The sequence below is a fragment of the Martes martes genome (assembly GCF_963455335.1).
Source record: "Martes martes genome assembly, chromosome: 7".
In the NCBI taxonomy this organism is placed as follows: domain Eukaryota; kingdom Metazoa; phylum Chordata; class Mammalia; order Carnivora; family Mustelidae; genus Martes; species Martes martes.
Genome location: NC_137894.1, coordinates 107,717,510 through 108,241,666, shown reverse-complemented (window position 1 = coordinate 108,241,666; position 524,157 = coordinate 107,717,510). Strand labels below are relative to the sequence as shown.

General features: G+C 38.1%; 1 protein-coding gene across 1 annotated transcript; it reads left to right on the top strand.

The window, feature by feature from the left end:
• Window positions 1-95,235: 95,235 nt before the first annotated feature.
• On the top strand, window positions 95,236-405,710 carry KCNH5 (potassium voltage-gated channel subfamily H member 5; the record flags this gene model as incomplete). The annotated part of the gene is made up of 11 exons (XM_080809433.1): window positions 95,236-95,308; window positions 124,598-124,721; window positions 138,289-138,395; window positions 143,117-143,245; window positions 153,585-153,700; window positions 159,340-159,732; window positions 185,368-185,794; window positions 295,912-296,111; window positions 331,980-332,232; window positions 346,386-346,582; window positions 404,763-405,710. 11 exons carry the CDS (start codon window positions 95,236-95,238, stop codon window positions 405,708-405,710), a joined length of 2,967 nt encoding a protein of 988 aa, XP_080665559.1.
• Window positions 405,711-524,157: the final 118,447 nt, after the last annotated feature.

Here is a 524,157-nt window from a genome sequence, read left to right as displayed (position 1 = left end):
CAGCCAGGTGCTCCCAGTAGCATACATTTTTAACTCATTTAATCTTCCCCCAAAACCTATGAGGTGAATATTATTATTTCCTCTATTTTCAAGACAAAAAACTGAGGCTAAGTGAGGTCAGGTGATTTGGTTAATGTCAAACAGCTAGGAAGTGGTGAATCGGGATTCTCAATCTGGCAGCCTGCTTCTAGAGCTCATGCTTTTCCCATTATACTAAAGAAAAACATGGCTGTTAAGAAAGAAAGATGTATTCTTGATCACATAATTTGAGCTTTGGGATCAAACTATTCCTGAAAGAGCCCTGGGTTTCCCTTTTGAGTGAACCGTTACATTATCTTCTTGGCCTAACTTAATCTGGGATGGATTTCCATTACTTACACTTGGAAGAGCCCAGAGGAGTGCCTGAAAGAGCAGTGAGGAGATCTTGGATAAACTGCCACATGATATTTGAGACAAGGCATGTAGAGATGACTTCTTTAACAAAGCTGTGAAATGCTGGAGTATCATTTCCTGCATTTGTGATTATAATTTGAGTTTAGTTGCTCTTCAAATTCAGGTTTTGGGTTTACATGTTTGCATTCAGTATGAACTGAATGTTCTCAAATTCACATGTAGAAACTCATTGTGATGGGATTAGGAAGTGGGACCTTTAGGAAGTGATTAGGTCATGAAGGTGGGGCCCTCATGAATGGGATTAGTGCCCTTATACATGAGACCTCCGCTCCCTAGCCCTTTCTACCACGTGAGGACACAGAGAGAAGACAGTGGCTCATGAACCAGGAAGTAGGTTTCCAGATACCAAATCTGCCAGCACCTTGATCTTGGGCTTCCCAGCCTCCAGGAGTGTGAACAATACATTTCTACTGTTTATAACTTTTGTGGTATTCTGTGATAGCAGCCCCAAATGACTAAGATACATGGTTAAGAACAGGTTACAAGACACTTAAGCCCCCATTTGTATAGACTGAGAGAAACATGAAATAATAATTCTCTGTCTTCTAAATGAAAATATATTAATAGTAGCTCTATAAATGTAGTCATGAATATATAAAAGAGCCAAGAAACAAAATTTGATCCAAACTAGCCTGAGCTAAAAGAGATTTATAATCATGTTAACTGAACGTTTGGGGGAAGCTGACTTTGGGTTTGGCTGACTTAGGACTTATTGTTGCCACTGGGATTCATTCTTGGCTTCCTACTTCTGGGCGGGATCCATCTGCAGCATCTCCAGGATACCCCACAGCCACAAATGAGGTGAGTTTCACTTCTTTAGCTACCTAGCCCGGTGGAGAGGACAGTGTGTGTCTCAGGATTTCCTGCACAAGGGCCAGGTTTCTCTCTGATTTGGGTTCAGTGAGATATGCTGATGGGTTTACACCAATCAGGTCCACACCAGGAGCCCACCAGGTTGAAAATGGAAGATGATGTTCAGAGAGGAAACTCCAGATATTGATGTGAGGAAGGGGAATAATAATAGTAGTAATAATAATAGTAAGATATAGTAATAATAATAGTACTATTTATAGTTACAATGATAATAATAGTCATGGCTAATAATATAGTACATAACATGTTGGTATTTATTAGTGTATTTAATCCTTACCATAACTGTATAAGTACCACTAAATTCTCAACTTGCAGAAAAAACAAGGAAAAGCTTTAAAAATACATATTCCTTGGGATGCCTGGGTGGCTCAGTTGGTTAAGTGGCTGCCTTCGACTCAGGTCATGATCCCAGTGTCCTGGGATCAAGTCCCACATTGGGCTCCTTGCTCGGCAGGGAGCCTTATTCTCCCTCTGCCTCTGCCTGCCACTCTGTCTGCCTGTGCTCACTCTCTCTCTCTCTCTGACAAATGAATAAATAAAATCTTTAAAAAAATTAAAAAATACATGTTCCTTAATTTTAACCATGTGTCTGATTGATTATCTTTTATTAAATATATCCTATTGATAGGATATTTGTATGACTTCTTGAATGGGGGATGGGGAATAGATGTTACTATATTACCCAGGAGCCAAACTTAAGGATCCTCTAGAGTTAAATGAAGATGTGTATTTATATTCCAAGATGTCTAAATATTACAAATGTATCTTTTCCTTTGTTTAAACCATAAAATATATTTTATTTGGAACATACCAGTACTCTTGTAATAATATATTTATAATACACCGTGATAGTGAAAGAAAAATTCTCATCTTATAGAAGAGGTAACCAAGACCCAGAGAGAGGAAGTTTGCACAGCTAGGAGGTGGCAGAGCGGGGATTCCCACCGGCAGTCTGGCTAGGGAACCCACACTGTTTACCTGGCTATGTTAAGAACGGATGGTGGTGAGTCACAAACAAGAAGAGTCCTACACTCAACATCCACCCTCCAGTTAGAATTCTTGGCCTTTTAGGTGAGAGCTTGTAAAGCTGTAGCTATGTTCAGTGCTGTGCTCTATAAGCTAAACCTCCTTCAGGCTGTTTGTGGTGAGCCTGTAAGCCATGCGGGGCAGCGGATCTGTTTCTGAACTCTTGTACTTTAGGTCATTGTCAATACTCCTTTGTTCTCACTGAAGGTGTTGATAAAGCACCACTTGTCCTCGTGACTCGTCTCTGCAACTGATTTCAGTTATTCCCGAATCAAAGGTGACTGTTAAATACCCTTCTCCCCTGTTTGTCTTCATGGCTACCGTTTACATAATCACAACAGGGTCACGACTGTGAGTAAGGGCGAAACTGCTTGGATGTTCTGACGCTATCTTTAGCTCCATGTTTCTTGATCTTATATAGAATGAGAGCCATCCAACCATTTGTTTGATTTAATGTTTGTTTTCTTTTTTTTTCCAGTAGATAAATTTGGCACATAATAGGAAACATTTATTTCCTTCTCTTAGGTACAGAAGCTTATTTTCAGATAAGTTGCTGCCTTTGATACCAACTAGAAAAAAAAAAAAAGAACTAAATATCATTTTGCCCATCCTCTTCTTTCCTCCAGAATATATCTTGGCCATAACACATATTTTTAAAAATTTAGCTATCACATTCTCTATGCCATGAAAATCCAAGTTACTGTTACTAGGCCACACCAGCTTGATGAATAACATAACATCTTAGGAGAATAATTGTATTCATGTCTAATGTTCTTTTCTTCAGTTAGCATCTGTCTCCTGCACTTTTCTTAATATTTCTTACACCACTGGAATCAATAAAATGCTTAATCTTGAGTTAGTCTGGATTGAAGATCTTTATAAAAAAAGTCAAAATTTTCTCTGTCATTGGGAAAAGCTCCCTTAGAGTAAATATGGGCCTTCAAAATCTAGTTGAGGAGATGGGATTTGTGAAGCCTGATTAGCTGACCTTCTGTGCTTTTAGACCCTGAGTATACTGAAATATACTGAAAAAAGGCAGGCTCCATAAAACGGAGTGACAGCTCAGATATCTTGATAAGCCTTCTGTAGAAATATGGATTTTCTGCTGTCTTTCCTTAAGCCTTTCCATAACCTCCGAAATAATTCTACACTTGGTGCTGGATATAACATAGCTCCTCTCACAGTTATGCTAGAAAAATCACACAAGCATTTTGAGAAATAGAGGGTTCTTCTGTGAGGCACTAGGGTAGACCATTAAAACCAGGATGATAGATTCCACTTAGATACCACCATTTCCCTCCCTCTCCCCCAGGTCCTAGCTAGTTACCATCATGGTGCAAGTTCTAGCTGAATCTGAACTTTGGCCATCAAATCCTTCTCAACCCAGTGTTCTAGACATATACTGCAAACTAAGTAGTATGTAAAGTAAAATCCTTTTCCAGCTCTGCTCAACCTCTACCAGAACGAGCAAGTTAACTCTTCCTGTGATCAAGGAGGAAGGAGAAAAGGGAGATGGACCTTCTAACATTTGGTGAACAACTATTACATGTTAGGCACTGTGTTGAGAAATTTTGCACATATCACATTTAATCCTTTCAAAGATCAGAGGCAGGTGATGTGATTTCCATTGTTATTAAATGGAAATGAAATCTTGGGCTCAAAGTCACAGAGCTGATAGGTTAAGTGATGTATCAGGGATTCAAGTTCAAGTCCAAATCTGAAGGCCATATCATACTTGCTCTTCAAAACTTTTAATTTTTAAAAACTTTTTTATGTTCAATTATAGTTGAACATATAATGCAGCATATAATACATCATTAGTTTTTGATGTAGTGTTCAGCAATTCATTAGTTGTGTGTAGCTCCCAGTACTCATCACCGCATGTGCCCTCCTTAATCCCATCCTGGTTACCCCATGCCCTGCCCCCCTTCTTTCTGTAACCCTCTGTTGGTTTCCCAGAATCCAGAGCCTCTCATTGTTTGTCTCCCTCTCTGATTTTTTCCCCAGTTTTTCTTCCCTTCCCCTGTGTTCCTCTGTGCTACTCCTTATGTCCTGCGTATTAGTGAAACCATATGATAATATTCAAACATTTTTAGAATCATTGTTAATAATCAATTGTTTATATAATCTTAAATGTATAGTATTAGTCTGGCAAATCCAGTTTACCATGGATTTATTAATTATGGCAACAGATATTCATGGAGCATCTACCAGGTGCTGGGAATATTGTGGTGAACTAATCAGATAAACACCATCATTGCCCTTGTGGAATTTACATTCTAGTGGAAGGAGGTAAATAATAAACAACAAACATAGCAAATATGTAAATTACCTTAATGGGTGATAAGTGCTATTGGAAAATAAGACTATGGTAAATAAGAATAATTGGTCAGAAGATGGGTGGAGCAGAAAGTAGTTCTCAAAGGTGAATGTTTAAGAGGGGACAAAATACGTGAGGGAAGAATATTCTAGACAGAGAGACTAGCCAGTGCAAAGCCCCTAATATGTGAGAGTATCCTTGGAATGTTTGAGCTCCAGTGTACCTGGAACAGAATGAGTGAGGAAATGGAGCAAAATGCCAGCTGTGGGACCTTTTAGGTCCTGGTATGGACTTTGGCCAAGTGTGATGAGGAGCCACTGAAAGGTTGGAACAGAGCAGGGCTAAGATTGGGTATATTTTAAAAGGATCACTGTGGCTTCTGTGAAAAATGTGGACTGGGATTGAGTGGGGAGTGAGGACGAAAGCAAGGAGATCCATTGTAATAATTCAAATGAAATATGGGTGGCTTGGACCAGAGTGGAAGTGGAGAGAAGAGGTCATATTCTGGGTGTACCAGTGATCGGAAGGATTGGATGTACCTTATCAGAGAATAAGAGGAATCAAGGATGAACTCTAAAGGTCTTGTTCTGAGCAACTGGGAAGATGGAACTTCTATTACCTGAGATTGAGATTTTAATTTGGGGGATGTTGTGTCTGTTAGACCAAGAGGACATAACACGGTCCTGGGTTTCAGGAGAGAGCTAGGGCTAGAGATGTGGATTTGCTTCTCTGGAAAAAGGAGAAACCTCTGGAGGTTCAAGGAGCAAAGGGATTGAGGAAAAGCAAATAGAGTGCCTCAAGAAGGAAGCTGCAAGTGTGCGGTGTCCAGGAGGCCAGGTAAGAAGGTATTTCCTAGAGGAGGCAGTGATCAACAGTGCCAAATGCTGCTGAAGTTCAGTGAGAGGAGAGCTGATAACTGACCATGAGATTTTGGAATGTGAAGGTCACTGGTGATCTTGACAAGAATGATTTTGGTAGAGTTGATGAGAACAAAAACCTGACTGGAGAGGTTTAAGAGAGGGATTGGAGAAATCAGGGATTTTTTTTTTTTAAAGAAGGAATAACAGCATAGTTTTTATGCTAATGGGAGTGAACTAATAAAAAGGACAAAATTGGTGTAGGAGATAGAGAATTGTTGGTGAGAGGAAAGGTATTCACAAGCATCTGTAATGAGGGAAGAGATAAAAATATTTCATCACGGTGATCTGATAACGACAGCTTTATGTCATTGACATATGTTTTCTTTTTCTTAAAAATTTTTAATTAGATTTATTTATTTATTTATTTGACAGAGCACGAGAGAGATCACAAGTAGGCAGAGAGGCAGGCAGAGAGACAGGTGGAAGCAGGCTCCCCGCTGAGCAGAGAGCCCGATGTGGGGCTCGATCCCAGGACCCTGGGATCATGACCTGAACCGAGGCAGAGGCTTTAACTCATTAAGACACCCAGGCGCCCCGACATATGTTTTCAAGTGATTTGCTCAAGTGGTGTATATTACTGATACCAGATTCTCAAACAGCCTAATCCATTATTTTGGCATACTGAGATTTTTAATGTTGAGAGTGCAAAATGACAGTTTGTTTCTAAGATTGACCTATAGTGAAAGAGCTCCATTGCTGAGAATTTTATTTTTCCCAGCACATGATGATGTCCTTCACTGATTCCAGGAAAAACTGGTTATGTATTATAGGGGTATATTTGAAAACCATATCTATATGCTACAGTAGAACCTGAAGAAATGCTGCTAGAATTGGATTTTGTCAGAGTGGATTGGATCCAATTGCTAGCCTTTCTGCTTTTGGATTGGATCCAATTGGATCCAATTGCTAGCCTTTCTGCTTTTGTATGTGTTGGGTTCCTTGACTCAGCTGCATCTGACAAAGCTTTGAATAATCTTCAGTGAAAAATCATCCTATAACTTTTGGATCATCTGCTTGATTCCATTATGAGCTGTCTGAAGATCCATTCTAGATTGTCATTCCTGATGTCTACAACTGTAATTTAGGACTTTAAAGTTTACTAGAAACAAAATATAAGAAAATAAGCTGCCTATATGTGTATGGAAACTGATCTAAGTTGACATAGAACTGGATGCCTTGGTGAAAAATTGCAAATAATATGCTACCTCTCTCTTTCATGAGACCACTTTTATTTTTATTTTTAAATTATATTTTTATTATTTTAAATCGGATTGAGTCTTTGGTTCTTTTTTTAATCTAAAACTTATAGCACTGTGTCAACTGAATGTCTGTCAAGTGGTCTTCAGCTGTCAAAGGTTGGAGAAACATTAGGCTAGATCATGCAGAAACACGTACATTTTGAAAAATGTTTGAATTGTATTCAAGGGCAATAGGAAACCACTGAGACACATTAAACAGGGAAGTGAGATGCTTACAAGTGTTTTTAATAAAGATCATCTAGTTCTTGTATTGGCTAGGGAGGTGCAAATATGGAATTACGGAGATCAGCAAAAGGCTGGTCTACTTGAGGGGTGATGGTTATTTGGATTGGAGTGGTGGCAAAGAAGACAGTAGTATTTAACATTTATTGAGTACTTACTCCAAGAACCTTATAAAGTAGATAGTATTATTGGTCCCAATTTTACAGATGAGAAAAACTGAGGCACAATGTGGCAATGTATCTTGTCCAAGGTTACACAGCTATGAATTTGGAGCTTGGCTTTCAATCCAAGTAATCTGATTCCATAATTCATGATGTTAATTACTAAACTAACTTCTCTTAGATGGAGATGAGAAAAGTTGATAAAGATATATTTAGAGGTGAGGTCAGGAGGACTTGGTAACTGATTGGTTGTGGATATTAGCTAGAAGATAAGATGGAAGATACAGAGGTGACTCCCATCTTTTTCCCTGAATCTACTAGAAAGATTCAGTGTTCACTGACACAGAGAAAGAGTGGAGGATACCTAGATTCGGAGGAGATCAAGTGTACTGTTTGGCAGGTACATGTTAAGATGCCTTTGAGACATCCAAGTGAAGATGATCCATGCAGGACTGCAGCTCAGGAGAGGTCTGGGTTGGAAAAATCCACATGGGAACTGGTGGTTCATTGGAAACTATGGTTGTGCTCTGAGTTGACCTATAAACAACACAGTACCTGGTACATAACATGGGCCAGTAATGCTGAAGGATTCAATTTGTAGAGTAGCCATAGATCTTTGGATTTGGAGTGCACCATACATAGTACCAACTCATGATATTCAAGGTTTTGCTTTCTGGATGTTAGACAGTTAACAATGTTCACTCAAAACATTCTCAGATATTTCCCATGGAATGACTGTGAAAGAAGAGCACTTAGAAAAATACCATTTTGAACACATACATGAATACTTAAAACTATCTGCTTAATGAATAGATCTAATGATCTATATTCTTAGTTTGCTAAGAGATAATCTTTTTTATTTTTGTTCTAGAACTCACCAATATTATTAAACAAGATGGTGGGTATTGAAAACAGTGATAACTTTTCTTATCTTTCAAGTCTTAATAACCTCATATTTTATTTTGTTTATTTTAAAAAATAAGTTCATATTTTAAAAGAGTGAAGTTTAAACATTTTTAAATTTAAAATAACTATAAATCTAAAGAAAAGTTGCAAGAATAATACAAAGATCTCCCATAAATTCTTTTTAAAATTTTTTGTAATATATCCAAGAATTTTATTTTATTTTATTTTAATTTTAATTTAAATTCAATTAATTAACATATAATATATTATTAGTTTCAGAGGTAGAAGTCAGTGATTCATCAGTCTTAAATAGTACCCAGTGCTCATTACATCATTAGCCCTCTTTAATGTCCATTATCCAGTTACTCCATCTCCCTGCCCCCTTCCCCTCCAGCAACACTCAGTTTGTTTCCCATGATTAATTGTCTCTTATGGTTTGTCTCCCTCTCTGATTTCATTTTGTTTTATTTTTTTCCTCTTTTCTCATATGATCCTCTGTTTTGTTTCTTAAATTCTACATAAGAGTGAGGGCATATGATAATTGTCTTTCTGTGATTCACTTATTTTACTTAACATAATACCTTCTAGTTCCATCCATGTCATTGCAAATGGCAAGATTTTGTTTTATTTTGATGGCTGAGTAGTGTTCCATTGCATATATGTGCCACAATGTCTTTACCCATTCATCTGTTGATGGACATCTGGGCTCTCTCCACAGTTTGGCTACGGTAGACTTGCTGCTATAAACATTGGAGTGCAGGTGCCCTTTTGGATCACTACATTTGTATCTTTGGGGTAAATCCCTAGTAGTGCAATTCCTGGGTCATAGGGTAGCTCTATTTTGAGGAACCTACATACAGTTTTCCAGAGTGGCTGCACCGGCTTGCATTCCTACCAACAGTGTAAGAGGGTTCCCCTTTCTCTGCATCCTTGCCAACATCTTTCAATTCTGGACTTGTTAATTTTAGCCATCTGATAGGTATGAGGTGGTATCTCATTGAGGTTTTGATTTGCATTTCCCTGATGCCAAGTGATGTTGAGCACTTTTTAATGTGTCTGTTGGCCATTTGGATATCTTCTTTGCAGAAATGTCTGTTCATGTCTTCTGCCCATTTCTTGATTGAATTAGTTATTCTTTAGGTGTTGAATTTGTTAAGTTCTTTATAGATTTTGGTTACTAGCCCTTTATCTGATAAGACATTTGCAAATATCTTTTCTATTCTATTGGTTGTCTTTTGGTTTTGTTGACTGTTTCCTTTGCTGTGCAAAAGTTTTTATCTTGGTGAAGTCCCAATAGTTCATTTTTCCTTTTGTTTCCCTTACCTTTGGAGACATGTCTAGCAAGAAGTGCTATGGCCAATGTCACAGAGGTTGCTGCCTGTGTTCTCCTAGGATTTTGATGGATTTCTGCCTCACATTTAGGTCTTTCATCCATTTTGAGTTTATTTTGGTGTCGTGTAAGGAAATGGTCCAGTTTCATTCTTCTGCATGTGGCTGTCTAATTTCCCAACACCATTTGTTGAAGAGAATGTCTTTTTTCCATTGGATATTATTTCCTGCTTTGTTGAAGATTATTTGACCGTAGAGTTGAGGGTCCCTTTCTGGGTTCTCTATTCTGTTCCATTGATCTATGTGTCTGTTTTGTGCCAGTACCATACTGTCTTGATGATTACAACTTTTTAATAGAGCTTGAAGTCCGGCATTGTGATGCCACCAGGTTTGGTTTTCCTTTTTAACATTCCTTTGGCTCTCTGAGGTCTTTTTTGTTTCTGTAAAAATTTTAAGATTATTTGTCCCATCTCTGTGAAAAAAGTTGATGGTATTTTGATAGGAATTGCATTAAATGTGTAGATTTCTCTAGGTAGTATAGACATTTTCACAATATATATTCTTCCAATCCATGAGCAGAAAATGTTTTTCCATTTCTTTATGTCTTCCTCAATTTCTTTCACGAGTATTCTATGGTTTTCTGAGTACAGATTCTTTGCCTCTTTGGTTAGGTTTATTTCTAGGTATCTTATGGTTTTGGGTACAATTGTAAATCATATTGACTCCTTAATTTCTCTTTCTTCTGTCTCATTGTTAATGTATAGAAATGAAGCTGATTTCTGTGCTTTGATTTTTTATCTTTCAACTTTACTGAATTCCTGTATGGGTTCTAGCAGTTTTGGGTGGGGGGAGTCTTTGGGGTTTTCCACATAGAGTATCATGTTATTTGCAAGGAGTGAGAATTTGACATCTTCTTTGCTGATTCAGATGCCTTTTATTTCTTTTTGTTGTCTGATTGCTGAGGCTAGGACTGCAAGTACTATGCTGAACTACAGTGGTGAGAAGAATATCCGTGTCATGTTCCTGACCTTAGGGGTCAGGAACTTTAAAATGCTTTAAAATGCTTTAAAATCTGAGTACCATTGAGAATAATACTCATGGGTTTTTCATAGATGGCTTTTATGATATTGAGGTATGTTTCCTCTACCCCTACACTGTGAAGAGTTTTAATCAAGAAAGGATGCGGTACTTTGTCAAATGCTTTTTTGCCTCTATTGAGAGGATCATATGGTTCTTGTCCTTTCTTTTATTAATGTATTGTTATCACACTGATTGATTTGTAGATGTTGAAGCACCCTTGCAGCCGAGGAATCCCTCTTGGTTGTGGTGAATAATCCTTTTAATGTACTGTTGGATTTTGTTGGCTATTATCTGGTGAGAATTTTGACATCCTTGTTCATCATGGATATTGGTCTGTAATTCTCCTTTTTGGTGGGGTCTTGGTCTGGTTTTGGGATCAAGGTAATGCTGACCTCATAGAATTTGAAAGTCTTCCTTCCATTTCTATTTTTCGAAACAGCTTCAGAAGAATAGGTATTAATTCTTCTTAAAATGTTTGGTGGAATTCCCCTAGGAAGCCATCCAGCCCTGGACTCTTGTTTGTTGAGAGATTTTTGATTACTGCTTCAATTTCCTTGCTTGTTATGGGTCTGTTAAGGTTTTCTATTTCTTCCTGTTTCTGTTTGATAGTTTATACATTTCTAGGAATGCATCCATTTCTTCCAGACTGCCTAATTTGTTGGCATATAGTTGCTCATAATATGTTCTTACAATTGTTTGTATCTCTTCAGTATTGGTTGTGATCTCTCCTCTTTCATTTGTGTTTTTATTTATTTGGGTCCTCTCTCTTTTCTTTTTGATAAGTCTGGCCAGGGATTTGTCAATCTTATTAATTCTTTCAAAGAACCAGCTCCTAGTTTCATTGATCTTTTCTACTGTTCTTTTGGTTTCTATTTCATTGATCTGCTCTAATCTTTATTAATTCTCTTCTCCTGCTGGATTTAGGCTTTCTTTGCTGTTCTTTCTCCAGCTCCTTCACGTGTGAGGTTAGATTGTGTATTTGAAACCTTTCTTACTTCTTGAGAAAGGCTTGTATTGCTATTTACTTCCCTCTTAGGACCACCTTGCTGCATCCCAAAGGTTTTGAACAGTTGTGTTTTCATTTTCATTTGTTTCTGTGAACTTTTAAAATTCTTTAATTTCCTCATTGATCCATTCTTTCTTTAGTAGGATGCTCTTCAGCCTCCATGTATTTGAGTTCTTTCCAAATTTCCTCTTGTGATTGAGTTCGAGTTTCAAAGCATTGTGGTCTGAAAATATGCAGGGAATGATCCCAGTCTTTTGATGCCAGGTGAGACCTGATTTGTGACCCAAGATGTGATCTGTTCTAGAGAGTGTTCCATGTACACTTGAAAAGAATGTATATTCTGTTCCTTTAGGATGGTATACTCTGAATATATCTGTGATGTCCATCTGGTCCAGTGTGCAATCCAAAGCCCTTGTTTCCTTGCTGATCTTCTGCTTAGATTATCTGTCCATTCCTGTGAGTGAAATATTAAAGCCTCCTACTGTTATTGTATTATTATCAATGTGTTTCTTTGATTTTGTTATTATTTGGTTTATATAGTTGGCTGCTCCTGTGTTAGGGGCATAAATATTTATAATTCTTAGATCTTCTTGTTGGACAGACCATTTAAATATAATATAGTGTCCTTCCTCATCTCTTATTATAGTCGTTGCTTTAAAATCTGATTTGTCGGGGAACCTGGGTGGCTCAGTGGGTTGAGGCCTCTGCTTTCGGCTCGGGTCATGATCCCAGGGTCCTGGGATCGAGTCCCACATCGGGCTCTCTGCTCAGCAGGGAGCCTGCTTCCTCCTCTCTCTCTCTCTCTGCCTGCCTCTCTGCCTACTTGTGATCTCTGTCTGTCCAATAAATAAGTAAAATCTTTAAAAAAAAAAAAATCTGATTTGTCTGATATAAGAATTGCCACCCCAGCTTTCTTTTGATGTCCATTAACATGATAAATGGCTTTCCACCCCTTCACCTACAATCTGGAGGTGTCTTTCAGTCTAAAATAAGTCTCTTGCAGACAGCATGTCAATGGGTCTTTCTTTTTTATGCAATCTGTTACCCTGGGTATTTTGATGGGGCATTTAGCTCATTACATTTGGAGTAACTATTGAAAGATATGGATTTAGTGCCATTGTATGCCTGTAAGGTGACTGCTACTGTATATTGGCTCTGTTCTTTTCTGGTCTAAGTTACTTTTGGACTCTCTCTTTGCTTAGAGGACCCCTTTCAATATTTCTTGTAGGGCTGGTTTGGTAATCCCAAATTCTTTTAGCTTCTGTTTTCCTGGAAACTTTTTATCACTCCTTCTATTTTCAGTGACATCCTTGCTGGATTAAAGTATTCTTGGCTGCAATTTTTCTCATTTAGCACCCTGAATATATCATGCCAGTCCTTTCTGGCCTGCCAGGTCTCTGTGGATAAGTCTACTGCCACTCTAATGTTTCTATCTGGTAGGTTACAGACCTCTTGCCCTGAGCTGCTTTCAGGATTTTCTCTTTGTCTCTGAGATTTTCAAGTTTCACTATATGTCAAGGTGTTGACCTATTTTTATTGATTTTGAGGGGGTTCTTTGTGTCTCCTGGACTTGAACACCTGTTTTCTTCCCCAATTTAGGGAAGTTGTCTGCTATAATTTGTTCCAGTATACCTTCTGCCCCCTCTCTCTTTCCTCTTTTTCTGGGATCCCACTTATTTAGTATTATTTCACTTTATGGTATCACTTTTCTCTCAAATTCTCCCCTAGTGATCCAGTAATTATTTATCTCTCTTTATCTCAGCTTCTTTATTCTCCATCATTTTGTCTTCTATATCACTAATTCTCTCTTCTATCTTATTTATCCTGCACTCAGAGACTCCATGTTTGATTGCATCTCATTAATCATCTTTTTTATTTCAACTCGATTAGATTTTAGTTCTTTTATTTCTCCAGAAAGGGATTCTCTAGTGTTTTCTATGTTTTTTTCAAGCCAAGCTAGTATCTTTATAATCATCATTCTCAACTCTTGCTCTGACATTTTACTTATATCCATTCCGATTAAGTCTCTGGTAGTCAGCAATGCCTCTTGTTCTCTTTTTTGAGGTGAGTTTTTCGTCTTGTCATTCTTGTAGAAAGTGGTTGCTTTTCTATTTGTAGAGTTGCAGCTATTCTTTTCTTAGATCTCTGGTTGAGTTTGCAGGTGTTCAGGATGATTTGATAGCTATTTAGCTGAATTCCTGGGACCAGACAAAACTAAGGTCTCCTACTCCTCCACCATCTCAGACTATCTCTATTCTTCCATAAAGTCTTAATCCAGAATCACCAATTATTAACATTTGCCACATTTATTTTTAATTATGCCTTTTCCCTTTATATATAGTCTTTCTTGGCCCTTTGAGACTATGTTGCAGGTATCATATTCCTTTACTTCTAAATATTTAAACATATATTTCCTAAGAATGAGCTCATTCTCATCTATAGCCACAGTATAATCTTCAAATTCAGGAAATATAACATCTTTGTAATACCACTTTATGATTTGCAGTCCATTTTCAAATTTCTTCATGGCAATTTTCCCTCCAATAGTGGATCCAACTGAAGGTCATACATTTCATTTAGTCATGATGTCTCTGTAAGTCTCTTTTAGTTTGGACAGTTACTTGGCCTTTGACTTTTAAGACGCAGTTTTTGAAGAATATGTAAATCAATGTTTTGTAAAATGCTCCTCACTTTCGGTTAGTCTGATGTTTCCTCAGGATCAGATTCAGGTTATGTGTTTTTGGTAGAAATACAATAAAAGTTAGGGTTGTGTTCTTCCTAGTGTACCATGTCAGGAGGCAAATGATTCTGGTTCACCTGCTTATTGGTGGTGGTAACTTGGGTGTCTTGGTTACAGTGGTATTTGTCAGGTTTCCTTATAATAAGATTATAATTTGTCCCTTTATAATATTAAGTAATCTGAAAGAATTAAATTTTAAGGTAATAGATACTACATCTACAACTTAAAACCTGTTTTTTTTCATTGCCAGATTCCTAGGAAGAAGATGCCTTAGGAATCTAGAGGCCAGCTAATAAAATCTGCTTTGGGGACCCATGTTAATTTGCTCAGTTTCTAACATGCAACTTCTCATTTTATTTAAATCTCATAATCACACCATAGGGCTAAGTTGGAAAGGGGTAATATGTGACCATATTTTTGATGTGGTTCTGACCCATTCTGGTGGGTAGAAAACTTCTGGTCTTTGTACCATCCCTACTTTCCCTCACAACCCAGTACTAAAGAAAGGTTGCTTGATAATTATTCAATATACATCCAAACTATTTTGCATAAATTACCACTGGCTTATCTCTCCATCCCCTCTTTATAAGGATTCTAATATTCCTAATATCCTAGAACTGGGTCTTGGCTTTTTATATTGTCTCATTCCCTATACTTATAAATCTTAAGATGCCAAAATGAACCTTAAAATACTACGAAACTACTATAAATATGAAGAAGTGTATAACTGAGTATTTCATTTTATTCTTGAATTAAATGGCTATTCCCTTAGGCCTGTAATCATTAGTTTTAACCAAATTCTGTAACAACCATAAAAAGATGAAAAAACAACATATTTGTGTAAGACTTTATGCATATTTTATCCACTTTTATTTTATAACTTTTAATGAGTCATCCAGTATGAATTTTGGCAGACTAGTGTAAAATAGTACAGTTCTGTGGTTTTTCAGACCCTGTTAACATTGGGTCATATTTTGCCTTTGTTTCACATCTGCTCAAAGCCTGTAACAAATTTAACAAAATTCCTGCTGTATATGGACTGTTCTAAATGAAAGAGATTTCAGAGAATAATTCCCTTCAAGCGTGAATATTTAAATAAGACATTTGTCCTTAACATCTTCCCGTGAAAATTGGCTTCTTAGCCTTGTTTCCAGTTATTTAACCCTCAGGTGAATTTCAGTGGGTTAAAGACAATAAGAAAAATTTATTCCATTCAATCATGATGTCTTCATGATTGACCCCAAGGTAATGGAATGGACCACAAAATAGAAAAGAAAAGCACATCTTATGCTATTAAGTAGTGTGTCAAATCTGGTAAAAATCAATTGCCTCATTTACTATTAATAAATTTGAAACTATTGAATATCCAGGTTGAAACAGGAATCTCACTTCATTTGGTCAAGTATTGAGATTGGATACTGAAAAAACAAAAAACAAAAAACAACACATTGCTAAGATGAGCAACTAATCTTAGCCCAGTAATAGGCTGAATACATTGAATGCCTTTAGAATACTTTAAAGCTAATGTCAAAATTGTTAGAAAAAAATTTTTGTAGCCTTAGTACATTGTTCTTTATAATAAGTTATAAGACATTTTCTTGGACAGAATTTTTCCGACTGTCTTATAGTGTTCAATGAAGCAAGACACTTTTCCTGTAAGGGAATATTAAAAGACCCTAATAATTTTATGATGATGTCCCTATCACCTTTGCTTCATGAAAAGAGTACCAAACAATTTCAAATTGACCTTAAGAATTATTTAAAGCTAAGGCATAGAGGGTATATTAGTTAGGATAAAAGCTAAAATGCTATAACAAAGAAAATGAACAATATTGTAGCTTAAAGAGCACAGAAGCTTATTTCTCTCATGCTGTAGTCTAGTGAGTCCAGGCTGGGAAGGGGGGGTAGTGGGATCCATGGAGTCATTCAGGGGACCACATTCCTTTCATCTTGTTTCCCCATTATTTTCTCAGATGTCATCTTTGTCTAGAAGTTGAAACTAGGTTGTGGGCTAAGTTATGAAGCTATGTTGCATTTTTAAAAAAGGGTAGGTTGTCTTTGGTTGAAGCTAGGTTGTGGGTACATGCATCTGGTTCTTCAGAAAGGGAAGGGAGCATGAAGAAATGCATGCCCAGTGTCTTAAGGTCCAGATCAAGAATTGATGCACATTTATTCGGTTCATGTTCCTTAGTCACGTGGTTACTAAATGTAAGGGAGGCTGGGGAATGTAGTGTAGCTGAGCAGTCATGTACCCAGTGAATATTGTGTTCCTATGGAAGAAGGGGTAGATGTTAGGCTCCATAGAGGTTGGATAATTAGCCTAAGGCCACATAGCTGGCAAGTGAAAGAGTAAGTAGGATTCATATGCAGGCAATCTTGTTCTAAAAATACTGGCCTTTAAATATTGTTTTAGTTTTTGTTGCTGTATAACAGCCATCCCCAAATGTAGCTATTTTTCATGCTTCTGTGGGTTGACTGGGTGGTTCTTCTGTTGCCTGGAGTCACTCATGTGGATACATTCAGCTGGCGGAGTGCTTTAAGACTGGGTTCAACTGGAGCTGCAAGTAGGGCACCTTGATTCTTCTTCTTGTGGCTTCTTCACATGGCTGGCTTGGGCTTCCTTACAGTACTGCATTCTCAGGGCAGCATTGCAAAACGGAGTGTTTTATGAGCATAGAAATAGAAGTTACAGGGTTCTTATAAGCCTACCATTGGTACCACATATCTTTATTTTTAGTTCATTCTTTTGGTAAAATCAAGTCAGAGGGATAGTGCAGATTTAAGGAGCACTTCCATAGCTTTATGAAAATAGTGGAAAACCCTAACTGCAAAGGTTTATGGGATGGGAACTCTTGTGTTCATCTTTCTAAATTTACCACAAATACTAGGCAATTCTACTTCTAAAAATCTAGGCTGGGAGACTACCTAGGGAAATCTGAGAGATGCTCTGGTCCAGGTTTCAAATTCACATAAGAGATATAGATATATGGAATCTGTGGCCTTCCATTTTCATTCTCCTCTAAGCAATGATCAGGACAGCAAGCATAGCAGGATGGAACTAAGAGACTATGAAAGAATGTCTGGTTCTAAATGGGTGATATGTACCATTGACTTTCCCATGGCATAATGTATTACATTTTGTGGTGTGTTCAAGGAACGAGGAGGCTTGATGTGTGAATGCATGTTAGTTGTGTTCGTTAGAGGACACCTTGTGTTGGTAATGACTTCATCTGGGGTATAATCAGGAGGACATGTTCTCTGAATAAAAAGACCTGGATCTTGGGGCCAGGCTGCCTCTGAATTGAGAGGGACAGTCTGTAAGAAGCAGGGAATCTAAGCTCTGTAGGGCAGGGTAGAGGGGCTATTGTTGCTTCAAGTAGGAGTCAGGAATCTATAAGACAATTGACAGTGGGAAATAAAGTTCAGTGGGATGATGGGTGAGGGGATCCAATGGGATTGGGAGCATGGAAGAGGAGGAGACTGGGAAGAACTAAAACTTCAGTTGGAAATCTGATAGAATTCATCCTGAACTCCTCAAGGGTAGGAAGCACATCCCATTTATTCTCACATCTCTTGCAGGAGCTGGTGTTAAATATGTGCTAGATATTTGTAAATGTATATTAAAATAAAATAATTTTGTACTGAAGCAGAAGTGAGAAAATTCCCAACTAATAAAGGGAAGTAACAAAAAGACCGGGAGGCTAGTTGGGCACTAACAAAAAGACCGGGAGGCTAGTTGGTAGCAGATGGTCAGATTTTGTGATTTTGAAAGTCAAAATGGGATTTGTTTCTGCCCATTTTGTGGGAAGGGGCACTTAAAAGAGCCATCGTCCTTTTCTGCTGTGGTCTCTGATTTGATGGGAAATACAATCTCCACATGCCTATACTTTTTTAGGACATAATTTGACTTCCAGCTAAACCCAAACTCATGAAATAGTGGAGCATTTTAAAGAGGTTTTCCTAAATTTTACAGCTAAATCCCAGATTTTGAAGATGGGGATCTCAGTTGTGCTGAATGATTGATTTTCAACTGGTTCAACATTTTTAAGTCTCTTTCAATCTGACAATATTAAAAAGGCCTTTTCTTAACATTAATTCTGTAGTTTTTTCTGTCTTTAGTTTCAAGCATGCAATCAAATCTAACTTTTACATCTCTCTCTCTTTTTTTTGGTCACTGAGGTTTACCATTCTAGGCAAAGTAAAAATTTCCGCGGGTTTTAGTGAGTAGCACTGCCAGCAACTGTTAGTTGTCTCTTAACTGTACTGCCTAGCATTCAAGGTTGGTTGATTATATCCTGTTTCTGTATGTTTGAGCTGAATTTGGACACATACCCAAAAACAATGGTACAATGGTGTAGCTCTGGAGTTTTTGTATAAAATATTTTTGGAGTTCCTATATGCTGTCTTGCAAGTGTATATACCAAAGTAAGAATAAAAAAATTTCTACTTCTGGTTATGATATAGAAAAATATTTACTCTCCTGGTTCCAACAACTAAAAAGTTGATAAAATTAAAATTATTCTTTTCTATGGGCCTAGGGATGAAAAGTGAACACAGGAAGCCTTGAAGAACCCAATTCTAGGTAAAAAGAGAAAGGGAGATGAGAGAGAACAAAAGCAGGCAAGCCAGTCTTCTCTGGATAACAGAGCAGTTTGGCGGCTTCCATCCATGGGGCCGGTCACCCCCACTCTGGCTTTGGGCAGGTGCAATTGCGGACCTACCATAGATGCAGAAATCCTGTAGTATGAGGACACATCAGCCGAGCCTTAGATGACTATGTGGGCTACTGGGATGGACTGAAATCTGGAAGAGCTCTAGAGACAAAAGCAAATTGCATGATCCCCAAATCCTCCCTTTCCCACTATCCTTGAAGATTGTAGAGAAAGCTACAGTGGATGAGGAGCTGGAAAACAGAGAACAATCATTTTGTTTCACATATTCTTATAGGAGTGGATTCCATAGTTCTGCCAGAGTTAAATACAAAGATGAATTAAAAAAAAAAATCTGTCTCCAAAACCTTCCTAGCTTAAATGCTGGTCGTCAAAGACTGAGATTTTGCCATACTTGCAAGCTAATAGGTTAGACTGCCACAGGTTCATGGATGCTGGGAGAAGACACAAAACTCCTGAGTCAGAGATGAAGGATAGTTTATTAGTTACAAAAATAGCAGTAGCCAGAGAATAAAAATATTTGCATTGGTTCCCCAAGCTCCAGTTCATAAATGGTGATGCAGAGTGGGCCAGATGATTCCTGAACATGCAGTGAGTTCTGGTATAGGAAAGTAAACCTGAGTTCAGGGAATCCACATATTTTATAATGGGTTGTAAGCCTAACTGTTCTTTGTTGCCATCCCTGTCTTCCAAGACTGTGTGCTGTCAAACAGCCTTGAAAAGACAATCTGGAAGACTATCTATCTGCACGATAGTCTGTGCCTTTCCTTGTAAGATGTGGAGAAGTATTAGAGACATGTGAAAAGTGAAAAATTGTTTCCCTGTACCAATGACCAAACTGCAGAGGCTTACAGAGCACTAGGGATTGGGGCTAATCACAGGTGAACATAAACAAAATAAAGCTATAGCCTAGCTTCAGCTTGATTGAATATGAACTCCTCAATTCAGCTGTCTGATGGAGAGTTTTTGTTTTCTGAAAAAACATTAAATCAAAACAAAACAAAAATATTATATATAGTCATCACTGTTTTTTTGTGGTTTTTTTTTTTTTTGTTTGTTTGTTTGTTTTAAGGAGGGGGAAGACGGAGAGGGAGAGAGAGACTCTTAAGCAGGCTCCATGCCTAGTATGAGCCTGATGTGGGACTTGGTCTCACAACCCTGAGATCATGACCTGAGCTGAAATCAAGAGTTGGACGCTTAACCAGCTGAGCCACCCAGGCATCCCAGTCATCACTTTTTTTTATACATAATGTCTATAATACAATAAAAATTGAGACATGAAAAAAAGCAGGAGTATTTGATCAATAACTAGAGGAAAACAGATTCACTAGATGCAGACTTGTAGATGACCCAATTATTGAAATTAGCAGGCAAAGACATTAAAACATCATTAAAATATGTTAAAATAGTTTACGGGAAGGATGGTTATAATGTGTGAAGAGATAGGATATTTTAGGAGAAAAATAGAAATTTTAAGTAAGAACCAAATGAAAATTATCAAATTGAAAATATAATTTCTGAAATAAAATCAAAACAATGTATGGACATCAACTAGATTGGGCACCGCAGAAGAAAAGATCAGTGCACTTAAAACCATATCAATAAACATTACCTAAATGAAGTAGAAAGCTTAAAAGTCAACTTTCTAGGGAACTGAAATGGTCCATCTCTTGATTGGGATTAAATAGGCTTATAAAGTTGTTGATATTCATCAGACTCTATGCTTAATATCTGCGTATTCCACTGTAGATAAATGATAATTCGATTAAAAAAAGCAGAATCATGATAAAGACTTGAAGGTTACAGAGAAAAATAAAACTGCCTTGTAGCCCATGTTCTACAATGCAATGGATAAAATTTTCTTCATAATTAACCTGGACTGGTAATTCATTTAACAATGTGTAATAAGGCGTGTTCTAGGAATTTGGTGAACAAGCAAAAATGAGCTTGGCTCGCATATGCTTTACATTTTAGGCAAGGTAAAAGGATGTGTTCATGGGTAGGGGGGAGAAGCAAACTATAAATAAATGACTTAATGGAAAAAATTATTTGAGATATGGGCTGAGGAAAACTGGCTGGAGAAGGAGTAAGAGAATTATATTAGATCAGTTGATGAAGGAAGACTTTTGAGTGGGTGATGTTTGAGCTGAGTCTTGAATGATAAGAAAGAGCCAGTCATGTGAATATCTGTGGAAAAGCATTCCAGGCAGACGAAATAGCCAGTATACAGGCTCTGTAGTGATAGTAAGTGTGGCCTGTTGTAAGGACCGCCGTGAGCTTGGGTGTCAAGGGCATAGTGGGCAAGGGGGAAAAGACTAGATGATAAGGGTCATCTTGCATCTGTTACTTATGCTATATGGATTCTCAGTGATTGTTTTGAATATAAATATTCCTGGCTAGTGTCCAAATCATTTTATGGATGGAGAGTTTGCATGAGAATATGCTTTGTGAACTGAAAATAACTAAATGCATTCTGGTTTTTATTGCTGTTATTTTAAAATTTTAAATATTTGTATGTTTTCATCAGTAAACCCTACTTTTAAAAACTCTGCTTTTTAAATTGCTTAGCAGTCTAAGTTATAGTGGAACAATTAGAAAACCACATATAAAGCCAAAAGAATTTAAAAAAAAAACCCAACACTGTGGTCATGTTAGGTATATAATTCTGGATATAATCACGTACATTAACCAGCTGTGTTTTATTGTTCTGAAAATTGATCTCATTATTTCCATGTCACTTAATATGTGTTATAATATTATCTTAAAGGCTATATAGTGAAATGTCATGATCCTATAATCCTGTGATTTTTGAATATTTAGGGTGTTTTTTCTATTCATCATGACAAATAATTGTGCATCTTTGTATTTATCCTTAATTATTTTTAGGGTAGATTTTTGGAATTGTTCTTTTTGACATATACTGACATTCCTAGTGTCTCTATCAATACAATGAACTGTTTCAGTGTAACTATTTCCTTTACAAAAATTACCTGGAAAAAATGATAATCTTTCTATTGTTTTGCAGGCACTCTGAACCAGGAAATGTGCTGTTTCAGTTTTCAGAAAATCAAATCCAAGACAAAAGCTTTTTTTGAAAAAAAAAATAAGAAAGGTTATGGTCCAGTGGAAAAGTTATGGCTCACAGGTTGACCCATTACGCTTCCTTCTTCCTGTTTGGCTGATGTTACTGGAATCATTACGTGGTTATGTAATGAGGGGAAAGAATGAGAGGGAGACGATGGGTAATGGGATGAAGGGAATAGATGTAGACAGAATCAAGGACGAGGGCAGGCGAGATAGAATGAGCCTCGTACAGGAGGAAATAATGACCCCCATAAGATATCCATGTCCTAATCCCCTGACCCTGTAAATATGTAGCTACACATGGCAAATGGGACTTTGCCGATGTGATTAAGTTACAGATCTTGAGGTAGAGATTATCCTGGATTATCCAGGGGGTTTAATGTAATCACAGGGATCTTTATACGTGAACAAAGAAAGCAGGAGAATCAGAGTTGGAGAAGGTGTGACTACAGAATTAGGTGTCAGAGTGGTGCAGTTGCTGGTGAGAAGGGGGCAGCCCCCGCCAGCTGGGAGAGGTGAGGAAACCCAGCCCCCCTTAGGAGCCTCCGAAGGGAATGCAGCCCTGCCAACACGCTGGTTTTAGCCAGAAAGGTCCATTTTGAACATCTTACCTCCAGAACTTGAGAAAGTAAACTGTTTTAAGTCACTAAGATTATAGTAGTTAGTTACGGCAGCAGTGGGAGGGCAGGACAGGTGCTGAAGGTAATGGGGGAGTTAGGAAAAGGAGTTTGATGTTTAGGTGGGAGAGACGATGATGGAGAAAGGTAAGGTATGTGGGAACTGCAGGGAGGGGCAGAGCTGAAGAAGGGGGACCCCAAGATGAGTTTCTGACCCTCCGCAGAGTTTTCTCACCATACATACTTTTCCTTCCTCACATTGCTTCCTATATACATGTGATGATTTATTTGATCTCAGTCTTTCCCTCTAAAATGCAGACTCTATGAGGGCAGGGACTGTCTGTTTTGATCATCATCATCTTCTGAGCAGGGTTCTAATAATTAATAAGGAACACACGAACATCATGAAGAATAAGTCAGTGAGTGAACTGGGAGAGAAAGCCTTTGGGTAAGTAGAAAATAATAGAAAATCCAGTAGGGAGGGAAGCCCGACACAGAGCCAGTTTATAATAGATGTAAACCTCTGTACACTGGCCTATCATGATTTTTTAGTCGATAGGGCTGACTGACTTAGTTCTATAGGCAGAGTAATTGAGGAAGAATACGTGGGAAACTAGATTTCTTTGGTTCATACCCACATAGCTATGCATACTGTTGTATTTAAGTATGTCCCAAGCATACTTCAATAGGAGAAGCCGGGCTAAACACAGCAGAAGGCTCCATGCATCCTTGCATCCATCTGTCCAGTCCAGGCCGGTGGTTAGGAACACATGTGGGAGGGGCGCCTGGGTGCTCAGTCGGTTAAGTGTCTGCCTTCGGCTCTGGTCATGATCCCAGGGTCCCATGATCCTTGCTCAGCGGGGGGTCTTCCTGTCTCCCTCTTCCCTTGCCCCTCCCCCCTACTCATGTGTGCTCTCTTTCAGTCTCAAATAAACATGAGGACAAAAAAAAAGAAGACAACTGGGGAAGCCAGGGTTCAGTCTCAGCTCTTCAGTTGCTATAGGATGCTGGGCAACTTGCTTACAACTCAGTTGTTTGATCTGTAAAATGGGGGCACTGATAGGGCTGTTGTGAGAACTAGATGTAAAGCCATTAGAGTAATTGCTGGCACCTAGGTGTTGATAAATCTATTATCTATTATTATTATATCTGTCTATATCTATTATCTATTATTATCTATTATCTATCTATTATCTATTATTATTATTAGTTGAAGAAGATGAATTTTGGTTAAATAGAAGCCGAGACCAAGTCTGCCACTAGACAACTGGGCGAGTGTGGAGAGACTCTGTATCTCTGGTTAGGGAGAGGAGCTGTTCTAAACCAGCGATTGCCAATCTCTGATGTGTGTGTGCACTGCTCGGAGGGCCTTGGAAAATGCAAACTCGGCTTCAGTGGGTCTGGGTGGAGGCTGGGGTTCTGCATCTAACAGGCTGTCAGGAAATGTGACACGGCCGGTCCGTATACCACACTCTGAGCGGGGTCCTCCTAGTTACAATACTTCTGCTGTTTGTGTCACCAGCCTTCTAGTTTCACAGGCTGGGGAAACCTCACACTTTGCTTCCACTTTTTCTTCCCTCTCATTGCCGCTTCCGATCTTCTCTTTGCTGAGTCAGTTCGTCTTTTAAAAATGTCTCTTCGGTGTCCACAGAACCTAAATTATGAGAGAATGATTGAGAAAATTGATAGAACTGCTCTGTAGCTACTAAGATGGTGAGGACCATGAACATGGCAAACTTTGTATAATTTGATATCACGGATATGAAAACATACATCATGTATGATTAACTCTAGGACACTCCCAACCCCCAGCATTCTATATACAGAGGGAAAAGTGTAGGAAGCAAATACCCAAATGGGCTGATTTTGGATGGTAGAAACATGGTCCTCTCCAGGTGTGTATTTTTTTTTTCTTTTCCCGTAGCTCCTTTAGTGAGTATTAGTATTTAGAAAATGAAACATTGTTTTCAAAGAATTGCCGGACCAGAGTTCTTCCAGTGCAAATGTACTTCTGGAACCTTTAGGGATGGCTGCCCTTCTTTCTCCTTAAGTGTCTTTATCGGCTTTTCTTTCTCCTCATTCTTTATCTTCAGGCTTCGCTGACAGAAGAGGCCCCACTCTCCAAAAAGATTTTTCGTCTCCCATTTCATGGGAGTGGAAGGAAACTCAACCCCTCTGCCCTCCAGGTTCTGCCTAATGGAGATTAGCCTCTTTCCTAAACCGTAACATGGTACAGAATGCGGGTCCCCACACAGCCAGGTCTAACTTCCAGGCCCAGAGGGCTGATGCCATCCAGAATCTCGCCCTGACCCCTCTGGGGTCTGCTCCACGTCAGAGGACAGGGAGGGGATGTGGAAGGGCGAAGTCACATGCAGCCCAGCCGCAGCTGACGCCCGCAGCGACTTGGGATGCGGCCCCACAGCTGTGAAGCTGGCCAAGCAGCCAGCCACGTCCACAGCCGTAGAGCCTCCAAGGGAAAAAGCGCCATCGAGCCAGATGTTATTTCTAGAAAAAAATTGCTGTGGAACTTGGCCTCGGAATGGTGCATCTGTCCAACTTATCTCCGCTTGGTCATAGATGATGAAAACTCTGCTAGGAAGCCTGGAAAAAAACAAGGAAGAAGCATAACTTGACTTTGAAAAGAAAGTCATGAAATAGATGTTTTTGCCAAAGCATTTATGTTGCAGTTTCTCATATTTCTTAGCTTGAATTCATATTGAAATGTCCTTTCTGGGAAGAAAAAAGGTCTGTTAATCAGGTGCTGATAAACAAACATTCTGCTTGATTCTACTTTGTATGTCCCAGAGGGTATGAGGAGGACACTTGGTTATACCTCAGAGGAGAGAAGGAAAACCCTTGCCTTGCCCTCGGTTCTAGGCCTTTCTGGAAAAAACCTCCTGCGTTAAGTCACTGTAGTACCAGGACTGCTGGGTATGGTTGGATGGATTGCTCACTGCCCAAGGGTACCCAGTTGAGGAACCCAGAAGGGGGTTAGAATGTAGCCTGTGCTCCACACAGAAAGCTGTGCCCTGCACAGGTCTGTGTCCAGCTGGGAGGGGTGTATTTTTATTGATAACACAATGATGCTGTCCACTTGGCAAGCTCTGTGTCCACACATTTACCTCCATGTGGACAGGATACGGTTTCCTTGTTAGCATAAAGGGTTAAATGGGCGTATAGCCCAACCTGACCCCATCTTAGACCTTCAAACTGAGACCACTGCCCTCTTGGTTGCTGAGCCAGCAGCAGGCAAGTCTCCATCCTGACTGCAAACCAGAGAACTTGTAGGACTCTGTCCAGGGGCCAGAGCATTGGGCCCTGAATTTGTGTCTCCATTCTGATCCGGGAGGTTTTATCTGGAAATCAAGGCTCTCCACTTATATTTAAGAGAAGGATTCTTGTCTTGTTTTCTGAGCCAAGTTGATATTTCAGAGACATGACTGGTGTTTTGGTTTCTTTGGAGCTAAGGACCTGTCTTGGTCTGGTCATTCACAGGCCAGGGATTTGAACACAGCTCTGGTCCCCAGCCTGCTTACTGCTCCTAGTTTCCCCAGTGGTCCTTTCTAATTAGATCTTGGAATATGACCTGCTTTAGAGTGAATTTCTTTATTCTTCCACTTACCTGTATAGATGCTCCTACCAATTTGCGTTATACTCCTGAAGTTGACAGCTCCCCTGGACCACTTCCTTTCTCTTTTGCCTTAAATGGCTAGACATGGTATTCTGAACTTGTCGTTGAGGCCTGGCTCTCTCTGTTGGGTGGGTCTGGTTCGGTGTCTGTTCTTTCCTAAGCAGCCTCATTCTGCTTCAGGGAGGAGGGCACATACTTGGCCATCCTCTGAGATGTGGTACTTAGCTCGGGGAAAGGCTGACTTTATATGAGCAACTAATCACTTATATGTTATAATGAATACTCCTTCCTACCAGGTGTGCAGTGTCTGAAATTCTGTCAAAGGCACTTATCTCTTCAGGAGGGACAGGGTGGGGGATAGTGAGTTACAAATACTTATGGCCATTAGTTAGTAATACCATTATCTTTCTTAACTATAGAATCCAGGGTAGCAGGCAGACATAGGAGGTCCAGGGAGAACGAAGAGAGACTTATATAGAGAACAAGTTAGGGAGACATCGAGGACAACTCTTCCCTAATCTGGTCCCAGTCTTTGATAGAATTTGGATGCTGAGAATATATTGGGTAAAAATATTGTCCTTTAGAGTCAGTGGAGAAAGAAACAGAAACAGGATTTGGCTATTATTTGAAATTGAAAGTAGGCAGAAAAGCTGAGGAATGAGCCATAACTGTACCATGCAATAGATTATAACATAAAATAAGGACCAAAAAATGGTGTCAGGAATGAGTTAGGGATAGAAGCCGAGGAAAGGATGTGGGATCACAGACAAGACGACTAGCAGTTAGACCGCCCGTCACCAACATTAAACTTTGAACGTGATGTACGCACTCAGATGCTCTCTGGGACAGGCTGGAGCACCTTCCTTCCTCCAGGTTAATAAGGGTAGTAGAGGCCGACGGGAAGAGCTGAATATGCGATTGAGAGGTCACTAAGTGGGAATTTAAGAACGTCTTGTGATTTTCCTGAAGTATTAGTGTTGCGGCATGGAAATTCACCCACCTTTGGGAGGGGTGGTCTGGAGTGGCTGTCGTTGGCTTTGGTGTCAGCGGAGATGGGACTCTCTAGTCCTAGCTCAACCACTTGTTCGGTGTCTATGCTTGAGCACTTAACCTAAGTCCCCTTTCCTCCTCTAGGAACTGGGTACGATAATAGTGCCTGTATTAGAGGGTATTGTGGGGATTACATGGGATTGTCTGGGATCGTATGTTCTTACACCACATGATATTACGAAGCTCCAAATAGAATGTCCAGCAGGGGGTGAATGTTTAGGAACGGTGCCTCTGTTTTGGAGGAACGCCCTATTTTCCCACAAAAACAAGCTGGTATTCCTATCAGCAGAGTTCCCAGATGTCTAAAGAGGTCAGAGCACTTCCATTTTTCAATTCTTCTGGGGCACGGAGAAGATTTATAATTTACATAACTGCATTTAAAATACCAATGCTGTTGGGGCGCTTGGGTGGCTCAGTGGGTTAAAGCCTCTGCCTTTGGCTCAGGTCATGATCCCAGAGTCTTGGGATCGAGCCCAGCATCAGGCTCTCTGCTCAGCAGGGAGCCTGCTTCCTCCTCTCTCTCTGCCTGCCTCTCTGCCTACTTGTGCTCTCTGTCTGTCAAATAAATAAATAAAATCTTTTAAAAAAATAAAATAAAATACCAATGCTGTTAACACACAAACGTGCACACATGGCATTGTGCAACATGGTTATGTTAGTCATATGATCCTGGTGGGCCTGAAAGGGCTCCAGGTTTAAAGTTGTATGGGGGAATGTCTTTCCATTCTGTCTGGGTGTTTTTAGAACTGAATGTTTAACCTTATTGTGGGTTAAGGTGAAAAGTCTAAATTTGAGACTCGGGCTGATGGTCCTTCTAGCCCCTTATGTGATAAGCCTCAATGAAAGAGAAATCTGAGCTGTGTAGACCACCTATTCTGTTTATTTCTGTGGGTAGAAACCATAAAGTGTCCGTTGTTCTCATGTCAGGGTTACAGATACACACAGTTTCGGTTAAACTTGTCTTTATTTCAGGAAAATCATTATGTGGGACAGGCACTGGACTAGGTATGAGGAGCTCTGTGTTAAAGTTTGAATCCATCCACCAACAACAGGAGATGTGGTTGAAGGTGCTTCTCTTCCCCAGGTCCAGCGTCCTGTCATTCAAATGATGGGTCTAGGACTCCATTTTCCAAAGGTCTAGGCTCTAGGTGTCTGTGATCCTGAGTGTGCGTGGAGTTTGCACACATGCATGGGGCACACTTTCTCTCTTAAAGGCTGAAAGAATCAAGCAGAGTAAAAGATTTGACCTTGTACTTTTCAGACCAGATTAATTATGAAATGTAAAGTTAGTAATTAATTGCTAAGCTAATTAAAGTGATTTCTTCTTGGAATAATCAAAGTTAATGGTATCTTTAGATTTTTGGGTATCTTTGCAAGATTTAAACATCAGGGAAAACAGCGAATCTGAAGGTAAAATATGAAATATCTTATGATATATGAAATATGAAAGGGATCATCCTAGAGTAAAAAACTACCACCAAGTTCTGCAGATAAAACACCAGGATCCCAACAGACACTTTTCCATTCAATCCTTACTTTTTTTTTTTTTAACTTAAATTCAGTTAGCTAACATATAGTACATACTTAGTTTCCGATGTAGTGTTCAGTAATTTATCAGTTGCGTATAACACCCAGAGCTCATCACATCACATGCCCTCTTTAATACCCATCACCCAATTACCCCATCCTCCTACCCACCTCCCCTTCTTCAACCCTCAGTTTTTTTTCTGTAGGTAAGAGTCTCTCATGGTTTTCTCCCTCTCTGATGACTTCTCCTTCAGTTTTTCCTCCCTTACCCCACGATCCTCTGCACTGTTTCTTATATTTTACATATGAGTGAAACGTATGATAATTGTCTTTCTCTGATTCAGTCCTCTCTTCTTTCATTTTCTCACTGAGTTTCTTTTTAGCTTTATGATCTCTGTCTCTAAGTATCTTTGTCTACAGTATTCCACTTTTATCCTTTCATTTTTAAAATAAGTTTAGATATATGGCATAATGACTTGACTTACATGTATCATGAAATTATTACTACAGTAAGTTTAGTTAACATCCATCACCTCGTTCAGATAAAAAAAAAAGTTTTTATACTTGTGGTAAGAACTCATAGGGCCTACTCTTCTACATTTAAAAAATGTATAAGGTTTAAAGTGGCAGAATCTAGAATATTTGTGAGCAAAAGGAAAATCCTATCTGTGAAACAGCTCTGACTTCCTATTTTTTCTCTGCTAACAATGATCAGTTGGAAAGTAGGAAAACATTTTCCAGTAAATAACTCACATATTTGGACATGCCTAAGTATTTAGATGAGTGATGAGAAAATAAATGTATAACTTTATTTGAAGAGAAAGTTAAAAGTCTATATTTGAGGTCTTTTGTGAAAGTGATTAAAGCATTAAAAATAGGAGAGATGTGTATTTAGAAGAAAACAGTATAAAGAAAAAGAACAAAAATTATGCTGTGATTTAAAATGTTTGAGAGGTAAAGGATATAGCAAAAGGCATTTAATGGAGTTAATTTATGTATTTGAATAAAAATGTCTTTTGACTGGAGAAACAAATTTCCTTATAAAATTCTATTCACATAAGTTATTGAAGGATAATGGGAAATTTACTACAATTCCAGTTCAAGACTGATCTTAGGGTGGGTTACGGGTTTAATAGTTGTTCTCAAATTTCACCCTTAGGGGTTTTATTCCTTTGGATTCTGAGGATCATCTGTCCCTCCAAGGCCCCCAGGAAAAAGGGAAATATTTCTGGAGAGTATGGTTGTGGTCTTTTATGTTTTTTTGAAGTTAAGGATGGTATCTGAGTGTGTCCCCGGGACTGGAGGAGGAGACAAAGGGGCGTAATCCCTTCTATTTCACAGATAAAGCAAGAGCTGTGTTACCCAGAGCTATGTGGAAGGCTAAAGGCTGAGAATCAGAACAATGACTAGTTAATTCAAATTCTGAGGATTATCTTGATCAGAAGGGCAGGAAGCTCATTCTTGGAAAGTGAACGCATGGATTCCGAGGGAAAGAGTAATGACCTCTAAGTGCCTGGAATACTTGGGATCGCCCTCCATAGAGGTTTCTTTTGTTCACAGCTGAACCCAACCTACTGTCCTGAGAAGTCGCTAAAGCAATCTTAGAAACTAAAAATTCAGTTCATGCCTTTGTCTGGCGGGGGGGTCACTGAGTATCTTTCTCCACCTAGTGGCCAGCGCCTTCCAACCACAAAACTAAAAGACAGTTGGTTATTATAGCAGCGAAACAAGTGAGGTTTCTTGTTTTGTAATACCAGGCTAGCGAATCCTAGAGTGAAGAAGATATTTAAGCATATGTTTGGAAAAGCCAGTGGGCGTATTAATAATTAGGGTGGCTTGCAAAGCTTCCATTGTTCAGATGACATGCTTTGCATTCTAGTGGAGAATGAGCAGTCGGGAATGCTTGCTGATCAAATAATGCACACGAGTAGAGTTAAAGCTTGAGGCCAATTTTATAATATGAAGTGTTCACATTATAAAACCCACTTTCCAAGGACAGAAGAAGATGAGAAGAAGAGATTTAAAGAACCTCTAATTATTACTTTTTGGTGATTTTTGGATAATCTGTCTCAGTTATGCTCTGAGCTACTATAGGAACTCAATAAAAGCCTTCTGCATTTAATTGTATTTTATAGATCCTTCTGTGCCTCAATTCTTAAATTGTTCTTGTTATTTCTACTTCTCCCACCTAAACTCCTATTCCATTAAAAACAAATACATCTTCTGAAATACGCACATAAGGAGAATTTTCCAGTTGTTTTCACGTTGGTCTTGGCAGAATTCGACACTGTTGAGTACTCCGTCCTCCTGGAAACACTTGTCTTCTTCTCTGCTCTGGTTTCCATGACACCATCCTCTCCTGCTTGCCTCCTACTTCCCTGGCAGGATTTTTTTTGTTGTTGTTTGTTACCTAGTGTCACCCTCATTTCGTGGTCTCTTAAATACTCTTGGGGTTGAGGTTTTATTCTTAGATCTCTTTTCTTCTTCCCGCTTGTTTTCCTCCATGGTCACGTATTGCCGTTTGAACTCTGATGTCCACACTGGTGGTTTCCAGTCGCTGGCTTCAGCTCCACACAGTTTCTCCTGAGCTTCGGACTGAGTTCTAGTCTGTCTGTTAGATCCTTCCACCACAACATCCTGCAGCCACCTAGAACCCTGGGAAGTCCTAAATGAGCTCATCCTTTTCTGGCCTTCCTACTTGAACCCTTGCCTACGTTATCTATCTGGGTATGTGACATTGTTATTCAGTATTTAGAACCCAGAGGATGAATGGTGTTGGCTTCATATTAATAATAAGAACAATGATTCATTAAACAGTTAGGATTTTCCATATCCTGTACTTAGCATTTCATACATTGTACCAGATAGATTCTGAACCCAAAACACATGGCCCATATCAGCTTGATTTTAGTGCAGCTGTGGTGAAAAGTTCTGTGCTCTTTGCCATCACCCCACCCCAAGGACATGCCTCAGGACTTCCTCTGAAGCTGGGGAGGGCTGCTTAGCCAGTGAACAGCCAGCCAGGAAGTGAGGGGAAGATTAAAATTCCTTAGCAAATGAGGAGTGGGAGTTAGTGGATAAATGTCCCAGCTTCCTATCCTGCAGAAGCATACTTTTGAGGGCCATTCTACAAGGTTCTTCCAAAGGCCCCTTGTAGGATTGAGCCACCGTTGCCCAGGTTGGGCACCAGTCCAACAATGTACTCTTAGTTGGCTTGGCTTTCCTCCTTTTCTTGCCTTACCCTCCGAGCTCCTGCGGAGCACCTCCTAAAACAGAATTCTGAACCCGAGTTCTATCTCTGGCTCCACTTTTGGGAAAACTCAAATTGAGACACACACCTTTAATCCTCACAATTGGTCTTCCTGTGAGATTATGGTATGATTAGCCCCATTATAAAGATGAGGAAACTGACACACAGAGGAGGTAGGTAGATTTACCCAGGGTTATTCAGCCTTCTGGTTGAAGAGCTGGGATTTGAACACAGGCACTCTGACTCCCAAACTTTTTTCCTGCCCAAACAGTGGCCTGATGGGCAAGGGAGAGAACACCTGAGCAGTTAGACTTGATTGGCTCTAATAGCCATATGTCATTGTCCCTTCAATGTCAAGAGTTTTTTTTTTTTTTTCCCTCAACCTTTTTCAGTTCTGTGATGAGAATTCTCACGAGATTTTTGGTTTGATGTCGAATAGAATGGAAAGATTTACAGTTAAAGAACTGTATGTCTAAAAGAGAAAACAAAGTAGGCTTGTATTTTTGGACAACTCTAAAGGATATTAATATTTTACATGGGAAAATATGCATGATTGCTGAAACTTTTTGGCACTTTGCACACTTGAAGTTAATGTTTGGATGTTCTTGTGAATCTCTCTGCTTTTTGTTTTCATTAAATGAGTATGTACCTTCACTGATAAAAGGCATTTTAAATGTAGATAAAAATGTGATAATATTATACTAACACATGGTAAAAATTTTAGAAACATTAGTGGTTCCTCATATAATCATAGATTCAGACAAAAAGAAAAATAAAATGTGAGAATTCACCTGAATTTAGAGTAGTGGTAGATTTTGAAACATTTTTTGAAATTGGAAATAGGATGAGGAAAAGGAACCATGTGTTTCCCTGTGTGCATGAGATATATGATCTCCTTTTACTTTCCATCAATCCTGCAAATATTCTTGTCATTTTTCTTGTTTTATGGTTGAGGGATTAAGTTTAAAGGATCTGACAAACTCCCCTCAAATCACACAGTTGTGAAGTGGCAAAATGGATTCACACCTGGTTTGGGTAACTCTTGTTACTGTGCCTGGGCAATAGAATGTATGATCAGGATGCAAGGATTTTGTAGTCACACATTTATAATATGTATGTCTTTCCTGGTTACACGACATGTCACGCCGATGGTGTGGTATAGGATATGCACAAGTATGAGTTCGGTGGACCCTGAATTAATGCAAACAGTGACCTCCCTTGGAATAGCGACCTCCACATTTCCTCAGACAATGTTCTCAGGAGAGATCGAGAATTTTACATATAATATAAACTCAAAAGTATTCTAATTTATGAAACTACCAACCCTGGCTAAACCATTACACCAAAAAGAATTAATTTGCATCGCTCTTTTACCAGAAAAATGTCCACTGTGGGGGTGTTATCTCTCATACCAGGGGTTGGCCCACTGACCAGTTTGCCACCTGTTTTTGTTCAGCCTGTGAACTAAGGGTTTTTACATCATTAAATGTTTTTTAAAAAACCAAAGGAAAAGGAATATTTCCTAACATGAAAATTGTATGAAATTTAAGTTTAATGTGCCTAAACAAAGTTTTATTGGAATACAGCCCTACTCATTCGTTTGCATATTGTGTATAGCTGTTTTTGCACATCTGAGTTGAATAGTTGTGACAGAGACCATATGGCTCTCAAAGTCTAAAATATTTACTATCTGGTACTTTACAGAACAAGTTTGCTGACCCTTGTTCTACACTATTTGGTGGCTAGAAGTGAAACTTAGAGCACTGGCTTTCTTTCTTTCTTTCTTTCTTTCTTTCTTTCTTTCTTTTTTTTAAAGATTTTATTTATTTATTTGACAGAGAGATCACAAGTAGGCAGAGAGGCGGGGGGGTGGGGGGGGGAAGCAGGCTCCCTGCTGAGCAGAGAGCCCAATGCGGTACTCGATCCCAGGACCTTGAGATCATGACCCGAGCCGAAGGCAGAGGCTTCAACCACTGAGCCACCCAGGCGCCCCGAGCGCTGGCTTTCTATGGCTTTGTTTTCTAAAACCCATTAAATCCAATGCAAATAAGATGTACACTCAAATACTAATGTGCATTTATGCTTTGTTGTACGTGCTAGATTTTCTTCTCTACTTTCAAGATAACACTGTCTTGAAACTTTTATCTTCCAGTGTTGGTTCCAATAATAAATGGACAAAAGGGTGCAGGAAGTGAATTCATACTGGGACTGAGTTATTCTTTGGAAAGCAATTTTCCTGGTAGGAGTTGTATTAGTAGAATAATGGTGATCTAGGAGTCTCTCTGACTTGTACACCAAGTCACATTTAATCTTGATTTAATTTAACTTTGTGAGATCATATTATTATTACTCTCTTTTGATTACACGTAGGAAACCGAGGGTGTGTGAGATTCATTGACTTGTCTAAGATCCCCAAATCAGTAACAATCAAAACCCAGACTCAAACACAGCAGTTACTTCTTTTCTTTTTTCTTTTTTTGGCGGGGGTGGGGGGGTGGCAGGAGAAACTTCATTGTTAAAAGGAAACATTTATGTTTTTACATCTATGAGCAATACAATTATTTTGGTATCAAAAAAGTGATGGAAATTTACTTAAAATAACAGCTTTTAGAATTTTGATTTTATTTTTGGATGTTTTTGTTGTTTACAGTGTTTTTTGAAGCAACATCCTTTTATTACCATAATTGCCAATATTTCCTTGTTGCCAGTTAAATTGTCAGCACTGAAATAGATTTTGCAAGTAGTGACATATGTGAGTGTATACTAAAATGATTTTTACTTATATGGGTAATATAAGTATGAACAAATATGTTCACTTGATTATAGAAAAATGCCCATTCCAGTATTTTTCTGAATGAAAACCAATATTTTAATGAATAAAGTATATTAAAAAGAAAAAAATGTCCCAAGACATATGATTGAATTTAACAGAGTCCTAATAAATGCTCTATTTGGATTTGAAGTTTACTTAAATCCTATAAAGTTATTTATTTTTCACACTCAAAAATATTAATATTGAATGGATGCAAGCACTATGTCAGGTATTGGTGATGGGGGGTTATCCTGTGCTTTTATTAAGTTCATGGTATATGCACAGGAGCCAATAATTACAATATAATTCAGGTTGATATGTGCCACCATGGAAATCTATATGAAAATGCTATGGCTGCTAATTAAGTCTGATTAGAAAACAAGAATACTGTCAGAGGGTCAGTGGAAGAATTGGGTGAATGGATGGTTCCATCTAAATAAAAATGTAGAAGAGAATATAGAAGGGAAGTTTGGGTGATTTGAAGTAAAAAACCAGATGAGAGAGTTGGGGTGTGGAGAAGCTAGTGAGTTTGGTTTGGACAAGTTGAACCACTAACAGTCTGGTGAGAGCTAATATAAGAAAACATGGTTGCAGTATTTTGTGACAAGTGTTGTGATCAATAGCATGGTGTACCAACCGGAAAACAGAAGATGGAACCTAACTTTTACCAAGTGAGGAAATCCAGAAGAAATTCCTGAAAGAAGTCACCTCTGCAGAGACACTTGAAGAAAGAGGAAGAGTTATCTGGAAAAGATGGGCAGACAAGAGCCATCATATGTGACTTTGTAGATACTATATGACTCTAGGGGATTCTGTTCACATAGACTCAGATGTAAATGGAGTTCCCCTGGAGTTCTTCAGTGCCTATCCTGTGCAACTGTATATGCTGGTCCTATATGGGAATGGATATTTGGTGTTCTAGGTAGAAAAGAATGAGAGAGTGTGTGTGTGTTCCTGGAAGACTAGGCCACAAGAGAAGATAAGAGCTCTGAGGAAGGAGAAAGCATGACATGGTCAAGCAGTGAAAAATAGATTTTTGTTTCTGTCGTAGAGTGAAAGAATGGGGTGGTGAGGTAGGGGAGAAAGGACCAGAAATAAAGCTACAGTGGTAAATATGGACTAATCACCCAGAGAGTTGAAATCAAATAGGATGCTGGGGCTAGAGATTGGAGAGAAGTGAATAAACAAATATAGCAGGAACAGATTTAGGAAACAGGCTTGAGATGCTTATAGGAAATTCTAGAAAGTGATATCTAATTAAAAAAAAATAAGAGCAAACACATTGTGTTTATTATGTTTTAGGTACTGTTCTAAAAACTTTACATATATTATATATAAAAACCCTTTATATATATTAAAGCATTTAATTGGAAAAAGAATCCTATGGAGTAGGTAATGTTATTTACCAACCCCCTCCCCCAATTTTACAGATAAAACTGTAGCACAGAGAGGGCTCAGGTGACTTCCCCAAGATCACACAGCCCAGGTATTCTGGCTCAAGTCCATGCTCTTAACTACCATGTTCCTCTGCCTTACAATAAGAAGTCAAAATAATGGAATTGACTGGAAATCAGGCATGAGGGGGCAGTAGGTGTAAATCTGGAAATCATCAGTGGAGAGAAAGGGAAGACTCAGAGAGTCTGGTGCCCTGCAAGTGAAGGGAAAAGTTTCATAATAGGAACCAGTGGACAACGTCAAGGGCAGCACAGTATTCTATTTAAAGAACTTACTGGTCTTCACAGGCTTTAATAATAGAGGTAGAAGACCTTGGTAGAAGCAATCTTAGAAGGATGATGGGGGCAGATGCTAGCACATACCAGATTAAAAAGTGGATGGGCACTAGAAGTAATTGAGGGAGTCAAGGTAGATGTTGATGGAAGTAGAAGAGGGGGCATTATCTAGAGGAAGGTTGGTCAAGAAGGGGGGCAGATATCTATTCTATCTATCTATCTATCTATCTATCTATCTATCTATCTTCTATCTATCCTATCTAACTATCTATCATCTATCGCAAGGTGATATGCCTCCACAGTTTGTGCATCAACAGGTGGGGTACTTTTGATATTTGCTCTATATTAGTTTCATCATAGTGCCATCTTCTGATGTGCCAGACAGAAATGAGGGGTCTTTCTGCTTTAAGTACTTCTAGGATGCCCACCTCATGCATGGAATGGAGAGTAGTGCCTAGAAAGCTGTGGGAAGCCCACGAGTTTGCTTAGAGTCCCTTCTTCCTTTTGCTCCTAAAGGTCTACCTCATAGCAGTTCCTACCACTATTCCCTCTTCACTTGGCTCCCTTTTCTCATTTTGTTCCATATACACAGTTGACTCTGGAACCAACTTGGTAACTCTATAGGGTACACTGCTTTTGGCTGTGGCCCCTTGGCACTACCTGTCCTACAAAAGGTCCTCGTAGTACTACTGGTGAAGCTCACAATAGTCCTCACAAAGAAAGTGATGAGTCACTGGAGTAATTTCTAGGTGTGCTTAGAGATTGAGGGAGAAAACCCAGTAGGATGGAGGTATTTTGTCTACTTGATTACTGAATTCATATCCAGGGCCTTCTCAAATCTTGACATTTTTTTCTCTTACTTATAAAAATTATATTGTTGACTCCTATTCTTTCAATCAATGGAAAAATAAAACATGAATGAAAAAGTTAAGTCTTTTCTTAAACACTCTGGCTTGTCTATGTATGTATGTATGCAGGTGTGTATCTATCTATCTAACCTATTAATGTGTGATCATCATCTACCAGTCTATCAGTCAACTGTCTATCTCATGTTAGGTTATTGGAAAGTAGGAGCTTTTTTCCCCATGAGTAGTCACTGATATTGTGTTTTTAGGCTCATGCTTTTGTTCCACAAATTTTAACTGTTGATGTAAAAAGAAAAGAGATCTATAAAACCAGATCCTGTGATTCTGTTAGTCTAGAAAGGTCCATGTTAAGGTTGAAAAAATTATCTCAACAGTGTTTTCCAGTGACAGTCAAAAGCAGAGATACCTTCTGCACTGTGACAGTTTTCAGTTGTGAATTATCAATATTGGATATTTGTGAAATGTATCTATGAAGAAAAATTTAATTAGCAAAACTCTCTGAAGTCTTACTATTTTTTAAATGTATATTTTCGAGGTGCCTGGGTGGCTAAGTCAGTTGGGAGGCTGCCATGTCCTGATCTCAGGGCTCAGGTCACAATCTTAGGGTCCTGGGATTGAACCCTGCATTGGGCTCCACACGCAGCAAGGAGACTGCTTCAGGATTTTCGCTCTCCCTCTCTCCATCTCTCTTCTCAAGTAAATAAATACATCTTAAAAAATAAATATAGGGGCACCTGGCTGGCTCAGTGGGTTAAAGCCTCTGCCTTCAGCTCAGGTCATGATCTCAGGGTCCTGGGATGGAGCCTCGCATCGGGCTCTATGCTCAGCAAGGAGCCTACTTCCTCCTCTCTCTCCGCCTGCCTCTCTGCCTACTTGTGGTCTTTGTCTGTCAAATAAATAAATAAAATCTTAAAAAAAATATATATGTATATATATATATTTAGTGTAGTCCTTTTTTCCCCCACTCTGCATTTTATTTGGTTTTCTTGCCTCTATCTTCTACATCTTTATTGTGCTTTTTCTGTTGCCTCTTCTTCCTTGTGTTCTTTGTAATTTAGTTTTCATTTCCGAAATGGCTTTGTTGTTTTCTTTTTCTTTTTTGGGGGGGGAGGGTCCTGTGTGCTGTTAGTCCCTGTTGCATACTATCACTTCCTCTCATCTGGCCATCTGCTTGCTGACTTTGGGTGTTTCTCCTTTATAGTTTCAACTGCTACATAAAAATTTAAGACTCTCCGTTGGAATGTTAGATTATACTTCTTATCTGCTTTGAGTCCGTATTTTTCTGGTGTTTTCACTGTAAAAGAGACATTTTACTCTTTTCCATCTTTTAAATTTTTCTCATAGGACCTTTGTGTGAATGTAGAGCATATTGCTTTGTTGTTAATCATATTTTAATGAGATAGATTTTTGTGCTATCTATGGGAAGTTCCTGGGGAGGCACAAGGCCAGGGTGGATCCCTGGGCTTCCAGCTCAAGGTCATCCTCCTCTGTGGCCCTAATGAAAAACCTAAAGTCTGGCCTTCCTGTGTGGTTCCAACTTTTAAAATTATTATGTTTTTATTCAAGTGTAATTAACATACAGCATTATATTAGTTTTGGGTAGACGGTATAATGATTCAACACTTCCATTCATCACTGGGCTCTCATTGTGGTAAGTGTACTCTTAATCCCTTTCACCTGTTTCACTCCTCCCCTTCCTCCTCCTCCCCTCTGATCCCCACCAGTTTATTCTCTAAAGGTAAGAGTCTGCTTTCTTGTCTCCTTTTTTCTTTTGCCGATTTGTTTTGTCTCTTTAATTTCCACCTAGGAGTGAAATCATATGGTATTTGTCTTTCTCCGACTCTTTATTCTTTCTACCCCATCACTGGGCAGCAATTACTTGAAGTTTTCTAATTTTCTGTTTCCTGGTTTCCCTGAGAATAAAGTTTACATGTTTAGTCTCCTTGCTGTTCTTCGTGATGGGCAGATTCCGTGCTATGCTGCAAAATGTGTTCCTACCAGAATCAAATCAGTGTAATGTAGTGCTTGTTAGTCCTCAAATTTATTTGGGCCCCAAACTTGATTCTCCATTTCCCAGATCTGCAAGCTTGTTCCCAAGACACAACTAAAGTGATAAATAACACTTAGTTTGAAGAAATATGGGGATAAAGATGGAGATTAAAACAGATTATTTTTGATTTTATGTTCATATCTCTTTTCTCCTATATGAAAAATGTTGCTTCCTAATGACATTTCCTATTCACTGTATTTTAAAAGTAACAGTTGCAATATTTCTACTAAAAATAATATAGCTGGATGCAGCTTATGATTTCGTGGCAGTTCTTTTGTCTTTTGTATACATTCCCAGAGGGAGATACATTTGAAATATAACATTTTAACAGTCACTTGATGGGATTCTTCTCCATGTAATCATACCATCAATTTGATACACTATTAAATACATCTGTTTCAGATTGTTATTTTTATAGAGCATTCTTTTTAAAATCTATTTGTTTTAAGTTCATAAAAACATTTATATGGTTCCAAAATTAGAACAGCAAACAAAGTATATTCAGAGACATAGCTTTCATCTTTGTTGCCCGTACCCTCTTCTTTTTCTCTCCACTTTATTCATTTTTGGTTTATTTGCCAATTTCTGCTCTTTGGCAAATAAACATACTTAGATCTTCCTACCTCCATTCTTAGGTAAAAGCTGTCATATAATAAATATTGTCCTGTGTTTTGATTTTCCACTTGACACTATATCCTGGAGAGCATATCCTCACATAAAAGCAGTGTATAAAGTTCTCTCTCCCTCTGTTCTTCTCTTTCTTCCTCCCTCTACTTTCTTTTTCTTTTCTTCTTTCTTTTTCAAAACTGAGGTATAATGACATATATATACAGCAAGGTGCCCAAAGGCAAATTTTTCAATTCTGTGAATTTTTTACTATGTGATCACTACCAGATCAAGATACAGAATTTATCCCCATCCCAAATGCTCCCTTTTGTCACTTCCTGGTCAGCATTTTGCAAAGGAAACCACTTTCTGATGTCTATTTTCATGGACAAGTTTTGCCTAATGTAGACATTTGAATAAAAAGTCTTTTATGTCTGGCTTCTAACATCATGGCTGTGAAATTTATTTGTTCTCTTCTGGTGTTGTGTCATATTCAATTGTATGACACCACAACTTATTATTCAGTCTGTTATTGATAGACAATTATTTCTAATTTTCTGAGAATATTTTAGTTTCATATGCATGTCTATTTTTTTTTAAAAAAAAAAGACTAGGTCTTCATGCACTGATTTGCATAAACATTTTTGTGAAATATATATCCATGAATGTATTTCTAGAACCTTTACTCTGTTAGGCTGGCCTGGGTCTACCCTTCCACTGCTTTTCTTCTTGAATACCAAAGCTTCAGATTATCTTGAAGTCAGGTAAAGGAATCCCCCAGCTTTGCTCCTTAAAAAAGAAAATTGTTTTGACTGTTTTCCTTTGCTTTTCCTATAAATGTTAGAAATAGCGTGCTGTTTATAAAAAAAATGCTAGGATTTTTTACTAGGATTGTATTGAATCTACAGAGCAATTTGGGGAAAACTGACAGCTCTATATTGAGTCTTCTAATCCACGAACACTGTATATCTTTCCATTTATTTAGGTCTTTGACTCAATTGTTACTTCTTTGATCAGGGCACATATTTTGCTCAAGTTGTACCTGAGGTGTTATTATAAGTAGTACAGTTTTTAAATTTTCAGTTTCCAATGTTTAATTATGTGTTCAAATACAATTGACTTTTGAACATGGACCTCGTATCTTATGATCTTGCTAAGCTCAGTTATTAGTCTAGGGTGGTTGTTTTTTTTCCCAGATTCAGTGGGATTTCCACTCTGACAATCATGCTGTCTGAGAATAGGCCATAATCTGTATGGCTGTATTTCTTTCTAACTTATTGAATTGGCTAGGAATTACCTCTTTTATGGTCATACTTTTCATGTGTAATTTAGGTGTTGATCAACGATTGAGGGAAATTTACATGCAGATCAGGGGCTTTCTTTCCCAGGGTTCCCTTCTCTTTGTGCTTTTAATCTAAAAGTTTTAATCTAAAAGCTCCTGTGGTTGCCCAGATACTAGACTCTCTCTCCATAGTCCATTAAGACCAGTGTATTTCTGGCAGAGGTCTAATCCTCTGCTTACCGGAAACTGGAAAGCAACTGCGGGGCAAGAGCCAGATGAAAAGGATAAACTCACTACCTGTACCTTCTTTTCCATGTGCATCACAACACCTCAAATCCTGCCTGCACTCATTCCCCCTCAATTCTTGCAGTGACTTTAACATATTTTGTCCAGGTTTTGTAATTTTTTCAGTGGAATGGATGGGTTTGCTATCAGCTACTCCATTACGACTGATATCAGAAGCTTTTAAGTGTACTTTTATGTGAAAGAAAGAAGGAAGATAGTAAAGCTGGTATTAAGGATTTATTTATACAAATGACTTGCAGCCTTTTCCTTTTCTGTAGGAATCAGGCTGTGACTATTGAAAGTGTTTGGAAACACCAGCTGGGCTGAGGTGTGGCTGATTTGGTATCTGCGGCATGGACATTGTTTGTCACCATGGTACAGTGGTTACAGTTTCCAAAGTGGAACCCCAAATAAGACTACGTACACAAGATACACCACTCTAGTTTTTTTTCTTGAATTTCCTGATAACATGAGTGCTTGGTTCTCCACCTTCATCTTGCTCTTAGAGTCCAGGACAGGCACTTTGGGGATCCCTGCCAACACCCCACTCTTTTATTGCCCTAGGCAATGACTCAAGAAGTATTAATCAGAATGATTCTTACAAAATGTTGCTGATTCCTCTCTATCTGAAATGCCTATTGCCACTTAAAATTTTTATTTCCAACCTTGAGGCTCTCGCCATTTCCACTATGCCAGCAAGTGTTACCCTTTGATGCACTTTCCCCCTAACCAAGCTCCTCTGAGTTTCGATCAGGACGTGTTTAACACTTTCTGATTTGTTTCACTCCTTCCTTTGATAGACTCAGCATTTATATTTTCAATTTGATTTCAGACTAGTTTCTCCCTTTCCTTGCTAAATCGCTATGTTACCTCCCATGCTCTGGGCCCCAGGTAGAGTATAAATTTTTTTAAGAAAAGGACTTTGTCATCTATATATTTTGTGCCTACCTCAGATCTTGACAGAATCTGTTGTTTCACAGCTGTTCCATAAATATGCTCACCAGCTAAATTACAGTTTTACATAACATTAACTTTAGTTGCTATAAGTATAGGTTTTCAAGGTTATTTTTTCAAATGTTATTGGTGTTCAATCTAAAATTAAACAGGAAACGGTTTGAAGCGTAAGAGCTGCTCCAAGGAAACCACAAATATCGTTGATATCCGTTGTTCATGTAGTGCTAGAGGACAGACATTACCAACATTTTTCAATGATTCTTAACTTCAGGGATTTATAATTGCAACAGTGAAATAGAATGTACATGAAATTTCAGGAACACACAACACCAAGCTGTTTCAGAAACAGTTAGTGGTGCAGTGTGTCTGCTGCAATTTCTTGTAGGATTGCTGGGCACTTGGGTCACGTTGTGTCATGACGGAAAGGATGTTCGTTGTCTTTCTGCCATGCCCAGCAGCCCTTGCTTGTGATCCTTTAATCTTCTGCTGTTGGCCTTGTGAGCAGATAAATTATAGTAGAAAAGTATGGACATTTACAATGAGACTCAATTTGCTCTGAAAATGAAGACCGTAAGTGAATGTTTTTCTTCTTGTATTTCCTGATAGGACCTCAAATCCAGAGACAAAATAAATGCTAAAACATCTAGAAGTTAGTCAAAGAAATTGAAAGTGATCACAAGCTCTTTGAATTACATCTGTGTTAACACTGAGGCCTGTTCCTTATTCTCTCCATGCTGAGACTTCGTTTTTTTGTCAGAGATTAATGTTCCTTCTTTCTTCATACAAAAGATTAAAGAGGGCATATGAATATGAAACATGTGCTTTTCATTAATCAAGGTTTTAATTCATTTTCTTTAGACATCAAAAGGCATAAATCACTGTGTGAAGAGTTAGAATTATATAATACAACTAATATGAAGTGGGTAGCTTTATTTGAAATGTATTAAATGTATTTAGAAGAAATGTATTTCTTCTCATGGTTGATGAGGTGTTGGGTGATGGGTGATGATACTTGCCCAATAGGAATTATTTGGTTTCTTTTAATAGAGGCCTAAACTTTCCTTCTCTTGGGAAAAACAGAGAGTTTGGTGGGAGGAAGCAGTGGCCATGTGGAGGTGTGGCAGGTGAAGGAAAATGTAACTAATTTATTGTGTAATACAGTTAGAATTGTAGTGCTGTAAATGATAAGAGAGACGATCTACTCCTGATCTTTGTGTTCCAGATGAAGAAAACTGATGTTTAGAGTAGAATTGGCGGGGGGTGGGGGTTGGGGGGGTGCCTGGGTGGCTCAGTTGGTTAAGTGTCTGCTTCGGCTCAGGTCATGATCCTGGAGTCCTGGGATCGAGTCCCGTATTGGGCTCCCTGCTCAGTGGGGAGTCTGTTTCTCCCTCTGACCCTCTCCCCACTCATGCTCTCTCTCTCTCTCACATAAGTAAATAAAATCTTAAAAAAAAAAAATAGAGTAGAAGTGGACTTGCATTAGATCACACCTCAGCCAGGTAAGGTGTTCTTTATCACCTCATAACTGTCACAACCCACACTCAGTACTCAGGCTGCTCTTTAAGAGGTGGGAGTTTCCCCAGCCCCTCAGAATACAAAGAACGGCTTCATGGGAGGAGTTCCTGCGGAGGGTATTTGTTCCATGAGCTAGGGGAACAAGAACATTCATACTTAGTTTTCAAAGATCTTTATGACAAGGTCAAACAGGGTCAAATGAACATTATCAAGGAGGCTCATTCTCATGCAAGGGGTCTGCCGGCTCCCTTCTAGCTACCTGTTCTCACACCCGGTGAGCTATTTCCCTTCTGCTAAAGCAGCAGCACAGCTCCTGTGAGATTGCTCAGAGGGAAAAGTGAAGGTAAATACAATACCAGTTCTAACACTGCTGAATTCTGCTGACTAGGGCCAGGTGGTTTTGACATTGTATGTAAAGGCAAAGGGGTTTAAATTTTGCGATGTCTGGTATTTTGAAAATCTGTGGAAATTACAAAAACAACGCCAGGCCAAACCAGAAATGGTTGAAAAATATTTAAATGTCACCAAAGGAATATCCTCTCACTCCACCCTTCCTTTTTTGCTCCATGGTACCACTAGTATTAATAAGATTAATTAGATTAATTAGATTAATAAGATTAATTAGATTAACTAGAGTAATAAGATTCCAGCTCTTATGCTGTGTGTACATAAACAAAAGAATGAGGATTTTACTCTGTTTTTATAAAAATGAAGCTGTACCTATTACACTTGATTTTTTTTTTTTAAAGATTTTATCTATTTATTTGACAGACAGAGATCACAAGTAGGCAGAGAGGCAGTCAGAGAGAGAGGGGGAAGCAGGCTTCCTGCTGAGCAGAGAGCCTGATGTGGGGCTCGATCCCAGGACCCTGGGATCATGACCTGAGCCGAAGGCAGAGGCTTTAACCCACTGAGCCACCCAGGTGCCCCTACACTTGATTTTTAACCTCAGTAATATTTCTTGGATTGTACCACATATCGAGACCTAGCTATAAACTATTCCATAGTAAGATTATCTGTTATGCATTATAACATTTCTATGTTGGAGAACATAAAACTTGGCTTTGGTTTTTTACTTACAAGAAATACTGGAATGAATATTCTATACCTATCTCTGTGAACATGTGTGATCATTTCCTTAAGCTAAGTCTGTACAGGTTGACTTTTTTTGTTAATACATTTAGGCATTGAAAATTTTTCTAGGTCAAGTCAGTTCATCTTGAGGATTTGCTATAGAGGTGAGAACCAGAGTAAAAAGATAGATCTATGTAGAAGTCCTAAGTGTTCTCAGTTCCAAAAATCTACAGGGATAAAGAAACGAAAATAATGAGTTTCTCTTACTCATTTTGGTGTTCACTCAAAGTGGCTCTGAGCCAGGGCTCATCAAGATAATAATCAGACTTGATGATTAGCTAGAAGGACTTAACAGGATTCAGAAAAACTGTTACACTCACAGTTATGGTTTATTGTAGTGAAAGGATACAGATTAAAATTAACAAAGATAAAAGGTGAGTGGATGAAGTTCAGGAGAAACCAGACGTAAGCTTGTAGGTGTCTTCTCCAGTGCAGTCACATGGGTATGCCTCATCCCCCCAGTGATGATGTGTGACAACATGTAGGAAGTGTTGTCAACCAGAGGAGCTGGCCAGAGCCATGGTGTCTAGAGTTTTTACCTTTATAATGTTTTTAGGTTGGTTTTATAAGCATGTAGCACCCATGTGATTAACCTTAGCTACCCAGTTCCAACTCCCAGAGGTAAAACTATTACAGCATAGCCTAGGGCCTCAGGCATGCAAAAACAGGCATTTACTGCAAGTCACATCATTAGCTAGAATAAACCATCTGGTCAAACGGACATAGCCTGACCAAGGCCTTGGGAATACAGGACCCTTTTACCAAGTAGGATATTCCAAGGACTCAGAGGTTATCTCCTAGGAGGTGGCCAAAGCCTGATCCCCCTAGGTCAGGCCTTTCTTTGGAATGTGCAGGGCTGGAGCAACAGGGCCTGAGATAAACCTTTACTGCACCATCGCCTTGTACTTTATTGGAGTGATTCTGTGATCATATGTCTTGATCCACTTGAAAGGAAGGAGATATTAGGACTATCTGGAATATGTTTATTGTTTATTTATTTTAGGACCAAGCAATTTCTACTACTTCATATAATGGAGGCATAATGTATATGGTGGAACCAGTGTCTGACTATGACTAGGCTGACATGACTTGATTTGAGTCTTAGTATAAGCAAGTCGTGAATTTGAGTCTGAGAGACTCATTATTCCAATAAAAATCAGTGGTTTGTATGTGGAAGCAAAGTAGGACCTTCTATGGATGAAAAGGCAGTGATGGGAGTTTGAAAAAAGATGGACTTTTGAGGTATTGGTCTTGGTTTGGAGGGAAAGAAGTGACATCAGCAAATGTTCAATGTCCAACACCGATTAATGTTTATTTAAAAAACACAAACATTTCCTTTATACTTACTATATGCAGGTACCATGATGTTCAAGTAGGGACAAGACCAACAACTGGTAGAGTTTCAAGGGAGCAGGTGTTTTAACATTATGCAACTTTGGCAACTCTATCAGTGACCCAGTTCTAAGGAGAGTGACGCTCAGGGATAAGAACACAATTTCTTGGTTACATTGATAGATAGCAGACAGAGAATTCAGAAATTGTAAATCCTACTCTTAGAGGGAAAAAAAAAAAGAATCTAGCTATGAAGTGGTAGACTATAAAGTAGGAACTTAGATGAAGAATAATAAGAAGAGAAGGTAAAGATTTAATCACAGGAGGCTGAGTCACAAGACAGGGAATTAAACTACTGACAAACTGAACTTTTCTATGAGCATGGAACCAGCAATAAGCTTGATTCCAGACTCTTATATTCACTGTCTAGGGAACAGTTTGGTCTCAGAGTCTGGGAGGGACTTAGTGGCTCCATTTGTAGATTGGAACTATTCAGGACCAAATGTGAATGACTTTCAGGATGGTGAATTTGCTTTTGTTTAATGAAAAAGAAATTAATGCATTATTTATTAAGTGACTAAAAATAAAAAAATGGGAGATAGGAAAATATAGATCCAGTTGACTTATGGAAGGAAGGGAGGTTGGTGGTGTGAGTTGACCTTGTTTAGAAATAGGGTCTTCACAGAGGTGACAGAGGTACTCAAGTTAAAATGAGGTCATTGGGATGGGCCCTAACCCAATGTGACTGGTGACCTTATAAAAAGGGGAAATTTGGACAGAGTCAGAAATGCACAGAAGGAAGATGAGGTGAAGAAAGTAGAAGATGGCCATCTACAAGCCAAAGGGAAATGTCTGGAACGAATCTGCCCTCATAACCCTCAGAAGGAAACAATCCTACTGACACCTTGATTTTGGACTTTTGTATTCCAGAAATGTGAGAATGTGAGGCAGTGCATCTCTGTTGTTCAAGCTGTCCAGTCTTTGATTCTTGTTATGACCCCATCAGACTAGAGTACTTCTACTTCCCTTAGCTGCTTCTATTGCCTTTCTTGTCCCTGACTTCTAACACCAAGGGCAGACTTTCTATCTTGAATCTTTGTCTTATCTATCAGGCCCCTTTAAAATAAATGTTTTTGAGTCAATACAATAGATCAAAAAGATGTCATATTAACTAAATTATTGGGTAGGTAGCAGGTAAAATATACCCTAGGGGGTCAGTGAAGAAGAAAAATTAAGAATACATTAAGTAGAACAAAGACCATTCTGAAAACACAGAACGACTCAAGGCTTTTCAGTTTTAAGTAGGTTGCTGGTTGGGATAATAACAAAGAAGGAGAGAGAGAGAATTGATTTTAAAATCTTTGTCCTGGGGTAGTTTGTTCCTTCACTGAATGAATGACTAAAAGAGTCCTCTATTATATTAGTACTACATTACTGATAAGTTTTGACATGTAGTGATTTTAGTTTTGTTATTGTCAATCTGAAATATTATTTTTGAACAATTTTCCTTCTTATTTACAGTAGTTCTTGCTTTATAGAGTTCACTTGTAAAAATTTACGGTGGTTTGTTCCTTTTTGTCAACATCAATTTCTCTCTTTGTGCCTCTTAAGTCTTTGTGTGTAATTGGTATGTGTCCCTTGGTTACTTTTTGTTTCTGTATACCTGATAAATATATCACCATCCTCTTGTTTTTGACATGAAGTGCTCCCCGCTTGATTCCTAGTGTCTGGTAGACATTCATGTGGTGTGGCCCTGCCTGGTTGACGCAAGAGCTTATTGTTTTTCCACTGCCTCTGACTCTATGAATCATTGTGGCACATGGAAAATTATAATCCCCAGCCTTGACTTCACCCAGCACTCTTCCTCCCTTCAAGAGTTTACACTGAGGACAGGACCTCTCAGGGTGAAATGCGCTGGCTTTCTTCCTCAGGCTCCTTCTCCCACCTTCCTGGTTTGGTGTTTCCTTGAAATTGCAGCCTTTTGATGTGTGTAGGTAGAAATATGGTACTGTTCGAGCCATCTGGGAAGTGGTGGCTCAGAATGGATGGCTGACATGGGAGAGGGACTGTTGCCAGTTTTCCATTAGTGCGGACTCTGAATTTCTGACCCGAGGGTAACAAGGCTATAATGGACATGATTTTTGTCCCCCTCTATGCATCCTTCTTTTCCAGGTACCCAACTCAATTTTCCTTTCAGAGAAATATTCCTTCTCTTGCCCAGAGCTGATACAGGGTGGGGATATGGAAGCAAATGATTCACTGGAGCACCGTATTTTCCCAATGTGATGCCTTCGCAAAAAACTAGGTCCACTGAGAAAACAGTCAAGGTATAGCTTTGTATGTCCTTATTCTCCCTGATAGGGGATGTGGCTCTACTCAGTCTCTATAGTTTTGAAGGGGCTCCTCCCCTAGTTCAAGGGAGGAGGCAGATGACTCTGGCATGGCAAATTAGAGGACTGTAAGTTCCCTTGGTCATGGTGATTCATATAAGGTTGGGAGGTGACCCAGGCAGAGCCAATGAGACATAATGGTCTTAGGCTGAGAACAGATAAATGTTCTTCTGCTTTTGAGCCCAGGAGAATATGACCCTGCAGCTGCTGGGGGCTATGCCTTGAAGCCTGAGATGTATTCAATTCAGCCAATGCAAGAAAACACAACACATGAAGGGGAACTGAATCTCAGTCATATTATACAAGCTTCTCCATTAGTCTCTGCCTGAACTTTTATGGTAATTTGAGTTGGGTTTCTATCATTTGGAAACAAAGAAGTATTGGCCAGTATAGTGGAAGAGGGATATATTGTCTCTCTACCTTTTTTTAGGGCTTGTTACTTATGCCTCTGGTAGCAAAGAGTGACCCATGGGTCAATAATTATTTCTTATTCCTATTTTAACAACATTAGTTGAAATTCCTTCTTGGCTCATCGAATGCATTAACAGTAAGCTCTGCTTTTCTCTTTCTGGTCCTTATAAATGTTTAGTGAGAGATTGAGGGAGAGTTAGTGAAGGACTCTTAGGTACACTTTAAACTGGAAATGGTAATGGTGATGGCTGAGCTCTATCATATTCTCATTTGACAATCTTTCCCAGTCGTCTCATGCTGATCCCTTATTAATTAGCCTTCTTTAGTTTGGCTGCATATAGCAAAAAATAGAAGTGAGAGTAGATTAATCTAATTACAATCGATTGATTAAAATTTTTTTTCCAAATTTTTACTTAAATTCCAGTTAATCAACATATTAACATTAGTTAATGTTAATTAGTGTAACATTAGTATAACATTAGTTTCAAGAGTAAAATTTAGTTATTCATCACTTATATACAACACCCTGTGCTCATCATAAGTGCCCTTCTTAATACCCACCACCTATCTAGCCCATCCCTGACTCATCTCCCCCCATCAACCCTCAGTTTGTTTTCCATCATTAAGAGTATTGTATGGTGGGACGCCTGAGTGGCTCAGTGGGTTAAGCCGCTGCCTTCGGCTCAGGTCTTGATCCTAGGGTCCTGGGATCGAGTCCCACATCGGGCTCCTTGCTCAGTGGGGAGCCTGCTTCTCTCTCTGCCTCTGCCTGCCTCTCTGCCTGCTTGTGTACTCTCTTTAGCTCGCACACACACACACACACACACACACAAAAGAGTATTGTATGGTTTGCTTCTCTCTCATTCTCTTTTTTCCCTTCCCATGTGTTCATTTGTTTTGTTTCCTAAATTCCACATATGAGTTAGATCATATGGTATTTGGTTTTCTCTGACTGACTTATTTTGCTTAAGCATAATATATTCTAGCTCCATCCATGTCATTGCAAGTGGCAAGATTTCATTCTTTTTGATGATTGAGTAATATTACATCACATATATATACCACTTCTTCTTTATCCACTCATAAGTCAATGGACATTTAAGCTCTCTCCATAGTTTGGCTATGGTAGACATTGCTGCTATAAACATGGGGGTGAATGTACCCCTTCAAATCTGTATTTTTTTTTCTCTTTTATATAAGTACCTAGGAGTGTAATTGCTGAATCATAGGGTAATTCTATTTTTAACTTTTTAAGGAACCTCCATACTGTTTTCCAGAGTGGCTGCACCAGTTTGCATTCCCACCGACAGTATAAGAGGCTTTCCCTTTCTCTGCATCCTCGCCAACATTTGTCAATTCCTGACTTGTTAATTTTAGCCATTATGACAGGCATGAGGTGACGTCTCATCATCGTTTTGATTTGATTTTCCCTGATGATAAGCATCTTTCCATGTGTTTGTTAGCCACCTGGATATCTTCTTTGGAAAACTGTCTTTTCATGTCTTCTCCCCATTTCTTGGTTGGATTATTTGTCCTTTCGGTGTTGAGTTTGATAAGTTCCTTGTAGATTTTGGACACTAACCCTCTATCTGTTATGTCATTTGCAAATATGTTCTTCCCATTTTTTTCTCATGTAATGAGGGTTGGAGTAGGCGATGTCGAGATGGAAGGGTTCTCTATGATGTCATCAGGGAACTGACTTTTATATTTCTGCTCAAATACCTCAAGCATGGATTTTTAGTCTTAAGATTTCAGGGCATTGACACAGAATTCTAGACAGGGGAGAGAAAGATCAAGGAAAAAACATGTGCCAATTGAATGAATCCCTTTGGAGAGCCTTCTTGGAAGCCCTACCAAGTAATTTCTATTTATTTCTCATTGGGTCAAACTGCTACATGTCTTACTCTATCTGCAAAGGAGGCTGGAAAGTATAATTATTTAACTGGGAACATAGGCACTCCAAATAATAACAGTGTTCTTTTGGTAAGAAGAAAGGAAGGAATGTCTATTGGATGGATAGCTTTTCAAGTTTCTTATGTAAGAAGGGACACCTGAATTGCTTGGTCGGTCAATTGTCTGTCTTTGGCTCAGGTCATGATCTCGGGGTCCTGAGATTGAGTCCTGCATTGGGCTCCCTGCTCAGCTGGGAGTCTGCTTCTCCCCCTGTCTCTCCCCCTGCTCATGCTCTTTCTCTCTCACACAAATAAATAAAATCTTTAAAAATATAAGTTTTCTTTATAAGAAGAGTAGATATTGATTAGGTCATTGGAAGCCTCATTTTACATACTCACTGCTTTGTATCTATTCTTGTATTTTTTGATTACTATAAATATTCTATGTATTTTTGTTATTGTTGTTAGTCTTGTTTCTCTTTTCCACAGTGCTTTGTTCTTTGAAGTATCTGAAGCCACCTACAGTCATATGTTGAAGGACACTAGTAGATCACATATTACTATTCTTCAGGTTATCATCTTATATATTTAAACCATGGCTGGAACAGGATGTGCTGGAGCTAGCTCTATGGTCTCTAAGAGTGGGTTGTTAAATTTTCAGGTATTTTTCTAGGCCAGCTGTTAAACACAGCCATCATTAAAAATGTAAATTTGAAAAACTTACCCTGAGATAAATTATATCAAAAACAAAAGAAAAAATGCCCTAAACTCATCATTTCTTAATTATTTTACTACATAATTATTATCTATGCTTTGAGGTTATTTACGTTTACTTCATCTACATGGTAGATTAGATGCTAATATGTCTCCGTGTATCTCTTCTCAATTCTGCATTCTATGGCATCATGTTGGTAGCTGGAAGGGGCCATAGTGGGAGTATCTATACCATGGAAATCAGCAAAACCACAGATTAGGGCTTGAGTTATTGTTTTGTTGATTGTCCACCTAGACTTAAGAAAGTGATAGAGACAATGTTAATAATGCAGATTAAACTTAGGTGTGAGGTGTCTAGGTGTTTTATTGTGAATAGCACAAAAAAATTGCGAAAATATTCTTCCAGCATTAGGAAATTATTATCTGACTCAGTAAAGTTGTTCACATGAATGAAAAACCAGTGAAGTTTCAAACATCTTAATAGTTTCACATCTGCCTTACTTATTCAAGTCAGAATATTCACATCAGAACTATAGGCAGATAGCCAGTTGCTAATGATTCACCAGCATACCCTGGCTGGAGCTTAATGGGGAAGAAAGTCATGTTCTTGATATCTAAACTAGAGTTGATTTATGTTGGAAAGAAACATCAAAGAATTTGGTTTTTTCATGGTTCAAGAGTCAACACAGCCTCATGAGACCCATATTCTAGCTTCTGTCTGCCTCTTATGCTCAAATTGCCTAGGTTCACAGACTGCTTCTATAATATTCTGTACCTCGTGAGTGGTTTTCTTAAATCAAGTTATTCTTATTTACTACTTTAAGTAATATATGGGTGGCAGATTATATTTAACCATCTGTACAGTGTACTGCGGGCTTTCTGGACAATCACTGGTGCCCCCACACTCTGAATCTCCCAAGTCCTTTGCTCTTCTACTACTTACTGGGAGGAGGCTGGGATTTGCAGAGCTTGTCCTCAGCTAAATTTTCAGATGCTCTAGAGAAAACCATGCAAATTTACACTATATCCACCATATTAGGCTGTTTCCTATTGCAGTGTACCTGAGTTCTCCAGGTTCTCAAAGACTTATCGCTCTAAGGAAAAGTATTCAAAATAAGCTGAAGTTTGTAGTTAGCTATTTTGAAAATCAGAGAGGCAGTAGGAATCTTTAGAACACTGGGCAAAAAAAAATTGAACATGGTCCATCAGCTCAGTAAGATAATTTTACTGAATCACTTTTTCTTGCCAGCCATGACATTGTTGGCTACTAAGCTGGTGATATTTTTCAAATAAATAGGGAAAAATGTCATTAATTTAGTTTGTCACTCATGTGTGATTTGAACAAAGGCTGGTTTGGAGTTTTTCTGTATACTTTTCATGATGAATAAAGATGACTAAATGAATAGTGAAACAAGAAGAGAGAAGCAAGAGTACAAAGATTTTCAAGTACTTTAGTAGAGCATTTGTAAATGGTTTTGTTTGCCAGTGTTGCTAATTAGCTAACCATTAATGCTGATCTTATAGGCCTTCACTTGGCAGAGCTCTGTCAGTCACCAGGTGTGTTCGGCTTACTAAAAGCAATGTAATTGCATAACCTTAAAAATCACCTATGATTAAGGTTTTTCACTAATTGGATTGGCATTTTTCAAGTAGACTCAATTAGGTATCATGGTATAGATAGATGTAGGCACAATTCTCAAATATTACACAGTTAAGTTGCATATATGCCTATTGGAGTGCATTTTTCAGTTATCAAAATATTAGTATTTTACTTCCTTTGAGAGTCATCATCCGTTAATATCTTTGTGCAGTTGCGTTTGCGCGCACGCGTGCGTGTGTGTGTGTGTGTGAGAGGAGAAAATATACTTGGAGATCCTCTTCCTGTATTTGCTAGATCACTGCTCCTTTGAGTCTTGTCTTCCTCCCCACCACTCTTTGCTCTACCACCAGACATGGCTGTCTTTGCTAAAAGTTGAATCCAGCAACAAAGTCCATAGTTCTTCCAAGACAGTATTGTTCCTATCTGAAGGACCATCATGGAGAGGGTTGGTGGAGAACACAGTGGAGGTCATAAACACATGACAGGGCTCACTTTGTGCTCTTCCTCACTTCCTTTCAGGACTTCACTAAGCTAAGTTCTACAAACAAGAGATTATATTAAGGGAAGACTTTTAAAACTTCCTTCAGAATGCTGCCTTTTCCATGGCTCAAAAGAAATAGAAATAGATCCAAGAGTTTCAACCTTCATCAAATAGGCCCTTTGTGAGCCATCAGTGTTCCCCTGTAACATTTCCTAACCTTATTCCTATGTCCTCAGGTTTAGCTTCTCTTCTCATGTCCTCAAGGTGAATCTCTGCTCATCTTCTAGAAATGCTCTCCACATGACCAAGTACAGCCTCAGATCCATTTCTTTTACCCAGTAGTGTATTTCTCAAAGTTTGAGTAATGTAGTCTAGAAATGCACCTTTGAGGCTCTGGGAGGATAGTGTAGGATGGTCTCTGAAAGTACTCCAATCTGGGCTAGACTTGAGTCCTCAGAGTTTTTCCTCCTTCAAATTTCACACCTAAAATAAGCTGTGGATAGGCCCTTTATACTATTCTCTTTCTCTGTTTCTCTCTCTCTCTCTCTCTCTCACACACACACACACCCAGACACGTACACAACAACACACACCCTCCCAGGACACATATAAATTCTCAGTGATGTATAGTGTGGTGTAGTATAGTATAAACACAAGATTTTAGACTATTCCCAACTACATTATAATTTGTGAGGTTATTTATCTCAAAATATACATTTCATAGTATTATATGGAGCATGATTCATTCATCTTCATTCATTCCTCTCCATTCCCTCCAAATTGTGCCCCTTTAGTCCCATTGAAGATAAAAACCAACCAAATGATATATGCCTCTTAAAGAAAGCATTCAGTGACACAAAGCCCCAGCTTGTAAGAGCTTCATTAAACTTTCAGATGAATTATCAACCACTTCTTTGGGTTCTGTCTGGGCTAGAGAAGTTTAGTTTTTCTGTTTACACCACTCTTCCCCACCAAGCTATCTCCTACTCATTCTTCGTACCTACATATTGGAAGCTTTTCCCCGACTCCAAAAATGATCGGTCACTCACTTCTTTGCTCCCATGTTACTTTATACATATCTCAATAGTCCTGTTCACCTGATAATTATTTATTTATGTGTTGGTCTAGATTGTGCTGTCCAATATAGTAGTCACTAAGCACATGTGGCTATTTAAATTTAAATCCCTTAGAATTTAATAAAATTAAATATTTATTTCATGAGTTGCATGAATAACATTCTGAGCGCTCCATAGCCATATCTGGCTAGTTGCTACAATATCAGTCAGAGAAGGTACAGAACATTTTCCTAATCACAGAAAGTTCTATGAGATAGTGCTGGTTCATGTACTCTTATCTTACTAATCATTGTATTCTTACAAACCCTTACAGTAGTGTCTATAATAGGTGCTCACCAAATGTTTATTGGATAAGTGGAAGAATAAATGAATGAATGTTGGCTCTGTAGTCTTAAATATGTTTTCTGCAATACAATATCAGTCAGAGAAGGTACAGAACATTTTCCTAATCACAGAAAGTTCTATGAGATAGTGCTGGTTCATGTACTCTTATCTTACTAATCATTGTATTCTTACAAACCCTTACAGTAGTGTCTATAATAGGTGCTCACCAAATGTTTATTGGATAAGTGGAAGAATAAATGAATGAATGTTGGCTCTGTAGTCTTAAATATGTTTTCTGCAAATCTTCAGTCTCTTTTGTTCTTATTGAAATGGAGGATCAAGAGTTTGTTTCTGAAATTTTTAAAAGAGATTTCTTTCTTTATTTTAGAGAGAGAGAGAGTGCATGCACATGAGTAGAGGGAAGGGCAGAGGAATAGGAGAGAGAGCATCCCAAGCAGACTCCCCACTGAGCACGCAGCCCAATGCAGTGTTCTATCTCCAGACCCTGAGGTCATAACCTGAGTCAAAATCAAGAGTCAGGTGCTCAGCCAACTAAACCCTCTGGGGATCCCTGTTTCTAATGTTTTAGGAGTCCAGTAGAAGTGACTTTTGGATGGGGAGAACTTTGCCTGAGAAACAAAATAGGGAAGGTGATTTGAGGAAGATGCATAGGGATAGGAACAAAAACATCATGTTCAAAGAAATCTGAGGTGGCTGGTACAGGAGATGGTAACTATTATTGGGCATTTATTGTTTCCCAGGCACTGTTCTGCATACTTGACCTATGTTATCTCATTTAATTTTCAGGGAATATTATTATCTCCATTTTATGAATGGGAAGACAGAGGCACAGAGATATTAAATAACTTCACACACAGCTCAGCAAATGACAGAGCCAAAATTCAAACTCAGGCAGTCTGACTTCAAAGCCTGGGCTTTAAATCACCTTTAAGACCACCTTTCCCCATGAGTAGAAAAGGCTCAGGAATTAGGCTGGAGAGGAAGGAAGTCAAATCATGATGGGGTTTCAGGGCCCTCTGAGGATTTGAACTTTATTCTGTAGCTCCGGAATATAAATTGTTAAGAAAGAAAATTACTTTGCACGTTTGTTTTAGAAATATCATTGTGGTTATAGAACAGGGGATGGACTTGAGGGGAAGAGGGACCATCTGGAGACTTACTACAAAAAAAAAATAGAAAAGAAACAGTAAGGGTAGTGTGCAAGGGGTAGAGTGAAAAAGAGTTTGTCTGAGAGAGAGATAGGTGTTGGAAGTGACAATCCTGACATCTTTTGATGTGCAGGTGAGAAAAAGAGGGTTGGATGTTGTAAGGGCCTGGTTAGCCAGAGGGAGCCATTTGGTTGTAAACTTAGATTGACCCCACCCCTCCCAGAGGAACTTACTTGCAAAGCCCAGATGCAAAGGTGGGCCAGGCTGGGTGGAGACATCCAATCAGTAGGGTGTGCATATATTTACATGGTAAATTGAAATTCAATTGGCCACCCATATCACCAACCTAGCATGACTGTGCAGTTTTCCCTGTGTATTGCAATCTCATTGGCCACCTGTGTATAGCCAGGCTCAACCACCTCTATAAAAGCTAGTTTGTGAGGCTGGGAACGGTGGACACCTCTTTGTAAGAGGCAGCCCGACTGGTGGGTTTGATTCTTGATGCTTGGCACTAAATAAAGCTTTGCTTGACCTTCGCTTTGCATTAGTCTAGTTCCTTTGATCATGGACCCATTATTGGGGGACCCTGACAGATGTGACTGGCCAGCTTTCTGGCCTGGTTCTTCGCACACGGGGAGACATTTTACTGGCATTGCGACCACTTGAGGAAGAGCAAGCACGGATGGGGGGTGAGGGGGTGAGGGGACACGAGGTGTCAGGTGTAAGTTTTAAATGTGTGGATTTGGAGGTGTTTGCAGGATATTTAGTTGGGGATGGCCAGTGAGTGATTATTAAATTCAAATTTGGAGCTGGGGAGAGAAGTGCTGGAATAGAAATTTCTGTTCATCAGAGAAAACTTGGTAGTCGAAACTGAAGAAAAAAACAGGTGTGGCAAGAACTAGGAAAAGAGGAGAATGTGGTCCATTAACTTTTAAGGAGCGCGGGAAAGAGGAGGCCTCAGAGAGAAGGAGGAGGGATGTTAGAAAGAGGAGGGACAATTGCTGCTTATCTCAACCCTCAAACACTCGCCTCTGATCAGGTGTTACCTGCACTTGGAAGGCCAACACCAGCGAACCTAAACATTTGAACCCAAGCACACTGTTGCCAAGTATCCTCTCCTTTGTTATTGGCATCTTGAATCTGGTCTGTTTCTTTCCTCTGGGACTTGGGTCCGTGTAGATGTCCTGTTTTACGAGGCCGTTTAGCCAGTATGTGACTTAAACTAATTATATCATCTCTCTGGGACTCACTTGCTCATTTGGAAAACATCAGATTAGGAATTTTCAAATTCCTTCTAGTAGCCATAGAACCCTTTTCTCAAATAAAATCTTTCATGGAGCTTCACTGTATTAAACAAACAAAATAAATGTATAGCAGCTATGGTTGAGGTTGGATCAGGGGTCACCAGACCCTGTGATCTTACTTATCATGCTCTCTACCTCAACCAGTGGTTTTAGATCTAAGCTTAAGTCTTTGCATACAGACCCAAGTCCTATTAACTGACTTAAATAGAGGAAGTGTATTTTGGCTGATAATATTTGTGAATTTTGAGGATGATGATGTTCTTTTGGTGGCCTGTCAATTGCCTTTTCAGTGTCCATTTCATTTCTCATTTCTCCTTGTCCCTCAACTTTTCATTGTTGGCAGAGTTCTGATTTTGTTTTATTGTTTTCCTCTGATTGCTTAAGGAAAGTACACTTTATTCCAGCTCCAAGGGATAACTGATAATTGGTCTAATTGTGATGGTCTTAAACTCTTTTCCAGTGATTTGGTTAGGAATGGGTAGGGCATGTATCTCAATCTTGGCCTATAGAATTGAGGGTGATTCTGCTGAGGAGTTTCAGGGAAAGGTTTTTCTCACTAATAAAAAGAGCTGAATGGAGGAAACACTCCTGTTGTTAGCTGGACGTTGTCATCCATCTGGGATATCTGAAAGGCTCTAGTCCTCTTATGACTGTAAGGGGATGGTCCTATTCATGCACATTGAGCTTGCAGAGCAGAGAGAAGAAAAGGAACTGGAGGCTGAAAATACTATTCTGAAGCTGAAATAATTGCCCAAAGCTGACCCAGAGCTGCCCTAGAGCTGCCCTCTCTATGGCCTTCTAACTGTATGATATAATAAAGATTTTTATTGTTTAGACCTCTATTAGTTGGATCTTCCATTATTTGTAGCTAAAACGATTATAATGGGTTCACCTGCTCTTCTGGCATAAAGGTGATAATCTTCAAAACCTGTTCATTCTTTTATGCATTCAATAAATATTAATTAAACACGTATGTGCCAAGCATTGCCTAGGTGTTGATGATACCATAGAGAAGAGCACAGATATGGAGCTGACATCTTGCAAAGTTGTAAAAACAGAGAGAAGCTTAATGTGGCTGGAGCACAGAGACCAAATTATGCAGGGGGTTATAAGCCAAGTTGAGGATTTATAATTTTATTTGAAGAGGGGTCGAAAGTATTGAAGAATTTAAAATGAAAGAGACATAATCCGATTTGCGTTTTTAAGAAGACATGCTGACTTCTGAATAGAAAATACGCTGCACAAAGTCTAGAGTAGATGCAGGAAGAACAGTTCCTTGCAGTGGTCCCATGAGAGAGGAAGTTCGTTTGAACTAGGATAATAACCTTAGAAAAGGAGATTCATATTTCAAGTTGTAACTTAATGGTATCATTAGCTTGTCCTGATCAATTGGATCTGGGTAGTGAGGGGGAGATCATTGCCAAAGTTGGCTTCCAAGTTTCTGGCATTGCATGGAGAACGGTGTGATTTTTGAGCTAGGGAATGCTGGAGAAGGAGCAGGCTGAGGTAGCCTAGGAGGTTGGAGTTCAGTTTTGGCCATGTTAAGCATGAGATAGTTGTAAGACATTTAAGTGGACATTTTAAGGAGGAAGGTGGAGATGGAAGCCTGCATATTCAACAAGGTGTCTCTCAGGGGAGGAAGAATTTAAATAATTGGATATTCCACTAGTGATGATAGATTTATGTAATCAAACTCTGTGCTTGACAGCCAAACACATGCTGCTGCCAGGTGTCTGCTCACAGGGTCCTTAATCAGCAGCTCTTTAACCATAAAGAGGAGCTAAATTAATAAGGAGCTGAGTCCAGCTCCTTCTAATAATGTGAACTAACCTGCATTTATATATCATAGACACTACTGACACAACTGTCAAAGTATGCCCCAAACTCTGCCTCTGTTGCCCATCTTCATTGGTACAGTCCTAATCTAGACCACTATGCACTATAGTATTTCATCTGGACCAGTGCCACAGGCTTCTAATATCTCTCTGTGAAGATGTCAGCAAGGCAGTTCGATTATGGTTTTGGGGTCAAGAAAGAATCTGGGGTTAACGATGTAAATTTAGAGTCCTTGAAATGAGGTAGGAGTTAGACAAGCAATCAGGGCAGGGAATATTGTAAGCATAAAGAGAAAATGCAAAAGCACAGAGAAATAAAGTAGTATTGGTTTAGGGAACTCAAAGTTAAAAGAGGAAACTGATGTTAAGTATAATTAGTCACTGAGATAAACACTTATATTGTGGAGAGAATTAGTAATCTGCTTAAGGTTATATAATTTATTCTTTTAAAACAATATGGTACATTGTATGGGTTTGTCACACAATTCATGTGGATGGGAGAGATTCGTGCTTAGAAGTAAGGCTGATACAGGGCAAGTACATGGTCAGTCTCTTGTACCACACAAAGTATTGAGATTTTGTGCTGTAACTCAGTTTGCTTGAACCCATATCAGAGGAGGGTTGGATGATGATGAGAAAAACACATTAGTTCAGATTCAACAAATAATTATTAAGAAGACTATTGTATAAGCTCTGGGTCATACAAAGTGAGGTCAGACTTGGCTCTGACCTTTGAGATGATCATCTGGGAGGGAAATGAGACGTGCAACCTTGTAACTACATTATAAGAAGGAATGTGAAGCCAGACGGCTTTAAAAAGTCAGGGAATGTGGGAAATGAAGGTGTTCCAGGGAAGGTGGGTGAAGCCTGAAAGGGAAAGACAAAGCTTTTGTAAATTTGCAAGTGAGTTTTGCTGTCTGTACAAAGGAAGAGGAAAGGACTGATGGCCCATGGCTCATGGCGGGTTCAGAAAGGGATGAAGACCAAAGCTCTGTGTCAGTGCGTCACTTGAAGAAACCCAACAAATAAAGATCCAGATTTAAGACAGATCAGTTAGAGTAAGGTTAACGTTGTTACCAAATAATATTTGGTCTTATAAAAGAATTTGCCATGGAATAAGGAAGCAGTGCTGTCTGCAAAGACAAGGGAGAATTTTGTTTAAAACATTTTCTTTCTGCAAGTCTCCAGCTCTCACACTGCACACACAGCCCATGCAGCCACCAGCACTTTCTTCCCTTTGGTGCGTGGGGCGATGCTGCCATGGCTCGTTTCCTGACCCTGTAACTGCTTCAACCCAATGGCAACTAGGGCACATGTAGAGTAGAATAAAATCATAGGTAATGAAAGGACATTAATAGCCCGAGCAGGTAGTTGGGTGGCTGCTTTGAGGGAAGCCGATCACTTTGCTTGATAGGATAAGGTCATTGTGATAATGTTGGTCAAAATCTGCCCAAGGGCAACAAACTGCTTTTATGTGCACTGCTGTGGGTTGGCAAACCATTAGACTGATTTTTGGGTTGGTTTGTTTGTTAATTCTCCCTTAAATCTGGATAATACTATAAGCATAAAGCAGCAAGCTTAAAATTAGAAAAATTTTTGAATTTGGTCTGAAATCATGGTAATATATTGCAAAGGAGAAAAAAAAGCAAAATGGAGTTCGTCAAAGCTAGACCTTTTTTTCTGGAAAAAAAATGGGGAGATTCATAAGGCAAGACAAAAAAGTTCTATTTTGATAGGCTGCAATTCAGAACCAACAGGGGGAGAAAGAAATTCTAAAGATTTTAATACCCACTTAATAATGAGTTCGGTGTCTGTTTTAAACATTTGCAGAATTAAGACTTCCATTGTGAAGTTGTGTGTTTTTTGGGAACACAGGTTGATATCTCTCCCCTGGCCCCTCTGACCATGAGCTTCATTGATTGGAGGTGCATTGTATCATGTGTGGGCATGTGTGTGTTGAAAGCTCTTGCTAAATTGGATTTTTTTCGTACCGATCTTACAGGAGGATTTGTGGAATCCTTTCCAGATATGATATTACATTATTGTAAAAGCTTTATTCCTCTTATCTTTGTGGGCAGAGGGTCAAAATGGATTGCATATGAGGATTAATATCAGCCTTTGGTGGAACAGAATAAACCTGGATGGATTGCACAAGGCGTTTTAACAAATGCTGGAGGTCCTGGCTTGCCTTTATCTTTTCCCTCTGAGATTTCAGAAAATGTTTCAAGAACATCATTTGGAGGAAAGCGGAAGTCAGAAATATAAAATTCCAGCAGAAACAAAGGCTGAACTTAGGTAAAACATCAATCTTAAGTTTCATCAAACACTTAAATAGTTAAAAAAAAAATAATAGTAGAAATATTTTTAGCTCTTCCTGCCTTGATGAAATAGGACACCCCAAGGCTCTACCTTATGCTCTGCTCTCTCCTGCCCTCCTCCAAGGAGCATATTTCCCTTCTCTGGTTTTCTTTGTAACCTACAAGTGAGGATCTGGCCAGTGTCCAGCCATACTTCTGAGCAGACCTCTCATCCTGGGGCTGTCCTACTGCCTGACATGTTTTTTTGTTTGTTTGTTTTTTTAATATTTTTTCTTACTATTTTTTAGAAAGATTTCACTCATTCATTCGACAGAGAGATCACAAGTAGGCAGAGCAGTAGGCAGAGAGGGGTGGGGAGGAAGCAGGCTCCCTGCTGAGCAGAGAGCCCGATGCGGGGCTCGATCCCAGGACCCTGAGATCATGACCTGAGCTGAAGGCAGAGGCTTAACCCCCTGAGCCACCCAGGCGCCCCTGCCTGACATGTTTTAAATGAAAGTTTTATGTGGCTGATACATAGACCAGTCCCTTTGTTACAGAATTGTTATCACTAGAGCTTTTGTGGGAAAGTATTAACTCAAGAGAATATTAATAGCATGGTCTAGGATTAATCCTTTTTCTTCTCAAATGTTACAATTTAAGAAATGTATAGTCTGCCCTTGCCCTGGAGGACTGACTCGCAAGAGCACCTCTTGCTACCTTCCTTTGAAGAGACAGATGTTTTCTATGCAATTAAAGTGTAAGTAAGTTATAATTAATTACGGTGTTCGTAAGAGACTTAAAAAAATAAACCTGAAATTACAGTGAACAGCAACTGACTTTTAATGTGGGTAGAACAGCTAACAAAGGTGAGAGTAATCTCCGCGTGGGAGCTGAGGGGGGTGAGGGAAAGAAAAGAGAAGAAAATGGGCCTCTGTCCTGTTCTTCTGGATATTTAAGTCAAGAAAGCCAGAGAAACTGATCCATTATTGAGCAAAGCACATTAATGACTCCCAGAATATCAATGATATGCCCAAGCCAAGCCACAAGGAGCAGAGAGCCGAAGTATTGTGCAAATTAAAGATGGGATTGAGTTTTCAGAGGATTCCGGAGAGAGGGGGGGAGCCTGAGAAACAGAGATGCAGGAAGTCTTCAGGGAATATCTATTGTTCAAGGTTTACTTGTTTATTTTTGTTCAGTTCATGGTATTCAACCATCATGCCTTGTGTTTTGGGTAGAAATCAAACCAAAGGGGTGGTGTTCTTTCTCTGACACAGAATGGGAAGACAGAGTTGAGTGTGACTAGAAGGGAGAAGAGCAGCTCCTTCCCCACCACCCCACCCTGCCCGGTCCTGCCTCCCATTGGGGGAATCCCCTGGGAGGATGAGCAAGTTGGCCCACTTCCTCTGCATGGGGGATGGTGGCCGGCAAGTGTCTTCCTAATCTCAAAAGGCAGCTGCCTTACACTCAGCTCTAGATGCCTGCTTGTTAAGCATTTTCTTTTTTCTTTTCTCTCTCTCTCTCTCTCTCTTTTTTTTAAAGATTTTATCCACTCATCTGACTGAAAGAGACACAGTGAGAGAGGGAACGCAAGCAGGGGGAGTGGGAGAGGAAGAAGCAGGCTTCCTGCAGAGCAGGGAGCCCCATGTGGGAGTCCATCCCAGGCTCCTGTGATCATGACCTGAGCCAGAGGCAGGCGCTTAAGGGCTGAGCCAAGCAGGCACCCTTGTTAAGCATTTTCAAAGGGAATTCTAGAAGTGGTAGTGAAGAGCATTCTTAGAGAATCATCTCTGGAGCCACCCTGACCTGGGTTTGACTCTTGCATCTGACAATATAAAATCTGTACAAATATGGACAAATTTTAAGACTTTTTAAAAAATGTTTGCCTCCACCTTTGGATTCATGTTGTACTAAATTACATAATACTTGTCAAGCAAGTGGCACTGGGCCTGATGCATGACAGGTATGCGACACATGGTATCTTCTATTAATGTCAGTGGATTAGGTCTCTGTAACGAAACCTCAAGATAAACTAAAGTTGAGGCCAGAAGACACACGAAGAAGGCTCACCTATTTCTTCTCTCCTCTCCTTCTTTCTTTTTTTACTTTCCCTATCATCTCTTCCTGCTCTGAGCTATCATCCATTCTGTGCTGAGGTGATGGAAGAGTTGGATCGGGAGGTAATTCCAGGTGGGTAAGGAGTTACTAGCAGCCAGAAAAGAGGAACACAAATGCCAACATGGGTGCTTAGCAGCAGAGAGGAATTTCCTCGGTTTTCTGGGCAGCATTTCCTGTGCTCACTTGGCTGACAAGGAGAGATGCTCCCCTCTTCCTGACCACATGCCAAGCCGCCCTGCCCCTTAGGGTACCTCCTGGTAACTCTGTCTCCCCTTCATGGTGCTTGTCAAGGAGATGTCTCCCACTGTTGTCATCACCGAGCTTGGTTGGATAGAGGTGGGGTGAGGGAGTGGCCCATCCTTGTTGTTGGGTCCTTGCTGCAGCTGGCTGATGACAGGTTGGTCTGTGATTTAACATACAGAGCGTATCAGGAGGGAAAATGACTTCTCAGGGCCTATTTTCTGTCCATGGTGTGTGGCCCTCTTCTGCCCTCAGCTGCCTTTTTTTTTTTTTTTTTGCCTCTTCTAGGCCCTGAATTCTACCTTCTCAGGGGTTTCTCATGGATTTTGGTCTTCTGAGTTCTGTTATTTTCTTCCCGGGCATCTGCACGGCTCAGTTCAGGGGTGAGAAAGCCAACGCTCTGTGTGGGTCACCCTCTCCCCTAGCTCTCTTTGGAAATATTCTTTTTCATATCTTTAATTCTGCTTGGATGTTACTCAGCCCATTAGAGAGTTTAATTTTGTAATATTACAGATCAGATCTTCTGAATCGAAGGAGTCTACTCAGTATTGTGGAACCTTCGTCACACTGCTTAGTAGGTAGGAAGGGAGGATGACTTTGAGTTCAGAGAAGGAGACACTCCTTTATGTGCTGATCCTGTACCTGGGACAGATGCTTTATAATTTCTTAAATTAATAATTTAAAAAATAGTTGTGAATTGTCCCACAGTATAATTTGAGAAAATGGCAGTGTCAGGCTTATCACTAAACTCTGTAAGATGGGCGCTAGCAGAATCATACAGTAGAGATATTATGTCTTTTATCGTAAGATCACAACAAAGTATTCTAGGTTCAAATAGGATAAGAGCAGGGCACTTGGGTGGCTCAGTGAGTTAAGCCTCTGCCTTCAGCTCAGGTTGTGATCTCAGGGTCCTGGGATGGAGCCCTGCATCGGGCTCTCTGCTCAACAGGAAGCCTGGCCGCCCCCCCCCCCCGTCCCCCATCTGCCTCTCTGCCTACTTGTGATCTCTCTCTGTCAAATAAATAAATAAATAATAATAATAATAAAAAATAGGATAAGAGCTAATAAGAGCCTCTATTGCAACATGCAAATAAGCTGTCTTGAATGGTGGCAGAGGTGAAGAATGTTGACCATTTGGTTGATTTCCCTTCCTTTCTTGAGGGGAGGATTTGATCATCTAAAGACATTGTGTGAAAGAAAACATTGTAACTGCAAATCATGTCTTTACAAGAAACAATGAAAAACCTATTCAAATTGGCTTACTTGCTACATTAGCTTCTCTGTGCTGTGGAACTTCAAAATGTAATTACTGGGCTGAGCAAAGACAATGAATTAAAAAAAAAAAAAAAGGCCCTACAACCAAGATAAGCACACTCCCCAGTGTTTCTTCGGTTATGTGTAATCCCCATGGCCTCCACACTATAAACAGTCCTTTGCGTTTTCTAAAGCTTTATTAATATTACAGTAAATTAAATATCCTCAGAGAATGATTATTTTCTCGTAATGAGTAATAATAATTGTTCTGTGCTGACCTTCCATGGCCACATTTCTCCAAAGAATTGATGATCCCTGTATTTTCATTACACTTTTTTGTTTATATTTGTGATTTTTATTTTTATCCTAGGATATTTTAAATTGAGATTGTTACATATGCCATATCTATGCCATTCAAGAGAATCTGTGAGACTAGAGAAAATAACATTAAACGTTAGCTGAGCCATGGCTATGTTGTCTTGGTCAGGTTAAGCAACATCTTGTATTTCCATTTCTTCATTTGTATAATAGGAATAATACACTTAATGCATGGAGTTTTTAGAAGGTTTAAAAGAGATTATGAATGTGAAAGTAGTTTTTAAAGCATGATGCAAAATATAGTTATTAGTTGTTCTAATTATTCGCAATAAGATAGTAATTACTATCATTTGAGAAACATGTTCCTATCATTTACTGAATACTCTGATTTTTAGAGCATTTCTGCCTGGACTCAACAGAATCTTGGTATCAAAATACACAGTGGTGAAAGTCTTTGTTTCTACTTTGAGCTTTCATAGTTAGATTCTTTTTCATTTGTCAGAGGTATATCCCACCAGTGCAGGGGCTGAGGGAAACTTTGACACTACCCCACATACCCCACGACCCATCCTTGTTAGATCAGTCCTTTAATGTACACAGTTCTATGAGAATATTTTTCTTCATAAGCACCAGCAATTCATGCCAACGGTTTGTTTACTTTTATGAGATGTATCCAATCTAGTTGATTGATTTGTCATCAAGACTCCAACTTGGGCTTTAGATCTTATGTCCACTGATAGTTTGGGAAACTTATTTTATCACATCCTTGGGTTCTGCATTCATGGTTTGTGTGCTTCAAGTGGTCCCCCATGGAGCATATTTGTTTTTATCTGTGGTCACTCTATAAAGAAAGCACACCAAAGACTTAAGAGAGGCAGTCGTCTGCCTAGAAGGTTAAAGTTGCTTTACTCCTTGAATTTGTTTGCAAGACAAATGGACTTTCAAAGATGTCTGTACCAGTACCAGTTGTTTGATTGCATTAGACTGACCTCCCCCAAGTTCAAGCAACCTTCAAGAAGCTTGTTCCATGAATTTTGTTGCAATGATTTAGGTTTATGAACTCTAGAACGTTTAACAATGCTTTTTTTTTTTTTAATTTCTTTTCAGCGTAACAGTATTCACTGTTTTTTCACCACACCCAGTGCTCCATGCAATACGTGCCCTCCCTAATACCCACCACCTGGTTCCCCCAACCTCCCACCCCCCCCCCCGCCCCTTCAAAACCCTCAGGTTGTTTTTCAAAGTCCATAGTCTCTCATGGTTCACCTCCCTTTCCAATTTCCCTCAACTCCCTTCTCCTCTCCATCTACCCTTGTCCTCCATATTATTTGTTATGGTCCACAAATAAGTGAAATCATATGATACTTGACTCTCTCTGCTTGACTTATTTCACTCAGCATAATCTCTTCCAGTCCCGTCCATGTTGCTACAAAAGTTGGGTATTTGTCCTTTCTAATTAACAATGCTTTTTAAGAAATGGTACAGGACCCATCTATCTGGCATGGTTTAAGTCACTCCAAACCTGAGCGCGGTGAGATTCACAATGTCCTAGACACAGTGCCTGGGCTAATAGTTCTGTGAATCTCTAAAGAATGTCATAATTAACTGGAAAATCAGATATTTCGTGTCACCTTCATACTCTTTCATAGTTTTCTTCTTTCTTCCATATTGTAACTTTGTATAACAGCTTCTCTCTTTGATCTGTATGTACAAAGTGTTTACATATAGAGAAATTCCGTGTATTCCTTTTGAATTTAACAGGTCCTTATACTACAGGTTTCAAGTTGGTGGAATGCAAATGTTTTAAATCCATGCCTTAAAGCAAAATGTCTCAAAGAGATAATTTCCTAGGACAGAGACACCTCAAACTGAAACAATTCATTTTCACAGGAAGAGAGACTAGGATTATTTCAACTTCAGATCATCTTACTTAGAATTCCTCAATCTTCTCTGTGGTTTTCCAGGCACTTGTTATACATTCTTGCCCCTAGATATTCTTTGGTATCATTTCAAATATGAGTTGGTGGCCCTCTCACCTTTTGTGAAGTCCAACTATTGTAAACTCAATAGTGGCTTCCATTCTTTTTAGACAAAGTAGCCTAGCATTCATTGAGTACTAGGTTCTAGATACTATGCTAGCTGTATTACCTACATTATCTCATTTAATCTACAGAGAAATATTGTGAAGAAATGCGTTATTGTCCCTTTTATACGAATGAAAAACAGAAGGGCTCCCTGTTCAGCGGGGTGTCTGCTTCTCCCTCTACCCCTCCCCAATACCCCTCCCCCTCTGCCTTTTCCCCTGGCTCATGCCCTCTTAGGCTCTCTCTCTCTCTCAAATAAATAAATAAATCTCAAAAAAAAATCATGAAGTTATAGTAAATTATGCCAGTGTGCATCAATCTAATGTGTATGTATGTTTGATTACAGCCTGTCTACTTGCAAGTTAAGATTTGAAGTATCTCGGGATCATAGTATGTCTCATGTCCACTGCTATAGAACCCACACATGGACATGGTCTACCATTTGCCCATACTGTTTAGTCAGCGTGGACATGATCCCCTCACATGACTTTGAGAACAGAGATCTCACCTTGGGGTGTTTCCTTCTGTTGACATCTAATGCAAGGGTATCACTGTTAATAAATGCAAAATGAATTTAGAAAACTCTAAGCTACCATGAAATTCAGTGCTGCCCTGCTGCTGTGACTTTTAATCCCAATGTGACCTAAAGGACATAAATTAATTAGCACGTAGTTAGCATGAGATGAATCCAGTGGTCTAGTTATAGACAGCTTTAGAAAGTGGCACCCTTGGGGCGCCTGGGTGGCTCAGTTGTTAAGCATCTGCCTTTGGCTCAGGTGGTGATCCCGGGGTCCTGGAATCAAGCCCCGCATTGGGCTCCCTGCTCGGCAGGGAGCCTGTTTCTCCCTGTTTTAATCTCCCTGCTCCTGTTCCCTCTCTTGCTGTCTCTGTCAAATAAATAAATAAAATCTTAAAAAAAATAATAAAACACTTAATAAAAATAAATAAATAAAGTGACACCCAGGGCCCAGTACTGGCAGTGGTCCACACTTCCTTTCTCTTGGAAGGAATAGGAATCATCAGTGCTGAACACTGGCAGGACTGGGTCTTTTCATGCTGACTCAGATTTTATATGGAAGAGAATTTTAATCCCCCAGATGAACAGAGACTTGGGAAATGGAGGATTTTTCATGGATCTAAATTAGTAAGATGATATATAGGCAAAATAACCTGGGTAATATGTGGCTCTATAAAGTTATTAAGTACCTGCCTTTGCTTGAATGAGGAGGAACTGATTATGTAAAGTGTAGTAACTTCTTATGTAGGGGAAATCATAGATGTAGATAGATGGGTACATCCATTGACCCACAGAGCCATTGATCTATCTGTTGATCAATTGATTGCTGCACCCATCTGTCCATCCATGTGTAACATAGCGCACATTAAAGTAGATAATGAGGGGCGCCTGGGTGGCTCAGTGAGTTAAGCCTCTGCCTTCGGCTCAGGTCATGATCTCAGGGTCCTGGGATTGAGCCCCACATCGGGCTCTCTGCTTGGCAGGGAACCTGCTTCCTCCTCTCTCTCTGCCTGCCTCTCTGCCTACTTGTGATCTCTGGCTGTCAAATAAATAAATAAAATCTTAAAAAAAAAAGTAGGTAATGAGACTTAAGTAATTTTTCTCCTGTGGTCAAATGTAACAACTCTAACAGTAAAATGGAATCAGTAATACTACTCTCTGGGTAAGGACCTCAAGACATGCAATGACTCCTGTAAGGAATTATCCTGGCCTTAGCTTCTTTTGTGCTTATGTACCTTCATCAGAGAGCAATGGTATCCATATCTTCACAACTATCAAAGAGTCAGGAATCAGAAATTGTACTTTAACTCTTATTTTCCCCACATGTAAAATGAAAGAGTGAATTAGATGATCCCGAAGATCCTTGTAAACATTACAGGATAAGTGGAAAGAACTGATTTTTAAATTTGACTTGTGTTGGAATCCTGGCTCCATTCCTTTCTAGTTATATAACTCCTCTGTGCCTTAGCTTTTTCTTTTTCCCCTGTAAAATGAGAGTGTAATATTATTTCATATGGTTAATGGGAATATTAAATTACAATAACAAAAAGAGCTTAGCACATTATAGATAAGCAAGGGATATTTTTCCTCACTTTTTAGGACTATAGGGACTGATTGAGATAGTTAGAGTTAGCTATTATTCTTGCTCTTGATTTTAATGGTTTGTATGAAACTATTAAAAACGTATGAGATTACACGGGCCAATAGGCAGTTGCATTCCTATAAGCCATGGCCAGGAGAGAGATATCTCATACAGCTGCTGTGGAATTTAAATAAATGAGATATTTTAAAGTGATTTATTGATTCCTCCATATCTATGTGCTGACATTGTGCTGGGTGTATACTGATGGGCAAACCCAGATGAGGCTCCCGCCATCAGGAGAGTGGGGAGACCATTATTATTCAAGGAAACACACTGAAGGAGCACTATGTGGCCCCTTCTCTTGGGAGAATGAATCCCCATTGATTCCTAAGAAATACTGAGTATGGTAGGCTTCCCCTTCCTGGGTGGTTAATCAGGGGTAGTGCAAGTGAAGTGAAGTGCTTTTGATGCAGGAAACCGGAGTTCACACAAGATCCTTTTCACCCCAGTTTATCACAAAGTTACCTGTGAGCTGATAAAAAGAAAGTAGCCAAGAACTGAGAGACTTGGGGAGACTCTGCCTCCTTGTGGGCTGCCATGGTCTCTTTGCTTGTAGTGTCTTGTTTCTCTCTGTGAGATTTTTGCCTCATAACATTTGATTTCCATGACCTACCATGACCCTGACAAGATATCATGGCTTGGTTTCAGCTTCTGCTCACTAGCCACCTCATTATCTTCCTAAGGCCTAATTAAATTTTCCAAAGGAGTCAACTTGGATTTTCTCTCCTTTTTGCTCCAAGTCATACCAAAGTCCCTGACCAGTGTGTGGACACTGCTCCTGAGTTGGGTGCCCATTCTTCATCCTATCAGTTGTGGCCAGGGCTGCTGGACTGACTTTCAGCAGGAGTAGTGAGTAGTGGAGGCCCTGGGTGGGGGGCGGGGAGGGGGGTCCATTGTGATTTATCAAGACTCAGCATAAAGCCTGGACAAAATATTTGTTCAGACCATCTGATTTCTATACTCCCCAAACAACCTTCTGTTAACTTGCATGTCTTTTCAGATACCTACCTGACTTGGGGAACACAAGACTGTGAATAAGTTATGAATGGAATGATTGCTGGAACATAATGGTCACTCTGTTGGAAATCAGTACATGGATTTTTCTTTTTTTTTTTAGTACATGGATTTTTGATCTGTAGTTTCATCTCTTGTTGGTCAGTCACCACCAATCTGACCCACTTCATGTGTAATGACAAAACTGAATATGTAACACCTGTTAGAATGACAAAAATAAAAAAACACAAGAAACAACAAGTGTTGGTAAGGATATGGAGGAAAAAAAGGAACCCTTGTGCACTGATGGTGAGAATGCAAATTGGTGTAGCCACTGTGGAAAACAGTTTGGAGGCTCAAAAAGATATATGTACCCCTTTGTTTATTGCAGCATTATTTGCAACTGCCAAGATGTGGAAGCTACCCAAGTGTCCCTTGATAGATGTGTGGATGCAGAAGATGTGGTATATATACAATGGAATATTAAATATTACTCAGTCATAAAAGGAAGGAAATCTTGCTATCTGTAACAATATGGATGGACCTAGAGGGTGTAATGCTAGGTGAAATAAGTCAGAGAAAGACAAATACCATATGACCTCACTCATATGTGGAATTTAAGAAACAAATGAACAAACAAACTGGAAAAGAGACAAACAAAAAACCACACTCAAATGCAGAGAACAAACTGGTGGTTTCCAGAGGGGATTAAGAGTACACTTATCTTGATGAGCACTAAGACATGTACAGGATTGTTGAATCATTATATTATATTCTTGAAACTATATAACACTGTATGTTAGTAATAGTTGAATAAAAAAATTTTTTAAAAGAAACCCAAATGTATAAAGTGGAAGACAACATCTGGGATGGTAACTTCTTCAAGAACCAGATTCACTGCTGGAATCTTAAGTCTTTAACCTCCAGTAATTAGAGTATGGGCACACAATTCCAGTTCAAATTTGAGAATTAATTTGGTATGTAATGCCCAAAATTACTTCCTTATAAAAAATAGTACAGAATAGACAGATAAAATATAGAAAATAAAAATAGCTATAAAACTGTTCCTGAGCAATAGCCAATATTAAAATTTTTATGTACATCCCTCCCAAAAGGGAATAAGAAAGTGTGCAAAATGTATGTAATGCTATATTTATAAAAATGGGATTATACTGTTCATACTTTTGTAATCTGTTCACCTTACAATATTTTTAAAATTTATTTTCATTTCTCTAAATGGTCTTCTACCATTTATATAATGGTAGCCTTTCATATAAACAAAACACATACGTCCTAAATTGTTGGGCAATTAATTGTTATTACAGACAATATCACAGTGAGCTATTTTAGCTAAATATCTGCCACTCTCCGCAAGGACTCCTTTGGGGCACCTAGTTGATTTGGTTGATGCCCTGCCCAGACTCCCTTTCCTAGACCAGTGCATCTGTCCCCCAGCTGCTGCATTTTGACTGCTAATGACTCACAGCTGCTCCCTTTCACCAGCTAGATAACAGCTCCCAGATAATGGGAACCTGCTCATCAAGGTTACAACTCCAGGGCTGGGGGCAGCTGCAGCCTAAGATCAACTAAGACCATCCTTCTTGATTCCAGGTAGGGACGATTCTGCAGGGGCAATTTAGGCTCTTGCTTGACTCTTTTCTCCTCCAGAACTACAGTCTCATTTCCTTAGAAGTTTTCCTGAAGAGTTATTATTATATTATATATATATATTATATATACATATATATTATATACACTAGAATCCAAGACTCTGGCTCTGCCTCTGGGGAATATGACTTGAGAAAATGATGACTACCTATGTGGAATGTATAAAGAAGGGCATATGGAAAGGACCACTGATTTTTTGGAATGACGTCTTTATTGAGAATGAAATTCACACACCGTATAATCCATCCTTTTAAAAGGAAAAGAAAAAAAAACCCCAAGGGTTCAAAAATATTCAGATATATGTGCCCATCAATTTGAGAACATTTCATCAACCCAGAAAGAAACCTCTTATACCTTAGCTGCACCCTCTACTCAATCATCCATTCACTCCGGCCCCAAGCAAGCACCAATCTCCTTGCAGCCTCTGCAGACTTTTCTTACTTGGATATGCCACATAAATGGAATAATATGATATGTGGTCTTTTGTGACTGGCTTCTATCACTTAGCGTAATGTTTTCTCTTTTCAAGGTTCATCCATGTTCATATTAAAATTTCATCAATTGCCCGATATTGATCTTCATAGTTATGTTTTCTTCATTCTAATCCAGATTCATGCAGTGCATTTACACATTTAGGGTTGCTGTGATTTCTTGGCAAATCGATCTGTTTAACATTATGGAATGTTCCTCAAATTCATATATTTTAAAAAGTTATTATATATTGTTATTGAATTTAGAAGCTCCATATTACTCTGGATGCAAGTTCTTTGTCAGAAATATGTATTGCAAATGTTGTTTTCTGGTATATGGCTTGTCTATTTATTTTCTTTATAGTATTTTAATTTTATTATTTTAAGATTTACTTACTTATTTGAGAGAGATTGAAATTGAGTGTGGGGAGGAGCAGAAGGAGAGGGACAAGTAGACTCTGTGCTCACAGAGCGCAAGCTCAGAACCCTGAGATCATGACCTGAGCCAAAATCAAGAGTCAGATGCTTAACCGAATAAGCCACTGAGGTGCCCTGATAGCATCTTATTTTAAAGTTTTTATTTTAATTCCAGTTAACATTCTTAATGTTTTGCCCATTCGGGCAAAAGGGGAGGGAGGGAAAGACTCTCCAGCAGACTCTGTGTTGAGCATGGAGCCTGATAGGGAGCTCAGTCTCATGACTCTGAGATCATGACTGGAGCCAAGTCCGTGGCTTAATTGACTGAGCCACCCAGGCACCCCAATCTCAGCATTCTTTTTTTTTTTTTTAAAGATTTTATTTATTTATCTGACAGACCGAGATCACAAGTAGGCAGAGATGCAGGCAGAGAAAGAGAGAGGGGGAAGCAGGCTCCCCGCCGAGTAGAGAGCCCGACGTGGGGCTCAATCCCAGAACCCCGGAATCACGACCCGAGCCGAAGGCAGAGGCTTCAACCCACCGAGCCACCCAGGCGCCCCAATCTCAGCATTCCTTTAAGTTCTCCTTGTAGTTATCTCATATGTCTTTTTTTAAATACATTTCTAATTGTTGATTTTTTGATATTATTGTGATACTAAAAAAAAATTTCCCAATGGTTTGCTGCTAGTATATTCATCTTATTTTTGTATATGGACTTTCTACCCAGAGGCCTTACTGAATTCATTTAAGATCTAAGGATTTTTTACCTAAGTAGTCATGTAATCTGTGAATAAAGAATGTTTTACTTCTTTCCTTCCAAACTTCATGCTTTGTATTTTCTTTTTATGCCTTTTTTCTCTGGTTAGGACCTTCATAAAATGTTGAATAGATGTGGTCAGAATGGACATCCTTGTCTTAGTCTTGAACTTGGAGAGAAAGTATTCAATATTTCACAATGACATATGATGTTAGGTGTCTTAGGTTCCCCTCATTAAGTTAAAAAAGTTCCTTTCTGTTTCTACTTTTAGAAATTACACACATTTATTACATACATGGATGTTGAATTTTGTTAAATTCTCTTTTTCCCATGAAGTTAAATGAGCATATGGTTTTCTTCCTTTATTCTTTTAGCCTGATGAATTGCATCAGCTGATTTTGAATGTTAAAACAAACACATTTTGGGGGTGAATTGCAATGGGTCTTGCAGTGTTTTGCTGAATTTCATTTGCCAGTGTTTTTTTTTTTTTTTAAGATTTTATTTATTTATTTGACAGAGAGAGATCACAAGTAGGCAGAGAGGCAGGCAGAGAGAGAGAAGAGGAAGCAGACTCCTTGCGGAGCAGAAAGCCCAATGTGGGGCTCAATCCCAGGACACTGGGATCATGAAATGAGCCGAAGGCAGAGGCTTTAACCCACTGAGCCACCCAGGCGCCCCTGCCAGTGTTTTCTTAAGGAATTTTGCTATTGTTTTCCTAAAGAATGTTGGACTTGATAAAGCTAAGAAGGACAAATTAGAGGTCATAGATATGACATTAATGATTTCAAAAGCCATGAGGAAAGTGTTGAAAGTTTTGACAACTTGTATGTATTTATACGTAAAGAAAAACAAAGGCAAATTGTCATACAGATTAAATTCACACAGAATAAAACTAACACTTGAGGGTGTTTTCTTTCTCTTGGGTAGCAAAGTTATTCTCTGTCCTGGTAACAGAGATTTCTTTTATTAATAAGTTGTTCTTACTCTGTGCTTTTTGAATATTCTTAAATTACTTTGAAAAAAGGATTACTTATTTTTTTAAAGTTAAATATATTAATATTTATGGTTTCTTATTTAAAAATATTGCATGTAATTATTTCTTGTCTTTGGATATTAATGACTTATATGCTCTTATCATTTCTGAAAAGTCTGTTTTTGCCTTTCTCTAAATCAATCAAATTTATAATAAGATTATTAAGGTGACCTTTATGTTTGAATAATCTGTTGAGTTTCCTTTTATGGCCACCAGGAAACACAGAGATTTCCTTCTCCTCTATGCCTTAAAAAAAAAAAAAAGTGAATACAAAGAATTATTTCTTGGTGTTCTCTATATTTTACTTAATTCAAAACTGTTGTGAGAGTTCTTTTGTTTACCGAACATAGAATAAAAGAATGATACAGGGAATCAACTCAAAAGAAAATTTCAGTCTTCTTAGGCTATCTACGTTGATATAAATAGATCTCGATGACCATATATCTTTCAAACTAAAAGAAACATCATGTTCATGTACAAAACTGACAGTATTTATAGAATATTTTATTTCTCAGTTTTAATACTCTTGCCAATCGGGGACAATCATAATATAGCTTTATGGGATAAATTAAAGGCTTAGGGATTTGTCAGTTTTCTCACCTTTCATAATATATCATCTTTCTCCCAGCATAATCAGTGCCTAAATCTTTACAAAATTGATTATGTGTTATCGCTTAGTGGAAGGTTTCATTCTCTTCCATTTGGTATTGTTAGTTATTATAATAAGTTAACAGATAATTTGTTTTTGTCATTCACAGGGGCTTCTACTGCTTCTTTATATTCATCTAACTGTCTCTGAAGTAAAGTCAAGAATTGGAATGTGTCTTCTGGAAGGAACACCAAAAGAATCTGACTAAGGGACTGTAACAGGTGTTCTTTCTCTTTTTCCCTCCCTTTTGGGATACTCACTCTTGGAAAACTATGACCATGTTGTGAGGAAGCTGGGTCATACAGGTGTTCTGGTCAGCATCTGCAGCTAAGGCCTCAGCCCAAGGGCAGCATTAACCGCTGGGCAAGTGAATGAGCAAGCTTTCAAATGATTCCAATCCCAGTCCTTCAAGTTGTCTCAGCTAACGACCAGTAAAGTGGAGATGAGTTGTCTTTACCAAGGCCTGTTCAGATTTCAGGTTCATGAGGAAACTAGGTATCATTTTGAGCCACTTAATTTTGGAATCATTTGCTATGCGATCATCATAACTGGAATTGATTTTAGTTCTGGAACACAGTAACTGGAACAGGTAATATAGGGATACATTTATAGGTATCACTGAAATCACCACCACCAACAGTGACTGGGAGTCAAGATTTCCGAACTATTTGGGTTCAGAAGCAGGAAACAACAGCAACAGGTTGCTTTCTTCCCAGATCATTGGCATAAGTCTCCCAGATTCCAAGAGCCAGTGCTTGCCATGAACTTCTTTGCACATTTTTATGTTTTATCCTCTTTTTTTAAAAATTATCATACCTTTGTAGGAAACTCTGTTCTTTAGTTACAATACTCCCCAACTGTTTATCCTTGACAATTATGAGATATGTGACCAATTTTTCAAATGCAGCAAAGTTATCCAGGGATTAGATATTTTCTACTGGATTTAAAGTGAATCATCTGTAAGTTGATTGAAAGTTGAATATCTAGATGAAGAGTTGGGAATTAGAACTTTTGGACAGATTTATCCTAATTTTCTCTTGTGGAGGAAAAGGGAGGATTTTTTCCCCTGTGTGTTTATGTGACAGATTATAATCTTGTTCACAGTGTATGAATGTAGAGTACACCTGTAGCAATCTTTGTCTTGTGTGGCTGGTTTATCACTTCTTTCATTCAGTGTTTTCACTGCATAAGAAATCTTTTGGTTGCAAGTGACAGAAAATATAATTCAAACTAGCTTAAACAATCAAGGCAATGATAGGTTACCCTACAGATAATCAGATCTAGAACTTAAGAATGCATGTGTTCCAGTCCAGTTGGAAGCTCTGTCTATCGACCCATTATAGCTCCAGGCTCTGCCTTCTAGGTACCAAAATGGCTGTTTTAATTCTAGGTTTCCTAATCTAGAACTAGATTCTAATTCTAGAATTAGAATTCTACCAATTCTAGGTATTTGTTCATACCTAGAATTCATGATCTACCAACTAGGGTGAGAGAGAGAAAGCTTCTACTTCCCAGGAGTGTTTGATAAAATCCTTTTAGATCTCTTTGGTTCTAAGTAACATGGTCATATTTAAACCAATCACTGTGGACAAAGTGGTTGTGGAATGCTAATTGACTTAAGCCTAGTAGACTCCTCTCCTGGAATTGGTAGTGCACTGGGGTCAAGGCCTCTACACCATGTGACTGAGAATGGGAGATGGGGGCTGTCAAAGGGACTTCGGGGCTACCAAGGATTACATTTTCAGAGAGGGAGCAAACAAATATCTATACATCTACTGAGTATTTACCCTATTCCTGGCACTATGGTGGTAAATGCTATTTGTATGGCAGTCCTACTGGCTCTTTTCCTGTTTTACAGGTGGAATCTTGCAAAAAGAGAATGCAGGCAAGGTAGGAAGTGCATATTCTTGTATGCATGTGCGTATTTATGTAGGTAAGTATTATTTCTCTATTATTTTTCTGAGTGTGCTAACAATGTTGCTAACATTATCCTGAATATTGTTGAGAAGAAATAAGCTTTCTTGTAATTTAGAATAGAGTCTTTTCACTTCACTTTTGTTACCGTGGGCAGTTGCCTTATGTTACGTGTTTGCTTGGTTAGTCCCTTGGGAAGCCACCTTTTCTTTAGTTAGGTGGTGCTGTTTCCTTTCATATGGAGTATAGTTTAAGGGAGAATGGATTTTGAGCATGCCTCAAAGTGAGAAATTTTGAATGTGACATATAGGAAAATGTTTTTTATTATTATTACTTTTAATTTAAATTCAATTTGCCAACGTATAATACATCCTTATTTTTTGGTGTAGTGTTCAGTAATTCATTAGTTGCGTGTAACACCCAGTACTCATCACATCACTTAAAAAATTTTTTAGATCTTGTAGGTGATTCTAGCTTTTTAATCCCTTATTTTATTCGAGCCTGATTTACCTCATTGCATATAAGACAAAGTGATTTGAGAAGATATTAATAGATTATAATGCTCTATTATGTTAATAAATAAAATCTCACTTTCTGGAAATTTTATTTTGAATACTCATTTCTGGACTGCATAGGTACTAAACTGAAAATATCATAGCTTCTTTCCTTCATTTTCGTCAATTTATCCATATTTTGAACATAAAGCATAAAAGTAAACATGTCATACAGTATTAATCATTTTATAAGACAAGTACTCTTCTTTATATGATTATTCTTATATTTGGTAAGATATTTCTGAATACCTGGTTCGTATTTTACAAAGGAAATTTAAGAAGCATCAATAATAAATCACAAAATAAATAGGAATTTTACCACTGACATTTTAATTTGTGGATCTTATGATAGACTGAATTGTGTCCCCTCAAAGCTTACATGTTGAAGTCATAACACCCAGTTCCTAGGAATATGACTGTGTGTAGAGCCAGGGTCTTTAAAAAGGTGATGAAGTGAAATGAGGCTTTTTACGGTGGGCCCTCATGTAATCAGGCTGGTACCTACACAGAGACAACAGGGATGCATGCACAGAGGAGAGACCATACGAAGATGTGACAGGAAGGCGCCCATCAGCAAGCCCTGTGGAGAGGCCTCAGAAGGAGCCAAACCTGCTGACTGACACCTTGATCTCGGATTGCCAGCCTCCAGAATTATGAGCAAATAAATTTCTGTTGTTCAAGCTGCTCAGTCTGTGGCACTTTATTGTGGCAGCTCTAGCAAAGGAATATAATCTTCTATAAATGTGTATGGGAAGCCAGGTCAGGGAGTAAGATGGGTTCATCGATGCCTCCTCATCTTCTGACTAGAATCTGGCCCGGAGAAGGTGCACCGGAAGGCTTTGTGGAGTTGAAATGAGTAAACACACACTGTTTAGATCGTGTCAGAGGCAGAGCAGCTGGCTGCCAGCCTGGCGCTTTCTGGCTTCCACCTGAAATTTCCAGACTGTTGTTTGGTTCTTCCTAAGTGAAAGTGGCTGTTTTTGTTCTTTCTGATGATAAAGAAAGATGTAAAAACATACACATCCAGAAACGCATGTTCATTGTAAAAATAATCTGTCAATGGACTGAAGTGTGAAAAAGAAAGTAAAATTCACAGAGAATTCCCCCAGCCAAAGTAACCACTATTTAAACTTTGATGTATGTATATTTCTCAAGGCTTTTTTTTTGGGAAGGCAGGGATTGTCCCAGTATTGTTATTAATTTCTCTCTCTCTCTCTCTCTCTAACAAATACATGGCATGATTATATAGTGTGTGTTGTTTTGTAAAATCCTTTTTCCATATAATTTGAATATCTTTCATACTAGAAAATAAATGTAGATTTATAGTAACAATTTCTAGGGAATGACTTATATTTCATTTAAGGAATGTGTAATATTTAAGTCTAGTCCCAACTATGGATAGTTAGCTTGTTTCTAGAGTTTTCCTCCCGTGAATAGTGCTGTGAGGATTTAGTCTTTTTGCTGTGGTTCTTATCTCATTTTCCCTCCTTCTACTTGCCAACTCTACTTGCCAAGGACAGGAAGGAAATAGAACATCACGCCATTCAACCCTTGTGGGGAATTGTGGAAGTAGTAACATAGAGGCAGAGGTCGGGAAATCCCTGCAGAATTCCCTTGGTTGGGTAATCTCCATCTGCTCTCAGGAACCCAAACCTCTCCGGTGAACTCAAGACTCAGCCCAGCACATCGCCTCCCTGATGTTTGCACCTCGGAGATATCAACTTCAGAATGTCCACAACAGATTTCTTTCCTAGATCATGTCTTTCACTGACAGATCTTCCCCTTCTCAGGCAATAGTACCATTGTTCACCCAGTTGCTGATGTCAGGAACAGAGGGTAGTACTGTCCTTACTTTCCACATCCATTCCATTGATGAGTCTCTGCTGATTTTCTCTTCCAACTCCCCTCCATCCTGCCCCTGTCCTTTCTCCACTGTTCATTTTTGCAACACACTCTTACCTCTTGCCTGGATTATGACATCAGCCTTCTTGCTGGGCTCGCGCCCTCCTCTCCTGCTTCTTCCTGACCCAGAGTGATCACACCACACCCCACCTGTAAATGCCTCAGTGACTCCCCTTTATACTTTGCAAGGAAAAGTTCTAACTCCTTGCCTTTGTCTGCAAACCAAATGTGATTGCATTTCTTTATGTTCAACATCACTTTGCATCCCTCTTCCCCTTATCACGTTGCTCCAGCCCCACTTTTTTATGGTTTCTATAAGGTCCCCCACTTTTTTTTTTCACCTGAGGCCTGGGACAAGAGCTGTTCCCTCTTCCTGGACTGCTCTTCCTTCTACCCTGTTGGGCTTAGCTCTTTTCCATCCCCTAATCTGCTGCTTCAATGTGACCTCTACAGGGAGAGATATTTCTGAGCATTTAATCTAAAGTGGGTCCCCCTCTACTTGATTCTTTTTAACTTAATTAGCTGTTCACCTTTGGCAAGTTATTGATTTCTCTGAGTGTCAGTTTTACCATCTGTAATGTGGGGATAGATAATATCTGTCTTAAAAGGTTTTGAGGGTTAGTGATTGCCTATGACAAGTAGCTGATGCAGGGTATGACATACAGCTGATACCCAAGCCCCAGCCCCCAGCCCCCTTTCCTAGCTTCTTTCTCCCGTCCTCCTAGTGCATGATGCCAATTCTGGCCTACACTTGCATGGGCTATTGTAGGCTATTCTTTCTCTCCTGATCTGGGCTGACTTCTTTAGCTTTCTGTTTTCTTTTTGGCCCATATCTTTAAACAAAAAACTCTCTTTTAACTGCCTCTGGTTTACACATCTGAGCCACTTTGATCTATTTCTTTCTAGCATAAGAGACATTTGTTCACTTTTGTAAGTAAGGTGCATGCCATAGTTTTTTTTTTTTTTTTTCAAAGACCCTTATAGTTCTTTCTAGAGAAGATGCCGGCCTGATCTCCCCAAAGATAGTGTACAAGGTGGATGGCTTTCATTCTGTCCACATGCAAAGGGTGTTTTTATAATAAGGGACATTTCTTGCCCAATTCTGAGGCTGTAACATTGTTTTATACTGCAAATGGAATATAGCATAATGGCCCTCTGTGTTAAGAATCTTTTTTTGCAATGACTTTTTAAATGCACCATCTATTTTTTCCAAGGTTACAATTAGAATTGCATGACCATAGGACTTTTCTGGAAGGCATAAAGCTGTTCTCTGGAGCCCAGCCCCCTCAGACACCTTGGCATGAATAATTTGAAGAATGGCTGGGATCCCATATGTTTCTTCATTCCTCCTAGACAGCGCTGACATTTGGGAATTTATTCTTAGAGTTTGCTTCTTTGAACATGTTTGGTTCAATTAGTCTACTGAAGCTGAGGTGGCATAAACTGTTTTTTAAAGAAGTGGTGCCATATTCAGAGCAGGATGTTTGAGACACAACAGATGGGCTTGTGATCAGGCTAGATTGCCATTTATCAAGTTTAGAGTAAACTCAGTGTATCCACAGCACCTAACTCAGTTCTTGAAGAGGTAGAAACTCAAGAAATGCTGATCAGAAGAAAGAATGAATCGTATACCACTAAAGGCTGGAACTCTATTGATGCCTTGGGGAAAGGAGAAAATTTAAATGAGTTGGAGAATATTTATGTGTCAGATGTACTACAGAGTGAGTAACTTGCTAATTTTCTTTCCTGAGATTAAAAGGTCAGAACTGCTTTCCATGATCGGAACTACCATTTGCTGAGGACCTACTATAATGGCTATTGACTGTTTCTGTTTGTCCAGCTTCTCTATTCCTTTTGGGGTACTGCACCTATCCCGATAGTCAGTGAGATGATCAAACATGGTCTTGCCCAGCACATGCCCCAGGCTGAGCCCGTTCCTCTACCCCATCCCCTATGCAGTTGTTCTTGGTGCCACAGGTAGGGCCCGCTGGGGGCTTCCTCTGGACTGGTGTTGAGCTATTAAGAGTAAAGTTTTCTATTTGAAGTGGGATTGCTAAACTCGGAACTGGTGAAACTAGGTACTAGGATGTGGGTAACTGTTTAATGGCTAACTCTGGTTGACTTTTACAAATGCATACACACACACACACATACATTATATATGTATTTTAAATTTTATATACATCCTGTTGATATCAAATATGTGTAGCATATACTTTTTAAGTAATATTAAAATGTTCAGCACTTTTTTTTTTAAAGAGTATATTTGTTTATTTGACAGAGATCACAAGTAGGCAGAGAGGCAGGAAGGGAGAGAGGAAAGCAGGCTCCCCGCTGAGCAGAGAGCCCGACCCGGGGATTGATTCCAGGACCCTGAGACCATGACCCGAGCCGAAGGCAGAGGCTTAAATCACTGAGCCACCCAGGCGCCCCAAAATGTTCAGCACTTTTTATTGTAAATTCCATGTAGCTTGTGGATTCTCACAGGACACTTGCATGGATTTTTGCTTAACTGTTGAGTCTGTAGTTGACCTATGATGTCAATGATGATAGTTCCAACATGAATATCGGTGGGTATTTTCCTTTATGTTGGTGAAAAAGAAATAGATATAAGCTAAAATTTACATGCTTTCCGATGATGTGGCTATTCTGCTGAAGGTGGAGGAAGCCAGTGAATAGAGTTCTCTTTTCTTTAGGTCAAAAGCTTAGTCATTGTACAGAGGCTGATCTATTTGCTACTAAGTAACCCTACATTTGCTAAGAATGCAGGCTGAGGAAGTCACACAGATCTGGGCTTGAATCCTGCCTTAGAGCAAATCACTTTTGACATCTCCTGGTTTATTAGAAAAATGAGAACAAAGAAAAACAGGCATCCAGGCATCTTATAGATTGTTCTGAGGATTGAATGAGATGATATTTAACAACCAAACACTTCACCTGTAAAATGGAGACAGTACCCTTTGTGTGAGGCCATTTTAAGAAATGGAAGTAAGAAAGTGCCAGAAATAAGCAGGGTCCTCCACATGTTAGAACTGTTTGGTGGCTATAAAAACTCAGGTCCATCCATCTAGCTAGAGCAAAAAAGAAAACTGAGAAAATCCCTGGGCAGAATCCCTTCTGTGGGTCCCTGCTTGTTTCCCCTGGCAAGTGGTTTTTATTCTGCAGACTTTTATTCTGCCCTCTCCATCCAGGGGGAGAAACATCCCCCTAGCAACAGCTCTGTGTTCTGTGGTGTGCTGGAACCAGCTTGCACCTGCTTGCGAGAGCCAACTTTTAAAATTTCAGGGTGTGAAACATAGTCATTAGTAAAGATTAACTTGTATTAATTTGCAATTAGTTAAATTATATTAAAAGTAAACACCGTCAATGCCCCAAACTCACCACTTCCTAAATTATGTTACTACATTTTACTATTATCTATATTCTTGACATTATTTACAACTATTCTACCTGTAAGGTGGAAATTCTGTGTAATGGTATGTTAGTGTGCATCACTTTCCGACCCCATGTTTAGTGATATCACCTTAGAAACTTGGTCAGCTATGGAAATCAGCTAATGCTACAAATCAAGGTTTGATTTATTGCTTTGTCAATTGCATAAACTTAACAGAGTGATGGAGAAAATGCAGATTATAAATAATGCAGATTAAATTTAAAAGTGTTTATGTCTTCAGCGATCACATTGTAAGTAGCAACAAAACACTTGAGGATATAATCTTCCAGTAGTCTCAGTCATATGAATTATGAATAATTCCTCTCATTTCTTTAAATTCTTCTTCATCCACATTATGCTTTTTGTGTGTGTGCAGGTGAGAGAGTTTTGATGTTGTCAAAACTGCTTTACCTTGTTATGTATAATTTCCTATGTTTCAAAAATAATTTAGAAACCTATTTTAAATAATTGTTGCATGTTTAACTTAGTAGCATATTTGGAATTTATTGTGGTGTATGGTGTGAAGTGTGGGTAGAAATTAAAAATTTTAATTTTACACTAATTGTTTCCCAACGACATTGAATAATTAACAAATCATGTAGTTTGTAGCCTGCATGTTCTAGGCACTAAATCAGAGCTAAAGAAACATATGTGCAGGAGACTTGATCTCTGACATTAAGGAGTTCACAATGTGGTGACGGAGACAAGTAGGTAAAACCAACACTATAAGTGATTTAATTTCACTGGGTTTTAATTTCTCTGCTGTCTGGGTGACCTTCTAGTGAATGCAAGAATCATTCCACCGTGTTCAAGTCCACACATCCACCATGGGGAACTTCCCTGTGCTAATTAAGATCCTATCTCTTGAGCCACCCAATTCAGCCATCTCCTCTCCAGGGACTTGTTGCTTTTCTAGAGTTCTACCCAGGAGAGGGGCAGATCATCTCTATCTTGACGCGCATAGACTTATTGGGGCTTTTTGTTATTTCCTTTAGAAATTCAGGACTCTGTCCACATTGCAGTAGAGACAAGACTTTCTTACTCCTTGCTTTCTCTCCAGCTTGTTTCCCTTCTTTTAGCACGGGAGAGTTTTTTCTCATCTAGGCTGGAAGTGGGAACACATGAGATAGCTGGTTCTTGTTAGTTATTTTCCAAATCTTTGGGGAGATAGTATAGTGCCATGATTAAATGGAAGGGTTAAGAATTTGGGTTTTGAAAACAGAATACCTAGGTGCGTAATCCTGGCTATAACACATACCGGTTTGGAGACCTCGTGCAAGTTACTTGACTCCTCTATGCCTCAGTATCATTGCTGATTCAGTGGGAATAATGTAAACACCTACTCTAGTGCCCGTTGCATAAATGTTCAATAAATATTTATTGGATTGGATGAAATTCTATTTTACTCTATTAGAATTAAATGAGATTAGGGGGCACCTGGGTGTCCCAGTCGGTTGAGCATGGGACTCTTGATTTTGGCTCAGGCCATGGTCTGGGGTCTTGGGATTGAGCCCTGCCTCAGGCTCCATGCTCAGAAGTCAGCTTGGGCTTCTCTCTCATCCTCTTCCTCTGCTTCCCCTCCCCCCACTTGCACATTTTCTCTCTCTCTCTCTCTCCCCAAACATAATCTAAAAAAAAAAAAAAAGAATTATATGAGATTAATGAGGGAATGCATATAAAGTACTTAGGGCAGTCTAGTGCCTGGTAAGACTACACGTAGCCTTTACTATAACATTTTATGTATTGCATTTCTGTTTCTCCAATGCTTAGGCTTTGGAAATCCAAAAGCCAGGAAAAAGTGAGCTGTTTGAGGAGTGACAGTGTAATGACAGCAGGAGAGTATCAGTAAATATGGAGATTCAGGGGGAGATAACTTATTAATGTATCAAAAGTATCATATCCTCATATGCAGGTGTCTTTCATACAATTTCTCCAGTCATGGTCTTTTCTCTCTCCAAAGCATCTTTTTTAAGGACAATTGAGATATAACCAATGTGTATATATTAGTTTCAGATATACAACATAATGACTCAAATTTGTGCATATTGCAATGATCACCACAATGTCTAGTTAATATCCATCACCATATGGAGTTACAAAAATTTTTTGGTGATGAGTCCCCAAAGCATCTTGCACACCAGTTGCATACAGATTCCTTCTCCTAAAATACTGTGTCACTTCTTTACTCAAAACATGTCTTTACTTGCCCACAGGATAAGCTCAAACTCAAAGTGGCCCAATGAATCCATAACTGTGCCTCTAATTCTATCTCCCATTTCTCTTTGTTAATTCTGAGTTATCTACTTTTTTTTTTTAAGATTTTATTTATTTATTTGACAGAGATCACAAGCAGGCAGAGAGGCAGGCAGAGAGAGAGGAAGGGAAGCAGGCTCCCTGCTGAGCAGAGAGCCCGATGCGGGACTCGATCCCAGGACTCTGGGATCACGACCTGAGCCGAAGGCAGAGGCATTAACCCACTGAGCCACCCAAGCGCCCCCTGAGTTATCTACTTTTTGTCACACATCCTAAGCTTTCCTTTAGTATGCTTTTCCTTTTTTCTAGTTCTCTCACTTAGAAAGCCTCCCTCTTCTTCTCACTGAGGCTGCCCATCAAGGGTGAAATCCAGCTCATAATCATCTCACCAACTGGTGTGTCTGCCTTAGTCCTGTGACTGCCCACAGGAAGCTCCTTTTCCTCATTCTTCCTAAGAGAGGCCTCCCAAAGCGGCTGGCCAGTAGCAGCACCAGTGAGGAGAGACTTAGGGTTTCATCTGTATTTGTAATCTTTTCTCTACTACAGTGAGACAACACTGCCGCAAAGAAAGTGTATGGTGGCATGAGGAAGAAGACACAGGAAGGGCCCTTTTCCCTGTCTTGGAAGTCAGAGAGACCTTTTGGAAGAAATGATATCTACAAGCTGAAGGAATATGTCTGGTGATACAGGACACAGGTGAAGGAAGAAAGAGAGAGCATGGTAAGTACAAGGAATAAAAGGGCGTGTAGGGAACAAGGAAGTATGCGATGGGGTGGCAATGGGAAATGAGGAGTTGAAAATAAATGCATAAACAGGAATCAGACAGGGATGATTAGAAGAAGCCTAGCTAAGGGCTTTGGACTTTCACCTGAGGGTGGGGGGACCTTAGAAAGGCAACATAAATAGATTTCAGGAAGTACAGGGTGAAAAGTGAATTGGGGTGGAGCTCGGAGTTGGGAATGGAGCTGAGTAAGACAGGAAAAGACATGAAGCATGGGGACAAGGTTAGACCATCACAACAATGCAACTGTAAGATGAATTCTGGTATTGTTTGTTACTGCACCATAAGCTAGTCTGTCCTGATTGATGCAGTTATGAATTTGATTTCTTTTATTTTTTTAAAATATTTCATTTATTTATTTGACAGAGAGAGACAGCGAGAGAGGGAACACATGCAGGAAGAGTGGGAGAGGGAGAGGGAGAGGGAGAAGCAGGCTTCCCGCTGAGCAGAAAGCCAAATGCGAATGCGGGGCTCCATCCCAGGACCCTGGAATCATGACTTGAGCCGAAGGCAGATGCTTAACATTAACAGACTGAGCCACCTAGGTGCCCCTGAACTTGTTTTAGGTACAAGAAATTAGGGGAACAGTGCTCGCTTCGGCAGCACGTATACTAAAATTGGAACCATACAGAGAAGATTAGCATGGCCCCTGCACAAGGATGACACGCAAATTCCTGAAGCATTCCATATTTTTCTGCCTCTCTGTATACTTGTGATCTCTGTCTGTCAAATAAATAAAAAAAAAATTTGGGGAACAATAATTCTCAACCCTGACTGCATAGGTGGTGCCCTGATCACAAACAGTGCCAGGAATGATAGTGGACAGTGCATACTTTTAAGAGATGTATGGGAGGCAGAATGAGCAGCACTGGAGGTGGGGGATATGGACAGAGAATGGGTTAATGGGACAGCTTGGGTGGGTGGAGGGGGCACTCCTGGGATTGGAAATGCTGGAGAGGGAAGAAACTTTGTATATGTTGAATTAGGGATCCCTGAGGAATTGCCACACAGAGAGAGGCAGTTGGCACACAGGTATGTGTGTCTAGAGTTTCGGGAATGAATCTGTGTTTTGGAAGTAAGAAATTTGTGGATTTCTGTACATTTGTATCTACCATATCAGAGTTAGGGGTGGCAATCCCTGTGATCAAACACATTAATATCTATACAGCAAAACATGTCAATATTCACAATGAGTGGGATAAAGAGAGTACAGATAGCCTCCTGACTGGTCATGTCAGGATTTTCTGGCAAACAAGTTTGTGAAAAAACAAGTTTAGGATTTCAAACTTTTTAGTTTCAGATTGTGGATACAAGACTGTCCACCTGTACCATCTCATTGAATTCTTACACCGACCGTATGAAGTAGGCACCATTATGATTCCATTTTTACAGATAAAGACACTCAGGCACAGATAGGTTAATTAAAATGCTGAGGTCATACAATCAGTATTCCAAACCAGTCAGTCTAAGGTAAGAGAATGTTTCGAGAAGAGAGGCATGGGGGCACCTGTGTGGCTCGTCGGTTAAGCAGCTGCCTTCAGCTCAGGGTTCTGGGATCGAGACCTGTATCAGGCTACCTGCTCAGCAGAGAGCCTGCTTCTCTCTCTCCCTCTGCCTAGCTTTCTGCCTACTTGTGCTCTCTCTCTATCTCTCTGTCAAATAAATAAAATCTTCAAAAAAAAAAAAGGAAAAAAAAGTAAGTTTCTTCAGAACGCTTTAAAAAAAAAAAGAAGAGAGGAGTGGTAACAGGACCATATGTCATAGGCAGGTAAAGTAAAATTAAAAACAAAATTGCCTCACGGGGTTTGACAATTTGAAAATGGTCTTTGGGAAGGCAGTTTGAGGGAAGTAGCAGGGTGGAGGTCAATCCACAGTGGGTAAAGGAGTCGACAGGAAGCACAGAAGTCTTTACATCCATCCTTCCTTACTACAGAGTCCTTGCTTAATACAGAGCACCCCTTTGAGCCATTGACACAAAGGGATAGGAGCACAGTTAGTAAAGTGAGATCTCTCCAGAGGCACAAGTGAATAGGACTAAGAACACTGGTGGAGGGATGGAGAAGGAAATCGCTTCCTAATTCACCTAGAAGAAAGAAGAAACGGAAGAGAGAGAGAGGCAAAGCAGGAGGTCTGAGGATGGACAGCATGACCTGTTCTCTGTTAGTCATCTTCTGAGATCGAGAGGTGAGAGGGTGACACATGAGGTGCGAAGACAGAGGAGAAGCTCTGAAAAACTTCCTGCAGAGAACAGAAGCAACGGTTGAGGAATGCGTAGAAGGACAGGGCTGCATCTGAGAAGGCAAGTGGTTTGGAGGCTTGGATTTATGGTGAGTCAGTCTTGGAGATTTCTCTTCTGAGGTGCCTGAGCTACCATGATGGAGAAACTCACAGTTAGGGCTGGGTTTTTACTGGGTGTGTGTAACTGCAGGCTGGGTCCCTGGGAGCTGAGAATCTGAACACAGAATCTCAATTTCAGAGATTCCTGCGGAGTACAGCGTTGCTCTGGGACCGTGGTTCTCAACCTTGCTGCACACTGAAATCACCTGGGGAACTTTGAAACTGCTGAGGGCTGAGTCTCATGCTCAGAAATTCTGATTTACCTGGTCTGGGAGCTGTGCCTCGGATGTTGGGATTTTGAGAAACTCACGGGTGGTTCTAATGTGCAGTCTAGGAATTATTGTTCCCCTAATTTTCTGCACTGAAAGCAAGCTCACAATCTGTATGAGTCAGGGTAGTTTAGGTTATGGTATAGTAACAAACAATGCCAGAATTTCTGGGTCTTAGTTAACCAGAGCTTATTTCCTACTTATGATGTCATCACAGGTCTAGGTGACTCTTCTGGGCATCCATTTTCCGTGTGTCATTTGGCATTCCATTGCCAATAAGGCAGAGGAAGAGAAGCATCAAGAATTGAGTTCTAGCTCTTAACCTGTTCTCACCAGGAAGTAACCCACATCCCCTCCATTCACATTTCATTGATCAGAACTAGTTTGTGGCTGCAACTAATTTCAAGAAGGTAGAGAAGGCAACAGGGTCTGGTGAACCTTGGTAATAATCACCACCTAGAGCTTTTACTGTTAATGAAAGCAGAAGGGGATAAAAACATTTTAGTTTATAAATACTATATAGTACTTGTTACAAGCCAGATATTATTTTAATGGCTTTCAAATAGGAATCATTTAACCCTCATAACAGTCCTATTAAATAGCTCATTTTTACCCCCATTCGACAGAAGGGGACATCAAGGCTATACTATTTACTCTAGGTCATACAGCTAGCATGAGGCAAGGCAAGGACCCAGGCAGTCTGGGTCCAGAGTCTAAGCACTGAACCTCTATATAATACTTTGCTTTCTATTCTGCTGTCTGTTCTGCTTTTTCTCAACTTAGATTGGGAAAGGGGTGGGAGAAGAGGAGGAGGGGGGAGGTTACAAGTGGAAGTGTGGGACTTTGTGCACCTAAAGGAGTCGAATGGTAGGGTTTGGGTATTTCATTGCTAGAGCTGGGGCAGGGCTCTGAGGGAAGCAGAGAGTGACACTTGGGGAATGGGTTTGGGAGCAGGAAATGGTTTGGACTTTCACTGCTGCTAAGGCGACCAGCTCTGGAGGCCAAGATGGAGAGCAGCCTCTGGCCCTTTTCTTTCTTGTTTGCTCCAGTTCCTCCATCTGAGTTATCCATTCAGCAGCAGCAAATCCAAGCTTAGGCCTATGCCAAAGTTATCTCAGAAACAAATTGGAGATGGGGAGAAAAATCATTCCCCTAGAGAGTAGTGGGTAAGCTGTTTTCAAGAAGGGGTCTAACGTTAGGTCAGACTGGACCTTTTTCTAATGCATTTCTGAGAGTTTACATATAATTACACTCCTGTCAAATAAGCTACATTTTAAAAATCTTCAAAGAAGTGGTGCTTGATAAAAGAATCCTTCAGTGAACTGCAGTAGTAATTACAAACTACCACTTCCTAATATGTCAGATTTCCAAGTCTTCGCTTTTATGTTGGTTGCTGTTAAACCAGAATGCACCTGCATTCAACTAATATCCATTCATTTCCAAGCTGTGATTTGGGGATCAACGAACACTTCTGGGTATTGGAACTCTTGGTTCTCACAGACAACACCACTCTAATGACAACACCTCAAGAAAGAAGAAAAGGACAAATGATTCTGCTTTAAAATGGAATCCTTGCAATGAAACAAACAAGAAGAAGCCCTCTGTGTGACATCGAAGCTTTTTGATTCCTATCTCTCTCACCTGTTAAATCCTGCAGTTTGGTTACAACATATGGACTCTGTCTGCAAAACACTTTTTTTTTTTTAAAGATTTTATTTATTTATTTGAAAGAGAGACAGATCACAAGTAGGCAGAGAGGCAGGCAGAGAGAGAGAGGGAAACAGGCTTCCTGCTGAGCAGGGAGCCCAATGTGGGACTCAATCCCAGGACCCTAGGATCATGACCTGAGCTGAACGAAGGCAGAGGCTTTAACCCACTGAACCACCCAGGTGCCCCTGCAAAACACTTTTAAAACGCTGTATTGGCACCTTGCTGCAATCTGCCAGCACATTCCTTAGGGCTAGTCAGTCCATACGGTGCCACTCTATTTTCCTTAACTCTGTTTTGATTAGAAGCTGTTGCAAATTGTTGCCAGGGGTTTCTCTTCTCTCCAGTGCTGCAAAATCAGTCATGGCAAGAGAGATCACTGGATGCTGCTGGTTCTTACCAGCATTTAGGCAACGTCAGATTATTTTCTCTTTACAAGGAACTCTTGCTACAGGGTCAGAAGATTTGATTCTAAGTTCAGTGCAGCCTCTGAAGTACTGTGTCATCCTGGACTAGGCACGTCATCTCTCTGGGTCTCGGTTTCTTCCTCTGTAAAATGAAAATTTAAACTTAAGGATTAAGAAGAGTGTGGAAACCAAAGGTTTGACACTTTATAACTATCAATTATTTTTACAATGATTAAAATAATCCAAAAGTTATAATGCTATACAGTTAAGGACAAAGAAGAAAAGATGAATGTCATTTTAATTAAATCCGCAGATGGAAATAAATGGGGGAAATTCTACCAGTAATTGTGTGACTGTGTCTTAATGGAGTCCCAAAGAGTTTCCTCTTTGGGAAGTGTGAGCTAATACACCCACAGAGGAGTGATTAGGAACAGAGATATTTATACTAGAAGGGAAATGCTGGGAAACAGATTTTATATCAATACCCAGAGGCGAGATGTGGGCAGCTGATGATGTGCAAAAGAACATATAGATCTGAAGTATTTCCTGCTAATGATGATGATGGATTTATCATGTTAGAAGTCTAGGACAGCAACCTATGAAATATATATATTTTTATATACATGTACATGTATATAAAATGTATGTATGTGTATATATGTGTGTATTTATTGCTGTTGATGATGATGGATTTATCATGTTAGAAATCTAGAATAGCTATCTATGAAATATATATATTTTATATATATTTTAAATATGTTTATATATATACATTTACCAGTCTGTCTGTTACCACCCCAGTCTGTGAATGGCTCATTAGTCTAGGACCATGGTGTGTCTGTACATTAGGTTAGTCCCTATAAACACAGTTATGTAAGACCCATGGGGGAGGGAGGAATCCAATCCTGTGTGTTTAAGAACTGCCTTTCCACTTCGCCCCGCCCCTAACCCACCCCCAGTCGCATGCAGGGAGGGAGCTGGAACCTCAGCCACCTCTCTGACTCCTGTCGGTGGCAGGCAGATTAGATGGATCCAATGCGTGCCTGAGTCCCTTGCTATTTAACTAAACACACCCCAATGTATTTAGAAGACGTTCTAGCTGTAGGGGAATTAACTTGCACCACCAGCAGTACTCGAGTAGAAAGCTAAAATAGCCTAGTGTTATTCCAGAGTCTCTTGATCTTTTTTTGCAGAAGGAATCCTAGCCCAGCAAAATGGTCTCTGCCTAGCGTCAACCTTCAGGGTTTACTCAGCCACCCAAGGTCTGGGTAAATGGGTGGAAATTTCAGAAACGAGAGAGGGGGGGCGGAAATGCCCTAGGCTAAAACCTGGATCCTGGTTGTGTATTTATGTGTCTCTCGGTCACAGGCAGTGCCTTTCCTCCCTCCCCCGGGTGCTCTGGAGAGACAGTGATCGAAAGTCGAGGCCAGTGGTTGGTAATCTGGCGGTTTCTAAACGAAGTCTGACATCTTCCCTCTTTCCTTCCTGCCCAAGGCAGGAACTGAGTAGATGTTTCCTAGAACTCCGGCTTGAGGATTCAAGTTGCTTTATAGCAACTTAGCCTTGACCATTTCTAACAAGGGTGACCTAGCATATTATGACCCCGGCAGAAGGGGACGCCCCCATACAACTGTCCTTCGCTTCGACTTCTGGCCGTGCTGCAACGCGCACTTTTTGTCCTTAGTCCTTGAACCTGCTTAGCAGCCATTCTTTCTGGATAGGCCCAGTGGAGCCTCCCGAGGGGAAGCTTTAGATCCGTGCTTCTGCTACTTGAGCGAGAATGCATCCTATTTACCCGGAGGGCTTGTTAAAGCAGATGATTGGCCCACGACCCAAGTGTTACTAGTTACCTAGCTTTGAGGTAGAGCCCGATATTTTGCATTTCTAGAAAGTTCTTAGGAGATGCTGCCAGTCCGGGACCACCTTGAGAACCGCTGCCTTAGATAAAAGAAGGTGCCTTGGCGTGAGCTCCCCCTTTCCCTTCCATCCCTCCAGGCTACACTCGCATTTATGCCATTTCCCCTTCTCCGGGTAGTTTCCGGCTTTTGGACTCTGTATTCTAACGGTTCCACTCCGGTTCTGCGCGGATGGAGCGTTCTTAGAGAAGATTCCTGCCCGCCTCCCCTTGCCGCTACGTTCCCACCACCTTTAATGCTTTTCCACCACAAATGCTGTCCGCCCCACTCCCTCTCTCTGGTGTGAATTATTCACCCACTTCCTCTCTACTTGCATTAAGTGCAAGGTTTCCCGCAACTTAACCCGGGTAGCGGGACTCGCCGCTCGCCTCCCGCGCTCCGCAGCCCTGGGGAGGCTCCCCGCGCGCCAGCTGCAACCCGAGGCGCAGGGGCCATTCCCGCGCTCTCTGCGCGCAGACCCTAACTGGCCCCTGCTCCTGGGCGTGGGGCAGGGCGGGTGCCTGCAGCTCTTCTGTTGAGCCTCGGGCGCCAAAGCCCGCAGGGGGGCGGTAGCAGCGTCAGGTGGCTGCTCTGCGTCCCCGCGCGCCTCCCAGTCAGTCCCTGCTCGGCGCTCAGCCTCTGCTGGAGCGGGAGCTGCTCGACACCTTCGCCCTGACAGCCGCGTCTTCGGGAGCAGCCGGGGCTCGCGACCCCGGCGGGAGAAGCTGAGATGTAAGCCTTCCGACTACCCATTGCTCTCTTTGGCATCCTGCTCGCTTTTCACTTCCTCTCCCGCTCCGTGGCCCCATTGGACAGCGAACGTTTGCCTGGATCTCCGCGGAGAGAGGAGCGGCCACCGGGCGCACAGCCGGGCAGAAGTTGGACTCAGCTGGGCAGCGGTGATCCAGCTGCGCGGGAGGGGTGGGCCAGGGCAGGAGGAGAGGAAGGCTCGGCAAAAGGGTCCGGATCTGGACTGAGAGGGACTGGGAGCGAGGGCTTGAGTTGACACTTCCCGCTCCCCGGCCCCGGGGCTCGGGGCGGCGGGAGAAATGCTGAGTCCGCGCCCAGGCGACCGCCGCCGCGGCAGCAGCCTCAGCAGCAGCTTCAGCATCAGCACCGGCGGGACAGCGACAGCGGGGGCGGCGCAGGCGCACTGTGCCCCGCGGAGCCTGCAGTTCCCGAGCCCCGTGTGCGGCACCGCCACAGTCTGGGCAGCGGCGGCCGGGGGAGCGCTACTACCATGAACTGCCTGGTCGTCCTCCCCAGAGCTGCTCATCCGGGTCGGGCTGGAGACACAGTCAGGGGACCCCGTCGCCGCCGCCGCGCCCCCACTTCTTTCTGCGAGATCTTCTCCTCCACCTTTTTCTCCTCTTCCTCTACCTTCTCTTCCTGCAACCCCCCCTCCCCCGCCGCGGATCCTGGCCGCCGCTCTCCAGACCCAGGATGCCGGGGGGCAAGAGAGGGCTGGTGGCACCGCAGAACACATTTTTGGAGAACATCGTCAGGCGCTCCAGCGGTAAGAAGAGTTGCAGTTCAGAACACCCCCACCTCCCTCCTGCCCACGCGCGCCCCCCATCCTCCCCATCCCGTCCCTCTTCTAAGGGGGAGGCAGACCGCCCTACCTGGGTGGCTTCAGTTACTAATTGGACCTGATTTGGGGTGGGGAGCAGAATAAGGCGGTGGAGGAAAGTTAGTTGCATCCCCTCTCCAAGACATACTCATTTTCCTCCCACCTGTCCAGAGCCCAGAAAGGGAGGAAGGGAAGAGAGAGCTGGTGGGGTGTAGGTTCATCTGGAGAATAAAGTTGAGTTTTGCCTTGATGAGGGATATATTTCTCGTTCATCCTTTCCCCACATTTTCCCCCCAAATCGACTTCAGGGACTGGTCAAATTCGTAGAGTTAATCTTAGTGGAAGGGTTTCCCTCAAGTTGGGAATGGCTGTGAAAGTGCCTACTTAATAAGATTTAAGTCTCTGGAATGGCTTTTGGGCCCAATGAGCACTGCTGAAAGGAACCTTGTGCTGGGGAGAGTAGTTGGAGTTGAGTCAGTGCTTGAAAAATGGGAAGACAATTACTATGGTTAAGTTCGTGTTTCAAGTTTCTTCATTTAATTTTTTTTCATTGTGCGTTGATCTGTGTTAATCTATATGATATATTTGATTTGACTTAAACAGGAGAAATGTAAAAAGGAAGGAATAGCTACTGTGCTTTTAAAGTAACTGGAGAAAGAATTCTTAGACATGCCGTTCTACTTTGCTACTGATTGTAAGGTTTTCTTGCCCTAAAGTGTCTTTAAAATCCCATACATTTATAAATCCATTTCTTCCAAGATATTCTGAATCAGGATCATTATATAGATCACATTTTAAGACCCTCTAAACTTTGTGTGTTACTAAAATCTCCATCTTTCATGTCTTTTGAGTTCTTGTATATAATTTCCAATTTTATAAGCAAGATATGTAAGGCATCCTTTAAAGTTTTTTTTTTTTTCCCTTTAGAGGCCTGTTATTTTATTTTGAGATCTCTTATTTGGAGACTTATGAGAAAGGTATTTCTGTATATTGATTACAGTAGAGCAATGGAAATACTGTATGCAGTTCCATAATTCATTGTTGACTCATTCATTGAAACAATATTTATTTGGGTGCCATATACAACAGACACTCTCCGGGGTCCTTGGATAAAAGAAATGGTGAAAACATTTCTGTTCTCAAGTGGGTAAGAGAGGGTCACACTAAAAAGATAATTAAAAAAATACAATTGTACTTTCCCTGAATTGGTTGACTAGATTGTACTAATTCTTAGATTAGGATCTCTTCTAAAACTAGGGTTGCAAATATTTCCCCTGATTTGGGGACTATCTATATTTTAGTGTCCCAAGGTATTTTTCATAAATCTCTGCCATGATATTTGGTTTTAATTCAAAGCTTGTGATTTTATTACTTCCACTTTGGTCAACACCTGATATTATACAAGTCTAGAGCAGACTTTTTGGTTGAAAAAGTAGCTAATAGTCTCAGTCTAATTTTTAAAAAATCTATAATATTTTTAGCCATTCCAGTGTGATTTAAAATGTTTTTGATTTTTTATGATAATACAAAAAATGAATTCATAACAGTAGGCAATTTCCATGTTTATACATTACCTTTATGTATATTAAGTGAAGACTTAGAGTACAAGGGGATGTTACTATTAAAACAATCCATTTGGGAAATTTAAAGGTTATTGGGATCAACTAATCAAGATACAAACATTTTATTCGAGCTTTCTTATCTTCTTGGGTTATTTCAATTTCATGCAGTTTGGTCTGTGAGAGGACTTTTCAGAGAAGGCCTTAAAAAATAAAACCCACAGACTCTTTGTTCCTCTGCATGATAACCAGAAAGAAGATGAGAATTCCTTGACTGAAGTTGACTAATATAGCATCTTTGGTTGAAACTTCCACAGATTGGAACCATGAGACAGTTTTTAGAATATCTTTTATTGCAGATACACAAGAAATTAGTGCTTTATCTTAATGTGGCTTAGAAATATCTGCTTCTGGGGCGCCTGGGTGGCTCAGTCATTAAGCCTCTGCCTTCAGTTCAGGTCATGATCCCAGGGTCCTGGGATCCAGCCCCTGCATCAGGCTCCCTGCTCAGTGGGAAGCCTGTTTCTCCTTCTCCCTCTCCCCCTGCTTGCAATCCCTCTCACTGTCTCTCTTTCTGCCAAATAAATAGATAAAATCTTTAAAAAAAAGAAAAGAAAAGAAATGTCTGTTTCTGTTTTACATTTACCATCCAAATTAATGAATGTTCTATCTTTTTGACACCTCACCTGTGTAAGTGCTTCATTGGTTTAATGTTTCTTTCTGTGGGTGACAATACCAAGTGCAAATGAACACTGATCTGTTTTGGCATTTAAAATATCACTTTTCATTGCTTATGGCTAACTTTTAATACCACTACTCAAGACCTCTGAGCTTCGTGTGAAATGTGTTGGACATGTGAGCTAAGTATATGCACATGTGTAGGTAGTAAAAACCAGAAAGTCTCAGTACTACTTTTATAGGAAGAACCCCAGAAATTGAGAATTATAGTATTAAATTGGTCTGCACATTCATGTGGGAGTATCCCACAGTTGTTGCCATTTCTATATGATTTGGCAGAGAAATAGAAAAATTCATTCTGAGAAATTGTTTAATTGAGACTAACAGAGAAAACTCCCTTCAGGATTCTCACAGATGAATGAGGTTTGTCACACTGAAGATTTCATTATTCACTAACTTAACCACATTGAAAGTGATGTGTTGGCAGAGCTTTAGTGGAAAAGAAAGAAACTGAAGAAAGATAGGCTGGGGTTGCCTATTTACCTTTACCCCATGAAATACTTCTCTTTCTCATACATCATGTGCTTCTTATGAAAAGATCAGATCTTTTAATGAATGTCAGATGAAACAGAAACTTATACAGAGAGGCGTATGGAGATAAACACACAACCATTCACGCAGATACAAAGATGGAGGTACCAGAAGAAAACTCTCTTTCTCTCTCTCTCTCTCACACACACACACACACATGAAATGCAAAAGAGAGATGTGGAAAGTAACAGAAATACAGAAAGAGAGATACAGAAGTGGGGGAGGATATCAGATTGGAAAGACTATTAGATGCAAAGAAAAAGCATCAGACACTTATTTGTCCATGGCTATGACTAATGAACTGAAATCTTAGCCAATTAGCCATCCATCGGAGAACTTCTTGATGACGTGGAACAAAAAAGCATAAAGTGTGGTCTATTTGGACGTAGCTTTGAAATCGGAGCACTTCCTAATGAAGTTCCTGATTCTTCAGTTGCAATTTCCTGGATGAACAGTGCCATGTTCGGTGCCCTACAGTGACTCTTGCTTCTTTTTGCTGATTCTTTACACCTCTTGAGATTGGATTTTTATTTTCTTTATTTGGTTGACTCAGTTTGTTATGGGGAAGCATTTCAAATTGTTACTAGTGATTCAAAGTCTATAAAATAAAATAATGAGGGCTATAGAGTAGGATAGATACAAACATACTTTATGGCCAAATTCCAAAATGGTACTAGTAGGGAATTCCTCTTTCTAATTTTAAGATAAAGGACAAGATCAATTTTAGATAAATAAAAGGAACTACAATAATTCTTAATATATTATTCTAGTGGATATCGTCTAAGAAGTTGCAAAGGTCAGAAGTATAAGTGTATTAAAAAGGTTTAGATACATTTTGACCAGGAGGTTCAAAATGAGTCACTAGGAACAGAAAGTTTGGAACTAGTTCATTACATCTGTGAAATAGCTCATAGAAGACCTCAGCCCAAAGTACTTATTGATTGAACCCGTATCTGATACATTATTAGACTGTCTTCCCTTATTTAAATCTCAATTATTTATGCACGCTATTCATCAGTGTACATCAGGTTGTAGGGAGCAGTAAACCTGTGAATAGAGGGTAAACACCTGAAAGAAAGCCAAGGGTATTTAAGAGTTATAGGTGAAATTTTAGATTCAAACAAAGCAAAACAAAACAAAACATTTCCAAGGCCTTCAACCTGTGTCTTTGGGCAGCACATTTTGTTTGTAAGTTGTCTTTGGTTCCTTCACAAATAAGCAGAAATGATTAGTGTCTATGACAGTGAACTAGGATGCCATTTTGAAATATTATACATCCCAAATTTAATATCTTTTTATTAGAATTGGATTATTGTTCTTTAATATTTTAAGCATTATAAAAAACTAAAAATGTTTTTCTCTTTAGAGGAAAAAAAGGGGATCAGGAAAGAAGAACACAGAAACGGTAGCATTTTATCAACTACTTATCCTGCAAGAGAAGAAGTTCAATATATCCGATTTGCCATTACAGCTTGAGATGTTTATGTTGTACAAGCACTTGCTTGACTCAGTCACCCTTTACAGAAAGTCTGAAATTATTTTTTTGCTCTAATTAACATTTGTAAAAACTGAGATCTTAAAAGGGAAACTATAGGAGAAGAAATAGAGAACTAGTGATTTAAAAATAAAACAAAAAAGGGTATCACACCTTTTTAGTAGTGTCCAATGTAAAAAATGGTGAAGTCATGATTTTTTTTTGCTATAATATTCATGATTTTTTTTTGAAAGATTTTCTTTAATATCTAAACCTCTATTCAGGAGATAGTGGCAACTGTATAGTGTCTGAGGCATTGATTAACCCAGGTCTTACAGTGTATCACTTTTGCTTTTAATACATCAAAGAGGTTGAAATTATACTGTCCACTCCCTGAATTATATTTATAAATAAGGTAGCGGATTGTCTCTGGCTCTAGAGCCCACACCCTGTTATGTAACAAATAATGCTTTGCTGACCAGTATGCTGCTTATCCCAGTTCACTCTTGTCTTCTTCAGAAATTGTCCTCTTTGTCTGTCTTTTGCTTGATTCCAGGAGTAGGCGTGTGTAAGAACCCCATGTCACCAGCTATCCTTTAACTGTCTTATTGAAGAACCATGTAAGACACTATATTTTTTAATAGAAGAAAGCAACTGTGAATATTTTCATTGAGAATGACCGAGGAGACTTCCAACAAGAAATCCTTTAGTTTAGTTAGTATTCTAACTATTACTATTAGTATTACTTCCACTATTAGTGATGGGTGTTTGCTAGCCCAGAGGAACAATGCTTCTATGTTCTCCAGTGTCTGGCCTAGGAAAAGGTATTGTTCTCCAAAGCTCTGTAGATAGTATTTACCACAAGAGGTCACTATAAGTTCTGGCACAGGTGAACCAAGTGCATGTCTTCCTTTTTCTGTTTTGGTGATTTTTCCCTCCAGTTTGATTGGAGGTTAAAACCAATATAGTTAGTCGTTACTCTTGGAAGAAGATATCTAAAATATAACACGTATAGGGAAGTGAAATGCAAAAAGAAGTATTCATTTCTTTTAATTATTGTAGTCTTATTTTAGTTGATGTCGACCAACATTTTGTGACTAAATAAATTGGTTATTAATAAAAACAGTGTATGTAAAGGAATATATTTAAATACACTTTAGACTAGTATAATATTTACTTTAGCAGATGAACAAAACTTTATTGTAATAAACCATTTTACTGTGGTGGTAATATATATGAAATTAAAAGTTTTGCAGAAAAATGCCATATAAATAATGTCCATATATATTTTCTGTTTCAACAAAGTTTTTCCTCTGCCAGATGTCTTGATAGAATTCATATTAAATCAGTGAAGTAGAATCAGTTCCTGACAGTGCTTTGATTTTACTGAAAGATAGTTCATAGATTTGTAGTTATTTTCCTAGGATATCGTAGGATTCTAGTATTTTGATGTTATCCAAATGTTTAAAATAAAATACAGAGCTAGATCAAATATTCTCTGAAGTTTCCAAACTTATTAAACTTTCCCCAGAATATGGTGGGGGATAATACTACTTTAAGAGGTTTTGTTTCTTGACAGTCAGGAAGTCTGAATCTTGGTTTCAGGAATTTCTTTTTCTTTTTGGTTGGGTTAGAAACCAAATATTGGGAGGGGTTTCAAAATGTCCCAAATGAGATTAGTTTTAATTGGAAAATTAAAATATTTCATACAGCACTTTTATGAATAAAAGAGATATGTTGTGAAATCAAGTAAACATGAATAACAAGTTACAAACCAGTGGAAATCATTATTGTGGAAACTGAAGTCAAAGACAGTGGTTTGATGTGCTCTAAGAAATGGACATTTATAAAACATTTTCCTTTACCAATAACCAGAGTAGTATTTTTAAAAATTCCACCTTAGGTTCTTGTCACACACACAAAGGAAAAAGAAAAAAGTATGTGAGGTGATGAATATGTTAATTAAGTTGATTGTGATAATCACCTCACCACGTAGACATTTGTGAAACCATCAAGTTGTATGCCTTAGATACATACAATTTTTACTTGTCTATACCTCAATAAAGTTGAAAAAAATCCTCATTATGTTTCACCAAATACTCTCACTTAATAACAGACATGGCGTGACTACTTGTCATCACTAAAGAATGACTAAAAAGAATCATGGAAATATTCTCATTTTGTAAAATATACAAGTTAATATTGGAAATGCTTAGTCTTGGAATATTTAATTGGATGGTGGAAGTGATACTATTGAGTGTGTATTTTAGGCATTATTTTAGTTTTTGGTTGTATGTGGTACTATTACTAATAAAGAGACATTTGTATATATTTTAGATAGCAGTTTTGTGATACATTAAGTTTTCACATGGAAAAGGTAGAAAAATTGATTAAAGAGCAATAAAAACCTTAGAAAGGAAGAGAGGTTGAAAAGTTATTTGAAATTTTGTTGAAATAGATTTCTTTGTTTCTCAGGGTCTAGTGCCATTAGAAAAATACAAATACTAAGTATGAAGTCCTATTGATTTCAAAAGGTATGGGACTTGAGATCTGAGCTTAGGTACACAGTAATAGCAGTTTCTAGAGGCAATGACATATAATTAGAAAGTCATGAACGTGTTGCTCCTTAATGATATGGGTCATACCTCACACGTACTTTTACATTGTCCGCCGTGAAGAGCACATAGCACCAAATACTGGTTGCTTTTTGACTTTGTCTCCTAAATCGAACAAGTCTATAATTCATTTTTTCCAAAACAGTGCTGATTACATCTATTAAGTAAGCTTGTATAAGTGCCTGCATAGTTTAAAATATTTAGACAGTGGGTATATCTGAAAGCAGGAATTGCCTTGTGTAGGGCAAATCACACGGAGCTCACAAGAGCCGAACACGTAAGGGATCTCTCGCTCCTCTCCTTTTCCAACTTGACGTACAGCTAAAATATTTTCTACTGCTTTTGTTCTATTCTCTATGGGTTTAAAAGCTAGACTGTTTTGTACCAGAAAATAATATAGAGATTTGTAGATTCTAGTTAAATTTTTTAAAAAATAATTTCACATGAGGTGCCTGGGTGGTTCAGTGAGTTAAGCCTCCGCCTTCGGCTCAGGTCATGATCCCAGGGTCCTGGGATCCAGCCCCGCATTGGGCTCTCTGCTTAGCAGGGAGCCTGCTTCCCCCTCTCTCTCTGCCTGCCTCTCTGCCTTCTTGTGATCTCTGTCTGTCAACTAAATAAAATCTTTAAAAAAAATAATAATTTCACAGTTAGAAGATGTCAAGTTTTATCCTTGGGGATCGATCCTTACCAGTTTAAGTATCTTGAGTATCTTGAGTATCCTTGAGCAGCAGCTTGTAGTTCTGGACAGTGTCCCACAGATGAGAAAAAATGGAGTTTGGCTTTTTAGAGATGGCAGGGCCCGCCTCAGATCACCAAGTTTGACTGAAAATCAAACAACTCACTTGGGTTGAGGGGAAAAGTTAATCTTTATCCTGATCTTTTTCTGTAAGCCTTTTCTGTCTGCTGGCATATTTTGGGAGGGGGTGGCAAGTTAAAGCACAATAAGTTTAGATTCATATATTTATAGCATTAGGGGATAGAAAAATTCTTCAACAAGTGTTGAATCGGCTGACAATAAAGTGCCTCCAAAACAGCTCACATCCTCTTGCTTGACCCTCATATACTCATTTTAGTTTCTAATTCATTAGTGAAACAAAAATGTATTGAGTGTCTCCTACGAGCTAGGCACTGATGTACTGGGGAGTATAAACACAATGACAAAATTAATGCTCTTTTTTTTTTTTTCTGTGAGAGGCAGTGTGCTCATTGGTTAGGAGCCACAGGCTTGCACGAAAGTCTTGGCTTCAATGCATACTAGCTCTGTGACTTATTCACAACTAGTTTTCTCCTCTGTAAAATACACATAAGGAGTACCTAGCTTATGGTGTTGGAGTGAGGATTAAAGGAGGTAATACATACCTAGTAGTGAGAACAGCGTCTGGCATATAACAAAGACTTTGTCAGTATCAATGTCTTTAGTTATTACTACCATTTAGAAGTTTTAAATCTTTGAAAGCACCATCTGTAGTGGAAGTCTTTAATTCTTAGTCACAATTTCCTTTTGCATCTCTTTCAAGTAATTTCGGCGGTCTGTACCGTGATGTCAGAATGTCCTAGAAGATTACAAATGAGTATTCCTGTGACTCCAAAGGCCTTTTATTCGTCCGTATTTTCTGACTTTGCAGGATTTGAGACTATGTTCCACCACCCTCTCCCCATGCTTGTTTGTCTTTTGGATTTCATGACTTTGCAGTTTCTCTGGCCCTTTGTGCTGGTTTCTCTTTCTAGTCCCTTCCTATTCCTTTCCTGTTCCCACTCTCCTCTCTTCCTTGCGCTGTCCCTCCCTTCTCCTCCTCTCCCCTCTCCTGAAGAGCACGTGGTCACGCAGGTTCAAACTTCAACCATCTTTCTTACACATCTTCACCGTGCTGTTCAGAGCAAGATTTCCTCTGTCGTAATGGAAACGGTATCCTCTCTGTGTCCCAGTTCTGCATTTCCGGTGGCCTACAGAATTCCTCTTCTCGTATTTCTCACAAGTAATCTAAACCCCAGTGGTGGCCGGAATTGAATTATCATTAGTTTTGGCTTCAAACAGACTAACTCACTTTGCTGTCTCCCCGTCTCTGTCAAAGGTGGCTTTAATAGTTTAGTCCTTCAGCAGGATCAGACCTGTAAATGAATAGAGAACAAACTGGTGGTTATCAGAAGGAAGGCGGATGGAAGGATGGCAGCATGGGTAAAGGGGAGTGGGAGATACAGGCTTCTACTTAGTGAATGAATAAGTCATGGGAATAAAAGTTACAGAATAAGGAATACAGTCAATGACATTGTAACAGTGTTACATGGGGACACCACACTTGTGGTGGGCACAGCGTAACTTACAGAGAGGTTGAATCACTAAATTGTACACCTGAAACTAATGCAACATTGTGTGTCAGCTATACTCAAATAAAACAAATTTAAAATTTTAGTCTTTCAGTCTAGAAATCTGAGGGTCTTCTTTGGCTTCTCACTCAGTATAATATTGGTCTTCTTAACCCAGTGATCAATCCTTGGAGGTAAGACTTTTCCCATATACTTCTTTTGTACCTCCTATAGGTACTATGTGCAGAGTAAGTACATTCATGCTGGTTAACTGTACGGATTGATGGCAGGGCATGAGACGTGTTCACAGCTGACATCATATGCAGCCAGTATATATAAACATGACTGACCAAAGAAGGAATTATAGGTGGAAGGGAAAGAGTTGCTTCATCAGCTGGGCTCAGACACCAACTATCTTATCTCTGTTTGAGGAATGAAGGGTGTGATGCATTCTCCTTATTCGTTTCTAGAGCAGTCTTTCTTTCTCCTAGAGCAACCACGGTCAGAGTAACTAGCAATCTTTCTGAGACTCTGGGCGCATTTCTAAGCCTCAGAGAACAGAGCTGTCCACAGAGCAAAGGCATTTCCATCTTGATAACACAGACTTCTGTCCTGGCTCTAGCCCTTACCCACGGTGAAACACTGGGCCTCTCTAGGGTTATAAGTACTACCTTGAAAGTCAGTGGAAAGACTCAACAAAGCCATAAATGTAATGGATCTTGCACTGGACCTCATCATAGTAAGAGCTTAAATAAATATTCCCCTTTTCCTATTTTCTCTAGAGAAGGGAAGGTAAGGGAGATTTTTCTTTCTGTTTTTTTTTTTTTTTTAACTTGGAGAAAGCAAAGAATTAAGTCGTTGACATTTTAAGTCATAAACTGATGAGTCTGAGCTTAAAACATTTGGACTCATTTGACCAAAGGCTTATTTAATTTGAAGGAAAAAAAAAACCAACAAAACTCCGAACACCACTCCTCCCTCCAACAAATAACTACTATTTAGAGCCAAAGAAACATCAGTTCTCTTTAGCTCAGTAACTGGTCGTGTTTACAGAAGCTGAAGAAGAAGGCAGAAATGTCAGCTTCTCTGCCACTGGCCCTGTGAAATCTGACCAAAGGAGAGAAAGGAATTGAATTTGTAATCTGTATCTTTCCCTTGCACAATTAGCTGCTATTGTCTAGATGGTAGAAAAAAAGTAGAACAATGCTTTAGAAAATTAATTAGATTGTAAATGCATCCAGAAAAGCCTCACTTCTGTATTTCTACCAGGTGTGCAAGTTAGTCTCATCTCTTAACTGGAATTCTTCATTAGTTATCTAATTCTTAGTTAGTTATCTTCATTAGTTATCTAATGATTACCTTAAAAGGTTAACTTCAAAGAAAATATATAATCCCTTCAGAACAGATGCAGATCGTTTGCAAAAACAAGGTTTGTTCATTTGCAGGATTGAAAAATGCTTAAACATTAAATATGTAATACTTTTTCTCCCTGATAAACACATTTTGACTGCTTTAGCTTTTGTCCAAGATTATGTAACTGGTGCATGGCTTATGGCTTCAGGTATTTTAAGAAATTTCACTGTAATAAAATTCAGTAAAAGTTTGTCACTCTCTATATCAGGGTGAAAGTTTTCTATTGTATTCCAAGGATATGAGTCCTATAGGTTATTACTGCAGTTACATTTTGCTTCTGATAATTCTGAATGGTATACTTTCTAGACGCTCATCTTCTCATAAACAAAATACCAACTATTAAAAGTAGAAATTTTGAATTGTTGAACATTCCTTTTTTGTGCACGGAAAAATATTTTCTACAGCAAAATTGCTATTATTCCTATCATTAGAATTTCAGAACTATGTGTTAAAGAATCTCATGCATTCTAAACCACTTTGGCTAGTTGGAAAAACGTTGAAGTTAATGCCATCAAAGAAACACAGAAACTTTAAAATGTACCTTTGATCTTGAAAGAGATGAAAAGTGGAGGCTTATTTTTATCTTTGATGACAGCTGAACAAGTTTGAATAAATTAACAGATATTTTTTGCATATTTCAAACTCCCACAGTGATGGTCTGCTTAATGTTGCCAATATTATTATATAATAATTAGTCTCATTGTGGAAGGTACAAAGTGTATGCATCTACACTACATGCACACACACACACACACACACACATGCTACCTTCCTATACAGCTATAGGGTAAAGGTGTATTTGTAAGAGTAGAAAGAAACCAGCCTTATATTCTTTTATTGCATAGTGGAGGTAGAGTAATGCATCTACCAGAAATCAATATCGTGGACGTGGGCATGACATATAAGTTATTTATGTTCTTGTTTAACCATCTGTGCCAGGATTTTATTTAACCCAAACAGCATGTGCTATATGTGCTTTAGGGATTGTTCTGCTGTTACTGTTCTATGAAGCTTAAATGTATCTACGGATATCACCCACCCAGAAGACAAGTTTAAAAAATAGTACAGACACCATGATTTAAATTTACAAGTTTCCAGAGTGTGGGGAATTCTTCTTGGGAACCCCCGATTTTTTTTTTTTTTTTTGTAGAATTGTCTGTTCTTTGAAGAAAACTACCTGGCACAGTCCTTATCTATAATTTTTTTTTAAGATTTTATTTATCTATTTGACAGAGAGAGAGAGAGAGATCACAAGTAGGTAGAGAGGCAGGCAGAGAGAGGGGAAGCATGCTCCCCACTGAGCAGAGAGCCCGACGTGGGGCTCGATCCCAGGACCGTGAGATCATGACCTGAGCCGAAGGCAGAGGCTTAACCCACTGAGCCACCCAGGTGCCCCCTTATCTATAATTCTTGACAATATCTAGCATTGTTTGAACAAGTGTTGATTATACGACTTTAAATAGGAATCAGAATTTCTATATTTGATTTTGATCATTCAGCAAACACTGGTGGGGATACGATGATGAACAAACAGACGTGGTCTCTGGCTGCATGGAACTCGGAGTCTGGCAGGGGAATAGGAATTCAACAAACCCACTTCCCAACCTAGAACTGCAAATCGTGGTAAGCGTCATGAAGATAAGGAAAGCGTTGTGACTAAGAGTGAGAGGGATTAATTTCGATTCGGAGGTGGTGTCAGGGAAGGTCTTTCTAAGGCAGTGGTCTAAAATGGAGACCTAAAGTAGGAGGTGGTTAGATGATAAACGGTCGGAACGATGTTTCAGGTGAAAAGAAAATAGGTGAACAGTCCTAAAGAGAGACAGAGAAAATGAGTGACTGAGTTTGTGAAGTTTAAAGGCCAGTGTAGATGGATTGCAGTAAGCAAGAAAGGAGAAAGCTGGAGCCTGATTATTCAGGGTGAGGCTCTTGCATTGTATTCCAAGTGCAGTGGACAAATCTCCTGGCCGCAAGGATTATTTGTTGTGTAACAAAAAGTTTGGTCAGAAGGAGAAACCATGGTAGGGGACCAGCTGGGGGACTGTTGCAGTAGTCTAGGCAAGAGATGATGGTGCCCTGGGCTGGGCTGGGAGCAACAGAGACGGAGAGAAGTGGATGCATCAGACATGTTTCATTGGTAGAATTATTAGCGTTTAGGGATGAATCAGATGGCATAAATGAAGAGGTGTGAAGGGTGCCTTTCTGGGTTTTGGCTCAAACATCTGGGTCTAGATAGAGGTAGTGAAGATTTGCCTATGAGCCAGGTTTGGAGTGAAGCCTTGGACATCCCCTGCATCAGCCCTTTGTTTTCTAGCTCCCTTTCGTTCCCTTAAAGTGAAGAAGAATGCAGCCAAAGGAAGCTTAGTTCAGTGTGATTGTGTGCACAGGGGACTTCTGCATTCTGTTCACAGAAGTTCAGGAAAGAGTACCACAGGCTAGGTAATTAGCTTGGTCAGTCTGGTTGTTCTTGTGGACTAGAAACATGTAGCTTCATATTTTAATGAGAGGCTGATCCAGACCAGAAATAAATTACATTTTTTAATAAAGCCAAAATTTCAAACCCAAACCTTAATTTTATAATGAATATTTGACAAACAGCATTGTTGAAATGCCCTTTAACCAAACCCTTTTGGAAAACGTTAGAATTACTACATGAATTTTACTGTGTTGCTTTTAAGCTTCAAATTTTCCTTTTTGGTCACTGTTTTTTTTTTTTTTAATCTAAATTTTAATTAGTTAAAATACAGTACAATATTGGTTTCAGGAGTAGAATTCAGTGATTCATCACTTACATATGACACGTCACGCATCTACCCTATCCTCCCCCACCTCCCCCTATCAGCCCCCTCAGTTTGCTCTCCATCATTAAAAGTCTCTGATGGTTTGTTTCCCTCTCTCCTTTCTTTCCCCCCTTCCCCTAGGTTCATCTGTTCTTGTTCTTAAATACCACAAATGAGTAAGATGATGTGGTATTTGTCTTTCTCTGGCTGACTTATTTCGCTTAGGATAATACGCTTTAGCTCCATCCATCATTGCAAATGGCGAGATTTCATTCTTTTTAATGGCTGAGTAATATTCTATTGTGTGTATATAGACATACATATACATACACACACCCCATCTTCTTCACCCACTCACCAGTTGATGGACATTTGGGCTCTCTCCATAGTTTGGTGATTGTTGATAAAGCTGCTATAAACATTGGGGTGTATGTACCCCTTTGAATCAGTATTTTTGTATCTTTCGGGTAAGTATCTAGTAGTGCAGTTGCTGGATCGTAGGGTAGTTCTATCTCTAATTTTTTGAGGAACCTGTATACTGTTCTTCAGACCAGATGCACTAGTTTGCATTCCCAGCAACAGTAAGAAGATTCCCCCTTCTCCGCATCCTCACCAACACCTGTTGTTTCCTGTGTTGTTAATTTCAGCCATTCTGACAGGTGTGAGGTGGTATCTCATCATGGTTTTGATTTGTATTCCCTGATCATGAATGATGTTGAACATCTTTTCATGTGTCTGTTGGCCATCTGGATGTCTTCTTTGGAAAAATGTCTATTCTTGTCTTCTGCCTCTTTCTTAACTGGATTTTTTTGGGTTTTTTTGGGGGGTGTTGAGTTTGATACAATTTCTTAAAAGATTTTGGATTCTAACCCCTTATCCAATATGTCATTTGCAAATATCTTCTCCCATTCCCTCCTTTCAGTTTTGTCAATTGTATCCTTTGCTGTGCAGAAACTTTTAATCTTGATGATGTCCCAATCATTCATTTTTGCTTTTGATTCCCTTGCCTCTGGTGATGTGTCTAGAAAGTTTCTATGGCTGAGGTAAAAGAGGTTTCTGCCTGTGTTCTTCTCTACAATTTTGATGGTTTCCTGTCTCACATTTAGATCTTTCATCCATTTTGAATTTATTTCTGTGTACGGTGTAAGAAAGTGGTCCAGTATTGTTCTTCTGTATGTTGCTGTCTAGTTTTCCCAACACTGTGTATTGAAGAGACTATCTTTTTTCCATTGATGTTCTTCTCTGCTTTGTCAAAGATTAGTTGAGCATATAGTTGTGGGTCCATTTCTGGGTTCTCTATTCTGATCCATTGATCCATGTGTCTGTTTTTGTGCCAGTATCATACTGTCTTGATGACTACAGCATTGTAAGATAACCTGAAATCCAGAATTGTGATGCCTCCAGTTTTTTTTTTTTTTTTCAGGATTGCTTTGGCTCTTTGGGATCTTTTTTTGGCTCCATATGAATTTTAGGACTGTTTGTTCTAGTTTGTGAAAAATGCTGGGGGTATTTTGATAGGAATTGTATTAAATGTGTAGATTGCTTTGAGTAGCATGACATTTTAACAATGTTTGTTCTTCCAATCCATGAGCATAGAATGCTTTCCCATTTCTTGGAGATCACTGATTTTTGGAATGTGCATTCTTTAGCTCTTTGAATCAGAAGATTTGGAGGGTGAGGTCCTACTTGGAGGTATGAGTACCTGTACTCAGCCCTTCTTCACAAAGGCCCAGAGGTTCTGGAGAGCAGCTTGAAATAGCTCTCAGCCAGCTTTCTGGTCTTCCACCTGCAACTGAACCTCTGTTGGAGGATCCCTGTCCTGGGGTTATAAGGCTTTCCGAATAACAGTGCTGGTTTCTGGGTGGTGTGCTTCTCCAAAGTTAGGATGATATGAACTAGAGAGAAAATCTGGTTGATTGTCCTCAGAGGCGACACTAGATCTTGGAAAAACTATACATTAGGGAAAGTGTTTCATTTGGTGTTTCTGGATTCCTTTTGTGAAGTACTTTCCGTTTCTCACCCCCACTTGATATCTTCTCTCCTCCTTCGTACTCTAGAATTCTCTTGTGTGTTTCATCACTTCCTAAAAAATCTGAAAATTTCTCTGTGTTAGCACTCTGAAATTCATCTCTTTGGGGTAACTTGCATAAGAAAGTTGAGGGAGATGGAGGGAGGGAATGAAAGAGAAAGAGAGAGAGAGTTAATCCCCCAAAATGTGTTTCACCTTGTTAATGTCCGTGGAATCTCTGGACCACAGAAGGGTATAGTTTTCATAAAAACAAAGTAAAACAAAAAATTTCTAAAAAACTATCTAATCATGCCAGATACAGTGTTGCAGCAGCTCAGAGAAAAAGACTTTTTCCCGGAATTGCTATAGAAAGGGAAGGAACATCTCCCATGCTTTTATATTGTCATTGACTGACTACAACTTCTTCTCGAGAAATGTTTATCAGTCAGGACTATCGACCTCATAGTTCTATATGATCTCCTTTAAGAATGGGATTAATATGCAGGGACATAGAATATGGATATTTTCCTGTTACCTGAAGAAATGGCATTTTAAAGAGGAAGTCCTTCTTTTATATTCAGACACAGCAAAACAAAAATTTAGATAGTAATTCAGAAATACACTGTGATAGGATAGAAAGTCTTAGACAGTGAGGCCTGGCTGGCTGTTTGTCTTCCACCAGATACTCTTTTCCTGTGTGTGCCAGGTCCTGTAACTTTCTGGGCCTGCTTTCCCATCCATGAAAAGAAGGGAAGAATGCATAAGATGAGTGCATTTGTGGGCTTGAGGATGACCTGATGATCTTGTTAACAGGCAGGTTCTCATTCATCATCATCAGGTCTCTGAGGGGTCCCACAGTCTGCCTTGCTAGCAGACATCCAGGTGGGAGTGGTCCACACTTCAAGTAGCAAAGTACTAGGTCAGGTCCCCAAACCTGGCTGAACATGGGACATTCCTTCAGAGACTGTATTTTTGCGTTCCATCTCGTGGGATTCTGTTCAGTGTGTCTGCATTAGAATTTAGCAGTTGGTATTTTTGACAGTTTTGACACTCATGGCAGGATTCTATTGTAGCCACCAGTATTTGGGATTATTGCAATAGATTAGTGCTTCTCCACTCCAGCCGCACATTAGAACTACCTCAGAAGGTTTAAAAACAAACACTGATGCCTGGATCTCACCCCAGACCTATTACAACAGAATCTTTGAGGGGTAAGTCCTGGAATGAGTAACTCCTGGGGCCCCTTCCAATGCTCCTCAATCTCCATCTCAATGAAATGTGCAGTCAAAATTGGGAGAAACACATAATGATCCTACTGGATCATTTTTGAATCAGGATCTTGTGACTTATTTTTTGACCTTCGAATCCATGAGGGATTTTCTGAGAAAATACTGGAAGATCTTGATAGAATAGGTAATGTTTCAAGACTTAGCCTCTTTTTAGAAATTCAGTCAAGATTCTGCTTTTGTATGGGGCACCTGGGTGACCTAGTTGGTTAAGCATCAGACTCTTGATTTCAGGCTCAGGTCATGGTCTCAGGATCCTGAGATCAAGTCCCCCATCAGGCTCCATGCTAAGCATAGAGTTTGCTTGTCCCGTCCCTCTTCCTCTGCTCCTTGCCCTGCTTTTTCTCTCTCTCTGGAATAAATAAAGAAAACCTAAAAAAAAAAAAAAAAAAAAGAATCTACTCTGTAGAATTGGGTTTCCAAAATATCATACTAGACTTCTAACACCGAATAGGGATAATGACATGATTCTTAGGCCCCTCATGCAGGAACATACTGTGTATTTGAATCATTTGGAAGGAAATACTTGCAAACATCTTTGAGGATTGAAATAGTCTGAATCCCAAGGAGGTTGAATTTTCCAGAATCCATGGCTCTTGGTGTGCTAGGAACTGTGAGGACAAATCGGAACTGGTTTCCCTGTCAGGAGTCGTTGAGGAATGTCTTAATCTATCTGGGTTACTCCAACAAAATGGCATAAATTGAATGGCTTCTGAACAACAGAAATTTATTTGTCTCAGTCTTGGAAGTCCAAGATCAAGGTTCCAGGGCAGTTGGGTTCGGGTGAGAACCCTTTTCCTGGTTGGGGACAGCTACCTGCTTCTTGTTTCCTCACATGGTAGAGAGCAGAGCAGAGGAGACAAACACTTTTGTGACACTTACAAGGGCACTAATCCCATTCATGCAGGACTTCACCCTCATGACCTCATCAAATCCTAACCACATCCCAAAGGCTCTACCTCCCAATGCCTTCGCATGAGAGGTAGGGTTTTAACATATGAATTTTAGGAGGACGCAAATATTTAGTTCAGAACAGTAACGATGGTAGCAGTCACCAAGAATTCTGGGCAATTTCCTTAATAGCTTTGTGTTTCCAAAACTTCTGAACTGATCTCACTTTCAAGATTTGCAACTCAGCTCCTTTGCAGAGAATTTATCTCTCAGTAGTCAGACTGCTTTTCTTCACCATGTTTTAAAGCCAAAGGAAATTAAAAATTTCCAGGAAACAATTTTAATTAATTTGCTATCCTGTTCTGAATGTTTGTTAATAATACCAGATTTCACATTCACTGAAAGAGTAATTTTCATGACTATAGGGAAATGGAACAGTTGTATGAATATTTCAAATACACAAATTGTGTTTCAGTTAACAAACAGACAAATATCCAAAGGAAGATCCTGGACAGTCTATTTAATATTTATCAGTTTTCATCTAAATTTAGCCTTTGACATGAAAAGGAAATCTGTTTCTCCTTTCATGCCCCCCCCCCCAATATTTTATTTTGTAGTTCAGCTTTCAGTGGCAAATAAATTTTGTAGGTTTTGATTTGCAGGATCAACATTTAAATATTTTTTTCTAGTTCTTTGCTTGTACATACACATACAGAACTCACACATAGAAAATTCTCTCTGTATAAATGACATAGTTGTACAAGAATCTTGTGCATAATAAATAATAACAGTTATTAGTTTACTAAGACTTCTTTAAAATTTAAATTCAATTAGCCAACTTATAGTACATCATTAGTTTCAGATATAGTTCAATAATTTATCAGTTGCATACAACACCCAGTGCTATAAAGATCTTTTGCTCTAATAGTTGATTTATAAAGATTTTGCTTGGATTACTCTATTTCATTTCCATAAATTACCCAGAATGGTAGATACTGGTATCTCTAGTTTGTGTGTGAGGAAACCAATAACCTAACTATAACTCCTTAGGTGTTAGCTCCCTTGGGAGTATTGAGAGGGGATCCAAGTACTGGCAGATCGTTTGCAGACAGGGGTCTTTGTGGTAATTTGATTGTTATGAATATTTACCGGTCGATGACTTGTTATATGAAGTCCTTGGCACTGTGGCTAATTTTCTCAATTACAGCTTTATAAAGCATTCAGAAGTGATAAAAGCAGTTCTTATGCATGTCCTCCATAAACCGAGAGCACATGTTGCTAACATGCAATTGTTAGGACCTTGAAGTAAGACCTAGTGAACACATAGTCACTTCACTCTCTGGTGGTCTAAATGAATAAAATCCAACTTGAAGCATGAAGATGAATGGACACCGTATTTCCTGGATTATTTGTTTAATCTTTAAGTTGGTTTAAGAAACTCTTTTCTGAGTTGCTAGGTCTGATTGAACCTGTGAGCAAATACTCTAGTATGTAGCTGGTAAATATCTGAATAGTTCATACTCTATGATTACTGGCTAAAATCAAGTATATTTTGAAAAATGGGATTGATTCCAACTTCAGTGTTTTTTTTCCGCCCCCCACCAAACAACTCTGCCTCCAAGCTAATATGAGAATTAATCTTGACTGCAGTGAGTTGCTTTAGGACTTCTTCACTCTTTGACTACCTACTTTTCCATTACAAGAAAAAAAAAAGACATAATTTTACCTAGAAAATGTTTGAATTTGTAGATATCTCAGTCAAGAATTAGAATTTAGGGAGCCTGTGGTCTAGTCACTGTTTCTGGGAAATCTGGGCTTGGTGAGTCTGACTCATTGCAGAATGGAGTTGTTTTCCAGATTAGAGATAATAGATACAACAACGGTCCCAATGCCTAGCACAGAGTTTGGGCTCCACTAATGGTTGCTTTAATTTTGTTATTTCATAGAGTTACTAGAGTGTAAGGGAAATAATATATCAACAATAAATGAAAAATCATAGTTAGGCCCTACTGAGCTGGAGGCTTAATTTTCTCATTGTAGAGTTATTGAAAAGGGTATGGTGGGAGCAGTTTAATATTTTTAATAGCAAAATTAACTAGGAGCAATTAAAGCTCCTGATCCCAAACCTAACAAATCTCTTGAAAACAAGTCTTTTTATGACAGAGGGATGACTGTAAAAATTTGGGGTTGTTTAGGATTTTGTGAGATAATAACCCTTACTTTGGTGTATAAAATTGATTTAATGAGTCTTGACTAGCACACCAAAAAACTAAAATGGAATAAAAAAAGAGGATATCTCATATAGTAAGTGTTGTTTGAGATTTTTTTTTGGTTGTGTGTTTGTACATGTGTACATCTGTGCAAACACATTTTTGAGATACTATATAAAATTAATTTCTTACTATGAGTTTCAACTTAAAACAAGTTTGAAAACACTGGTTTGCTTAGTTTCTGGGGGAGAGAAAGCCTCCCTCATTAGGACCTTTCATGTTTATATTAGTTCTTTTTTAGAACATTTGTTTTCTATTTCCTGGGATAGAAGCAATTATTTCAATCAATAAATAATTACTATATTGCAACTCTTCTAGGCACAGTAGGCATAAAATTTCTAATCCCAAGGACTGTATTATCTGAGAAGTTAAAAATAGCACATATATGAAGTATTTAGAGAGGCATTGCATACTGGATTTTATGATATTACATATATAAAGAGAGATCCCTGCATGAATACATTAACTCATTTGTTTATTGATATAGTCAACCAAGAAGCAAGCATCTACTATGGCCAGACACTGTGTTAGGTACAGGGGGATCAAATAGGACCAAACTGGGTATAGGCTCTGTCTTACATACCTTACAGCCCAACAGGCAGATATGCATTCATCATATAACACAAATAGGTGTAAAATTGTAACTGTGTTCAGGGCTGTGTGGAAGAGGTGCATGATGTCTAAAATTATTAGGTATGACCTGGCCAGAGGTCAGGGAAAGATTTACGGAGGTCATGACAGTTAAGATCTAAATAACTGCAAGTGTCAATTAGATAAGTAAGGAAGAGAATGGCAAGTTAAAAGGTCCTGTGTTTTGTAAGCTTAAGCTTACAAAATATAAGAAAAATGTGGCTGTGGCTGATGTGACTGACTTCGAAGTCATTATAGGCCATGTCAAGGATTTGAGCATTCTGAGAGCCATTATAATCTATTAACAGGTGTTAAAGCAGGGAGGGAACATGATTCATTTGGAAATTTGGAAAGACCTCTCTGGCTTCAGTGTGGACAATCCACTGAAAAAACCCCAGAGAGGACTGGTATAAATCAATGAGATAACTGTTGGAGTGATCTAGGGGAGATATGTTGGAAGTTTGGATTTGGATGATGATAGTGAGGATCCAGAGAAATGGAGAAATTTGAAAGATTGAGGGGACAAAATTTATAGGATTATGTAATGGATTAGATATAATAATAATGAGAAGGATATTGAATGATGGCTCCCAGATTTCTGGCTTACGTAACTGCATGGATGGTAATCCCATTCTCTAAGATATTGAGGTCCATTTGAGATATCTAAGAGGATATCTAGGTCAATGGGGATATCAAGACCTTGAGTTTATAAAAGAGGTCTGGTTTGGAGATATAAAGTTACCACTTACTGAATCTATGGGGACAGGTGAAGTATAAGAAGAACTGATGTGGAGAAACTCTAATATATACTCACTGGACAAAGAATATTGAGCCTGCAAAGGAAATGGAGGACTGTTCAGAGAACTGGAGGAAGGTCATTTTATGAAAGCTAAGGGTTGAGAAATTTTAGGGAGGCAGTGGTTAACAGTGCTTCTGAATTGTCAAGTGCGATCAGTAAAAGGCATCCTTTGGGTTTGGGGACATGGAGAGATTATTGTTGATCTTGGTTGTCCTGGAGTGGTAAGGAACGAACCAGATAGGAGTGAGTCAAGTGAATAGGAGCTGAGAAGATGGAACTAATGAGAATAGACAACTTTTATGCAAAATTTGTCCAGTGAAGTGTTGGAGGCAGATATGGTGGTAGCCAGAGGGGGATTAGGCTGAGTGGTACTCATTGAATGTGTCATGCAGAAGGTAGAGTGACCTGGTTTTGAAAATTTTGATAGGAAAAGGGATGGGGGAAAAGCATTTCAAGTGGACAGTAGGCATCATGGATGAGTATATTTGGGGGACATAATAAGAAAACTGACTTAACTGCAATAGTGTGGACTTTAGAACTAATGAGAAATATGTTTGTATAAGTAGGGAGAGTGAAGTTCTCTGAGCTTTCTAAGCCTGGGAGAGAATCAGATAATGTAAGCACTTGGGAGGCTTGATCTGGAGGAGGAGTGGTAAGATGGAGGCAGGGATCTGGGGGGACAAGTGAACATTAGTGTGACAAACAAGACCAGTTGAGGCAGGGAGACCATGTAGCTGAATGGACTGCCACAGCGGCCTAGTCATGAAGTGGAGAGCATATGGATTAGCGGGAGTAAACTGAGTAGGACCCAACCCGGGCTAAGAGGAGAAAAGTTAATCTTTGATAATCACATTATAATATTTAGTTCTTGATTTATACATAAATGAAAATGCCATATATTTACAGAGGAATTTATACTTTATGAAGCATTTTTTATGGGATGTTCATTTTATTTATTTATTTTTTGTTTTTTGTTTTTTAAATTAACATATAATGTATTTTGCTTCAGGGGTACGGGTCTGTGAATCATCAGTCTTACGCAATTCACAGCACTCACCATAGCACACACCCTCCTCAATGTTCGTCACCCAGCTACCTTATCCTTACCCACCCCCCCACAGCAACCCTCAGTTTGTTTCCTGAGATTAAAAGTCTCTTATGATTTGTCTCCCTCTCTGGTTCCATCTCATTTCATTTTTCCTCTCACCACCCCCCCACGACTCCCCGCCCTGCCTCTCAAATTCCTCATATCAGAGAGATCATATGATAATTTTCTTTCTCTGATTGACTTATTTCACTTAGCATAATACCCTCTAGTTCCATCCACGTCGTTGCAAATGGCAAGATTTTGGGTTTTTTGATGGCTGCATAGTATTCCATTGTGTATATATATGATATCTTCTTTATCCATTCATCTGTTGATGGACATCTAAGTTCTTTCCATAATTTGGCTATTGTGGACATTGCTGCTATAAACATTTGGGTGCATGTGCCCCTTTGGATCACTACATTTGTACCTTTATGGTAAATACCCAGCAGTGTGATTGTTGGGTCATAAGGTAGCTCTATTTTCAACTTTTTGAGGAAACTCTATACTGTTTTCCAGAGTGGCTGCACCAGCATACATTCCCACCAACAGTGTAGGAGGGTTCCCCTTTCACTGGGGGTGCTCATTTTAATCTCTACTTTAACCATTCTATGTACCGAGAAAAGGTAATATTACCATTTTTGTCACTAAGGTTCATTTCAAATGTCACAGCTTTCCCAAAACTTCTGAGTCTCTGGTCTTTTGTTTTCCTTGTGTTTTCTTTTTTTAAATTTGATGTAATTAAAATACACAGATCTTAAGTGTACAGTTCATTTGGTTTTGACAAACATATACACTTGTGTGACTTACACCTCTATAAAGATAGAGAACAATGACCTTCACCAGAAAGTTTCTTTTTCGTCTTTCCTACTAGTTTTCCTACCCTTTCCCTTTAGCCATGATTGTTCTGATCTCTATCACCATAGATTAACTTTGCCTGTATTTGAACTTCATATAAATGAAATTATAGCTTCTGACTTCTTTCAATCATTGTAATGTTTATCAGATTCATCTGTGTTGTTGCATGTATGAGTCGTTTGTTCCATTTTAGAGCTGAATAGATTTTCTTTGTGAATATGTCACAATTTTTAATCTGTTCTCTTGTTGATGGACATTTGCATTGTTTTCAGTTTTTGGCTACTATGAATAAATGTGATGTGAACATTTTCTACAAGTCTTATTGTTAACATATGTTTTCTTTTCAATGAGTAAATGCCTAAAAATGAAGTCTCTGGGTCATAGTTAAATATTTAACTGTGCAAGAAACTTTTTCAAAGTGATTGTTCCATTTTATATTCTCATTAATAATCTTAGAAAAAGTTTCAGTTGTTTCACATTCTTATCAACATTTTGTATTATCAACCTTTATAGCCACCCTAGTGGCTGAGGAGTGATATATCATTGTGCCATTTGTCTCTCTGTAGGATTTTTGGGTATGTTCTGGATAGGAGGGCTTTCTCAAATATCTGTATTGTAAGTATTTTTTCTCAATCTGTGGATTTCCTTTTCACTTTTTTGACAATGTCCTTGAATGAGCAGCTGATTTTAATTTGATGATGTCTAATTTATTTATCAACACTTACTTTTATGGTGATTGCTATAGAAGTCTTATCTAAGAAATTCTTGTCTTCCTTAAAGTGGCAAAGATTTTCTCCCACATTTTCTTTTTAGTTTTCACTTTTCTATTTAGGTTGATCACCCATTTAAAATTTTTGTGTGCATGTACATGTGTGTGGTGTGAGGTAGTAGTCATTGTTCAATTTTGGGTCATGTAGATATATAGTTGTTTTAGCACAGTTCATTGAAAAGACTTTTCTTTACCCATTAAACTGCCTTGGCATCTATGCAAAAAATCAATTGACCATTTTTGTGAGGTTCTATCTCTGAACTATTTAACCTGGTTGTATGTTTCTCCAACTTGGTTCTTTTTCAGATTTTATTTTGGATTATTTTAGGTAATTTGTACTTTCATAAACATTTTATGATTACTTTGCCAGTTATTTCAGAAAAGCCTATTTGTGTATTCATCGGGATTGTGTTGAATCTATAGATCAATTTGCAGAGAACTTATGTCTTAAAAATACCTAGTTTCAATTCATGAGTGTGGCATAGCTCTTTTTTTGTCTAGGTGTTTCTTAATTTACTTAACCAGAGTTTTTTTAGCTTTCACTCTAGAGGTCCTGAACATCTTCTGATAAATTTATTCTTAAGTATTTTATATTTTTGTATCATTATAAGTAAAATTGTTTTTCATTTTTCAGTTGTTTAATGTTAGTATATAGAAACAAAATTGACTTTTATATTAACTTTATATCTTGCAACCTTGCCAAATTCACTTAATTTTAGGTGTTCCTTTGAATATTCCTTAATGCTATCTGCAAGTAGAAAAAAATTTTATCTTCCTTTCCAGTATTTATATCCTTTGTGTTTTTTTCTTTTTCCTTTTGGTTTATTGGTTGGACCACCAATAAAATGTTGAGTGTAAGGGTTGAGGATATACATCCTTAAATTTTTCCTGATCTTGGGGGGAAGTTATTTAATATTCTACTTTTTTTAAAAGATTTTATTTATTTATTTATATCAGAGAGAGAGAGACAGAACGAACAAGCAGGCATTGTGGCAGGCAGAGTCAGAGAGAGAAGCAGGCTCCCTGCTGAGCAAGGAGCCCGATGTAGGAATCGATCCCAGGACCCTGGGATCATGACCTGAGCCAAAAGCAGTGGCTTAACCGGCTGAGCCACCCAGGTGTCCCGCAATATTCTACTTTTAAAAATAATGTTAGCTATAGATTTTTTAGTAGGTAATCTTCAATCAGCTTGAGAAGCTTCCTTCTTTTCAGGTTTTCTCAGAGATTTTAATCATGAATAAGTGTGTCAAATGGTTTTTTCTACGTCTATTGAGATATGATATGTTTCTTTCTTTTATTCTGTTGATATAACAGATTACATTGATGGATCTCATAATGATAAATCAGCCTTACATTGATAAGATAACCCTACTTGGTTATGTATAATATATATATATTGCTATTTCTATTTGCTAACCTCATAAAACAAGTTCAGAAATGTTTCCTCATATATTTTCTGAGAGTTTGTATAATATTTATTTTATGTTTTATTTAAATATTTGAAAGATTTCACTGAGCCTGGAGTCATCTGAGCCTTTAGTTTTCATTAATAGATATTGAGAGAATTATGTCTTCTTAATGAATTGACCCTTTTGTTATCATTAATTGCCACTTTTTATCTCTGTTATCCTTGTCTTTAAGACTGCTTTATTTTGCATTAATGTAGCTACATTTACTTTCTTATGCTTAGTGTTTATGTAGTGTGTTTTTGCCACACTTTCACTTTCAATGTGTCTATGTCTTTATACTTTAAATGGCTTTCTTAGAAATAGTAGACTATCAGTTTCTTTGTTTTAAAATCCAGTCTGGAAATTTTTGTCTTTTAATTAGTCTATTTATTCCATTTACATTTAATGTAATGCTTGATATGGTTGGATTTAGGGCTGCCATCCCATGGTTTACTTTTTTTTTTTTTTTTAGATTTATTTATTTATTTTACAGAGAGAAAGAGAGAGAGAGCATGGGGGTAGGGGCAAACAGAGAGGGAGAGCAAGAATCTCAAGCAGACTCCCCCACTGAGTGTGGAGCCCAGGGCAGGGCTCTATCCCATGACCTTGAGATCATGACCTTGAGATAATAACCTGAGCCAAAATCAAGAGTTGTACATTCAATCTACTGAGCCACGTAGGCACCCCCAGTGGTTTGTTTTCTGTTTGTTCCACCAGTTTTTTATTTTTACCTTCTTGACTTTTTTTGGTGAGGATCATCATTATTATTATTTTAATTCTTTTTTCCTTTCAACTAAAACTCCTATGACGTTTGTATTGCTGTGATTTTGCTGGCAATGAATTCTTCCTGTTTTGTTTCTGAATGTGTCTTTATTTTGCCTTCAATTTTGAAGGATACTTTGCTCTAGATGAAAATCTAGGTTGATAAATATTTTCCTCTCAATATTTTAAAGATGTAATTTCATTGTTTTTTGGTCATCTTTGTTTTTCAGTATTTATATGCTGTAATTATTATCTCTCCCATGCCCCCCCCCCCCCCCACATATTTAAATAATCTTCTTGCTTTGGGTGTTTAAAAGATTTTCCCCTTATTTTTTATTTTCAGCTTTGCTGTTACCCATCTTTGTACTGTGGCTTTGCTTGCATTTATCTTGCTTGAGGTTTACTGAACTAAAATCTCTAGGTTGTTATTTTTCATGTAATTTGAGAAATTTTAGTTATCCTTTATTCATATGACATTTGTGCCCAATTCTGTCTTTCTTATTTTTCTCCCATACTCAACTGCATATGTTTTAGACTGCTTGATATTGTCCTATGGAACTTCTTTTAATCTCTTTTTCTTTTTGCTTCAGTTTGGAATCATTTGCATTGATATATTTTTAAATTGTTAATTCTTAGTGTTCATTGTACTGTTAAACCTATTCAATGAATTTTTTATTCCAGAAGTTGTATTGTTTATTTCTGTTCCCATATTGACCTCTCTTTCTATTGCTTATCTTTCCCGTGGATTATCATAAAAATTTTCTCTTTCTTTTCCTGTCTAATAGTTTTTAAGTGTATACTGGACATTGTGTTCATACATTGTAAAGAGCAGGTAAATTATGGGGGGGTTTCCTTGATCATGATTTTAGCTTTGTGTGAGTGTGTGTGTATGTGTGTGTAAGTGTATACTCCACATTTTTAATCTTAGTCCCAGTTTATAACCCATTATTCTAGGACTGGTTTCTTATTCCTAAAGCATGACTTTTTTTTGGCTTAAATGGGGGAACTTGAGGTATCTACCAAGCTTCTCTAACTTGATAGGACTTGAACTTAAAAATTTGTCTTCTAACCTTGAGAGCTGGTGAAATTTCTGCTTACCTCTTGCCTTGTAGTCATTGCTGAAGTAGACAGGTTTCTTGTAGTCTCATTTTGTGCATGCATAGTTGAGATTGCAGAGATTTGAGATAGATTTATATTTAGCTTTATGGCTCCATATGTTAAAGGATCTCCCCCTCAACTTCAAGCTGCTCTGGTAGCCCCAAATTGTGACTTTTGACTATTTAGTCCCATAAGACTTTTTCTGCTTGAGCTATATAACCAATAAACTGTATAACCTGGAAATTTGCTCTCTGGGGGAATGACAGTTAAATGAATATCTTATTTAATGTATCTCTTCTTTCTTTTTCTTTTTCTTTTCTTTTCTTTTTTTTTTTTGGTTTGTCTACTTTTGTTTGTTTTTAGTACCTTGAAACAAATTTTTGTCATATTTTGTCCAATGCTTCTAGATTTAGCATGTATTCTGATAAATTGTAATTGGTTGTTACATATTTATTTTTCTTAACATGTAAGTTTTTTTTGAGAGTAAAGGATGTGTTTTATTGGTTGTTATTCTATCCCATTGTTTGACCAAGAGTAGTTCCTTTTACTTAGCAGCTTCTTAGTAAATGTTGAATTGCACTGTTATTTTTATCAAGACCAACTTTGAGTCGGGATTTAAACTTAAAGTCTTAAACTCATAAGGTAATTTCCCTTTTAGGACACTATTTTGAATATGAGTTCAAAGGAGTTTTTTTTTTGGTAGATATTTTGAATTTTTGAAGTATAGTATTCCCTTAAAATGTACTTTTTAAAAATACTGGATTTTTAATCAGGGGTGATATCAAAAGATATTATTTTTGTATTAATTTTTTTCATTTAAATTCAAGTTGATTAACATATAGTATTGGTTTCAGGAGTAAAATTTAGTGATTTATTACTTATATATAACCCCCAGTGCTCATCCCAGCAAATGCCCTTTTTAATCCTCATTACCCCCACCCACCTCCCCTCCAGCAATCCTCAGTTTGTTCTCTATTTTTAAGATTCTCTTATGGTTTACCTCCTTCTCTGTTTTTATCTTATTTTATTTTATGCCTAAAGCAAAATCACTTCTCCTTGCAAAATAGACCGGAGATGTTCCTTTTACTTACAATAATCATAGTTTCCAAATTCAGTGTAGAATGTGGTTGAAAATAATATATTTGAATAATTTTATTTTAAAAAAGGAATCTTCAAAGTTATTTTAAATTTCTTTTAAAGATTTATTTAATTGAGAGAGAGAGAGAGTGAGCACGCACGTGTGTGCGTGTGCAAGTGAGTGGAGGGGCAGAGGAAGAGAATCTCAAGCACACTCCCCACTGAGCATAGAGCCCTCTGTGGGGCTTGATCTCATGACCCAGGAGATCATGAGCTGAGCTAAAACCAAGAATCCAAAGCTTAACCAACGGAGCCACCCAAACACCCTCTTCAATGTTATTTTAAATTAGATGTCTCAAGATCAATCTAATGGACAATTTGTCCCATCATGTCAGAATTGTAATAATAGAATTTTTGAAGCAGTCCTACAAATTTGCCTTAATATTATCAAGTTTAGTTTTCTCAATTAGTGGAGAAGTGACTCTAGCCTTAATCTCAATAAATTAATCTGTGTTTTGGTGTAATTATTATAGTCGTTAACATTTACTTAATATCAACCATACTTGTTTTCATAGATTAGAATATACTCAAATGCAAAGAGGTATTATAAACTGGATTTTTTTCAGTGGAATTTTTTTTTGTATGCAAATCTTGTACTTACTGCAGATTGCATTTGATAATCGTGTTAAACTGATTATGTCTATCTCAAGAATAGGCTTTATTTTTTGTACCATAACAAACCATAGTTGTATTTGTCTTAAATTTGTCTTTTTGTTTCCTTGAAAGAAGTACATTGTTAAATGAAGATAAAAAAACTTCCTTTTCCTTCTTTCTTCTTTAGAATCGAGTTTCTTACTGGGAAATGCCCAGATTGTGGATTGGCCTGTAGTTTATAGTAATGACGGTTTTTGCAAACTCTCTGGGTATCATCGAGCTGACGTCATGCAGAAAAGCAGCACTTGCAGGTAGGTAATAGAACAGCTCAGGAATCTTTTCTGAAATTTAAGTAAATGCTGAATGTGGTTAAAGGCTAAACTTACAGTAGTCTCCTACTTGACCTAGGTTTTGCTTCTTTGTGGTTTTTGCTTCCTGCGGTTTTTTCCCTGTGGTCTCATGCTTTCAGTAGTTTGTTACCCACAGTTTACCACTTCCAGGAGCAGATGTTCCTCTTCTGATGCCTACATCATTCACCTCACTTCCTCTCATTTCCTATGAAATGCTATGCTATTTTGCACTTTCTCATTTCACATCTTCACAAGAAAGGTGAGTACAATACAGTAAGATGCTTAGAGAAAGAGACCACACTCACATAACTTTTATTACAGTATATTGTTGATTGTTCTATTTTATTATTAGTTATTATTGTTAATCTCTTCCTTTGCCTTTGCCTAATTTATAAATAAATCTTATCATAGGTATGCATGTATAGGAAAAAAACAGTTTAAACAGTGTTAGGTATTATCTGTGATTTCAGACATCCAGGGGGGGTGAAGAGGTGGGGGGGTTGGGGGGGGAGTGGGTCTTAAAACGGATCCTCCCCAGAAAAGGGGAAATTCCTGTACTTATACTCTCTGTGATATTGGGATTTATTTATAATAAGAAATATGTATTTGGTTTTTGACATGGCTCCTGGCATGGTCTCTTAAAACCCTTAGAATTTCCTGTGATAAGAACGATAAACGTGCCTTTTATTATGTTAATGGTGACTTTGGAAAGCCCTTAAGTAACCTTAGTAAGGAGGCTATTGCCAGGGGAACCATCCAGGTGATTGGAGGGTTGAAACTTTCTGTACTCCAGCTCCTCAACCTCCCAACCTCTAGGGAAGGAAGGGGGCTGCAGGTTGAATTAATTGCCAGTTGTCAAGGATTTAATCAATCACGACTATGTAGTGAAGCCTCCATAAAAACACCAAAGGACAGAGTTCAGGGAGCTTCTGGGCTGGGGGGCCTGTGGAGGTGCCGGGAGAGTGGAGCCCCCGGGGGGGCAGCATGGAACTCTGTGCTTTCTTCCCCCCATGCCTTGCCTGTGCATCTCTTCCCTCTAACTATGCCTGAGTTGTATCCTTTTCTAATAAACCAGTGATCTAGTAAGTAAAATATTTCTTTGAGCTCTGTGTGCAGCCCTAGCAAATTAAGCAAAACCTCTGGTCTGTAGTTGTTAGGTCAGAAGTACAAATAACAACTTGTGTTTTCAAATGGTGTCTGGAGTGGGTGAGTGGGGCATGGGGGTGGTCTTGTAGGACAGAACCCTTGACCTCTGGAATTATGCTCTCCCCATAGGCAGTGTCAGAATTCAGTTGAACTGTACGACAACTGTGACCTAACCAATGTAAGCTCATTCTTTGGTGAGTCAGAAACTGCACCAGGTGGAGTAGTGGCACAAAGAAAACTTTATTTGCAGCAAATAGGGACATTATGCGGAAAGGCTTCCAAAGCCGTAATTCCCCTGAGCAGGAGTGGATGGGTTCTTTTTATTTAGGGTTAAGATGAATATTTAGATAGGGAAGCTTCATATGTAGAGGAGGGCGTAGAGGAGGGCATAAAGTCGCGCATTCGCCTTAAGGAGCACGCCTATACCCACAGTGTATGTTATGTAAATGAGGCTCCTCCAAGGGCGGAGATTTTAGTATGGTAATGAGGTGAAGGTAGTTGTTCATCATTTTAGAGGACGCCCGCATGGCCCTTCTGCGCAGGCGCATTCAGGGGTTAAGCTCAAAGTGGTCCGTGGGACTAGCGGGCTGGAGGTCTTGTCAGCTCAGCTCTTTTCGCTGGAGGGGAGATTTCGCTCTCTGCCCGAGTTAAGACGTAAGCTGCAAAGAAGAGCTTAAGGAAAAGTGTGGAAGAAAGGTCGGTGAGCACAAGCAGGTAGGAGGTAAAGGTCATGTCCGGGGTCTAGCCGGTGATACACCCAGCTGGTGTCACAAGAATTGCTTGTTGGTGTGGTTACTGTCGCCCTCCCTGCCTTGGTACCAGAATCTATTAACTCGTATATAAAAACTGTAGAGTAAAAATTGTATTAGAATATTAAAGAGACTAAATTGTCAATGGGAATAGATAGTTTGAGAGCCATTGGGGGGAACTTGTGCAAAGAAAAAGATTTTTGCCCATTTGTAAATCTATTCATTCATTCCATAAATATTTTTTGACCATCTGCGATGAACCATGAACTATTCTAGGTGCCGAGTGATCAAAGGAGCCTCCTATATCCGAGAACCACTGATGGCATCAGCACTTTTGAGCTGCTAAAACTGTCTCAAACAGAGTAAACAGCCCCCAACCAAGGAGGACATAATTCAGGAACCTTTAAAGAACGTCAAAATGAAGTTTTTACATCCTGTGTAAATCATATGTACTTTGTGATGTTGATACGTTGGACCGTTGCAATTTTGTTTGGTGTATTTAAAACAGAAGCTGGCATTTACATTATTTATAACAATTTTTTCTTAAGTATGCCGTATCTATGAGTTTAAAGAGAGTATTATGAAAAAAGATCATGTAAAAGAAAAGCACGTTCTATAAAGGGACCAATTTAGATCCGAAAACTTTTTCACAATATTTCAGTAAGGCCAGATGGGATGTTTTTTTCCTTGAGTTAATTTTTCTTCAAAGCTCTCACTTAAGCACAAAATCATGTTATTTTGGAACTATAAGGGATCTAAATTATTTTCTACTCCAAATCTTTTGTTTTTCAGAGCAGAAAACTGAGGTAGAGTTATGTTTAGGGACTTGCCCAGGGAAATACAGTGATTTATTTGTCTTTTACATATTTATGCTGAAAAAATACATACATATATTCTACATCTTTATGGAAGCTAGGGATTTCATACTATACAAGTGAGTCTAAACCTGATTACACATAGGAATCACTTGGAGAGGTTTCATACCACATAGATTCCCAGACCTCACTTCTGGGAATCATCTGTTCAATCAGAATCACCCAAGGTAGGAGGTGGGGGCAGGTATCTGTACCTTTACCCATTGGCTTCAGATGATTCTGATGTTAGATAGGTGTGAGCAATAGTTTGTTCAAACATCTTCTTCCTTCACTTATCTGGTCCCCACAATCCTTGTTTTTCTAAAGTTATTTTCACGTTCAGTCTTTACTCCCAGGTCTGAAATTGGTAAGCAAGAGTGGTGGAAAACTGTGGCCCGTCCTTATTGAGAAACTGCCTTTGGTAGCATTGATGTCTTTGTGCCTTTTTCTTCCGTTGGGTGAATGTTAGCTCCCAGGCTGGCGCTGCCACTGAGGTGTGTGTTCTCAGTTCTGGAAGGTTAAGGTCTGTATTGAGCTTCTCTCTTCTCTTATGTCTCAGCAGGCTTTAGGTTAGGAAAAGGTTGGCTTTATGGTAGATGTTGCTTATGGAACAGGCTCTATAGAGAGTTCCAGGGACTGTAGAGGCTCCCATACCCATTTCCTCTTTGGACTGTTGACATCCCAGCATCGTGCCATGCCTGTTTCAGATGCCATCTTCTACCTAAAGGTATTTATGATGCCCTCGACAAGATTTTCCACCTCTGACTTGCTTGTGGTTCATTATTTGGAATCACCATCTGGCCTTAAACTAACTTTCCTTATCCCTTGGGATTTTTATTGCTATTGCTTTAGTCATTTATGAGATCTGTTCCTCTTCATATCTGGATATATCGTAAAGTCTTGCTCCCATCTTTTCCTGATTCTGTGTATCTGCCTCTACTTCCAGTCTCCTTTCATTGGCATGTGCAATATGTCCTACAAAAGGGTTTATTAAAAAAACTCTTGCATGTTTCATTAGCATATTCTCTCCCCTAAAAGACCTGCTTTTCCCATCCCACCACCAGCGATAGATTGTAAATATCCTTAAGGGGGGGGTGACTCAGTCATTAAGCATCTGCTTTCTACTCAGGTCATGATCTTAGGATCCTGGGATCGAGCCCCACATCGGGTTCCCTGCTCAGCGGGAAGCCTGCTTCTCTCTCTCCCACTCCCCCTGCTTGTGTTCCCTCTCTCACTGTGTCTGTTTCTGTCATATAAATAAATAAAATCTTTTAAAAAATGTCTTTAAGGTAGGTATTTCATCTTGTTCACTCTTGTATGCACTAAGCATACAGTTCAGTGTTCTGTGTTTGTATTTGTTGAATTAGATTGGCTTGCATTGCAGTAAACCCTAACCTAGGTCTCACATGCTTCTGTATGATGTGCTTTTGTTTATTGTATTTCATCCCAGGTGTTATGGTGTTTAAGGTGGGTAGAGAGTGGAGAGCTTTGGGTTATGTTATGCTTTTTCACCATGGGAAGAAGTATGCAAACCTTCCCCTAGTTCTTCTTCACTATTGTTAGAAATGATGTTTTCAAAATGATAATATTATTTTTTAAAAGAAATTTTAAAAAAAATTTATTTATGGGGGAGAGCACAGGCGCACACACACAAGTTGGGGAGAGGAGCAGAGGGAGGGAGAGACTCCACCAACAGATTCCCCACTGAGCTGAAGTGTGTTGTGGCTTGATCCCAGGACCCTGAGATCATGACCTGAACCAAGAACCAGCTGTTCAACTGACTGAGCCACCCAGGTGCCCCCGAAATGATACTATTAAACTAAACAATTATTACTTGATTGCACAAAACACCCAGTGTGTTTTGCTGATCTGAAAACTGCAACCAGCTTATGCCTTCAAAGAACAATGAAGACTAGTATCTGATACATGAGCAGATGATAGTTGAACCTTAACAGGTTTTCTTTCTTTCTTTCTTTCTTTTGTTTTTTTTTTAAAAAGATTTTATTTATTTATTTGAAAGAGAGAGACAGAGAGAGATAGAATAGCAGAGGGAGAGAGAGAGAAGCAGACTCTCCACTGAGTATCCTTACTCAGTGACGCTGGGCTGGATCCCAGGACTCTGGGATCATGACCTGAGCTGAAGGCAGATGATTAACAACTGAACCACCCAGGTGCCCTGGAACCTTATCAGGTTTTCTTATAGGCATAATTTATTCTAATGCACTCCCCTTTTCAGCCTCCTTGTCCCTTTTAAAAATTGAACTCTACCCATTTTGTTTACTGCAGCATTTTTTAAGAAGAATAAAGTCCTAGAAATAGTCAAAATGTCCGGTAGTATGTTTGATAAAAAATATTATGGCGAAACCTAATTTTCTAGATCATATGTTGGAAGAATAAGACACTGAAAGAAGCTAACAACATATTTTTTAAGCAAAAAAAAAAAAAAAAAAAAAAAAAAAAATCACCCAAGCAAACAAAAAAGATAGTTCACAGAGCAGTATCTACATTCTGCTTCTGATTTTTTTTCATATGATTTTTTCTAGTTCCTGTATAAATCTATAAAAACCTTTGAATATCACGCACAAGAAAAAAGAAAAGGAAAGAAAAAATTTATACACATACAGAAATACATTGTTAAAGCTAAGAGTTATTATAATGTTTGGAATCGCTGCGGTTCTAGTTGGAGATAACTAGTTTGATACCGAGGATAGCCTTGCAAATAATTCAGACTTTTACTGATTTTTTTTTTTTTAAGATTTTATTTATTTACCTGACAGAGGGAGACACAGAGAGAGAGGGAACACAAGCAGGGGGAGTGGGAGAGGGAGCAGCAGGCTCCTCGCTGAGCAGGGAGTCGGATGTGGGCCTCGATCCCAGGGCCTGGGATCGTGACCTGAGCCGAAGGCGGATGCTTAACGACTGAGCCACCCAGGCACCCAAATTTTACTGATTTTAATAATGAGACGTTTTAAGCAAACAACAGAATAAGGAACTACAAATTCCTGAGCATCAGTCTGTGAAGAAACAATATGACATTTTATATGTGGAAAAAATAAATCATCTTTTTATACAACTTGCATTAGGTGGGTCAAAGTAGCGACTGATAAAAATTAATGTTCTGCTTTTAAAATACTCAAATATGAGTTGTTTGGGAAAATGAAAAAAAATTAATTTGGGATTTCACAAATCTCAAGAGGCTAATATTTAGTTCTTCCATTTCCTTGTTCCTCCTTTGCCCTTCCCTGTTGGTCTCCCGTTAGACCAGGTGCATGAAATGAAACTAAACATACTCCTCGGTTTGTCCCACTAACATTATGACCCCTCTGGGCAAAGTCTCCATTTTATTTTAATACGTTTTCTTGCCTTTTACTTCTTTTCCCCTTCAGTCCATTCCCCTTCCTTTTCCATAGTTATTCCTTATAATGTGTTTATTGTATGTCTTTCTGATTCATCTTCCATTGATTAAATAAGTGTATTTTTTTTTTCATGTTTTTTTTTTTTTAATTTTTTATTTATTTTCAGCGTAACAGTATTCATTGTTTTTTCACCACACCCAGTGCTCCATGCAATCTGTGCCCTCCCTAATACCCACCACCTGGTTCCCCCACCCTCCCACCCCGCCCCTTCAAAACCCTCAGGTTGTTTTTCAGAGTCCATAGTCTCTCATGGTTCACCTCCCCTTCCAATATTTTTGAAATGATGTTACTTTGTGTTTTTAAAATCTACGTATCTCATACCATGCAGTAAGACTGATAGTTTCTTACTGTTTTCACTCAACATTATTACGTTTTTGAACTGTTTTTTTCATTGCCGTATAATACTTACTTCATTATGTCTGATGTTGTGGAGTGGTCCTGTTGTCTTCCCAGCCTCCTATTTTCTTATCCATTCTAGTGGCCGTGAACCCCAATTTCTGACACTTTGCTACATTCAACAAATAGCCTTATGCACATCTTCTTGTGGCCCCCTATGAAAAATCATCTGTCCCTGTAGCCAGAAATAGGATTGCTGGATAGTAGAATATAGGCAGAATGTGTAGATTAACTGCTCCCAAATTTCTGTCCAGAGTACCTTTCTGTTTCCACTCTCAGCAGCCACGAAGGAGTGTCACTAGTTTCCTACATCCTTGTACTTCATAATAGTACACAATAGTATATACTTAAATTTTTTTTAATTTATGTATTTATTTGAGAGAGGGAGGGAGCAGGGTGGGCAGCAGAAGGGGAGGGGCAAGCAGACTCCATGCTGAGCATGGACCTGACTTGGGGGCTCCATCCTGGGACCCTCAGATCATGACCTGAGCTGAAATCAAGAGTAGGGTGCTTAACCAACTGAGTCACCCAGGTGACCCTACATTTCTATTTTTAAAAATGTGATGTGTGCTAGGTACCATCTCATTTTTGTTTTGGCTGAAAATTCAGAAAAACAGTCTAATGACACTTCAGGATTGGTAGGAATTTCAAATCTAGCCCATTTTACTGCCTAGTAATTGTGTTTCCAAGGCTTTGGACTGTTTTGTTATTTATTGAAGGACACAAAATGTATTACGTATTTAAAAGAGGTAGGTTTTGGGGGAGGGTTTTTAAAAGCTCTGATCTTAAGACATGGAGACATGCTATCATAGGTTAGGTAGAAACCACTTGAGTATTTTACCTTTGACCTGAGATTTTTTTTTTTTTTTTTTTTAAAGATTTTATTTATTTATTTGATAGACAGAGATCACAAGTAGGCAGAGAGGCAGACAGAGAGAGAGGAGGAAGCAGGCTCACTGCTGAGCAGAGAGCCCGATGTGGGACTCGATCCCAGGACCCTGAGATCATGACCTGAGCCGAAGGCAGAGGCTTTAACCCACTGAGCCACCCAGGTTCCCTGACCTGAGATTTTTAAGAGCCCCTTCAGTTTTTTGTTTGTTTGTTTGCTTTTGTTTGTTTGTTTGTTTTTAGAAGGGTGAGAAGAGTAATAATACAGGTAGGGAGGATTGGAGTATATAGGTGCTTTCAAATACATTTTTCCCCTCCTCTGGGAGGCTCATTAATAATCCTTTATCCAAGCCATCAAATGAGACAATGAAGCAATTACGAGGCACTTTACTGGATGTCTTCCAGAAGTAGTTTTATTAACACAGGGTCATCTCAGCCAGTGAGAACACATTACACATGATGGATGTCTGTCAGTTTGGTTCCTTTTGGCTGAGGGCTCTGCCTCACACAGTGGCACCGAGGGAAGGTGTTGAGAGCAGAGGTGCCTCGGTGATGTCACACTCCAAAGGTTAGAGATGTCCAGTGCTCTCCCTAGTTTCTGTTAACTACATGCCATGGATCTACCATTTATGACTCTATCTAAATCCTTATAAGCTCGTATAAATTAATGGGCTGTGAAACCTTCTGGTTACGATTCAATGTATAAAGTAATGCTTTATTTTATTCCAAAATTACCTCTTACAGATTTTGAAAGCTGTGTTATTTGTTTGTAGATTTTCCTTCTTACTCGATCTCTCCCAGGCTTTTTACTTTTTGACCCTTTGGCTCTATACAATTGAGCCCCTTTTCCCATTAACTTTTTTTTTTCATTGTGTTGTGTTAGGTAGTGTTCCATGATTCATTGTTTGCGTATAACACCCAGTGCTCCATGCCATCCATGCCCTCCTCAATACCCATCACCAGGCTCACCCATCTCCCCTACCCCCTCCCTTCTAATTTTATTCTTGTGGCTGACTGAGCGAGAGACCACATTTACCAACCGCATTAAGCCAATCTGTGTGGTTTCTGTGATGAAGCATTTGCTAGCCTGTGAATTACAGCTTATAGATAATATCCTTTTTGTGGTGACTGAATATGTGTTTGAGTCCAAGAGCTTTGTTGACTATTAGCAGATTAAGATAGATTGGCAGAACTCATGAATAGGTTGTATTTTTTTTTTTTTTTTTTTGTTTTGTTTTGTTTGTAAGGTTCCTTTCTCCCTTGGAAATCTGTCAACATTTAAGCCATCCTTGCTGGTAGGTATCATAATGAGGCTTGTTTGTGAGATTTTGTTGGCAGAACAAGGGATCCAAGAATAAGTAAATCCTGCTGTAAACCAAGGCCACCTGTCCTTAGTAATTTGCTAGGGTAGAAAATACATGAAAGGTATACTGCCCAGTGCTTAGGCAAGCTGGATTTAGCATAGGCCAGTCCTATGGTGGTCCCTTACTCCCAGGACCACCAGTTTTGTGTTCAGAAAACTGGCCAGAATATTCAGGAACAGGCCGTGAGTGGATTTATGCCTCAACCTCATGGGCTCATAAAGAAAGAAGACACACAGGGGCGCCCGGGGTGGCTCAGTTGGTTAAGCACCTGCCTTCTGCTCAGGTCATGATCTCAGGGTCCTGGGATCCAGCCCCATGTTGGGCTTCCTGCTTAGCATGGAGTCTGATTCTCTTTCTCCCTCTCCCTTTCCCCCTAATCCCACTCATGTGTGCTCTCTCTCTCTCTCTCAAATAAATAAAATCTTAAAAAAAAAATGCCCAAAATGATGTACATATCCCTTTAAGAAACAGTGACACTGCCCATTAGCAAGCTTGGCCCAAACCCTGTTCTAGAATTGTAGAGGAGCTAGAGAGTAGTGGGCTGGAGGGGCTTTCTTCTAACCCAGCCATAAGAAGCATTCCAGTCATAATTTAGCCATTGTATAGCACATTATAATTTGTGACTTCATGTGCATTATCTTTTTAAAACCCTCACCCTCTGAGGTATATGAACATTATCATCATTTTACGGATGAGGAAACTGAAGGTCAAAGCAATTATATGTCTTGCCCATGAATTATGCAGTTTGTAAGTGGTCCGGTGGTCTTCTGTTATATCATGAGCACTCAATATTATAGCAGGGATAGATAGCTTCTGAGCGTTTAATTTTATTTTCCTTTCCAATAAGATAACAGTGCAGCTATAGAAGTCATTTATAATTACTCTAAGGAGAGCTTGGCATTCTAAAAGAGCAATTTGAAGTTCTGAAAATTTTTTTATATTCCCATTATGTATTCCTGGAGGGTATACATAAAAAAATGTGCAAAATTATTATATAGGTATATAGTTTCTAAATATAGTTTCTAAAGTCCGATGGTTACCATTTCTAAATCTTGGTATCCTTCAAATTCCATTAACCATTCAGAGACTGCATTGAGCTTCAGCCATCTGGAGTCAGGCTGCTGGAAACCTTGATAAAGACACTCAACATTTATGTGTAAAATAACTGAGCAAATAAGCAAATGTGTCATTCTCATCAACGATGTGGAAGCATTGACTTAGTATCGTTTGAGCAACTTCAGATGGAAATACTTTCATTGGAAGGATGGATAATACATTTCAAACATCTTTTATAGTTCATTTTGGAATATTTTTTATTAGTTAATTGCTGCATTTTACCACTTCACATATGTGTTCTATCACATATATTTGGTTTAATAAACTTAAAATGAAAAATATGAGTGAAACATATAAGAAATAAAGGACTAATTTTTAAGGAAGTATTCAGATTGTAATAATCTGTTTTTGTTTTTTTTTTTAAAGTGCCTCTATTAGGACAGGTAATTTCACCAGTTAGAGAGCTAAATTAGAGAAGAATATATTATAGAAATTTTAGAGTTTATTTGAAAAGTTCTTGTTTTCCTCTTCTCTTTAGAATTTTCACTGAATCAGACTTGTGTTGTATTTTTTATTATTTATCATATCAATTTCCAACAGTTTTTTAAAATTTTTTAAAATTTTTAAAATTTAAGTTGTAACTTATTTTTAAATCCTATTAGAGTTAATTTTCAATAATTTTTTTTATCTTAATTGCTTATTTTATAGATGCTTTCTTTTTTTTTAATGTTTTCCTGTTGGCCAGTTGTGGACATTGTGTTTTAATTTATTGAATCGTAGAACTCTGACATTTACTAACAGGGGTAAAATGGTTTTCCTTTTTTTTCCATTTAAGACTGTAAATATTTAGTTATCTTAACTTTTTTTTTCTGATTCTTCATGTTTTCTTTCTACTAACAAGTCTTTAGATTAAAAATAACAGTCATTTAAAAAAAAACTGTTTGATTAAAAAGGTCACCTATCTGTACAAAATACCAACAGTATTAAAATAGTGTCTTATTTTTTGGAGGGCAAGGAGGGTGCCTTTAACTGAGTAATTCTAGTTTCAGTGTGATGCCTTCAAGAGATTTTCATGAAATGGTCATGAGCTGGAATTCAGGCTTTGGCAGAAGTAAGGGTTTTTCAGTGCTCTCTTACGGGTAGGCCCAGAGGCTTCCTCTGTGAGTCTGGCTCTGAGATTATGGAGTTAGAATCTGTCATTTTATTGAGATTCTCTCACTTATTTTACTATTATAATGACAATAAAAGTTTTCTTTTTAGATTTTTATTTATTTGACAGACAGAAATCACAAGTATTCAGCAAGGCAGGCAGAGAGATAGGGGAAAGCGGGCTCCCCGGCAAGCAGAGAGCCCGATGTGGGGCTTGATCCCAGGATCCTGGGATCATGACCTGAGCCGAAGGCAGAGGCTTTAACCCACTGAGCCACCCAGGGGCCCCCAAAGTTTTCTTTTTTTAATAAAAGATATAAATACTATAATTGACAATGCAGAAGTGGATTGGGCAGCCTTTGGTAAGCTTTATCTATTTCCTTTTCTTTCTTAGTTTCTAGAATTCTAGTTGTGTAGGTTGAAGTTATTGTGAGATGGGCCATGACTCTGTAATTTCTCCTTGTGATACGGCATTGCTGTTGAATCCTCTTGGTTTTTTTTTTGTTGTTGTTGGTTTTTTTGGGGGGGGGTTGCTATTCAACCATGCTTTTCTTGTAAATTTTCTAAATTGATACATTCAGGGGGGATTTCCCATGAGGATAATGAATCTCAACCTTCAGGGGCCCTCCCTTGAGTGGATGTCTTCCAAAGCTCTATACCTAATTTTGTTTTATAATTTTATATTATTTTCTTTAAAGAGGGTCCCTAAGGTTGTATAAGCTTTAGGCCCTACCTCATTTGGATTAGCCTCTGGCCAATATGCAAACTCATTGAAACTGGAAGAAAAGCAGTAACAAAGATAGACTTGAACCTTCAGAAACTTAGTCAAGGTACCTGGCAGAGGCTGCATTTTCTTTTCTGGTGGACAGTTATGCTAACTAGTAGAACTATGTATCTAAAACCAGATGCACAACTGGTAATCATGGAAGCTTCATGAGTGGAGTTTTAGAGGCTTTGACTGAGTTCTGTTTTGTAGATAACATGACTTTTGTGGAGGTTCTCTTAGAAAAACAGATAATTTCAAACATTGGGAAATTTGGGGGGCATGTAGAATCTCACTCTTTAACCTATATTTTGTAAGTTCCCTTACCCATGGCAACTGTGTATATCTTCTTCAATTTCTCACCATTATTTTTCTCCTGTTAGCCATACCTGCACCTGTCTTGAGAAAATACTCATAACTGATGAGAATGTTGATGTATTATATGTGTAACATGGACTCTTCACATATCCTTGAGTGTGGGAAGATAAAAAAGACCATGCAAGTTGAAACCGTGCAATACAACCTTAAAACTCAGTGGAAAAATTTGTGATTATTCTGTGACCTTTACCAGTGTCTGTCAAAACATTAAAAACTCTCTTACTCTTTGTTATAAATGCAGGGAAATGCAAATAATGGTAAAACTCATATTTAGCACACTGTGATTTAGAATTCAAGAAACATTGAGAATTAAAGCATTTCATCTCTTTGTAAAAAACTATCATGAGTCATTTGAATCATACTGCCTTCTCATAATATAGCATGACATGAAGAGAACCTTTTTTTCCTCTTAGTAAATGCTCGTACTCCTTCATCAGTCTGCATCAACCACAACTATTTTATTCCTGTACTCTCACTATTGTGAACTATCTCCTGTGGTTCTTTTAATGTGAAGTGTTTTTACTGGCTTCACTTCCTCTGGGAAAACTTGATCCTCTTTGTCACAATTGCTTTCCTGATTTATGTTGATAAGTTCACACCCCCTAAGTTCCTCTGGCTTCATATCTAGAGTCTCTCAAGTGTCAACAGTGTCAACATTGCCACAGACTTGTGTTTCATCTATACCTTCATTTGTGTTCAATTTGAATGTCCCTTTCAGCATTATCATTTTTCATTTATTTGCTAGACTTTAATCTTTGATGGCGAATGCCTGCTTTCAATTATCCATTTTCGTAAAATGTCACCTGGGTTTATTGCTGAGAGCCAAGGAGGCAGCACAATTCCACGCTTTGCGTCGTGCATGAACTGAATAACAGGCACCGTGACCAAGACTGAGGGGCTTTGAAAGAAGTGATGCGATTGGTTACTGATGGTGATGTCTGTTATTTACTAGTGATTTGTAGGCTCAGGAGCCAACAGCAAAGTTTATACTTTATGCAGTTACTTACAGTCAATATTCTATGATAACTGAAATTTGAACTATGCTGTTGGGAAACTGGTGTTATTTAACTAAACCATAGTTATTGAAAATCATGCCTATAGGAACTATGTAGGTTGATGATTCTCTCTGTGTGTGTGTGTGTGTGTGTGTGTGTGTGTGTGTATATATTTGAAATAACTTTTAAACCTAGCTTCTAGCAAGAAGTTTAACAATCGTGATTAAAACATTGTTTCAATAATTTATTTTATGGGAGCAGAATTTAATTTTTTAACTATATTTGAATACTCAATCAAAAGAGACAACTATGTGATTTTATGTAGCATTTGAAAAGCAACACAGAACTGAAGTGGATTGTGTGTTTTTTCCCAGTTTCATGTATGGAGAATTGACTGACAAGAAGACCATTGAGAAAGTCAGACAGACTTTTGACAACTACGAGTCAAACTGTTTTGAAGTTCTTCTGTACAAGAAAAACAGTAAGTATCTAAATTACCAATAAGAAGGGTCAACTTTGATAAATGTTATGTTTTGGTCAGTGGCGGTTGAGCTATAGTGCAGAGAGAATATCAAACTTTGTCCTTCTCTTGGCAAAGGCAGGGGGTACTGATGAAATTAGATAGTGGAATTAATAAATGATTCTACCTATGAAAAGCAACCTTTTGAGGAATGGCAGGAAAATATGATGCATTTTAAATGTGGTATGTGTGTGTGTGGTAGCAAAATGTTCTGTAGTTAATGATCATGGTAAAGATCCTATAGTTACATTACAGCAACTAAAAATGATAGAGGAATTAATTCATTTCTTGTGGTTAATGGAAAAGGGGATTGGTATCACTGAGTATGTGTGATTCCCTTTCTACATGTTCACGGCTGATGTGTGTTATTGACTTGAGGTCTTTATGAATATGGCCTTTTCCTAGACTGACTCTTTTGTGTGGAAGGGCCAACAGAAGTTTTTCCTACTTTTAGAATAGGCCATTCACCTCTGGTAAATTTGTGTTGGTTATAGTGAACTGTTCTCTAGGATGGAATTTGTGAATGATTAATTATCCATTATATATCACATAAGATCTCATGATATAGAATGTCTTTTAGAATTTGGAGGAAAAAACCAGCCAAACAAAAAACAACTAATGTACTCCACAACAAAGTTTCTTTTCTGTTTTCTTTGGCTAGTCGGGTCACTGACTTTTGTTCCTTTTTTCCCAAGTTGACCTTTTTTTTTTTTTTTTTTTTTAAATGAACAGTCATTTCACAAGATGGGTCAATTTATTTCATGTTAATGATAAATGACAGCAAAGCAAATTATCATTTTTTAAAGATTTATTTATTTATTTGAGAGAGAGAGAAAAAGAAAGGGAGAGAGCATGTGTGGGAGGGGCAGAGGGAGAGGAGTATCAAGCAGACTCCCCACCAAGCATGGAACCCAATGTTGGGCTCAGTCTCATGACCCTGAGATCATGACCTGAGCTGAATCAAGAGTCAGACACTCAACTGATTGTGCCACCCAGGCATCCCAAAGCCAATTACTATCCTCAGTGGAACTGGATGGTTCCTAAATTCTTCCCCAGTTTGGGAAGCATTATAGCTTCAACAGGAAGCACTTGCTCCATGTTCAGAGCTGGCTGGATTTTTTTTTTTTTTTTTACATCATAATTCATCCTCTCTGTCTTAGTCAAACATTTATTCACTATAAAATATTTAGACTTGAACTTAGATTTCTCTTTTTATTAATAGACCATCAAAGAGATAATCATAACCACAGGCATTGCTTTAAAATTAGTGCACTTGGTAATGGGAATGGTGGTCTCTAGTGGTATTATCTATGAAATATCTTATCATTTCATCTTTCATGTTACAATCAAGGCCGAGGAGGTATTTGTCTTTTGGCTTGTCACCTAGAACACAATCCATTCTGAATGATCTTCTCTGGCCTCTACCAGAGAAAAGTCAAGCTTGAGGTGTCCTCTGGGTCTTTTTCACCAGGTACATGGTGGATACATATGGATACATATGCATACATTTGGATAAATTTGTATTAGAGTCATATGTCAAAACCCTATATCCTTTTCATGTAGGATTGTTCTCCTTTGAATGACTTAGATATGTGCTCCAAGTTTAGCAAATAATTTAAGGATATTCCTTATTACTAAAGTCATTTCACTTTGATGCTAGGGAGAATAAACAAATCTTTGCTTGATTTTAAAGCATGAGAACCAAATTCATAGTTTCTGAGTTTCTTTAAAATACCCTTTGTTGGGGGGCGCTGGGTGGCTCACTTGGTTAAGTGACTGCCTTCAGCTCAGGTCATGATCCCGGGGTCCTGGGATGGCATCCCACACTGGCTCCCTGCTCAGCAAGGAGCCTGCTTCTCTCTCTCCCTCTGCCTGCCACTCCCTCTGCTTGTGTGTGCTCTGTCTTGCTCTCTCTGTCAAACAAATAAATAAAATCTTAAAAAAAAAAAAAACCTTCGTGGAGATTGTTTTCCTTACATCCTTTAAATCATGTTAACAAGAACTTGAATTTTACATTTCCAGAAGTTTCCTTCCAAGGTAGTATTTTGCTTTCTTTTAATGTTTTGAAATTCTCTTATTTGCATTGAGTTTTCTTCATTAATATGAAGGATAGATACCATTTATGTATTTTAGTGGAGTTCTACTACACTTAAAAGAGCTTTAAAAAATCTTGTAAATTGTTACCTGAAGGTTCTTGAATATCAACTAAAAAAAGTATGTTCTTGTAACTTTTTAAAAATGTGAGAAAAATTCACATGTCTATAGGTACATGTTTTGGGAGTTCCTGAATGCTAAGTTTTCCTAACACTTCATTAAGTAATTAGGTTAAACAGCATTTTGCAAATAGAGGGATTGAGATACCTGATTTAACATGTGTCATCACTGACATTTCAGTTTGTAGGCTCTATTTTTAACATGCATTGCTCTGATTAGCAGGGAACTATTTCTACTGTTGAGAAGGAAGCAGTAGCTCTGGGCTGATGATTTATATGGGTCTTTCTGCTTACACAAAGGCACATCTGTGATAGCCAGGGACACGCAGGTAATCAATGCCGAGGCACTGCCCTGAGTTTCCACCTACCACTGGCCTCTCTGCCTAACCCTGTCAGACCTTCTGCTCCCTTGAACCCCCAAACCAGAATATGGCTACTTTACCAGCCACTCAGCAAATACTCTGCCTACTTGGGGAATCTGACCCTGTAAGTCTACTTGAAAAAGATCTGCCTTGACATCTGAAAGCAGTTTTAAAAAAACAGCCCTGACTCTATGCTAAAATTTGAAAAGTTGCTCTTTTCATAGAAGGTGCAAAATGTAACATCCTCTCTTTTCAGATTTTTGACAGACCTTGGAAAATGACTTTTTAATGCCCTTTTCTCTGTTTATGACCGGGCTGCCTCAAGCTTACTGTGTTGGAATAGCCATAGGCCATGTATCTGCTAGCATGTGTGCCTGGTAATTTGTAGACCTGTGTATTCACTCACAGTTCTTGGGTACACCGTATAGAAGAACAAAGAACAGTCCTCTCTGGGAGATAGTGTTGATGGTTTTATGAGATTGCTGGCTTACCCAGTGATCATTTTGGAAAGGGCCATGTTTTCACGGGCCCCAGGGTTGCAAAGGATCTGGTTGTCAGAACTGAATATTCTATAAACACTTCCTCTTTCTAATTCTCTGACTTCTTGAACCTGGTAGTTAAGCCATTTTTTCTTGTCTAGGTTCCCCACTGTGGTGACATTACTTTGTGATTTTTTTTGGCCAAAGGTATGAAGGTTTTTCTTTTTTTTTTTTTTTAATGAAGGTTTTTCTAATTTGGTTTTTGTTGCACTGTTAACAGGCTATCAACTCTCACGTAGAAACTATTAATAGTTGCATATTTCACCCCCCAAATCCCAAACCTAACAAAAGCCTTTGTCTTTAAGATAGAAAATTTGGAGAGGCTTTACTGCACTATGGCTTGGAAAGAATATAATGGAAAATGTGTCTTCTTGATTCTGATGGAACATTCCTTTGGTGTTTTATCGTTTAATGGATAATTACTCCTTTGAAGGCATTTCTTGTGTCTTTAAATATTTATTGTTTGAAATAATGCCAAATCCTGGTTTGTCCAAATCCAAAGCCTTAAGTGCTCTGAAACTCTATTTTCTGGAGTCTGCAGGAGCCATTGTTTAAAGAACATAGTGACAGTGCAGAGGATCATAGGAGAAGGGAGGGAAAACTGAATGGGAGGTCATCAGAGAGGGAGAAAGACCATGAGAGACTCTTGACTATGGGAAGCAAACTGGGGGTTGCTGGAGGGGAGGTGGGCAGGGAGATGGGGTAATTGGGTAATGGGTATTAAGGAGGGCACGTGATGTGATGAGCACTGGGTGTTATATGCAACTGATATATTATTAAAAAATGAAGACTATTTGAAGAAAGGCAAAAAAAAAACAAAAACATGGCAACAGAGTCAAGCCTTGTTCTTTGAGTGAAGAAGATAGGAAGCAGTGGCTCATGAAGACACCTTAGATCTCAAGGGCTAGGGGCACGTCTTTTTTCCCCACCTTTAAGGTTGCCTTAAAAGCTTCAGGTAGAGCTCTGTGTACAACGGACACCAAGTGTTGCTGACATCTTCTCTCTCTGATGTAGGGGTGCTGTCAAAGGCATAGAACCATCTTAGAACTCTGATGAGAGAGCCTTGAGGTAGGAATAGCATTTCAAAGGCTCCTCCAAGAGGAATGCTTATCAGAGCATCAGGGGTTGCTGTTGAAGTCAATTGGAAACATGCCTCAAAGTGATAGGATGAGAGTAGCATGTAGGAGTGGTCACACATGATGAAACTATGAAAAGGAAGTTCGAGAGAGCAGTGGAGGTGTAGGGACACAGACCTAAAGGTCATGCTGGTGTTACTTAAGTTGTGACCCTGCCCTTGTGCTCCTGCATGGTGAAAATGTCACTCTCAGCTTTACTTTCACATTTTGATATTTTGGGTTGAAATATGTTTATTAATATTTGAGCAACTAGTAATTGATACAAAGTTAAAGGTTTTCTGTTTTTTTTTTAATTATGCAAACAGTTAAAATACTGTTGTTTTGGTGCTTGTTCCTGGCATAGCAGTTGGCAGCTAAAGAAAGAGGGGAGGCAGGAGACCAAATCATTGCTGTGGCTATGTCACACTCTATTGTCCTTTCTGTTTCTTACAGGAACCCCTGTTTGGTTTTATATGCAAATTGCACCAATAAGAAATGAACATGAAAAGGTGGTCTTGTTCTTATGTACTTTTAAGGATATTACGTTGTTCAAACAGCCAATAGAGGATGATTCAACAAAAGGTAATTTGCTTTTTCTTTAACTTAACTTTCCTTTCCTTTCCTTTTTTCTTTTCTTTTCTTTTCTCTCTTCTTTCTTTCTTTCTTTCTATCTTTCTTTCTTTCTTTCTGAGAGAGAGTCAGGGAGGGGCAGAGAGAGAGAGAAAGAGAGAGAGAATCCTAAGCAGTCTCCATGCCCAGAGTGGAGCTGATGTAGGGCTTGATCTCATGACTCTGACATCATGACCTGAGCTAAAATCAAGAGTTGGTTGCTTTAATTGAGCCACCCAGGAGCCCCAACAAAAGGTAATTTTCAGACGAATGGCCACACTTAAGAATTAGGCTGTCTATTAAATATATTATTATTTAAAAATACATATTATTAAGAAAATACATTATTATTTAAAAAAAAAAGCATCGGTTCAACTGGAAAACAAAATTTTACTGTGTGGTACTTCTTTTGCTTTACATTCATGCCAGTAATTATCCAAAATTAGTTTTATTCAGTCATATCATTTTAATGGAAATAGCATGGCTATCCAAAGTAGAATTAATAGTTAACTTAAATTATAATAAGAGACAGTAAGATAAGGTATAGGGAAGAAATGTCATAGAGCATTATTAATTCAGAATCAATAAATGGTAGTTTCGACAACTTCTACCAGGATGAGCTTTGGAAACACAAATATAACAACAGGTGAGAGGGTTTGGGTGAAGTCCTTTTAACAGCACAATTGATCAGTTGATTGAATTTTCTTGAGTTGATTAGAGATTGATTAGTTGACTTTTATCAGATTACTTTTCACCCTTTACTTATTCAGCTGTTGTATTTTCTCTTGGGTAGATGCTGTTATAGTATGTGAAGAATAATTTTCTTATCAAGAGAGTGGCTGGCAAAATGCCAACATCCGGAATGCAGTCTTACTGACTTTAATATTCAGGAGGAGAGTTAGAGGAAGCAGTAGTCAGTGGCATGTGCTTTTATCGCCTTTTCTACATAACTAACTCTCATTTTATTCTCTCCAATTATGTTTAAATTAAAAACTGGTATCTGGTAAATGAAGAATTTCAAATACTTTTAGAAGTTTTTATGACATGTTGTTCTTAATAATCTCAGGAGACTAAAAATGAAATCTTCCTCTTTGCATTTGGCATTGCCTTTTCTTACCTCTTAAAAAAAAACTGGCAGAAAAGTTTAATCTTTTCTAACTGAAATCATAATTGTAGACAAATTTTATAGGCTTATTCCTTACATATGAATTCACATGTATTATACTTGGTCAGTTTTTGATTAGCATCAAGTTGTAAGAGGGAAATTTTATAATGTGTAAACAGTTTAAAGTATAACATGGAACAATTTATTTGTGAATGTTTCTGAAAATGTGTACATTAAGTCATCTGGAAGATTGAATATTCACTCTTGGGCTCATTCTACCTGTTCTTCTACCTTTACTCATAGACCCAGTGTCTAGAAGGTTTAGGATGAATTGAAATACTGTTTTAAAAAATAGAATAGTCTTCTAATAGTATTTAGGTTTAATGCTTGTTTGTTTTAAAATTCAAGCTGCTCCATACAATAGCAGCAGAATTTGTGTTCTCAAGCTTATGTGGAACATTCACTAGATAGATCATATTCTGGCCATAAAACATACTTGACCAATTTAAAAGAATAGAAATCTTAAAAGGCATTGTAAGTAGACCACAATGGAATTAAACTAGAAATCAGTAACATAAAGAGAACTAAGAAATCTCCAAATATTTAGAAATTAACCAATTTCTAAATAACCCAGGGTTCAAAGAAGAAGCCTTAAGATAAATTGGGAAACTATTTTGACTAACTGAAAATGAAAACACAAGTAATCAAATATATGGGATATAACAAAAGTAGTGGTTAGATCAAAATGTATGTAACATTAAATGCATATATGAGAAAAGAAGAAAGTTACAAATTTAAAAACCTAAGCTTCCACCTTAGGGAGACAAAGAAGAGCAATTTAAGTGAAAGCAAGCTGAAGACAAGAAATAAGAAACCTTAGAGCAGAAATCAATGAACTAGAAAATAGGAAAACATTACAGAAAATCATTACAGCTCAAAGCTGGTTCTTTAAAAAGATCATCAAAGTTAATAAACCTCTATCCAGGCTAACCAAGAACAAAGGGAGAAGGCACGGATTAACAATATCAGAAGTTAAAGAAGGACCATCACAACTCATCCCAAGGACATTAAAGCATTATAGAGAAATATTTTGATCACCTCTGTAGCCACTGAATTGATAATTTAGGGGAAATGGACCATTTCTTTGAAAAACAAACTGCCAGAACTAACACTAGGAGAAATAGATAACCTAAATCATCCTATATCTATTAAAAATAATCAATAATTAATAAACTTCCAAAATAAAGAAACATCAGTGGATGTTTTTGTTTTTCATTTTTGGCAAATCTATAGTGTTTTCCAAAAAATAGAAGCAGAGAGAACTCTCCTCACTCGTTCTATGAGACCTCATACAAAAGTATTCTATGAGACCTCATACCAAAACCAGAAAAAGACATTGCTTGAAAAAAACATTATAGATCAATATTTCTCATAAATATTCATTTAAAGATACTCAACAAAAATTGAACCCACATGACAACCAAGTAGGATCTGTTCCACATATACAAAGGTAGTTTAACATGAAAAAATTTAAACACTGTAATCTACCATTTCAACAGGCTAAAAAAAGAAAGATCATATCATCATATCATTTGACATAGAGCAAGCATTTGACAAAATCCAACACCCATTCATGGTAAAAACTCTTAGCAAAGTATGAATGGCAATCTCAACTTGATAAGGAACATCTATGATACACTTACGGTTAACAGCTGACTATCTTAAAGTAATATGTTTTTCAATAAAACATAAATAATTGTTACATGATTTGTGACCTAACATATTCCTCAGATGAATTTCTCTTGCTTTCACACTGAATGACAGTAATACTGAGTAAAAAGCTTTCATGTCACAGTCTTTTCCCTTAAATAATATTTATATTTATGTTTACATTTGAATATTATTTTCTCTCTCTTTAAGTGTTTTCTTGACACTGCTGAAGTTAGGGAGAGTACCATACATTCTCAGTTTTGATATGCTGAACATCGATGGTGTCAGTATATGTAGTCTATTTATGGAAACTGAAAGTTGGCAGCATTTTATAGTGAGATTGGGGAAAAGGTGCTAATATTGAGTTGACTTTATTTCTCGTTAATGCCCTTCCTTTTATCTGCCTACACCTCCATCTTTGTATCCTCACATCAGAATCTCAGGGTTCTTCATCAGGAAGATCTCTTAAATACATATCTTGTTCTTTGAAAAAAAAATGGCATTTGAATAAACTCCAAACAACTCAGACCATTTCATTTTGAATGATATGCTTGATAGGCATGTAGATTAGAATTTGCAGGGAAAATCAGACCCCATTGTGAAAAGCATTAGAGAGGACTATATCTTTTCAGTGCCAGAGTTGGTAGAGGAAGAGCTTATTTTATTTTAAGATTTTATTTATTTATTTGAGAGAGAGATAATGAGAGAGAGAGAGAAAGAGGGAATGAGAGGGAGAAGCAGACTCCCTGCTGAGAAGGAAGCCTGATGTGGGACTTGATCCCGGGACTCCAGGATCATGATCTGAGCTGAAGGCAGGCACTTAACCAACTGAGCCACCCAGGCACCTGAGGAAGAGCTTATTTTAAATAGGCTTTTATTTTGAGACTTTCCACGTCTTTCAAATATATAACAGATTACTGAAAAAGCATTGTATAATATAGCTATGAATGCTGTATATGGGCTGCTTTCTATTATTCATATGAGCTGTAAAATTAATATGAAAAATTCAATAGAAATAAAATATGACATTAAATCATATTTCTGTTCTACTATCTCTATGAAGGTAGAAGTATAGGAAAGTATGTTTGGAAATCTTGGCAGAAAAAATGTGTCTCTCAAATTCTTAGGTTGAGTTAAGGAGACCATGGAACTTTTGAGAAAGAGCAGACGAGATTTCATGATAACACACCATAGTGTCAAAATGATTTAGGTTTGGAGCATTGAATTGGGAGATGATAGATTTGCTTTTAATTTAACTCTGGGTACCAGAGTTACTTAACATGAGCCTACTTTTGACTCTTGTAGGAAAATGCTGTTCCCCTCGTTTATCTATTTTACTGATTTTTTTTTTTCCCCTCAACCAAAAATTCTTATTAGACATACAGAATGGTGCAGGCACCTTGTAGGTCCTGGAGATACACAGTTCCTTCTCATTCTAATGGAGGAGAGGGAGACAGATAAGTAAATATATATTGGAAGTTTTCTTCTGATTGCTCTTACCTTCTCAGTAATATAAAAAACACGGTTATCAGGTGCCTGGGTGGCTGAGTCAGTTAAGCATCTGCCTTCAGCTCGTGTCATGATCCCAGGGTCCTGGGATCGAGTCCCACATCCTGCCTCTGCCCCTCTGTCTCTCTTGAAGAAGTAAAATGAAAAAATAAACATGGTTATCACCTGAGAGGAAGGATGGTGAAGAAGTGTTGAAGGTGTGGTGAGAGAGAAGTAGGGATGAAATGGGAATCTGAGAGGGTGGAGAAGTGAGTGGGCAAAGGGAATGTGGAGCTTTGCTGAGCATTTAGGTCTGCTTGGGCTAGTGATCATGAGTTCCACTAGCATCTATGAGCATGATTATGTGTTTTGCTCCAACCATGTTTAGTCAAAAGTGTATAGATGAAGAGGTAATGAAGAGTTGGATTTAACCAGAGTTGGGATTTGATAAGGTGAGTGAATTGAAAAGAATCAGGGCAAAGGATCAGGGAGCTGAGGCTGTTGCAAGGGAGGAGATACGAGGTGTTTGCAAAATTTTGAAGAAATGCTTAGGTAATTGAGTTCTACCTAGGACATAGGAAATAATATTTTAAGATACAGAATAGACAAGTGAATCCATACATTAGCAGGCTAGAACAGAATTTGTAATCCCAGAGCAAGGGTGTTTTTCCCATCCCTTTCCTCCCTCTCCCCCTTCTTCCTCCTCCTCCCTCTTCAGAGTTAGAAGACAATTTAATAAATTTGATGAAGGGCATCTGCAAATATATCTACACAAATATCATGCTTACTGGTTGAAACATTGAAAGATTTCCCCTTGAGATTATTAACAAGGAAGCAGTGCCCCCACAGCCACTGCTATTCAGCACTTTACATTTGACCTTCTAAATGTGAAAAGGGGCCGGTTATTAGAGGAAGGGCCCAAGTCCTTTGAGGATTTGCCATGGTTGGAATTGATCAATTTCCTACTTGATTTAGTATTTGATCAATTTCCTACTTGATTTGGTATTTTAACCAAGAAACTCAGATACACGATTGAAAGACTTGAGTAAACTGGCTAATTCTGAATTTTATTTCTAAATTGTACCTGGGTTAGTAGCTATAACATGATGGCAGCCAACCAATCTGAGTGTACCTCTTCCTCATAATGAATCTTATGGTACCAAAACTTCATTCTACATTGATTTTTTTTTTTCCCTTAAAAAGAATGGCACTGAGTGATGTCAGTGATACCTCTGATTTCTACCATGATGGATGGTAGTAAAAACCATGGAAAGGGAAGGAATCCAGTTTTGATGAAGTAGTTACTATATGTCAGGAACTTTACATTCTTTATTGCTCTTCCCTATAATTCTGAAAATTAGTATCATTATATCCATTTTACGGTTGAAGATCCTGACATACAAAGTGTGACTGATTGCCAATCCCATGTTCTCTCAACTGCACCATGCTGTCTCATCCTTTCCAGTGGAAACTTATTATTGTGGTTTGGCCACCCTAACACCCTGATCTCCTTTTTCCCTATAGCAATTAAGCACAAGTTGAGTACACTGATTCTGACAGAATTGAACTGCTTTGAACCAAGAAATTTACTGATGATAATTTAAGGGGGCAAAGAATTTTTGTTATCTTTTGTTCCTGGTACTGAAGTCTTGGAACTGTTGCTCAGATAATTAGTCAATGGTACCTGATTCGTCATTTGTGATAATACAAAGGGGAAAAATGACAGCCAAGAAATCCATTCTGTTGATTATCCATATGTGTTCTAAAAGAGAGGGCCAAAATCTCTGCCCATTTATCCTGTACGGATATTTTCAAACAGATTCCAAAACTGCCAAGACACTCACAGTGTGAAATATCCTGTGCCAAATAGTTATGTCATCTTCATGCCAATAATTGAGACAAAAAATTCTTATAGAATGAAGCTAACTGCAAAAATAGCAACCTTCCCCTGTGGGAAGCCAATGGTTTTCTTTAGAGAGGAAACAACAGAGATGAAAAATGAGTAATTATGCCATGTAGTCTCTTTGGCCAAGAGTATAATTGTTTACCTAAGCTTTTCTCGTATAGATTAGAATCTTGTGTTGCAGTCTAATAGATTGATTTAACTGCCTCTGTGACTTCCTCTTATTTTTAAGATTAGGCAGTGCATGACAGAGAGGTTAATTGCAACCCAATAGAGCTAAACTAATGTTTTATTAAGAAGGAGTTGGCATCCTGAGCTTTTAGGAGAACAAATGTTCTCATAATTCCATGAACAACTCATAGAGCGAGTATTAGGCTCTTCATATTCAGCTGTCTGTTCACATTACCCCTTATCGACCACATCTAAGTAACATCAGCGAACTGTGCTGAATAATCAGTTACACCAGTGAGGTCTCTGTAAAGGTGAGATCAGTAAATGTATCGCTGGGAAAAGTTAGAACTGCTGATGTGTCTTTTCTTCTCTGACCTAGACAGCATGGCTGCTGAACTTCTTCAAAGTCTGACTGTATAGTGCGGGTTGATGACAGACCAACTGAACTAATTTAGTTAATAATGTAGGCCATTCCAGATGTGACACAAGGGGATAGGCATAAGGAGATTCACTGGTGGTGGTGTTAGGGATAGCGAAAAATCTAGAAACTACTTAAATGTCCATGAATAGAACATATGCATGATCAGAAAAGAGCAAATGTCTAATACTTTGAGATGATAAAGGTGCAGGCAACAATCAGTGCTGTAGAGGTGGGTCTAGAGATGGAGGGACAGAAGGGAAATTGAGGGCTATTGATCATGTTTCTTATGGGTTCTGTTTATTCAATAGCATTTGACAAGGTACTCTGCTGAGAGTGAAGAGAAAGGGGTGCTCTAGGGGTCTTGAAAAAAGATGCTAACTGTTTAGAACTGAGGACTGTAAGAAAGCCCGAACCCTAGCCACGATCCTAGGAAATGAGAGAACGCATGCCATTTGATGATTTGTATTCTTCCGTGTGTCAATGAATTTATTCCTTCAGTATCTTTTAATTTTTTTTAAAGTATTTTCTGGATAAACCTTATTGTACTCTGGGAATAAAAATGGGCTTCTTACTAAATCTGACACTCAGATGTACTAGGATGTGTAACATCACTTGTCTTAGAAAAAGGAAGCTTCACTAAATATAACATTGCCTTGTAAGTTTCTAGAAATATTTAGTGCAATTATAATACCCAGTTGAAGTAAGAAGAAAAATGATCACAGGAAATATTTCAATTGCCAATATTGTTACTGTCATTTGAAGGCACTCTTACCACTTTTATCCAACAAAGTAAAACCATACCAAACCCAATGATGATAAAACAAAATGGGACTTATTTTAGATCTGATTTTTAAAATTACAAATAAGCCTTAATCAGTTAATTAATGGCCTGTTTTAGGCCAGGCCCTGATCAAGTGCTGAATATGGAGAGAAGAACAACAGTGAGAATGGATGACATGTTAAACACTGCGTTAGTGTTGCTCGTGTCATGTGAGGTATGTAGCTTATGGTATGTAGCACAGAGGAGGGTACTTCTCTTACGAGTGGATCAGAGAACCTTCCAGAAGGAGATAATGCTTTAACTGAGTCTGGAGGTGCCAGTAAAGTGTTGGCTAGACAGGTGGGGCCAGGGGAGGCATTTCAGGCAGGCAGAGTGATATAGTGCATGAAGCCTGGAAGTACTGAATATCATGGGATATACAGAGAATTCCTAGCAGATTCAGTTTTAGTTTTGAATTTATTTTTTAAATTTGCTACTGATTTTCATAGGGTTGAAATACAGAGTATTTATGAAGACATAGAAGGAGATGAATGCAGAGCAGACCTTTGGGATCAGAAACTAAATCACCTGTATACCAAGGATATACAATGTTATCCTGGAGGCCTCCAGGGATTTCTTAGAGAGTTTGAAATAGGGGAAGGGCATGGACCACGTGTGTGCTTTAGAAAGCACTTTGGCAGCAATGAAGAGACTTGCTTGGGGAGTATATGGTCAGCAGATAGAGAGTATAGTGTTTTAAGATGCTGCTCCTTAGATGGAAGATGATATGCTCCTTGACATATAGGGATGGAGAGAGGAAATTCAGCTTGAGTATTTATTAAAAAGTTATAGTCTATAAGGCTTAGAGATGACTGGATATGTGGATGTGGAGATAATAGTGAAGGAGGATGGTGAATTTCAAGTTTCTGATTTGGGCAACAGAAATATCGTGGGCCCATTCAAGTCCAGGAATACACGAAAGATGCAGAGTTGGAAATGAAGGGAGATGATGAGATCAATTTTGGGCATGTTGAGTGTGAGATGCCTGTAGAATATCTTAGTAAGAAGTGGCTAATGGCTGGTTAGATACTAGATAGGTCTAGTGCTCAGAAGAAAAGTCTAGATTGGTGATATAGATTGCATATTGGTCTTTTACAATGATGTTAAGTTCTTGGAGAGTTAGTGGCATGTCTGGTGGGTTTTTGTTTGTTTGTTTGTTTTTTGTGTTTTTGTCTTTTTAAGCACATTACACAGGGTTAGTCTTAGGGTTACATTCCCAAAGCCTAACATTTTTTTTTTCTTCTGGTCACTAGTATAAAGTCCATTAACGAAGAATTAAGGGCCTACTATCAATTGATGCCAGTTTACTTATTTTCTAATCCACTTGTTGGATACCATAGACAGAGCTGAATTGGTGGGGAAACACAAAGCTTAACTGAAGTCAGAATTAGCCTAAGAATGTTATTAAAGTATGATGTTATCTACCTCATATAGTTTGAAAGACATTTGACAGGTGTCTGCCCAGGATTTCTTCCTTCATCTTTGGTCACATTGTCTGAAATTTCATCATTGCCTTTACAGTCATTTCTTGGGACCATCAGGAGTTTTCCTTGTTAAGGAATTGTTTGACAGATAACCTAGTTAGGGACAATAGCATAGAAATTATCAAATGGTCTTAATGGAATCTTGAATAAATTAGTCTTTAGGATATCTAGAGAAAGGATAATTGAGATAGGACCGGAGTATGGTTAGTTTTGCTATACTTATTCACATCTCCTTGACAGTTCCTTGAAATTAATTATTTTAATAATGGAAATTTGAGGCCTCAGAAGAAACTGCTTTCTCATTAAATTCACATCCCTTTCTCCCATAAGTTAAAATTACTACTCTTTCAGAAAACAATATTAGGGATTCTCGATATTTAAGGAATGATCTTTAGATTATCACTGTAGTTGTTAAGAGAGAAATAACATTTGTCTACGTAACAAGAAAGATGGAAGTGTGATATGAACCATAATAGGTGAGATTTGTCGAAACTGGGCTTCATTTTCTTATGCATATCTGTCTCCACACAATGCAAAATAGAATTGTTTTCATTAGGCTGTTTTACTAAATGCCCCCCCACCCCCAACTTTCAGGGGCTTAACACAACAGAAGCATGTTTCTTGCCCACATTACAGTCCAAGGCAGGTGATCCTTGGCATATGACAATCTCCCATGAACTGATTCAGTGCATTACCTTTCCCTGGGGTCTTGTTGTCACTTGCATCCAGCTGGTAGAAAGAGGAAGAAAGCGTAGAGAAGTCTTACTTGCTTCTTATGTTGCGGCATGCGCATGAGTAGGTGTGACCCACATCACTTCTGCTCTTATTCCATTGATGAGAACTAGGAACATGGACATAGCTAGATGCAAGGAATGCTGGGAAGGGTCTTCCTGGCTGGGCTGCTGTGTTCTGGTAACAAGTCTATATAATGTAAGGAGGAGCACAGAATTTTGCGGGCAGCTGTACCTTGGCTACTGAGATGATATAATAGATATGAGCAAAACACAAAGGTCATATATAGAAATTACTTATTACTTTATAGCTGCACCTGAAATGTGATGATGTCTATGCAGAAATAAAATGCTTTAGATTGATACTTCTATTAGTTCTGGATGTTACGCGATTTCTGAGATCCTTTGAATATTAGCAAGAATGTTGGGTTCCATATTCATTATATGTGAAAAACAGACTTTCTCTCCTTTCTTTTAAGGTTGGACAAAATTTGCCCGATTGACGCGGGCTTTGACAAATAGCCGAAGTGTTTTGCAGCAGCTCACGCCAATGAATAAAACAGAGGTGGTCCACAAACATTCAAGATTAGCTGAAGTAAGTGGGAAACTAGCTTTCCTTCCCAAGATGGTGGGTGTGGTACATTTTTCCCCCCCAAATGATTCAATATATATGTTTCTGGTTATTATTTTACAAGTACTTATCATTATCTTTCCCCTATGGAATTACAGAAATTTGAAATATATCTTTTTATTTTCTCTTATTTTTGAAATGGGAAACTAGTTCATGACATCCCAAGTGGTATTTGTAGAGGGTGAGGTTTTCTTTGAGTAAATGAGATAAGAAGTTCACTCATCTCATCTGTTTATGTATGCAGCACACACTCTTTGAGAGTTTTCTCTGTGCCTGGTACTCTATAAAGGATGTGAAGACAAATAAGCAATGGGCTCTACCATCAAGGAATGAAAGGTCAAGCAGAAGAAACTGGTAATAGGATGTGATAAACAGAGTGTTAGGGTGCAGGGGAGGAATACACACAAGAGCATTTACCTAGATTTGGGGCTCTAGGGAGGCTTACCTGAGTGAGATAACACCTGGGCTGAGTGAGTCTCAAAGAAAAATACGAGACATGGGTAAAGAAGGGCTGCAGGTCATTCCTACCAGGGAGACCAGCATGTGCAAAGGCTCAGAGATGAGAAAGTCTGATGACTTTGAGTATGAGTTCAGTGTGGGTGAAGTCAGGTGAAGGAAACTTTAAAGTGATACAGAGTGAAACAGTGTTGGTTGATGTCCCATATGCTAGGAAATGATATGAACACATTTGTGCTACAGAGAAACCTCTCAAAGGGACATTGGTCCCTATGGTTTCCTTTGCAATGCCATGTTTTTCTTGTATTAATTTAAAAACATGATTCTAAGAAGGGGGTCTATAGATTTTACCAGATTACCAAAAGGGATCTGTGGTACAAAAGTGATTAAAAACCTAGTGGCTGTGTGTCGAATGGGTAGATAGGGAAACTAGTTAAGAGGACTTAAGTAGTAAATCAGCTAGCCTGACCATGGCTTTCAGCAAGAAACCCAAAAATGGAAGTGGGCGGATAGTAAACCCTCCAAGATTAGAGTCCACACATTTGTTGATAGATAAGAATTGAATATGAAAAAGAGGATGAGTCCAAGACAACTGGGTAGATAGTACTGTTGGCTAATAAAATGGCAAATATAAGAGGAGGAGGAGAAGGTTTAGGGGCAATGGTAATGAGCTCAGTTTGGGGCATATTAAGTTTAAAGTGCCTGATAGGAAATCCGAGCGAAGATGCTGCAAAGGCAGAGGGATTTCTGGGTCTGAATTGCAGGCCTTGGTGCCATAGGACTAGATCAAGTTTCCCAAAGAAAATATATTGAAACCAGAGAGAAAAGGAATCGAGGACAGAACTCCAGGGCAGCTAGAAGCTTTGTTGTTCACATGTCTTCTGTAATCGTCCCTTGTCCTCCTCATGTGAATGACATCAAAAGCTAACTAAACTACAAAAACTTGGCTGAGTACTTAGTGGGTGCTCACAGAATGTTCTGAGGTAGCTTACCGAAGGAGAGAAAGACGAAATTCAATATTTATGTTCATCAGTTGGCTCTGCTGGAGATAAGTGAGTTGAAGAGCTCCAGAGTAACTTTCTGAACTAGTGGCAGATATTAAATATGGTTTGGAGAGGGTTAGGAAGTAAAGTATGTTCCTTGAATTTGGAGGGCTCTGGCGTTTTTCTTGGACCATTGCTAATGGGGCACTTAGAAGGCTTCCTGCTCTGAACAGCACTGTTAGCTTGAGGAGAGATGAATACTTGGATGTGCAAACATGTTTTTAAAAGTCCCGGTAAGATATTAACATAATTAAATATTAACTACTACTAATAATCACAATATTTTAAAAGACAATATGCAATCAGGACAAGATTTAAAGCAGGCTATTAGATACAACTTCCTTTGTCAATAATGCTTGTTATAAAGTACTGCTTGGTTTTAAAGCTTTCTTTCCTGCCTTGAGTTGTCCCTTTTTTTCTACAAATCACACAAGCGGAGGGGCTTATTTCTGTGACTGCTGTCTTATAGACATGATTACTTCTGGGTCTTAACAATACCTTATTCAGAGTTACTCTCTTTTCTGTCGTACAACTGGGCAAGAACGAGAGGAAGGGAAAGAGGAAAACTTTTTAACTTAGTGCCTGAAACACTAATTGGTTTTTTTTCCTTCTGCATCAAGTGGGAAGTTTCTTTCCCCTCAACAGATTTTTTACTTTTATTTTTGAGGCAATTTCACTCCTGTTTCTTCCCATCTGATTTTGTTTTATTTTTGCATCATCTTTGGATTATTGGTAGTTTCTTTATTGGTCATCCCTAATCACAAAACTGACTCAGACACAAAACTGTTTTCTGTCAGGTCATAGGCTTGATTTCAGAGAACATGAAGAAATAATGAGATTCTCAAAAGATTTTTTGTCTACATGTACTCTTGGTCCAAAAGTTGTGACCCAAAAGAAGGAACAAGTTAGCAACAGGATATCATTTCAAAAAATTTTACTCGGAGTCATATAATTTGTTCAACCTGACAATTTGGATTTGCTATTGAGCTGTAGGTTTGCAGTTTTCCCAAGACATACAAATTTTATCGCAATGTCATTGGCACACCTACGTTTGGAGCCAGTTCCTGGTTTCAAAGATCCGAGTGTCTCTGTAGGCAGTTCATCAGTTATCCACAGGGGCTGACATCCCACAGACTGGCTTCAGCTGCTCACTTTTACAGGGGTGGAGATATATATCTGTAGCAATGTCATGTCCGTGGTCCTGATTCTATTAGTGTCAGTGCTCTCAGATGTTCAGAGAGAAGGAACGTGTTTGGTTTGGTACAAAAATACATCAGGAAATGTGTTTTCATCCTGCGCCACCTAAGGCTCATCACTTCTCAAAGTACAAGTGGAACAGTGTCCATAGTGAGATAGTGAAGGATTGTTACTCAGGGCTTTATAAAAGCGCCCCAGAGTCCGAGTGAAGATTAAAGTCGTGCTCTGCATATGAGAGAGATCAAAGTGTAAGCACGAGTGTCCCTTTGTGGCAATTGCCATGCTCCTTCCCCTCCTTCCTCTCGGCCTGCTTCTCCTCCTTCTCCTCTTGTAGCATTTCTGGATCCTTTTACATATGCAAGTCACTGTCTGAAGAACTGGGTCCTGAATGTTTAAGGAAACATCAGACAAGAGTTTTACCTTGGACTGTACATTGTAATCGCTCAGGAAAGGTTTTGGAAATAAAGACTGCATAAGATGAATTTTAATTATTGTCAGGGCGGGGGGCATTTCTAGATATGAGTATATCATCGTTTAAAACATTTCTCCCGATGATTCTGATTTGTAGTCAGATTTAAGGGATACTAACCCAAGGAGTGATCCCATTCCATCTCCAGAGATGACATTGTACGTCCTGCCAGGGTGCTGAGCAGGGTCGACTTGTCTGGAAGCAGTGTGTGGGACCACAGCATTTATAGGAGTCCATGGGTGGGTGTTTGAATTTCTATTAACAGTAGAAGGAAAAATTGAACTTTCAGGTAAACAAGTTGGAATTATAATATTTATTCTTCTTTGTAACAATGCACTTGTAAAATGCAATTTTTATTTTGTTTTTTTTTTTTTTTTTATGGAAAAAGGGGTCCAGGGAGGCAGAAATGCCTAGGGCCCATGAAACTCATAAATGCACCCTGGCACTGAGTTTATTTTCTAAGTCTGATTTCTTTGTGCTTCAACTATAGGCTGTGTAAATATAGATGGTAAAATATTAACATTGACTATGAAGAAAATTTTCATGTTGAACTCAGTGAAATTGGAATGGATAGACCTGTGGCTATAAAGAGAAAGAGAAGCCATGATTATGTATGATTCTGTCTACATAAAGCTCTATCCCAACACGAAGCTTACATTCCTGGTAGGAAAATTTGTTGCTAAGTAATTTAAGACCTTATGGGAGAAATAAGGCTGGGATACTGATAATGAGGACGAATACATAAAAATCTTTCTAAATAGTTGTTATGGCCCCCAAACAAAAAATGGTAGTTAAAATACACAACTAATGAGAATACTAGTGATGTTTTTCACATTTCAGATATTAATAGTGGGTATTATATACTTAGTTTTCAGTTATATAAGTTTCATGCACAAAAGAAACTTTTCAGGATAATCCTCAAGTTTCAAGAAGTGCTAGTTTTGTTTTGCCTTGTGGCATTTGAGTTATGTGCTAATAGGCATTTTTGTTTATATCTATTCTTATATTCAGATATTTAATGCATTTATAACTTTATGATAACTTTTGACTGCTGCCTTCTGGATCCCATTACTCCTAGAGACACTGAACACTTGGGTATATAAAATGACAAAGCTGCTGGAAATATTTATCAAAGTCCCATTTACAAACTCCTTAACACATAGGTTTACTCAGCCTTAGCTTCACTGATGGCATGGAGCAGAACTCTCTGATTCATTCCTTCAACTCCTTTTCACAATTTCCAAGGTCCAGGTTCTGGAAAGCAATGCAAAGTCTGTGTTACTTTTGCCCAGGGCTGCCCAGGCCTCTACTCTTGCTCTGTCATCTGCTTTTCCCCTTCTTCTCTTTAGTTATACCTGCTTAGAGTAAGTCAAAGTTCATATCACCTTGCAGTAAAATTTTTCTGTTGGTCAAAAAGGTATGGAGAAGCACGCCTGAGTATTTAGCACTTTTTTTCCCCCAAAGTGAATATGCGTCTGGACAGGAAACACAGTTCTATAAGTACTGATTGAAGGGAGAATAGGAAAAAGCAGGCTCTAACATCTACAACCCTGATATCACTATGCCACTCATTGGGCCCCTTACTGAGTCCCAGTCAACAGCAAGATCACCAGCATTGTGGTCCTGGGGTTCGGGGAGGACATCAGTATCAAAGTTATGCTCCCTGAGGTGCTAACTATGTGTGAAGAATGGATAATGGTGAGTCACCCACATAACTGTTGGACAGTCAGCTAGAGATGTGTGATTTTAGGCAGGCTTGCAAGTGAGCATACAGAAAGCAATCTCAGAAGTGGATATCCAGCAGTGCCGTGGATCAGTGTTGATGTTGGAGGAAGTCATCAAGAGGATGCAACTGCTGGCTGACCCCAGAACAGGGCCCAGGCAACTGGAGACTCCTCATTCCAGTCCTTGGAATGTACGCTCTGCCCACCATTCCCACAGTGGGAGCCATTTTCAAGGACATAGCCTTGAGAGAGTAGGATGTTGTTAAGATCATTTGGACTGTATGTGACTGGATCCAGTTAGGGTATCTACTAAGTTTTTAAGATTCTGGTGGGTCAGTACGGAGGTCTATTTAGCTTATCATTTCCTGTCACAAGCCTTGTAAGTATGTTCCCTTGCTTATTAAACTGCCACCTAACAATCTGGAGTGGTCTTTCCTTTTCTTTGTTCTCTCCTTGCCCTTGGTGTTTGGGGGCCAGTTTGTGAACCAACAGTTGGCCAGTGGAGAGAAAGCCAGATACAAGAGCAGAGAGATTAACTTCCTTTGAACAATCTTTGGTACAACTCAGAAGACGGAGATAAAACTATAGGGTGTGACTGGTCTTGAAACCAGGAGTCATGAAAAATACACTTTGGTTTGACTTCCAGTAAGTTTGAATTCATTACTAATTCCAGAGATGTCCAAGTCATTTATATACACATTGTCTCTCTTTTAGGTTCTTCAGCTGGGATCAGATATCCTTCCTCAGTATAAGCAAGAAGCGCCAAAGACGCCACCACACATTATTTTACACTATTGTGCTTTTAAAACTACTTGGGATTGGGTGATTTTAATTCTTACCTTCTACACCGCCATTATGGTTCCTTATAACGTTTCCTTCAAAACGAAGCAGAACAACATAGCCTGGCTGGTGCTGGACAGTGTGGTGGACGTTATTTTTCTGGTTGACATTGTTTTAAATTTTCACACGACCTTTGTGGGACCTGGTGGAGAGGTCATTTCTGACCCCAAACTGATAAGGATGAACTATCTGAAAACTTGGTTTGTGATCGATCTGTTGTCTTGTTTACCTTATGACATCATCAATGCCTTTGAAAATGTGGATGAGGTAAGTTTCTTTTTTTTTCTGAGTACTGTGGATCATATGTTTTGAGAAAATTAAGATAAAAGGAGTTTACAAATAACCAAACTTCTTTTTAGCAACCACTTTTAGCCTTTACCCAACTTGCCGTAAATTATAATATTCAATGACTTTAATTTTCATCTACTTCTTTTTCTTGCTTTCTGGTTGATAATACTAATTCCGAGGACAGTGGTTGTTGTTCAAAGTTGCGGTTTGAAAAGGTGGGGGTTGTGGTTGGAGGAGGTGGAACAGAAGAAAAGCAACAGCATTTGGGGGTCAAATAAAGTAATGAATTAGATAATTGATTTAAAGAGATGAAACAGATGTATTTTCTTTGGAAAACAATAGTGTTCTATGCATCTATAGAACTTTTGACTCCTCCTCTCCAGATATATATGGTAGCAGGCTTGAGTTAACTAAAAAACAAACAAAAAACAAAAAAAAACTTTTATGGAAAATCCTCAAATTTTTGCCTTTTTGATTTCTTCTTTACAGCCTTTGTTTTAAATTTTGTCTAAGTACATTTGTGGTTAGAGACTATCTTGGATGACTTCTGATGTCTGGTCTAGTTCAAGGTTCTCTTCATTCAGTATTATCTGCACAACTAGAAATACTAAAAATGTGGGGGCTCCTGGGTGGCTTGGTTGGTTGGGCAGATGACTCTTTGTTCCAGCTCAGGTCAGGATCTCAGGGTCCCGGGATTGAGCCGTGCATTGGGCTCTGCATTCAGCGGGGAGTCTGCTTGAGGAGTCTTTTTCTCTCCCTCTGTTCCTCCCCCTGCTTGCATACTCTCTCCTTCTAAAACAAATAAACCTTAAAAGAATACTAAAAATGTGTAATAGCTTTTTTTTTAAAAGATTTATTTATTTGTCAGAGAGCATACAAGCAGGGGGAGCAGCAGGGAGAGGGAGAAGCTCTGACTGAGCAAGGAGCCCAATGTGGAACTTAATCTGAGGACCTTGGAATCATGACCCGAGCTGAAGGCAGACCCTTAACCAACTGAGCCACCCAGGCATCCCTAAAAATGTGTAATATCTTAAAAGACCACTTCATCCAGAGCTTCCTAGCTTTTAACTTAATAGGGGATGATTTCCAACTTGCTATAGCAAGCTAATAGGATGCAACCAATAATCTCAACTAATAATGTAAGAATGAGTTGATATAGAATGCATCTATTATTAAAATGTGTTTGTAATGATGATATTACAAATTTAATTTCCCTAAAGATTCTACTCTGTCCTTGTAAACTGCTCAGATGGAAATCTCTACTATGTTGTTGTTGTTACTCTGTGTATGTTGGGAGATAGATAGAAACTATTCAGTGACTTTTTTCCCATAAAATTTCTACACTCAATTAACTTCAATAATATTAAAAAAAAAAACTATTTCCCTGAAAGTTAAGTGTAGATATTGTGTTTTGATGCTGTACGCATTACTTTAAAAATTACAGAAAAAAGAGGAATTATAGTAAATTGTTTCCTAATTTCAGATTCCATTTACATAAGCTTTTAAAGGTAGATTTCTTTCTTATTTACTTTCTGGAAGGCGTTGAAAGGAGTTAATTTTGAAAATGTGAAATATGATGAGATGATAAGCAGTGTGTATATTTTGCTTACTGTATGAATTAATATATTAAGATCAGTTATTTAGAACATGGTCATAAAGATTTTAATAACAATAAAAAGATTGGTTCAGCTTACACATAATACACTAAATACGTTACAAAATAATAAATGCATTTAACGTAATGTATAAATAGATCAAGAGATCCCCAGCCTCATGCATATTAAAATACAAAGTAAAACTACAAACTATACTGACATACCATTTTCACTTTTCACACTGTTGTAATAAAAACTTCGTTAACACGGGGTGCCTGGGTGGCTCAGTGGGTTAAGCCTCTGCCTTCGGCTCAGGTCATGATCTCAGGGTCCTGGGATCGAGCCCCACATCAGGATCTCTGCTAGGTGGGGAGCCTGCTTCCCCCCTCTCTCTGCCTGCCTCTCTGCCTACTTGTGATCTCTCTCTCTGTCAAATAGATAAATAAAATCTTAAAAAAACAAAAAACAAACAAACAAAAAACTTCGTTAACACACTAGGTTGGTGAGTATGGTAGCTAAGAAGGCACACCGCTTAGATCGTCCTTCCTGAAAACCTGTCTGGAGCTCAGTTCTTAGCTTCCTGGAACCTGCTCTTGGTTTGGGAAAGCCAATTGTTAACATCTTTTTTAAACCCAGCAGTCATTCAGTGAGTCATCACACTGTCCCTCTAGTAGTTTGAAACTGACCATTGTGGGAGTATTTACACTCAGAAAGCCCAAAATGCTATAAATAAAGGCTTTCTTTTTTCTTTTTCTTTTTTTTTTTTTTTTTTTGACTGACAGCTGCTGCATTTTCTGATCTGCTGCAGTTCGCAAACTGAAGCCATATTTCCCCCAGGCTACTTTTAGCCAATAATTAAGGATGGTGGTAATATTATAATTTAGTCTACTCCTATTCAATGCAGAACTGCTCTAATGAGAAACTTTTGCTCTGGGGCTCCCCATTTACACATGCTGTGGTCTGAGGCTGTTCTACTCAATCCCTCTTCATACGTGTCAGACCTGCATTTTGGTCTGGAGGCTCCTACCTCCTCTGTTTGTCTTTCCTAGACCTTTCTCTCGGTAAAACGTGCACCCCTAACCCTGACTTGGCAGAACTCCATAGGGGACCTGAACTGAGTGACGGTACGGGCACTCTCATACATTGCTCAAGGGAGTATAAGTTGGTAAAACCTCTTTTTTTTTTTTTTTTAAAGATTTTATTTATTTACTTGATGGACAGAGATCACAAGTAGGCAGAGAGGCAGGAAGAGAGAGGGGGAAGCAGGCTCCCTGCTGAGCAGAGATCCAGATGCGGGGCTTGATCCCAGGACCCTGGGATCATGACCTGAGCCGAAGGCAGCGGCTTTAACCCACTGAGCCACCCAGGTGCCCCGGTAAAACCTCTTTTAAGAAGGATTGACAGTATCTCATTTTGAAAAAAAATAAAACAAAAACTCTAGAGCAAACCACTTTCAAATTATTTAGGGGATTCTTTTGTTATTTGCTTCCATGTCAGCAAACAAGATTATGTACCTACTTCTTGGTGTTTCAGTTTTAGGCCTTGTCTTTGACTTCTCAGTATGGACTTTGAGGTTGTAGCCCTTATTATGTCCGTGTACTCTTCCCATCGCCTCATTTTCACAATACAGGCATATCATCCTTTTGGATCAAGAAATATTAGGTGGTTGCATCATTATGACTACAAATACGCTATTTATCGTGGAATCTTAAACCTACTATGGTTGTTTTCCTGCACTTTCCACTTTCCTGAGAGTTAATAAGCAGCTGGATTTATTGTTTGCTTCGTTTTTTGTACTTACACTAATTCAAACTCCAAGCTCCCTGCCAGTGGTCTACATCTTCTCTCATTACATTGATGCAAGCAGTATTCGATCAACATCATTTTCTTAAACAAACCTCTCTTTACTGCCCCCTCCCACATGATTGACTTTGGCTAATTAGAATATTAGAATATTCTAGGCTAGAGATAATTACACGTGACTTGTTCTCTTTTTGAAAGTTTGGTGTATCCTCTCTGCCCCAGAGTTCTGAGACTTTTCTGACGATATGCCTTACTGTGGGTCCATTTTCATCAGTTTGGCTGGGCGTTGATGGTGGCTCTTTCAGTCTGGCAAAGCATGTCTTCTGTCTTCCTTTCTTTCTCCTATGATGATTATCTCCACCCTTCTTCCCCATTTTTTTTCTTGCTGGAGCTCCTTTTATTTAGATACTGCACCTTTTGGGCTAGTCTTCTAATTTCCTTTTTCTCTTCTCTCTTATTTTCCAATGCTTCCTATTTTTGCTATCCCGTCTGGGAGATTTCCTCAACAGTATTTTCTCACATTCTTTGTCCCTAATGATTGATTGTGCTTAAAGTCTATTTGGCTTGATACTAGCAGAGCTACATGAGCTTTCATACAGTATTTAGTATATATATTTCTTTTTTTTTTATTTTTTTTTTAAAGATTTTATTTTATTTGACAGAGAGAGAGAGATCACAAGTAGGCAGAGAGGCAGGCAGAGAGAGAGAGGAGGAGAGGAAGCAGGCTCCCTGCGGAGCGGAGAGCCCGATGCGGGGCTCGATCCCAGGACCCTGGGATCACGACCTGAGCCGAAGGCAGAGGCTTTAACCCACTGAGCCACCCAGGCGCCCCAGTATATATATTTCTATATTTTAAATTTTATTATAGATTATTATACTCTAACTGTATCTTGTATAGGTAATATATAGATTCTGAGAGTATAACTGACAAGCTTAACCTGTATATTTATCAAGATTAATTGCATTTTGATTTACTTAGAGAATATTCTTTTCTACTTTAAAATGCTTTTTCTTTGCTTTTCTCTATGTTTTTATTTCCTTTTTCTTTTTTTCTTCCATCTTTTGGATTGAGTTTTTTCTTTCATCTACTGGGTTCCCTCCACTAGTTTGGAAGTTTTTTTGTTAATTGATTACTCTTAACATTTTTATTTATTTTTATTTTTTATTTTTTTAAAAGATTTTATTTATTTACTGAATAGAGAGAGAGAGAGATCACAAGTAGGCAGAGCAGCAGGCAGGGGGGCGGGAAGCAGGCTCCCTGCTGAGCAGAGAGCCCAGTGCGGGGCTCCATCCCAGGACCCTGAGATCATGACCTGAGCTGAAGGCAAAGGCTTAACCCACTGAGCCACCCAGGTGCCCCATTTTTAGCATCAATATGTGGCTTATTAGTATCTTTACTTGTCTCCTAATTAGTATCTTGTCTCCTTTCACATTATTATTTTCTGGTATTTTGCTTCTATTTTGTTTTTAACTTTCTTTTCTAATTAATATATTGTTGTCTTATTTTTTTTTTAAAGATTTTATTTATTTTCCAGAGATAGAGAGAGTACACACAAGCAGGCCGAGAGGCAGGCAGAGGCAGCGAGAGAAGCAGGCTCCCTGATGAACAAGGAGCCCGATGCGGGACTCGATCCCAGGACCCCGGCATCATGACCTGAGCCGAAGGCAGCAGCTTAACCAACTGAGCCACCCAGGCATCCCTATTGTTGTCTTATTTAATTCCAGTACTTAATTAGATATACCCACATGTCTGCTAGTTTCTTTGCTCACATTATTTTATGTATTTTTGATTTTCTGCTCGTTCAGTTCCTGTGGGTTGGCTCTGTATTATTTCTTATATGACATCCAACTCTCTGGAACATACTTCTTCAGGGAAACCTTACTACATTATGTTAAAAAAATTCAACTGAGTAAATTTTAAAGATCATATTGGCCTTATTTAATGATTCATGAGTTGGGTAGCATCCCATCTAGCAAATAGAAAGGAGCTCTGAGGAGCTGTACCAAATAGAAGACTTTTACAGGCAGAAGGGGGCCAGACAAGGACATTATTAGCAGAGTGGGTTATTTCAGGCAATGTCACCTTCCTTTAGGGGCAGGCAGAGAGTCTGTCAGGCAGGTTACCTCACTACTGCTGACCAGGTAATTCCAGACGGACTGGTTAAGATCACATTCTTGGGAGAGGCTGAAAGTGCCATTAAGTTGGTGTTAAGTCTTGGTTTGTTGACGTGGACTTAGCACAAATGACTCCATTTTGGGCCTCTTATCTTTTTAAAAATGATTATTTCCAAGCAATTGTAATGAATATCTTTGTTGTATTTCATCTTCATTTATGTACATGAGTGCCCATTAATGTAATTAAAGCTATTTTTCTTTTGTTGCTTTGTGTGTGTTCATGAGCGTTGTACTGTTTGTTGTGTGGTCGGGGACTTAGGCCTTCCCTAGGACATGTTTGTTTTGAGCCTTTGGGTGGTTACTCCCACTCTCAGTTTCTGTGTCTGTTAGAAAAGAAAGGGAATACCTAATTACTTACACCACAGGGTGGTTATAAGGAACAAATGGGAATAGAGACAGGAATGGATTTTGCTTGTAGAATTTTGCATTTCTTGGGGGATATTATTATTTCATGTGTGTATGTTTGCTTCCTTAGCTTGATTATACGCCTTGTGACGGTGAAGAATGTGGCCCATCTCCTTGATAATCCTTTATCACTCTTAGTGCATATCAATGGCTCACTGACCTGAAGCAATGAAGTGTTAGCGAGGTTTTAGTAAATTGTACAATGACATAAAACTTAAGAATGATGAAGTGAGCTGGTGGTGGCTGGGGAATAGGAGAGTATGAATCTGAAAATAGCAGTTTAATCCATTAACGTGATACGGGTGCAGGACTTAATAACTCTTTATTTTCATGATTGTCTCAGTTGATGTGCTCTCTGAAGCGTAATTTGATTTACTAGGAATTCACGAACTGGATATGTGATTCTGTATGAGAGCTGTGAGGCACAGAAGGCAGCATGCATTAGAGGAAAGTGTTCTGTTTGAGAAGAAGTAATGCAGATTTCCTAGGACCCATAATACATGGTAAAAAAAAGTTGTCACTAGGAATCCAAGGAATAGAATCAAGCTCTTTTGTAGGTGCATTTAACAGCTCTGGGTGGTCCTCAGAACCTGATTTCTGGGAGGCTGGGGCGACCTGGGCACTGAATTATATAGGGCATCAGAGAAAGATACGGCAGCTGAAGATAATGCACAATTTGGTAGTGTAAGTGAGCTTAGGAAACATGATACACAGGTACTAGTAAGTGGTAAACATGATAAACTAGGTCATGACACATTGAAATGGGGGAAAAGATCACTTATGCATTGTTTTAGGAGGCAAAATGAATGGGACAGCTATTGCTAAGTGGCAATGTATAAATATTTTTAATTTTCTGAAAATCTTATGTAAAGTGATTTCTAAATTTTTTTTTTTGCAGATTATGCATGAGTTATTGTGTTTAAGCATATATTGTTTACAGTGCAGTTTTTTGTTTCTTATCTAGCCATCAAATCAAGAATTGGAAATTAAAGAAGCTAATTATGCTTGTAGATTTTGGTGACTTTTTCAGCCTCTGATCTTTTTTTCTCCTTTCAATTGAATCTCAGACCCTCTACCAAATATAGCATGTTAGAAATTGTTACTTAATACAATTTTGTTGCTATTACTTTTTCATTAAAGCCTACAGATAATTTAAAATAATGTTTCAGTGGCCAGGGCCCCTGGGTGGCTCAGTTGGTTAAGCATCTGCCTTTGGTTCAGGTCTGACCCCAGAGTCCTAGGATCAAGTCCCACATGGGGCACCCTGCTCAGTGGGGAGCCTGCTTCTCTCTCTGTCTCTGCCTACTGCTCTGCCCACTTGTGCTCTCTCTGTCAAATAAATAAATAAGTAAAATCTTAAAAAAATGTTTCGGTACAGATAGGGACTATTTAATATTTCTTTTTCTTAGTTTTCCTAAATTTAATTTAATTAAATCCATAGAAACCCTGTCCAGTCCACCTTGGAATCGATTCATTTTTCTTATCTGTGTGTTTGCATAGATGATAATGGACTTTATTTTTAAGACCAATTTTAAATTCACAGCAAAATTGAGAGGAAGGTATAGAGATTTTCCATTCAGAGATTGCCAACTCCCACCCCCCCAGCCCCCAGCCTCTCTCATTATCAACATCCCCCACGATAGTGGTACATTTATTACAATTGGTGAACCTATATTGACACACTGTTATCACTGAAAGTCCCTGTTGCATGTTCTGTGGGTTAGAATAAATGTATAATGACATGTATTTACCATTACAGTATTATATAGAGTACTTCCATTGCCTTAAAAATCCTCTGTGCTCTGCTAATTTATTCTTTCCTCCTCCCCTGACCCCTAGTAATCACTGATCCTTTTACTGTCGATATAGTTTTGAGTTTTCCAGAATGTCATATGGTTGAAATCATATAGTATGTAGCCTTTTCAGATTGGCTTCTTTCATGTTTTAATATGCATCTAAGGTTTCTCCATGTCTTTTTATGGCTTTGGCTCACTTCTTTTTGGAGCTCAATAATATTAGATTGTCTGGATATACTGGTCTATTTTTCTACTGAAGGAGAAATTGGCTACTTCCAAGTTTTGGCAATTACAGATAAAGCTGCTGTAAACTTTGTGTGTAGGTTTTTGTGTAGGAGTAAGTTATCAACTCATTTGGGTTAATTCCAAGAAACACAATTGCTAGATCATATGGGAAGATTATGTTCAATTTTGTAAGAAATTGCTGAACTATCTTCCAAAGATGCTGTACCATTTTGCATTTTCATCAGCAATGAATGAGAGTTCCTGTTGATCCACATCCTCACCAGCATTTGGTGTCGTCAGTGTTTTGGATTTTGATCATCCTAATAGATATGTAGTGTTGTCTCCTTATTGTTTTAATTTGCAATTCCCTAATGACATAAGATATTGAACAGCTTTTCATATACCTGTTTTCTATCAATATTTCCTTTAGTCAGGTGTCTGTCCAGATCTTTTGCTCATTTTTTGATCAAGTTTTTAATTTTCTCCTTGTTGAATTTTGAGAGATCTTTGTATGTCTTATGTAATGGTCCTTTATAAGATATGTCTTTTACAAAATATTTCTCTCATTCTGTGGCTTGTCTTCTCATTCTCATGATCGTATCTTTCACAGAACAGTTTTTAATGTTACTGAAGTTTATTTTATTAATTATTTCTTTTATGGATCATGCCTTTGGTGTATCTAAAAAGTTATCACCAAAACCAAGGTGACCTAGTTTTTTCCCATGTTATCATCTAGAAGTTTTAGTTTTGTGTTTTAAATTTAGGTCTATTATCCATTTTGAGTTAATTTTTATAAAGCGTTTAAGGTCTGTGTGTACATTCATTTTTTTTTTCCATTTGGATGTCCAGTTGTAACATTTGTTGAAAAAACTATCTTTGCTCCATTGTATTGCCTTTGCTCCTTTGTTAAGAACAGTTGATTATATTTATGTGGGTCTGTTTCTGGGCTCTCTGTTTTGTCTCATGGATCTGTTTATCTCTACTTTCACTGCATTGTCTTGACTACTACAGACTTAAAGCAAATGTTGAAGTTGAGTAGTATCTGCCCTCTAACTTTGTTCTCCTTCAATATTGAGTTGGCTATTCACAACTTTTTCTCTTCATGTAAACTTTAGAATCAGTTAATTGATATCCACAAAATAACTTGTTGGTATTTTGATTAGGATTGTGTTATAACTACAGATCAAGAATTGACCTTTTTTTTTTGAAGATTTATTTATTTTAGAGAAATTGTAGGGGGGAGGAGTGGAGAGAGAGGGAAAGACAGAATCTTATTATTTTGAAAATTTATTTATATGCAATTAATATACAATGTGTTATTGATTTCAGAAGTAGAGGTCAGTGATTCATCAGTCTTATATAATACCCAGGGCTCATTACATTGTGTGCCCTCTTTAATGTCCATTATCCAGTTATCCCATCCCGCTTCTCCCCTCCAGCAACCCTCAGTTTGTTTCCTATGCTTAAGAGTCTCTTATAGTTTGTCTCCGTCTCTGATTTCATTTTGTTTTATTTTTTCTTTGGAAAGAGAGAATCTTAAGTAGACTTCCTGCTGAACATGAAGCACAATGTGGGGCTCGCTCTTGTGACCCTATCATGACCTGAGCTGAAATCAAGAGTCAGGTGCTTAACCAACTAAGCCACCCAGACATCCTGAGCAGAACTGACATCTTGACAATATTGAGTATTCCTCCTCATGAGCATGGGATATCACTCCATTTATTTAGTTTTTCTTTGATTTCCTTCATCAGAATTTTGTGGTTTTCCTCATAAACATCTTTTATTTATCTGATTATAATGTTAGCTGTAGGTTTTTTTATAGATGTTCTCTCTCAAGTAGAGGAAGTTCCTCTCTTTCTAGTGTTCTGGGAGTTTTTATTATGAATGACTATTATATTTTATTAAGTGCTTTTTTTCTGCATCTATTGACATAATCATGTCATCTTTGTTCTTTAGTCTGTGATGTTATGGATTACCTTAATTGATTTTTGAGTGTTAAACCAGCCATGCATACTTAGGAAAAATTCTACTTGGGCATATTATATGATCATATTTATATATTGTTGGATATATTTGATATATATTTGCAATTTTTTAAAAGATTTATTTATTTACTAGACACACAGAGAGAGATCACAAGTAGACAGAGAGGCAGGCAGAGAGAGAGAGGGGAAGCAGGCTCCCTGCTGAGCAGAGAGCCCGATGCGGGGCTCGATCCCAGGACCCTGGGATCATGACCTGAGCTGAAGGCAGAGGTTTAACCCACTGAGCCACCCAGGCACCCCTGCAATTTTTTTTTTTGAGGATTTTTGCATCTATGTTCATAAGAAATATTGGTCTGTAGTTTTCTTTTCTCATAATGTCTTTCTCTGATTTTGGTAGTAGGGTAATTCTGGATTCCAAAAGATGAGTTAGGAAGTATCATATCTACTTCTACCTCTGGAAAAGATTGTAGAAATTGGTGTATTTCTTCCTGAGATATTTGGTAGAATTCACCCATGAACTCATCTGGGCCTGGGGTGATTTTGGAAGGTTATTACAGAATTGATTTGTTTAATGGATGGATATAGTTCTTTTCAAATAGTCTATTTTTTCTTGTGTGAGTTTGGGCAGATTACATCTTTCAAGGAATTGGTCCATATCTTCTAGAATTATTCATAGTATTTTATTACTATTTTTAAAAAATTTATTTAAGAGAGAGAGAGAGGAAGAAAAAGAGAGAGGGAGAGAGGAGGAGGAAGATAGAGGGAGAGGGAAAGAAATCCTCAAGACTCCCTGATGATCATGGAGCCCAGAGTCCAATGTGGGGCTCTGTCCCAGGACCTGAGATCATGACCTGAGCCAAAACTGGGAGCCGGCTGCTTAACTGCCTGAGCCACCCATGCTCCCCTCTATTACTATTATTGTTACTATTCTCTTAATGTCTATGTAGTGATGTTCTCTCTTTTACTTCTCATATTAGTAATTTGTGTCTTCTCTATTTTTTTTTTCTTATTAAGTGTGGCTAGAAACTTAATTTTATCTATCTTTCTAAAGAATAGGCTTTTGGTTTTGTTGACTTTTCTCTATGATTTCTTATTTTCAATTTCATTGATTTTTTTTTTGTTCTAATTTTCATTATGTCTTTTCTTCTTGCTTGCTTTGTACTTAATTTTCTCTTCTTTTTTTTTCAGTTTGCTAAGGTGGAAGTTCACATTATTGATTTTTGATCTTTATTCTTTCCTAATATTTGCATTCAAAGCTATAAATTTCCCTCTAAGCACTACTTTCACTTCATCCCACAAATTTTGATACATCGTATTTTCATTTTTATTTAGTTCAAAAACTTAAAAAAATTTTCTTGATATTTCTTATTTGACCCATTTTTGTTTAGAAGTATGTTGTTTAGTCTCCAAGTATTTTGAGATTTTCTCTCTGTTGTTGATTTCTAGCTTAATTCCATTGTGATCTAAAAGCAAACACTCTATGACCTCTGTTCTTTTAAATTTGTTAAGGTGTGTGTTGGGCCAGAATGTGTTCTATCTTAGTAATGTTTTATGTGAGCTTGAGAAGAATGTGTTTTCTTTGCTGTTTTCATATGAAATAGTTGATCAATGTCAATTATGTCCAGTTGATTCATGGTGCTGTTGAGTTCTACTGTGTTCTTACTGATTTTCTGTCTGCTAGATGTGACCATTTCTGATAGAGAGGCACGGAAGTCTTCAACTATGACAGTAGATTTATCTATTTCTCCTAGTAGTTCTGCTAGCTTTTTCCTTCACATTATTCTGATATTCTTGTTAGGTGCATTCACATTAAGGCTATTACCTTTTGGAGATTTGACCATTTTATCATTATTCAATGCCCCTCTTTATCCTGATAACTTTCCTTGCTCTGAAGAGCATGAGACTTTAATTGTGATGAAATCTTCATGTATTGTCTTGGGGGTGATTCTACCTTCTGTTCAGACATAGGTTTTTTAGTGCCTGCTTTCAAAAACTTTAGCTACAGTTTTAAGTTCTTTATACCTCCCAGTTCTTTTCTGCTTGAGAAAACACCTTAACAATGTTAGTGATTCTAAGAACAATAAAAAACCATTTATATTTTTACTGAGGATTAGATTGGTGGTTTACCCACACTTGACTTTCACCCATACACTCAGAGGAAAGTATATAGATGGCCACCCTATTTAGCATCCTTTATTACTTCTCCAAGTGAAAAGTTAGGATTGGGTGAATTTCAAGGATCATGATACAATAGTTCAGGATTGGTGGAAACAGCAAGGTGAGGACTTTGAGGCAAAAAATTCAAAGAATATTAGGGCACAAACTGTTTATGCTTCCTGCTGAAGAGTTACTGGGTCTTTGGGAAGTTCCTATGATGAAAAATTAAACCATTTGCCTGGGCAGGAGAATCCTGGAAAAATTAAGTCATGCTAAGGAAGACAGGACTAGCACAAAGTCATGTTAACATAAACAGTAGGGTATGGTTTCAGTTCTGAGTGTTCAGGCACTCTGAGTGTGAGGTTGCACAGTGTCAGTCTTTAAGTCAGGATGGTCCTAGTACTTGCCAATTGAGTCTCATCTGCTTACTTTTGAGTTGCCCCCTTGGGAGAAGGGCACAACTAACATAACTCTGTGGACAGCTACATAGATAGCTATGAGGTCAAGTCTTGCAGAAGAGGATGCCTTCTGCTGCCTTACTGGTAACCAGTGATTTCTGCCCTGTATCCTTCTGAGTCTGAGTTCAGTTTATGGCAGTCTTGTGAGTCTGAATGTTCACTTGGTCAGCATTGCAGATACAAATACGGACTTTATAATCAAATGTCTGGTGTGCATTTTTCCAGAAGATGCCAGTTTTCACTGTGATTTGTTTGTGCTTATGTCATTGTGTCGGTCAAAATCAGCTACCTTCAGTAACATTCACATTTATACATAAGCTCATACTGCATTATGAATGGCCAAACTCAAAAGTTTTATTTGAGCTTTTGCAGATGTTGTAATTGTTTTAGTCATAGTAAGTGAAGAGGCCTAGGTGATAGGAGGCTGTGCAGTTGTTATTTTGTGATGATTACAAATCATTAGGCTAGCAGAATTTTTAACTCAACTGTGCTAGAATTTTACAATCATTTGATTGCTTGTATTCAGGTATTACAGAGGGCACGTATTGCATGGAGCACTGGGTGTGGTGCATAAACAATGAATTCTGGAACACTGAAAAGAAATTAAAAAAAAGATTAAAATCTAACAAACATTTAATAGTAGCACATATATTTAACAGTTTTACCTTTATTGGCAAAGAAAGTATTCATATTTAGGGAATAAAATTTCCATATGCAGAAGCCTGTCAGTACATGCAATAAAGCTATGTCACCAGGACTGATAATTTCTTTAGTGTGATTAATAAGCCATGTACATAGATTGAATTTTGAGATGTGGTAGTACATTCAGAGATATAAAGGAATAGCTCAAGAGGGATTTATTTCTCTCTCAAGGTCATCCTTTAAATGCAAGAAAAAAAATGCCTATGTGGCTTCATTCATCCATTCATTCAACAGGTATATATTGAGCTACTGCTTTATTATAAATATTGGGAATCTCAGCAGTGAAGAAGCACACAAATCCTCCTTACTTTCTTGGAACTGTCAAAGAGAAATCGCACTGAACACTTGTTAAGAATGGGAAGAAAGGTTTTGTTTAAGACTACTGCAATAGGGGAGGGAGATTAAAAACTCTGCTGAAACAGAAGGTGAAGAAGTTAGTCAATGTGGTTAAACCACTGTGTTTGCTAATTGGTGTCATCAAAGTTAGGCTCCTAATCTCCACTGAGAGATAGGGGTGCTATTGTTCTTGATAAGTTTCAAAGGGATGGCTCCCAAGTCCTTGAGAAAGACATTCCTGGCTTGTACAACTGACGAGAGTCTGGGAGAAGATTTATATCTCAAAGGGGCAGAGGAAGATTTTATAATTGGAAGCTTTCTAAAGTAAATGTTCTAAGAAAAGGGAGGTCAGGGGCCTAGAGTCAAGGAAAAAGCCTGTCTAAAGTTTAATCAGGCTGTGTTAAGGCTGTCTTTGTCAGAGTTTTTATTCTGGTGGGGAAAAACAGTAAACATATACGGAAAATTTCACATGTATATATAAAATTTCAGATGCTCTCTACATAGAAATAATACAGGGCAATAAGAGATAGGTAATGACTAGGATGATCAGGAGTTGAGCCATGTAAGAAAGCATGTACTGGGCTAAATGTAGCTGTTAGGTTAAGATTTTGTTGTTCTTATTGCAAAGAAAAGACACTCAAGTAACCTGAAATGATGGGAGATGTAATATAAAGACAGACATTTTTCAGAATTTTGGAAAAGAAAAGGGATCTTAGGAACTAATGGATGGTCTTGGACCATGAGAGCTGTAGAAACCTTGGCCCAAAACACAGCCAAGCCTGGAAGTGAGTGCTTGGTGGAAGAGTTAGGTAGGGAGGGAAAAGCTTACCAAAGGGGAGCTACCCTTTGACTACCTTCTTTGCGTGTCTCACAGCCTTGCTTTGAGATTGCTTTAACTTTTTATTATAGCCTTAACACCATATTGTTGCATATTATCATTCTAGTTGTTGGAAAAGGGCCACTTAGAAAATAATTTTGGAGGCCATGACTGTTCACTCGGCTCTTCTATTTTTCCAGAATTTGTAGATCTGAGTGTTCCACTGTTAGTATGATTCACTTAGTCCTGTTGATATCCTTTCCTGTCTTTTCTTTCCTGATGGAATTCTTACCTTGTCTTCTCCTTTGCTTGTCTCGTGGCTCTCATTTCTGAATCTTCTTAACTTTCACCAGCATATGGTCCATCATGGCCACTTCAGCCTTTCTCTGCTTCAACTCTCACTCTCCATTATTCCCTCAGCACTTCTTGGACCAAGCATTTATACTGTAAAACAAGGGTCTTAATCTATTTGAGGACGGGATAGTTAAGGGAAGTCTCTGGAGAGGGGACAGATCTGAAAGATAAGTAGCAGTTAGCCAGGCAGAAGGGGTGTTTGGTAGGTTCAGGGGAGTGTTTTAAACATCATGTTTAAAAACCCACAAATGAGAGAATATTACATTTTGAAGAATAGAATAAAGTTTTCTATGACTGGAGTATAGAGGAAGAAGACAGAGATGCACAAGGTGAGAGTGTAGAGGTAAGGCAGGTTGCATTAAGGCATTTGGATTATTGTAAAGGCAACAACAAGTTACTGAAGGATTTAAAGCATCCCCCAATTTAGTTTCCTTGTACATGTATCATAATGTTCAAAATGTTCAAATTTTGAACATTTGAAGTTCAAAATTTGAAGCTTTGGGCAATATACCTCATTTTAGGGTATGTATTTTGGTCATGCTTTGTATTTATTGTGGACCCAATGGATAGTAAAGGGAAAATCTTTCCCAAAATAAGAGGCACTTAAAAAAGTACATTATGGATGTTACTGAAGATAGAGATCTGCTCTTCATCTGTCTGTCTATTCATCTGTCTATCATCTATCTCAGTGTTCTGATAAGAATATAAATTGGCTAAAACAGATGGTATGTACAAATTATCAAAGTTGAGATCCTTCTCTAAAGCATACTAACTAATGCATGGAGTAATTAGGATTATTTCCTCATGGATGTCTTGGTAGAAGAAGTTGGAGATGTGAGTTTTGGATAAAGAGACAATGGAATTGGTTATCTGGGTTAGAGGTTCCAATAACAAATGTACTTTGTAATTTTCTTTGTTTTTAAATTGTGTTCTGCAAAAGAAAATGGAAATGCACTATGTAGTCATTCATGTACATAATCTCTCTAGAGTAAGAACCCAGCACTTATCAAATGAAACTTATTATTGTTTTGTTGGTTTTTACCGAGTTACCTTATATGGTGCTATCCATGAAGATGGAATAGCTATTAATTATTAATTATAATATCAATGGTGGAGGAGTCAGAAATTATGAAAGATTTATGTAGTGGTTAGTTTATTCTTTAAATAATGTATTCATTCAGTACATATTTGGCACTACATGCAAGAGAGTGTTAAATAACATGTGAGGAATAAGAGGATGAGCAAAACATATACAGTCACAAACAGCAAATGTCATGAAGAGAATGTACATGGTCCTTTGAGATTATATAATGAAATGACCTGATGTAGCCTGGCCAGGAAAGTTTCCCTGAAGAAGCAATGATTGAACTGAGATCTGAAGTATGAATAGATGTAGCTAAGCTAAGGACAGAGGGCATGAAAGTTTAGCAAGTGCATAAACCCTGTGTTTGAGGGAGCAAGGCATATCCAGAAGCTGAAGGTTGATGAAGAGTGAGCTTAAGAGTGTTGAAGGATGAGGTTAGAGTGGTATACAGGGGCCACACCATGCAGGTCTGTGTAAACCAAAACAGATTTTAGAACAATGGGAAGCCATCATGTAATTTTAAACTGGGGGTGATTTTGAAAGGTAACTCGTACAGTGTTTAGAGCACATTGGTTGGGGTCAAATAAATGACTTGAAACTTATTAAGAAACATCTGTAGATCCAAGATACAGATGCTAGTAGCATGGTCTTAGGTGGTGACAGTGGAGATGGGGAGAAATGGATAAATCTGAGAGATATTTAGGAGCTAAAATGAATAGGATTTTAAGATACATTGGGGTCAGAGATGTCAGAGGGGTGACAAGAATACTTCTCGGTTTCTGGCTTGCTTAATCAAATGGCTAATGCTGACATTTGCTCAGATATTAAAGGAGGACCAGGGACATGGTCTGGAATGGGAGGGTGCAGTCTCTTGCAAGTTTCTTGCAAGTTTCTTGCAAACTCTATCTATCTATCTATCTATCTATCTATCATCTTTCAGTGAGAGACACATGAGACGTTTAAATGTCTATGGGAAGAATGTAGTTGAAGAGGGGAATGGTCAGGATTTTGAGCAGAGTAGAGAAAGTTGGAAAAATAGTGAGGGCATTAATTCATAAGAAAAGCAGTAAAACTATTGGGTAGTTGTAAGATGGTTTGAGATTAATGAGAATGAGTTTATAGTGGAACCAATCTTCCCTGTTCTATGTTTAAGATTATGACTTTCTTGACAGTTAACACAGGCATGAAGAAAGCTGATAATTGAGCTAGGATTTGGATTTTGATAGAAGTTATAATGAAGAGACAGAGATGTTAAGGAATTCAGGGTGTAAGCGTGTATAGTGTTATTGCCATTATGCGGCTGCATAAAGAAGAGAGTGGAGAATGGAGAGAGTTGACAGACTGATAAAAAGTAGGTCTTTTGGTGGACTGGAGTTTCAATAAGGTTGAACTATTATTGCAGCTGTAATTGGACCAGTTAGCTCAACAGAGAAGACGAAATGGTCATATAACTGGGTGGTTGAGTTCAAGACTTCAGAGCTGGAAAAACGTTTAGGATATGACAAATTCAGATTATGACCATGTGATTGGGTGTCTGAGGAAAAGCAGAAAGATTATTGGAGAGGAATTGGTAAAGAAACTGTGAAGCCAGGGTATTGGAAGTCTCATCTACATGGGTAGTAAAGTTACCTAGAGGATGGGAAAATTTTAGGTGAGGTTGGATTTGAAAAATGTTTAGGAAATATGTGAAGTAATAACTTTGAGTTCTCTATTTTCATGGAATAGTCATTGGCATGAAGCTATTCAAAGCAAAATAGTAACACATTTCCCAATATAAAAGGTAAATAATATCTAGCTTTTGTATATTAAACTTTATTTTACATATCCATATCTTACCTATATTGGATAATCTTGTTAAAATGGGACCTTTATATCTAGTAGGTATATACGTTGTCCCCAGTGTTAAGTCATACCAAGTCTGAAATTCTACGTACATAAAACATATGTGTTTTCCCCACATTTGTATCAGTTAGCTTTCTCCCTGCATCACAAACTACTCCAGAACTTTGTGGATAGTAACAACGACCATTTCTTTAAAACTCACAAGTCTTTGACTCCATTAAGTGGTTCTGCTAACTTGGGCTAGGTGTAACTTATCTCAACTATGTTTACCCATGCATTTGTGGTAGATTGCTGAGTTGCTTGGTAGCTGACAGATCTGAGATGGCTCAAATGGATGACTCAGAGGGCTGCTGCTTTGGTTTCTCATTATTCGAAAGCCTTATAGGTCTTCTTCACATAGCCAGTAGTCTGGCTTCCAAGACCGTGAGTAGAGGTGCTATCCTTCTTGAGGTCTAGGCTTAGAACTGGCACAGTGTCACTTATGCCACGTGCTGTTGGCCAAAGCAAGTCCTAAGGCCAGCTCAGACTCAAGGGTTGGGGAAATAGATCTCATCTCTTGAAGGTAGGAGTTGCAAAGTCACATTGCCAAAGGATGTGGATACAGGAAGGAAAGTAATGGCAGTCTTCTTTTTTCCTCCTTGCAAACAATCTACCACAACATCCTGTGTGTGGGAATGCAAGATGTAGGTGAAACACTGTGCACTGGGTGTAACAAAGCCATGTTTCTGCTGTCACTCCCACTTATTTGTCATGTATCCTTGGATAAGAAAGTTCTTGGATCATCCCTTTTCTCTTTATAGAGCAAGAAGGGAAGAAAGTAGGAGAAAATATTAGCTCAGCCATTTGCCTACTGTCATTAGTGATGATGCAATGAGAGCATCGATTTGTGTTTTAAATGGCTTTATCTTTGAAATACATTGTTTTTATGCTAATAGCATCCTACATCTCTTTAATGTGGGAATCCATTAAAAATAGCAGGAGCTGAGAACTCAGAGATGTCTCCTGGATATTGTTTGTTGTGCTCCTGTGGCCTGAGGGTCTTGTCAAGTAAGGAAATTAGCTGGAAAGGTAGAAGGCTGATGACTGAAGGTTCTCCATTAGCCTTGCTGTATTCTCTTTTACATTTCATGTGTTTGATATTCTCTTCCACCTGTGGGACCCCAGGGATTTGTATGCTAAGAGCTCAGAGGTGGGGATGGAGGCAGAAAACTGGTGGGCTTCAGAGGAGGGCACAGGAGTACTGGAAAGTGTGCAGTGAAATGAAGCAGACAATGAGTGAGCAGATAGAGCTGGTAGAAAGTACAGAATCAAGATGTTGTTATCAAAAAGGTGGTAGTTCAGGGGCACCTGGGTGGCTCAGTGGGTTAAGCCTCTGCCTTCGGCTCAGGTCATGATCTCAGGGTCCTGGGATCGAGCCCCGCATCGAGCTCTCTGCTCAGCAGGGAGCCTGCTTCCTCCTCTCTCTCTCTGTCTGCTTGTGATCTCTCTCTGCCAAATAAATAAATAAATTCTTTAAAAAAAAATTAAAAAAAAAAAAAGGTGGTAGTTCAGAAGGAGGGCGCTTTTTGAGGATCGGCCTCCAGAAGTGTCTGGTATTACTCTATGCATGAAATTCAAATTTAACAAGGAATTAAATACACTTGTGACCCAATCTAAAGGTGAGAGTGAGTCATAAATAAGGAAAGCCTCTAATTTGAATACAATATTGAATATGACTCCCCCTCCTCAAAAAAATCTTGTGATGCAGAAGAAATCCTTAATCTGAATAATGTACTGTGATGACATGTTAACAACACAGCAGTGACTGCTGGGTTTTCCAGAACATAACATACTTAAAATGACAATTTTAAGTGTGGCACTCAAAGAGTTTTCACAAAGTGAGCACACCTAGTAATCACTAGTCCTATTTAGAAACAGAATGTTTCCAGAACCCCACGATTCTCCTCATGCCCCTCGTAGTCACTACTACTCCCCTGATAAAGGGATCCACTGTCTTGACTTCTAATTCCATAGAAGAGTTCTACCTATTTTTATACTTTTTATATAGGAAATCATATAGTATATAATCTTTTGTATCTGGTCTGTTTTGCTCAACATGATTGATTCTTTTTAGATTCATTCTTATTGTTATATATAGATAGTCTGTTCTTATTTATTTTTGAGTAGCATTCCATTGAGTGAATGTGGGGGTATGTATTTACCGCTTACACTGGAGAAGGACATTTACGTTATTTCAAGTTTTCAGTATTTCATCAGTTTCTTTGGGTCTTTTTTTCCATTGGATATCCATTCCTGCTTTGTTGAAGCGTGGTTATTATTCTATCACATTTTAAAAGCAAGTCATTTCACTTTGAGTTTTGGTTATAATGATTGCGTTAAATTCCCTTTGATACAAAACAGTGGAGAAAGAGAAGGTTAAAACAACTTTCCAAATAAAGCAGACTTGCCTATTTGCGTATTATTCACTTTGATTAACAGTTTGTGATTTTATAAGTAGTTGAAGGGAACACTCTGGACAGATTCAAAGGTGAAATTTTGGGGTTGTTTTTGGGAGCAAGCAGGAGTTTGGTTTGACCTGAGCACTATTGCTATGCAGAGGCCCGGTGGGAAACATCTTGGCAGTGCCGATGGAGGTGGGCCTGGGAACCTTGAAGGCCTACACTGGGTACTGTGGTTAATGGGTTAATGTGATACCTATGATGAGTCCCTGGAGGGTACTATGTATTAGAAAGATGAATATGGCATGGATTGTTGGGGATAAGGACAGGAAGACTGCACAGCCATTGGTGGTTGTGTGAAATGCACTAAGAATCTGAGGGACTAGGTCTGAGTGATGCTTCCATTCATTCCTAGCTCTCCGACTTTGGACAAGTCATTCACTACGTCTGAGCTTTGGTGTCCTCATATGAGCAATAGATATAGGAATCCTGCTGTTGTGGGGATGCAGTGAGTTTGTCCATATTAGAGAGTTGCAGAGTTCTACAGAGTTCTAGGGCCTCCACATACCCCTGCAGTGGGCCACGGCTGTGCCTGGGTGGGGAGAAGATGGTGGCAAGGTGTTTCATCTCCTTTATTCAGTCATGTAGAGAATGGCCACATATAAGCTAGTATTGCAGGTACTAATGTACTTAAATTACACATTGTGCTCTGGTATAATACAGAGTTTCAGACTGAGGTCAGATAGTGAGGTGCTTAGAAGCAGGGAGTCTGGAGCCAGACTGCCTATATTTGAATCTCAGCCTCTCTTAATAGCCATGTGAACTTAGTCAAATTACTTAACCTTTCTGGGCTATGTTTTTTTTTTTTTTTTAATTAAAAATTTAAAAAGATTTATTTATTTATTTAGAGAGGGTACATGCAAACATACAAGTTGGGGGGTGGGGGGGCAGAGGGAGAGAGAGAATCCCAAGCAGACTCCCCGCTGAGCCTGGAGCCCGACCTGGGGGCTCAATCTCCTGACCCTGAGATCATGACCTGAGCCAAAACCAAAAGTAAGCTGCTTAACTGACTGAACCACCCAGATGCCCCTAGGCTATTTTTTAATAATGATACCTACCACGTCAGATTGTGTTGGAGATTAAATTAGTTAATGCATATAAGGCAGTTAGAACAGTAGCTGGGCTGTAGTAACTGTTCAATATTATTGTGATTGTCTTTTCTAAGTAGCAACGATTGATCTTGCTTTCTGGTTGGTTTATTGCATGGAAGTGTGTGGTACAGGCTTGAGAAAATCTTTATTGTGTCTTTCTATCCCTGTAGCTCCAACTATGATTCAGGTTACCTCCTGAGGATTATGCAGAATGAGCTTAACCCTCATCAGGGTCCTGTGTATTTGAACACAATTATAATGCCCAGTCTCCTTTTTTCCATTTCCTTTCATATTTCCCAATATGGTATTCTTCTGAGTTCTTTTTGTTTTTGGCAGTCCTCTGCTGAATATATATTATGTATCTCCTACACTTGTGGTGGTCATTAGAGATTGAGGAGAATTTCTTTTTCCTACTCCTTGCCATGTCTTTATTAATGTAACTCAAAGTTACATTGCCTGTTTTGTTGCCTGTAATTTACTGTTAAATCACTTCGTGTCTATTATTAATTATCCCTCCCTAAATTTACTCCATCCACATTTGCTTGTGTTGTGTAAGTCTTTTCATACATTCATTGAATGTATTGACTGCTGAGCATATTACCATCGACAGAGCTTTGTAATTGACACTAGATATATTCTTCAAGGGGTCTAGAGTTTCCTAAAATGTCATGCATGCAAGCTAGATTTGTAATAAGGTGTTTTATGGTACTTGTTGTGATAGAAATATGCAAAGAGTATATGATCACATAAAGGAAGAACTCTTAACTCTCACGGTGGGGGAGATGAAGGTATGTCAATGAAGATGGTGGGAGACGGTGGAGATGTCGAGGAAATGCACACAGAGGAGACAGTGTTTGTCATATACTGCAATTAAGATGCTAGCCACCAAGAGAGTGGGAGGGACAGACCCTTAAAGAAGAAGGAGCAACTAGTAACATGACGTGAGACAGATGGGCGTCTGGGAACTACGCGTAGCTGAGTGTGGCTGGAACATTGAAGGCAGGAGGAGGAATTGGTGGGAGAGATGCTGACCAGATAGGCAGACGATAGATTCTGAAGGGCTTTGCATGTCATGGTGAGGAGTTAATACTTAACCCTATAGGTATGAGGTAATGGTAAAGATTGGAGAGCCACAGTAATAAATAGATATGATTTAAATATGCATCAGACTCGTAGCCTGTGTAGTGTGATCTGTGAATTAAAGGAAGTAGGAAGAGAGCTCAGGTGGCTGATGGAGAGGCTTTTCCTGCTACACAAGTCAGTAAAAACATGAAGTCATGATCAGAACAAGGCCTTGGGAATAGGAAAGAAGGAAAATTTTTGAGAGATTTATTAAGTAGATGTATTTTGAGCACTTTACTTACATCCTTTGATAACACTTGATAGTCAGCTGGATGTGGGAGGAGGCTCAGCCCTACATCTGGGGGTTGGGGCAGGTAACGATGTCACTCACAAGAGCAGGGGATAGAGAACTCATTCAGTAGGAGCAAGGGATTCCCTTTGGGACCAGTTACATTTTGAACACCTGCGAGATATTTAAACAGAGATATATAGTGGGTGTTTGGCTTCTGTATCAGTAAGTCAGGAGACGGTTTTGTGCTACGAAGTAGACTGGTGAATTCCATGTACAGAAGTCGTTGAATCAGGCATATGGGCTGAGGATAATCATGATGAGAACCCTAACACATCACAGAAGCATGGAGAGGGGTCTCCCTAGAAAACGATTTTGAGAGAGATGTTAGTTGGAGAGTTGGTAAAACCCAGGAGGGAGTGGTTCACAGAACCTGTGGCAGAGTTTATAGTGCTTACAAAATATTTTGTAATGTTGAAGTAGTGTTGGACATTGCCATAAGAATGGTGCTTTTTGATTAAGCGGGGTCCTGAGCAGGTAACTTTCAGGGTGGACCAGCTACTTTTGAAGAGCTCGGCCTGTGTCAGAGATCAGGGGAGCATGTCCTCCCAGCATTTGGACCTAATTCTAGTAGGTCCTGATTCTCTGCATTCTGGTTGAGAGTGGTGACTGTTTTTTAGTTTGAATGAGAATAAAGATTTCCTCTGTTTTTTTCTTCTCTTTGTTTTTAGAGGAAAAGAAAATTCAGGTAGAAATGACTCTTCTGTGCAGTTTTTGTGTGTGTGTGTCTGTGTGTATGTGTTAAGAGAGAAAGAGAGGGAGAGTCAGGGAGGAGCAGAGGGAGAGGGAGACAGCGACTCTTAAACAGGCCTCACACACAGCATGGACCCCAGTGTAGGGCTCAACATGGGGCTTGATCTCATGACCCTGAGATCGTGACCTGAAATCAAGAATCAGATACCGAACCAACTGAAGCACCCAGGTGCCCCTTCTGTGCAGTGCTTTATCAGAAGTCTCATAGTCCCTTTGAAATTTCAAGCTAACTAGACAACAACATCCACAGGTTTATTTTTTAATTTAGTTCTGTTTGAGTTTGTCATGCATTTGGACTACAGGTTTCTTTAGAGCAGAAATGAGGCATATTTATTTTAGTGCCCCAAGAGCCTAACTCAGAGGTTGGCCTATAGAAGTGCTTAATAAATGCTTATTTTTGTCTTTGTTGTTCGTGATTACAAGGTTCCATTTCTGAAAGCTTCCAAGTTGTCTTGAATCTGCATACCTTTCAAGATCTCGTGTCACTGAATTCTGCCAGTTCATCTTCTGAATTTTCATAATTCTACTTTTTTTTAACCGCTTAAAGTTCAGTATCTGTTTTCTCCCCTCAAGTGTTCAAGCAAAATGAGAATTTAAGGCTGCATTGATGCCACAGCATTTGAGGATAGGAACTGAAATAGAGCCAGACCTAAGGTATTGAGCCTGAGACAGAAAACTGTCAAGATGTTCCTGCTACTTTCGTTTCCACAAGTTCTCTTGTTTCTACTTCTCTTTGTTCTCTCTCTTTCAAATATTTATTTTGAAATATCTCAGTCATATGCTACCCTATGGAGTATAATATAACCAAATGCATTTTTTTAGAAGATTTTATTTATTTGTCAGAGAGAGAGAACACAAGCAGGGGGAGCAGTAGGCAGAGGGAGGAGCAGTTCCCCTGCTAAGCAGTGAGCCTGAAGTGGGACTTGATCCCAGGACCCTGGGATCATGACCGGAGCTGAAGGCAAACGCTTAACCAACTGAGCCACCCTGGCATCCCAACCAAATGAATTCTTAACCGTTTCACCTTAACTATCAAAAACCTTTTGATGCCAAAATTAGAGTCTTACTAATGTCACATCTGTCCCATTACACCAACCAATTCCTCTGTGTTGGTTGTAAGGAAGCTCAGAGTGAGTTATGCTAGACTCCTTGTCTCCCCCTGGGAGAAAGAACTGGCAATAACGGAGTCATAGACCTCATGAGGTTTGGAAGTGATGGTCTGATGAGAGGCTTCCTGATCACAGCTCTGTCTCCCCTCCCTGCATCAAGAATGAATTTATCCTCTTTCCCCACATGGCTTATTATATGCTTCCCCACCAAAAAAAATGACTACGGGACTTCCAGTGTTTGAAGAAAGTGTAGGCTGTATTCCATTTGGATAATGTTGTATTGGATTTAAGCTTCTCAGCGAAATATGAATTACCTTGCTGCTGTTCGCTTACAGTATTCTTTTCTATGACTATTGTTAGGGGATGATAGGGTTTTGTAGATTATGTACCCATTCTACGTTCACCTCTTAACTTTTTCAGGACTCTGCAAATTTAGTGCTTAGCATGACTGTGAGTAGTCATGGTAAGAGGTAGTGGAAACAACAATGGCACTTGCTCATTCTCCCCACATGCCTAGAAGCATTTCCTGTTTGCTTACCAGTAAGATTGGGATTCCTTTCTCAGAAGTTTGGTGCTCATGGTTATTATAAAGTGAGAAATAAAAATAAATGTTTTCGAGTAGAGGATAAGTTTTATAGGCAGACATAATAAAAGGCCTAGTTTCATCATCCTATTTCTATACTCTGTATATATTGCATTTGAGTAATTTTCTCCTTTGGTTTTTCCTCTGTGCTATTTATACTTCGCTTATGAAGACAGATTGGATCTCCCTTAGCTAATGAAAAGTTGTCTTATTTAATAATTCAGAAATAGCTTATTACTTGGTGGGAAAAATCTGCTTTTAAAAAAAAAGTTTCTTTACCATTTCAGCATTTTTGTTGACTTAAAATCAGAGCTGTATTATATGTATGTTCTTAGCATATAGATGGGCAATCAGGTTCATGAAGGTAAACCATTGAATTGTTTCCTAGCCTTTTCTTTTCTGAAAGGGTCATGTCATTTCTTTTCTTTTCTTTAGGGAATCAGCAGTCTCTTCAGTTCTTTAAAAGTGGTGCGTCTCTTGCGACTGGGCCGTGTGGCTAGGAAATTGGACCATTACCTGGAGTATGGAGCAGCAGTCCTCGTGCTCCTGGTATGTGTGTTTGGACTGGTTGCCCACTGGCTGGCCTGCATATGGTATAGCATTGGGGACTATGAGGTCATCGATGAAGTGACAAACACCATCCAAATAGACAGTTGGCTCTACCAGCTGGCCTTGAGCATTGGGACTCCTTATCGATACAACACCAGTGCAGGGATATGGGAAGGAGGACCCAGCAAGGATTCTCTGTACGTGTCCTCACTCTACTTTACCATGACAAGCCTTACAACTATAGGATTTGGAAACATAGCTCCTACCACAGATGTGGAGAAGATGTTTTCAGTGGCCATGATGATGGTTGGCTGTAAGTATCTTGTTTTTTCTTTTTAAAATTAAAAAATTATTGTTGTGGGCAGTTTTCCAGACTCCATTCTCTAACAGGATTAAAATGAAACTGCTTTGTCTTCAGAAAGGCATTTAATCCATATTACTTGCATTGGTTTAATATTTTATTCAGCCTTAGAAAATAAAAATGCAAAATAATATATTTTACTTTTTTAGAATATATTAACACATGAAAAACAGTGTGGTTGGAGTGATACAAAAATCAGGATGGGAACTCTTTGATTTAATTCTGTTCACAGCATTCTATCTGGCAGAGCTCTTTCCCAGGGAGATCAGCATCTAGAAAGGCAGCATCTGGCACATCCTATAGGTTTTGTTGGCAGTGTATTAAATTCCGAAAAAGCAGACGGGATATGATGAGAGATGCGTAGTTTAGAAACTACTTTAGTTAGTAACTGAATTCTTGACTAGTGTTAATCTCAGGATAGTTTAATGTTGGCTTTTACAATTAAGACTCAGAAGAAGTTTTATAAATATGGTCTTCATTACAAACACTCTAGGTTGAGTATATGCCCCTTTGAGAGAATGAAAAGATTAGTAAATACAAGCTCATTGGGCAATGATAAAAGTTTCCACTATTTACCAGGCATACCTGAGTACTCAATGTCTAGATGTTGTTCAAGGGAGTAGAATGTTCTCTAAAGGAGTGAAATAACATGTGTTGTCCATTCTGACTGAGGTTGGATTATGTTAGAAGATCAAAACATTAGGATCTCCTATGTTAGGATATACATATCAGAGAAGCTGTTTTAAAAGAAGACTTTGAGGGAAACTTCACCATCATTTACCCCTTCAAGTTGACTGAGATGATTTATCAAGGCCTAGTTCTGACCTCCAGAGTAACCACAAGATCATCGTGCTAGAGGTATGACTAGTGTTATTAGGACCTGTTAAGCCTCTGGGTCATGGTCTTTGGTTTGTGGATTCAGCTGTCCTTTCTGAGATTCCACATTACAGAGGTTTACATTTTGACACTGATGGGGAAGATGTTAGGAGTTCGGGAGTGTCAGGTGGCCCATGAAATGTCAATATCTTGGGTCAATGTAAGGCAGTTTTCACATTTTCGGAGTTGAGGGTTTTTGATAGCTATTGGAGCACCAGTATTGGCAGTTTGGCTTCCATCTCTCTGCATTCCTTCGTGCAGGTGCAGGAACAAGAATGCATGGGTTCTACTTGCTGTTTAGAGGTAAAGAGGTAGACTGAGAATGCCAAGTGCCTCTGCTTCAGAGGCTTTTAGGAGGAAATATGTTCCTACATACAAAGAGAACCTGATGACTAATTAAACTGCTGTCTACACACCCAACGTGGTAAAATGTATGGGTGTGTTATAAATTCAGAAGACGACATTGTGTCAGATGTGATATTTATTACTATTACTGCTTTTAGTATTTATATAATGCATTTTGCCTTATACTTGAGCTTAGTTAGAGTTTAAAAAAAATATTTGGAAGCGATTATTGATTCACTGGAGGCAGCAAAGATAGTGTAGAGAAGGCCTTTGTGCCCTTTACCTAGTTTCTTCCAATAGTTACATCCTGTATAATCAATCCAGCATGTGATCGACATTGACACTAATACAATATATGTGTGTAGTTCTGTGTTGTTTTATCATGTGTCGATTGCTCTAACTACCACTGAAATCAAGATACGGGATTGTTCCATCACCACAAAAACCTTCCTTCCTCGTATTCCTCCTTTATAGTCATACCCATCCCTTCCCCCAAAGCATCCTTAAGCCTTGGCAACTACTGTTTTGCTCTTCATCTATATAGTGTTGATTTTGAGAATGTTATGCAAATGGAGTCATACAAAATGTGACCTTTTCAAATTGGCTTTTGACTTTCAGTATAAGCCCTTGCAAGCCATCTTAAGTTGTTGAGTGTATCAACAGTTTATTCCTTTTTATTGCTGAGTAGTATTTCATGGTTTGGATATATCACTGTTTAGCTGTTCATCTATTGAAAGCCATTTTGATTGTTTCCAGTTTTTGCCATTACAAAGAAAGCCGCCATGAAGATTTGTGGACAATTTTTTTTTTTTTTTTGGATGTAAGTTCTCTGTTCTCTGGGATAAATATCCAGGAAATGGATTGTTGAGACACACAATAAATGTATGTTTAGTTTTTAAAAGAAGTTGCCAAACTATTCTGTAGAGTGGATAGACTAGCATAGTTAGATTTTTCTTTCTTTTTTCTCAAGATTTTTAAACAGTAGGATAATGGGAAAATAAAATCTATATAGAGTTGAAGGTTAGCACTGTTCACTTTGTTTCTTAGGCCCCAAACCTAGGAATCATCTTACATTGCTGTTTTTCTCATTTATTACATCTTTTCATAGCAAGTCTTACTGCCTTTACCTTCAGAATACATTTGATTATTTCTCTCCGCTTCCATAGCTTACCACTCAAGACCAAGTCACCATCACTGGTCAGGACATTTACTATAATCTCCCATATGTTCCTTCTGTTTTTACTCTTGTCCTATAGTCTCTACCCAGAAGTGATGGATGGAGCTAAAGAGTAGTATGCTAAGTGAAAAAAGTCAGAGAAAGTGAGAGTAGCCCCCTTTTTAAATTTTGTTTTATTTTATTTTATTTATTTTCGGTGTGCCAGCATTCATTGTTTATGCACCATACCCAGTGCTCCATGCAATAAGTGCCCTCCTTAACACCCACCACCAGGCTCACCCAACCCCCCACCCCACCTCCCCTCGAAAACCCTCAGTTTGATTCTCAGAGTCCACAGTCTGTCATGGTTTATCTAGAGTAGCCCTTTTAAGGTAAATAAGATCACACCATTCCTTTGCTTGAAGCCCTCCAATGTTTCCATTGCACATAATATAAAATCTAGATTCCCTACCCTTCTAAATCTTCATGGTCTGGCTGTTGCCCAGTTCCATGAAAGTAGTGTGTTTGCCTATTTTTTGCTTCTGTATACTCAGCTTCTGAACAGTTTTTTTAAAAAATTATTTTCTTTTATTTCTTTTCAGCGTAACAGTATTCATTGTTTTTGCACCACACCCAGTGCTCCATGCAATACGTGCCCTCCCTAATACCCACCACCTGGTTCCCCCAACCTCCCACCCCCCGCCCCTTCAAAACCCTCAGGTTGTTTTTCAGAGTCCATAGTCTCTCATGGTTCACCTCCCCTTCCAGTTTCCCTCAACTCCCTTCTCCTCTCCATCTCCCCATGTCCTCCATGTTATTTGTTATGCTCCACAAATAAGTGAAACCATATGATAATTGACTCTCTCTGCTTGACTTATTTCACTCAGCATAATCTCTTCCAGTCCCGTTCATGTTGCTACAAAAGTTGGGTATTCATCCTTTCTGATGGAGGCATAATACTCTATAGTGTATATGGACCACATCTTCCTTATCCATTCATCCGTTGAAGGGCATCTTGGTTCTTTCCACAGTTTGGTGACCGTGGCCATTGCTGCTATAAACATTGGGGTACAGATGGCCCTTCTTTTCACTCCATCTGTATCTTTGGGGTAAATACCCAGTAGTGCAATTGCCGGGTCATAGGGAAGCTCTATTTTTAATTTCTTGAGAAATCTCCACACTGTTTTCCAAAGTTGCTGCCCCAACTTGCATTCCCACCAACAGTGTAAGAGGGTTCCCCTTTCTCCACATCCTCTCCAACACATGTTGTTTCCTGTCTTGCTAATTTTGGCCATTCTAAGTGGTGTAAGGTGGTATCTCAATGTGGTTTTAATTTGAATCTCCCCGATGGCTAGTGATGATGAACATTTTTTCATGTGTCTGTTAGCCATTTGTATGTCTTCATTGGAGAAGTGTCTGTTCATATCTTCTGCCCATTTTTTGATATGATTATCTGTTTTGTGTGTGTTGAGTTTGAGGAGTTCTTTATAGATCCTGGATATCAACCTTTTGTCTGTACTGTCATTTGCAAATATCTTCTCCCATTCCGCGGGTTGCCTCTTTGTTTTGTTGACTGTTTCCTTTGTTGTGCAGAAGTTTTTTATCTTGATGAAGTCCCAAAAGTTCCTTTTCGCTTTTGTTTCCTTTGCCTTTGGAGACATATCCTGAAAGAAGTTGCTGTGGCTGATATCGAAGAGGTTACTGCTTATGTTCTCCTCTAGGATTCTGATGGATTCCTGTCTCACGTTGAGGTCTTTTATCCATTTCGCGTTTATCTTTGTGTACGGTGTAAGAGAATGGTCGAGTTTCATTCTTCTACATATAGCTGGCCAGTTTTCCCAGCACCATTTATTGAAGAGATTGTCTTTTTTCCACTGGATATTTTTTCCTGTTTTGTTGAAGATTATTTGACCATAGAGTTGAGGGTCCATATCTGGGCTCTCTACTCTGTTCCACTGGTCTATGTGTCTGTTTTTATGCCAGTACCATGCTGTCTTGGTATTCACAGCTTTGTAGTAAAGCTTGAAATCAGGTAACGTGATGCCGCCAATTTTATTTTTGTTTTTCAGCATTTCCTTAGCAATTCGGGGTCTCTTCTGATTCCATACAAATTTTAGGATTATTTGTTCCAGCTCTTTGAAAAATACCGGTGGAATTTTGATTGGAATGGCATTCAAAGTATAGATTGCTCTAGGCAGTATAGACATTTTAACAATGTTTATTCTTCCCATCCAAGAGCATGGAATGGTCTTCCATCTTTTTGTGTCTTCTTCGATTTCTTTCATGAGTGTTCTGTAGTTCCTCGAGTACAGATCCTTTACCTCTTTGGTTAGGTTTATTCCCAGGTATCTTATGTTTCTTGGTGCTATAGTAAATGGAATCGATTCTCTAATTTCCCTTTCTGTATTTTCATTGTTAGTATATAAGAAAGCCACTGATTTCTGTACATTGACTTTGTATCCTGCCACGTTACTGAATTGTTGTATGAGTTCTAGTAGTTTGGGGGTGGAGTCTTTTGAGTTTTCCATATAAAGAATCATGTCATCTGCGAAGAGAGAGAGTTTGACTTCTTCCTCGCCAATTTGGATACCTTTTATTTCTCTTTGTTGTCTGATTGCTGTTGCTAGGACTTCTAATACTATGTTGAACAAGAGTGGTGAGAGTAGGCATCCTTGTCGTGTTCCTGATCTCAGTGGGAAGGCTGCCAGTTTTTTCCCATTGAGGATGATATTTGCTGTGGGTCTTTCATAGATAGATTTTATGAGGTTCAGGAATGTTCCCTCTATCCCTATACTTTGAAGCGTTTTAATCAGGAACGGATGCTGGATTTTGTCAAGTGCTTTTTCTGCATCAATTGAGAGGACCATGTGGTTCTTCTCTCTTCTCTTACTGATTTGTTCTATCACATTGATTGATTTGCAAATGTTGAACCACCCTTGTAACCCAGGGATGAATCCCACCTGGTCATGGTGGATAATCTTTTTAATGTGCTGTTGGATCCTGTTTGCTAGGATCTTGTTGAGAATCTTAGCATCCATATTCGTCAGTGATATTGGTCTGAAATTCTCCTTTTTGGTAGGGTCTTTACCTGGTTTGGGGATCAGGGTAATGCTGGCTTCATAAAAAGAGTCTGGAAGTTTTCCTTCGGCTTCAATTTTTTGAAACAGCTTCAGGAGAATAGGTGTTATTTCTTCTTTGAAAGTTTGGTAGAATTCCCCAGGGAATCCGTCAGTTCCTGGGCTCTTGTTTTTTGGGAGGTTTTTGATCACTGCTTCAATCACGTTACTAGATATCGGTCTATTCAAGTTGTCAATTTCTTCCTGGTTCAATTTTGGGAGTTTATAGTTTTCCAGGAATGCATTCTGAACAGTTTTTAATGCCATACTCAATCTCAGTTTGTTGTATGAATGAATGAAACTGAAGATGGCCTTGATGGTTATAATGAGAGTTTCCTGTTCTTGAACCCACTCCAGTTAGGTCTCTGATGAAGATACATGCCAGGAAAATGTGCACGCTTCGGTTTTGTCTCTGATTCCTTTGTGAAAGCCCTGAGTTCACCTATGTCTCCCTCTGGGAATGGAGTGGCTCCTATCACTGGATTGCTCCAACTCTAAGTTTCTAAGCCCCTGATGATAAGTTCCAAGAGGCTAGTTAGTGAAAGCACCAACAACCCTTTCTCCCACCACTTTTTACTCTCCACCTTCTGAATCTACCTGCATTGAAAATTTTCATGTAGATTGAGTTGAATTTTCAAAACTTCATTTGGTTCATATTGGTTCTGTCCTTTCTCTACTTCATGTGTGGCCAATTCTATTGATATATCTAAATGTCTTTCTCCTTCTTTTATCTTTATTTAGTTCCTACCTTGATTTCAAGATGAAGAACTGGTCTTAAACTTGGTCCTTTTCTGAGTTTCTGCTATATTCTTTTAACACCTGAGCATTAGTTTTCTGTTTTTAAACTGGTTTCTGACATTTCTTTTGCCTGTTGACTTTGTTTTTCTTTTTATGCCTCAAGTCCAGTTTCTATTGCCAGGAGTGTTCCAGGGAGATGCCTTTTTAATTTCCTTCTTAGTCTGAGTCCTTTAGTAATTTAATGGCATGTTTCCTTTGCAGCAACCCAAGAAGTTGATAGAAAACTGTCAAGACCCATGAAGTGTTACAGTAACGTTTTGCAATTCCAGAATGTATTAGACACACATGCTAAAATACCAACCAAATGTGCCTATTGCAGCTGTTTGTAATTTTAGTGTCACTTTTCTCCCTACAAAGAAAACAAACAAAACAAACAATTTCTGTTCCCAGAACCCAGTATGTGTTATCAGCCATAGATGGAGCTACAGATTTAGCATATAAGTCTGTATGCCTGTGTGTGCATGTGAGTGTGCGTGCGCATGCGCGTATGTGTGTGTCTGTGTAAGGAGGGTAAAGGAAGAGGGAAATAGAAAACAGAAAGCTTCATGTTTTTAGTTGTGCTAAGATCCTAGTCAGTCTAGATATTCAGAAGAATTGAGTGGTGTTTGAGAAGTACCACTTACAATCTTATAACCTAGTAACTGAGAAAAATGTTTTATCAAAAGGTTGATGGAAAAACCAACTGCCTATATTCTGTAGAGGAAAATGCCTATATTCTGTGGAGAAAAATAATCACTACTTGTAAAATGATAGCCTATTTTTCTGGAGGAAGTCCTCTAAAGTTTTCACGCCTTCTAGCAAAATTGAGAAATATTAATGGCAATAATTTCAGTTCCTAGGTCCTTTCTGAGCCCTCTTCTTTCTCCAGTAGCCTTTCCTCTCTGACCTTGAGGTCCTTTCACCCCTGATGCTGAATTGCATGTGGACTCTGTCCAGGAACACAGTTTCAAGGTTCTCCTTGCTTCTGTCAGACAAATCTTCAGACAGAACCTATGACTGTGGTCTCCCTTCAGTCCCAGTCACCTTATGTTCCCTCTTGAACCTTTCTATGTCAGCAGGATCCCAGGATAGTTCTTTTATCTGCTACCTGGGGATTTCTTGGACTTAAATCCTTTGTCCATCATTTGTTCAAGGTGGAGACTCTTCCTGCTCAGATTGTAGAAATGGATCTTCTCAACGTATGTCTACCACCATGCATTCTTTATCTCCAGTCTGTCTCTTCTCAATTTGGGAATGCTCTATGCCTTGAGTAGAACTCCATGGCTTTGGTAGCAGCCATTATACTATCTCAGGATAGTACGCCCTCTCTCATTAGCATTTGTCCATTCACGAATGAACCCAGTGACCCTGCTGATGTTCATGGAATTCACTTCCAAATGACATTTGTGAAAAGATATTTTTGTATTTAGTTCTGCAACAGTTGTGGAAAATAACACACTTTTTTTTTTTTTTTTAGATCAAGATGTGGTTAATCTCTTTACTTATTTGCAGAGCAAATACTTCATGATACCTTCATGAAATGTTTTCTAATCCATTTCATTTATATAATCTTATTTTACCCCTAATAGTTTTTTTTCCCCCAAAGATTAGCAGACTGACTAATTTTGCTTCTATTCGGAAAACATCTTAGTGCACTGATGGTTTGTTTTGATGGCTATAAAACAAAGCAATATGAGAATGGAATTTTTCTGATATGATTATCCCTTTGTCTTAATGTATTTTTATGAATCCTCTTCTAAAGATTTATCAAGGAAGTAATTACTTAGTTTCTTCTTCATTACTAAATGATCACATAAATTGTATTTTACTTTAACCCAACCATTATAAAAATCTATATACTGGCATCTGTCATTATAATTAAAAAAATATATAAGGCATGAATAACTTTTTGCTGTAAGTAATTTGTGTCTAACCCTAAATTTCTTTCTCCCTCTGTTTTGTTCTCTTGCTTTGTTTTATTTTAATACACTGCTAAATACATTAGTAATCATGTAGACAGCATATTTTAGATAGCATATTTCAAAGGACTGTAAGACTAGACTTTGGGTACTCGTTTTATTTAAAAGTGCTTTTTTCTTTTTGGTCTTTCCATTGTTGCCTGCTTGGTTGCTAGGTTGAGGCAGCCTGATTCATGTGGTATATAAGGCAATCAGAATCTGTCCTGGTGGGATTCCATGCAGTTAAGTCTTTAAAAGTAAAACAAAGCAAAACTAAAAACTATAAATGTGAAAACTGCTGAGATTTAATTGGTAGACAGGCAGGTAGTCCTAGCAATGCTAATCTGCAGTTTTCAAATAGGATGTAATTGATGATAGCTCAAACAGTCTAAGATCTTTGTGTAATTGACTGATACGGTTTATAATGCAGCAGCAAAGAGTTTAGCACATTTAGAAGTATAGCAGGACCATCTGCCAGTGGCTTGTGTATGAGGAGAAATTCAGATCTCCATGTGGGTGGTTAAGCCACCAGGGAGCACTTAGTTACATACTGGTCACTCAATAGCATGCAGGGGAGACCGATGCCATGTATCCTATTCTCCAGTTGATGATCTAATTTAGCATTCTCTGTGGAGTTCAGATAAAAGCTGAGCTGGGATTATAGGCATTGCTTTCAACTCTCTTCATAGAAAAAGGAAATAAATGAAAAATGGTGAGACCCCGAGACTGGAAGAATATGGAATAAGTTGAGAGCTAAGGACTATGTAACCTTGGAGAGTCTTTGAATCTCTGGGTTTTAGTTTTTTCAACTGTTTAATGCAGGAGTTGATATAAATGGGTTTTAAGGTATCTTTCAGTGCCAACATTTTATATATCTAAGATTCTGTTAGTGCAGTTATGCCTCTGTTCATAGAATTGGGCTGTTTATTGGAATGCGGTTAATAATGAAAAGGAAGAGATGTCACAATTTTTAGGGCTTTTCATGTATATTACATACCTTGTTTTATGGAAAGTAAGATGCATCTTGTATGGAATATATTCAGGGAAGAGTTAAAGGGAACATGGTCAGGAGATATTGTAGAGAACAGAAAATGTGCTTTTGGAAAGAAAAGTGTTTTTCAAATAGAAATTAGGCAGAAAAAGACATTTGCTTCAGGACATAAGAGTGGGCTCAGGGAGAAATCTGTACTCCAGGCCAGTGGGGACTCTGAAGGAGTTTGGCCCATATGGATATCCAGGCATGTTTAAAAGTGAACTATTAGGGGCGCCTGGGTGACTCAGTGGGTTAAAGTCGCTGCCTTTGGCTCAGGTCAAGATCCTGGGATCGAGCCCTACATTGGGCTCTCTGCTCTTTGGGGAGCCTGCTTCCTCCTCTCTGCCTACTTGTGATCTCTGTCTGTCAAATAAATAAATAAAATCTTAAAAAAAAAGTGAACTATTAACTAACTGGAATTTAAATAAAAACTTGGAAGAAAAAAATAAATAAAATAAAAATAAATATTAAATAAATTCCTCTAAAATCATAAAAGTGAACTGTTAGGGGCGCCTGGGTGACTCAGTGGGTTAAAGTCTCTGCCTTTGGCTCAGGTCATGATCCTGGGATCGAGCCCTACATTGGGCTCTCTGCTCTTTGGGGAGCCTGCTTCCTCCTCTCTGCCTACTTGTGATCTCTGTCTGTCAAATAAATAAATAAAATCTTAAAAAAAAAGTGAACTATTAACTAACTGGAATTTAAATAAAAACTTGGGAGAAAAAAATAAATAAAATAAAAATAAATATTAAATAAATTCCTCTAAAATCATAAAAGTGAACTGTTATCTTTTTCCAATATTAAAAAAAATTACAGATCTTAATATGAGACTTCAGATGACTGAGATACAGTATTAAGTAACATGTTGAATTTTTTCTTGTCCTTGCTGTTGTGGTGTAGGTAGGAAGTGGAGTGTGAACATGCTGATTTTCATTTCTGGTTTTAGATTCAGCCAGATGGAGAGACTTTTAAGCTTAATGTTTATTTTGGAAACTGGGTCATTTCTTCTGTCTGCTTTACCTCTGCTTGTAAAAAAGATTTTTTTTTTTTTTTTGGGTCTCTTTTCTTTAATGAACTGAGTATCCTGTGAGGAAAAACATTTTGTGGAACACAAAGTTCAGGGTTATAAGTACCTTTTTTCATGGTTTGGTAGTTTCAGATGTATAGTCCAGTAGTTAGAAAAAGACTATGTGATGTGCACTTTATTCCCTGTTTCTTATTCAAAATAGAACTTGTATCTTTTGCAGGAATGTTCTTTTATACTCATGTTTCTTTTTATGCCTAGTCACATTTTCACAAAACTTCTCAGATTCTCTAAAGATTGAGTTTTCCCAGAAAACAGGAAATTTTCACAGTGGCCTATTAACTAGCCTGACCTCTTTGAAAAGACTTGGTCTCTGGAACTACCTTGTGTCTCTGTATCACTCAAAATTATTTAATTCATCCAGCATTGTCCCAAGTGTTCTGGTAGTGTTGTTATTAAGGAAACAAATTGGATAGTTTCTTAGTTAAGTTGTATGGTGAGTTAATGTAGTGGTATGGTGAGTGTCAGACAACAGAATCACTGAATCATTTCTTTTTCTCCCATTCCTTCTATCCCTATTCCTACTGCCAATCCCATTCCTATCCCCATCTCCATGCCCACTCCCATCTCCATCTCCATTCCCATTTCCATCCCCATTGCCATCTCTACCCCACCCCCACCCAGTCCCCATCTTCATCCTAATCCCCATCTTCATCCTAATCCCCATACTCATCTCCATCCCCTTCTCCATCCCCCTCTCCACCCCGTCCCCATCCTCATCTCTACCCCATCCTCATCCCCATCTCCATCCTCATCTCCATCCTCTTCCTCACATCTCTCTTCATCCCCATCCCATCTCCATCAACTCCATCCTCATCCCCACCTCCACTCCCGTTTCCATCTGCAAGTCTTTCCCCATCTCCATTCCTTCTCCATCTTCATGTCCATCTTACATCTTATTTCTCTTAATACTATGAGCTAAGAGCTAAGACTTTGAACAGATGAATAAAGACGTTGGGCCGAACTATAAGGCTGGTAAGGACAGCTGTATTTGTCCCGCTTGTCTATTTGTCATTATATATTTAGCATCAAGCATTGTGCCTGGTTGATAGGCTCATCAAACATAATTTGATGAATAAAAGAAGTTTATCTAGCTTATCCTGAACAATGCAGGAAGATTTCTAGGAGGAAGTGACTCTTGAGCTTAGAATACGGAAACACTTAGGACTTAGGCATTTTCTGAAATACAGAGAATATATATGAAAGCACCAGTAATGAAATGGCTTGGCCTTTTTGTAGAACTCCATGTATTTCACTTTGACTTGAATGGAAAGTAGATGTGGATGGGGAGGAAGGAAGGTACTAGGATGTCAAAAATCTTGCATAGCTTGGATAAGGAATTTGTCTTTTATCCTAAAGGATGTGGGATAAATAAGAACTTTATTCTTCAGTGTGGAAGATGGATTGGAAGAGATAAAGCCTTTGGGTAGAGAAACCAGTTAGGAGGCTGTTGCAGTAACCTGAGGTGGTAGGGATATGGAGGATGGTATACTTTCAGAATTGGCAAGTTGTTTTTTTTCTATAAAAGGACAGGTAACAACTATCTTAGGCTTCGTGGTCTGTAAGCCTCTGTTGCAACCACTCATCTCTGCTGTTGTAGTGTTAAAGCAGGCAAAGGCATAAATAAAGGAGCCTGGCTATGTCCCAGTAAAGCTGTAAACAGGTGGCAGGCTAGATTTGGCATATTTGTAGCTTCCCAAAGTCTAGCTAGGCAGCATGGTTTATGAGAAGACCATGGACTTCTGAGTCAGACAGACCTACGTTCACTTGTTAAGAATTAACATGAATTATCTAAACCATCAGCTGTAAAATGGAGATCCCTACACTGCAGGGTTGTTTGGAATACTCAACAATAGGTTGTATATAAAATTCCTGAAAAATTTTTTTAAGTTGTTATTGGTGAGTGGATAAGTATTTGAAGTATGGTCAAGAGAACTGGTAGATTCTGGCTAATTCAGATGAGTGAGTGACTACATTCTTCTCTGAGACAGGAAAGAAGAAGCAACCATTCCTGGGGGCAGAGAATAGTTTTATTTTGAACGTGTTGAGGGTGAGGTGCCTGCAGGTCATTGGGTTGGTGATGTGTGTTAGGTTAGACAGTTAAAAGTATGTTTTGGAGTTCTAGCGATGTGAGGCATGGTGAGATCTCCTTGTGAATCAGGATGTAGAGAAAGTAACTGATGCCAAGAGGGTGCAGGGTAGAGTCAGAATGAAGCTGGTGGAGGGTGGCACTTGAGGAAGGAGAGCCACAGAAAGGTAAAGAAGAGAACTGAGAGACGTAAAAAGGAAGCATGACTCCAGAAAAAGAGTTTGTTGCAACAAAGGATGAAAGAATGTCAAGAAGGAAGGGAGAACAGCAACATACATGGGGCAGTGAGTCAGGAGGTCTGGTTGGCATCACGAGGTCCTTGGTGACCTTCCACAGTAGTTTCATTGGATAGTTGAGGGGAGAGAACCACATGGAGAATTTGCCTTTATGGGATCTAAACTTTTTTTTTTCTTATATGAAGGAAAATAATTTCATCAGTAGCCATTAGCCTAGTACAGGTAGATTATACTTAAAAAGTATTTTTCACTGCCACTGATGCCTTTTTCCTGAATCACCATTCAAGTTCAACAAAATATATTTAAATTAGACTATTAGATATATTACATATACTTGGAGTTTTCATGTTATAAGATAGGAAATAAAATTGACTTGTAAAGAAGTTTTTATGAAATCCTGTTTTCTAAGAATAGGGATTTTAGTAAGGGAAGAATTTTATTTATGAGGATTATATGGTAACCTTCCAATAAATTTGTGTTGATTCCTATGAATGTGTTTATTGTCCAGGTAAGTTGTTACCTGGTAGGTGAATTGTGTTCTGCTAGAGAAAAAGCTCTGGGGGCCTAGATGACCCTTATGTATGTGATATCAAGGATCAACTGATTCATGATTTTAATTTTGCTGGAAATAAAATGCAGAATTTTTCAAAAATTGAAAGACTGACAAATCCATATATGAATATATTTAGAATTTGCTAAAATAAGAAGGCCTTTTGTATGGATTTAAGAATTGCTCTGGTATCCTCAGAGAGGGGATTTTATTTGGAATAACTTCTAAGCCAGTTCCTAAGTGACTACTTCTTACCTATTAATATTTACATACATTGTAATGACTGAGTTAAGCCTCCCTGGGAGTAAAGGTGCCAGGTGCATGGTTATAGCTTTGAGCTACATGATTGTAGGTAGGAAGATTTTTATGGGATGAGAATTATGTTCAGGTTGACTGTCAAGGAGTACCGGTGGCTTTAAAAATATCCTCTCCGAAGCTAGTTCTCTGGAGCTACCCTTTTAGATGCGATCCTTTTTAAAGTTGAATTTATGTTTAACAACCCCCCCCCAAAGTCTTAATCTGTGAAAGTCTAATTTGGGAGTCTTACTGATTTAAAATAAATGTAAGGGAAGGACAATTAAGCTCCTACCTCTAGTTAGACTTTGTCAAACGAAATGGGTGTTGACTCTTCTAATGAGAATTAGGGGTAGGTGCTATTGACCTCGGGGCCTTTTTTTTTTTTTTTTTTTTTTAAAGATTTTATTTATTTATTTGACAGACAGAGATGACAGGTAGGCTGAGAGGCAAGCAGAGAGAGAGGAGGAAGCAGGCTCCCCTAGGAGCAGAGAGCCTGATGTGGGGCTCGATCCCAGGACCCTGGGATCATGACCTGAGCCGAAGGCAGAGGCTTTAACCCACTGAGCCATCAAGGCGCCCCGCTCGGGGCCTTTTCTTAAACTGAGCCATCTATGACTTTGCCTTTTCAGTTCCTTTCAGAAAAGGCCTCAAAGGACCCCCATAATAGGTGCGTTTCCTGACTCCCTTCTCTTCACAGGGTCTGGCTAGAGAACATTCTTCCCCCATCCCAGACATGCACCAACATTCGAGATTTCATCATCCTTTCTCCTGTTGTCGCGCTGTGTGTTAAAAAAATTCCCAGCCCGACTCTACTTGCCTCTTTTGTTCCTGTATTAGGAGTGCTGAGCATGGGCTGGCGTAAACCGCAGCTTGGTGAACAGGTGCCAGGAAAGTGCGTTGTTCATGATCTTACAAATCTTGGCTTATTTTAGGTCATCTCCCTCTCACATTTTGCTGAGTAGCTATTTTTGTGCAACTCTTAACATGTTTTCTTCCCACCTCTCCTCAACCTCTGACTGTGCTTCTTCATTTCAGGAGACGGCTTTTCTTTTATTTCTCTGAGAAGGAAAGGGTCATTGTAGCAGATGTGCATTCCTGGACTTTCCCGATCCTGCTACAAAGACAGGTGGAGGACGGAAGTGGCTTGGGAGTGAGGGGGCAGCCAAACCACACAGGACCATCGAGGTCCAAGAAGTGACTTTTTTTCTGAGTCAGATCGGCAGGCGTTTGAGGTTTGGGGCCAAAGAATGGCAGGATTTGTCTTGTGGTTTATAAAGATCAATCTGGCTGCTGTGTGGAAAACAGACTGTGGGATAGAAGATGGGAGAGGGCAGACAGGTTAATAGTCAAGGTGAGAGATGATGGCAATGGAGTTAGAATTGGTTAGGTTCTGGACAAATGTTAGGACACACAACATACAAGGGCATGGGAGAAAACAAGGGTCAGGATTTCATTTCAGGCTTTTGGTGCAAGCAACTGCTGTGCTAAGTGGCATGTTGGTCCCTTGTTACGTTGTGTGGTGGGTGGTTTGATGTGAGTCTAGAGTTGTCTGGATGGTGCAAGGTGTGGCCATGGATTTGTTTTGTCTCTCAATGTTTTGTTTCCTCTAATGGTTTGCACTTGTTTTTCCTGTTTTCATCTCTCTAGCTCTTCACGGGCTCTTTCTCATCAGCCCATAATCATGCTTATGTCTATTCAATCCTGAAAAAATACATGCATGTGAATAGAACACTCGAGTTTGCACTCTCTTTGCCTATGATCTAAGCACCAGTTCTCCTTCTTCTCCTTCTTCTTCTTCCTCTTTTTAAAGCAAGCTTCCTAAAGCATGTGTCTTCACTCTCTTATCTTCATTTGCTATCTATTAAAAGTGCACTTCCCCTTCTACCATTTGAAATACATTTGTTAAATTTCAGACACTTTTTCATCCATGCAGAAACATCTGTGGTTTCTTGATGTTTATCTCTCCCTGGTTTCTCTCCCACTTCTCTGGCTACTTTTTTTTCCCCCCCTGTTTCTTTTGCTGGATCATTATACTCTCCCTCTTAAATATTTGGAAGTGTGATATTGGGAACCAATTTTTGAAAGATCAAGGGAAGCTCTCCTGATAGGCCGAGCAGGGTCTCCCTTAAAGAGTGAATTAGGGGAGCCAGACAATTTCCAGATAGCTCCCTGATCACTTTGTCTGATGGTCCCTGTTTTGTTTGTCCTTCCTTCTAGAAGGCCCCTGTGAAACGGCCACTTGGTTCTCTGAAAGGTGTAAGTCTTTTTCAGCACACAGCATGAACTGAGCTTCAAACTAGCTCACTGCCACAGTGAAGAAGAAAGAAATGCTGAGATTTCAGAAGAGGGTGGAGAAAACATTGGGAGCATGGGGCACTGCTTGGCAGGCAGAGGCGGGAAGGAGCTCAGGTGATAATGCCAAGAGGAAAGACATTCTTCAAGAAAGACTCTCTTATTCTTCCTAGCTCTGTGCTGGGAAAAGTAATCGGAGATTGATGAATCATGCCCCCTTTCTCTAGTTCCTTGCCATGCATGGCAAGTTCTAGAACTTTCTTCCTCAGTCTGTCTGAAGTGTCTCCATCCTTTAAATTTCATTATCCTTTTATCATAATTATGTTTTTAAAAAAATTCTTTCTTTATATACTTTCTGCTTGTCTCCTCAGCTAAAGTTGGGAGCCACAAAGGCAGGGAGCTTGTCTATCTGGTTCACCTGTATATCTCTGGTATAATGGGAGCATAGTACGCAGTCAATAAATTATTTTTGAACAAGCAAATGGGTTTTGATATTCCATATTGAAAAGGCTGAATATTCAGAGCAAAGCAAAACTACCCCAGTTCTCCAGATTGAAGCATTTTAGTGGTGGGTTTAAATTATTATATAATAGAACTTATATACATGAATATGTGACTGGCTTCATTTTCCTATAGAGAGCTCACTTAGTTTGTGACCTCCCATTTCACTCTTTTCCACCTTTCAGAGGTGTCTTTCATGCTATATCTGTCCTATGGTTGTATTCCTTACTCTGTCTGGCACATACCAGAGTTCTGGATGGGAGGCAGGATACACTTTCTCTGTTGCTTTTGGATTTCCCCTTAAACTATTTCAAACTTCCTTTTTCATTTCTATTTTCTTCTATTCTGCCCACCTAAGTTTCACTGCCCACCCCCTCCCCCAATGTTTTCTGGGAAAAGAGCTAAGATTTTAACAGTAAAAATAAAACACAACAAGAACAACAATAACAAAAAAGCCATTTGCTGTCTCAAGGGCCTGGCACTTGCAAAGGAAATCTATGCTTTCAAGATTATTGTTTTGGTTATGGTCTTAAAAAAAAGTCTAATTTGAAACTCAAATCTACACTGCTTCCTTTGTTCCTAGCTGTATCCACACTCCCCTTGAAAAGTGACTGCCACTGTTTCAGTGGGAGGACAGTAGAGGGACCATTAGGAAGAACCAGGGGTTAGAGCCACTAAAAATACTTGTGTGTGTGTTCCTCACCCACAATCATGGGTGAGCCCTGGCATAAATGAATGAACTACAACCTTCCAATCCCTTTTTGTTCATTGGCTGTAGAAGAGAAGCACCCAGGGATTTAAATGGTTTGGAAATAACTGTACCACACATAGAATTTAATGATAAAGTTTGGATATTCTATTCTTAGGGGCCACATAAGGTTAATACTATTTCAACCTACATCAGGAGCATAAATATCCTTATCATTGTTGTTACTGTTTGCTAAAGAAAGAAATCATATACATGTACTTCGGAGAAATTTGCATCTTGAAACAAGTGTGTTCAAGTGTGTCATTCACCCAAAGGGAAATTTCTTTGGTTTCTGATGTTTGGTGAAAGACTTTCTAAGGCTATGTGACTTTAACTTTCTAAGGCTGTGTAACTTTAATTTAGTCGTTGGAGAGATTTCCAGAGAGGAGAAGATGATTTGGTTAGAAAAGAATAGGATTTGGTTAATATGACAACCCCAGAGATGACAGCTGAGGTAAACAGGAAGGGACCCAGGGCCCACAGAGGAAAGGCAGGAAATCCAAATATTTTCCAAACCTCGGCTTTCCTGGCTTCTTTTAAATTTAATCTGTGTGGTAATTCAGGTTGTCTGCCTATTTTTTTAATTTAATTTTTAGATAAAGTAATATATGCACATAAAGAGCCAAATAGTGCTATGAGGTTTATTTTGAGAAGTAGAAGTTCCATATTCCTATACATTTTTCCATTTTCCAGAGATCGCATCAAAATATTTTCACTTTTTGGGATAACATCTGTCTTTTTGTCTCTAAATGGGATGATTATTGGGGAGGATTTTCAGTTTTAGTCATTATTTGTTGACTTCCATCTTTGGAAGATTAAAATAAAATTCTGTTTTCTGTCCCCTTGTTAACCACCACTATGTAAACATATATACATTTTCCAATTTTCTATCTTCTTGATATATTTAGAAAATAATTTTGATTAAATCAACAGTCTGTTTTCATTATCATTCCTATGCAAACACTGTTTGCAATGGAGTTACGTGATTTTATGATGATTATTTCCCTGCACAACATTTGGTTTTATGTCCTTTTCTTTCTTCGTGTTCCACATGCTTCTTCTCCATCATGTAATGCTCATCTCAGTATGCGTTTATTAGGTGGTTATCAACTTCTTGTCTTTGGAGGCGTCCTTGGAATCTTCTGACTTTCCCAGTGTGTACTAGTCTCAATACACCTGACCGTAGCTCTCACTCAGCCTAATATCTCCCTTCATCTGTGAACTTGAGAATTTCTCTTTTGTGGACCTTCTGTATCCCACATCTATTTGGATGGAACAACTCTTGCAATAGCCTACAGAGAAAGGATGCATAAAAGAGAAATTTTTTGAAGTTGCATATGTCCTAAATTGTCTTTCATTTATCCTCACATTTAGTTGATAATTCATCTGGATAGAGATGTGAAGGTTAGAAATAATTTTATGACAATCTTTAGGCATTCTTCCTTTGTCTTTGAGTATTCAGTGGAATTATTTGGAAGACTGATTTTGTTTGAGTCTTGGTTCTTATAAATATTCTTTTCCCTTTGTTCCTGGAAAACTTTAGAATCTTCTTTAGGTACCCAACATTATGAAATACTATGACAGTATCTCTTTGTATGGGTCTGTTTTAATCTACTCCTCTAGGTTCTAGAATTTCTTCTAGATTCTCAGTGAGTATGTTTCATCATTTGAAAATACTTATTCTTCACCTCTGGGAAATTTTCTTCGGTTATTTTACTGATAAATTCCTATTTTTTCTTTATTAAAATGCCTAATTTAGATATTGGATCTCCTGGATTGATTTTCTAATTTTCTTATTTCCTGTCTACAATTTTGTTTTTGTTTGTTTGTTTGTTTTTTTCTCTATAGTCTGGAAGTTTCTGTATAGCTCATTTTCTAATCTTTCTCCTGAGTTTTCATTTCTGCTAATTTCCAAGAGCTCTTGAGTTCTCTGTGTTCCCTCTTATAATACCCTGTTTTTCCTTCATAGGTTCAGAATTTTCTCTACATAGTCTCTGTGTCCTTCAAATTTGAGATACCACCTACACCAGTCAGCCTGGCTAAAATTTGTTTTACTGGGTTTGGTCTCTGTTTCTCATGTTGGAGGTGTTATGCATAAGTCTAGGAATCCTTATTGTTTGTATGTGGCTAGACTTAGCGACTGTGGCGTTCATGTAGAGAGATCTGTTGGCTTATTTTGTGGAGAATACTCAACATCAGTATTTTTTTATCATTTCTGTTGGGCTTTCAATTTCCCCAAAGGGGAATTTTTCCAATTTCCGGGCTGCAGAATATAAGCCTTACTCCAGATTTCTGGAAGCTGAATGGAGAATAGAGTCGAGGATTTGACATTTAGAGTGTAAACTTTCACACAATCCCCTTGGTTTTAGTATGGTACCTTTCTTCTCTGGTCTTCCCTCAGTCCAGAGACCCTCTTCAGTCTGCTGAGGGGTGGAAAGGGAGTTGCCTGGCTCTTGGAATTAGGTAGGGCATATAGGAGATGGATATCGATCTGTTTCTTTCTTCTTCTTCTTTTTTTAATCCATCTGTTTCTTAAACAGATTATCAATAAATCCTCCAGTTTCAGCTCTACCCTTGTGACAACTCCCCCCCCCCCCCATTTCCAGGGGGTAGTGGTAGTAGCCATTCTTGGGATATATGCAGGCTCTTTAGAGGACATTAGGTTGAATCTTCGTTTTCCCTTTTTCTGGCTTAAGATTCAGCTTTCTTGGATCTGCTAAGTCAGTTACTACTTGTTCTATGTTTTCCAGCTTTCAGAATTTTGCTGCTGTTGTATGTTCTATTCTCTTCATTCTTGTGGCTTTATGGCTTAAGAAAAAACCCACTTTTATTTTGATGGAGTTTTGAGAACAAGCAGAGACATGTGGTCAGTCCTGTATCTTTTGTTGAGCCTCTCTGTCCCTTTGGCATGGTTCTGTCAGTTCTCCTGTTTCTTGCTTCTCTTTCATTTGTTTATTATCCAGATTTACATAACTTTTAATCTAAAATTTCCCGCTGCTATTTACCATTTATCTCAGGGTACTTGGTTGGTAGGGAATATCTCAACCTTGATAACCCCTCAGAGGTTCACTGCTATAATATCTGTCTACTTAACCTGTAAGTCTACTCCACCGTCTGCTTGACTTCTCTGCTAGGCTGCATGGCCCATGTTCCTTGGAAGTTCTGTGCCATTATGACAACCTCTGCTCAGTCATTTTCTCTGGTGTTCTTCCTTCTGTATTCACAAGAGCCAGGCTTTTTCTAATACTACATTTATCCTCAAGCCCATCTCCAACAGGGCCTCTTTCCCCAATCCCTTACAAATACAGATTAACACTATAAAAAGGATCAGTCTATGTTGTTAGCCTGATTGAGTCAGGAGTCTAACTTTTTCACATAGGTTTCTAGTTTAGAATTTATAGAAAGTGTGCAATTTACCAACATCATGGAGGAAGCCAGCCTTAAATATCTTCACTTTCTTAAAGTCAGGATTCTGTTACACTCTTAGGACTAGAAGTGATCAGCAATAAAAGAGTGAGAGGACAAACCACTCTCAGTACTATGGGCTAAATTTAAAGCAGTGGCTAACTTTAAAATTTAAAAGAAAATTTAAGAACAAATAATCCAAGAAATGGGCAGAAGACATGAACAGACATTTCTGCAAAGAGGACATCCAGATGGCGAACAGACTCATGAAAAAGTGCTCAACATCACTCGGCATCAGGGAATACAAATCAAAACCTCAATGAGATACCACCTCACACCAGGAAGAATGGCTAAAATCAACAGGACAGGAAACAACAGATATTGACGAGGATGCAGAGAAAGGGGAACCCTCCTACATTGTTGGTGGGAATGCAAGCTGGTGCAGCCACTCTGGAAAACAGCATGGAGATTCCTCAAAAAGTTGAGAACAGAGCTATCCTATGACCCAGCAATCGCATTACTGGGTATTTACCCTAAAGATACAAATGTCGTGATCTGAAGGGCATGTGCACCTCAGTGTTTATAGCAGCAATGTCCACAAGAGCCAAACTATGGAAAGAGCCTAGATGTCCATCAACAGATGAATGGATAAAGAAGATGGATATATATATATACAATTGAATACTATGCAGCCATCAAAAAAAAAAAAAAAGAAATCTTGCCATTTGCAACGATGTGGATGGAACTAGAGGGTATTATGCTAAGCAAAGTAAGTCAATCAGAGAAAGATAATTATCATATGATCTCACTGATACAAGAAATTTGAGAAACAAGACAGAGGATCATAGGGGAAGGGACGGAAAAATGAAACAATATGTAACCAGGGAGAGAGACAAACCATAAGAGACTCTTAGTGTCAGGAAACAAACTGAGGGTTGCTGGAGTGGAGGTGGGGGTAGAAGGGATGGGGCGACTGGGGGATGGACATCGGGGAGGGTGTGTGCTACGGTGAGTCCTGTGAATTGTGTAAGCCTGATGAATCGCAGACCCTGAGACAAATAATTCATTATATGTTACTTAAAAAAATAAAAAAAAAACAACCTAGAGCTCAAAAGAAAACAAAATTAAATCTTCTTCTGTCAGCCTTTAATAAATAGCATCCTAGAGTCAACAGTGAGTTCAGCGGTGTGATACTTGGGTTTTGTTGATAAACCTGTTCTAGGTGCTTCTTAGTTTGTGTTGGGGCTGGAATATTGTCAGCTGGAACGCTTCACTGAGGCAGTCGGTGTAGGATGGGAACATATGTGCCTTTGATGAAAGCTGCTTTGCAGCGAAAATCACAGGGATTCCTGTGAAGCTCTATCTTGTGAACATTGTTATATAAGCACTGCCTTTAAAATCTTTGGCTTAAGTCTCAAGTAAATAGGTTTATAGAGTATGGGCCTACCTGGCTCAGCGGGAGTGACAATAAAATGTCTCATTATTGTGCTATTTGGGACTCTTCTATTGTCAGATAGAAATTTGCCTATGTAAATTTAAAGTAGGGGAAGGGCAACTAATAAAAATCTCATGACTAGTGGTAAAAAGCAGGCTTAGAAGGGTGCACAGTGAAGGTGTCCCCATTATAAATTGAGGAACCAGAGAGTCTGGGATAGAGTGAAGCAAGGAGAAAGTGGTGTGGGATGAGGTCAGAAAGGTACTGGGGACCAGCTCATGCAGGGCCCTGGAAATCATTTTAGCCTGTGGATGGGAACTTCTAGATGGTTCTGAGCAGGAAATGACACGATCTGGCATTTTAACAGGGTCACTCTGGCCACTATGCTGGAAGTAAACTCTAGGGTGACAAGGGAAGGAAGAAACAACTCAGGGAGGCTGTCGCAGTTATCTTACTGAGAGAGAATGGTGACTTGAGGAAGGTAGTAGCAGTGGACAGGGTGTGCAGTGATTAGATTCTAGTTATATTTTGAAGCTAGAACCAATAGGATTTGCTGACAGATCAGATATGGGACGTTAAAGGAAGAGAGAAATTAAGGATGACTCAAAGTTGTTTTGTTTTGGTCTACTCCTCTCTGGGGATGGAAATGATTATGGAGAAAGCAGAGGGAATTTTGAGGGGAGGATATCGTAGAATTAGGAGTTAAATTCTGATGAGTCATGTTAAGTTTGAGATGCTTGTTAGACAAGAAGGGCATATATCTAATGGGCAGTTGGGGAGAGGAGTCTGGGTTTTACGGGAGAGATTCTGGCTAGAAATATACATTTGGGAATTGTTGGTAGAGAGCCAATATTTAAAATATGGCTAAGACAGGTTGAACCCTCCATGGGATTGAATGTAGTTGGGGAAGAGGTCTAAGAATTAAGCCCTGGGCATTAGAATATTGAGTGGTCAGTAAGACAAAGCAAAACCAATAAAAAGACTGAGAAAGAGCACTTAATGAAGTAGGAAGAAACCCAAGAGCGAAGTGTCCTGCAGGCCAGATGAGGAAAATGTAACAAGGAAGAGTGAATGAGTAGTCATGGGAAGTGTCACTTATAAGTCAAGCAGAATGAGACCAGGGAACTGATCGTTGGACTTTTCAGTCAAGGTGTTGGTGGGGATCTTGAGCAAATATGATGGAATCTTGGGGGCAGAAGCTCTTACTCTCACCTCTTTAGGCCTCAGTTTTCCCCATCTGTAAAATGGGGTAATATTACCCATGTCATAGAGTTGGTGTGCAAACTCAAGAAACTGATCCATATAAAGTACTGAGAGCAGTGCCTGGTACATTGTAAATGCCAAATAACCATTTCTTTTTGTTCTTACTAGAAACTTCCATTCAGGTGGACATTGTCAGTCACAATCCTGTGGTGAGGTCATGCAACTAATTGAAGATTTGCCTTCTGAATGAGTTTTCCATCCATATAACTGCCTTCTAGGCAATCACTGAAAATCTTGTTTCTGGTCTCACCAAAGTGTGGTGAATCAGCATAGAGCAGTGACTGTCAAGCAAGAAACGAGGTTAGCACAACTTCAGCAGGACCACTGTTGGGTGTCAGATATTATTCCTCTCATTTCTGGGTGCTAATCTATTCTAAACCTTGTCAAAAGATAATGCCTAGTTCACCAGTTTGCTCTCGGAATTCATGATGTTTTGTTATTCTTACTTAAAATTACAATTGGGTCTGCCTTATTTCTCGCGTTTTGCTGACTCTTAAGTCCTCAAACATAGGAAGTAGGGGCAAAGTGATCTCCTTGGCAGATTCTCTACAGTGTCTTGGGATGAAATCTGATGGGCCCAGAACACGTGAATGCTTTTAGAGCTATTAATGCTTTGTTTTCTTTTTAAATCAATTTGTCTCCTGTCGGGTTTCTGTCCTTTCGTACAAGTGCTCATTATCGTCTATACTCTGGCCTGAGCAGTGTTCTGCTTGAAGCGGAGAATGGGCAGAGTAGGAGTCAAAGACTTGTGATTCCCTTGGTCATCCATAAACACTGACCCATAGCCCAAGAAGCAGGTGCTGTGGACTGACTGAACTGGGTCTCTCTCAGGCAATTATGTTCCAGCCCTATCTCCCCAATCCCCTCCCTCCCCCACCATGTGACTGCATCAGAGGTAAGGCCTTTAAGGAGATGATTAAGGTTAAGTGAAGTCCTAATGAGTGAAGCCCTGGTCTGACAGAGCTGGTGATCTTACAGCGAGAGGTGACAACAGGGCTCTCTCCCTACCATGTGAGGACATGGCAAGAAGTCAGCCTTCCGCAAAGGCAGGAAGGCAGCTCTCACCAGAACTTGACCATGATGGAACCCCAGTTGCAGCCTCCGGAACTGTGAGCAAATCAACTTTCACGGTTCAAACCACGCGGTCTGTGGCATTTTGTTAAGGCAGCCTCGACGGACTAAAACAGTGGGAGCTCTTCTTTTTACTATTTGTTGTTGTTCTCGCATTTTTTCAAACATTGGCTCTATGGGGATTTTCGATTTCCTAACAATGTAGTTAACCATCTGTGTTAAAAAAAAAAAAAATCCCAATTGAGGCTTTGAAATACTGGCAACTTCTTTCACTGCATGGAGCATAGTCCTTTGTGCTGGAGACGATCTGAAATTTTCAGGAATTCATCACTGCAACTGTAAAGATGCACTTTCTAGTTTATCAGGCTCCTTAGCATTGAATTACTTTGATTTCCTGGAATTAAAGAATAGGGTCGTTGGGTCGAGCCTACCCTCCTTACCTTCCTTGCAGCCTTTTCTTTCCTCTCTCCCTTGTATTCTCCTTCTACCAATCACTTGCACTACTTCCTGCCTGAAACATTTTGAAATGTTTACTGTATGGTATTTCAGGATACATGAGCATTTGCCCGGCATTGATCAATATGTAGCTTGTGTCATTTTAAAAGCTTGTGCAAACCTCCAGTGGCAAGAAGAAAAACTTAGACCTATTTCTCTGACTTGGGCATTAACAGCAACAAAAATGCCAGTACCTGAAATGTCCTTTCTTGGCTTGTTCCAGATCTTATTTTCCCTAATGTGGACATTTCTTTCTTCTTTAATATTGTGTCAGAAAACACCACAGCATTGAACTACTATTTGTAGTCTTTGGAAATCCGTAATTGGAAATCTAACTTCAGGTTCCAGAATCGTGTCCACATGGGTAGATGAGAAGCTGCCTTGTGGCCACAAGATCCAGACTGTGGACCATCCTGTCATTTAGGCCCAAAAGAGAATGTCTACTCACCGGGAATTTAAGGCTTTATTTTTTATTTATTTATTTTTTTTAAAGATTTAATTTACTTATTTGACGGACAGAGATCACAAGTAGGCAGAGAGGCAGGCAGAGAGAGAGGAAGGGAAGCAGGCTCCCTGCTGAGCAGAGAGCCCAATGCGGGGCTCGATCCCAGGACCCTGAGATCATGACCTGAGCCGAAGGCAGAGGCTTAACCCACTGAGTCACCCAGGTGCCCCGAATTTAAGGCTTTAAAGACACTAGGTATATTACCAGGGGCAGTGGGAAGGGCTTGGTTAATCCACTGACTTCTCTGTCCTCTAGCTGGGAAATGCAGAAGGAGTATGTGTCTGTATTAACTGTATCTGTACCCATAGCTCTATATACTGTTACATATCCTAGTATATATCAATATATATTTTAGGCTGACACCAATCTGACGCTGAAGAATGTTCATTGTGGTACACGAGGAGAAAAATATAACTGTACTTTTGGAGAATTTCAAGGAGGAGGAGGAAACATTTAGAAGAACATTTAAGTATGCAGGCTGCAGTTGCACAAAAGAAAGCCCATATGGTTTAATGCCATACATTAGTTTGTTTTAAACCTTTTGTGGTTTATTTTCAATTTAAAATGAATATGTGCTTTAATTAGTTTTGGAGTGGGATAGGGAGGCATATGTCTTTTAGTTAAACACAGAGTAATTTCCATGGTATTCTCTCCCTTATACTTTGTGATAGGTCTGAATTCCAGTTAGCCGACAAAATGTGGTCCACAGGGACTCAGGCCAGCTAATCCTTAATGTATTGGGAATCCTTTTTTTTTTTTTTAAATTATACTTTGCTTACCTGAAAAGAAAGAATTTCTAAGTCTTCATTCATTTTTTAATCGACCCCTTAGTTGACATATTTTATGATTTTTTTATATGTGCTATTTAATACAAATTCATGTGTATATACATACTTGTGTCCTCCATGTTTTGACATCCCTCTCTGTCTTCCTCTGTCTTTTGAGAGTAGAGAGAGAGAGACACGGGTATAGATATAAATATATATTTTAAGGCCCAAGGATACAAAATCAAGTAAAATCTTTTTTACTCTCAAAACTTCAGGGATACCAAAGGAAAATTACCTTGTATAGTTGAATCTAGAAGTACAATTTAGATACCCAAATGCACTGTATAAAGTAAAACCCAGAATGTATATCCTCTCATCACTATGTCCTAAGCCAGTACAAGAACATTGGTCATAGATCTCACCATGCATGTCACAGACTTGCTACAAGGTCAGATAAAAGAAAACATAAGGAGCATGTTTCAAGCTTTTCAGCACAAAACTTATTGTCGGTATTCTCAGAATATTAGAAATTCAGCTACCAATGTATCTGTCCTTTTCAAAAGGGACAAAATAAGATGTGTTTTATTCATTATATCTTGGCCCAGAAGGCTGGCAGGTGAAAGGTCCTGTCCTTGTCCATTTTGGAATCAGGTCACACCCAGTCTGGTGGGCCCTGAGAGACAGGTCAGTCTTGATTCAGCCCAGGCCCTGAGTACAGTGGAGGGGTGGTTAGAGAGGAGGGCCAGTGTGGTTCTCCGGTGTTATGCTTTCCCTGGGGTGGTTGTCTGCTTTTCCCATGTCCAGAGGGGTGTGGCTCCAGTGAGTCATTTATGGCCATGAGAAATTGTAGACTTAGTTGAGATTTCCCAGAATGTCGATGACTCAAAGCTGGATCCTACCAGTCTGGACTTATCTCCGAACCTTTTCTCCATCATGCTCAATTTCTAGGCAATTCCTTCTCATCACAAATGGTCTATTAGACACTTTATATTCAATTAGTGTTTTGGGATTCTACCCACAAAGTCATGAAAACGCAAATACACTTTCCTGCATTTTAAAGGACGAGAATAATTTAGCTTCCATTTATTTAGAGAAGTGGTAGGTTTTAAGCTCCTATTTTTACTCTGCAGTAGGTTTTTGGTAGCAGGAGAATGAAAATGGAGTCCCGTGTCCCTGCAACTGTGTTTAATTATGGGACATGCTGAGCCACATTTGGCCATTTTTTGTTTCTGAGCTAATAATGTCAGCTTCTCCAGTCTGCCATGGAACACATTTTGCAGCTCTACAACAAAGGATAAAAATAAAATAAATGTTTGGGAAGGTACTTTGAGATAGCTAAAGATAGAGAGCCACACAAAAGCACACAGGCTTTGGTAGGAATGACAAATTAATTGTGCTGTCTTTAGGTGATAACACAGAACAATTAATGCATTTAATTGCTTTATTGAAACAAAAAGCTCTTTTGCAGTTTGCATAATTTCTTTGTATAGCAAGGATGTTTCAAAATGTATAAATGAATGCATGACCTCTGATTTAGGGAATTTTTGTGATATATCTCTTTCTGTGCTTTTTACTTGATTTTTATTTTCAGACAGTATTTTCCTTTCTTTTTGTGTAAATCTAGAACTGATTTCATAATGGGATAAATTAGTAGTAGTAGTTAGGGAAGAGAAAATGAAATCATTTTAGAATATCTAACAGCTTTGAATAACTTATTGGTACTTCAAATTTATTTCTTTCTTTCTTTATTATTTTTATTTGAATATAATTGTCACACAATGTTACGTTAGTTTCAGGTGTACCACTTAGTGATTTGACACGTTGATGCATTACGCTCTCTTCACCACAAGTGTAGCTGACATCTTTCCTGTTATGTTGCTATTACAATATCATTGACTGTGTTCCTTATGCTCTGCTTTTTATTCTAAGACTATTGTTTTGTTTGATGGGACCATACCCTAAAAAAGTTTATTTTGAGGATTTTTTTTTTTTTAAAACACAGAACAACACTGAGTTCAGTGGTTTTTAAGTTGCCCTGGAGAGTTGAAGATTTTTGAAGGGTCAGCTTGGAACTGGTAAGGCGGGTGAGCAGGCAGAGCACCCCACAATGAGCTACATGAGGGTTTTTGTACCTAACTGTATATCTAGCACTTGGCACACTCAGTACTTTGGGATACATGAGTGAACCAGCTAACCCCATCCCTGCATCCCTGCTTTAACTTGAGAGGCTCCATTTTTCCCATTTTCCTTATTGCGCTCAGAATGAGTTTTCAGTATCCTGGCTCCTTTCCCTGTTATCTGCCGTCTCTCCCCCATTTCTCTCCACCATTCTTCCTAGACCTTTAGCTGCCCTGTATTATTTGCCCCAGTTGGAGTTTGGTGTCCTAAAGTGATGGTCAAATACCGGTTTCCCTTCCCTCATTGAACTGGCATGGTGATCAGAAACACTACCGACCTAGTATGGAGATGGGCAAGCTCCCTGAAAACTGTCATGCATTGTATAAATATAAGATATTAGTAATAGTTTTATGTAGGAGTTTATTGATTTGTCAAAGTGATTGATAACATCTTGCAAAGGTTGGACGACCTGAGATATCCTGCGACTTTGGCTGTCTGGCATGCCTTCCTAAATCTTTATTGACCTTTCTTTCCACCCTTGGTTTGGAAATGCTATATTTAAATTTATTAATGTTGAATAGACTGTTTGAGCCTCCTTATCCTGAGACACAGAAAATGATTCATCTTCTCGATGTCCTTATGTGACACATGATGAGCAGATAGATTATAACAATAGTAAATATTTATTGTACTTCCGTGATGGGTGAGGATGTTTCTACACATTATCTCATTTTACAATGAACAGCTGACATTTTTTTCTAAGATGTCAGGTATGAATCTAAGTGCTTTACATAAATTGACTCATTTCATCGTCATAATAACTTTATGAGTTAAGTGATATTATTACTCATATTTTAAGCAGTGAGAAAACTGAACACAGAGAGATTCAGTAACTTAGTTCCAGCCAGTAAGACATGAAACTTGGTTAAGCAGTCTTACTCTAGGCCAGAATGTGTGATGCTCTTCGTTTAATCATCTTGGCAATGCTATAATTTCCTTTCATGTTTTTTCCCCTTTTCCCTGTGGATCCCAGCTTTTCAAGCTTTATAAAACATATAGAAAAACCTAGGGCACTTATATCATTATTAAAATATCATCTCTAGGGAAGTAGCTATAATATTTGTTTTCAAATATGAAAACAGCTTTATTTTTATCTGATTATAAAAATGATTCATACTCGTGAAGAAAAATGAAACAATGCAGAAAATACAAATGAGAAATCATCACCTGAAGGACTTCACCTGAAGTCCTGCTACCTACAGATACTTGGGTGAATATGCCTTCTGACATTCCTCTGTGCACATGCACGTATGCACAGATAGCCTTTTTATAAATGAGACTAGACTCTACCTGTTATTATGTAACCTGTTCCTATGGTCACAGCGTATTAGGGATGTCTTTTCTGTGGCAGTGACTATAAGTATATGCCGTGCTTTTGAATATGGTGCTACTCTGAATGGCTATGCCATTTGAGCAATCCCATATTGATGAACATTTAAACCACTTGCAATACTTACATGATAAACAATTTTATGGTAGACATGATTTCCACAGATACTTTTGTGTGTGGGTGTTTTACTACTTGGGAGCAAATTCCTGGAAGTGGGGTTGTTGGCACAAAGCATAGTCATATTTTTTATTTGGATATGACAGTGCCAAATAAGAAATTTCGGCTGCGACAACTTCACCCTCTACCCGTATATTTTGAGCATGCCCACCTCTTTTACTTCTTGCCATTGTTGACTTTGTCGATTTAAAAATATCTTTGCCTGTCTGATAGTTGAAAAAAAATTTAATTTCTAATACTCAATGTTTAGTGGGGGTGCATGTCCCTAATGTTCATTGACCGTTTGTATATGTTTTGCAAATTACCTTGTAATGTCTTAGAACCATTATTTTTGTTAGTGTGCAGTTTCTTTTTGCTGATCTTTTATTGTCTTTTTTTTTTTTTGCGCATTGAGGATATGAGTCTTCTGTTTAATCTATATGTTGCAGATATTTTCTCCAGATGATGGTTAGTTCTTCAGTCTTGTTTTAATAGCTTATTTACTTATTAATCTATTATTTGGCATACAGGAATTTAATTTTTTTTTTTTTGTGGTCAATCAAACCTCTTCTTTCATGGATTCTTTTGACTTTTGAGCCATTTTTAATAAAACTGTCTTTATCTACCCCAACATTATAGACATAGCTTCATCTTAATAGGACACAGAACCAGGCCATGTAACTATCACTTCTTGTCAATCACTTTAAAGTTTCCTGAGTTTTCTGGGGTGCCTGGGTGGCTCAGTGGGTTAAAGCCTCTGCCTTTGGCTAAGGTCATGGTCTCGGGGTCCTGGGATTGAGCCCCACGTCGGGCTCTCTGCTCAGCAGGGAGCCTGCTTCCTCCTCTCTCTTCCTGCCTCTCTGTCTACTTGTTATCTGTCTGTCAAATAAATAAAAAATCTTAAAGTTTCCTGAGTTTTCACAGACACTTTCTCATTTAGTTCAGTTCACAATATAGTATTATTAATATTTCTCAGCTGAAAATAAGACAGAGAATAAAGGCTCCAAATCACACATCTACTAAGCATTAGAATATAGGTTAGATTGATGCCAGTGCAATACTTTTAGCCTTGGAGTACACTGTGATCCCTTAGGTAGATGGAAAAGCAGAGCAGTAGTAAGGTTAAATGGCCCATCTCATGCTGAAAAGCATCCCCCCCCCTCCTTTCAAAGATTTTTATTTATTTATTTGAGAGGGAGCATGAGAGGGGAGAAGGTCAGAGGGAGAAGCAGGTTCCCTGGGGAGCTGGGAGCCTGATGTGGGATTTGATCCCAGCACTCTGGGATCATGACCTGAGCCACCCAGGCGCCCAGCATTCCCCTTTTTTTGATAGAAAGTTTAGGAACCGAATCCTTGGATGTTAATAGGATGCTTCTTTAGTGATCGAGGTCCAGTTCAGTCCTTTGAAAGGAATTTCAGTGGAAAAGCAACCAGATGTTAAAAGAGGCATAGGAATGTTGAGGCATTAAATAATATGGGGTGTGCTTTGGATTTTAAGAATTAAGAGGATGATGTCCAAGTAGTTAGATGAATTTGTGAAAATGGGTCAACAAGAGAGCACCACATCAGAATACTCCATCCATTTTCAGGCAGGCATATTGAGCAAATTCTTCCTTCATCTCATTTCCAGTAAATAGACCAAGTATTAAGCAGGATTTTACATGTACAATTAGAAAGGATTTTATGCCTGGTATTATGCTGGATTTTGATGCAGATAAATTTCTCATCCGCAGAACACTTTCAGTCTTCAGGGCAGAATTTGCCATCAGAATAAAGAGGTGTATAGATTTCAGTTGATATCACATCATTAATTATCAGCGCTTGTGTGAATGCAACTGATATTTTTGGAAGCACGGTATTTGAGACCATGCAAAAAGTAAAGTCCCCCCCTCCTTTCCTTTTTTTTTTTTTGCCCTCTTTTCCCCCCTGTGAGGATAAATTTGAGTAGGGAGCAGTCAGCCCTTGATTCCTCGTCTTGCAGTGAGATTCACAGAGCTCAGTTTCATCAGAAATAACTAGGAAACTCAACACAGAACAAAAGAAACTGTATAACAATGTAAAACCATGTAACAGGAGTAACACAGGTCTTGTGTTGACCAGAGCAAAGCAAGAGTCTTCTCTTTCTCATCTACCTTCTTTGCTAGAAGTTAAACATATTTTAAACTGTAGTGCAAGCTCCAATTTTTATGTTAGTTTGTATTCCTATTTCATTGGTGTGGATCCTCAAACCCTAAATTCTTGCATTTCTAGAAAACAAAGCACTGTACCTCTCACGTGAATTGCTTCTGGATCTTTCAGGACTCTTCTCAGTGATCGTAGTTGATATGGGCTCTGCTATTTTACGGTTGTCTGGACCTCTCCCCTTACAGCTGAATTAAATCAATCGTTTGCTGGGCTTGAGAGCTGTAAAGAATAAGACAGTTTTCTTGAGTCTCATTGTTTATCCACACCGGTGCTGCGCTGAAAATATAGCAGCCCGGCCCTCTTTTGGGGGAGGGGGGCAGTGCTTTTCTCTCTAAGCAAACCTTTCATTTCCAGAGCTCTGTGTTCTCAAATCCTATTAGTAGTGTTTTCTGGCCTGGAGGTTTTCAGAACAGAATACAGGGTTTATATGGCAGTGGGGAAAGATTGTTTTCTCATCAGAAAATCAGAAAAGGCACCTTGGTGATACAACAAACTTAATTGTTTTAGTGTTCTGACAGTTCTGACAGTTCAGTCTTTCCCCCGAAGTTAGTTACTTCTCATATCAGGGTAATTCTTTCTAATAAAATGAAGCAAAGACCCTAAGAAGAGGCTGATTTTTTTCCTGCATTATAAGGAATAACGTTAAGGAATTTGGATGTTAAAGAAATTAATTGACCTTTTTTAACAGTAGTCGTGTTCCTTTTAGTGTGTCCCCCAATAACCAATTATTCAGGGTATGTTTGTTAAGAATATGAGCACCAGCTACACTTGTATTCAAATCCTGGCTGGACTATGTACTGTGTGGGTGTCTTTGGGCAAGTTGCTTATTTTTAAACCACAGTTTCCTCAAATGTCAAAGGAGTTTTAATGCCTTTCTCTTACTAAAGTTGCATTGAAGATTAAATGAGGTAATGTACATAAAATGCTTTCATAGTACCTTAAATTTATTTCATAAAAAGAATTCAGTACTCTTATTTGACACTGATTGTTATCAAACTGTTGGTACTTCCATGAACAGCTGACCTTTATAAAAATGCTTTTTTGGAATAACATTTTTTCACTCCTTATACTTCTGCTTCATCATAAATTGAGGGCCAGTGTGTTCAACATTGGGGTGCGAAGAAAAATAAATATATGGCTCTTATTCCAGAGTAGTTCAGGGGATAAACAATTCCACTTTCACTTCTACTGTCTTCACTTATTTAAACATCATGTGTGCATTTTCATGGCATTTATAACTCTGGAAAACTCTACAGTGAAAGAAAATAAGTGTACTCCCCATGAGTATTCTGTTTCTTGCTCTGGTATTTATTCATCAGATTTCTTCTACAAGTGACAGCTGTTTGGGAAACTTACAAGCCTTACATATTTTTTTAAAAAGGTTTATTTATTTATTTATTCTAAAGTGAGGGAGTGAGCAGGGAAGAGGCAGAGGGAGAGGGGGAGAGTTTCTCAAGCGGACTCCACACGGAGCATGGAGCCTGACGCAGAGCTCAGTCTCACAACCCTGAGATGATGACCTGAGCCGCAGTCAAGAGTTGGACACTTAACGTGCCTGAGCCATCCAGGCGCCCTAAGCCTTAAATATTTTTTTCAGTGTGGTGCATGCCAAAACATATAGTCCCTTCTTTCGATTAATAGAGAAGGAAGGACTTAAAAGAATATGCAGATTTATACAGTGAGTCGATGGCAGTAATTCAATGCAGAAAAGATAAAAAGCACAATTAGTTCTATCCAAATAATTGGTAGGAATCTCACAAGAATTTTGGCCAGTTATAAAGTCACATAGCCAATTAAATAAAAAGATTGTTGTGTTTCATATATTGTTTAATTGGAACAGGGGGATCTCTGGTTGAGACCTGTGGTGTCTTGATCTGATTCCATAAACATTTGTTGAATGTCTGTTCTGTGCCAGGCACTGGCTCTGGCTCTGAAATGACAAAGGTGAATAAGACAAAGACCCTGTTCTCAAGGAATGTAAAATCCAAAATTTAATGGGAATTTGCATCATAATTTATGGCTGAGAATTCACTTTCTGTCCTCATGGCTCAAATGGCAAAGTGTGCACACTTGGAATGTGAATATTCTCAGGAGTATTTCGTCACATATGCTCCCTCTTCGTACTGTCCCTTGTGATATTATTGCGTAGTGTTAACTGCCAGATTGTGAGGGGAACTTGTGTATTTCTGCATATTAACACGTCTACGTTTAGTAGTAGTGTAGTAATATAGTGGCTGGGTATTAAATATAATTTAAAGTTGTTCCCAATTCCTTAAGTAGTAAGAGAAGGGATCATAAAGGAAATATCAAAAAACCCAGCTTTATGATAATTTCTATAAATACTTTTTCATTGCCACAATACTTTATCTTCAAGTTGAAAAAAATGACACAAAGAAAGGTTGGGTAAATTCATGGCATTGATTTCTAGATTGTCAAATAAAAGTGTTATTAATTTCAAGTCTGTTTCTAGACTAGTACTCACAGAGTTGAATAAGAATAGAAGATATCATTCTTCCAAAGTAAGATTAAGGGAACTGGGAATGTGTAGTCTCTTAGGACAGGTGGAATCTTTGACTTGACGTTCTAAAGGATGGTGGAGACAGAAAATGGACTCTTAATTTTCACTACCGTTTTCCCCTTCATAGCTTACTTTCTGAGAATTGGAACTGCCGCTGATGAATGATGGTTATTTTCCTCCTTCCCTTCTCTTTCATGTTTACGGAGCATCCAAATTCCTTAACGTTATTCTTTATAGCACGTAAAAAAATTGGCTTCCTTTTAGGGTCACTGCTCCATTTTAATAGAAAACTCCATTTTATTAGAAAAAAAGACACTGTGCTGGTGGTGAAAATGAGGCATGCATAGCACTAATGTCACTTTTGAGGTCAAAGTAGTAGATACAGTAACTTGGTTGCCCTTGAACAATGCAGTAGTAGTTCTGCTCCTGTACTTGCTGGTTGTGTCACCTTAGACCACTTCTTGATCTTTCTATGGTTTTGTTTCTTATCTTAAATGGAAGGTATTACCTATCTGATGTGTTGTGTGAGGCTTAGAGACATTGTGTTCATTTGCTCATTTGCCAAATATTTGTTGAGCCCCTACGATGTGTTAGCTACTGTTCTGGGCTCTTAGAATACAAGAGTGAAATAAAAAAGATTCCTCTGTCATGGAACTTACATTCTACAAGTGGATGGGATGGGAAATTAATAATAGATATAGTAAATAGGAGAATGAATAGTCTATTAGGAGGACGATAATTTGCAGATGGAAAAAGGAGAGGTAGAGCAGGATCTGGGCATTTGGGAGTGGGAGGCAGCAAGGAAGCCAGGTATGTTTACCCTGGGCATATCTGGCGGAAGTGCCTGCCAGACAGAGAACAGCCAGGGCACCAACCTTTGATGGGATTGTGCCTGCCGTATTAACGTCTGAGGAGTAATGAGAAGAAAGCCAGCGTGGCTATGGTAGTGTAAGGAGGGGGGAGGAAAAGTTATGGATATTAACATATCCCCACAGGTGTCTAACCAGTAACAGGTACCACTGAATTATATGATTACCACAGGAGAAGCTGAATGGGCTGAGATAGGCACCAAACTGTTTTTGTGGGACCCACGGTATTTGAGATGTATGTTAAGGGACAGGTAAGAAATAGTGCCTGCTAATTAGCCTCAGTTTTGTTATTTTGTCCTTGTACAATGGAGAAGCTAGAATCCAAATTGATTTGTCATCATGGTGACATGATCTAACCAAGCCTCTTGTTTTATTGGGTGATGTCAGATCCCTCTGCCACTGATATTCTGTACATTCCTTACATATCTTCAAAGAAAGAGGTACATGTAGCACGTGCAAATGACATGCAATATGTTTTATATACATGTGAGATGTATGAAAATGTGAGAGGAGAGAAATGAAGAGATGTCCTTTCCTTCCAATGAAAAATTCCTAGGAAATGAACAGTTCCAGTCACTGGTGAAGCCACATTATAACATCCTCCTTTTATGAAATTTTATATAAAATCATGATTTTAATTACCTGTGTTCTTTAAGATTTATTTACTTATGAGAGAGAGAGAGAGAGAGAGATAGCACAAGCAGGGGGAGCAGCAGGCAGAGCAGGCAGAGCAGGCAGAGGGAGAGGCATGCTACCTGCTGAGAAAGGAGCCTGATGTGGGACTTGATCCCACATGTGGGATCATGACCTGAGCTGAAGGCAGATGTTTAACCAACTGAGCCACCAGGCGCCCCTTAATTATCTATTTTCAACTGTCTCTCTGCTAGAGGCCAGTTCCACTTAATTTATTCAGTGACTGGAGTTTCAGTGGCGCAGAATCCCTGTGCCATTTTCTACCTCGTTTCCCTATTGTCTCTTTGTTGTATCTTTCAGTTTAAAGGGGGTGGTTTGGGGGCCTCCTGAAAATATAAGCATGAGTGAGACTTTCCCAGATTATATTAGGCCAACATAAGTGATGACTCACCATGAGTAACTCAATTGAGATGGTGATTAACAATTTCTATTTTTGTGGAAGGAATATGGTTAACATCTGAGAGTTCTTTATATATCATTAGCAAATCTAATTTTTTTATAATAACCCTTGATATATTTTCCTATTTTAACAAAACACACTAGAGTGGTGTTTATTCCTAAAAACCCAGCCTTTTTCACTTGGCTTATATTCGTTACTGGAATTTCTGTGAATGTGTTTTTTTATTCATATTTTCTCAGCCTTGAAGATGAAGTGACAAATAATCCTTGACTTTCATACACAGAGTGAGAGATTTTAGTTGGGGAGGTTTGAGGCTAAAATTGTTGCTCCTCTCTCTAAGACTCCAAGAGCATATTATGGGAAGGAAGCCAAGAGAAATTTTTTCTTTTAAACCTCAGGGATATATTCCTGCTCTACAGTTACTTGAAAGATGAATAAAATTCTTTGACAAATTATGTTATTTTAGGTGATGATTATTAATCATTAAGAAACCAAAGCTTCTTCCAGTATGCATTAAAAACCATTTTGCCTGGATTTTATAGTGTTATTACTCTTTCAACTTCTCCTGAGCTCTGTAATTATTCTAGGTGGTTATATAAATTGAATTTAGAGAGTCCCTATTAATTAGACAAACCATTGCTAGCTTACTTGCAATTCAGGATCAGTGGCCCACCACTGCTCTCCAAATAAAGAAGTTTCAAATTTATTTTAACATGTGTTCATTTCTGGATTTATGTCACTATTGATTATTCATGGCTCATTTTATATCCTAGGCCTAGAAGATGCATTAGATTTATCCTATGGCTTCATTTGTCTTGACAAATCACTGCCCCAACCTTTCCTCCATACATTTTTATTCCTTTAGAATAAAATTCAAAGTAAGTACTGATTTAGGAGCCATTTTCGGATAGAGGTTATTAGAAAAAAAAAGCTATATATATATATATATATATATATATATATATATATATTTGTTAGGTAATTTTTCACAATATAAGTAATGAAAGCCACTTTTTGCTTCCTGTAACAATTTATATTCCCAGCCGGGATTTAGTCTTAAGTAGACAGATAACACCAATCCATGCAGCTTTAAAGGTAGCATACCTGGCTATGTGTAAATTACTTCAGTGTGAAAAAATGTAGTTGAAGCTTTCTGTTCCATTTAATTTTTTATACTCAAAATGGCTTATGAAAGCAATTAATTGTATATGTAATTATGTTGTATTTGTACATGGCAGATCGCTTTTTGAGGCAATGATTAAAATAAAGATATAAGACAAACTAAGAGCTAATAGAGCAAGGTAAGAGAATAGAAGATTAGAATCTGAATCATTTCAGCACACGTTTAAGGACTAAGAGATAAGATTAAGATTTGATTGTGGTCATCCATTAATTTTCCATTTATTACAGAATTGTCAAACAATTCTTTATACTAAACTACTGTTAGGGACATTTTAATAGATTTTATTGTTCTTCACCATGTATCAGCTTATTTAATCCTATCCAAACCTAAGAGGTAGGCAGGCTTAGGTAAAAGTAATCTTTAGTTATATATAAATTTTCTTCAGTATCTTTCCCCGCCCAGCTTTATAGAGAGAGAATTGATACAATATTGTGTAAGTTTCGTGTGTAATGTGATGAATTGAAATATATGTATCTTGCGAAACAGAGGAGTATGTAAAGCACTTTATAGTTCTTGAGTTTTCAAAAGTTTAGTTAAAAGCCTTTAGTCCACCAACTTGAAATGCTGATTTTCTCATCTACAAAATTTTCACATGCCATGGGCCCAGTTCTTTTATTCTGTTTTATTGATCAAAACGTCTAATTGTGAACCAATGTCATGTTTTATTAATTTGTACATCTTTGTAATATATTTTCATCCCTGGTAGGACATAATTCCAGGCTTTAGCTATTCCTGAGCATTGACTCTTTTGTGTGAATTTCAGAATTATTGAGTTCCATGAAAACATCCTATTGGGCTCTTGAATAAGGTTGCCGTTGGATTTAGGAGTGCCTGGGTGGCTTCGTCGGTTGAGTATCTGAGCATCTGCTTCCGCTTGGGTTGTAATCTCAGGGTCCTGGGACTGAGCCCCTCATGGAGCACTGGGGCTCCCTGCTCCATGGGAAATGTCTTTCTCCCTCTTCCTCTCCCTCTGTGCGTGCGTTCGCGCTTTCTCTCTGTCTCTCACTCTCGCTCTCAGTCTAGCTCGCTCGCTCTCAAAAAAAAAAGAAAAATCTAAGAAAAGATTGCATTGGATTTATAGGTTAGATCTAGATCATTAGCTTACTTATAGCATCAACCTTTCCCTCCATGCCCATAAATATCTCAGTTCATTCAGGTATTTGTATATGTCCTTCACTCAGCAAACATTTTTCAACACAGGCTATTTTTAGGGCACTGTTATAGGTGTTGGAGATATTAATTAAAATGTGCCTACTTTTAAGCAGCTTATATTTTAGCCAAGGAAAACAGAAAACAAATAAGATTCAAATATATAATATGTTGCATAGTGGTAAGTGCCCAGAAGAAAAATAAAGTAGAGTATAGGGAGAAAGAACAATAAAAGTTCATGTGTGTGCATGTGAGCAGGTATGCACTCTGGTTAGGGAAATCTTCACTGATAAAGTAACATTTGAATCGAGTTGAATCAGGAGAGGAATTAAGCCACTTGTACATCTTGAGAAAGAGCTACTTTTCAGGTGGAACAACAGATGCAACTCTTCATGGTAGGAGATGGACTGACAGTGTGGTTGGAGGGAGAAGGGAGAAGAAAGAGAGCTGAGAAGAGGGAGACAGGGTTGGGGGTGGTGGGGACACCTTTCGCAGTTGTCTCCAAAAAGATCTTGAGTATTTCTTGTTAGGTTTATTCCTGTGGCATTTCATAGTCTTTTCTCTTATATATATATATATTTTATGTTCTTTCTAAAATTACCCATCTAATTGGTCATTGCTGGTGTATAGGAGAATTACTATTTCTTATATGTTGATCGTATATCCTGTTACACTGTGAACTTATTTCTAGTATTTTAATAGTTGATTCCATTTGGTTTTCTATTAAGTAACAATCCTGCCTAATGACTGTCTCCTCCATCCCAGCCTATGTGTTTTATTTCTTTTTTCCTTGTTTTACTACATTCCTAGGACACTCAGTAAAATATGAAATAGTAGCTATGAAAGCATCTTTTTCCTTTCTCTAATTTTAATAGAATGCTTCCCATTTCATAATAAAGCATGGTGTTTGCTATTTCTTTAATGGGGCAGGGTAGCTTTTTAGATGTTTGAGAGCAGCTATAAAATGAATTTTCTTAAAGATTTGGTTAAGCTTGCTCAAAAAGTTACGTGGACCATTGCCTTTTTTTAGATAGTGAAGGGATGCATCAGGATTCTCTAAGACCACCCCCAAGTTTGGTGATTTGCTAGAAGGACCCACAGGATTCAGTATTTAGTTTTATTCATAGCTAAGCTTTATTGCAGTAAAAGGGTGCAAAGCAAAATCAACAAAGGGCAAAGGTGAATGGGGACAAAGTGTGGAGGAAACCAGGTGCTATCTTCCATGGTCTTCTCCCAGTGGGGTCTCACAGGGTATGTTTAATTTCCCCAGAAACAAGATGACCATGACCATATGTGAACTATGCCAAGGAAGAACACTGGAGACTCAGCACCCAGGGTTTTTTTTTTTTTTTTTAATTGGGGACTGGTTACATAAGCCCCCTCTGTATAATGTGCACCAAAATTCCAGACTCCCATAAAGAATGCAGGTTTTTAGCATAAACCATACTCTTCACACAAACAATTGAGGCATGGCGAGCTGCTCATTTAGAGGAAGTTTTATATCAGTGTAGGGAAGTGTTTCCTGGTTGAGATCCCAGAAATCAGCCAAGAGACAGCCTTGCAAACTGACCTTTCTAATGATGGCAGTCTCAGGTCTGTTATAATAGTAACTTTCTGCATGGAGGAATTGGGTGTCATAGAGATAGGAGGTACATCATATTGATTACTGTTTCAGTTCCTTTTGTATTTATTGATCGATTTAGATTTTTAACTTCTTCATGAGATGATTTAGGTAATCTTTTCTTAGAAAACTTGTTATTTCAACTAGGTTTCAAATTCATTGACAGTTCATAATATTACCTTATGATATTATTTTTAAGGTTTTTTTTAATGTTTACTTGTGTTCTGTCTCAGATTATACTTGCCAAACGTTTGCCTCTATTAATATTTTAAATTGAGATCATGGGAGGTTAACATGAAGTTGTAAGAAATAATACAAAGAGATCCCATATTCCCTTTACTCGGCTTCCCTGATGGTGGTACTGCTTTGCAAAGGTATAGTGTAATATAACAACCAGTATTCTCATATTGATACAATCCACTGATCTTACTCAAGTTTGCTGAATTTTGCTTGTACTTCCTTATGTGTGTATATGTGCATGTATTCTATACAATTTTATCATGTGACTAGATCTATGTTTACAATGCTGTGGTCAAGATACAAAAGAGTTCGGGATGCCTGGGTGGCTCAGTCGGTTGGGCCGCTGCCTTCGGCTCCGGTCATGATCCCAGGGTCCTGGGATTGAGTCCTGCATCGGGCTCCTTGCTCGGCAGGGAGGCTGCTTCTCTCTCTGCCTCTGCCTGCCACTCTGCCTGCTTGTGTTCTCTCTCTCTCTCTGACATATAAATAAATAAAATCTTAAAAAAAAAAAAAAAGACGCAAAAGAGTCCCATCACCACGGTCATCTCTCCCGGTCCCCTTTTGTAAGTACACATACCTCTTTCCTCCTCCTTTCTATATATACACACTTTCCCCATCCTTACCCACTGGCAATCCCTAATCTGTTTTCCATTTATAAGAGTTTTGCATATCAAAAATGTTCTATAAATGGAAACACACTACATAACCTTTAGGCTTTGACATTTCATTCAGCATAATTTTCTGAAGATTCACCCAAATTGTTGTGTGTATCCATAATTCCTTCCTTTTAATTGCTGAGAAGTAATAAATGGTATGTATATAAATAGACATTTGGGATGTTTCAGTTTTTGGCAATTGTGACTAAAGCTGCTATGAACAGTTGTTGACAACTTTTTGTGCAAACATACATTTTCATTTCTTTAGGATAAATGCCCAAGAGTGCAATTGCTGGGTCTTATGGTAATTTTGTGTTTAGTTTTGTAAGAAACTACCAAACTGTTTTCTGGAGAGGTTTACCATTTTAAATTCCCACCAATGTATTCGCATACAATGTGTGAGTGATACAATTCCTCCTCACCAGCTTTTACTGTTGTCAATAGTTTTTATTTTATCCACTGTGATAGGTGTATAGAGACTGTGTGATACTAATTTTTGTTTTTCTGGTGGCTAATGACATTGAACATCTTTTCATTGCTTATATACCATCTCTCTTTGGTTATTTCATTTTATTTTTTAAAAAGATTTTTTTTTATTTTTTAATTTCTTTTCAGCGTAACAGTATTCATTGTTTTTTCACCACACCCAGTGCTCCATGCAATCCGTGCCCTCCTTAATACCTGCCACCTGGTTCCCCCAACCTCCCACCACCCCCCCCCTCCGCCCCTTCAAAACCCTCAGGTTGTTTTTCAGAGTCCATAGTCTCTCATGGTTCACCTCCCCTTCCAATTTCCCTCACCTCCCTTCTCCTCTCCATATACCCTTGTCCTCCATATTATTGTTATGCTCCACAAAGATTTTATTCATTTCTTTGAGAGAGAGAGAGAGATCTGAGAATGAGCGGGGCGGGGGAGGGGGGGCAGAAGGAGAGGGAGATGCAGACTTCCTGCTGAGCAGGGAGCCTGACTCCGGGCTCAATCCCAGAACCCTGAGATCATGAAGGCAGACATTGCACTGAAGGCAGACCCTTAACCGACTGAGCCACCCAGGTACTGCTCTCTTTGGTTATTTTCAATTAACTTGTTTTAGGGGTGTCTTGGTAGCTAAATCAGTGGACCTTCCGACTCTTGACCTCAGGTCCTAAGTTCAAGTCCAGTGTTGGGGGCCACACTGGGTGTGGAGCCTACTTAAAAAACCAAACCAAACCAAAAAAGCACTATTTCATTTCATTGGTACTTTATTTTTGACTTACAAAAATTTTCTGTGACATCCATTCTGATGTTAAACTTTTAAGTTACTAATTTAATTTAGCTTATTAATTTAAACTTTTCACCGTTGAGTTTATTTTGTTTTTATCTTTATGTGGAAGAATGAGATAGAAGGTAGATCATACTAACTACTGTTTCAATTTAATGAAATATTAGGTTAATATTTTTATTTTCTATTAAATATAGCTTTGCTGAAAATTCCCTCAGAATCTCCTCGGGCATACCCCGAAGGTTTTGATATGCTGTACTTTCATTATTGTTAACTTCCTCTTTCTTTTTTTTTTTTTTAAATTTTTTATTTTAATAAAGATATAATGTATTTTTATCCCCAGGGGTACAGGTCTGTGAATCGTCAGGTTTACACATTTCACAGCACTTATCATAGCCCATACCCTCCCCAATGTCCATTTCCCCACCACCCTCTCCCGTCCCCCCTCCCCACCGCAACCCTCAGTCTGTTTCTTGAGATTGAGTCTTTTATGGTTTGTCTCCCTCCCGATCCCATCTTTTCATTTTTTCTTTTCCTACCTCCCCCCAACCCCCCCCACCTTGCATCTCCACTTCCTCATATCAAAGAGATCATATGATAGTTGTCTTTCTCCAATTGACTTATTTCGCTAAGCATGATACCCTCTAGTTCCATCCACGTCGTCGCAAATGGCAAGATTTCATGTCTTTTGATGGCTGCATAGTATTCCATTGTGTATATATACCACATCTTCTTTATCCACTCATCTGTTGATGGACATCTAGGCTCTTTCCACAGTTTGGCTATTGTGGACATTGCTGCTATAAACATTCGGGTGCATGTGCCCCTTCGGAGCACCACGTTTGTATCTTTAGGATATATACCCAGGAGTGCAATTGCTGGGTCGTAGGGTAGCTCTATTTTCAGTTTTTTGAGGAACCTCCACACTGTTTTCCAGAGTGGTTGCACCAGCTTGCATTCCCACCAGCAGTGTAGGAGGGTTCCCCTCTCTCCACATCCTCGCCAGCATCTGTCATTTCCTGACTTGTTAATTTTAGCCATTCTGACTGGTGTGAGGTGGTATCTCATTGTGGTTTTGATTTGTATTTCCCTGATGCCGAGTGATGTGGAGCATTTTTTCATGTGTCTGTTGGCCATCTGGATGTCTTCTTTGCAGAAATGTCTGTTCATGTCCTCTGCCCATTTCTTGACTGGATTATTTGTTCTTTGGGTATTGAGTTTGATAAGCTCTTTATAGATTTTGGATACTAGCCCTTTATCTGATATGTCGTTTGCAAATATCTTCTCCCATTCTGTCAGTTGTCTTTTGGTTTTGTTCACTGTTTCCTTTGCTGTGCAAAAGCTTTTGATCTTGATGAAATCCCAATAGTTCATTTTTGCCCTTGCTTCTGTTGCCTTCGGCGATGTTCCTAGGAAGAAGTTGCTGCGGTTGAGGTCAAAGAGGTTGCTGCCTGCATTGTCCTCAAGGATTTTGATAGATTCCTTTCTCACATTGAGGTCCTTCATCCATTTTGAGTCTATTTTCATGTGTGGTGTAAGGAAATAGTCCAATTTCATTTTTCTGCATGTGGCTGTCCAATTTTCCCAGCACCATTTGTTGAAGAGGCTGTCTTTTTTCCATTGGATATTCTTTCCTGCTTGTCGAAGATTAGTTGACCATAGAGTTGAGGGTCTATTTCTGGGCTCTCTATTCTGTTCCATTGGTCTATATGTCTGTTTTTGTGCCAGTACCATACTGTCTTGATGATGACAGCTTTGTAATAGAGCTTGAAGTCTGGAATTGTGATGCCACCGACTGTGGCTTTCTTTTTCAATATTCCTTTGGCTATTCGAGGTCTTTTCTGGTTCCATATAAATTTTAGGATTATTTGTTCTATTTCTTTAAAAAAATGGATGGGATTTTGATAGGGATTGCATTAAATGTGTAGATTGCTTTAGGTAGAATAGACATTTTCACAGTATTTGTTCTTCCAATCCATGAGCATGGAATATTTTTCCATTTCTTTGTGTCTTCCTCAATTTCTTTCATGAGTACTTTATAGTTTTCTGAGTATAGATTCTTTGCCTCTTTGGTTAGATTTATTCCTAGGTATCTTATGGTTTTGGGTACGATTGTAAATGGGACAGACTCCTCAATTTCTCTTTCTTCTGTCTTGTTGTTAGTGTAAAGAAATGCGACTGATTTCTGTGCATTGACTTTATATCCTGACACTTTACTGAATTCCTGTATAAGTTCTAGCAGTTTTGGAGTGGAGCCTTTTGGGTTTTCCACATATAGTATCATATCATCTGCAAAGAGTGATAGTTTGACTTCTTCTTTGCCGATTTGGATGCCTTTAATTTCTTTTTGTTGTCTGATTGCTGAGGCTAGGACTTCTAGTACTATATTGAACAGCAGTGGTGATAACGGACATCCCTGCCGTGTTCCTGACCTTAGCGGAAAAGCTTTCAGTTTTTCTCCATTGAGAATGATATTTGTGGTGGGTTTTTCATAGATGGCTTTGATAATATTGAGGTATGTGCCTTCTATCCCTACACTTTGTAGAGTTTTAATCAGGAAGGGGTGCTGCACTTTGTCAAATGCTTTTTCAGCATCTATTGAGAGTATCATATGGTTCTTACTCTTTCTTTTATTAATGTATTGTATCACATTGATGGATTTGCGGATGTTGAACCAACCTTGCAGCCCTGGAATAAATCCCACTTGGTCGTGGTGAATAATCCTTTTAAGGTACTGTTGGATCCTATTGGCCAGTATTTTGGTGAGAATTTTCGCATCTGTGTTCATCAAGGATATTGGTCTGTAATTCTCTTTTTTGGTGGGATCCTTGTCTGGTTTTGGGATCAAGGTGATGCTGGCCTCATAGAATGAGTTTGGAAGTTTTCCTTCCATTTCTATTTTTTGGAACAGTTTCAGGAGAATAGGAATTAATTCTTCTTTAAATGTTTGGTAGAATTCCCCTGGGAAGCCGTCTGGTCCTGGACTTTTGTTTGTTTGGAGATTTTTGATGACTGTTTCAATCTCCTTACTGGTTATGGGTCTGTTCAGGTTATCTATTTCTTCCTGGTTCAGTTGTGGTAGTTTATACATCTCTAGAAATGTATCCATTTCTTCTAGATTGTCAAATTTGTTGCCATAGAGTTGCTCATAGTATGTTCTTATAATTGTTTGTATTTCTTTGGTGTTGGTTGTGATCTCTCCTCTTTCATTCATGATTTTATTTATTTGCGTCCTTTCTCTTTTCTTTTTGATAAGTCTGGCCAGGGGCTTATCAATCTTATTAATTCTTTCAAAGAACCAGCTCCTAGTTTTGTTGATTTGTTCTATTGTTTTTTTTAGTTTCTATTTCATTGATTTCTGCTCTGATCTTTATGATTTCTCTTCTCCTGCTGGGTTTAGGCTTTCTTTGTTGTTCTCTCTCTAGCTCCTTTAGGTGTAGGGTTAGGTTGTGTATTTGAGACCTTTCTTGTTTCTTGAGAAAGGCTTGCACCGCTATATATTTTCCTCTCAGGACTGCCTTTGTTGTGTCCCACAGATTTTGAACTGTTGTGTTTTCATTATCATTTGTTTCCATGAATTTTTTCAATTCTTCTTTAATTTCCTGGTTGACCCATTCATTTTTTAGGATGCTGTTTAGTCTCCATGTATTTGCGTTCTTTCCAAATTTCCTCTTGTGATTGAGTTCTAGCTTCAGAGCATTGTGGTCTGAAAATATGCAGGGAATGATCTCAATCTTTTGGTACCAATTGAGACCTGATTTATGACCCAGGATGTGGTCTATTCTGGAGAATGTTCCATGTGCACTAGAGAAGAATGTGTATTCTGTTGCTTTGGGATGGAATGTTCTGAATATATCTGTGATGTCCATCTGGTCCAGTGTGTCATTTAAGGCCTTTATTTCCTTGTTGATCTTTTGCTTAGATGATCTGTCCATTTCAGTGAGGGGAGTGTTAAAGTCCCCTGCTATTATTGTATTACTGTCGATGTATTTCTTTGATTTTGTTATTAATTGGTTTATATAGTGGGCTGCTCCCATGTTAGGGGCATAGATATTTAAGATTGTTAGATCTTCTTGTTGGACTGACCCTTTGAGTATGATATAGTGTCCTTCCTCATCTCTTATTATAGTCTTTGGCTTAAAATCTAATTGATCTGATATAAGGATTGCCACCCCAGCTTTCTTCTGATGTCCATTAGCATGGTACATTGTTTTCCACCCCCTCACTTTAAATCTGGAGGTGTCTTCGGGTCTAAAATGAGTTTCTTGTAGGCAGCATATTGATGGGTTTTGTTTTTTTATCCATTCTGATACCCTGTGTCTTTTGATTGGGGCATTTAGCCCATTAACATTCAGGGTAACTATTGAGAGATATGAATTTAGTGCCATTGTATTGCCTGTAAGGTGACTGTCCTGTATATTGTCTCTGTTTCTTTCTGATCTACTACTTTTAGGGTCTCTCTTTGCTTAGAGGACCCCTTTCAATATTTCCTGTAGAGCTGGTTTGGTGTTTGCAAATTCTTTCAGCTTTTGTTTGTCCTGGAAGCTCTTTATCTCTCCTTCTATTTTCAATGATAGCCTAGCCGGATATAGTATTCTTGGCTGCATGTTTTTCTCGTTTAGTGCTCTGAATATATCATGCCAGTTCTTTCTGGCCTGCCAGGTCTCTGTGGATAGGTCCGCTGCCAATCTAATGTTTTTACCCTTGTATGTTACTGACTTCTTTTCCCGGGCTGCTTTCAGGATTTTCTCTTTGTCGCTAAGACTTGTAAATTTTACTATCAGGTGACGAGGTGTGGACCTATTTTTATTGATTTTGAGGGGCGTTCTTAGCATCTCCTGGATTTTGATGTTTGTTCCCTTTGCCATATTAGGGAAATTCTCTCCAATAAATGTCTCCAATATACCTTCTGCTCCCCTCTCTCTTTCTTCTTCTTCTGGATTCCCAATGATTCTAATGTTGTGTCGTCTTATGGTGTCACTTATCTCTCGAATTCTCTCCTCGTGGTCCAGTATTTATTTGTCTCTCTTTTGCTCAGCTTCTTTATTCTCTGTCATTTGGTCTTCTATGTCACTAATTCTTTCTTCTGCCTCATTTATCCTGGCATTGAGAGCTTCCATTTTTGATTGCACCTCATTAATAGCTTTTTTGATTTCAACGTGGTTAGATTTTAGTTCTTTTATTTCTCCAGAAAGGGCTTTTATGTCTCCGGAGAGGGTTTCTCTAATATCTTCTATGCCTTTTTCGAGCCTGGCTAGAACCTTGAGAATCGTCATTCTGAACTCTAGATCTGTCATGTTACCTATGTCCGTATTGATTAGGTCTCCAGTCTTCGGTATGGCCTCTTGTTCTTTTTTTTGAGGTGAGTTTTTCCTCCTTGTCATTTTGTCCAGATAAGATTTGCTTTCTCCTGCTGTGGAATTCCGCTGTTCTTGGTGACTGAAGTTGGTTTTGGATGGGTTTCTTGTTGATCTTCTGGGGGAGGGGCCTGTTGTAGTGATTCTCAAGTGTCTTTGCCGCAGGCGGAATTGCACCGCCCTTGCCAGGGGCCGGGCTAAGTAATCCGCTCGGGTTTGCTTTCGGGAGCTTTTGTTCCCTGAGCGCTTTCTGTAGAGTTCCGGAGGACGGGAATGAAGATGGCAGCCTCCCAATCTCTCGCCCGGAGGAGCCGAGAGCTTGGGGTTCCGCTCCTCAATGCGCTCTCAGAGCAAAGCGCCCAACCGCCCCGCCTCCCTGACTTGCGGTCGCCTCGAGGAAAGCAGTCAATTGCTGGAGCTGGAGAAAAGCGCCGGGTTGCTTTCGTCTCCGTGGCCTCCGGCCGCACTCTGAGCCCACCCAGCCTGCGACCGGCACAAGGTAACCCCGGGCTTAGAGCTCACTCCTCGCCTTTGTCGTTGGAGCCGGCTTCCCCGCTCTAATACCTGCGAGCTCTGTGGCACTCAGACACCCCCAGTCCTTCTGTGACCCCGCGGGACCTGGGGTTATGCTGACCCCGCCTGGGTTTCCCCCCAGTTTAGCCTCTGGAGCGATGTCTCCCACTGGAGCCGACTTTTAAAAGTCCCAATTTTGTGGTCCGTCACTCTGCCGCTTGCCGGGTGCCGGCCTCTCCCCCCGGGGTCTATCTTCCCGTCGCTTTGGATTCACTTCTCCGCAGGTCCTACCTTTCAGAAAGTGATCGATTTTTTGTTTCTGGAATTGTTGCTCTTCTTCTCTTCGATTTCCTGTTGGATTTGTAGGTGTTCACAATGGTTAGATAAGCTATCCAGCTCATCTCCTGCTACCCGATGTCGTCTCAGCCTGCTACTTCTCCGCCATCTTGACTCCTCCTCTTAACTTCCTCTTTCTAATTTGTCTTTAAACTTATTCCTTAATACATGAGTTATTTAAAATTGTCTTATTTCCAAGTTTAAATTTTTGCTTTGCCTTTTGAGTTTAATATAGTTATTTTTTAAAGATTTTATTTATTTATTTGACAGACAGAGATCACAAGTAGGCAGAGAGGCAGGCAGAGAGAGAGGGGGAAGCAGGCTCCCCGCTGAGCAGAGAGCCCAATGTGGGGCTCTATCCCAGGACCCCGGGATCACAACCCGAGCCAAAGGCAGAGGCTCAACACACTGAGCCACCCAGGCACCCCAATATAGTTATGTTTTTAATTTGAATTTTGCTTCGTAGGAATTTATTTATGTCTACTATGCTTTCTTTTCTCTCCCCACCCCCTTTTCTGCTTTTTGTGGAATTGACCATCTCATTGTATTTGGTGTTATTGTAGGTCTTTATTTACTTCCCTTATTTAATGATTGGGAAGCTAAACAATTCTCTTAGCCTTCTAAATTTTTAATGCACACGCTTGACCTCCTTTAAAAATAGTTTTATTCAACATTGACATGATAATTAAATTACATGTATTTAAAATATATAAATTTGTATTTTGAAAGACTACATATATAAGTATGTCTGACTTATATGTATTTTAACATGTATGTGTATATTTTTAACATGGCTTAGAACTACTATGTTGTTCTATCTTGTCCAAGAAAAGAGCTATAGAATTGTTTCAATTTTCTTTTCCTTCCCTATCCCATCAACTGTCATGGTGACATCATCTAGAATTTGTCTCATGCTGTTGTTGTTCTTTTGTTGTCATCATTAGCAGTCACTTTGTATTTATAGCTGTTGAGTTCCGGTCCATTTGTCTGGATGTTGGAGCTTTGTTTTACTTTTTTGTTCATATGCTGTCTCCCATCTTTCAGGGATTGCTAATAATTGCCTTGAATCTAAGATTTGCTGAGGCATCCTCATCTAAGTTTCAAGAAGCTGTTTGGTAATTTCTAGGAATTTGGGGTGGGAAGGAGAAATGATAGCATGTTCTTATGACCGCCATCTTGACCAGGAACACAGGAGTCATTTTTTATATGAACAAGAGGTAGGCAGATATTTGGAAGTGAGACTTGTCTGTTGTAACTATGCTTGTCTCTGCTCCCCTGACTACTGACCAAATAGTTGACCTCATGGAACTTGCAGTTTCCCAACCTGTGAAATGGACTTCATAACAGTCTTGTGAAGACAGAATGAGGTTGAAGAATGAACAAACAGCCTTGTATTACCACATATTTGATGCTTAATAAATATTGGCTTATTTTCCTTTTTTAGGTCAGATAAAATGAAATTTGATACTTTTATACAAGCTAAGTTGTGAACATGTAGAATATAGTACCTCCAAGAGTTTGTGTAGCTTGTATACTTAACTGTATTTGAGAATTGTTTATCTAAAGTCTTGAGTGGTAGATCCATCGCAGAGTGTCGAGGATACCCTTGGGATATCTAAGAACATATCCCCAATACTTTGAAGATAATATTGCAGTAGATGACTTCCATCTTGCACAATGCCCTCATGGAAATCTAATGGCAGAGAACATTGATTATTAGTTGATTACTGAGTTATATATGATGTTATTATGTAGGGCACAGGCCCAGAGCAAGGGTCAGATGCTGCTGTCCTTTGTGTCTATCATTTAATACTCCAGCGAGGGAAACCTGAACTTGAGAACTGTTTCCTGCTTTACAGAAAATAAATGAATGAGCAGGAAATGACAGAAAGATGTCACTTAGTATTGAGGTCCTATTTGCTTTTAATTAATGATGCTTGTTACTCAAACTCTTTGTTTTGGTATGGTTCCCAGTTTTTCAACCCTGTAGGCATTTCTGGATTGTAGCCTCTTGGTTTCTGGTCCTGGATGCTGATCTCTTTGGATTCCAGGCCCCTTGTTATATAACCTTGGCAGTTGCCCTTTCTTTTAGACTAGCATGAAACCGTCAATGAGACTATCATGTAGGAGTGAATAAAGATGCATGATAAACTAGAAAACAGTCAGCGTGGTACTGTGAAGACAAATCACGGCAGACTTATTTCATTTTCTTCTCTGATAGAATGACAGGCCTCATAAACAAGGGGGAGTAATGGACAAGATCTATGTTGCTTCTCTGTAATCACTCCTGAAACACTCCAGGTATGACGGGGCCATATTTTATGTTTCCATATAGATGAGAAACACAGGATCTTTGTCACTGAGCCTGATTAATGTGTCCGGTTTTCCCGAGACTGTGCCTCCAAGCCAACATGCTGGATGTTATGCTGACAAAAATCAAGGTAGCAGAATTAAATAATTAAAGAGAGAACTCTGTTTATCTAGGTTTTGGACATGTGGGTAATTGTAGTCAGAATTACAGGAAAGGGTTCAGATTGTAAGATTAAGAAAAAACAATGGGACTTGAAGAGCTCTATCTTAATAAAAAATTCAGGAAGAATTGAGATGGTGTTGTAAGTCGTCCAATGAAGGATGCAGTTTTTTTGAGGTATCTTAGATAAGGTGTTAGAAAGTGTTTTGAACCGAGTAGGATTCTGATTCCCTGTTCAATCCAGCAAACAGTTTTTACAAACATGTACCTTTCATTGTACCTCCATCGGGAAAATGAAATGAGAAGGAATATGGATGTCACCAAAAAATGAGACAAGAGTTCACAAGAGGGGCACCTGGGTGGCTCAGTTGGTTAAGCATTCAACTGTTGAATTCAGATTAGGTCATGATCTCAGGGTTGTGAGATGGAGCCCTGAGTCAGACTCTGTGCTGGATGTGGAGCCTGCTTAAGATTCTCTCTCTCACTCCCTCTCCTTTCACTCCTCTACCCTTCCTTGCTCACCCACTATTTTAAAAACAAACACCCCCAAACTCTCTAATTTGTATCCTACTTATGGTAAATGAACAATATGACTTTATATGTAAAGGGTGGTCTGCTCTTTTAATCTTTATGAGTTTAACAATTTCATTTGGAAAGCAAAGGGGGAAAAGCCTAGCTGTGTTCTGCTTATTGTTCAACAGAGAGCTAGACAGTATCTGTATTTTCAGTGTCCAGCTTTTTCTTTAAAAGAGAAGATGGATTATTCTCATTCTTCATGGAAATTATGAGCAGTGTTGACTCAAGTGAAATATAGATTTGTGTCAAAGAGAGGAAAGTGGCTTTGTTACAGAATGAGCTTCTTTGTTTCCTCTGCATTTTAGCTTGAGCACTATTTCATTGGAAGTCTTCTCTCACCTTCCAACTTAGGTCATCTCAGCCTTTACTGAACTCCCAGCACCAAGTATGTGTATGTATGTGATGACAGATATCCACGTACAAAAGTCATGTTTGTAAATTTTTAATTTAATCCTTCCCACTAGATAGATTGTAAGCTCCCCTGAGCACAGGGAATGTGTAGGTTTGCTCACTATTTCCTAACAAGAATCGAGCATGGTGTCTGACACTCAGTAGACTCTCGGTAAATGAGTAAGACAATGAATGAATGAATGAATGCGTGCATGCATATAGTCAAGATATTAAAATACTGGGGAAAAATTGAGAAAACAAACTGTGAGGTCAAGTAAAACTAGTTTTTGTCCATGAAGGGAGCTCATGTAGAAGGTTTTTTTTAAAATTTTTTAAATTTTATTTATTTATTTATTTGATAGACAGCGATCACAAGTAGGCAGAGAGGCAGGCAGTGAGAGAGGAGGAAGCAGGCTCCCTGATGAGCAGAGGGCCCGATGCGGGGCTTGATCCCAGGACCCCGGGATCATGACCCGAGCCGAAGGCAGAGGCCTTAACCCACTGAGCCACCCAGGGGCCCCTAGAAGTTTTATAGTAGGTGTTCTACCTTTTTCAGTAAGGGAGGCAACTTTCCAACCATACGGAAGAAGCAGAGCAACGGGCAGGAGGTAACACTATCATATTCTGCGTGGGTGGCAGAGGGATGAGACGTGGGCCTGGTTCCTGCCTCAGTTTTCACCCATCTCAGTAACTGTTACTGAACACGTTTCTCTTCTATCGTGCCATGGAAAGCCTATTTAAATGCACTCTGAAAAAATAAAAAGAAAAAAGAAAAGCACTCAGTGGGTCCTTGCGATACAGCGAGTGTGCCGGAGGGCCTGGGAGAACTAGGCGTGGTTGGCTCAGCCTGGAGGCTGGCTGTTCAACACTTCTTCACTCTGCTGACATTGCTTCCCAGAGCGGGAAGTTGGCCTCATTTACGGGGGAGCGGGAGAGCTAACAGGGCTTTTGACAGCAAATGAACACAGGCCACAGAATAGTTTTCTATCCTTTAGCAACATCATGATTTCATGACTTCCTATTTGATGGGAGAATCCAGGACTCTTACCTAACATCTGTCATCTTTTGTTTTTCCAGCAAAGTGCAGGAGAAGGGAGGAAAAGTGATCTTAGCAGGGATGGGAAAAATAAGGTAGAAAGAATCCAAACATTCATTGTATGGTCATTGTGAAGTGAAGGCCAGGAGGGGAGCGACTTTCATGGCAAACATGCATAATGCTCACTTTCTATGGCCTTATTCTCTGTGCCTCATTAATTTATATCTTCAATAATAATTTTCAGTATCAGGGTTATTATGCAAATGTTACTAAAGCTGAAACAAGGGGCGCCTGGATGGCTTAGTTGTAAAGCGTCTGCCTTTGGCTCAGGTCATGATCCCAGAGTCCTGGGATTGAGCCCCACATCGGGCTCCCTGCTCCGAGGGAAGCCTGCTTCTCCCTCTCCCACTCCCTCTGCTGTATTCCCTCTCTTGCTGTGTCTCTCTCTGTCAAATAAATAAATAAAATCTTAAAAAAAAAAAAAGCTGAAACGAAACGAAAGAGGCTTCATTGTATATTCCAAAAAGATCCGAGGAACTGGTGAGGTTTTGAGATTGAGGGGATAAGATAGGAAGAGAAGTTGTGGCTACTTATTGGGACTTCATCAAGAGGGGAGGTAGTTGTTTTTTTTTTCCTTAACCTAGTTGGGGTACAGTTCCATCTGAACCCTGGTGATTGGCTTGAGGACTTCTCAGTGACCCCTCCAGAGCTCTGATTCTATGAGCAACAACAACAAAAATACTAATACTCAGAAACACACCTAGGTGAGTGATGGGGTAAAATTTAAACTTTATAAATGAATATTCTTTACAACATAATCTGAGTTCCATTTTTCTTTTTCACTTCTTTTTCTTTCTCTCGTTCTTTTCTTTTTTTCCTGAAAAGCAAAGCTCTTACATGTAAACTAATGAGTACGATTGGTGGTACGCTTTGTGGAAGTCAGACATAATCAGATTTCAGATGTAAGTGCTCCATTTGGCTTGTAGTGGGGAAAATGAATTGAGAAGTACATCCAAGTTGGAATTCACTTTTTATTTTATCAAAGGCTGGTGGCTATCATTAGTAGCCACTTAAACGTCAGTGTATCATCTGTGAAAACTATGAGAAATGTAAACCTGACTAAAAGAAAAATAATGTTGCACCTTTGATGAGGTCTTAATTTTTGTGAAGTGTGTATGTGTGTATGTGTGTATGTGTGTGGGTGTGTGTGGGAGGTGACCCAAGGCAGCTTCTGCAGATCAGAGAGGGTGTGGTTTGTGAGGAAACCACAGAAGACCATGGAGCTAGGCATGGGGGTATGTGTGTGGGTGCAGTTTTGCTGAAGATAAGAGCATCTCTCTGGTTGAATGGGAAGAATCAAACATAATACCCCTCCAGTCAAATGAAGTAGGTGGCTTCTAACTAGGTTTCATCTGCTTTTGTGTCTATAATAATAGCATAGAAGTGAGATCATATGACTGAATTCAGTGTGGAGACCCCTTGTGTAAAATAGCAGAGATGTGCCAATGAAGGAAAAACACATAAAGTGATTAACAGAAAATATCCTGGTAATTTCATTCTTGATGTTTGAAGAGTTTACTTAGACTAAAATTATTTCTATGCCAATGTGGAAGCAGTTACTTTTGGATTTGTTTGCATTCTTGATGATGTACATTTCTCAGGAAGTTGCATTCGTAATGATTTCATCAGGGAGTAATCTTGAGGTACTCTAATAGGGATGCCATCATGTCTCACATGTTCAAAAACCATGCTCTCTTAGTTTCACATAAATTCTTTATAGTTCCTTAAGAAATTGATAGAAGAATGACTATTTTTCATGTAAGGAAAAAGCCTATGATCTCCTTACAATCAATGTTTTCTGAAAAATAAATATGATTTATAATATAATGAAATTATTTAGATATGACATCAGATCAACTTTTAGTACTAAATTGTTTATAATAGCATTAGTAATCATACATTCTGTATGACTTTGATAGCCCCAACAATGAAGCCAACCATCCATCAATCTACTCATTATTTTTCTAGCTGTTTCCTCGGGCCATATGAATGATGCAGTCCAGTTTCATCTTTGTCATTGTGGAACAATCTTCTTATTTATTTATCACTGATCCCCTGGCACATTCCCTGCACCATCTAAATTATTTTTTTCTGAGCTTGCAGTGATTCAGCGTCTGATACAGTGCTCGTATTGGAGAGGAGCATACATGTTGTAGTTGTGGTTTGAGGACTCTGCCTTTTGATGGGAGCACAAAGGTGGTATGAAGAGGAAAAAGGGAGGTCTGTGCTTTCATTTGGAATTTAATTAAAGCACTACAGTATTCTGTTTTTACCCACAACTATTTATTATGCCCTAGTTATGGGTCTGACACTGTTTCTAATTTTCATAATTTATGGAAAAATCACATAATTTTCATAAATGCATTTACAACAGTCTTATGAAATAGATATTATTATCCGCATTTTTTTCAGATGAGAAAATTGGAACAAGGAGAAATTAAGTGATTTGTCTGAAGTCCTACAGCTAACTGCTCAGGATTTAAGCCAGACTTCTCTGACTACAAAATTAGGTTCTTAAAAAACATACTGTACTTCCTCTATCGGACCCAGCCTACTTCGGTGTCAGAGAGGTCATTAAAGCAGAGTTTCCCAGAGTGGGGAGATAAACATGCAAGTAAAAAAAAAAGTTTTGGGAAACTTCATGCAGGTGGTTAGCAAGATCAGTTCTGCAAGATGGATGCATTGTGTAGCTGTGCTTCACAGTGCGGAAGCATCTAGAAATGCCACTTCAAAATCTGTTCCGAGGTTAGGTTGCATGTTCAGTGTTCTTATCACAACAAGTTAAAATAAAATGCATATGGCTTATAAAATAAACATTGTTTACATATATTTTTTTCTAAGATTTTATTTATTTACTCAAGAGTGGGGGAGAATAACAGAGGGAGAGGGACAGGCAGACTCCATGCTGGGCCTGGGATCCCCAGGGGGCTCCATCTCAGAACCCTGAGATCATGACCTGCGCTGAAACCAAGAATCTGACGCTTTATCAACTGAGCCACCCAGGCACCCCTACATGTATTTTTAAAACTATTATACATTTTGCTGAGGGCAGAAATTACAAGTATTCTTTATTTGTTAAAATTGTTTTTCTGTAGTTCATGTGATATCTCATATATTTAGAGAGTGTCTATCAAATATATGCATGTATCAAAGCAGCAAAATGTCCCTACCACTCAGCTTAAAGAAAGAAACACTTACCAATGTTTTAGATGTTACTCTGGTCCTTGACAATCTGGTACTCTTTTAGAGGAGACCATTATCCTGGTTTTGTTTCCATACCTAAGGAATGTGTCCCCAAATACTATATTGCTTAGTTTTGCCCGTTTTCGCGTTTTATATAAATGGATTCATATACTATATGCATTTTTCTGTGACTTGCTCATTTGCCTCACCAACGTCTGTATGAGAGTCATTCATCGTGTTATGTGAGACCATAGTTCATTTTTTCGCTTCGGCTGAATAGTGCTCTATTTATGGCTCCTGCAATCCTTGTTACCAGGGTAAAGTGTGCTACATATTATGATTATCTCTAGTTTTATTTTCAGTACAGTGCTTCTATAAACACTTTTGCATACATCTCTCAGTGCAGATGTGCAAGAAATGTATATCTATATGCCTATGAGCGGAATTACCATGTCATAGCCGTGCATTTGGTCAACTTTACAAGATGATGTGAAAGTTTATTTCCTTGGTATTCCACCAGCAGTAAACCTGAGGTCCTGATCCACATCACCACCAGGTGGTTGGGAATGTGATAATTGTGTTTTCGGATCATGGTCCCCTTGTTACTAATCAGAATTTTATTTATTTATTTATTTTTATTTTTATTTGTTTATTTGTTTGTTTATTTATTTATTTGACAGAGATCACAAGTAGGCAGGGAGGCAGGCAGAAAGAGAGAGAAAGGGGGAAGTGGGCTCCCCGCTAAGCAGAGAGCCTGATGCGGGGCCTGATCCCAGGACCCTAGGATCATGACCTGAGCCGAAGGCAGAGAGGCTTAACCCACTGTTTGGTTGTATTTTAAATTAATTCCTAGTTATTCTTTCTATATTCTGGATATATCTTTAGTTGCAAATATCTTCTCCCAATGTGCTGCATACTTTCATTTTCATTGTGGTATCTTATGGGCCAGCATGCTTCCCCTGTGCTACTCTGCTACCTTCATTATGGTATCTTAGGGACAAATCCTCATTTAATGTTGTCAAACCTGATCTTTCATGGTTCATGCTTTTGCCATCTTGTTTGAGATCTTAGGAATTCTCTCCTATATTTCCTTCTGAATGTTAAAAAAAAATTTTCCACTTCGATTTAAACCCTAGTCAGATCTAAATGCATTTTTTATTAGGATGTGAGGTAGGGATTTAGTTTCATTTCCCCACATCTGGATATTTTAGTACCATTTATCATATTGTTCATTTCCCCCAAATCATTAGCAGTGTTACCTGTTTTATATATCAGGCTTTCATAAATGCATGGAGTTGATGGAGTTACCTGTCTTTCCGTATTTCTATCTATTTATCAAATATGTGTATAGTGCCTACTATTTGCCAGTTGCTGTTCTAAGAGTTTTATAAAGATTAACTCAGCTAATCTTTATAAGGAAGTTACTCTTCTTACCCAAATTTTATAGCTGTGGCCATTGAGGCACAAAAGCTTAACTTTTGCAGAGTCACCCATCTGGAAAGTGGCAGACCCAAACTTTGAGCTCAGGCAGTCTGGCCCTGTATACTATGCTGCCTCTCCAATATTTACTTGTTGCTTTTTGCTAGTAGAAGTTTATAATAAATATTATTATAAAGTAAAGCAAATCTTTCAGTCTGGTGCTGTTCATTTCAGAATGTTATGGCCCTTGGCATTTTTCTCTTCCAGTTTTAGAATCAGCAAGTAAATTTATGCACACCCCCATAGGCATACCTGCAACCTGTTGATACTCTGATTTTACCTTGAAACTGTAGATAGTTGTTAGAGAACTGGTATCTCATGATATTGAGCATGATATTTCTTTCTATGTGTTTATAATTTTCTCCATAAAGGTCTTATATATCTATTGTTGCATTTATAGAAAAATATACACTAAATATATATGATAATATATTATAATATATGATATATATTTTATATTTTGTATAACATTTTTATATATACATACATATGTGTCTATAGTGAACTTGACATGGGCAGAAATTTTTGTCCTTTATTTATTTATGTATGTGTGTTTTTTAACTTCTATTGTCCCAGCCCATTGACTAGTTCATGACACATAATGGCCACTTAATACATAGTTTTTGAATTAGTGAATTATCATGGCTTACTTTAAAATTATGTTTTTAACCATTTATAGATATTGAATAGGAAAACCATTAATGTTTCTTTATTAAATTTATAGCTTAATCATAGTGATAAACGTCTATCATTTCTAAAAAATTATCTGTAGATTCTTTTGTGTTTTGTATGTGGTAAAATACGTATTTTTTTCTTTCAATCCTAACACTTTTTTGTTTTGTGTTTTTTTTTTGTTTTGTTTTGTTTTGTTTTTTTGTTTTTTTTTTTTTGTTTTATTGGAACCAACCAGAGTTCCTAGTTTGGTGACAAAAGTGATGAAAATGAATATTCTTACCTTGTTTCTCCTTTCAAAAGAAATACTTTTCTGTTTTACCATCAGGTATTGTGTTTATTGAAGAGTTTTTAAAAATACCCTCTATCATTTTAAATAAAGAAGGCTCTTTTCTAGTTTGCTGATAATTTAGGAAAAATTTATTGAGAAGATCATGTTTTCTCTTAATTCATTAACAGGGTAAATTAGAATAATACATTTTATAGTACTAAATCTTACATCTTTGGAATGAATGTGTTTGGTCATTATGCATCATTTTCATGTAGATGTGTAACTTTTTTCATAAGTTGGTGAGTTATCTTTGCTAATATTTTACTGAGAATTTTGCATCTATATTCATAAGTGAGATTGGCAATGGGGATCAAGAGTGAACTAGCCCCTAAAGAGTGGGACTTTTCCTAATTTTTCTGGATTCTGAAGGAGTTTTATATAAGACTGAATTCATATTTCTTGAATGTTTCATAGAACATCCCTGAAAAAACCATTTATACTTAGTGACATTGTGCTTAGTTTTAAATTCTGATTCAATTTTTTCAATATTTAAAGTATTAAAAGAAGGTCTCTTTTTCCTTTTTGAGCCAGTTTTGCTGTTTGATAAGTTTTTGTTAAATTATATTTGGTAGAAATGAGTTCATTTCACGTAAATTTTCGTCATACATTTTCATCTCATCACAGTTGTTAATGTCTGCTGTGCCTTCGTTTATGGTTATTCTTTCATTATTATTTGTTTCTACTTTTCTCTTTTTTTCTTGATCAATGTTTCTAGTCACTTTTATTCTTTTTTTTTGTTTTAAAGAATGAATTTTTGGGTTTATTGACCCTCTACATCATATTTTTGTTTTCTTTTTTATTAGTTTTTGTTCTTCTCTTAGCTATTTCCTTCATTTAATTCTTTTTCCATTTATTTTCTTAAATTTCTTTATTTGGATGTTGAGCTCATTTATTTTCAGAATTTCATCTCTTTATTATAAGTGTTCAATACTTTCTCTTAGCTTTATCACACAATCGGCCACATATGGTACCATAGTGCATCATTTATTCTAAGGATTATTTTATATAACACTTAGGAAAAAATACAATTACAGTAGAATGGTTTCTCATCATTTCTAATTTTTATTCTACACTTATTGGATGATTCTATAAATTTATAGATTCTATAAATCTATAAATTTATAAATTTAAAAATTACATTTTAAATTACATTTAAAAATGTAATTACACCACATTTTGCTCTTGTGCATATATATGAAAGAAATGCATATATATAAAACCAAATTGGTTAAGATATTGATCAAACTTCTTCACATTCAGAATCCATTTCTTCTGAATCATTAATCGATTTAGTCATAGACTTTTATTTTTGTCCATATTATGTCATCCTCTCTGCCATCAAAGGCATTCCTTAAAGAGTGCTTTACTATTTTTCCTGGGATTTTCTTCCAAAATTCTTACAGCTATTCTGTGAGTTTTGACACAGGTGCTTTCTTGATCTTACCAGAAATATGCCACTGGATCATTTTTGGTGAACAAACAGAATTTGTCTTTGTTTTTTTTTTCCCCTCAAATGATCCTGAATTTTTATACACTCAAATATGAAAGAAGCAATTTCCTTCTTCTGTCACCAGGAATAACAATCCATTGTGAAGGTAATGGCAATTATGTCATCTGGCTGACTATGGTTGAAAGTTATCATTGATTATAAGATATATTCTGATTTCAGAGATGTTAAAATGTGAAAAACAGCATGCCTTAGATTAGATACAAAATAGTGTTCAGCTCTAAGTATTTTCTAATTTCTGTTTTGATATCTCCTTTCTTCTTTAACCTGTAGGTTATTTAAAAGCTTATTTTAACATTTCTAAATGCATGAGTGTTTTCTTTTGTTTTTGCTATTGATGGCTAATTTTTTTCCATTTTTATTTATTAAAATTTAAAAAATTTGAGTATAGTTTTTTTAAAAAGATTTTATTTATTTATTTGACAGAGAGAGATCACAAGTAAGCAGAGAGGCAGGCAGACAAAGAGGGAGAAACAGGCTCCCTGCTGAGCAGAGAGCCCGATGTGGGGCTCAATCGCAGGACCCTGGGATCATGCCCTGAGCCGAAAGCAGAGGCTTAACCTACTGAGCCACCCAGGCACCCCAAAATTTGATTACAGTTGACACACAATGTTACATTAGTTTCAGGTGTACAGCGTAGTGATTCAACTTCTCTAAACATTATGCTGTGCTCACCACAAAGGTAGCTACCCTTCATCACCATGCAGTGCTATTATGGTATCATTGACTATATTCCCCGTGCTGTGCCTTTTATTCTAATGGCTTATTCATTCCATAACTGGAAGCCTGTATCTTCCACTCTCCTTCACCCATTTTGCTCCTGTCCTGTTCTCCCTCCCTTCTGGCAACCATCAGTTTGTTCTCTCTTTTATAAGTATAGACTGGTAACTTATATTCTAATATAAATAAACATTTATATTAGATATATTAATATATATATTTGTTTTTATACACATATTCTAATATATACAGATGTATTCTACACTGTGCCAGTGGTTTTGAAATTTGTCAAGACTTGTTTTACTGCTTTAATATGGTTCATTTTTGTTAATGTTCCTTTGAGAAGAATTCTCCAGGTTTTGTGGTTTATGTACTGTGTTGCTCAATATCTTTAATGATTTTTTCATCTGCTTGATGAATCAGATTTTAAGAGATATGTGTTAAAATCTCCTTTCATCTTTGTGAATTTTTCAAACTCCTGTCTATTGGCAATTTCTGCTTTATATGTTTTGAAGTTATGTTACTAGATACATACAAGTTTAAAATGACATCTTCAGGGTAATTAAAATTTTGACCCATATGTAATTACTTTGTGTATCACTGTTTTGCATCTAATGTCTATTATATAACTAATTTTTTATATCTGTTTCTTTTTCAAGTTTAAAATTCCAGTATAGTTAACATTATTATATAACTATTATATCCTAGCAATAATTTATAATATCACTAGTAATAACTTTTCTATTATTTGATCTCTAGCAGTATTTGCATATATCTCTAATAATGATTTTTGAATGGGGATCTATTATGTATTATTAAAACTAGATTTATTTTGCTTAATATTTGTCTGACATAAAATTTTTAACCTTCAACTTTAACCCTTTAGTGTTTTAATTCTCTTTTGAATTTCACATAAATAGTTCATCGTTGTATTTTTGAAAAATTCAGTTTGACAATCTTGATTTTAACTAATGATTTTAGTCTGTTTACATTTGTTTTAATTACCAGTACTTTAAAATTCTATCTATAATCTTACTTTGTGCTTTCAGTTTCTACTTTTTCTGTTTCTTTTTTTCTTTTTTTTTGTTTACTTTTGGATTGAATTTCCCCCCCTAGACTATTTTGGGAGTTATACTCTCTGTGTCTGTTCTTTTAGTGATTTCTCTAGAAATCTTAATATGTATGTTTAACAAAGTCTACTATTAATGAGTACCTTTCCCTTCTTTTAGTGCAGTGTGAGGGATTATAATTCAAACCCACTTACTCCCCTCTGTACTTTTTACCATTGTTCTGGTCTTTTAGTTCTATTTTTAATACCAGAAATTAGATATCATAGTGATTAAAACACACATTATACTATTTTTTCTCCTACTTTCTAAAATGTAATCTTAGAAATTAACTCTTTATTATATGATATAATATCTTACATAGTATTTCTAGTCTGTACCCCTAACATATTTTATGCTCTTTTGGACTAAGCATCTGGTTTGTTTTATTTATTTATTTATTTTTATTAATCCACAGTGCATGAGACAATGCTCTGTACTTAGCAGTTATTAATAAATACTTGCTGGCTCATTGACTCAGCATCCAATTATTCTCATGAGTTTTCATTAAATGAGAAAATTTAACAACCAAGTTAAAATGTTTAGAGATTTTTTTTTTTTTTCTGCTGTGGTTAGTATTGGTTTTCTGTGCTCCATTTCCATGGGACTGATTCAACTGGAAGTTTCCATTACTGGGCCAGTGTGGGGGAAGTGGTCATGGGAAGAGATATAAAGAGAAAAAATGGGGAATGCAAAAAATATTACTGCATTTTGTGATCATGTGAAAAGCAGTAAAGCCAGTACGGTTTCATATTTTATTTGCTGCATTTCCATCTAACTATATCCTTTTTTTTTTTTTTTTAACTTACTGGCATTTATGAGTACTCATTAGTCTCATGCTGTAGATTAGGCAGTGATAAATTTTATTTCTTGGCCTCGTTCTGGGTAAGATAAGGCCATGGTAGATTCAAAACAAAATTTACCTCTTTTTAACCATGCTGCTTTTTCCAATATTCCAGTGTCTTTCAGATAAAAAAAAAAAATCTCTTTTCAGTATGTAGTGAGCACCCATGTTAATTTTTCAGTCTTATCTTTTTCACTTGGTTCATCTAGAAAAGCATTTCTTTCCCACTAATAAAAACACTTTTCTTGCCTTATAGTATCTGATCCAAGAGAGCTTAAAAATAAACCTGAATTTCACTTAAGATAATGTAATAAAAGAACTCTGGATCAGACATCTGTTACTCATTATTTATAACCTCTGGCTAAAAGTCATGCTAATCTAGAGTTATTGCTATTTACTTCTCAGACTGCTTGCTCAAAAGACTCATGCATTGTCTTTAGTTATTTTCACTTTGCTTGTGATGTCAGTAAAGCCTAGATAAGATCTGAAACACCAGGTTTTACTGGGGAACAAAGGACCACCCCTATAAAGCAAGGTAGTGGTCAAAATTTGTCAGTTCTACCTACTGCCTCAGTGAACTTTTGTCACTATACTTAGCTGGTGAAGAATAATTTGGAATTTTTAGCTTTCAATAATAGTTTTTGACTGTACAATATAGTAATCTAACACTTTAGATTATACACCTAAAACTAATATAACACTGTATGTTAACTAACTGAAATGAAAATAAAAATTTTATGAGAAAATAATAATAATAATAGTTTTCTTCTAAAGAAAGGCAGGGTGTTTTTATGTATATTCTTCAAATTCATGTGAGATTATACAATCTTCAATAATTTTTAAATTTTTCATTGAAATTATTTACTGCGTTGTTACATATAGGTGCTGGGATCCAAAAGGATCAAGAAAGGAATTCCCATGACCTCATGAAAATCTTTGAATTCTGATCAGAATGCTTGTAAAGAAAAAAGGATTCACTTTGTAGTCTATCATGAGTTAAGTAGGAGCTTATTATGTAAATTCTGTTGATGCCTGGACGACATATGCTATATTGATCATAAAATTGAACTCTGAATCTACCTCGGAAAGACTTTTGAAACATATGAATCAATATACTTTCTGTTTTCCCTTTAAGGATCCTCCCCATGATAAGAGGAAAGTGGGCGGGGGATTTCCTCTCAATTTTCAATATTCATTGGCAATGTAAAATGAAGAATTGAAGCAGCTATACTAATAATAGGTCTCCATCTTGCATTCTCCCCCAACTCCTAAAACATTTTTATCTAAATTGTCTGCTATTTGCTGACAAAGGTGAATCAAACTCTTTCACTGTATTACATAGATATCCTCATTCAGTCAAACAGAATGTAATTCTGATTGATTCATAGCATATAGCTTCAGTGACCCATTGACAATTCAAATGGAAAGAAGGATTTGCTTGGCACTACTGATAAATACTACTTATGCCCTTCCCCTCCTCATCTCAAAGTGTTGCCATTAGGGAAAGTGACGTTCTTGGGACTGTTGCTGTAGATAGCTCGTTTTTGGACATACCTGTGGGTTATTGGGTTGAAGACATAGTGTAGATTTTCATTATTTCTGCCCACTGGAAAAGCTTGTGGTGTGAAAGCAATTTCTTCCTTCTATGCCCACACCCTTGGTCATTATTTTCTCTACTTAAGAGTAAATTAAGTCTTTATGTAAATGAAGTTAGGGTTATACCTCCTAAAGGAATTCTTAGAAAGAAGTGTTTAATGCAGGGTATCCATGCATGCCAGAAAGAGGCGTTTCTCGGTAATGCTGAGGAGGCTTTATAAGATATCTCTTTGGCGAAAAAGTTTTATGAGAAAAAGACATAAATCTTTTTTTGAAAGATTTTATTTATTCATTTGAGAGAGATAAGCAAGAGGGAGAGAGAGGGGGAGAGAGAGCGAGCGCACAAGCAGGGGGAGCAGCAGGCAGAGGGAGAGAGAACGTGAGCAGGGGATGGAGCAGAGGGAGAGAAGCGCCTCCCCCCTCCCCCGCCCCCGCCCCGGGGAAGGAGCCTGATGCGGGGCTCAATCCCAGGACCCTGGAATCATGACCTGAGCCAAAGGCAGACATCACCTCCCAGGTGCCCCTAAATCTTTTTATTGTCTTAAATTTCAGTGTCCTATCTCTGAACTAAAAAGACGGTATATACTGCATATGGAGCATCTTAATTTGTCTTTGCCCCATCCTGACTCAGAAAGTGATTTGCTTTATTCACATCATGGTGCAGCAAGAGTTGCTGTTGACTACTGAGTTCCTTAATCTATATTGATAGCATAAGGTTAAATTTGTGGGGCACTAGGTTTTCAGAATTTGTCTGTCATTTCCTAAGAGCCTGAAGAAAATAGAAAAACAAAGTATATTTACAGTTAATATATTTTTAAAGATTTTATTTATTTATTTGACAGAGAGACACACAGTGAGAGAGGGAAAAACAAGCAGGGGAGTGGGAGAGGGAGAAGTAGCTTCCTGCAGAGTAGGGAGCCCAAGGCAGGGCTGGATCCCAGGACCCTGGGTTCATGACCTGAGCGGAAGGCAGACTCTTAACAACTGAGCCACTCAGGCTCCCCTACAGTTAACACTTTAAAATATCTCAAAATAGATGTAGGAAAAACCTTCCCACTTCACATTTCCAAAGTGAAAAGGCTTATTTAAGAATTAATTGAGCACATGAAAATTGTGTATTATTTGTAATTTATTAACAGAGTCTAAAACTAAAGAAAAGCTGAATGTCAAGTTTCCTTCCATTACTGAGTTCACCGTTATGAATTTAAGGCTTTTGCTTCATTTCTGAGTTATCATTAGAGTAGATTATAGACTTGGTTATCTATAGATTCCCAGCTGTAGAAAATAGGGGAATGTATTCACTCAAGTTTTAGAAATTAAATTAAGAGGAGTTATCTTTTGAAATATCTGAAAAATTTGTTGAGCCTTGGTGAGTTTAATTTCACTGTGTTGAATGAAAATCAAAAGTAGTTTCATTTAGTTAAGGTTCTCAAATGGAGGAAGGTGTTCTTCCGAGAGATATCAGGGAAGAGTGGAGGATGACTTACACTTTGGTTTCTGATTTAGTGAATGGTCAGACAAAAGCTGTCTAGAATTGGTTGGATGTTAACCAATGTTAGGTAGCTTTTGTTCTGGTACAGTGGAAATCATTAGTAACCTTGACTTCCAGGTATTTCAAGGGATTTAAAAGTGAAGACAAAATAACTTGCTAGAATAAGAAACTTGGATTAGTTCAGTGTTATTGCCACTTGAGTTGGAGGAAATCTGTGTGAGATGGTTGAACACAAATGCAATTACTAAATAAACAAGAGAACAATAAAGGGAAATGCTCCTATCTCTTAGTTGATGGCCGTTTTTGTTCCTTACCAGTCTGAATGCTTCCTGCCCCACTCCCACACCCCTCCGGATAGAGACTCCTCTTTAATACATAGATTCTGTGTGCACGTGTATTTTGTGTTGTGTGTATGTGTATATGTGTTCTCAGTATAGGGTTATAGGATTAGGGGCTTAATGTTCATATTTAGTTTCAAGTCTTGATGACTCATTAATTTGATGACACTTTTATGACTTTCTACTTCTAATTTTAGTACTTAAACTAATGCCTTTCTGAGCACCTGTCTTCCATACTCATGGATTACTCACTTACCTCCTAGGTAGTTATGTATTCAGTTGAAATAGACAGTATGTAGGATAATTTATGACCACACAGAATTGTTACTGTGTGCAGAATTTGCTACTTAATTAGCCAATTTTGTCTTCTATCCAAAACATTTCAGGTACTAAAATAGTCTGGGTGTCAGAATCTGCCCTGGCTTCTCAAGAATCAGAATGGCAGAGCAGTAAGAACTAGGCCAGCCCTAAAAACCTAGCCTTGTAGTGTGCGATCACTGGCTAAAAGTTAATGTGGTCACTGGTTGTTCTCTAAACTACCGTATCATCGTTTCCCTTGATTCTTGGCATCTGATTCTTCGTTCTAGACTTTCCCCTTGTTTCCTATCACTGGGCTGTGCAGTTCTTGTATTCTTCTCCCCTGCAGTTGAGTTTCCTTTAGTATGGTCTCTTCCTTTCCAGAGTGGGCTTCAATGTGATGTTCTGCCAGAGTGTAAGTCCTACAAAGGGAGGGTATCTATTTGTTTTGTTCATTGTTATGCCTTCAGTGACTGGAATAATGCTTGGCAGGTGTTGTTCTCAATAAATACAAGTAACAATTATTGACTTCTATTTCTATAATTTTGTTTTCCTCTAACTCTCTTACCTTTGCATTTCCATGAGTAGTCTTTGTCATCAGGTCTCTAACCTGTATTACCTATAGGGTGATCCCAGAACTCCAGAGAAATTCCCCTCTTTCTCAGTGCTCATACCATCTAGCCACTTCTAGCCCATGGCAGTCCACTGCATGATATAGTCAAAGATGTTAATATTATAAGGTGTTATCACCTATATTAGAGTACATTTCAGCTGGCACTAAGGATGAATGAGAGTCTCTATGTGACTTTGGCCTCTCCCAAAATAGATACTTTCATGACTAAGAAGTTCTTGGGTTTTATCAGAGAGCCATTTCAGGAAATTCTTAGATAAGTATATTTATTTTTCTATGTTATCTATCTGTTGGGTGTTAGTGATCTTTCCTGCAGCATGAAAAATATGCTTTGGGAAGAAGGACACAGATCCAAATGGATTATGCAGATGGGTGACAGGCCTTCTGTAGTCTTAGGAAGTCTACAAGTAATAGTGATACTACTGTGGGGGCACCTGGGTGGCTCAGTCAATTAAGCCTCTGACTTTGGCTCAGGTCATGATCTCAGAGTCCTGGGGTCAAGCCCTGCGTTGGGCTCCATGCTCAGTGGGGAGTCTGCTTGTCCCTCTCCCTCTCCTCTGGCTTTCCCCCTCCTCATGCTCTCTCAAATAAATAAATAATATATTAAAAAATAATGATACTATTGTTTAGGTGAAGATGTACACAGACACTTGCTTCTAATATCTAGTGACACTATTTCAGCTATTGAGAATTAATCTAATACAGTTCTCTGAGGGAAGCCCTAAACTTCTATAAGACTGAGTTTATAGGAATGTATATCAAATTAGTTTTCAAACTTAAAGACACAGAAGTAGAGATTGTAGAGCTCAAAGTCACCTTAAGAGATCATCTATTTCAGACCCCTACCTATGGGTATCATTTGAATTTCATACAAAGCATTCATCCTCATGAGATCCAACGAGGCTGAATGACTTTCCTGACAAAGGTGACATAGCAAAGCTTTGAAAGAAAACAAATTTCATCTACTGAGGTATAGTCCAAAAGGGAATATATGTTCTCATAATTTTTGTTTAAATTTTCCTTCAGTAGAAAGCTTCTAAAGCAATCAGCAGTTTCCTAAGCACATCTTCTTATAATATGGACTTTTGATCTGTAATTCAGCCAAATGGGTCTAGAGGATAAAATCAAAGGCTTTTTCCGTCCTGTAAGGCAGAGTGTTTATGCTCTTGTGAGACAAATCACAGTGCAGTAGTAGAGAAGACCAGACAAGTCATCTGCAGAGCCTCAGACTCTTGACTGAGAATCAGCATGTCCTCAGTTTTCACCATTCATAGGTAAAAGAAATGTAAAATACTCTTAGAAATGCATACACAAATATTAATTTAGGGACTCATAAAATTTCAGAGATAACAGGGACTAAAAATTCTCTCAACTACCCTTTTTACTTTAAGGAAAAAGAACTGGGTCCTAAAAATTGATGAGGCTATATATTTGACCACAGTTAAAGAAAAAGTCATCAGGCTCCAAACGTTTCCTGCTAGACTACTCAGTGGCAAAGCCAACACCAGAACACTTGTTCGGACCCCAGGGCCAAAACGTTTTCCATTTTAATGAAGTGAGTCTCCTTCTATGAGCCTCAAATCTTACATCATACTCAGCATTATTTTATCTGATGTGTTCAGCACTGGGGTTCAAGTTGAAAGTTTATTCCAACACTTCTTTTTTTTTTTTTTAATATACTCAAATGATTTTTGAAACATTGATAGAGACAGATTTTGTCTTGCTCTTTTCTAATACTTTTGTGTTTTCTCTTCCTTCCTTCTGGAAATGTTCACCATATAGTCTCCAAATACAGACACTGAATTACATGAGACACACAACTTCTGGTGTGAAATCCTGGGCAGTCCTTATAGTCTGTGGCTGCAGCAGAGTATCTAACGAATGCTATTTTGCCCCATCCTCAACCAAGAACTTGAATTTGACTTGCATTGATTTCCTCCAATTGCCAAGGAGATCATACAAGCTGAGTGGTATAGTTTTGAAGTCTATCTGATGATTAGAATGTATGATTAGAATGTATGCAAATACATTAGAATGTATGATTATGTATTATGTATTATGTATGTATGTATGTATGTTATGTATGTATGTATGTATTATGATTATGAAATGAACATTTCATTAAAAATAAGGTATAATAATTTATATAAGGGAAATAAGAGCATGATTAGATGATTAGAATGTATGATTAGAATGTATGCAAATACATTAGAATGTATGATTATGTATTATGTATTATGTATGTATGTATGTATGTTATGTATGTATGTATGTATTATGATTATGAAAAGAACATTTCATTAAAAATAAGGTAGCATAATAATTTATATAAGGGAAATAAGAGCATGATTAGATGATTAGAATGTATGATTAGAATGTATGCAAATACATTAGAATGTATGCTTGTATTATGTATTATGTATGTATGTATGTATATTATGTATGTATGTATTATGATTATGAAATGAACATTTCATTAAAAATAAGGTAGCATAATAATTTATATAAGGGAAATAAGAGCAAGGGGGCTAATTAAGTATTCTCCCTTAAAATGCCCTTTCTGCCATTGTCAGAAATAAAGGATTAAGTAAATCAAATGCAACATTTTGTTTGGTATTAAGTCTAGAAATATTATTTTAACACTCCTGAAAAGTACAACTTCCAATATCCTTATACTGCCAACTCTACTCAGGTCTAACATTCTTTTATTCAACTGTTTCAACTAACCAGTATTATTCCTTACTTAATCATTATTATTGTTTATACAGAGATGTAATCATATACGCATTTTGTGCCTGTTTCAAGATGCTCCTTTTTAAAAAAAATTTTTTTAAGATTTTGTTTATTTGACAGAGAGAGAGGGAGAGAGGGAGCACAAGCAGGGGAAGTGAGAGAGGGAGAAACAGGCGTCCCTCTGAGCAGGGAAAACAATGCAGGGCTCGATCCCAGGACCCTGGGATCATGACCTGAGCCAAAGGCAGTCGCTTAATGACTGAGCCACCCAGGTGCCTCAAGATACTCCTGAAGTGCAAACCTCTTCTGTCCCATGGCCAAGGGTGTAGAAGGAAAGAAGCATTCAACCATGCGTGTATATTAGCGCAATGCTCATGCTGACAGGAGCCATATTTTTCCTGAAAAGCATGATTGATGAAACCAGTTTTGCAGACAAAGAGCTTAGGACCAATTTCTTTCAAGGTTCAGTTCCAGTTTGACTGCATGAAGAATTTCATGCAGCAAATGGGAAAATACTCTTTTGAAATTTTCAGCTAGTTTCACAATCACTGTGGGCTTGTGAACATCCTCGTAGCCCAGCCCTGTTTAAAGTCGGGTGGCTCTGCCGTGCCACAGCTTTGGGGTAGCACAGCCAGTAAACAGGGCACGTGGCTGGTTGTGTTCTTGAAAATCTATACCCTGCAGGGTTCTGCTTGCTCTTAGTTTTAAGTGCAGACCATACAGCATAATACAAAAGTCGAAGCACAAATTTGTACTTAACCAGGATGGCAGTTTATGACCAAGCAGCCAGACACGTGGCTGTTACCGTTTGCGTTGATGGGCTCCAGAGGACATCAGCTGTGCAATTAGAGAGGTTTGGGCAAGTCTGCACCAAAGTGGAAACCTGAAGATGCCCAGAAGAGTGATCTTCTCGTGTGTGCGTGTGTGTGTGTGTGTGTGTGTGTTCTCTGCAGGTGCTAAATTTTCAAGGAGAGAAATGTTCAGCTTGAGCAAACATGACTAATGATTGTGAGATGTTTATTTGCAAACAGACAAGTGTTGGCAGCACAGAATCCAAAGCAGAAATTATTACCTTAGAGAAATGCTATGGGATTTGGGGCTTCGTGTTTTCCTTATAGGCCTCTCTCTTTCTTCTGAGATTCTTTCTTCAGAATTTCAACATTTTATTTATTTAAAAAAAAAAAACCCACAAACAAAACCCACCATGTAACATCCTGTTCTTATACCCATAATATTTTAAAGTAGTTATTCGTTTAACTGCCTGTTATTTCTACTGGAATCTAACTCCCTTGAAGGCACAGGCTGTGTTATTTTGTCATTGTCTCCCCACTGTCTGACACAGTGCCAGGCACATAATAGATATTTGGAAAATGTCTAATCAAATGATTTATTCTATCATTTTAGTACTGTTCAATGTATTTTTGTGCTTTAAATATTTTAAAGTTTTCTCTTCAAGTGTGATGTATAGGGTAATACTCCATTAACCAGTCCTCACCTTATGTAATCATGCAGAAAACATGTATTCCTGTAAGAATATTTTTCACTACAATTTTTTTTTAAGATTTTATTTATTTATTTGACAGAAACAGAGCAAGAGGGAACACAGCAGGGGGAGTGAGAGAGGGAGAAGCAGGCTTCCTGCTGAGCAGGGAGCCCAATGCAGTGCTTGATCCCAGGATCCTGAGATCATGACCTGAGCTGAAGGCAGATGCTTAATGACTGAGCCACCCAGGCACCCCTCACTATAATTTTTTAATGATTATTTATAAGACTGGTCCTCAATGAAGATTTATAATCTTGTTATAAGTCTTTATCTTTTCATCATAGTTCTGGAAAACACTTTACTTTTTGTATTCTTCTATAACATTCTATACTTACTATATTCTTAGAATATGGGATATAATAATTGCAATTAATATAATTATCTTAGAGATGAGAAGAACTTTAGATATCTTGTAATCCAAAGGAAATAGAATTAAATTAAGGTCTAGAGAGATGACATGACATGATTTGTCTAGTACCATACTGGTAGGTTTAGTTTCAGTTGTGGGTTTTTATGTATTTATATATATATATATATATATATATATATATATATATATATATATAAAAGTTTGGTGGTACTGTAGGGTGACTAACATAACATAATTTAAAAAAAAAAGAATCTTTACCTGAGCACTAAGATCAAGCATGAAATTATAATTGCTATCATTATCCAATTCATTCTTTAGGAACTGGTCTTTATTTTCATTCATTAAAGTAAAATTCTTGTTTTTTAGGGATTTGAGATCATCTTTTTTTCTTTTTGTATACTGGGATCATACAAAGTTATACAAATAATTCATTGATTATATGCCTTGTTTTTGAAGTGTTTTTATTTTTTATTTTATTTTTTTCATTTCATTTTATTTTATTTCTTTTCAGTGTTCTAACATTCGTTGTTTATGCACCACACCCAGTGCTCCATGCAATACGTGTCCTCCATAATACCCACCACCAGGCTTACCCAACCACCCACCTCCCTCCCCTCCAAAACCCTAAGTTAGTTTCTTGGAGTCCACAGTCTCTCATGGTTTGTCCCCCCCTCCAATTTCCCCCAACTCCTCCTCTCCATTTCCCAGTGTCTTCTATGTTATCCCTTATGCTGCACAAGTAAGTGAAACCCTATGATAACTGGTTCTCTCTGCTTGACTTATTCCACTCAGCATAATCTCTTCCAGTACCATCCATGTTGATACAAAAGTTGGGTATTCATCCTTTCTGATGGAGGCAAAATATTCCATTGTATGTATGGACCATATCTTCTTTATCCATTCGTCCGTTGAAGGGCATCTTGGTTCTTTCCATAGTTGGGCAACTGTGGTCATTGCTGCTATGAACATTGGGGTACAGATGGCCCATCCTTTCACTACATCAGTATCTTTGGGGTGAATACCCAGTAGTACAATCACAGGGTCATAGGTTAGCTCTATTTTTAATTTCTTAAGGAATCTCCAGACTGTTTTCCAAAGTAGCTGCACCAACTTGCATTCCCACCAACAGTGTAAGAGGGTTCCCCTTTCTCCACATCCTCTCCAACACTTGTTGTTTACTGTCTTGTTGATTTTGGCCATTCTAACTGGTGTAAGGTGGTATCTCAATGTGGTTTTGATTTGAATCTCCCTGGTGGCTAGTGATGATAAACATTTTTTCATGTGTCTGTTAGCCATTTGTATGTCTTCATTGGAGAAGTGTCTGTTAATGTCTTCTGCCCATTTTTTGATGTGATTATCTGTTTTGTGTGTGTTGAGTTTGAGGAGTTCTTTATAGATCTTAGATATCAGCGCTTTGTCTGTAGTGTCATTTGTGAATATCTTCTCCCATTCCGTGGGTGCCTCTTTGTTTTATTGACTGTTTCCTTTGCTGTGCAGAATCTTTTGATATTGATGAAGTCCTAAAAGTTCATTTTTGCTTTTGTTTCCTTTGCCTTTGGAGACGTATCTTGGAAGAAGTTGCTGTGGCTGATGTCGAAGAAGTTACTGCCTATGTTCTCCTCTAGGATATTTTTTAAAAAGATTATATTTATTTATTTGACAGAGATCACAAGTAGGCAGAGAGGCAGGTGGTGGGGGGTGGGGGAACAGGCTCCCTGCTGAGCCGAGGGCCTGATGCCGGGCTTGATCCCAGGACCCTGGGATCATGACCTGAGCCGAAGGCAAAGCTTAACCCACTGAGCCACCCAGGCTCCCTCCTCTAGGATTTTGATATAGACTCCTGCCTCACGTTGAGGCCCTTTATCCATTTCATGTTTATCTTTGTGTATGGTGTAAGAGAATGGTCGAGTTTCATTCCTCTACACATAGCTGTCCAGTTTTCCCAGTAACATTTATTGAAGAGACTCTCTTTTTTCTAATGTATATTTTTTCCTGCTTTGGCAAAGATAATTTGACCATAGAGTTGAGGGTCCATATCTGGGCTTTCTACTCTGTTCCACTGGTCTATGTTTCTGTTTTTGTGCAAGTACCATGCTGTCTTGGTGATCACAGCTTTGTAGTGAAGCTTGAAATCAGGCAACGTGATCCCCACAGTTTTGTTTTTCCTTTTCAACATTTCCTTAGCAATTCAGGGTCTCTTCTGGTTCCATACACATTTTAGGATTGTTTGTTCTAGCACTTTGAAAAATGCTGGTGGAATTTTGATGGGGATGGCATCGAAAATATAGAGGGCTCTGGGCAGTATAGACATTTTAACAGCGTTTATTCTTCCAATCCATGAGCATGGAATGGTCTTCCATCTTTTTATGTCTTCTTCAATTTCTTTCATGAGTGTTCTGTGGTTCCTCAAGTACAGATCCTTTACCTCTTTGGTTAGGTTTATTCCGAGGTATCTTATGGTTCTTGGTGCTATAGTAAATGGAATCGATTCTCTAATTTCCCTTTCTGTATTTTCATTGTTAGTGTATAAGAAAGCCACTGATTTCTATACATTGATTTTGTATCCTGCCACATTACTGAATTGCTGTATGAGTTCTAGTAGTTTGGGGGTGGAGTCATTTGGGTTTTCCATATAAAGTATCAAGTCATCTGTGAAGAGAGAGTTTGACTTCTTCATTGCCAACGTGAATACCTTTTATTTCTTTTTGTTGTCTGATTACATTCGCAAATCAAACAATGTGATAGAACAAATCAGTAAGAGAAGAGAGTAGAACCACATGGTCCTCTCAATTGATGCAAAAAAAGCATTTGACAAGATATAGCATCCGTTCCTGATTAAAACGATTCAAAGTACAGGGATAGAGGGAACATTCCTCAACTTCATAAAATCTATGAAAAACCCACAGCGATTATCATCCTCAATGGGGAAAAGCTGATAGCCTTCCCTTTGAGATCAGGAACATGGAAAGGATGCCCACTCTCACCACTGTCGTTCAACATAGTACTAGAAGTCTTAGCAATAGCAATCAAAGTGTTTTTAAAAAGCATCTAGTTTGTGTCTAAATTCATTTATTTGATACTAGATGTGATATAATTTTGTTACAGAATTTAGGTGAAAATTTTCTGATGTTGTACGTGCATGAATTCAGGTTTAGATTTGTAATGTTTTCATCATCAGTATTTTATACTTACTTATCATCAAACCTTCTATTCCTTTGTGTTTGTTACTTGTCTTTTTAAAAAGCTGGCATATTCATGGCATATTTATATCCCCTACACATACATGCCTCAAAGCTATGTAAATTACAAGCCAAGAGTAGTAATTTTTCATTTTTAAGTGTGTTGCTTGGAAGACAAATCATAGACCTAGGGAAATCAGATTGTAAGTGTGGGCTATATACATACTGAAAGCTAATCATATCACATCATAGGTGCATTACAGATTAAATGGAGGTTTGTATTATTGTCCAGTTTTATTATAATGTCAGTTAGAAAAATTTTTAGTTCTAATACAGATTTTGAAGAAAATATGCTCTTTCTGCAGCACTGGGGGTTCTCTAAGTTGCACAAAGGACTTTAGCAATAAGGTTAGATATTCTGGGTTTAGAATCTTGTTAAATTTCGATGTCCTAATAAGAGAAAGCAACTTTGTTTCCATATCCGAAATTCCAAATTGGGAGCAAAGGATATTTGTCTCTGTGTATTAAATACCCGTAACTCACCCTCTTCCAACTTTACTCTTTCCACTTATTATGAACCACTAATAACTATTATTATTATTATTATTATATCATTGTTGTTATCATTGCTGTCGTACATATCCATGGTGGGAAAAAGAACAGCAGGGTTAATGTGAAAAGTTTATCTTCCTTCACCCTATCCCATCATTACACCAGAGGTGTTTAGTATTATGAATAGCATCTTGTGTATTATAACAGAAATTTTATATATCTACAGGTGTGTATTTTATTCAGACTCTTTCAATCTTAGGTTTTCTCTTAGATAGACCATTTATAAGTCTAGCATTGATGCACATTGGATCGCCAGCATCCCAGATTTAATGTGTCCTAGAATTTTAAATTACATTAAAATTTAATTTGCATTGCATGAGCAGAGCAAGGTATCGCTGTCCTTAACCTAGAAGCAGCTCCTAGTTAGTCATAATTACTCCATATTGAGAAAAAAACTATGTTTTTCAGATGAAATCACTGCATTTCCTAGAGTACCTAAGGGACTAATTCATTTACTAGCTTTCAAAACAGGGCAGCTAAATTTTCTTAGACACATCTTAGGTAATTGAATTCTACTGAACTTGCAAATACATCCAATTCTTACTCAAAAAGTTGTCCCAATTGGATCAAATAGTTAAATGGACAGTAGGGATTTGGGAAAAGAATCATACTTCAGAGAGCAGAAAGCAAGCATCTGCTGTTTATCTCCCAGATTAATGAGTGCAGTTCTGTTGGAAGAGTGAGTACTAATTAACTCATTAAACAGTTCTCACTGTGATTCCTCAATGTAATTTCAGGCTAAACTCATGTTTAGAGACTTAAAACCTAATCACAGATGTTTATCATTGTAAGCTATTGATATAATTTTCAAGGATATTAGAAAATTTCTTAGGCCACAGAGTAGAAAGGAAGTATTATAAAGCTAAAGGCTCTTTTTGTGCAGAAAATACTTGAAAACTTTTCTTAGCTTAGTTTCCCAAATGTTAATGAAGTTAGTTGATCACTATGGGGTGAAGTTGCATGTTTTATTAATAAGTACTTTGATTGAGGGGCACCTAGGTGGCTCTGTTGGTTAAGCATCTGCCTTTGGCTCAATTCATAATCCCAGGGTTTTGGGACTGAGTCCCGCATCGGGCTCCCTGCTCAGTGGGGAGTCATCATCTCCCTCTCCCTCTACAGCTGCCCTTGCCTGTACTTTCTCACTCTGTCAAATAAATAAATACAATCTTTAAAGAAAAAAAAAAAAAAAACTTTGGTTGTAAATTTGCATCTTGTGTCTGATTCTGAAGAGTCATGCTCCTCAATTAAAACCCACCCAGGAAGCATGGTCAGCATGTGTTATAATGGTACAATAAATTCAGTAATCTGCATTAAAACAGAAAAGAGAACATGAACACTTCCCAACTTTGTTTTGAAGTGACTATTGTTTTGAAGTGACTATTGTGTGAGTCAGAATGGTGGCACTATTACGCCAGGACACATGTTACATCTAGTTTAGAACCACAAAGGCATGTGGCCCTACTCTACATCAGCACCGTGGACGCTGTCAAGTTTAAGTGTCAGTATCATTAATTGTAAGTCTGATTACTGAGTGTGTAGTGTGTTACTTGTGAGTCTTGGCTGAAGTGCTATGGTTGTGTAGGTCATGGAGCACAGAAGTTACAGCATGCTAGGGGCAGGCGGGTGGTTCAGTTGGTTAAGCCCCAGAGTCTCAGTTTCAGCTCAGGTCATGATCTCAGGGTTGTGAAATCGAGCCCTACCCTGGGCTTCGTAACCCACGTGGAGCCTGCTTAGGACTCTCTCCCTCCCCTTCTGCCCTTCCTCCCTGCCCCACACAGTCTCTCTCCCTCTCTCTCTCTATCCCTAAAATAAAGAAATTAATCTTAAAAAAAGAAATTACAGCATGCAGCTCAGGACCTACCTGTAATTCACATTCTCTCTTATTAAGAGGGAATTTTTATTTTCCTGAGAAAGTCTTTTAACCTGTAATCCTCCTCAGATGACCAGGAGGAGAATGATTGAAGAGTTTCAGTGGATTCCAGAAGTTCCCTAAAAGTTCTCCAAGAATGATAGAAATAGAGTAGATTACCAAAGTTATTTTAGGAGACTATATATATATATATATACATATATATATATATACACACACACCTGATTGGGTGATCAGGAGGCAGGACTTTGAAAGTAGGTAGCTTGAAACTCGAACCTAGGCTTCACCACTCACCAGCAACTAGTAACTTTGGGACATGGTTTAACCTACTAAATCTTCTTTTTCATCTGGATCTATAAAAAATGGGTACTTACATCAACCTCAGAGAGTACTGTGATAAAAAGTGGTCATTAAATGATACCTATTACCAGAAATATACATGGTGATAATTAACTATTTTCCATTTATTTATAGCGTGAGGGATTTCAGGGATGTCAGAAGAGAGATGTTCTTGTCTTAAGGCTTTATAAATGATGGAACTAATCGAATCTTCCATAGAAATCTTTAAATAAGTGACATCCATTTAGTTTCTTTTTGTTCTTACGTACCGTGAAGTTGCTTATTTTAGAATCTAAGCTCTTGGAAGGTAAGTGCCGTATCAGGGTACCATCGACTCCCTGTAATGCCAAATAGGGGTAGAAAAATGTGATCTATTATGGGGGCTAAATATTCCCTAATGCATATGCATTTTATTGAAGGCTCAAAAGTGTTTCTATACAATGTCAGTGCAACTGATTGAAAAGTGACACATTTAGATAAATTCAGCTCTTACAAAATGGCTGCCACTTTGCTGCATTTTTTTTTTTTTTCCTCTCCGTGTCAGTGAGGGGAAGGACGGAGCCATGTATCAGTGGTGGCTGGCACTGTGTGGAACCTTTGTTAGCTCCAGGTTCAGTTTGACAACAAACACATACAGGACTTACTTTTCATCTTCTTCTAAAAATAGTCCATGTTTCTGAGATGTTTTCAAATGAATAAATACTACATTACATTTATACTGGCTGTTGATCATTTTAAAATGAGAAAAAAAGGAAGAAATGGGCACAGTGATGAAGTTGCCACTAATGATGATGAAATTCTTCACAGTGCTCTCTTTTCTGCTTGCCTACAATCTACTTCTTTTATCTTATATTGTTGTCCCCAAGAACATCTATACATCATCACTTTAATATCATTCTAAAAGTTTATGATCGTATGTAGTCTCTTGAATGTCGTTGGTAGGCAGTAATGTTTTGTGTATGAGGTTCTCCTTTTGGCTGTCAAACGCACAATATCCTAGCTGGTGTGTCTGATGAGACCCAACAGTGCTCATTCCACCAGCATTGACCATCAGATCCCACTTTCTACTTTTTTCCATTGTGAAAGGATTTTTGAGACCCAGTGTTTAGTTTTCTTTTTGGAAAAATTTTCTCATAGTTTGAGTTTTTTTTTTTTCCCCTTTAATTTTGAGAATTTTGAGTGGTGTGTGTATGAGTGTGCATGTATGTGCTTTTTTAAAATGGATGGAGTTTATAGCTCTAATATGATTGTACCATTGATGAACTGTTTTTCAGGTGCCATAGTCTATTCCACAGGAAATATAATTACATTTGGAATGATCTCCTAATAAACTGTTGTAATATACTGATTGTGAAAGCATGAGTAGAAATTGTGATAATATGTTTAGTTCAGTGTGTCTCACATAGAATTGCCACCCAAAGTTTCACTGAATATAAGTGTACATATACAAGTACATATATAATATATAAGTATATATATATATATAACACATGTAAGTGTATATATAACATATATAATATAAGTACATTTCTGGTAGGAAAACATAAAATGCAGCTTGTTGTGAAGCAGCTGTGTTGTAAGCAGCTGATAAACAAATTGCTTAGCATTCTTAATAAAATATTCTCTAATAAGAATGTTATTTTGTAGTAGAAAGTGGACACAAAGTTCTGTCATGTCTCTTTGAATTTAAAAAGTATTATATGGGCTGTATTATAATTAGAAGACATGGAAGACATTTGCTTTTGAATAGCGCTAAGAGTAAAACTGTAAAAACAAGACTTCTGAAAATATACGAAGAAGAAACAAATAAATTTAATGGAAAAAGACCAACACCTCTGATCATTAATGAAATATAGACTAAAAAAGTAATTTCCAAATTAAATTGGCAAATGTGCAGTAAATTTTAATGTCTGACACTGAGTAGAGAGCAGAATGAACACTGTAGCACCCTTACAGATAGGAATATAAATTGCTATGAGTTTTCTGGAGAGCATTTGGGAATGTGATTCAGGAGGCTTCATATGTGCCTAAATTACCAGACATGTGGTTGAAAAGTTTATCCTTATGTTGGAAATAAGTTAAATATTAAATAGTAATGGCCCAGTTAAAGAAATCCATTTGTAAATTCAATATTTTGTCTATGATCAATACATGCCAAACGCTGTTTCATTCTCTGAGAATACAGTTGGAAACAGATGACACAGACATGATTTGCTCTTATTCTAGATTACATCATTTGGGTATTGTTATGGAGATTACATGGGTTTGTTGGTCATATGGTAAGTATATGTAACTTTGTAAGAGACTGACAAACTATTTTCCAAAGTGGTTGTACTGCTTTGCATTCCTATTGGCTATATGAGAGGATGGGTTATTCTATATCCTTTCCAATGTCTTCTTTAAGTCTTAGCCATTCTGGTGGGTGTGTAGTAGTATCTCCTTGTGATTTTAGTCTGCATTAACATGATTACTAATGGTTTTGAGAATTGTTCTTGTTCTTGACAATCATTTTTTTTTCTTTCTTTCTGTATTTTTTTTTTTCAGTTCACCTATTGCCCCTCCCCTTGCCCCCTGCTCCCTCCTTGCCTCTGGAAACCCCCAATTTGTTTTCTATATCTGTGAGGTTGTTGTTGTCTTTTAAGATCCTACATATAAGAGAAATCATATGGTATTTCTCCTTCTTGCTCTAATTTATTTCACTTAGTATAATGCAAATGGCAAGATTCCATACTTCTTTATGGCAGAAAAATATTCCATCACATATACATCATAATTTCTTTATCCGTTTACTCATGGATACTTAGGATGTTTCCATATCTTGGCTATTGTAAATAATGCTGCAATGAACATAGGGGTGCATATTATTTTTTGAGTTTTTTTTTTTTCAATTTCTTCAGATAAAACCCAGAAGTGTAATTGATGGATCATTTGGTAGTTCTATTTTTAATTTTTTGAGAAACCTCCATACTGTTTTCTGTAGTGGTTATACCAATTTACATTCCCAGCAACAATACATGAGAGTTTCCTTTTCTACAGATTCTCATTCACTCTTGTTATTTATCTTTTTGATAAAAACCATTTTACCGGGTGAGAGGGGATATCTCATGTTTTGTTTTTTTTTTAATATTTTATGTATTTATTTGACACAGAGAGAGATCACAAGTAGGCAGAGAGGCAGGCAGGGGAAGCAGGCTCCCTGCTGAGCAGAGAGCCCGATGCGGCATTCCATCCCAGGACCCTGAGATCATGACCTGAGCCGAAGACAGAGGCTTAACCCACTGAGCCACCCAGGGGTCCCTATCTCAGGGTTTTGACTAACATTTTCCTGATGATGAATGATGTTGAGCATCTTTTCATGTACCTGTTGGCCATTTGTATATCATCTTTGGAAAAATGTTTATTCAGACCTTCTGCCTATTTTTAATTTGATTGTTTGTTCTTTGCTATTGATTTGTAGGAGTTCTTTATATATTTTGAGTATTAGCCCCTTATCAGCTACAAGATTTGCAGATATTTTCTCCTGTTCTGAGGGTTGCCTTTTTGTTTTGTTGATGGTTTTCTTTGCTGTGCAGAAGGTTTTTAGTTTGATGTAGTCCCACTTGCTGGCTTTTGTTTTTGTTGCTTTTGCTTTTGGTGTAAAATGAAAAAAATCATCACCAAGACCTATGTCACAGAGCTTATCATCTGTATTTTCTTCTAGGAGTTTAATGGTTTCAGGTCTTACATTCATGTCTTTAATCCATTTTGAGTTCATTTCTGTGAATGGTGTGAATCAGTGGTTTGGTTTTATTCTTTTGCACATTGTTTTCCAGTTTTCCCAGCATCATTTATCAAAGAAACTGTCCTTTGCCCATTATATATTGCAGGTGCATTTGTCATAAGTTAATTGGCCATATATGCATGGGTTTATTTCCCATTGATTTATGTTTCTGTTTTTATGCCAATACCATTCTGTTTTAATTACTATAGCTTTGTAATGTAGTTTGAAATCAGGGAACATGATTATTAATCACTATTATCTTTTTTTTAAATAAAGGTGTTATGGGATGAATTGTGGCCTAAAATTAATATTTTGAAATCCTTAGTACTTCAGAATATGATTTTATTTGATTATAGAGTCTTTAAAGGGATAAGTAAGTTAAAATGAGATCATTATAGTAGGCTCTAATCCAATATGGCTGGTATCTTTGTAAGAATAGGCAATTTGGACACAGACAAGCGTAGAAGGAAAAGGAAAACCATGTGAAGGCATAGGGATAAAACAGCCCTTTTTTACACACCAAGAAGAGAGGCCTCAGAAAGCAGATGCTGCCATCACCTTGATCTCTGTCATCTAGCTTCCAGAATTGTGAAACAATAAATTTCTGTTATTTAAGCCACCCAGTTTGTGGTACTTTGCTATGGGAGCCCTTGCAAACTAATACAAAGGAACTTCAATTTTTTTTTTTTTGGCCCATTTTAAGTTACTAGTTAAAACATATTCTTTATATATTTTGGATAAGTCATATATATATTTTTTAATATATTTTTTCTCCCAATCTGTGTTATGAATTTTCATTTTCTAATGATACTTTGAAATGCAGAATGTTTTGATTTGTAAGATGCCCAATTTATCAATTTTCAAAAATATTTAGTGCTGTTGTGTTCTGCAAAGATATTTATTTGCCCTAAGTTGATAAGATTTTCTCCTGTATTTTCTTTTAGAAATTTTCTAGCTCTAATTGTACTTTCAGGTGTATTATGACTTTTTAAAAAACATGTGCTATAAGAATCAGATTCATTTTTTTCATGTAGAGATGTGTTGTTCTGTCCCCATTTATTGCAGACTACTGTCTTTTCTCCATCTAATCACCTGAACAAATATCAGTTAATCAAATGAGTGGTTCTATTTCTGGACTCTCTATTCTGTTTCATTGGTCTTACTTATTTTATATATCTTACCCATATGGCAATGTCATTTTATCTTGATAAAGATACCTATATAGTATGTAGCATATAATATGTTTTGTGGATTTTATTGTTCAGGGTTTATACATATTGAAACTTATTTTTAAATATTTCATGCTACTTACTTCTTAAAATATCATTGATTTTCTTATGTACTTTTACAATTATTTATTGATAGTGTATAGAAATAAAATTATATTTCTGCTTCTTCTCTTTGTGTCTTATAACATGACTATATTCACTTTTTTATTATAATAATTTAGGTTATTTCTTAGGATTTTCTATTAGTACAATCATATCATTTGTGAATCCAACCTACTTCACTTTTCCAGTCATTGTGTCTTTTATTTCTTCTCCCTGCATTTATTCCACTTGTTAAGACCTCACCTTAATACAGAATAGAAGTGCTGAGAGGGAGTAGGTTTTACTACCCATCTTAGGAGAAAGTCTTAAGTCTTTCGGTATTACTATGGTGTCACTTATAGGCTTTTTGTAGATTCCTTTTATCACTTTGAAGATATTCCCATCAAGTTCTACTACCTGAGAATTTTTACCGTTAATAGACATTACATTTTGTAAAGTTCTGTCTTGGAATCTATTGAGATGATTTTATGATTTTTCTGTTTTAGTCTGTCATTTTAGTAAATTACATTGATTGATTTCCCAAATGTTAAACCAATCAGACATTCCTAGGTTGTATCACACTTGGTCATGGTATTTATCCTCTTTTAATACTGCTGAATTTGAATTGCTAATATTTTTAAAGCATTTTCATATTAACATTTATGAGAATTATTGGTTTATAATATTCTTGTATACATTTGACTAGCTTTCACATCAGGGTAATGTTATCTTCTTCAAATGAGTTGAGAAGTTATTTCCTTTTTACCTATTTTCTGAAAGAACTTGCTTAAGATTGCTATATTATTTACTTAAGTATTTGAGCGATTCTCCGTTAAAGCCATCTGAGTGTAGAGTTTCATTTGTGGGAAAGTTTTTAATTTCAAATTCCATGTCTTTAATAGGTATTGTGCTATTCACCTTTTCTGTTTATTCTTGTGGCAGTTTGGCAAATTGTACCATTCAAGGATTTATCCATTTTACCTAAGTCATTGAAATTATTGACAGATTTCTTTATTATTTCTATATTATTAGTGAAAGTATCCACTTTCACTCCTGGTTGGTAATTTTTATCTATTATCTTTTATTCTTGATCAATTTAGCTAGAGATTTGTTAGTTTTATTGCTTCTATCCAAATATCAATCTTTGAGCTTCAGTTCTTTCCTTTTTTCATTTTTTTTTTTTAATTTGTTTATTTGACAGACAGAGACCACAAGTAAGGAGAGAGGCAGGCAGAGAGAGGGGAAGGGAAGCAGGCTCCCTGCTGAGCAGAGAGCGCCATGTGGGGCTTGATCCCAGGACCCTGGGATCATGACCTGAGCCGAAGGCAGAGGCTTTAACTCATTGAGCCACCCAGGCGCCCCATTTTTTTCATTTTTAAGTTTCATTGACTTCTGCTTTTAACTCTTTATTTCCTTCTACTTAATTGGATTTTCATTTAGACTTCTTTTTCTAAATTCTTAAGGTATATCCTTTCTTTTGCCATACAAATATTTAAAATTATGATTTCAAATTAAATAATGCTTTCATTTTTTTTCATTTCATATTAAAATTTTGATATTTTCATTCTCATTCAGCTTAAGCTATTTTCTAGTTTTCTTTGTGATTTCTTCTGTAATCTATAGACATTTAAGAGCATGCTATTTAATTTCCAAATGTTTGGAGTTTTTTCCAGATATTATTGAGTTGTTGTTGATTTCTGGTCTAAATTTCTTTCTTTCCTTTTTTTTTTTTTTTGGTGGTCTGTAGAATTTCAATCCTATTTTTAATTCAGTGACACTTGTTTCATTTTATGGCATATGGTCTACCCAGGCGAATGTTCCATATACATCTGAAAATAATGTGCATTCTGCCATTTTTAGGAGTAATGTTCTATACTCAGGTTAAACTGGTTGATAGTAGAGTTCAGATTTTATATGTCCTTATTGATGTTCTGCTACTGTTCAATGAATTCCTGAGAAAAGAGAATTAAAGTCTCCAACTCTGTGAAATTGACCACCTCCACTTTCATTTCTTTTAGTTTTTACTTTGTATTTTGAGCCTTTTTTATTAGGTGGATAACATTTAGGATTTTTGTGTGCTCTTGTTGAATTCACTAATTTATTATTATGAAGTTTGCCTCTTTATTTCTGTCAGTATTCCTTGTATTGAAGTACTCTTTGGTAACTATCACACTTAGCTTTCTCATGCTTACTGTATGTATGGCCATTTTACAATTTCAAACTATCCATATCTCTATATTAAAACTGCATTTCTTATACTTAGGTCTTGTGTTTTTATCTAATCTGACATTCCCCACTTCTTAATTATAATATTTAGGCCATTTACTTTTAATGTATTGTCACTATGGTTGGGTCTGTTTCCATTATCTTCATTCTTATTTTTATTGTTTTTCTTTTCTCCCTTTATTTCTGCTTTGATATTTAGTGAATACTTTTCACATTCAGTTTCATTGCTTCTATTGATTTATTAGCTAAATTTCTTTGTTCTAACCTTTAATAGAGGTTTTACAGTTTTAATTATGTACATTTACTTTATCAGCATATTTTACCTTCACATAATGTTATACCACTTCACATGTAAGGTAAAAATCTTACAACAGTGTATGTTTATATCCTACCACTATTTGTGTGCTATCACTAATCATATACTTTACTTTTACATATGTTATGAACTCTACAACATAAAATTGTTTTTACTTTAAGGAAAATTTCCTTTCAAATAAATTTAAAAATGGGAAAATGTCTTTTATATTTACCTATGTATTTATTCTTTCTAGTATTTTTCATTCTTATACAATCTAAGTCTGCTATAAGTCCTCTTTAGTAAATATTTTATTCCATATTTTGTATATTCCATCTGTACAAATTCCATCTGGTTATTTGTGTACCTTCCCTTTATCTTTACTGTATCCTCATATTTTTAGCTAAATCCTTAAGCATATTTATAAAAGCTGTTTTAAGTCCCTGCATTCCAATTCTGTCATCTCTGTTAATTCTTTTTTTTTTTTTTTAAAGATTTTGTTTATTTATTTGACAGACAGAGATCACAAGTAGGCAGAGAGGCAGGCAGAGAGAGAGGGGGAAGCAGGCTTCCCGCTGAGCAGAGAGCCCGATGCGGGGCTCGATCCCAGGACCCTGGGATCACGACCTGAGCCGAAGGCAGAGGCTTTAACCCACTGAGCCACCCAGGCGCCCCTCTGTTAATTCTTGATCTGTTTATATTGACTAATTTTTTTCATGTCTATGGGTCACGTTTTTTTTCCTTATATAACTAATTATTTTTTATCAGATGTTGGTTATTGTCAATATTATATTGTTGATGGATTTCATTGTCTTCCTTTAAAAAGTTTTGAGTATTCTTTTGTTATATGGCTCAGTAATTTGCATTTGAACTTGATCCTCTTAAGGCTTGGTTTTGTTGTTGTTGTTGTTGTTAATTCATACATTTATTCAACAAACATTTATTATGATCTATTGGCCCATCACATGATAAGTCTTATGTTACTGGATGACAGAGGAGTTTAATGAAGCAAGAGAAACATGCTGATAGCACCATGTACAGTAGGAGTAAATAGAACATACACAGAGGTGACAATTTTCTGTGACAGGGAGATTAGTAATAACCTTTTTCTGAGAAAATGTTTTTATTAGATACTTAGGATACACAGAGGTTTCACATATGGAGAGAGGGCAGTTTTAGAAGTTTTTCCAGTGACAAGACAAAGGCAAAGGCAAAAAGCAAAGATTTGCTAGGTATCTAGTGGCTGAGTCAGAATTAGAAGTGCCTTTTGAATGACCATCGGTGATCTTTTAGCATCTTTGACTTAGTAATTTCTCTTTCCTTTCCTGAAGTTTTTATTTTTTTTTTCAAATTTTTAATCACTTTGTTATTCTCTCCCTTTATCAAGTCCTTAAGTCAGAAATACTCATTATTCAGGTTATCTATACTTGGATTCATTCTTTGGAGTAATGTACATTCAGCTTTTTCCAGACTTTTGTTGCTTCTTCTCCCACATGTGTTTCAAATTCGACATGTCCAGGTCTTATTTCTTCCAGAAGAATGTGAACTGAGACTCAATAGTGACAAAATTTTCCCCATTCTAATCCTTTTATAAATGTGTCACTGGCCATCAATTTTTTGTTGTTGTTTGTTGAAATTTTTATTCAAATTCTAGTTAGTTAACATACCATGTAATGTTGGTTTCAGGAGTAGAATTTAGTGATTCATCATTTACATATAACCCCCAGTGCTCAACACAAGTAATTCTTTAAGGCTTGTTTTTATTTTTATGTTTTAAATTTTATTTATTTATTTTAATTTCATTTTATTAACATATAATGTATTATTTGTTTCTGGGGTACAGGTCTGTGAATCATCAGTCTTACACAATTCACAGCAGTCACCATAGCACATACCCTCCCCAGTGTCCATCACCCAACCACCCTATCCTTCCCCCCTGCCCCAGCAACCTTTAGTTTATTTCCCAAGATTAAGGGTCTCTTCTGGTTTGTCTCCCTGCCCAGTCCTATCTTGTTTCATTATTCCTTCCCTTCCTCCCACAAACCCCACTCTGCCTCTTAAATTCCTCATATCAGAGAGATAATATGATAATTATCTTTCTCTGTTTGACTTATTTCACTTAGCATAATAGCCTCTAGCTCCAACCACATCGTTGCAAATGGCAAGATTTCAATTTTTGATGGCTGCATAGTATTCCATTGCATATGTATATACCATATCTTCTTTATCCATTCATCTGTTGATGGACATCAAGGCTCCTTCCATAGTTTTGCTATTGTGGACTTCACTACTATAAACATTCGGGTTCACATGCCCCTTTGGATCACTATATTTGTATCTTTGGGGTAAATACCCAGAAGTGCAATTGCTGGGTCTTAAGAGTAGCTCTATTTTCAACTTTTTCAACTCCATACTGTTTTCCAGAGGGCTTCACCAGGTTGTATTCCCACCAACAGTGTAGGAGGGTTCCCCTTTCTCTGCATCTTCACCAACACCTGTCATTTCCTGACTTGGTAATTTTAGCCATTCTGACTGGTGTGAGATGGTATCTCACTGTGGTTTTGATTTGTATTCCCTGATGCTGAGTGATGTTGAGCACTTTTTCATGTGTCTGTTGGCCATTTGGTTGTCCTCTTTGCAGAAATGTCTTCTGCCCATTTCTTGATTGGATTAAAGCTTTGTTAGATGAATCCAAAATACCATTTCATAAAAAAATTTATTTCTTTTGAGAGAGAGGGAGAGCGAGCACAAACAGGGCCCAGGGGCAGAGGGGGAGAGAGAGAATCCTTTTTTTTTTTTTTTTTTTAAGATTTTATTTATTTATTTGACAGAGAGAGATCACAAGCAGGCAGAGAGACAGAGAGGGAAGCAGGCTCCCTGCTGAGCAGAGAGCCCGATGCGGGACTCAATCCCAGGACCCTGAGATCATGACCTGAGCTGAAGGCAGTGGCTTAACCCACTGAGCCACCCAGGCGCCCCGGGGAGAGAGAATCTTAAGCAGACTCCACACCCAGCAGGGAGCTCACCATAGGGCTCAATCTCAGGACCCTGAGATGACCTGACCTGAAATCAAGAGTAAGATGCTTAACCAATTGAGCCACCCAGGTGGCCTGCCTTTACTCTTTTACTAGTCTATCCCCATTCCCAAGGCATGATTTTTCTGGGTTTTCTAGTGAATATCCTACATATTCTTCACTCTGGCTGGTTGAAAGACAAATCTAGAATAGCCCTTTATGAGACCTTGGTTCAGCCTGTAGGTTCACCAGCTATTTCTAGCTTGGACTCAAGGAGTATCACCCTATCCATACATTGTAGTGTGCAGGCAGACTCAAGGGGGACTTCTATAGATTTCTGGAGTTTCTTCCTTTGCTTGTCAAATTCATTTCTGATACTGTCACAAAAATTTTAGTCTCCTTAGCCTTCCCAAATTCTGATCTCAGTTTCACCAACTCAGCTTGATCACCTTGATCAACCTGAATTTCCTTCCCTCCTCTTTCTGTGGTCAATCATGGGGCTCATCTTACTTATTTCCTGTCCCCCATGGAAACAGTTATGTCCTGTTTGCTTCCCAACTTTTAAAACCTGTTGTTTCATATATTTTGTTTGTTTTTCTCATTATTTATAATGGAAGGATATGGCTGTTATCAGTTACTACATCTTGGTTGGAAGCAGAAGACCAGATTTCATTTTTAGGAAGGCTCTTAATGTTCCCTAAATATATGTACTATAATTTTAGGTTGTTCAAAGATAAACTTAATGAGAAACAAGAATTATAGAAAACAATCTTTGTAGTCTAAATTAGACTTTAGCCTTTTGGCCTTTTATCTTAGCAATAATTTTAAAAGCATATTTGATAGTTTGTCATCTTATGGTTATTTGCTTTATTAAGTATTTTTATAGTCTATTTTTAAGAACAGTGCATAAGAAATCCAGAGTGTGTTTAAAATAGCAAGCAAATCTTACTAAAGTTTTAGGATTTGAGATTTGACTGATCACCTGCAGTCATATTCTTATCATAAAAAAATGCCTAGAAAGTATTTTTTGACTTGCAGAATCTTTGGATAAGCCAGTATAATATTGAAGTTACATTTAAAATTTCCCATATAACAATGCACAGAGAGCTGGTAAGATTTCAATATTACTGATAGAATGACAGCTTACTTTTTTTTTTAAGTGGAAGCATAGTTAATATACAATGTTATATTAGTTTCAGATGTACAACACAGTGATTCAACAATTCTATATATTATTCTATGTTCAAAATGATAGGTATAGTTACCATCTGCCACCATACAACATTATTACTGTAGTATTGACTGTAGTCCCTATCTCGTACTTTTTGTTTCCATAACTTGTTTATTTTATATTTGTATATTATACAATGTATTTATAAATTATTTATGTTAGTTTGTATCTCTGGATTATCTTCACCTATTTTGGCCATCCTCCCAGCTTACTCCCCTCTGGCAACCATCAGTTTGTTCTCTGTATTTACAGGTTTGTTTCTGTTTGTTCATTTGCTCTGGTTTTTAGATTCCACATATAAGTGAAATCATACAGTATTTGTATTTCTCTGTCTGACTTGTTTCACTTAATATCCTCTGGGTCCATCTATGTTGTTACAAGTGGCAAGATTGCTTTCTTTTTTATGGCTGAGTAATATTCCATTGTGCACACGCATGTGTGTATTTACATGTAAATTTACATACATGTAAATTTACATACATGTAAACACACACACACCTCAGACCTTCTCTATCCATTCATGTATTGAGGGACATTTAGGTTACTAACATATCTTGGCTATAGCTTAGTTTTCTTGAGTGCTTTTTATGTGGCAACCTCTGCGCAAACCATTTTATATGAGTCATGTCATTCAATTATTCCAAAAAACATATAGGCAAGGTTTATTATTATTACTGATTTTTTCTTTTTTAGTTGAAGAGACAGAAATTCAGATTAAATAACTTTTCCAAGGTTACTGATTATTCTGGGGGTAGTTTTGGGATTTGAATTTAGATTCTGAATGCAAAATCCCATGCTCTTAACCTTACCAACCGTTTAAAAGGCAAAAGCACATTTATACATGGGTGCTCAGTTCTTTAATTATGAACTTCCTTGTGAAGTTAAATCTTCAGTGTTAACAAATACACAAGCAAAATGTCCAGCAAAAACCTCACTCTTTCAGGAATAAAGTTCTAGGAGCTAAACTTTATGCTCTGCTCTTACTTCTATAGGAGGAATTTTAAGTTTCTTTTAAATACAAATTATTTTCAGGGCTCAAGCCTCTCAGGCCTCTTGCATGCTTAAGAGTTAGTGGGTATTAAGCCCCCTAAAATATATTGTTATGTTAGAAGCCTGGGTTCCTAATTAAACATAAAAAGTTAGAACCAGATCAGCCATTGGAACATGAACCATTGTTTGACCTATGCATACACAGAAATCACTTTGTGTGTGTCAGCAGCAGACTGGTGATAGTCACTCCATGTGACTTGCAATATCTAAGGTCTGCTCTCATTTCCAGTTTCTTTTATACCCTGCTGCCTGATTCTTTCATTTGGAGAAAATACTGAGAAGGATTTGGGGCATTTATGATAAATGGATACAGAATTTTATTATTTTCTTTTACTCCAGATCTTTTCAGAAAAGTAAAAATAATTGATTTCTTAAGTGCCTCCAAACAATAGCTAATGCAATTAAAGCACAGAATCATTAAACAATCATTCTTCCCAAATGTACTGTCAGTGAGTTAGTCAGTTGAACAACTCACATTTACTGAGTGCTCAAGGGTGTAAAACTTACTGACATATGCTTGAATCTTTGCTTTGTGTATAGTTCTCATTTTCAGATAAATCATATGAGTTCTCCTAATAACTGAAAGAATTGCAAAAGGCATTTATTTTACTCATTTAGAGCCACATTATAGATCCATAAATTAGGCATTCAAACAACATAATGAATTGTGTGATCCCATCCACCCCAAAGTTGTGAACAAAAAGTAAAAATTGATTATTGTTAAGCAACTGAGTTTTCAGGTTCTTTTATCCTCCCGGAGAAGCCCAGTATTATTCAGTTCTTGTGGCTCGAACATGATCGTTGGCAAGGATGTCAGTCAGGAGGCTATGGCAGTCATTCAGCTGAGAGATGCTGAGTGTCTGAATCAGGGCAGTGGCAATATGGAAGGGGAGAAGAGATGTATTTCTCACCCTTAAGTGGGGAATAATGCCCAACCCCATGTTTGTTAGAAGGGTTAAATGGGAATGTGAAAGCACCTATAAATTGTGAAAGCTGGGAGATCTTAGGTGGCATAATTCTTCTTCTTCACATTGTTAATGACAGCTGTCAGCCGCAGTCACCCAGCCTCTTCATGTAAATGCTCAATTTTAACCTACTGTCAGGTTACGTACTACCTGACAAGAGCCCTGAAGATCTTTTTCATCACATGCTTATTATAGCTGACATTTCTGCCACAGTGATGTGCCCAGTAAAATGAACTTGGTATGGCTTTATTCCATACACGTCAGACCTTGGCAGTAATGATTTATTGAAAAGGTGAACATTTGGTACCGAGTGTTATTAGAAAAGAATGAAACCTAGTAATGTGGGAGATAGAGAAGACATTTAGTAATATATCATGTCATGTTTCAGGGGTTGCACAATGCTTCATGGGGTACACAGTCTTGCAAATTAGAAAGATGAGGATAATTTTATCAAATCAAGAATTAAAGCCTTTGGAACCCACTAAGCCAATGCCATTTCTGTTGACCTAATAGGTTTGTATTGGCTGCATTCATTATAGGCAGTTAACTAAGTTTTACATTTCAGCCAGCAACTAATGAATAGGCTGAGGGTGGAAATTTTCCCTGGCTACAATACTCAAAGTTTCTACAAATCATAGTTCCCAGGAATTGTAAGTGGAGTAATATATTCTATTTCGTGATGGATTATTTTCATGTCTTCATACATCATCACATGGATTTTTTCCTTTCATTGGATGATGATATGATTGTCGTATACATGATTGTCTCTTGGTGATGAGTCTTTAAAAGAAAAACCCGGTCCAGTTTAAACACAGGGTGGGAATTTATCTTTAAAGTAAGTCAGTGAGGTGCTCTCTTATAGATAAAATACATGTTTATAATGCATGCTTGACTCAGTTCACCTTTCACATCATTACATTTATTGCTCCAAGCAATGAACAAGGTTCTCCTGAGAAATTCACAATTCATGGAAAATATGTTTTCTTGTTTACAACAAAATTTACACTTTATATATAGAGGGAAGCTAAATGTATACAACTGAAGTGATTCTTAAAAAGATTCGGGAAGGTACTGGTCAACATAAAGGAAGATCATACACACTGAATATGCAGAGTGCCAAGATAGGGCAGACCCTTCCCAGGCCCCCAAGACTGCAAGGATATAACTGAGTATGGATGGGTCCACTGACTTAGGACATTCTGTCTTGCTGATTCTTCCTCATGTCTTTGCTTGGTTGGTTCCTCTATTTACTAGCCCATGCTCTGTTTCAGGTACTCTTTTTATTTATTTATTTTTCAAGATTTTATTTCTTTATTTGACAGACAGAGATCACAAGTAGGCAGAGAGGCAGGCAGAGAGAGAGGAAGGGAAGCAGGCTCCCTGCTGAGCAGAGAGCCCAATACGGGGCTCGATCCCAAGACCCCGGGATCATGACCCGAACTGAAGGCAGAGGCTTTAACCCACTGAGTCACCCAGGTGCCTCTGTTTCAGGTACTCTTAATTTCTTCATCACAGAGATGGTTCCCAACTTGCTGGCTTGTTCACCTGTCTTTAGTCACTTTCACCCTCCAGTGTAAACTGTCTACACCTCCAAGACCAAGCTTTTTCAAGTAGTATTTTACTCTTTATTCATCAAACACTGACTTCAGACTCCATGAGAGAATGTCACTTTGAGACCCACAAAACAGTGGTAGGGGAACACAGAGAGTCTGCCTACAAACCCTGCAGCTCTGGCTAGAGAGAGCAACAAGCCCTGCCAACTCACCTATACTCACCCCTCACCTTGCTCTCTACCACTGCCTGGATCATTTTTTAATCGAATTCAAGTGTGGCCTCACCACCTAGCTAGCACTCCTCTTGATTTTCCTTCAGATAAGCGTTACCTTCCATAATCGGTTCCTTCTCTGCATGGGTCTGTGACACTGGTTGACGTAGCACCACCAGTTTTTAGATTTGCTAGAATGGGTTCCTCATTGCTGGCCTGTGTTAGCATCCTGGGACTGTGGCAACCGTCTCTCATCCACTCCAGTGCCTGCACCTGCTCCCTCCTGCCTACTGCAGGGACTGTGAAATGATTTTCCATGGAGATCTGCAAAATGTTCCTAAGGTTTTAATGAATAAAAAGGGTTCCAAGAGCAAACAACTATGAAAAATGGTGTCTTTACTGCAAGGCTTTTCAGAGCTTTTGATATGTTAATGAGCATTGTGATATGCTAATGTGAATTGGGGCTCTCAGAGAGAGAGCTAATAGAAAACTTATTTGATCCAGAAACTATTTTTTTTAGACAAACATCTGTTAAAGTCATAGAGAATTACAGTGTTCAAAAGAATATGGTTTGCAAATTCCGGACTGCTCCATCAAATCAAATTCCTTCCACCTTGTAAGTTATTTTGCCTTCTCTAGACAGAATATTCTCATGTCACTCATATCTTTTCAAAATATTGTTCATTTTAAATTCTCAGGGTCAGCTAAATTAATCTGTGTATAGTCCCAGCAAAAAGAGAACGTCGGGGTTTCAGCTTCTAGAGCCTTGGTTTTATACTTTATGTCCATTTAGATGACAGTAAAAAGAGATTTGGGGGAATATTCTAGGCTAGAAGGACAGGACACAACATGATTCCTTTTAGTCAGCACACTAGGCCATTTCAGAGATATATTTGTTCAAATAAAGTGACGTGTGTAGGCACTTGCAACATGAGATGGTAGGGCATGAAAACCATCTGGATTAGATGCTAGTTGATCCCATGAATGGCCAGTCTTCTCAAGGAGTGAGTTCTGATGCAAAAGCCTATCAGAAGCCTGTAGACCTTGTTTCTTATAATGAGGGGAGGGACCATAGGAAGAGGAATTGGAATAAGAATGGAGTGACTCATTGGGGCCCCGGTTCTACTAACGCCTGTTTTCCCAGCTTAACTATTGAGAGTGCCCTCTTTTACTCTTAGAATGTGTTGGTTTGAATGATTAATTGGACAGACATCTTAGATAAGGGAGGAGACACGAGCCAGGAGAGGAACAGTGTGTCCTAAAAGTGAAGGAGATAGCGCTATTTAAAAGGAAGAGAGTACAAAATGAGGGTGGCTGGATGGGAGAGGGTGGGAGGGATGGGGTGGTTGGGTGAGAGACACTGGGGAGGATATGTGCTATGGTGAGTGCTGTGAGTTGTGTAAGACTGATGAATCACAGACCTGTACCCCAGAAACAAATAATACATTATATGTTAATAAAACCCACAGATAGGAGCTCAAAAAAAAAAAAAAAAAGAAAAAAGGAAGAGAATAATGAGAGTTATCTAGGGCAGTGTTAAGTCGGTGATGATGAGGTTAACTAACCTGTGATGTTAATGTAGAACAGTCTCAGTAGGAAAGTAAGGTCACCCTCCTCCATTTTCACCTTATTTATTCTAGAGCATTTTGCCAAATGTATTATTATTTAATTATCAGGATTCTTAGTGTGTTGATATTTTGTCAGATTTCTGATACCTTGCTGAAGAACATTAAGAAATATGAGAACATTTATAATCATTCCTGAACCAATTTTATAACCAAATTGGTTTTGATGTTAATTTAAACATTTAAAATATATGTACAAAATTGCACATGTCTGTATCTCCCATAGGTCCTAGCATTGTGTTTACATACTGTAAGCACTTAATACATGTGTGCTTGATATGTTCATGTGTATCATGGCCACCCATGGCCAGTATGGGGAGGCTAATTATATTAATAAAATAGCTAAAATACCATTCTTAAAAGTTTTGACAAACTTGTAGTATTTCATCAAACAAAGGACGGAGTCCCTACCACGTTGTAACTGTTTCACCTTTGTCAGCAACTTTTGTCGGTCACACACTTTGTTGAAGAATATCTAGTTATTCTTGAGGATTCTGAAGAAAACAGATGACACTGGCCCTGGATTAAAAAGCTTAAAAAATACATTCATTCAGGGATTATAATGCCTTGCCTTTGATGAAGTGTTTGCTATGCATTACATGAAATTCTCATAAGTAGTAAGATTGTTCATGCTCTGTATAGGCAGCGGGAGATACAGCCGTTCTAATGTTTTGCTATACTCACATAGAGAAATCCTCACATCCCTTTATTTATAGAAGGCTAAATTAACTTTCATTTATTCATTCGCTAGGCAAAACTCTGACTTGCTTTGAAAAAAAGTCAAGGATATAGTTTCTAACTCTCAGCAGCTCAGAGTCTAGGTGGGGAAGTGTTAAATAAAATAACTTGTGGGAGAAAAAAAAAGTACTGAGTCTGGCAGATAGACACTTTTTCCCACTGTAGAGATCCTACCGTTTCTTTCAGAGTGCCTTTACCTTACAGACTATGTGCATACTAAATATTTTTAAGGAGGAAAACAGGATCACAAATTTTAATATTTTAGGAGATTTTGCCAGGTGTCCTTGTGCACACTGTTGTATAATGGAGAACAGAGATAAGGAGAGCAGGTAGGAGGTTGTTGTGGTTAAATCAGCCAGGGGATGACAAGACTGGCTTTAGAGATGTTAACAGAAAGGAAGCTGTAAGAGTTCTTCTGAAGGTAGAATGAAAAACTCTTAGCAACTGATTTTGTTAAAGGACTCTTACAGAGAGAGGAGCCAACAATGGACCAGAGAACAGCAAGGGTGCTCTTTTTTTTTTTTTTTTTTTTAAAGTGGGAGAGAGGTGGGGGAAGGGCAGAGGGAGAGGGAAAGAGAGAATTTTAAGCAGGCTCCATGCCCAGGGCAGAGCAAAGTGTGGGGCTTGATCTCACAACTCTGAGATCATGAGCTGAGCCAATCAAGAGACAGACTCTTAACCAATTGAACAGCAGTGGTACCCTTGATCAAAATATCTGCCTCATAAAATTGCTCAGTTTTACTTTTGAAAATTGTAACTTTGTATCTCTACCATGTAAAGGGTCTATAGATTATGTAGGGAGAAAATGGCCACATGAAGAAATGTACAATATCTTATCTCCCTTCCAAGCTCCAGAATGAAAGGCTTCACTCCACCCACCCAAAGTGCTGTGATCTGGCTTGGAAACTTGGTGTTAATGTAGTTTCCAGATGAAAGGGAAACGGGAGAATAGTGACAAGATCTCTAGACTGGACAAGTTACTGTACCCACTTCTTTAAAGAAAGGGTTCAAAGATGGCTGATAAAAGATATTTTTTATTGCTGAGTTCAGTGGGCTGACCCTAATAATTGAGAAAAATAGAAGGAAGAGTCCAGCTGAAGGTCATTACAGTCATTGCAAAGTGATGACAGAGCATCTAAACTAGATTGTGATGGGGGATCAAAGGATATTTAAAGTACATTTAAGATGTGTTTCAGAGTGTACAGAATGAGGCTGATGATGGGGAGACTGTAGTGTAAGATTTGTATTGCTCATGTCCCCTGGATATTTTGCTTCTAAGATTCACAAGTTAGAAATTCCATTCCATCAGTTAAGTGTATATCCAGTTTCTTGAATTTTTAATTCTGTCAAAATAAAGATTAATGCCTGATTAGTATTGATACGTATCTTAGTATGTAATAGTGTATCTTAGCGAATAAACGTATGCAACACAAACTAGAATTTTCTTTTTATGTTACAGAGATATTAATCAATAAATTTTGTTTTCTACTGCACTAAAAGAGCATTTGGGTTTTGTGGCAACCATAGCAGATTTAAGGGTTTCTTGTCTGTATTCATGTAAGCATATCCTAGTTTAGTGTTGGGTACATCTCACTTAAGGGGCGCATCCTGTTTCTACTTGACCTATAAGGTAGACCCTGGGAGTATTTGTTTCTTGGAGATCTGCTGTTCCTATTTAAGAACTTTCAGTCAGATCAATGATTAGTAAACATTGGCTATAAGAGGTCTGCTATGGGATAGGGTGATTATTATTTGCAATATCAACATTAAAGCTGATAAGGGTGTTAGGTTGTGTAGTTACTGAGACTGAAGCTCTGACCTAACTTTGGGCAGATTAATTTCCTGAATTTGTTTTCTTATGTTTACAATGAGGATAAAATAGTAACTTAGGGTGATTGTGTGAATTTGATGAGATAACCTATATATGGCTCATAGTAAGCACGAAGTGAAGATTTGCTATCACAATTAGTCTCTTGGGTTTTTAATGACTTTTCATGAATATGTCACCTGGGAACTGACCTAATTGTCCTTTAAAGAGATTTATAGCTCTGTCTTTTCTAAAAATGTAAATAACTTGTCCTTTTTGTGAAAATGGTACATGCTTATTGTAAACATTTAAAAGTAGACTAGTGTAAGGAACACAAAAATCGCCGCAAATTCTATTGCCCAGATATAGCAACTATTGACATTTTGTAAACATCCTTCTAGTCATGTTTCTATGTATACCCATCAATTGAAAGCAAAGTTGCATGATATCATCTATGCCACCTTCTACTGGAAGTCACAAAGCCAGCCCAGAGTAAAGGAAATGGATTCCACCTATGGTAGAGAAGCCATAAAGTCTCAGTGCAAAGACATGTGCATGCCAAGATGGAAAAAAATTGTCGTATTTTGAAAGCCACCACAGGGGAGTTGCATGAACAAAGATTTGGAAGGAAGAACGAAATGTATGGAGGGGCAGCAAGAAGACAGGTTGCAAGAGTCTATGAGGAGCTCTTGGTGGTCCCACAGGTACTGTTCTTAGGAACTCTCAGGTTGCTGGTAGTGCCGCTTCACTTTTGGATCTTGGATCAATAATACTTGTGTTTTGACAATAAGGTATCTTAACAGTATTCAAATACTATATCTGGTGCTTCCATCTTAATGTAAGCATAATAGTAACACCCACGTTATATATACCTAGAAAGAGTAGGTGATTTTATGTTATTCTCTACTTATTGTTTATTTTTGTATTCTGGTGCTAAGGATTACAAGAATGACCTGCAGATATCATTACTGAAAAGCGAAGACTACTGTAAAGCAACTAAAATATGTATCTAGTACAGAATAAACCAAGAAGAGCCATAAGTAAAAGAAATTCCATTTTCACCTTAATTATACCATTCTGAACTCACTTCATTTTCTCTTTTTTCTTCCCGTAGCTCATAAAAGTGGACTTACAGCTAGGTAAAGCAGGTTGATCTTGGCATTCCATAATTTGAGGGACACTGGAAAATTCCTGTATCAAAATCATTGAACTGCTATAGTCTGAATCTTACCATTATAGTTTCCTTTTTTGTGTTTTAAAGAAAGATGAAGTGTAAGGATTTATAAATATCCTGAAGAATACAACTTGTATCATTATTTATCTATTCATCAGATCAGAGCATAATTGAACTCTGTGTGTGTGTGTGTGTGTGTGTGTGTGTGAGACTAGAGATGAGAGAGGAGAAAATGTGCCTTCTCCTAACTTAACAGAGGAAAAAAAAAAATGGAAACAAAATAGAAGTACTAAAAACACATATAATTAGCTAAGTAACTTCTAAAATGTAGTTTATACTTTTAGAAGTTCCTAGAAACCAAAACAGTAGCAATTTTTAGGCATAGAAAGTAAAAAGGTTCATCATGCTATCTTTTCCAAGTTGGTGTTCTGCCTTTTGTGTTTATGCTGATCTTTGCCTGCCTTGACATCACCTGAAATGAACCTATCTTATTTTCCTTTGGTCATTTGTACTCAGCTGAAGCTTTAGTCTTTCTTTGTAACTATGATTTTTGAAAAATAATGTCAAAATAAAAGTATCTCCTTTCCCTTCAGGCATGTCTGAGTGAGTGTGCATCACCAGCAATCTCTGTCTGTGTGCTTTTAATTTCCAAAACTCCTCACATTTCTTCTTCCTCTGTCACTTTCTAAGATGGCTTTAGAATTTCTGAGAAACATAACAAGAATGACCAGTGTCCCAAGGATGGCAGGTCTAGCAATGCCCTTGCTTGAGATGGTGTTTAGTACCTAAGACAGCTCCCTCTGAAGTTGTGTGTGTGTGTGACTAATGTTGCCTTTGCATTAGCTGAGCAATGCACCAACCAGGAGGCTGTGATGTTCTAAGCAATGAGGTAGGCCCTGTAAGAAGAGGGCTCAGGGTACTGGTAGGTATATCAAAGAGAGGGAAGAGATGGACCCTAGAAGGGAGCTGGGGGCCTTTAAAGATAACTGTAACGTTTGGTTGTCTCTGGTTGCCTGATATATTTTGGTACTTTTTAGGAACTATTCTTTGATTCACAACAAATGAATCTGAAATGATGAGGTCACTCTTCATTGATCTATTATTATCAAACCTATTATTATCACTCCTCTTATTTCAGAGTCATTGTTCTATATTTTCCAGTTAGTCTTTATCAAAGTTACAAAAACTTCTATAGCTATATAATCAAGGTAAATGTACTAATTTTATTGGAGTTTAAATGAATTTTGCTGGATTAGGAGGAAAAAGAAAATGAAATTACTTAGCATAAAAAATAGAATAACTATCACAGAAAGATAAAAGTGAAGATCAAGCTATTTTGATCCTTTGATTCTTTGTTTTTACTTGAACTTTAATTTCTTGGAGTTCTTCTGAATGAACAATCTCCTTACATCTTTCCATTCATCTCCCTCCCTTTTCTTCCATCTTTGATGTTACATTAGTAATTGATTAACAGAGGTTTCTGTTATTATGTATTAATTTCATAAAATGAAGTAAGTCTTTAGGGTATATAGGAAATATCAATAATCATTGCCATGTAATTATTGAGACTGCTTTGATGTAGTCAGTTGTTATGGTACTCATGGGATCATTCATGAACTTGTGCAGTCTGTCCAGTATTATGCTATAATTTGCTAAGTTCTAAAAATTGTCCCTCTGTGTCCCAACTCATTGCAATAGTTAGCATTTAATTCAAATAATGATTTAATCAATTTATTGTATTAACTGGACTTCCTTCCTTCAAAATTCCAATATCTCTTTGAGAGATAGTATATTAAATAGTTTTCAATATTTAACATAAAGTAATAAGATTCATTTCTAACTGGATAATTGGCATTTCGGGTACTAGGTAGAACAGGGCATAGATTAAGTGAAGATTGGAAGAGAAAAAATATCTGCTCACGAGCAGATGCCTAGAGGGTGCCTACATATATGGGTCATTACAAAAGAGCATTCAGGGAAACCAGGAGCCATTATGAGAGAGCTGGAAGGAGAGGAAGACTTGGAAACCACAGGTTTCTGAAGATCAGCTTCTTCACTTTGTTCGAAGACAGCAGGAGCCATTTCATATGTTTCACAGCCTGGGAGCTACCCATACAATCAGAGATTGAGGAACATTTTCCTTCTACATCTTAAATATCATTATCAAAGTGGACTTTAGTGAATGTAAATAGAAAGGAAACGATGGTTAAACCACCTACTTGGTTTAAAGGTTACCAGAAATGCATTTTCATAGCAACATTTTAAATTGTTCATTTTAAGGCCAGTGTTTACTTGCCAAGAATCATAAGAAGGTAATTAGGAAAAGTAAATGTTGGGTGTTATCATGAACAGTCACAAAAAGTCTAAAAAGTACAGATCATTAATGAGATGAATGGGTACAGTTTGACCTAAGGAGCAAACAAAATGAAATAACTGGAGAATGTAATTCCTTTCAGAGACCCAGATAACATCCTTTAATCTGTTTTCATGAGCAACTCCTGAGAGTGGAAGCTGAGTTACAATTAATTCGCTAAACGTAGATTTTTGTTTGACTTTGCAAATTATTTAACCATGAAAAATAAGCTATTTTTAGTATATATACTTGGACTGGCTATAAGTTTATTTGTGAATTTTTATAAACTGGGAAAAGGAAAAGATCATTAGACTTCTTTCAAATAATGTGATTTGGGAAAATTAAAGACTATACTTTTCTATAGAAAATTGTGCTACTACTTTAGAGCAGCAATTACATCTGTCTTTTTATCATCATTTCCTTAGTGGCTAGTGTAGTGGCTGGTATAAAATAGGTGTTCAATAAATATCTACTGATTTCAACAATGTTGAATGGAAAATGAAATCTGTGATTAGTGATAATGGCATTATTCAATCTTTTAATCTATGCCTCCTTTTGAAAACATTAACAATCATGATGTTAATGTTTATATTATAAAAAATTAAATTATAAAAATAGTGTTTCAGAATTTGAAAATATAAAGTATATTAAATATCTTAAAAGTATCTCCTAAAATATACTATTGAGCTCTGATGTACATCATAAGGCTCTTACTCCCCCTTTCCCCCAGGTTCTCTATCTTGTTGAGAATCAATCTGTTTTATTAAGGTTTAAATTACTTTAGTTGTATAACTAATCAAACTTAGCAGCTTAAAATAAGGACAGCTACTTATTTTACTCTTGATTCTAATTTATGGTTGGATAGGAGGGCATGGCTTATTTCTGGTCCATGTGGTATCAGCTGGGGTGGCTTGAATGGGTCTGGAAAATCCACTTCTTAGTTGGCTTAGCCACAGACGTGGCTGGTTAGCTGATGTTGTCAAGCTGTGTGCTGCACATATAGTTATAGATTGCTAGAACATTTTACTTCATATCTTTTATAATTTTTTAAAAAGATTTTATTTGTTTATTTGACAGACAGCAAGAGAGGGAACACAAGCAGGGGGAGTGGGAGAGGGAGAAGCAGGCTCTCTTCTGAGCAGGGAGCCCAGTGTGGGGCTTGATCCCAGGACTCTGGGATCATGACCTGAGCCGAAGGCAGGCACTTAACTGACTGAGCCACCCAGGCGCCCCTTATAATGTTTTAAAAATATGTTATTGGGGCGCCTGCATGGCTCAGTGGGTTAAGCCTCTGCCTTCAGCTCAGGTCATGATCCCAGGGTCCTGGGATCGAGCCCCACATCAGGATCTCTGCTCCGCGGGGAGCCTGCTTCCTCCTCTCTCTCTGCCTGCCTCTCTGCCTACTTGTGATCTCTGTCTGTCAAACAAATAAATAAAAATCTTTAAAAAAATGTTATTTATTTATTTTGAGAGAGAGCATGCATGCATGTGCAGAGGAGAGTGCACATGCAGGGGAAGGGGCAGAGGTAGAGAGAATCCCAAGCAGTCAGCATGGAGTCCAATATGGGGCTTGATTTCATGGACCCTGGGATCATGATCTGAGCCGAAATCAAGTCAGATGCTCAACTGACTAGCCAACCAGACTCTCCTTCATGTCTTAACTATCATTATTAAATGTAAATAGAAATAGAAAGGAAAGTGATTATTGAATCACCTATGTAGCCTTATGTGTTACCAGAAATGTCTTCTCATATCAGTATTTTAAATAGTTCAGTTTAGGGCCAGTGCTTAGCTGGGAGCACAGCTATGGCTACTGGCTAGGTGTCTTGATTGCTCTTCATGTAGGTCTCTCTAGAAGAATGCCTGGGCTTCCTCACACTGTGGAAGCTACTTTCCAAAAGCAGGTGTCCCAACAGCAAGGAATTGGAAGTTTCTAGTTTCTTTCTCTCTTTCTTATTTTTTTTAAAGTTTTATTTATTTTTTTATTTAATAGAGATCACAAGTAGGCAGGGAGGCAGGCAGAGAGAAAGAGGGGAAGAAGGCTCCCCACTGAGCAGAGAGCCCGATGTGGGGCTTGATCCCCAGTCCCCGAGATCATGACCTGAGCTGAAGGCAGAGGCTTAACCCACTGAACCACCTAGGTGCCCCAGAAGTTTCTAGTTTCTTAAGGCTGGGGCCCATATGTGGGCCAATGTGCATAGTAACTATATTCTATCGGTCAGACATGAGATGCCTGGATTCAAGGGCAAGGATGTAGACCCTGCCTGTCAGTGGAAGAGGTATCAGAAATTTGTGGCCATCTTTAATCTACCATAACTATCTTCAAAGTAATTTCTATGTGTGAATGAGAAAATATAAAACTTTTTAGATAATTACCCATCTGTATGCCAGAATTACCAAGGCTTTAACTATGATAAGCTTGCAAAAGTAGCTTGTCTAAAGTTGTCTTAAGCCTGAAAGGCTATGGAAGTGCATATAAAAAGAGGCTTATCAAGTTTTACTAAATTAGCCTGGTTATTTTTAGTAAAGTAGGTAAATTGACTATATAGCATTGCATTCAAAGGATAAAATTATGTAACAGGCCTCTACAAAACTGGCCAGGCCAAGTATGAGCATTCATGTTTGATGAATGATAATGGGCCTTCTCCAATTTATTTATTATCTTAATATAGCCAGGGCACATGACTCCTTAGGTTCTAAATATTTTATTCTCCTACTCACGTTAATAATGTCTATTCCTTCTGTGTTTTTGTATCACCAGTGGTGAGACTTTGATTAGCAAAAAGGGTGTTTCTGAAAAACTATTTCCTAGGATTTTTGGTGTGTGAATATACTGTAAAAAATACTTGAACACTTACTATGTTCCAGAACTTGGTCTGTGTTCTAGAAATACAGTAAGGAGCACAAAAGACAAGGCCTGAAATACAGCAGTAAAGCAAAAACGACAAAGCCTATGCCTGCACTCATGGAATTTGCATTTCTAATGGGGAAGATAGATACGTAAGTAAATAAATAAGTAAATAATAAAGTGAAAAATAAGATTAGGAACTTAGGTGTAGTAAGGTAATGGAGAGCGATATTTGAGAGAGGCGATGTTTAGAAAGGTAGTCATGGAGGCCTCCTGGGGTGAGCTGGTTTTTTTTTTTAAGCAGATACCTGAATGAGGAGAGAAAATAGACCAGGTGAAGATCTTGGAGAACAGTGTTCCAGGCAGAGGGGACAGTTAGTGAAAGTGTGCTAAAGCGTTAATAACTGTGGAATGTTTGAGAAGCACCAAGAGGGCTCATATGACTGGAACAGAGGGAGTGAAGGCAAGTGGAAAGTTATGATCAGTGAGGGAGGTAGTGCTCTGATTATAAGTGTCCGTGGACCATCACCAAGTTGGATTTAAGTCCTGTGATGGAAAGGTTTTGAGTAGAGGAGGGCCATGATTATTTCATTATTTTTTTTTAAAAAAGATCATTCTTTCTACTGTGTGAAAAATTGTTTGCTAGCTATATTGATGATGATGATGACAATGATGATGATGATGATGGTGGTGGTGGTGGTGGTGATGGTGATGGTGGTGTGGATGCTGAGAGATAACATTTCATGGAGGCTTGCTCCCTATTGGATTCTCTTTTTAAAACTGTTATATTCGAGTTATCTCATTTAACAGAACCCTTTTGTGAAGATTCTCTTTAAAGTTTTTTTTTTTTTTAAAGATTTTATTTATTTATTTGACAGACAGATCACAAGTAGGCAGAGAGACAGGCAGAGAGAGAGGGGGAAGCAGACTCCCTGTGGAGCAGAGAGCCCGATGTGGGGCTCGATCCCAGGACCTTGGGATCATGACCTGAGCTGAAGGCAGAGGCTTAACCCACTGAGCCACCCAGGTGCCCCTCTCTTTAAAGTTTTAAGTGAAGAAATCGAATCCTAGACAGTAACTGGCCCATAGATACCCAGTGAACCAGTGGAAAAGCACATGCTCAGGAAGACGATGCAAGGATGCTGGTAAAGGTGGTGAGCAGTGACTGAACTGAGGCTCTGTTCTGAAGGTAGAGCCAACAGGAATTGTTGATGGATTAGGTATAGGAGAAGCATCAAAAACTGAATTGAAGGATGACTTTGTAGCTTTTGGCCTGAGCAACTGGTGTGGCTTTGCAATTCACTGAGATAAAAGGTACGTTTGGTTGTTGGAAAGAGGGTGTTGTAAATTAACAGTTCTTTCTTGGATATGTTTAACTCGAATGTCTATTGTGTGTCTGTAATTTGGCGGAGAGGTCTTTGAGAATTAGTAGCATAGAGATAGTTTCTGCTGAGGTCAGTTTCCCTCATTATTGTGTATTCTGTCCCATGCCCTCTCTCATAAAACATGTGCCCATTTACTAGAATCAAAAAGACAAGAAATAACAAGTGTTGGCGAGGATGTAGAGAAAAGGAATCCTTGTGCACTGTTGTTGGGAATATAAATTGACTCAGCCACTGTGGTGAAAACAGTATGGAGGTTTCTCAAAAAATTAAAAATAGAACTACCATATGACCCAGTAATTCCATTACTGGATATTTACCCAAAACAAGCAAAAAACACTAATTTGAAAACATGTACGCACCCCTCTGTTTATTGCATTATTTACGGTATCCAAAACATGGAAGCAAATCAAGCATCTTTACATAGATAAATGGATAAAGATGATGGTGGTGTGTATAATGAAATAGTACTCAGCTAAGTGAAATAAGTCAGAGACAGATACCATATGATTTCACTTATATGTGGAATCTAAAAAACCAAAACAGATGAACAAAGAAACAAAAAGTAGAAACAGATGCATAAATACAAAGAACAAACTGATGGCTGCCAGAGGGGACAGGGTAGGGGAATAGGCAAAATGGATGCAGGGGTGTGAGAGATACGGGCTGCTAGTTAAGGAATGATTAAGTCACAGGATGAAAGTTACAGCATAAAGAATATAGTCACTGGTATTGTCACAGCATTGTATGGTGGCAAATGGGATGCAGCATAACGTATAGACCTAGGAGTCACTATATTCTGTACCTGAAACTAATGTAACATTGTGTGTCAACTGTACTTCAGTTTAAAAGAATTAGAGGAAATCAATAGAAGCAAAAATGCTGTTCCCACCGGTATTAAATACTGCTCCTCCCTCCCCAAATTAAGACCCAAAACAGTTTTTAAAGATTCAGTTATTAAAACCTTTTGGGGTAATCTGTTGTGTCCTAATCAAGGCAGAATGAGAGGGAGGATCAAAGGTCCTCCAAGGGATTAGAATAGTACTATAAAATAAAAAAGAAAAGATTAGTTGAGGATAGCCACATTGCGGTCAAATATAAGGGCTATTAAAAAATAGACATTTCGGGAAGTGCCCGGGTGGCTCGGTGGGTTAAGTGTCCAAGGCTTGATCTCATCTCAGGTCTTGATCTCCGGGTTGTGAGTTCGGGCCCCACACTGGGCTTCATGCTGGCTGTGGAGCCTACTTAAAACAAAATGGACATTTTGGCAAACACACACAACACAGATGTGTGCGCATTAATCCTGGTAACACAGACTGTGGCGGGAAGCAGTGTTGTTGCTTGCTCTCACTGTGGTTTTTGAAATGTATGCTAGTCCTAAGCATTAAAAATATTTTTAAGGAATTAGTAGTCTCTCTTTTCAAAGATATAGGTGTGTTACACAGGTGTGTGTGATATATGATATTTTATATGATATTTATATGATAAATTTTAAAAATTTTATAACATTATATACCCCCCAAAATGAGTGCATATAAAACAGTGGTGAAATATGAGTAAGATCAATAGTCCCATTAATTGCATTGTGCCATTTTCAATTTCCTGATTTTGATAAATGACTTTAGTTGTGTAAGATGTCATCACTGCGAGAAGCTGCATGTGGGACATGTGAACTTTCTACAGTTTTTTGGCAACTTCAAAATTAAAAAATTTTTAAATATAAATACATACAATTGAATGTCTTACCTTAAATTCTGACCTTGTTTAGTCCTACCCAGTGTAAGCCGCCACACGTCCATGAAAATGGGAAGCAGAAGTGAATATCTTTGTAATATGCCAACCTTAATGGGATGTTGATTATATTCTTCATTTATTAATGCTGCACACTTTTAATACTGTGGCAGTTTTATTCATGTTTTAGTGCTTAAACTTTTTATATGAGCAGAATGTGTGCATATTTAATGTACCCAAAAAGATGAAATGTGTGGTAATTTGTAAGACTAAAAGGCAGTAGTAAGACACTTTGGCAAATACAGCATATTGCAAACATTTTAGGGAGCCAAACAAGCTGAACATGTCAAAATAATAGGTAGTTCTGTGATATTTATTGACAGCTTATAATAGCTGAACACTATTAAAAAAATGATTGTAGCATTATTTCAGTAACTTCTGAAGTGCTCATTATTTTAATTACATAAATTCTTTTTATTTCTCTGAAAATGAAAACTTCCGTATTTCATTATATGATTCGTCTGCCATTAATTTGTTTACATTTCTTTGTCTTTCCTAATACCAACAATAATGAAATAGAGATGTTAAATCTGTGATTACTTACTTTTTTGGTTTTTGTTTTTAAATATAAATGTTCAAAGATTTAAAACTCCATCTTGCCATTGGCACCAACATGGATGGACCTACAGAGTATAACGCTAAGTGAAATAAGTCAGTTAGAGAAAGACAAATACCATATGATTTCACTCATATGTGGAATTTAAGAAACAAAATGAATGAACAAAGGAAAAAAATAGACAAACCAAAAAACAGACTTTGAACTATAGAGAAGAAACAAACTGATGGTTACTAGAGAGGCAGTGGGTGGGGGGATGAGTGAAACAGGAGAAGGGGATTAAGAGCACATACATCTTCAGGAGCACAGAGTAATGTATAGGATTGTTGAGTCACTCTATTTACCCCGGAAACTAATATAACCGCATGTTAACTGCACTGGAAATAAATGAATGTGTACGTAAATAAATAAGTAAATAAATAAATAAATTCCCAGTTGAGAAATGTCAGGACTCTAGTGTTCCTACTCAGTTGTTTTTGGTTTGTGTTTTGTTTTTTGCTTTTTTAGCCATAGTAAAGTGATAGTACAAAGCTCCTAAAGAAGGAGGGGACCCGAGGAGGTTGCCTTGTTCCTACCCAGTTTTAACAAAATATCATCAGTCTTAAAAATTGCTCTGAACTGGCATCAGAATCCCTAAATAACAGCAAAAATCCCCTCCCAAAACAAAAAACAAAACAAAAAAACCCCCAAGTAAATGCTTATAAAATCACAACTTTCTGTTGTGAATGTATAAGTTGTTGTATTCAAAGAACAACTGTTCTTAAAAAAAACGAATGACTTCTGAAGATAGATTAAGGTTCTGAAGTTGCTTTCCTAGCTTGATTTTATACCACTGATGAAACTGCAAAATGAGCCAGACCATACTCGGTTTAGAGGAGTCATTTTTCAAATGCTTGGAGGATACAGAATGGAAGTGACCCCTGGTGATACTCCACTTATTTGTGAAATGCTTATGGAATGTATGTGATTGCTAAATACTGTGTTTGTGAATATTAAGGGGAATAAAATACTGCCCCTTTCAAAAGGCTTGCTGCCAAGCAAGGAATGGAACCAAAGGGACAGGATAGGATGGGGTGGGTGGAATTGGAGGTACGTTGAGTCTGGGCTGAACTCAATTGTTTTTAAAAGCTTTTACAAGATGAGGTCAACATTGGTAGCCTGACCACATCTGGAGAGAGAAGTTTTGGTGAATTATGGGTTGAGGGAGAGGGTAGCAGGCAGGGGTATTAAAAACTCTACTGCATTCCTAGGGCTCTGTAGATAAGTAACAGTGGTCTGCAAGTTGGCTTTAAAATGATGGAATCAAAATACTCACAATGCTGGGATTAAACATGATCTTATTATTATTTTAAAGATTTTATTTATTTATTTGAGACAGAGAGAGAGCAAGCGAGCACATGAGTGGAGGGGAGGGGCAGAGACAGAGGGAGAAGCGGACTCCCCATAGAACAGAGAGCTTAATGCGGGGCTTGATCCCAGGACCCTGAGATCATGACCTGAGCCAAAGGCAGATCTTAACTGAGTGAGCCACCCAGGTTGTCCCTAAACGTGATATTAAACATGAGTTTAACAACTGGAATTGTCAGGTACTTGCAAAGTTTTAAGTTAGCTCTTTATTCCAACCCTGTTTCCTTATTTAAAAAAAAAAAATAGAACTCTTTAATTTGTTTTTATTCCCTATATTTCTGATGTTCTCTTAAAAATATTTATTAGCAGAGAAGAATTATAAAAAGCTGAAAGAAGCAAGCGGTGAAAAAGCATACATTTCTAAACTGGATCATCAATCCCTGCAAAATGTAAATTGATTAGGCTTCATTCAGGAGGACAAGGCAGCAGGATATCTCTAGTTATAAGGCTAGAATTCCTTAGGCAGATTATAACTCTGGCTTATCTCATCTTTAGGAAGTTGATTTTGCCACATTGTTTTGCCACATTGACTGGCACATTGACTGGGGTGGCACATATTTGTGAAGTCACGTTTCTCAGACTGAAGGTAACATTTACTGAGTAAATATCAAATTCCAGGCACTCTTCTCAGGGGTTAACATTCATTACTCTCTAAGAGTTTATAAAACCATCTCTGTCAAACAATTCATTGATTAATAAATATTCATACTTATTTTTCACTTGGGATATTTGTTTTAATTTCATTATTTCTTCTTTTTCAGCTCTTCTTTATGCAACTATTTTTGGAAATGTGACCACAATTTTCCAGCAAATGTATGCCAACACTAACCGATACCATGAGATGCTGAATAATGTGCGGGACTTTCTCAAACTCTATCAGGTCCCGAAAGGCCTCAGTGAACGAGTCATGGATTATATCGTCTCAACGTGGTCCATGTCAAAAGGCATTGACACAGAGAAGGTAAGGGTTATTATTATTGTTGTGGTCATTTATTTTCCATCTCAATGGGATCTTCAGATGCCTGTAGCTTTCCCACTCAGGTATTGCTTGTATAATTGCTTTGTAAGTGTTATGCTGTTTTTCATAAGTGACTTAGCAATCAATCGTAGTATGCATTGAGTGCTTAGGAGATGCAAAGCACTCAACCATTAATCATCAATTTAGAAATTGTGGTTTCTGAAAACTACTAATTACTCCATTTCCCTAAAACACTCGTTACCAGAGTAATTTCCTGCATTCCTCTAAAACTAGCTCTGCTGCCCTCTCTCCTGGCCAGTTTTATTCTTGATTTCTTCTTTGACTTTTTGCCCATTTTAAATTTAGAAAGAAATGTCCTTGCTTATAAAGGAAAAAAGTGAGCCCTCCACTTAAATGTCTCCCCTCTCTCACACATGTTTATGAAGGAACATACAATTCTGTATTTTCCTCTTTTCCTTACACAAATCTATAAAGTGGATACCACCTCCCCAGTCATTGGACATCTCTAAGTTCTTGCTTATCTTTTCATGAAATCTCTTCTAATTTTCCCCATCTATCTTATATTAGAAAAGAAGGACCCAAAGTCCTCCTTAAAATAAACAAAACCGAATTAAAAAAATAAATTGTCACTTCCTGCACCTAGCTGATTCACATCAAATATCAGGGATGACAAGTAGGGCTTGCCCACGAATTTTAGAGAATACCCATTTCGAGCTTTTTTTTTTTTCTTCATAAGTATCAAGGGAGGTGAACATTTTTAGGTACTGAATTTTGACATGATAATCAGGTAGTACATTACTTTCCTTGCCATGTCCCACAAATTCAGTCTGTTCAGTTTGTTCTTTAAATCACATGATATTGACTTGGAAATTTCCTTTAAGGTCTGCTAAGTAAGCACCGTTCATTGTCAAAGGGAAAGAGCAAATGAGCAGAGTAGATGTTCTGTCGGAGGAATTTCCTTGAGGTAGTTTAAAGCCAGAACAGCTGTTGTTAGGAGCAGATGGTTGAGGTGGATATTTAGGGATTGAACATGGAAGAGTTTGAGGGAGGGAAGCCTTCAGAGGAAGCACAGGTGAGATACTCAGAATGGGAGGGGGAGGGGTAATTATTCCAGGAATCATGAAAGAGAGTGAGATTTCTGTCTTTCAGCATCTTACAAGCTTCAGTATTCATTTTCTAGTTAAATGGCCATTAAAATGGAATGTATGACCACAGACGGGAAAAGGACAAACTACATTCTGTGGAATTTGATGTATCTATGCCTGAGCCAAACAATATATGGTTACAGGGAGGGTATCCAGAGAAGGAAGAGAATCTTCCTCAGGGACACAGGTGAGACTCAGGGTTTAAGACATCAAATGCGTGATGTTCTTTGAGGTGCACATTCAATGAAGCTGAGATCGAGAGGCAGGGGTCTACCTTGTTAATCAGCATTTCAGTCAGAAGCTTTTCCTTTCAGAGAATGCAGTGGGGTCACACAGATAGCTGGCAGAAAACATCAACCAGATGATGGAATAAGAGCCCTTTTAGTTTGAAAAAAGACTGACCCATAGCCTATGCCACAGATCTGTTATTTGGCCAATTTTTGAGTCCCTGTTCTCCGTATTCCCAGATGGAAGGGAGCCAGTTGGGCTCTCACAAGTTTCCTCTCGAGGACCTCTCTGCTTCACGAGGTAGTGAGGGTCTCGTACCCTGGCATGCGTTGTGTCTGGAAATGGACACTCCAGGCAGTGGGAAACAGTTTATGGGTTCCTAGTATTTACCAGGGGTATTTTTGTATTTGTTTTTGTTTGTTTGTTTGTTTGTTTTTTGGTTTGCTTATTCTTTGTGGTCACAGAAATGTGTTTCTGATTAGAGGAGTATCCACAGAAAATGGAGTAATAGGAAAAAAGATTGGGAGGCTAATATTAAAGGTGAAATAAAATGTTAGTTCAAATGAAAAGATTCTTAAAGAACGAAGTCAAAAAACTCTAGTGGATTAGATTTTGGATAAGAAGAAAAATCACAGATGTGCTTCCTCACTGAATGGGGAATCCAGAAAGAGTAGTTTTTGACTAAAGGGGGAAGCAGAGTTAAATAACTGACAAATATGAAAGGTTCGTTGCACATGTATAAAACATATTTAAAGTTTAGTTTAATGTGACAACAAACTCTCCATGTCTATGTTGATTTCTCCCAGTCTACTAAGAAAATCCCCACCCACATGTGTAAGAAATAGCTGTAACAGAGCTGGGCCTGGGACATGGTTGTAGGAGATTCTCATGAATTGAATAGTCAATGAGGATGAATTTAAAAATGCATTCTTACAGAAATAGACTCTGAGCTTTAGAGAACAAACTGATGGTTACCAGAGTGGGGTTGGGAGGGGAATGGGTGAAATAGGCAATGGGGATTAAAGACTGCACTTGTCATGATGAGCACTGGGTGACATATGGAAGTGTTAAGTCACAAGTCACAACCTTGTACACCTGAAATTGATAGATAGATTTGGCTAAAAAAGTAAAATCTCTAACACCAAAACCCATGCAAATGAAAATAGAGTATATGCAACAAATATCACAAGTGAAGGGTTAATTGCCTTAATATGTAAAGTGATTTTGTAAATGAATAAGAATTAGAATACCTGAGGAGAAAAATGATCTAAGTACATAGTTAATTTATATAAATACATAAAAATACAAATTAGTAATAAACATAAAATATTATTTTAACTTATAATAAATAAATATTGAAATAGCAAGAAACCATTTTTAATAAGTCAAATGGGCAAAGATAATGCCCACTCTTAACAAAAGCTGTAATGACTGACACTATCATATAATTCTGGTTTTTGTGTGATTTGGTGTGGCATTTCTCGAAAGTGGTTTGACCAAGATAATATCATAAACTGGGGGATATTCTAGAGCTCAGTCCCTGTGCCTCTTCCCTCTTCTGTTCATATTCTCTCCTTCGGTGATGTCATACAATCTTATGACTTTAAAAATGTATGCTAACCCTGCCCAAATATACACAGTCATCTTGGACCTCTTCTTGAACTGCAGACTCCCCTATCCAACTGCCTACTCACATCCCATGAAGCTGTCCAGACCTGAACTCCTCATCATCTGTCATAAACCTGCTCCACAGACGTTCTTCCCTAATGCAGTTAATGGAAACTCCACCCCTCAGTTGCTTAGACAAACCTCCCCACATTAAAACCTCCACCAAATCCTGCTGGCTCCACCTGTGGTTCTCACCATCTCATCTCTCTCTCATCTCTCCATCACCATCTCCTGGTCCAAGTCACCATCATGTTCTACCTGGGTTATTGTAAAGCCAAATAACTGGTCTGTCCCTTTATAGTATATTCTCCGCACAGCAGCTTTTGACCTTATATGGCTTTCATAATAAAGCTTTCTATCTCTCATCTATCTATCTATCTGTCATCTATCACATATTCATCTGTACTGCAGGCTTTTTAGAGAATAAGAATAAAATTGATGAGCTTGCTAAAATACAAGGGTGGAAAAAAGGAAATGAAGGATTGATGATAGTAATCAAATAAATTCTGTAATTCACAATTTCAGCAATATGAATGTATTCAAGGATGTAGCTTTAGTAAACAACATTTGAGTTTTAACAGCTATCCTGTTTTTGATGTCAGAGACCTCTATTCGACTTCCTCAGTAAGCCAAATACTTTGTCTTACTATATGTTTCTTTTTCTTTTCCTTTTTTTTTTTTTTTAAAGATTTTATTTATTTATTTGACAAACAGATCACAAGTAGACAGAGAGGCAGGCAGAGAGAGAGGGAGAAGCAGGCTCCCCGCTGAGCAGAAAGCCCAATCTGGGGCTCGATTCCAGGACCCCGAGATCACAACCTGAGCTGAAGGCAGAGCCTTAACCCACTGAACCACCCAGGCTCCCCTTACTATATGTTTCTTATCTGATGTTTTGTTGATGGTCTCTTTCAGGTATTTTATTACTGTTGGTTGTTATCAGACTTAACTATGAGTATATACTGAAAAAGATTGAAATGTATGAAGTCAAACGTCTTTGTTCTAATGCTTCTCTTGTTCTGAAACAGTGAGATTTTTTTCAGTTGCTAGTACAATAGAACTTAATGATGCATTGCAACTAATTAGAGAAGAACCTTCGCCCCAGTTACTGACATTTCCTTCTATCATTTCTACATACTTAGTTTTATAGATTTTTTTGAGTTCTGCTTTACCCCACAGGCAAATTAATCACCGTGATTTAACTCAGTCTTACCTTGCGTTACATGAATAATTCTTCCTCTAATACAAATTGTGGCATTAAAGTCAGGACTGACATCAAGATTGTAGCATTTCCATCAAGAAAGTTTGCCTTAGGCAAATTTTCTATATGAAACAGTACCGAGATTAATTTTATGTAGTTGAAAGTATTTTATTGGCTACTAATTGCTATAGTTGCTTTAGATTCTTTTCAAATTTAATAAACAAAATCCATTCTCTGGGCTTTGCTACTCGTAACATCCTGTGCATTTAAAAGACTGAGAAATGGGTGGAATGAGTGAGGATTTAAAAAAGAAAAAGGAGATTATAGGAAAAAAATAGAAAGGATGATGAAGCTTAAACTTTGTCGTTTTTTATTTTTCACTGTCTCACTTTTTTCCCTAACATGTAATTTGAAAAAGATCAGTAGAAAAAAGCTCTTTGGTCTTCATTTCTTGTTTCATGTGCTTTGTAATAAGCATAAAGTATCAGTAGGAAGATGTCATTATATGAAAAGTTTTGGCAGAAATGTGCAAAACATTCAGGCAGAAATACGCCTTTAGAATTTCAACAAATTGAGATTTGAATATTTTAAAATCTTAGATTATTTTTTTAACCAAATCTATGAAAGAAGTACTCTACTTCTTCCAAATATGGTGGGCAATATATTTTGTTTTTCCTACAAGTTAAAGTAACTTCCTTTTAGTCAGTTTACTTTTATCTTTTTTTTTTTAATTGAGAGAAGCATGTCTAAATATTTGTCTTTGTATTCCTAAATGTGAAAAACAGGGATAACATTTTCACACCTGTCTCATTTTCTTGGTTCAATATTTAAATACTTCAAGAGGTTCCTATGGCAATGTACTACAGAACCTAAGAGTGAAGGCACTAGCCTTCCAAGAAAAAATCTGTAGACAAATGTGCTATGTTAAATAGATCACATGAATACATACATTTGAGTGTAGTAAAATGAAACTAAATTGGTCTTAACATGAATTAAAAGTACTCTTGTCTTTGGATCAAGAGAAATAAGAATCATTCCAGTCCATGTTAATCAGATCATACATAAAATACTGCGTTATAATTCTAGCTGGATATTTTTAAAGAAATACTATCAAATGATATCACACTTACCAGAAAATAACCATTATGGCATGAAGTTCTGGGAATCTTGTTATATGGTGGATAATTAAAGGAAATGTGAATATTTAGTTTAGCTAATTGAAGACCTGGGGAGAGTTATGATAGGTGACTTAAAGTATCTTAAAATGCAGTGATCTAAATAATTTAGGAGAAAACTAATACCCTGCTGGTAAAGGATATAGGCTGAATGTTGTACAAAATGGACTTGCATGTCTTGATACTAATTTGATAGTATTAAAGAGATTATATGATAATTGTGTCTGAATGATTTGGCATACTATTACATATCATATATTATTTCAAATTCAGACACATATTCAAGATATCCTATATAGAAATTATAGAATAATTGTTGAAAAAGAAAAACAAAACTGGGACATCATGTTGCCTGATTTCAAGCTTTAATACAAAGCTGTGATCACCAAGACAGCATGGTACTGGCACAAAAACAGATACATAGACCAGTGGAGCAGAGTAGAGAGCTCAGATATGGACTCTCAACTCTATGGTCAAATAATCTCCAACAAAGCAGTAAAAAATATACAGTGGAAAAAAGTCTCTTCAATAAATAGTGCTGGGAAAATTGGACAGCAACATGTAGAGGGATGAAACTCGACCATTCTCTTACACCATACACAAAGGTAGACACAAAATGGATAAAACACCTCAACATGAGGCAGGAATCTATCAAAATCCTGGAGGAGAACATAGGCAATAACCTCTTCGACATTGGCCACAGCAGCTTCTTTCAAGATATGTCTCCAAAGGCAAAGGAATCAGAAGCGAAAATGACCTTTTGGGACTTCATCAAGATAAAAAGCTTCTGCACAGCAAAGGAAACAGTCAACAAAACAAAGAGGCACCCACGGAATGGGAGAAGATACTCGCAAATGACACTACAGACAAAGGGCTAAAATCCAAGATCTAAAAAGAACTCCTCAAACTCGATACATACAAAACAGATAATCACGTCAAAAAATGGGCAGAAGACATGAACAGACACTTCTCCAAAGAAGACATACAAATGGCTAACAGACACATAAAAAAATGTTCATCATCATTAGCCATCAGGGAGTTTCAAATCAAAACCACATTGAGATACCACCTTCTACCAGTTCGAATGGCCAAAATCAACAAAACAGTAAACAACAAGTGTTGGAGAGGATGTGGAGAAAGGGGAACCCTCTTATACTGTTGGTGGGAATGCAAGTTGGTGCAGCCACTTTGGAAAACAGTGTGGAGATTCCTTAAGAAATTAAAAATAGAGCTACCCAGGGGCGCGCCTGAGTGGCTCAGTGGGTTAAAGCCTCTGCCTTCAGATCAGGTGAATCCTGGGATCCTGTGATTGGAGCCCCACATCGGGCTCTCTGCTCAGCAGGGAGCCTGCTTCCTCCTCTCTCTCTGCCTGCCTCTCTGCCTACTTGTGATCTTTGTCAAATAAATAAATAAAATCTTAAAAAAAAAAAATAGAACTACCCTATGACCCTGCAATTGCACTACTGGGTATTTAGCCCAAAGATATGGATGTAGTGAAAAGAAGGGCCATACATATCCCGAAGTTCATAGCAGCAATGGCCGCAGTCGCTAAACTGTGGAAAGAACCAAGATTCCCTTCAATGGATGAATGGATAAAGAAGATATGGTCCATATATATGATGGAGTATTGTGCCTCCATCAGAAAAGATGAATACCCAACTTTTATATCAACATGGATGGGACTGGAGGAGATTATGCTGAGTGAAATAAGTCAAGCAGAGAGAGTCAATTATCATATGGTTTCACTTACTTGTGGAGCATAAAGAATAACACGGAGGACAAGATGGAGAGGAGAAGTGAGTTAGGGGAAATCGGAGGGGGAGACAAACCATGAGAGACTGTGGACTCTGAGAGACAAACTGAAGGGTTTTGGGGGGTGGGGGGTGTGGTGAGCCTGGTGGTGGGTATTGTGGAGGGCACGTATTACATGGAGCACTGGGTGTGGTGCATAAACAATGAATTTTGGAACACTAAAAAAAATTATAGAATAAGATTCTGTAATAAGTCATTATTTTCTCAACAATTTTTTATTAGTACATTTATGTACTGTAGTTTTACAAATGAAACTAATTTTTTAAAAAAATTCGGAGCAACACAGAATCTCTGTTGCAGCTAAGCTGGGCCATGCCCAGGAGACAAATGGCATATGTTTTCTATGGTTGTTAAGTAACCTGTTTGTTGAGCAAAAGAGACTGTTTAGTCTGTTCTTGTGAGGGACTACTCTTCAGCCTGTTTGTAAAAGCTTCATGCCCTGAATTCCTGAGACCTCTGACCTTTCTCCCCGTCTAGAAACGTGGTAAGGGAACTTAACTATTGTCATGGCCACATGGTGGGTCATTTGTTACCCGCTGAAATAGTTGGAAGCAGAGTCATTATGGATGTTCCTCTGTTCTGGCTGACTTACAAGCTTTCTCTGAAAATCTAGATTTTATCTGAAACTTCAATTTTATTTTTTCTCCCATATATCAGAAATTAACACTCAAGGCTTTATGAGAAGCATTACAAGTAAAGGAGCACTTTACTATTTTCTCTGATAATGTTTCAGAACACTCAAGTGTATATATAGTTTGTCGTGACTTTTGGCGTAGTTTAGGAATGCTCCCGTGCAAGATTGGTATTATTGTTAGCCGATATAATTATTAGTAAACTTTCTCTGTGTCAGGTAGTAGACAGTATCATTTTGTTTTAGGAATGACAGGGAGGCACTGTATGACTAAAATAAACTCTGAATGACCCAAACCTCTCTCCAGGAATGTTAAGTGTATTCTTTTATTTTATTTTTAATTTAATTTAATTTTTTTTTTTTTTTTTTAGAAAGGGAGAGAGAAAGAGAATCTTAAGCAGGCTCCATGCCCAGTGCAAAGCTGGACATGGGGCTCAATCTCTATAACCCTAGAATCATGACCTGATCCGAAATCGAGAGTCAGACACTTAACCGACTGAGCCCCCCTCCAGGTGCCACAAGTGTATTCTTTTTATGTACCATGTTGAAATTACTTCAGTGCAGTAGCATGGGCTGGCTTGTATTTCATTTTCTTACCAAACTGCCCCTAGTCTCTGAGGAAGGGACTAAGGAATCATTCGCTATCTATAGTCTAGAATGAGAAGAAAGACTTGCTTATTTAGGGCAATAGATGACTTGCGCAGTAGCATGGCTTTATATAGATGGGGAGGACTGGGTTTCATTCTTCTGTGTCCACATCTGTATTGGAGATACAAACACCCACCTTACTTACTTGATAGGAAGATGAAAAGTATCCAAAGAGGAACAATAGTAAGTGCTAACAAATAATTTAGTCTGTGGTGGTTATGATTTATTTCTTCCTTTACCAGTTATAAATTATGAGAACTTGGTCATGCCTGGCACCATTTTTAATCTTCGTCTTTAATCTTAGTATTCAGTGCATACTGCCGTCTTTAAATATAGATGAAAATAGAACCTCGATTGTAGAGTAATTTGGATGAATAAAATATTTCTGTATACATACACACTGAACACAACTGCACAGACATATTTTAGACTTAGGGGAAAAATTAACTCATGAATGAATCCACATGCTGCAGACAGTGTTAGAGTTTGAGTAGGTTTGTGTATCGAACCTGTTATTTTGTTCTGAGCTGCCTTGATTGATCTGTTTTCAGACTCTCACTAGAGTAAATCTTCAGAAACGTCTATTGAAAAACCTATTTTTGAATGAAATCATAGCATTTCCTACAACTTTTGCAGTTTACTAGACAAAGGTAGAATTATGCAGATGGTTGGATTTTATAAATGGAACTTGAAAAAAAAAAAAGATGTCTCCTTTCCTGTGATTTCTGTTTTTATTATTTGACTGTGTTTGTTAGATTAGATTTTTTTTCTTCCGGGGCTCTGTGCCTTTCTATCCCTTAGTCACTTTCCCATCTCTTTTCTGGTTCTTACGATAATGCCTAAAAGATGCCTGTATGTTGGCTGACCCTGATTGTTTTGTTAATTTTGGATTTGTTTGTAGTTTATGAAGTACCGAAAAGCCACTTTTAGCTCCTTTACTAGTAGTGCCAAATAACCATGGGCATCTCTGTCTGGGACAGCAGAAGGCAGCAAGAGGGTGGAGAAAATAAATACATTAAAGGAAAAAGAAAAATTGTTACGTAAGAAAGAGATTCCTCTCGTCGCTCACTGCCAATTGCCTGAAGTGCTACTTCATGCCCTCCTCCTGGGCATGGTCCTGGAGTCAAGGAGACAACACATGGCTAATGCAATCTGGTGGCTTTCTTTCAGGTTTTGCTGTTTATGAGTCTTGACCTGCCTCGAGACTGAGACCTTCAGGCATTCTCTTCTTTCTTCACATTAGCATTCTTCCTGATGTCTTTATATCTGAAATTTTCTTGAGAAAGTCTTCATTTCCCTCATTTCACCTGGGGTATTTCTGAGGTACAGAAGGCATCCATTAAAGAGTGATCTATATTATGGTAGAATTTATAAATAGGCAAATAGCCATCCTTTAAAATTGGCATCCACATCAAACAGAACCATAGTTCTGTAGGATATTGTAGTAATTGCTATGGGGTGGAAAATAAAGATGAACACAGTCCATGCTCTTGTGATGTTCAGTGTCTAATGGGGGAGGAAAGACTTAAATAACCACAGAGATAAACATAGGATTCCAAATCATGAGGATCCTTGAAATACAATATAGGGAGCTACTTAAAATTTTTATGGGAGGAGAGGGGATGAATCCAGTTTGGAAGGATGTGGGTCAAAGAAGGTGATAGAGAAAGGAGTAGAATTTGGACGTAAAAGCTTGTTAGAAACTGAAATTCTTCACATGTTTTATTAAAAAACACAAATTACCTATGTGGTAATCATCATTACTGATTTGAAGATGGAAAAGAATAGAGAGGAGAAAAAACAAAGATCCAGTTAATCCATTAAGTCCTAGTAAATTATTAGTTAACCAATATTAATTAACTGTGCATGGCTTGTACATTCCATGTGCCATAGAATAACTTCAGCTGATCATTCACAGTGGTTAGAAATCTTACTCTAAAGCCAATAACAACATAAATTGATATGGGTAGTACCGACCTCACTGGTACCCTAATTCTGTTTAAATTAAACAACACATATCTGTTTTGAACTGGGTCTGCTGCCTTTGTGGGCAAATGTCAGAGCATAATACATTCATGATCCCAATATAGCTTTATGCATTCTGTTATCACTTCTACCCAGGATGAATAAATGTTAGAAGAATATTTTGTAACTATCTTGTCAATAAAATGTTTATTTTACATAAACATTCTGTACATATGTAATATAAGTATTATGTAAATATAAAATGCTTATAATACATAACTGTTATGTAAAATTAGAAGTAAGAGCTAGAAAAGAAGAAAATGTAATAAATCATCCATAATCCCACTACTCATAGAAATATGGCTTGCCATGTTTATTTTGTGTGATTTTGTGAACATATATTTATATTACATATATACTACATAAACATTTGTATTCTATTTAAAGGACATAGTATATATTTTTAACCTCCTATTGGATATTTGAGATGTCAAACAACTATATTAAAGTAAACACTAAGAATGGGGTTTGACATATCATAGAGTATGTAAATTTTATTATTTATATTACTTTTACAGTTTATTTCTTCTGAAAGATCAAATGAGCTATAACCAACATAGGTTTACGTGGGTCCTTTTTCAGAATAACATTGTTAATACTGGGCATTAATCTTCTAATTTTTGTGAGTTGAATAGACCAACAATTTTAGTGTGTTTAATTTCTACTCTTTCCAACACGTAAGTACTATAATTATTTCCATTTACTACATTTGCTGATATAGAACTAGTCCATAAGAGATGAAATGACTTATTTTAGGTCACATATGATGAAATTAGGTTTGGGTTGGGTCTGTGTCACAGAGGTAATGCTCTCAGGCCTTCTGTTCCTTGTTGCATATTATTATCAGCTAATATGTTGTTATTAGGAGACAGGTATCTCCTTATTGAGCCTGAATTTTTCCTGTTTTTTTTTTTTTTTTTTTTTTGCCACACGTTTATTTCCCTGCTCTTCCAACTCCTCATTTTCCTGTATTGCCAAAATGAATCCCATTAGCCTTTCATTGGAATTGTGTTGTTTTAAAGTCAGAGTTAAACTATATAGCAGAGACTGTCTGAAAACTTGTGCAGGTCGATCAGGATGAGGTAGAGTGGGCTCAGGAGAATTAATTATAGAGCTTGGACATCGCTCTTACTGCGGCAAGCTGGACGTTCCACTCTTAGAAGCCAATGTGAAGATCGAAGGATTCCACAGTTTGGGTGCAAACTGGAGGTAGCGTGGGGTTAAAGGGGTGGGTACAATGGACGAATGCCAGACCCACTGTCACATTACAGCTGGATGATCAGTTACTTAAACTCACTCAGATTCAGGATATATCTTCTTTCATGATATTTCCATTTCTGCGATTCAAATTTAAACATATATCTGGGAAGCGTTTGTGAGAAATATTAGTAGTCCTTTTCACACCCAGGAAAAACCAGACGGCTGTCTAAATTAAATAGTATAATATTGTAACACTGTATCAAACTTTATCGTGGGACAGTGAATGAGAAAGTCACGGGAAGCAGCCTTCTTAGGGGACACCAGTCACTTAGCAGAGAAATGATGCATTCCAGCCACCAAGTCACACCTGGTGCTTTCAGTTAAGATTCCTCTTGCCCAGGGCACAATTTAAAATATCAGTACATCCAAAGAGACTTTCCCCTTTAATCTGACAGTTAATATTGGTTTTGAAGTGTATCGTAAAGCAGTAAAATCAGTGGTCACATAATTTTACATGTGTTTAATGATTCATACACGTCAATAAATCACAGAGCACAATAGGATTAGAAGCAATTCATTTATTCAACCATTTTCAAGACAGTTGAGAATCATCCCCGCATAAGGTAAGAAAACAAAGCCCAAGCCCTAAATCCTCTTTACTGTTAATGGTTACACTTCATTATCATTTTAATTTTCTTTTAGAAGGACTTTGACTTTATAACGGCTTATTAGCTTTGTAATACAATTTTGCTTGGTTAGAGGAAAAATGGAAATTTTTTTTCTAAAAGAAGTTAAAATTCTCTGGGCTGAGAGCTGAAGCCTGACAAGAAGTTTCATCAAGAATTCATAAGTATTGGGGCGCCTGGGTTGGCTCAGTTGGTTAAGGCGTCTGTCTTCACCTCAGGTCATGATCCCAGTGTTCTGGGTTTGAGTTTCGCATGGGGCTCCTTGGTCAACAGGGAGACTGCTTCTCCCTCTGCCTGTTGCTCCCCCTGCTTGTGCTCTCTTTTTGACAAATAAATAAATTTAAAAAAATTCATAAGTTTTTAGGTAAATATTGATGTATAGGTTGTTTAACGTAAAGATCTGTTTCCTATTCCAATCTTCCTTTTTTAAGATATACTTGTTTTTTTTTTTGAAGATTTATTTCTTAGAGAGAGAGAGCAAGCAAGTGGGAGGTGGGGGTGGAGGGAGAGAGAATCTTAGACACCCCAATGAGTGCGGAGCCCACCATGAGGCTCAGTATCTTAACCCTGAGTTTGAGACCTGAGCCGAAACCAAGAGTCAGAGGCTTAACGGACTGTAACACCCAGGTGCTCCATTTTCTGTCCCAGTCTTGAATAATAAATGTTGATTGAGCCTCTGTTTAGATTCAAGACCTTGTTTAAGCCTCTGCAGTGCAATAGAGAGTGAGGCAGTTCTGTGACCTTGGACTTGCATTCTAGCAGGACTGATCAAATCAGTATCTGCTTTCTTTGACCTACTAATACCATTTCATGGTTACACCAAGAGGTACTTGGCCTCTGGGCCTGGAATACCTGGAAGAATGCAAACCACGAATCAGAGGTAATGGTATACACATTTAGTGCATGTAATGGCAGAGAAAATGTTTGATTCTGGTTCCTAGAGTTCTGCTTCCAAAGTCAATGTTCTTTGCCCTACATCACTCACTTATCCCATACCTACTGTGTTCCACATGCTACACCACACTCTGGAGATGAAGCTGTGAACAAGATAGGGAGGGTCTTTGACTGATGAAACTTAGAGTTTAGTGGGGGAGACAGAGAAGAATAATTATGTGAACAATTAATATTTTCCAATTCCCTAATAAAGATTTAAATGAAGTATTAGCATTAAGGTAAAAAACATACACACACACACACACACACACACGCACTCACACACACACACACATACATATATGTACACACACTTATATGCTTTCTAAATATATATATATATTTGTAACTTTGATTTTCTTCCTTAATATAGAAAAGGATGGTTCTCTCCTGCATTGAGAATGGTGGAGTAAATGCACTATTCCTAGATATGCTGTAATCTGTGATGCATTGAGTCTCTGAGTTTTTATAAACACATTACAATTATGTGATCTTTGATTGTTACTTTGTAATATTAATAGCCAGATAATAACATGATTGTGACAATTCTTGCTTCTGTTTTTATTAATTGGTAAGAGGTATATAATTTTACTCAACTGAATTGGTGTAATTGCAATCAGGAACAATGAAACTTGGAATTTTAATGAGCTTGTGCTACCTAACTTGGTATTAATATTAGGGTTTTCCAATACTGAAAAAAGTTCTTGTACTCTTACTGGTATTGGGGTTGGGAAAAGCTGCTTTCATTTGTACAGGCATTTGGTATGCAAAATTTCAAAAATATATATAATTTTATTAAATTCCCCTTAAGAACCTAAGTTTCCTTAAGAACTTAATATTTTAGGGGCGTCTGGGTGGCTCAGTGGGTTAAGCCTCTGCCTTCGGCTCAGGTCATGATCCCACGGATCCTGGGATCAAGCCGCATCAGGCTCTCTGCTCAGCAGGAAGCCTGCTTCCTCCTCTCTCTCTCTGCTTACCTCTCTGCCTACTTGTGATCTCTGCCTGTCAAATAAATAAATAAAATTAAAAAAAAAAAGAACTTAATATTTTAGGAGCACCTGAGTGGTTCTGTTGGGTAAGTGTCTGACTCTTGATTTTGGCTCAGGTGATGATCTCAGGGTTGTAAGATCTAGCCCGCACTGGGCTCTGTGCTCAGCAGGGAGTGAGGATCTCTACCACACACCCACCCCTGCCCTCCCTCATGCTCTCACTTTCTCTTGAGTAAATAAATAAATCTTTAAAAAAAGATCTTAATATTTAAGTGAACAGATTTCAGAAGGCCATCAAACTTACATACAGCAAAAATGCCTGGTCTAAGTTTGGTGGATGCTAGAGCTAATATTCCTGATATGAAATTTATCTTTAATTGGTTTTAAGAAAGTTCTTCAACTGAAATCTTTCCATACTGCCACAGAAAGAGAATTTCATTTTTTAAGCTTTTTCAAGACTTTTTGTAAAAGTTCCAAAAATAAGACAAAGTAAAACACAAAATAAACAAACAAAAACCCCCAACAGTCTAATTTTCTTTCTTCACATTTCATTTTCAGAGTATTCATAGGATTTTCAAAAAGAGTTGAGAGAAAAACCCAGATATTAGTGTGATGATTTTCCTTTCTAATTAATGAAACATATGACATGAGATTATCGCTTAATATACCTCCTATCTCTATTGGGAATTGTGTGTAAGAATGTTAGTGGCAAGGCATGAGTTGGTTCACAGAAGTAAATTTTCCAGTTGACTGAGACTTGTTCTTTCCTGCAGTTATTTAAGGATCTTGAAAAGAGCCTTTCAAATGTTAGTATTTTCCTTAATGTTTATGTAAAAATATTATATAAATTAGGAAAATTTTTTGGTCACAAAGGGACACTGTACCTCCTCATGGATTTAGATATGTGCTCATTTCACCCCATAAATCTAGTTCCCATAACAAAGAAGGACAGTTTGGTCATTACAATTTTATGGATAACCTCTTAAAATAGTTAAACCAAACACAACTTATACTTATGTTGGTTCCTATTTGTATTGACTTTCAAACAAAATTGTAGACTACACAGAAACTAAAATCAGTATAAAACTAGACAGTACATTGACCTACATAAACACATACACATGTAGGTAAAGGATTAAGCCGACAGAGGTGTTTGGCCACCTGGAGTGTCATTGTTACTGATGTTGGTCGTATTGGGGTTTTGGTTTCCTGGCAGCTGAATTAGAGGAGAAATGTTTTTGTCTAATGAAGGAAGCAAACACACTTGTGTAAGGAGTTACATATTTTCTTCTGGCATTGAATCCCAAAAGAACTTTGCCATATGGAACTTTTGTTTTCAAGCAATAAAGTGTATTGATCAAGATCAGGGATACACCAACTTTTTGTTTAAAGAACCAGATAGGACATAGTTTAGACTTTGTGGCCATATGGTCTTTGTCTCAACTATGTGACTTTGCCGTTGTAGTGTGAAAAGAGTGATAGACAATAAGAAGTAAGTAAATGAGTATTTCTGTGTCCCAATAGAACCTTGTTTGTGGACACATTAATTTGAATTTCACATATTTTCAAATGTAATGAACTATATTTTTCTTTTGATTGTTTCCAGACATTTGAAAATGCAAAAACCATTCTTTGCTGAGTGGCTGTAAAAATAGAGTTAGTGGGCCGGATTTGGCCTTCAGGTTGTAGTTTGCTGACCTCTGCTTAAGATTACTGGATGTCTATCCATTCATCTGTCGATGGACATCAGGACTCTCTCCGTAGTTCAGTCAGAGAAATGATGATTATCACATGCTCTCACTGATATGTGGAATTTGAGGAACAAGGCAGAGGATCACGAGGAAAGAGAGGAAAAAAATGAAACAAGAAGAAACCAGAGAGGGAGACAAACCATAAGAGACTCTTAATCTCAGGAAGCAAACTGAAGGTTGTTGGAGGGAAGGGATGGGGTGGCTGGATGATGGACATTGGGGAGGGTGTGTGTTGGGGTGAGCGCTGTGAATTGTGTAAGACTGATGAATCACACACCTGTATCCTTGAAACAACAACAACAACAAAAAAGAACATTATTGAACGTCTAGTCAGTTTGTCAGATTTCTGTCCTGTTCAAAATTGTAACATTTCCACCCCTAAAGTTCTTAGGTACCTTCCCTAATTTAGCTTTCTTCACAGAACTTATCATAACCTGAAGTATTATATATGTATATGTATGTGTATATATATATATATGTATAATTTATATATGTGTATATGTATATATATATATACACATACATATATATATGTAGATAGAGTTCATTTCTTTGTTAAAGAATTAGAATAGTTCTTAAAATTATTAGAATAAACATTTCATGCATGCAGACCATTTTGCCTCTTTTTTCACTGCTGAATAATTAGCACCTAGATAGTGAATGGTACATGGTGGATGCTCAATAAATCTGTATTTTATCAACAGATATAATTCTGGGGTCAAAGGGCATATGCCTTTGGAAAACATCTGTATATAAAAGACCACCAGCAACTAGCTGTGATCACTTAAAATGACATTATAGCTAAGGAAAAAAGAGTATAAGGTCAAGCTTTGAGAAACTCCTACAGTTAGATGTCAAGCAGATGGGAAAGGCTAGAAGGAACACTGAGCAGTAGCTGGTGATATCAGAAAAAAAATGGAAATATAAGGCATGTGGGTGGCTCAGTCAGTTAAGCATCTGCCTTCAGCTCAGGTCATGATCCCAGGGTTCTGGGATCGAGCCCCACATCAGGCTCCCTGCACAGCAGAGAGCTTGCTTATTCCCCTCCCTCTGCTGCTCCCCCTGCTTGTTCTCTCTTTCTCTCTCTCTCTGTCAAATAAATAAATAAAATATTAGGAAAAAGAAAACTGGGAGTATTTGATTTTATGTAAGCCAAGACAGAAAATGAACAACTGTCTTGAAGTCTTCTAAAAGACACATAAAATAAAATGTGAAAAATTCCATTTGTATTTTGCAACATAGAGCTTATTGGTGGACTTGATAAACACAGATTTACTAGAGTAGTGGAGACAGATGCAACATTGGAGTGAGGAGGAGTAATGTGTAATAATTAAGACAGTGTGATTTTGGCATAGGGACAGTCAAATCAACATATGGTAATAGCATAAGATAATGAGCTTAAAAATTGCCCCAAACATATGGGGAGATTTTATAAGTCAGAGACAGGCAAATGCAGATCTGTGGGAAAGGTGAGACCATTCAATAATTATGTCATTGGGTTTAATGTTTATCCATATGGGGGAAAAATTCAATTTAATCTCTCCATACCATGGCAATCAATTCTGGGCTTTAAAGATTTAAATATTAAAAACTGTCATTTTTTACGGAAGCAGGAAAAAAAATCCTAAAATTCATATGGAACCACAAAGGACCTCAAGTAGCCAAAACAGTGTTCAGAAAAAACACAGCTGGATGGTACTGATGTGGAGACATATACACCATACAGAACCCAGAAATAAAGCCTGGTTGACTAATATTTGATAAGGGTACCAAGGAATACAGAATGGGGAAAGGATAGTTTCCTCAACAAACAGTGCTGGGAAAACTGGATGTTTACATGCAAAAGAATGAAATTTGATCTTTATCTTTCACCACACACAAAAATCAACTCAAAATTAAGGAATTTAACTTAAGACCTGAAACTGTAAGGCTCCTAGAAGAAAACATAGGGGAAGTTTCATGACATTGGTCTTGGCAATGATTTCTTGAATTAGACACCAAAAGAACAGGCAACAAGATTGGTAAAAGACAACTTGAACTACATCAAACTAAAAAACCTCTGCATGGGGCACCTGGGTGGCTCAGTGGGTTAAAGCCTCTGCCTTCAGCTCAGGTCATGATCCCAGGGTCCTGGGATCGAGCCCCACATCGAGCTCTCTTCTCAGCGGGGAGCCTGCTTCCCCCTCTCTCTCTGCCTGCCTCTCTGCCTACTTGTGATCTCTGTCTGTCAAATAAATAAACAAAATCTTTTAAAAAAATAAATAAAAGGCCTTTGAATAACAGAGGAAGATATTAAAAAAGGAAAAAGGCAGCCTATGAATGGGAGAAAATATTTGTAAGTGCTACATTGGATAATGGGCTAATATCCAAAATATATAAGGAACTCATACAATTCCATGGTAACAAAAAACAAAAACAAAACAATAATTCAATTAAAAAATGGACCAAGGACTTAAATTGGACATTCTTCATAGAAGACTTAGAAGACATACAAATGACCAGCAGATATATGAAAAGATGATCAACATCCTTAATCATCAGGAAAATGCAAGTCAAGATTACACTGAGGAATCACCTAGTATCTATTAGAATGGCTATTACAGAGAGAGAGCATGATAACTGTTGGCAAGGATGTGGAGAAATCGCAACTCCTGTACACTACTGGTGGGAATGTAAAATGGTATAGCTGCTATGGAAAACAGTATGCAAGTTCTTCAAAAATTAAAAATAGAACTACAGGGTCTTCTGGGTGGCTCAGCCAGTTAAGTGTGTGCCTTCGACTTAGGTCATAATCCCAGGGTCCTAGGATGGAGCCCCAAGTAGGGCTTCCTGCTTAGTGGAGAGTCTGCTTCTCTCTCTCCCTCTGACCCTCCCCTCTGCTTGTGTATGTGCTCTTTCTCTCTAATAAATAAAATATTTTTTAAAAAGGAGCATAAGGAATAACATGGAGGATACTGGGAGATGGAAAGGAGAAGTGAGTTGGTGAGGGGGAGATAAACCATGAGACACTGTGGACTCTGAGAAACAAACTGAGGGTTTTGGGGAGGAGGGGGTGGGGGGTTGGGTGAGCCTGGTGGTGGGTATTAAGGAGGGCACATATTGCATGGAGCACTGGGTGTGGTGCATACACAATGGATTATGGATCACTGAAAAAAAAACAAAATAAAATCTACAATTCCAGAAACAAAACAAAACAAAACAAAACAAAACTACCATATGATCCAGGAATCCCACTCATGGGTATTTACTCAAAATAATTGAAGTCAGGATCTCAAAGAGACACTGGCCCTCCCATGTTCACTACAGCATTATTTACAACAGCTGAGATGTGTAAACAATTTAAATCTATTGGTGGATAAATGGATAAGAAAAATGTGGTATACACATACAATGGAGTATTATTCAACCATAAAAGAAGGGAATCCTGCCATATGAAACAATGTGTATGAAACAGGAGGACATTATGCTAGGTGAAATAAACCAGTCACAGAAGGACAAATATTGCATGATTCTGTTTACATAAAGTATCTAAAATACCCAAACTCATAGAAACAGAATAGAATGGTGATTGCCAGGGACTGTGGAAGGGGCAATGGGGATTGCTTTCAGTGACTATAAAGTTTCAATTATGCAAGATGAATAAGTTCTAGAGATCTGCTGTGCAACATTGTGCCTATGGTTAACAATACTGTATTAACACTTGGACATTTGTTAAGAGGCACATCTCATGTTTAGTGTTCCTACCATAGCAAGAAGAAAAAATATGTAGAAAATTTTTGATTAGATGTTTTTAATTTCTTAAATATGAGATGGTTTGACTAAACAAATATAAATTCAACTATTAAAATTAATATTCATAAAACTACACCACAAGAAAAGTGAAAAAATAATCTACAAATTGGGAGAAAATACTGAAATTAAGCAGTAAAGGGTAAGCTTCCAGAATATATAAAGAGTTCCTATAAACTACTAAGAAAAAGATAACCACATAGAAAGATAGAGAACAGATACAAATAGGCATTTCTCCAAAGAGGAAATACAAATTAAAAATATAATTCTGACCTCTAGATTCCCATAATATAATTATGGCAGCCAAACTTTGCTCACAACTCTTCTCCCCAAATCTCTAGGCTAACAAGGATAACAAAGTTACCCTCAGAGTATGGCTAAAGCTCAGGTAAGAGACAGAGAACACTGTACATTTTTAAATTTTATTTTATTTTATTCATGTCCAAGATAACAGAGTAGACTCTGGGACACACAAACAGAGCCGGGAGTCAGGAGGGAAATGTACAGAACAGAAGAAGAGGCATGTGGTCTTAGTCAAGATGGAGAACAGAAAACAGCGACCAGCATTCATCATCAGAATGAACAATCGCATCCAGAACGCGACTGAGACCTAGGGAACCAGAATACATGCTTTTGTGGAGCTGGGCAGCTTAGAGTGTACTTAGGATAAAAGAAATAGTTTTGGGAAGGCCATATATCAGGGGCAGAGAAAAGCCTTGGGAGACTGATGTTTTTCTTGGAAGCTTAGTGGTGAAAGGGTGAAAAGATGTGTCTGAAGAGAGGAGGACTAAGAACAACATATAAGAAGTTTAGATCCAAATGGTATTGTTTACGAAGAAATTACACATAATTGCTGTAACAGAGGAGGGTGCCTTTGAAATAAGGAATCTGGTAGGATAACAGAAGAAAATTTGCCCCCTACACTCTCATTTCTCACCTCCTCCTTCCCTTAAACACAGAGGACTCTACTTCTGCTGGTTAAGAAAAATATAAATAATGATAAACCGAAAAAGGGAGAGAGGCCATATATAGATATAATATATAAAGATACTGGAAAAGGAATCAGAAAATAGAGCTTTTCAACATGAAAGCACGCTCCTACCAAAGCCATGGTATAGAAGAAAATGCATATAGCACCCAAATTAAAATTAAATATAGTGAAACAAGAAATTTAAGATGAGAAAGAATTTCAAAAGTGAAAAATCCAAAATATTAGTATGGAAAGAGAAATACAGGGAGCTGATCAATGTCAGAAAATAAATGAAAGAAGATAAAATAACCTTCAAGTGAAGACTAAACTACAGGGTGCCCACATTCTATTTATTTTAGAATAATAGTTATAAGAAGATAGAAAATCAAATAAAAAGAGCAAAAAAATTAATGAAACTGAAATATAGAAAGAGGTACACCATGTGCAAACATGTAATAGAGAACACAGCTATAATGACCCAATATGCATAAAATTCGTATCTACCAAAACAGGAAATAAAAAGAACAGAACTGATGTTTAAACAGTTTAGGAAAACAGCCTGAAACAAACAAACAAACAAAAAACCCCTAAACCTGGCCCACTGCATACTGGGAAATATGGGGCTGTTATCATGAACTTCGAGGTATGTCCTACACACCTTATAAATGTCCAGGAAATATAGTAGACATGCTAGCTATTGATGAGTGCCCATTTTATGTTCATTGTTTTAAAATAAAAGCTTTCTTCTCTCTCTCTCTATCAAATAAATGAATAAAATATATCTATCTATCTATCTATCTATCTTTTTTTGTTTTTTTTAAAGGGCACCTGGGTGACTCGGTTGGGCAACTTCCTTCAGTTCAGGTCATGATCCCAGGGCCCTGGGTTCAAACTCTGCATCGGGCTCCCCCTGCTTTGTGGGGATCCTGCTTCTCCTTCTCCCTCTGCCTGCCACTCTGCCTGCTTGTGCTCTCTCTCTCTCTCTCTGTGTCAAATAAATGAATAAAATCTTAAAAAATAGATAAATAAAAGCATTCATCAGAATTGTGTGATAGTATCAAGCCAAAGAGAGATGAATCACGTATGGGGTTTTCATAGATAATATATAATGGGGAAGAATCATACCAAGTGTTGAGAATGAGAAGCCATAGAAATCTATGCTAGGTGTTTAAACAGTGAAGACAGGAGAGGTCAACTTGGTAGGGAAGGTATTGGTCAATGGCTTGGAGATCTTAATACAGTTAGCTGCTGGTGACAGTGTGCGTGGATCTGACTGTTGGGTGTTTAGAGGCATTTGCACAAGGACTAAATTGTGCACACAACCATGCTCCATGAGAATCCGTCCCTTGTATTAGGGAAATGTGTCAGTTCTCAGAGTCAGTCACTCTGAAATGGAGAAACTTTTGAGAAGGGGTGAACTAAATGCAGAAATGATTAGATTTATTAGGGAGTGAGTGGGATAAGATCAAGGGTCATTTTGAGGAGCAGGAAGAATGTAAAAAGATTAGAAAGTCAGGGCAAGGGACAGATGGCCGTGTTGCTGCAAACTGGTGAGAATGTTGTCAGTTAGTTGGGCACCAGAGTCCTAACCCGAGGATTTTTCAGGAAATGTCGCCAAAAGGGCCACATGCCATCGTGAAAACCGTAATGGATAGAATTCTGAATCAGGCTTAGCTTCTAGAGGCTAATGGGCCTCCCACGGTCACAAGCTGACCTGGGATAAATTTCTGTTGATTGTCTCTGTCCAGAAGCAATGGTGTGTTGTAGAAAGAGGAAAAGGGCTTTAAAGTCACCCAAACCATGGATCTTTAAAGTCACCCAAACCATAAGCTTTGCTAAAATGGAAAGAATAATACCTATATTGTATAGTGTGAGTAAGGATTAAATTGTTGCTGTTCTTTTTTCTTCCAAAGCCTGAATCAGTTGAATCTAAGGAAATGATGTTGAAATCTCCTCTGGATTGTGTTTGAGCCTTAGGAGAGGGGTACTGGGTTTACCACTCTGCTAAAATGTTAGATGCTGTGGTTTCACAAAAAGACCTAAAGCCGCTCACCATCCTAGGAAAGAGACCTTTTAAGTCACTTTATGCTTTCCCAGAAGGTTGCTCTTATCTCATTGATAAAACAGTATAGGTTTTTTGTTTGTTTATTAGTTTTTTGGCTAAAGTGTCTTAACCAACAAATAAGAAGCTTCTGAAGATAGTGGCAGTGTGTTGTTGTTGTTTGTCTATATCCAAAGACGCAGCCTGTTCCTGGCATTCGCAGGTGACCATCCATCGATGAGCGAATGACATAGTGAACGAGGACAGAACTCCTTTAGAGTGCTTTGGAAACTCCGGTGAACTTGGGGAAGGATTTATTCCCTTTTCTTTGACACTGCTCCCTCAGCGTCCTAGATTACATAAAACTGGCAAACCTAATATAAATAACGGATTCATTAAAGGGAAAATAATATCGTAAAGATCTTGTTCGGGTAGGAAACATCACCCAGGGCCGAGCAAACTCTTTCTCTAAATGACATTTTTAAGACAGTTTTGAGGTGTTCCAGGTATTTAAGAAGATGACACTAGGATATGTTCTAGAGGGCTCTGTTATAAAATGCAAGGTTGCATGTTGATTTCCCAAAGCAAAGATTTTTGGGGGACCAACACCTTCGGCTTTGTGCTAGAGGCTAAAGCCTCAGGTCAGAAGCTTGTCATTGGTTGTGATACCCAGGAGCAGAGGGACAAACTAAAATGGTCTCTGGTGAGATTCAGCTCATCTTCCTGCCAAGCTGATGCGTGTCAATCCAGGGGTTCTCCTGCCGAGTGGCTTTCTCTTGGAGTTCTGGCTTTATGCGAAGCAACACTTAATAAGCGTGTGTTAATGGAAACAAATGCTAGGCCCCGATATTAGTTGACGTTCCATGGGTTCCAGTTTTGGGGGGCCTATTTGTCTGTCCTTCAGGAGAGAGGAACAAAACTTGTAGTTTTTAAAAAAAATTTTTTTGAGATATTGTAGGTTCTCGTGCTTGTTGGAAATAATGCAGAGAGATTCTCTATATGCCTTTCACCCAGTTTCCTTTATAACCAGAAAATTGACATTGATATGAATCATCAACCTTATTCAGATCTCACCTGTTTTACACACACTCGGGTGTGTATGAGTGTGTGTGTGTGGTTTTATGCCAATTTTATTACAAGCATAGATTCGTGTCATCACCACTGTGGTCAAGATACAGAAAGAGTTGTGTTGCGTGGATCTCTTGTGCTCCCCTCACACCGCGACAGCCACCTCCCTCCCCTCCAGCTTCCCAAATCCTGGCAACTGCCGATTGATCTATGCTGTTACAATTCCTCCAAATTACTGTGTGTATCCGTAGTTTGTTCCTTTTTATTGCTGAGTAGGATGCCTTGGCACAGAGGTACACCAGTTTGTCCAACTGTTCACCTGCAGAAGGAAATTTGCGTTGCTTTCAGTTTGGAGCTATTGCAAAGTAGAGCTGCGCTAAGCATCCATGTAGAGGTTTTTGTATGAATTTAAAATTTTCATTTCTCTGGCATAAACCCCCAAGGGTGTGATTATGGGTCATATGGTAAGCACATTCTTACTTTTGTATGAAACCATCACATTCTTTTATAGGGCGGAGGTACGATTTTGTATACCCAGCAGTGTATGTGCAATCTGGTTTCTCTGTGCCCTCACATCATTCAGAGCTATCGTTATTTTTTTATTTTAGATAGACAATGATGTCACATTGTGGGCTTAATTCATGTTTCCCTGATGGATAAAAAGGTTGAACATATTTTCATGTGCTTATTTTTTATCTGTGTGTTCTCTTCAGTGAAACATCTCTTCATGTCTTTGCCCATATTCTTCTTTTTTTTAAAAAGATTTTATTTATATATTTGACAGAGAGACACAGCGAGAGAGGAAACACAAGCAGGGGGAGAGGGAGAGGGAGAAGGAGAAGCAGGCTCACTGCAGAGCAAGGAGCCCAATGCAGGGCTTGATTCCAGGACCCTGGAATTACGACCTGAGCCGAAAGCAGATGCCTAATGACTGAGCCACCTAGGCACCCCTCTTTTGCCTATATTCTAATTGGGTTTCTTTTAATGTTGAGTTTTGAGACTTCTTATATATTTGAAATATCTCTTCCTTGTTGCATATGTAATTTGCAAGTATTTTTTCTGCAGTTTGTGGTTTGTCTTCTCATTCTCTTGAACTTCTATACTTCTATTTAAGCCCATGATGCATTTTGAGTTCATTTTTGTGTAAGGCGTGAGGCTTAAGTTGACTGTTGTTGTTTATTTGCCAATGTATGTTTAATTTCTCCAGCACTGTTTGTTGAAAAGGCTATCTTTCCTCTGCTAATACCAGACTGTCTTGATTAGTATAGCTATATAGTATATCATAACATTGGGTAGAGTGATTTCTACTACTTTGTTCTTTTTCCAGTGGTCTTAGATATTTCCACATCTTGTACTTTTCCATATAAATTTTAGAATAAACTTGTCTATGCCTTCAAAAGAGCCTTACTGATAACTTTAATAAGAATTATATTTAACTCATAGATCAATTTGGGGAGAGACAATTGACATATTTACTATGTTGGGTCTTCCAACTCTTCAACACGATTCCTTTCTCCATTAACCTAAGTGGTTTTTGATTTGTTCTTTCGTCAGCATTTTGTAATTTTTGAGATACAGATCTTATCCATGTTTTGTTAGATTTGTACCTAAATATTTCATTTTAAAACTCATAAACAGTATTACAATTTTAAATGTAGTTTCCACATATCCGTTTTTTTTTTTGAGTAATTCTTTGGGATTAAGCTCTCATCTGTTGCTTTTCCTTATAGTCAATACACTCACCTATCAATCTGCTGCCTTTGATACGCCCTGGGCAGAAATTAGATCACGTTTGCAGGATCTGGGCCTCCGGTAAGGTTCCTTGAGGCAATAAGTGAGGTTCAGGGACATCTGTTACATGTAAATCCTGCATGCTCTGTGACAGTGTTTCCTCCTATTTGTGGACATTTTCACTTTGGTATCCATGACTATTTTCTGGATGATGACAATTGCAATAAGTTTGATTACTGATATGTCTAGTTTCTCAGCAATAAAGACATTGGTGACAAATACCAATATAAGTAAGAATTACACCAAAATTCATTTAGGGTTTATTTCCCAAAGTCCTTTTAATAATGTCAACATAGCATGCTATATCAAAAAGATGATAATTTGGTTTCTAGGGTATGTAGAATACTAATGAGTTTTAAAGGAATTTTTTAAACTTAAAAAACATGTATTTCTCCTGTACTACTAAATAAGCTCCTGCCTATAAAAAAAGTTTAATTTTGGTCCTAAAAATGTTGAAAAATTTTGGTCACCATGACAGCATACATAATATTAAGTAAATAATCAAATTGCTAGCAATGTTTACTCTTGTATTTTCAGGTCTTGTCAATAGCGTTGATACAAACTTAATTAAGATAGTAGATACTACATTTAGTGATAGAAATTCACAACAAGGGGCACCAGCGTGGCTCAGTCCGTTAAGCATCTGCCTTTGGCTTGGGTCTTGATCCTGGGGTCCTGGGAACGAGCCACGCATTGGCCTCCCTGCTCAGCGAGGAGTCTGCTTCTCCCTCTGCCTCTGCCCCTTCCCCCTGCCACCACTCCTGATCTCTCTCTCACCCACTCTCTCTCTCTCAAATAAATAAACAAAACTTTAAAGAAAAAAAAAAAAGAAATTCACAGTGATGTACCCATCATTTAAGGAAGGCTGCTTCCATTAAATGAAATGAAAATAGAGGTTCACTACCATAAAGCTGATTAATTGTAAAATGGCCAAGTTTTCGCTTTGCCTGTATAGACTTTTCCCCAATCATTCCTTACTTATACTCTCCTCTGACCCACTATATATTATTTCCACTAGAGTTGGCTTCTTTTGGCAACATGCTAGTCTTTTCCCTGTAGCTTCGACTGACCTGGTAAGTTTGTCTTGTCTTCCTGGTAAGACTGGCAGGCAACCTGCATGAAGGAACTGTGTGGTACCAGGTTTTAATTGTATGTATACATATATATACATATATTTTCACCTATAATAAACACTATACCAGTACTACATAATTATTGAATGAAATTAGGTAGTCACGGGTCTTGCAATGTTCTATCCCATAGATAGTGCAACTTAATTTTGACCAAATTTGCCGAATGCCAGTGTTTTCTGTGGTTGGGAATGGTGATAGTAATGATTTTCCATATAGTATTTTGTCATAGAAAGGCACGCACACATACATACATATACATATAACATGACAAATCTTAGGCATACAGATCGATAGATTTTTGTGTGTGTGGGTGTATACCATGTAACTGCTACTCAGATCAAGCTAAAATTTTTATCACCCGGGAACACGGCCCCAAGCCTTGTCAAGGAATTACAGTGCCCTTCCGAAGCTACCACTATTTTAAAAATTGAGTTATAATTCACATATCATAAAATTCATCATTTAAAAATGAATAGTGGAGTGGTTTAAAAAAAAACTCTAGAAAGCATACTTGAGTATATAAATATCCAAATAGCTATGTCCTTTTGTCTATTCTAGTGGTCCCAGAGAGCTAAATTCCTGAGGCACTTTACTTATCGTGAAGGGTTTAATTTACCAGAAATCTCAGTCTGATATCGCTATCCTATTTCAACTATATGTAATAACATAACAGACTTTACTCAATAAGAGCATATTGATCAGGGCCGAGTCTGGTAAATGTCAGCATATTGGGAGAGTGAGTGGAAGAGCTTAGTGTTCTCTGAAAAGTTTCTAATTTTATAGTTCAGTTATCTTTACACATAAACACACTGATATGTGTATGTACATATGTACCACATCCATAATCTATATATGAGTGTTAGAGTTGTGAAAAAATGTTTCAGTGTGATCCCAGTTATGTGAACATTGATATTTTGTTTTATTTCAGTTTTCCTTCCACTTAATAATTTCCCAATCTTTTCAAGACAACATAATTTTCTAGCTATTATTTTATATATTTTAAGTATACTTGATTTAATCTATCTGTATACACACACATATAGGTATATATGTATATTGGCACACATATATATTATACAATCAAATAATCAGATCTCAAATTCCTTTTAGAATTAAATGCAATATGAATGAATGACTCACCTATCTTTTGCTTCATTTACTACTCTGACTTATTTTGACTACCTTTAATTTCTACAGTTGTTGTCTACACACACACGCCCACATGTAGATATATTAACTTGCATACATAATTTGAAAGAATAATGATGAGCATCTTTAGGAATTTTTGTTTGTTCTCTCTACTGGAAGAAGAGTAGGTTGGGACAGAAGCTTATGTGTCAGGTTTTTTTTTTCAACCAACATTATATTGTTGAAATTTATCTATGTTATGTGTAGTTCTTTCTTTTTCATTCTTGTTGCTGATAACAGTCCATTGTATTAACATACCACAATGTATTTATCTATTCTAATGTTTTTTGATCTTTGTGTAATTCTCAGCTCGGAGCTGTTATAAGTAGAGCTCCTACAAATGCTCTTGTTTATGTGGTTTGGTACATTTTTATAGGCATAAACCTAGAAGTGGAAATGTTGGGTCTTCGGGGATACATATGTTCAGCCTTTGTCAATATAGTCAGGTAACGGAAGTACCTGGGAGTATGTGAGAAGTGCATTCTTTTAAAGAAGCTGGAATGTCATTTGCCATAGGTGACTTTAAAATGATCATTGCCAGATTGTTTCCGAAATTGTTACTACTCTTTTGGATAATTCAGTCAAATACATTTTAAAATATATTTCTAATCTTAGAAAATGTTTTCGCATGTGGAAAAGTACTCTCGTTTTTGCTTTTTTAAAAAAAATTTGAGGTTAGTTGACACACAGTGTTCTGTTTCAGGTGTACAATTTAGCAATTTGAGAAGTTTATACATTATGCTATGTTCCCCACAAGTGTAGCTGCCATCTGTCCCATTACACTGCTATTACGGTATTGTTGACTATATTCCTTATGCTCTGCTTTTTATTCCTGTGATTTACTCATTCCATAACTGGAAGCCTGTATCTCCCCCAGCCCCTTGACCCATTTTGCCCAACACCCCATCTCCCTTCCCCCTGGCAACTATTTGTTCTCTATTTATAGTTCTTTTTTTTTTTTTAAAGATTTTATTTATTTATTTGACAGACATAGATTACAAGTAGGCAGAGAGGCAGGTGGTGGGGGGGGGAGCAGGCTCCCTGATGAGCAGAGAGCCCAATGTGGGGCTCAATCCCAGGACCCTAAGATCATGACCTGAGCAGAAGACAGAGGCTTTAACCCACTGAGCCACCCAGGCGCCCCTATTTATAGTTCTGATTCAGCTTTTTTTTTTTTTTAATAGATTCCATTTTTGAGTGGGGTCATATGAAATTTGTCTTTCTCAGTCTGACTTATTTCATTTATCATAATACCCTCTAAATCCATCCAGGTTGTCACAAATAACACAATCTCATCCTTTTTTATGGCTCTGTAGTATTCCACTGTGTGTGTGTGTGTGTGTGTGTGTACCACATTTTCCTTATCCGTTCATCTATTGATGGGCCCTTAGATTGTTTCCATGTCTTGGCTATTGTAAACAATGGTTCAATAAACATATGGATGCATATATCTTTCTGAATTAGTGTTTTCCCTTTCCCTGAATAATACCCAATAGTAGAATTATTGGATCATACGGTATTCCTATTTTTAATTTTTTGAGGAACCTCCATATTGTTTTCCACAATGGTTCTACCAACTTACATTCCCGCCAATAGTGTACAAGTGTTCCTTTTTCTCCACATCTTTGCCAATACTTGTTGTTCTTTGTCTTCTTGATATTAGCCATTCTAACAGGTGTGAGGTGATATCTCATTGGGGTTTTTATTTGCATTTCTCTGATAATTAGTGATGTTGAGCATCTTTCCATGTGTCTGTTGGCCATCTGTATGTCTTCTTTGGAAAACTGTCTATTCAGGTCCTCTGTAAAAATATTCTTATTTAGTCAAATATACACACATAAAAAAGTACAGACATAAGATCAAGAATAGAGAACAATTGAAACTCTAAGTTTCATCAGATCCCTGATTTTGGGAAGTTAGTGGCCCAGAACATCAGCAGCTTTAGCTAAAAATTGGTAACAATTGCTGTTTTTCCCTTTTTATTACTAACTTAACTGCAGAACCAAAACCATGAAAATTTTGGTAGAATTGGTTCACTACATTTTTTCAAACAAAAATCTTAAGTCTCACTTTTGTATTTGTAGTCTATTTGCAGAAAATTTATCTCTAAAGTGAAACCTATGAATTTTAACCTATAATCTCTTACTGGTTATAGCAGTCTTCTGTTGATATGACCTTTTACTTAAATAATGGAAGTTAATTTGCTTTGGTTTTATTTCATTACATTGTCCCTGAGTTAATTCCTTGGGGGGTTGGATACCCCAGAAATTGGCAGACTAACCTCCAGACAGCTGCTTTCCCTTGGTCCGCATGGCTGCCTGGTTATACTTTAAAAAAAAAAAAAGAAAATAAGGTGAACTTTCTTTTCTTCCCATAAAATGAATGAGAATTGAATTCCTGTAGAGAACTTTACTTCATTTATTGGCAGTCTTTGAGCTCCTCATTCCCAAGAAGGATTGTAAAAATGTTTTATGTGCAAATGTCACTTGCCTTACTCTCTCCACTGATTTTCACCAATTTAATACCAATTCAGTTGGATCGGTGAGGGGAGATTAATTAGCAATGCATAACTTAATTGCATCAAAGGAAGCAGGGATTTTGAAGAATGTCAGTGGTAACTTCATTGCCTATCAAAATGTCATTAATGCATTTATTCCTTTGTCCTAAGAAAGAGAACACAGGGGTCATCTGCCCTTTTCAATTACTATTAAAAATAGCTGACACTATATTATTCCTAGCATAAGATTTCGTAGATAATCAACAAAATAATTTATTTTAGTAGTGAGAGACATCAAAAGGGAGCCTTGTTTTGTTCACTGCTTTCAGACACTTAGAATAGAATAATCACCATTATCCTCATTTTCATATTAGAAATTTGATATAGAGTGATTAAAAGTGATCAGTCTGTTGTCACTGAACTAGGGCGTAGTGAGTGATAAGAGACTGCCTTCACTAAGATCAAAGCCTTCAGCCTTCTGTCTCATTACAGTTCCATAGACAATTCCATACAAGCCATGTACAATTCTATTTTTGTCTCAGGTGAAATTGGTTTTTCTTTTTCAAATGCAAATGAAGAATTTAAGGGGAGGGTGATTCTTATACACTACTGGGTTAGAGAGTAATTTGATATACTTTCTGGGAAAACAATTTGGCAAGATCCTTGAAAACGTTTTTATATTTTACACACTAATTTTTCTCCTAAAATAATCTGTCCTCAGACAATCTGACAGAGAGAGTATTTGTTATACCTTGATTTATGAAAGGGAAAACTACAAATCCAGATATCCAGTTAAATGCAGTGGTTTAAGTTAATTGTGTTATGATTATGTGATGGAGTATTACGAATGATTCAAATTATGTTTTTAAATCAGTATTTCGTGGCATGGGAAATGATTATAATGTGATATTGGGTAAACATGGAAAGAAATAAAGGTTTAGAGATTCAAATTTTATGAAAATGGTATATACATATATAAATATGTGTAAATGATGAAGAAAGCTTATGTTCTTCTTTATAGGTTTTTGATTTCCTACATTTTACATAGTGGTTATTAAAATGCATTTTTTAGTGTATTCAAAGTTAATAACAGAGAAGGTAAAGCCTTCTTTGGACTTTGTCGAGTCAGCCATTTCCTTAGGGAATCTTGATTTAACTCTTTGGTTTCTAATTAAAGTATTTAGGCTTACTTTTCTAAGCTTTAGCAACATAAGTAATATTATAATGGGTGAAAGTGATGGGGAAACTGACATTTATCAAGTATGTTCATTCCCTGAGAATATTTAGCTCAGGTGCTTTCCCTGTACACATTAAAGCTTATATTTCAAGTATGATAACTTCCTTTTAGCAAACAGTAATGGGATAAATAAATAATTTGTCAGTGCATCCTTATGTCTTTACCAACACACTAAAATATGCCACATATTTATTTGAAGCTGAATTTAAAGTGTTTAGAAATGGAAACATATCTGCAGAGAAATCTAGGCTGTTCTGTGGTAGTAGTAGTGGTGGTGATCCCATCAGTGATTTGCTAATAATTAAACTGTATTTTGATTAATAGGATCTTAAATCGTTTTCAGAAATTAGCATTTATATTTCTGTATCTGCAAAGAACCAGAAAACATAAAAGAGTGCCAAATGTTGCATTTTATTCTTGGTTAAGCTTCATTGAGGAACATGGCTTAACAACTGGAACTCAAAGAGTTTTGGGTTTTGCTGGTAACACATTGAGAAGCCTGGGGCAAATCACGTAACCTTTATCCAGTACATCTGCCTTATCTGTAAAATGGGACAGTGAACTCAGAACAATGATTTTTCAAGCTATTCCTGACTGGAAGCTCCAGGGGGGCAAGACTATGAGAGTTTTTGCTCTTGGATCTGGAGGGCTTGAATACTAGCCAGCATGTAACTAATAGATAACCAGCTCTCACTAGCTGGAGTTAAACGAGTGACTGGGTGTGCCCTTGGCATAATAAATAAATAAATTTTAAAAAATTTATTTCTCGGGGGCGCCTGGGTGGCTCAGTGGGTTAAGCCTCTGCCTTCAGCTCAGGTCATGATCTCAGGGTCCTGGGATCGAGCCCCGCATCGGGCTCTCTGCTCAGCGGGGAGCCTGCTTCCCTTCCTCTCTCTCTCTGCCTGCCTCTCTGCCTACTTGTGATCTCTGTCAAATAAATAAAATCTTTAAAAAAAATTTATTTTTTCTCAGATCATGGCATTCTTTTCTTTTTTCAAGGTTGGTTGCGGAATTCTAAAAGTGATTCCTTCTATAGAGCTCTAGCTCTTCCAAGGAGAAATCTTATTCATTATCTTAATTAAGAATCTAATTTATAACTATCCTGATATGAAAAGGGGATAAATAATCACTTTCAGTATGGATATTTTCTACTGAAATGTAATTTCATTCATTTATAACTACAAGATACCCATTAGGGAACCTACCCACAAGAGATTGGATATAACACTCGAGGCAGAGTTCATTGAAATTGGGACTAAAGGAGCAGGTGTTAGAATCATCTTGAATAGTAATTTTATCACTTAAAACTAAATTTTGCCTTGCCTAAGACACTTAGTAGTGCTTTCATTAAAAAAACAAACAAACAACACTATACTCATATTTCGATGACAGACACAGCATATAAGGCACATGCTCTATCCAGGGGTAGGGAAAGAGCTTGCCACTAGGTGTGACTTGGGTCTATTTCAACTTAGTTTTAACTTGTTACTTTATGACATCTGGACTTTAGTATATAGCATCAATAAAAATAATAAATGAGTCAGTATCATAAGTGGAATGAAACAAAAAGGGAAAAATGCACTTAAAATGTAATAAAAATCCTCTTTCAATATGCCACTGAACAGAGAATATTGCTAGCATTAGAAGATTTCATTTGCTGCATGAATCCTGAAAGAAATAATTAAAAGGACATAAAATGACTGTTACCACAGTGAATCTAAAAAATTAAAAATCCTGTAAGGTAAATGAAATAGAAACAGAATGATCTATTTTCCATTAAGCTATTCAGTGTAATGTGTATGCATGTGTGTATGTATTTTGCAATTTTTATTTTTTGGCTTTTCAAGCACTAATTTCATTTTCAACTTGAGGAAAATATTAACATGAGCTAGTGCTTGAAATATCTTCAGGTTCAGTGCTGAAATATTTTCTTAGTTTTGCCTGGAATCTCATCAAACAGCCAAGATACAGAATTCAGACTGGGGTGGAAAATCAAAGAAAAGCAAATTGCTTTTGCAGAGAACTAATGTGACAATAAATTTGTAAGAATGCTCATGTTCAACAGGGATAATAAAGCCATTGTTTCCTTAGTCCTGGCCATGTGCAAGGCTAAACTGGGCTAAACTCAAGCCCTTTTATTTAATTCCTTCAATGGACCTATGAAATAAGGACTATCCCATTTCACAGACGAGGTTTAAAGAGATGAAATAATTTAGGCTACAGAAGGGGCAAGTGATAGATTCAGACCCAGACCTAAGTCTTCTTGAGCCCACGATCTTTTACACAACTCGACGCTGTAAGTTATGCCTCCTAGCCATCATGGGCTCCCATGTCACCCAGGCCATGCCCTGCCCTAGTACTTTTCTCATTGTGTTTTAGTTGTTTCTGCACATGCCTACCTCCCCCTACTCTATGGTTAGCTCCCACATGGCAAACATAGTGTCTTATTTACCCTTCTAGTTCCACGGGTTTAATGCAGGGGCGTGCCCCATCATAAAAGCTCAATAAGGACCTATGGAACGATTAATGTCAGAAGTCATTAAAGATTAATATAATAGAACATTACATTATTATGGAAAACGACTGACATGGAAGAAAAGTGCAAACTGCTTCTAAACCTCTGTTAGGCATTGTTTTCCTCAAAGATGAGATTTTTCAGGATGGGTGCGTTGATCCCCACTCCCTATGGGAATTCAAAGAGTATAAAAAACCTACAGAGTAGCTTAAGTGATACAAAATAATGGGGACAGTATTAGGAAAGATTAAAGGAAGGGATACGGAAAGTATACTTTAATTAATGGTCTTCACATTTATGATGGATTCGTCTTCTACACAGGGAAGCGACCAACTTTTCATCGATAGTGAGCCCCAAACAAAAGGAATACTCAGGATATTTCAAGCCTTGGGTAATTTTTAAAGGTTCAAATGCATGTAGTACAGGAGGGAAAACTATTTCATATTAAAATTTTATTCAGTATACCTTAATCGAGAAAGATCAGCTCAGTTTGAGAGGATGAAAACCTATCAGAGAAATACATTTCCGATAAGGAAGAGTTTACCAAGGGGGTTGGGTGAGGATTCTAAGTGAGTATGTACATGTATCTTTAAAGTGGGTGGCACCAATTCTGTAATCACATCTTGCTTGATGATGCTCTGATTAAATATGGTGGTAGTGGTCCATTTTAATCTGGGTCCTTAATTGCCCTGTCTGAAAGCTACAGGCAGTTAAGAGCTCCCTAACCCTTAAATAGAGAGCTGTCTAAGCATGTTTCTGCCATTTGTGCTCTCTTCTGAAGGGTGCCTGGAGCTTGAGTTCTCCTGTTTCCCTCAGCAGTCTTTAGGAGTCAAAGACCAGGATGAAGCGGGACTGCCATGCGGTAGTGGACCCACCTTTCGGTAGTGCCACTTCCAATTGTCCAAGCCCTACAGAAGTCTGGTGAATACTCTTTTCACTCCCTGGACAAAAATTTATTTGTAAAATGAATATCTTTCAGAGTGACAGAAGACACGCGTCGAGGGTGGAGTTCTCTCAGCTCGTGCCAGCACGTCAAGTTGCAAGGGCACTTTCATTGATTTTGTTGTCTCGTAATTGATTCATATGAATCCACCTCCAGAATGGAGTAAAGTCCATTATCCTGAATTTTGTTTCAGTTGTGGACAACTCTAAAACAGAGACTAGACTGAAATGAATGTTAATGCCCTAGGTTAGTTAGCTCTTGGAGGAAATTATATTAAGATCTTTTACTCAGACCCTTCTGGACCACCTTAAGGCTCTGTTCTTTCTATGGGGAGATCCATACCCCTCTCCAAGCTTTACTTGTGGTGCTGCAGTGTAATCGTCCCTATACTCATCAGCTCATCTGAATGGGTTATTAGATCCTTGAGAGGAGAAGTGTGTCTTTTAACTTTGCATTCCCAGTATCTAGTACCATGTGTTGCAGACTTTGTCATGGTCAGTAAATATTTATTGGATGACTTTTTTTTTTTTCTTTCCTGAAATAGCTCTTTCTCTTTTCTTCTCACTTATTCATTTCTCACTTTCTTCAGGTTCTCTCCATCTGTCCCAAGGACATGAGAGCTGATATCTGTGTTCATCTAAATCGGAAGGTTTTTAATGAACATCCTGCTTTTCGATTGGCCAGCGATGGGTGTCTGCGCGCCTTGGCGGTAGAGTTCCAAACTATTCACTGTGCTCCTGGGGACCTCATTTACCATGCTGGAGAAAGCGTGGATGCCCTCTGCTTTGTGGTGTCAGGATCCTTGGAAGTCATCCAGGATGATGAGGTGGTGGCTATTTTAGGTACTGTGAACTTTCCTAATGTAGTAGCAAATGTGTAACAGTTTTAGAGATTTTGCTTCTCAGGTTTCTTAAGAAAAATTTCCTCTGCTTGATGACTTTGGAAATTGGGTCACTAATGAGATGATGAATCTTAGTGAAAACTAGTAATGCTCTTTCAGCAAAGAGCATTAGTACTGGTCACAGCTTAATGAGCTGTACAAGGGTTTGATTAAACTTTCTTTTGGCAACGGTAAGACAATACTTTTTAGATTAGGGCTGATCATAGCCTAAGGTGACTGTACCTCCTGGTGTTGATAAGTGTGAAGAAGATGGCTTGTGGAACTATTTTCAGGTTAGCAACCTAGAATGTTAGTCTCAGAGGGGCCATAGAACCTGTCTAACTCAACAGTTTCCTTTAGAGATAGGCAAAATGAGGACCAGAAAAGTTGAGTGGCTTGCCCAGCTGGTTAGTAAGTGAGTTAGGACTTGAGTACAGATCATCTTATTCTAAATATTTCTGCCTCATTCGTCACAGTGGACCTAAGTGATGAGCTAAAAGTGTTGAGGAGGTAAGTAATTTGACCCATTATATTGGAGGAATCATAATACAAGTAAATTTAGGTTTATAAAGCTGGGCCTGTCCATTCATGAGCCAAGGAAATTACTTGGCTAATAATAAAGTTCATTCTAAAATTTGGAGGCCCAGTAGATGGTTATACTAACAACAAAGGGCAGTGATAGTATATGTAAATAACAAAGTTTTGAAGAAATTACATGTTTGGGGCAAGGTAATATATATATTGGTGAAACTATATGAAATGGCATTTTAGATCATTTCTGCTCAAATCTCTGTAGCAAGTTCATAAAGTCCACGTAGATCTAAAAGGAAGCAATAATGAGGTCAGAAGAGAATCACCCCTTGTCTTTCTCTCAAGTAAAAGAAGTTAGAATTGCAGGATGTCAACTCCATTTTCATCATATTTTTCATGGCTCGTGTCTCATGAAAAATGAGCTCAGTTTTTAAACTACTGGATTTTTTAGCTACTGAGGTCAATCTACCATAGCTTGAATGCCACTTATTTTTGTGAGTCAAAGATTGACTTATGTGTTTGAGGAGCTGCAAAAGCAAAACCCAGCACAGAAATGAAGAACTGATTTCAAAAAGCACAATTGCCTGAAAAAAACAACAGACTTGAGAATTGAGAAGCAGAGACCCTTCATAGGAAAATAGGTTCAGTAAAATTCGTAAGAATTACAGAAAGCGGTTCAGGATTGCAAGGGACCGAACATAATTGTTTTATAAACCTCTCCTTAATTGTTTAGAAATAATAGTACAGTTAAGGGGAAACCTCTTTTAGGAATGATTTTTATTTGTGATTTTTGCAAGAGAAATTCATACAGTACCTGAGCGTCAGCACTGGGTGTGTGTTTATTTTTATTTTTGTTTTTTTTTTTTAATTTTATTTATTTATTCACAGACAGAGATCACAAGTCAGGCAGAGATCACAAGTAGGCATAGAGGCAAGCAGAGAGTGGGGGAAGAAGGCTAACTGCCGAGCAGAGAGCCCGATGCGGGGCTCGATCCCAGGACCCTGGGATCATGACCTGAGCCGAAAGCAGAAGCTTTAACCCACTGAGCCACCCAGGCACCCCTGGGTGTGTGTTTAATTCCACTTGGTGTTTGTTCTGCTTTGTTTCCTGGAGTATAAAGGAGTTATAGATGATCCTTCATAAAAAGTGTACATTTTGCCAGAACAGTCCTTTGTGGTAAAACAAAGCATAAACACACTACAACCATTCTTGTTTGCTTAAAGAAGAGGATAGAACACATACCCGAAACAGGTGTATTTTCTTTTCCTGCACGTTGGTGTCAGCGGTGGGCGGAAGGTACCGGGTACACGGTGAAGCAGTTCTGCCTCGTGATGAATGACCTCAACTGTGTACTCATTGTCATTTGCTTTGCCCCATTTTCTTCGTCACAGCCTCACCTTGGTAACTTATTTTCTAGAAAGAAGGCTGGAAAAAGCCCCGGGTGCAGTGCCTCCGGCTTGGGTCTGTCAAGTTAGAATCATTTACTCAGTGAGACAGACAAAATGCATTTTCTTTCCCTTTTAAAATAAAATGGTAGCTGGTTTTGCACAACAACATAGTAAAAATGAACACAGGGCTCCTGGGTATCAGACCAGCCTCATCATACATCTGTCACATTTTATTTCTTTGTGTGCTTTTTGTTTATCTTCTTCAAAAAATCCTGGGATTCAGAGACTTTTCATCTCTTGGTTTAATGAGTCAAATTATATGTACACCTCTCTCTTCCCTGGAAAATTTTCTTTCCTTCTTTCCATGGGCCTCGACCATAGATTAATTCAGCTAAAGGGCAGTCAGATGATTTTTGTTTAAAAAAAAAAAAAAAAAAGTTTTGACCTGGGAGTGATCTCTGAGGGCGGAAATGTGTGTGTGAGGCAGGGAGGCACAGTGGTGGCCGAGGCTTTGGGGGCTGGCAGGCTGCCTGGGTGTCATGGGGCCCGGCAAAGACACTGTCTTACAGGATTCTGTGGTTTGGGTCAGTGATGACATGACAGGCGCGGAGACGAGCTTTGAGAACTCTGTCCTGCTGTGTAGAGCATTCTGCCAACCTGGGTTTCTTGGAGAGGCAGTGTGAGGACACTGTGCACTGGGCGTGTGGACTCGGGATGACCTTCTGCAGGAGAGGGGGCGTGGAGCTGTGGATGGGCTGCCCTTGTGTTCACACCATGTGCCGATCCACCTGGAGGCAGCTGAAGCCCTACCTGGAACCTGCCAGAAAGGCCTTTCCCTACCAGCCAGCCTCTTGACTTGTAGATCCTCTCTCCAGCTCCATTTTGTGACTTCTTAGTCTTGTCACGTCCATTTTGTGACTTAGTCTCGTGGTTTCCATTGAGGATGTATGGTTTCAGACTTTTCTAAGTTAAACTACTTTTCTTTGACAATTATGAGAACAGCGGAAGGGTTAACACTCAAGATGCCTTAATAATGTTTTAAGAAAGGGAGAGGAAAAGGGAAATCCAATAGTGTCACTCCTGATATTTTGGGGGACTGTCCATTCCTTTCCTGCTCCTCCTGTTTTTCTTCTTCCTCTTCTCATTTTTTTGGTAGTTAAATTTTGAAATAATTACAAACTTAATGAAAAGTTGCAAAAATTATCAGGGTGTGGAGTTTGATATATATCTTTAGGTTTTCTGCTTTATTGAGTAAGTTGACTGGGTCTTCTGCCTGCATAAACTTTGGGAGGTATTTATAGGTTTGGTTTCATGCCACCACAAAAAAGCAGGTATCACAAAAAAGTGAGTCAAATGAATTTTCTGATTTCCCAGTGCGTATGAAAGTTATGTTTACTCTATACTGTAAGTTTAAGTGTGCAATAGCATTCTGTCTAAGAAAAATGTATATACCTGTATTAAAAAATATTTTATTGTTAAAAATTGCTAACCATCATCTGCACTATCAGTGGCTCATAATCACTGATCACAAGTCACTGTAACGTCTACTAATCATGAAAAGTTTCAAGTGTCGTGAAAGTTCCTCAAGTGTGATACAGAGATGGAGTAAGCAAATGCTGTTGGAAAAGTGACTCTGATAGATTTGCTCAATGCAGTGTTGCCACAAATCTTCAACTTACAAGAAAACCCAGTACATGGGTGGATGTTCACGTGTCTCACTGCTAATGTGTTTTCTCTGCATCTCCTTGTGTTTGCTGTAGTTTGTGTTGTTTGGTGGATGCCACGGTGTAATTTGGTGCATGGATAGTCCTAATTGTATATCCTCATAGTGGACTGTGGCTTTTAGCATTGACTGGGTCCTTTTTCATCAGGTCTAATGATTCTTCGCCTTGTAAGAGTCAGAAAAAAAGAACGTCTCTCACATCTGAGCATATGTCAGAAAAATGAGACTTTATCCTGTTAGGTCTGTAATCAAAGGAACGAGACTGATACAAAGCGAAGGTCAAGCAAAGCTTTATTTCGCGCCAAGCATAGAGAATCAAGCCGACTGGTCGGGGTCGCCTCTTTGAATCAAACTGACCGGTCAGGGTCGCCTCTTTGTTAAGAGATGGCCCTGACCGGTCAGTTTGATTCTCGATGCTTGGCGCGAAATAAAGCTTTGCTTGACCTTCGCTTTGTATCAGTCTCGTTCCTTTGATTACGGACCCAACAATCCCAGTTGTCCTCATAGGAAAAACAAGTGGGCCTTGCTGTCTTTTACACTGATTCATTTGCTAGTTGAAACGTAGAGAAGGGAGGTCATTTTATTTTATTTTTTTAAAGGTTTTATTTATTTGAGAGAGAGAGAGATCACATGTAGGCAGAGAGGCAGGCAGAGAGACAGGGGGATGCAGGCTCCCTGCTGAGCAGAGAACCCGATGTGGGGCTTGATCCCAGGACCCTGAGACCATGACCTGAGCCCAAGGCAGAGGCTTTAACCCACTGAGCCACCCAGGCACCCCAGGGAGGTCATTTTAATTAAAATTGCCAAATTCAAAGAACAGCTGCAGTTTCATTCTTTTGGATCTTTGCCTCTAAACAGTCTCCAGGTAGGCACATAATTCTTTAGCGTGTCAAAAATGCTAAGTGTTTAATGAATAAGTTCTGAACTGTAACTAATGGAAAGATAAAAAAAATGTAGTCAACAAATACCTTCTGTTTTTAACACTGAAGGATGGCTTCAAGATGTTTTTCTAAATAGGGCAGGTGAACATAATTGCAGTTCATGTCTTTTTCCAAGTTGAAGTCCTTTCAGTCCCTACACCTCCACGTTTTTCTTTTCGACCTTCCCACTTTTTATGAAACACAAAGAATTCCAAATTAAGTTCATGATGCATACATAATACTTTATATCCTTTCATATCTTCTTGCTTTTAAGTTCCTACCCTGTAATTACTTCATGTGAACAGATTTCTTGGTGTGGCTAAAATAGTCAGGTTACTTTTAAGTGTCACCGTGAGGGATCTTTTACCTTTAAGGGCTGTAAAAATGACATTTCCCTGTGAACCATAGACCTGGCCCCCAAGATATTTGTTTTGCTGCACTCACCTTTTGTCTTTTCTGTGTCTACTGATATTAGAATCATCGAGTTGGAGTTATTAATCTAAAAACAGTCTCTATCTAAGTCTTATTTATTTATTCACTTATTTATTTTTAAAGATTTTATTTATTTATTTGAGAGACAGACAGTGAGTGACAGGGAGAGTACAAGCTGGAGGAGGTGCATAGGGAGAGAGAGAAGCAGGCTTCCCACTGAGCAGGGAGCCTGATGTGGGACTTAATCCCGGGACCCTGGGATCATGACCAGAGCCGAAGGCAGACACTTAACGACTGAGCCACCCAAGTGCCCTGTATCTACGTCTTTTAATTATAAACTCAAATTCCCAAAAGAACTAGGCTCGTTTACATAGAGTTTGGATGGAGATGTTAGATATTGTTATGGGGCTGGAGAAGGGAGTGTAAGTGAGGCAGGGACAGACAGAGTTAAATAACAATATTCTAAAAAAATAATTTCCTGTACCTGAGTTAAGATTTCATTTTAATTAGAATCAGTTATTTATAAACATTTTTGCGTTATAAAAGAAAACTTATAAATTATGGTGCTCAAAATTCAAATTCTGCTTATTTTTATTCCAAAAAGAAAAAAAAATCTGAGATGTGAATGAATAATATTTTGCTATTTTGAGAATCTGTGAAAATGTGACTTCTGTGCTACAGTTAAGATTTCTTCCTGTATACTTGCTATTAGAAGTCAAGTGTTTCTCACTTTAATCCTTAAAAGGGCTTTTCCCAAGCCACAGACAATTATTTTCTCTTGCATCCACATTTCTGTGTTTTGAGATGTTGAATTATGAACCAGATAGGTTTGCTGCACATATGATGATGAACACAGTTAATTCAGACAACTCCATAAAGGTCAAACTAGTTATCTGCTTTTAAAAAATTACATGCTTGTCTTATTTTAAATTTTTGAAGAAGTGATCACATGACATCATTTGTATGTGGCTCAAATTATATACTTTAGTGTTGTTCAGTCTGTAGATTTTTGGATAAAATATAAATCTTTACAATCTGGTAATTTAGCCTCATCTCCAAATTCTCTCCCCATCCTCCTTCAAAGCTAAGTCTTGTTTATTCTTCCATCTCGTAATTTCTTTATCCTGTGCTTAATATCCCTTCCCGTGACAACTCCTCATAAAATTCTACTCCTGGGCTGTGGCTGCCATTGAAGACATGTTAGGTCACAATCTGTCATCCATTTCAACCTCCGGTTCTCTGTTATGTGGCCACCAAAATAATCTTTCTAAAATATAATTCACCAGGCTAGCTTTCTCATTGAGACTGACTTAAAAAAATATATATATACACATATATATATATGTATGTGTGTGTATGTATATGTATATATATATATTTAAAGAACTGACTTTTTAGCAACTTGGGAGACAACGTAGCTTCTAGGGTAACGGATGAGGCCATTTTGGTCTAATTTCCTTTCCAGCCTGACTGGTGCCATTCCCACACCCTACAGTGTTTTCACAGCATTCTCAGTTGCATGAAGATTCCTGGTACCTCCAAGTTTTCTCCTACTGGCAAGCTTCCTTGTTCACAACACATCTTTCTCCTCTTTCTAGTTGTCCTGTCTCTTGCTTCCTCATGTTCTTTCATTCATTCCCTTATTGCCCTGGTCTGGATTCGGTACCTCTAATCTGGGCTCCCGCTGCATGCCTACACAGCATTCTTAGTCCTTTCTGCTTTTATCTTCTACCTGTTTCACTCTCTGTCTGCACTGTGAGTGCTTAAAACAGCTTGCTAATTTTGTATCTCTGTCATCTGTGATAGGACCCCTTAAATGGGTTCTCAGCAAGGTTCAATTATCCAGATTAGCTAGCACTTTATTTTGCCATTAAGCTGTTTTCGTCATTGTGTTTGTTTAGGGTACCCATGAAAACTATGTTGTGTTCTGTTGCCGTTTTCTTTATGTTCTGTTTTGAAATACTGACTACCCTCTGTTTTGTTTTCCTCTAAATACTTATAGAAAGTGCATTTCCCTAAGATTCTAGCTTTAGCATAGATCTGTTATGGATTGAGAAAACAATTTCCTACTATTTGTCAGGCACTTGGAACAAAGAGAATATGGCGGGCCAAATGTTAAATATCGCAAGTCATTTAACACTCTTTAATAAAACACTCCTTCCTTGTTCTTCATCAGGAATTCCCACTATCAGGAAAGAATCTAATTTATACCATAGTCATTGGCCATGGTAGGAAAACTTGAAATTATATCTATGGAAGGGGACTCTGCTTTGATTCCTGAAAGCAACATCACTTTCCCCATCAACTGGAATAAATAGTTCTGCAAATCAGAATTAATTTTATTAGAAAATAAACATTTAAGAGTTAAAGGGAGCTTAAAAAAAGAAAAACAAATTGTACTTAGTAAATGAGCCCCCCACAGGCTTAAGTAAAATTTAAAATCCATGCATATATTTTTATTTTAATATTTTTATCAAAAGTATATTTTTAAAAATGTACATCTGCCCCTTTGAGAGTTGTATTTAAGTACCAATAATCATCGAGTACTCATCATTTTATATGCATTATTACGTTAAATCATTTAATTAACTGTAAAGAGAGCACTTGCCGTGGTCATCTTACAGATGAAGAAGCCGAGCCTCTACTTTATCGGGTGATTCACCCCAGGTTGTTAACTATTTTTAAATAGAATTTTGAAATTATACCATTACTTGGTTTAATCCTGACAGAAAATATAGGGCCTATATTAATGTTCCTAATGTGTTTCCTTTTCTTAAAAAAAAAAAAAAGATTTTCTAACAACCCTGTCATACCAGTGTATATTATGAAACACTTCACCAAATATTACCTGAGTATAAGATGGTTAATCAGCCATTAAGTATCTAAAAATACGGTCGCCATAAGGACGAGTTAACGACCAGGCAGGTGGTTAGGAGTAGGGAGAACCGGCTCAGCGTTATCTCAGGAGCCTTCAGAACACAAGATGGGGATCTTAAATTTTGCTTACACGTCTTTCCTCTGGGTCCTGGAAGAGCTCAGTCCACCTTGTTGGTAGGTATTAAAGTGGAAATGAGACTTTCAAGGATGCTTGGGGATTGCAAGAATGGCCACAGATCTTTGCTGTTTCTTCCTTGAAGAGAAGGACTTTATTTCTCCACTCCTTCCACCGTTCTGACCTTGTGACTTGTCTCAGTTTTTCTGCCGAATCCATCCCCCTTCCCTGCAGTGCTGACTTCTCTCCACAGGGCGGGGCTGCTTGGCCTGCTGTCCTACTGTGCTGCTTTTTCCTGAGGTCATGACCTCCACTTAAGGAAAGCTTCCTTCTGCATTTTCCCAACTGTCTTGTACGTCCGATACATCAGTGTCTTGTTCCCACTCTCCTTCCCTGCCTTCATCCCTATCGATGTTAGGATACTCTATTTTTAAATCTGCTTAGAGCTATTTGGCTCACTCTTTGTGTAAATAAAAACTTATAAGCTTAATCAGTGATTTTTTTTTAGTAGGTAAGAATTATTTGCTTCTCTGAAAGTATCTTCCAGTTTGTACCCATTATGATTTTTGAACTGAATGATGTTGGACATCACCAAAGATTGGCAGGCATCGATTCCAAAGGTTTTAAGAGGTTCTCTTCTAACACACCTATATAATTTCTTAATTTTCACAATCATCACCGTGTTCTTTCTGTTCTTTTCCTTTAAAGCATTACTGTATGAAACTTGCTGTTGGTAATAGTCAAAGTCCATTAAAAATCATATAATTCTGAAACTCATAGTGTTCATTTATAAAGGAGTATTTTTAGGCATGTGTATTCACAATAAAGTTTATGAGCCTAATGCAATAATTAATCATAGTGAAGGGCTGACTAATAAATACAAGTGAATACAAGGATTGGGTCCATTCTGTAGAAGGATCATCAGATAGACCCATCACTGCACCCCATAGGAAATGACCTAAGTTTCGAATGCTGTATATTTAGGGATTCGTTGGCTATACTCATCGATGAATAACCGAGGTGTTTTTTATGCATTAAGTTTAATCCATTTCATTAACTTACCAAATAATGTGTTTCAAAATTTTTAAAAAGTTTTGGTTGTAAAACCAGCCCCTTTGGGGATCATAATCCCTAAACATACCATGGTCCGCATCGCTCCTTTAATTATGTTGTAACTCGTTGTCTCTGTTTTGCCTTGACATTTTCCAGTTTCCTAGTCTGTGAATCTGAAACATTTGCTCCTGTTTTCCAATCCTGTTTCCTGTGGTTTTGAAGTGAAATACTTCATAAGACTTGATGCAAAGAACTGAGAAAATATAAATAGGACAAACAACAACTTTCATGTTGAGTGTGAGCTTTTCTACTAATTTTAGGGCTTTGGGGGAAGGTTAGTTTTCTCAAGCTCTAAAATGTTTATAGCTGAGACTACTTGCACCCGGTGAGAGCTGACCTAGAAACTAGAATCAAATATTCTGTAGCCACAAAGATGAACACGAGTTCCCAGCCCTGAAATGGTGCAGTTATTGGGAGACTCCACTCATCCCACAACCTCGGTGTCATGTGCATAATAGTCCTTGAAGAAGGACATTAGCTAGCTCTGCTGTGGCTGCGAAATTAATTAACTGATTTACAAGACCCATCTTCCAGAAGAGCCATAAAAGTTTATTGTGAATTGAGGACTAGAAGATGATAAAGACAACTGGATAAAGCAAACACACCTTAAAATCATTGATTAGATTAATATCCAATCGATATATTGTGTATCCTAATGGAAATTCTATGTCAGAAGACAGTATTGCTTATTATGTAATGTGAATTCCGACAGTGGGAGCAGAATTATCCACATTTGTCATTTTTTCTAGGCTTCTCTAAATTTTTAAGGGGAGAATCAAGGGATAAGTTTCACATTGGTTGACTCAGTTAACTTTGCTGGTGCTTTTTAGTCTTTTAATGGGATTTGGAGTTGAGGCCCTAGATTTTAAAGTCTTTTTCTTTTACATATGGTATAGAAAAAATATTACCCTGAAAACATAATTTGATGACTTTTAGTGGGCTTACTCTAGGGTTATAGGTGCACAGAAACCTTGAGATTAGTTTTTGTTCATCTTGTTCTCTTAAGGGTTAAAAGAAGAGATGCTGATTCAGGGTAAGTTAATCACTTGGTCTAAGTCACACCCTTACAGGTGGAGCCCCACATGTAACTTGGATCTCACATTTCCCAATTTGTTCTTCTGTCTCTTTCTCTTCTTCTCCCCTTTTTTCATTCACATATTTTTTTTCAGTAGATATTTGTTGAACTCTTAAGATTTTTTATTTATTTTAGAGAGAGAGAGAGAGTACACAATGGGTAGGGGCAAAAGGAGAGGGGGAGAGAGGATCGCAAGCAGAAGCCCCACGGAGCATGGGGGCCATCGAGGAGGCTCAATCTCATGACCTGACCACAACCTGAGCCAAAACCAGAAATAGAATGCTTAATTGACTGCACCACCCAGGTGCCCCATGAGCTCTTGAACTATTCTCAGCACTGGATGTTGACCTGAATGGATGAACCAGAGAAAATTCTCTGCCCTCATGAGTTTATATTCTAGCTTAATGCTATTCTTCTCACATCACAGGCTTTTTATTTATGCATGATACTAAAAAGATAAGTAATTTAAATTTCTGGAGAGAAGTATGGTTAGAATTTTAATTTCAGCAGTTAGGTAAAATAAAATATATAATAGACATTTGAATGTCTCCATATTTTAAAATGGTCTATATTGGCAAGGGGAAATTGATTTATATGTGGAGTATTTTTTATCTATTGATGATGCATTCATCAATCAATGAATATTTATCAATTATTCTGTAGATCTATATACATATTTTTATAATGTAATTTTTTATAGATTTTTATTTATTTATTTTACAGACAGAGATCACAAGTAGGCAGAGAGGCAGGCAGGGAGAGAGGAGGAAGCAGGCTCCCCGCTGAGTGGAGAGCCTGATGCAGGGCTCGATCCCAGGACCCTGGGACCATGACCCAAGCCGAAGGCAGAGGCTTTAACTCACTGAGCCACCCAGGCGCCCCAGTATAACATAATAATTTTTATAAGTATTTCTCAGTTTATTTTTAATTGAAATACAATTAACATATAGTGTAATATTAATTCCAAATATTCAATATAATGAGTCCATATTTCTATACATTACTTAGTGCACATTCAGTGAATATGCTTATCATTAAATTTGGTACTTCTGGTGCTCGCTTCGGCAGCACATATACTAAAATTTGGTACTTCTGATAATGCAGTTAGAATAAATACTTAGAATTACTTTTTTTTTTTAACCCACAGCCTTTTTTTTTTTAATTTTATTTTTCAGTGTTCCAAGATTCATTGTTTATGTACCACACCGAGTGCTCCATGCAATACATGACCTCCTTAATACCTACCGCCAGGCTCACCCAACTTCCCACCGTCCTCCCCACCAAAACCCTGTTTGTTTCTGAGTCCACAGTCTCTCATGCTTTGTCTGCCCCTCCTATTTACCCCAATTCACTTTTTCTTTCCTTCTCCTAGTGTCCTCCATATTATTCCTTATGCTCCACAAGTAAGTGAAACCATATCATAATTGACTGTCTCTGCTTGACTTATTTCACTCAGCATAATCTCCTCCAGTCCCATCCATGTTGATAACAAAAGTTGGGTATTCATCCTTTCTGATGGAGGCAATATACTCCATTGCATATATGGACCATATCTTCTTTATCCATTCATCTGTTGAAGGGCATCTTGGTTCTTTCCACAGTTTGGTGGTTGTGGCCATTGCTGCTATGAACTTTGGGGTACATATGCCGCTTCTTTTCACTACATCTGTATCCTTGGGGTAAATACCCAGTAGTGCAATTGCAGGGTCATAGGGAAGCTCTATTTTTAATTTTTGTGGAATCTTTGCACTGTTTTCCAAAGTGGCAGCACCAACTTGCATTCCCACCAATAGTGTAAGAGGGTTCCCCTTTCTCCACATTCTTTCCAACACTTGTTGTTTACTGTCTTGTTAATTTTGACCATTCTAACTGGTGGAAGGTGGTATCTCAATGTGGTTTTGATTTGAATCCCCCTGATGGCTAATGATGAACATTTTTTCATGTGTCTGTTATCCATTTGTATGTCTTCTTTGGAGAAGTGTCTGTTCATGTCTTCTGCCCATTTTTTGATATGATTATCTGTTTTTTGAGTGTTGAGTTTGAGGAGTTCTTTATAGATCTTGGATATTAGCCCTTTGTCTATAGTGTCATTTGTGAATATCTTCTCCCATTCTGTGGGTTGCCTTTTGTTTTATTGACTATTTCCTTTGCTGTGCAGAAGCTTTTTATCTTGATGAAATCCCAAAAGTTCATTTTCGCTTTTGTTTCCTTTGCCTTTGGAGACATCTTGAAAGAAGTTTCTGTGGCTGATTTCAAAGAGGTTACTGCCTATGTTCTCCTCTAGGATTTTGATAGGTTCCTGCCTCACATTGAGGTCTTTCAGCTATGTATAGAAGAATGAAACTTGACCATTCTCATACACAAAGATAAACTTGAAATGGAATTACTTGTTTAAAATTTAGAGAATGTCACTTATAGATTTCTGAAATCGATGAATGTCAGTAGAGGTCTCTAACCTTCCTTGGATGAATGCCTGGCTATCAGACAGTTGAGTTGTTGAACAGTGTCACTAACTAGAAGAAAATTCCGAAGTGTCCAGAAATAAATAAGATTTCTCAAGATGAATTATGTATCCATTATGGTTATTTTATGCTGAGCTTATGATTGCATGATAGTTTTAACCACTTTCTCAATAATAGGCATGTTTTCTGTTTCCATCCCAGAGAGATTCATGGTTCTCTAAGGATTTCCAAACTGCCTGTGTGGACAAGAGCCTGTACTGTTATTCCCTCAACCTCAATCTCTGTGCCTCTCTCTTTCTCTCATTTCTCTGGTTACTGTTATCTTTTATCTCTGCTTGTCTAGCTGGCCTGAAGTGTTATAAGATGCCTTTCTTCTTCCTGTTTTCTTGTTAGTTCTGGCTTCAGTCTTCATGATGAGAGCAGATACTTCCTCACCTCTGTGGTTAGAGTGTCGAAAGCATAAGTCTTTGGCACAGTGCCTTCCAGAAGATCTTTCCTGCCTGGGTAGACTCCTTGTTTGTTCCACTCCCAAACTTTCCCTTTCCTGCAGAGGAACAGAGAATGCAATTGAGGAGACTTCAGAAGCCAGGGGCTCTCATGCAACTGCCTCCACAGAAAGTCCTTTTGGCACTTCATCTCTGAGTGTTCCTTATCTCCACCTTGTCTGGGCAGCTAAGTATTCTGGATTTGGGGTGGTGAACTGTGGAATTCAGGTCACCAGTGGCTGGTGCTCCAAAGTGAAGAGATGATTTCTGGGTAATTTGCAGAATTTAAAAAAAGATATCCACACTTTACTACAGTAGAGCACTCTTCATGGAACTGTTGATAGCATAACAAACCTGAGTCTCCATGTGTTCCCCTGCTCAGCAACTTAAGCTTTATAGTTGTGATGGGGAGTACACACCCTCTGGGCTGGGCCTTGAGGCCCTGCATAGACTTTGGCTCGGGAGAGAGGGAAAGGCATCCTCAGGTAATAAGTCATGGCCAGTATTCATCTGCCTGGAGCACAAGACTTAGTTGCTGAATAATGTATGTTTAATATATGTCAAATCAGTTCCAGATTTATAAAGGCTGGAACAGTAGATCCTTATATAGTGCAATCTACTGTCATCTCTGCAGAAGGAGCAGAAGAAAGAATGAAACTAAAAAGTCACCTTTGCTCCTTCTAGTCAGAATGGGAAAAGTTATGATGGCAGAAGATAATGAAACTATTTGTTAAAATGAGATTTTTGGCTTCTCTGTTGGATTTTATTTATTCATACCGCTCGTGATTTCCATCAAGAACTGAATTCAGCGTGATGTTACTTTACATATTATATGAAAGTGTTATGCATTGTTACACCTATTTGAATGGGGTTATCCACTCAGGTTCTAAATTATGCGAGTCGATCAATACCATATATGAAACTGCATAAAAATAGTGATTAGGATAAGAACTAGTGTAGATAGTTGAATCCATATCTTATACTATTTTCCAGGGAAAGGTGATGTATTTGGAGACATCTTCTGGAAGGAAACCACCCTTGCTCACGCGTGTGCCAATGTCCGAGCACTGACATACTGTGATCTCCACATCATCAAGCGAGAAGCCTTGCTCAAAGTCCTGGACTTCTATACAGCTTTTGCAAACTCCTTCTCAAGGAATCTCACTCTTACTTGCAATCTGAGGAAACGGGTATGTTGTGTGAATCTTCTCGCCCTTACGAGTATCTATAGGGTTAATATGTTATATTTTAGTATATGTGCTGCCGAAGCGAGCACTATAGGGTTAATATGTTAATATGTCATGTTCTGTTAGCTGAGAAGTGCAAGACGTGTTTCATTTTGCACTCGTATGTTCTCATTCAAGTAAAGTGACATAATTTTCTCTCCCTTTCTTTATATTTTGTTTACTTTTTAAGGAGGGGATTCCAGAGTACGTGGTTAAAGACTTGGATCTTTATAATTTAAGTGTAAAAGGAAAAACAGAGTTGAAGAGAAACAAACAAACTGTGCTCTAACATAATTAGTTCTTGGGGTTTATAATAACTGCCATAAAAATAACATGAGTGTCTCTTACTTTATTATGTGGATTTTTTTTTTTTTTTAGGTTGGTAAGGTTAATCCAGCTGGTTGCTTATTTTATATTCCTGACTATTTAAAAACCCTTTCTCATTTAATGATCAGTTCATAAGGCTTATTTCCCTGTGAATTCTTTCCAAGCACACTATCTTAAAAAAAAATAATTAGCCACACTGACATATCCTACAATAGGTATAGCAACTCTTAACTTTGCACTGCTATAGCAACTATAATATTCATGGCCATTTTCTTTTTTATTGATGAGTGTGACACAAATTTAATTTGCATAAAGAAATCTCCTAGCTATGATTTATAGGTCATTGGACATAGGCTAGGACTCTTTTATTGCCAAGAATGAAATACACATTTGGACAACTGCACTTAAGGAATTTCATCAAAGATGATTGCCTGTCTATAGTGAAGTATTTTGAAATAACAAGCTTTCCCTCCCATTGGCCCCCTAAATAGAACCTTCCCTTTGTTAACACAGAGGAGAAAAATCAAGCCAAGGCACAGATCAGCATCTCTACTATAGATACAAACATAAGCACATCATTATAATTCCCTACGGGGGCGTGTAGGAGAGGTTAGGACTGCCGGAGGCATGTTCGTACTAGCTGTGTCATGACATGGGATCTATATTAGAACCGCGTTTTCATTTTCTGTTTTTGTTCTAGTAAATGGGTATTGAGCAGCCACAACCTGCTAGACAATGTGTAAAGAGTTTTCGCAAGCACAAAGACTAACTCGGGTCCCTCTGCTGAAGGTGTGAGTCCCTTTGCTTAAGCCAGGTGTGAACATTCTATTCTACACAATAAGTGAAACATATCCTTGTACAAGTAACTGAAAGTTGAGGTTAGTGATGGACATGGACGAGGGCTGCCGACAGGAACTGACTGTGGAACTTTCTTGCTTATTCGTCAGGGAGTGTGGAGTCTCGTCTAATTAGAAATATGTCTCCTTTGCTCTGTACTCTACCTTCCCCAATGACAAATTCCTCTTCTACAAGGCAGCCCGTTAGATACTTGAAACTCTTATATCTTGTTAAGTCTTCTCCAATATAAATTTCGCCAGCTCTGGAGTCTTCCCGCATACCACAAGATTACCGAAGCCCCTATCCATCATCGTTATGGTCCTCAGGACAGATCTTATTTGTCACTGTCCTCCTCGAAGCATGTTGTTTACACAGTATCTCATCTGATGTTTATCATATTCCTGTGGAATAAAGGACAGTTATTTTCCCTTCAAAAAACATGAGGAAACTCAGGGCCAGAGGGATTAATTTCAAATCACAACTGATATATTTGCAGTGCAAGGTCTCTAGGGGGGATAATTAAGATAACTCACCAGCAGAAAATAAATTTTGGTTCTTCAGAATGAGTTTATCACAAAGCTCTCTTGCCTCTTTTTATGTTCTCTTTCGCACATCTGAGCATGTGCACACACCACACACGCACACACACACACACAGAGTTATGAAGGCTGAGTGCACATATTTCTGATAAGCGAAGCTAGAGACAGAAAACTGTGTGTGTACGTTTTAAAGATTTTATTTATTTGTTTAGAGAGAGAAAGAGAGTGGGTGGGGGAAGGGAAAGGGAGAGACAATCTTCAGCAAACTCGCTGTTGAGCGCGGAGCCTGATACGGGGCTTGATCCCACAACCCTGAGATCATGACCTGAGCCGAAAACCCAGAGTCAGACGTTCAACCAACTGGCCCGCCTGGTTCCCCTCTGTGTGTGTGCTTTTTTTAACAGGACCCAGGGATGGGGCCCCCTCCCTCTGCAGGGGCTGGTACACAAGTGACATCAAATGGCTTCTTCCCTTTATAACCTGTTCCCTGTTACAACCTGTGTCACATTTTTATTTTTTAATAATTCACCCATCCTCAAATGATGGATGGTCTCAATAACTTGGCAAAATGTGGGGATAGCTGTACTGTCAGTCAGTGTCACTTCATTCTCAGGAAAAGAAAAAGTATTCTCATAAAAAAAAAAATACCCACTGAGAAGATAACCTCCAATGACTCGTGAGAATAACTACCCTTTTGAGAGCCTCTTGTATACCCATGCACTTGAACACATTTTCTATATAATAACTGACCTTATGAAATTTCAGTCACCCACAGATGAAGCACCTCATTCCCATTCCATCGACAAAGAGGCTGACGTTGTGAGAATGGGAGAGCTAGGTGCCAAAGAACGTATGCCTCAGGGCCTGGATTTGAATCCATCTCTGTCTGATTCTAAAATGCAGATCTTAGATGCTACCATGTTGCTTTGGCTTGCCAAAGTACTTGATTTTTTTTTTTTTTTCCACAACAGTATTCCACAGACACACTCTCAACAATTTATAGTTCCTCATGCACACAGTTGCTTTCGCTTTGTTCCCCGTGGAGCTATTAATAAAAGGGTATTTTGTTCTTATGGCTGTTACAACAAGCATTCTTGCATCGAGTATTTTTTGGGAATTGGATATTTGTTGTGAGTTCTATGATCAAGACTGTATCCTTAGTATGCTCTTGATATCTCATAGCTATCAGAACCCCTAATTAAGGGTGTGTTTCTAGTAAGCCGGGGGAGGGGGTTTGGAACCCACATGCTCAGCCATCACAGATTACAGCTCTGGCCACATGAGCACGTGCAGTGTGGCTGGGTGGAGGGCTTAGCACAGTGTGGCATTCTTGGTGGTCGCCATTGTGGGAGATGTGGCAACACTTTAGCTGCCTGCCCTCCCGTCTCCTTTACAGAAGAGTAAGAGATTTGTTATGCCAGCATAGTTCCCACTAACCATCCTTAAATTCCTCTCTATAAAAATTCTAGAACTAGAACCATAATTTCATGCAGTAACTACAGCAGGGGTTGGCAAACTTTCTGTGTCAAGGAACTGTTCAGTAGATATTTTAGGATTTGAGGGCCACAGAACCTCTGTCTCAACTACTGAAACTTGCCATTGTGTGAAAGCAGCTGTCTTAGCTCAGGGTACCCTCACAAAATACTGTAGGCTTAAACAACAGGAATTTATTCCCCACAGTTCTGGAGGCTGAGAAGTCCTAGATCAAGGTGCTGGACCCAATTGGGTACCCCAGGGAGGACTCTTTTCTTCTGGCTTGCAGACCTCTGCTTTCTTGCTCTGTTGTCACATGGGCTCTGAGTGAGGGAGAGAAAAAGGGAAGGAGAGGCAGGGAGGGAGTGAGAGAGAGAGAGAGAGAGAGGTGGGGGGAAGAGACAGAGAAGGAAAGCTATCTCTCTAGTACCGCTTCTGGTTAGGGCAGTAATCTCATCATGAGGACTCTACCCTCAGGGCCTCATCGAAACCTATTAACTCCCAGAACCTTTTCTTCAGATATCATCACAGCGGGAGATTAGGGCTTTAAGATATGAATCTGGGGGGGAATACAATTTCAGTTCAGGGCGGCAGCCAAAGAGAGTATGTAAATAACTAAGCAGAGCTGTGCTTTAGTAAAACTTTACATAAACAAGTGGCTCGCACAGGCCGTGTGTCCATGGCTGAAAGGAGAAGACGGGAAGTTAGCTAGGGAGCCCACGAGTCTGCACACAGAATTCTAGTACGCTTGTATTAGAAAGCAGATCTACCACTTGCCACTCAGAGGTGATCATGAAGTAGAAAAGGCCATCCAGCAGAGGCGGCTGCAGGAGCCAGGTCAGTAACAGCCATGAGGTGGGCCAGGCACACGTGGCCGTGGAAGACTCGAGTTCGCACCACCTGTAAGGGGGCAGCTGCCGCTCAGTCCGCTTGCACACTGCCTTGGTGGAATGCCAGCCCAGTGTGGCTTGGTCTGTGTTTTTTTTTTTCCTCAGAGAAGCCAGAAGTACACATTTTTATGCAAAAATCACATTAGTTTGGTAACTAATTTGCTTTATTTATTTATTTATAAATAAATTATATATTATATATAAATACATATTTATATATAATATATAATTTATAATTAATATAAATATTAATTTATTATTAAAATTATTATTAAAATTATTAATATAATAATTATATAAATAATTATATATAAATATATATTTATATATAAATAATTATATATATAATTATATATAAAATTTTTATATATATAAAAATATATATTTATAATATATAAATATATTGTATATTTATAAATAAATTATATATTTAAAGAATATGGTCAAACAGGGACGCCTGGATGGCTCAGTTGGTTGAGTGGCTGTCTTTCGGTTCAGGTCATGATTCCAGGGTCCTTGGATTGGGCCCCACATCAGGCTCCCTGCTCAGTGGGGAGCCTGCTTCTTTCTCTTCCTCTGTCTGCCTGTGAATTTGCATAAGAAAAATTACTACATATATTACATCTTTATTTTCTTTAATTTCTAAGTGAAATGTAGCTTTTCCATTATGAAGATTGGGAACAAACTACAGTATTAGTAGAAGTACCAAAAGAAATCATAGATATTTTCATATTATATTGTGTTTGTTGAAGTGTTTAGGCTCAATAATTATCGTAGTTATTATAGACGTGCTCCTAAGATGACATTATTTATTGTGTTAATGAAAAAAAGTACATAGATTACTATTTTGTGAATTATTATTTTTTGAACAAATCTTAAAAATTTATTTGAGGGAGAGAGAGCACGTTGAGAGCATGAGTGCAGGGAGAGGTGGGGGTGGGGGGTGAAGCCGACCCCCGCTGAGCAGGAAGCCTGATGCGGGGCTCAATCCCAGGACCCTGGGCCTGAGCTGAAGGCAGATGCTTAACCAACTCAGCCACCCAGGCACCCTACTATTTCATGAATTATTTTTTAATATTTTGGTACCTGGATTTCATTATAATGTTTTTCATTTGCAGCACTATGTATTCTATTTTGTGCATTTAAAGCAACTCTTCTGAACTGAGGGCTGTTCTACAGGCTTTACTAGACTGCTGGAGATTACTATTCCCTGTATGACAGTCAGGAACTAAACTCAGTTGAGCAAAAGGACCGGTTCGTGTAGTTTTTCAGTAATCAGAACACAATTCCATAGTTTTCAGTAAGTTTAAAAATATTCAGAAAAGGTTAGGAGAGCAACACAGGAAGGTTGACTCACTTGTTCACTTTATGTATTTTTTTACTTAATAGAAAATACAATTTGCTAGAATAACAAAAATGATGTTTCTCAAACTGAAGACCAAGCCTCAGGTGCAGGTCTGAAGGGGCAGGTGGCACATGCAGCCCAGGTGATATCTATATTTTAAAGGATTTTAATCAGATTTTTAAAGCAATTAGTGCACTTCTGCTCATTCTGCCGAGCTGTGATGCAGTGGAGTTTATCATCTGTGTAAAAAGAGTTAACATAGCAGGTCTGACCGCTGTGCTTTGGAAGACCTGCTTATGAAGCGGGGCCCTTGACTGGCTTCTGGGAACCTGGGTTTCGGGAGGGTTCCTGCCAGGCTGGTGGGTGGGAGTGCCTCACCGTGCCCACACTGTTTATTCAAACAGTGTGGTCTGTGCTAAACATTTACTTACAGCTACATTAAGTGTGGTTGGGGTTTTGAGTTATTTCTAAATATTTCCTCCTCTTTCAAGCTAGCGTGAACACATTTTCCTCCAGATGGACTATTTAGATAAGAGGACTATGGAGTTTTATTTCTATTTTTGGTACCTCTTCTGACAAGACCCTTTGACACAGTGTGGCTCAGAAGGTATTGGTGGGCTCAGTGGCTATCAGTATATATCTTTCGTGGCCTTACTACAAACCAAGAGGGCATGGAGATAAAAGAGCCAGTGCCTGGTCTCTGGGGGCTTGCAGTCTAACAAGAGAGTCAAATAAATCCCAACAGAGTCTGATAAGTGCTATGTGAGAGTTACATTCAGGGTACATGGTGGAGAGGCGGGGGGGAGAGGAAAGGAATCCACCTAGCTCAGGGAGGACGCAAGGAGACATTTTAGGAGGTGATGATGACACTGGCATTAGGATTTCATTTTAAGCAGAATAATGTTCTAGAGGAAAGAAGGATCTTGTAGGTGACCTGGTCCAACTTATTTTCTTTGCAGTTGAGAAAACCGAGACCCAGAGAATTAAATGACTTGCTCAAGATTGCTTAGCAAATTAGCATCAGAGCTGGGATGGGAATCCAAGTCCTTTGAATTCCATGCTGCTGGGATTTTTTACCAGTTAGCCTCATTGGCAAGCCCTGTGTAGAAGATTGTGAGTAAAATGCAACACTTGATTGTGTTCATTTTTCACAAGGAAAAGGGAAGATAGATGGCATGAGCTTGCATGTGATTCACAGATTGATTTTAATGTCTTTCATGCCATGATTTGAGATAAAACTAACAGCAGAGCCCCCAAACCAGGCTGTAGGCAGTGTTCAGAGTTGTGAACAGGACTCCCCATGTCAGCAAGCGCCAGTGTGCATGGTGTGGCCACAGCAGGTATGTCACTGGCATTGTGAAGGGTCTCATTTTTAGTAAAAGCATGTAACTTACATATCAGTCCTGTTCGAGAGGTATTAATACGATGAAATACTCTCTTGCTGATAATACTGTGGTTGTGATCCATTCTCTGCTTTCTTATCGGTACTTTTAAGAACTGTACTGGCTGCTGCACCAGTTAGGATAAACACAGATAAAAAGAAAACTTCCCACATTAAATAAAACTCCCCATTTTTTTTTCCATCTTTGTGTTTTGAGTTATTTTCTTAAGGGTCTAGTATTTTCACATTAAAAGTTACAAAAAATATATTGACAAGTTTACTGCTCAAAGTGTTACTTATTAGTGCAAAAACTGTTCATTGATGATAAAAGGGGGAGAGGGAGAGGAAGGTAGAATGACTGGAAAAAAGAAATAAAAGAATAACGAGTATCTCCATATAGAATTGGGAAAATATGAGACCTGACAGCAGGAGGCAGGGAGGGAATGAGCTGGTACTGAGAATGACTCGTTAAGAATGAGAAACAAGATTGCCTTGTGGTCAATTCCAAAAATGCAACTGAAGAGATTGCTAACTGAAATTTGAAAAGAAAGAAGTAGTTAAGATTGCCCAATGTCAATACAGACCGAAAACTGGGTTATATACTGAACTTCCCTCTTAAAAGCCATATCTATTATATTAATGACTGTGAACCCCTCTTGTGGTTCCACGTTGAGTGGTCACAGCCAGGGGACTATGTGTCTTTTCATTCTGTGGCTCTGCTGAATTTGTTGCTGGTGTTGTGAAAATTTCTAAGCCAAATGGCTCTGAAGACAATGCTTCTCATATATCTACTACTGCGATGGAGCAGATCCCCTTGGACATTGATCAAAAGTGATGCCACACTGACACCTGCCCTCAGTGGTGGTCTCAAAGAAACGTTGCCATGGAGACCCATCTTGCTCCCGGTTTATATTCCTTTTTACCGAACATCTCGATGCCCTTTAGTTCAGATGCAAGCCAATTCAGTACCTGTTAACGATATTAATGTATCCCTTGTATTAATCTGCTCAGAGTACCATAACAAAATAACACAGACTGGGTGGTTAAACAGAAAGGTATTGTCTGACAGTCTGGGGGCCAGAAGTCCAAGACCACAGCACCAGCAGGGTTGGTGTCTGGTGTCCTTGGGTTGAAGGTGGCGCCTTCTTACTGTGTGCTCATCTGGCCTTTCCTCTGTGCGTGCATGTGAGGAAAGAAAGAATGAGCTCTCTCGTGTGCCTTCTTATAAGAACCTTAATCCCGATAGAGCAGAGACCCAACCTTAAGACTTCATTTAACCATACTGTTTAATTAGAAGCCATATTTCCAGGTATATCCACACTGGGAGTGGGAGCTTAAACACATGAATTTTTTTTTGTTGTTTTAAATTAAATGTGTAGGAGCAACTTTGAGAAGTATTCTAAAACCAAAACTTAGAGCTGAACTAGGTCTGTGTTACTGGAGACACGTAGCAGCATCAACATTCAGTACCGATTTTTCTTAATATTTAGGCCAGGTATCATTATCAATACTAGCAAAACATTCTTGGGCTCCTACAGTGATTTAAGAAAGGGTTTCCATTTAAACATAGAAGATTTCCCCCAGGAATGATGAATACACGTTGTAAATTAGAAAAACAGAATATAGGGGCGCCTGGGTGGCTCAGTGGGTTAAGGCCTCTGCCTTCAGCTCGGGTCATGATCCCAGGGTCCTGGGATCGAGTCCCACATCGGGCTCTCTGCTCCGTGGAGAGTCTGCTTTCTCCTCTCTCTCTGCCTGCCTCTCTGCCTACTTGTGATCTCTGTCTGTCAAGTAAATAAATAAAATCTTTAAAAAAAAAAAAAAAGAAAAACAGAATATAGAGGTACTCCTCCCTCCACCCCATCAGGCCAGCATCCTTTTCCACAAATGGCCCTGTTCTTAGTAGAGGGTCATAGAAGCCAGCTGGCCGTGTTATGGGTAGGGAGAGCTCCTGTCCTGTATTGTAAGGTTATAAGAGAAAGAAATAGTGGGTTAGGTTCACTCTTGAAATAGCACAGGCTCGGGGCTCAGTAAATGCTTTACTTTCCAGAAAGCATTCTTATCCTGGTGAATCCATTGGCACACAATGTCTTTCTTTATGTAAGCAGTGAAGCATCTTTGTAACAAATTACCTTTAATGGATGGAAAACAGACTACAATCGGAGAGCGAATAGGCTTTGAGTCCTTGCACGGTGGATGCGTGCTGCCAGCTGTGTGTCTCTCAGGGGTCCGTCCTGGCATCTTTGAAGAAGGACTCTGGGATTGTCATAAGGGTGTGTCAACTTCACTCCCTTTTCTCCCCCCTTTTTCCCATAGCAGCTGAAACAAAATATGGGAGTGCCTTCCTGCCACAAACCTTCAACTTTTGTCATCCCATTAAAAAGACATCACTCAAACACTGTCCACGCTTGGCACAAAAGCTCATACGGTCTCCATAAAAGTCCGAAGTGTTCGTTAGACCCTGTGCTTCTCTCATAGCATGGATTGTGGTCCTTTGGTTTCCTACAGACATTTTTGTTTTTTCAGCTCAACAGTGAGCTCCTCAAAGTAGGTATTTTCTGTGATCTCTTTATTGCCAATGAGCAGAATAGTGCCTGCTGTGTCATTGAATGGGGGAGTCGGTGAATGAAGGAAAAGGAAGCAGACCTACTGGCCAGCACGGTTTTGATCCTCACTGACTAGCATAATCACTGTCGTCCAGAAAAACAAATGATACCCTTGACCATTTTGGCAAAGAGCCTTATGAGATAGGATTATGCAAAGGGCCGTCACTAATTAGTGTTAAAACACAATTAGAGTTAACGTCCAGCTGCAGCTTTGAGCCACACATGCCGGCAGATTCCACACAAGGCAGCCATCTCTGCCGCCTGCTCAGAGCACAGCAATCTTGACCTCATCGTGTGAATTCAGACCACCTGATGGCAGGGGCCTTGGAAGAACAAACTTGTTTTCTCATTTTCCTTTGAAGAATCTACATACACCCTTGGATCTGAGCAGGGGGCAGTTAGAATTTTCATTCCCTTCACTGATCATCAGGCTTGCAAATTCACTGTGAACTCTCGTGCAGTGTCTCTGCACTGTCCTGGGCGGTGGCTTGTAGCAGTTGCCCCTCCAAACTGATGGAGCTCGCTGCCTTGCAGTTTTCACATTGCACAGGCTGTCTCATTTGAGCTTCAAGTCGACACTGTAGGGAAGGGAGCTAGGAGCGGTGAGGGGACTTGCTGGTGGCCGTATGGCTCATCTGATCGCTGCTCTGTTGTTCCAGCCTCCGTGTCTCAGTTCCAAGCTGGCTCACGTTCCACTGATGATGGTTATAAGAGGCCGACTTTCAGCAATTCCAGAAGTTTATCATGTGCATTTAGAGGAAGCAGAGACTTCATTATGCAGTCTTTTGATTCCTTAAGCTGCTTCTATTCAGGGCTCTCTTGATCCGCTTCCAGATCTGCTTCCAGAATAAAATCTTTTCCACATTTAGTTACCAGGACGTAGGTTCACAGATCCCTCAGTCTTCAGTGATGCGTCCAAAGCACTATTTAAGGACAGAGTTTCTCAAGTTTCACCCCGGTGTGGGTGGGGGGGTGGGGAGCAAGAGTCAATCATTTATCAACATATTGGACAGTAGATTATACAGTCTGTTTGATAGCTCCTATTTTCCAAACTGGAGTTTATTTTTATTGTAAGAAAATAGGTATTCTAATAGTAAATGAGGGGCATGAATAAGCCTTTAGTATAGTCAGAAGAGTATTTAACTAACATTAGAAGGTAGATATTTTTATAGATCAGTTGTTCTTGGGAATCTTCAAAGTAGCCAACCGTCCACTTGAAAAATTTGTTTTTATTTTAGGGCTGAATCCTGCCTGACAATAGTGCCTTTTTAGGGTCATCATAGCTGGATACCAGACTGTTCATTCCATGTATCTACCACTTCTTAATTTTCAACCATTAATGTTTGATGAGGGGCCTCCAGAAGCACAGGACTTTCATACCATCTTCATTGAAAGGAAAACTCTCCTTTGAATGAACAAAGCAAGGATTTCTATTAGTATTAAGACTGAAATGTATATAATAGTTGCTTCCCTAGTTCCTTTTGATATTGATTTGAATTTCGAATACATGCAATTTTCCCTATACTACTTTTTTATGTATCTTTTTCCTTCTCTGTTGTGGAGAAAGAAGTCAATGGATCACCTCTGTGGTTGTCTATATAGTATATATATATATGTGTGTATATATAGATAGATGTACATATATATAAAAAATACAAAATATATGATATATAGTGTGTATTTTACATATATATTACATATATTTATTTATCCATACACACACACATAAAGTTTGGATCTGTTCACAGATCTGTATTTCAGTATATTTTCAGTAAGAGCTCTTTTGGGGGGGGTTACTCCCTCCCCAGTCCCCAAGATAACATCTAAATTTGATTACATAGTTTGTCCCTGTAGGGATTTCTTCCCTTCACTTTTTGAGCTTAATTCACTGACCTGGCTTTTTCTGTCCTCTGAGGAGCCTGAGAAAATATTGAACTCAATAGACATGTATTCAAAAGGTTTCCATGCTGATTCTGAGAAGTAGCTTTTGTAATACTTTACAACAGATTTTGAAAGGTTATTCAGAGGAGGGGTTTCAAGATGTTTACAGTGAATTCAGTGAATTCAGACTATTGTTAAAAAAAGCAAAATAGGGCACCTGGGTGGCTCATTTGGTTGAGCAACTGCCTTCAGCTCAGTTTGTGATTCTAGAGGCCTGGGATCAAGTCCAAGTCGGGCTCCCAGCTCCACAAGGAGTCTGCTTCTCCCTCTGACCTTCTCCCCTCTCATGCTCTCTCTCCCTGTCTCTCTCTCAAACAAATAAATAAAATATTTTAAAAAAAGTAAAATAAATTTTGCATTAAAATATATCTATATATAGGGGCGCCTGGGTGGCTCAGTGGGTTAAAGCCGCTGCCTTCGGCTCGGGTCGTGTTCCCAGCATCCTGGGATGGAGCCCCACATGGGGCTCTCTGCTCAGCAGGGAGCCTGCTTCCTGCTTCCTCCCTTCTCTCTCTGCCTGCCTCTCTGCCTACTTGTGATCTGTCTGTCAAATAAATAAATAAATAAATCTTAAAAAATATATATATATATCTATATATAGACTAGAAAGCATTTTAGAGCATTATATACGTTTTGCAAATGAAAAAAAGTAGAGATCTGCTCTGTAGTTAGACTGAATTCTTAATAGTTAACTATTATGACCAAAGTATCTGTCTTCCTGGAATGTCTGCCTCTTTTTCCATCTGAGAGGTGCATTTCATAGATTTTGACATTCTAATCAAGTTATCTTCCCCAAAGGAATCAAATCCAGTCTTCCTACCAAATAATCAGAGACACTCAGATGACCCAGTGAGGCTACAGTAATTTCTCCCAGAGAAAATCATTCATTTTCTGCCTCTTCTTTCTGAATCAGGTTATACTTGATTTACCCAACACTTTCAGAAGTTGGCATTTGATTTCACTGGAGTTTGCCCTGTGTCCCCAGTTTGATCCTTCAGAGAGTGATGTCATCTGTAGGAGTTCAGCAGAGCTGCCGTCCCCAAGGAAACTCACCGTGTGGGAGGCAGACTGCAGAGTAAAGATGGTAAATGCTCATTTTGCAGGTCGGAAGCTGCTAGGTTCCCCTGATAGCAGCTCACGGAAGTAATGCCGGGCACTGCACCCTGTCTGTGAATTATCCAGTCGTGCTTTAGCAATGACTTTATGTGGTTGTCCGTGGCATCATAATCCCAGCATGTTAAATGGGTAATAGGTAACACAGGTCCTTTGGGAGTTAGTTTCCTGTGACAGGAAGATACATACCCCCACTTGAGTGAGAAAAGAGAGTTTCCTAGTGTTCAGAAATTGAGAAACCGGGATGTGGAATGACCCACTTAGCCATTGGAGAGTGCACTGTTACGTGGGGAGGGGTCTGCTGTGCCAGATCTGTGTCAGATCCAGCCTTCTGGATTTATAATTCCATCAAATGAGGCTGACTGCTGGCTTGTTAATAGCAACATTTCCACACCTGACAGTCACGGAATGGCTTGTTACTGTAATCATCAGGAAGACTTTCTCCATAGGCTGTTGGAAGTGGGAACGGGGGTGTAGAGTCAAGAAAGTGCCTGGTAGGGGGGCCTCAGTCCCTTTATTCTAATGCAGATGATTTCTGGAGTGTTTGCAAAGAAGGTCGAAATATGGCTTTTCGCCCTGGTGAAGAAACTGTGAGAGAGTTGGATTTGGTTGCTTTACCAGGCTGAAAAATCTCTGTTTTGGGGCTCCTATGCCATTCTGCTTGGCACATTCCTTTTAGAAGGGTGTTTTGAATTGTGAACCAGCAATTCTATGGAGGTTGACAATGTTAATGAAACTCAAACAATGCTGGGAGAGAGAGAGAGAACTTTAAAAATTCAAAGAACCATCAAGACAAGTCTATCAGCAGGAAAGATTTACAACAAATGTAATTATATGAAAATGTATCTGATGCTTGAGGGTAAACTGGCTTTACTATACCAAACAGCATAAAAGACAGGTGAATTTCCAGTTTTTGAGTAAATTTAATAAAACAAACCTATCAGTCTCTTTCTGGGAAGCACAGGCATCTCAGTATTTTCCATGGTCAAATATCCATACCCCACAAATCAATTTACCATTGATGTCATAGAACTTCCAGTTATCCAGGTATTTTTTCATTTTGCCCAAATCCCTTTCAGAAAAATATGACCAATTTTAGAAAACTACTACTTGTAGTGGTAGGATTCTATAATCAGGTGTGTTCTAGTCTGTCAAAGATGCAGCTGATTATTTTGATTAAAGAGGATCAGAGATGCATTTAATACCACACCAAAATAAAACCAAACTAATGTGAGTGACCAGGGCTATGATAAAGACAAACTAGAACCATTCATACAGCAACAAAAGTGGTTGTTTTAAATGGAGAGCAAGGCCAAAGTTGTTCTTTTATTGAGATATAAAAATACTTCTGTTCTTTAAACTAAAAATTTGAGATCACATCTTTAAAATATGGACAGTGAAATCATTAAAATTAAGACAAATGGAAGACAACTCAGGAAAAAATTACATTATGAAACTTGAATTGCTATTTTATAAAAGATACTAATCACCTTATACTGTGACTTTGACTCCTTCCTCAAGGATCAGCTCCGTCCCCACTTTCTCCATTCTCCTCCCATCCTCCAGCTTCTTGTGATCTCTCCTTTCTCCGTACTCCTGTACCATGCACCACTGTAGCATGTTCTTCAGTGTTACTCTGTGTTGCTTTGCAGGGTTATATGTATTCAATAGATGCCCTGTCTCCATGCATTGGCTATTAAGCTATTAAAGATAGAGAAATGTCTATTATCCCATACCTCCAACTGTTCTTTGCACTCTAGCACTCCAGTGACATTTGTTTTGATTGAATAAATAATACTATTGCAGAGTTTATTGATTTAAAGCAATGTGTGCTGTTTCCCTTTCTAGTAGTAGAGCCTGATGCCCATGGAGGAATAGGCAGTGAGGGGAAAGTAGCAGGAAAAGAGGCATCTGATTTATTTATTTTTAATTCTAATAATTATTAGGATAGTTGTGAATGTAGACTTAAGAATTTGCAAAGATTACACTTCTGAGAAATTAGAAAATTCTTTGCAAAATTAAACATGGAAAATTCAGACTTGCCATTGGATTACTGTGAGCAAATACATCTTAACTGGTTAAACCTTGTCCAAAAATAGTAAAGGGAAATGGCAATATTTGGGATTCTCCAGGAGGCACTTGAATTATTTCTTTCCTAGAATTAGACATGCAATTTAGTATAAGTCTTTAGTTGTTTTGGTGAAGGAAAGGGGGAAAAGCATGTCCCAAACCCCTGGCTCCTTCACTCTTAAACAACTGTTGGCAGAAATAGGCCATAGCTTCCACCCAATTCAAAAATAAAAGTGATCCTCTTTACACTCATAGGCAAGAGGCAGCTATGCTTGTTTCCAAGGGATGTTCTAACACCTCTCTTTGGAAGGACTAGAAAGCCAGCTTCGAGTTCGAGTGTGTGATCTTGAGTGTGCACATGAGTTTATCACGATACCTCTGTTCGTACATCTATAAAATGAAATTAACAGTAGCCAATAAATATCCATGGAGCGCTTCTTACATGCCAGGCACTTTTCTAAATGCAGAATATCTAGGAGTGAATAAACCAGATAGTTCCCTGTCCTCATGGAGCTTAGGATCTAGTACCTCCCTCACAGACTTGTATTAAGTGCATACAAACTGTCCCACGTGAGGTTTTAGTGAATGTTAGCGGTGATGGTGCCAAAGATGATGGAGATGAAGAGAGTCATAAGGACCCATTTCAGAAATGGCAGTACCAGTCAGGTGCCCATGATTCTCTCCCAAAATTCTAATGAGAAGAGAAGGTCAGGCACTATCAGTTGTCTGTCAGTCACCAATGATAAGAAAGTAAGAGAAGTGTTAGCAAAGCACCTCACTCTAATCTCTGCAGAAGATAGAATCCCCCTCTTGTAAACAAAATGTAACAGGTAATGGCGAGGAATTCCTTACACAGCAGTAAAATATGCTGAAAATTGCAGAAATAAACATTGCTATGCTTGCCCCAAATAATGTTGAGTTTTCCCAAAGGAAATGCATACTTTCTTCTGTTAACACAAAACAATAGCTATCTCTACCTCTTTCTAAACCCCACACATTTAGCATAACTTCTGTTGGGGGTGAACTCCCAGCTGTGGTCTCTGACATTGGATGAAATGATTTGGCTGAAGATACATATTAAAAGAATAGGCAGGAGTTGGGACCTCAAGTCCAGTTCTTGGCACTTGTCGCTCACGGATTGCATTTCTGTAACCTAGGTTAATGGGCAACGTCCATGCTCTGTGTTGTTGTGTGTGCTAAGGTTAGCATTAGGCAATATACTTTGATCTAAAAACTTGCACTTTAACTATAGGTTCTAAACTTATGCTGAATTATATCTATTGAGTTTGAACATTCTGCTGTCCATTGAACTACTCTTCCCAACCATTCCCCTGTGGCTATAGAAACGATTACTACCTAAATGTGTTTGCCTTTGTGGACGACACTCAGGGAAAGCATTAGGAAAAATGGAAAAAAGCGTTCCCATCTGTGTCTAGTATTAACCCAGTAGTTTTGTAAACCAGGAGCTAAGTTCATTCTTTTATTTAGAACCCGAAGCTGAAGTTGCATTGCACTTTTAGAAGTGAAAAGCAACATTTTCTTTCATATTTTTTTTAATTTCACCTGCCTTTAACATTAGAATATCTCTGAAGATAACCTATTTTATTTTTAAAAAACAATACTATTTGCATCTATTCATCTGCTTGTGAAAGAACGTAATAAAGAAAGGCCACTGGCCTGTGAAGAAAGAGAAATATTGCTTGAACACGCTCATACCACTAGTCAGATCTGTTAAAGAAAAGGTGAACTAATAACTTTCTTTTTTATAATATTTCCTGCAAGAAAAAGTTGCTCATTTTGTTCATGTTTGACATTTCACAAAAAAGGTAAAATTCGTTTTTAATGAAAAATATTCCACAGGGTTACTAATTAAAAGAAATGCAGGAAGAAAGATCCATCACTTAAAAAAAGACCAACTCATGAATAAGAGAAAGTCTTCAGTCAAAAATACAGCTCAGAGAAATGCTCTCAGGATTGCTGGCTGGCAGGGGCACCAGTGTAACCCAACCCCATATCCTGGACGGCACCCCTGGGTCACCTGGGTCACCTGGGCATGAGATGCTTTTCCAACAAAGCTTTGGTGAACTTCAAATAGTAGCTCCTTGAGCTTATTGCTTGAATCTTTGATTATACTTATTTTTGGCCCTTGTTCTCATCAAATTGTAAACTACTTGAGGCCCAAGATTGTGAATAATGTAATCATAGCACCTAGAGTAGTATTTTGTACTGTAATGTTCAAAAAATGTTTGGTGGGTGAGTAGAATCAATATGTGAGTGCCTCCTATTTACAAGAGGACTGAATATAGTTATTATTATGTGGATTTATGCTCCCCTAACATAAATAATATCTCTAGGGAAAGGTTAAAAAGGCTAGAATTGTTTATTTAGAATTGAAGAGAAGTTAATGCTATTAAAAAAAAATCTTCAATAGAGCGCAGTCGTGAGAAAATTGTAACATATATTTTCTCTTTGGTGAATTTGTAGTTTCCTCTCACCTCCTGCAACCTCTAATCTTCCTCCATCCCCACTCCCTACAAACGTTATTCTCCACACAGTTTTTTGGAGCTTAGAAATAGCCACTCTTCTGCCAAGTCTGACATCTATCTTTTGGGGCATTGTGGAGGTACAAGGGACCCAAGATAGAGTATTCCTATGTTCAGCCCATATTTGGAACCAAAATATGATTATTACTAGAAAGCCTTGGGGGGATATGGCTTTAGGACTTTATTAGGTGGACTTTCTACATGTTAGCCCTGAGTCAGATGTATTTACCATCCAGGCACTGGTCTGGCTGGGAAACTAAAGCTCTTCTGTAATATGGCAGAACCTGCTTAGATACACGCATGCCTCACTAGATGGGCCAGATGCTCTGTCTCTGCAGGAAGGACTCCTCAGAAGGGGAGAGGAAATGGATAGGCTCAGCTTCTTTTTCCAACCTCACTAACCAGCGAGATGGCTCCTCTTCTGGGGAAAAGGAAGTGAGAGATGGAGGAAAATGTTAGGAATGTTAGCCCAGAAGTCACGTCATTTGGATACATAATGAGGGGAGAATAAGTGTTCTCCCCTCATGAGTGCAAGTGGAATCATAGTACTTATGAATCATTTATAACATACAGGCATCATACCCATATGCATAAAATATATAACATTTATAACCTGTACATTTATAACGTGTATAAAATTCATAACAAATACATATAAATATATAAAAATATATATGCATATAACACATACATATTTTGCAATATAATGTGCACAGTACATATTACATATGTCTGTTTACACTTTAAAAGACTATGTGATCTCTACCAGTGGAATTCCAGACAAAGAGATTATGACCCGAAGGATTGCAGGTAACATGGAGGAGTTGCCCTGTGGCCATGGACATTTTGGGGGATGATTTAGATCAGACCATAAGGAAAAGTGAGGATTATGGACTAAGTACACCAGAATCACTTGGATACAGATTCTTGGGTCCCACTTCAGATACCCAACCATAGTTAGCAGTTATGGGGATAAGGATTCACTTCAGATGATTCATGTGACCAGCAGGACTGGAAAGCTATTGCCAGGGCAGTAACTAACTGCCTGACCTTCACGTGTCCAGGGAATTGTGATCACCTAGCCACCCCCGCTCCCCAGGAAAGGAGAGAGAGAAAATGACTCAGCTATAAGGTGATTTCGATTATGAATGAAGCCGTCCTGACAATAAGGGTGATCAGGCCAATGGCTGCTCTGTATGGAAATTGTGAATAGTTCCAAGCCTGCAGCATTTTCTACCTAGAGAGTTTACCTAGAGATTCCTGGCACTCCCATCCGTGCTGGGACATAGGATCCGTACGGGAAGCAGGAGTAATATTGTCCAGTCTGTCTGTCTTCTCATGGACCTCCGTGATAAATAGCCTAGCCCCTCACCAACGTTCAGCCCCCAGTCAGCCTTTATCCCGAGGGTCTCTCTGGCCCCTTGCCTCGAACTAAAGTCCTTCTTCCAAGGATTGTTTAAACAAAAATAAAGAAAACATATGTAATTAGTTCTCTGAACGTTTTAAACCATATATCACACAGGTATTAAGTTCATACTTGTTCACAGAGCTGATGAACTTGGGACTTTTGAACACCCCGTACAGTGTTAGATATTCTAAGGAAAGACTGCTTTTGTAGGAAAGCCAGATTCAGCTTAACATTGATTTTAGGTTAAAGTTGCCTTTTCTAGGATGACAGCCTCTTGTAGTGTGAAGACAGCATGTTATTCGTTAGAAGACAGAAACTGCTGCTCTGACTGGGACAACACAGGGCTGAGGATGGGGGGGACAGATGACATTTCGAGACTTTCCACCTCATGAGCTTGTGATCTACATAGATAAACTGAGTAACCCGCCACCGACTTGATTTGCCACGCAGGATAACTTCTGTGCATTAAAAGCCAGGAGATCTGACCTTCACTCTTGTGGGCAACTAGTGTAATGTCAGTATCCTACGGGGAAGCAAAGTGATAAAGAACTCCCTCTGCTAGACTCCAGTCAAAACCAAACTGTAGAGGCAAAGACTAAATTGAAGAGATCTGCTGCTATGTTCTCAGAAGTATCTCCCTGGCTTCTCATCCCACTTTCCCACTTTCCTTCTCTCTCCCTCTCTCTCTCTCACCTCCAGCCCAACAGTCTTTTGGATTAGAGGTGTTTCGAAAGCTAGGTTTTACTTGCTTCAAAGACTCCAATTCTCCAGCTCGTGGTAATAAGCATATGGTGTGGAAAGAAAGCCCCTGCTGTTTTAGCCATCTCAAATCAGAGGAGGTTTTCTCAGAGGCCTCTGAATGGTTGCTTGGGTGAGTGACGGACTGTGATTTCTGACTGTAGTGTGAAGGTTGGTGCCAGTTGTTGAGGAGAGTGAGTTTTCATTTAGTTATTCTGCTTGTTACAGCAGAGTGTATAACCTCAAGTGGTTATACTTCATTTCTCAAAGATATTTTGTCATTCTTTAATATCCCAGACCAGATTTCCTCTCGCTCTCCCCCGCCCTCTTTCCATATATATATATATATATATATATATATATATATATATATATAATTTTTCTTTTACTTGATTTGATGTCAGGAAGCCCACTTGGTAGTATTCTGAGACTATCTGTGATAATATGGAAAAAAATTATTGACTAGGAATTTAAAAATCTATGTTTTAATCACAGTAACATTTCTTACTTTCTTCTTTCCTTGGGTGACTGACCACCTTAACCTCTTGTGCCTCAACTTGATTATCTTTAAAACTGGAATAATTATAACATCTGACACCTCCATAACTCTTAGAGTTTAGAAATCTGTTGAAAATGCAGTCTTTTTATATTATTTCAGGAAACAGATCATTGTCTCCATTTTATAAATGAGAAAAACCAAGTCCAACAGAAACAGAATAACTTGCTAAGATCCCTTAATGTTAGATGGCAAAGTAACAGTCCTGGAACCAAAACCCAAATCTTCAGAAAGTTGACTAATTTTGCTTTTATAAATGTGTCTTACAGAGCTCAAGGAACTACTGTGAGCAGTAAGTAAGGTAACAGCAGAAGGGTTTTTTTTTTTTTTTAAGATTTTATTTATTTAAGACAGTGAGAGAGCACATGCAGGGGGAGCAGTAGAAGGAGAGAGAGAAGCAGGCTCCCCACCAAGCAGGGAGCCCGACATGGGACTTGATCCCAAGATCCCAGGATCATGACCTGAGCTGAAGGTAGACGCCCAACCATTTGAGCCACCCAGGTGCCCCAGCAGAAGGGTTTAAAAAAAAAAAAAAATCAATAGTTACACAAATGTAAAGTAATATTTAGTAAGTTTGAATTGTCTTTACAAAGAAATCCTTCAATATTCTTACTTTTCCCTTTAGTTCCCGGAGGTTGGAAGAGTTTAAAGCTGATACAGAATAAAGAAATTAACATAGAGACATACCTTTGGTTGGCAGTTCAAGAACTTAATTCTTGGGCGCCTGGGTGGCTCATTCGGTTAAGCATCTGCCTTCAGCTCAAGTCATGATCCTGGGGTCCTGGAATTGAGCCCACGTCGGGCTCCCTGCTCAGCAGGGAGCCTGCTTCTCCCTTTCCCTCTGCCTGCACCTCCCCCCTGCTTATGTTCTCTCTCTCTGTCAAATAAATAAAATTCTTAAAAAAAAACCCCAAAAAACAACTTAATTCTTTATTGCTTTGTTGAGCCGCCATCCCAAACCAGGCTGAGGCTGTTTCTTGGCTCTTCTATGGGATAAAGACCACACTGACAGCTCCTATGTATACGGGGTGCTCTGCAGCCAGCTTTCTCGTCCTGGATGAGAGAGCTTTCTTTCAAAGCCTGTACCGTTCAGCAAATTTCTGGTGACTTCCACAGCCATGCTCAGGAGAAACATTAGCCACTGTTAAATAAGAACCTGTCATTGCTCACCTTGAGGCCACCACGAATTGTCCATGTGAAGAAACGATTTCTTTGCAAATTGAGCCCTGCCATTCACAGCTCCTGTCCTTGTGATTTTTGATGATGGCCTCATATTTGAACCACTTGGTTTTCTTTGCAGTGTCCCGATGCATATACCCTGTTCTTCCTAAGTGGCAATCACTCGGGCTTTTTACATCTTCTTATCTACTGTGGAGGATGTTTGCTTAGCTCCTCTTGGTCGCTTAGCTCCTTATGATGTCCCTAATATGTGGATGTCACGTATATCACGTATACATGACATATGCCCTCCAAATCTGGTGGAAATGAGTCTGCTTTTGCGAGATGTGGTGGCAGACTGAAACAGATAATTTGATTTATATAAATTTAGAAACATGAAACAGCAAGTTTGGAAGTTGTAAGTTTTAAGTTCAGCTTCGGTGGTGTGGTGTTTCAGCTACCAGCATGGTTTCTCGATGGACTACAGAGCTTTCTAAAGACAAAGAGACTGCTGTAGATTGAATGTGTCCCCTGACCCCAGAATTCATATGTTGAAATCCTAACCCTAAGGTGAAGGTATGAGGAGGTAAGGCTTTTGGGAGGTGATTAGGACCTAAGAGCAGAGCCCTAACGAACAGAATTAGTGCCCTTATAAAAGAGACCTGGGAAAGATCTTTGCCCTGTGCTCTGTGATGGCACAGAGAGAAGGTGCCGTATGAAGCAGAAAACAGCCCTTCACCAGATGTGGAATCTGCCGCATGTGGTGTTGGTCTCTTCGGCCTCCAGAATGGGGAGAAATAAATTTCTGCTATTGATAAGCCACTCAGTTTAGAATGTGTCTGTTATAAAAGCTCAAACAGACTAAGAGAGCCACATCCAACCAACAAATGTGTGTTGAGTGACTACTGTGTGACAAAAAGTGGCGATGCAATAAAAAAGAATAATAATAAAGTGAGAACCCTTTTTTTAGCATCCGTTTCATTCTGGGAACTAAATTGCCAAGATATAGAGTGGCACTGAACAGAACACATCCAGAGAATCTGACCCTCTGTGATGCAGGGTCATAGCAAATACAGGTGGTAAAGGGCCATCTCAGCCTCTAGCTGGACATCTGCAGGTAAAGACGAGTTTGTGTTTTGAGACTGATTTCTAACTTTCACCTTGACAGATGAGGCAGGGAATCTTGGAGTGCTGCAAGCAGTGTTTTTCCACCCAGGCTGCCTGTTAGAATCTCTCCCCGAGCTTTGGGGGAAAAAAAAAAGTCTGATGCTAAGCCTCACCCTAGAAATTCTAATTTAAATTGGTTTGGGATAAGGCATAAGTATCTTTTTTTTTTTTTTTTAAATGTTCTCAGTGATTTTAAAGTGCAGCCAAGGTTGAAATCTATTGTACTAGATTAGTGATTCAGAATCCACAGGGGCAGGGGGCGAGGGGTGAAGTGGCGGATAGGGGGAGGCGGAAGGGGATTGGTTAAAATTTAGATTCCTGGGACTGGCCTTCAAAGATTCTGGTTTGGTTGGTCTGAAGTGGGACCCCGGAATCTACCCTAAATGATGATAATTTGGATGCTTCTTGGAAAACACTCTAAGAAACACCCCTTGTGAGCTTTAAGTATTTGTAATCTCATCCGCTGTCTTGTGGGAACCAGACTAGAGATTTCAATTCACTAAAAGTGAGTATCTAAACTCATCCTTCTCAGATAGCTACAGGAAACAAAAATGTAGCGATTTATTCCTTCTTGTTTTTAAAAAATGTCTTGCCCTTCTCCCTCATCTATAAAATTAGATATTTCTTGTGCAAGAGCTTCTCACCTTTTTTTTTTTTTTTAATTTTCAGCGTAACAGTGTTCATTGTTTTTGCACCATACCCAGTGCTCCATGCAATCTGTGCCCTCCCTAATACCCACCACCTGGTTCCCCAACCTCCCACCCCCCACCCCTTCAAAACCCTCAGGTTGTTTTTCAGAGTCCATAGTCTCTCATGGTTCACCTCCCCTTCCAATTTCCCTCAACTCCCTTCTCCTCTCCATCTCCCCATGTCCTCCATGTTATTTGTTATGCTCCACAAATAAGTGAAACCATATGATACTTGACTCTCTCTGCTTGACTTATTTCACTCAGCATAATCTCTTCCAGTCCCGTTCATGTTGCTACAAAAGTTGGGTATTCATCCTTTCTGATGGAGGCATAATACTCCATAGTGTATATGGACCACATCTTCCTTATCCATTCGTCTGTTGAAGGGCATCTTGGTTCTTTCCACAGTTTGGTGGTTGTGGCCATTGCTGCTATGAACTTTGGGGTACATATGCCGCTTCTTTTCACTACATCTGTATCCTTGGGGTAAATACCCAGTAGTGCAATTGCAGGGTCATAGGGAAGCTCTGTTTTTAATTTCTTGAGGAATCTCCACACTGTTCTCCAAAGTGGCTGCACCAATTTGCATTTCCACCAGCAGTGTAAGAGGGTTCCCCTTTCTCCACAACCTCTCCAACACATGTTGTTTCCTGTCTTGCTGATTTTGGCCATTCTAAGTGGTGTAAGGTGGTATCTCAATGTGGTTTTAATTTGAATCTCCCTGATGGCTAGTGATGATGAACATTTTTTCATGTGTCTGTTAGCCATTTGTATGTCTTCATTGGAAAAGTGTCTGTTCATATCTTCTGCCCATTTTTTGATATGATTATCTGTTTTATGTGTGTGCTTCTCACCTTTTCAACATAGATTCAGTCTATGAAATCTTTAAGAGTTTCTGCTTTCAATTTTCATAAAAATTTAGTTGAATTATTTCTATTCATTTTATTTACGATTTTTGCTTAACTCATTTTTATGTTGACTTATTTCTATTAAAGCCTGATAATAAAACCTAAAAGAAATGAGGATCTTTCATACATCTCAAATAAGCTGAATCACACACTATAAGGTACCTTGTACTCTTTTGTTACTTAGGACATTAGCTACCCTAAATCTTCCAAAATATGTTGGACATTCATCATGCCCCCAGTTTCAAGACTTTATTTTATTTAATCCTACCAGGGCTCTGAAGACAATATTACCATCCCATTTCACAATCCAGAAAACTGAGATCCATAGAGGCTAACATTAAGCTGATCCCCAAGGTTGTAACCCTGAGAAGCAGCAGAAATGGAATTTACACACCAAGGTCTCACTTTGAGGCCAGTGGTCTTTTCTTATACTAAACTGTCTTCAGCCATGGAAAATTTTTGCAGAATTAGCAACTTACAGTGCTTTTCATTTAAACCATTAAGGCTATTCTGTCTTTGCACAGATATTTATTAAAATACAACTGTAGAGAGTGTTATAAAATAAAAGGCAAAACCCAAACTGTCTTACAGCCTAAAATTTTCAGCCCAAAGTATCTTTCTCACTTTCTCTTTCTGTCTCTCTGACAATACATTTAAAGAACAAGTCATAATAAGTAAGCTCCAGATGTCCCTCATGGGGGAGCGTCCTCTCCGGGCCTTCCATTACCACTGGGCGAGGAGAAGGGACTAAAGCTCAGGTCCTACAAGAGCCCAGAAGAGATGCCAGAGCTTTTACCATCTGAAATCTGGATACTCAATCTTCATTTTAACTGAAAGTTGGCTTGGTATGTTCAGTTCATTAAAAGAATTGAATCATGGTGTGCTAGCCATTCACTCTCTTCCGGCAGCCTGTACCCCCCATCTACAGAGCCTGCATTACGTTAGAAGGTCACTCCATCAGTATCAGGAGCTTTCCCCCGAAAGCTTTTCTCCCATCCCAATCTAGCCTGTTAGTAGAGCAGGTCCTTGTACTGTCAATCATCCTCTCATCTGAAAATATAATACAGTCTTTTTTTTTTTTTCCCTCCTACCTCTGAAGCATTAAGTACCCTAGCAAAGTTCTTAAGGAATAGATGCAAACCACTTCATCTCAGGACATTTGTTTTGCAGGGAAAGCTCTTTCATGATTATTATTTACCTAACAGTCGATACAGTAGAATAAGATTATAATGCCCTTAAAAATGTAACAGAGATGTCCTTTACATTACAAGCATTTCCCCTTTTTTGTTCATACTCAAAGAAATCAAGGCATATATTTAAATGATTTCTACTTAAAAATAAGATGTATCTGGAAATTAGCAGATTAAGTTTAGTTAAGTAATGGAAGTCAGAAATGAGACTATTAACAGCTTCCCGTGAGTTCTTTATTTTGAATTGCTACATGGAGAGAGAGCTCATCGGTCTGTATTACTGTAAAGAGACAAGGGGAAGGCTTCCATGTTAGTGGGTATTAATTCCATTCTTAGCAAGAATGGAATCCAAAAGCAATTCCTTGACACTAAACAATCAGCTGCGTGATTTAGAGTTGACTCAACTTCATTTCTACCTCCATATTAAATATTTCTTATTTTATACATAGCCTGCCAAAATAGAGGAATAACAAAGTTTAATAAAAATAAACAAAGGAAGAAAATCAGAATGAAGTGCAAACATATTTATCCTTTTGGGATTACAGCTCTTACCTGTCATGTTCTTCTCTGAACTAGCTTCACAGAATGGAAGTCTGTATCAGACTGGGTTGAAAGCAAGGGGCAAGCCTGAGTGCCCTGTTAGAAAACCAGCAGGGGAGACGGAGAGGAGGAGAGAGTTGAGGGAAATTGGAAGGGGAGGTGAACCATGAGAGACTATGGACTCTGAAAAACAACCTGAGGGTTTTGAAGGGGTGGGGGGTGGGAGGTTGGGGGAACCAGGTGGTGGGTATTAGGGAGGGCACGGATTGCATGGAGCACTGGGTGTGGTGCAAAAACAATGAATACTGTTACGCTGAAAAGAAAAAAAAAGATTTATGATATCTCCAAAAAAAAAAAAAAAGAAAGAACAGAAAAGAAAACCAGCAGGGGAGCAAAAGGAGATGGGAGCTGGTGAGCAAGAAAGCTCAAGAGTCAAAATAGTAGCCAGGCTCCCTCTATCTGACCAGTGAGGCAAGAGATACCATTGCATTATTATTAGGTAAGACAAATAAACACACCCAGACCCAAGGATGGACAACGGATGGATGGAAGATAATGGTAAGAACTGTAAGGTTTCTCTAGTCAAATATACTCCCACAGTCCATATGCACACCTTTTATATACTGTGGCTGCATGGCTGTTTAGGAAACATATGTTGGTGTCTTAGTCCATTCTGTCGCAGAGTGACCCCTGCTTGCTCTGTATTCTCCTGTTGGCTTAAGCAGATCTGACTTGTTTAAATGCATGATGTCTAGGAATGGAAGGCAGTTTAACTATTTAGGTAGACTGTTCATCTGTCAAGAGAAGGGATTCTTGATGCTGCTGAATCAGATGTTAAAACATTCCCATCCCACTCCTCCAAAAACAGCAACTTACTTTGCTAAAAGGTTTACATTTAATTATGTTCTATATTTAGAGGCTATTATAAAGTACCCTTTAACTGTTGTTGTAAATCAAAGCTAATGTTCTATTGGCAGTCCTTGAGATATGCAGCAAACTCTTCCTTCCAATTCTTCCAGCTACCTGCAGGTTTATATGACAAAGAGTAACACTCCAGATCCCATGCCCTGGGCCACAGGAACATCAATCTTTGTCTAGTAGTAATGTTTGTGTAGAACTTTCTCATAGAAGCTTTTCAGTCTGCACAGCAGTGCTGTGATTGCTGCTGGCAAGACTTTGGGATTTATAGTTTCAGTGGGTCACAGAACTCCCTAGCAGAAGTTTTCTGTTGAGTTGGCAAATGTTGATGTTCAATAAACAGTATCTTAGACATTCTCCAATACACCAACGTGTAATTTCTTGTTTTTCAAATGCTGTGTTATTTTAATAACTGCCTTCAAAACTTTTCCTGTAAGAATTCCTAAATGCCTTGGCACAAAAAGGGAAAAAAATTCCCCACACAAATGGTCTTCACCATTTTGACTAGAGATTCTGAGCCTGAGGTCCAAATGCAAGCTTTGAAGAATCCTATTAAACTTTTGAAACATGATTTAAATTTTTTCATGTTTTAGACAATGTGTCCTATGGAGGGAGGTTTTTAAAGTTTTATTAGATTCCTTCCAAAATATGTAACCCTCAAAAGGTCGAGCACTTCTTCCGATCTAGTTAATAAGAAATGCCATGTACCATGCTGTCTTTGCCTATGCACCAGAGTATAATTTGTATTAGAGGGAATGTTGACCAGAGACATTATTAATTTCCACTGATTAAAGATGACTCCGGAATAACCACGTCATCCCTAAAACCTACTTACAGATAAAGTCACCACAAATCTAAGTTCTTTCTGAAACTTTCACTTCTCCTCAAGTTATGCCCCCTACGGCATGCCCCAACATGTTCTTCAGACTTCTCTTCCCATTGAAGTCCTTTGTGACCTAATTAAAATAGCACTGTTTCTAAAAACTTTTTCAGAGGCCCTCGGTCAGTTTGCCTCTCAAATGATGTGCATCTGGTTTCGCATTCCTTTGACTGAAGAGCCTCTTAGAGTTTGATTTGTGTTGAGATTCTCTATGGCTCTACGTTCCTAAGTAGATTGCAAAAGAGAAACCAGGTTTTATTTATCATTGCTCATTCCATAAGGCACAGTGCTTGGCCCTCTTAAGAAATGCTTCCTATTTAACTGATGGATGAATGCTAAGTTGATACCAGATGTCCTGAATATAATCGGAACATCCGATAGGCAGATGGACACGAACTATGGTATTCGCAGGAACGTTACTGGCGTGTGTAAATCATAGTGGGCAGGTAAATTAAAGAAACCACAGTATGATACTTTAAAATATTTTCTCTTCCCTTTTTAAATGAAGCAATACACTCTCAGTCAGTAATGCCGAGTCTCAACCACTTATAACGAGCTCTCTGTGGCACCAAGAAAGCTTAAATGTCCTGAGTATTTTGCTCTATACTCAAGTATGTTCAGTAACTCTTAGCAAGTAATAGCTATTAGTAATGAATGTTGCACTTTGCAGATCCTACTTTTTAAAAAATCTTCAAGCAGTGCTTGACCAGGGACTCCTTTTACTTTTTCTTTTTTAGAACCTATTTTCAGTAAGTCTGACTTCTCAACAATTAAGAATGTCATCTTTTATTAATTACCTCTTACCACACAGAATCACTTCCATTCTATAAAACTCTGAATAGATTTATTTTAATAATAGCTAATAATTTATATAACACTGTAAAGATTACAGATGCAATTTTATATGCACCATCTAAGTTGACCCTCAGAACCACAGTGTGGGATAAATAAAGGAGATTTTATCCTCCTGGTTTTCACAAAAGAATATATAGACTGAGAAGCTCCTTACCCCCGGGCCATTTGCTCCAGGCCATTTGCCCCTGGTAAGTGATTCAGTGTGGGTAGACGACCCAGGATTCTTCTGTCAGGGGCAGTTGGTATTCATTCTACCACTTAGTGTTATCGCTAAAATACACGAGATTATTTATTCACTCAGCGGATATATCTTATGCATTTTTTATGTGCCAGATTCTGTATGTTCTGGGCACTCAGCATAGCTCAGTAAACAAACAGATATCCAGGCTCTGTAAGGATTAAATCATGTTGGGAAAATGACAACAAAAATAAGTGCTATCTGTGGTATATTATTAGATGGTGATGATTATTGTGGAGGGAAATCAAGCAGAGGAAGGGTGTGGAGTATTTGCAGGGGTCTGCCGTGCAGTGGTCCAGAGGATAGTCAGGCCTCCTCCAAAATGGGATGCGTGAGCACAGACCTGAAAGAGACGAAGGAGCCGGGCTACGGATATCTAGGAGATACCTGCAGAGGAAACAGCAAGTGCAAAGGCCCTAACATAAGAGTTTTTTTAGCGTGTTTGAGGGAAGAAAGGAGACCAGTGGGGCCAGACTGTGGTAAGCAAAGGAGAGAACAGTGGGAGATAAGGTCACAAGGTGATGAGTCGTAGAATCAACTGTAAGGACTTTGGTTTCTATTCTGAATAAGATGGGAAGACATTAAAGGATTTTGACTAGAAGAGGAATGTGACATGACCTGCATTTTAAAAGTTTCACTCTTATCTCCATCTTCTATATTGAGAATAGATTCCTGGGGTGGGGGGTAGGGTGGAGTGGGAGATGTATAAAGAAGAGACCAGTGAGGAGGCTACTGCAGTGACCTGAGCACTGGTGGCTGCATTGCTTTGTGAGGGCACAGTTCTGGAGGCCCAAAGTATGAAATCAAGGCGTCAGCAGGGCTGTCCTGTGTCTGACAGCTCTGATGAGAATGCTTCCTTGCCTTCTAGCTTCTGGGGCTGGCAAGCAATCACTGGTGTTTCTTGGCTTGCAGACGCAGCGCTCCAGTCATGTGGCTGTCTCTTCCCTGCGTGTCTTTACATCTTCCCACTGTGTGTGTCTGTCTCTGTCTAAATTTCTTCATGTATGAGGACATCAGTCATCCAGGATTAAGGTCCATCCTAAAGACCTCATTTTAACTTGATTACATCTCTAAAGACTCTATTTCCAAATGAAGTCACATTCTGAGGTACTGGGGCTTAGTATTTCAGCATATCTTTTTTTTTTTTTTTGTTAAGATTTTATTTATTTATTTGACAGATCACAAGTAGGCAGAGAGTCAGGCAGAGACAGAGGAGGAAGCAGGCTCCCTGCTGAGAAGAGAGCCCGATGCGGGGCTCGATCCAGGACCCTGGGATCATGACCTGAGCCGAAGGCAGAGGCTTTAACCCACTGAGCCCTCAGCATATCTTTTTGATAGACACAATTCAGTCTATAACAGTGGCTAGACTAGAGTGGTATGAGTAGAAATAATGAACAGTAGTATTTATGGACTACATATGCGTTTATAATACATAGTATAGCACAGTGACTGTTAAAGGTGATTATTAATAGCTATGATTATTTTGTTGTTAAAATTATTAACATGGCCAGATGATCACAATACCAGTAATACTTGTCTGAATGATAACAAGCCCACGTTTTCTTAGGTAATGCATGAAGAAAATGGTATCACTGAAATTGAGAAATGTCAGGCATCAAAGCCCTCTCCTCAGTTCAAGGGTCTCCATGGTAACATCTATGGTTCTGAGTAGTCCTGCCTCACTGTTCTCTACTGCCTGCTCTGCCTATAATTGGGGTCACTATCATGCCTGTCCCCACCCAGATCACTTCCTGATTACAGCTGCAGCTCCAACATTCCTGTCACCTCTTTATGTCACCAACAGTGATTTGATTATCCTGACTCTTCTTTTTTTAATTATTTTGTAATTTATTTTTTTAATTTCTTTTTTAATTATTATGTTCAATTAGCCAGCATATAGTATGTCATTAGTTTTTGATGTAGTGTTCAATGATTCATCAGTTGTATATAACACCCAGTGCTCATCACCACACATGCCCCCCCTTAATATCCACCCCTCTCCCTTCTGTAACCCTCAGTTTGGTTCCCAGAGTCCAGAGTCTCTCATGGTTTTTCTCCCTCTCTATTTCTTCCCATTCAGTTTTCCCTCCCTTCCCCTGTGGTCCTCTGTGCTATTCTTTATGTTCCACATATGAGTGAAACCAGTGATCATTGTCTTTCTCTGGTTGATGTATTTCACTTAGCATAAGCACCTCCAGTCTCATCCACACTGATACAAAAGTTGGGTGTTCATCCTTTCTGATGGAGGCATAATATTCCATTGTATTTATAGACCGTATCTTCTTTATCCATTCATCTGTTTAAGGGCATCCCAGCTCCTTCCACTGTTTGGCTATTGTAGACATTGCTGCTATGAACATTGGAATGCACGTGCCCCTTCTTTTCACTATCTTTGGGGTAAATACCTAGTAGTGTAATTGCTGGGTTATAGGGTAGCTCTATTTTTAACATCTTGAGGAATCTCCATACTGTTTTCCAGAGTGGCTCTACCAGCTTGCATTCCCACCAACAGTGTAAGACGTCTCCCCTTTATCCACATCTTCTCCAAAACTTGTTGTTTCCTGCCTTGTTAATTTTTGCCATTCTGACTGGTGTAAGGTGATATCTCATTGTGGTTTTGATTTGAATTTCCCTGATGGCTAAAGATGATGAACAATTTTTTTCATGTGTCTGTTAGCCATTTGTATGTCTTCTTTGGGGAAGTATCTTTTCATATCTTCTGCCCTTTTATTGCCAGAATTATTTCTTTTTTGGATGTTGAGTTTGACAAGTTCTTTATAGATATTTGATACCAACCCTTTATCTGTAATGTCATTTGCAAATATCAAAATACTGAGTCTCTTTTTGATCCCACAGTTTTTGAACTACAAAATCCTTCTCCCACTTTCAAAACTGAACATCATTAGTCTTTGTTTCTTGTAATACCTCTAATAGGGTCTCAGGTATAGGGATTGGATATCAACTCTAACATATGTTGGCAAGATATCTTCCCCAGTCTTGAGGCATATAAATCCAGCCAGGCCTGTTTCAAGGACTTAAATGAACTTGCCTTGATTTCTTTTCTTTTTTTTTTTTTTAAGTTCATACCAATTTATTCTGTTTCTCAGCAATGTAGCAAGTTTGCATTTGCTTGCAACCAGCAGTGGATATTACAATTCTTTTTTTTTTTTCAAATTAACATATAATGTATTATTTGTTTCAGGGGTACAGGTCTGTGAATCATCAGTCTTACACAATTCATAGCAATCACCATAGCACATACCCTCCCCAATGTCCATCACCAAGCCACCCCATCCCTCCCATCCCCCTCCACTCCAGCAACCCTCAATTTGTTTCCTGAGATTAAGAGTTGTATGGTTTGTCTCCTTCTCTGGTTTCGTCTTGTTTCATTTTTTCCTCTCTTCCCCTATGTTCCTCTGTTCTGTTTCTCAGATTGCCACATATCAGTGAGATTATATGATAACTGTCTTTCTGATTGACTTATTTCACTAAGCATAATACCCTCTAGTTCCATCTATGTTGCTGCAAATGGCAAGATTTCATTTAAAAATTTTTTTTTTATTTTTTATTAAGATATAATGTATTATTAGCCCCAGGGGTACAGGTCTGTGAATTGCCAGCAAGATTTCATTTTTATGGCTGCATAATATTCCACTATATATACACATACCACATCTTCTTTATCCATTCTTCTGTTAATGGACATCTAGGCTCTTTCCATAGTTTTGTTCTTGGCTTGATTTCAAGTGAACACATGGTATATACTGGTATATAGTTACAGCATACAATGTCTCAGTTTATGGCTTAGAAAACTATACTGTAATATATCAGAATACTAATTTTTTCATGGATATTCAAAACACTTCAATGCTTTTTTTCTAAGTAATGACACTGAGGCTAAGGAGTAACAAGAGGCTTATTATTATTATTATTTTAAGAATTTATTTATTTATTGACAGAGAGAGACACAGAGAGGGAACACAAACAGGGGCAGTAGGAGAGGGAGAAGCAGGCTTTCTGCTGATCAGGGAGCCTGGTGCGGGGCTTGATCCCACTCTGGGATCAAGACTTGAGCAAAAGGTGGACGCTTAATGACTGAGCTACCCATGAACCCCAAGGCTTGTTATTATTAATAATTACTTTTAATTTTAAAAAATTGCTATTAAATATTTGTTTTTATTCAGGAAACTGTGCTCTGCAATTGTTAGAATATGACAAAGTCATCTTCCCTGCCTCAGGGTACTTTAGGTTTAATGGGGTAGAGAGAGATGCTAACATATAATTTCAGTATTCTGTCTTAAATTCTGAGAGACTAGAAGGTATTCTGGGAGCCCAAGTGTCCAGCCAGGTGTCATCAGAATATACAGATAGTTGTGTCAACAGGCAGATAGCTAGATTTGGACGGTGTTGGGTATGCTTAATGTCTTGAGAATAGAGGACTTCACTTAGGAAAAGCATATGATATGAAAAGAACATCAGGCCAAGGACTGAACTATGGGAAGCACCAGTGTTTGAAGAGTTAATAGTAAGAGGAACTCATTAGTGAGATATAAGGGGAGAACAATAGGGGTATCACACATGCTAGGGAAATAGATTTACTGGAATAATGGAGTGGCCAACAGTGTAAAATACAGAAAAAAATGTACAGTAAAATGTGGACTGAAGAATGATCATAGGATTTGTGTACGTAAGGATCAATAATAGTGGCCAGACAGAAAGAAAATAATTTTAGTATGTGGGTGGTTGGGACAAAAGCTAAGTTGTGTGGTTTGGTGGCTGAATAAGTGTGTAAGTAGTATCTATTTAAACCATTCTTTCAAGAAGATTCAAGAAGATTGTACCAGCCTGGGACCCAGCAGGAGACAAAGGGCAGACTCTTACTGGGTAATTTAAGGAGGCTAAATAAAAGGCTTATATATAAAGTAGGCAACTGATACAGTTTCTTTATGTAAGGAATACCCATGGGCTAGTTATAGCACAGGGTTACCATCCATTGGCCAAAAGAGCTAAGATGAAGGAGAGAGAAGAGGGTAAGGAGGCAAAGGGAAAAGAGAGAGAGACAGACTGTATAAAGAAGTTGCCTGACAACTGGAAGAATAAATATTGTGAGAATGTCTATGGTACCTAAAGCAATCTACACTTTTAATGCAATCCCTATCAAAATCCCACTCATTTTTTTTTCAAAGAAATGGAACAAATAATCCTAAAATTTATATGGAACCAGAAAAGATCTCGAATAGCCAAAGGAATATTGAAAAAGAAAGCCAAAGTTGGTGGTATCACAGTTCTGGACTTCAAGCTCTATTACAAAGCTGTCATCATCAAGACAGTATGGTACTGGCACAAAAACAGACACATAGATCAATGGAACAGAATAGAGAGCCCAGAAATAGACCCTCAACTCTATGGTCAACTAATCTTTGACAAAGCAGGAAAGAATGTCTAATGGAAAAAAGACAGTCTCTTCAATAAATGGTGTTGGGAAAATTGGACCATTTCCTTACACCACACATGAAAATAGACTCAAAATGGATGAAAGACCTCAATGTGAGAAAGGAATCCATCAAAATCCTTGAGGAGAACACAGGCAGCAACCTCTTCGACCTCAGCCACAGCAACGTCTTCCTAGGAACATCGCCAAAGGCAAGGGAAGCAAGGGCAAAAATGAACTATTGGGATTTCATCAAGATCAAAAGCTTTTGCACAGCAAAGGGAACAGTTAACAAAACCAAAAGACAACTGACGGAATGGGAGAAGATATTTGCAAACGACATATCAGATAAAGGGCTAGTGTCCAAAATCTATAAAGAACTTAGCAAACTCAACACCCAAAGAACAAATAATCCAATCAAGAAATGGGCAGAAGACATGAACAGACATTTCTGCAAAGAAGACATCCAGATGGCCAACAGACACATGAAAAAATGCTCCACATCACTCGGCATCAGGGAAATCCAAACCAAAACCACAATGAGATATTGCCTCACACCAGTCAGAATGGCTAAAATTAACAAGTCAGGAAATGACAGATGCTGGCGAGGATGCAGAGAAAGGGGAACCCTCCTACACTGCTGGTGGGAATGCAAGCTGGTGCAACCACTCTGGAAAACAGCATGGAGGTTCCTCAAAAAGTTGAAAATAGAACTACCCTATGACCCAGCAATTGCACTACTGGGCATTTACCCTAAGGATACAAACGTAGTGATCCGAAGGGGCACGTGCACCCGAGTGTTTATAGCAGCAGTGTCTACAATAGCCAAACTATGGAAAGAACCTAGATGTCCATCAACAGCTGAATGGATAAAGAAGATGTGGTATATATACACAATGGAATACTATGCAGCCATCAAAAGAAATGAAATCTTGCCATTTGCAATGACGTGGATGGAACTAGAGGGTATCATGCTTAGCGAAATAAGTCAGTCGGAGAAAGACAACTATCATATGATCTCCCTGATATGAGGAAGTGGAGATGCAACATGGGGGGTTAGGGGGGTAGGAGAAGAACAAATGAAACAAGATGGGATCGGGAGGGAGACAAACCATATGTGACTCTGAATCTCACAAAACAAACTGAGGGTTGCTGGGGGGAGGGGGGTCGGGAGAGGGTGGTGGGGTTATGGACATTGGGGAGGGTATGTGCTATGGTGAGTGCTGTGAAGTGTGTAAACCTGGTGATTCACAGACCTGTACTCCTGGGGATAAAAATACATTATATGTTTTTTTTTTTTTTTAAAGATTTTATTTATTTATTTGATAGACGGAGATTGCAGAGAAGCAGGCAGAGAGAGGAGGAAGCAGGCTCCCTGCTGAGCAGAGAGCCCGATGTGGGGCTCGATCCCAGGACTCTGGGATCATGACCTGAGCTGAAGGCAGAGGCTTTAACCCACTGAGCCACCCAGGCGCCCCTAAAAATACATTATATGTTTATAAAAAAAATTAAAAACGTTAAAAGTTAAGAAAAAAAAAAAAAGAAAAAGAAGTTGCCTGACAGGAGCTGTGACCTGGAATTAAGTAAAGGAATTGAGCCAGTCTATAGCAACACCTAAAATAGCTAAAATAAAAAGACTCCGATTCCTCACTCTCCTTCCTCCCTTATATCTCCTTCTGGTGCTGCTCATTGGCCAAACCAGACTGGAAGCAAGGTAACAAGTAAGCCCATTGGTAAAGTCATAGGCCAGCATTCAGGGCAGGTGGAGAAGGGTGGGAATGGTCTAGATGGGTAAATAGGTTGTGTGTGCAGTACAAAATTAGTTTGAGTAGAGTAGTAAGTAGAGACAATATTTGTTAAAGTGGCTGCCAAGTAAAAGAAAGGGGTTGAGTTTTGTAAATTTTTTTCCCCACTGCACTAGCATGGGAGAGATGAGCTAAAAGCTGAGGTTAAAAAGTCAGTAGAGAAGAAGTTAAAGCTATTGAAGAATATTAGGATAATTGATGGGAGAAAAGTCCTAGAGGATTCAGGTGACAGATAAAAGGTCAGGGTATAAGGGTTGGCTTTAAAAAGAAGGAAGAACTTTCAGCTTCTCAGATTGGAAAGAAGGAGAAGCAGAAGCACAGTTGTTTTGAATCTCTAGGTGATGCCGGGACCAGAAGGGAAAGTCAAGAAATTTAGAGAGCTGATCACTTTGTCTCAATTTTCCTGACAAAGAAGGCATGATCATCTGCTGAGAGTGGGAGCCTGGGGTGTGGGTGGATTGTGAGGAAAGTTCTATTCCTCTGAGTCTGTCACTGGGACAGGGCCAGGGTGGACAGAAGGAGGAATTGGCCAAGACAAGAAATGTCCACTGAAAGCCCCGTTAATGTTGGAGTTCCCAAGCTATCATGCACGACGGAGGGATTTTCTCTTTCAGTTACGGACGTGCAGCAGCCCGATTCTATAACCCAAGAAGACCAAGTGAAGGGATGATTCAGGGTCACGGCTTTATCAGATGAGCTCAGTGGCAGGCATACTGACTGGAAATGCCTCAAAATCCATCTTATACAACTGAGATCATTTTATGTTCCTCCCTTTCTTCCAGGTGCTCTTTTTTAAAATGGTATATTTGCAACCCACTTAAACCCACAATAATGGTGGCATTCTTAGAATTATTTCATAAAATTTAGATAAAAATCCTACAAGTATTATGATTACCATTTTCATGCTCAGTACAACATATTTTTTCTGAAGGTTAAAGCAAGTGTCACATAAGGCAGATAAATAGTTGCGGTTTAAATTTTAGTAAATAACTGTACCATATTTATATACTTAATTCCATGTAGAAACCATCTCTTTGCTAAATCCACATAGCTTATAACTAACAAATTAATATTATATTTCAAAAGGAAGAGAAGGAGTTGAATTATTGCAATATTTCCTCTTCATTTCTTTCATTTGTTTCCCATCAATATGATTAGTGGTTTTTTTTTTTTTTAAGATTTTATTTATTTTAGGGGCGCCTGGGTGGCTCAGTGGGTTAAAGCCTCTGCCTTCCGCTCAGGTCATGACCCCAGGGTCCTGGGATCCAGCCCCATATCAGGCTCGCTGCTCAGCAGGGAGCTTGCTTCCTCCTCTCTCTCTGCCTGCTTCTCTGTGATCTCTGTCTGTCAAATAAATAAAATCTTAAAAAAAAAAAAATCAACCAAACCAGAAGCTACTATGCACAAACTTCTTGTGATATGACATTAAACTTACAAAAAAAAAAAAAGATTTTATTTATTTTAGAAAGAGAGGGTGAGGGAGGGAGAGGAGAGAGAGAGAGAGATCACAAGCAGGAGTAGGGGGAAGGGCAGAGGGAGAAGCAGGCTCCCCGCTGAGCAGAGATCCCTATGTGGGGCTCCATCCCAGAACCCTGGGATCATGACCTGAGCTGAAGGCAGAGGCTTAACCAACTGAGACACCCAGGTGCCTTGATCAGTGTTTTTTTAAAAGTGGTCCGTTATATTTTCAAAGTTTTAAACATTTTATTTTTTTCCAAATAAAGTCAGTGGAGAAGCAGTATTGTTAGAAAAGTGTCACCTGCTATAGCTACTACCCAGCCCCCCAAATCTATATTGATTGTTTGGAACATAGTTCAGTATTACCCAGTTGGAAATGTGCGTTTGCAGCTTTACTCTACCAACTTTTGACATGTGTGCCCTTGTGTGGGAGATGAAGCCTGCCTACTGGTAAAGACAGATTTTAATTGTACATCATGTTCTCCCAACAAAAATGATGATTTCTGTGAGTCTTTTATGTTCTCAGATTCATTTAACAAATAAACACTTCTATATTGTTGTTCTTGATTAGGTGTGGAAATAGGTTTCTTGATTCTGTTAATATTAAACAAGAAATAGCAATTTGGAAAGATTTCTTTCCATATAGTAAAGAATAACAGAAGGAAAATAAGGAGCTGGGATGTGTCATGTAAATTGATTACTGTGCCACTGAAGGCTCTAATTGATTCATGGTAGACGTTGCTGCTGTAAAGTTATTGATTTTGCCTCTCTTGCACCATTTTTCCCATAACCGTTAATGGAGGTAGGATGATTCTACAGGAATCACTAATTCTAAGGCAATGCTTGAAATTAAATTATTGTACTCTAGCAGCTATTTTATTTTGACTTTAGTGAAATAAGGACCAGATAATAATACTTTATCCACGTTTCTTGTCCTTGCATACCATCCATTACATCCAAAAAGTATATTTTCATTTCAAACTATCAGCATCAATGCTTAGAATAACTATGTATTCTTGCAGAGTCTGAAAAGAAAAAGACTTGGCTCACATATAAAGGGCAGATTATTTTAACTTACTCTTTGACTTCAGTTTCGTAAGATGATATTTATTGGGGAAAAAGTAGAAACGGTGACTACTGTCACGGAACGCAGCCTTTTGAGGAAGAACGGAAATTTTAAAAGTAAATGAAAAATTACCTTTCTAGGTTAACTTTCCATCTCTTAGTCCCAGGGACATTTGACTGCAAGAATCTAGAACAATTCAAGGTTCTTAAAATGTACCATGATCTTAGTCTTCTGCAGTTCTCTACCAGCTGTGTGTGTCTGCTCACAGTTCCTTCCAGGATTTATTTCTTTGGTGAATTCCTCCTCATGATTTAAGATCCTGCTCAAAGTCTTTTGAAGTTTTCCCAAATCCCCACACCAGGCAATGTTTGTGGCTTCATGCAACAGACTCGTATTAGTCACTTCTTCCCTTCACTTTCCTTCACTTTCAAGATTCATCCTATTTGTCCAACACCTTCTAGTACTACAGCTCTCTTATCTGGTGTGATAGGACCAAAAATATTACTAGCTAACTGATCAAGAAAATCTGTATGCTATGCTAGGCATTCTTCGGCGTTCTTTAGCTACAGCAACGTATTTTCCCCAGCAATGACCATATAAGGAAAGTACTGTTACTATCCCTCTTTATAAATGAAGTAAATGAGGCACAGAAGGTTCAATAACTTGTCTAGAATCACATAGCTAATGAATATAGGACCACAGTTTGAACCCAGTGAATATGGCAATAGTGCTTATACTCTTACCAAAGCATTGTATGTAGCTTAGTAATTAGTAGTTTAGTAAAAACTTTTGGCAGATATGTTAACTTAAAACCTTAAAAAATATATATTCAATTACCAATGTTTGGAACCATTTTTAGTCTTTGTTATGTATACCATACCATAATACAGACTCTGAGATTTTCAATTTTGGTTTCTTTAAGTACAGCAAGAGACTCTACTGATGAACATATATAACTGACTGTTAATGAGCATATAGTTCAAACGATGCATGTAGAGGTTTACCGGCTGACCAGTCTAGAGCATCTGGTGTGCTGTGGGCATCAGTCAGTGTGTTGTACAAAGATAATGGAAAGTGATGGTCACACCAGTCATGTTGATTAAGTGGAGGTTAATTAAAGAGGTCTTAGTCTTTTTTTCATTGTGTGCATTCCTCTGCCTCTGCATTTACGTTTTGTGTTGAAACTACCTGTTTACATACACTTGTTCTTTATGGAACTGTAATAAGCAAGCTTGTTTTATTCATCTTTATATCCTCAATACCTACAAGACTGCCCTGCACATAATAAGGGCTCCTAAAAATCTTTGATGAATTAGAATAATTATAATAGACCAAATTGTCCCACCACGTTGTTTTAACATGCTAACAAGAAGGTCTACTCCTGCCACACTGAGAATCCTTGCAGATGGGACAAACTCTTGTGTATTATGTAAGCAAAATTTTAACTGAAATATAACTCATTTATAGCAATGTGTATAAACCATTAGACCACTGCTTGATGAATTGAACACATCCATGTTACTGGCACCTAACCTGAGGAAGATGTCAGAAGCCCTATCCCCTGGGCCACTGCATTCATGACAGACCCGTCCCAGGATTTAACTACTTACTGTTCTGACTTTCAACGCTTTAGGTTAGTTTTACCTCTTTTTGGGGATATTTATTTATTTATTTATTTATAGTGCCCTCTATACCCAGTGTGGGGCTCGTACTCATGAATCCGAGATCAAGAGTTGCATGCTCTCCTGATGGAATCAGCTGAGTGTCCCTCTTTTTTTGGGGGGGGGTGTATTTTTAGAGTTATATAAATGGAATGATACAATATGTACTCATTTGTATCTGGCTTCTTTCACTCATTGTTATTTTGTAGGAGCCATTCATGTTGTCTATAGTTGGGGATCATTTAACATTCATTGTAGAATTTTTCGCTGAGTGAATATACTTCAGTTTATCCATTCTGCTCTTGATGTACATTTAGGTTTCCAGTTGGGGCCATTATGATTGGTGCGGCTACCAATGTCCTTATACATGTGTTTTATTTACATGTGTACAGTAGTTTTTGGAGGTAGTAAAATTTCTGAGTCTAGAGCGTGTTTATCTTTAGCTTTAGTAGATACTCATCAAGCAGTTTTCCAAATGGTTGTATGAATTTGTACACCCACCATCAGTTTATGAAAATTAAATTTTGCTATGTTCTCATTATACCTGTTCTTTTCTTTTTCTTCTTAGCCATTCTGGTGAGTATGTAAGGGTAGGGTAATATATTAAGGTTTTAAATTGCACTCCCTTGATGTCTAATTAAAATGAGAGCTATTCCATACATTTCATGGCCATTTATATAATTTTTTTGTAAAATGCTAATTTTTCTATCAGAGTTGTCTATTCTTACTGATTTGTAACAACTGGAATAGAATAGAGATGGTCCAAAGATGCAAGACAAAATCACTTGCATATCTAATTTTGCTTATATGGAAAGTTGAAAATTTAAGTGGTGAATGAAAGAGGAGAGATTTCTGCACCAGAAGTTGGTTATTTTGCAATCAACAAATACTTGGAGATTGCAATTCTCAGTTCATCTGGGTGAACACATGCTATACTTACGCCGCTTACTAGATTCACCATAAGCAAATGGTGTTTATTTCACATGGAATGGCTGTATCATTCTGGTAAAATAGGGAACCATTTACCTTAAATAGATCTTTAAGTACACCTAATGTTTAGAAGGGCTAAGTGGCTTGGCCAAGCTTATACACGTAGTCATTGTCAGAGATAGTGTCTAAACCCTTGCCTCCTGACTCCTGAGAGACGTTTCAAAATTTTTTCTTGCCACACAGTTCTGATCCAGAAATAAGAGATACCCCATCAAGAAAATGGGGAATGGACTTAGAAACCAGGAAAAGTGAGTTCTGGGTCCAGCTGTCAATGGCTGGCTCTACATCCAAGTGCCTAATCCTTTTGGCTCCTCCGAGTTTCAGCTTTCAGATTGCCCCAAATGAAATACTGAAGAATTATTATATTTCAAGTAAATTCGATTACAACTGTAGAAGATTAAAACTAACATATCATCTAGACTAGATATACACTTCTAAATATTTCTAGAAGATAATACTCCAATAGAGAAAACTATTTACCTAGTCTATATTTCCCAACAGTGAAGAATTTGTGTGTGTGATATTAAGTAAAAGCTGCATTGTTTTAGAAATCAAATGCAAAAATGAACACACACTTAAATAAATGTGCTAGAATTGGTTTTCCTAAACAAAAGCTGTAGAAATTTCCTTTCATTATGAACAAATATCTTTGAAGGTATTGCAACTAACTGCCCTACAGTAATTGCTCCCTCTGAGGCACAGCAATTATCTTACAAGGCAAAAGCTAAAGGCACATATTAGATGTGTTCCTGGGGACAAAGGAAGAGTATCAAATGAGATCTAGAAGGGTAATACAGTTGGGAGTGCATTATAAACTATAAACAAAATTATACACAGCATTGGGAATGTCAGCACCTAATAGTGGAGCGAACACTGGAGTTGGCATTAGGAAATAGATTTCAGTCCCAGCTTTGCTACTTACTAGCTAAGTGAGCTTAGGCAAGTCCCGAAACTGCTCTGACCCTCATCTGTTGATGAGGGATAATAATAATTGTCCTGCTTGATTTATAAAGTTTCAGGGAGAAGTTAGTTAACGTAAGCTGAAGTGTGTTGTAAAATGTATTGCATTTGCCAAATGTTAAATAATGTTCTTTTCTACTTACATACTGAAGACTCTCATTCCATATTCATATGTATACATCCCCTTCTATGTGGTCAGCTGCCAACTCAGAGTAGTGCCTTTGGTCGTCTGCCATCATGAAAGTGAGTCAACCTCCTTTATCATATGATTGCTTTCTCCCCAGGCCTTGATCCTTTAGACCCTTTGCATCTCTCTTAAATTTAGATTAGGAATTCTCAAGTAGTGTAACTACTCTTTGAGTCCACTGGACTTGGGCTGGAACCCCTGCTTTCTCACTCATTAGCTACATAGACTTGGGAAGGTCTTTAAATCTCTCTAAGCCTCAGGTTTTTTTTTTTTTTTTCCCATCTTTAAAATGGATTACTGTGAAAATTAAATAAGCACATAATCCGTGAAAAATACTTAGTACAATTCTTCTAATCCTGGTATTTTTATTGCAAAGATTCCAAAATGAAAACATGTAGAAACCGTCGCTTCCGTGATCAGAATAATTATATTCTCAAAGACAGTGTTGTCTAATGGTTCATTTAAGACTCAGGCAATACAGGGGTGCCTGGGTGGCAAGGTTGGTTAAATGTCTGACTTTGGCTTAGGTCATGATCTCAGGGTCCTGGGGTCAAGCCCCATGTCCTACTCCTACCCAGCAGGGAGTCTGCTTCTACATCTCCCTCTGCCCCTCCTTGCTGCTTACACGTGCTCTCTCTCTCTCTCAAATAAAGAAATAAAGTCTCAAAAAAAGATTCAGGCAACACGGAGGGTTGTGTTCTTACATTTCCAGCAAAGCATAATGATGATGGTTTTTCTTTATCAGTTTTGTTCCTTTGAACTCGAGTGTGCTAAAAATTCTGTGGTAAGACCTTAGAAATAAAATGATTTTATTCTTCTGAGTATTCTTCTGAATTTTCAAATGGTAACAAGTAGATGTAGCTGCAGTGCCACTTGGACATTAGTTTAAATTGATACCAGTAGTGGGGGCCCTGCCACTGCTTATTTCAAAATATGTGGCATCAGGGGCGGAATAGGTGAGGAAACTGATCTCGGAGACTTGGAAAGATGAAGACAAATATTTACCTGTGACAACATTTGGTAAAATTGCTACTTGTGATCGCCTTTCGATGTTGTAGCTCTTTTGGAATTTCTGCAGCTTTTGTTTAGGAAAACCAATTCTAGTATTTTTATTTATGTGTTCATTTTTGCATTTGATTTCTAAACATTAGTAGTGAGTGGGGGTTGTGACTGGTTACTTTTAGCAAGACATGAGAAGAAAGAGGTGATCCCAGACAAGGGTTGGCTGGCTTATAAGCCAAGGAAAGGAATCGAGAATGGGAAAAAGTAGAAATAAGATTCGAAAGTCATTGTACGAAGAAGTCCATTAAGACTCTATTTTTGTAGCAAAGATCAGATAATGGATATGACCTCTCACAAAGCCTGATGCTTTCAGTGTAGCAGCCATTATTGTGGGGGCTGGGGAGCAGGAGTGGGAGGGGAGTCAGAGCCCGGGGAGAGAAAGAGAGAGACACAGGCCCAAGAAAGTAAAGCATTAAATCAGGCTTGAGAAGTATGCATAAGAAAGAACTTTTTCTGAGGCTACAGGTACTAGGAATTGACTGTAAACATGTCAGAAACTTATTAAATTTTTTCAAAGACGTATATTGCCAGAGAAACCACAAGCTTGGTCTTAAAAAATCCCTTTACTGTGTGAACCTGAAACCACACCTTAGGCCCCCAAATTTTCACAGGCAGGAAGTAGCTAAGGAAGTTCTTCAATCTTGAAATAGGACAAACTCTCCAATCCCTATCTCAGGTCTGACTATGGGATATGGACCCAGAACCACTTCCAAGAAGTTAGAATTGGAAGCCACAGAGAACACGGGATGGGAGAGGTTATCTTGCATAGCTTGTCCCGTACAGCAGGCTGAGAGACTAATAAAGGAATTTACCCCACTGCTGGGGCAGAGGGGCCTTCTAGTGCCTGCCGGGCAGACTCCATCACTGCTGTGGACCAGTAATGGGGGCGTCTTTGAGCCATTTTCTTTGTCCTCTTTGAGTAGGAGTGTTTGGTCAGCCAGCCTGTTCCTGGTCCGTGCTTGTCTATTGTGTAAGTGTGTATGTGTGCGTGGATATTTGTTGGGGGGAGGCTGGGGTGGGGACAGGTAGATAACTTGCCTTTCTAGTTTATAGGCCACTCCATTCCAGGCTTCCCCACCTTGGCAATGGCACTACCTTGGGCTTATCCTTGGGCTTAGACGAAAGAGAGGCTTTTAAAAATTTTTCTCTTTTTCTCTCAAATTGTTCATCCATTTATCTGCAAACCTGTCTGTTTCACTGGCAAAAGAAATCCAGAATCTGACCACCCCTCACTACATCCATTTCTGCCTCCTGGTTCTAAGTCATCCTGACGTCTCACCTGGATGACTCCGAGAGCCTTCTAATTGGTAGCGTCCTTCTCTCCTCCCCACTTTCCAGTTTATTTTCCCTGAGTGGTCATCTCAAAGTAGAAGTGAGATCATACACACCCTCTCCCAGGCTTCCCTCAGATCCAAGTCCCTGGCCTCCCCCTTTACCCAGTGCTGCCCGCTTTGTCCTCCTTACTGCCCCTCGGCCGTGCAGAGCACTCTCTCACCTTGGGGCCCCCTCTTCCCATGGCTATCTGCATGGCCCACTTCATTTCATCACTACCTCGGCTCGCAGATTCTCTTCCTCAGAGACCCAACGACTCTTTATTTTTTTTTTTTTTGTAGCCCACATCACCACCTGACATTTTCTAGAATATTAAGGAGTTTTGTTCTGTTCACTGACGTATACCTAACTCCAAACCACAGCCTGGAACATGGTGGGTGTTTGACAAACACTCATAATGTGAATGAAGATCTTGTTTGCTGCCGCGTGCCACCATTAATAAGTGTGACAGGGGAAGTGCTGTCAGGGCATAGAGTAGGATGGACCCAGTTCTTCCTGGGGCAGTAAATGAAAGCCTCCCAGTGGGTGAGCTTCGCCGGATGCTCTACCTGTGCCATATGGGCCTTTGCACTTAGAAGGACCCTGTTCTTGGTTTAATGCTCTGCTGTTGTTATCTGGATATTCCTAATAATTTTGAACAAGGAGCCATGCATCCTTTTAATTGTGATATAATTCACACACCGTACAATTCACCATAAAGTATGCAATTCAGTGCTTTTCAGAATGTTCACAAAGTTGTGCCACCATCACCAGTATCTAATTTCAGGAACTTCTCGTTGCCCCAGAAGGAAACTGCATACCCATAGGTAGTCATTCCCCATTTCCCACTTTCCTCCTGGCCATAGATAATATTCTCTGACTAAATTTGTGTCTTCTGGACATTTGAGATAAGTGAAATCAAACCTATGTGACTTTTTGTGTTGGGCTCCTTTAACTAAGATGTTTTCAAGGTCCGTCTGTTCTGTAGCATGTATTAATACTCCCACCCTTTTTCTGGCTCAGTTATTTCCCTTTGTATCCATATAGACCCCATTTTGGTTGCCAGTTCACCTGTACTGGATATTTGGGTTGTTTCTACTTTTTGGCTATCATGAATAATGCTGCTATGAACACTGGCGTACTTTTGTTTGTGTGACTGTATGTTTTTATTATGTTTCTTGGATATCTATCGAGGATTGGGATTGGCGGGTCACACTGTTACTCTTTGTTTAACTTTTTGCAAAACTGCAGAGCTATTTGCCACATTTTATATTCTTTCCAGCAATGCATGGGGGGAGGGTCCAATTTCTCTACATCCTCCCGACACCTGTTATTTTTCTATTACTGATAACACATTATTTTTCCAACTACAGCCATCCTAGAGGATGGAAAGTATATCTCATTTGGTTTTGCATTTCCCTAATGACTAATGATATTGAGTATCTTTTCATGTGCCTATTAGCCATCTGTATATCTTCTTTGAAGAAATGTCTATTCAAATCCTTTATTTTTTTAATTTTCCTTTTGTCTCTTGTTGAGTCATAATAGTTCTTTATATATTCTAGATATTAGACCCATATCAAATATATGATTTGCAAATACTTTCTCCCATTTTGTGGGTTGTCAGTTTACTTTCTCTTTGAAGCAAAAGAGTTTTGAATTTTGATGAAGTCCAGTTTGTTTATTTAATTATTTTTGGTGGCTTAAGGTTTAGGTGTCTAAGAAACCCTCCCCTAATTCAAGGCCACACAAATTTATGCCTTTGTCTCCTTCTAATAATTTCATAGCTTTACTTCTTCCATTTAGGCCTTTGATCCATTTTGAATTAAGTTTTGTATACGGTGTGAAGCTGGTATCCATATTCATTTTATGTTTGTGCATCATTTGTTGAAAAGATTAATCTTTCCTCATTGAATTGCCTTGATATCCTTGTCAAAAACCAGTTGAGCATAGATGCATGGTTTTGATTTTGGACACTTACTTCCGTTGCATTGATGTATGTCTATTCTTATGACATATCTCACTGTGTTGATTATGGTAGCTTTATAGTGAAATTTAAAACTGGGAAGTATGAGTCCTCCAATTACATTCTTATTTTTTTGGTATTGTTTTGGCTATCCTGGGTCCCTTGCATTCCATTCAAAGTTTAGGATCAGCTTGTTAATTTCTGAAAAACTAACAATTAGAACTTTGATAGGAAGTGAATTGAAGCTGCAGGTCAATTTCAGGAATACTGTCATGTTAACAATATTAGGTCTTCCAATCCATAAACATGAAATGTCTTTCTATTTATTTAAATCTTTAATTTATTTCAGCAATGTTTTGTAACTTTTGTGTCTAAGTCCTGCACTTTTGTTAATTTTTTTTCCTAAGTATTTTATTCTCTTTGATGCCATTGTCAGTGAAATTGTTTTCTTAGTTTCATTTTCAGATGGTTCCTAGCTAGTATATAGAAATACAACTAATTTTTAAAGAAACTTTATGGATTTATTTGTTAGAGTGAGCGAGAGAGAGCACAGGCAGGGGGAGTGGCAGGCAGAGGGAGAAGCAGGTTCCCTGCTGAACAGAGAGCTCATCGCAGACACCTAACTGAGTGAGCCACCCAGGCACCCAAAATACAACTAATTTTATACTGATTTCGTGTCATGCATCCTTTGGAACTCCTTTATTAGCTATAATAGCTCTGTGTGTGTGTGTGTGTGTGTGTGTGTGTGTGTGTGTGTATTTCTCCGGAATTTCTATATTTCTTCATTCTGGGTGTCTTCTGTTTAATTTCCTTGACAATTTCTCTGGCTGGAACCTTCAACTGCAATGTTGAATAGAAGTGGGAAGATGGGGCATAGTTACCTCTTTCCCCATTTTAGGAGAGAGCTTTCAGTATTTTACTATTAAGGATAATGTTAGAGGCTCCAAATTTTTATGTTGTATTGGGCTCCTACAAGTTATGTAGGTGGTCATGCCTCATAAAGGAGAGCACAGCTGAGCTGAGTGTTAAAGGATAAGTAGGAGCTCCCCAGCATGCGAAGGGGAGGAGAGAGAACACTATTTGCATTATCACAGATAGATTCTGGATCTCAAAGTGGTTGAATATGACAGGAACATGAAGATCAAATGCAGAGTGAAGGAAACATGTTGGACAGGCAGGCTGAACTGAGCCATAGTAGACTTGCAGACTTATTAAAGAGCTTTACTTTTATTCTCTGATTTTTTTTGGGGGGGGGTGGGGGTTCTGCGATACTATGATATTTGATACATAATAGCAAAAAATGGAATGAGGGTAAGTGAGACTAGAAATTGAGGCAGGGAGGGCAATTCGTGGATTCCATATTGTAGACAATGAATCTAAATCTTGCCAGCTATACCTTGGAATAGCCATTTACTTGGTTTTGAAGACTCTATTTTCTTTCTTTTATTATTTTTCTTAAATGGAAAACACCTTTAGTAATAGAAACATAAATACTGAATAACTATTTTAAGAGTTATGCTAATACCAGTAATGGGGTTTACAATATATGTTTTGTTATTTATGAAAAATACATTTTTGTATTTATGATAACCTGGAAAATTGAGATTAATGATCTTTTTTTAAAGTTTGCATTATTTATTTATTTATTTATTATGTTCAGTTAGCCAGCATATAAGTACATCATTAGTTGTTGATGTAGTGTTCAACGACTCATTAGTTGCGTATCACACCCTTTCATATGGTAAGGAAAAATGGGGCCTAGAAGATTTCATTAGTAAGTTCAGGAATAGTATTAGTAATTTTAGGATGTTTTGCATTTGCATCTTACCAACCACCCCTATCCACATCAGGCATTACCTGACACATTTACAAAATCAAAAGATAATCCTTTTTTCCCTTTCCCCTCCCTCCCTTCTTTCTTTTTATTTTTTCCCTCTCTACTCATCTTCGTTTCCCTTTTTTTTTTTTTACACTTATCAATTAATTAGTTAATTCCTCAAAACTTATTTAGGACCTAGGAGGCTGAACTAGATCTATAACACATTCCTTGTCCTTGAAGATCTTATGGACTTATGAGTGGCTGAAGTAAAGCAGGGCAGCCAGATTTCAAAATAGAGTGTGATGTGTCATTGTTACCTTTCCTTCACACGTCTAAATTTATTGAATGACCATCTGCCTCAGCCCCGTCACTGTGGCCTTCATTAAGATGAGCTTATAGCCTCTGTTATGTACATGATAGTGGCTAATAAATCCTGCTTTGTTGTGTTAGTTTAGCTTGGAATGGATCGAAAGAACTAGGGGTAGAATTAGTGACTTAAGTTTACAGAAACAGTAAAAGGAACAAAACCAACTAGATCCCATAAGAGTCAGATGAACTCGAGCTTCTGCCTGATCACGTATGGCTATAAATTCCTAGTCAATTCCCTAGAGTCACAGATCTGGAAAGTGATGGGCCATTTGAGGGGAAACTCCTCTATCTTCCTTCAAATTATATAACACTAAATCCGTGTCATTAAACAAATGATTCTAACCCTTTTTTCCTTGCCTTTATTGGATTTCAAAGTTCAGTACACATTCAAATTATTCAATTTTCATATCGCTTTTATGATCAAATGTCCTACTTTTGAAATGGAAAGCTCAGTTGGCCATGTTCCCCGTTAAGTTTAAGAAGCTTTTATCATTTAAATAAATTAAACCTTCCAGCATGGGTTCCACAGAACATAATGAAGCACAGAGAAGAAAAGCTTAAATGAAATAAACCTCTTTGCTCATAGAAACAGAACAGGCTATTGTTCATTCTTCCAATAAATGTGTGGCTGGAGTCATTGTCTGATTCGTGATTTTTCTTTTTTTTATTTTGTCCTTAATTTTTGTGGTATTCATCAGCAATTTGATTCGCCATTGGGCAAAAGATAGACATAGAGTACATTAAGTGCAAAGGTTCTAGGTTATTAATGTTGAGGAAAAAACCCCCCAATATTAGATTTTTAGAAGTTGATTTAATACCATGTTGGGAATCATGGATATACATATTTTTCTTTAACATTGTTTAATTCATGTGTTAGATGAATACTAAGATCTTTCACATTTTCTAAAATGATTTCTTTGGGGAAATTAAAAATTTTATCTAGAGAAAATTATCATTTCTATGTAATAATTGGGTAAAATTAATCTATATAACTTATGTATTCATTTAGCAGGAAATGTTTTCCTTCCTGTCTGACACATTGCCCACACAGGAAATCAGCTGAATTACGAAAATGCTTATTGTTTGTAGATCTTTCAATTGTCAAAGACTAGTAGGTAAAATTTTTTAAAAATTTAAATAAAAACATGCTCTTTTTAAAGGGCTTACCTAAATAAAAATGATCCATCTTTCCCTTCTGTTATTAAGTGAAACCGTTTTATTATATACATAATTAAAAAGTTAAAGGTAAAAAGCACTTCTTAGAAGGAAGGATCAGCAGAATATATTTGAGAATGCTCATGCTTATAATCGTAATGTGGAATAATTACCATGCTATTTTTTATGATGAAATGTAGTCTCCTTAGTAATAAAAATGCATTGTTATTTAAATTTGGAGTTTAGGGTCATAAAGTTACTTTAAAATTATGACAACTTATAGAAAGGGCCTATTACATTTAATGTTTTTGAAAAACAGTGAGTTACTTCCATTGGGCACCCCTGCTGTTTTGTGTTATTTATCTATAATGCATTCTTTATAATTTAAGACAGAACAAAAAGCTATCATACTTTATAGATATGACATGGTTCAACTTGTGGTGGTACCTCTGTGGATAATTAGTCTTGAAACCTTGTAATCATGATAAGATCATCTCTTTTTTTTTTCCAATAAAGATTTTTATTTGTTTATTTGACAGAGACACAGCGAGAGAGGGAACATAAGCAGGGGGAATAGGAGAGGGAGAAGCAGGCTTCCCGCCTAGCAGGGAGCCTGATGCAGGGCTCAGTCCCAGGACCCTGGGATCATGACCTGAGCCAAAGGCAGAGGCTTAACGACTGAGCCACCCAGGCGCCCCTCATCTCTTCATTTTTTAAAAATTTCCAGTGCCTGAAAAAATTGTGGCATTGTCACCAACTGGAAAATAAGTTCTTAGACGTTATTGCATCCTTACAATGGAATCAAAGATAGGTTCTCATTCACGTTCTTCAATGATTGATTTGTGGGTCAAAGGTTTGAATGTGATTATATTGAGACAGCATTTGTTAACTATCTACTTGTGCCCAGCAGTGGGCTAGGTGCTGAGGATGCCAGGAGGTAGATGATGTTGTGTTTGCCTCCAAGTGAGGAAATAAGAGTAGACATTCATGATCAATTACGAGAATATAGATACCATTGACTCATTGTTTAGAAACTGTAAAAAATAATGTTTAAAAAGCAGAAAATCTTCCCATTTGTAGTATTTTCTATTCATAGAACTATCACAAACATACTTCGCTGAATGTATGAAGATTTTATTGATGAATAACATTTACTTATTGAGGACCTTCAGTGTAACACTGTTGGAGAGACTAGAGATATAGCACGTAGTAAAAGAGACAAAAATCTCTGCCCCCATAAACAAATGCATTATGTAGTAGTGGGATCGAGAATGGTATTAGAGTCCAGGGAAGACTATACCTTTTGACCCACCCTGCCCTGTTTTTGGTAAAGCCAGGGTATTTAATATAAGTAGAAGCAAGTTAAAAGAAAACACAAGAGCTGCCTTGAAGAGAGCAAGATGCTACAAAATGCAGCATGTATTTTAAAGGCTTTGCCTTTGAGAATAGGACAGCTTAGAAGTTGCCTCTCCTAACACCCTCCCCAGCAAGCACAGAGCTGCGGTCCTTTAAGTCACTGCTTTCAGGGTTGGTGCACCATGGCAAATGTTCTGTGAAGGGTTATCTGTTGGGTGTGAAACTGCTATATCATTCCCTACTTTACCCACTCAACTACCCGTATCTTTGTGGGTCCAGGAGGAAGTGTTAGAATTACCTTACAGAGCTGCAGTAGAGTGTAATGGTTGCACTGCTTGCAACTGGACTTCTTGGATTCATCCCGGCCACTGACTCCTTGGGTGACCTGGGGCAAACCACAAAATCAACTCTCCATGCCTCAGTTTGCTCTTCTGGAACTTGAGAATAATAGGACCTATATCAAAGAGCAGTTATGACAGTTAAAGGAGGTAATACACGTGTGGAAGTAGCCCTTTGCTATATGCAAACTTTTAGTAACTATTTTTTAATAAGTCATACTTTACCTTCTACAGCCAAAAGAAAGAATAAATTTCACCTCATTCAGTAAACTCCATCTAACCCATTTTTGTAAAGTTGCCTCTGGCTTAAAAGCCTGGTTATGGTAAATAGTTGGTCAAAGCCAAGTATTATTGTTTTCAACTGGGCTCCAGGTCAAATTCTGTAGCTTGGGTAGGAAATTTCCTCATGACCCTCTCTTTCCAGCCCTCCCTCTGCACCTGGTTCTTCTTTCACTGAACTCCTGATTCCCTATGGGCCCACTACTAAGGGGATGGGGGTCTGCTTCACACCCAGGGCTTGTCTGTGAGACCTGGAGGGCTTGTGGTAACTCCTCAGAGCATTGGCCTTTGAGCTGGCTGCGCCAGCGACTGGGCTTATTTACTGTGTGCATATTTATTGGTCTGAAAGGCCCTGGCAGCAGGGGTCCTACAGAGTGCAGTAACTTCTCCCCCTTCTTGAAGTACCTTTGCCTCATCTGGTTTCTAGGGGGCTGAAATCACAATTGTCCACCTTCTGTAGTTCCTGGGCCCATGGGGATCCTAGCCATGCCCCTCCAGGCACACCAGAAGTATGGGTAGACACGAGGAGATGAACCTTTCCCCTCCTCATAAAAGAGGGTTTATGCCTTTTTTTAGCAGGCTTTGTTGGCTCTGGAGAGTAAACTCATGGCTCCTGCTCTCTGCAAACTCCAGATGAGAAGTCAGGGCCTGTCTCAATGTGCATAAGTACCCCTCAAGTTCCAGGGGCTAAGTCTAGTTCCAACTCATCTTCTATCCCCCTGGAGTGGGGAGATGGAGAGAAAGGAGCAATGTGCAGCACTTAGGATTCTGATATCCCAAATCTCTTTTCTTTCTCAATTCCTTTTTTATCTTCATGGTGGCCAAATACGCCAGCCCAGTTCTATCTCATTTGTCCCCTGATGCAGACTGTCCCCCTGGTTCTGGGACAGGACTCCTTTGTACTAGGCAGCTTGGCGTTTGGGGTCTCTGTTCTCAGCTTAATAGTAGCAGTCCAGACACCTTTGTTTGCTCTTGGTTTGTGGGGAGGGGCCAGATGGTGGCCAGGGAAACTGCAGAAGGCTTCTTTTATTGCTGTTTTACGTGGGCTTAAATCACTAAACATTCTAAACTTGCTAAGCATGCAATAATTATAAGCAGTCATTAGCCATTATATTGAAATTTTAAAGCATAAAGCTCTAGACTAAGATGCCAACAAATATCCAGTTCCAGGGACACCAAATATCTCAATATAATTTCTAAAAACTGTGAACTTCACACAGCAGTACACATGGATACTACAGAGATAGTAATGTTTTTGTCTATTATATACCAGTAGCATTGCCAAATTTAGCAGACAAAAATACAGGACATGAAGTTAAATTTAAATTTCAGATAAGCAATTCGTTTTAAAGTATAAATATGTCCTATTCAGATAAATAATGTCTGATTTTTCCATATAAGTATGTCCCAAATATTGCATGGATAACCTGCTTTTTATCTAACATTCTTATGTGCCAATCATCCACCTTCCTTCATTGAGAGTTTGAAACAGATCCTTTCATTGTAAATGTAAAGGCAACTCTCAGTTACTACATCGCACTAAGGCTGTATCTATCCAAGGCTAAGGAGCTACCTTTAAAAAAAACAAAAAGGTCAGAGTTGAGTGGGAAGGAGGATGTGGCCAGTCATTTGTCCCCTCATGTCAGTTTCTAAAACCAAATTGAGTACCTTTTCAATAAAGAGGGATGGAAAAGGAATATGGTATCTGTGTCCATGTTTGGATCTAATATTGTGAAGGCTCAGCATAAGCTCTGTTTACTTAGGAAGCATGAGAAACATGTCAACCCTTTGAAAAATTATGCTGGAACTTTGATGTCAGACTTTCAGATAAGTATTACATCATTTAAAAGATCCAATTTTGGGGTACCTGGGCGGCTCAGTCAGTTAAGCATCTGCCTTCAGCTCAAGTTATGATCCCAGGGTCCTGGGATAGAGTCCCATGTCAGGCTCCCTGCTTAGTGGGGAGCCTGCTTCTCACCCTCCCACTCCCCCTGCTTGTGCTTGCTCTCTCTCCCTGTCAAATAGATAAGTAAAATCCTTACCAAAAAAAAAAGATCCAATTTCATGTGCCACTAGAGAGGGAAAAATATGCTGGTCTATACAGCATTATTGAATTTAGAGAATATTTATTTTAAAATACATATCATTACCACTTGATAAGCTGTGTTTAGTGCATCAGTCTCAATTTAGAAAGTGTGCTCTTAGAGGACTGCTGTCTCCCTGACTTTTCTGTTAAGTGACCATCACTAGTATTGGTTTCTAGTATAAATTGATGTTTGTATGTTACTCTGGAAGCTACTGAATCCTCAAGATGTGATGGAAATGGTTTCAAATAGAAAGTATTTTATGAGTTCAATGGAGAGAACCAACATATTTTGAGTGTCTCTTATATGCTATGTACTTGCCGTATATCTCCAATCTAACCAATAAATTAATGAGAGAGGGTGATGAAGTAATTTTGCCAGCCTCAGAAAATTGTCAGATTCTAAGAGCACTGTGATATAACTCCCTTCTGAATTTTCCTTCTAGCCCACCTGCAGTTATTTTGTTCTTCAGAAGGAGACTGAGCAAAAAATCTCTCATTCATTAAATTTACTTCTAACTTTGATAATGAGTGGTAATTTCTTACATGATGAACACTTTTACTTCTCTTGATGGAGTTATAAGTTCTTCCCAGTATCATTTTCAAAAGGTGTTTTATTTATTTATTTTTAAATTTTTTTTTAGAAGTAAATTATATAATCAGAAGGTACTGAGTCCTATGTAGAAAAAGCCAGAAACTCCTATCAATTGGATGATGGACCATCTGGCTTGATTCTTCTCTATAATTTGAATTTGTATTACAGCCTTTTGCCTTTGGTGTTCAAAAGACATTTTAAATGAAATTTATGCATACTTACTTGTGGTTACCCATTTAACAGCCCATGCACTATGTATTTAATTCTATAGTTAAAATTTACCCTCAAAATAGAAAAAAAAATAAACTAATTCAAAGGATACATGCACCCTCATTATTGTAGCATTATTTTCAAAGGCCAAATTATGGAAGCAACCCTAGTGTCTACTGATAGATGAATGGATAAAGACTGTTATACATATAGAATGAAGTATTATTCAGTCATAACAAAGAGTATGTTGCCATTTGCGGCAATATGGATGGAGCTAGACAATATAATGCTAAGTGAAATAGGTTGGTCAGAGAAAGACAAATACCATTATCTTTTTTTGAAATTTTAATTTTTTAGTGTTCCAAGATTCATTGTCCATGCACCACACCCATTGTTCCATGCAGTATGTGCCCTTCTTTTTTTTTTTTTTTTTTTAAGATTTTATTTATTTATTTGTCAGAGAGAGTGAGCACAGGCAGACAGAGAGGCAGGCAGAGGCAGAGGGAGAAGCAGGCTCCCCGCTGAGCAAGGAGCCCGATGTGGGACTCGATCCCAGGATGCTGGGATCATGACCTGAGCCGAAGGCAGCTGCCCAACCAACCGAGCCACCCAGGCGTCCCAGTATGTGCCCTTCTTAATACCCACCACCAGGCTCATCCACCCATCCATCCCTCTCCCCTCCAAAACCCTGTTTGTTTTTCAGAGTCCACAGTCTCTCATGCTTCATCTCCCCCTCTGATTTACCCCAATTCACTTTTCCTTTCCTTTTCCTAATGTCCTCCATGTTACTCCTTATGCTCCACAAATAAGTGAAACCATATGATAATTGACTTTCTCTGCTTGGCTTATTTCACTCAGCATAATCTCCTCCAGTCCTGTCCATGTTGATACAAAAGTTGGGTATTCATCCTTTCTGATGGCTGAATAGTATTCCATTGTATATATGGACCATATCTTCTTTACCCATTCGTCTGTTGAAAGGCATCTTGGCTCTTTCCACAGTTTGGTGATTGTGGCCATTGATGCTATGACCATTGGGGTACAGATGGCTCTTCTTTTCACTACATCTGTATCTTTGGGGTAAATACCCAGTAATACAATTGCAGGGTCAAAGGGTAGCTCTATTTTTAATTTCTTAAGGAATCTCCACACTGTTTTCCAAAGTGGCTGCCCCAACTTACATTCCCACCAACAGTGTAAGAGGAGTCCCCTTTCTCCACATCCTCTCTAACACTTGTTGTTTCCTGTCCTGCTAATTTTGGCCATTCTACCTGGTATAAGGTGGTATCTCTGTGTGGTTTTGATTTGAATTTCGCTGATGGGTAATGATGATGAACATTTTTTCATGTGTCTGTTAGCCATCTGTATGTCTTCTTTGGAGAAGCATCTTTTCATGTCTTCTGCCCATTTTTTGATGTGATTATCTGTTTTGTGTGTGTTGAGCTTGAGGAGTTCTTTATAGAACATAACATGAAGCCCCAGCTTTGTTATTCTTTTTCAACATTTCCTTCATGATCCAGGGTCTTTTCTGATTCCATACAAATTTTAGGGTTGTTTGTTCCAGCACTTTGAAAAATGCCAGTGGAATTTTGATCGGGATGGCACTGAAAGTACAGATTGCTCTGGGCAGTATAGACATTTTAACAATGTTTATTCTTCTGATCCATGAGCATGGAATGCTTTTCCATATTTTTATGTCTTCTTCAATTTCTTTCATGAGTGTTCTGTAGTTCCTCGAGTACAGATTCTTTACCTCTTTGGTTAGGTTTATTTCAAGGTATCTAATGGTTCTTGGTGCTATAGTGAATAGAATCGATTCTCTAATTTCCCTTTCTATATTTTCATTGTTAATGTATAAGAAAGCAACTGATTTCTGTGCACTGATTTTGTATCCTGCTACATTACTGAATTGCTGTATGAGTTCTAGTAGTTTGGGGGTAGAGTTTTTGGGTTTTTCATATTAAAGTATGTCATCTGCAAAGAAAAGAGTTTGACTTCTTCTTTGCTAATTTGAATACCTTTTATTTCTTTGTGTTTTCTGATTGCTGTTGCTAGGACTTTCAGTACTATGTTGAACAACAGTGACAAGAGTGGGCATGCTTGTTGTGTTCCTGATCTCAATGGGAAGGCTGTCAGTTTTTCCCCATGAGAATGATATTCGCTTTGGGTTTTTCTTAGATTTTATGAAGATGAGGAATGTTCCCTCTATTCCTCTACTTTGAAGAATTTTAATCAGGAACGCATGCTTTTTCTGCATCAATTGAGAGGACCGTGTTGTTCTTCTCTCATTGATTTGTTCTATCACATTGATTGATTTGCAAATGTTGAACTACCCTTGCATCCCATGGATAAATCCCACCTGGTCATGGTGGATAATCTTTTTAATGTACTGTTGGATCCTGTTAGCTAGGATCTTGTTGAGAATCTTGGCATTCTCAACATATTCATCAGGGATTTTGGTCTGAAATTCTCCTTTTTGATGGGGTCTTTGCCTGGTTTAGGGATCAAGGTAAAGCTGGCTTCATAGAAAGAGTCTGGAAGGCAAATACCATATGATTTCATTCATATGTGGAATTTAAAAAACCAACAAATGAGCAAAGGGAAAAGAAAGAGAGAGAGAGAGAGAAACCAGGAAACAGACTCTTAATTATAGAGAACAAACTCATAGTTGCCAGAGGAGAGGTAGGTGGGGAATGGGGGACACAAGTGATGGGGATTAAGAAGTGCACTTGTTGAGATGGGCGCTGGGTAATGTATGGAGTGTGTTGAATCACTATGTTGAACAGAACATTGTATGTTAATTCTGGAAGTAAAAAACTTAATGAAAAAAACTTCTGGAAATGTGCACAGAAAACTGTTAACAATACTGAAATCTGAATGGGAGAAACACTTTACACTGAAATTGTTTATAATATTTCAAAAGATAAGAAGAACCTGTAAGTAGGTTGGAATAATGTTGAGAGAAAAATGAATACTAACAGTAAAAAAACAATTTTAAGGAATATTGAAATTTGAAGAGTCCAGTCTCCCACCCCGTGATAGTATTACACTTACTTCTATTGGGATATTTTAGTGGTGTGAAGTTCATCAGTTTTCAAGGCTCTTTATTCAATAAATAGATAGCAGTTTAAAATGAAATATATTTTGAGCTGGTATTTATCTCTCAGGAACTTTTACTTACAGATCCTAGTTCTGTACACCTAACTAAATGTAATCCCTCCCCCCACCCATCACAGGTGCTATGTTAGTAAACTGTCTAACATTTTGGTACTTTTATAGCCTGGAACTCATAATTTAACCCCTAAGCGGGGATGTTATTAAAAAGGTACTGAATATATTGGTATATAAAAGGAAAACATACAAGAAATAGCGATGCAAGGAAATTTAATGTATTTCCTTATACATATATACTAACATATGCATTTATATGTTTTCTATTAAATGAGAACATAAACTAGAAAGCAAGTACCTCTCTTCAGCTCTCTCTCCATTACATTCCCCTTCCTGTATGCAAAAGAGTAGGATGACATAAGCTAAGTCAGTGCTCCTATGGTGAGTTCTCAGTATACTGCATCCATTAAATGGCACTGAGGTATTTTTTCCCTTCCGAAGTGATCTTACCCTGCCTTTGAGGGTTTCCTCAGTAAAACAAAGTTTATCCAGCATCCTGTCACACGATTAGCAGTCCATCTATGTTTATAATCACGTTCTGAACATCTCTCCCCCTCCACAGATCATTTTCCGAAAAATCAGTGACGTGAAGAAAGAGGAAGAGGAACGCCTCAGGCAGAAGAACGAGGTCACCCTCAGCATCCCCGTGGACCACCCGGTCCGAAAGCTCTTCCAGAAGTTCAAGCAGCAGAAGGAGCTGCGGAATCAGGGGTCCACCCAGAGTGACCCCGAGCGGAACCAGGTTCAGGTAGAAAGCCGCTCCTTACAGAATGGAGCCTCCATCACGGGCACCAGTGTGGTCACTGTGTCACAGATCACGCCCATCCAGACGTCTCTGGCTTACGTGAAAACCAGCGAGTCCCTCAAGCAAAACAACCGTGAGGCCATGGAACTCAAGCCCAATGGCGGTGCTGACCCCAAATGCCTCAAAGTCAACAGCCCAATCAGGATGAAGAACGGAAATGGGAGGGGATGGCTGCGACTCAAGAATAACATGGGGGCACATGAGGAGAAAAAGGAAGACTGGAATAATGTCACAAAAGCCGAGTCCATGGGGCTACTGTCAGAGGACCCCAAGGGCAGCGATTCGGAGAACAGCGTTACCAAAAACCCATTAAGGAAAACAGATTCTTGTGACAGTGGGATTACAAAAAGTGACCTTCGTCTGGATAAGGCCGGAGAGGCCCGAAGTCCGCTGGAGCACAGCCCGATTCAGGCTGACGCCAAGCACCCCTTTTATCCCATCCCAGAGCAGGCCTTACAAACCACACTGCAGGAAGTCAAGCATGAACTCAAAGAGGACATTCAGCTGCTAAGCTGCAGAATGACTGCCCTGGAAAAGCAGGTGGCAGAAATTTTAAAAATACTCTCTGAAAAAAGCGTGCCCCAGACCTCTTCTCCCAAATCCCAAATGCCACTCCAAGTACCTCCCCAGATACCATGTCAGGATATTTTTAGTGTTTCAAGGCCTGAGTCACCTGAATCTGACAAAGATGAAATCCACTTTTAATATATATATCTACACATATATATTTGTTAATATATTAAAAACAGTATATACATCTATATACATATGTGTGTATATACCGTATATACATCTATATATTTTCACTTGCTTTCAATATGATGAACACAATATGGATTTTGATATGTAAATACTGCATGTCCAGCTGGATTCTGGCCTGCCAAAGAAGATGATTATTTAAAACATAGATATTGCTTGTATATTATGCAGTTGACTGCATGCACACTTTACATTTATTTATAATCTCTATTCTAATACAAAAAAAGTATGATTTTTGTTAACCAAGGCAATGTAACATTTGAAGAATCAGGGTCCAACCTGCCAATGTTGCCATGACAAATTTGATCTCAGGCTGAGTATATCGAGCTGTCATTTTCTCACTATTCTGTTAAAATTAGAGATTAATGCCAAGGGAGGGTTCAACCTTTTAGACTGTTGGTACCATTTTATAATCTCTTTTCATAGGATATTTTTCTGTAACTTAGTGTTAGGTTATTTTCCCCAACAGGCAGTGTTTGCTCCATCTAAATGACTGTTTTGTTGCCTAAATCAGATAGCAGTGTGGGATATTGAGAAAGTATTGCTATGAGTTTTGTGCATGAATTGCATTTTTGCTCAACTATACCTCTCCTTTTTTAACACTGTACTTAGATAGTAATCATTTACTCTTCTGTAAGGAAATCCCTGCTCCCTCCGTCTTGGAGAACAGCTGCCATCTTAGCTGATTTTATCAACCCCATAAATACGGAACTATTAATATAGTGTATATTATTATAGAAAAACTGCACCACAGGGTAAAAGGGCCTTTTAACAATTCACATTAGTGATGCTGGTTTTCCAGATATGATGAATGTTCTAAATTTGTGTTTCTAAAACTTGTTCAAAGGTGAGGTTGAAAGGCTCTTGGCAAAAAAACGAAACACATTTGAGTAATCGTATCAAAATATTAACTATAATGATATAAATAAAAATGAATGTAAACAGATAGTTTTTGTAGCATATCTGTAACTTAGGGTGAAACACAGGTACAGAACCGTTCACACATGATTCTTAACAATGTTTATAGGGATAACGCATCAAACATGGTTAGGAAAAAACCTAAGAAGTAGATGTTAAGTTGCTCTGTTCAGATAACTGCTTTTCTATAATTTTATTCTGGTTACAATTTTCTAAAGCTTTTTTGCACACAGTTCTACTGTAGAACTTCTGCTGAATTGCTACACTAGACTACTGTGGCTCAGGCAGATCCATTTATGAAAGGGGGGTACTAAAGACTGAATTTCAGAGTCTTTTGAGTCCTAAATCCTCTTCTTAGAAAGTGCCTATAATCAACTAAAAACAAAACAAAACAAAACAAACACTTGTGTATAGCTAGTCCCTTAAATGGTATGTATTGAGAATAAAATACATGTTCATTTGTAAGAACCCAGAAAAATTTCTTTCTTTTGACCAAAGTATATTTTGTGCAGTTGATCCAAGAGGCATACTTTTAAACTGGTGCGTGCACGTTTAAGTTTGCATCAAGTTGAAAGTAGACTCCGGTAATTTGTACATTATCGAACCATCTGTACATATATATATGTTAACAACATACACAACATGATAGCAAAATCAAAGGAGATTTTTTGACCTACCGTTGCCATTTTTATGAGCTTTTCTTACTGCGTCCCAGCATCCCCAAACAAAACCACCAGAACTGAAAGACAAGTTATTGTAATCAGACTGGAGAAGTGCAGAACACAGCAATTTATAAAAACAATTGGTATTTTAGAATTTCTACTAGAGCTTCTTCACATGCCCACAAGATGTGCCTCTAAAATCCAGGAGTCTCAGAACAGATGTAATGTGCCATGGGTTCCATTTCCCCTTCTTTGTGCCCACAACTTCCATTACTCAGCATGGAAATTTCCAGGGGAGCATGTCTCCATGCTATGCTACCTACCAACCAACATCGACCTACCACAGGCACAAGAAAATCTGGCCCTCACAGTATAAGGAATCAGCCTTGAAACTGAGACTTAGGTTGCTTCCGTGGTGAGGATGGTACTTTTTTCTGGACCTCTGACATTTATTGAATTTCAGGGTATTTTTCTATTTAATGGTGTATGAGACAAGCTTGGTTAAGCTTTTAAGGTAAAATGAATGGTAAAATTAATCTGCATACAGAAATGGTCAGTCTAACTTTAGCCACATGCTTCAAAAAATAACCATTGGTGTAAAGCTGTGTCAGAACGACTAAAACAGCAGGGCAATTTGATGTTGCAATCCACACCTTTGCTCATTAGTGGTGCAAATATTCGCTGTGTTCTGCCATTGACTCAATTGACCTACAATATTATTGTTCATATACATGAGCAAGAAACATGGTTTTGAACTCCCCCAGGTTGTCCTCAAGGAGGGAAAAGTATCAATGGCTTTTTTATGGTGCAGTTATCACACTATTCTTTTCCAGTCACCTGTGTTCCTATGTGCATGACATGACGAGGTGCTGAATGCACTCTGCTGTTTTCAGCAGAAATGCATGTGTTCAGCAAACACTGTATATAGAGTAGTCTTTTAGGTTCCCAGATTCTGCAATTCTTACTAGTTGAACTTACCCGGATTTGAATGAAGGGTGAACACTTGCTTTAATATGTGCAATAATGATACAGTCCTGTTCTGTGTTGCCTTGGCTGGCACACAGACAGTAGATTCTCTTTTGGGGGACCAGACGACTGCATGTTTTATTCTTACACTGTATAGATGCTTTTGGTGCATCCAGAGTAAAATTTTTATTATTATATTTCTGAACAATGTACTAATAGGAGTAAATAGATACATATTTAAAATCCAAACATTTTCCAAAGCAACGTACATACCTTCAATATTTTTCTATGATGATGCAGATGGTCAAATGCTGTACTCTGGACAGATGGTTGTAATCTAATAGTAAAAGTCAAACAAAAATGGAAATGTGAGCTGTGCATCATAATGACAAGTTTTGCCAGTCTGTATTGAATAGTATTGCACTGAATATGATCTAGTAGATAAAAGAGCTTATGATAAAGAGAACACAGGCACACAAAAGGCAGATGACAATACCAAAGCTACTAGTGTCCCACAATGACATAAATAGTACTTAGAATGGTTTGGGCATAGATGTTGAATAGAGACAGATACATCACTGTTAAAATGGAAAATTTTTATTAGACACCAGTTTCATCTCACAGTAAGTATAGAAGTACAACTGTCCTAAGTACTCAGTTTCAAAAAAAATGTATGTAGATCAGAGCAAAAGAATTAGAAAATTTGGGATTTTAAACTGCTTTTAAGAACAGGTATATGCCCCCCAGAGTTCCCAGCACATTAACAAGAATATTAATTATGACAACTAACAAAAATGCCATTTTGAAAATTAATCCTATTGGAGCCCAAATGCAAACCACAGCTTCCTTTAAATTTAAGGAGATTTTGTTCTCCTGAGATCTGGCCCATTTGCTGTTCTATTTTAAATCACTGAATTCTTTGAGGAAACTTTAAAAACATTAGTCTTCAGAGCAGAGACTGTTTTTAAAGTGTGCAGTGGCTGGTATTGGTGGAATTACGTGTCATATTAATGAATTCTACTATCTTGTATAATTTTTATCTTTTAAGCTATTTTATGTCTCTTCCAAAATTTTATGTAGGTAATGAGAAAATTTATCTAGAATGTACATATCATACATGGAAAACTTTAAAATATGAATATTTTGTAATTATGTGAATGTTGTGTTTTAATATTTTGTTACATATAAGAATACTTCTCTTGTGGTCTTGATGGAAAAGGAGAGAAGAAAAAACAATTTTTTTGGAAAACATCCCAGGATTAGTATCTGAGCTCTGTCTTGGATTCTGAATCTAGCTTTGCCACAATTACAGTGTAACTTTGGCAAATTTACTGTTCTTTGGTGTGTCTGGGCTTCAATTTCCCCACCAATAAATACTGAAATGAAGATAAGAAGCACTCCATTTTTATATCAAGATGTAAGGTCAGTGGGAAATCATCTTCCTCTCAAATGAAAATCACATTAAGATAAATTATTAATTTTTTTCTTTCTTTCATAGAAGATCAGCTGGGATGTTCTCTCTAAATATTTTTCTAGGGTTTAAAGGAGATTTCTCTGGTCAGAGATTGGTGGGGCAAGGTATTGATGGCTAAATAATTATTAGCCACTGGTATGTGAGCAAAAGAAAGTTATCTGGAAATTTAGTACTACTAATTAAATAAACATGGGAAGACTGAAGGTCTTTTGAGAGGAGAGAAAATTAGGCATGTAAATATTATGATTTTTGCTTATTCAATTTAGTCATACTGCTCAGCAGAAATTCTTGCTCTTGTGAGAAAAAAGTAAAAAAATTGGTGAGTATTCAAGATACAGAGCATTTCATCTTTCAAATTTTTATATAAAAATAATCATTGACTTACCCAAAATACATGGCTTCATGTGGGCAGATGTTCTTAAAACAAAATTCTTAATTGTGAAAGAATCTCTTCCAATAACCAATTGATTTTTCAATGTATATCTTGACCTAGGAAAAAGAAGTCAAAAAAAGGAAAACCACTTATATTTAAAAAACCACTCATGTTATTGTGTCCTAAATTAGAGTATTCTATTTTAAAAAGTTACAATGTGTGAGAAGTAAGACTGATAACTCTAGGAAGCCACTTAAAACATGTAAACATTTTATTTTTGAAAATGAGATTAATTTTGTTAACATTGGTTAAGTCTGCAAAGAGAGTCTTATAACCCAAAGAATACATTCAAACCTGCAGTCACTATATTTGTACTGATCTTTTGTGTAAAGACAATAACAAAGGCACCAGAAACAAGGAGGCAAATCTTACACATTACAAGAGACATTTTGATATCTAAATAGGTTTTCTAATCTGTCACATCAGAATTTTAAAACTGTTATTACAAACTAGGAATTAGGCATCATTTTGAAAGTAGACGCAATTTCTCAAGTTAAAGAAGGATTGGTTATAAATGCCTGATACATTTAAGAAATATTAAGGGAGATTTAAGGGGATCATTCATCACTGACCATGAAGTTTTTATCCATTCTAACATTTTTTATTTATTTGCTAAATAGTTGACAGCATTTATATTTGTATCTGCTGTGACAGGCCCATGATGTTCCAAATCACAGCTGCATTACATATACATTTCACACATATGTAAATAAATATTTTCAATCAATTTGCTCTCAGTGTAAACTTTGTACTTAGAGCCTACATGTTGTTACCACTCAGATTACAAAAAATCTTACGATTATGGAATGACATATATAATTTTTTTAGAGGGTTGACATAGATCAACTTGACTTTAAAGGAAATGTTCCTATTTTGGTCCAGGAAAATAAACCAAGAGGTGATGTGTGTGGGGCTACACAATCAGAACAAAAACAAGAGTCAGGTTTTAAATAGGTTAATAATGCCGGGCTACGTGAGCTCCTGGGGTCCAAGTCAGGATTTCCATTCCTGTCTTTGGAACAAATCTCCAAAGAGGAGCGTGATGGTGGTCACAATTTAGATCTAAGCATGTCCTTGGTAACACCCATGGGTGCATCAGATCGAGTCTGGTGAGTTTATATAAGACTTTTTTCTATTGTCTTAGCTTTACTGGTATACACTGCCTTATAAACATTACTTTTATTGACTGCTCTGTGTAAGTATGTGCAGCCTTTTCCATAAGAAGGATTGACTAAGTCTGGATCTGCCATTAGTCCTCAAAAAAAAAAAAAAAATGTGGAGGGGCAACAAAAATAGGGTTATTTGAACAGAAACAAAACCATAACATCCACGTTTCTTTCGTTATAGCTTATTTTTCTCACTGGCACATCACCAGGCAAAACAAAAGGACAAACGTGGATGCATTTCCAAGTGTCAAAGACTCCTATACAATAAATAATGTGAATTACAAAACCTAACGCAATCCGAGGACTTAAGCAAGTAATAAATTCAAACATATCTATGGAGCATACATTTTTCTTTAGCATCATTTTTTTTCTCATCCTTAAGTAAAAGCTTATATGAGATGTTTCTAGTACCCATAAATGAATTATGAAAAATGCAGTTTTAGCAATGAAGCTATAGAATGGACTCATTAAAAGAGACACATGTTTGGGTTTTTCATGCCTCTTTCCTGTGAAATTTAGGTCTTCAATAAAATATTTTCCCTCAACTTTATTTTCACAGAATCATCACTCACAAACTTAATATCTGTACTACTTCATTTTGGCATTTGGCACTCACCTTTTTTTTTTCATCCATAAAGTTGTCTATTAATTTTTCACAAATTTACAAGTTTTTTATCTCCTGTATTTTACCCAGCTCTTCTAATTTAGAATATTTCTAGCACTAGAGATTTAGATGCTACAAATAATGACTTTGTTAGTAATTCTCTTCCTAGAAATGTGAGTTATTCTTTATGTTTAACATTTACAAATCAATAGACTCTTCTTATATTAGGATAAAATACTTACTCTGTATTTTGCTGGTTTTATTTTCCATCCTTGATACTTTCCCCCCGAAAACAACTAAAAAAAAAAAAAGAGAGACATAAAGATAAATTTTTTTCTTTGACCCTAGGTCTTTTTCTACATTGGAAATAATGAAGATAAACATTTACGTAATTATAAATTTGATCTTTATTTTGTTTTCATGATAATGAAATTTAAGTTAGAATTCTCATAATTTAATTTATAATTCTTGTATGTGGTAATATTTCTAAAAGGTACAGTGAAAATCAGTTTGGAGCTATAAAGGATGTGAAGATGAGAAGCACTAAAAAAATGAACATTCTTTATTAAGAAAATAATAGAATTATGATGCCTAATTACATCAAACAAATTAAGTTGTTAAACAGTGTCCATGTGAAGTGTTACTAATGTTTAATCTTCAAAGCATTTTATATAAAATAATTGGTTCTCAACCATCCATTGAGGGAAGAAAATATCTCTTACCCAAGTCCAGAGGCCAGGGAAACACAATGGAGTTCTACTACCATGTCTTTCTTGTCCTTCTCTACCTCTCAAAACACTTGTGTATGCACAAACACACAGAACCAAACAAATCATCTTCCACGCAGAGAAAGGCAGTTAACTTTTTCATTCTCTGTTGAGTAGTTAAATTTATTAAACTGCATAGTGAAGTTTGAGAGTGAGAAATTATTTCAGTAAAGTGAAAACAGGTCAACATTTTTGCTGATATACTTGTTTAGATAGTACTAAAATTTGTATTTGGCCCTACATTCTAATTAAAATTCTGAGTCATGTTATGTAGGAAAGGGAGATAGGAGCTAGAATTTTTTTAATGCCTACTGTGCCAGATGTTTTAAGAGTATTGGACTGTCTTCTAACTTGAGATATTCTATCTCTTGAATTTCATGATGAGACCAGTGTGTTTGCCTGCTTTATGATGGTCAAAACCATGGAGATTTGGACTGGGAATCAGGAAAATGATGAAGGCAAAGGAATAGAGAAGACTGAATGAAATCTATCTGCTTCTTGACCTTCAGGCTTAGAAGTTAAATAAATTAATTTGGCTTGTATTTATTGAGTGCTCACTCTCTTTAAATGCTGTGCTAAACACTTTATTCAGATTATCAAATTTAATTTTTGCAACAACCCTTTTAAGTACAGAGAAAGGAACTTGTCAGGATAGCATAGCTCTTGAGTGGTAAAGGTGAAGTTCTATCAGAGGCAGGCAGACTTTAGAGAGATTTTTATAGAATGCTGATATTGCAAGGGCCATCTCGTCCAACCACAAATTCCAAGTCTTTCAAGACGGTACTTTTAAAGGCTCTTGAAATTAAAATAACTTAAAAATTTCACTCTGTAGTGTAAATATTTGGTTTTTCATGGAAGGTTAGACTAAATGACAGAGGTTGAAGTCATAACTGTTTAAGCACAAGGTGCTCCACCCCAATAATGGAATTTTCCTCCACTTCTCTCAACAATTAAAAGGCATCTGTAAAGGTAAATTGCCAAACGTGGTAGTAAGTGAGAGGCAAGTTGTGCTCACTGATATTAACACTTCCTTTTCCAATTGAATTTTAACCTAAGAACGTAATGCATGATAGTCTAGGAAAGCAAGAAACATTCAGGATTTTTTCTATGATTTCTCTCCATTTTTAATACTGGAATTTGGATGAGATGCTAGAAAGATTTCGTTTTTTTTTTTAAATTTTATTTTAATAAACATATAATGTATTTTTATCCCCAGGGGTACAGGTCTGTGAATCGCTAGGTTTACACATTTCACAGCACTCATCATAGCCCATACCCTCCCCAATGTCCATTACCCCCACCACCCTCTCCCGTCCCCCCTCCCCACCGCAACCCTCAGTCTGTTTCTTGAGATTGAGTCTTTTATGGTTTGTCGAAAGATTTCATTTTTTAAATTTATTTTTGAAGCACTGAGTTTTAAGTGGATTATGTAGATCTTTTTATTGATTACACTGATGTTGCCTTCTTGGCCAAACCACTATTAAATGCATTATTCAAACGAACCATTTCTGTTTAGAATGGCAATTTTTACTACTTCCAAATTTAACAGGACTGTTGTATGTATATTTCCTTTAGAAAGTTTAAATAATTTTCTCTAATGAAAAAAATGTTAATTTTCTGAATGTGATTTATTTGTCTTACCCTCTTACAATTTTTTTTAAAGCTAATGTGTTGTGATAAGGAGAAGAAACAAGGTTATTACAGCATTACACTCTGGGATCTTTAGCTCAAATAATCTTTTTTACTTTGATGATAACACAGCCAGAGGTAACCATGGAAGAGATGATTTCACTTTTTCATAACAATTGTAGAGGACCCCAGTGATACTATCCAAAGCTTTTTATGGTTAGCTCACTTTCATCCTTGACTATTACCACTGCATTATTTTTTTAAATGAGCTCATGACTTGTACTACATCTGAATGAAGTACTTGGTCAGAGAACAACCAAGGAAAAAGAAATAGAAGAGTAGGCCTAGCAGTTGCTTCCTCATCATGGGTTTTCTGTGTATGGTATTTTTAAATAGTTTTTATTTTTTGAAATAACACACTGTTATAACCAATGTTAGGATTTTAATGAAACATGAGGAAGCAGTTTGAAAGCTTGCCAAATGCTGGGGTTTTAAAAACATAAATAAGTGAGTGCTCCTCAACCAAGCAAGTTTAGAATCCCTGGTTCTGGGCGCCTGGGTGGCTCAGTCAGTAAGCGTCTGCCTACTGTTAAGATCATGATCCCAGGGTCCTGGGATCTAGCCCCACATTGGGCTCCCTGCTCAGTGGGGAGCCTGCTTCTCCCTCTCCTACTCCCCCTGCTTGTGTTCCCTCTCTGGCTGTCTTTCCCTCTGTCAATAAATAAAATCTTAAAAAACAAACAAACAAAAAAACCTCTGGCTCTGACCAAGAAGCCTAGTCATAAGCACTTGGCTGGCTAAGCTATACGTCATGGGGTAAAGCCAAGAGGGTCTGACTACTCTCTCCTTCATGCAGAATCACTGACTGTTGAATGACGAGACTAGTCAAGGCCAAAATACCCACAATGTGCCTGAATATGCCAGAGTGAGTATTCATAGTAACTAATTTAAGTACTTCATTGTCAAATATTCCATTGTCCTCTGCTAAATCCTCTTTGATAACATGAAGGTGAATGCCCTCCTTCTCTATTGAGTTAGGGGAATTGGACTTCGACTAAAGCAACAAAGATAATTGTTGATTACAGAGCTCTTGGTGTCATGGACCCCTCATTGGCTCCTCAACTTTTTTCAATTGAAGTATGACAGGAAATATTCCTGATGAGGCCAAGATTGAATAAACAGAAAGAATAGCTAGCAAGCTATGCAAAATTGCAACACAAATTCATTTTGAATTCCATGTCAAAGAAAGTTTGATAGGCCTGAGTCTTTAATATTGGTATATTGTGTCACAAACTTGCATTGTCAGTTTATACAAAAACCAAAGTACTTTCATTTAACACCCAGATTATTTACTATATTCCATATTTAGAAAACAGTGGCAAGAATTGTTTTGTGATCTTGGTGTGAAGGTTTTCATGTTGTGATTCTTGAGATTTTTCAGAAGTTATAAACACAGTATTCACTTACATCTTGTTTTGGTTGGCAGCACAGGCTTCCACTGAGCAGTCACCTTCCACCCTTGAACCCATTCACAGTTACAGCAAGATAGAACATGCATTTCATATTAGGAACAACATGATTGTTACCACAGTGAAACTGGAAACAAATCCAGGACTATTTCTACCCTGAAACACTCACTACAATTTATTGAAAAAAGTGGTGACTCCTAGAATTTCTTGATAGTCACATAACACAAACAAAAATGTGCGTATTTATAATATATTGACAACTATAGATTTCTTTTTGTTCTGTGTTCTAATGACTTTGTTTATACCAGTTGCAGCATTTTGTAAATTACAATGCAAATTCCTCACTATACACTACTGTTACGATAGGAATTTATTTTTGCAAATTCATTAATGTCTTTGCCACTGAGACCATATTGGTGGTAGTTTGGGGTATTAAAAATGGCTCTATAAGGGTTACGGTTAATTACTCCAGTTTCCAACAACTGATTCATGTATTGGCCAAGGAAATAATGCAAAAACTTCATGTGACTCTTTTAACATCATTATGCTAAGCAATACTTGTTTGCTCTTTTAAAAAATTCTGATTCAGGCTTAGCAGATAATTTCTTTCTACTTAAACAAGGTACTGCAATGTGTAATATAGAAATTTTGTATGTACTGTTAACCCATCACCTGATTGTTGAGGGAATGTGTGAGAATATTTTAACTTTTACTTTACGGTCAATTCTGAAATACATGTGATCAAAATTTGATTGCTTTTGGGAAGTTTGTGGTGATTATCACTTTATTTAAAATTTGTTCTCAAGAAATTGTCTTTTTAAAAACTGAATTGGCAGGTGGAAGTTTCTAACCCAAAAGAATTCTGGGTTTCAGCACAATAAACTGTATTTCATCAGGGAGGATTATTTTTTTTTTTTCACACTTTATTTAAATGTGAATATTTTTTCATGATACAGAATAAAATGTGCATTTTATGGAACTTGTTTGAATGGAGTCTGTTGAAAATTATTATTTTGAATGTGGGTTAATAAATAAGAAGCTCTCCATTACAAAAATATGAAGCAGTGGGTTCAGAGAAAATGTTCTTTTGATATATTAGCTTTGTAAATATTATTTTAAAGTTCTATAATATTTTCCTCTAATAAATTGCACTGTAATGGTATAAGCAATAAAATTAGTGTCACACTGGAAGTTAAAATTTTAAACCCCCACAGTATATTTGTTTGAATTAAAAGATTTCTCTGTTCCAATAAAGATAGTGATAAAACCTAGATAGAAGTTTGGGGAAAATTTTATTTTAAAATGGGATTTCTTTTAATGTTTCTTAATTCTATCAATCTATCAAAAATGTAATTATTTTCCTAATATTATGGGTTTATCCCAGTCTGAGCAATTTAGAAACATAAAGACAGAATGTACATGGAAAAATAGAATACTTTCATTCTTTGGAAAAATCCATAAATAGTCTGTAGCTAGCCCCTGAGGCATTAAAATGCAAGATCTGAATATGTAATATAGGAAGGCTGTTACATGAGGCCTGCATATTTTTCCTAATTAAAGAAACACAAGATTAAGGGATGCATTTTTTGGACATCAACTGAAGAGTTACTCCTATCATTTTCCTGTGCAATATAGCATTTTGATTAGAGGACAACTAAATAAAGCTTTCTTTGTTGTAGGTATATGAAAGTATATTTATAGAAGATATTCTAGAGTCAGCTCTTATTTAAAAAGGGGTCAAGGATATGATGATCACATTTAATTAAATGGATCAGTATACAAGTTATCAGTACTTAACACCTCTTCCACTCTGCCCTTCTCCCCTTCTTCTCCCCTTATACACACACACACACACACACACTTAGCAATCATTTATAATCTCTCCTTGTATATTCTATGATAATACATCTATAAAGATACCAACTTCTGAAACATGAGTATTGTGTAAGACTGATGAATTACAGACCTATACCCCTGAAACAAATAATACATTATATGTTAATAATAATAAATAAATAAACAAAACATACTATAGATTTGAATGAGTAAGTACTCAAGTGCCAAATATCAATACCTAAGAGGAGGATGAGACAGAAATTTCAGTTCTATGGGCTATTTTCTCCAGGGCGTGATGCAGTATGGAACACGCTTGAGGCCCCAGTCCTCAGTCTTGTGTCATTGCCTCTACCCTCAACCAGCAGGGATGGTTTGGCTTTCTGTAAGATCACTGAAAACACCCAGTTTGCCTCTATCAGGTCAGATCCATTTTGTTTAACCTAAGCCAATTAGCAGAATGCGCTTTAACTGGATTACATAATGAAGTGCCCTGTGTGAACAACCCAGAACTGGCAGACATGTTACAGCTGGAAGGGACCTTGGAAATGAATCAGCAGCACACCTACTTTGAGAAATGAAGAAACCAAACCTTGGAGAGGGTGAATAGTTCTCTAAAACTCTATGTACATTTGGTAGAGGAGTTGGGATTCAGATTCAGTTGTCTTGATTCGAGGTCCATTGTTTCTTCCCCTATATCACATTGTGGTCAGAGGTTTCCACAGTGTAGCACACACGCGTGCCTTTCAGCTAGTGCTACTGAAGATGTTGCTCACAAAAGGTGTACACTTCATGTGCTATGAAGGTTGTTATTCAGTGTCCTACAATCATGATACCTTACACACCTAAGAGTTTTAGAATAAGAACTAAATACATCATCAGCTTGTTGTCTCTGGCTAAAGCTGCACAACTGGGTCAGAGGTCGAGAAGATTGAAAAAAGACTGGCTGGAGGCTGACCACCCCAGATCACTATGTGGGGAACAGAAACTGCAACTTCTGGGTCTCTTCTCTCCTGTGGGCCCATTGTGGGTGCATCAAACACTACTTTCCATCTCATCTGATTCTACCGTCTTCTAGTGTCCAAGCTTAAGTCTTGGTGCATGTTTACATGTGTTTGGGGAGGGCAGACCTCTCAGTTCTTAAAATCTACTAGGGCTATTCCCATGAAAAGGCAAAAGAAATGTCTATGATCATGGTTTCCAAATAACAATGTCCAAACTGATCAGTGGTGGGTGAAGTGCTCACATCTTCTCACCTGGAGTCATTCAACCCATTAACAGATATTCCTTCACTGTATATGGTGACCACACTGACCAAATTCAGCTGCATCCAAAGTGTGGACCTTACGGTTGTATTCCACAACTGTGAATACCCTGTTCTCAAACCAATAAGATTCTGTTGAAATTCTTCATATTAGTGGCATTCAAGCTATTTACTTTACTGACCGGCAGGGATTCCAGGAACAATATCCAGGTTGACAGAGGGAAGAATTTCAGCTCTCTTAGGCCTTCTTTAAATTTCCATGGCCTCTACTCTTAACACCCTCCCCCCAGATCTTAACAACTCAGGCAAGGAGAGAAGGCAACAGATTTTCAGAGTCCTGGTTCTTCTATTGCTGCACACATAGACTTGTCTTCTGTTCTGTGTAGTTTTCCACTGGCCTTGAAGCAGGGGGAGGAGAAGAAACATTCTGTAGGTGACACAAAGCTGGTGGTTTTGTGGTTCACTGCCTGCCTAAGGAAAAAAGGGAGGACTAAAGCAAGTCATCCGGCAATGACCACTGAGATCTCTGAAAGCTGGTCTTAGAGGAGGAAGGGCAGAGAGGGGTTTTGCCTTTCAGCATGTAAGCAGTAAATAAAATACTTCTGTGCTGGTGGAGTTGCCATCCTTCCCTCCTCATCCTTCCCTCAGCTAGTGGGGACTTTATTCTTCGTGTAGTCTAAAGTAGGTTGGGACCAGACCAAGTGAGATAGTAGCAGTGAAAGTTCTTTAAAAAACATAATGGGTTATATAAAACTTGAGGTTCTTTGTTTGCCATTAATTTTCCCAGGAGTCAAGAATAGGTTCCAGAACTTATTGAGGAGTCATAAATATTAATAACATATATTGACACCCGGCTTCTAGTGAGGTTCCAAATATTCTCCCTTATATATAGAGAAACTTGGACATGATTATAGTATGTTCAGGTGTGGCTAGCAGCTGAAGTGTTTTTATTTCCCTGTCAACCATAAAGACAAGCGCAAACTCTGCTTCAGCAGTCCTGTGCTTCACCTTGCTTCTAGAACTAAAATATTTAAAAAGAACTCATGAACATGTAGGCTACATCATAAATACAGCCCTTGCTTCATTAATCTGAAATTCTCATGAAAGCTGTACTATTTGTACTATTTGAATTTCTCACTTTCAGAGTTAGTTATCAATATCTTGTGAGATTTCTGTCACACAGATTAGGAATTAAGAGCTGTTTCAGAGTTCTCCCTGATTTATGACTGAGAGCTATAAGATAAATTCTCATAGAGTATACGCAATAAAGAGGTTCACAGATGTTGAGTTAAAGACTTTCACCCAACTTACTTAGATACAAGTGAGAAAATAATGCTGGAGTTGACAATTGAAAGTGTTTATGCTAAACATCACACAAGACCAAAATTCAATACTAACGATGTTATCATCCCCATCAAGCCTCCCTGACAGGATGTCTGTACTTTCTATAGAACTCCAACTGTTATGTTTTTGCTGCTGTTGTTATTGTTATACTTGAATTGATTTTGATACAGAACCAAATTCTTACTATTTCATATGCCGTATATGGATAGATGGATGGATGGATGGATGGACAGATAGGTAAGTAGAATTATCTATTTGTCAGGTAGAATTCTTACTCCCAATAACCCCACAGAGAGACAAGGCCACAGGCTCTGGGTAACTAAAAGCCTTTTCTAAGCTCACATATGTATGATGTCAGAGAAAGTTTTCAAATCCAGATTTCTAACTCCAGATCATGTTCTGTTTGCCTCAAAGTGACTCTCAGACATGCATTAGATACCTGGTTTTCATATCAGCATTTGTAGAAATAAAACATATTAAAATTATTTTGGGGAGGACTCTTCGGTGGTTCAAGGTCTTCACATAAAGTTATCATCTGATCATAGAATTTCAGGGTTTGGTCTTATGTTGGTCCTTAAGCAGGAGAAACTTTAAGATTCACCTTCATGTATAGTCTGCCTATTCAAAAATATGAAATATTACAATTCATGGCATCACCTTAGTTTTTCCTTTGCACAACAATCTTTGTGGAAAAGCCCCACAGGAGCACTGATATCAGTATGGGGCAATCTGGTGATATATACATGAGCCACTTGAAGGAAAGGGTTGTGTTTTCTTCTTCCTTTCTAGCTCCTTGCTGTGTTTAGAGGTACGCGCTCTGCCTAGTACAGTTGTATCAGAGTCTTGAAAGAATGCTTGGAGTAGTTCAGATCTATTCTTTTAAGACTTACTTCTGTTTTGAAAAGCTTTAACACAGCTAACTCATGTGGGAAAGATACACCTACCATTTGGTGTTATCTTTGCATTCAAGATGACTAAGACATCACAAATCACTTCTAACTGTCTGAGAATGTGAATTATAAGGCCTAAGGTTCCAAGTGCTGCCTTGATACCTTTGTGTCTCACAGGGCCCCAAAGATGTAATCATGAGTTCCTCTGTTCTTGCCACATGTGCGACACTCCCCACCCCACCCCATTCCTCACAGGAAAATCTTCCCTCCACCTGGATAGTTCTTCATCAGTCAGAATAGCTGCATTCCGGCCAGTCTTCAACCTGATTTTACTTCCCCAACAGCCCAGGAATTTTTTCCAACAAGCCAGTCATATCCTCACATGAGAGCCTTACCCTCTTGCTATGATGAAGCCTTCCCCAGGCAGCCCGTATGTTCTGTTGCCAAATGTAACGTCAGTGTATTCCTGAAAAGTCCTTCTCCTCCAGGCTGTGAGTATATGTGACTAGTAGATTGCTCTCTATTTCATTTGTTCAGTGCTTTTCATTGTGCATTTAACTACCTGGTACTATTTAGGATGGGGGATCCCTCCCTTGCCAACAAGGTGAATGGGATGCAACTAGAACAAAATATTAATTCACTTTATTGAAGAGAATTGTAATGTCTGTCAACGAATACTGTTCATCAAAAGTAAACACATTATCTCTCTTCACTTTGATGGTTTAATTAAATGAAAATCTGTGGGGATTTATAGTCAAATATGGTGATAAAATTTGGCATAAATTTTGGATTTTCTTTTAACAAAATGTTGCTAATATTTAATAATAATGGCAGATTGTTTAGCATAGATGGGGGTCAGCCATGTAGTAAAAATCAGTTCCTTTTTATCTAGCTAGAATGCTTAGAACAAACTCATTTCCCTCATTCACTGTTTTAGATGTTGGAGTTTGTTGACATAAGAAAACTGAAGTAATGATCCTTTTCTTCTTGCAAATGTTTTCACTTTCCAACTCAGTTTGCTTTTTCTAGGTATTAACTAATCAGACTCATCTGGACAATTCAATGGTGAGAGAAATTATACTTTTTCAAAGTTCTTATGCAATGTTTTGACTACGTAAAGAGTTTGGACTGATCATTTTGACCACTGGTTCTCCACTGAGGGCAATTTTACTCTCAGGGGAAATCTGTCAATTCCTGGGGCATTTTTGGCTGTCCAAGGGGGACAGAATCACTATGGGTATTTACTAGGTAGAGACCAAGAATGCTGCTAAACATCCCACATTACATAGGATAACCCCCACAATAAGGAATTATCCAACCCAATATATCCATAGTGTTGAGGATGAGTGTGATACTGTGATTTATAATAAAAACAGATATTTGGCTTTTGTGCCCACTTATGGCACACAGGTTCTAAAACTTGGATTTTTTTAAGTGATGAATGCAATGGATATCTTTTGTTATGTTAATGAGGGACTTTTAGAACACATGTAAGGATGGGGGCTGTTTACCAGTGGAATCCACTATGTGATTAGTCTCACCCCCAACCTCCAGGGAGAGGAGAGGAGCTGGAGATTGAGTTCTATCACAAATGGCCAATGATTTATCTATGATGTGTAGGTAATAAGGCTTCCATAAAAATTCAAAAAGACTGGGTTTGGAGAGATTCTGTGTAACAGACTTGGGGAGACTGGCAAACCTGGAAAGGTAATGGAAATTTTACTCCCCTTGCTCTATGCAGCTCCTCCACCTATTTCTAAGTTATAGCCTTTTATTAAAAATAAATAAATAAATAAATAGGGGGAGAAGCAAGATGGCCGAGGAGTAGGAGACCTAAATATGGTGGGGTCCAGGAATTCAGCAAGACAGTTATCAAAGCATTCTGAAACTCAATAGGAGATTGAAGAGAAGAAGAGCAACAATTCTAGAAACAGAAAACCGACTACTTTCTGGAAGGTAGGATGTGCAGAGAAGTGAATCTGAGTTAATATATGGGAAGATAGACCGCAGGGGGAAGGGCTGACTCCCAGCAAGCAGGAGAACAGTGGAGCACAAAATTGGAAGTTTCAGAAATCTGCTCCACTGAGGGATGTAGCTCCAGAGGCTAAGCATGGGGTGCAGCCCTTGCTGGGTCAGTGCAGTCTCAGGACCCATGCAGTCACAAAAAGACCAGAGGTGTCTGAGTGTGGCAGAGCTCCCAGGTATCAGGGTGGGGAAGCTGGCTGCAGAGACGGAGCCAAGGAGTGGGCTATCAGCTCAGGGTTACCGTAAACTATGATCTGAGGCACACTCAGGACATTACTCTTTGAGCAGGGACCCCACAAGGGGCAGATCTGGGGATACCCCCCTTCCTCCTCCAGGAGGAACAGGGCGGGAGTGTGCTGCAGGAATCTGCTGGGTTTGGAGACTCCAAACAGGGCCGTGCACCAGAGATAGAAATGCACTATCACAGCCCGGGTGAGCACAGAGTGTGGCTGGAGACTGGGGAGACAGGAGTGATTGACTGCTTTTCTCTGAGTGGGGCCCCAAGCTCTCAGCTTCCATGGGTCCTGGAGACTGGGAGGCCACCATTTTCATTCCCATCCTCTAAAACTGTACAGAAAGCTTCAGGGAACAAAAGCTACTGAGAGCAAAACCAAGCAGATTACTTAGCCTGGCCCCTCGCAAGGGGCACACAATTCCACCTTGGGCAAAGACATTTGACAATCACTGCAAATGTCCCCACAGGAAATACTGAAAGGGGTCCTCTAAGCAAAGAGAGAGTCTAAAAGTAACATAGAACAAAAAGAAACAGAGACAATATAGAGTAAGGGGCACCTTACAGGCAATACAATGACACTAAATTCTAAATAGGCTAAATGTCCCAATCAAAAGACACAGGGTATCAAAACGGATAAAAAACAAGACCCATTGATATGCTGTCTGCAAGAAACTCATTTTAGACCCAAAGACACATCCAGATTTAAAGTGAGGAGGTAGAAAACAATTTATCATGCTAATGGACATCAAAAGAAAGCTGGGGTGGCAATCCTTATATCAGATCAATTAGATTTTAAGCCAAAGACTATAATAAGAGATGAGGAAGGACACTATATCATACTTAAAGGGTCTGTCCAACAAGAAGACCTAACAATTTTAAATATCTATGCCCTTAACATGGGAGCAGCCAACTATATAAACCAATTAATAATAAGATCAAAGAAACACATTGACAATAATACAATAATAGTAGGGGACTTTAACACCCCATTCACTGAAATGGACAGATCATCTAAGCAATAGATCAACAAGGAAATAAAGGCATTAAATGACACACTGGACTGGATGAACATCATAGATATATTCAGAACATTCCATCCCAAAGCAACAGAATACACATTCTTTTCTAGTGCACATGGAACATTCTCCAGAATAGATCACATCCTGGGTCACAAAACAGGTCTCAACTAGTACCGAAAGATTGGGATTATTCCTTGCATATTTTCAGACCACTTTGAAACTAGAGCTGAACCACAAGAGGAAAATTACATGGAGGCTAAAGAGCATCGTACTAAAGAATGGATGGGTCAACTAGGAAATTGACGAATTAAAAAAATTCATGGAAACAAATGAAAATGAAAACACAACTGTTCAAAATCTTTGGGACATAGCAGAGGTGGTCCTGAGTGGAAAGTATATAGCAATACAAGCCTCTCTCAAGAAACAAGAAAGATCTCAAATACACAACCTAAACCTACACATAAAGGAGCTGGAGAAAGAATGGCAAAGAAAGCCCAAACCCAGCAGGAGAAGAGAAATAATAAAGATCCGAGCAGAAATCAATGAAATAGAAACCAAAACAAGAGTAGAACAGATCAACAAAACTAGGAGCTGGTTCTTTAGAAGAATTAATAAGATTGATAAACCCCTGGCCAGACTTATCAAAAAGAAAAGAGAAAGGACGCAAATTAATAAAATCATAAATGAAAGGGGAGAGATGACAACCAACACTAAAGAAATACAAACAATTTTAAGAACATATAATGAGCAACTATATGCCAGCAAGTTTGACAATCTGGAAGAAATGGAGGCATTCCTAGAGACCTACAAACTACCAAAACTAAACCAGGAAGAAATAGAAAACCTGAGCAGACCCATAACCAGTAAGGAGATGAAGCAGTCATCAAAAATCTCCCAAGCAAGAGCCCAGGGCCAGATGGCTTCCCAGGAGAATTCTACCAAACATTTAAAGACGAATTAATACCTATTTGCCTGAAACTGTTCCAAAAATAGAAATGGAAGAAAAACTTCCAAACTCATCTTATGAGGCCAGCATTACCTTGAACCCAAAACCAGACAAAGACCCCATCAAAAAGGAGAATTACAGACCAATATCCTTGATGAACACGGATGCAAAAATTCTCACCAAAATACTAGCCAATAGGATCCAACAGTACATTAAAAGGATTATTCACCAAGACCAAGTGGGATTCATTCCTGGGCTACAAGGTTGGTTCAAAATCTGTAAATCAATCAATGTCATACAATACATTAATAAAAGAAAGAACAAGGACCATATGATACTCTCAGAAGGTATTGAAAAAGCATTTGACAAAGTACAACATCCTTTCTTGATCAAAACTCTTCACAGTGTAGGGATAGAGGGTACATATCTCAATATCATAAAAGCTATCTATGAAAAACCCACAGCAAAAATCATTCTCAGTTGGGAAAAACTGAGAGCTTCTCCCCTAAGGTCAGAAACACGGCAGGGATGTCCACTATCACCACTGCTATTCAACATAGTACTAGAAGTCTTAGCCTCAGCAATCAGACAACAAAAAGAAATAAAAGGCATCAGAATCAGCAAAAAGGAAGTCAAACTCTCACTCTTTGCAGATGATATGATATTTTATGTGGAAAACCCAAAAGAAAACCCAAAGACTGCACTCCAAAATTTCTAGAACTCATACAGGAATTCAGTAAAGTGTCAGGATATAAAATCAATGCACAGAAATCAGTTCCATTTCTATACCCCAATAGCAAGACAGAAGAAAGAGAAATTAAGGAGTCTATCCCATTTACTACTGCACCTGAAACCATAAGATACCTATGAATAAATCTAACCAAAGAGGCAAAGAATTTGTACTTAGAAAACCATAAAGTACTCATGAAAGAAATTGAGGAAGACACAAAGAAATAGAAAAATATTCCATGCTCATGGATTGGAAGAACAAATATTGTGAAAATGTCTATGCTACCAAAAGCAATCTACACATTTAATGTAATCCCTATCAAAATACCATTAACTTTTTTTTTAAAGAAATGGAGCAAATAATCCTAAAATTTATATGGAACCAGAAAAGCTCAAATAGCCAGAGGAATGTTGAAAAAGAAAACCAAAGCAGGTGGCATCACAATTTCAGACTTCAAGCTCTATTACAAAGCTGTCGTCATCAAGACAGTATGGTACTGGCACAAAAACAGACACATAGATCAATGGAACAGAGTAGAGAGCCCAGAAATAGACCCTCAGCTCTATGGTCAACTAATCTTTGACGAAGTGGGAAAGAATGTCCAATAGAAAAAAGACAGTCTCTTCAACAAATAGTGTTGGGAAAACTGGACAGCCACATCTAGAAAAATGAAACGGGACCATTTAATTATATCACACCCAAAAATAGACTCAAAATGGATGAAAGACTTATATGTGAGACAGGAATGCATCAAAATCCTTGAGGAGAACACAGGCAGCAATCTTTTCAGCCACAGCAACTTCTTCCTAGAAACATTGCCAAAGGCAAGGAAAGCAAAGGCAAAAATGAACTACTGGGACTTCTTCAAGATCAAAAATTTTTGCACAGCAAAGGAAACAGTCAACAAAACCAAAAGACAACTGACAGAATGGGAGAAGATATTTGCAAATGACATGTCAGATAAAGGGCTAGTATCCCAAATCTATAAAGAACTTATCAAACTTCACACCCAAAGAACAAATAATCCAATCAAGAAATGGGCAGAAGACATGAACAGACGTTTTTACAAAGAAGACATCCAAATGGCCAACAGACATATGAAAAAGTGCTCAACATCACTCAGCATCAAGGAAATACAAATCAAAACCACAGTGAGATACCACCTCACACCAGTCAGGCTGGCTAAAATTAACCACTCAGGAAATGACAGGTGTTGGTGAGGATGAGGAGGAAGGGAAACCCTCCTACATTGTTGGTGGGAGTACAAGCTGGTGCATCCATTCGGGAAAACAGTACAAAGGTTTCTCAAAAAGTTGAAAAATAGAGCTACCCTACAACCCACCCATCACACTACTGGGTATTTACCCTAAAGATACAAATGTAGTGGTCCGAAGGGGCACATGAACCCGAATGTTTAAAGCAGCAAAGTCCACAATAGCCAAACTATGGAAAGAACCTAGATGTTCACCAACAGCTGAATGGATAAAGAAGATGTCCTATATATCTACAATGGAATAGTATGAAGCCATCAAAAAACCCCAAATCTTGCCATTTGCAACGACATGGATGGAACTAGAAGGTATTATGCTAAGTGAAATAAGTCAATCAGAGAAAGACAATTATATGCTCTCTCTGATATGAGGAATTCGAGAGGCAGGGCAGTGGGTTGTAGGGGAAAGGGACAGAAAAAATGAAAAAAGATGGGACCGGGGAGGGAGACAAACCATAAGAGACTCTTAATCTCAGGAAACAAACAGGGGTGCTGGGGTGTGGACGGGAAGGGATAGGGTGGCTGGGTGATGGACAATGGGGAGAGTATGTGCTATGGTGAGTGCTGTGAATTGTGTAAGACTGATGAATCATAGACCTCTACCCCTGAAGCAAATAATACATTATATGTTAAATACATACATACATACATACATACGTACATACATATATACGTACTATGGGAGGTATGTAGACCAAGGCAATAAAGTTTAGAGTCCAGGAATAAACCTAAAAAAAATTAAATGAATGAATGAATGAATAAATAAATAAATAAATAAAGGGTAATCTAGTAAGTAAATGTTTCTCTGAGTTCAGTGGGTCACTCTAGCAAATTAATTAGATCCACTGAGGAGGTCATGGGAACTTATGATATATGGCCAATCAGAGCTACAGGTAACAACTGGCACCTAAAGTGGAGAGCAGTCTTGTGATGTGGAATCTCATGCAGTCTTTAGGTAGACAGTGTTGGAAATGAGTTCAATTATAGGACAACCAGCTGATGCTGGAGAGTTGTTGGATGCATGGGGAGCCCCTGCCCCTGACACACATATAAACTTACATGGTATTTGGTGATCATAACCCTTTTATTAAGAAACACTGGTTTAGACCATATGATGTGCTTCTTGTGGTTTTTCAAATTATAAAAACCATAATATGAGTAGTTTGACCTGTAATAGGGTCAGAAGTCGGATATTTGGGAAGTAACCTTGAGAACATCCTAAAATAGTTCTAAGTACCACAACCAAGGCTGGAGGCAAGGGTGTGGCTGAAAGGGTTTTTAACCCTTTCAGTCTGTATATAATCTCTACACCCATCTGTCTGAACAGAGCAGAATCATATTCTACCATGATGAAATGGCAATTCTCAGTCCAGTGTTATAACTTCCAGCTCAGTCTAACCTTCACGGAATATTTTCATCTTTCACTTAAGTTTTCATACACTTATAGTGGTTTCTTTCAGGTGAAATTTGTAAATTAAAAAAATGATAAATCCCTAACTTCATTTTGAAAGAAGAGTTTTCTCACCAGTCAAAAGATTCTTTTAAGTATCTCTCAGATTACAAATTAGCCTATTTTGATCGTACCCAGTACATTATAGCTTAAGTTATAGGGGATAGAAAAACGCTGGCAAAAATGTGTGAAAATTTTGTGAATGAGTGATTCCTAGAATATTTCTTGACTCTAGCAATTTTGTTTCCCTTTCCCTTGCTAGTGATTTACAATTTGTTTACAAGTTCTGCCTGCTATTGGAACATTGCTGCCAGGTGCAGATCTATTGGAGAAGATTTTATTGAAGAAGCTTTATTGCTTCTTTACAAATAACCTTTTGAAGTGCAGTTTAAATAGCATAAAATCCACTCATTATAAGTATACAATTCAATGACTTTTAGTAAATTTATATCGTTTCACATTCATCATTATGATCCAGATAAAAAACATTTCCAGAATCCTGAAAATATTTCTCATGCCCACTTACAGTTAATTCTCACAACCACCCCAAGCCCTAAGCAACACTGATCTGCAATTTCTATACACTTGCCTTTATAAGAAATTTTATTTAAATAGAATCATACAATATGTAGGCTTTTGTGTCTAACTTCTTTCACTGACAAATGTTCTTGAGGTTAATCCATCAGTAGTTCATTTTCACTCCTGGGTTGATTTCAGTGCACAGTTATATCTCACTTTGTTTATCCATTCACCAGTTTACGGCCATTTGGATTGTTACCTTTTTTTGGTTATTATGAATAGTGCTCCTCTAAACGTTTGCATACAAGTCTTTGTGTGGAAATACATATTCACTTGGTTGGGGTAGATGTCCTGGTGTGGAATTACTGGGTCATTTAACTTCTTTTTTTTTTTTTTCCCGATGAGTATTTTTTTTATTTTTTATTTTTTTTTATTTTCAGCGTAACAGTATTCATTGTTTTTGCACCATACCCAGTGCTCCATGCAATACGTGCCCTCCCTAATACATTTAACTTCTTAAAGAAAATACCAAACTGTTTCTGTAGTTACTGTACCATTTTACATTCGTACCAGCAATGTATATACTGGTCTAGTTTCTCCACATCCTTGCCAATACCTACTATTTTCAGGTTTTTTTGAACATAGCCATTCTAATGGGTCTAAGTGGTATCTCTTTGTGGTTTAAATGTGCATTTCTCTAATGACTAATGAAATTAAGCATCTTTAAAATGGTCTTCCTACAACTTCTTTGATGAAATGTCTATTCAAATGTACTGCACTAAGAAAACATTCAAATCTCTCACCTTTGCTTTGCCTCTTGGTGACACTATTTTCCAGTTCCATGAAATGACAATTAATTGATTGGTGAGCTATAAGAGTCCCTGTTCAGATATTTCAGTGGGTTGATGAGGAGATAGAAGACACTAACACTTTGGAAAAGTATAAACTTGACGTTACAAAGCTACCTTAGCCCTTAATATGTCTGAACCCATGTAGACCCTCTCCTGAATGCAGCTAATAGTGCTGGACGACAATTCTGAAGCCAAAGATTTTTAATCTCAAAAAAATCTAACTTCTCTCAAGAGCTGATTTTGAAAAGGAATTCAGAAGGAATTTATCTGAATGAACTCTAGTTTAAACTACAAGAAACGTCAAAGGTGAACCACCTTACAAATTAAAGGTGAAATGGTCCAGACAATGGGATATTATTGAGAAACAAAAAGCAATGAGCCATCTGCCAGAAAGGAAAAAGAAAAAGGAAATTTAGATACGTGTTACTAATTAAAAGAGCCAAAGTGACAAGGCTACCTACTGTATGATTCCAACCATGTGATATTCTGGAAGAAGCAAAACTATGACACAGTAAAAAGATCAGTAGTTGCCAGTGGCCCATGGGGAACAGGAGACGAAAAGGTGGAACTAAGAGAATTTTTAGGGCAGTGCAATTGCTCTGTATGATACTGTAATGATGGAGATGTGTCATTGTACAGCTGTCTATACCCACAGGATGTGTAACACCGAAAATAAATTCTAATGTCAAGTATGGACTTTGGTTGATACTGATGTGTGAATGTACGTTTATCAATTGAAATAAATGTACCACTCAAGTGGGGGATGTTGATAATGGAAGAGGCCCTGTGTGTATGACAGCAGGGGTTAATGGAAAATCTCTGCACTGTCTGCTCAATTTTACTAAATCTAAAATTGCCCGAAAAATAAAGTGTACTAAAAAAATGAAGCATGTATATCTAGGGAAGATGTGTTCCTTGCAATCCAAGCAACTTAATGTCTGGGCCACCTCCTTTACTTTTCACACCCTCTCTGTCAAACCCTTAGTTTTGTGGAAAAGTCAATGAGTTGCTCTCTACACTAATTTCTTCAGCAGCCTGTGCGTTTTTTTTTTTTTTTTTTAAACATGCATGCCACAAACCACTCTGCTTGCTAGTCACTCCATACACTACCTTCAAATTTGCAAACCTCTTGTTTGGAGGCCTGTGCTTTTCTTTGCTGTGGGCTTTTGTTGTTATTTGTTTTCAGTTAAACTAAACTAAAATAAAAAGATTCTTCTCGCCCTGTGAAACAGGAGATATGGCTATATAACAATGCTATAGCAATATTCTGTTTAGAAAAGTCACAGTTCGGTTCACAAGCTTAAGAGATGCTATAATATAGAATTTACCAGTTTACCTTTGTTGGTTTGTATTGCAAACTCATTCCTGGAAAGCTGTGAGGCAAAGATTTTTCTCTCTTGACTAGTCAGCTACAGTTCATTTCTCTAGATTAACCTAATGAGAATGAGTCCGAACAATTCTGAGCAGAACAGACTTGCTTACAGTTAGAAAGACACAGGATTGCTCCAAACCAAGTCTTATGGCTTATTCTGCCACATCTCAAGCCACAGTGAAGCTGTGAAAAAAAAAAAAAATGCCCATTAAAAAGTGCTACACCATTTTGGGACCCCACACTGTGTTGCTTCTAAATATACTGGTTCTGTGCTGATCAAGAGTAGACTAGGCTCCTACTAATTTACAAAAATAAATCCCATTCCCACTGGACTGATTCTGTGACCTGATTCTGGGAAGGCTAAGAGCACATCTCCTAGATACCCTTGTTCCTCAGGACCTGGCAGAGAGCCGTGCATATGGAATTCATTCAGTAATTACTTGTTGACTAAACAAACACTGAATGTTATCTTAACATCGTTAAGTGTTAAGTTTGTGAAATGTTGAATGAGTATCCAGAGAGACTACCTTCTAGCTCAGTATTTTCAGGCTTCTTTAAATTTATTGCTTTTGGTGCAATACAGTTAAAATGAAGAAACCAGTGTTATATATTCTGGAATGGTGCTAACACATTATAAATAAATACAGAATTACCAGTACGTAACTGTGCCACTTTAATTCTCCTGTAATTACTCAAATGTGTTTTATCTTGCAAACATACATTAGATTGGTTGTATAAATACTATGCCTAGAAAGGAAGGTTGCAGAGGTAAATCAGGAAGAAAGCTTACTTTCAAAGGAGCTTAAAATTCAGGGTAGGAGGCAGAGAGTTTAAACAAATAATATAAGGGATTGAATGCAGGTAGGAGACATGGGATGAGGAAACAGAGAAAATACTGATTATCCATAGAATCATCCTAACTTCCAAATGTGAGCATCAGTGATAATGCCCAGTTTATACTCCCAGGGATATAAGGTTGTGAGCAGCAGCAGGTAAAAGCACTGCTCCTGAGTCCCAGTGTTGTGGCTAATGGTTAGGAGCACACCCTGCCCCAGTTTAAGGGTGCCAAAGGATGTTAGAATGACGTATACAACCCTCTAGACCTGTCACATTAGTTTTTCTGAGCATAGGCATATTAATTTATCATATTGTCTAAGTTTTTTCTAGAGTCCATTATTCGTTGGTTTCAGATTTGAAGTTTATAGAAGCCACATTATTTTACTGGATAGAAATTAAATTGAAAATGTGTAACCTATAGGGGGCACCAGGGCTGCTCAGTAAGTTGAGAGGTCAACTCTTGATTTCGGCTCAGGTCATGATCTCAGGGTGGTGGGATCAAGCCCGGTATCAGGCTCCTTGCTTAGTAGGAGTCTGCTAGAGATTCTCTCCCTCCCTCTCCCCTGACACTACTCTCTCTCTCTCTCTACTCAGATAAACTAAACAGAAAAAAAAGAAAAAGAAAAAGAAAAGAAAATGCGTAGCCTATAGAAATGAAATGTACTATTTTATTTTTGACTTGACTTTTGGGAGTGCTGTGCTATTCTAGAGGTTCACAAGTATTGCAGATGACACCTCCCTGCCTATCTTTATTGTCTTTTAGTAAATGAAATTCACCACCCTGTAACTTGACCCTTTTAGGAAAAGGGCTGCAAAGGCTGTTAACACCTTTTTAATTCAAATAGCACAGTAAAATTTTAATATTTTTCCAATACGAATATTTTTTTAAATTAAGCTTTTTATTTTTTAATAATTATAGAATCACAGGCAGTTGTATTACAGAGAAGTCCTGTGTATCCTTCACCGAGCTTTCCCTAATAGATATATTTTACCTAATTATAATCCTATATTCAAACTAGGAATTTGGCACTGGCACAGTCTGTGCTTATATTTCTGAGTCATCTTATCTTCTGGGTAGTTTTATAGCCACGGTAGTAATCAAAATACAGAACTATCCCATGACTACAAAATTGTCCCTTATGCAGGTTCCACTTAGTCCCATCCTCCTCCCTGCCATCCCAGACTATCCCCAGTTGCTGGCAACTGCTACTTTGTTTTCCATCCCTATATTTTTATTTTAAAATGTCTTGTGAATAAATTCACCTAGCATGAAACCTTATGAGGTTGGCATTTTTCATTCAGCCTAATGCCCTTGAGAACCATCCAAGTCATTGTGTGCATTAATAGCTTATCCCTTTTTATTTTTGCAGAGTGTTACATGATCTGAATGTACCAGTTTGTTCCACCATTGAGGGGCATTTTAAGTTGTTTCCAGTTGCAGGCTATTAAAAATAAGGCTACTGCAAATAATGGGGTACAGGCTTTTGTGGGAACGTTAGTTTCATTTGTTTAGTTCAAGAGTACAAATTGCTGAATCATATAGTAAGGTATGTTTAATATTTCAAGAAACTGCCAATATATTTTTCAGACTGACTGTATGATGTGACACTCCTACTAGCAATGGGGCAAGATCCAGTGTCTCTGAATCCTTGCCAGCATTTGATATTGTCACTGTTTTCTCTTGAGCTAATCTAATAGGTGAATAATGATATCTCATGGTGGGTTTAATTTGCATTTCCCTAATGGCCAGTGATGTTGAACATGTTTTTATGTGCTCATTTGTCATCAGTATATAATTTCCAAGGAAATGTCTCTTAATGTATTTGTCGCTTATTTTATTGAATTGTTTTTTTAATGTAGCATTCTGAGAATTAGTTAAATGCTCTAAATATGAGTCCTTCGGAGGATGTGTGGTTTGCAAAGTTTTTCTCCCAATCCATAAAATATATGGACATCCTCTTGATGGGGCCTTTGGTAAGGCAAAAGTATTTACTTGTGATTAAGTCCAATTTAGAGATTTTTTAAAATAATGCTTTTCAAATTATATCTAAAACTACTCATTAAATCCAGGTTCTAAAGTTTTTCTTCTATCATCTAAAAGTTTCAGACTTTTGTGTTTAAGACTTAACTCTATAACTCAATGAATTAGTTTTCGTAGAAAGTATGAGACTTAGGTTGACGATTACTTTTTTGTTCATAGATGTTCAATTGTTCCAGAACTATTTGTGGAAAAGAGTATTCTTACTCCACTGAATTGTATCTGCATCTTTGAAAAAATCAGCTGGTCATACTAATCTGTTCCATTTATGTGTCTGTTGTTCTACAATGCCATATGATCCTGATTGGAGCTACATATTAAGTCCTGAAATTGGGTAGAATAATTCCTCCCTATTTATCTATCTGTCTGTCTATCTATCTATTTATTTATAAATAGGCTCCATGTTCAGTGTGGAGCCCAATGCTTGAATTCATGATTCTGAGTTCAAGACCTGAGATCAAAAGTTACATGCTCAGCAGACTGAGCCGCCCAAGCACCCCTCTTGTTTTTTAAAATTACTCATAGCTATACTAGTTCCTTTGCTTTCCCATGTAAATTTTAGGATAATTTTGTCTACATCTATCTATAGAAACTCTCATTGAGATTTTGATAGAAATTGCATTAAACCTGTATACAAATTTCAGGACAATTAACACCCTTACTGTTGAGTCTTTTAATCCATGACTAATTCTCTCTATTTAGAGATTTTTAAAATATATTTAATTAGCATTCTGTTGTTTTCAGGATACAAATATAAGTTATATTGGAGATATATATGTACCTATAGTAATTATAAATAGTATTAAATTTTTAATTTGGTTTCTTCAAGTGTGTTGCCATTATACAGAAGTATAATTTATTTGTATGTTTTTCTTGTGTTGTGTGACCTTTTTGAACTTATTAGTTCTAGGAGTGTTTTTGTAGTGTTCTTGGGATTTTCTATGTAGACTATAATATCATCTGCAAATAGGAATAGTTTTACTTCTTCCTTTCTAAATTATATGCCTTTTATTCCTTTTCTTTCCTTGTAGCACTGGCTAAAACAGAGATGAAAGAAGACACTGGGTGGTTAAGGCCATCTTCGGGGAAACGGTGAGGTGTCTAACTTGGCAAAATCAAAGGTACAGCTAGGTTATCAAACCCTTGCATCGAACTCTTTTTTTTTTTTTTTAAAGATTTATTTACTTATTTATTTGAGAGAGAGAGAGAGAATGGTGGGTGGGGCAAAGGGAGAGGGAGAATCTCAAGCAGACTCCCTGCTGAGTGCAGAGACCAAGGCAGGGCTGAGATCACTGAGATCACTACCTAAGCAGCCGAAATCAACAGTTGAGTGCTTAACTGACTGAGCCACCCAGGTGCCCCTCAAACTCTCTAAAAAGTGGAAGAAGGAACTGAAGAGATTGTTTATAAGCACAATGAGAAAGACCTCTTCATATTTAAGAAGAAAATTAAGAAAGTAATGTGACACACTGGATAAGAAAGCTACATACCAAAGAAAACTTTTCTTAGTTTCTTTTTCTTAATTTTCCCCCAAATTGGAAGGTATTGCTCATATTTTACATTTTGAAATTAGAATTTTAATCCCATTTTACAGTCTAAATTCTAAGATTTAAAAAATATCTAATAGCAGAAAGTGTTTTTTTGGCACTGGTATTGAAATTATTTATTTTTAAGACAAAAACAAATATGCTTTACTTAAAATTATTATTTTTACTTTTTCACTTTTTATTTTCTCATTTTTGTTAAATAACAAATCTATACCTTTTCATCAATTCACCTTGCCCAGAGTTATCAAACATCTCCTTTATAGAGCAATCTATTGGAGGATGTTTAAAGGAGCTTCTTCAAATCAAAGCAAAGATGAGTGATCAAGAAAAATATTTCTAAATAATTTCTAAGGCTTGACAAATTTTAGTCATCCCCTTGCTTACTCACTGTAAGTAACAGTGGTAAAGACCAACACAACTGCTACTCTAAGCATATTTATTAAGAGCTATGTAGGGTGAAAATTTTGTTAAGTGTTAAAAAATATAAGCAAACAACAGACCAGGGAAAAGTGGGCTGTAGTGGGTGGTTGAAGCATCTTTCTGTTAAATCTGGTCATGAATGCTTCCCTAACACAAGGAGTTGCATCATTTCTTAGGGGATTTTGTTGTCATGACAACAAGTTTTACAGGAGCATTTTCAGACTCCATAGTTAGAATTGCACAAAAAAGAGTTTGATACAATGAACACAGGTGAGCTTTAGTGATTACATTTGGATAAATGTCCCCTGATTTATCATAGCCACATCCTTGAAAAAAATTAAAAATATGACCCATTTTTCCTTTTCTGGGGAAGGTCATTTTAATATGAAGTTGTTTTTTTTTTTTTTCCCTTAAGAAAATGAATTTAAAAGACTCCAGATTGGGGGCGCCTGGGTGGCTCAGTTGGTTAAGCATCTGCCTTTGTCTGTGGTCGTGATCCCAGCGTCCTGGGATCCAGTCCTGCACAGGGCTCCCTGCTCAGTGGGGAGTCTGTTTCTCCCTCTGCCCCTGCTTCCCCACCTTGTGTGCATGTGCTCACACATGCTCTCTCTCAAATGTAAATTAATAAAAATCTTTAAAAAAAGACTCCAAAATTGTCTCAGTTTAAATATTATTAGATTTCAAGGTAATTTATAATGGATAAGACACGATGACATCTAATACATGAAAGGACTCGGAGTTATAGTCTATTTCTTGTAGCAGTGAATTTTGGTAAGTACTAGTAAGCTAAATAGAGTTGTGAGTATAGGTTGATCATGAAATATTGTTAAGAATATGACAGTAGGGGTGCCTAGGTGGCTCAGTGGGTTAAACCTCTGCCTTCGGATCAGGTCATGATCTTAGGGTCCTGGGATCGAGCCCCGCATTGGGCTCTCTGCTTGGCAGGGAGCCTGCTTCCTCCTTTATCTCTCTGCCTGCCTTTCTGCCTACTTGTGATCTCTATCTGACAAATAAATAAAATCTTAAAAAAAAAAAAAAAGAATATCACAGTAATCTGCTTTGGGCATTGTTTTATATTCCTTGAAAATCTCTCTCATTAAAATCTCTTGAAAAATCTCTCTCACTAATGTTGGGACAAACCCACCTCTCCGATCATCCTATTTCTCTATTGCAAATAGCTTCAAGATAACTGGCAACTCTGTGTTAATTTCAAATGCATACTTCTATTATATTGTTTTGTAGTTGTGCATTTATAGATAATCATCTTCAAAATAATTAACACATCAAGTTTTATCTTAGAATGTTCATAATTATCTTTTTTCTAAATAGGGATGGGCAACAAATCAATATTTTGTGCTTTTAAAAATCATTTTTTTCTATTTCTATTCACTACTGGAGCCCCAGCCATTTCATCTGCATTTCAGATGTCTCAAACTTTAAAGGAGAATTTAAGAAATACTACAAAACACTTCTGATTACCTTTCATGGGTCAAGGATAGTTGTGAATGACTGGGACATGTTGAGTTTTAGCAGGGTGGCAATATGGCTGGCCAAATATATTGGGATACCTTTGCTAAACAGAAGTAGCAGAATGAATTTTGGGAGATGATTTCCAATACAGATTCCTAGTAAAATGTTTACGATGCTATTTTATGCTTAATATTCCAAAATAGTATGTGAAATAACTGAATGCTTCAATTAAGAAACTACTTGGTAAAACCATCCTTTTCCGCAGTGTGCAAGACACATAGCTATTTCACTTAATGAGTTTACAGAGCTGTGCTAAAGGAAAGGTCTTCACTAAATTAGCTGTTAGTCTGCAGATAAAATTTTCACCGATCTCCCCATAAATCTATACCTGAATCTCAAATGTACTTACTTGAAATCTATTATTTGTGAAATGCTAAATGCTAGGGCTGAAACCATAAGATACTCTTGCCACCTTTTATTGGGGGAGTTTAAAATAAGTAGCCATTATTTAAGGTATGACATAGCAGGTGCTATAAAAGAACTATGAAGTATGTTTGGAGTTCAAGAGAAGAAGGTGGCCCTGGAATCCAGTGGTTAGAACTTCGGTGGATATGGTATAGAAGCATTGGGGGAAAGTGCAGAAAGATAAAGTACAAACAGAGGTTCATATGGGAAATGATGGCATGAATTGAGGGGAATGGCTTGACCACATCATACATATATTACAGAGGAGGACATAAAGCTTAAGAAGGCTAAAATAAGGAGGGCCTTGAATGCTTTACTAAATAGAATGTGTTCTGAATCTAATAAGAAAATGGTGTACCACTGAAGGTGCAAGCAGGAAAGTGACATAGGACAATGAATTTCACTGTATGTTTAAAGAGAATCAGTGGCAATAAAAAATGGAGTCAAAGAAAATAAGGAAATATTTTAACAGGAATGTAATAATGAAAAGTGTATAGACCTGGATGAGAAGGCCTTTGGAGTCAAAGGTTTTGGACTTGGTGATTAAATATTTGCATCACTATTACATCAAAGTCAGGCAGACAAACTCATCAGGGACTGTGTTTGTGTGAATACAAAAAGTTCATTTTTTTGATAAGCTAAATTAAAAACTTTACAAGAGAAATTATCTTTTTTTTATTATATTAGTCACCATACAGTACATCATTAGTTTTTTGGTTTTATTTCTTTTTTTAAAAAAGATTTTATTTATTTAATTGACAGATCGAGAGAGGGAACACAAGCAGGGGGGAGTGAGAGAGGGAGAAGCAGGCTTCCCTCTGAGCAGGGAGCTCCATCCCCAGACCCTGGGATCATGACCTGAGCCAGAGGCAGACAGTTAACCAACTGAGCCACCCAGGTGCCCTCCATCATTAGTTTTTGATGTAGTGTTCCATGATTCATTGTTTGAATGTACAAATGAGATTATAGGAAAGGGGCTGGAAATGATAATCCAGACCAGTTTTATGGGTATTTATAGGGCCAACTCCTTATTGGTTGGTTACTAATGGGTGTCAACAAGTTAATTAAGCTCAGTGTGTCTCAGTTTTATCATAGGTACAACACTAATGCCTGCCTCATTAGGTCGTTATGAAGATAAAATGATGGGATACTAGTACCTAGGTTGTGATAAGGAATTTTCACTAGTCATTATTGTAGTGATGATCATCAATATTTGTCAGGTGTTCTCATGATGACTTCTCAAGATCTCATGATCTTCTTCTCAAGAAGAACATGAGGAACTAGCAAAGAAGACAGAGGAAGAAAGACAACAGAAGACATACAATGTGGCTAGAATTCACAGGAAGATGGTAACTTGGTTTCTAGGGTCATAAGAGGAATTGCCAATAGATTTGGAAAGTAGAACCTTTGAGATAGTAGATTCAGTAGAGAAGTAATGGCAGACAGACTGCAAAGGGTTAAGAGGTAAAAAGATAGTGGGGAAAAAAAGAGGCAAGGCTATTTATCCTATTTGTTCAAAAATAACTGGGGGAAGAAGAAAACAACTGGTACTGAAGGGAAAGAAAGGAATGAGGTTAAGTGGCTGAATCTGACAGCAGTGGCATGAGGAACATTTAAGATTAGTCTGTTTCTGTGTGCTATGAAAGGTGAATGTGTTGTTGAGATGTTGTTTTATACTGAGAGCCTTTTTTTCAAGACTTCCCAGGAAAATTTTACTAGAGAACCTGGGTGTACACACAGTTTTGTTTTGTTATTAATGATTCATGCTGTAACACCATTGTATACAAATGGAGATTTGTGGTAATCCTTTGAAGTTTTCATATGCTTGACAGTTGTTTAATCTTTATTTTCAATAAAAGATGGATGATAATCTAGCAGTGTTCTGTTTCATTTTTCATTCTGTTTCATTTCATGTTGTTATTTTTAATTCATCAACCAATACATGTTTATTAGTCCTCTGTACAGGAAATGCTTGGTATAGTGGGAGACACAAATACATAAAGGATTTCTCTTTCATTGAGCACATGAGACAGTTGGAATCTGGGTAATTTAAATACATTTTCTAAGACACTGGAGAAATATATTTTTCTAAAGACAGAAAATTTGTGTTGTTATTTATTTTGGTGGGAAGTTACATAGTCTGCTTAAAGACTTTAAACTGTTTCAGCAATGGTTTATACTTTTATCTGATTTATTCCAGAAATTTTAAGAGTGCTACAGATAGTCACATATATATGCACTCTAGTAATATGACTCTTTTGGGAAATGTTTTATCAGAATTATAGAATGTTGTAAAAACTATATTCTTTTAAAGGGCATCTCGGCTCTTTCCACAATTTGGCTATTGTGGACATTGCTGCTATGAACATTGGTCCCTTCAGCAGATGAATGGATAAAGAAGATGTGGTCCATATATATGATGGAATATTACTCAGCCATCTGAAATGATGAATACCCAACTTTTGCATCAACATGGGTGGGACTGGAGGAGATTATGTTGAGTGAAATAAGTCAAGCAGAGAAAGTCAATTATCATATGGTTTCACTTAATTATGGAACATAAGGGATAGCATGGAGGACAATAGGAGAAGGAATGGAAAAATGAAGGGGGGCGGCAATCAGAGGGTAGATGAACCATGAGAGACTGTGGACTCCAAGAAACAAACTGAGGGTTTTAGAGGGGAGTGAGGAGGGTGGATAGGTTGGTGCAGTGATGGGTATTAAGGAGGAACGTATTGGATGGAGTTACATATAACTGCATGTTATATGTAAACAATGCATCTTGGAACACTACATCAAAATCTAATGCCGTACTGTATGGTGACTAACATAATAATAATAATAATAATGAACCTATATTCTTTTATTTTCAAATAAATACCATGGTTACAATTCACTGTTAAAAACATGAGTACAGTAAATAACATAACAGACTCCATTTTTAGTGTCATTTTATATTCTTATTTACTTACAAATAGCTAAGGGTGAATTACAGAGCTAAAATTATGGAATTATCCTAAATGACAGTGTCTTGCTGCAAGTTGACATATGGAAGAGAGGTGCTGTGGCCCTTTCTTTGCCAGTATGACTGATGGTAATTATCATCTGTGTGTGGGGCTGTGGCTCAGAGGATCGATCAATACCAAGGGGCAGGCCTCACCACACTGTACCCATGTGACATTGATCTTTGATTTGTGGTTGAAACCATTGTCCACTATAATTTTGCAACAGATGAATCATATATTTACTTTTGTGGTTGAGAGTTACTGATATCTCTTATTCAGATCTATATTCTTAGTAATTATGTCAAAGAAGTCAGGTGGCAACCAAAACAGTCTGTTGTTAAATATTCCTTCATGAGCAACGAGGCCATCTGGAAGCTTAAAGATGCAGGCTTTATTGACCACACAACTGCTTAACACCACAATTCTGATAGGCTTACTCAAGGCCAAAGAGTAAGGCCACACTCCACCTCTGTCCGCTCAGTTGGCTACCTGTGTGGCCTCTTCACCAGACCTGTGCCCAGTAGGGACTATAAAGTAAGCAAAGTATATTTTTGGTTCTCCCGGAAGCTCCTCCTCCTCTTCATATTCTTTCTCCTACCATCAGTCCAAGGCTTAGTTTCCATGTAGAAATCCATGTCAATATACAGAAATGTATGCCTTCTTAATAGAGAACATCTCTTATATCCTTTCTGAAAATTAAACCAAACGAAATCAGACAAAACAAGGCAAAATTTATGCTTATTTTGAGCAGGATGTAGTTTTCCACGGCTATAGATTTGTTGCTGTGTCTTAGTAGTATATATGTGTGTGTGATACTATATTTCTTCTTAAGCTCAAAGATCTAAGTTCAATTTATCAAATCTCTGTGTATCTATATGAGATATCTGAGTATGTTCTGACCCCTTTCTTAGCTATTTTATCCTGTGAGTTTCCAGGCACTTTTTTCATCGATGACATTTGCATGCTTCAAAGTAGTTGTTTATAAGTTGTGCCTGATAATTTTGTTTCGCTCTCTCCATTTGCACTTGGAACCCCTCTACATTGGATCATCAAAAAATGTAGAAACAGCCTTCTCTTTGAGTTCTTCAGTTCCTCTCCAGGACTTTAAGGTGGCAAACTTCTCTTTTCTGAACTCTTCATTCTTCTTTACTTCTTAGTTGACTCCTACATTATGATGATGACTTCCTAACAACTAGGATACATTTTGGCCTTTGGCAAAAGAGATTTGGAAGGCTTTAATCTAATGCCTTGGGAGACAGATGGTGGTCATCTGAGATTTTCGCTGACCTTGTCCTCTAGTTAATTTTCCCAAATGAGGACTTTCCTTCCTTATTTCAACTTTCTCATTCCTTATGTCTGAGTCCTGGATTTGGTTACCGGCCTATATCCCTGCCTTGATCTTGGCATTCTCCTCCCAATCACATGTCCTTGACCTCAAACTCCTGGCTATTGTAATAGTTCTGCTATCTGCTGACAAATTTCCAAGCATCCCATTACCCAGCCCAAAACCCCATAGTGCTTTGTGCTCTTAAGAGATACTCATTCTCTCCGATGCTGAGGCCAGTATCTTGTTACTGTGAATTCCTCTTGCTCTCTCACTTCACATGTTCAGCCAATTGGCACATTCTGCAGATTCTTCACCATGTCTTGATGCTGCCCCTGATTTGATATCATGGCTATTACTCTGAATCAACTCCCATTTTCTCTTATATGAAGTATTAGAATACAGTTGGTCTTATGAGCACTGGTAATCTCTCATTCTAATTGTCCTAAGTCCATTCCTCTATGATAGTGACCATGATCCTCACTGAAAGAAGTAGTAACTTCTTTGCTATCTGTCTATCTACTGACTTTATGAGAGTAAGACTCACACTGTATCAGGACAGTATTTGTATATATGCCTGGTGCTATTTTCAGTGCTTTATAAATATTAACCAATTTAATGCTTACAATAACCCTACCTTACAATAGTCCTACTTTTATAGAAGAGAAAACTGAGGCACAGAGGTGATCAGTCACTTCTTTGAGGTTGCCTAGCTAGTGCAATGATAGTACATTGTATAGTGTACTGTGTACAGATAGTACAATGTACTGTATCTGTACACTATCTGTACAGTATATACTATCTGTATATCTGTACACTATCTGTGTACAGATAGTACAATGGCAGTCTAACGTCAGTGTCTTCTATAACTTCTCTAAGATTATTATCTCCTCTCCAATGATATTTATAAATATTCAACAAATTGTACATAAAATAGCACTAATTACCTGGGTTCACGTTTTGCTTTAAAGAAACTTGCCTTTTCCTATTTTGAATACCTAATGTTATTTAGACAGGTTTGTTTTCTCTGTTTTCTTAGACATGAAGTATCTTTGGATATTAGTTGTACCAGTGATATTTGCACCCAATCTATGGCAGTTATTATTAAAACCTAATAGTTTAGGATATACTACCTTGAAATAATGAGTTTTCAACAAGGAGAAACTACAGTGAGGAATAAGAGGCAGCTGTGAAATACCAGGGGGCTTTGAAAAGAAGCACCACATTTTATGTGTATATATGCTAGGAAGGTAGGCAGAAGGTATGTGAGGTCAGACAAGGAAGGGCAGCAGCAGGAGACAGAAAAGGAGAAGCACAGTCCAGGATCGGTTCAACTTGCTCAATGGATGGTAACCTGTGAACTCTGCAAGTGTCATTTTGGCATGGGAATGCCCTTGCTATTAATTGGACACTAGCATTGCATAAGGAATCCTATGTAATTGGGTAGGATGCTTCTCCTATTGAGCTGGTGTAATGTCAAGAGATAAGAAAAAATGAGAGAAATGCAAGAAAATACACAGGGAAACATTTTCTAAGTGAAAAAATTTTAAGTAACCTCAAATTTTCTCTCATAATATTTGCTCTTGTGATGATTAAATGTGACAAGGTTGAAACCTGAACAAACTTGCAGTTGAATTATTTATCCAAATTTGGTCTAAAGACAGATTAATATGTAAAACTCTTTCCATTGTCACTGAGAGAGAGACATTACTCTAAAAATAGCGACTATTAAAAAACGTGCTAGACTGTGGGTAGAAAGTGTCATTCTCCTTGCTGTGTTTTTAATATCTGTAAATATGATCTCCATGGCATATTATCTACCAGGAGTGTGCTAGTTCACCTTTGGTGAGGTATTTCTTTACCGCCTATTGATTTGTTTTATTAGTGAAAAATGAAGGTTAAGGATGGCATTTGCTATAAACACTAAGTCAATATTCTGAACCTTGAGTGGTACATGAGAAAAGATCCTTTTAAAGAAGACTTTTTACCATCTCTCTACTTGTTCTACTCATGTATAGAAACAGGGAGCACAGAAAATGAAAGAAAGCATCCAAATAAAAGAAAGTTTTGCTCTATTTAATGATGATCATGACTCCCATTTGAATTTTGTTTTTTCCTAAAATATCACACACTCCTATACACAAATGTATGTGTAAATATAAATGAAATGCTTTGGGATTATCTTAGTAGCCATGCTTATCTATGAGGCTACCAATAGTGGCTGTATTTATAGATGGCTTATCATGAAATAAAGCAACATCAAAAACAAAGTGAAAAACTCTTGAACCTTACATTGGCTCTATTTTTATATTCTTTGTGTGGCAGGAATGCCCAGCATTTTTTTTTTAATATAGTATTTATTTGACAGAGATCACAAGTAGGCAGAGAGGCAGGCAGAGAGAGAGGGAGAGAAGCAGGCTCCCTACCGAGCAGAGAGCCTGATGTGGGGCTCCATCCCAGGACCCTGGGATCATGACCTGAGCCAAAGGCAGAGGCTTAACCCACTGAGCCACCCAGGTGCTCCCTGCCCAGCATTTTTATACCCTCATTCAAAGCTGATAATTAATCTTTAATAAAAAAAACAGTTGTTTTTCAAAGACTAGTTCTTATTAGTGACTAAGTATATATTCTGCTCCAGAAAAAAAAAAAAATGGTAAGACATCAAGCTGAGATGGAGATGAAAGGGATGCAGATGAAAATTACAGAGGTCATAACTCATTTGGATTTCTTGGTTCCACTCAATCAGCATTCTAGCAAGGGTTTGGGTGAGTAAGCAGCTCTCCACCTTCTTCTCTGGGCTTCAGAGTATCCTTGAACCATACTAGATGGTCTTCACAAAGCAACCATGCAAATTGCCCTCAATCCAAAATGCTAGCCTGGGCTAATAGGGGGGACTAGCCCTGCTTTGTTCCCCACACTGAAATGCAGTGAGTGAAGATTTTTTTTTTTTTTTAAGAAATCTGAATCTTTTTAAGAAACCCTTAAGATTATTTTTTTAGGAAGTCAAATTATTGATCATTTGGGACAAGCTAACTATTAAACATGATAACCTTCTCATGGCATATCCAGAACTGATCACATCTATATCTCCGAGGGCCCTTTCCAAGCTGGTTCAATTTTCTGTCTCTGGAGTGATTGTCTGACACCCTGTACACACCACAGTCTCAGAATCTTGCTTACTTTAGTATTTGATCCCTAGAGAAATCATGTTTTTGTTTTTTTTAAACAACTTCTTCCTCTGTGGGGCAAAAATACTTATGATAATAATAATATAATAATCAAAAATAACTATTTCCAGATTCTTTCTTTAGTTTTATAACAAATAAAAACTAAAATTAAAAGATAAAAATTAGTTAGAAATAATTATTCATATTCAGTAAGCCAGTTTACCTATGAACTAAAATTTGCACTTACCAAAGAAAAATATACCTTACAGTTTATATTTTTTTTACTGTTTTGAATTGGAAACAAATAAAATCTATTTATATTTTATTTATATATCTTTAATTAAAACTCAACAATAATGTAGAATATATGTAGAACTTCGATGAACAAAAAGACCTTGTGAGACATATATTTATCATCGATGTTTTAGGAATTGCCAATTAATGGTGCTAATAAAATGCAGACTACTTTTTATTTAGTTTTATTATTCTTTTCAATTTTGTAGAGTCAATGCTTAATGCTGCACCAGAGAAGAACTCTCTCAACCACTGGCCTTGGTACCACCCTGCTTGTGGAATGCACCTAGTAACTTAAATTAGCATCTCTTACATAACTGAAAATGATTTAGGTCAGATGAGTACTTTTTGGTGCATAGCAGCTAGTCACCAACACCCCCCACAACACACACCCACATATTTCCTTCAAATTGTAATATAAATGATCTTCATGGGAATGAGAACTTTTACTATAAATGTTTCTTTCTGAAACTCGCTGTGAGAACAATACTTCTGTCTGATCTACCAGCCAGTCTGAGGATAATGGATTATGCTGGTCACGATGTGATTTATCCCCACATTTCCTCTAGAAATCAGCTTGGGCCAATTCTCTACTGTTACACCAAGCTTCAGGACTGAGAAACCTGGAAATTTCTCTCTGCCCATAGCTCGACTAGAGAACAGGTTTTCCTGGTCCGGATTAAATGGATTACAATTATACATAGACAAAAGTATAATGATCTAATATTCATTTTAAAGCTGTTATCTCCAGTGAAGGGGAACAGAAAATAGAATATCTAGAGAAAGGAACATGCATGAATATCATGTTAATAGCTTTCTTGCTGGTTAGGACACAGTGAGTGAATAAAAGTAGTGTAATAATTTAGCAAGACAGAGGATATTAAAATGAATCATTACCAAAATGGGACCTAGGCCAATAATACTGATGTCAATTCCTTTTGCAAACTTTATTATGTTGTGGACTAGGAGTTTTTATTTGCTGAGTTGTTAAGATCTATATTTACAGAAGTTTTTATTTTAAGCAATGGATCTAAAAATCTAAAAAGCCAGAAAGCTGCCATTACTGCTTTCAATCATTTCTTTTCATACTATAAAGGTAGCTGTGTGAAAGTTCTCTTATGTTCTTTTCAAGACCAAATGATCTGTTGATCTATCTATCATCCATCTACACACACACACGCACACGCACACGTGCATATGTACACATAAATGTCTGTGTATGGGGAGAGGGCGGCAGGAGCTGTATAACACATTTATGGACTTATTAGTTTTGCATTCCTATTGTGTGAATTACAGAAATATTAAAACCTCAAAGCCATGTTTAGTCAAAATAATTATTTACCTACATGTCTGTGGCAAAAAAATACAGTTTCAAGAAACTGGAAAAACACAACTTAATAGGAGATAACTGATCTCTGTAACTACATGAAGGAAAAGTAGTACTTATGTAAATAATGTCTTTAAAATTATTTTTACCCCAGTGTAAGCATTCTAGGAAAAAGGAATAGTTCTTTGATTTGAGAACCTTCAGTTACTCTCTGAACAGAGTTTAATCTAGACTCAACTCTACTAAATATAATTGTCATGAAAATGGGGTCAAATAGCTTCTTTACATATATAGGGAGTACATATATAATCTCCCTAATGATGTATGTCATATATCATGTATACAAGTATTAAATATATAATAATTATGTATATGTATATGTATACTTACATACATAATAAGTATGTAATACTTATGCAAGTATTACATACATAAATAAAATTTAGGTAAACCACTTAATAATTATCCATTTTGAATTTTAGGATTTTATTTATAGTTTATACTTCTGCTCACACCCAGTTGTTTCTCAGGCCTCACAGTTTGTTACCCACTTCTGCTTCCGTGACTCTTCCTAGCTGTAGGAACCTCACCTGACTTCACAGTACAGCACTGGTGGCCCCAACCTGACTTCTGGCAAGAGGGACAGAATCTCAAGGCAAACGCTTTGTTGTCCAATATCAACGGGCAACCCTGACTTGCCTCTAATCTGGCTTTGAGCTTGAATCCTCATGACCGACGGGCTCTTCATCTTGCTCCTTGTACCTAACTCTCATTATCAGGTATGGGCTTGGAACAAGATGGGCTCCAGAAAGCCCAGACCTTGCATAAAAGACCATTCTCTGAATCTGTCCTGCCCCTTCAGTTCCTGCAGTCTGGTTCTCAACTAGGGGTTTGCTTTTTTTTTTTAAACTTCGCTCTGTTCTTTGAGTTACATGGCACCCAAATTTACCTTATGTAAGATAGGTGCTCATAAACTGATCTCCTGGTTTCTAAATTTCTAGACCCTCTGCCCTTGGTTAACCCCTGGACTTGGCATCCTCTGGTTCTTTTCTGGTTTTTTATTTGCCCAAATTTTAAGTCTTTCTCTATGCTGTAAAGAGCTGACTTCCTGGAAAATCTTATTGTGAATCTAAAAAGTGAGACCTTATTTCCAGACCCTTAAGTTAACTTTTACCTCCTGTGTCTCAGTTCTGCTGTATATTAGTCCATTTGTTTCCTTCTGGCCCTATCATTCTAGATTGCCTCTTTGCTCTAAACACTTTACTTTGTCACCAAAATTCTTGAGCTCAATGTTTAATATGCTTTGAATGGGAAGAAGGAGACTTGATCAAGCTATGTGACACAAAGAAAATATACAAATTTTGAATTTAATGCCATAGAAACTTCTGTGGTTTTAGGCACTTCATCTATTTTCTTTTTCCCTACCGTTTACCTAAAATAAAGTTTTGTGAGATTTTAATCAAACAGTGTATAGGAATGCACCTGTCACGGGGCCTTTCATCCCTTCTGTGTCACCCAGGACTTGGTCAGAACAGCAAAACCATCAGGAATGAGACAGAACAAGCAATTTATTAGAGGGACTTGACATTGTACAGGTGTGGAGGTTGGTTAAATAATTTATTTATGCCTGTTGCTTTTGCATCTGGTGCTCAGCCTGAAATGAGTGTGCAGTTGGAAAGGAGAGATGAGTATGAAGTGGAGGAGAGCAAGGTCAAACTAGAATCTTGGGAGGATAAGCTGGAAACTGAGTTGGTCTGTCACCACCTCCATTTGAGTCCTATAATTTTGATGATGCATGGGAATGCAGAAGAAGGTAACACTCCTAGAACCTTAAAAATGTACTTGGTCCAGGAGTTAGAAAAGCCCAGGGAAGAGATCAGCTATAAGCCAACAAAGTGAACCAGAATATCTCCAACAATGTACATAAACTACACCAGCCTCTGACACTGCACTGACCTGCAAAGGCAGACAAAACTTCTGACTCACTTCTGGAGTCCATTACTCCCACAAATTTCCCTGGTGGTCAGCCCTGGCCCAGAATCACACAGAGAAGAGAAGCTGGCATAATGCAGAGACACCACACCCCTTTCTTCCCATCCGTGCTTCAAGTCTATAGCTAACAAGGTGTTTTGAAACATTACATAAACATTCTTTAGGTCTTGTTTAAATGACCTAATTGAATTGGAAATCTCTGAATTCAGTCAGTTGGGTCATTCTATTCCATTTGTCAGGAAATTGGACATCTGGTCAACTCTATTTTAGTCTTTGTGCCTTAAGCTGGATCAAGTTATTTCCCATCTCTTTGCCACAGTTATTGTGTGTCTAGGATTTAACACTACCTTTGAGGCTATGGCTATAGCAATTTTGTACTTCTTTCAAGGATGATGGGAAGATAATTGTTTTATGACATATGAGGCCCTTTTAAGCTTCTTGGGTGAGTGGGGGGAAGGTGTCACACCACCAGTTTCATAAAATTGTTTGTTTAATTGTTTTACTCATCCAGGCCCACTGCTGATAATCCTGATATGAACACTGTGTGTCTTTCTTCCAAGGGCAGGGTTATTTTAGCTTTAGAAAGGTTTCCGGAGCTTTTTAAACCTATTTGAGCTCTGAAGGTTTGGAAGAGCAATGCATTTTTCACTATGTTAAATAATACATTCAAGTGTAAGTGGCTTTCAAAGTGAAGAACTAAAGAAAAGGGCATGGATGAAGCCGCTCTTGCTGTGTCTCCAAGGTGACTGTTTGTCATGTAGCAATAGGCCAGCCCCCTAACAAGGCTGGTAACAGTGGCCTTGGTGGAGAGGGACAGGGCAATCAATAGAACCCCCATGGAAGCTATTGCTCATAGACTAGATTTGAGTAAATTCTCCAAAACACTGAGCCCAGGTTTTGGGAGAAATAATTTGCTTCTGTGGCAGAAAAGGAAATACCTCCCTGTGCATATCAACCTCGAAATTTAAAATCAAAGATGATATATTAATTTTCTGAATATGAATCTCTTAAGAACTCAGATTTCCAACACTTGCAAATGTGTACTGAGAGAAGAATGTGTGAATCTGGGACATGCCTCTAAAGGAGAAGAGAATCCTTATATCCTCCTTTAGTTTCTTACCAGTATACTGGTATACTTTTACATAAGAAATTAGTATTTCTTGGAATATTTGGAATATCTAATTTAAAAAATTATCCATCAGCCCTATGAATACTGAACATGAATTTAAGTACCACATGGTGCTTAATGATCACCAAATGATTCCAATTGTTAATTTTATTTCTAATTTCTAAATTAATAGTTTTTTAAATTTTCTAACAACAAATCTGTGTCATCTAATCATTTATCAAAGACAGAATTCTGTATTGGCAATTAATTATGGCCAAACATAAGCCTGATTAAGACCTCTAGTAACAGGGCACCTGAGTGGCTTGGTGCGTTATAGCCTCTGCCTTCGGCTCGGGTCATGATTCCAGAGTCCTGGGATGGAGCCCTGCATCGGGCTCTCTGCTCAGCAGGGAGGCTGTTTCCCCCCTTCTCTCTCTGCCTGCCTCTCTGCCTACTTGTGATCTCTGTCAAATAAATAAATAAAAACTCTTAAAAAAAAAAAAAAGACCTCTAGTAACTGTCCTGAGGGAAATGGGAGGACCTGAAGTGTGGAGGGGATGGAGTTGCGTGGAGGCAGAGAGGAGGGGGCGGAATGGAGATTTTCTGACTGTGGGTTTGGGGAATGTAGAGAAATAAAGCCAATCTGGAGGTTTCTAGCTTGGACCATTGGGTAGATGGTAATTCAATGATCTAAGAAAGAAAATGCAGGCAGAGAAGCAGGTGGGAGATGAAAAGACCAGTTTGTAACTAGTATCTGGAACTAACTGCTGCACCGCTGCCTCACTGCGTACATCTGTGGAAGTCGCTTTCCCATCAGGACCTGTCCTGCTGAGCACCAACGAAAGCAGTCGAACCCCTCACCATCTGCATGTAGTGAGGGAAGTCACAGCTGCTTTCCACGTCCCCACCGTTGGAAAGCCCCACGATGCTGTCAGCAGTGCAGAATGGCTGGCTGGCACTGGTTCGATTAGTGGGTGGATTTCATTGTTGATAATAATAGTGGTGTTGGCTGTTTTCAGGGCTAGTGATTTGTCTGCTACTTGGCATATGAAGCAAAACTGCTGAAATCAGGACACCTGGGGGAGCATCTTAAAATCGTGTCCTTTTAAAATGTTAACTAATGAACTTCAGTTGGATATTTTACCAGAGCCTGTGGGATTGTGGGTAATAAAAACTAAAAATGGAGGGTTGATGTGCTGCAAGCACTGATAAAACTTGCTTTTTACGCACTTTTAGAAAATGCATAAAAGCTCCAGGTCAGGCAGCACAGGAGCTGTCATAATGCGTTGGCATCTTGTCACTCTCGCACTTTATCCTCTGCGTAGGACTGTTTATTCAGACCCTGAACTGAGTTAAGCTGCTTCTTATTAGAATAAAATATGCTCAGTTCCACAAATACCAAACTGAATTCACCTGGGCATTTTAATGCTGGTTTTTAGTCTGGCTTCTTGCTTTTTATGTTTCATCTTAATAAACTCAGATAGAGGTACAGATGCATTAAGTGAGAATTGAGATGTTCTTTACATTCCTATGAAATGAGTGGAGAATGGGGTTTGATGACTATTGACTTATTGTGTTGTGTGTTATAATGTACATTTGATTTTCTTTTCCTGCCTACACAGGAAAGTATAACTTTTTGTTTTTTGTCTTAAACAATAGACATTTATTTCTAACAGTTTTGGAGGCTGGAGAAAGTATAACTTTGAACAGAGTAGCCCTGTTCTTGCATACTTTCTTTTGTATTATTCAGAATACCTACCTCTATAAAATATACATTTAGAATATTGGCTATAGATGTTGCTCTCTATTTGATGAAAAATGGAGTGGGAAGGAAAATCAGGCTTTCTAAGACATCAGTTTGGAAAAATTAAATAGAGGTGTATCTTTAAAAATACCTGAACATGTCACCTTTTAAAATCTTACATCCAATCCCCAGTTCTTGCCAAAATTACCTTATTGTAAATAAAAATTTGATTTAATTATCTTTTTTTATTAAAATTTTTTTTTATTTTTTAAAGATTTTATTTATTAGAGAGAGAGAGAGAGAGAGAGAGAGCACAGGCAGACAGAGTGGCAGGCAGAGGCAGAGGGCGAAGCAGGCTCCCTGTCGAGCAAGGGGCCCGATGTGGGACTCGATCCCAGGACGTTGGGATCATGACCTGAGCTGAAGGCAGCCGCTTAACCAACTGAGCCACCCAGGCATCCCTGATTTAATTATCTTTAATGTTCTTTTTACTTTGGTACTCTGAGCATCCCTAAGCTTCACCTCTGGATAGTCACTGCATCGTTTCATTCCTGCTTCAAATATTCCCCCTTATCTAACCATTCCTTTCCCAACCGTCACAACTGTTCGGTTTTTACATCATCCCTGGGCTACTGAATGGTTTTTTAGCAGGACTTTCTGCTAGTAGGCTGTCCACTCCTCATTGTATTATAATAGTTTAATCTTCTCTAAAATAAATTTCTTTATAAATATTTTTAATTTGTATAAATAGACATAAATTTTATTTATTTATTTATTTATAGTTTATAAATAGAAATAAAATTTATCTCTAAAATAAATTTCTTCTTTATTCCTCTTCTTAAAAACTGTCAGTGGGGGACACCTGGGTGGCTCAGTTGGTTAAGTGGCTGCCTTCAGCTCAGGTCATGATCCCAGCATCCTAAGATCGAGTCCCACATCAGGCTCCTTGCTCGGCAGGGAGCCTGCTTCTCCCTCTGCCTGCCACTCTGTCTGCCTGTGCTCGCTCTCAATCTCTCTCTCTCTGACAAATAAATAAATAAAATCTTGAAACAAAACAAAAAAACACTGTCAGTGGGTTCCTACTTCTTACTATGCCGGTAGGAAATTGAACTCTTTAGCACTCAAGGATTTTCACAATTCAGAACTATCTCCTTAATTTAATATTTGTATCATTCATCCATTACTATTATAAATTATTCAAGGATGATCTCCTCTTTTCCTTTCTTCATTGCTTTCCCTTGCATAAAATGCCCTCCCAACTCCTCTGCCTATCCAAAATGTACTCAACCTTCAACATCCGGCTTCCAGTCCCTCCTCTCTTCAACACTCCCTTCGAACATTCTCTGATTTAATAATCTCAACCATGCAGTTTAGTGCCTAATTAAATGCTATTTTAACATATAGAACTCTGAGGCAGAAATAAACTTTCCCTTTTTGACAACTTTTAATTGTGGAAGAACATCTCAATGAATGCAAAAGTAGACAATTTCATAAAATCAGCATCTCTATATCCATTCCTTGGCTTCGACAATGATCAACTCATAATTAGCTAGTTTTGACGGACCCTGTGCCCACCTATTTTTCTCTCTCATAATATTTCAGAATAAATCTCAGGAATCATGTGTCATTTTATTTGTAAATATTCATAATATGAAGTAAACATTTTGATAGTACTATGTACCTGTTTTAAAGTGTCCCCAGGTACCTGAATCCATCTTGCAAAAGTCAGGCACCCCCTCCCTAGTTCAAACATCTCTATCTCCATTTTCACATCCATTTGTACATCCATATCTATATTCACACCTATATGTATATTAATATTTATATATGTATCTCTCCCTCCATATATATCTCTGTATCTCTATATCATATCCGTATGTCTGTATACCAGAAAGGATTCATGACCAAAAGATATGTTAACAAAATGGACCTAGGTTATGGATTGAGAAGACTTCACGTTCCACTATTCGTTTAGCACAAGCAAAATTAAGTATTATAAATAACATATTTTCCACAATAGATTTCTCACATTAGTTTCCTTCCTCATTAAGGAAGCAAGTCATTTACCAATTAAGGGATTCGTGGAACGCTTGAAGCGAGTGTCTCCTCTGCTCCAGCTTGCCTTCCTCTCACGTCACAGAAATCATCCAGATCCCCAGTGAGTGTTCTGTGCTGTATCTGTCACACATAAATCCTCCCTGGGATGATCAGTCATTATATGAGGGCCCTTGCTAGGTGTTCCTAGGCATCAGAACATACTCCACATTCACTCTGATACCCTTCATCAACCACCACACCAAGGAGGCTTCAGGTCCCTGTAAGATGTTCAGGAAAAATGTCTGCCACTAAAGACATTACAGCCACCAATTACCGTGACTCTGGGAAGGGCGCTCTGGGAAGGGCGCTCTGCCTTCACTGGAAGCTGAACTCTGTGAGGTCTCTGGCCAGTTGCCTCTTTGTTCCACCCTTCTGTGTTCTCTACCTTTTCTAATTGGCAGTTATAGAGGCTCCTTTAGGCTAGATGAGTCACTTCCTGACTGTACTCCCGGCTGACAACAGTTCTGCCCCTTTATTGGAAGATAGAAATACGGCCCCACGACTCTTTCAGCTCAGGGTATCCTTACTAACTTACTGATATGTGGGCTTCCCTGAAGGAACATTTTAGATGGTATTATATCCCCAACGCCTTCTCTGGCAGTAAGCATATTTTATACTTCAATCCAAAGAGGATTTCTGAGCATCTACTATGTGCCAGGTATTTTATGAAATGCTGGGCAGTTTGGGGTTTATTTTTATTTACTTATTTTAAAGATTATTTATTTAATTATTTGTGTGAAAGAGAGAGAACATGATTGGGGGGGGTCAGAGGAAGAGGGAGAAGCAGAATCCCCACTGAACAGGGAGTCTGACACTGGGCTGGATCCCAGGATCCCGAGGTGATGACCAGAGCCAAAGGCAGACACTTAACAGACTGAGCCACCCAGGTGCCCCGTGGGGTTTAAAACGGCGTTACGTCATCTATTGAGGGCCTTGCTACAATGAAAAAAAATTCAGTTTAATATGTTATTGGTCATGCCATTTTTCTTTAGTTTCTCTCTAACCTATCTTTCTGTGTTGCCAGAATTTTGTTTCTGGTTTGTCCAACCTCTCTGATCATTCTTCTTTCGTTCCTACTGCAGAATCCTCTTTTTGTGTCAATTCTTTAAATGTTAGTGTGGTGTGAAGGAGCACATATGTGGCTCGGTCAGTTAAGTGCTGCCCGCCTTCAGCTCAGGTCATGACCCTGGAGTCCTGGGATTGAGCCCTGAGTCAGGATCCTTGCTCAGCGGGGAATCTACTTCTCCCTCTCCCCCATCCCGCCCCTGCCCACCACCCCCGCCCCAGCTCCTTCTCTCTCGCTCACACTCTCTCTCAAAAAAATAAAATCTTTAAAAAATGTTAATGTGGTATGGCCTCTATGCTCTATTTTTTGCTTCTTCTGTATTTAATGTACATATTCTCCCAGGGTGATCTCATATATCCCATCCTGGTGATTAATAGAGATACTTCTAATTAAAGTATCTCTCCTGCACTTCAAATCTGTACACATCCAATTTATTAGATGTCCATTCTTTTCCCACCAAATCTACTGTTTTTCCACTGGCACCTCGTACCTCTGCCAAAGCCTGGCTGTTAGCCCAGCATCCTCCTCCTCCCCACCCCTCACTCCCTACTTGCAGCTAGTGGTAAGCCTTGCCAGTTTTTTATTCTTTTTCATTTCTCAAATCCTCCCATTTTTAATTAATAATTCAATTTCACTCTTTTTGGCTCTCTTCTTCTCTTCTCTGAGATGTTAACAAAATCTATCAGATCTTCCTGTCTTACCTTGCATTCTCCAATGCATTCTTCACATCAGAACAACCTTTGTAAAATATTCCATAAAACATAAAGCACAAAAGTAAAATATTATACCCCTCTGATTAAAAACCCTTAATGACTGTCTATTGCATGCCTGATCATTTCATATTCCCTATTTGGGAAGGCTCTCCTTATTCTGACTCCACTTTTCCAGTCTTACTTCATGATTCTGGTGCTCCTTGCTCTCACCTCCAATAGCTACCCACATACACATTTTCACCCATTTCCAAATAACACACAATGATTTCTACTGTTTCGCTGAGCATCCATTCTACTTTCCCAGGAAAACACACCTTCATTTTCTAAAACTTAGTTCATTTAATTTTTATTTATTTAATATTCATTCATTCATTCATCCATTTTAAAATAGTAGGTTCCATGCCCAGCTTGGAGCCCAACATGGGCTCAAACTCATGACCCCAAGATCAAGACCTGAGCTGAGATCAAGAGTCAGACACTCAACCAACTGAGCCACTCGGGTGCCCTTTTATTTTGTTTACCTCAAGTCTTCCTTTATGCTCAGGTAGATTTGCCCTCTGACATATTTCTACCTCCACTGTGCAGTGTACATGAATTCATAAAGCACCCCAGCTATACTACAGCATTGTCTGTTTACAACATACATCTTCTATTATAAGTTCACTGAGGATAAGAACAGAATTAAAGTCACTCTGAGTTCCCAGTGCCTCTCAGAGAACCTGGTCTAGAGGAAACACTGAATATGCTTATTGATAGGTGGGATGGAAGAATGATGGAAATATTCATATTTTTTAAATGCTATTCAGTTATATATTTGTATGTTTATCAACTTTATCTTTCTGGGCATAAATATCTGGTTCTCTGAAGAATCTCTACTGGTTTACCTTCCTCAAAGTATGGACTTGGTAATTAATTCTACTCTTTCAGGTGTGGTATAGCCCATGCTAAAAATTGGCCATTTGGAATCAGGAGCCTCTGAAAGGAAACATAATTCAAACTTCATGTTGGGTCCTACCACGAAGGATAGTGCACACAAGGGTTTTCTGACTACCCAGTGTGTGAATCCCCTTCCTAGGTTTCCAGTGTATGTCTTGGTGGGATGCAGGCCCTGAATCCTACTAAAGCTCCAGAAAGCAGGGCTAACTCAGATTCAGGCTTCTCTTATGAATGAGATCCAGGCTTAGCCAAGATCAAAGTCCTCCTGGCACTTTAAATTTGGAGTGACACAAGACTCAGAGACAGTGGGATGCATTCATTCACGCAGCAGCTATACCCATGTCCCAGGCTGACAATGGCAGCCATGTCTGTTTCCTCCCCAGTGGGAGAGAAGTGGTATCTTCACATCGCAGTTCCTGGGATCTACCTGCTATTTCCTTGTTCCTGCTCATTTTCCAAGCCTCCTGAGGAGTTTCCCCAGTTACTTTCATCTTTTTGTTAAAACCCTTTAGCTTCAATTGGCCAGAGTCAATTTCTGCTTATTTCTGCTAGTGAAACTGACTAATAACTATGGATGAATTTTACTTATGCAAAACTGTTTAAGTAGAAAACTATACACTAGTACGCCTCTCATTTAAAAATGGATGTACTTAATTCACTAAATACACTAGACACAGATATCCTAAATAATGAGTACAGAAGCAAAATGTTCTAATATAACACCAGGGAGCAGACTCTGTGGGTAAATGACATAAGTAATTTATGGACAATAACTATTGCTTTGCCTTCAGATATTTCTTTATCTCTTTTGCATGCCTTTCCCCAGGTGCCACCTGAAAGGGGATTAGTAGGCGGCTAATGAAGGTGTTCTCAGTGGTATTACAAGCAGCCTCAAGAATAAGGAATGGAACAATTGTCTGCAATCATAACCAGATGTTGCAAAGCTCTATAAGCCTTAATGGCTGTTGTTTCAGTACAGCTTTTTAGGAGGAAAAAAAAATCAATATACTAAAATAAATTATCTATGGGAAGTATTTACCGGCCATTTTTCATGAGAAAATTACTACACAGAGACTTAATTGTGCTCTTTGGATATAGTTTGAAAGTTGAAAAGCTAAAGGATTGTGTTTGTACTTGCATGGTTGGCTTTTGTAAGAAGTTTTATGAATTATCATTGGGACATCTATAGAGGCTTTACTACTGAAAACTATGCATGCTGTTGGACTTTAAGCAACTTAAAATATATGAAAGAAAAACTATATCCTGTTCAGCTGAAAACTTGTACTACTGAATGGAACAGATGTGGGGCCTCGAGATTTCAATATGTCAAAATTATACTTCTCTCTCTCTTTAATTGGACCTCTGGTGGCTATAAGAATAGTGAGCAATCTGTGCATGAAGCCACGCAGATATTTTCCTCCTACTCAAACACCAGATTCGTGGACAGGCCAGGCTGCACATTAACTAGGAGATGTTGGCATCTTAGCCATCCATATTTTGACATTGAACCTTGTGGTTTCTACCAGAGCTTCCCAAAGATTGGCCCTTGGACCACCCGTATGAGTCACTTAGGGTACTTATTATTATGAGTGCGGATTCCTTGGCCGCACCCTACACACTTGAATTAGAACCTCTGTGGACACAGTCTGTACATCTGTCCATGATGCATTCTAGGTGATCGATGAAAACTCTCTGAGTATCAATCATTCATAATGTCTCTCCCCTCTTAAACCTCCTTCTTAGGACTAGAGTTAATTCTAGTCAAAATGTGAAGAAATACAGATTTATATGCAGAGCCTTCTCTACTCCTCTCCAAACCTCCTCCCTTCCCAATTCATTTGGCAACATGTCCTCACCACTCCTTTATCCTTTTCTACACAATCCAACATCTGGTACCTTGTTCTTCCACTGTTTTCTCCTAAAGCCTTCTGCTTTCTGTAATTCTACTCAGAATCTCGCCGCCCCATTCCTCACACTCTATTCTTTCATTAAAACAACTATCCCGGATTTTATCCCCATAGCCAAATCATCTAAAGCAATAAGGAACCACTGACAGGCTACTCTGTAACTAGTATGAGAGAGCTGGAAGATTCCTCAAATAATTCCTCCTTACTAAATAGTACTTAAGCATTTAATAGACCAAACCCACCTCCCCACCCCACCCCACCCCACCTCCCTGGGCAAAGCACTTGGTTGACTGCCTCTTCTTTTTTTTTCTTTAAAAATTTTATTTATTTATTTCACAGAGAGAGAGATCACAAGTAGGCAGAGAGGCAGGCAGAGAGTGGGGGAAGCAGGCAGAGAGAGGGGGAAGCAGGCTCCCCGCTGAGCAGAGAGCCCGATGCAGGGCTCAATCCCAGGACCCTGAGATCATGACCTGAGCCGAAGGCAGAGGCTTAACCCACTGAGCCACCCAGGTGCCCCTTGACTGCCTCTTCTAAGAGAATTAACCAAATGAGATTTTGTAGGTAGTACACTTTTAATTAATATTTGTTAAAAGAATGGTGGTAATTTCAATTCAGGTTATAGGTAATGGTAATATGACGGTGGGAGGTGGTCTATGAAAGAAATAAGGCCTCTAGTTCAGGAATAGAGACTGGAAAAGGCTGGTCAGCGGGAGGCACATGATTTCATACCAGTGAAGTAAAAATGCACTATATTGAATGATCCAAAAAAGTCATCAGCCTAGTGTAACACAGAGGTAGCTACTGCCTGAAAGAGGGGGCGCATGGCATGAATATGTGAGTGGTACTGCAGACCTGGATAATTTTAAGGACATATTAAAGGAACTTAGGTAGGATCTGACCAGACACACTGGGAGGGATTCTATATGAATGAAACAGCATGAGTTAAGACAGAAATGAACCAGGAAGGGCCTCACCTTGGATACCTAGAGGTCTAAACTGGGGATGGGAAAAAGAAAGTTGACTTTGGAAACACTGAGGAAGAAGAAGACAGAGGGAACTGATGACAGCTGTCTATGGGAATGTAGGAGGGGAGGCTGACTCTGCTTTTAATGCCACCTGATACTAAATATGTTCATAGTTTGAGTGTGAGAATAAGCCCCATCTTTTAGTAAGTCTTAAAATTGTTTTGTCTGAAAGTCCTGCCCATACAGAGAGGTTGGGTCTTTCATCTCAGAGCTCCCACACTTCAGTGAAAACACACCTTCTATTCTCTGTCTTTCAGTTATTTGCTATACCACCCACGTGGTGACTGTCTTATTACTGGAATGTCCAAGTAAGATGTTCAGGAAATGGAGAAAGGGTGTTTGTAAACTGCAATCTGTTTCTCCTTTTAAATGTGAAGCACGATATTCTTGGTGATTATTAGGAACCAAAGGCCCTTAATTTGATTTCATTGCACCACAGATAAAAACATCATGATTGTTTTGTTGCTCTAGTAAAGTAGAAAATATTACTCACAAGCAAGAAATGGTAGGAGAAAAAAGCAAGAGAAACTCTTTCACAGAAAAAAACCATGAAACCTCCCAAAACAACAAAGGCAACCCATATTTGGTAGGACCCTGTCCTTATCCAGGGGACATTTGGTGTTAAGTGCTAGAGTCTGTTAATCCAGTTACAAGATTAAGAAAGAAACTAAGACTTTTTTAATTTAAGTAGATCTCGCTATCAATTCATTTCGCGTTTCAAATATTTTTGAGATTTGGATTTTTTAAAACCTATCTGAGGGGCGCCTGGGTGGCTCAGTGGGTTAAGCCTCTGCCTTCGGCTCAGGTCATGATCTCAGGGTCCTGGGATCGAGCCCCGCATCGGGTTCTCTGCTCAGCGGGAAGCCTGCTTCCCCCTTCTCTCTGCCTGCCTCTCTGCCTGCTTGTGATCTCTCTCTCTCTGTCAAATAAAATAAATAAAATCTTAAAAAAAAAAAAACCTATCTGAAAACAAATTCTTTGTTTATATTCAACCTACTTTTTTGATCTTTGAGAAATGTTTTCATATCTATCTGGATTCAACAGCCTTTCTTTGAGTATTATATTTTTTGTTTGTTTCTGAACAGTTTGGGAAGAACTCAATCATACATGGATATCCTGGTGAAGAGTGAAGTGAATCTACCATACCAGTCACCTGGCCTTCCTCATCTAATTTAGACACACCTCCTATATCCCCTGCCAGCTTGCCTCACTACGTCTCCAGTGCCACATAAAGAAATAAATTTTGCAGTGTCTGGGGTGGCACAGTTGGCTGTGCTTCCGACTCTTGATTTTGGATCAGGTCATGAACTCAGGGTCATGAGACAGAGCCCTGTGTTCAGCTCTGCACTCAGCGTGGAGTCCACTTTGTACTCTCTCTCCCATTCCTTACTCCCCCCCCCCCCCCCGCAACCTCTCTCATAAATAAATAAATAAATAAGTAAATTTTATTCTAAAATGGAGGAGAGATTGTTACCAAGATATGCATATTTTAGGTCCTAAATTGCATATAAAATTGGCAATGTGGTATTGTTTTCCTGTAACACAGTTAACTATATCTTATAAACTCAGGGAAGAATACATAGAAACAAGATAGTGAGTAATCTCCCTAGAGTATAGATACTTATAAACTGCAAGGCTTTCAACAGCCACAAAATTCAACTAAATATCTCAGTAATATTTTAATTCTCATTATAATTAAAGTGAATTAAAAGACAGGGAAACAAAACTAATAATTCAACGGTGCATTAATAGTTGAAGGTTTTATGACACTTCAGAAGTGTCAGGTATTTGGGGGCTTCTGGGTGGCTCAGTGGGTTAAGCCTCTGCCTTCGGCTCAGGTCACGATCTCAGGGTCCTGGGATTGAGCCCTGCATCGGGCTCTCTGCTCAGCGGGGAGCCTGCTTCCTCCTCTCTCTCTGCCTGCCTCTCTGCCTGCTTGTGATCTCTCTCTGTCAAAAAAAAAAAAAAAAAAAATCTTAAAAAAAAAGAGAGAAGTGTCAGGTATTTTTTATGATTTTAAACTTGTTTAATCTTCCCGACACAAAAACTAGATAAAGCAGGGCAGATTTATTTCCTTTTGATGCATGTTAAACTAGAGCTGGTTAATGGCTAGGCTTAGTTTAACAGCTGGTAAGTAGCAAAGCCAAAACTTAAATCCTGGTGGACTCTGGCTTCATTTGGCAGTGTGTCTGAAGGGTAAATGAAATGTCTCTCGAGTCTCATACAGGAATTTGGAATAAGGCTATCACTGTTGTAAAAAGGTATATTTCAAGTATACTCTCAACAAGATTATTTCAGCAATGGATCTTTTTAATATATTCTAACTTTTATGAAATACCTTACAAGATAGTAAATACTTTTTCTCCCATAATAAAAATGCAGCTTAAATAGAAAAGCAATAATGATAGGCAATTTCTTTTCAAACTTTATTGCAAAATGCTTAGTAAATTTAGAAATTAGAAATCAAGGTAAAAGTTTAATGTCTAAGGCACTCATTTTATTATCATATCTTTTAGAAACCAAACACTGCTATTAGTATAAAACATCATTATAACTTTTTAAAATTTCTAACAATTTAAAATTTCAGTCATTTGAAATAAACTAAATTTAAAAATCAGCCCAAAGCCAGCTATTCATGAAAAGCTTGAACAAATTTTTCAATTTTAAAAGATTTAATTAATTACATTATTTGACAGAAAGAGAGCACTAATAGGGGGAGTAAATGGCAGGCAGAAGCAGAGGGAGAAACATACTCCCTGAGGAGCGGGGAGCCCCATGGGGCCTTGATCTCAGGATGCTGGGATCATGACCTGAACCCAAGGCAGACAGATGCTTAAACTGACTGAGCCATCCAGGTGCCCCTCAACATTATGATAGATTTTACCACTTCTTAGTTTAGGCAAGGAAAATTACACCATAAAGGACAACTTCCTTCAAACCACTTGCATCTTTCCATTAGAGCTTTTGAGCTTTTAAGTTAAATGGATGCCTAGAAACTGTGGATTGAAAATATGCTAGTATAAGAACACTAGCAGAAAAAGATCAGATATGAGACTTCATGAAAGGCTCCATTCAAAAAAGTTTCATGATCAAAGACACCAAAGCACCTTGTTAATATAGGAAAGCACATTCAGGTGTCAAGCAAATAATATGCAGCATGATTTTGGTATCAACTTCCACTTCTTTCCAGCTAAGTGTGCTTTGAAGTGTGTCTTCAAATCTCATCACTCAGTTCTTCTTTGTTGGTTCTAATTCTGAATTGTAGTGACCTAAATTGACCTTCACTGGAATGGTCAACTGCTTGGTTAAGGCTAGCACAGCAATTTCAAGGAAATTCTCAGTCTCGCCCTCTAAATGCATCATTTATTTAATTCTTATTTTGCCTTTTTTTTTAAAAAAGATTTTATTTATTTATTTGACAGACAGAGATTACAAATAGACAGAGAGGCAGGCAGAGAGAGAGAAGGGGAAGCAGGCTCCCTGCTGAGCAGAGAGCCCGATGTGGGGTTCGATCCCAGGACCCCAGGATCATGACCTGAGCTGAAGGCAGAGGCTTTAACCTACTGAGCCACCCAGGCGCCCCTTATTTTGCTTTTTTAATTACTTTACACAATTCAGAGAAATATTATAACATAAGGGGGATGTACAACTTAGCTCCTTCACAGTGTATTATTTGCAACAATGTCTAGAGAAGTCTTATCCCAGGAAATATATACAGATTGTCCTGTCTCTCAGTAAAAAGAGCCTCTGAACCCCCATCCCACTGACCCCACCACATCCCATAGTGCACTCCTGAAGCCTCTTCAGGCACAACCAGCCTAGAGGTACTCTACTTAATTGTGTGACTCTCATGTCATGAGTGTGTTTCATGTCCATCTTGAAGAGCACCCTCTCATCATCTCTTGATGTTAGGAAGTTATTATTCTTTTAAGCAAGGCATTGGATAGTCTAAAGAAGTCAAGAATGAGATTTTAGGCATTGGGACATGGTGAGAGGAAGATATTTACAAACAGAAAGAGCCTTTCCACATGTAGGTAACTAGCCATTCTTTCTTTAAATTCCATCTTTAGAAAATTGGCCAGGTCTCCACACCTTGCCTTACTCGCTATATTTTCCCATAAGGCTTTGAACAGGGGTATGGTGGCCATTGGTCTTTTCTAAGCATTCAAATTATTTTCTTTCTAGACAGAGCCAGGTTCAACTTTCTCTCTTCCTTTGAAGTTTGGAGGGATCACATGGCTTGCTCATAACCTATGAGAAGAAGTATCACAAATCACTTTCTAAAGGGTCAGCACATCAGTCGCCATGATCCCTTTTTTCCATTTTTGCAGTCATGGAGGCACAGAGATAGAGCCCCTTAACCTGGGCCCCTGAGTGTGAATGATAATAGGGCAACATGCCCTCCTCAGATGAACCATGATAAACAAGTAGCATAAACAAGAAACACATTTTTGTTGTTTTAAGTCAATGATATTCTGGAGTCTTTGTCACTACAACAAAAGCTATATTGTCTCAACTGACATAAGAATCAAGTTGAGTAAAATGTAAACTTGCTTCAAAAAGTTGAAAGCCCATCTAAATATAAGCTCCCATCTCCACGTGAGATGACTCTTACTCATAAGAGAGGCTCTAAGTTTATTTGGTTCATTGAAAGCAATCTAAATTGTTAAGTTCAATCTTGATATTTATACTTTATCAATCAACAAGTTTTTCTGGATAATACATTGATGAACACAGGATTCTGGAAGCTGCCTAGGTAGTACTGAGACATTTACCACTGAACAATAGGACAGATTATTGGTGGAAAAGAGATAGCTGTAGGATAAGTACCCTTATTTTCTGTGGCAGGGACCCATGAAGATTCATAATGGGGCACCTTGGTGGCTCAGTCGGCTAAGCATCTACCTTCGGCTCAGGTCATGATCCCAGGGTCCTGGGATGGAGCCCCACATGAGGCTCCTTCCTCAGTGGAGGGCCTCCTTCTCCCTCTCCCTCTGCCTGCTGCTCCACCTGCTTGTGCTCTCTCTCTGTCAAGTAAATAAATAAATAAATAATATAATCTTTTTTTTTTTTAAAGATTCATTAGTGGAGCAGGAAATTGAGTACAGCTTTGCTGGCCATCTTGGGAACTCAAGTCAACTTGGGCCTCATGTGTCTTTGTGTCCCATCTCACTGCCTTCTGGTTTTTTGCTTGGTCACCAATTGTGGCTCCTGATTAAGTTACAACACGAATGCAGGACTACCATTCCAAGCTATATTTAAAGTCACAGGGAAAAGCTATTTGGAGGCCCAGATATAACTCAAAATAATGACTGATAATCTAACAATTTAAAAAAACCCTTAAAATACATGTCTAAATGGTAAGGTCATAAGATGTTTTTCCAATATATGCTTCTGAAAGGGTAGCATTTTTTCCCTTTTTTCTCCCTTCATTATATTTCTATGTAATTGAATTCCATCCTTCTGTTCCATTTACCTTCAGAGAAACTATTACAAGGTGCTGGGCACAGGTAATGTCAAGGCCCTGCAAAGATGCATAGAGTAATTTACAAACACAAAAAATATGTTAGCAATCCATCAGTGCATTACATGTTTTTAGAAAGGACAGTTAGTAATCAGTGATGTTAAATGTCCAGTGTGTAAGAAAAATAGGATGATGAGGGTTGTAACTCAGATTTCCACCTTGAAAATAAGCAATATATTTACAGATCTGACCTTTTATTTTTTTTCTTAAGATTTTATTTATTTATTTGATAGACAGAGATCACAAGTAGGCAGAGAGGCAGGCAGAGAGAGAGAGGAAGGTAAGCGGGCTCCCTGCTGAGCAAAGAGCCTGATGGGGGGTTCGATCCCAGGACCCTGGGATCACGACCTGAGCCGAAGGCAGAGGCTTTAACCCACTGAGCCACCCAGGTGCCTCCAGATCTGACCTTTTATTAAAGTGAGCTTCTGAGCTAATTAAGGCAACTGTTTCAGCTCAGCTCATGTTCTCCTACCATTATTTGATACTTGAAGTTACAGGACTTCTTATATCCCTAATGTTTGGTGGCACAGAAACGGCAAGTAGACATTTTTCCCTCTAAAACTGATTCCAAATATATAGATGTTTCAATTTCTACAATAGCTACAATATGGGTATAACAAGGTAGTCAAAGAAAGTCTTTAAGTTCTGGTTAGAAGAGTAGTAGCTATTTTTCCTTAACTATACTCTGCTTGATTTGCAAAAAAAAAAAAAGGCATTCAGTTTGATGTTTTTTTCTCCAAGGAAGATCAGCAGAGCACATGTGATGTAGGGTGCCCTATTTCAGGGCTTTTTAAGGACAGTATTCTGATCTCTTAGGCTTAACAAGCAGAATTTTTAAAGCTTGAGCAAGCAATAAAAGCATTCCTTCACTGGGGTGACCCAGGAGTCTGAGGAGATCAGCTGTCTTTACCTCAGAGGCATTCTGCTCAGCCTGAAGTAAAATGCAGAATCAAGAAGAGAAACCTATTGAACTAAATGAGGAGCAAATGTACACACAAGATGCTCGGCTAATAAAATCAGCAGGAGGAAATATTTACACATTTTAATATGCTTAATTTTATTTTTGTTTCTCATAGAGCCATTGTGGATGTAGAAGGTATCTGCTCAAACATGAGCATCCTGGAAAATTTCTTTAAAATAAAGGTAAAATGGGGGTGCGTGGGTGGCTCAGTAGGTTAAGTGTCTGCCTTTGGCTCAAGTTATGATCCGAGGGTCCTGGGATCGAGCCATGCATCGGGCTCTCTGCTCAGCAGGGAGCCTGCTTCTCCCTCTACCTCTGCCCCTGCTCGCATGTTCTTTCTCTCTCGTTCCCTTTCTCTCTCAAATAAACAAAATCTTAAATAAAATAAAATAAAGGTAAAATGCACAATGAATGTATACATACATATTCAAGCACACACATACACACACAGAGGAGGACTGGTTTAATTTTATTTTCTCTTGTTAAGTTTACATTGCTAAAACTTCCTGACCCAATGAGCTGATAGTGTACGACTCCAAACTTCCAGTTGACTACCCTTCCTGAAATATCCTTTGTGCTTCTTTAATCTTTGAACAGCTTGTGTTTTGCTTAGCTAGTCATCCCAGTTTTTTTCTTTCTTCCATTTTTTTGCTGAAAGAAAAAATTGGGATGTGGCCAGGCTCAATGATTCAAGGGATGATTCAAGGGATATTGTCCACACAAAATAGTCATTCTACTGCTGAGAAATCAATGGTGGCTCATTTCAGTGTATTTCAAGTTTCTATTGTCTTGCTTGTTAAATTTAAAAATTGTTTGCATTTTGAGATGGAAAAGTGTCTAAGTTGAACCCACACAAAATGAGTTTAGCTAAGAAAGGAAAGGAAAGCAGATCACAGTAGTGAAAGTATAAGAATATCATGAGAAAGGAATTCCAATTATATACTGAGAAGTTGAAATACCTGAGCTAAAGAGGTTGCAGATACTGTCTCATAACTTAATCCCACTAATGGGATTTTAGTTGCCAATTTGCTGATTTTCCCCCCCAAATGCTTTTCCCCTTCTCCAATAGTGAGAATATTGTGAGCTTTGAACAGTGAAGTATCTATGTGAATAAGATTTGTAAGAGATTCACTACATTGGGGAAAAAAAGGCCGATCATTACCAAAATCATCAAATTGTAAATGCTATCACAATCATGATTTGTATTGCAATCGTAATTGTAAGCTGTATGCATTTTTATTGCCTGTTGACATCAGAAGTAGGTATGAGAAACATGTCAGCTTAAGGGCATTGTGTGATAGCAGTAATTAAGTATCTGCTATACTGTATGCACCATTATACACACAAATAAAAACCCATAGAAACAATATAGAAGTTGGATATGTTTACCATGGCCTTCATAGCTGGCATGGTTTCAGTAACAGTATTAACTCAAATTCCTAACCAAAATTCATAGTATGCCTAATAATTGTTACTTTGTAGATATTAGTTGTGCATTTAACTTCTGAGTCTCATTTTCCTCATCTGTGTAGTGGGGAAAATAATTATCACTGCTCCATAGAATGAACATGAAGACTAACTGAAATAATGTACTCAAAGCAGCAATTCAAGTGTCTTGGCCATAGAAAGTTCTTTTAAAAACAATCCAAGTAATTCCTCTCCTGCATCTTCCTAATTGTACTGAGAATAAAACCCACTCTATTGTGGCCTTTCATGGCCCTAAACATCTGGCATTTCCCTACATCACCATCCTTACTTTATACTATGCCCCCTTTACTTCTTCTGGAAGGCTGAACACACCAAAGAAATTCTCCATTAAGCTTTGCACCTTTTGCTGCCTCTTCCTGGAATGACCATCTTCCAGGTACTCATTTCACCCCATAGGTCTCAGCTCAGTGGGGCCCTCCTCCAGGAGATTTTTCCTGACCAGCAGATTTAAAGCTACCCAGCCCCTCGTCTCATCTCATCTCTCTTGGCTACATTAACCTGGTTTCTTTTACCTTTATGGACTTTAGTCATTATTAAAAGGTAAACTTCAGAAAAAGGCAAAACCAAAACCCTCATGCAGATATAAAATGAACATTTTAAAGATTCTATCTACCCTTTAATTAACAACTGTACAGATTTTATAACCAGTTCAAGAGATAACCTGTAGACAAATTTATAGATCAGGAATATTGAAAATGAACATGTAAATGGAGGTAAAACTGGTTTTTCTTGGAGAAAATTGGGAGGATATGGAGAAGAGAAGGCAATTGTACCTCTATCATATGGAAAGAATATGCCAGTGTATGAGAATTACTTTGCATTGCCATCAGTTGTCTATAGCTTTCAGAACTGTAAAATTGCTCAAAGACAAGGAATGACTAAAACCAGATACCCTGGAGGGATAGCCTCCTTACAGTGCATGGTGTTTCATTAAAGCATATATTTTTTCTATACTACATACTAATTCATTAATTTATTTACTTATTTTCTATTTAACCCACTTATCCAACTACTGAAGTATGTCCCCAGTGCAAACTTCCTAGTGCAGGGATTTTGATTTTTAAACTGATGAATCCCAAATGCCTGGAACTGTGCTTGATAGATAGTAGTCACATTATAAAGATTTTATTTATTTATTTATTTGACAGAGATCACAAGTGGGCAGAGAGGCAGGCAGAGAGAGAGAGGGGGAAGTAGGCTCCCTGCCGAGCAGAGAGCCCAATGTGGGGCTGGATCCTGGGACCGAGATCATGACCTGAGCCGGAGGCAGAGGCTTTAACCCACTGAGCCACCCAGGTGCCCCTAGTAATCACATTATAAGTACAGTTTAAAATCTAAAGGAAATAGTTGATATATGGCTATTTGCACTGCTTTCTGGGTACTATTTCCACCTTTCTCAAAATTTGTACAATCTTGTCCACATAAAATTTTCATTCTCCTCCTCTTCCCCTGGTAATGTTAATATAATCAGAAACACAGAAATTTAATGCTAAGGAAGAAACTAAGAAACCAATCAAATTCAAACCCCTTGCTTTATGGATAACAAAACTAAGGTCTGGAGTAATTTGTCAAATATTGTTAGCAGAGCCAGGGCTAGACCCTGCTCGCTTGATAGTCAGCTCAGGGTTCCTCCCCAAATAAAATCTGAATTCTTAAATCTGAATAATACAGTAATACCTTTTAATAAAAATAAAAATTCCATTACCTTGGAGAAGCATTGACTTTGAAGCTCAAAGTTTATCAAAATAGTTTTGAATTATGCATTATTACCCCAAAAGACAAGTTTGTCTTTATAATTGATGTTATTAATTTAGATTACCAAAAAAATTAAAACTGCAAATTAAAAGAAAAATTCTTTTCTCAAAAATCCTTGAGACTGTATGAATGCATTCTGCTTTAAGAAACACTGCACTGGGGGGTGCCTGGGTGGCTCAGTGGGTTAAGCCTCTGCCTTCAGCTCAGGTCATGATCTCAGGGTTCTGGGGTCGAGCCCCACATAGCATCGGGCTCTCTGCTCAGCAGGGAGCCTCTTTCCCTTCCTCTCTCTCTGCCTGCCTCTCTGCCTACTTGTGAGCTCTGTCTGTCAAATAAATAAATAAAATCTTAAAAAAAAAAAAAAGAAACACTGCACCAAATTATGACCCTCTAGCCAACCTGATATCACAGCTTTGTACCTTTTTTTCATTATCACAGCCTTCAAATTTATTTTAATTCTACAAATGTCTGTAGCGCTTGGCCACTCAAAACAAGATATGATGAGACAACAAATATAAACATGATGAAGTCATTATCTTGAAGAATTTTTAGTCTGATGAAGGAATAAAGGCAAAAAACCGTATATTAGCCAAGTTTTCCAGAGAAACAGAACCAACAGGATGTACAGAAAGAGATCTATAAAAGGAATTGGCTTGAGCAAGTATAGAAACTGCGAATTTCTAAGATCTGCCTCTGGTGAGCTGGAGACCTGAAAGAGCCAATGGCATAGTCCCAGTTAGAGCACATAGGCCTGAGAATCAGGAGAGCTGCCGGCGTAAGTCCCAGTCCACAATGTGGCAGGTTCATGAAGAGCCTATGTTTCAGTTCAAGTCCTAAGGCAGGAAAAGACCTGGGTTGGGCAGGAGAGTTTCCCCCTTGCTCACAGGAGGGTCAGCCTGTTCCTTCTAACTCAGGCCTTCAACTGAGTGGGTGAGGGCCACTCGCAGGAAGGAGGGCAATCTACCTCTCTCAGTCTACCAATTCAAATGATAATCTCATCCAAAAACATCCTCACAGACACCTAGAATAACATCTGACCAAATATCTGCACATGTCCCCGTCGAGTTGATACGTAAGATTTGCCAACATAGTTTGTAAATAGCCATAAAAAGTAAAATTTAATTGCTATGCAGATTTCAGAGGGTTGAGAGAAGAATATTTCACAACAGGAAAAGTGTATCGAGTCCCCTCATTTACTCTTCCATTCTTCTGTTCATGCCACAGATACTTACTGAGCATTCACATGAAAGAGATGCTGCTTTAAAGGCTGGGATTATAGCACAAAGCCCCACCCCCAAAGAGAACAAATGTGTTAGCCACATGGACAGAACCTAGGCCACAGATTCGTGAAACATTCCTCCCTGCTCTCCTGCTAAGATCTTGGCCATGGTGACCCAATTCCCACACTTTCTATGGCTCCCTACCTGTGATCTCTCTTGCTTGCCAATGCTTCAGGCAAATTAGCTACTGCGTTCCCCTTCTGCATTCACCTATATCCATATTACTCATTAAGACAGCAGGTGATTAGTGGCCTGGTCTTGGTCTGTGGTTTGATTAAGCCTTTTAATCTTCTTTCCTCCTTTCTACTTTGCCTGCTGGGCCAGGCCCATATCTTCCTATCAACCCTCACTGCACCTGGATTGCAAGGAGCCTCACTGTCACCGTGGAAGCCATCCCACATAGGGACTGTATGCTCCTCAGTGCCCCACTGTACCCTCCATACTGTTCTACAGCTGTTATCTATTACACTACACAGGCATTATCACATCTTCATATCTAGGCAACCTTCAAGACGGAAGTTACTATGATCCCCATCTGCAGATGAGAAAGCTGAAATTTTAAGAGATTTTAAAAAATCTCCGAGGTCACACATCTCATAAATGAGGGACCCAAGATTTAAAGCCACACGGTCTAATTCTGATACCAAATTCTCCCAGCTGTGTTATTCTGTTTTCCCTGTTATTATCCTGCTCCCAGGATACCCTGTAGCTCCCATCACTCTCCCTGGGCTTCTACTTCCACCTTCTATCTCCTTTCTCTGTATTTGCCTTCAGTTTAACTCTTTCCTGGCCCCAAACCTGCTTAGTTGTCTCTATCTTGAAGGGGGAAAAAAAGTCCTAAGTTAAACAAACACATATCTATTTGTTCAGTACACCTTTAAGTAAGACACTGAACCCTGCCAAATATCAGCCTACATGTCTCCCTTCATGCCAAGTTGCAGAAAAGCAATTTCTACTATTAAAAAAAAATCATATCTCTTTCTCCCAAACCCTGTAGTCTATATTCCTCTCATGGTGCCAGAATCATGCCTCCTCATTCCCTGTCTATCAAACAGAATGGCCTTTTCTGAGCCCTTATTCTGTATGATTCCTGTGTTCTATTTGATATTGTGGACCGTGGAGTCATTTGGAATATTTCAGCGGTTGAATCTCTGAGTACAGTGGTGGTTCTCAACTGGGCAGAGGGGAGGGGAAGGCAATTTTGTCCCTAGGGGAGACTGGGCAGCATCTGCAAACATGTTTGACTGACAGGACTGGGGAGAGCTACTTGCTTCAAGTAGTAGAAGCCAGGGATACTGCTAAACATCCTAGAATGCCCACACAGTCCCCACAACAAAGAATTATGAACAAGCATTAATAGTGTTCAAGTGGAGAAACCTTTAGCTGGAGGAAAAGGAAAAGAGAATTCTTTAAATTTTCTGAGGTTCCAACTCCAAGCAGACCCACTCGTTTCAACTGCTATCGTGGGATTCCAGAAATGCCTGTTCCACTTCCGTTTTCCTCTTTGGCATGTGGCACAGAACCCGGGAGTTTGATGAAATGGTAAAGGCAGCAGAAGAGGACATCCTGACCAGGTCTGAGCGTGTGTCAGAATAAAACACCAAGTGCTAACTACCAGCTGCAAATTCCCAAGAGGTTTTCAGCTTGGATGCCTTTCAAAATCTACCTGTGTGCCGTGACATGCAGGTCAGCAGTGGTGTTCCTATTAGCGGTGCTCAATATCTAGCTTCATGAAACTAATGACAGGGAATTTTCCACAGAGAGCCTTTCTCATCCTATTTCTCCTCATTTTTTACTTGATCTGGAAGAACAGAGCTTCACTGTCTGTCTTCCCTGCTCAGGCATAGGGGATTTTTAGGAGTTGGTTGCAGACTTACTAAAAACAAGATTTTATTACATTGTGGAACATCTGAGACATACTCAGTAAAGTACAGGGAAACTTAAGCTTAATTCCTGATATGAAAATGCAAATGTCTGATACAGCTGTGTATTTTCAACAAATATTTGTTGACTAAGCTACAAATCTTTCCACTTCGATTCTAGAGACTGGCATCGTCGCAACCCCACCCTGAACTCCATGGTCCTCTTCAAATCTAGGGCCTCCTCAATTAGACCAATTAGACCACAGGCTGGCCCCAACTGACCTCCAAGTTTTTATTTCTCACTAATTTTGTCTATGAACCTCTGTTCTATTCAAACCAGTATAATTAAAGTTTCAAAAATACCGAGTCTGTTCCCACAAGTCTCTCTGAAGTACAATAGAAAAAAATGCCTCTTCTGAAAATGTAAATGCTATGCAGTGAAACCCAATAGTTTGAATTATTTTTCATGGGCAGTACTAGAATGTTAAATGTTTACTAATACTGTTTACAGTGAGAAAATTCTTTATACAAAATGGAAGAAAATGAGAATAAAATTGAGCTTTGATCCAAGAAGAAAACAATGTATGTAACAGGGTCCTATCCAGGGATCTAATACTAGGACATTTGAAATTTTGCCTTTCAGACAAATAGAAAAGCTTGCCAAAATGTCAAAATATGTTAACAACCTGTTTCTTACTTCACTGCCTTCCAACAAATTCTGCAATACACAGAGCATTGAAGAATCTCCATTTTTATTACAACTTCACTCACATTTTGAATCAATTCTACCAAGTTGATTTATGTGTGATCATGTTTAACATTAAAGATGCTGCATCAAATAATCCTACTTCCTAGGGACATCAGTTCCTTTTTCTGCCCTGTATTGTAGAAACTCCTTTTTCTCCTAAAATCCTAATGTCTTACCCAGTTTACCAACTTCATTAACTCTCCATAGCAATGGTTTTTTGGCTTTCATCTGAAATCCTCTCCTTCCCATGAAACTCATTTCATCCCAGCTATGCTGAGTGGCATACCACAGGCATTAGAGCATTCTGATTTTGGAATCAGACATTTCTGGATCTTAGTCCGTATTTTCTCACTTACTGTTTGGTGCTTGAAGCCTCTCGGCCTCGGGCAAGATGGCTTCTACTCCTTCAAGCATTGCTTTTATGTTCCAAGCTGAAAGATAAGGAAAGACCAAAAGTGAGAATCCTTCCATTGTGGTGTTATCTTGGAAGGAATGCTTTCTTCAGGGACATGTGGTTATATCTCATTGGCTAGCATAGTGTCACATGGCCACCCTAGATTAAGAAGGGGTTGGGATTGATTTATCTTGCTCTCCCTATCTATGTTAGAGGAAATGGAAGGACTGAGGAAGAAGGAGGTTGCAATAATGCCTGTAGAGTTACCTTTCATTCTTTGGGAGGTACCCCTCAGGGGTGTGGGAGTTCTACCAGTGCAGAAGGCTTTATGGCACCGTTATTTATTTGTTCAATTTCAGTGTATTATCATGTATTTAAACTTCCATGTACTTGGGTAGGTGGATTTATGGGTTATATTATCTAATTATAATTGAATGAAACCTCACATAAAACACATGTGTCTTTTTTGTGTGTGTATGTTTTTAATTACTAGCTCACAACAAAGTACCATCATTTTTTTAAGTTAACATATAATGTATTATTTGTCCCAGGGATACAGATCTGCGAATCATCAGTCTTACACAATTCACAGCATTCACCGTAACACACACCCTCCCCAATGTCCATAACCCAGCCACCCTATCCCACCCCAGCCACCCCCCGGCAATCCTCAGTTTGTTTCCTGAGATTAAGAATCTCTTATGGTTTGTCTCCCTCCCCAGTCCCATCTTGTTCCATTATTCCCCCCCTTCCCCCCATGACCTCCACCCTGCCTCTCAAATTCCTCATATCAGAGAGATCATATGATAATTGTCTTTCTCTGATTGACTTATTTCACCCAGCATAATACCCTCTAGTTCCATCCACATTGTTGCAAATTGCAAGATTTTGTGTTTTGTTTTTTTTTTAAAGATTTTTATTTATTTATTTGACAGAGAGAAATCACAAGTAGGCAGAGTAGCAGGCAGAGAGAGAGGAGGAAGCAGGCTCCCTGCTAAGCAGAGAGCCCAATGTGGGGCTCGATCCCAGGACCCTGGGATCATGACCTGAGCCGAAGGCAGAGGCTTTAACCCACTGAGCCACCCAGGTGCCCCGATTTTGTGTTTTTTTGATGGCTGCATAGTATTGCATTGTATTCTTTATCCATTCATCTGTTGATGGACATCTAGGCTCTTTCCATAGTTTGGGTATCATGGACATTTGCTGCTATAAGCATGTGGGTGCACATGACCCTTTGGGTCACTACATTTGTATCTTTAGGGTAAATACCCAGTAGTGTGATTGCTGGGTCATAGATAGCTCTATTTTCAACTTTTTGAGGTACCTCCATACTATTTCCCAGAGTGGCTACACCAGCTTGCATTCCCACCAATAGTGTAGGAAGGTTCCCCTTTCTCTGCATCCTCCCCAACATCTAAAACACATGTGTCTTAAAAATGATTCTTATGGTGTGCCTGTGTGGCATAGTTGGTTAAGGGTCCAACTTTTGGTTTCGGCTCAGGTCATGATCTTGGGGTCATGAGATCAAGCCCTTCATCAGGCTCTGTGCTTAGTGCAGAGTCTGCTTGAGTTTCTTTCTCTCTCTGCTTCTCTCCTGTTCCTGGCTCTCTCTCTCTCTTTTTCAAATAATCAAATAAATTAAAAAAAATGATTCTTGCAAGGAAAACATGATATGAAGATACTATTAATAACTAAAGAAACACAAACTACATAAACTCATTATTGCACATATTCTGTGATTAAAATGATCACAGTCCAAGAGGGTCAGACTAAAAGTCAGACAAAACATCTTGAAATTATCTAAAAGACTTAAGGAAGGATCACCTCATCTGAATTGTATATGGGATCTTGAGATGCCAGCAGGAAACCATCATGGTTTGCCTGAAAACACCCAAAATCTAAAACATGTTAGTGCCAAGCATGTAGAACCTGAAAATATACCTCTACAACTTTTGTTTTATTACTGTTTAAGTTCATGACATTCTCAGTCCATTACTTTAAATATTTTGGAAGATTTGATAAATATTCAGAACTTTCTTTTGAAGTTTTCTCACCTACTAGGGAAAGACAAAGAGCAATCAAAAGGAAAATGTGTGTTCTTGTGCTGCAGCAATGTTGGCTGAAATGACATATGAAAGATAATATGGTGATAAACTAAAATGCATATCTCTGTCATCAAGTACTACTGGAAGATTCATGGGGGATACACTGCTGCTACAGATTTGGAAGTGATACTATTTGAATAAATTATTCACTGCGGGAGAATGGCTATAGAGTTGGATAAAAGTTGTATTTTTGTAAAATACAGCTTTTTTGTTATTTGTAAAACACAATTTTTTTGTTATTTGAAAGACACAACTTTTGTGAAATTATAAAATATATTTTTTAAGATTTTAAAAATTTATTTATTTGACAGAGAGATCACAAGTAGGCAGAGAGGCAGGCAGAGAGAGGGGGAAGCAAGCTCCCTGATGAGCAGAGAGCCTGATGCGGGGCTCGATCCCAGAACCCTGGGATCATCACCTGAACCGAAGGCAGAGGCTTTAACACACTGAGCTACCCAGGTGCCCCAAAATTGTAAAATATTTTTAACATCTCTCAGCTTAAGGAATTTTTTAAATATCCCTTTTCAATAATGACTATACAAAAAAACTGCATGTCTGTGAGCCACTGAAGGAAAAAAGGTACCAGAAATTATATAGTCTTACCATAAAATGAATAATGTATTTGTCAGGAGAAGTTGTGCTATACTTTGGTAACAAATTAACTAAAAATTACAATGGCCTAATATATCAACAGATTATTTCTTTCAGTAGATCTTCTATGAATCTATGGCCTTTTCCCAAGGGAGCTGTCTTTTAAGCAATGGCCTAGAGATCCAGGGTACTTCCATTTCTTCCATTTTTATGCTCCATCACTGGACAAGACTGCCAGGTCACTGCTGCAGAAAGGAAGGGACTGGATCTTTGTGCATGGATATTTTACTGCCTTGGGCAAGAAATGATTCAGGTCACTTCCTTTTATAATCCACTGGCCAGAATTAATTGATAGCTTCACTAATGGCAAGATGGTGAGAAGTATAGTTTTCCAGTGTGCCCAAGAAATAGAGAAGAAATGAATCCTGATGACCACTACTAATGTTTTCCACATTTAATAAATACATTTTTGGAATGAAAGAGTGTGTAAAAGTAAACATTATGGAGCAGTTTCTTTGATGGAATGAGAAAAGGACTCCAGGGGAAGTGCTATGGAGATAACACTATATGTAAAATCCATTTGTTGTATATTTTACAGACAATGTATTTTAGCAGTGAGGTTGATGCGAGGGTATCATGGAGGAGGTTAATTTTAAAATACAAAGACTTCTCAACTCATCAGAATCTTCAAAATACTTACATGAGATAGAGAATAACTAGAAGAATCATTTGTATTTCATAGAAATCTGCTAGCAATCTAATGGCAATTTATGGTACAGTTATGGAACTTAAAGTTGAATTATGCCTTAGAAAATAAAATAGCAAGGGTTCTAAATTTTTTTTTTATTATTTCTGTGAGGATGAATGGCTGCTAATTTTATGTTGCCTAACACATTTTTTGAGAAAAAAGCATTCAAATTTTCAGGATAAAGGACCAGTTTGATGTTTAAGGGAGTTTTGAAAACAAATGTATAGAAAAGTGGAGATAACTTTACTCATTATTAAAAGCATCATGGAATAGTGTCCACATAAGGTGATACTATTAAAATCCATGGGACTGAATAAAATAATTTAAAATTCTTATACAAACAATCTGTGTGAGACCAAGACCCAAGACACACAAATGCTTAGAGGTGTAGAAGATGGGTAAGTATTGGGAAAGATAACTAATAAAACTTAGGAAATGATACAAAAAGGCAAAGAGAATGGTATTCTGGAGGCCAAGTAAAGAAAGAGTCAGCCATTGTATACATGAATGATTGCTCACAGGCTGAAGAAAATGAGGCCTAAGAAGCCATGGTGAAATTGATATGAAACCTTCTTGGGGTTGACTCAAGAAATAATGGCAGAGAATGAAGTTGAGATAGAGTTTTGCTGTAATAGGAGTAAGAGATATGTGTAGTAGCTGGGGTAGAATGTGGGATCAAGGTAGTTTTCTATTAAGGAAGGATAGATTACAGAGTGTTTATGAAACTTTGGGAATGATTCAGCAGAGAGCTAAAAACTGATGGTGCAGGTGAAGAGTGACAATCACAAGAGCTGAGATGAGATCGAGTGCTGGGGCAGAGGTGTTGACGTTATACCTTATTAAAGAAGGAAAGGCATAGTGCACACAGGCGGGCTGGTCAGTCTGACAGAGCAATCTTGTTCACATTCTCTTCTGGCTGCTTTTATTTTCTCAGTGAAATAAGGAATTTATACTGACTGAGCTTGAAATAGGGAGCAAAGGTGCTGAAAGGCCAGGAAAGAGGAAAAAATATGAAATAATCTATTAGGAGTGGGGGAGTGGATTGATGAAGAAAGGTAGAAGAATTTCTGGGCAGCACCAAAGGCTTGCTCGGTCACTTAGTTTGGTTGTGTGATTTCTGTTGTCAAGTGCAGGAGTGGAGCTAAGTGAAGAGTTGCATTTCACCCCTATGACAACTATGACGGCAACAAAGAAGTAACCATGGAAGGTATCAGAAAGGTATACCCCATAATCTAATCTGGGCAAAGAGAAATGTAAAGACATGAAGTTCATGAAGAAAATGTAATAGGATTTATGAAAATGACACCTGTAGTGTGAAAATATTTCATTACTGGATTACAAAGGCAGTTGAGTAGGTCGCGGTCACATTTTTAAGAATAAACAGAATAGAATGGGATGGATTAGAATACAAAATACCAGGCACCATCACAGATAGTAAGTGTAAATACGGTTTCATGAAGACATTTGTTTTAGTTATGTACATGAATAGGTGTGCTTGGTGGCAATATAACATGTATTTTTTAATGTGGGTCCTGGTCGAAACTCTGTCATCTCCTAATTTAAAGGAGGCACGTGGTAAAGGCCTGGGGCACTAAGCCTCATCTATTACTATAAACACAGCTTTCCTGCTACAGTTTAGAACTCTTCTGTTTGGGAGAAAAACCAAACCAAACCAAACCAAAACAAAACAAAAAACAACACACAATACGAAACAACAAATACAAATACACACACAATACAAAACAACAACAACAACAAAAACTGACTTTCTCAACTCTGTTATCCTCTAAATTAGGGGGCTCTCATCCAATCTAGATTTTGGGCAGGGTCAGAAAACATCTCTACCACACTCCTTCCCATCTTAGCTGGTGAGGTCAAGTTTGAGTTCATATTTTTTTGTCTCTCTTTTTTAAAAAAAATATTTATTTATTTATTTGACAGAGAGAGACAGCGAGAGTGGGAATAGAAAAGGGAGTGGGAGAGGGAGAAACAGTCTCCCTGATTAGCAGGGAGCCCAACATGGGGCTCAATCCAAGTCAAAGGCAGATGCTTAATGACTGAGCCACCCAGGTGCCCTGAGTTCATATTTCTTTATCAAAGTATTCTTGCAGAAAATGACAAGAAATAATCAGCATATACCAAAAAATCAGATTTTCTGCCATTTCCCCTAACACTGCAGCCTTAATAGGAATATGCCTTGTGTTTCAAGGTAGAACAGGTGAAAAAACTGGCCAACTGTTTCACCACCACGTAACAAAAGTCACCAGGTCTCTGGGCTGCGATACGTAGGTTTTGCATCACAAGGTCCTGCTAATTCCATATGGTAGCTTCCACTTCCTCTTACCAAATTCTGTGTCAGCTGAATGCAGCAGAGAATACAAATAGTTGTTTAAACAAATGGGAACTTTATTTTTCATGAAACAGAGTAACTCAGGGCTGTTAAAGCAACTCCTTGATACCACCAACATCGCAGAATCTATCTTTCCACCCAGTTATCTTTGATTATTTATCTATCGTCTACCAGCTTTCTGCCTGTTTTTCTCTTCTCTGCTTCGAACTCATGGCCTCCGGACTCTACAATCTATATTTCCCAGACTCTTTGGGCAGCTGGCTTTTTATTAAATTCTGCCAAAAAGGAGTCACTGAGATTTTAAAGTGGGAGGAAGAAAGAATAATTCTGGGATGTCTGCGTGGCTCAGTCGGTTAAGCATCTGCCTTCAGCTCAGGTCATGATCCCAGGGTCCTGGGATCAAGTCCTGCGTCAGGCTCCTTGCTTGGTGGGGAGCTTGCTGTTCCCACTGCCTGCAGCTCCCCCTGCTTGCGCTCTCATGCTCTCTTGCTCTCACTCTCTCTCTCTGACAAGTAAGTAAACAAAATCTTTAAAAAAAAAGAAAGAAAGAAACAATAATTCTGCCTCTGAGAGCACTGGCAGTTGTTCTAGTAGCTGTTGGTTTTAAGAGTAGAGGAGACCAGAAGGTACTTACTCCGGCAGGCCAGCTCTTCCTGGATTCTGGCTCTGGTAGGGGTAGCATACTTTAGAAATGCTAGGAAGTACATGAAAATGGGCTCCATTACAAAGTCATAGCGGTTTACTGATTTCAGGGTGATGTCTTTTCTTCCTTCTGCTCTTCTAATCCTTTTCACACATTTCAACAGTTTCCCTGTCTCTCTGCTTTAAATACTATATATATATTACATAACTGTTTTTTTGCTTCCTAAGTAGACCTTGTTATTTTTTTCCTTTGGAAAAATATGATCAGAAATAAGAATCTGAATGAACTTGAGCAACATTACCACTCATTACCAGTGGAAAATATAATACTGATAGCCCAGGACATGGTTAATTTTCACAATTATTTTAAGTATAATCTGTTGAAAACTGGGAAAGAATGCCTCTAGGAGACAAGGCTGGGAGAACCAACTGGACTCTGAAGCAGACCATTATGGTGGTAATGAATGCACAAGAATGATGAGATGATTTGGTTAGTTCTGACTGCCTGAAAGAGCTTACACAAAGAAAATAATAAGCTCAAGGCTTAAAACTGTCACCATCAGTATGACTGAGAGCTGAAATTCTGAAAAACTCAGAATTTGCTTCTAGTTTGCAAGTTACAATATAAGTAATATTCATATACTTTCCAAGTCTCTCATGTGAATGTTAGGGCCTTAATTAGAATGAAGGGAGACCTTCTGCACTAGAATGGTACACTTGGGTAGAATCTGAGAACCACAAACCTCCAATTTCCTCAGCATCCTGTGCCAATAGAAGAAACTCTTCTTCCCCTGTTAAGGACATTAACTTGCTGGAAGATCCCCTGAAGCAGGTGCCTTACAAGAAGATGCTCATTCTCCCCTAGCCCCACTCTATTACCCCTAATTACCCATGACTAGACACATAACTAGAGAAAGCTCTAGAAGGAAATTTTAAAAACTCTAACCAGAATAGAGCTGAGTTTGAACTAAATAGTAGAAAAATGTCAATTTATAATAGTGGAAATTTGGAAAATATGTGTTGAAATGAATTCTAAGGTCTTAGTGAAAGTTTATGGAAATCAGCTGTTAAATGGGGTTGGAGTCTCTCAGTGGGCCCAATGGATTTAACCATTCTGTGATTACTTCTTCGTTTCAGCATGTAAAGAGAGCCAAGACTTTCTGTATGGAAGTACTGCAGAGGGGAGCGCCGTCATCAAAGCTTGAGAGTGGTAGGGACGATTCTTCTCATCACACTGTCCTTTAACTTCCCTATTTGGCAAGTGGATCATAGACAATGACTACTAGAGGATCACAAATCCAATTAGGTGGTGATTTCCTTTTACAAATGCTGCTCCAGATGTGGTATAGTTATTGAAGCAAATTAACACAGTCCTTGACAGCTGATATGCATACCTATTGAGTAAGAGCTTTCCCCCGCCCTATCAACGTCAAGGACTACCAGAAGCTGTTTGTTGTCACCTGGCAGGGAGAGGGCCAGAGCAACTCTTCTCCTCTTAGTCATAATATACTGTAGAGAACCTCAACCCTCCTGACACCCCAGAGAGCTTCCATTGTATTGACTGAACCTGAGGAGCAGATCATGACAAATATCACGGAAGCCGAAATAAAACAGAATGTGGGACATGAACACCATGAAAATTCACGGGTCTCTTTAGAAAAGTCTCTATGGGTTCACCGCTGGGGCTTGCTGGGACAGCCCTTCCAAAGTGAAGGACATGTTTTTTTGTACCATTAAGAAAGAGGCACAATCATCTCTTTGAATTTTGAAGACAGTATATACCAATATGAGTGTGCTGCCCTCTCTCATTTGCTGAGTAACTGAGAGTTGGGTGAGGCCTGGAGCAAAACAAAGTTTGCAGCAGGACCAGGAGGCAGCGCGGGCTACTGCGTCACCGAGGCCTGTTGACCCTGATACAGTGGTGCTGAAGTCTGTGGCAAACGGGGATGCTATATAGACCTCCAGCTTCTGCTTGCTGCTGGACCTAAATAAAGACTTACTTTCTGACCTTGGAATTCCAGGTGGTGAGACAACCTGAGCTACCTGTCATTAACTGAATGATATCTAATCCACCAAAATATAATGAAGTCTATGCATACCAGCAATGCTATTAACTGGAAGTGGACTATGCATTCTGAACCAATGACTACAATATGCTCATTAAAAACGGTACTTCTTAATCCCACAGCCAAAATACTACAAATTCAGGAATCAAAGGGTAGAGGTGGAAGGGGTTTCTCCCAATATTACTTTTAATAACCCACTCCCCAACGTGTTGCTCCCTGTCCCTAAAACTTTGAATTTTATTGATTCAGAGATCTTAGTTCCTAAGAGCATATGCCAGTTTGTGTTAAGTGCTTCAAAGGCGACCAATTAGTCCCCACAACAGCTTAGTGAGGTAAGTAAAATCACCCCCTTCTTATAAAGAAGCTTAGTAATTAGCCAGAGGTTTTCCAGCTGGTTGTAGAAGGCAGTGCTGGGATCTGAACTCAAGTTCTTCATCTTCCAAAGCCTGTGCTCTTTCCCACTCTGTAATGTTAGCCTCAAAGAGAACTGCAAAAATGCTGCAAGGCAATGTTATCAATACTAAGACATTAAGCACTCATCCCTGGCACAAGAGAAACCATGTTTTATTGGCAAAAAGCCCATTCATTCTAATTACCACTGCTGTGTAACAGTCACTCCAAAACATTGATAGCTTTTAGCTGGCTCACGAATCTGAAATTTGGGCAAGACTCAGTGTAAATAGCTCTGCTCCACTAATGTCAGCTTGAAGGTTGAGGGCTAGAATCATTTGAAGGCTTGTTCACTCACAACTGCCGGTTGATTCTGTCACTGGGTACCACCTAGAACCTTAGCTGGGGCCATAGACTGGAACATCTATGCATGGCCTCTCCTGGAACCTGGGCTACCTGACAACATGATGAATTATTCTCAAAGGTAAACATAATAATTAAAGCAGAGAGAGCCAGGTGGAAGTTGCATGACCTTTGCTGATCCAACTTTGGAAGTCAAATACTGTTACTTCTACTACATTCCATTTATCCCACAAAAGTTGGCTCAGTTTCAAGAAGTAGGAAAATAAACCCTACCTCTTGGTGGGAGAGTAGCAAGGCTCTAGAAGAGCACGTGAGGTCAGAAATATTGCCGTGGCCATTTTTGGGCAATACAATCTGCCACACCAGGCTAACTGAGCAGTAGAAGTAAAACTTATTGGTATATATTCAGACTTAGCCATGGTAAATTCAGGAACAGTGGTGGTCTTAAATCTACGGATGGGTTCCATGGTATATTCAGCTATAGGAAGTTGAGAAGATGAGTCAATTACTTATTACTTGGAGAGGAGGTTAAGAATATATATATATATATATATAATATATATATATATTATATATATATATATTAGTCATAAGAAATTCCTGCCTCACCACCCACCTGCATAAAAAGAGCCCACTCTACTCAATTTATCATGTCTGTTGAGTATTCTGCACAAGCGTCTTTGAGTGCAGCAGTGAATTTTTACAGCTGTCTTTGAGAGGGATAATACCAAATGTCATGAGGGTGATTTTTATGAGGAAGCAGCAGCACCTTGTTCCCACTCTGTCATAATTTAAAAAATAAAGCCATTATTAATTACCAAGCCATTTTATAACAAAAGTTAAAAAGATATATGAGGAAGTCGTGTTATGTACAGAGGGTAAAATCCAGTCTTACCATCTATCTTCATTCCCTCCTAGAAGATGAAGGAGCAATGTAATAGCTTGATATACAGCATGCTGCATGAATACTGACACACTCAACAAGGAATAGGGATAGACCTGCAGTAAAAATTGGTGAATGACACTCAATGTCTACCCAGTAATTCCTTATCTAGTAAAGCCAAGTTTCTCTGGGCATCACGAGCTCATTGGCTGTGGGTGACCTGCCCCATGCAAAGACTTAATCCCTGCTCTGTCACTACTCTAAGTGTCATGGGTGGTCCCCAGGAGTGAGGGTGGGAGGTGAGAATACTTCATGGGTTTTCAGGCAATTTTCTCAGGGTCTACCTACTTCCTGTGAGCACTCTCATTTCCACGCCAAATTGTTATCTACCTATGCTCCCCAAAGAGCAAGACCCCCCACAGGGCCTGTGCCATGAGACATGTGAAGAACAGGGGGAGAATTTCTCTGCTACCCGCCCTATCACATGTAACCCCTCTGTACCTGTCACGAGAACCCCATGAAACTGATTACTTCAATTTCCCCCTCCATTAACCGGGCACACGTCCAAGGGGTTGGACTAGAGATCAATGGCACAGATGAGTGTTTCTAGACTATTCCTTCCCCTAGGCAACCCACAAGCATCACCCATGTTTTCAGTTATGCCCAGATGGGTGTGAACCCCAGTTTAGGCTCAGTGTTGGGTCTTTATTACAAATACTTTCATTTTGCAGCCTCTTTAAGTCTTTCCAGTATTTTCTAATTGTCATGCTGGGTCATGGGTAGTAAAGAGATTTGGTGAGTAAGGCAGGACTCATGGCCTGGAAGAAGTCTGAACTGTGAACTCAGTTTATTCTGAGGAAAAAAAAAAATTAGAAACTAGGACAAGGCAGAGATCGAATATCAGCTTGACGTCTGATCAGATGTGTAGGAACCAGCCACTAACTAATTACCTCCATTCTCCCCTCAGCCCTGTTTACTTTCATTATGGAAGAGATAGACAGGGATAGAAGTGGGAAACATTGAGTACAAAAGTTAAACGTTTCTAAAACACGAATTTTGTTATATTTCTCCTTGGTTTTAATCTTTTGATAGTTCCCAGGACCTTCTGAATAAAAGCATGAACTCCTACTATGGCACACGAGGGTCTCCCTAGTCAGCTCCTTGCCTGCCCTTTCTGCCTCCTCTCCCGGATTAGTTTGTTAGGGCTGCCATTACAGGTGACCATTACAGGTCACCACAGGCTGGATGGCTTAAATAACAGAAACATATTTTCTCATGATTCTGGATGCTAGAAGTTCAAGATCAAAATGTCATCATGATTAGTTTCTTCTGGCCTCTGTTCTTGGCTTGTAGATGGGCTGCTTCTCCCTGTGTCTTCACATGGTCTTTCCCGTGTGTCTTTGTCCTAATTTCCTTTTATGATACGGGCATGAGTCACACTGGATTAGGGCCCATCCTAATAACCTCATTCATTCTTCATTTCTTTGAGTTCCTTTTGCGCATATTGTTACTAAGTTGGAACACTCAATAAATCCTTTAAGCTCAGCTTCCTCAAAAGCCTTTGCGACAACTCTATCCATCAGATTATGTTCCTGTAGGACCTTCTATAAAGTTCTATCTTATTGTCTGTCACATAGAACTGTACTAGTCTATCTCCTTGCCTTTCCCCCCATAGGCCTATGGAGGCCACAAAGGCATAAGTGATCTCTACCTACACGTAGTAGATCCTACAAATTTTTAAAGACTGAATGAAAAATCTGCTATTATTCATGTCTAATAACTAGGTGATAGTGATGATTAAGTCAAGGAGAGGGCCATGAGCAGTATCCTGACCCACAATTTTCCCCCGGCTAGGGCTTGGATAGGTGCTGCCAGGGAAGAGGTAAAAGCTGCCAGTGGATGCAGAGTCTGGTGCCTGAGAGTAGGGTAGGAGCCAAAGCAACACAGAGCCTGGAGCAACCGGGGCCCAGAATTAGGCAAGTGTGGGTCCTACTGCTGGCTCCACTAGCTTTGCACTTGCAGGTCAGTTTCTTGACCTCTATGAACTTGGTTTCCTCATCTATAAAACTGGTATTAATAATGCCTATTTTGAATTTATGTGAGAATTCAGTGAGACTATACCTAAGTATGTCAGATAATTGTTTTTCAACCTTTAAAAAGACACTGAATAGTTTTAATGATATGGAAACAATCTAATATTTAGCCTGAAGACAAACCAACTTTATGAAATTAAGTCTACGAGCTTAGTTGTATAACCAAAATTACACACATACACTTATACAGACATGTAGTAAAAAGACTGAGAGCAAAGATATCCTTATGTTAGTCGGGTCTTACAGGAGTGTGTTTGTTTGGGGGGGGAGCTTTGTTGGGGGAGTAATATCTGCAGAAGATGAAAGCGGAGGAAACAGAGTTGGGCAGAAATGGCGTTCAGACCTCTACGCGGACCCGACACCTGTGAGAGGAAGAAGTGGAAAAAGCACTTCTCACCAAACAGATCTGACAGTCTCTGCCAACCCAACAGGGAGCTCCAGAGCAAAGGATGACCATTAGAGGAGATCCATGTTGGGCAGAAGTGGCCAGGCTCTGCTACTTCCACCAGGCTCGGTTATTGGCTGGGAAGAGCATGGCCGCAGTTCTAGAGCTCAGTTCCAAGGTGTTAATGGCCAGAGGCTGTCAGCTAACTCTACTCCTTGCAGCTGCACTGAGAATTTATTCTTGATGGGAGATCCAAGTGGCTTATCTCCATAGCTGTCCACCAATTATTCTTTTTTTAAAATATGTAATATAGTTTTATCACTATAATCACTATGCTGTACATTAGATCCCTAGAACGTGTTTGTTTAATAACTGGAAGTTTATATTCCTTGACTGACATCTCCCCTTTCTACCTCTCAGCCCTGGCAACCACCATTCTAGTCTTTATTTCTATGATTTGGGCTTTTTTAGAATTCACGTATAAGTGATATCACATAGTATTTGTCTTTCTCTGTTTGATTTATATTACTTAGCATAATGTCCTCAAGTTCCACCTGCATTGTGGCGAACGACAGCATGTCCTTATTTCTCATGGTTGAATAATATTCTGTTACACACGTGCATGTGCACACAGGTATACACCCCCCCCTTTTGTCCATGTGTCTGTATGACTTTTCAAGGAGGGTAAGAATTATTTCCATTTCTTTCTTCATGATTTTCTTTTTTCTTTTCTTTTCTTTTTTTTTTTTTTTAAAGATTTATTTATTTATTTGACAGAGGAGGCAGAGAGGCAGACAGAGAGAGAGGAGAAAGCAGGCTCTCCATGGAGCAGAGAGCCCGATGCAGGGCTCGATCCCAGGACCCTGGGATCATGACCTGAGCCGAAGGCAGAGGCTTTAACCCACTGAGCCACCCAGGCGCCCCTCTTCATGATTTTCTATCTTTTAAAAATTCTTTATACTTTATTCATTCTCCCTTAATTAGAAACATATTTTAATCTCCAGAAAAAAATCCTGTAAATTTCTTTCATAAACAGTAAGATAACCTGAATGCTGCTAAAACAGTCATAGTTTTTATTTATTTTTTAAAAAATATTTATTCATTTATTTTAGAGAGAGAAAGGGTGTGGTCAGCAGTAGGGGAGAGGGACAGAGAGAGAGAGAATCTCAAGTAGACTCCCTGCTGAGTGTGGAGCCCAATGTGGGGCTCTATCCCATGACCCCCAGATCATGACTTGAGCTGAAATCAAGAGTTGGACACCACCTGACTGAGCCACCCAGGAGCCTCTAACAGTAATAGCTTTTTTGTTTGTTTGTTTGTTTTTTAAAGATTTTATTTATTTGTTTGAGAGAGAGATTGAGAGAAAACATAAGCAAGAGGGAGGACTAGGCTCCCTGCTGGGCAGGGAACCCAATATGGGGCTCGATCCCAGGACCCTGAGATCATGACCTGAACTGAAGGCAGACGCTTAACCAACTGAGCCACGCGGGTGCCCCAGTAATCGTTTTAATGATGACATTTATAACTAATACTTTGTTAAATGTATACTATGTGCCAGTCAGTATATTAAATGTTTGACCTACACTTTCCTATTTAGTCCTTGCAAGTGTTTTTATTTTTCCTACTTCACTGGTCAGAGTTCTTAGAGGAAAACAATAGAAACTGACTTGGATTAACTTAGGGGAGGAGTGTACTGAGTAGATATGGGAAAGCCAAGAGAATCTTCAGGAAGGCTAAAGGATGCAGCAGGGAGCCGGAACCCCAGGGCTGGGAGGAGTGCAGCCAGGTCAGATGGTGCTGGTGGATTCCACTGCTCCTGAGTGGTCCTGGCCACCTCTACTGTGCTCTCTGCGTTATCCATTCTCATCTCTCCTTCCTGTGTCTGCTCCTTTCTCCAGAGACAAAGCCTCAGTGGAAAGAATTGTTGGCTGAGATGAGGTGACATGCTGGAGCGTTCGCCAACAGGGTGGGAAGTTGAGAGGGTATCTGGCCTCTTGGGCCTCCAGGGGAAAAGGCTTATGAGCTGCTGATTCCTCAAGAGGAAGCAAAGGAAAGCTGTGTAATGCTAGGTAGGTAGAAGGAGGGGCTGAGAGAGAGAGGGGAAGAGAAAGAAGAGAGAAGAGAGAAGTGAAGAAAAAAGAATAGAGAGAAAAAAAAAAACATTTTCATTTTACAGGTGAAGTAACAACAGTTAAAAAATGTCTTAGACTTTCAGATGATACGTAGTAAAGCCAAGAATTAAACCAGGGATCCTGATTTCAGATTGCGTATGTTTAATCATGTTACTGTTCTTGTGCTCCAAACTCTGACAGGCCAAAGAAAAGACAGACCAGAAAAGAAAGAAAAAAAAAAAACCAGCTGCTTCTGACTGGAATATTTTGAGGTAAAGTACATTTGTTGGTGAGCAACTTTTCCCAGGTCTAGCTCATGGCCTTCTTGCTGTACCCTAATGAAGCATGAGCAAAAGCCAGCTATGACTGTTGGCTGTGGCTTTACTACCTTCACACTGGTCCTTGTATGACCTATCAGAAAAACCCACAGCAACTTCTGTTCTTCCTTAAAAGAGTATGCCTTTCTCTGTGATTTTTTTTTCACAGCAATATAATAATCCACATTCGTGAAAATTCGTTTAAATTAAATGCTCAATTTTCTAAAATGAGATCCACCAATAGGACGGTGACTTGCATCGTTTAACAAAATTATTCCTCATCTCTTTTGCTTATTAAACTTATTGTTATCTATGTATTTTTCATTCATGATGTTATTTGTCATACTCTATTTCTCAGTTGCCTTGATTTTCATCTCATCAAGACAGTGATACTGGCCATTTGAATTTTCTTTTCCTTCTAAGAGACACTTCTATCTTATCTGCTCTTTGTGGCTCACAGTTAAGTTTCAGAAAGACTAGAATTGTTTTTGAGGTGATCAAAAACCACATAGTAAGTAAAACAAGGATCTAAACAATCATCCCAGGGATTGGGGGTGATGAAGGCCTTGGAGCGGTGAGCACTAGACCATGGTGGAAAGAGCTCCTGCTGTGGCTTCAGGAGACCTGGGTCTGAACCCCAGCACCATAATGTATTAACTGCATGACCTTACGCAGGTCATAAATCCTTTGTTAGCCTTTATTTCCTTGTCAATGAGAATAGGGTACTGTGTTTCCTTAGGTGGATATGAAGCTCAAGTTGGATAATGTGCGTGGATGAATTTGAAACTGGCAAGTGATTTATAAAAGATGCCACTTTTGTTTTGGTGGACAGTCTGAAAAGAGTCTCAGTCTACTTCTTCTAGTCAGAAGCTAGAAGAATAGGTTTCAAACTTTTCTGTCTTGCAAGGAGCATTGTTTCCTTTGGACAGACATGAAACAGAATTTCCTAGGCAGTGGTCTATCAAAGACAGTTCTGGCCAGGGCCCTGGAGGGGGAAGGGGGCACGCCTGGCTCTCAGATAGCAGGGTGCCCCCAAGCTCGTACTTTGCCAACACAACAATAGACCTTGACTCAAGCTAACAGTGGGCTGCAGTATCCACATGGGGCTGAGAAATTATTCTTCCACAGCATTACTAAGAACATTGCCCTGCAAGTTTGTGCTGGGGCCAGACATGGGGAGGAGGCTGCTGCTTAAGCTTTATGTTCTCACATTCTGCTCTTTACTGTTAGTTTGTATCTTTTATCACAGATTATCATATTTACTTATGTGAGAAAAGTGTTTAATGTTGATCTCCACGTCTACGCTATAAATTCACCGAAGATATGGAAGATGTTTATTTTTAACACATTGAGTTCTTAGCACCACGCACGTCTGTCATAAAGTAGTCACTTTAGGACAATTTACTGAATAAACTTGTGAATAGTAAATAAAATATTCTCAGGAAATTTAGTAATCCAATGTAGTTCGATAATGACTTTCCTATTTTATAGGACTATTTTCCTTTTCTTTTAGTATCCTGTAAAAGCAGAAGCCTTAGGACAGGGAGTTAAGAATTGGTAATGGATATAAGGGTCAATGTAAATGTTGTATTTTCTCTATTTCATATTTAATCAATTATTTAAGTAGCTAATATTGACTGAGATAATGTATGAAAGATATATTTTGTTTTTCCTTTTGTCTGTCCCTTTTCTTTTTTAAAGATTTTATTTATTTATTTGAGAGAGAAAGGGTGAGCACGAGCAGGGGGGGCAGGCAAAAGGAGAGGGAGAAGCAGGGCTCCCCACTGACCAGAGCCCCAGGATCATGACTTGAGCCAAATGCAGACACTCATCCAACTGAGCCACGCACCCTGCCTGTCCCTTTTTAATGTCTACAGCATAATACAGCAATGAAGTGTTCAAACTTTGGTTCACTCTTCAGAGATCCTTTGGGAACACTGTACTTTTAGCAAGACCCCAGAATCTCAGAAACACTGTTGCATAAGTATGTGACTGACATTCACCAACTCCGTGAGGAAAGAGACCAACATAAAAACAGTGGGGAGCCATTTATGGGGTGTGCATCGACATTTCCGAAATCACTCTTCTTTTTCCATGGGCAGACAATTCATGCAGCTAATGACAGACATAAATTTTGGAGAGTTGTTTTGTGAAAGCATTTCTAGAGAATATCTACAATTTCCCTCATCAAGCAAGAAATATAAATTTTTTTCTCTCTTCTGTGTGTGTGTGTGTGTGTGTGTGTGTTTAAGAACAAAAGATGCTTTCTCAAATCCACCCTGGCATTGATTGGTAGAAAAAAAAAATTTTAGTAGCTCTGAGATACATTCTCTCCTGACCATCCCTATTAAAACCCCATAAAAAAAATTCACCATTATGGTTGTTGTATGAATTGGATTTATCATACTATCAGGGCACAGTGCTTTGCAGGCCTCTGGCAAGCCCAGTAACTAATGGTTTACAGCTGTCATGGGCACTCTGGTGGGGGCTAATAAGAAAAGCTCTAGGATGTCTAGCAACTGGAATGCAAAATAAGAAGACCAAGTTGAGTATTCTGCCAGAGATAAGGACCTGATCTCATAGAAAAGCTGGGGCTTTCATGCCACTCAGCCACGGCATGTATTGAGAGGAGGTATTACATAAATAATGCCTGAATATAGCTTGGGCTTCTGCCAAAATGCAAACAGATGTGAGGAGAAGGGAAATAGAGCAGCATGTCAGGAAGAGCTTTTACCACAAATATATAGATAATATCTCTGACTATTTGCAAATAAGCATACTTATTTTAAAATGCCATAGATTTGTAAGGCCCCTGAAATCATCACGTATGGGTAATATTGAAGGTGTTCGTTTACACATTTATCAAGCATACAGAGTGTGCCACAAACTATCCTAAACAGGGGAGACCAGAATTTCCTGTCCTCCAGAAGCTCCTAGTATTATATAACAAAAGAGGAAGTAAACAAACACTAGGCAGTGTGAAAAGAGTGTTAGACAAGACCCAGGGCTTCATAGAGGGAAGACGTGTGTCTTTAACTGTATCTCTAGCTCTTAGCCCAGTGCCTGGCCTATGTATTTCATTCTTAATTAATACAAAAACTGGTGAGAACTGACATGCTATTATTGAGCTTCATCACATAGGAGCTCAGAGGAACAGCACATAATACAGTCTAAGTGGTGGGAATACAGAGGGGACAGAGATAACTTTTCAGAGGAAGTGACATTTGGACAGAATTGTTAATGACAGGGCTAAATAAGCAAAGAAAGAGGTCAGAAACATTCTACAGGGTGAGAAAAGTTTGTTCAAGAGAGAGGAGGGATTGAGATTGGTGCAATTTCCTAGAATTGCAAATATACTACTTTGTTACACCTGTAGGGAATCATCAGACATGGGGCTGGACAGAGAGAGACTGGAGTTTGGAGCATGTCATGCTGATTAGTTTGAATTTTAACCTTAAGGCACTGGAAAGACAATGGAAGCATTTTAAGCAGGAAACTGGCATTACTGGGTTTATAGTGTTAAAAGACCACTATGATAGCTTTGTGGAGGATCACTTACAGGGGCTATAAAATTGTAGGCAGAGTGCGATAGAGAGGCTTTGAAATGATCCAGACAAAAATTGATGGGGACCAGATGTCAGGCAGTGGTTGTGAGGATGGAGATTATGTGGACTAATTTGAGAGACACATAGCAGTAGAACAGGCAAATGTGGTGATTATATACAAGGGTGGGCAAGAAAAAGGCATCCAGAAAGTCACTCAGGGTTCTGATATGGCACTGGGGCAAAAGGTAACACCATTCACTGAGGGGGTGAACACTGGAAGGGAGAGGGTTGGCCTAGTGAGAAAATAATGGGTTCTCTTACTTATGTGATGAGCAAGGCTCTGGAGAAGTTTACATTAAGATACCCAATAGGTTGCTGAACACTAGGGATATAGATTAGAGCTCAAAAGGGAGCTCTTGACTAACAATGTAACTCTCAGAGTCATTGGCTTATATACAACTTGTAACTGTGGCATAGAGACTAGATGAGCTCATGCAGGAGAGTATGTACAGTGAGACGAAGGCCTGACACAGGGTGTTGAATGATCAGCAGAGGGAAGAGAAAAGCTCCTCTGAGTAGCTTGCCTGAAAACAAAAGTGAATAAATAGGGAAAGAAAGAAGTAAAATGTGGCCATCTGGAGTATATGTGTATCCATTAAAGAAGTAGTGCTACTTGGAGGAGGAGGAGGGGGACGAGGAGGGTGGGGGAGGGAGAAGGGCAAAAGGGAGGAGGAGGAAGAAGTGGGAGAGGAGGGGTAGGAGGAGAAGAGGAGGCGGAGGAAGAAAAAAACGAATGACGAACGGGTCAACATCTTGATTCTAAAGATACTGCTTAAATTTCACATTTATTGTCTCTAACATTCAGCATGCTCCAGTCATAGATCAAAATATCAGATTTGCACGTTTTTTTCTTTTCCTAGTACAAATGGCATCAAAAGTTCATGTGTTACATGATAACAGCATGACAGGAGACCCCAAAGAAAAATACCTATTTGGGAATCAGGGTACAGTTGCAAGTCAATCCTATCTTTCTTGATAAAACTACTGTTGCTTATTTTGTGATATGTACTGTTATGATGATGGAGCAGACAGAGCCTAAGAGGAGAAAATTATAAGGGAGTTATAAAATGAAGACGGATTTACATTTTATATATCTTTGAAAAAGTGTACTCCTTGCAAAGGATATATTGAGATTTGTTTCAACAAGGTCTGGGGTGGTGATGGGCATCCCATGAACAATAAGGTTTCCATCATCACCCCACACAGTGGGGGTTTTACAGCCTTCTTCTAAATGCATTTTCTGAGACTGTTTTTATAATGCTCTTTCCCTAATTAAGTTGGATATTTTGATGATGCAAAGTCCACTTTTATTTGTCAGCCTTGGCACTTAATTTGATGCCTATACTCTCATTTTCAGTGGCATTGGCAGGCCTTTTCAAAGCGGAAATTACCAAAATAAAATCTAGAGTTATCCACTTACTGTACGCTGCTAAGAAGCCTTAAATGGCCTTGCTCATGCCCTACTGGCATTAATTTAAAAAAATATATGATGCCTGCCTGATTCTATTAATAAGCAAAATCCAATTTATCATTGTTTCTGAGTATTACATACAATAAAAACAACATAGGCTAGATATGCACCAGAATAGAACAATGAAGCCTTGAAAACAAGAAGGAAACAAACCTACAAAACTTCCTTCCATAAATATACTCAAATAAAAGCAAAAATAAAAGTAAAAAAACACCTAAAAAACAATAGCTTTTTTTTTTCAAAGCCACATTTTAGAAGTCCTTTCGTATTTATTATTTTGTTGCCTCACTATCAACCCTTCCAAGGCAAGAGTATTATCCCCATTTTACAGATGAAGAAACTAAAGCAGAAAGATTGAGTGACTTGATCAAGGTCAAAGGTAGAGAAGAAATGAGAATTCAAACCCAAGTTTTCTATATTCACCTGCCAGAAGCCATTCTTTAATTCCACGTAAATCAAGAACTGGAGATTTGCAACTCTATTGTTTAAGAAATGATGGGAAATCATGCATTTCCAAAGTATATTGAAACCCTGTGAATCACCATCCTTAGGAAACAAATTCTATCCAAATAAAGACACATTCTGGTTTTTTTACTTTTGTTTTGTTTTGTTTTGCATTTAGTGTCCATGAGTTAAAAATTCCTTAGCAATGAATATATTTCATAGGTAAAATTAAACTATTTTATGCAAAAAATATTACTAAATAGTGTATTAGGGGTCCTCGTTTAATTTTTTCTTTCAAACAAGTGATAAGCCAAAATTACAGTCCCAATACATTTATACTGGTTTTATGAACTTGTCTGATGTGAATATTCAAGGACAGGCAATTCATTGAGTTCAGAGTGAACTACTTTCCACTGGCGCATATTTTAGTGAACATCTTTTGGCCAGTGCAACGTGTTTTTCTAGCTAGATATGAAGGTTTTCTTTTCATGTACATGTAATTCACACACACACACACACACATACACTTTACATATCACATACACTGATAGATAAATGAATGTATGTATATACATGATCTCATGTAGACTCTACAAATTACAAACTAACTGTAAGAGTTTAATATTTAATGCATCCTAAGAGAGAAAGAGAAGGAAGGAGAGAGGGAGAAAGACAGACAATGGGGAGACAGAGAAGGAGAATACAAAGTCTGAGACTCAAAGAGTGGAAGATCTTGAAATTTTCTAATTCTGAACAGTTTCTTATTCTTCTAACAGGTCAGTCAGATCCATTCTGGACCAATATTCAACACAGGAAAAGTCCAATCAGATTCTACATTGTACTGAAGATTGAGATATCACTCATTTCCATGTGAAACGAGGTATATGATATATCTTAGAGCAGGCTTTGTAACAATTCTCTGTAAGAGTTGAACATTAAATGCATACTATTAGTTTAATAACTCTGCACTGAGTTTAATTACAATAAGTTCACTCTTCATTTAATAATCAACCCAAATTTCTGCTCATTAGGTCATTAGATTCATGGCTGACCAGGCATTTTCACATTAGCTTTTCATCTATGACATTTTATAATCTAGGAAAATGGTTCAAATTTTATTTTAAAAGACATTTGTGTTACTGTGGTATTAGAACATTTGGCCAAATTAGCAAGTCAAGCAGAAAAAAGCTATTGCTAATATCTTAATGATAGGAATATTCATATGTTAACATATTTCATATATTTTTAAAGAAGATTTTATTTATTTATTTGACAGAGAGAGAGAGATCACAAGTAGGCAGAAAGGCAGGCAGAGAGAGGGGGAAAGCAGGTTCTCCACCAAACAGAGAACCTGATGCGGGGCTCGATCCCAGGACCCTGAGATCATGACCTGAGCCAAAGGCATAGGGTAACCCACTGAGCTGCCCATGTGCCCCCCAGTTGGACTTTTAGAAGAACCCAAACTGAGCCACCCAGGCACCCCAACATTTTATATTGAAACTTCATTAATCCTGTTTCCTCAGAAATATAATTTTTGGCTTAAGAAAATATAATCAGTATCACTGTAGAATGTGGACTTCACATATTTTAATTCTTGGAAATTTGGAGACCACCATTTTGCCAAGGCATTGTTTTTCTTATACTTCAGAATTTTTCTGGATACTCTTGCCTCTTTTTCCATATGAATTATAAAATCAGCTTGTCTATCTCTTCCCTCTGTAAAAATTCATTATACTGTTTTTTATAGTCAGTTTTACTGAAAGATAATTTACATAAAGTACACTCATTTAAACTGAGTTTAGTGAGGTGTTTTTTTGTTTGTTTGTTTGTTTGTTTTTTAAGATTTTATTTATTTATTTGACAGAGAGAGATCACAAGTAGGCAGAGAGGCAGGCAGAGAGAGAGAGACGGAGAAGCAGGCTCCCTGCGGAGCAGAGAGCATGATGTGGGACTCGATCCCAGGACCCTGAGATCATGACCTGAGCCGAAGGCAGAGGCTTAACCCACTGAGCCACCCAGGCGCCTGAGTTTAGTGAGTTTTGATAAATATGTATAACCATTACATTTCCTTTAACCCACAAAGTTTCTGATGCTTTTTTGCAGCAAGTTCTATACTCTGGCCCAAGCCAACAAACTGGATAACCTAGAAGAAGTGGATAAATTCCTAGAAACATACAATCTTCCAGAACTGAACCAGGAAGAAATAGGAAATCTGAACAGACCAATTATAAGTAACAAAATTTTTTTTGGTAATTGAAAAACTACCAAAAAATAAAAGAGGATCAAATGGATTCACAGGTGAATTCTGCTACATATTTAAGGAAAGTTAATACCTATTCTCCTCAAACTATTTCGAAAAATAGAAGAGGAAAGAAAGCTTCCACATACATTTTACGGGGTCAGCATTATCTTGATACAAAAACCAAAGACACCCTACCCCCCAAAAGGAAAAAAAAAAAAAAAACAGGCCAATATCCTGATGAACTTAGATGCAAAAACACTCAACAAAATATTAGCAAACTAAATCCAATGAAACATTAAATAGACCATTCACCACATCAGGTGGGATTTATTCCCAGGATGCAGCCATATTCTTATTTATGGTCTTACCTTTCCACTCCGAGTCCCCTTTAACACTTCTTGGTAAGGCTGGTTGAGAGGTCAAGAACTCCTTTAGCTTTTCTTTGACTAGTGCTTTTTATTTCAGTTATTGTATTCTTCAACTCTGATTGGTTCTTTTTAATATTTTCTATCTCTTTATTGAAGGTCTCACTGAGTTCTCCCACTTTTCTCTAGATTGGTGAGTATCTTTAAAGTCATTACTTTAAGTTCTTTATCAGGCATATTGCTTATCTCTGTTTTGTTAAGTTCTTTTTCTGAGGTGTCATGTTCTTTTTTTCGGAGCATATTCCTCTGTCATCCAATTTTGCTTAACTATCTTTGTTCCTATGGAGTAGGCAAAAATGGCTATTTCCCCTAAAGTTGGAGTGATCTTGTGTATAGTGTCCCCTATGCAGACAGTGTGTTCTTGGTGAATTTGGTTGGCTGACTGGCTGGAGCTGTGGCTGTATATGCTAGTTTATCTTTGAAACTGTATAATTTTATGGAAAGAATAAAGAAATTATAACAAAAGAAAAGATGAAACAGTAAAATGTAAGAAGGAAAAAGAAAAAAGAGAAAAAATAAAAATAAAACAAGACAAATTTTTAAAAATTAAAACAAATTAAAAATAAAAGTAAAAAAGAAAAAAAAAAAGAAAAAGAAAAAGAAAACAACCCTACAAAACTACACTTGTTTCTGTGCCCTAGAACTACAAGGTAGTTGGTGTGGGCTTGAGGACCCTAGGCTTGCAGATGTTGTAAGCTTTCTATGACTATCTGACCCACAGGCAGGGCATGGGAACCCACTAATTATGGCATCTCAACCTGCCCCTATCCAGACCCTGCTCAGTCTGGGCTTTTAGGAAGGAGTGGGGTAGAGAGCATTCTCATAATTCCTTAGCTTTTTAAACCCCAGCTTCTTTTTCCGTGCACCAACGGAATGAAGGCTGGGATGCAGGCTTGGGGAATGTGAGTATGCTGAAGTCCCAGCTCACGGAGATGACCCAATTGGCCTATTATGGTGTCTGGACCCTGCTTCAGTCCAGGCTTTTAAGGCAGAGTGGGAACATCAACTGTATTGTTCCCCAATCCCTCTAACCTGGGGAAGTTTCCAGCAGCTCCTGCACCTGGTTGGCAGAGTTCTAGCCTATTTTATATGTGAGTTGCTCTTTTAAACCATGGCTTTTTCTGTGCCTAAGGACAGAGGGATCTCTTTCTGATCCCTCAGCACTATCCCTCCTCCACTGCTGTTGGCAGCACCTGGGGTGTGGGTTCCCCTTGCTACCATATCTATGTTTCTCTTCCTATTCTAGTTTTGGTTATTCAAGAGCATTCAGTCAGCCATCGGTTCTTTAGGAGGAACTGTTTTATTAACAGGTATAATTTGGTATATCCCATGGAGGAGGTGAGTGCAGTTTTCTTACACCACCATCTTGAACCAGATCAGAATGTTTTCCTTTCATCATTAAGTATAAAGTTTGCACTGATGTCCATTATCACGTTGAGAGTACTCCCTTCTATTTCTAGTTTTCTGGGAGTATGAGTTTCAATTTTGACACATAGTATTTCTGCAACCACTGAGTTCATAATATAGTTCTTTCACTGTTAATAGGGTGATTTACATTGATATTTTTAAAATAAGCTAATCCTGTATTCTTGAAATAAATCTAACCTGATCCTTACAAGTTATCTTTTTTAATACAGTGCTTAAATCAACTTCTTAAAATTAAGGGTTTTTCATCTATTATTGTGAGTAACATTTATAATTTTTCTTTTAATATATCTGTCTGCTTTTGATATCAGGGTAATGCCCACCTCAATAAACTTGTTGAAATTTTTCCTTATTCAAATATTGAGTTTATGTAGGACTGGCATTATTTATTCTTAAGAATTAACAGAATTCACCAGTAAAACCACATGGGCTTAGAGTTTTCTTGTGGAAATTTTTAAATTCAAATTTTTAGGAGCTGTGGAGTTATTAATATTTTATTTCTGGTATGAATCTTAATAAGTTGTGTCATTTGAGGATTTTATCAAATTTTCCTTACTATCCTTTTATTGTCTATAGTATATATAGGGATGTCCATTCTCTCATTCCTGATACAGCTGATACTGACTCATTTGCAGGTCTTCTTTTTCTCCTTTTTTACTCTATTGATAATTTTTAAAGACATGTTTTGGTTTTGTTGATTCATTTTTCTTATTTTTATATCTTTTTAAAATATACTTATTTCTTTACTTCTCCTTACTTTTGGGTTAATTTTCTTTTATTTTCAAAGAATTTTAAAGTAGAATTTTAAATAATTGATTTAGCCCAATCTTCTTTTCTAACATGAGCATTTTAGGTTATACATTTCCCTCTAATCCTTGCTTTAGTGGCATTCCACAAATTTTGAATTAATGTATTTTATCATCAATCTTCCCGAAGTATTTTTTAAATTACTTTATTACTTCCTACTTGATCCATAGGCTATTTAGAATTGTGTCATTTATTGTTCAAGTGTTAGGACATTTTTGAGAAATATTTTGCTATTTAATTCTGGTTTAAGCCTTTTATGATGGAAGTACATATTTGGTATTATTTTGACTCTTTTAATGAGTCTTCTAAACACATCAGTTTGTATACATTAAAAATCTACAGCTTTTGTATGTCAATCACATCTCAACGAAGTAGTTAAAAAATAATGAATCTTGTTTCACAGCCCAGCAAACGGTCTATATTGATGAATTGTTTGTTTGCATTTTGAAAGACCATGTATTCTATATGTGTTGGGTGGACTGTCTTATAAATTTTGGTTAGTTCGAATTTGTTAACATGGTTTTTAATTTTTCCCATACCCTTTTAGATTTTCTGCCTATTACTATTAATTACTGAATAAGGAATATTGAAGTGTCCAAATATAATAGTGGAATTATATCTTTCTCCCTTCAGTTCTCTTTTGGCTTCATTGTACTTTGAAGCTTCATACACTTGGATCTTTTTACAAACACATTTAGTAATTCTATGTTTCTTTGATGAATTAGCCCTTTATCATTTCAAAATTTCACCCATTTTGTATAGTAATATCCTACACTCTACAGTCCTCTTTGATATTAACGAAGTAACTCCACTTTTCTTTTATCTTTTTTAAAAAGACTTTATTTGAAAGAGAGTAAGCGCACAAGCGGGGGAAGCAGCAGAGGAAGAGGGAGAAGCGGGCTCCCTAGCCAGTTGCTGGGCTTGATCCCAGAAGCCTGGGATCATTACCTGAGCCATAAGCAGACCCTTAACTGACTGAGCCACTTAGGGGCCCTGTAAATCTGATTTTCTCATGTGTTTCATAATACATCTTTCTCTTAACTCTTTACTTTTAAGCTATATAGGTATTTATATTTAAAATGCATTTCTTATAGACATCATATTTAGGTCTTATTTATCCTGTAGGGCAATCATTGCTTTTTGGGTGTTCAGAATATTTATATTTAATGAAATTATTTATATGGCCACGTTTAAGTCCATCATTTTGATGCTTGCTTTTTTGTCCCATATTATGTATTCTATTTTTCTAATTTTCCTGTCTTCTTTTGGATTAAGTTACTATGTACTAATATTCCACTTCCTCTCTCCTTTTGGCTTATTAGCTATACCTCTTTGCATTAAATAAGTGGTTGCTCTGGGGCATTAAGATATTCAATTTATCATGGTGTACCTTCAAAGAATAATATATTATTTCCCAAATAATAAAAGAAACTTAGAGCAGTATGTTTCCACTTACCCTCTTGTTTTTTGTAGTATTACTCTAAATAACTTTTATTTCTACATATAGTGATGTAGTCAAAGCACACTGATACTATTTTTGTTTTAACAATTATCTTTAAAAAATTTTAGAAAAGTAGAAAAAGCCTTTTATGTTTACTCACAATTTAACATTTGCAATATATTTTATTATTTCATATGGACCCAAGTTTTCACTTGAAAACGTTTTCCTTCTCTGGATGCTTTTATGATTTTTCTCATTATCACTCATTCAGTAATTTGATAAAAATACCCCTTGGTATATTTTTAAAATATGTTTTTCTTACTTGGAGTTTACTGAGCTTCTTGGATACTTAGGATTAATCAGATTTGAACATTTTCGGTCTTTTTTTTTTTAATTTTTTTCCTATTGGACACCTTCCCTCTTTTTGGTTTCCAATTAACCTTATATAGGTCATTTTATATTGTCCTATGCATCACTGAAGCACTATTTATTTTTTTCCCATATTTTTATTCACTGTGCTATGTATGTTTTATCAGTCATCCTAAAATGTCTAGAAGCAAAAGTCCCCTTATTACTCTTTTATTTCTGTGTAATTTTAATTAATTTCTGTGTAATTAAATTTTGAATTACTTCCCCAAAATATATGTTTGATTTTTAATTCACATGAGGAAGTAAAAATATGAAAGGAAGACAAACATACTGTGTTAAGTTGGAAAGAGGACTTCCATGTATAATCAAAGTTATATTTACTTGTTTAAAAATACTTTTGTATTATGTATATGCCAATCGTGTTTCATTAGTAAATGGGAAACCAAAGATCACCAAATAGTTGGAAAAAATAAACAAAAGAAGTCCAATATGAAGTAACAGAACAAATGTTCCTGAAAAATAATTAGAGATAACTATGGGAAAGAAAAATATTTCTAATTGGTATGCTCAGAGACTGGGAAGGATAGATACTGCACTCTTAAAGTAAGAACTGATTGAACTGAAAAAGAAGTTGTCAGAAAGATATTTTTGAAATCAAAATATTAAGAAAATTAGAAATTCAACATTTGAGATTAAAAAGATGAACTGCTATACAGTTTTTTTCAGTATCCTAGTTAATGCCAGCCACCTTGCAAATATGGCAAAATAGTCACAACAGAAGAGAGATTAAATGGTCAGCTCAACTCAATATAAATTTATTATCATCTTTTTTTTTTCTGTGAAAATTACCCCAAAACTTTTTTTGGTTGTGTCCAAAGAATTATTTTGGTAAGGAAAGGACAACATATTGCAAGGTATTATGAGCAAACAGATTTCCTCCTTAAATCTGTGCATGTGCTATATTTCCTATCTACGCATTCTTTGTTATTTCTAATTTCATTGTCCTAGCCACAAAGAAATCTTCCAACATTTACTTTACACAAGGAAAGTTTCAGTATCTGTTTTTTAAAGACAGAGCTAATGAAGCTAGAATTTAACCTTACCTAGACCTGCCTTGCTACATCGTAAGTAAATCAGATAAATTTTTATTTTAACTGCCTAGACTTTTAGGAGTAGATTTGAACAAGTAAAATTGATTAGCAAAACTGGAATTTTTGCTTGTATGTGATACAATTATAAAATTAGAGCCAGTCCACTCATAAATAATTGTTTAGAGGTTGACAATAGAAGCAATAGATGAAATTGCCTGGACCGAAGTATTGAGCATGGAAAGTTTGTTTGCATAAAATTAAATTACGCATATAAAACACTGATGAATGATTAACACTAGGTAGTGCTTACACTAAATCAAATCAGTTGTGCTCCTATAGACACAAGCTAATAAACTAGACTGGACTTTGTTTGTTTAGAGTGATTAGTATGTCTTTCATGTTAAGCATGACTAATAGTTACTTTTTATGAATTATAGTAATGAGCTTCAGCCATCAAAATGACTCAGATAATCATCATTAGCATTTTACATATCCAATACAATCCACTAGCATTTTACATATCCAAGATACTTTACATCAACATGTTTTTCCTTCAAATTACTGCCCAAGGCATTCTTATGTCTTAGGCCAATCTTAGTTATTACTGGTTCCCGACAATGACATTATTTTTCAAAAGTGTGTTTATCAGTCAAGGATTTGAAAGTGATAAACAGTTTTTTAAACAGTGATTTTATTAAGAGTTTTCTCACCATTATTATGAAAATAATATGGCTGAATACTAAAAGTATTATTTTCTGTCTCTGGGACATTCACAACTCTGGTACTGAGCTATTATAGAAAGAATGGCAGCCATGTGTTCTTTTGCTTCTATTGATTCCAATTATAAAGTGATTTTTATTAAAAAATGTTCTATTTTGGCTTTTTATGCCAACTATGGAATATCTGGCACCAATGGTCAGGTTGAGTATATGGATGGGAAACAAGAGTCCTTACAATTATGCTTGAAACATGTACACAGATATTTGGAATGTCATTAAAAGAAGCTTGCTTTTTTAGTTTCATTCCTTGGAGAATGGAGAAAGGAAGTTGAAAGACATGGTCCATGTGCAGAGAAGTAAACCAGCAACTGCTGGTTTCAAGTCACAGCCTAAGTTAGTTTTCCCTTTGGACAGCCTGGCTGCCGACCAAGGTCCTACCTTTCAGTCTTATCTGTAAAACTTTATCTCCCCACATTGGATTGCTTCATACTTTTCTTGTCTTCAATCCCTGCTCATCTCCTTTCCCTGCCAAATAATGCTGAATGAGATCAAATAATCAAAGACTATCATGATGCCAGCAAGTTGTATAAGTTTATAAATTAAATAAGCTAATTTATTTCATTCTGAAGCAAAAACCTGAAAGCATAAATCCCCTCCTCTAGTCTTTTCTTTTCTTTTCTTTTTTTTTTTTTAAGATTTTATTTATTTGACAGACAGAGATCACAAGCAGGCAGAGAGGCAGGCAGAGAGAGAGAGGGGGAAGCAGGCTCTCCGCAGAGAAGAGAGCCTGATGCGGGGCTCGATCCCAGGGCCCTGGGATCATGACCCGAGCCGAAGGCAGAGGCTTTAACCCAATAAACCACCCAGGCACCCCAAAACTTGTATTTTTAAGTGATCAAATTGTTAAGTAGTCATAATACCCTCATCTCTGTCTATGTCTCTCACATACATGCACGATCACACACAAACTTGCAAGCAAAAATATCAAGAGCTAGTGACAATAAAACAGTTTGCTATAATTTGTTTAGATACACATATCTAATGATCTCGTAATCTGTGCATTTTTAAAAGAATTTATTTGAGAGAAAGAGAGAAAGAAAGAGTGTGAGCAGGGGGAAGGGTCAGAAGGAGAGGAAGAGAAAGTCTTAAGCAGATACCACTCTGAGTGTGGAGTCTGCCTTGGGGCTCTATCTCATGACCCTGAGATCATGACCTGACCTGAAACCAATGACACCAGGATCACAACCTGAGCTGAAACCAACAGTCAGATGCTTAACCAACTGCACCACCCAGGCTCCCCTAATATGTGCATTTTTATACATAGGTTCATGTCTTTAGATCAATGTTACTTTCTAGCAGGTTGATGTTGAACTCTAATAGACAAAACCCCTTTCTTTACATTGCAGGGGACAATTAGATCAAAATTAATGCTTTTATGTATTCATTTGTACATTAATTCTGAATTTGAAAAAACAGCTAGGAATAAGAATGCTCTACTTTTAACAATATATTCTAATGGCATAAATTTAGACCAATAGGAGGAAAACTTACATTTTGGTCTGATCATCTGGGTTTCTTAATAAATTCAAGTAATCCTAATGTTTATCTAAATTCTCACCCTGTAGGTTTCCAGTTCACTCTAAGAGTCTATCTAGACAAACATATAGTCATAATCAGGCACAGAAAATACTGCTATCCTCTTTTAAAAAATGATTGGAAGACAGTTACTATTTATTAGAGACTTAATACTAAGACTAAATTTTTTAAAGCAAAACTCTGAATCAGAGTCAAGGATACAGGCTAGATTAGGAAAGGTAAGAAGAGTGAGAGGAAGACCAGCAGCGTGCTAGATGCATGAAGAGAGAGAAATATCAGGATAGCACAAGAATGTATCATGATAACTGGGGAGAGCAGTTACCAGAGAACCAAATACATTGTAAGTAATAAAACAAACAAACCTAGTCAGAGAGCTGACTTGAGCACTCAAGTAACAATATCAAGGTAAGATACTCAGACTTGGAGTTGTTTTGGTTCAGGCTAAGTACTTTTCCCCCTATTACTTAGAAATGTATTGCCCAATATGGTAATCACTAGCTTTACACGACTATTTAAATTAAATAACACTTGAAAATTCAATTCTTTAGTTACACCGGCCATATTCTAGGTGCTCAGTTAATGCACAGTTAGTAGCTTCTTTATTGGATAGCACAGGGAGAAAACAGTTTCCTCATTCAGAAAGTTCTATTAGATAGCACTGACCTAGAAATATGAATTGATCCGTCACCAGGCCTAAACTAGCATTCGCAGCCATAAAGAAAAAAACTCAACTACTCTCCCCTGGTCCTTTTCTTGTAAATAATCATAAAAGTGAACAAAATCTATGAAGCAACTATATTTAAGCACTGCACAGCAGATGGCATGAGTGCAACACTTAAAGGCTGAGAAACTGGAGGTGAGATCCATAATCGGACGATTACCTGACTAGGTGTAATATTCTGACCATCGCAAGGAGCCAGAGTCCAACTAGAGCATGGCAGTCAAGCGGAGCTGAAGAGTCACATAGTAAGACCTCCTGGCAGCTTAAGTCACTGGAGTTTATGGGAAAGAAGACAAAGTAACTGCACAGAGGTCTTCTGGTGGGTTCTCAGGAATGCAGTGGACATTGAATGAGCAGGACAAGACAATACTGGGTTTTACCAGATTATAACTGTGATGGATTTGAGCCCAGCAAGTATAGAGAATTTGTAAATATTCCTTTAAAATGCTGAGCATGGGCGCCCGGGTGGCTCAGTGGGTTAAGCCTCTGCCTTCGGCTCAGGTCATGATCTCAGGGTCCTGGGATCGAGCCCCACATCGGGCTCTCTGCTCAGCAGGAAGCCTGCTTCCTCCTCTCTCTCTGCCTGCCTCTCTGCCTACTTGTGCTCTCTCTCTCTCTGTGTCAAAAAAATGAAAAAACAAAACTTTAAAAAAAAAAACTTTAAAAATAAATAAAATGCTGAGCATTCAGGTGAGACATCAGAAAACCTCCACCTTTAAAAAGCAATGGCAACAAAACAGAACAACAAACAGTACATACTCTAGGTCTGCCCTAATAAAGCCTAAAACTGTATCCTGGCCAGATGTACAAGGGAGACAGAGTTTAAATGTTGAGTCCTATCAAGTTAGAAGGGTTTGGGAAAAGGAATAAGCTTCTCAGAAGCTCCACTAGCAAAATATAAGACTGAGCATACATAAGTTCAAGATGCTCAGCTGGGAACTGAACGTTGAACTAGAACAATAATCCACATTTCCCAGGGGGAAGATAACAGATTTCAGAGCTTCTGAAATGTATCATTTATAATGTCCAATACAAAGTAAAAAATTAGTAGACATTTAAGGAATAGAAAACTGTGACTTAGAGTCAGGAAGATAAAAAGAAGTCAATAGTAAATGACTTTAGTGACCCAGATGTTGGATTAATTAAAGACTTTAAATCAGTTATTATAAATAAATATGTTCAAAGAATTAAAATCAAACATGTCCAAAGAATTAGGGGGAAACATAGTTTTAACGCACATACTTGTATTGATTTTTTAAATTAAAATTGACTGGAATAACCAAAACAATTTTGAAAAGAAGGGCAAAGTTCACTTTAAGACTTACCATAAAACTACAAGTCAATGCAATGTGGTATTGGTGTAAGGGTAAACACATAAATATAAAAAAAAAAACAAACCCCAGAATAGATTGTCCAGAAATAAACCTACATATACACAGTCAATGGAATGAAAAATGTGTACATTCAAGTAAATCCATGGGGAATGTATTTTTTTTTCAACAAAATATTTTGAAATGGTGATCTATGTTTAATAAAATGAACTTCAATGCTGTCCTCAAAATACAAAAAGGTTTATCTGAAATGGATCCCGGAGCTAAATAAAAACACTATGGCTATAAGGATTCTTGAAAAAAACAGGAGATTGTTGTGGCACAGAATATACAAACAATAAAGAAAGAACCCTATAAATGGCACTTCATCAATCTAATATCTTCTTTTTTTTTAAAGATTTTTATTTATTTATTTGACAGAGATCACAAATAGGCAGAGGCACGCAGAGAGAGAGGAAGGGAAGCAGGCTCCCTGCTGAGCAGAGAGCCAGATGTGGGGCTTGATCCCAGGACCCTGAGATCATGACCTGAGCCGAAGGCAGAAGCTTTAACCCATTGAACCACCCAGGCACCCCTAATATCTTCTTTTTAAAAGACACCATTAATAAAACAAAGAGACTAAAAAATAGGAGAAAAATATTCATAATACTCTTATCTTCAGGAAAGGACTGTTTTCTAAAATTTATAAAAATTCTTAAAAAGCGGGGCACCTGGGTGGCTCAGTGGGTTAAAGCCTCTGCCTTCGGCTCGGGTCATGATCCCAGGGTCCTGGGATCGAGCCGCATTGGGCTCTCTGGTCAGCAGGGAGCCTGCTTCTTCCTCTCTCTGCCTGCCTCTCTGCCTACTTATGATCTCTGTCTGCCACATAAATAAATAAAATCTTTAAAAAAAAAAGAAGAAAATACCATTTAAAAAAATTCTTAAAAAGTAATGAGTGGATGAATACTGTTATGCTGAAAAGAAATAAAAAATTAAAAAAAAAAGTAATGAGTGGATAAACAGTCCAAATTAAAAAAAAAAAAAGAGCCTGAAATTGTAATGGACAGTTCACAAGAGGAGATGGATAAATGATCATTAAGGACATGAAAAGATGTTCAACATATTTAGTCAGGAGTGAAATGTAAATTAAAGCCACAAAGAGAAACCTGTGTAGAACCATGAAAACACCTCACAAATGACAATATCAAGTGTCATTGGGGATGTAGGATAATGACAATGCTCATACATTACTGGTGAGATTGGAAAAGAGTATACTTTGGGAAAAAAAGGTCAATTTTAATAAAATTCAGCACATACATACCTTGTGACCCAGCAATTTCACTTTATATAGTTATGAGTGAAATAAAAGCATGCCCCCCAAAACATCTACCAAACTAAACAAAAGAACATTTATACACAAATACTTATAGCAGTTTTATTCCTAACAGCCAAAAGGGGGAATTAACCCAACTATCCATCAACAGATGGGTGGATTTGTTTGTTTGGTGGAAACATCTATTACAGATAAAGATGCAAGGGAAGAAGAGTAGAAAATTCCTAAGATCATGACACACATCTCAGATCTGTGCAAAGCTAGGGGAATGAAAGGAAGGTTTGGTTGAAGAGTCTCAAAGTATGGTGCAATTCTGAAAAAGTTTTGGATTAGCCACTAGAAAGTATTGGCACAAAGACCGCCCACTGATTAGGTCTTCACTTGGCCACAAATAGTCCAGATCTAAAATACAAACTGTGTCTAGATAATGCCATTGTCTGACATTGCCCAAGGGAAAGCATGGCTTATCTCAGACACTGGGGCACTAAAGAGAGTGCAGTTAGGGCTTGTCAGCTAATTGCACTCCTTCTGCTGCTTGTCTCTTAAAGGGATGCCACCATGGGTAAATGATGATATTAAAATAGATTACGATTCAGCACACACACACACATACACACACACACAAACACATACACAAAAGCCAAAAAACCCCCCAAAACTAAAAACATATGCCACATGGATGTAACTTTGGAAAACAGAAACAAAGAAATGAATGGTTACTCTTGCTAATCACAACAGTATCAAATAAATAAATGAAATGTTAGTGCATTTCTCTCATCTGTATATATATAGTACTTCTGTAACTACTATATAAGCATTATTTGCCCATTTTAATTTAATATTACAAGCATCTCTCCACAAAATTCATCAATATTATTTTAATGTCTATGTAATTTATTTATTCAGTAGTATTTGCCTAGTATGTTCCAACAAAACCTCAAAAAATGGCTTGTATTGCATGGAGCACTGGGTGTGGTGCATAAACAATGAATTCTGGAACACTGAAAAGACATAAAATAAAATAATATTTAAAAAATTTTCTTTACTATAAACAGGAATAGAAACTAGTTGGGAGATATTATTGGGCATTTAGTTCCCCCCTTTTTTGATAGTAAAGTAATAAGGATCCTTTATTCTTAAGTCTTTGTGTTTGTGATTATTTCCATAAGGTAGGACTAGAAGTGTAATTCCAGACACAGACATCTTTAAGTATTTTAATATATATTTTTAAAATTGCTTTTAATTGTACCAGAATAGCTGGGTCTGTATAATTACATATTCCCCAATTTGGAGAATTCACATTTTTTAAAAGTTTTGCTAATTTGTTAAGCTAAACAGGAGATATAGAAATCTTATTAACTTATTATGAATTTAACTTTCTATCAAAATTGAATTTGTTTCAAGTGTTAATTAACTATATTTACTTTTGTATGAAATACTTGCTTTAACTCCAGCCTGTTAGTTTTTTGCTCTCCCAGAGTCTTACAGTTTTAATGCATTTATATAGTTTCATAAATTCACATATATTATACTTCAATGTTTTTATTATATATGTTGCACTGTAGTATTTTTTTAAAACTATATTTTGTGTAGTTTAATGTCCTTTGGGCATGAAAACAAACATCCATTTATTTCTTGACTCATCATTTAGTCATTATTTGGAACTGCAATTTTTACAACAATTTACCCATAATTTTATCTAAATGCTTGTGCTTACCATCATTTCAAATCTCTGGGGGGATTTTTATAGCACAGATCCCTAAATTTATGACTGTCACTTGAATCCCACTGGCACTTCAAATTTCATTTACTTAAAACTGTATTTATTTACTCATTTTCCCACATTCTTCTCTTTCTGGAAGTCCCACATTCCCTATCATCTCATATCCAATCAATCTCTATAATATCCCTGAAAACTGTTCTGTCATCTCTTGTTCTGCTACATTAATTCAGGCCTCCATTACTTTCTATCTAGACCTTAAAAAATGTTCTACTTCAGTCTATACTTTTTCATACCATTCTATTTCTTTTCTTTTTGGACTCATTCTCCTAATGTACACCTTAAATCATTATAGAAGGTGACAGGCTCTTTCTCTAGATATTCATTGAGACTGAGGATGTAGGTACTGCAGTTTTGGAATCCAGGTAACAATGTGGAGGAAAAGAGATACATTATAAGGCTCCAGAATTTTGAATGCTGTATAAAATAATTTGTCATTTGTCAAGTCAAAGATTTTTGAAGGCTTAGGAAGAACCAGCAGGTGGGTAGGTAGGCAGCAGTGAGGTACTGTCTTCAAGCAGATTTTTAGGTGGTGAACATTTAGGATTCTTCCACTGCACACCACCACCATTTTTCTACCTATAATGCCCTTCATTCAATGAAACTGTCTCCCCCAAAGATAAGATCCTGGTTAGGTTTTTAAACTTAAAGCTTTTTTTGTCTGACTTATTCCTCAATCTTCCAATGGCTCAAGGCCATTGGAAATAGAATAGAAAACTATTCAGAGCATCAGAGAACTGCAGGTTTGCTGGCTTCATAGGTCCGAAGATAGCATTTGAGACTAGTAGAACAGATAAAAATTAGGAGGCAGAACATCATGAAAGGAAGGAGGCATATAGTGGAAACTTCTGCATGTAAAAATATAAAAGTTGCCAAAATCCTCAGCTAATGATGCAACTGTACAATTGCAGAGGAGACACCAGGGTCTGCTGAAAACCAGTGACTTGAAGCTAAAAGACCTGAACAGAGATTTCAACTGCCTGCGTTTGAAGTCTGAATCTAGCTAAGTTAATTTTCCAGCAGAATAAGAATTAATCTTAAGGGAAAGGTAACCAAATTCAGTTTCTACAATATATCTATCATGAACATTAGTATCAACATTATAAAAATCAAATGTGAAGGAACAGGAAAATCTGACTTATATGGAAATAAAAAGGGATATCCAGTGTTAGATAAGACAGAATAATCACAATGCACCCTATTTATTCCAGAAATTAAAATTAAAACCCTGGAGGAAAAAGGAATAAAATAACTATCAGAAGACTTAGAAAGTGGGAAAAAGGAAGTCAGACTGGCTGGGACCTAGACTCAATGGATGACATTATGAGTGAGTTTCCTTCATACACATACACACACACACACACACACACACACACACCTAACTATACCAGACCTACTATAGGTAAGCATTACAAAAAGCATTGCATTTCATTCTTACATGAATGAAGTTTTCAAAACCTGTGAAAACTCACCCTTTATCAGATATGTCATTTTTTTTTAAAGGATTTTATTTATCTAACAGAGAGAGAGAGAGAGACCGCAACAGAGGGAACACAAGCACAGGGAGTGGGAGAGGGAGAAGCAGGCTTCCTGCTGAGCAGGGAGCCCAATGTGGGGCTCGATCCCAGGACCCCAGAATCATGACCTGAGCTGAAGGCAGATGCTTAATGACTGAGCCACCCAGGCACACCAATCAGGTATGTCTTTTGCAAGTATCTTCTTCCATTCCATAGGATGCCTTTTAGTTTTGTTGATTATTTCCTTCACTGTTTCACTCATATATGGAATTTAAGAAACAGAACGGATAGAAAAACATAGGGGAACAAAAAAAGAGAGGGCAAACCAGGAAACAGATTCTTAACTACAGAAAACAAAGAGGGTTATTGGAGGGGGATGGGTGGGAAGATGGGTAAATAAGTGATGGGTATTAAGAAGTGGACTTGTCATGATGAGCACTGATGTTGTATGTAAATGATGAATCACTAAATTTTATAGTTGAAACTAATATTACATGGTATGTTAACTAACTGGAATTTGAATAAAAACATGAAAAAAAAACCAGACTGTGGGACAGAGTCTTGTCAATTATGAAATTTATCTTTAAATACAATGCCATAGGGAAGCCTGGGTGGTTAAGCAGCTGCCTTCAACTCAGGTCATGATCTCGGGGTCCTGGGATTGAGTCCCATATTAGGTTCCTTGCTCAGCAGGGAATCTGCTTCTTCCTCTGCCTGCCCCTCCCCCTGTTTGTACAAGCTCTCTCTGGGGCAAATAAAATCTTAAAAAATATGTATAATGCCACAGATAGGTTAAAAACAAAGCTTTAAAAAATATACTACTTAAATACTAATCAAAAGAAATCTTTAGTGGTTTTATTAATATCAGACTAGTGGACTTCAGGGCAAAGAAAATTATCAGGGCTAAACATGGAAATTCATGAAATAACCCAAATACATGGAGGCTAAAGAGCATCCTACTAAAGAATGAATGGGTCAACCAGGAAATTAAAGAACAATTGAAAAAAATCATGGAAACAAATGATAATAAAACACAACGGTTCAAAATCTGTGGGACACAGCAAAGGCAGTCCTGAGAGGAAAATATATAGAGATACAAGCCTTTCTCAAGAAACAAGAAAGGTCTCAAATACACAACCTAACCCTACACCTAAAGGAGCTGGAGAAAGAACAACAAAGAAAGCCTAAACACAGCAGAAGAAGAGAAATCATAAAGACCAGAGCCGAAATCAATGAAATAGAAACCAAAATAACTATAGAACAAATCAACGAAACTAGGAGCTGGTTCTCTGAAAGAATTAATAAGATTGATAAACCCCTGGCCAGACTTATCAAAAAGAAAAGAGAAAGGGCCCAAATAAATAAAATCATGAATGAAAGAGGAGAGATCAAAACCAACACCAAAGAAATACAAAAAATTATAAGAACATACTATAAGCAACTATATAGGCCAACAAATTCGACAATCTGGAAGAAATGGATACATTCCTAGAGACATATAAACTACCACCACTGAACCAGGAAGAAATAGAAAACTTGAACAGACCCATAACCAGTAAGGAGATTGAAGTAGACATCAAAAGTCTATGAACAAACAAGAGCCCAGGGCCAGATGGATTCCTAGGGGAAGTCTACCAAGCATTTAAAGAGGAATTAATTCCTATTCTCCTGAAACTGTTCCAAAAAATAGAAATGGAAGGAAAACTTCCAAACTCATTTTATGAGGCCAGCATTAACTTGATCCCAAAACCAGACAAAGACCCCATCAAAAAGGAGAATTACAGACCAATATCCTTGATGAACACAGATGCGAAAATTCTCACCAAAATACTAGCCAATAGGATCCAACAGTACATTAAAAGGATTATTCACCACGACCAAGTGGGATTTATTCCAGGGCTGCAAGGATGGTTCAACATCTCCAAATCAATCAATGTGATACAATACATTAATAAAAGAAAGAACAAGAACCATATGATCCTCTCAATAGATGCTGGAAAAGCATTTCACAAAGTACAGTATCCTTTCTTGATCAAAACTCTTCAAAGTGTAGGGATAGAGGGTACATATCTCAATATCATCAAAGCCCTCTATGAAAAACCCACAGTGAATATCATTCTCAATGGAGAAAAACTGAGAGCTTTTCCACTAAGGTCAGGAACATGGCAGGGATGTCCATTATCACCACTGCTAGTCAACGTAGTACTAGAAGTCCTAACCTCAGCAATCAGACAACAAAAAGAAATTAAAGGCACCCGAATCAGCAAAGAAGAAGTCAAACTCTCACTCTTTGCAGATGATATGATAATTTATGTGGAAAACCCAAAGACTCCATTCCAAATCTGCTAGAACTTGTATAGGAATTCAGTAAAGTGTCAGGATATAAAATCAGTGCACAGAACGAGTTACATTTCTATACACCAACAGCAAGACAGAAGAAAAAGAAATTAAGGAGTCAATCCCATTTACAATTGCACCCAAAACCATAAGATACCTAGGAATAAATCTAACCAAAGAGGCAAAGAATCTATACTCAGAAAACTATAAAGTACTCGTGAAAGAAATTGAGGAAGACACAAAGAAATGGAAAAATGTTGCATGCTCATGGATTGGAAGAACAAATATTGTGAAAATGTCTATGCTACCTTAAGCAATCTACAAGTTTAATGCAATCTCTATCAAAATACCATCTATTTTTTTTCCAAAGGAATAGAACAAATAATCCTAAAATTTATATGGAACCAGAAAAGACCTCAAATAGCCAGAGGAATGTTGAAAAAGAAAGCCAAAGTTGGTGGCATCACAATGCCAGACTTCAAGCTCTATTACAAAGCTGTCATCATCAAGACAGCATGGTACTGGCACAAAAACAGACACACAGATCAGAGGAACAGAATAGAGAGCCCAGAAATAGATATTCAACTCGTGTTTGACAAAGCAGGAAAGAATGTCCAATGGAAAAAAGACAGTCTCTTCAACAAATGGTGTTGGGACAATTGGACAGCCACATGCAGAAAAATGCAACTGGACCATTTCCTTACACCACACAAAAAATAGACTCCAAATGGATGAAAGACCTCAATGTGAGAAAGGAATCCATCAAAATCCTTGAGGAGAACACAGGCAGCAACCTCTTGCACCTTAGCCGCTGCAACTGCTTCCTAGAAACATTGCCAAAGGCAAGGGAAACAAGGGCAAAAATGAACTATTGGGATTTCATCAAGTTCAAAAGCTTTTGCACAGCAAAGGAAAGAGTCAACGAAGCCAAAAGACAACTGACAGAGTGGGAGAAGATATTTGCAAAACGACATATCAGATAAAGGGCTTGTATCCAAAAATCTATAAAGAACTTATCAAACTCAACACCAAGAACAAATAATCCAATCAAGAAATGGGCAGAGGACACAAACAGACATTTCTGTGAAGAAGACATCCAGATGGCCAACAGACACGAAAAGGTGCTCCATATCACTTGGCATCAGGGAAATACAAAACAAAACCACCTCACGCCAGTCAGAATGGCTAAAATTAACCAGTCAGGAAATGACAGATGCTGGTGAGGATGCGGAGAAAGGGGAACCTTCCTACTCTGTTGGTGGAAATGCAAGCTGGTACAGCCACTCTGGAAAACTGCATGGAGGTTCCTCAAAAAGTTGAAAATAGAGCTACCCTACAAACCAGCAATCGCACTACTGGGTATTTACCCTAAAGATAAAAATGTAGTGATCTGAAGGGGGACGTGCACCCGAATGTTTATAGTAGCAATGCCCACAATAGCCAAACTATGGAAAGAACCTAGATGTCCATCAACAGATGATGGATAAAGAAGACGTGGTGTACACACACACACACACACACACACACACACACACACACACAATGGAATACTATGCAGCCATCAAAAGAAATGAAATCTTGCCATTCGCGATGACATGGATGGAACTAGAGGGTATTATGCTGAGCAAAATAAGTTAATCAGAGAAAGACAATTATCATATGATCTCCCTGATATGAGGAATTTGAAAGACAAAGTGGGGGGTTTGGGGGGTAGGGAGGTAAAAATGAAACAAGATGGGATTAGGAGGGGACAAACCATAAGAGACTCTTAATCTCACAAAACAAACTGAGGGTTGCAGTGGGGAGGGGGTTAGGGAGAGGGTGGTTGAGTTATGGACGTTGGGAAAGGTATGTGCTATGGTGAGTGCTGTGAAGTGTGTAAACCTGGCGATTCACAGACCTGTACCCCTGGGGCTAACAATACATTATATGTTAATAAAAAAATTTAAAAATTAAAAAAAAATAAAAAGTAAAAAAAAGATATAAAAAACTGAATATCATCTATCACCATTCTTTTCAAATGCACGTGGTGCATTCACCAAGATAGACCCTATCTCAAGTCATAACGCTAAATAATTTAAAAGCACAGAAATCACGTATTTTCTCTCTCCTAAAATAGAAATGACAAAATGATGACAAGAAAATCTCCCCATACTTGTAATTTAAGCAACATATTCTAAATAATTCCTGGGTAAGGGAGGCAGTCTCAAGAGAAATTCTAATGTATATTAAAGTCAATGAAAATGAAAATCCAGCATATAAAAATCTACGAAGTGCTGCTAACTCATTGCTGAGAGAAAAAATTATAGCACCAAATACTTGTATTAGAAAGAAAGGGGGAAAAGAAAGAAAGAAAGAAAGAAAGAGGCAGGGAGGGAGGAAGAAAGAAAGAAAAGTTTCACATTAATAATCAAAGTCAGGGTTTGGTAAACATTTTCTATAAAGGGCTGGGATAGAAAATATATTTTTCCTTTTTCCAGATATATTAGATGTCAATCGAGAACTCTTTTTTAACATCTCTAAAATGTGAAAAACAAAACAAAAGGCCTACAGATCATATAAAATATCTGTTTCTTGTTCAAGGATTTAAAAAAAAAAGAACAAAATAAATTCATAGCAAGCAGAAAGACAGGAAGAATAAACATAATGCCAGAGATTATTAATGGAAAATATAAAAATATTAGAAAGAATCACTCAAATCAAAAGCTGGTTCTTTTAAATGCTCAATAAAATCAATAAACTTCTTGCAAGACTGACAAAGGGAAAATAAAAGGGATTCTCGAGAAGATACAAATATCCACTCTCAGGAATGAAATGAGAGATCAGTACACTTGCCACAGACATTAAAACGGTAAGGGGATACTAAGAAATATTCTACATACATAAGTTTGAAGCTTAAATGATTTGAATCAATTCCACAAAAATGTTAAGAGCTAAATTCAAAACTAAATCAAGTGGAAATAGATAATCTGTGTAGTTCTACAGCTATTTAATTAGTAGTTAGAATCCTTACAAAAAAAGAAATCCTTAGGGCCCAGGTGTTTTCACTGGCAAATTCTATTAACTTTTATTTTATTTTATTTTTAAATTTTTTTTTTTACAGATTTATTTGAGAAAGAGAAAGAGCTCAAGCAGGGGAAGGGGCAGAAGGAGAGGGAGAGTGAGAATTTCAGTCAGACTCCAGGCTGCGCATGCAGCCCAACCAAGGCTTGATCCCACGGCCCCGAGATCATGACCTGAGTGAAAACCAAGAGTCAGACACTTAACTCACTGAGCTACCCAGGCACCCCTCTACTAACATTTTAAAAAGTAAATAATTCCAACTCCAATTCTACACAACTTTTTCAGAAAATGAAAGAGCAGAAGAGTTCCCAACCAATTTTATGAAGCTATTATTACCCTAATGCCAAAAACAATGACAATACAATAAAAAGGAAACCATAATCTAGTATCTCTCATAAGCATAATCAAAATTTTTTTCACAAAATTTTAGGAAACAGAATTCAGTAATTAAAAATAAAACTTGAGATCTATTCCAGTAATGCTTGCAGACAAGATCAAGAATTAGACAGGTATCTATCAACAAAACAGTTCCAGGAGACCGAGGAGCTCACTTGAGAAACTTTGGAAACACAGTGGAACAACAACAACAACAAAAAAGAATAACTGTACAAAAAGGGAAGGGAGGGCTTACTTTGGCCTGCATCATTTTATCCCCCATAGGCCAGCACTGCCGCAGTGCCAAGAGCAAACTCCTCAGCTAGCAAGAATTTCCATCACTGCAAAAGGAAGAGCATGGTGAGTGATTAGACTCCTCAGCCTTTCAAGGGATTGCAGGAAGTACATTCTTCAATTCTGCCCAACTCAGGGACTGGCAAACCCGAGTGTAAAGAAGGCTAGGAACAAGGAAGAAGAACAGTAGCTACCAGTATCAAGTACATAGTGGGAATAGTCATGGTTCCCAGTGACTTGCTCTGCCAAGGACTATAGCAGCTTTTGCTACTAGAGAAATCAATAGCCAGTACAGCCAACATAGACTCTGCAGATTTCACTGATTTGAGTTCCACAAGTTTTTATGTTCCCAGGTGCTAGCCACCTGAGTTCTGTCTTGCTATCTCCCCCATAACACCACGAGCCTGGGATGTGGACCAGCAGTCAGCCATAAATGTAAGATGCTGGCCTAGACCCCAGTGGTGACCCCCACCACTGTGTGCATATTTAGGTTTAGTGTCACCAGCTATGCACCTGCAAGCCCCATCCTGATTCCTGTCATCAGGCTCCACTGCTGTGCACATGCCCATGGTGAGACTATGAAGCAACAGGAATGCAGATCAACAGCCAGGACCCCTGTAGTTGCTTATAGGTCTGGATCCAGCCCTGTGTCCTCTCACTGGCCTGTACCACTGGGCTTACCTGCAGCTAGTCACTCCAGCTGTGCATCTGCACATCTCCAACCTTAAATGAAAACTAAATGAGAGCAGGGGTAGCTATAATACATACCACACACAAAAAAAACTATAAGAGACAAAAAAGTCATATATAAATATAAAGTGCTCAATTCATCAAGAGGATATAACATATTATAATTATAAATACATATGTACCCAACATCAGAGTTCCTAAATATATTAAGTACTAACAGATCTGAAGGGAGTAATAAGCAAAAATACAGTAATAGTAGGGGACTTCAATCCTTTCAAGAGTGGACAGATTATCCAAATAGAAAATCAGTAAGAAAATGTTGGTTCTGAAGCATACTTTAAATCAAATGGGTCTCACAGACATATATAGGAATTCCACCCAACATCAGCAGAATCCACATTCTTCTCAAGTACAGATGGAATATTCTTCAGGATAGATCATAAAAGAGGTCATAAAACCAGCCTTACCAGATTTAAGAAGACTGAAATATCAAGAATCTTTTCTGAACACAAAGGTATGGAACTAGAAATCAATAACAAGAAGATGACTGGAAAATTCTCAAATATGTGGAAATTAAGCAACATACTCCTGAACAACCAAATGGTCAAAGATGAAATCAAAAGGGAAATCAAAAAATGTCTTGAATCAAATGAAAATGGAAACAAATACCAAAACTTATGATATACAGTAAAAGCAGTATTAAAAGGGAAGTTTATAGTGATAAATGGGTACATTTTTTAAAAAAGAAAAAAGGAGACTGCAGGTAAACAACCTAACTTTATGTCTCAAGGTTCTAGGGAAAAAATAAGCCAAGTTGGCAGAAGGAAGGAAATAACATAGATCATAACAGAAATAAGGGAAAGAGAGAATAGAAAAAATAGAAAAGGCCAACAGAACTAAGTTATTCTTTTAAAAAGAGAATAAAATTAACAAACCTCTAGTTAGACTTATCAAAAAAAAGAAAAAGAACTCAAATATAATTAGAAACATGATACCACACAAATGCAAAGGATCTTAAGAGACTACTGTGAAAAATTATATGGCAACAAATTGGACAACCTAGAAGAAGTGGATAAATTTCTAGAAAACACACAACCAATCAAGACTGAATCACAAAGAAATAGAAAATCTCAACAAACCAGTAATGATTAATGAGATTGAATTAGCAATCAAAAACTTCCTCCAAAAGAAAAGTCCAAGATGGCTTCATTGCTGAATTCTACCAAACATTTAAAGAAGAATTAATGCCAAATTTCCTCAAGCTCTTCCAAAGAATTAAAGAGGAGGGATTGCTTCCTTGATATCAATACTATATGGATATTCTAAGAAAAGAAAAACTATAGGTCAATATTCTTGATGAATATAGATATAATAATTTTCAACAAAATACCAGCAAACTAAATTCAATGGTATATTAAAAGAATCATACACCATGATGAAGTGAAATTTATCCTTGTATGTAAGGATTGCCCAACATCTACAAATCAGTAGCTCTGATACACCGCACCAGAAAATATATGACCATTTCAATAGATGCAGAAAAAGCGCTCAACAAAATTCAGTATCCTTTCATGATAAAAACTCTCAAAAATTGGGTATAGACCATGCCTTCTATAATAATGGTCATCCATGACAAACCCCCAGCTAACATCATATTCAAAGGTAAAAGGTTGAAATTTTTACTTCTATAATAAAAAAAAAAGAGTGCCCACTTTCATTTTCCTATTCAACATAGTACTAGAAGTTCCAGTCAGAGCAATTAGGCAATCAATTACTCAATCAACTAAAGATAACCAAATTGAAAAGGAAGAAGCAAAATTCTGTTTGCTAATGACATAATTTTGTAAATGAAAAATCCCCAACTCTACTAAAAAACTGTTAAAACTAATCAATAAATTCAGTGAAGTTTAAGGATGTCAAATCAACATTCAAAAATCAGTTGAATTTGTGTATAATAATAAAGAACTAACTGGAAAATGAAGAAAAGGGTCCCATTTATAAGTCATCAAAAACAAAAAAATATTTAGGAATAAATTTAACCAAGGAAGTTAAATATCTATACACTAAAAACTGTAAGACGATGATGACAGAAATTAAACAAGACACAAATAAATGACAAGATTGTCTATGTTCATGGATCAGAAGAGTTAATGTTATTATAATGTCCATATGATCCAAAGCCATACACAGATTCACTGCAATCCCTCTGAAAATTCCCATAACATTTTTTACAGAAATAGAAAAGGCAATCCTAAAATTTGTATGGAATCACAAAAGATGCCAAATGTCCAAAACAATATGGTGAAAGAACAAAACTGGAAGCATCACAATTCTGATTTCAAACTATATTACAAAGTTGTAGTGATCACAACAGTAGGTACTGGCATAAAAACAGACACAGAGAGCCATGAAACAGAACTGAGAGTCCAAAAATAAACACTCACATACAAAATCTACTAATATTTGACAAGGGAACCAAGAATATATAATGGGGGAGGGACAACCTTTCAACAAATGGTACCAGAAAAACTGTATTAATAACATGGAGAAGAATGATGAAACTGGACTGTTATTTGACACAATTTATAAAAATTAACTCAAAATAGATTGAAAATTTAAGCATAATACCTGAAACCATAAAATTCCTGGTAGGGAACATAGGGAAAAAGTTCTTTGACACTGGTTTTGGCAATGAGTTTTTGGATTTGACACCAAAAGCACAAGCAATAAAAGCAAAAAATAAAGTGGGACCATGTCAAACTAAAAAAGCTTTGGTGTATTGTTGTTATTTTAAATAAAATGTTTTAATTTAAATAAGAAATGACAACAGAATGTGGATAATACTATGAAATATGAAAACAAAGTTTGTTCTTGCCAATCAACCTGTTACATGTTTCCAAGTAATTTTAATTTATAAGGAAAATACATTTTTGATCACAAAAATGACTCCATCTTACTAAAACAGCTTCTGCATAGCAAAAGAAACAATCAACAAAATGAAAGGCAACCTACAGAATGGGAGAGAACATTTCAAACCCTGTATCTGATGAAGAATTAATATTCAAAATTTATAAAGAGCTCACATAACTCAGTAGCAAAAAACAATCTGGTTTAAAAATGGACAGAAGACCTGAATAAACATTTTCCAAAGAAGATCTACAACAGACCATACAAATGGCCAACAGGTATGTGAAAGGTGCTCAACATCATCAATCATAAGGAAAATACAAATCGAAACCACAATAAGATATCATCTCTTCCCTGTTAGGATGGCTATTATCAATAAGATGAGGTAAGCGTCAGCAAGAGAGGAGAAAAGGGAGTTCTTCTTCCATGTTGGTGAGAATGTAAATTGCTATAGCCAATATGGAAAACAGTAAGGAGTTTCCTCAAAAAATTAAAAATAGAACTACCATATAATCCAGCATTCTGAAAGATACATATTTACTCCCATGTTCACTGAAATTATTCAAGTGATGGGCGAATGAATAAAGAAAATGATATATATGCATAATGAAATATTATTCAGCTATAAAAATAAGGAAATCCTTCCATTTGCAACAATATGGATAGATCTTGAGGGCATTATGTGAAGTTAAGTCAGTCAGACAGGAAAAGATAAATAATGAATGATATCACTTATATGTGAATATAAAAATGTTGAACTCATAGAGACAGTAGACTGATGGTTGCCAGGACTAGGGAAAATGGGGAGATGTGAGCAAAGTGCACAAACTTTCAGTTATAATTTCCAGGAATCTCATGTACAGCATGGTGACTATAGTTAATACTGTATGGTATACTTGAAAGTTGCTATGAGAGTAATTCTCAAATGTTCTCACGGTAACAGCAACAACCAAGAAATGTTAATTATGTGAGGTGAAGGATGTGTTAACTAACTTTACTATGGTGAACATTTCATAATACATGCATGTATTAAATCATCACACTGTATACTTCAAACTTAAACAATGTTAAATGTCAATCATATCACAAGAAATCCGAAAATAATTTCAATCAATGTAGACTACATCTTAACAGTCCAAGGAAGAAAAGAAGTCATTATCATATTACCAGATGTGGAAAAATATTTGAACACCCATTTATTATAAAAACTCTCAGCAAACTCAGAGAGTAACTTCTTCAAACTGATAAAGAACATCAACAAAAATCCATCATCTACATCGATTATCATATTTAAAGGTGGAAGACTGACTATTTTCCCCGTAGGATCAGGAACAAGGCAAGAATGACTACTCTCACCACTTCTATTCAACATGGTACCAGAAGTTCTAACCAGGGCAATAACCAAGAAATGGAAATAAAAACATACTGATTAGAAGAGAAGAAATAAACACTGCTCCTATTTGCAGATGGTATGATATGCAGAATATCACAAGCAGTCGACAAAGAATTTCCTATAATTTATAAGTGAGTTAGCAAGGTCAAAGTCTACAAGGTTAACATAGAAAGATCAACCATATTTGTATACACTAGTAATGAACACTGTAAACTAAAATTTAAAAAGATACTATTCTAAATAGCCTTCTTTATATATAAGACATTCTGTATGTATACATATATATGTGTGTGTATTTTATATATATATATAAGATACACACATGCTAACATATAAGTGAAAAAAACCAAGATCTCTATGTTGATAACTGAAAGTAGACTAAAATAAATGGCGACAAGTACTGAGTTCATAGGTTGGAATATTTAACAATGTATATATGTTAACTCTCCCTACATTAACAGTGTATTTAATACATTCCAATTGAAATCTTTGTTGTGGCTATACAGAAGCTGATTCTAATAGTTGAATGGAAGGGCAAAAAAACTAGAGTAGCTAAAACAATTTTGAGAAAGAAGAATAAAGTTGGAGGAATCATATTATTCAATTTTTAAACATCATGAACCTATACTACTCAAGATATGGTGATATTGATGAAGGGATAGACAGAGATCCAGAAATAGATACTTACAAATATGGCCAATTGATTTTTGATAAGGTTATAAAGGAAAATCAATGGAGAAAGGATGTTTTTTTCAATGTATGGTGTTGGAACAGTTGAGCAACCATATGTAAAACAATGAATCTCAATCTAAATATCAGGCCTTATACACAAATTAACTGAAAATGGATCATAGGTCTAAATGTAGAATCACACATTTTTTTAGAAGAAACCATAGGAGAATATCTTTATGACCTAGAGTACTTCAAAGTATTTGTAGACAGGACATTGAAAGCATAATTAAAAATGATAAATTCAACTTAAAATGAAAAACTGCTCATTATCAGATTCAACATTAAGAAAATATATAGGCAAGCTACAGACTGGGAGAATATATTTGTGAAACATTTATCTGAAAATGTACAACTATCCAAGATGCATGAAGAAATCTTAAAATTCACTAGTACTTAGAAATAAACATAAAAAATTAGATGGATTTTTGTGTGGACAGAGGGATAAAGAAACCACCATTACACAATGTAAATTATAGCATCTAAACATGTCAAGGAAGACACTTCTTCATTATGGGGAAAATATTAATGTAACTGGTGATAATGTGGCCGGTGATAATGTGGCTTGCAAAACTTAAGGGGAAACCTGCACAACATGGCAGTCAAGGCAGGGGAATTAAAGCAAGGAAGGTATTATAATGCATTTACACTTACTTGCATACTTTTATACTACAAGGTAAGAATTTCTATTTCTATAAACTTAATATCACTGATTCAGAACAGTATCTTCCCATACATTTGACCAAAAAAACCAACTTCTATTTGTCCAGTTTTTAAAATTAAGAGTTTTGGAGAAACTTTAAAAAGGGGAACAAATTTAACTGTGTAGCTAAAAAATCTTATTTATATATAGAACCTTTGTTTATAATTATTTTATTTTAAAGCATAAATATTACACAATAACTGAATAAGATAACACCTTTTTATGTTCTACA